Raw genomic sequence first — 576716 nt, forward strand, 5'->3', positions numbered from 1 at the left:
GATCGAATCTGTGTCTCCTACCTTGACAGGCGAATTCCTTACCATTGAGCCACCAGGGAAGTCCTAGTTTGATAGTTTTTTATGATGTTTTTCTCAGTTTTCTCTTTTTTAATGTTTTATGGATCTGTTCTAGAGTTATGTTTTGTGGTTACTATGAGTTTTGTATAAAATGTCTCATAAATAACATGGTCTTTTTTCTAATGCTAGCATCTATCTTCATTTACCCATATGGATTCCATCCTTTTCTTCTTCCCCTTTTATGTTTTTTTTATCTCAAATTATCCCATTTTATGTTGTGAATTTGGCTACCAAATTCATGTAAGCTATAGTTATATTTCCTTTCTCCTTTATGCTATATTTATTTAACCTAGTCTAATATAGAGTTGTGGCTTTCTGATTCTGTATATTTAACATCTTACTAAAAATGTGTTTAATTTTGCCTTTTCATTTCAAGTAGAAGAGCTCCTTTCAACATTTTTTATAAGGCAAATCTAGTGGTGATGGACTCCATCAGCTTTTGTTTGTATGGGAAAGCCTTTGTTTCTTCTTCATATCTTAAATATAACTTTTCTGGATAGAGTATTCTTGGAGGAAGTTTTTATTTTTCAATATTTTGAGTGTGTCATTCTATTATATCCTGAGCAGTAGGATTTCTGATGATAAATCTGGTGATAGTTTAATGAGAGTTCCTTTCTAGGTTATCATCATATTTTCTTTTGATGCTTTAAAGTTCTTTTTTTGCCACTGACTTTTGATAGTTTTAATACAATGTGCCTGGAGAACGTCTTTTTGTGTTGAGGTAATTAACTATCCTTTTAGCTTCGGGGTCTTATATATCCAGTTACCTTCCCCAGGTTTGGGATGCTCTCAGCTACTATTTATTTAAAGAAACTCTCTGTTCCCTTTTTCCTCTCTTTTTCTGGGACACCAATTATCTTTATATTGCCCTTCCTAATGAAATCAACAGGTCTTACAGAATTCCTTCAGTTTTTAAAATTTTATTCCTCTCTCTTCTGCCTCTTTCATTTCTAGATTTTTATCTTTGATCTCACTAATTCTTCCATATTACCTACTCTAGTACTTTCTAATGCATTCTTCATCTCTTATTGAGTTTTTCATCTCCAGAATTTCTGCATGGTTCTTTTTCAGACTTTCAATAAATCTTTGGTAAAGACTTCCCTCTTTTCATTAATTTTATTGCTGAACCCATTAAACTTCCCTTTGGAGTTTTCTTACACCTGATGGTCTCTTTATAGCAGCTGTTTGAGTTATACTGAAATATTCCATGACTCTAATTTTGGTTTCTGGAGGTTTGTAATTTTCCTTTTGTGATGCCATATCACCATGGTTTTTGTGGTGATTTGTGAGCTGTTCCTCTGCTGGGACATTTAAAATAGACAACACATTCCTTATTTGGATGTTTTTTGTTTTAATTCAACAGATCAGTAATTAGAGGCCTTTATTATGTTTTTCAGTTTGTGATGTGTAGCATTAGTTTTTGGTTTTTCTTACCTGTCCTGCCTCCAGCTATATCTGAGAACTGGCAGTTTCCACCCTCCATGACCTCTGCCAGAAGCATTGCCCATTGCCTTTTTCATCCTTGTGCCTTTGAGGTTGCTGGTGCCTTTCTGCTGCGAGTATCACTGCTGTTGCTGGCGTCTCTGCTGGGGCACCAGGATGGTGAGTGCCTCTGTCACATCTGGGGGTGGATTCATAAGCCCTGTCACCTCTGTGACTAGGTTCTCTGTGGCTGCAAGTGCTACTTCTGTGGTTTGGGACCAGGATTGCCTCAGCTGTTCTCCAGGCTTTACCTCCCTATGTGTTCCAGTATATCTAAATGTGTTCCAGCTTAGATATGCAAATGTGTGGAACTCTCTCCTTCCTGGTATGTTGGGTAGAGGATCCTTCATTGAATAGTGGGTGTTTCACTGGTTGTAGATTGACGGGAAAAGACAAAGGGAGGGTTTAATGCCAATGTGAGGCTGATATTACCTAACATGTTTTATAAAGACCATAAAGCTGAAAACATATGCAACTGAGAGATGAGAAGATATATTTTAATAATACTTACAGATTTTTATTTCTATAATAGCTATTAATTTGGTTTTGGTTAAGCTTAATTATAAAAGCTTCCTTTCAAAACAATTCACCTATGCTAGTATAGTATTTTAACATTTAAAAATTGAAGTCTTTCTTGTTATGAATCTTGAATCTTAACCCCTGTGTTCCCTATTACCTGTTTTATGCAGTTTCTGAGTAACTGCCCAGGAAAATTTACTATCCATGAGTATACAACAAATAATGCTAGTTTAGAATAGCATTTTTGTAGAGAAGTTTGGTAAATGTTTCATTTATTTATGATCTAGCTCTACTAGTTTGAACTATTCTGACTCTGCCTGATAACACTGTTTGAAGATAGTAGAAAGCTATAAATTATGGGTTGCATTTAGACAGTCAAAAACCAAATATTTCCAGTACAATGACTCAAAGTACAGTTTATTTTATAATAGAGTTACAATGAAAAAATATTTCAAAATATTCACACGGATTTTTCTATTTAAATTTTTATGGCAGTAGAAAAGAAAGTAATTTAAGCCCTAAAGTATTAACTTGTTTGTAATTTTATTAGATACAAATAATAAAAGTAGGCACTACACCCATTGGAAGATTACCAAGTACAAGGCTCTGTGCTAAACACTTTACGTGTTTTCATACAATCCTAGCCTCAGTAATATGAGAAAAATACAAATGACCATTCACCATTAATGACCATTCCCATTTTATAAGTAAGAACATTGTTTTAGGAAAATAAAGTTAAAAAAAAAGCAACTAATAGATGACCAAATCAGAATTTGGCTATAAATAAAAGATGGTTTTCTTAACTCTATGCTGTCTCCTCCTAAAATTTAAAAGTACAGCTTTTCTCCTTTTTCAAAGACAAATTTTTGAATGTAAAAAGTCAATCATTTTTCTTATTTTTGTACTGCCTGTTTTTATTAGGATTTCATCATGAAACATATGGTACACTTAAATTAGGATAATTCACAGAGAGCTTAAAAAGGGGACTATTTCTAAATTGTGAGCAGAATGTAAGGAAAACGAAAGAGACAGTACAGCATCATGGAGTGAACTACAGCAGCTATTGTTACCTCTTTGACCTGCAATGGTAGGGAGAGGGAGTTGTGTATACTTAAACTCAGTAGGAGATATTGCTAGAAACAGGGTCAGCTTGAGACGACACATGACCTTCAATCCAGAGATCCAACCATCTTGAGGCAACCTTACAAAGAAGTAGTCAGGGGTTGATTAACCATCCTGACTTCCTGTTCAAGCTTCCTATTGGCTGAACACAAACTGAAGCCAGGAGACAAAATAGTCTTCAGATGGAGTCCAGTAAAGTAGAGATGGAGAGAGTTTCTGCAGAGACAGAAAAAAAAGTATTCTCTGCACATTTATGCAACACAAGTGAAAACAGTTCTTACACTGGACCTTCTAATTTTTGCAATAGAATACTACAAATTTATACACATCAAAATCATTTTAGATTCTACTTTTTTCATTAACATTTTACTTAATGTTGATATTTCTTTTATTTTTTCAAAGCAAAATTTTATATTAAAATAGAGCTACCTTTATTTTAGGTATCAGAAAAGATAACAGAAAAAAATTGAATCAAGCACAATTCATCTAAGTTATTTAGTCTTGAGCCAAAATTACAGTGAAAACTTTAGCACAGATTTTTGCTGTGCTAGAGATGTTTATGGTATAAGAAAAAAGATTAAAAAATCATTTTAATTATTCACATTTAAATACTATAGCACAGAGTTCAACACTTATGGCTAAAGGAGGAATATACATAATACTAATGTTAGAACATTACCTCCATAATAAAAAATATAAAAAATTTACCTAGTGGTTACTGTATACAGGCCACTGCACAAAAGCCCTTTCCATGTATTATCTTAATGGTTTTACCTTAAGTCCTCCAACATACATTGTACTATCAGCATATTTTAAAATAAAATTGGACACTTATATGTAGTAATTTGATCACATGTAACATTTTTTCATTCATTCATGTGCCCATTATTTAAAATATATTTATTGTGATACTAAACTATGAGCAACTTGAAGGGAAGGACTGTGTATTCCATCTCTCATTCCCTTCAATTTGTAGTGCTGTATGCACTGGAATGAATGATGTTTTCCATCAAGTTATGGCCCCCACTTTTCAGAGGCAAAGACCTGGATTGTGTTCTGAAGTGCAGAATCTTCTAGGCATCTTGAAAAGCCTGGTATCTTGACTGCGAGGTTTCTTGTAGTTTCTGGAGAGACTCAGCATTTGCCACCTGTCTGACATTCACTGAAAGAACTGAGGTAGAATTTTCCCAAGATTTAATTTTGAGACTTGTTCAAAATTCTTTGATTGGAGTTCTTCTCCTGTGACCAAGCCTAAAGCCTCAGGAGGCAGTGTTTCTTTCTGGCAACAATTTATTTTTTTCACAGATCTTTAATTAACTTGCTTTAGGGGGAATGGAATGGGACATAAACTCACAGACTCTATTGTAAGGACAGATTGAAAGTCCCTGAATCTGTCTCTTGAATATGTGAGCTTTTTGCTCCTGCTGTGAGAGTTGTTTCAACAAGGCATTCTGCTGTGCTAGCAATGTTTGTGGTATAAGAAAAAAGATAACAAAGCATTTTAATTATTCTGTGATTCTAGAAAATAAGATGGACTATCAGAGAGCTCCTTCCTTTTGTCTTCTCATACTCAGCACACTAGGTAATGGTCAGTAACAACCTCCAGGAAGGCAAGCTGACTCTAGTTCTCTTACAGACCTTCAAAACATATGGCAAGAAGATCCCTGGCTTGGACACTGTCTTTTAAAATAGAGACTGTTCCTTATCCACAGGTTTGATACACACTGAATTCAAACTGTGTACCGGATATAGTCATGGAATTAACCTAATTCGTTGTTTCAAAATGGCTAAACTTCCAAGTGGCCAAAAGGGAGGAAAAAAAGCTGGCACTTTTATAGTATCTATGTTGGACCACACTTTTGTGTAAACACTTACAGTTTATTAATTCACTTCAAGGCATGAAGTTGGGTATTGTCAGTTTCTCCTCATAACAAATGAGGAACATGAACACAGTGAGATTGAAAAATTTACCAAAGATCATGAAAAAAAAAAATAGGTAATGAAATTGGGTGGGATTCAAACTCAGGCAGTGAAACATCTTATCTGTGCTTCATTACAATGTTATACAAATACACTTACCTCCAACTAGGACCTTCTGAGTCCCAATAAGAAACTGTGTTTTGGGTTATTCGTTCCTATATAAGACTTGAGCCTGCCATTTGGAGGCAATATTGGAGGATATCTTCTGGTATATAAATTATTCAGAGGGTAGATTACCCTAGACAAATCATAAAATGACAAATGGTCAAATTCTGCATTTTACTAAAACATTGAATTATAATGCCTTCTTTAAAATTTCAGAAATCTCACATAAAATTTCACACATTCAGTTTCAGTGGGCCTGTATCCTCATTTGATTGACAGCTCTGTGTTAGTGTTTAGTAGGGCACTGCTGCTGCTGCTAAGTCACTTCAGTCGTGTCCGACTCTGTGTGACTCCATAGACGGAAGCCCACCAGGCTCCCCCATCCCTGGGATTCTCCAGGCAAGAACACTGGAGTGGGTTGCCATTTCCTTCTCCAATGTGTGAAAGTGAAAAGTGAAAGTGAATTTGCTCAGTCGTGTCCGACCCTTAGCGACCCCACGGACTGTAGCCCACCAGGCTCCCCCATCCCTGGGATTCTCGGGCAAGAGTACTGGAGTGGCTTGCCATTGCCTTCTCCGTAGTAGGGCACTAGCCCACCCTTATGGCACAAGGTGAAGAGGAACTCAAAAGCCTCTTGATGAAAGTGAAAGGGGAGAGTGAAAAGGTTGGCTTGAAGCTCAACATTCAGAAAACGAAGATCATGGAATCTGGTCCCATCACTTCATGGGAAATAGATGGGGAAACAGTGTCAGACTTTATTTTTTTGGGCTCCAAAATCACTGCGGATGCTGATTGCAGCCGTGAAATTAAAAGACGCTTACTCCTTGGAAGGAAAGTTATGACCAACCTAGATAGCATATTAAAAAGCAGAGACATTACTTTGCCAACAAAGGTCCATCTAGTCAAGGCTATAGTTTTTCCCGTGGTCATGTATAGATGTGAGAGTTGGACTGTGAAGAAAGCTGATCGCCGAAGAATTGATGCTTTTGAACTGTGGTGCTGGAGAAGACTCTAGAGTCCCTTGGACTGTAAGGAGATCCAACCAGACCATTCTAAATGAGATCAATCCTGGGTGTTCATTGGAAGGATTGATGCTAAAGCTGAAACTCCAATACTGTGGCCACCTCATTGGATGAGTTGACTCCCTGGAAAAGGAGTCAACACTCTGATGCTGAGAGGGATTGGGGGCAGGAGGAGAAGGGGAGGACAGAGAATGAGATGGCTGGATGGCATCACCGATTCTATGGACATGAGTTTGAGTGAACTCAGGGAGTTGGTGATGGACATGGAGGCCTGGAGTGTTGTGATTCATAGGTCCTTTGACAATCACTGCCTATTAAATAGTTTATATCATTTAACAGGATCATTACCATGATTGGATCTAAATCCGTCATTTGCTATTTGTTTTGTATTTGTCCTGTTTTTTCCTACTCCACTTACTTCCACTGTAATGCATTATTCTGGATTAATTTAGTGTATTTTATTTTACTTTGTCCCCTTTGTTTTGGTGTTTTTGTTTATATTGTGCATTTTAACTCATGATAATCTACTTTGAAATTCCATCATGCCACTTCATACCTAATATAAAAACCTGACAACAGTGTTCTGTCATTTTTCCTTCATTGACCATTGTCATTATTGTCATATACAGAGTCCACAACACAACATTATTTTTTATTTCCATGACCATATCTTCAAGCCCATTGATCTTTTATTCTGAAATGTCTGATCTGTCATTAAACTTATCCATTGCACTGTGTATCAGATATCCTAACAGGTTTCATCTCTAGAATTCAATTTGCATCTTTGATATTTCTATGTTTTATAAAATGCTCTCTTTTTCTGAAGCTTCTTACACATTGTACAGTCATAGTAACTGTTTCAGTAGTCCTATTACTAATTATTGTTACAATCAATTTTGCGGGGATTAATTTTGATTGATTTTTTTCCTTATCGTGGGTCATATTTTCCTGCTTGTTTGCATACCTAGTAATTTTTAACTGAGTATCTTCTTGTGTTTGTATGCATCTACAACCATGGACAGAAGAGCCTGGTGGGCTACAGTCTATGGGGTCAAAGAGTTGGACATGACTGACTAACCACACACACACTCATTCCTATAAATAGTGCTGAACTTTATTTGTTACAGTTAAGTTACCTGAAAATATGATATTTTCCTATCTTGATTTTTAAGTTTTGTTAGGCAGGACCGAAATAATTTTAGTTTGGGTCTAAATTTCCCCCAATTCAGGGACAAATTCCTTTCAAGGAGTCTACCCAATGACCTGTGAATTATGAGCTTTCCCACTCTGTGGGAATAGAAACCACTCTTGGCATCATGTGAGCACTGAGGGTTGTTTCTCTGTTTATTTTAGATGGTTGTTCTCTTGGTCTCAGGTAGTTTCTTCACCATGAAAACCGATCAGTACTCAGCTCAAGGGGGGCCATCGGCACATCCCTAGATTGCTTGCTCCATGCAGCTTTCTCCTCTCAGGTTTCTGCCTTTCTTTAATCTACCCTCTTGTCATCCTCGGACTTTCAACACCCACTTCTCAAATCACTGAGGGATCATCCTTTGCCTGGGTTTCACCCTACTGTGACACAGTCTGGAAATTCTCTCCAGACAGTGTACTGTAGCAGTTATAGGGCTCATTTTGTTTGTGAACCACCTTGCAGGAAGTACTGCAAGTAGTTGCTTAATCTCCAATGCTTTGAAGTGTTGTTTATATATTGCATAGATTTTTAGTTGAACTGGGAGTGCAAATTTGGGTGCTATTACTTTATCTTGGTCATAAGCAGAAGAGGAATTTAATAGAGATGTTTTTCAAGACTGAAAGAAGAAAAATCCCAAGAATCACTATTGCAATAGATTGTATTCTACAGTTAAGTAGGACTGTAGTGGACAATTTTTGCAGCTGCTCTTTCATTGCAAGTCATGTCTGACTCTTTGTGACCCCCATGGACTGTAGCCTACCTGGGTAGTTTATTATACAGAACTCTAAAAATCGTATTCAACTTAGTATAGCTTTTCTATAGTTTATGTACAGTTTTATCACATATAATGACTAAAGGATAATTTCCCAAATATTTTACTGAGAAGGAGACAAAGGAGACTAATTAAGGAAGATAAAAAGTCACAATTTTTTTTAAAGGTAAGCCATTAAAAGAAAGAACACAATTTGGAAGATTTATAAAAATATGCTTATTTTCAACGTTGGAATTTTTGGTCTAATTTTAATGTGTATTCTACTTCATCTCATTAACAAATAAATCTTTAACAAATGAAAACTTCAAATTCACCTACAGGGTATGTATTATTATTTATTATCACTTTTATTTTTCCTTTTATATTCTGGACTTCAATTCTATAAAAGTTGCAGAAATATATGCAATTGTCATGAAACATAGAACTATATTGTTTAAGCAAGTCATATATTTACATAAAGCACAAATAATTGGAATTCTATTTGGTATTTCAATATTTTTATCTACTTTCTAATTTAATTATAGTAACTCCATGATTAGTGCTCTGTGTTTTTCTTCAATAAACAAACCATTTATCTTTATTAACTTCTCTACATAGAATATATTTTTGTGGTGAAGACTAAGAAATAAGAGCACTCAGTTTCAGATAGCTTATTTATTGTTTACATTTTCTTAAATCAAAATATCTAGTGTTGTCGTTGTTGTTGTTGCTTTTATAAGTATTGGAAATATTAAATAAGGAAATTAAAAATTCAGAAAGACCTACTCCTTGGTTTGGGATAAATTTAGTACCTAAACCAATTAAAAATTAGTTTTAGGCATCTGGATAGAATGTCACATTTCCAACTTCCCCTAAAGACATATTTCTGTTTTCCCATTACGATGAAATAAAGCAAGAAAAACAGACAAAACAAAAAACTTTACAACCTCAGATATTGAGACTCACAGATAATCTAATGCCAGGATGTGGAAAAAAGGTAATAATGATAAAAAGTGAGATGGAATTGGATGGAGAAATAAAAGGACTGGCCTCAAGGTATGGCAAATTCTGCCTTTATTTTCTGAAAATAGAGTATCTGAGAAGGCAGATATTTCTGAAATTCTGTAATTGGTTCTCTGATGCTCTGATTCAGAGATTTAAGACCTGGATCAGGAATTCCCAAAGGAGAGAAAGCCTTGGGTTTCAGCAGAATTAATTGAGAGGTTCTATTTTTCAAACTATACTTATCTGTTAGAGAAGAAGTTAAACATGAGAGAGGAGAGTTGCTTTATGAGCCTGATTATGAAGACCTGACTCCTGCATCTTCTGCTAACTTCACAGCAAATTACTTTCTGTACTCTAGAATCTTTAGCTATAAATGGGGTCCAAAGTATAGAATTATTTTGAAGTTGCAATAATGCCTCAATAAATGTTAAATATTAGCTAGTACATTAACAGCAATTATTATTACTATTATTATTATCAATCATAGAGAGCTATAATTACTTAAAACGGAAAATTCTGAAAGAGATGGGAATACCAGACCACCTGACCTGCCTCTTGAGAAACCTGTATGCAGGTCAGGAAGCAACAGTTAGAACTAGACATGGAACAACAGACTGGTTCCAAATAGGAAAAGGAGTACGTCAAGGTTGTATATTGTCAGCTTGCTTATTAACTTATATGCAGAGTACATCATGAGGAACGTTGGGCTGGAAGAAGCACAAGCTGGAATCAACATTGAAGGGAGAAATATCAATAACCTCAGATATGCAGATGACACCACCCTTATGGCAGAAAGTGAAGAGGAACTCAAAAGCCTCTTGATGAAAGTGAACGAGGAGAGTGAAAAAGTTGGCTTGAAGCTCAACATTCAGAAAACAAAGCTCATGGCATCTGGTCCCATCACTTCATGGGAAATAGAAGGAGAAACAGTGGAAACAGTGTCAGACTTTATTTTTTTGGGCTCCAAAATCACTGTAGATGCTGATTGTAGCCAGGAAATTAAAAGACACTTACTCTTTGAAAGGAAAGTTATGACTAACCTAGATAGCATAGTAAAAAGCAGAGACATTACTTTGCCAACCAAGGTCTGTCTAGTCAAGGCTATGGTTTTTCCCGTGGTCATGTATGGATGTGAGAGTTGGACTGTGAAGAAAGCTGATCGCCAAAGAATCAATGCTTTTGAACTGTGGTGTTGGAGAAGACTCTTGAGAGTCCCTTGGACTGCAAGGAGATCCACCAGTCCATTCTAAAGGAGATCAGTCCTGAGTTTTCATTGGAAGGACTGATGCTAAAGCTGAAACTCCAATACTTTGGCCACCTCACGCGATGAGTTGACTCACTGGAAAAGAGTCTGATGCTGGGAGGGTTTGGGGGTGGGAGGAGATGGGGACGACAGAGAATGAGATGGCTGGATGGCATCACGGACTTGATGGACATGAGTTTGAATGAACTCCGGGAGTTGGTGATGGACAGGGAGGCCTGGCGTGCTGTGATTCATGGGGTCGCGGAGAGTCGGGCACGACTGAGCGACTGAACTGAACTGAACTGAACTGAAAATGGAAAGATATACTTAAAATGTAAATGTTTCATAATACTTAGAAATGATGTGATAGAAAAGTAAGTGAGAATTTCAACTATCAATAAGAAAACTTGGCATCTACCCTCCACAACCCAACAGAGTATGAATAAGGAATATGGGGGTGTGTGTGTGTGTTAGTCACTCAGTTGTGTTTGATTCTTTGCCACCCATGGGCTGTAGCTCACCAGGCTCCTCTGTCCATGGAATTCTCCAGGCAAGAATACTGGAGTGGGTTGCCATTCCCTTCTCCAGGGATCAACGAGGGATCAAACTCAAGTCTCTTGCATTACAGACAGATTCTTTACCTTCTCAGTCACCAGGAAATATGCTCACTCATATATTTACTTGCCCTATACTGCCCCATGGAGAAGGAGATGGCAACCCACTCCAGTATTCTTGCCTGGAAAATTCTATGGACAGAGGAACCTGGCTGTAGTACAGGGGGTTGCAAAGAGTCGGACTGGACTGAGCGACTAGCATACTCCCCGATTTTTTTTTTCATCTTTGTGAAAAGATAGTCTTTATAACGTTAAGAAAGGCCTCTCCTACTTCTGCCTTGTTGAGAGTTTTATAGTGAATCAGTGTTGGATTTTAAGAAATGCTTCCTGTGCATGGGTTGATCTGATCATATGCATTGCATTTCCTTACATTTTCATGTGATAGATTACTTAGTTGACTTCTGAATGTTGAAATAACCCTACACACTTGAAGTAAATCTCAACTTTGTTGTACAAGTATTTTATTGTTGGATCCCATTGGCTGATATATTTTTGAAATCTAGTTTTAGTTTTCCTTTCATGTAAGAGCTTCATTTGATGTTGTTATTAAGATAATGCTGGCTTCATAGATTGAATTAGAATGTGTTACCCTTGCTTCCACTTGGATAAGATTCTGGAGGTTTGCTATTACTTTTTCATTAACTGTCTGATAGAATTCACAAGTGAAATCAATTGGACCTACTACTTTCTATTTTGGAAGGTTATTAATTATTGATTCCATTGTGTCCTGAAAACATACTTTCTATGACTTATGGTCTTTTAATTAGTGTGATCTGTCCTATTCAACAGTCCATATAAGCCTTAAAATATGCATATTTTGCTATTGCAAGATAGAGAATTCTTTCATTGTAAGTTATATCAATTGATTAATAATGCTTTTTAGGTCAATTTTATCCTTATTAGTTTTATGCCTATTTGGCATACCAATTACCAAAAAAATAAATAAATAAACACAATTAAGAAAATATCCACTAATAATAGTGGATCTGTCTCCTTTCAGTTCTGTTTTTCTATTTTTTGAAATTCTGTTGTAAGGTACATAGTAATTTAAGATTTTTCTTGGAGAATTGACCTTTTTATTGCTGTTTTACATTCTTCCTTATCTCTAATGATTAGCTTCATCTAAACTTTTGTTGGGAAATAATTTAGCTACTCAAGATTTTTGTTTATAATTGCTATCAGGGTATATTTTTCACCTTCCCTTTACTTTTATGTGGTTCCTTACATTCAAAGTATCCTACTTATAGACTATGCTGTTTTTAAATTCTAAATGAAGTGACAAAAGATAACTGAGTCTATGTTTAGTGAAGTTAGTTGTAAAGTATAGTGTGCTTCCTCAGCGGTGTCCAACTCTTTGCAGCCCTCTAGACTATAGCCACCCAGGCTTTTCTGTGCATGGAATTTTCCAGGCAAGGATACTAGAGTGGGTTGCCATTTCCTACTCCAGGGGATCTTTCTGACCCAGTGATCAAACTGGTGTCTCCTGCATTTGCAGGTGGATTCTTTACCTCTGTACCACCTTGGAAACCCAAATTCACTTTGTAGTGCATTGAGTTATATGAGTTGTTTATATATTTAAAATGTTAACCCCTTGTCAGATCCAATTTGCAAATATTTTCACCCATTTAATAGGTTGCCTTTTCATTTTGTTGACATTCCGTTTGCTTTCCAGAAGTATTTTTTGTTTGTCTGTTTGTTTTTTCTAGTTTGATGTGGTCCCATTGTCTATTTTTGCTTGCATTGCCTTTGCTTTTGTTGTCATAAGCAAAAAATCACCCCAAACACTGATGTCACAGAGCTTACTTTGTTTTCTTTTATAAGTTTAATGATTTCTGGTTTTGCATAGTTTTAATCCATAGTAGATTAATTTTTATGTAGGCTATAAGTTATTGGTCCAACTTTATTCTTTTACTTGTATTTGTCCAGTTTTCTCAGCATCATTTATTGAAGAGACTGTAATTTTTCCATTGTATATTCTTGGTTCTTCTGTTGTAAATTAATTGACCAGTTTATACATGGGTTTGTTCTTATTTCTCAAGATTGCTTTGGCTATTTGCAATTTTTGTGTCCCATACAAATCTTAGGATTGTTCTACTTTTGTGAAAAATGCTATTGGAATTTAGATAGAGTTTCCATTGAATCTGTAGATTGCTTTGCATTGTGGACATTTTAACAATATTAACTCTTCCAGTTCATGAATATCCCTTTCTATATGTCTGTGTCGTCAATTTATTTCATTAATGTCCTACAGTATTCAGTGTACAGGACTTTCACCTACTTGGTTAAATTTATTTCTAGGTATTTTATTATTTTTTAATGCAATTTTAAATGGGACTGTTTTCTTAAATTCTCACTTTTCTTTCCCTGATAGAATATAAAAACACATCAGATTTTTGTGTGTTGATTTTGTGTCCTTCAATGTTACTATATTTTATTATTTCTAATAATTTTTTTGACGGAGTCTTTAGGGTTTTCTATGCATGAAACCATGTCACCTGCAAATAGTGACAATTTAATTTATTTTTTATTTGGAAGGCTTTTAATTTATCTTTCTTGCTGAATTGCTCTGGCTAACACTTCCAATACAATGGTGAATAAGAGTGTCAAGAGTAGGCATCTTTGTTTATCATTAGAAACACACTAAGCTTTCTGAATCTGGATGTATTTCCTTCATCAACGCAGGGAAGTTTTCAGCTTCTCTTTCTACAGAAAAGTTTTCTGTCCTGCTCTCTATTTTGTTTCCTTCTGTGATGGAAACGTTCGTGCCCTTGATGTTGCTCCGTAAGTCCCTTAAGTTATGGTCAACATTTTAAATTTTTTATTTTTCTTCCTTGACTGGGTGAATTCTTTGATGTGTCTTCAAGTTAACAGATACATTCTTCTGCTTTTCTAGTCTGCCATTGTACTCCTCTACCGTATTATTCAACTCTGTGACTCTTGCTGGCACTTTCTTATATTTTTTTTTCTCTTCCTTGAAATTCTCACTTTGTTTATACATTCTTCTCCTATGTATGGTGAACACTGTTAAACAACCACTATTTTGAACTCTTTATCAGGTAAATTTCTTTTCTCCTCTTTATTGAGATATTTTACCAAGGTGTTATTTTACCCTTTCATTTAGAACATTGTTTGTTTCTTCATTTCCCTTTTACTTTCTGTATTAGTTTCTGTGTATTAAACATCCACTTTTCTGAGACTTGGAGTGATCTCATCTAAGAGACATATCTTATTCTTTCCATAACTCCTTGAGGTTGTCTCTCAAATCTTTGTAATTGTCCAAGTAGCCTGGTTTATTGTGTGACTCAAAGTTGTTGGGGGTGTGCCAACAACTGTTGGTGTTCCCAAGGGGAAGATCTGAGTACCTAGATTAGGTTGATTAAAAGCTGCTGCCTGAGGTTCTGGCTGCTAAAGTTTGAACACTTCAACTCAGTTAGCTGTGGTGTTGTGGGTCTCATGGATGCAAGACCTGTTGGATTTCTTTTTTTTTTTTTTTAATTTTTTTTATTGGAGGCTAATTATTTTACAATATTATGTTGGTTAGTTTTGCCATACATTGACATGAATCCACCCTGGGTGTACATGAGTTCCCCTTCCTAAACACCCTCCCACCTCCCTCCTCCCCTTATCTTCCCTCTGAGTCATCCTCATGCACCAGCCCTGGGTGGATTTCAAAGCTTGATGCTTTAGGGGTTCATCTCCCAGGTGCAGGTCTTAAAAGTTGGACTGTCAGAAGAAGAGTTAAAACTCTGCTCCTCAGTGAGAAAGTCAGGGATTTGAGTTCCCTCCCAGTTGTGGGTTTCCAGGTGTCTCAGTGTTAAAGAATATGCCTGCTAATGCAGGAGACTCAGGAGATGTGGGTTAAGTCTCTGCGTTGGGAAGATAACACTGGAATAGGAAATGGCAACCCACTCCAATATTCTTTCCTAGGAAAGATTGGACAGAAAAGTCTGGTGGGCTATAGTCCATGAGGTCACAGAGAGCTGGACACAACTGAGCACGTTCTGGAGCATGCATGCCAGGTGTGGTCTGTATGGTGACATCGTGACAGCCTCTCCTACTTACTTCAATGTGAGTTTTTCCTTGTTCATCCAATGTGTAGGAGTTACTCGGCAGGTCTTTTCCCAGAATATGTTGTTCCATATGTAGTTATATATTTGGTTACATTCATGGGAAGAGGTGAATTTTAGGATCCTCCTAACGTGTCAACATGAACCTGAACTTCTCATTGAAATTTCACTGCAATTAAAGGTTCCATTCCAGATTCAAATACCTGAAGCATATATTTTATGTTTACAATGTATTCACCATTCTGCTAAATAGTAGGGTGTTAAAGATGAAATAAGCATAGGATTTATCCTCGGGGATTTCAAAGTCTCTACATTGGAACTACATAAAAGACAAAAAACTGAAATGAAGTGAGACCCAGGATCCTGAAAAGTAGGGTGCTCTAAAAAAAAAAAAAAAAAAGTCAGCTCCCATAACAAAGAATGAGTCTTACCCAGCTACTGCCAGTAGGCAGTAGTAAACAGTCAATAGGCGCACAGGTTCAGTTCAGTTCAGTCGCTCCGTAGTGTCTGACTCTTTGCAACCCCATGAATCATAGCACGCCAGGCCTCCCGTCCATCACAAACTCCCTGAGTCCACCCAAACCCATGTCCATTAAGTTGGTGATGCCATCCAACCATCTCATCCTCTGTCATCCCCTTCTCCTCCTACCCTCAATTTTACTTAGCATCAGGGTCTTTTCAAATGAGTCAGCTCTTAGCATCAGGTGGCCGAAGTATTGGAGTTTCAGCTTCAACATCAGTCCTTCCAATGAACACCCAGGACTGATCTCCTTTCGAATGGACTGGCTGGATCTCCTTGCATTCCAAGGGATTCAAGAATCTTCTCCAACACCACAGTTCAAAAGCATCAATTCTTCGGTGCTCAGCTTTCTTTATAGTCCAACTTTCACATCCATACATGACCACGGGAAAAACCATAGCCTTGACTAGATGGACCTTGGTTGGCAAAGTAATGTCTCTGCTTTTTAATATGCTAGGTTGGTCATAACTTTCCTTCCAAGGAGTAAGTGTCTTTTAATTTCATGGCTGCAGTCACCATCTGCAGTGCTTTTGGAGCCCCCCAAAATAAAGTAAGCCACTGTTGCCACTGTTTCCATTGTTTCCCCGTCTATTTTTCATGAAGTGATGGGACCAGATGCCATGATCTTAGTTTTCTGAATGTTGAGTTTCAAGCCAACTTCTTCACTCTCCTCTTTCACTTTCATCAAGAGGCTCTTTAGTTCTTCTTCACTTTCTGCCATAAGGGTGGTGTCATCTGCATATCTGAGGTTATTGATATTTTTCCTAGCAATCTTGATTCCAACTTCAGGTTAGAGAGTTCAAATCCCAGTTTACCCTGTCACTAGCTTTACTAACCCTGGTTACATTACTTACCTTTTCTAAAGATTTAAAAGCACTTCAAACACATTGCTCTGCTCTGCATCTATTAATTTACCTCCATCATTTCTCTTTTAATTACCTAATAAATCACTGACCTTGCTGAAATGAAATTACATTTCTTTTGTTTAAACAAGTTATTATGGCATAGAAGCTCACTAGCAACCTGTGAGAAATTCACGTTTGGGTCAGATGAGATCAATGAACACAAACTCCTCTCCATGTGTCCTGGACAAGTCTCCAGGTCAGTAGCTTGCCTTGATGGTGAGTACCTTCAGCATATTGATTCTTTACTAGACATACCTTTTTTTTTTCCTGTTGATGGTGATCTCTTCTGATGCCCTCATTCTGACTCAGGAAGGGTATATTTTTTTACATAATTATACATGGTATGCTTCCCTGGTGGCTCAGAGGTTAAAGCGTCTGCCTCCAATGCAGGAGACCCGGGTTCAATCCCTGGGCTGGGAAGATCCCCTGGAGAAGGAAATGCAACCCACTCCAGTATTCTTGCCTGGAGAATCCCATGGTCAGAGGAGCCTAGTAGGCTACAGTCCCACGGGGTCGCAAAGAGTCAGACACGACTGAGCGACTTCACTTTCTTTCACTTTCACTTTCATACATGGTATAGCTTGAGTTTAGGCTCTGACTTTTAGAAAGCTTTCCTTACGCTTTGAGATTGAGAAAAATTCAGATGTAGAGCAATGTAAAACTACTGTTAGAATTCCTTACTTTTAGGATCCATAGGTCCAAACAGGATGTCAGAGTTCTTAGCTTCTTACCATATGGTCCACTTTAGTCCCCACCGTTAGCCTTCTCCAGGTATCTTTACAATTTCTATTTCAGATGTAATAACAACCAGACCCTAACACATGCGTGCAAAAGGTTACTGTTTCATTTCAAAACTCAGTTTATTCTCTGATCCTTCACAGTTAATATTGGGATTTTTTCCTTAATGAATGTACCACTTCTTTCCCAAAGAATACCCCTCCTGCCAATATGTTCCATAGAATAATTTCCAGTAGTATTGAAGTACACTTCTGAAAACCTGAGTTATCTAGTATTAAATTGTATAATAATACATGTTAAACATAAATAATCCAGTTCAGGAAGTATCAAACCAACACCAGGTATTGTTTTTATAGTCTTTCAACACTCCCATTAATAGAAGGTTAAAAAAGCACAGTATTTACCTGTATATTTGCATTGGCCTGAGGGATGTAAAATGTTTGGACAAGGCACACATACACACACACTTATATAAAACAAACACTTTGGGAATATAACATATTTACAGGGAAATTCCTTAAATTTGCTGTAGCAGTTTTATGACAAATGCATTCACATGTCAAATTATCAGAGAGAGCTACTAAGATTACTCTGAAGAATATGACCCTCATATAATTCCCTACCTTTGGTTCATCCTAGGAAGAATAACAGGTACTAAACTAAACAGGTAAAAGTCTAAGGTACAATAAAGGGATGTTCCCTATACAGAGAGATTCTTCATATAGACATTAAATTTTAGTAATTGTACTAAAAGTGGGGATAATTAACAACCTCTAAGTAGAACTTCTATTCTCTATGAGTAGAATTTAAAAATCAGTTCATATCAGCACAGTACAATGTCACAGACCAATTGATTTATGTTCTCAATTTTTCCCTTTGCTCTGAATATTGCTGAGTTTCCTGAGCTCCAGTTCCTATTCTAATCCCTTTTATATATAATCACTTATCACCTAATACAAGACATAATATTAGGTACAGCATCCTAGAGTGTGATGGAAAGTCAAATGGGCCTTAGGAAAAATGTCTATGAACAAAGCCAGTGGAGGTGATGGAAGTCCAACTGAGCTATCAGTTCAGTTCAGTTCAGTCACTCAGTCGTGTCCGAGTCTTTGCGATCCCATGAATCACAGCACGCCAGGCATCCCTGTCCATCACCAACTCCCGGAGTTCACTCAAACTCATGTCCATAGAGTCGGTGATGCCATCCAGCCATCTTATTCTGTGTCGTCCCCTTCTTCTCCTGCCCCCAATCCTTCCCACATCAGAGTCTTTTCCAGTGATTCAACTCGTCACATGAGGTGGCCAAAGAATTGGAGTTTCAGCTTTAGCATCAGTCCTTCCAATGAACACCCAGGATTGATCTCCCTTAGAATGGACTGGTTGGATATCCTTGCAGTCCAAGGGACTCTCAAGAGTCTTCTCCATCACCACAGTTCAAAAGCATCAATTCTTCGGCGATCAGCTTTCTTCATAGTCCAAATCTCACATCCATACATGACCACGGGAAAAACCATAGTCTTGACTAGATGGACCATGGTTGGCAAAGTAATGTCTCTGCTTTTTAATATACTCTCTAGGTTGGTCATAACTTTCCTTCCAAGGAGTAAACGTCTTTTAATTTAATGGCTGCAATCAGCATCCGCAGTGATTTTGGAGCCCCCAAAAATAAAGTCTGACACTGTTTCCACTGTTTTTCCATCTATTTCCCATGAAGTGATGGGACCAGTTGCCATGATCTTTGTTTTCTGAATGTTGAGCTTCAAGCCAACCTTTTCACTCTCCTCATTCACTTTCCTCAAGAGGCTTTTGAGTTCCTTTTCACTTTCTGCCATAAGGGTGGTGTCATCTGCATATCTGAGGTTATTGATATTTCTCCCAGCAATCTTGATTCCAGCTTGTGCTTCTTCCAACCCAGTGTTCCTCACGATGTACTCTGCTTATAAGTTAAATAAGCAGGGTGACAACATACAACCTTGACGTACTCCTTTTCCTATTTGGAAACAGTCTGTTGTTCCATGTACAGTTCTGACTGCTGCTTGCTGTGAAAGTGCTGCACTCAATATGCCAGCAAATTTGGAAAACTCAGCAGTGGCCACAGGACTGGAAAAGGTCAGTCTTCATTCCAATCCCAAAGAAAGGCAATGCCAAAGAATGCTCAAACTACCGCACAAGTGCACTCATCTCACACGCTAGTAAAGCCATCCTCAAAATTCTCCAAGTCAGGCTTCAGCAATATGTGAACCGTGACCTCCCAGATGTTCAAGCAGGCTTTAAAAAAGGCAGAGGCACCAGAGATCAAATTGCCAACATCCGCTGGATCATGGAGAAAGCAAGAGAGTTCCAGAAAAACATCTATTTCTGCTTCACTGACTATGCCAAAGCCTTTGACTGTGTGGATCACAATAAACTGTGGAAAATTCTGAAAGAGATGGGAATCCCAGACCACCTGACCTGCCTCTTGAGGAACCTGTATGCAGGTCAGGAAGCAACAGTCAGCTCAATGGGATTTCCATCACCTCCACTGGCTTTGTTCATAGGCATTTTTCCTAAGGCCCATTTGACTTCACATCACACTCTAGGTTTCCTGGCTCTAGGTTTGGGACCACACCATCATGGTTATCCCAGTCATTAAGGCCTTTTTATTATATAGTTCACCATATATTCTTGCCACCTCTTCTTAATCTCTTCTGCTTCTGTGAGAGCCTTACCATTTCTGTCCTTTATTGTGTCCATCCTTGCATGAAATGTTCCCTTGAGATCCCCAATTTTCTTGAAGCGATCTCTAGTCTCTCCTATTCTGTTGTTTGTTCTCCATTTCTTTCCATCATTCATTGAAAAGGACTTCTTATCTCTCCTTGCTTTTTCTGAAACTCTGCATTCAGTTGGATATATCTTTCCCTTCTCCCTTTTACTTTGCTTCTCTTCTTTCCTCAACTATCTATAAATCTTACTCAGACAACCACTTTGCCTCCTTACATTTAATTTTTCCCTTGGGGATAGTTTTGGTCACTGCCTCCTGAACAATGTTACAAACCTCTATCCATAGTTCTTCAGGCACTCTATCAGATCTAATCCCTTGAATCTATTTGTAACTTCTACCATATAATCGTAAGAGATTTCATTTCATTTCACCTGAATGGCCTAGTGGTTTTCCCTACTTTCTTCAATTTAAGCCTGAATTATGCAATAAGGAATTCATGATCTGAGCCACATGATCTCAGCTCCAGGTCTTGTTTTTGGTTACCATATGGACCTTCTCCATCTTCGGCTGCAAAGAACATAATCAATCTGACTTTGATATTAACAATTTGGTAATGCCCATGTCTAAGTTCATCTCCTGTGTTGTTGGAAAAGGGTGTTTTTATGACCAGTGTATTCTTTTGGCAAAGCTCTGATAGGCTTTGCCCTCCTTCATTTTGTACTCCAGGAATAAACTTGCCTGTTATTCCAGGTATCTCTTAAGTTCTTATTTTGCATTCCAATCCCCTATGATAAAAAAGACACATTTTTTTGGTGCTAGTTCTAAAAGGTCTTGTAGGTCTTCATAGTACTGGTCAACCTCAGTTTCTTCAGCATTAGCGGTTTGGGCATAGACTTGGATTACTGTGATGTGAAAGGTTTACCTTGGAAACCAACGAGATCATTCTTTCATTTTTGAGATTGCATCCATTCTCAGAAGAGTACTGCATTTCAAATGGTTTTGTTGAGTATGAGGGCTACACTGTTTCTTTTAAGGGATTCTTGACCTCAGTAGTATATAAAATGGTCATATGAATTAAATCCACCATCCCCTTCCGTTTTAGCTCACTGATTCCTAAAATGTTGACGTTCACTCTTCCCATCTCCTGCTTGACCATGTGCAATTTACCTTGGCTCATAGACATAGCATTCCAGGTTCCTATTCATTATTGTTTTTTATAGCATTGTACTTCCCCTACCAGACACGTCCACAACAGAGAATCTTTTCTGTTCTGGCCCAGCCATTTCATTCTTTCTAAAGCTATTAGTAATAGCCCTCCTTCTTCCCCAGTAGCATATTGCACACCTTCCAGTCTGGGGGGTTCATCTTCTAGGGTCATAAACTTTTTGCCTTTTCACAATGTTCATGGGGTTCTTGAAGCAAGAATATTGGAAGTTTTGCTCTTTCCTCTCTCAGTGAATCACGTTTTCTCAGAACTCTTCACTGTGATGTGTACATCTTGGGTGGCCCTGCAGGGCATGGCTCATAGCTTTATTGAGTTATGCAAGCGCCTTTGCCATGAAAAGGCTGTGATCCATGAAAGGGGTCCCATTATTACCCTATACCAAGCCTAGTAACAATCCTAGTTGCTATTTAGTGACTAAGTCATCTGTGACTCCTTGTGACCCAAGGACTGTAGCCTCCCAGGCTCCTCTGTCCATGGGATTTCCAAGGTAAGAATACTGGAGTGGTTAGCCATATCCTTCTCTAGGGGATATTCCTGACCTAGGGATCGAACACATGTTTCCTGAATTGCAGGCAGATTCTTTACAACTTAGCTACCAGGGAAGTCCTGTAGCAACATTTAACAGCATTATAAGAAAGTCAAATTAGAAACGGATTATCTTTGTGAACATACACACAAAAATCTTTTACAAATTAGCAAATCAATTTCAGTATATTCTGTAAATTCAATATATAAAACTCAGTGTACATATCCCTGGGATGAAAAGTTGGTTCAGCTGTTGAAAACTAACAGTACTACACAAAAAATTAGAAATAGTATATGATCATTGTAGTACATGAAGAAAACACATTTGAAAACTTTAATAAAATCATAATTTTAACATCGTATTGAATTAGGAATAGAATGCTATTACCAGCATCTGTTATAGCTATGAAAAATCTATGTCTAACATCAAACTTATTGATAAATATTGAATTTTTCATCCTAAAACAGGAAGGAGATGACTATACCCCCTCTCACCACTTTTATTCCATATTGTACTGAAAACTTTGAGGACAGTGAGAAAGAGGAGCAAAAGGCTAAATGGTAGAAGAAAATGGCAAACTCTTGTTGTTGGAGGATGACATGATTGTGTATGTAGCCAGCCCTATGAAATCTACATAAAAGCATTTTTATGGGTTAAATTGTGTCCCTTAAAAGTCATATGTTGAAGTCTTAACCCCAAGTACCTCAGAATGTGACTTATTTAGAAATAGGGTCAGTGAAGATGTAACTAGTCCAGATGGATCATAACAAGGCTGATGTCATTATAAAAAGGGAAATTTGGACACATTCATTCATGTAGAAAGAATACTACATGAAATTAGAGTTTTACTGCCATCAAGACAAGATCTTCCAGAAGCTAGGGGAAAGGCCTATAACAGATCTTCCCCTAATGCCTTCAGAGAGACCATGGCCCTGCCAACAGCTTACTCTTGGACACCTACTGAGTAGAACTGGGAAACAATACATTTTTGCTGGCAAAGCCATTCAGTTTATGATACTTTATTACAGCAGTCCTAACAACTAATACAAACATAACTCCTATAACAAACAATTAAATTTAGTTTGTGGAAACAAAGTCGATATAAACAATTTATATGTATTCCTATAGGTCAACAACAAATAATTGGAAAATAAAAGTTAAAGTGGCTCACACGATAAAGAGTCTACCTTAAATGTAGGAGACCTGGGGTCAATCCCTGGGTTGGGACTATTCCATGGAGAAGAGAATGGCAACCCACTCCAGTATTCTTGCCTGGAGAATCCCATGGACAGAGGGGTCTGGCAGGCTACAGTCCATGGGGTCTCATTGGCATCGAAAATATCAATTACCTCCAAATAAATTTTAAAAAATGATATAGAAAAACTATACCTGAAACTAACAAAACATTGTTGAGCTAAATTTAGAAGACCCATATAAGTGGAGTTATAATACCATCTATAAATTTTTCAAGACTAGACACAATGTTATCAAGATATTCATTGTCCCTAAATTGATATATGAATTCAATGCCATCCAAATCAAAATTTCAGCACCTTTTTAAAAAAAATTGTCAGCCTGTTTCTAAAATTTACATAAAAATGCAAAGGATCTCAAGTAGAAAAAACAGTAATTTAAAAGAGTAACAAAGATTTAAGATCAACACTATTTTATGCTAAGATTTTCTAAAAAGCTACAGTAATTGAGATAATGTACAATGAAAAGATAAAAGATAGAAAAATATCTAGGAAAGATATTCCAGAAATAGACCCATTACAACTCAGACAAACCAAACAAAAACCTACTCAGTTGGTATATTCTCAGCTTATGTCAATGATTCCCCAAAAATATGTACCATAGAACATCACTCAGTTCAGTTCAGTTCAGTTCAGTTCAGTCGCTCAGTCGTGTCCGACTCTTTGCGATTCCATGAATCACAGCACGCCAGGCCTCCCTGTCCATCACCAACTCCCGGAGTTCACTCAAACTCATGTCCATCAAGTCGGTGATGCCATCCAGCCATCTCATTCTCTGTCGTCCCCTTCTCCTCCCGCCCCGCTATCCTTCCCAGGATCAGAGTCTTTTCCAATGAGTCAACTTGTCGCATGAGGTGGCCAAAAAGAGTTTCAGCTTTAGCATCAGTCCTTCCAATGAACACCCAAGATCTCCTTTAGGATGGACTGGTTGGATCTCCTTGCAGTCCAAGGGACTCTCAAGAGTCTTCTCCAGCACCACAGTTCAAAAGCATCAATTCTTCGGTGATCAGCTTTCTTCACAGTCCAACTCTCACATCCATACATGACCACTGGAAAAAACATAGCCTTGACTAGACGGACCTTGATTGGCAAAGTAATGTCTCTGCTTTTTAATATACTATCTAGGTTGGTCATAACTTTCCTTCCAAGGGTAAGAACATAACTCTGTAGGATGCAAATATATTCTAACAAGATTTTTTTAAAACTCCATGAGCAAATAGCTTTGAGAGACTGGGATAAAACAAAAAACTAACAACAGAGGTGTGCTTACCACAGGGGTTCAGAAGGATTTCAATGTGTAAAAATGCAATTAAAATCTCTAAAAGTAGTGCAGAGATTTCTAAATTAATTTGGCATTAGAAATAGATTTTGTCAGTATATCCCATGTGAGAATATTTCAAGGAAAATACTTAGATGGACAATAGGTTCGAGCTATTATAGTTAAATTGCCTGGAAAAGGACAGACTGTTCAATAAATGGTACAGGAAAAACTGGATATCCATGTACAAAAAATAAAATAAAACCGGACCCTTATTTTATACCATATACAAAAATCAATTCAAAATACATTCAGTTCAGTTCAGTCTCTCAGTTGTGTCCAACTCTTTGCGACCCCATGAAATACAGCACTCCAGGCCCCCCTGTCCATCACCAACTCTCGGAGTTCACTCAAACTCATGTCCATCGAGTCGGTGATGCCATCCAGCCATCTCATTCTGTGTCGTCCCTGTCTCCTCCCGTCCCAATCCCTCCCAGCATCAGAGTATTTTCCAGTGAGTCAACTCATCGCATGAGGTGGCCAAAGTATTGGAATTTCAGCTTTAGCATCAGTCCTTCCAATGAACACCCAGGACTGATCTCCTTTAGAATGGACTGGTTGGATCTCCTTGCATTCCAAGGGACTCTCAAGAGTCTTTTTCAGCACCACAGTTCAAAAGCATCAATTCTTCAGTGATCAGCTTTCTTCACAGATACATCTTCACAAAATACATTAAATATTTAAAATTAAGACCTCAAACTATTAAAGTCCTAGAAGAGAGCATAAAGAAATATTCTTGACACTGATTTTTGTAACAAATTTTTGGATATGACGCCAAAAGCACAGGCAACAAAAGCAAAAATAAATGTTTCTGTTTAGTCACAAAGTCAGAGAAAATTAGGACAGAGGAGCCTGGAGGGCTATGGTCTATGGGGTTACAAAGAGTTGGACACAACCGAACTGACTGAGCGTACAGTACCCCGTCTTTATCCGTCCATCTGTTGATGGACATTGAGTTGCCTCCATGTCCTGGCTTTTGTAAATAGTGCTGCAATGAACATTTATGGACTTGTATCTATTCAGATCGTGGTTTTCTCCACATACATGCCCAGCAATGGGACTGCTGGATCATATGGTAGTTCCATTTTTTCTGTTTTTAGCTTTTTAAGGAAAATTTGTGCTGTTCTCCAAGGAGAGAATGCAATAATGCCATTTGCAGTGACATGGATGGACCTAGAAATCGTCATACTGAGTGAAGTAAGTCAGACAGACAAATACAGATATACATTATTACTTATGAAAAGTGAAAGAGTTAGTTACTCAGTCATGTCTGACTCATTTTGACTCCATTGACCCCACCAGCCTCCTCTGTCCATGGGTTTTCCCAGGCAAGAATACTGGAGTGGTTTGCTGCTCCCCTCTCCAAGGGATCTTCTCAACCCAGGGGTCGAACCCAGGTCTCCCACATTGCATGCATATTCTTTACCACCTGAACTACTAGGGACCCTATGAGCCATTATTACTTATATGTGGAATTTAAAGAAAATGGTACAAATGAACCTATTTAAAAAACATAAATACAGTCACAGATGTTGAAAACAAACTTATGGTTATCAAGGGTAAAAGGGTGGGCAGGAGGGATAAATTAATTGTGAGCTTGAAATTTATATATACACACTGCTGCTGCTAAGTTCGGAGAAGGCAATGGCAAGCCACTCCAGTACTCTTGCCTAGAAAATCCCAAAGATGGAGGAGCCTGGTAGGCTGCAGTCCATGGGGTCGCTAAGGGTTGGACATGACTGAGCGACTACGCTTTCACTTTTCACTTTCTACTTTCACACATTGGAGAAGGAAATGGCAACCCACTCCAGTGTTCTTGCCTGGAGAATCCCAGGGACAGGGGAGCCTGGTGGGCTTCCGTCTATGTGGTCACACAGAGTCGGACATGACTGAAGTGACTTAGCAGCAGCAGCAGCACCAGCTGCTAAGTTGCCTCAGTCGTGTCGGACCCTATGCTACCCCATAGACGGCAGCCCACCAGGCTCCTCTGTCCCTGGGATTCTCCTACTACATATAAAATAGATAAGTAATAAGAACTTAGTGTATAGCACAGGGAACTCTGCTCAATACTTTGTAATGACCTGTATGGGAAAAAAATCTAAAAAGTCATCACAACATTGTAAGTCAATTATGTGTACCTGAAAAGTAAATTCAAAATTTAAAAGGCAACTTAAGGATTGGGAGGAAATATTTTCAAACCACATTTCTGATTATATTTCACTCAGCCATTCCTGACTATTTGCGACACCGTGGACTATAGCCTGCTCTGCTCATCTATCCATGGGATTTCCCAGGCAAGAACACTGACGTGGGTTGCCATTTCCCCCTCCAGGAGATCTTCCCGATCCAGGGATTAAACTCCGGTCTCCTGAATTGTTGAGATTCTTTACCATCTGAGCCACCAGGGAAGCCCATATATCTGATTTGAGATTATCCAACGTATCTAAGGTGTCTATACAATTCAATACCAATAATCAAACAACTTGATTTTTTTTCAAATGGACCAAGGACATGGATATACATTTTTTTCAAAATAAAAAAGCATAAAGATATTGGTGTTTTGACTATGCTTTTGCTATCAGAATGGTGCTTAAAAAAAGCAAGCAAAATGTCCTCTATGATCTTCTGGTAAATAAAACCAAACCACTGAGACATAGTGAAATGTATTGCAGAGGCATCAATTAACACAGGCACCTATGTTAAATAGGAGATATAGGAGATTTTTTTTATTCTTTAAAATTTAATTGACTTTTTCATATTTGTTTATTTAGATAACAAATAATGTGATAGCCTAAAATTGTTCCTCCATATGTGAATTGCCACATTTTTTTATCTTTACTGATTTATTAAAATTATGGTACTTATAACTTGTTTTACGTTTATTTATGCATATCTCTTGTTCCCTTCATGATATATGAGCTCATTGAGGGCAAACAAATATACTCTGTTCAACTTTATAGCTTTTTAAAGAGTCTAGAAAATTTTGCAAATATAATAGTCAATTAGTAAACATATGTTGAATTCATATAAGCAACTTCTTATAAAACAAACATATGGAACACTTCTGATACAATATGTCTAGACCTTTAAATTTTAAAAGCAATAGAAAATCCCAAATAAATTCATAATACTTTACCATTTAGATATAATATTTATTTAAATGTTTATACTCATTAGATTAGCATTTATTATGATTTGATTTTGAATGAGTATTAAATACTTACAAAATCAATTTCATCATTTAATTACTTAAAAAGTTAATTTATTCTTGGAACATCTTATAGCCCTTCAGAAAGGACTTCAACTTGGAATACTAGTATAATAACACTGGAAACAGTACAAGAAATTTTAAAATAGTTTCTTCTAAGTTAACTGTTTTCTGAATTTAAATGATGAGGAAAATCATTTCCCTGTTCCAATTCTAGCATTGTATTATATTTTGTGTGACATCCAACAGTTTATGTTAATTCAATAATGTTGATTTGCATACATCAATTTGATTTATGAAATGCTTGAATGTCAGAAAATTTAAAGTCAGCAAGTAACAAAATTCTAATTTACTAGTACTATAAATTATGTTTTGAGTGTAGATTTGTATATATTTTAGCTATCTCAAGGAGAGGATTTCATAACTAATATATCTAATTTTATAAAACTTGTTATTGAAAAATTATAGATATCAAGTGAAAATTATGTATTTTTTTTATCAAGACACTACAGCTTAAATCAAGCAAAGGTGATAAAATAATAAAACCATAAGACACAGACAAGAACCCAGTCCTTTGGAGTTAACATTCGATCCACGTATGAAAAAGAAAACATGCGATGTCCTATTCCAAAGATAATGTCCTGGTGGTAAATGAAAGAAGTTTGTGAAAACACTTTGTGTAACAGTTTCTATATCAATTAGAGATTTTGCTATATGGTGCATGGGAGTGAAGTGAAGTGAACGTTTCTCAGTCGTGTCTGACTCTTTGTGACCCCATGGAATATAGAGTCCATGGAATTCTCCAGGCCATAATACTGGAGTGGGTAGCCTTTCCTTTCTCCAGGGGATCTTCCCAACTCAGAGATAGAACCCAGGTCTCCCACATTGCAAGCAGACTCTTTACCAGCTGAGCCAGTGTTGCATGGAGAGTTAAGTAATTTGCCTAATGACAAATAACTTATCATATACATTGTATATTTCCTAAACCTTTATTTAGGTAACAAACCAAATAATAGTTCTAATTACTATTTTCACAAGTAAACAACTTTTCAAATTCTAACTTCTAAACATATTATGAATATTAATAATTCCATTAATACATTTAGACTTAATAAAGTGATATTAGGTTCATTATTTGTGCTTATGAATATTGCAAGAAGAAAATCAGATTACACTGTGGCACTAAAAAATAAAAAGCAAATCAATGGATATTTTATTTAACTGTAAAATTCATTGTAATGAAGGGAAAATCATCTTGCCATAAATTATTACATTTTATCTAACGGAGATGCCAAGATTTACATTCTGCTAAAAATTCTATCATTTATTCTGCTTTAATATCCAATTACATCTTTATTTAGTTGATATTAAATACATATAGGTAATTGCTATTGAACAGTGTCTTCTGTTCAATAGCAATTTCCAAATTAGATTTTAACATCTGCCTTTGACAAGAAATTCAGTAAGATCAAGATGGTGGAGTAGAAGGACATGCACTCATCAATCATTCAGTATCACAGTAATCCAAATCTATGCCCCAACCACTAATGCTAAAGAAGCTAAAGCTGAACTATTCTATGAAGACTTACAGACTTCTATAACTAATACCCAAAAAAGATGTCCTTTTCATTATAGGGGACTGGAATGAAGAAGTAGGAAGTCAAGAGATACCAGAAGGAGCAGTCAAATTTGGCCTTGGAGTAAAAAATGAAGCACGTCAAAGGCTAAGAGAGTATTGACAAGAGAACACACTGATCATAGCAAACACCCTCTTCCATCAACACAAGAGAAGATTATACACATGGACATCACCAGATGGTCAATATGGAAATCAAACTGATTATATTCTTTGTAGCCAAAGATGGAGAAGCTCTATATAGTCAGCAAAAACAAGACCGGAAGCTGACTGTAGCTCAGATCATGAGCTCCTTATTGCCAAATTCAGACTTAAATTGAAGAAAGTAGGGAAAACCACTAGACCATTCAGATATGACCCAAATCAAATCCCTTATGATTATACAGTGGAAGTGAGAAACAGATTCAAGGGATTAGATCTTATAGACAGAGTGCCTGAAGAACTATGGATGGAGTTTCGTGACATTGTACAGGAAGCAGTGATCAAGTTCATCCCCAAGAAAATGAAATGTGTAAAGGCAAAATGGTTATCTGAGGCAGCCTTACCAATAGCTGTGAAATGAAGAGAAGCTAAACACAAAGGAGAAAAGAAAAAGTATACCCGTTTGAATGCAGAGTTCCAAAGAATTGCAAGGAGAGATAAGAAAGCTTTTGTAAGTGATCAATGCAAAGAAGTAAAGGAAACAATAGAATGGAAAAGACTAGAGATCTCTTCAAGAAAATTAGAGATACCAAGGGAAAATTTCATGCAAAGATGGGCACAATAAGGACAGAATTGTTACAGACCTAAAAGAGGCAGAAGATATTAAGGAGAGGTAGAAAGAATATACAGAGGAACTATACAAAAAAAGATCTTCATGACCCAGATAATCACAATGGTGTGATCACTCACCTAGAGCCAGACATTCTGGAATGTGAAGTCAAGTGGGCCTTAGGAAGCATCACTATGAACAAAGCTGGTGGAGGTGATAGAATTCCAGGTGAGCTATTTCAGATCCTAAAAGATGATGCTGTGAAAGTGCTGCACTCAATATGCCAGCATATTTGGAAAACTCAGCAGCGGCCACAAACAGTAAAAGGTCAGTTTTCATTCAAATCCCAAAGGAAGGCAATGCCAAAGAATGCTCAAACTACTGCACAATTGCACTCATTTCACATGCTAGCAAAATAATGCTCAAAATTCTCCAAGGCAGGCTTCAAAGATACATGAACCATGAACTTCCAGATGATCAAGCTGGATTAAGAAAAGGCAGAGGAACCAGAGTTCAAATTGCCAACATCTGCTGGATCATCAAAAAAGCAAGAGAGTTCCAGAAAAACATGTACTTCTGCTTTATTGACTATGCCAAAGCCTTTGATTGTGTGGATACCAAGATTGTGGAAAATTCTTAAAGAGATGGGAATACCAGACCACCTGACCCACCTCCTGAGAAATCTGTACATAGGTCAAGAAGCAACATTTATAACATGACATGGAACAACTGACTGTTTCCAAATCAGGAAAGTGGTATGTCAAGCCTGTATATTATCACTCTGCTTATTTAACTCATACGCAGTGTACATAATGTGAAATGCTGGGTTGGATGAAGCACAAGCTGGAATCAAGATTGCCGGGAGAAACATCAATAACCTCAGATATGCAGATGGTACCATACTTACAGCAGAAAGAGAAGAAGAACTATAGAGCCTCTTGAGGAAAGTCAAAGAGGAGAGTGGAAAAGTAGGCATAAAACTTAACATTCAGAAAACTAAGATCTTGGTATCCAGTCACATCACTTCATGACAATTAGATGGGAAAACAGTGGAAACAGTGAGAGACTTTAGGGATTCTGAAATCACTGCAGATGGTGACAGCAGCCATGAAATTTAAAATGCTTGCTCCTTGGAAGAAAAGCTATGACCAACCTAGAAAGCATATTGAAAAGAAGAGACATTACTTTGCCAACAAAGGTCTGTCTATTCAAAGGTGTGGCTTTTCCAGTAGTTATGTATGGTTGTGAGAGTTGGACTATAAAGGAAGCTGAGCACTGAAAAATTGATACCTTTGAACTGTGATGCTGGAGAAGACTCTTGAGAGTACCTTTGACTGCAAGGCGATCCAAACAATCCTTTCTAAAGAAAATCAGTCCTGAATATTCTTTGGAAGGACTGTTGCTGAAGCTGAAACTCCAATACTTATGCCACATGATGCAAATAAATGGCTCATTGGAAAAGTCCCTGATGCTGGGAAAGATTGAGGGCAGGAGGAGAAGGGGCCGACAGAGGATGAGATGGTTGGATGGCATCACCGACTCAATGGACATGAGATTGTCTGGGAGTTGGTGATAGACAGGGAAGCTTGGCATGCTGCAGTCCATAGGGTTGCAAAGAGTTGGACACCACTGAGTGACTGAACTTAAGAAAAATATTACACTCATGTAAGGGAGTGCTTCAAGGCTGTATATTGTCACCTTGCTTATTTAACTTACATGCAGAGTACATCATGAGGAACGCTGGGCTGGAAGAAGCACAAGCTGGAATCAAGATTGCTGGGAGAAATATCAATAATCTCAGACATGCAGATGACACTACCCTTATGGCAGAAAGTGAAGAGGAACTCAAAAGCCTTTTGATGAAAGTGAAAGAGGAGAGTAAAAAGGTTGGCTTGAAGATCAACATTCAGAAAACAAAGATCATGGCATCTGGTCCCATCACTTCATGGGAAATAGATGGGAAAACAGTGGAAGCAGTGTCAGACTTTATTTTTGGGGGCTCCAAAATCACTGCAGATGCTGATTGAAGCCATGAAATTAAAAGACGCTTACTCCTTGGAAGGAAAGTTATGATCAACCTTGATAATAAATTGAAAAGCAGAGACATTACTTTGCCAACCAAGGTCTGTCTAGTCAAGGCTATGGTTTTGCCCATGGTCGTGTATGGATGTGAGAGTTGGACTGTGAAGAAAGCTGATCGCCGAAGAATTGATGCTTTTGAACTGTGGTGTTGGAGAAGACTCTTGAGAGTCCCTTGTACCGCAAGGAGATCCAACCAGTCCATTCTAAGGGAGATCGATCCTGGGTGTTCATTGGAAGGACTGATGCTAAAGCTGAAACTGCAATACTTTGGCCACCTCATGCGACAAGTTGACTCACTGGAAAAGACTCTGATGGTGGGAGGAGAAGGGGACGACAGAGAATGAGATGGCTGGATGGCATCACCGACTCTGTGGACATGAGTTTGAGTGAACTCCGGGAGTTGGTGATGGACAGGGAGGCCTGGCGTGCTGTGATTCATGGGGTCGCAGAGAGTCGGACACGACTGAGCAACTGAACTGAACTGAACTGAACTGAACTACTAAAAGAGGTGGGATATTTTGGCTTATTTACACACTTTAAATGTTTAATCCAAATCGTATGTTGAACTTTTTAAAAAAATTAATTTTACCCATTTTTTTGTTTGATATAATGACTGAATCACTAATCACTTTATTAAAGCTTAAATGAAAAATGGTCAGTCTTTTCTTGACAATTCAGTTCAGTTCAGTCACTCAGTCGTGTCTGACTCTTTGGAACCCCATGAACCACAGCACACCAGTCCTTCCTATCCATCACCAGCTCCCAGAGTCCACCCAAACACATTTCCATTGAGTTGGTGATGTCCATCCAACCATCTCATCCACTGTCATCCCCTTCACCTCCTGCCCTCAATCTTTCCCAGCATCAGGGTCTTTTCAAATGAGTCAGCTCTTGGCATCAGGTGGCCAAAGTATTGGAGCTTCAGTCCTTCCAATGAACACCCAGGACTGATCTCCTTTAAGATGGACTGGTTGGACCTCCTTGCAGTCCAAGGGACTCTCAAGAGTCTTCTCCAGCAGCACATTCAAAAGCATCAATTCTTCGGTGCTCAGCTTTCTTTATAGTCCAACTCTCACATCCATACATGACCACTGGAAAAACCATAGCCTTGACTAGACAGAACTTTGTTGGCAAAATAATGTCTCCACTTTTTAATATGCTGTCTAGTTTAGCCACAACTTTCCTACCAAGGAGTAAGCGTCTTTTAATTTCATGGTTGAAGTCACCATCTGCAGTGATTTTGGAGCTCCCCAAAATAAAGTCAGCCACTGTTTCCACTGTTTCCCCATCTATTTCCCAGAAGTGATGGGACTGGATGCCATGATCTTAGTTTTCTGAATGTTGAGCTTTAAGCCAACTTTTTCACTCTCCTCTTTTACTTTCATCAAGAGGCTCTTTAGTTCTTCACTTTCTGCCATAAGGGTGGTATCATCTGTATATCTGAGGTTATTGGTATTTCTCCTGGCAATCTTGATCACAGCTTGTGCTTCCTCCAGCCAAGCGTTCTTCATGATGTACTCTGCATATAAGTTAAATAAGCAGAGTGACAATATACAGCCTTGACGTACTCCTTTTCCTATTTGGAACCAGTCTGTTGTTCCATGTCCAGTTCTAACTGTTGCTTCCTGACCTGCATACAGGTTTCTCAAGAGGCAGGTCAGGTGGTCTGGTATTCCCATATCTTTCAGAATTTTCCACAGTTTATTGTGATCCACACAGTCAAAGGCTTTGGCATAGTCATTTAAACAGAAGTAGAAGTTTTTTCTGGAACTCTCTTGCTTTTTTGATGATCCAGCAGATGTTGGCATTTTGAGCTCTGGTTCCTATTGGTATTTAGCAATATTACATTTAAAATCTTATTATTTTGGTCCAGTATCAGGATTTTATAAAAGGAAGTGACCCCAACATAAAAATACATGAAAATCTATAAAAATATCCCTAGAGTGGAGAATACTTTGATGTAAAGGAAGGGAAACTTTTTTTTGTTTATTTATGGTTAAGCTGACATGCTCAGTTTTCTGCGAAAGAAAGCACAATTTACCTTTTTAATTTGTACTTATTTGTTTTTCTTTTTCTATTTGCTTAATGCAGAATCTGAGGTGATAAAGTTAAGATTTTCACCTCTTCTAATACAACCATTTAGTGATGTATTCCCCCCAAAATACTGCTTATAGGGTATCAACACACATTTTTATGTATAATTTTTCATTTTCATTCAGTACAAAATATATTGTAATTTCACTTTTGATTTACATTTTGACTTATAACCTTTTTAAAAAGTGCATCATTCATTTTCTAAGCATGTGGGGATGCCCAAAAAGTTTCTGATATTGAATACTAATGTAAATCCATTCAGGGCAGAAAACATATTTCTTTGGAAATTTATTGCTTTTAAGTTTAATGAGATTTATGTCCAGAGTAAATTCTATCATGGTCAATGTTTTGTGTGCACTTGAAAAAGTATATATTCTGTTGTTTTGTGATGGAATTAGGTCATGCTGATTGATAGTGTTGCTCAAATTGTTAACATCTTTATTGTATACTTGCTCTATCAACCATTAAGAAAGTATTGAAATGTATGATGATAAATGTTAATTTGTCTATTTTTCCTTATGGTTTTATAAGTTTTCCTGTCATGTTTTTGAAGTACTATTAAGTACATTCTAATAGGACAGACTTCATGGTGGCTCAGACTGTAAAGCATCTGCCTACAAGGCCAGAGACCCAGGTTCATCCCTGAGTCGCAAAGATCCCCTGGAGAAGGAAATGGCAACCCACTCCCGTACCCTTGCCTGTAGAATCCCATGGTTGGAGTCTGGTGGGCTACAGTCCATGGGGTCGCAAAGAGTTGGACACGGCTGAGCGGTTTCACTTTCACTTTCTAAGTACATAAGGTTTAGGACAGCCATACACTCTTGATTAATTAACCTCTTTTTAATTAGGGAATGACTATCCCTGGCTGTATTTTTTGCTCTGAAATAAACTTTACCTAATTTTAGAAGATATACTCCAGGTTGTGATTACTCTCAAAATGTTCCATTTGATTTTATTCATGTAATGAATTTTTTGTAGGCAGTTTATAGCCAGGTGTTGCTTTTTTCCCCAGCTGTCTCTATTTTTTGGGCTATTTAATCATTTTACATTCTTAAAATTTTGATATGGTTTAAAAATGAAATCTAGCATCTTATTATTAATTTTCTATTTATCCCACTCAGTCTTTTTTATTATTTTTTTCTGCTTTTTAAATTTACTGAATCTTTAAAAAATGAATTTATTTTATTCACTTTAATTATTTGGCATCTATAATTGTCTGATGTGCTGTTTTACTGGAGAATTTTTGGTTCTTATTATACAGTCTTCTCTCTGTATCCTCTTGAGGAACTGTTTCCAATACTCCCATAGACATCTAAGTCCCTTATATAAAATGCAATATTACAATCAGTGGCTTCCATATCCAAATTCAACCAACTGCAGATTGAATTATTTAATTTATTTTAATCTACTTTCAAGTTGTGCTATGACATTTCCTATATAGTATAAAACTTTTATAATAGTATCCTTTAATTCCCCCCCTTGCTGTGTACTATTACTTAATTTTTAAACACGTTTTAAATTTAATGTACAATATTACATTTTACATTGCTGCTGTGCCATAAATCAGAAGTGATAAACTAAATTATGTGGATAATAGTTCAATAATAATAATCATATGCCTTTACTCACATACCGTTTCTGTTGCTTTTCATTCGCTCGCCATTCAGTTCAGTCACTCAGTCATGTCTGAGTCTTTGCGACCCCATGGACTGCAGCATGCCAGCCCTCCCTGTCCATCCCAACTCCTGGAGTTTACCCAAACCCATGTCCATTGAGTCGGTGATGCCATCCAACCATCTCATCCTCTGTCGGCCCCTTCTCCTCCCACCTTCAATCTTTCCCAGCATCAGGGTCTTTTCCAATGAGTCAGCTCTCTGCATCAGGTGGCCAAAGTATTGGAGTCACAGCTTCAACATCAGTCCCTCCAATGAATATTCAGGACTGATCTTTAGCATGGACTGATTGGACCTCCATGCAGTCCAAGGGACTCTCAAGAATCTTCTCCAATAACACAATTCAAAAGCCTCAATTCTTCAGCACTCAGCTTTCTTTATAGTCCAACTCTCACATCCATACATGACTACTGGAAAAACCATAGCCTTGACTAGATGGACCTTTGATGGCAAAGTAATGTCTCTCTTTTTAATATGCTGTCTAGGTTGGTCATAACTTTCCTTCCAAGGAGCAAGTGTCTTTTAATTTTGTGGCTGCAGTCACCATCAGCAGTGATTTTGGAGCCCAGAAAATCATTCCCTCTAATAGAGCCTTATTTCCATTTACTTTCATATTCCTTCTACCTCAAATTCTTTTCAATTTTTGTAGTGTGGGTCTCTTATTGATTACTTATTTCAAGGTGTATAAAATAGTCTTTAACATTCATTTTCAAAAGATATTTTTGCTGAGTATAGCCTTCTACATTGACAGCATTTTTTTTTCTTTCAGTGCTATGAATATGTTATATTCTAGTCTCATTACACTGTTTATTGAGTATTGTTGAATACCGTTGAATATTGTTATATTCTCACTTCTCACTTACATTCTTACCAGCATGAAGTCTGCTGATATCCTTATATTTATGCTTTTATACATACAATTTTCTGGTTGATTTTTAAGATTTTTTTCATATCTCTGATTTTGAAAAATTTGATTCTGATGCACCATAATGCAGGTTTTTCAGATTTATTTTCCTTCAGTTTTGTTGAGGAGCTTGCATCTGTGAGTTATGCATTTCATCAAATTGAGCATATGTCTGACCATTATTTCTGCGTATTTAATTTCTGTGTTTGTTTTCCTTCTGTATGGACTCCACTTCCACGTATTAGATGATGGGAATTTGTCCTGAAACTCACTATTTTTTAAAATTATCTTCATCTGTTTAGACACATTCTGTTACCTTGTCTTCAGGTTCACTAATGCTTTCTTCTGAACTGATTATCTGCCATTAATATAACATACAATAAAATTTTCATCTCACATATTGTAGGCCTTATTTGGATCATTGTTTGCACCTTGCATTTGTCTCTACTTAAATTTTTAAATATATTAAATACAGTCATAATAGTCCTTTCAATGTTTTTATCTGTTGATACTAAAATACATTTCAGTTCTGAGTCTGTCTCTATTATTTATCTTTTCATTATAAGTGTTTTTCTTCTTGCATGCTTAGTATTTATTTTTTAGCAATCACTAATTTTCTTTTCTTTGGTGCTGGATATTTCTGGACTTCTGTAAATATACTTGAGCTTTGTCTGGTATTCCTTTACATTAATTAGAAACAGTTCAATCCTTGGAATCTTGTTTTGGAAGTTTATTAAGTAATATCAGAGCAGTGCTCAGCTTAAGTTTACATAGTCTGCATTTATCAGCCAGGACCTTTCTGTGTATTCTACCTTTTAATCTCGAGGTTTTGTATTCTGGCTATTGAGTATTGACTTTGTTTCTGGCCCCCTGTGAATTTCAGGCACTCTAAGAACTTCTAATATCTCTAACATTTTTAATCTCAAGTAGTTTCTTTATATTCATGTATTAATCTGTATTCTGCACACTTGCAAATTACTGTCTACAATTTTCTCTCCATTCCAGCAGTGTATCCTGTGCCTTCTAGTCGCTTTGATCTCAGCTTCATTTCTTCAACTTAAGAACACAACTGAGCTTGCCTGGATTCTTTCTGTTTGTCGGAACCTGAAAATTCATTCCAGTTAGTACATTTGAGTAAGCTCAGGGCTCACTCAGTTCACCTACTTAGTCTCATGGATTTCAATCCCTTTTGTCCTGCTGTTTATTATCTTTAGAACTACTGTTCCATTAATTTGGTTCATCTTTTGGTTGCTTCAGGCAGTAGAGTAAATCTAGTCCCTTTTGTCCTTCCTGGAAACATTCTTACTAGTTTCTTTTTTTAAACTATTTTTCTTTAAAATATATTGGTCCCTACAAAGAATCAGAACATAAATACAACAAATAAGAGCATGCTCTGTCTCAAAATACACTTTAACCAACAGAATATGACACTTTTCAAAGTAATGACTTTGAGAAATGTATCTCTTACCCTTAAATTTATTTTTAATATATTTTAAATATTATAGTCTAGCCATGACAGACTGTAAGATAGCTGAGTAAATTCAACTTACACCTAAAAAATATCTTAGGGTTATATATAGATTTTATTTTATTGACTAGGCAAAAAGTAGACAAGGGAATATTGTCCATTGGTGAAAGTTATAACAAAAATGAAGTGCCATTAATAATATATGATGACATTTATATATTTTCATTATCTTACTTTATGAACAACTTTAATATTTAACTTGTTTCTAATATTGCTTCAAAGTAAATAGGTTATATGCAATGAACAGTAAGCTAAAATGTTTTTAAGCCTGAAACAGTCTATTGCAGAAATTTTAAAGATAGAACATTTTTGTAATATCTATAACTTTTAGTTTGATATTTATTTGGCTTTTCAAAGTGAGAATAAAGTAATAATCGGAAAGTACTTGCCCCTGATGATATGGAGAAATTACCTTTGCTTTTAACATAGGGAAACTAGTATCTTTTGAGCAGTGACAGCAGGAAAGAAGCCATGAAGCAGATAACATTAGGCACTGACCCCGTTTCATCACTTCTTGTCACTAACACTTCCCATCACCTGCAGTTTTTACTCTTTCTGCTTTAGGTATCATGTGCTATAATTATAATGAGATTTTCCTTTACTTATAATTGCAGAGCCAAGGTATGGTCTCCAAAGAACAACTTAAAATTTCACTGACACCTATGCTTTGCAGAAAGGAAACTTATAGGCCAAAATAGTAATACTGAAATATTAAAACTAGAGAAGATTGACCAAGGATAGAAGGGATTATTTTTAAGTTGCATGTTTTTTTGTACATATTCAAGTGAAGTATTGTCTGGGATTCAATATTACTTCACATACAATGAAATACAAATATGAGTCACATCATTACCTCTGTAACATCTTAAGGTTTTGTCATAACTTACCGATAGTTATAAGAGAACTGAGAGTCAATAAGAGAATTGAATTATCTTATACAATGTAAATACAACCCTATAAAATATTTTTAAATGAATCATTTTACATAGGAAAAAAATCATAGGATTTTTGTGTCCTGAGACGGTAAATCCCTGGGGATAAAATTTTATCTGGGGGATAAAATTCCTTTTCCAGATATATACTTATATGTAATTATTTTTGTCTTAGAATCATTAAATTCCATATGCCTCTTGTAAAACATTCTGTTAGCAAATCAGAAGCTAATTAAGAAATTTGAAGTTATCTTAAAGTGGGGACCCCCTTTGAATATTAATATATTAAATGTGTAACTCATGCAGGGTATTAATTTACTAAATGTGTAATGTGCTAAATGTGTCTCACACAGAATTTTCCCTGTGGATGTTTTATTTATAAATCTGTAGGTAAAATAAATGAGATACTTTCTGTATTCAGTCAAGGCTTCCCCATCACCTCTCCTGAAAACCCAAAAAATATTTTATTAAAAAGGATAAAGAGATTATTACATACCCCTTAGGCACCCATGAACATGTGTTTACATAGTTGAATTAACTGTCTCAGATACAGACCTCCAGCATCTCTTTTCTGTTTTTTCTTTTTTAATGTGTAGATGAGAAATATTGAATAGTCAATTAATCTCAAAAGATATACAGTGGCTGTTTTAGAATTCATACTGACATGATAAATTCTTTTCCCATCATTGTTTAAAAATGACATTTACCTTAGGAATCTAATCTAACTAATCTCATTTAAGATAAATCTCAGGTTCTATTATTTCAAATATTATGCTCATCACATTTTTTATATTTAAATGATAAAATATGCCCTGGAGGAAAACAAAATTTTAAAGTTTAAGAAAGAATAGGCTTCTGAAACAACATAATGTTAATATTTTATACATAAATTTATTATGAATAATGAATCATTTTCTTTGGAAGTAAGGAGCTATAATGCAGTTCCATTTGTCTTCCTGGGTAACATTCTCTTCCTTTTTCTTTGCAGCTTCAACCCCTTGGCTGTAAAGAGTCACCACCTAATATATCTTTATTTGTTAAGTCTAAAATCTAAAATAGTGCAAACTGAATTCTAGATATCAGTGAAAGTTCAGGATCCATAAATACATTTAGATCTATTTTTTCTAAGCTATAGATAAATAACATTTTTTTACCTACTAAATCAAAAGTGGTAAACGACAGCCAGATGGCTTAATTTAATACAACTTGGATTTTTTGGAGGTGGCTAAAATACAGTTTGGTCTTCCCAGGTGGTTCAATGGTAAAGAATCTGCCTGCCAAGCAGGAGATGTGGTTTTAATCCCTGGGTCAGAAAGATCCCTTGGACAAGGAAATGGCAACCCACTCCAGTATTTTTGCCTAAAAAATTCCATGCACAGAGGAACTTGGTGGGCTACAGCCTACTGGATCTCAATGAGTCAGACACAACTTAGTGACTAACTGACAACAACAACATCAAAAAAATTAAGTTTTATTACATTTCAGTTACTCCTGTTAGGTTAAGATAGAAATCCATAATCAGCTCATAATACAAGGGATAACCCTGACATAATCTTCTTATTCTGTGATATTACTTTCAGAGTTGAGAGTAGGGTGGACACAGTGTTTATGAATAAAATTGATAACTAGGTTCTTGAGTTGAGAAAAAGTAACTCAGACACTAATAGCAAGGCTCAGTAGTAGACAGTGTTTTAGCTACTGCTTACAATGTAGAACGTCGCATCTTTATATTTCAATGATGTCAACAGTGAGGACACACACACACACACACACAAACTTTATGATCCTCTCTAGAATCAATCCAGATTCACAGACTTCCTTACATTTAGAGGCACAGTAGCCTTCACCTAAATACAATTTTCATAAACACTTCTTTCTCCAGAAGCAGTTACATCTTAATGTGTTATTTCCATTCAAATTGTCATATCCATTTGAATATTGTATCCATCTAGCAAACTGCATTCGCCCTAAAGTTAAGTTGACTATAAATCTTCCATTCAGCCCATCATCTCTTATTCCCAAACTGATTCCTGCATTTTACTTAGTGTCATTCTAATGCCTAAAGCAAAATCCACAAATAAATTCTTAACTCTACCATCTCTTTCCCCCCAATAATAAACTGACAAAGCTACTGTAAAATTCTCTAGAAATCAATAACAAAAGGGCACTGGGAAAACTCACAAATAAATGGAAATTAAACAACATACAACTGTGTAGTCACAGGGTCAAAAAGAAAATCAATAGAGAAATAGAAAATATTTCAATACAAGTGAAATAATTCCACCATACACTAAAACTTACAGGATACAATAAGTTCAGTATTGAGCAGAAAATATATGGTGACAAACACCTACATTAAGAAAAAGAAATAATTCAAATAACCTAACTTTATACTTCAAGGAGTTGGAAAGCAAAGAACAAACTCAAAGAACAAACTAAGCCCAAAGTTAGCAGAAGAAAGTAAAACACTAAAATTATGATATAAAGAAATGAAATAGAGAAGGTAAAAACAGTGTCAAAAGATCAAAAAAATTAAGAGTTGGTTTTTGAGCAGATAAACAACTCTGACAAGTCCTTAGCTAGATTAACCAAGAAAAAAAGCAAACTAGAATAGATAAAATATAAAATGAAAGAGCAGACATTGCAACTGAAACCACAGAAGTTTCAAAAAGATTATAAGGCATTATTAAATTATGAACAACTATACACCAATTGGGCACCCTAGAAAAATAAATTTCTAAAACATATAAGCCACAAAGACTGACTCAAGAAGCGGAAGACTTGAACAGATCAATAACAAATGAGAAGATTGAATCATTAATCAAAAAGTCTCCAGAAATGAAAGTCCAAGATTAAATGACTTCACAGGTGCATTCTACCAAACATTTCAATAATGAATATCAATCCTCTTAAACTATTCAAAAATAGAAGAGAAAAAAATACTTCAAAACTCATTTTATGTAGCCAGCATCACTCTGACAAAGACATCACAAGGAAAGAAAACTACAGGCCAATATCCTAATAAACATGGATGTAAAAATCCTTCACCAAACATTAGCAAACCAACTTCAGCAGCACACTTAAGCACCGTAAGGTACATTATGCACCATAGTGTACACATGCATATGTACAATTACCATAACCAAGTAGGGTTGATCTCTGGGACACAAGGATGGTTCGACATGTGAAAATCAATAACTGTGATAAGCCACAAAACAGAATAAAGATTACCTTACTAGATGTAGAAAAAAAAATCTGGCAAAATTCAAAACCCGTTCATGACAATAATTCTCAACATATTATGTACAGAAAGAACTAATTTCAAAGCAATGAAGGCCATATGTGAAAATCTGGCAATTAATGTCATACTCAATGATGAAAAACCAAAATCATTTCCTCTAAGATCTGGAATATGGCAAGGATAACCACTCTTGCCACATCTGTTCAACATAGTACTGGAAGGCCTAGCTAGAGCTGTTGGAGAAGAAAAATAAGTTAAAAGCATTGATTATTTTCCCTCAGAATATCTTAATTCTATCACTCGGTCACTGAGATAGACCAGGACCTTGGTGCTTCAGAGTCAGAATATTGCAATGTCTTTAAACTGGTTCTCCCCCTGCCCACTCCTCAACTCTGAGTCTCTTCATTTTCCAGGATTAGACTTCTGAAAAGCTATGATATTCACCTTCTGATTAAAAGATAAAAAACCTGTCATAGTAACCATCACTTTGCAGAATAAAGGCCACAAGGTTATGCATTCTATTGATGATATGGTATGCAGTAATCTATACTTGACATCCATTTGTCTGCTAGTTTGTAACATGAGTTTTGCAAGATGAGCAGCCAAAGTCAAACCAAAACAAATGAAATTCTCTACCATTCCTGAACACATTTTGTAAACATCTTCTGCCCAATACCAGACAGAATGTAAATAAACATTATTAATAGATATAATAGTTAGAAACAGACATAGAAAAATGGACTGGTTCAAAGTTGGGAAGGGACTACACTAAGGCTGTATATCTTCACCCTGATTATTTAATTTACATGCAGAGTACATCATATGAAATGCCAGACTGGATGAATCACAAGCTGGAATCAAGATTGCCACGAGACATATCAACAACCCGAGATATGGAGATGATGCAACTTCAATGGCAGAAAGTGAAGAGGAACTCAAAAGTTTCTCGATGAAGGTGAACGAGGAGAGTGAAAAAGCTGGCTTGAACTCAACATCAAAAAATTAAGATCATGGCATCTAGTCCCATCACTTCATGCCAAATAGATGGGGGAAAGTGGAAATGGTGACAGATTTTATTTTCTTGGGCTCCAAAATCACTGCAGGCGGTGACTACAGCCAAGAAATTAAGACACTCACTCCTTGGAAGAAAAACTATGACAAGCCTAGACAGTGTAATAAAAAGCAGAGACAACACTTTGCCAACAAAAGTCCATATAGTCAAAGCTATGGTTTTCCCAGTAGTCATGTACGGATGTGAGAGTTGGACCATAAAGAGGACTGAGCATCAAAGAATCAATACTTTTGAACTGTGGTGCTGGAGAAGACTCTTGAGAGTCTCTTGGACAGCAAGGAGATCAAACAAGTCAATCATAAAGGAAATCAATGCTAAATATTCACTGGAAGGATTGATGCTAAATCCCAATATTTTGGCCACCTGATTCAAAGAGCCAGTTCATTGGAAAAGACCCTGTTGCTGGGAAAGATTGAGGCAAGAGAAGGGGGCAACAGAAGATGAGATAGTTCGATGTTATTACTGACTCAATGGACAGGAGTTTGAGCAACCTCCAGGAGATAGTGAAGGACAGGGAATCCTGGCGTGCTGCATTCCATGGGGTTGCAAACAGTTGGACATGACTTAACAACAGCAGTTGATGTAACAATGCAGCATTTATATTAAAATGAAGGTTTGAAGATAAAAATTGAGTGTTTATAATCTTCTATTATTCTAACTCATTTTGTGCCATAAGTATATTTTTTGAAGACTCTGAACTTAATGTGTAGGCTGTCAGCTTCTAAAATTCTAAAAGAGAAATTGTGGCAAATATTGTGTATGTTGTATCCAGATTTTAAAACTGAATTGCAAATGGGATAATCATGTTCTTTTGAACATCTTTGAAATGCACATACACCAAGTAATTTACATTTCTTTCTAAAGTTCTGTAATTCAACTTGCTGCAATTTTTTCATGCTAGAAGATTCTTTCATGATAAAAATAGACATTTGAAGATTGAGTTACCCGGCATGTTTTGCAATAAATTACAGAATCTCTAAATTTCTTGATATATTTTCATATTAATGCTGGTGTTGAATGTAAATATTCATTTCATATTCATAAATTCAATAATAATTTTGTTAACGAAATATTTTGTTTAAATTATAAACATCTGTATCAATTAAAATATCTTTTAGAATCCATATTTTTATATTTTAAATATTAACTACATTGGTAAATATTTACTCTAATTCAAGTATTTCACTCATTTGATCACTATGAAGTTTATTTCAGGAAAAGAAAAATTGTTATAAACAAAATTTATTTTTATATTTAAAACATGGTAAAGACTCATATTAGGAAATTTATAAATTGTTCTTATATTTCCATTTACATTTTTATATGTATTATTTTAGTAGATCAGTTATTGTGTTATTTTAAAAGGTCAGTGTTCATTCCAATCCCAAAAAGGGCAATGCCAAAAAATATTCAAACTACCTCACAATTGTGCACATTTTGCAGGAGAAGGCAATGGCAAGCCACTCCAGTACTCTTGCCTGGAGAATAGCATGGACAGAGGAGCGTGGTGGGCTGCAGTCCATGGGGTCGCTACTAGTCGGACACGACTGAGCAACTTCACTTTCACTTTTCACTTTCACACATTGGAGAAGGAAATGGCAACCCACTCCAGTGTTCTTGCCTGGAGAATCCCAGGGATGGTGGAGTCTGGTCGGCTGCCACCTATGGTGTCGCACAGAGTCGGACACGACTGAAGTGACTTAGCAGCAGTAGCAGCAGCAAGGCAGTTCTCAAGAACCTTCAAGCTAGTCTTCAACAGTGTGTGAACCGAGAACTTCCAAAAATACAACCTGGATTTAGAAAAGGCAGAGGAAAGAGATATCAAATTGCCAACATCCATCGGATCATAGAAAAAGCAAGAAAATTCCAGAAGAACATCTACTTCTGCTTCATTGACTACACTAAAGCCTTTGACTGTGAGGATCACAACAAACTGTGGAAAATTCAGAAAGAGATAGGAATAACAGATCACTTTACCTGCCTCCTAAGAAACAGAAACCTGTATGCAGGACAAGAAGCAACAGTTAGAACCGGACATGGAACAATGGAGTGTTCAAACTTGGGAAAGGAGTATGTCAAGGCTGTATATTGTCACCCTGACTTTAACTTGGGCTTCCCTGCTGGCTCAGATGGTAAAGAATCCTCCTGCAATACGAAGACATGGGTTTGAGCCCTAGGTTGGAAAGATCCCCTTATATGCATAGTACATCATGTGAAGTGTTGGACTGGATGAAGCTCAAGCTGAAATCAAGGATACCAGGAGAAATATCAATAACCTCAGGTATGCAGATGACACCACCCTAATGGCAGAAAATGAATAGTAACTTAAGAGCCTCTTGATGACTGTGAAAGAGAAGAGTGGAAAAACTGGCTTAAAATTCAACATTGAGAAAACTAAGATTGTGGCATCTGGTTCTATCACTTCATGGCACATAGATGGGAAAAAATGGAAACAGTGACAGACTTTATTTTCTTGAGCTCCAAAATCACTGTGGATGGTGACTGCATAAAGTTAAAAGATGCTTGCTCTTTGGGAAAAAAGCTATGGCAAACCTAGACAGTGTACTGAAAAGCAAAGACAACACTTTGCTGACAAAGGTTCATATAGTCAAAGCTATGGTTTTTCCAGTAGTCATGTGCAGAGGTGAGAGTTGGACCATAAAGAAGGCTGAGTGCCAAGAACTTATGCTTTCGAATTGTGGTGCTAGATAAGACTCTTGGGAGTCCTTTGGACAGCGTGGAGGTCAAACCAGTAAATCCTAAAAGAAATCAGCCCTGAGTATTCTTTGGAAGGACTGAAACTAAAGCTCCCAGACTTTGCCACCTGATGTGAAGAACCAACTCACTGGAAAAGACCCTGATGCTGGGAATGATCGAGCAAAGGAAGAGAAGCGGGTGATAGAGGATAAGATGTTTGGATGGCATCATTGACTCAATGGGCATGAGTTTGAGCAAGCTCTGGAAGATGGTGAAGGATGGAGAAGCCTGGTGTGCTGCAGTCTATGGATCACAAAGAGTTGGACACAATTGAACAACTGAGCAACAACAGATATGAACTACTGACATTTACATACATGGTAGCAATTGAGGGTTTAAAACATGAAATATTTCTCTTTAAAATGTTTGTACTCCTGTCACGATTAACATATTTGTTAACTGTAATATTTGAACAATGTATTAATAACATTCTGTGAGATGAATGAGACTTTTTAAACATCACAACAATCTTCACAGCTAGAAGAGGACAAAAGGAATGAATGTTTCCCTGTTTGAAAGCAATAAATTCATATTGTATGTTAAACACAAGTAATAAAACACAGATGCATGAACACACAATTATACAGTTACACAATTATATACTATTATATCAGATAATAGCTAGGTATATGTTCTTACACATGTACTTTGAAGCAATGTGAAACTGGATTTCTTAACAAAATTGACAGGGAGTTGAAATCTTCTATCACATTTGGTGTGAACACTTTGACATGTCTGTGTGCCTGTGCTCAGTTTTGTCTGACTCCTTTTGACTCCATGGACTGTAGTCTGCCAGTCTCCTGTGCTCATGGGATTTCTCAGGAAAGATTATTAGAATGGATTGCATTTCCTTCTCTATGGTATCTCGCCAAACCAGGATTCGAACCTGTGTCTCTTGTGTCTCCTGCATTGACAGATATGTTCTTTACCACTAGCACCACCTGGAAAGTCCAAATTTTGCTAAATAGACTCTGCTTAGTTGGAGCTACTTTTTATGAATTTGATTTCTCTAAGTACCTTATCAGGAAGCAACAGTTAGAACTGTACATGGAACAACAGACTGGTTCCAAATAGGAAAAGGAGTACGTCAAGGCTGTATACTGTCACCCTGCTTATTTAACTTATATGCAGAGTACATCATGAGGAATGTTGGGCTGGAAGAAGCACAAGCCGGAATCAAGATTGCCGGGAGAAATATCAATAACCTCAGATATGCAGATGACACTACCCTTATGGCAGAAAGTGAAGAGGAACTCAAAAGCCTCTTGATGAAAGTGAAAGAGGAGAGTGAAAAGGTTTGCTCGAAGCTCAACATTCAGAAAATGAAGATCATGGCATCTGGTCCCATCACTTCATGGGAAATAGATGGGGAAACAGTGGAAACAGTGTCAGACTTTATTTTTTTTGGCTCCAAAATCACTGCAGATGCTGATTGCAGCCAGGAAATTAAAAGATGCTTACTCCTTGGAAGGAAAGTTATGACCAACCTAGATAGCACATTGAAAAGCAGAGACATTGCCAACCAAGGTCCGTCTAGTCAAGGCTATGGTTTTTCCCGTGGTCATGTATGGATGTGAGAGTTGGACTGTGAAGAAAGCTGGTCACCGAAGAATTGATGCTTTTGAACAGTGGTGTTGGAGAAGACTCTTGAGAGTCCCTTGGACTGCAAGGAGATCCAACCAGTCCATTCTAAAGGAGATCAATCCTGGGTGTTCATTGGAAGGACTGATGCTAAAGCTGAAACTCCAATACTCTGGCCACCTCATGCAAAGAGTTGACTCACTGGAAGAGTCTGATGCTAGGAGGGATTTGGTGGGAGGAGACGGGGACGACAGAGAATGAGATGGCTGTATGGCATCACCGACTCGATGGACATGAGTTTGAGTGAACTCCGGGAGTTGGTGATGGACAGGGAGGCCTGGCGTGCTGTGATTCATGGGGTCGCAAAGCGTCGGACATGACTGAGCGACTAAACTGAACTGAAGTACCTTATATAAGTAAAATCATACAGTTTTTATGTTTTTGTGACTTTCACTCAGCTTAATGACCTCAAGTTTGATTTATACTGTAGCATTAGTCAGAATTTTCATTCTCTTTAAACCTGAATAATGTTCCACTGTTCCTGCATTCCTGGCAGATTCTTTATGGTCTGAGCCACCAGGAAAGCCCCTGGTATAAATGTATATACATATATAGCCTCTTTTTCTAGATTTCCTTCCCATTTAGGTCGTCACAGAGCATTGAGTAGAGGTCCCTGTGCTATACAGTAGATTCTCACTAGTTATCTATTTTGTACTATCTATAGTAGTGTGCATATGTCAATTTCTACCTCCCAGTATGTTCTACTTCCCTTCCCCTCATATCCATATGTTTGTTTACTGCATCTGTGTCTATTTCTGCTTAACAAATAAGTTCATCTGTAAAACACATTAATTTTTAATGTGTAAAGTTGGTTTCATTAACAAAGCTTAATCTTGAGTTGTTTTATTGTCTTAGAAAATTTCGTTAAAAATAACAATAGTGCTAATATAAAAACAAAATCTAATCTGAAATTTACTGTAGGGCATTTTCTTTTAAAGCCACATTGGTGTTTGCTACCTGTCATAAAATAAAAAATGGAAAGTTGTCTCCATGTAGTGGAATACTAAAACATGTTTCTCAGGAAATGAATATATTGAAATATGTACTGTTTTACTGCATTTGCAAGTTTGTACTTCAACAGAACTCCCAAGAAATTTTATGAGGATTCAACACCAACCTATATTTATTCATAATGATTATATTCTGGAAGTGCATGTAGTCTAACATATCAGTCACATATAAGACAAAAATAATGTAGGATTAGACTGCAGAACCCTAGTTATCTGCCTACCATGTATTCTCCATTTTTTAAAAACACTAAATATATGGAGAAGTCCTAGGTTACAAAGTTATATTTCCAAACAGAAACTGTTGGATTTTGCTTCCCAGAAATCTACTTAAAGAGGGCTGACTCTGACCTTTTGCTTAATGCTTTCCTCTCCTTCCATCTTGCTTTCTAGAATGTGGATTTCATGACTAAACCTACAATTACTATCTTCTGAAAATGAGTCAACCTTGAGTTGGGAAAATTGTCACAAAGATCACAGAACAAATAAAAAGAGAATGGATGTGTAGTAACTCTAGAGACTCCATGAAAACCATGTCAACCCTGATCTACCTACATCTGGAAGGAATCATTTTACATAAGAGAAACTTTAAAAATACCTAAAGAAAGTAGATTTTGATATTGTTACTATTTTACAGAGATAAATTTAATCACAACCAATATAAAGTTTGGTACCTAGAAGTGTCTATTGCAATTAGCAGATCATAAACCATGGAACTGACTGAAGGGAGAAAATGTCAAGGCAAATATGAAACATTCAGATATTGTAAACTAGAGAACTGATGATTCTTGCTGTGTGACAACAAAATATAGGTTCATATTTTAGCCTGCCTTGTATTAAAAAGCAGATAACATGCCAACCAAGCTTGTAATATTATACCTCTTCTACTATTATCCAAATAAATAAAAGCATAGCACATACTCAGTCTTATTTGTTACTTTGAAATGATAAACTGAAATTAGAGCTGGAAGGGACATCAACAGAGAACAAAGAAGCAAGTCTTGAAGAATCTAACTGCCAATGGCTTGCAGTCTAATTTCACCGAGAGTTCATTAATTTGGAATCTAGCTGGGATAAAACATGATAAATTCTGCTTATTCTAACCTGGTGCATTTATCAACCCTGGCTGTTAAAAGGCAACACCAGTAGGAGATAACAGCATGGTTAAAATCTTTCAAACAATTTTCTTAATTGTTTCTTTGTCATACAATGGAAGTAAATACATTGATGAAGGTCAGAATAAGGCATGGCAAGCCTGCATGAGCCTGTTATTTCAAGTTGATTCAAAACAGTTCTATTTTAACGAATAGAAGACAGGAAAAACACAAAATTCACTATGCAAAAGAGAATATTCAGACTTACCAACTGTGTCTGGATGAGAAGCTTATGATCATTGATATGTAAAGTTGACTGGAAGAAATATATCAGAAAGTTGCTAATATTTGTTAGTATTTTTGTGGCTAATAAAACAGCCTTAATTTTCTAAAAGAAAGCCTGGTATCCCAGAACCTTCCCTAGAACTTGTGCATCTCCCAGAAAGAGTATCTTCCCAAAAGTCCAGGTTAGACATAGTTGTGGATGACAGCAAAGGAGAACTTCTCAGAAAGCAAGCTAAGTGTGTGTGTGTGTATGTATTTGTATAATTTTATATGATAAATATGGAGGGAAGAAGAAAGGAAGAGGTAGAGAAAGAGTCAGAGACAGAATGTAGAGTATCAGATGCATTATCTAATTCATCTCATTATCATAAAAACTATGAAAAAATTATCAATATTATTATGATTATTATGATTGTTATTGTTATCATACTTACAGATTAGGTAATGGATTTTATATAAATTAAATAATCCATACTTAAACTGTGTGTAAGTGGAAAAGCTAGTGTTGGCTACCTACATAGACTATCCCTTACACATGGAAATTAAATTGGAAGAATAATAGTAGTAAATATTTCCAGGTGGTGAGATTATAGGTGGGTTTTTTTTTAATGTTATAGACTTTAATTCTACTATGAGAATGCAATTACTTTAATATTTGCAGGAAAAGCAATTTAAAAATGATCTTAGCCAAGCTTACATGTGCAGAATATTCCACTGTATGATGTACCATGATGGTTACTGATAGCACATCTAATTTCTTGCTATTACAAGCTAAGGTACCACACATACCTGGGAAAATATACATGCATGAGTTTTTCCAGTAGACATGGGGATGAGAACTCTGAATAAAAATGTTTATGTGTGTATATTTACTAGATAGTGTCATATAGATTGGGCTTCCCAGGTGGCACTAGTGGTAAAGAACCCACCTGCCAATGCAGGAGACATAAGAGACATAGGTTCGATCCCTGGGTTGGGACATTATCTACATCTCATATGAGACTTCTGCCAAGTTAGTCAGTACCTCTTAGTTTTTACAAATTTAAAATTTGTTTATTAACTGAGGGTATTTCCTGACTGGTTCCTGATGAGTTAATAACCCATTTTAATATTGACAGTATTTGTGATTTTGAATATTCTATATATCAGTCCTTTGTTTTAATATATTAGTGACATATAGATCTTTCTTCTTGATGATTTTTATTTTCAATTATTCATGGTATATTTTGATTTCTATTTTAACATCATCAAATGTAGCAAACATTTTCTTTTTGATTAACACATTTTGCATTTTGCTTAGAAAGTCCTTTCCTGGTGAACATATACATGTATTTTCAAAATATACTTAATTCCTCTAGCAACAATTGGTAGCAATTCAAATGAAGTATTAGCTACCAGAAAATCTGATTAGAGGCTTTTTACTTGGGGGGTAGTTATATAGGCACCCTCTGCCTAGCATTTATCCAAATTCCAGACTCCCAGAAGAAAAGCAGATATTCTGCAGAAACCACATTGTCCACACAATTTAGGCACAGGAAGCCATTCTTCTTTCGGAACTGTGGGATTCTCCCTAAAACGCCGGGTCCCAGACACCAGCCAAAGTCCAACCTCATAAGTTTGACAAATTAAGGATAGTAATCTTAGGCCTCCAGTGGTAGTATTTTGGGCACATTTGCTCTTCAGCAGTTTGATGAAAAAAAATTTTTTTAATTATTTATTTATTTTAATTGGAGGCTAATTACTTTACAATAGTGTATTGGTTTTACTGACATGAATCCCCCCCGGGTGTACATGTGTTCCCCATCTTGAAACCCCCCTCCCACCTCCCTTCCCATATCATCCCTCTGGGTCATCTCAGTGCACCAGCCCCGAGCATCCTGTATCATGCATCGAACCTGGAGTGGCGATTCTGTAATTTTTATTATTTACCTTTCTTCCTTACGTGCTCTGCCACATATGAAGCTGTGGTCACGTCTTGTCTCTCTTTGGAAGTGTCTATCTTTCTTTGGATTTCTGGCTAAGTTGATGGTCCTGCAGCATCAGCTCTGTGAAAGAAAAAATATTATAAATTAGTAGATTACCTGACATTTTTGTAGTCACAGTGAGAGTGATGCTGTTCTTAGCTTTCTACAAAATAAGGTGAAGCCAGAAGCCACAGTGGATTTTAAATTTTCTAATACATTTAGGCTTTTTAAATGTTATCTGTCAAATACTGATTTTTAACTTTTTCACCCTATATTCAGAGATTAGGACTAATAGAGTACTAATTCATTGAAATTTAAATTTTTATGGTTCAAAAGGTAGAGAAATCTGAAATGTATATTTTTTAATTGCTCTGTACAGGTACAAAATGTCCTATTAACAAATCCATTAGTTGCTTTGTTCACAATTTCTGTCATTTGCATTTATAGAAAGATAATGTTGACAAAATGACTGGCTTATTCTTTCAGCATTCTGCTTTCTAAATATGGATATGAATTTGAAATCAAATGTAAATATATATTTCCCACACTTTTTAGTATTGGCTTGATATATAACTTTTGACTCTGTATACTAATATTCTCTCACATTTTTCTTTATTATTTATACTATATTTATGGTGGTCTTTGTAGCTGAATTTACTGAATTTTTTCAATGGCTTTTGGTTTTAAAATTGTAGCTAGAAAGATGTTTTTATATTATAATTGTAAAAAAATTTAACTCTTCTCTGTTAGTGTATTTAAGTATATAATATGTCTGGAAGTTATCTTGGTTTCCAGTGTGAGATATTAATTCCATTGTATCTTTTTGCAAATAACTCTTCAGCTATCAACACTATTTATTAAAATTCCCATTTCATTCCACCAATTTAATAAGCTTGTGCCTTATTAAAGAAGTCATATAGTTGCAAGTCTCAGAATGAGATCATATCTTTCATAGGTATTCACTTAACCTATATTTCAAAAAAGAGTCTTAACATTTCAAAAAATGTATCTGATGTCTACAGACTTTATAGTTTAACACAGTTCATAAAAGCTGAAGGATTCTGAGAATTACATTTCTGATCATGTGATTGTGAACTTTTGTAAGAGGAAACATGCCATATTTGTTGTAAAAAGACTGCTCTTAACACAATGAGGCTAGAAAATTGATATGCAACTTAACTACACAAAAGGAGAAGATAAGTAAAAATGATCTTATTACAACACCAAAGACTTAGTAAAAAGGTAAAACAAAAATACTGTACATAGATTGCCTTCACAGCCTTGATGGACATAATATCATAAAGAGGAAATTGAGGGGCCTGATAGTTGAATAAGTATGAAAAATTCATTTCACCATATAAAATAAGATAAAAGCCTCACAGCAAAGAATTTCCATTACTCATAATATTAAAATAATTCATATGTATGCTATCACAGAACAATGCAGAAGAGATTTCGTATACTATCATTAAGGAAGATAACATTTGAGAGTTAATTAAACACTTAAGGGCTTACTCTGTATATATCAATATATATATATATACATATATAATTTAACTATTATTTATATAAAGAGTCAAGACAGGCAAGAACTAATTCAGTTTGCTCACGTGTGGAAGCTACATAATTAAGATAGGTTTGCCATGCATGAGCAAGTCTGCATTGATTTTTTCATTTCCATAATAACAAAATGACTTTTTTCCAGAGAATACATGTAAGAATGTGCTATCTGGGGTACCAAACCATGGATTAAGGTGCATTAAGACTGAAACCACAATGAGGCTAGAAAATTGACTCATTAGAGAGCTGACAAGTTTCATCGAATTACAAAATACGGAAAAAAATTCTGTATATAGACCGGTAATTTGACAATAATCTAGTGAAGAAAGGCTACCTACCTCTATAATATTCAATATTTTAATATCTAAAATAAAACAGCATGTTTCACAGCATAACTGAAGACTTGAAAAGGAAAAAACATAAAAACTAGAAAGTAATCATAAGCTTACAAAACTCAGAAAAGTTAACATACAGATTTCACAGAAAGCAATTCCTATTTCTAATCTGAATGTGTGTTATGAAAAGAAGATTTTTTTTCAGGAACATAGAGCAGAGAGCCATTTAGTTCAGATGATGTCAGAGTAAAAATATTACCATCAGAAGTTTTAAGTTTTAATGGAAGATTAGAAAATTTCAACTGATAAATTCACAAACTCACTTGCCTCTCCTTTGGCCCCCTCCCCATCCTCTTTTTTTTCAGAATGTCTGGTGTGAAAAGAGCCAAAATATCCCCACTTACTCCCAGTAGCTTCACAGGTTTATGACTGTTCTCTTGCTTGCTTTCCATGTCCAGAGCTCAAAACTTGAATACAAGAAAACTGACATCTGTCAGCAGTTTCTTTTAAAAGAATTTAAAAATAAAACGTCATCTGTACCATTCTGCATGACTTGTGTTCAGATGTGAAAAGATACGAAAGTATTTCTTAACCTTCAATGTGATGAAGCATTGCATACAAATAGAAGGCTTGATTCTTGGGATACAGTGGGAGGGAAGGAGAGAGAGAGAGGCAGAGATAAAGACAAAGACGGAAAAAGAAACATTTCTTCCTCCAGAGTTAAAATGCTTTCATAGTTATGCGATCATATAAATATCCAGTACTTTTTCTCCAGTATACTTTTATGTATAGATAACTTTTTCTTACCATAGCATCTGTCATTCTCTAAGGAATTAACTTTTACTGATTTTTCTAATGTATTTAATTATTTCTCAGTGGGTTTAATATTTTATACAATAAGAACATTTAACACCGTGAATACCTCTGTGTGTGTATCCGTCCCTCTGTGTGTGTGTCCGTCCGTTCCGTTGCTCAGTCGTGTCTGACTCTTTGCGACCCCATGGACTGTAGCCTACCAGGCTTCTCAGTCCATGGGATTCTCCAGGCAAGACTACTGGAGTGGGTTACCGCTTCCTTCTCCAGGGGATCTTCCCGAACCAGGGATCGAACCCGCGTCTCTCGCATTGGAGGCAGACGCTTTAACCTCTGAGCCACCAGGGCAGTCCTGTGTGTGTGTAGTTTTTGCTAAAGACATGAAGTGCTTCCATTGTTTTTCTCTGCAGGTTGTTATTGTAGCGTGCTTTTAAATTTAATAATTATTAGAATCGAATCCGTAGTATCTAAGATGTCAGTTAACATTTCCATAATAATTAACAGTTTGTAATCCCATCCATCATATTTTGATAATTGGATTTCTGCTCTTTGCAAATAATTTTAAATTAACTGAAAAGGTTAATTAATTTTAATTCTTTAAAATTAACCTTAAAAGGTTAATTAATGAATTTAAAAGGTTAAATTTTAAATCATATATTTCTAAAATTTTACAAGTGTTTGAGTATAAGATTTCCTGTAGTGAAACATTAATAAAATTAATAAATGTTAAAAAAATGTACTAGTGTAGTAGTTGCAGTTTTTCTACTTCTAAATTTTATGTAAGATTTCTAAAAGTGTTCTAAAGTATGAACATTTCATATAAATAATCATTGACAGTTTATGAATATAAAATGTCTATTAAATAATTTTAAAATAATTATTTGATAATAGTATACCCTTCTGTTTATTTTTGGTTTTCTTCTTCCAATATTAAAAACTTCTGTGACATTTTAAGATGGTCTCTTATAAACAGCAAAGTATGTTTTCTTCTATAGTATAAGTCATCTATATCAGTCATTTAATAGAGAAACTCAGTCAATTTACATTGAATTACATAACAAATTTAACTATTTTAACTCAACTGTTGGCAAAGTAATGTCTCTGCTTTTCAATATATTATCAAAGGTCCGTCTAGTCAAGGCTATGGTTTTTCCCGTGGTCATGTATGGATGTGAGAGTTGGACTGTGAAGAAAGCTGATCGCCGAAGAATTGATGCTTTTGAACTGTGGTGTTGGAGAAGACTCTTGCGAGTCCCTTGTACCCCCAGGAGATCCAACTAGTCCATTCTAAAGGAGATCAATCCTGGGTGTTCATTGGAAGGACTGATGGTAAAGCTGAAGCTGCAATACTTTGACCACCTCATGCGACGAGTTGACTCACTGGAAAAGACTCTGATGCTGGGAAAGGTATTGGGGGCGGGAGGAGAAGGGGACGACAGAGAATGAGATGGCTGGATGGCATCACCGACTCTGTGGACATGAGTTTGAGTGAACTCCGGGAGTTGGTGATGGACAGGGAGGCCTGGCGTGCTGTGATTCATGGGGTCGCGGAGAGTCGGACACGACTGAGCGACTGAACTGAACTGAACTCAACTCAACTCAACTGTATTTTATATCCTTTCAGTTTTTGATACTTCTTAATTGCTTCCTATTTTTAGTAATATGAAAAGATTTTGTGTTTTCTTTAGTGGTTTGGAAAAATACCGGTGTAAGTTTATTCATTTAATACATACTTAATTATATTTCAATATATTCATCTTATTATATTAACTATTCCAAGAATTTTTTAAAATGTACTTGTTTATGTATCAATATAATATCACTTTCTGATAGTAGATGAAGACAATATTGATTATCATTTTCTAAACTCTTATTCTACATACATTTTATGTGTTTTGTTGTTTTTGAAATATGCAATGGTATTCTATTTTTTTACTATTATTTTACCTTTACTCTTAAGTGCACAATATTACTTTATTTTTTGGGGCTCCAAAATCACTGCAGATGCTGATTGCAGCCATGAAATTAAAAGACGCTTGCTCCTTGGAAGGAAAGTTATGACCAACCTTGATAGTATATTAAAAAGCAGACACATTACTTTGCCAACCAAGGTCCGTCTAGTCAAGGCTATGGTTTTTCCCGTGGTCATGTATGGATGTGAGAGCTGGACTGTGAAGAAAGCTGATCGCCGAAGAATCGATGCTTTTGAACTGTGGTGTTGGAGAAGACTCTTGAGAGTCCCTTGTACTGCAAGGGGATCCAACCAGTCCATTCTAAAGGAGATCAATCCTGGATGTTCATTGGAGAGACTGATGCTAAAGCTGAAACTGCAATACTTTGGCCACCTCATGCGACGAGTTGACTCACTGGAAAAGACTCTGATGCTGGGAAAGGTTGGGGGCGGGAGGAGAAGGGGACGACAGAGAATGAGATGGCTGGATGGCATCACCGACTCTGTGGACATGAGTTTGGGTGAGCTCCGGGAGTTGGTGATGGACAGGGAGGCCTGGCGTGCTGTGATTCATGGGGTCGCGGAGAGTCGGACACGACTGAGCGACTGAACTGATTACATATTTTAATCATTTAATAACTTCTAAATTTTGAGTGCTTTCAATTGTTAGGCTTTGTTTTGCAGTTCTGTTACTAATTTAAGCACTTTTGTTGATACTAGTTTTTACTGTAATTAGAAGTCCATGAACTTTTGCATTGTTTCTAGATTGTGACTATTATGTATCATGCTGCTATGAACATTTTTGTTTGTAACTTCAATAAACAAAACACAAGTTTCTTTGGAGCTAATAAATAAAAATAAGGTAATTGAATTAAAAAGTATGTTTCTCTTAAAGGAGAAAAATTTTTCAAAATTTTCCAAACTGATTATACCAATTCTTATTTCTACCAACAGCATATGAAAACATTACTGTTCCATATTTTCATAATAACATTGTTGAGCACTTACATCTATTTTTGGTAACAAGTATATTTTCTGAATTGCAAAACCAAGTATCTTTCAACTTTAAGGGGCAATTAATTATGTAATTGGATTTATATCTACCATATTCTTCATTTTCTATTTGTTCCACTGGGATTTATCTTAGCTTATTTTATTTGGATTAATTATTTTAATGATTTAATTTTATTTGTGAAGTTGGTTCATTATTTATACCTCTTAAAATACTACTTGCTATACAAGTTTAATTTTTTTTTAATTATTTACAACACTAGTACACACCCACATCGTAAAATAACAACCAACTGCCTTACATACTGGAGAAGGCAATGGCAACCCACTCCAGGACTTTTGCCTGGAAAATCCCATGGACGGAGGAACCAGGTAGGCTGCAGCCCATGGGGTCGCAAAGAATCGGACACGACTGAATGACTTCACTTTCCCTTTTCCTTTCATGCATTGGAGAAGAAATGGCAACATACTCCAGTGTTCTTGCCTGGCGAATCCCAGGGACCAGGGAGCCTGGTGGGCTGCCATCTATGGGGTCGCCAGAGTCAGACACGACTGAAGCGACTTAGCAGCAGTAGCAGCACCCTTGCATATTGAGTATATAAGTCTTGTTTTAGAGTGTTTTTTTTCCTTCCTGTCCATATTTTAATGATGTCACTGTTCTTTTTTGACATGTATAGTTCCCAAATAAAACTAATATTTTGTTAAGCAATATCATTGGTTACAACGTAAATACATTTTTAAAATCTTATTTTTACATATTCAGTTCAGTTCAATTCAGTCGCTCAGTCGTGTCTGACTCTCCGCGACCCCATGAATCACAGCACGCCAGGCCTCCCTGTCCATCACCAACTCCCGGAGTTCACTCAAACTCATTGGAAATTAAGATTTTTAAATGTCCCTATATAATAGCAACAAAATAAATATAAAAAAATAATGCAGATGTGGTCAATTAATTTGAGGTAAAGGAGCCAAAAATATATAATGGCAAAAATATCACCTCTTCAATAAATGGTGCTGGGACAACTGAACAGCCACAAACAAAAGAATGAAACTGGATCATTATCTTAGATCAAGGACAAAAATGAACTCAAATTAAAGGAGACTGAATCCTGAAACCAAAGAACTCCTGGAAGAAATATAAACAGCTCCTCAACATTGGCTTTAGAGATGATTTTTTTATTTTGACACCAAAATCAAAGATAACAGAAACAAAACTAAACACATGGGACTACACAAACTAAAAAGCATCTGTATAGCAAGTTCAGTTAAGTTCAGTCGCTCAGTTGTGTCCAACTCTTTGCAACCCCATGAGGCCACAGCACGCCAGGCCTCCCTGTCCATCACCAACTCCCGGAGTTCACTCAAACTCATGTCCATCGAGTCGGTGATGCCATCCAACCATCTCATCCTCCGTCATCCCCTTCTCCCATGTTCAATCTTTCCCAGCATCAGGAGTCAGCTTTTCACATCAGGAGGTCAGAGTATTGATGACTTTCAGCTTCAACATCCGTCCTTCCAATGAACACCCAAGACTGATTTCCTTTAGGATGAACTGATTGGATCTCCTTGCAGTCCAAGGGACTCTCAAGAATCTTCTCCAACACCACAGTTCAAAAGCATCAATTCTTCAGTGCTCAGCTTTGTTTATAGTTCAACTCTCACATCCATACATGACTACTGGAAAAACCATAGCCTTGACTAGACAGACCTTTGTTGGCAAAGCAATGTCTCTGCTTTTAGTATGCTGTCTAGTTTGGTCGTAACTTTCTTTCCAAGGAGTAACCATCTTTTAATTTCATGGTTGCAATCACCATCTGCAGTGATATTGGAGCCCCCCAAAATAAAGTCAGCCACTGTTTCCACTGTTTCCCGATCTATTTGCCATGAGGTGATGGGACCAGATGTCATGATCTTAGTTTTCTGAACGTTGATCTTTAAGCCAACTTTTTCACTCTCCTCTTTCACCTTCATCAAGAGGCTCTTTAGTTCTTCACTTTCTGCCATAAGGGTAGTGTCATCTGCATATCTGAGGTTATTGATATTTCTCCCAGCAATCTTGATTCCAACTTGGGCTTCACCCAGCCCAGCGTTTCTCATGATGTGCATTGCATATAAGTTAAATAAGCAGAGTGACGTTATACAGCCTTGACATACTCGTTTCCCTATTTGGAACCAATCTGTTGTTTCATGTCCATTTCTAACTGTTGTTTCCTGACCTGCATACAGGTTTCTCAAGAAGCAGGTCAGGTGATCTGGTATACCCATCTCTTTCAGAATTTTCCACAGCTTATTGTGCTCCACACAGTCAAAGACTTTAGCATAGTCAATAAAATAAAAATAGATGTTTTTATGGAACTCTTTTGCTTTTCCAGTAATCCAGTGGATGTTGGCAATTTGATCTCTGGTTCTTCTGCCTTTCTAAAACTAGCTTGAACATCCAGAAGTTCACAGTTAATGTACTGTTGAAGCCTGGCTTCAAGAATTTTGAGCATTACTTTACTAGCGTGTGAGATGAGTGCAATTGTGTGGTAGTTTGAGCATTCTTTGGCATTACCTTTCTTTGGGACTGGAATGAAAACTGACCTTTTCCCGTCCTGTGGCCACTGCTGGGTTTTCCAAATATGCTGGCATATTGAGTGAACACTTTCACAGCATCATCTTTTAGGATTTGAAATCTCTCAGCTGGACTTATGTGGTATCTAAAACAATACAAAACCATGAAATTCTTAGATGCAAAGAACAGATTGGTGATTGCCAGTGGGAGGGGTACATATAAATTTAACAAAATATATCTTCAACTAATATGATCTATTTGTTAAAAACAATAAAATACTGATGACGAAAATAAAAGTAACTTAAAAGATTGGACTATATCCTACTTTCTTGAATTTGAAGTTCTAATGTTTGTAGGATGTCAGTTTTCCTCAGACTAACCTATAGATTCAATATAATCCCAGCAAGCACTTTTTATTTGCATATTTCAGGGTTTCTTTGGGTAGAAATCAACAAATACATTCAAAATATTTATGGTAAGCAGTGGAACTAGGAGAGCAAAAGCAAATTTTTACAAGAAACGCAATGTAGAGAATGATTTTATGATTGACTACAAATTACATTGATCAGTGCAATGTGGTATTTGTGAAAGTATAGATCAGTGAAATACAATAGCAATTTCAGAAATAAGCCAATATATATGGTTAATTAATTTTTGAATATTCAAGGATAATTTCATGGAGAAAGAAGAGTTATCAGATGACAGTGAAACATTAAATATCATTATGCAAAATTCTCCAAGCTAGACTTCAACAGTACAAGAACTGAGAACTCTCAGAAGTTCACACTCAATTTAGACAAGGCAGAGGAACCAGAGATCAAATTGCTAACATCCTTTGGATCATAGAAAAAGAAAGGGGATTCCAAAAATATATTTACTTCTGCTTCATTGACTATGTTAAAACCGTTGACTGTGTGGATCACAACAAATTGCAGAAAATTCTGAAAGAAATGGCATTACCAGACCACCTTACCTGCCTCCTGTGAAAACTGTATGCAGGTCAAGAAACAACAGTTACAATTGGACATGGAACAACAGACTGATTTCACATTGGGAAAGGAGTACATCAAGGATGTAAATTGCCACCCTGCTTATTTAACTTATAGGCAGAGTTCAGTTCAGTTCAGTTCAGTCGCTCAGTCGTGTCCGACTCTTTGTGACCCCATGAATCACAGCACGCCAGGCCTCCCTGTCCATCACCAACTCCCGGAGTTCACTCAAACTCATGTCCACAGAGTCGCTGATGCCATCCAGCCATCTCATTCTCTGTCGTCCCCTTCTCCTCCTGCCCCATATCCCTCCCAGCATCAGAGTCTTTTCCAGTGAGTCAACTCTTCGCATGAGGTGGCCAAAGTATTGGAGTTTCAGCTTTAGCATCAGTCCTTCCAATGAACATCCAGGATTGATCTCCTTTAGAATGGACTGGTTGGATCTCCTTGCAGTCCAAGGGACTCAAGAGTCTTCTCCAGCACCACAGTTCAAAAGCATCAATTCTTCAGCGTTCAGCTTTCTTCACAGTCCAACTCTCACATCCATACATGACCACGGGAAAAACCATTGCCTTGACTAGACGGACCTTGGTTGGCAAAATAATGTCTCTGCTTTTTAATGTACTATCTAGGTTGGTCATAATTTTCCTTCCAAGGAGTAAGTGTATTTTAATTTCATGGCTGAAATCAGCATTCACAGTGATTTTGGAGCCCAAAAAAATAAAGTCTGGCACTGTTTCCACTGTTTTTCCATCTATTTCCTATATGCAGAGTACATTATGCAAAATGCTGGACTGGATGAAGCACAAGCTGGAATCAAGATTGCTGGGAGAAATATCAATAACCTTATGTCTGCAGATGATACCACTCTCATGGAAGAAAGTGAAGAGGATCTAAAGAGCCTCTTGATGAAGGTGAAAGAGGAGGGTGAAAGAGAAGAGTGAAAAACCTGGTTTAAAACTCAGCATTCAAAAAACCAGAATCATGGCATCTGGTCCCATCATTTCATGGAAAATAAAGGAGAAGCTATGGAAACAGTGACAGACTATTTTCCTGGGCTCCAAAATTTCTGAAGATTGTGACTACAGCCATGAAATTAAATGACATTTGTTCTTGGAAGAAAATCTATGACCAACCTAGACAGCATATTAAAAAGCAGAGACATTACTTTGCTAATAAAGATCTGGCTAGTCAAAGGTATGGCTTTGTACTCATGTATGGATGTGAGAGTTAGACTATAAAGAAAGCTGTGTACTGAAAAACTGATGCTTTTGAACTGTGGAGTTGGAAAAGACTCTTGAGAGTCCCTTGGAATGCAAGGGTATCAAACCAATCAATCATAAAGTAAATCAGTCTTGAATATTCATTGCAAGGACTGATGCTGAAGCTGAAGCTCCAATACTTTGGCCACCTGATGGGAAGAACTGACTCACTGGAAAATACCCTGATGCTGGGAAAGATTGAAGGCATGAGGAGAAGGGGACAGCAGAGGATGAGATGGTTGGATGGCATCATTGACTTGATGGACATGAGTTTGAGAAGGCTCCGGGTGTTGGTGGTGGAGAATGAAACCCAGCATGCTGCAGTCCATGGGGTCACACAGAGTTGGACACGATGGAGCAACTGAGCTCAACTGAAAAATATAAATGGGCTTCCCCAGTGGCTCAGCAGTAAAGCATCCACCTGCAATGCAGGAGACTTAGGAGACCTGGGTTCAATCCTTGAATAGGGAAGATCTCCTGGAGGAGGGCATGGCAACCCACTACAGTATTCCTGGTTGGGAAATGCTGTGTACAGAGGACCTAGTGAGATATGGTCCATGGTGTCACTAAGAGTCGAATAGGACTGACGTGATTGAGCAAAAAAATGCAAGTATACTTGGGTAAGTGAAAAACAAATTACAGACTGAAAGAAAAAAAATACATATTATTAAATCACTATTTTTGTTCCAAGTATTATCCCAACTTACATTCTTAGAAATTGTATATATATGTAGCAAGCACATGTATGTACATCCAACTCTTCTGTTGCCAAAAGCTTGTATGTCAAAGGTGCCAGCACACATTTTGCTGAATTTCATCGACAAGTCTACTTTCACCTGAATTTCTTTTGAATTGCTTCCAAGCAACTGATACACATTACTGAAGAAAATATCCATAAAACAATTAAATATTCTTTACTATATCATCTTTCAAACTTTAATTAATTTATACGTTATTATAGTGTCCTTATGGATGTGAGAGTTGGACTGTGAAGAAAGCTGATCGCCGAAGAATTGATGCTTTTGAACTGTGGTGTTGGAGAAGACGCTTGAGAGTCCTTTATACTGCAAGGAGAACCAACCAGTCCATTCTAAAGGAGATCAGTCCTGGGTGTTCATTGGAAGGACTGATGCTAAAGCTGAAAGTGCAATAATTTGGCCACCTCATGCAACGAGTTGACTCACTGGAAAGGTTGATGCTGGGAAAGGTTGGGGGCAGGAGGAGAAGGGGACGACAGAGAATGAGATGGCTGGATGGCATCACCGACTCTGTGGACATGAGTTTGAGTGAACTCCGGGAGTTGGTGATGGACAGGGAGGCCTGGCGTGCTGTGATTCATGGGGTCGCAAAGAGTCGGACACGACTGAGTGACTGAACTGAACTGAACTGAAACACGTTCACATTTTTTCATAAGAACCTATAATTTTTATATCAGGTATTATATCTACTACTGCTGCTCAAAAACATTGTGCTTTCATTCATTTCAGGTTTGTTGGCTTTCTTATGGAAAGGTTAGCTTGTCGCATGAATGAATTTTGGATAAATGAGACATTCTCTTTTTTGAAGAGGGTATAGTTAGCAGTTTTTGTTGAAAACACCTCTGTCTGATTTCTTAAGGAAATAATTTCATAGGAACAATAAAGTCAAATGTGGTGATAACGAACATAATTATTTCAGAATAATTGGAGATATATCTTCTTTTGTCATTTACTTATTAATAGCATCAAGCAGTCTTCTCACTGACAATATAATAATTTAGAATTAATCTCCACAAGCTTTCATGAATCATGTAGTTATTTATGATAAAAAGCGATTAATTAATTTCTGGGGTAAATTCCAGATCATCATGAAAACTTGGATGAGGATCACTTGTGTATTTAATTAATCAACTGTAATAAGAATACCATTGTTTCTATTAAAAATGAGCTCTTTAATACTGATCATTACTCAAGGTGAGATTCCTGCCAAGTGTGATTACAGGGAAATCTTTGGGATGAAAACTGAGTGCAAGGAAATATCAGCAGTGCCTTAGAAAGAATTCAAGGAGAATTAGAAGAGATTAGGACTAGATGTATCTCCCCATGAGTCTTATAGATCACTTGATGAAACTAAACTCAAATATACTGATTCTAAGATGAAATAAAATCCATGGAAAATTAAACACATATTTTAAAAACTTTATATGATTTATCTTTTAATTTTTTTAAATTTTAATTGAAGGTTAATTACTTTACAATATTGCATTGGTTTTGCTATACATTGACATGAATCCACCCCGGGTGTACATGTATTCCCCTTCTTGAACCCCCCCCACCTCCCTCCCCATATCATCCCTCTGGTCCATCCCAGAGCACCAGCCCCAAGCATCCTGTAACATGCATCGAACCTGGACTGGTGATTCGTTTCACATATGATAATATTCATGTTACCATGCCATATGATAATATACATGTTACAATGCCATTCTCCCAAATCATCCCACCCTTGCCCTCTCCCACAGAGTCCAAAAGACTGTTCTATACACCTGTGTCTCTTTTGCTGTCTCGTATACAGGGTTATCGTTATCAACTTTCTAAATTCCATATATGTGCGTTAATATACTGTATTGGTGCTTTTCTTTCTGGCTTACTTCACTCTGTATAATAGGCTCCAATTTCATCCACCTCATTGGAACTGATTCAAATGTATTATTTTTAATGGCTGAGTAATACTCCATTGTGTATATGTACCAAAGCTTTCTTATTCATTCATCTGCAGATGGACAGCTAGGTTGCTTCCATGTCCTGGCTATTATAAACAGTGCTGTGATGAACATTGGAGTACATGTGTCTCTTTCAATTCTGGTTTCTTCAGTGTGTATGCCTAGGAGTGCGATTGCTGGGTTATATGGCAGTTCTATTTCCAGTTTTTTAAGGAATCTCCACACTGTTCTCCATAGTGGTTGTACTAGTTTGCATTCCCACCAACAGTGTAAGAGGGTTCCCTTTTCTCCACACCCTCTCCAGTATTTATTGCTTGTAGATTTTGGATAGCAGCCATTCCGACTGGCGTGAAATGGTACCTCATTGTGGTTTTTATTTGCATTTCTCTGATAATGAGCGATGTTGAGCATCTTGTCATGTGTTTGTTAGCCATCTGTATGTCTTCTTTGGAAAAATCTCTGTTTAGTTCTTGGGCCCATTTTTTGACTGGGTCATTTATTTTCCTGGAATTGAGCTGCAGGTGTTGCTTGTATATTTTTGAGATTAATTCTTTGTCAGTTGCTTCATTTGCTATTATTTTCTCCCATTCTGAAGGCTGTCTTTTCACCTTACTTATAGTTTCCTTTGCTGTGCAGAAGCTTTTAATTTTAATTAGGTCCCATTTGTTTATTTTTCCTTTTATTTAGTATTCTGGGAGGTGGGTCATGGAGGATCCTGCAGTGATTTATGTTGGAGAGTGTTTTGCCTATATTCTCCTAAAAACTTTACATGATTTAACTCATCTCACTGAAGCCATTAAATACTACCTAACTTAGTCTGATATTTTTACATATTGGCATATCACACTTCAAGTGTTAAGTCCTAACAGGTCAGGAAACTGAAAGTTTTACTGCTTTTATTATTTTTGGTTTAACATGTAGCCCAGTACCCCAATTATGAGATTGTGATATTAGGATATTTTATTCACTTTAACTGACATTTATTGACTGGTCCTTGTGTATCAGACACTGTGCTCATTTTAATAATTATATACACCTTCAACTCAACTTGAGCAATCTATGCCTGAAGAGTCATCATTTTTGATCAATGGACTTCATCTAATCCCCTCTCACTTCTACTAGTACATTATGTAACCTATTGCTTCATCTTAGATTTTCATATACTTCTTTTTATGGCTTCATTTTTTCTGCTTTAAACACACACACATCAATATTTTACTTATTTACCCTTTCAGAAATCTTTATGGAAATACACATTTAAATATTTATTGATCATCTATTGCATATTATGGGCTCTTCTAGGTGCTTGAATTACATTATAAATGCAAAAAAATCTCTCCCTGAAATAGGTGACATCCTATTTGGTGGAAAGATATAATGTATTAAATGTAGTAAATAATTTAAAAATCTACTATATTAATAGGTAATAAGTGCTTTAAAAAACCCCTAGAGTAAGGGGTATAAAATACTTGTGAATAAAGTAGAAGCGGTTTTCAGTTTTATCTAATATCGTCAGTACTGGCTCCATAAAGAAAGCAACACATGTCAAAATGCTCGAAGGAGGTGCAAGATATTCATTAGGATATTTGGGAAGAGAACTTTCCAGGAAGAAGAAACACCGTGGCCAGAGGAGCAGGAGTGCAGAGTGAATAAGGCGGAACATTTCAGGAGAGGAGACCAGAGAGCTGGTGGAGGCTGTCATCTGGTTGGGATTTGTAGGCCATTGTACGACTTTGGGATTTTACTAGTGAGGTGAAGATCCAGTAAAGCATTTTGTCCAAAAGGGTAACATGAGCATACCTGTGTCTTGGAATATAGAGCAAGCTTGGTCCCACGGAGACTAGCTAGGACTCTCTTGTGTGAATGCGGGCAGGAGACATTGTGGCTTAGGCCAGAGTGGTGCTAGGAGCTGCAGAGAAGTGGAAGAGGCTGGATTCTGGATGTATTCGTAAAGCAGGAAAGATGGTTTTGGATGCAGGGGATAAGAAAACAAGTGTTAAGAATGTCTCTAAAGTTTTGATGAAAGGGATTGAAAGGATTGGATAGCTAGAAACTGGAAAGGAAGTTATCTTGTTGGTTGGAAGAATTCAGGAATTCTATTTTAGACATGCTAAGTTTACCCAGAACTCCCACACTGGGCATAGATCCTGAGAAAACCATAATTCAAGAAGACACATGTACCCCAATGTTCATTGCAGCACTATTCACAATGGCCAGGACACAGAGGCATCCTAAATGTCCATCTACAGATGAATGAATAAAGAAAATGTGTGCATATATACAATGAAATATTACTCAGCCATAAAAAGAAATGAAATTGAGTCAATTAAAGTGGTGTGGATGGACCTAGAATCTGTCATGAAGAGTGAAGTCATAAAGAGAAAAACAATCATATATTAATGCATGTATATGGAACCTAGAAAAATAGTACAGATGATCCTATTTACAAGGCAGAAATAGAGATGCAGATGTAGAGAACGGACATGGAGGAAGTGGAGGATGGGGCAGATCGAGAAACTATGACTGACATATACACACTACCACGTATGAAATAGGCAGCAAACGGGAACATGCTGTATAGCACAGGGAAGCAGCTTGGTGCTCTGTGATGACCTAGATGGGTGGGCCTGGGGGGTCAGGAGGAAGGGCCAAGAGGGAGGAGATACATGTACATATTTAGCTGTTGTACAGAAAGAAACTAGTAACATTGTAAAGCAATTATATTTCAATAATATGTTTTAAATACAGTATTAACTTCCAAGTGGCGATATCATGCAGGCCATTGAGTATATGACTCTAAGTTTCAGGTAAGAGTCTGGGCCTTGGAGATGATTTTAATGGTATTCAAAACCAAAGACTGGATAAGATAATGAGAAACATGAGTAGACTGGGGAGAGGGAAACCTATCTACAATGTACTGGGGAACTTCTGCAGTAAGTGGTTGTGAAAAATATGTGGACGCAAAACAAAAATGTTATTTATTATCATTTCTGTTAGAGTTTCCACAAAAAGAGAATTCAGGTATAAATAGCTAACTTGTAAGGTCAAGGTCAAGGAAATACTGGTGGTGGTACAGGAAAATAATACTACTAATACAGAGAAGGAAGATGGAATAACCAGTTAGTTCAGTTCAGTTCAGTTCAGTCGCTCAGTCGTGTCCGACTCTTTGCAACCCCATGAATCACAGCACGCCAGGCCTCCCTGTCCATCACCAACTCCCGGAGTTCACTCAAACTCATGTCCATAGAGTCGGTGATGCCATCCAGCTATCTCATTCTCTGTCGTCCCCTTCTCCTCCCGCCCCCAACCCTCCCAGCATCAGAGTCTTTTCCAGTGAGTCAACTCGTTGCATGAGATGGCCAAAGTATTGGAGTTTCAGCTTTAGCATCAGTCCTTCCAATGAACACCCAGGACCGATCTCCTTTAATCATGTGCTATTAAGATAACTTGCGATAGTGGGTGGCAACAGCTTAATTTCAAAGGTAAACTTGAAATTACTGGATTATCACTTGGTGGCAAATTTAAAATTCACTTTGACTATTAAATCCACATATACATACTTAATAATGAGGCAAAAGTAACTAAGAATAGATACAATCTTAAAAGGTTATTTACACAGGGACAATGATTAGATTAATTTTAGGTTTATTTCTGGTGAATAAAGATACCAGGAGACAAAGTAAATATTTTCAATGAAAAAATAACTATTAGAAATATTATGTCTATTAAAATCATCATACAAGACTGACAAAATTAAAGACATTTTAAAAACAAATACTGAGAAAGCATTTTATGTGTAAAGTCCTGTTTAAAAAAATCAATGAAAGAACATTTTTAAAAAGAGAATGTATAGACTATTGAAAACAATGATGAACAAAGCAAAAATTTTAAAGGTAGTAAAGTTTTAAAAGCTTATTCATTAATATGGAAAAAGATGATAAAAATTAAAAAATGGCATAACCCTAATAAGATTGGACATGTATTCACTGCACTGATAAAGCAGGCACATGTCTACATTATCACAAAGGAAGAAACAAATGTCTGCTTTTTATATCTCTTTATTTATTTTGTACTTTGTTTTCTCTTGCACTCTCATTTAATAAATGGGTTCTGCATTTTTAAGAAATGCAACACGGTTTCTAAATTTCAGACATTTCTTTAAGCATTTTAGATTTCCTTTGTTGTCATTTCAGCTATAAATTTAACATTTTTAAGGTAATATATCATTACTTTATGTACTTTTTATAGGAGAAATAATCCCAATATCCAGAGTACATAGTACAGAAAGCTTAAATCTCTGACTTTTTTCCAACCATGAACACCCAGTATTATTTATGTTTTTGCAGTCAATTGTAATTTATACATACATTTGACAACTATTTTGTTCATTAGTAGGTTTAGTGTTCCACTCCTTTCTGGTTTTAGTTTTAACTGGAGGATATTTTTAGTACTTTAAATTATGCCCAGGAAACCACAGCCTTTCTGAATTTGTTCATCTAAATGTCTATTTTTCTCAGATGTAAAATTTGAGATAGGAAATATTTTTTTACAGTAATTAAACATATTCCGTGACCTTTCGGCATCTTTTATTAATAACTAAAGTCTATAGTTAGTCCAAATTTCTTCTCCCTGCCGTAGTTGTTCAGATTTGTCATTGCTTTTCTGGTTTGCTATGGCTCTTTTCCAATGACATTTACCTTGTTAGTCTTGCTCAGTACTTAATGTGTGTCTTCCATCAGAAAAGTCTATTTTCTTTCAGCATTTTTTAATACATATACCAACTTCTCTTTAAATATTGACTTCCTTCCCAATCTTAAGTTACTTTTTCTTCAACTTCTATTGTTTTATTCTTCCTTTCTCCTTCCCTTAAGGCACTGATACTTTCATATATTATTTTATTTATTTATTTTAAATGTATTTATTTTAATTGGAGGCTAATTACTTTACAATATTGTATTGGTTTTGCATACCTCGACATGAATCTGCCCCGGGTGTACACGTGTTCCCCATCCTGAACCCCCCTCCCACCTCCCTCCCCATACCATCCCTCTGGGTCATCCCAGTGCACCAGCCCTGAGCATCCTGTATCATGCATCGAACCTGGACTGGTGGTTCGTTTCACATATGATAATATACATGTTTCAATGCCATTCTCCCAAATCATATATTTTTATCTTTGTGCTCTATTTTGGTGGTTTCCTCATAAATTTATCATTTCTATTTGTAGTTAATCTTAATTAACTTTTGGTCAAACACTCTGAGGTTTATTTATTTTTTTAATGGGTATATTCTTTATATTAGGAGATCTGTTTTGATTTGATTTAAAAATCGTTTCTGTTCTGTAGAATGTCTTTTCAGTTTGTCTTTTCCATTACTGTGCAGGAGTTCTTTAGTTTAATGTAGCTCCGCTTGTCTATTTTATGCCTATTCTTTTGATGTCTTATGCAGAAAAATATATTGCTGACACTAATGTCAAGGATATTTTTTCATACTTCTAGGAGTTTTATGATTTCAGGTCTTATATTTAATTCTTTGATCCAATTTGAGTTAATTTTTGTGAATGGTATAAAACAAAACTCCATTGTCATTTTCTTGCATGTGGATAACCAGTTTTCCCAACACCATTTATTGATGAGACTACTCTTTCTTCATTGTATGTTCCTGGCAACTTTATGAAAACTTATTGAGTCATAAATATGTGGGCTTGTGTTGGAGCTCTCTATTCTATTTCACTGGTCTGTTTTGTGTGTATTAGTCACTCAGCCATGTCTGACTCTTTGTTACCTCATGGATTGTAGCCTGCCAGGCTCCTCTGAACATGGACTTCTCCAGGCAAGAATACTAGATTGGTTAGCCATTCCATTATCCAAGGGATCTTCCCAACCCAGGGATCAAACCCAGGTCTCCTGCATTGCAGGTGGATTCGTTACTGTCTGAGCCACCAAGGAACTATGAGCCTGTAAAAGGCACTGTATCTGATAAAGGGTTAATATCTAAAATATGTAAAGGTTTCATACAGTTCAATAGCAAAAATAATAATAATAATTAAATTAAAATGGGCCCAGAACTGGAAAAAAAAAAACTTTTTCCAAAGAAGAAATACAAATGGCCAGTATATATATGAAAAGGTGCTCAAACTTACTAACCATCAGGGAAATGCAAATAAAAATGACAATGAGATACCACCTCACACCTGTTAAGACAGCTATCATCACAAAGACAAGGATAACAAATATTGGTGAGGATGTAGAGAAAACACTGTTGGTAAGAATGTAGAATGATTCAGCCATTAAGGAAAATAGATCTTTTAATCAGAAAATTAAATATTGAATGCCATCTGATTCAGTAACCCCACCTGGGTAAATATTCAGAGTGGGCATGGCAACCCACTCGAGTATTCTTGCCTGGAGAATCACGTGGACGGAGGAGCCTGGCAGGTTACCATCCTCAGGATCTCAAAGTGTCAGACATGACTGAGGCAATTCAGCACGCAGCATGGAAATTAGTATCTCAGAGATATATCTGTGCCCCCATTTTACTGCAGCATTATTTGCAAGCGCCAGGATAGAGAAACAAAATAAATGTCCTTTGATGGTGTGGGTGTGTGTGTGTATGTGTATGCTTGTATACCTATGCACATATGTAAACATAACATGTATACATATATACATAAGCATATTAAAATATATGATGATATATTAATCAGTCATAAGAAAGGAAATAATTAAGGACAGAAATAATAAAAAGTCATAATGGTAGGAACCTAACAGAAGCAGAAGATATTAAGAAGAGGTGGCAAGAATACACAGAGGAAATGTACATAAAACATCTTCACGACCCAGATAATCATGATGGTGTGATCACTCACTTAGAGACAGAAATCCTGGAATGCGAATTCAAGTGGGCCTTAGGAAGCATCACTATGAACAAAACTAGTGGAGGTCATGGAATTCCAGTTGAGCTATTTCAAATCCTAAAAGACGATGCTGTGAAAGTGCTGTACTCAGCATGCCAGCAAATCTGGAAAACTCAACAGTGGCCACAGGACTGGGAAAGGTCAGTTTTCATCCCAATCCCAAAGAAAGACAATGTCAAAGAATGCTCCAACTACCACACAATTGCATTCATCTCACATTCTAGAAAAGTAATGCTCAAAATTCTCCAAGCCAGGCCTCACCAATACATGAACCATGAACTTCCAGATGATCAAGCTGGATTTAGAAAAGGCAGAGGAACCAGAGATCAAATTGGCAACATCTGCTTGATCATCAAAAAAACAAGAGAGTTCCAGAAAAACATGTATTTCTGCTTTATTGCCTATACCAAAGCCTTTGACTCTGTGGATCACAATAAACTGTGGAAAATTCTGAAAGAGATGGGAATACCAGATCACCTAACCTGCCTCTTGAGAAATCAGTACGCAAGTTGGGAAACAACAGTTAGAACTGGACATGGAACAACAGACTGGTTCCAAATAGGAAAAGGAGTACATTAAGGCTGCATATTGTCACCCTGTTTATTTAACTTACATGCAGAGTACATCATGAGAAATCCTGGGGTGGATGAAGCCCAAGCTGGAATTAAGATTGCCAGGAGAAATATCAGTAACCTCAGATATGCAGATGACACCACCCTTATGGCAAAAAGTGAAGAAGAGCTAAGGAGCCTCTTGATGAAAGTGAAAGAGGAGAGTGAACAGGTTGGCTTAAAGCTCAACATTCAGAAGACAAAGTTCGTGGCATTTGGTCCCATCACTTCATGGCAAATAGATGGGAAAACTGGAAACAGTGACTGACTTTATTTTTGGGGGCTCCAAAATCACTGCAGTTGGTGTCTGTAGCCATGAAATTAAAAGACTCTTACTCCTTGGAAGGAAAGTTATGACCAACCTAGACAGCATATTAAAAAGCAAAGACATTACTTTGCCAACCAAGGTCCGTCTAGTCAAGGCTATGGTTCTTCCAGTCGTCATGTATGGATGTGAGAGGTGGACTGTAAAGAAAGCTGAGCACCAAAGAATTGATGCTTTCGAACTGTGGTGTTGGAGAAGACTCTTGAGAGTCCCTTGGACTTCAAGGAGATCCAACCAGTCCATTCTAAAGGAGATCAGTCCTGGGTGTTCACTGGAAGGACTGATGCTGTAGCTGAAACTCCAATACTTTGGCCACCTCATGCGAAGATCTGACGCATTTGAAAGAACTTGATGCTAGGAAAGATTGAGTGCAGGAGGAAAAGGGGATGACAGAGGATGAGACTGTTGGATGGTATCACTGACTCAATGGACATGAGTTTGGGTAAACTCTGGGAGTTGGCCTACTGCAGTCCATGGGGTTGCAGAGAGTCAGACACGGCTAAGCAACTGAGCTGAACTGAAGAAATTAAATCCTGCTATTTGCAACAACATGGATGAAGCTAGAGGAGAATATGCCCAAAAAAATAATCCAGAAAGAAGACTACATAAAATTCATTCTGAGTTATATTTTGAAAAAGTAAATACAAAACAGATTCCTGTTTTTTATAATTGTAAAATTAAACGGTTTTAATACCTGCATAGGTGTAATGAAGAACATTATCGGTTTCTGAGTAAGAGAATGCACCTGAGGATACTCCATGTTCAAATTCAGGACACATTCTACCTTTACTTTTCTCATCAGTTTAGTGATGTCATCCATGATCTGGGTTCTTTCCACCTCTCTGATCTGCCATCTAAAGTGTAATTCACCTCCTATTCCAGTTCAGCCTGGTTCTTTTCAGATTTGTAGGACAGATTCAGAAGTTCTAAGCTTTCGAACCAGACATGAGAACAACTAGAGCAAAAGAAACCATCACAGTTTTCACCACATGTGACTCTATTCTCCACACTTTTTTTCCCCAGAGCCTTGTATATTAGTACTGAATGTTTTTAACTTGAGAAAAAAAAAATTTTGATATGTTTCCTATTAAACTGAAGCATTATAGAAATGTTAGAAATGAGAGCAGTATACCAATCAACAACAGATCAATTAACGATAGACATGTAAGTTGCCAAATAAGCCATCAAGTTCAGTCTTTTGTTTGTGTGACAAAAATTTGAAAAAAAATTTGCCTGCATTGCTACTATGTAATCAAACAATTTATCTTAAAATGTCACTAATATAGAGGATTAAAGGGAGGAAAAATGGTGAAAACTAAGAAATACTGAAAACAAGAAACCCATGGATGGCAGTGATTTTGTTGATGACAAGCCTGTTTTTTGTATATTCTGTTCTAACTCCTTTGAATATTTTCATGATATATGTAGGAGGCTGATTTGCCAAAGTAATTAATCATGTAACGACTACACTTGAGTGTTCAATTATAGTCTTTATGGTTGATTACTCTTTGTAATAAATACCATTTCTAGTTCTTTTTCTCCTTTTGCCCTGGGCAAGAAGGCCAGGATGTAAACAGAAAAGACAGATATAACCAACGTGCAGATGGAATACTTTTTCTAAAGTAGATGTAAGAACATATTAATTTTCAATGTCAGAAATATTAGTTTGTTTAGTGAAGCTAAAAGCACATAAACATTTGGTAAATGTGTAACTTCATTGCACCATCATCAGCTCTTTACCACCATATTTCCATTTTATTATTAATATACATAACTTAAAATGATTTTTAAAAGTCTCTTCCTTTTTCTCCAATGGTAAAGGAAAAGTCTTGTGCTACCCCACAAAATGCTTTTAATATTTAAAGCCAAAAATTATTCATAAACACAGCATCATTTTTCTTAGAATAACCTCTCATAAGAACATCTCATCAGGCTTCTAAAAATGTATATATTTCACTTATATCTCAATTGTATTAGGATTATAATTTGTCCTAATACTGGAAAGGAAATCCACACCCACTCCCCTTCTCAAGGAGGCATTCTTTCTTCATTTCAAATAGAGTTTGGTCAATTTCTTTATCAAATGTTTCCTAAGATTTGCCATTCCACAGGCACTGTTCTAAGTGATAGAAATAACACAATAAACCAAACAAACAAACATCTCTGATAGTGTGGAGCTTACACTTTAGTATAACAAAACACATATAAGACTTAACAATAAAAAAATGCATTTTTTAAAATGGCAGTACCTGGTATGTATTAGGTGCTTTCTTTTCTTTATGGTTATTCTGTTTATCCTGCTAACTTCTTAACCTGGCTGTATACTTTTATACTCATTGCTTTTCCTTTTTATGTAAAGTCTACTACATTTAAGGCCTCAGTGGATAATGTTTTCCATATCCTGTAGGTTTTAAGACTTTGTATTTTTGTAATGTAATTATGTAATGTAATGTAATTACATTGTATGTATGTACAATGCATATATGTAATGTAATTTTGTAATGTAATTATCTTTCTGTAATGATGCTGTTTTTAAATGCCATGTACTCAGTGAGTGATATAAACACATTGTATATTTCAGTTTTCTGAAAAAAATAAAGCTCAAAAAAAAGTTTTTTTTGGGAAAAAAAATACAGTGGCAGTATGAATTTTGGAGGGAAATAAGTCATATGTCATCTAGGCAATACAGGAGGTTGCATTTTTAAACAGAGTGTTAAAAGAATGCTTCACTGAGAAAGTTGTATTTTAGTAAATCTCTGCCCATTTAAATTACTAGCATACTTTCTGCCTTATATCAGGAACTTGACTGATACCAGCAGTTGTCCCTGTCCCTCAATTATAGGATTTTGGGGCTGGTTTAGTCATAATGTTGTTGAACATCTAGTTGAAGGAAAACAAGATAATAATAATAATCTGTGGTGTAAACTGGCATCAAAATAAATCAAATTGTTTCTTGTGTTTCACTATAATATATGACAATGGAAACAAGGTTCCCAGGGAAAGCTCTGATTAATAAATGATCAGCTCAATTCATGAGTTCAGAACCAGACAACTTCCACTGTAGAAACAAAATAATCTACGTTTTGCAGTTTCACAGTCAAATTTTTCACCATTAAATCAAAATTTTAACTGTGCTAGTTACAGAATTTGAATGCTAATTTAAGCTATAATCTCGCTCAGCTTCTCACGTGAAAGTTAGGGCTTTGACTGGGAAGCACAAGGGCCAAGACCCTTAAATGAAGACATTTGGTGAGCTCCACTTATGCTGAGTGCCGTGCACTCAGGCACCCCGGCTCCTTTGTGGAAGGAGCTGTTCATCTATGTCTGAAGAGTCTCGCCTCCATAAAAAGGAACAAAAGTGGGTCATTTGGAGAGACATAGAAGGACCTAGACACCGTCATGTAGAGTGAAGAGGAAAACAAACACTGTATAATTTGAAAAAACTGGCAGAGACAATCTATACCCATTTACAACACAGAAATAGAGACACAGACAGAGAAAGCAAACTTGGTATCCAAACAAACATGGATACCAAGGAGAAAACGGGGCACGGAATAAATTGGGAGATTGGGATTGACAATTGTGCAATATCGATACTATGTATAAAATAGATAACTAATGAGAACCCGCTCTATAGCACAGGAAACACGACTCAATGCTCTGACCTAAAAGTGAAAGTGTTAGTCGCTCAGCCTTGTCTGACTCTTTGCAACCCCATGGACTGTCGCCTGCCAGGCTCCTCTATCCATGGAATTCTCCAGGTGAATTTATAGGAGTGGTTGCCATTCCATTCTCAAGGGGATCTTCCCAACCCAGGGATCAAACTCTGGTCTCCTGCATTGCAGGCAGCTTCTTTATAGTCTGAGCCACAAGGGAAGCCTATAAATGGGAAGGAAATTGAAAAAAGAGGGGACATATGAATATGTATAGCTGACTCACTTTGCCATACAGTAGAAACTAACACAACGTTGTAAGGCAACTATTCTCCAATAAAACTTTAAAAAAATAAAGAGAGCTACCTCACTTTGCTGAAAACTCTGTAAATCTTACCTGAGCATGTGTCTTATAAAGAGGTAATGAGTCTCCTCAAGCCTACCACCATTGCCCCCTACTGGCACCAAGCTGACAGCTAAAGTATTACATGATACAGGTGGCCAGACACATACTATGATCCAGGACGAAATAGCTGACACACAAAACAGTCCCCAAATCATGCAAATATATGTTAACAGAAACCTTAGGAATAGGTGTAAGAGTGGATTTTACACTAGACTACGGTTAGAATAAAACACCAGGACATGCCGTTACTAGAGATTCTTGGCTTAATATGTTATCTTATGCAGCTGAAAGTAGCTTCAACTACTTGCTTGGTTGACTGAAGCCTGGACTTAAAAAATAACATTCCTTTAGTGAGGTGGATATGATAGATCTTCTCAGGCATACTATGGAGAATATAGACAACATCAAGAGGCAAGAAAGTTGGAATGTATTTAATTTCTGCAACCCTCATACTACCTTCTCAATGACATCTTACAATAATATGAAGAAGATATTCTTTTTCATATGCTTATGAGATATAGATTAGGAAGGGGAACACCCACACCCTTGAAAAAAAAAAAAGCTGTGATTGTTTTCCTTTGTGGGTCAGGCATGACCATGAGGGGATGCTGCTACTGAAATGGGTTCCTGATTTCATTTAGGATGAAAGGGGATTTCGTTGTAAATGGAAACATTTAATCATGAAACAGGAGGAGTTTGTTTACCATGAAAAGCAGTACGATTTATGCCATTAATCAGAATATGTTAGCTTTCTAGGGTCTCTGGGACTGTCTAGCTGATAATATCGTCTCCAGGAAAGAAACAGATGACGAACATACTATAATATTTTTTGAACATAAAACTGAAAATCATCTTCACCAAAATCCATGTGTGTTGACCAAATCCCCACATAAATTGCCATAATAGAGAATCATGGCATGTAAACTAACGTCAAATCCTAAAAGATGATGCTGTTAAAGTGCTGCAGTCAATATGCCTGCAAATTTGGAAAACTCAGGCATAGCCACAGGACTGGAAAAACTCAATTTTCATTCCAATCCCAAAGAAAGGCAATGCCAAAGAACATACAAACTACCACACAATTGCACTCATCTCACACACTAGCGAAGAAATGCTCAAAATTCTCCAAGCCAGGCTTCAACAACACATGAACCATGAACTTACAAATATTCAAGCTGGATTGAGAAAAGGCAGAGGAACCAGAGATCAAATTGTCAACATTCGTTGTATCACTGAAAAAGCAAAAGAGTGCCAGGAAAACATCTATTTCTGCTTTATTGACTATGGCAAAGCCTTTGACTGTGTGGATCACAGCAAACTATGGAACATTCATAAAGAGATGGGGACCACATGACCTGCCTCCTGAGAAATATATATTCAGGTCAAGAAGCAACAGTTAGAACTGGACATGGAACAAAAGACTGATTCCAAATAGGAAAAGGAGTATGTCAAGGCTGTATATTGGCACCCTGCTTATTTAACTTATATGCAGAGTACATCATGCGAAATGCCCAGCTGGATGAAGCACAAGCTAGAATCAAGATTGTTAGGAGAGATAGCAATAACCTCAGATATGAAGATGACACCACCCTTATGTCAGAAAGTGAAGAAGAACTAAAGAGTCTCTTGATCAAAGTGAAAAAGAGTGAAAAAGTTGGCTTACTACTCAACATTCATAAAACTAAGATCATGGGATCCGGTTTCATCACTTTATGGCAAATAGATGGCGAATCAATGGAAACAGTGACAGATTTTATTTTGGGGGCCTCTAAAATCACTGCTGAAGCTGAAACTGCAATACTTTGGCCACCTCATGTGACGAGTTGACTCACTGGAAAAGACTCTGATGCTGGGAAAAGTTGGGGGCGGGAGGAGAAGGGGATGACCGAGAATGAGATGGCTGGATGGCATCACCGACTCTGTGGACATGAGTTTGAGTGAACTCCGGGAGTTGGTGATGGACAGGGAGGCCTGGCGTGTTGTGATTCATGGGGTCGCGGAGAGTCGGACACGACTGAGTGACTGAACTGAACTGAACTGAAAATCACTGCAGATGGTGACTGCAGTCATGATGTTAAAAGACGCTTGCTCCTTGGAAGAAAAGTTATAACCAACCTAGACAGCATTTTAAAAAGCAGACATTACTTTACAACAAAGGTCCGTCTAGTCAAAGCTATGGTTTCTCCAGTGGTCATGTGTGGACGTGAGAGATGGAGTATAAAGAAAGTTGAGCACCAAAGAACTGATGCTTTTGAACTGTGGTGTTGGAGAAGACTCTTGAGAATCCCTTGGACTGCAAGGAGATAAAACCAGTCAATCCTAAAGGAAATCAGTCCTGAATATTCTTTGGAAGGACTAATGCTGAAGCTGAAATTCCAATCCTTTGGCCACGTGATGCAAAGAACTGACCCATTTGAAAATATCCTGATGCTGGGAAAGATTGAAAGCAGGAGGAGAAGTGGATGACGGAGGATAAGGTAGTTGGATGGCATCACCGACTCGATGGGTGTAGTTTTGAGCAACTTCTGGGAGTTGGTGATGGACAGGGAAGCCTGGCCTGCTACAGTCCATTGGGTCTCAAAGAACTGATCACGACTAAGCAACTGAACTGAACTGAACCTAATGTCCAGACTTAAGTCACAAAATAAGTGTTAACCCTCTTGATTAAAGTGGAAGCTAGAATGCTGTCATCTTAATTTTAAAATTTGTCCAGGTTTCTAATTTCAGTTATGACATCTGACAAGCTTAGAAATCACCACCTATGATTCTCAGAACAGAATTAAAAAAAAAAAGGTTGAATGAATGAAAATCAGCAACTTGTCTTATTCCCATCAGAGAACTGATGTCACAGGACAAATTGACAACCCATAATTTGAAAGGATGGGAAAATATAGAGAATCACAGCTGAGATCAGCTATCTTGGAGCAAACTGCTACAGTCAAGAATTGGTAGGAACATTTAAGAAGCAATTTTGACAAATTGCTGAAGGTTGAATGGATACTAGCTTTATAGGAAGAAACAACCGGGAGCCTAGTCTTAGTGAGGTCCTGACACATTCATGGGTTTTATTGACAGAAACTTCAAAAGTTAAAGGCTGAAAGTGTTCTAATATCAGGAAAAAGACAAGTGCCCCACCATCACAAACTCAATTCAATATAGTATTGTAATTCCTAGTAAGAGCAATCAGACAAGAGAGAAAAACAAACAGCATTCAGATTATAAAGGAGTAGATAAAATTACCTCTGCAGATGATATGCTTTTATATGTACTAAAACTTAAAGGCTCCATCAAGAAATTGTTGGAACTAATTGAAAAAAACAGTAAAGCTGCAGTAAACAAATCAATATACAGAAATCAGTTGTGTTTCTATGCAATGACAATTAAATACCTGAAAAATAAATAAAGAAAATGATCCCACTCACAACCATATCGAAAATTAAAATAAAATACCTAAGAATAAATTCAAGCAAGAAAATGAAATACTTGTACACTGAAAACTATGAGATTTTGATGAAAGAAACTGAAAGCAAATAAATGAAAATATATCCTATCTTCATAGAGGAGAAGCATATCATTTATATGCCCATACTATTCAAAACCATCCATCAATCTAATGTAATTCCTATCAAATAATTTTATGGTACATTTCACAGAAATATAAATAAACTAAAAATTCATGTAGAACCACAAAGACTCTGAATAGCCAAAGCATTCTTGAGAAAGGGAAAAAAAGCTAGAGTCATCACACTGCCTTTCAAACTACATTACAAACTATAGCAATAAAATCAGTATGGTGCCAGCATAAAATACCCACATAGACCAAACAGGACAGAATTGAGAGCCCAGAAATAAACCATCATGTACAGTAAAATAATACTGGACAAGGGAGCAAATTATACTCAATGGGGAAAGGACAGCCTCTCTAGTAAGTGATGTTGAGAAAGCTGGCTAAACACATGTTAATTTGCAGTCACCTAACCATCTCATTCTCTGTCATCCCCTTCTCCTCCCGCCCCCAACCTTTCCCAGCATCAGTCTTTTCCAGTGAGTCAGCTCATCGCATGAGGTGGCCAAAGTATTGGAGTTTCAGCTTTAGCATCAGTCTTTCCAATGAACACCCAGGATTGATCTCCTTTAGAATGGACTGGTTGGATCTCCTTGCAGTCCAAGGGACTCTCAAGAGTCTTCTCCAACACCACAGTTCAAAAGCATCAATTCTTCAGTGATCAGTTTTCTTGACAGTCCAACTCTCACGAGATGGCTGGATGGTGTCACCGACTCTGTGGACATGAGTTTGAGTGAACTCTGGGAGTTGGTGATGGACAGGGAGGCCTGGCGTGCTGTGATTCATGGGGTCGTGGAGAGTCGGACACAACTGAGCGACTGAACTGAACTGAACATTACTTTGCCAACCAAGGTCCGTCTAGTCAAGGCTATGGTTTTTCCAGTGGTCATGTATGGATGTGAGAGTTGGACTGTGAAGAAAGCTGAACGCTGAAGAATTAATGCTTTTGAACTGTGGTGCTGGAGAAGATTCTTGAGAGTCCCTTGGACTGCAAGGAGATCCAACCAGTCCATTCTAAAGGAGATCAATCCTGGGTGTTCACTGGAAGGACTGATGCTGGAGCTGAAACTCCAATACTTTGTCCACCTCATGCGACGAGTTGACTCACTGGAAAAGACTCTGATGATGGGAGGGATTGGGGGAAGGAGGAGAAGGGGACGACAGAGAATGAGATAGCTGGATGGCATCACCGACTCGATGAACATGAGTTTCAGTGAACTCTGGGTGTTGGTGATGGACAAGGAGGCCTGGCGTGCTGTGATTCATGGCGTCGAAAGAGTCGGACACGACTGAGTGACTGAACTAAACTGAACTGAACTGAATATTTCCTATGTTGTTTTCTATTAAAAAAAAAAGTACAAGGAATGCTACTAAAAGCCAAAAATACAGTCTGAAAAGACAAAACACTCATCAGAACCAAGCTCCAATATTACATAGATTGAAATGATCAGACAGGAAATTCAATTGTAATAACTATGAGTAATATGTTAAGGAGTCTTATGAAGGTATTCTAAAGGACACATGCTCGAATAGATGGGAGTTTTTCATAGAGAAATGACAACTCCAAGAAAATCCAAAGCAATGCTGAAAATCAAACATTCTAACAGAAATAAAAATGCATTTGTTTTGGGCTCATCAATAGACTGGACATGGCCAAAATAAGCATCAGTGAGCTTCAAGTTAAATGAGTTAAAACTTTTCAGATTGACATGCAGGGAGGAAAAATACTGAAAAGGAAAACATAAAAGAACACGCAAGAAGAGTGGAATAATTACAAAAGATACAGAGGCAGACCTGGGTGATACTGTAGTTTTAGTTCCAGACCATTACAATAAAGTGAGTATTGCAATAAAGCAAATCACACAGATTTTTAGGTTTTTGATTGCTTACAAAAGTTATGTTTACACTTTACTATAATCTTTTAACTGTATAATAGTATTATGTCTTACAAATGTATACATACTGTGAAACACTTAACTGCTAAAAAATGCTAACCATCATCTGAGCCTCAGCAAGTCATAGTAGTAACAAAGATCATTTATCACAATAATAACAAAGCTTAAAATATTGCAAGAATTACCAAAATGTGACACAGAGGCATGAAGTAAGCAAATGTTATTAGAAAAATGGTTCTGATAGTTATGATCTAAGCAGGGTCACCACAAACCTTCAATTTGTTGGGAAAAAAAATCAGTATCTGCAAAGCAAAATAAAGTGAAGAATAATAAAATGAGGTATACCTGTGATATTTATATAATAGAAACACCAGAAGGTGAAAGACCAAAAGGAGGAGAAGGAATATTTGAAGTACTAATGACTGAGAACTTTTCAAAGCTAATTAAAATGTCAAACCACAGCTCCAGGAAATTTACAGAAAACCTAGCAAGTATCAACAATTTTGCATATAGTTGTATCATACTTAACCTGCAGAAAACTAAAGACAATGAGAAAATCTTGAAATAGGAGAAAAAAAATCACACCTTACCAATAATGAAAAAGGGCTAAGAAACAATCGGACTTCACATCAGAAACCATGCAAAAAGAAGGAGGAGAAGAATGAAGTATTTAAAGTGTTGATAGCACCCCAAATTGGAAACAAATAAGATGTTATTTAAAATATGAATGGATAAACTATGGTGTTACTATACATTGGAATATATTCATCAAAATCAAGAAATGGGCTATCAAGCCATAAAAAGACATGGAGTAACTCTAAATGTATATTGCTGAGTGAAAGAAACATTATACATTTGTCAACATCCTTAGGACTTAATAGCAAAGAGGAAGTTTGGGTATATAATTTAAAAGAAAAAAAAATCATTTAGAATGTTGTGGGATCTCCAAAACGACTACAGACTGTGAAAAAAGAAGCTATCTGCACTGCATATGAATTAAGTAGCCACACCAAACAGAGCTGAAGAAAATTACTGATCACAGTAACTTTGGAAATGAGTGAAGTATGTAAAACTAAGGTGGCACTAGTCACCTTATGTCTCCTGCCTGCCAATGCAGGAGAATTTTACTTCTTCTTTTCCAATTTGGATTCCTTTTATGTCTTTTTCTGCTCTGATTGCTGTGGCTAAAACTTCCAGAACTATGTTGAATAGTAGTGGTGAGAGTGGGCACCCTTGTCTTGTTCCTGACTTTAGGGGAAATGCTTTCAGTTTTTCACCATTGAGGATAATGTTTGCTGTGGGTTTGTCATATATACCTTTTATTATGCTGAGGAATGTTCCTTCTATTCCTGCCTTCAGGAGGGTTTATATCATAAATAGATGTTGAAATGGGCTTTCTCTGAATCTATTGAGATAATCATGTGTTTTTTATTTTTCAATTTGTTAATGTGGGTGTATTACATTGATTGATTTGCGGATATTGAAGAATCCTTGCATCCCTGGGATAAAGCCCACTTGGTCATGATGTATGATCTTTTTAATGTGTTGTTGGATTCTGATTGCTATAATTTTGTTAAGGATTTTTTCATCTATGTTCATCAGTGATATTGGCCTGAAGTTCTCTTTTTTGTGGCATCTTTGTCAGGTTTTGGTATTAGGGTGATGGTGGCCTCATAGAATGAGTTTGGAAGTTTACTTTCCTCAGCAATTTTCTAGAAGAGTTTGAGTAGGATAGGTGTTAGCTCTTCTCTAAATTTTTGGTAGAATTCAGCTGTGAAGCCGTCTGGACCCAGGCTTTTGTTTACTGGAAGATTTCTGATTACAGTTTCAATTTCCGTGCTTGTGATGGGTCTGTTCAGATTTTCTATTTCTTCCTGGTTCAGTTTTGGAAAGTTGTACTTTTCTAAGAATTTGTCCATTTCTTCCAAGTTGTCCATTTTAGGTGTGGAGAAAAGGGAACCCTCTTACACTGTTGGTGGGAATGCAAACTAGTACAACCACTATGGAGAACAGTGTGGAGATTCCTTAAAAAACTGGAAATAGAACTGCCATATGACCCAGCAATGGGACTCCTGGGTATACACACTGAGGAAACCAGAATTGAAAGAGACACATGTACTCCAATGTTCATCGCAGCACTGTTTATAATAGCCAGGACATGGAAGCAACCTAGATGTCCATCTGCAGACGAATGGATAAGAAAGCTTTGGTACATATACACAATGGAGTATTACTCAGCCATTAAAAATAATGCATTTGAGTCAGTTCTAATGAGGTGGATGAAACTGGAGCCTATTATAAAGAGTGAAGTAAGCCAGAAAGAAAAACACCAATACAGTATACTAACGCATATATATGGAATTTAGAAAGATGCAAATGATAACCCTGTACATCAGACAACAAAGGAGACACAGATGTGTAGAACAGTCTTTTGGACTCTGTGGGAGAGGATGAGGGTGGGATGATTTGGGAGAATGGCATTGTAATATGTATATTATCATATGTGAAACTAATCGCCAGTCCAAGTTCGATGCATGATACAAGATGCTCCGGGCTGGTGTACTGGGATGAACCAGAGGGATGGGATAGGGAGGGAGGTGGGAGGGGGGTTCAAGATGGGGAACATATGTACACCGGGGCAGATTCATGTCAATGTATGGCAAAACCAATATAATAATGTAAAGTAATTAGCCTCCAATTAAAATAAATAAATTTTTAAAAAAAGAATGAAGTGACAAAAAAAAAAAAAAACTAAAGTCTAAAGGTATTGAACATAATCTCTGTCCATTACTTGAAAATGTTCTCCATGGAGGTACAGGTTAATAATTCTGATACTCCTGGACACCGACTAATTGTTATGCAGGCATTGACCAAATAAGGAAATGGATGGGGGTATTGTGAGAGCCAATTGAAGTAGAACTTTACAGATAAGCAAGCAGAGGCTTTTAGAATGATCCATGAGGTGATGGGTTAGATTTGAAGACAGTAAGAACTCATGCTTAACTTATTATATATGTGGTTCAATATAAATATTTTTAGATACATGTATATGCACAAGTTAGTATACACACATATATATCTTTGCTCTGTGTGCTGAAAGGGCCTAGAAGCTACAATATTTAACCAGCAACACACACACTGAGGGCTTCTTTGAGAAATAACTGATTATGAGACATATGAGGGAAAATACAAGATGAGTCTTGAGCATCCCATAGTGCTATCAAGTAAGAATTTGCTCAAAAACTGCAATGATTAGAGTATGTCAAAGGCACACAAAATCCATCTGAAAGAGTTCACAGTGGCTAAAGCTAGAACAATTTGAGTGTTAAGTAATAAAGAAGCGTTGGATTTTTAACCCAAAGTATAAGATAAATATCTATGAGTTCATATGGGAGAAGAAGGAAATCTCCCATGCATATCAAATTCAGATAATCCATTAATATATAAACATTTCATCCTAACCTTAAAGAGTAATGTGACTCCCCACTTGGGCTATATTCAGTTTACTTCCTCTAAAAAAGTGAAGTCTGAAATGGGGAGTGTGGAGAAACCTGACAAATACTACCTCAGTCAGATAATCAAGGTCACTATCAGCATAGATAAATCATGTTTATATATGTACCCTTTATATGAGTGGGAAAATGGTGTTTTTCTTCTATGATCTTTGTCCCAAATCCATATCTTCATTCTAACCATGAGAAACATCAGACAAATTCCAATAAAACATCCTAAATATACCCAACCAGACTCCCCAAAACCATCAAGGTCATCAAATACAAGGAAATTCTGAGAAACTGCACAATCAAGAGAAATTTGAGCTAAATGTAATGTATTATTTTTGATGGGATCATGAAACAGAAAAGCAAGAACAAAGGAAATCTGAATAGAGTATGGACTTAAGTTAATAAAAATATATATCAATACTAAATTGTTAGTTTTAACAAATGAACCATGCTAATTAGTATTGGATTAGCCAATAAATTTTTGTGGGTCTTTATAACATCATATAGAAAACCCAAATGAACATTTTGGCCAAAATAATATGTTAATAATAGGAGAAACTGGGAGGGGATATGGACACTGACTGTATTATTGTATAATTTTTTCTGTAAACACAAAACTGTTCCAAAATTGTTTATTAAAAAAAGAAAGAGAAGCCAGGTCTATTTAAGAAAAGACCCGCCAGCATTATCACAGTATAGAGCATAAATCTGTGAAAGTAAAAGTGGCTCGGTTGTGTCCAACTCTTCGCGACCTGCCAAGCTACTCTGTCTATGGAATTCTCAAGAATACTGGAGTGGGTAGCCATTACCTTCTCCAGGGGACCTTCCTGACACAGGGGTGAAATGCAGGTTTCCTGCCTTGCAGGAAAATTCTTTACCATCTGAGCCACCAGGGAAGCCCTAGAATTATCACAGTATAGAACATAAATCTTCCTCTATGCCTTCACCTTAAAGGACTTAAGACAATCTACAAGAACAACTGTGCACTAGGGAGAAATACTGAGACTTTTCAAAGATTAGCAGACACTGGCTCTCAATTGATTAATTCCTGAGCACCAAAAATGTCACTGTAGCTCATTAGGTAAAGTATGTATTTTTGATGTAAAGTGAGAGATGAAGTCCTAGTCCAAACTGAACTTGTAGTAGGACCAGGTAGTAAATCATTACATGGTTACTTTCTGAATGTATAAATGGAAATAGACATAATTCACAATTCTTAGAAATTCCATATTGGCTCTCTGACCCATGGAGAAATGGCTAACATAATAGGAATGAGTACTGGAAACTTGTGAAATTTCCTCACTCAAGCGATATAGTAAACCAGAAGCACATCCCATTCTTGTTGAAATATAGAAATTAATGCTACCATCAGAGGACCTCAGAAAATGTGCAATGATTTGGGTGAAGTGGCCTACAGGTGATATGCATAACTTCTTACAGTTTTAAGATGTCGGGATTCAACGGACAGTAAATATTATGAAAGATAAGAACAGTCCTAAAAGACTGTAGCTTGAAATCACATGGATTTAGAGACACATTATAGAAACAAATGTAGTGTAAAGTTACAAACTGCAAAGTGTGACTGGAGAGATTTTTCAGGGATTAAGTAACCTTTACCCAAATGTATATTTGGAATTGCTACTACCTGCAAAAGGATTATAATGTGTTTGTCTTTTATAGGGGTTATCTGCTAAGACTGCCCTTTACAGGGGTTTCATTAGCTATGCTAATTGTAAACATTTAGAATTGCATGAGCCCTTTTTGCTAGTAAAGATTAAACAGTGTCTTAGTCCATTCAGGGTGCTCTATCAGAATACCATGAACTGGGTGGCTTATAAACAGCAAAAATTGATTTCACATAGTTCTGGACTCTGGAAAATCTAAGATTAAGGTGCGACTAGATTCAGTGTCTGGTGAGAGCCTGTTTCTTATGCCACAGACAGTTTTTCACTGTAAGTTCACATGGCAGAAGAGACAAGTCTGCTCTCTGAGGTCACTTTTCTTAAAAGAAGGCATTCATTCCATTTCTAATCACCTCCCAAAGTGACCTAATCACCTCCCAAAGGCCCCACCTCCAAATTCCCTCACGTCAGGGATCATATTTCCATACTGTAATTTTGAGGAGAGAGGCACAAATGTTCAGTCCATAAAAACAGTACAAAATTCCATGTAAATCTTCAACAGTTTCATTGGTGTTAGCAAATGACACAGTGCTTGCGTGTCAGAGACAAAGGACTTGATTACTCATATATACATTGTTTCCACACGTTAGGCAGAGCAGCCAAGCCCCAGGTTAGGAAACTACAATTTTTTGAATGGTTTTAAGAAAACCTGTTCAATCTTTGCCTTAGAAGGAGATATTATCTATCTAGAATTTTTGAAATGACAAGTTATCCAGAAGTAAACTTTAAGGTGAACTTCCAGATGTTCAAACTAGATATAGAAAAGCCAGAGGAAACAGAGATCAAATTGCCAACATCTGTTGGATCATTGAAAAAGCAACAGAGTTCTGGAAAAACATCTACTTCTGCTTTATTGACTATGCCAAAGAATTTGATTGTGTGGATCACAGCAAACTATGGAACATTCTTAAAGAGAAGGAAGTACCAGACCACCTTACCTGCCTCCTGAGAAATCTGTATGCAGGTCAAGAAGCAACAGTTAGAAATGGATATGGAACAACAGATAGGTTCCAAATCAGGAAAGGGGTATGTCAAGGCTATATATTGTCACCCTGCTTATTTAACTTATATGGAGATTACAGCATGAGGAATGCTGGGCTGGATGAAGCATAAGTTGAATCAAGATTGGCGTAAGAAATATCAGTAACCTCAGATACACAGATGACACCACACTTATGGCAGAATGCAAAGAACTAAATAACCTCTTGATGAAAGTGAAAAAGGAGAGTGAAAAAGTTGGCTTAAAAGTCAACACTCCAAAAACTAAGATCATGGCATTTGGTCCCATCACTTCATGGCAAATAGATAGGGAAACAATGAAAGCAGTGACAGACTTTATTTTGGGGGGCTTCAAAAATCACTGCAGATGGTGACTGAACTGTGAAATTAAGACTCTTGCTCCACGGAAGAAAAGCTATGAACATCCTAGACAGCATATTTAAAAGCAGAGCATTACTTTGTCAACAAAGTTCTGGCTAGTAAAAGGTATGGTTTTCCCAGCAGTCATGTATGCATGTGGACTATAGAGAAAGCTGAGTGCCAAAGAATTGATGTTTTTGAACTGTGGTGTTGGAGAAGACTCTTGAGAGTCCCTTGGACTGCAAGGAGATCAATCCAGTTGACCCTACAGGAAATCAGTCCTGAATATTCATTGGAAGGACTGATGCTGAAGCTGAAACTCCAATACTTTGACCACCTGATGTGAAGAACTGACTCTTTGGAAAAGATCTGATGCTGGGAAAGATTGAAGGCAGGAGGAGAAGGGGACGACAGAGGATAAGATGGTTGGAAGGCATCACCAACTCAGTGGACATGAGTTTGAGCAAACTCTGGGAGTTGGTGATGGACAGGGAAGCCTGATGTACTGCCGTCCATGGAATTGCAAAGAATCAGACACGACTAAGCAACTGAACTGACCTGAAACTTAAATGTAGAAATGTCTGTGTACCTTGAGTTAGAAAAAGTCTGTTGATGGCAAAATGAATATGCAAGACTAAAATCAAGTCCCAGAATTAAAGAAGTATAGAACTAAAAGTAATTACCTTTTTTGGGGAAAGCATGATTATGATGAACTTCAAAATATGATTACTGCCAGTTATTATTATGCTTATTGGAGACATCAAGGGAAGATTTCCTACAAAGATGGGCACAATAAATGACAGAAACTAAAAGGACCTAACGGGGCAGAAGAGATTAAGTAGAGGTGGCAAAAAAACACAGAAGTATTCAAAAAAGATCTTAATGACCAGGATAACCACCATGGTGGGGCCACTCAACAAGAGCCAGATATCTAGGTGTGTGGATTCAAGTCGGCCTTAGGTAGCATTACACCAAACAAAGTTAGATGAGGTGATGGAATTCCAACTGAGCTATATCACACCCTAAAGATGTTGCTGTTAAAGTGTTACACTCAAAATGCCAGCAAATGTGGACAACTCAGCAATGGCCACATGACTGAAAAAGGTCAGTTTTCATTCCAATCCCAAAGAAAGGCAATGACAAAGAATGGTTAAACTATTGCACAATAGTTTTCATTTCACATGCTAGCAAGGTAATGCTCAAAATCCTTCAAGCTAGGCTTCAACGGTATGTGAACCAAAAAATTCCAGATGTACACGGTGGATTCAGAAAAGGCGGAGGAACCAGAGATCAAATTGCCGTCATCTGTTGAATCATAGAAAAAAGCAAGGGAATGCCAGAAAAAGCATCTACTTCTGTTTCATTGACTAAAACCACCTTTGACTATGTGGATCACAAAATGTTATTAAATTTTTTAAAAAAGATGGGAATACCAAAACCCCTTACTTGTCTCATGAGAAACCTATATGCAGGTCAAAAAGCAACAATTAGAACTGGACATGCGATAATGGACTGGTTCCAATTGGGAAGAGAGTACATCAAGTTGTATATTGTCACCCTGTTTATTTAACTTCTATGTAGAGTACATCCTATGAAATGCCAGACTGGATGACTCACAAACTGGGATCAAAATTGTTGGGAGAAATATCAACAACCTCAGACATGCAGGTGATACCACTCTAATGGCAGAAAGTGAGGAGGAACTAAAGAGTCTCTTGATGAGGGTGAAAGAGGAGAGTGAAAAAGCTGGCTTAAAACTCAACATTCAAAAACCCAAGATATTGGCATCCAGTCCCATCATTTCATGGCAAGTAGAAGAGGAAAAGGTGGAAATGGGGCAGATTTTATTTTCTTGGACTCCAAAATCATTGCAGATGGTGACTGAAGTCATGAAATTAAAAGACTTGCTCCTTGGAAGAAAAGCTATGTCAAATCTAGACAGTGTATTAAAACAGCAGAGATGCCCATAAAGTCAAAGCTATGGTTTGTCCAGTAGTCATGTATTGAAGTGAGAGTTGAAAAAGGCTTAGCACCAAAGAATTGATGCTTTTCAATCGTGGTGCTGGATAAGACTCTTGAGAATCTCTTGGAGAGCAAGGCAATCAATTCAATGAATCCAAAAGGAAATCAGTCCTAAATATTCATTGGAAGGACCAATGCTGAAACTGAAGTTCCAATACTTTGGCTACCTGAAGCAAAGAGCTGACTCATTGGAAGAGACTCTGATGATGGTAAAGATGACAGTAGGCAGAGAACGGTCTACAGATAATGAGATATTTTGATGGCATTACCAATTCAATGGACATTGTTGTTGTTCAGTACTAAGTCGTGTCCAACACTTTGTGACCCCATCAACTACAGCATGCCTGGCTTCCCTATCCTTCATTATCCCCCAGTGTGTTAGTCACTCAGTCATGTCCAAATCTTTGCAACCCCATGGACTGTAGCCCGCCAGGCTCCTCTGTCCACGGGACTTCTCTGGCAAGAATACTGGAGTGGGTTGCCATTTCCTTCTCCAGGAATCTTCCTAAACCAGGGATCAAACCTATGTCTCTTGAGTCTCCTGCATTTTAAGCAGATTCTTTACTCCCTGAGCCATAAGAGAAGTTTGCTCAAACTCATGTCCATTGAGTCAGTGATGGGATCCTACTATCTCCTAATGAGTGTGAGCAAACTCCAGGAGATAGCAAAGGACAGGGAGGCCTTGCGCACTGCAGTCCATGGTCTCTCAAAAATTTAGACATGACTTAGTAACAGAACAACAATGTTTTTAAGCTTATAAATATTGAAAAATTCATATATGCAAAATGGACTAATCAAAAGCGAAAAGTAGCAAAGCACTGATAACACTGTGCCACAACACAGATGACTCTCACAGGCTCTGTGCTGGGTGAAAGTATCTGAATACAAAATGTATATATTGTTCAAGGACATGTGGTTACAGAGATGAACTAATGAGAATTTTTCAGTGTACAATTCCTTTCTGTCTTCAATAATTTTTGGAGTCATGTGAGACATAAATTGACCATAGTGGAGAGAAATAGAATAGCATTATAGCTGGGAAAAGCTTGGCTGAAAATCTGAAAAAGTAGACATATAAATAAATGACTGTTTCCTAGGTGTTCTTTGGAAGGACTGATGCTAAAGCTGAAACTCCAATACTTTGGCCACCTCATGCGACGAGTTGACTCACTGGAAAAGACTCTGATGCTGGGAGGGATTGGGGGTGGGAGGAGACGGGGACGACAGAGAATGAGATGGCTGGATGGCATCACCGACTTGATGGACATGAGTTTGAGTGAACTCCGGGAGTTGGTGATGGACAGGGAGGCCTGGCTTGCTGTGATTCATGGGGTCGCAAAGAGTCGGACACGACTGAGCGACCAAACTGAACTGAATACATTTTTTGTGAGAGTTGGACTATAAATAAGGCTGAGTGCAGAAGAATTGATACTTTTGAATTGTGGTGCTAGAGAAGACCCGTGAGGGTCCTTTGGACTGCAAAGAGGTCAAACAAGTCAAACCTAAAGGAAATCAATCCCAAATAGTTATAGAATATTCCAGTACTCTGGCTACCTGACATGAAGTGCCAACCCATTGGAAAAGACCCTGAGGTTAGGAACGATTGAAGGCAGGAAGAGAAGGGGATGACAGAGGGTGAGATGGTTGGACGGCATCACTGACTCAATGGACATGAGTTTGGGGAAACTCAGGGAAATAGTGAAGGGCAGGGAAGCCAAAAGTGCTGCAGTCCGTGGGGTCGCAAAGCGTCGGATAAAACCTAGTGACTGAACAACAATATACTTTTCATGTTTAACCTCACAAACTAAAAACACAAATAACACCAAGTGTAGCCTCTACCTTTCACCTGCCATGTTATTGAGATTTCATTTAACACCAAAGGTCAAAGAGCACAATATTTCTGAATAAAATGTTAAACTAAAAACCAAAGTTCTTATCTATAATCAAAATTTGAGCAAGCAATTTTACTTCTGGGAATTCTCTTGATCATTTTATTGTATTTGTGAATAGAGTCATGCACAAAATTGATCATCACAACGTTATGTATATGGTAGAAAAATCACAGATAAATTTCCAATGAAAAGTAAACACTAAATAAGGTATTTTTATCCAATTGATAAAATAAAATACACCAGTTAAATAACTTCTAATAATTGTTTAAATCACATACATTTGGTATTGAAGAAAGGGGAAAGCAGAAAATAAAAATGATACATTGTTATTAAACAAATTTCCTGAAATAAGATATGGCATAAATAAATTTTAATAATAAAACTTGAGGCATGAGCTCAACTAGATTAAATATATATATATGTCAAAAAAAAGATTTTATAAAAATATATGGAAACCTCTACCTGAAATAGTCATGTTTATTTTTATTTTCATGCATTTTTTATATAACCCAGCGCCGGCCTCGGACAGTTCCTGGCAGAGCAACCTAGAGCCTGTGCAGTGTAGACTGGGACAGCACATGCTCTGTGAGTGGGGGCAAACCCAGTGGCCAAGACACTGCAAGCACTCCCCACAGATGCCAGAGATATTTGTCTGCAGTGTTTCTCCCTTCCCAGAACAGGACTGAACAACTGAGCCTTAAAAAGTGTCCACCCACACCCTAGTGTCAGGACGGAAATTAGACACTGAAGAGACCAGCAAACAGAAATTAAAACAGAGGGAACCAACTTGGAAATGACAGATAGAATAGTCTAGAGGCTACTACAAGAATAAGACCAAAAACCAGAGGCAAGAGGCTTAAGTCCGAATCCTGAGAACACCAGAGAACTCCTGACTCCAGGGAACATTAATCAATAGGAGCTCATCAAACGCCTCCATACCTACACTAAAACCAAGCACCACCCAAGGGTCAACAAGTTCTAGAGCAAGACATACCACACAAATTCTCCAGCAACACAGGAAAATAGCCCTGAGCTTCAATATACAGGCTGCCCAAAGTCACTCCAAACCCACTGACATCTCATAATTCATTACTGGACACTTCATTGCACTCCATAGAGAAGAAATCCAGCTCCACCCACCAGAACATCGACACAAGCTTCCCTAACCAGGGAACTTTGACAAGTCACCCGTCCAACCCCACACACAGCGAGGAAACTACATAATAAAGAGAACTCCACAAACTGCCAGAAGAGGGAAAGGCCACCCCAAGCAAAGCAATATAAGCAAGATGAAGAGGCAGAGAAATATCCAGCAAGTAAAGGAACAAGATAAATGCCCACCAATACAAACAAAAGAGGAAGATATAGGGAATCTACCTGATAAAGAATTTCAAATTTTGATGGTGAAAATGATTCAAAATCTTGAAAGCAAAATGGAGTTACAGATAAATAACCTGGAGAAGAGGATTGAGAAGATGGAAGAAAGGTTTAATAAGGACTTAGAGGAAATAAAAAAGAGTCAATATATAACGAATAATGCAATAGATGAGATCAGAAACACTCTGGAGGGAAAAAACAGTAGAATAACAGAGGCAGAAGACAGGATAAGCGAGCTAGAAGATAGAATTGTAGAAATAAATGAAACAGAGAGGAGAAAATAAAAAAGAATTAAAAGAAATGAGGACAATATTAGAGACCTCTGGGACAATGTTAAATGCTCCAACATTCGAATCATAGGAGTCCCAGAAGAAGAAGACAAAAAGAAAGACCATGAAAGAATACTTGAGGAGATAATAGTTGAAAACTTCCCTAAAATGGGGAAAGAACTAATCACCCAAGTCCAAGAAACCCAGAGAGTCCCCAACAGGATAAACCCAAGGCGAAATACTCCAAGACACATATTAATCAAATTAACAAAGATCAAACACAAAGAAAAAATATTAAAAGCAGCAAGGGAAAAGCAGCAAATAACACACAAGGGGATTCCCATAAGGATAACAGCTGATCTTTCAACAGAAACTCTTCAGGCCAGGAGGGAATGGCAAGACATACTTAAAGTGATGAAAGAAAATAACCTACAGCCCAGATTACTGGACCCAGCAAGGATCTCATTCAAATATGAAGGAGAAATCAAAAGCTTTACAGACAAGAAAAAGCTGAGAGAATTCAGCATCACCAAACCAGCACTCCAAAAAATGCCAAAGGATCTTCTCTAGACAGGAAACACAGAAAGGGTGTATAAAGTTGAACCCAAAGCAATAAAGAAAATGGCAACGGGATCATACTTATCAATAATTACCTTAAACGTAAATGGGTTGAATGCCCCAACCAAAAGACAAAGGCTGGCTGAATGGATACAAAAACAAGACCCCCATATATGTTGTCTACAAGAGACCTACCTCAAAATGAAGGACACATACAGACTGAAAGTAAAGGGCTGGAAAAAGACATCCCATGCAAATAGAGACCAAAAGAAAGTGGGAGTAGCAATACTCACATCAGATAAAATAGACTTTAAAACAAAGGCTGTGAAAAGAGACAAAGAAGGAAACTACATAATGATGAAAGGATCAATCCAAGAAGAAGATATAACAACTATAAATATTTATGCACCCAACATAGGAGCACCGCAATATGTAAGACAATTACTAACAAGTATGAAAGGGGAAATTAACAACAATGCAATAATAGTAGGAGATTTTAATACTCCACTTACATCTATGGATAGATCAACTAAACAGAAAATTAACAATGAAACACAAACCTTAAATGATACAATAGACTAGTTAGACCTAATAGATATCTATAGGACATTTCACCCCAAAACAATGAATTTCACCTTTTTCTCAAGTGCACACGGACCCTTTTCCAGGATAGATCACATCCTGGACCATAAATCTAGCCTTGGTAAATTCAAAAAAATGGAAATCATTTCAAGCATGTTTTCTGACCACAATGCAGTAAGATTAGATCTCAATTACAGGAGAAAAACTATTAAAAATGCCAACATATGGAGGCTGAACAACACGCTGCTAAATAATGAACAAATCATAGAAGTAATCAAAAAAGAAATCAAAATATGCATAGAAATGAATGAAAATGAAAACAAAACAACCCAAAACCTCTGTGACACTGTAAAAGCAGTGCTAAGGGGGAAGTTCATAGCAATACAGGCACACCTCAAGAAACAAGAAAAAAGTCAACTAAATAACCTAACTCTATATCTAAAGCAACTAGAAAAGGAAGAAATGAAGAACCCCAGGGTCAGTAGAAGGAAAGAAATCATAAAAATTAGGGCAGAGATAAATGCAAAAGAAACAAAAGAGACCATAGCAAAAATCAACAAAGCAAAAAGCTGATCTTTGAGAAGGTAAATAAAATTGACAAACCACTAGCCAGACTCATCAAGAAACAAAGGGAGAAGAACCAAATCAATAAAATTAGAAACGAAAATGGAGAGATCACAACTGACAACACAGAAATACAAAGGATTATTAGAGAATACTATCAGTAATTATATGGCAATAAAATGAATAACCTGGAAGAAATGGACAAATTCCTAGAAAAGTACAACTTTCCAAAACTGAACCAGGAAGAAATAGAAAATCTGAATAGACCCATCACAAGCATGAAACTAGAGGCTGTAATCAGAAGTCTTGCAGTAAACAAAAACCCTGGTCCAGACGGCTTCACAGCTGAATTCTACCAAAACATTTAGAGAAGAGCTAACACCTATTCTACTCAAACTCTTCCAGAAAATTGCTGAGGAAGGGAAACTTCCAAACTCATTCTATGAGGCCACCATCACCCTAATCCCAAAATCTGGTAAAGATCCCACAAAAAAAGAGAACTTTAGGCCAATATCACTGATGAACATAGATGCAAAAATCCTTAACAAAATTCTAGCAATCAGAATCCAACAACACATTAAGAAGATCATACATCATGACCAAGTGGGCTTTATCCCAGGAATGCAAGGATTCTTCAATATCAGCAAATCAATCAATGTAATACACCACATTAACAAACTGAAAAATAAAAATCATATGATTATCTCAATAGATGCAGAGAAAGCCTTCGACAAAATTCAACATCCATTTATGATAAAAACCCTCCAGAAAGTGGGAATAGAAGGGACATACCGCAACATAATAAAAGCTATATATGACAAACCCACAGCAAACATTATCCTCAATGGTGAAAAACTGAAAGCATTTCCCCTCAAGTCAGGAACAAGACAAGGGTGCCAACTCTCACCACTACTATTCAACATAGTTCTGGAAGTTTTGGCCACAGCAATCAGAGCAGAAAAAGACATAAAAGGAATACAAATTGGAAAAGAAGAAGTAAAACTTTCACTGTTCTCTGATGACATGATCCTCTACACAGAAAACCCTAAAGACTCTACCAGAAAACTACTAGAGCTAATCAATGAATACAGTAAAACTGCAGGATATAAAATCAACACACAGAAATCCCTTGCATTCCTATACACTAATAATGAGAAAATAGAAAGAGAAATTAAGGAAACTATACCATTCAATGTTGCAATGAAAAGAATTAAATACTTAGGAATATATCTACCTAAGGAAACAAAAGACTTATACATATAAAACTATAAAACACTAGTGAAAGTAATCAAAGAGGACACTAATAGATGGAGAAATATACCGTGTTCGTGGAATGGAAGAATAAATATTGTAAAAATGAGTATACTACCCAAAATAATTTATACATTCAATGCAATCCTTATCAAGCTACCAACGATATTTTTCACAGAACTAGAACAAATAATCTCACAATTTGTATGGAAATACAAAAAACCTCGAATAGCCAAAGCAATCTTGAGGAAGAAGAATGGAACTGGGGGAATTAACCTGCTGGACTTCAGGCTCTACTACAAAGCCACAGTCATCAAGACAGTATGGTACTGGCATAAAGACAGAAATATAGATCAATGGAACAAAATAGAAAGCCCAGAGATAAATCCACGCACCTATGGACACCTTATCTTTGACAAAGGAGGCAAGAATATAAAATGGAGAAAAGACAGTCTCTTTAACAAGTGGTGCTGGGAAAACTGGTCAGCCACTTGTAAAAGAATGAAGCTAGAACACTTCCTAACACATACACCAAAATAAACTCAAAATGGATTACAGAGCTAAATGTAAGACCAGATTCAATAAAACTCCTAGAGGAGAACATAGGCAAAACTCTCTCCAACATAAATCACAGCAGGATCCTCCAAGATCCACCTCCCAGAATACTGGAAATAAAAGCAAAAATAAACAAATGGGACCTAATTAAAATCAAAAGCTTCTGCACAGCAAAGGAAACTATAAGTAAGGTGAAAAGACAGCCTTCAGAATGGGAGAAAATAATAGCAAATTAAGGAACTGATAAAGAATTAATCTCCAAAATATACAGGCAGCTCCTGCAGCTCGGTTCCAGAAAAATAAATGACCCAATCAAAAAATGGGCCAAAGAACTAAACAGACATTTCTCCAAAGCAGACATAAAGATGGCTAACAAACACATGAAAAAATGCTCAACATCCCTCATAATCAGAGAAATGCAAATCAAAACCACAATGAGATACCATTTCACACCAGTCAGAATGGCTGCTATCCAAAAGTCTACATGCAATAAATGCTGGAGAGGGTGTGGAGAAAAGGGAACCCTCTTACACTGTTGGTGGGAATGCAAACTAGTACAGCCACTATGGAGAACAGTGTGGAGATTCCTCAAAAAACTGGAAATTGAACTGCCATATGATCCAGCAATCGCACTCCTGGGCATACACACCGAGGAAACCAGAATTGAAAGAGACACATGTACTCCAATGTTCATTGCAGCACTGTTTATAGTAGCCAGGACATGGAAGCAACCTAGCTGTCCATCTGCAGACGAATGGATAAGAAAGCTTTGGTACATATACACAATGGAGTATTACTCAGCCATTAAAAAGAATGCATTTGAACCAGTTCTAATGAGGTGGATGAAACTGGAGCCTATTATACAGAGTGAAATAAGCCAGAAAGAAAAACACCAATACAGTATACTAACGCATATATATATATATCAATAACCTCAGATATGCAGATGACACCACCCTTATGGCAGAAAGTGAAGAGGAACTCAAAAGCCTCTTGATGAAAGTGAAACAGGAGAGTGAAAAGGTTGGCTTGAAGCTCAACATTCAGAAAACAAAGATCAAGGCATCTGGTCCCATCACCTCATGGGAAATAGATGGAAAAACAGTGGAAACAGTGTCGGACTTTATTTTTTTGGGCTCCAAAATCACTGCAGATGCTGATTGCAGCCATGAAATTAAAAGACGCTTACTCCTTGGAAGGAAAGTTACGACCAAACTTGATAGTATATTAAAAAGCAGAGACATTACTTTGCCAACCAAGGTCCGTCTAGTCAAGACAATGGTTTTTCCCGTGGTCATGTATGGATGTGAGAGTTGGACTGTGAAGAAAGCTGATCGCCGAAGAATCGATGCTTTTGAACTGTGGTGTTGGAGAAGACTCTTGAGAGTCCCTTGGACTGCAAGGAGATCCAACCAGTCCATTCTAGAGGAGATCAATCCTGGATGTTCATTGGAGGGACTGATGCTAAAGCTGAAGCTGCAATACTTTGGCCACCTCATGCGACGAGTTGACTCACTGGAAAAGACTCTGATGCTGGGAAAGGTTGGGGGCGGGAGGAGAAGGGGACGACAGAGAATGAGATGGCTGGATGGCATCACCGACTCTGTGGACATGAGTTTGAGTGAACTCTGGGAGTTGGTGATGGACAGGGAGGCCTGGCGTGCTGTGATTCATGGGGTCGCGGAGAGTCGGACACGACTGAGCGACTGAACCTAACTGACTGAACGCATAAATATGGAATTTAGAAAGATGCAAATGATAACCCTGTATACGAGACAGCAATAGAGACACAGATGTATAGAACAATCTTTGGGACTCAGTGGGAGAGGGTGAGGGTGGGATGATTTGGGAGAATGGCATTGAAACATGTCTGTTTTCATATGTGAAACGAATCACCAGTTCAAGGTCGATGCATGTTACAGGATGCTTGGGGCTGGTTTGCGGGGATAACCCAGAGGGAGGATAAAGGGAGGAGGGAGGTGGGAGTGGGGTTCAGGAAGGGGAACTCATGTACACCCGGGGCAGATTCATGTCAATGTATGCCAAAACCAACCAATATAATATTGTAAAATAATTAGCCTCCAATAAAAAAAAGAAAAAAAAATTAAAGTGCTAATAGCACCTACTGCTTAAAAAAAAACTGCATTATTGTTCTAAAAAAAAAGTTAATCAGCAAACATTATAAATGAATTATAATACATTATTCAACCTTAAAACTATAACTAACTCAGTATTTAGAGAAAAGGGAGTACTTGTAGAGAGTAAATAAAGAGCTTTTGCACTACGAAGATTTTTAGTGCAAAATTCAGAGAAGGCAGTGGCACCCCTTTATGATTCACTGATTGACACAAAACTTAGTTCATTAATTTTGGGCCATTTTAAGGTTAATTTGCAGAAGGCAATGGCAACCCACTCCAGTACTATTGCCTGGAAATTCCCATGGGCAGAGGAGCCTGGTAGGCTGCAGTCCATGGGGTCGCTATGAGTCGGACACGACTGGGTGACTTCACTTTCACTTTTCCCTTCCATGCATTGGAGAAGGAAATGGCAACCCACTCCAGTGTTCTTGCCTTGAGAATCCCAGGGATGGGAGAGGCTGGGGGGCTGCTGTCTATGGGGTTGCACAGAGTCGGACACGACTGAAGCAACTTAACCAGTCACCCATGGACTATATATAGCCTGCCAGGCTTCTCCATCCATAGGATTTTCCAGGCAAGAACACTGGAACAGGTTGCCATTTCCTTTCCCAGATCCATTGTGTATATATATCACAATTTCCTTATCCATTCATCTGTCAGTGGACATCTAGGCTGCTCCATGTCCTAGCTATTGTAAATAGTGGTTCAAGAATATTGGGGTACATGTATCTTTTTCAATTATGATTTCCTCAAAGTGTGCCTAGTAGTGGGAATGCTGGGTCATCTGGTAGTTTTTTCCTAGATTTTTAAGGAATCTCCACACTGTTCTCCATAGTGGTTGTATCAATCTGCATTCCCACCAACAGTGTAAGAGGGTTCCCTTTTCTCCACACCCTCTCCAGCATTTGTTGTCTGTAGACTTTTTGATGTTTGTAGATTTCTTGCTTGTAGGCCATTCTGTCTAATTACACTTTTAGAAGCCCATATTTGACGCTACATATGCTGCATTGTAATGTGTGCACATTTGGTCTCCTTCATACATACTATAGGTACTGAAGTTTCTCTAGAAAGTGAGGTGCAGCCAGAATGCCTAGAAATTAGTTATGTTCAAAACAAATCTTTTCCCTTTAATTAGTATTGAATAGCATCTTAATTTCTCTTTGAATTAACTACTTCAATTATAAAATCTAAAACTCTGAAAATTATGCTTATACATACAGGTTTGTATTCTCATTCATACAGGTTTGCTGAGACCTATAAAAGTTGCCTCGTACAGGACTTCTTACTTACTGCTGCTAAGTCACTTCAGTCATGTCCGACTCTGTGCGACCCCATAGACGGAAGCCCACCAGGCTCCCCTGTCCCTGGGATTCTCCAGGCAAGAACACTGGAGTGGGTTGCCATTTCCTTCTCCAATGTGTGAAAGTGAAAAGTGAAAGTGAAGTCACTCAGTCGTGTCCGACCCTTAGCGACCCCACAAACTGCAGTCTACCAGGCTCCTCCATCCATGGGATTTTCTAGGCAAGAGTACTTGGAGTGGCTTGCCATTGCCTTCTCTGTCTTACTTACTAGGTGCTTACAAATAAAGTATCACTAAAAATAGCAATAGAAATGCATAGTACTTAAGCATAAAACTGAAAACTAGGGTAAACCCTTTATGGGAAGAATTATGAAATGTAAAACATTGACAAGGTCCTAAATAAATGGAGAGACATAGCATGTTCTTAAAGAGAAAATTTCATATCATAAATATATCAGTTCTTAATTGATACTAAGCTCAAACTTATTCCATTACAAAGCTCAAAAGGGTTTTTGTCGATCTTCACAAAGTAATGGTCAATTTGGGAAGTAAAATTTAAAAAAATAGCCGAGAAACTCCTGAAAGAGGATGAAATTGAAGAAGAAGAATTAAAGTTCTTGCTTTGCATTATCATACTATATAGCAAGTGTTTTTACAAAGCTATGGTAATTACACTGTGGTGATTCATGGGGTCGCGGAAAGTCGGACACGACTGAGTGACTGAACTGAACTGAACTGATTGATGCAAGGAAAGACATCAGAACTGTATAAAGGGCCCCTCCAAGCATTTGTTATTGTTGTTGTTTAGTCACTAAGTTGGGTCTACTTCTTTGCAACCCTATGGATGTGGCCTGCCAGTCTCCTCTATCTGGTAGACATGGATACTTAAAGGAAACCTGATCGCTGACCCAACTACAATTGCAGACCAGTGGTACATATTCAATACATGGTTATACCTCAGTGGACTGTAAATACAGAGAAATAAGACAAACCCCTATCTCCCACCATATTCCAGTCACCTTCAACTTGGCCTGTGTAAAAACTAAGAACTTAAATACTGCTTCAGGAACTTAAATACTGCTTAAGATTTTTGTAAACAACAAATACATAAAAGGAAAAAATTTTCTAAATCTTTAGCTTCAATGTCTATTCCTTCATAAGACTGTTGTGCCCAAGAACACACTTGAGTAGAGGTATCATTTACAGATTTTTATGTTCTTTTTCACTTTAACTTTATTGACATTTACAAGAGAGGGCCATGCCTCTCGATTATCCAGAATTATCTTGTGGTATAAAACTGTCAAAGTATCTGAGAAAATGAGAAGTCAAAAACTTCCATCAATAGACCAAATACACCATAATCTTGCTCTGAAAGAGTCTTATTTGCTCTCTCATATATATGCCATTTCTTCCAAAGGAAAAAGCTTAGCATGAGGACTGTAATGCTTTTTCTACTAATATATCAAAATGTTCTTTACAAGATTTATTCAAATGGAATACACGAGTGATAAAATCCTGAATTATCCCCAGACAATTGTCAAAAACTTAATAAATCACTTTGGGAGGAAACACTATGAAACAAATGAGAAAGAAAAAGATTTGGGGTGGGTTGAATGAAAGAGGGAAAGAGAGAAAGGTGAATGAGACCGACAGAATTTAAGAAGTGCTGATGATGCAGCACTTTATTTTACCCAGACCCTCAAAATCAGGGGTCCCCAGTCTCCAGGATCTAATGCCCGATGTTCTGAGGTTGAGCTGATGGATTAATAATAATAATAGAAATAAGCTGCACAATAAATGTAAAGCCAAATCCACTGCCCCACCCACCTCCAGTTCATGGAAAAATCATCTTCCATGAAACTGGTCCCTAGTGCAGAAAATTTGGGGAACTGCCTCCCCAAATCATATGATGAATATATCTATTCTAGAGTTGAAATTTAGAAGTTCAATGACTGCCAAGGTGGTGCTTATTAGTACATTTTTGTCACTTTCACACAAAAAGTGTCAAGTGATTTGCTTGACAGAGATTAACTTTGCCAGTTAGGTTATTTAAACATTATTTCCCATAAACTAAATAAGTTAAACTATAGCTCCACAATTTTTCACTCAAATATATATTTAAAACATAAGTTGAAAACATTCACTAAAATACATATTACAACAGCAAGGGCATATTGAAACGAATTCATCTAATGAATTTTTAGTGTATCAGGTTAAACAGGTTGTCTCTAAGTTGAAAAGTAAAAGGAATAATTAATAGCCTTTTGAAAAGTTGTGGTAAAGCCTTTTAGGGATAATTCCTAGAAAGTGATTTTGTGATTGATCGTCACGACTAAGTAACAAATCTTTTTGAAAGTTAGGTCATTTCCAATTCCTTGCTATCAATAAAACTGAAGAAGGAAGTAATCAAGTTGTCAGCAGATATAACATTAAAAATAGGTTTTATGAGAAACTACTAGGTTACTGGAATATAATTTGAAAAGAGTTTAAGAACAATGCTATTACAGAGCTCCTGCCGTTAGTTCAGTTCAGTTCAGTCGCTCAGTCGTGTCCGACTCTTTGCAACCACATGAATCACAGCATGCCAGGCCTCCCTGTCCATCACCAACTCCCGGAATTCACTCAAACTCATGTCCATCCAGTCGGTGATGCCATCCAGCCATCTCATTCTCTGTCGTCCCCGTCTCCTCCCACCAAATCTCTCCTAGCATCGGACTCTTCCAGTGAGTCAACTCTTTGCATGAGGTGGCCAAAGTATTGGAGTTTCAGCTTTAGCATCAGTTCTTCTCCATTATATATATAAATTTTCTTATCATTTACATCTGCAACAAAGAAAACTAGGACAAAATTCTCTTTCTACCAATAAATAATGAAGATCCAAACTTATTGTGAAAAACAAAAACATCCTCTGCCATCTCACAGGAGATTGTTTCCATTTACTTTTACTTCATATATTAATAATTATTCATATAAGTATCAGTGTCATTGTGCTCATCTTTGTGCTCACAATTCACACTAACACAATTGTAATGAAAAAAATTCTGACTAAATTTTAACTTGTGGATATCTTTAGAAACACTAATATTCTCAAAAAAAGTATTTCAAATCATATTTACATTTTTGTTGCAGTTAAAATACATCAGTTCAGTTCAGTCACTTAGTCATGTCTGACTATTTGCTAACCCATGAACTGCAGCACAACAGGCCTCCCTGTCCATCACCAACTCCTGGAGTTTACCAAATTCATATCCATTGACTCAGTGATACCATCCAATCATCTCATCCTCTGTCATTCCATTCTCCACCTGCCCTCAATCTTTCCCAGCATCAGGGTCTTTTCAAATAAGTTAGCTGTTTGCATCAAGTGACCAAAGTATTGGAGTTTCAGATTCAACACAGTCCTTTCAATGAATATTCAGGACTGATTTCCTTTAGGATGGACTGGTTGGATTTCCTTGCAGTCCAAGGGACTCTCAAGAGTCTTCTCCAACACCACAGTTCAAAAACATCAATTCTTTGGCACTCAGCTTTCTTCACAGTCCAACTCTTACATCCATAATGACTACTGGAAAAACCATAGCTTTGACTAGATGGAGCTTTGTTGGCAAAGTAAAGTCTCTGCTTTTTAATATGCTGTCTAGGTGGTCATAACTTTCCTGCCGAGGAGTAACCTCTTTTAATTTCATGGCTGCAGTCACGATCTGCAGTAATTTTGGAGGCCCAAAAAGTAAAGTCAGCCACTGTTTCCAATGTTCCCCCATCTATTACCATGAAGTGATGGGGCCGGATGCCATGATCTTTCTTTTCTGTATGTTGAGCTTTAAGCCAGCATTTTCACGCTCCTCTTTCACTTTCATCAAGAGTCTTTTTAGTTCCTCTTCACTTTCTGCCATAAGGGTGGTGTCATCTACATATCTGAGGTTATTGATATTTCACCCAGCAATCTTGATTCCAGCTTGTGCTTTATCCAGCCCAGTGTTTCTCATGATGTACTCTGCGTATAATTTAAATAAGCAGGGTGACAATATACAGCCTGATGTACTCCTTTTCCTATTTGGAACCAGTCTGTTGCTCCATGTCCAGTTCTAACTGTTGCTTCCTGACTTGAATATAGATTTCTCAAGAGGCAGGTCAAGTGGTACGGTATTTTAATCTTTTCCAGAATTGCCCAGAGTTACTGTGATCCACATAGTCAAAGGCTTTGGCATAGTCAATAGAGCAGAAATAGATGTTTTTCTGGAACTCCCTGGCTTTTTCCATGATCCAGTGGATGTTGGCAATTTGATCTCTGGTTCCTTTGCCTTTTCTAAAACTAGCTTGAACATCTCGAAGTTCATGGTGCATGTATTGCTGAAGCCTGGCTTGGAGAACTTTGAGCATTACTTTACTAGCGTGTGAGATGAGTGCAATTGTGTGGCAGTGTGAGCATTCTTTGGCATTGCCTTTCTTTGGGATTGGAATGAAAACTGAACTTTTCCAGTCCTTTGGCCACTGCTGAGTTTTCCAAATTTGCTGACATATTGAGAGCAACACTTTCGCAGCATCATCTTTCAGGATTTGAAATAGGTACACTGGAATTCCATCACCCCCACAAGCTGTGTTTGTAGTGATGTTTCCTAAGGCCCACTTGACTTCACATTCCAGAATGTCTGGCTCTAAGTGAGTGATCACACCATCGTTATTATCTGGGTCGTGAAGATCTTTTTGTAGAGTTCTTCTGTGTATTCTTGCCACCTCTTCTTAATATCTTCTACTTCTATTAGGTCCATAAAATTTCTGTCCTTTATTGAGCCCATCTTTGCATGAAATGTTCCCTTGGTATCTCTAATTTTCTTGAAGAGATCTCTAGTCTTTCCCATTCTATTGTTTTCCTCTTTGTCTTTGCACTGATCACTGAGGAAGGCTTTCTTATCTCTCCTTGCTACTCTTTGGAATTCTGCATTCAAATGGATATATCCTTCCTTTTCTCCTTTATTTTTTGCTTCTTGTATTTTCACAGCTATTTGTAAAGCCTCCTCAGAAAGCCATTTTGTTTTTTTGCATTTCTTTTTCTTGGGGACAGTCTTGATCCCTTTCTCATGTACAATGTCATCAACATCTGTCCACAGTTCATCAGGCACTCTGTCTGTCAGATCTAGTCCCTTAAATCTATTTCAACTTCCACTGTATAATCATAAGGGAATTGATTTTGGTCATACCTAAATGGTCTAGTGGTTTTCCCTACTTTCTTCAATTTAAGTATGAATTTGGCAGTAAGGAGTTCATGATCTGAGCCACAGTAAGCTCCTGGTCTTGTTTTTGCTGACTGTATAGAGAGTCTCCATCTTTGGCTGTAATGAATATAATCAGTCTGATTTCGGTGTTGACCATCTGGTGATGTCCCTGTGTAGAGCCTTCTCTTGTGTTGTTGGAAGAGGGTGTTTGCTATGACCAGTGCGTTCTCTTGGCAAAACTCTTTTAGCCTTTGCCCTCCTTTATTCTGTACTCCAAGGCCAAATTTGCCTGTTTCTCCAGGTATTTCTTGACGTCCTACTTTTGCATTCCAGTCCTCTATAATGAAAAGGACATCGTTTTGGGGTGTTAATTCTAGAAGGTCTTGTAGGCTCATAGAACCATTCAACTTCAGCTTCTTCAGCATTACTGGTTGTGGCATAGACTTATATTACCGTGGATATTGAATGGTTTGCCTTGAAAACCACCAGAGATCATTCTGTCATTTTTGTGATTGCATCCAAGTACTGCATTTCAGACTCCCTTGTTGACTACGATGGCTACTCCATTTCTTCTAAGGCATTCTTGTACACAGTATTAGATATAATGGTCATCTGAGTTAAATTCACCATTTCAGTCCATGTTAGTTCGCTAATTCCTAAAATGTCGACGTTCACTCTTGCCATCTCCTGTTTGACCACTTCCAGTTAGCCTTGATCCATGGACGTAACTTTCCAGTTTCCTATGCAATATTTCTCTTTACAGCATCAGACCATGCTTCCATAATCAGTCACATCCACATCTGAGTTTTGTTTTTGCTTTGGCTCCATCTTTTCATTTTTTCTGGAGTTATTTCTCCACTGATCTTTAGTAGCATATTGGGCACCTATCGACCTGGTGAGATCATCTTTCAGTGTTCTATCTTTTTGCCTTTTCATGCTGTTCATGGGGTTCTTAAGGCAAGAATACTGAAGTGGTTTGCCATTCCCTTCTCCAGTCGACCATATTTTGCCAGAACTCTCTGCCATGTTCCGTCTGTATTGGGCGGCCCTACATGGCATGGCTCATAGTTTCATTGAGTTAGACTAGGCTGTGATCCATGTGATTAGATTGGTTAGTTTTCTGTGTTTGTGATGGTAGTTTTCAGTCTGTCTGCCTGAAGCCAAAGATGGAGAAGCTCTATACAGTTAGCAAAAAAAGACCAGGAGCTGATGGTGGCTCAGATCATGAACTCCTTATTGCCAAATTCAAACTTAAATTGAAGAAAGTAGGGAAAACCCCTAGACCACTCAGGTGTGACCTAAATCAAATCCCTTATGATTATACAGTGGAAGTAAGAAATAGATTTAAGGGTCTAGATCTGATAGATAGAGTGCCTGATGAACTCTGGATGGAGGTTCGTGACATTGTACAGGAGACAGGGACCAAGACCATCCCCATGGAATAGAAATGCAAAAAAGCAAAATGACTGTCTGAGGAGGCCTTACAAATAGCTATGAAAAGAAGATAAGCAAAAAGCAAAGAAGAAAAAGAAAGATATAAGCATCTGAATGCAGAGTTCCAAAGAATATCAAGGAGAGACAAGAAAGCCTTCCTCAGCGATCAATGCAAAGAAATAGAAGAAAACAACAGAATAGGAAAAACAAGAGATCTTTTCAAAAATTAGAGATATCAAGGGAACGTGACATGCAAAGATGGGCTCAATAAAGGACAGAAATGGTATGGACCTAACAGAAGCAGACAATATTAAGAAGAGATGGCAAGAATACACAGAAGAAATGTAATAAAAGATCTTCATGACGAAGATAATCACGATGGTGTGATCACTCACCTGGAGCCAGACATCTTGGAATGTGAAGTCAAGTGGGCATTAGAGAGCATCACTAGGAACAAAGCTAGTCAGGTGATGGAATTCCAGTTGAGCTATTTCACATCCTGAAAGATGATGCTGTGAAAGTGCTGCACTCAATATGCCAACAATTTGGAAAACTCAGCAGTGGCCTCAGGACTGGAAAAGGTCAGTCTTCATTCCAATCCCAAAGAAAGCTCAAACTACCACACAATTGCATTCATCTCACACGCTAGTAAAGTCATGCTCAAAATTCTCCTAGCCAGGCTTCAGCAATATGTGAACCGTGAACTTTAAAATGTTCAAGCAGGTTTCAGAAAAGGCAGAGGAAGCAGAGATCAAATTGGCAACATTCACTGGCTCATGGAGAAAGCAAGAGAGTTCCAGAAAAACCTCTATTTCTGCTTCATTGACTATGCCAAAGCCTTTGACTCTGTGGATCACAATAAACTGTGGAAAATTCTGAAAGAGATGGGAATCCCAGACCACCTGACCTGCCTCTTGAGAAACCTGTATGCAGGTCAGGAAGCAACATTTAGAACTGGACATGGAACAACAGACTGGTTCCAAATAGGAAAAGGAGTGAGTCAAGGTTGTACATTGTCACCCTGCTTATTTAACTTATATGCAGAGTACATCATGAGGAACGCTGGGTTGGAAGAAGCACAAGCTGGAATCAAGATTGCCGGGAGAAATATCAATAACCTCAGACATGCAGATGACACCACCCTTATGGCAGAAAGTGAAGAGGAACTCAAAAACCTCTTGATGAAAGGGAAAAATGAGAGTGAAAATGTTTGCTTGAAGCTCAACATTCAGAAAACAAAGATCATGGCATCTGGTCCCATCACTTCATGGGAAATAGATGGGGAAACAGTGGAAACAGTGTCAGACTATATTTTTGGGGGCTCCAAAATCACTGCAGATGCTGATTGCAGCCATGAAATTAAAAGACGTTTACTCCTTGGAAGGAAAGTTATGACCAACCTAGGTAGCGTAGTAAAAAGCAGAGACATTACTTTGCCAACCAAGTTCCGTCTAGTCAAGGCTATGGTTTTTCCCGTGGTCATGTATGGATGTGAGAGTTGGACTGTGAAGAAAGCTGATCATCGAAGAATTGATGCTTTTGAAGTGTGGTGCTGGGGAAGACTCTTGAAAGTCCCTTGGACTGCAAGGAGATCCAACCAGTCCATTCTAAGGGAGATCAATCCTGGGTGTTTACTGGAAGGACTGATGCTAAAGCTGAAACTCCAATACTTTGGCCACCTCATGCAAAGAGTTGACTCACTGGAAAAGAGTCTGATGCTGGGAGGGATTGGGGGCCGGAGGAGACGGGGACGACAGAGAATAAGATGGCTGGATGGCATCACCGACTCTATGGACATGAGTTTGAGTGAACTCCGGGAGTTGGTGATGGGCAGGGAGGCCTGGAGTACTGTGATTCATGAGGTTGCAAAGAGTCGGACACGCCTGAGCAACTGAACTGAACTGCTCTCTAATGGAGAAGGATAAGAGGATTATGGACATTTCCTGATGGGATAGACTGACTGAGAGGGAAACTTATGGCTGGGTCCCTGCTCAGTAAATCTTTAATTCAATTTTCTATTAATGGGTCCAGCCATGTTCCCTCCCTGCTGTTTCAGTTCAGTCAGTTCAGTTGCTCAGCTGTGTCCGACTCTCCGCCACCCCATGAATCACAGCACGCCAGGCCTCCCTGTCCATCACCAACTCCCGGAGTTCACTCAAACTCATGTCCATAGAGTCAGTGATGCCATCCAGCCATCTCATTCTCTGTCGTCCCCGTCTCCTCCCGCCCCCAACCTTTCCTAGCATCAGAGTCTTTTCCAGTGAGTCAACTCGTCGCATGAGGTGGCCAAAGTATTGGAGTTTCAGCTTTAGCATCAGTCCTTCCAATGAACACCCAGGATCGATCTCCTTTAGAATGAACGGGTTGGATCTCCTTGCAGTCCAAGAGACTCTCAAGAGTCTTCTCCAACACTACAGTTCAAAAGCATTGATTCTTTGGTGATCAGCTTTCTTCACAGTCCAACTCTCACATCCATACATGACCACGGGAAAAACCATAGCCTTGACTAGACAGACCTTGGTTGGCAATGTCTCTGTTTTTTAATATACTATGTAGGTTGGTCATAACTTTCCTTCCAAGGAGTAAGCGTCTTTTAATTTCATGGCTACAATCAGCATCCGCAGTGATTTTGGAGCCCAAAAAAATAAAGTCTGACACTGTTTCCACTGTCTCTCCATCTATTTCCCAAGAAGTGATGGTAACAGATGTCATGATCTTCGTTTTCTGAATGTTGAGCTTCAAACCAACCTTGTCACTCTCCTCTTTCACTTTCATCAAGAGGCTTTTGAGTTCCTCTTCACTTTCTGCCATAAGGGTGGTGTCACCTGCATATCTCAGTTTATTGATATTTCTCCCGGCAATCTTGATTCCAGCTTGTGCTTCTTCCAGCCCAGCATTTCTCATGATGTACTCTGCATATAAGTTAAATAAGCAGGGTGACAATATACAGCCTTGACCCACTCCTTTTCCTATTTGGAACCAGTCTGTTGTTCCATGTCCAGTTCTGACTCTTGCTTCCTGACCTGCATACAGGTTTCTCAAGAGGCAGGTCAGGTGGTCTGGTATTCCCATCTCTTTCAGAATTCTCCGCAGTTTATTGTGATCCACACAGTCAAAGGCTTTAGCATAGTCAATGAAGCAGAAATAGAGGTTTTTCTGGAACCTTCTTGCTTTCTCCATGATCGAGACGATGTAGGAAATTTGATCTCTGGTGCCCCTGCCTTTTCTAAAACCTGCTTGAACAACTGGGAGTTCATGGTTCACTTATTGCTAAAGCCTGGCTGGGAGGATTTTGGGACCAAACTATGGTGGAGGTAATGAAGATAATGGTGACCTTCCTAAAAGATCCCATGCATGTACTGTAAACTCAGTGCCCCCAACCCCATAAAGAATATCAATATTGAATATATGTGTGGTGTAATTTAGTCACTAAATCATGTCAAATTTTTTCAAACCTCATGGACTGTAACCTGCCAGAATCCAGTGTCCATAGAATTTTCCAGGTAATACTGGAGTGGGTTGCCATTTCCTTCTCTTTTTGAATATATAAAATGAGGCAAAACTCTGAGTGTTAAATAAGCTCACGTTGCTGATTATTCTGATTTGATGATTATGGATTCCAAATTGCCACAGTATTGTGATATATACTGGTTAGTTTTTGAAAAGTGACGCAAATTCTCTACTTATAAGCCTATATTTACAAATTAGAAAAAAATATATATTTTACAACTATTTACATTTGCTGATATATCACACATATCAAATTAAAATTTCCAAAGCAGTATATAGATTTTTAAACATTGCAGGGAAACTTTAAGGTCTTAAAATTTAAGAATCTGATCATTTACAAAAAGCAACTCACATAAATAATGGATTCAAATATAGATAGCAATGAATCTTTTAAAAACAAAAAGTAGCTGAACATCTTTATAACTTAAGGAAAGGAAAAAGTGTTTTATATAAACACCAAAAAGTCAATTAAGGAAATTGACCTTTCTGTGCTTTATAAAACATGACCTTGTGAAACAAATATTCTAGTCAAATGAAAAAAAAAAACACACAAGTTAAGGTAAAATAAATTCAATGTATATAATCAACAAAATAAAACATATTTAGAACAAGAAACTGACTTCTAAAAATAAATTATAAAATTTCAGCAGTTTGGGAGTGACATAGCTGAGGATCCACAGTTTCTTATACGTATTTGACAATTGCTTATCCTAACTGTAATCATGGAGAAAGCAATGGCAAGCCACTCCAGTACTCTTGCCTAGAAAATCCCATGGATGGAGGAGCCTGGTAGGCTGCAGTCCATGGGGTCACTACGAGTCAGACACGACTGAGCAACTTCACTTTCACTTTTCACTTTTCACTTTCACACATTGGAGAAGGAAATGGCAACCCACTCCAGTGTTCTTGCCTGGAGAATCCCAGGGACGGGGGAGCCTGGTGGGCTGCCGTCTATGGGGTCACACAGAATCGGACACAACTGAAGTGACTTAGCAGCAGCAGCAGTAGCAGCAGCAACTGTAATCAGAATATGAAAATGAAAAGCACAGTGAAAAGAATTTCACAATCCTCATATTGACAAAAATTTAAAAATTGAGCAAATCCAGTGGCAATGAAGATCAGAAACAGTGAAAACCAACATGTACACCTTTTCCCAATTACTTTGGAAAGTAATTCAGCTTTTCTTTTGTCTCATAACCTAGTGATCCACTCTAAAGATGCCTGGCAGAGAGGCAGCAAGGGAGCAAGAATCATGTATAAGAATATTCATTTAAAAGAGCAATAATAAAAGCAAACTAAGGCCCATTAACACAAAAAATAAATTACACTACAATTAACCCTGTACAACATGGGTTTGAACTATGCAGATCCACTTATAGGCTGTTTTTTTAGTTTGTGTTTTTGTTTTTGTTTTTTAATACATGCATACTACAGAGCCACATGATTTGCAATTGGTTGAGTCTCCTGTGAGGGTGAAACTCAGGATATTTAGGGTTGACTGCAGAGTTAATATAGGGATTTTCTACTTTGCATGGGGGAAGAGGGGTTGGTGCCCCTAAAACCCTCGTTGTTCAAAATCCAACTGTATATTCAGCTATTCAGGTAATGGAATGATAAGCAGTAATTTGCTCTGAGGGTAAATCTTAAGTGTTTTCACTATAAAAGAAAGGGGGAGAGTGGGAGGAAGGAAGGGACTGAGAGAAGGGAGTAAAGGAAGGAGGAAAGGAAAAAGGGAGGGATGAAGGGAGGGAGAGTGGGAAAGAAAGAGAAGGAAAGAAAGAAGCAGCTTGAGAGGTGATGAATATGTTAATTAGCTTAATGATGGTGATCATTTCACAGTATCGGAATATATTAAAACATGCAATTTGACACCTTCTTAATATTGTCTGCTTCTGTTAGGTCCCTACCATTTGTATCCTTTTTGGAGCCCATCTTTGCCTGAAATGTTCCCTTGGTATCTCTAATTTTCTTGAAGAGATCTCTAGTCTTTCTCATTCTATTGTTTTCCTCTATGTCTTTGCATTGATCACTAAGGAAGGCTTTCTTATCTCTCCTTGCTATTCTTTGGAACTCTGCATTCAAATGGGTATATCTTTCCTTTTCTCCTTTGCTTTTCACTTCTCTTCTTTTCACAGCCATTTGTAAGGCCTACTCAGAAAGCCATTTTGCTTTTTTACATTTCTTTTTCTAGGGGATGGTCTTGATCCCTGTCTCCTGAACAATGTCATGAACTTCCATTCATAGTTTATCAGGCATTCTGTCTATCATATATAGTTCCTTAAATCTATTTCTCACTTCCACTGTATAATCATACGGGATTTGATTTAGGTCAACCTAAATGGTCTAGTGGTTTTCCCTACTTTCTTCAATTTAAGTCTGAATTTGGGAATAAGGAGTTCATGATCTGAGCCACAGTCAGCTTCCAGTCTTGTTTTTGTTGACTGTATAGAGCGTCTCCATCTTAGGCTGCAAAGAATATAATCAAGCTGATTTCAGTGTTGGCCATCTGGTGATATCCATGTGTAGAGTCTTCTCTTGTGTTGTTGAAAGAGGGTGTTTGCTATGACCAGGGAATTCTCTTGGCAAAATTCTGTTAGCCTTTGCCCTCCTTTATTCTGTACTCCAAGGCCAAATTTGCCAGTTACTACAGGTGTTTGTTGACTTTCTACTTTCTTTACTTCCTATATAAATGGTATGGACCTAACAGAAGCAGAAGATATTAGAAGAGGTGGCAAGAATACACAGAAGAAATGTACAAAAAAGATCTTCATGACCCAGATAATCATGATGGAGTGATCACTCACCTAGACCAGACATCCTGGAATGTGAAATCAAGTGGGCCTTAGGAAGCATCACTACGAACAAAGCTAGGGGAGGTGATGGAATTCCAGTTGAGCTATTTCAAATCCTAAAAAATAATGCTGTGAAAGTGTTGCATCCAATATGCCAGCAAATTTGGAAACTCAGCACTGGCCACAGGACTGGAAATGATCAGTTTTCATCTCAATCCCAAAGAAAGGCAATGCCAAAGAATGCTGATTTGCACATTGTGCTAACGCACAGTTGCACTCATCTCACACACTAGTAAAGTAATGGTTAAAATTCTCCAAGCCAGGCTTCAGCAATACATGAACACTGAACTTCCAGACATTCTATCGGATTTAGAAAAGACAGAGGAACAAGAGATCAAATTGCCAAAATCAGCTGGATCATCCAAAAAGCAAGAAAGTTCCAGAGAAACATTTATTTCTGCTTTATTGACTATGCCAAAGCCTTTGACTCCGTGGATCACAATAAACTGGAAAATTCTGAGACAGATGGGAATACCAGACCACCTGACCTGCTTCTTGAGAAATGTGTATGCAGGTCAGGAAGCAACAGTTAGAACTGGACTTGTAACAACAGACTGGTTCCAAATAGGAAAAGGAGTATGTCAAGGCTGTGTATTGTCACCTTGCTTATTTAACTTATATGCAGAGTACATCATGAGAAACACTGGGCTGGAAGAAGCACAAGCTGTAATCAAGATTGCTGAGAGAAGTATCAGTAACCTCAGATATACAGATGACACCACCCTTATGGCAGAAAACTAAGAAGAACTAAAGATCCTCTTGATGAAATTGAAAGAGGAGAGTGAAGAATTTGGCTTAAAGCTCAACATTCAGAAAACAAAAATCATGGCATCCAGTCACATCACATCATTGAAAATAGATGGGAAATCAGTGGAAACTGATTTCCACTGACTGGAAATAAAGGCTGACTTTATTTTTCTGGGCTCCAGAATCACTGCAGATGGTGACTGAGCCATGAAATTAAAAGACGCTTACTCCTTGGAAGGAAAGTTATGACCAACCTAGACAGCATATTAAAAAGCAGAGACATTACTCTGCCATCAAAGGTCCATCTACTCAAGACTATGGTTTTTCCAGTAGTCATGTATGGATGTGAGAGTTGGACAATAAAGAAAGCTGAGTGTCGAAGAATTGATGCTTTTGAACTGTGGTGTTAAGAGAAGACTCTTGAGAGTCCCTTGGACTGCAAGGAGATCCAACCAGTCCATCCTAAAGGAGATCACTCCTGAGTGTTCATTGGAAGGACTGATGTTCAAATTGAAACTTCAATACTTTCGCCACCTGATGTGAAGAACTTACTCATTTGAAAAGACCCTGATGCTGGGAAAGATTGAAAGCAGCAGGATAAGGGGAGGGCAGAGGATGAGATGGTTGGATGGCATCACCAACTCAAGGAATATGAGATTGGGTGAGCTCCAAGAGTTGGTGATAGACAGGGAGGCCTGGCATCCTGTGGTCCACTGGGTCACAAAGAGTCAGACAGGACTGAGCAACTGAACTGAACCAAACTGAACTGAATTGAATTGGTCAGCTTAAATATATACTTTTCCTATGTATCAATAATACCTCAAAAAGCAAAAAAAGAAAAGCAGTAAAAAATAATAAACTATGCAACATGTATGCATAAATGATCTCATGATTCTTAATTTTGAAGGAAGAAAACAAAATATATATCAAGGTGAAAAAGCATGGGCTACATTCTACTTTTAAAATTTTGTCCTGAATAACATCAAGGTGGCAACATAGGTAGTTCCAGACATCAGTTCCTCTCACAAGACCAACTAGTAACTATCCAAAGGAAAGATACCATCGTGAAAATCCTACAACACTAGCATGAAACGGAAGCAACCCGCAGACAACAGAGATGAAGAAGGACCACAATAGAAGAGGGAATTTGGAAAGAGAAACATACACATAGAAGACACTGTGAAGAGACACCTGGAGAAGGTGACTGTCTACAAGCTAAGGACAGAAGTCTGGAACTGACCCTTCCCTCACACCCCTCAGGGAAACACCCCCACCAGCACATTGATCTAGTCCTTCTAGCCTCCAGAAATGTGAGACAATAGCATCTATTGTGTAAGCTAAACAAATCAAAACGCAAGGAGAAAGACCCCTGTGTGTTGTCCATCTGAGTGTGTATATTTCTGTTAATCTTTCTAGCACCTCTATGTTAGATTTATTTTTAAATATTCAATATTTTACTGAGTATTTTGCATCAACTGAATGAAAGAGGAAAAACAAAAATTAAGATTAAATATTCTTCCAGCATGACTTCAACTTCCTTACCTATCATTTACGTTTTCCAAAACAAGAAATAACTTGAACATTTTTACTGCAGGATGGTCTCTGGAGAACAAAGATCATATCGTGTTATTTCTATGTGCCCACATTAAACCACAAACTTGTGGCTTGTAAAATAAAACCAAATTTGTGCAAATAATTGGAGTTAATATATTGGTTCTTTACTATTTTTCAAATTATGTATAACCACCACCTGTAAATGTCTGTAAATACTTTATAGATTCTAAACACAAATCTGCTTCATTTTTCAAAGAAAGAAAGTGAAGTCACTCAGTCGTGTCCTACTCTTTTCGACCCCATGGACTGTAGCCTGCAAGGCTCCTCCATCTATGGGATTTTCCAGGCAAGTATATGGCAGTGGGTTGCCATTTCCTGGAGAATATACGATATTCTTGGGTATCTACTTGGAAAAGCACAAATTTAGATTGAAGGCAGGAGGAGAAGGGGACAACGGAGGATGAGATGGTTGGATGGCATCACCGACTCAATGGACATGTATTTGAGTAAACTCTAGGAGTTGGTGATGGACAGGGAGGCCTGGCGTGCTGCACTCCATGGGGTCGCAAAGAGTCAGACACGACTTAGCAAATGAAATGTACTGAATCTCTATATTGAACAAACAACAATGGTTTCCTGTAAAATCCATAAAAAATCCTTAATGGCAATATGTACTAGTTATGTATAGGTAAACCTTCCAGGTGGCTCGGTGGTAAAGAATTTGCCTGCCAATGCAGGAGACACAAATCAATCCCTGGGTCAGGAAGATCCCCTGGAGAAGGAAATGGCAGTCCCGTCCAATATTCTTGCCTGAGAAATCCCATGGAAAGAGGAGCCTCGTGGGCTATAATCCATAGGGTTGCAAAAGAGTTGGACAGCAACATGTATAAACTCCACAGGATTTTTTGTGGATGTTATGTAAAAGGTAGCTGTGTTGCCCATTCTTCAGTTTTTGAAAAGCTCCTTAGAAGTTTACTTCAAATACCTGTAATCCTTTCTAACTGCCTGAGCATTGGTTCAGAGATAGCTCTCGTCTCTTCAAACAACTCCAACATCGATTTTGAAATAAATGTTCCCAACGGAATTCAGAAGGTTTTACAGTGACTCAGTGTGAAACAATAAACCTGAACTTTTAGGAATTTGTTTTATAACCTTGAGGTGTCTTAGACATACATGCTTGTAACCATGGTTGATAGACCCTGTTGACATTGAAGCACTCAATTTATCTTTTTCTTTAGGGAACCCAGCTAACTTGCCCCGAGAAACAAGTTGATTTAGCTGGGTCCTATTTTGCCTTATGTTTACAGGTCAACACAAACAAACAAATGCCTTTTAAATGACTGTGTGCTGACTTTCAGACAATTCCTCATGACTTCAAATGCTTTAACAATTTAAGCACAATAAAAATAAATATCTGAACAATTCTCAAGAATATTACTAGCATTAAATTCATTTGTGCAATGTACAGCTATAAAATTGTCTTTAAACATTTGCTTAACTTGATAAATTTTATATTTAAATCATCTGTATATTATCTGTGCCATACAAAGCATAAATTTCTTTAAAAAGTATGCAGATTTTTTAAAGAAGACATAATAAAAAGAAAAACCAGGATTTCTATCATGATCTTCACTTAAATGAAAATTTCCAAAAGAAAAAAACGATTTATAAAAAATATCATGTAGTAGTACTATTATGTTAAACAAAAATAAAGTAAAATTGACTAAATAGGCATAAAAATCCATATATTTTCTCTATACCAACTAGTATCAGTTAGAAAACATAAAATATTATATCTTTATTATAAGATTTCTATCACAATATTATAAAAAATAATAGCGAAGAAAAATTAAAAAGCAATGGCAAAGAATGTGGAATAAAGACCTGAAAAGTTGGACATATATGATGGTAAAACATTAGCTCTCTATAATTTGATTGTAACTGACAAAATTTTCATCTATAAGAATAAAAAATGAGTAATACCAAAAATAAAAAATATTCTACAAAAATATATAAAATATATATAGGCAATAAATTTCAGAAAAAAATGCTCTTAGAGACCTAACTTATTCAGGTTAAAGAAAATTGACAAGTGATTATGAAAGACCTAATTTACAAGTACCAAACAAATATTTCAAACTTACACAAATTTTTTAAAAGGATTCACAATATATAAAACAAAATGGATACAAATAGGTAAAGAAATTGCAAATTTCACCATTACACAGATATTTCAATACCAGTCTCTTCAATTATAATTACATGCTAAAGATACAAAAAGATATCTAAGATTAATAAGATATGAACAACACAATTATAAAGCTTCATCTAGTGGCTATCATTACAGTTCAGTCTCTCAGTCATGTCCAACTCTTTGGGATTCCATGAACCACAGCCGCCAGGCCTCCCTGTCCATCACCAACTCCCGGAGTCCACCCAAACCCATTTCTATCTAGTGGGTGATGCCATCCAGCCATCTCATCCTCTGTCATCCCCTTCACCTCCTACCCTTAACCTTTCCCAGCATCAGGGTCTTTTCCAGTGAGTCAGCTCTTCGCATCAGGTGGCCAAAGTATTGCAGTTTCAGCTTCAATATCAGTCCTTCCAATGAACACCCAGGACTGATCTCCTTTAGGATGGACTGGTTGGATCTCCTTGCACTCCAAGAGAGTCTCAAGAGTCTTCTCCAACACCACAGTTTAAAAGCATCAATTCTTCGGCACTCGGCTTTCTTTATAATCCAACTCTCACATTCATACGTGACTATTGGAAAAACCACAGCCTTGACTAGACGGACCTTTGTTGACAAAGTAATGTCTCTGCTTTTTAGTATGCTCTCTAGATTGGTCATAACTTTCCTTTCAAGGAGTAAGCCTCTTTTAATCTCATGGCTGCAATCATCATCTGCAGTGACTTTGGAGCCCCCGCAAATAAAGTCAGCCACTGTTTCCCCATCTATTTGCCATGAAGTGATGGGACCGGATGCCATGATCTTAGTTTTCTGAATGTTGAGTTTTAAGCCAACTTTTTCACTCTCCTCTTTCACTTTCATCAAGAGGCTTTTTAGTTCTTCTTAACTTTCTGCCATAAGGGTGGTGTCATCTGCATATCTGAGGTTATTGATATTTCTCCCAGCAATCTTGATTCCAGCTTGTGCTTCCTCCAGCCCAGCATTTCTCATGATGTACTCTGCATATAAGTTAAAAAAGCAGGGTGACAATATACAGCCTGACATACTCCTTTTCCTATTTGGAACCAGTCTGTTGTTATAGGTCCAGTTCTAACTGTTGCTTCCTGACCTGCATACAGATTTCTCAAGAGGCAGGTCAGGTGGTCTGCTATTCCCATCTCTTTCAGAATTCTCCACAGTTTATTGTGATCCACACAGTCAAAGGCTTTGGCATACTCAATAAAGCAGAAATAGAAAAAATTTCTGGAACTTTCTTGCTTTTTCGATGATCCAGTGCATGTTGGCAATTTGATCTCTGGTTCCTCTGCCTTTTCTAAAACCAGCTGAAACATCTGAAAGTTCTTGGTTCATGTATTGCTGATGCCTGGCTTGCAGAATTTTAAGCATTACTTCACTAGCATGTGAGATGAGTGCAATTGTGCGTTAGTTTGAGCATTCTTTGGCACTGCCTTTACACTGCTAAATTCAACTGCCATTTCTAGGGAAAGTGTATGTGCCACTAGGTGTTCTGAGTGACTCAACATACATTCCAATTGGTTTCATCAACACAAGCACTGGTTTTCAAATATTTTGCATATTTCTTCTGAGCAATATATAAAAGCCCATACCTATTACCCAAAGATTAAATTTCAATTTAATTAATATAAGGAATATAATAAAAATTACCATATGTATTAGCTCACCAAGCAAATCTCAACACAGTTCACAGCAATAATCCATCGGTATTTGTTAGATCATGTCTTAATAAAATGAAATCAAATTAGAAATAAATTTGAAAGAAATATTAAATGAAAACTAAAATAAAACATGCTTTAAAATACCTTTAAGTATAAAAATAAATCAATTAAATTTTAATTAATGAGAATTTAAAAATATTTGATAATTACTAACAATGAGGCAAACACATGCAAAGGGAAAACTTAGGAGCAGTAATCATATTTTGGAGATCAGAATCTTCTAATAAACATGACTTCAAGAAACCCCCAAGAGATGAGTAGAAAATATTCAGGAAAGAAGTGGAGTATATATAAGACAAATAGTGGAGGATATAAGATTACTGTTTCAAAGTGAAAATGAGAGTGTTAGTTTTTCAGTCGTGTTCGATTCTCTGTGACCCCCATGGACTATAATATGCCAGGCACCTCTGTCCATGTAATTCTCTAGGCAAGTATATTGGTGGGTTGCCATTTCCTTCTCCAGGGGATCTTCCTAACCCAGGGATCGAACTTGGGTCTCCTGCATTGCAGGCAGATTCTTTACTGTCTGAGCCAATAATTGCTTACTTTTTTCTTATTTCTTTGTGCTTCCTGCTTTTTGTTTATCCAGAGGCAACAATTTTATTGAGAAAGATTAATTATTTTTACGGTTTAAATGAAATTAATTTTTATTTCAAGTTTGAAATTCCAAAGCCGGTTTTAAAATGAAACTCAACTCAAAGCAAAACCCAGGTACTTTTTAAATGCCATGTACTCAGTGAGTGATATAAACATATTGTAAATTTCAGTTTTATAATAAAAAAATTTTATAAAACTAAAAAAAAGTTACAATGGGTTCTTTATTTTTAAATGTAAATGATAAAATTCAATGCTCAGAATTGAATTTGTTTTTTTCTAAGAGTGTGACTAAGTAGAAGACAAATATGCCATCCAAATCCAGAAGATGCCTATAGCCTAGACAAGGAGCACACAAGTTTCGGGACCTTATACTGGGAGTAATTGCAAATGCTGTAGACAGGACAGCAATAACATATGCCTTCTCAGTGGACAGATGCAGCAAACCATAGCAGCAGCATGTGCTGGGTCAGAAGATGATCGGACACTGGACAGATCAAGAAACATTAGAGAGGCTAGAGCTGGCCTTGGTGACAATTCAGGACTCTGTATCCAATTCTAATGCCAGAAGGTTATAAACATTTCCATGCAACTCACAAAGAATGATAAAAGGGAAGATTGTTAAGAGAGGACAAGATGCCTGATAGTAAGTTTGAATTTTAAATTGACTAAGGTTATATACTATATAACCTATATAGGTTATATACCTATATAACTAAGGTTACATGCAACACTGATGGAAAAATTAACCTCAAGAGACTCTTTCAACTTGAACATCCCAGAGTCCCCTTAAAGAGACCAGATTATATATTTTCCTCCTTTGAAGGGAAATGAGAGTTCAGGAGAAAGTTGATTGCAATCATAGAAAAAAAAAAGAAAATTTCAGGGCTACATTTCAGAATAGTAGCATACAAATTTGAAACTCATGGCTCATGTAAAAAGTAAAAAGAGAATACTTGCTGTGGAATCTGGCCGTTTTAGTTTAACTGAAAATTATGAAATTATGAAATAAAAGACATGTCTTTTTATGTGGTAGAGTGTAGATTTCATTCTACACTTTCACTGAAAGTTTTATATCACTGAAAATTTTATATAGTGGAACAAGCACATTGTTTAAGTCAGGATGACTAAGATTAATTTCCATACAGCAATTCACCCTTTTTAGTGTATATTTTTATCAGTTTTGACAAAGGGATAGAGTCTGAAACACCCTCACAATCAAATTGTAGAAGAGTTCCATCACCCAAGATATTCTGTTCTCTCCTCCACCCACAAGTCTTACTGACTCATTTTCTATCCCTGTAATTCTGTCTCCCAAAATATCACATCAATGGACTCATATGCTGGTCAAGAAGCAATAGTTAGAACCCTATATTGAACAATGGACTGGTTCAAAATTGGGAAAGGAGGACGACAAAGCCGTATACTGTCTGCTTGTTTAAATTATACGCAGAGTACATCACGCAAAATGCCAGGCTGCGTGAATCACAAGTGGGAATCAAGATTGCCAAGAGAAATATCAACAACCTCAGATATGAAGATAATGCCATTCTAATGGCAGAAAGTGAAAAAGAACTAAAGAGCCTCTTGATGAAGGTGAAAAAGGAAAAAGCAAGGAGCCTGACTTAAAACTCTACATTAAAAAAAAATTAAGATTGTGACATCTGGTCCCATCACTTGAAGCACACAGTAGGGAGACAAGTGGAAGCAGTGATAGATTTTATATTTTGGGGCTCCAAAATTACTGCAGATGGTGACTGCAGCCGTGAATTTAAAAGATGCTTGCTTCGTGGAAGAAAAGCTACGAAAAATCTAGACAGTGTATTAAAAAGCAGGGATATCACTTTTTTGACAAAGGTCCATATAGTCAAAGCTATGGATTTTCCAGTAGTCACATATGGATGTGAGAGTTGGACTGTCCACTGGCTGACCACTAAATAACTGATTCTTTTGATTTGTGGTGATGGAGAAGATTCGAGAATCTCATGGACAGCAAGGAGATCAAACCAGTCAATCCTAAAGGAAATCAATCCTGAATATTCACTGGAAGGGCTGATGTTGAAGCTGAAGCTCTAATACTTTGGCCACCTGATGCAAAGAACTTACTCATTGGAAAAGGTTCTGATCATGTAAAAGATTGAAGTCAGGAGGAGAAAAGAGAAATAGAGGATGACATGGTTGGATGGTATCATCTACTTAATGGACATGAATCTGAGCAAACTCTGGGAGATACTGGAGAACAAAGGAGCCTCACGTGTTAACAGTCCATGGTGTCACAAAGAGTTGGACATGACTTAAGGACTGAACAACAGCAGATACTATGTATGTAGCCTTTATAATTGGTTACTTTATTCCCTTGACACATCACATTCACCCTGCTCTTGTGTCTATCACCAGTCTGTCCCTTTTCTTGCTGAGTGATATCAATACATAATTGTATCAATATACCACAGATTGTTGGTCCATTCACCAGTTTAAAAGCACTAGTTTGTTTCCAGTTTATGAGACACAATGGATATTAACTACAAACTCGTGTCCGAACTTAAGTTTTCATATCTCTTGATAAGATAATGTAAGATTAAGATTACTGGGTTATATGTTAATTATAGGCTTATTTTTCCTAGCAGTTGCCCAAACATTTTCCAAAATGGTTTCGCAATTTTGTATTCACACTAGCAATATATACAAAAGTTATAGGTGTCCTGTACCCATGCTGTCTGATGTGTTTTTGATTTCAGATATTCTAACAGTTACGTCAGGCTTCCCTGATGGCTCAGACAGTAAAGAATCCACCTGCAGTACAGGAGACTTGGGTTCAATCCCTGGGTCCAGAAAATCCCCTGGAGGAGGAAATGGCAATTCACTCCAGTATTCTTGCCTGGAGAACCCCATGGACAGAGGAGCCTGGTAGGCTACAGTCCAGGGGGTCACACAGAGTTGGACACCACTGAAGTGACTTAGCATAATACGTATGTAGTGGTATTTTATTGTGGTTTTCATTTGCATTTTCCTAATGACTAATGATGTGTTTAACATCCATATTTTTATTATTTTCTTTCCATATATAGTTAGATATTACTTCTAATAATATCTATATAAAAATGCTATTATATGCTATGCGTACAATTTTAGTGAATTGTCTCCATATCTTTTACATGTTTATTGGACTGTTTGATTTTCTTTTCAGGTTTTAGAGACCCTTATATATTTTAGATGCAAATCCTTTCTCATGTGTGTCTTTGGCCAAAATTTTCTTTCAGTCTTTTCAGGTCAAATATGGCATTTTAAAAATAAACCTGGCTTCAATTTTTAGAAGCAACTCAAATGGACAAGATTAGAGGCAGTAAGAGTATCTTGTTGCTGCTGTTGTTGTTCAGTCACTTAGTCATGTCCGACTCTTTGTGACCCTCTGGACTGTAGCCCACCAGGCTTCTCTGTCCATGGGATTCTCTAGGCAAGAATACTGGAGTGGGTTGCCATTTCCTTCTCCAGGAAGAGTATCTTGTTGAATTTCATTAAAGAAATTGAACAGAATATTATGATATTAATGTTTTCTTCAACTTGGCCTAAACATGCATAATCCTGTTTTGAAAAAAAATAAAATCAAAATGTTCATGTATTACCATAGGCTTCTCTTGTTGAAGAGTTGGTTGAAATGTATTTGTAATCTATTTATATTATGCTACCAATGAGGCATTCTTTTTTTTAATGGTACAAGTTCCGAGAGCTGTAAATTATGAAGTTTAAAACCGTTTTGATGTCACAAAAACATTCCCTGAAAATACCCTGAAATTTTACTTTAACTCAAGAACAACCAAGTGCTTATACTTTTTTCCCCCTAAATTCTAATCTCTCAATTTAATTCTTTAACCCATTTGGTCAAAATACATACTACTATACTCAAGAAGACATGCCAAAATCGAATTGGCCAAATAGTTTGAAAGGAGGTTAGAAACAAACATCTTTATAAATAGCATAGATTAAAACAAATGTGAACATTTTAGGATCGATGGATAATCACATTTTGTTCTGTGTAGTCTAGTGTCTGTAGCCTAATCTATACCCTGAAATGCTATTGACACATTTAATATTAAAAGAAAGAAGAAAACACATAAATATTCTGCTGAATTATGCCACTATTTTAACTCAATGAATTTGATAAATGCTTCCCATTAAAACTATAAAATTGTGTTTATTCAGCTTTCCAGTCAAAATAAATGTTGTTTTCAAACCTACAGTTTCAGTGAAGCTTGGGGAAATCAAACAAAATCCTGTCTTCTTCATAAATTATAAGCAAAAGCTGTGAAGTAATGGAAACTCTATCTGATTGTGGAATGATTCGTAGTGGTAATGTGAAATGTCCATGCAAACAGATGTGAAAAAAGTACAGCTGTATTTTCATAAACCGAGCATTTCATAAATGCCCTCTTGGGGTGAGGATAACAGAAAATAAATGAAAAATTACTCTCTATTTCTTCTAGCCAAACTAAGCATGACAAGGAAATTGTTAGGATAAATATAAGAATATAAAGGTACATCTATCTTTATGCCCAATTGCATGCATCATTTTATAGGAAGAAAACTAAAACCAACTTGTATTGACAGAGTATCAAAGTCGTAGGTGGAACTTTACTCATTTGTACAAACCCCTTCACATAATCTGCTCTGATACATTTGAAGTGCCTTATATTGCACCAGTAAATTATTTAGTTCATAAAGATATGATGACTTTTATCCTCTCTATTCTAGAAGAGACTGTAAGTAACATGAATGCCAGCCTTACTTGTTTTATTTTCTAATGTATTACCAGACTCTGGAACTGCATATAGGGCTAAATAATCATGTGGTAACTGAATGAATGCATTTTATATTTGATTGAGGAAATTTAAGATGAATTTCCTGATTTTTATTATACATCATAGGAATATAATTTTTAACGTAATATTTTAGGGTACATTTTCTAGCATTTAAAAATTTTATCAAAAAGACAAAGTTCAGTTATCAGGCAATGAAAATATCCAAAACTATTTGGCAGAGCAATAATACACTCACTTATGGGGCATTTCGTGCCTATCTCTGGATCCATGTCCATATAACACTGTATGAACTTTCTGGTATTATACTGAATTTGGAGGTATTAGTGTAAAACTGTGGTTTTCAACAGAATACTGGAGTGGGTAGCCATTCCTTTCTCCAGGGGGTCTTCCTGACCCAGGGATAAAACCTGGGTCTCCTGCATTGCAGGCAGATTCTTCACCATCTGAGCCACCAGGGAAGCCCTTTCAGCATATAGCTATGGCTGTACGGAAGTTAAGGGGCATAAAACGTTATAGATAGATATATACCATCTTTGTTACTCCATGGGCTATACAGTCCATGGAATTCTCCAGGCCAGAATACTGGAGTGGGTAGCCTTTCCATTCTCCAGTGGATCTTCCTGATCCAGGAATCAAACTGGGGTCTCCTGCATTGCAGGCAGATTCTTTACCAACTGAGCTATCAGGGAAGCCCTGGATAAAGATAAATAGATTGATAAAAACATTTCTTCAGCTCTGTCTGCTGAGAGGGTATAGCAGTGACACCCCTGTAGCAATGAGCAAACCTAGCGCCTGGTTTCTAATTGTTTTCCACTAAAAGGAAAAGAAGACTCCTTGATTCTAAGCTTGGGACAGGTGAAAAACAAGATGAGCCTAGAATAGGCCTGGAATATCTTGTGCTAGAGAAGGAATACACAAAGAAGTGTCACAGAAGTCAACTTGAATGGACCCTCATTGGTTAAACTCGGACAATTTGACATAAAAAAATAGTGACAGTAACAAATTATAATCTTTTTTTTTAAATAGGAAACTTTGGTCAATCTGAATACTGAATTGAGTATATTGAAGTTTGTAAGTTATAAGATATTTACAGTTTCAGTGTAGCTCTTTGCAAAATATTTATAGACTGACAGGTCAGAAGTCTGACAGTGAGAAGCCTAAGTGATTAGTTAACATAACCAGTAAAGGTTATGTTGATAGCCACCAATAAAAATCATGTGTCACCTAATAGGTTGCAATGATAAAAGCAAGAGGATTACTTTCATAACCAAAGGAGGACAATTTGAAACTAATAATGAGAAACATCAGACAAGCAGAAGGTGTGCATACTCAGTGGTGTCCAATCCTTTGAGACCCTGTGGACTCATAGGTGGTCCCGCCAGGATCCACTGTCCATGGGATATCCTAGGCAAGAATACTGCAGTGGATTGTCATTTCCCTCTCCAGGGGATCGAACCTGTGTCTCCTGCATTGGCGGGTGGAGTCTTTATTACTGAACCACCTGTGAAGTCCCAGCACAAATTGAGGAACAGTCTATAAAATAATTGGTCTCTAGAGTCACAGGCATCCAGATTATGAAAGTCAAAGACTGAATAAGTGATCGAGATTAAAGATAACCAGAGATGTGAACACTTAGCAGAATTTAGAATTCGGAATCAGATACTTTTTCTCTGAAGGGTATAGTGGGACCACTGGTAGAACCTGAATGGGATCTGAGGATTAGAAGTTAATAGGGTACCACAGCAATTTCTTGATTTTCATGGTTGTACTATGGTTACACATAAGAATGTCCTGGTTTTTAGGAAATACTCATTGAAATATTTGAAGGGTATAGTGCATTGTATCAGCAATTTATTAGTGCTATCAAATAGTTCTGGAAAACAGTTCATGGTGTAACATTTGCAACATTGTAATAAGTTTACAATACTCTCAAAAGCAAAAGTTAAAAATGGTAAGAAGGAATTAGAAATAGGGATTCTAGATTATCATTCAAAAAGGTTCAATGAACATATAAAAATTAAGACAATCATATTTGGAGGAGGATTAAAAAAACAACTCCCCTTCCTGAAGCACAGCCTTGTTGTGGTAAACGGGCTTGCATAACTCAGTGAAGCTATGAGCCATGCTGTGCAAGGACACCCAAGACGGATGATCATAGTGGAGAGTTCTGACAAAATGTGGGCCACTGAGGGAGTGAGGGAGGGAACGGCAAGAATACTGGAGTGGTTTGCCATGAACCCCATGAATATGAACAGCATGAAAAGGCAAAAAGATATGACACCATAAGATAAGCCCCCTGGGTCGGAAAGTGTCCAGTATGCTACTGGGGAAGAGCTGAGGGCAATTACTAATATTAATGAGTTACTAATCAATAATAATTAGGATGCTATTAAAGTACCCCACTCAGTATGTCAGCAACTTTGGAAAACTCAGCAGTGGCCACAGGACTAGAAAGGGTCAGTTTTCATTCCAAACCCAAAGCAGGGCACTGCGAAAGAATGTACAAACTACTGTACAATTGTGCTCATTTCACATGCTAGTTAGGTTATGCTCAAAATCTTTCAAGCTAGGCTTCAGCAGTACATGAACCGAGAATTCCACATGTTCAAGGTAGATTTAGAAAAAGCAGAGGAACCAGAGATCAAATTGCTATCATTCATTGGATCATAGAGAAAGCAAGGGAATTCCAGAAAAACACATACTTCTGCTTCATTGACTACACTTAAGCTTTTGACTGTGTGGATCACAACAAACAGGAAAATTCTTAAAGGGATGGGAATACAGACCACCTTACCTGTCACCTGAGAAACCTATATCTGGTTTATAAGCAACAGTTAGAACTGGACATGGAACAACGGATTGGTTCAAAATTGGGAAAGGAGTATGACAAGACTGTTTATTAGCACCCCATTTAATTTACTAATATGCAGAGTACATTACACAAAATGATGGGCTAAGTGAATCACAAACTAGATCAAGATTGCTGGGAAAGCTGTCAAACAACCTCAGATATGCAGATGACATCACTTTGAATAAAGTGAGGAGGAGCTAGAGAGCCTTTTGATTGATTGCTGTAGCTAGGAGTCCCAAGATTATGTTGAATAACAGTGGTGAGAATGGAAAACTTTGTCTTTTTCACAACCTTAGGCAACATGCTTTCAGATTCCACCTCTGAAAAACATAGTAGTGCTGCGTTTTCATAGAGTGAAAAAGCTGGCTTAAAACTCAACATTCAGAAAATAAAGATCATGGCATCTGGCCACATTAGTTCATGGCTAATAGATAGGGAAAATGTGGAAAGAGTGAGATATTTTATTTTCTTGGCTCCAAAATCACTGCAGATAGTGACTGCAGCCATGAATTTAAAAGATGCTTGCTCATTGGAAGCAAAGCTATTACAAACCTAGTAAAAAGCAGAGATATCACTTTGCTGACAAAGTCAACATACTCAAAGCTATGGTTTTTCCAGTAGTCATGTATGGATGTGAGAGTTGGACTATAAAGAAAGCTGAGCACTGACAAATTGATGCTTTTGAACTGTGGTGTTGGAGAAGATTCTTGAGAGTCCCTTGGACTGCAAAGAGATCAAAGTGGTCAATCATTAAGGAAATCAGTCCTGAATATTCACTGGAAGGACTGATGCTGAAGCTGAAGGTTCAATACTTTGACCACCTGAAATGAAGAGCTGACTCACTGGAAAAGACCGTGATGCTGGGAAAAACTGAAGGCAAAAGGAAAATAAGGGCAGCGGAGAATGAGATGGTTAGAGAGCATCATCAACTCAATGAACATGCATCTCAGCAAACTCTGGGAGATAGGGAAGGACAGGGGATCCTGGAGTGCCCCATATCATAGGGCCACAGAGTTGGACATGACTTAGTGACTGAACCACAACAGTAAAAACGTCATTTGTGATGACGTTGAAGACTAGGTAGAGATGTTTGAAGTATCTTAAGAGAGAGTTCTAGACTGAATGATATGTTTTAAAGTTATAAAAATATAGCAAATAGAAGTATAGAGTGGATGAGATTAATTTTATTGGTAACTGTGACTTTTTAAAAATACATTAACATTGATTTTTCCAAGGTTCAGTTCACTTCAGTCACTCAGTCATGTCCGACTCTTTGCGACCCCTTGGGCTGCAGCATCCCAGGCCTCCCTGTCCATCACCACTCCTGGAGTTTGCTCAAACTCATGTCCATTTAGTCAGTGATGCCATCCAACCATCTCATCCTCTGTCATCCCCTTCTCCCCCTGCCTTCAATCTTTTCCAGCATCAGGGTCTTTTCAAATGAGTCAGCTCTCCGCATCAGGTGGCCAAAGTATTGGAGTTTCAGCTTCACCATCAGTCCTTCCAATGAATATTCAAGACTGATTTCCTTTAGGATAGACTGGTTGGATCTCCTTGCAGTCCAAGGGACTTTCAAGAGTCTTCTCCAACACCACAGCTTTCTTCACAGTCCAACTCTCACATCCATACATGACCACTGGAAAAACCATAGCTTTGACTAGATGGACCTTTGTTGGCAAAGTAATGTGTCTGCTTTTTAATAGGCTGTCTCAGTTGGTCATAAATTTCCTTTCAAGGAGTAAGGGTCTTTTAATTTCATGGCTGCAGTCACCATCTACAGTGATTAAGGAGCCCCAAAAAATAAAGTCTGCCACTGTTTCACCATCTATTTGCCATGAAGTGAAGGGACTGGATGTCATGATCTTAGTTTTCTGATTGTTGAGTTTTACACCAACTTTTTCACTCTCCTCTTTCACTTTCATCAAGAGGCTCTTTAGTTCTTTTTCACTTTCTGCCATAAGGGTGGTGTCATCTGCATATCTGAGGTTATTGATATTTGTCCCGGCAATCTTGATTCCAGCTTGTGCTTCTTCCAGCCCAGCATTCCTCGTGATGTACTCTGCATATAAGTTAAATAAGCAGGGTGACAATATACAGCCTTGATGTACTCCTTTTCCTATTTGGAACCAGTCTGTTGTTACATGACCAATTCGAACTGTTGCTTCCTGACCTGCATACAGATTTATCAGGAAGCAGGTCAGGTGGTCTAGTATTCCAATCTCTTTCAAAATTTTTACAATTTATTGTGATCCACACAGTCGAAGACTTTGGCATAATAATAAAGCAGACGTTTTTCTGGAGCTCTCTAGCTTTTTCAATGGATTGGTTGGTGCTATCTAAAATGTAAGGGAGAAGTAGTTAAAGAGTTCAAGATCTGAGTCATGTTTCTGGTTTTGAATCCTGGATTTTGAATTATGATTATGAATTATAAATCAATATTTTTAAATGTGTAATCTTTGACTGTGTCTGTGCTATCCTTGGTCATTTCAAACTCTTTGCCTCCTCATGGACCATAGCCCACCAGTCTCCTCTGTCCATGGAATTAACCAGACAAGAATATTGGAGTGCATTGCCATTTCCTATCCCAGGGAATCTTCCCAAAGTTAAATTAACTTGTCTGTGCTTCAGTTTTTGAAGCAGTGAAACGGGGATAACAACAAATAGTTTGAATTTTTACGAACAGAAAATTAGTACATGCAAAACCTCTAGGTTCCATAACTGGCATAGTATAAGCCCTCAGTGCTATCTTAATTTAGTTGTTCTTGTAATTATCCTGATTAACAAAAATCATTTTCCTGCAATTAGTGAATCAATTTTAAAATATATTTTGTGGTAAAATAATAGCAGATAATTTTAAAAGATGAAATGAGTTATATTCTTATGTTGATTTATTTGCAACTACTTACAGAAATCAAGTGTTATTTCTTTTTACAGAAATATATCTGGGGCTTTTGGTTGCTTAAATTGAAAATGAACAAACACATGGTAATATCAAATTTTTTTCAACTATCTTAGTAGATTTCTGCTAAAAGTATGGATAAAAAAATAACTAGTTTATTTTGGAACCTAAGCATTCATAATGACATTCATATCTTCAACTGAGCACAGGCATGTGATAATCTCTAGATGTATTTCACCAGCACATCAGGAATAGTTCTTGTTGGAAAAATTGAAGGTTCTAAAAAATTAATTTGATGAGAAAAGCTGAGAATTATAATAGTATATGTGACACAGATATGGAGATTTATTTTATGTTCCTTTTGTTCAGGCTGAAGTTTTGAAATACATAGGCATTTTTCTGGTAAAATATCCACTTCTGAGAGTCACCAGAATTTCTGAAATCTGACATAATATTTGAAATTGTAACCAGCATTCATTTGGTTAAAGTGCATAAGAAAATTTTGTTTAAATAAGATAAACTTATTTTAGAATCATCACATCCTCCTCTATATTTCTAAATTAGTATTAGCAAAGCATAAATATTCATATTTCACTTTTCTCCATGTAATGTCAACTATATATATAATATGCTAAATCAATATAATTTATGTTTGAAAATATATTTTAACCTAACTAGGAATATAACCTGATTGCCATTAATGACAGCTTATGTAGTTCCAATTTTGAAAGAGAAATGGGAAAACATGCATATTAATTTTCTACATAGATCATATGTAAAATAAGCAAACTGCATTTCAAAAAAAACTTTAATACATATGTCTATGTGTGTGCTCAATTGTGTTGGACTGTTTATAAATCCATGGACTATAACCCACCAGGTTCCTCTGTCCATGGAATTCTCCAGGCAAGAGTCCTAGAAAGGGTTGCCATTTCCTACTCCAGGGGATTGTCCCAACCCAGGGATCGAAACTGAGCCTCTAAATATTTTCTCAAGGGTGTCTTAGAATTTTGGGATTTTGCCTCCAGCAAAGATGTAATAACTGAAAGCAAATTTACCTCACTGCATAAAACAATTTGTTAGACAAAAAATGTGTAAAATAGTGGACTTCAGGCTTTGAATAACACTCCTGAGAGATAGGAAACCAATGAGATGAACTCTATCGTCGCCCAAGGTCACTGTTTCAAGAAAATTTCCTGGACTCAGGTAGGAAAGGAAAGAAAGGCAAAAATTCTTCTTAAAGAATTCAAAACATTTTCAAAATGATGCAAACTGCAACCTGACAAATCCAAAAATCTTAACAAAATCTGAACACCATATGAAGAAAACTATGCCAAGACACACTGTAACTGAATTTCTCAAAACACATGAAAAGGAAAATTCCTGAAAGCAGGCAGAGGGAAAAAGAAATTTTACTTCTCTAGAACAAATATAAAAATAGCATCATATTTCTTATTGGAAACAATGCAAGTGAGAAAACGGAGTATTAAAAATCTTTAAAGTACTGAAAGAAAAAACGGAAACATACAATTCTACTTCCAGAGAAAGTACATCTCAAAAATGAAAACAGAAAGTTTTTCAGACATATAAAAGCTGAAAGAATCCATCACTAGCAGATCTATACTACAAAAAAGTTTAAAAGAAGTTCTTCAGTCAGAAGAAAAAAGAAATGATATACTGGGATGAACCAGAGGGATGGGATGGGGAGGGAGGTGGGAGGGGGAGTTCAAGATGGGTAACACATGTACACCCAGGGCAGATTCATATCAATGTATGGCAAAACCAATACAATAATGTAAAGTAATTAGCCTCCAATTAAAATAAATAAATTTAAATAAAAAATTGCAAAAGAAAAAAAAAGAAATGATATATAAATAAGAGTCTTCACAAAAGACTGGAAATCACTAGACAGTACTTATATGGCATTAAACATCTCCATATTTATTTTAACATGAGTATAAGCAAATGTTATAATAATATAGTGTTCTACAACATATATAAAAATAAAATGTATGGAAAAATATCACATAATAATTGGGAAGATAGAAATGGAATTGTGTGTTTGGTGTGAAGTGAAAGTTGCTCAGTCGTGTCTGACTCTTTGTGACCCCATGGACTATTTAGTCCATGGAATTCTCCAGGCCAGAATACTGCAGTGGGTAGCCGTCCCTTTCTCCAGGAGATCTTCTCAACCCAAGTCTCTCATATTGCAGGTGGATTCTTTACCAACTGAACCACAAGAGAAGTCATGTTTGATGTGAGGAAGTGTCCAAAGCTTTCCTTTTCTTTTTATACTGTAAGGCCTACAATTTTCCCTTCATTCTATCATTTGGATGAACAGATTTATTTTCAAATATGAATCTATTCTAGTCTTTCAGGCATCATAATCCCAATTGGTCATGATATATCATCCTTTTAATATACTGCTGAATTTGTTTTGCTAGTATTTTGTGAGGAATTACACATCCATCGCCTATAATTTTCTCAAAATATCTGTCAGCATATGGTATTAGGGGTATTCCAACTCCTGAAAATGGTTTGGCAACTTTTTCCTCCTCTTCTATAATGCTTTCCAGGAGAGTTGTGATAAGAACGATATTTTTTTTTCTTGCATATTTGACGCAGTTCACCAGTGAAAATTTATGGGCGTAATGCTGCAAGTGTTTACTTTTTATATAAACTTTCCCACAGGTAAATGCAGATATATGGGATTGAGGAGGTAATATTTAAGCCTGAAACAAAAGTGTTGTGCTGCAACTCAGCCTGTCCCTGGAGAGAAAGTAAATCCCTAAGGGAATTTGTGTAGTTATTGGCAAAATTCTACTTTGTTTTCCAATCTGCTTTTCTTTTTTTTGTGTTTCTTTGGGAAATGGGTATTTTATATTTTTCTACTTAACAGAAGCAAGCACATCTTACCAGCATCCAGACTTCTTCAGATACCTGGTGACATATTGAAGCCCAATGCAGGACAAAAGGGCAGATGCAAAGGGCCTCATCTTTATCGACAACCACATGGGAATTCTGATTTTCTCACTGCAGCTGCCTCCGCAAGGACTTTGCAGTCCAGAACGCACAATAAAGAGAGTCTCCTTGGGTTTTAACAAGCCTATTCAGGATCACCATTTACATGTGCAGGGGTCTTTCCTTGGCCCTAGCCAAGGAAGCTTTTCCTAGAACAAGGGTAATCTCCAGGTGGCAATCGGAGACCAAAAGACCATTTCTTTAATAGAAGCACTGGCCTGAATGAAGAAGGTGAAATTTTGCTGAAAGAAAAAATCTCAAAAACAGACAAGCCTTTATACATAGGCTGCCTGCAGGGACCTTCTGCGACCAAGCGACTCTAAAGTTGTTCTTGCATTCAGCTATGGCAGCAGACTTCGTATACATCATGGCTTATTAACATTCTGGCCTATAGGAAAGAGAGACGAACACATTTTTTCAATACACTTATTTGAGTATTAAAATGTCACCAAATGTAAACCTGAGAACTGAACCTTGCATGAAGCAGCATTTTGGCAGAATGCATCGTCTCTGATTGGTCACTGCTATTGAAGTCACAGACTCAGAAAGGGTGGCCAAATACATAATCATTCAAAACGGAGCAATCATGAGTATGAAATGGGTGGAGCTATTGCAATTCCTTGGAACAACATACATAAACCAGACTCCCCTGGAAAGCTGAGATATTTGCTCTGACGACCCTAGTGATGTGAATACTAGAGTGGATTTAAAATATTTTTAATTTGAAATTTAAATTTTTTCAAATTTAAATTTGAAATTCTTTAAGGTTTAAAAATTCTTGACTCCCTTGGACTGCAAGGATATCCAAATTGTCCATCCTAAAGGATTTCAGTCCTGAATATTCATTGGAAGGACTGATGCTGGAGCTGAAACTCCAATACTTCTCCTCGTGATGTAAAGAACTGACTAATTTGAAAAGACCCTGATGCTGGGAAAGACTGAAGGCAGGAGGAGAAGGGGACGACAGAGGATGAGATGGCTGGATGGAATCCACTGACTCAGTGGATATGAGTTTGAGTAAACTCCGGGAGTTGGTGGTGGACAGGGAGGCCTGGTGTGCTGCAGTCCATGCGGTCATAAAGAGTCAGACATGACTGAGTGACTGAACTGAACTGAACTGAAATGTTTAAAGAAGTTCTGATTAGCAGAATTACCATTGGTGTCTGATTTCTCCTAGTTGAGTTTAAATGCAGATCAAACAGACTGTGTATAACTAGCAGTGATTCATTGTCATCCAAGGAAGGTTAAAACTAAGTAGATTATAGTTTCTTCTTGCTTTTAGTTATCTATTTCCTTTAGAGAAATTTATACTTCTGTTATAATTGATAACTGAAATCATGTGGGTGTTTCATTATTCCTTACAAAGTAATTCATTTTTGCTCTGACATAGTGTTTTTCTAAATTTTATGGGCCTGAAAAAGCCATAGTATATTTTTATTACTGACTCTGGAGGGCATTAGAAAAGCTGTATGTTTATGTTAGCATATACTCACTGAATCAAGTGCTTTCACTCAACTTGTACCTGAAGATAGATTCTTCTAGTCCCTGTGATTCTTAACATATGCTTCATTTCTTCATTCATTCATTCAATGTGTTCGTTTGGAACACCTACTATGTGCCAAGAATTCCCTGGCTCAGATGGCAAAGAATCTGCATACAATGCAGGAAACAAACATTCAGTCCCTGGGTCAGGAAGATCCCCTGGAGAAGGGAATGGCAACCCACTCTAATACACTTGCCTGGAGAATTCCATGGGCAGAGGAGCCTGGCAGGATCGCAAAGAGTCGGGCACAACTGAGTGAATAACACACAGACACACACGTTGAAAAGCAGTATTCTTGGCACTTGGAATAGATTAGTGAACAAAACACAACCCCTTTTCTTATGGAACTGACATTCTAGTGGTAGAAAAGTGTTTATATTGATTGAGGTCTCAACCTGAGAATCTTTCCGACCCAGGAACTGAACCAGGGTCTCCTGCATTGCAGGCAGATTCTTTACCAACTGAGCTATCAGGGAAGCCCCAGGGAGCTTTCATTAGTATTCAAATATTGTCTTGATGATAAATTAGTAAATTGATTGATCTTATTTTCTGGATATGTAATAAATCACATCATTCATATTTCAAAAGTTAAAGATTTGCTTCTTTTACCGATTCCAAAATAAAGGACTTTTTTTTTTGTTGTTGTTGTTGTTTTTAATTATCTTTCCTGAACCATTCCAAATTTTATGACTATCCAAATAAATAAAGATAATTTGCATTTCCTCTTTTATTCACAAAAATCCTTCTAATCTGCTATCTTACTAGCTTCTGTTAAAAAATCAACTGAAGTACATCAAGCTTTTCAAAAGTTTACTTGAGCACACTTTTATTTTGAATTGGGCAGTGCCAAACTGGTGATGGACAGGGAAGCCTGGCATGCTTCAGTCCATGGGATCACAAAGAGTCGGACACAACTAAGCGGCTGAACTGAACACAAATGTCATTATATTATATTACTCTTCTGTCCATTCATTTTTGCTTATAAAAATATATATTGAGAGTGATTTTTTAAAAATATATATCATGGAGAATGCTTGCTCATTCTTTTTTTGGCAATATAGTGTTCCACTGCATGAATGCACCAACTAATTTAACCACACCTATTGACTTTATTGTTCTTCCCAGGTGGTGTTAGTGGAAAAGAACCTGCCTGCCAATGAAAAAGACATAAGAGATGCATGTTTGATCCCTAGGCTGGGAAGATCCCCTGTACGAGGCCATGGCAACCCACTCCAGCATTCTTGAATGGAGAATCTCAAGGACAGAGGAGCATGGTGGGCTACAGTCCATGGGTTGCCAAGAGTCAGACACGACTGAAATGACTTAGCATGCAGGTGTGCATTGGCATCATTTAGTTTCTAGTCTCAGGCTTTTACAAGTAATGATGCAATGAATAACACTTTTCATGTTCCTTTGTATACACCTAAGTGTATCTACTGGAATTCCATCACCTCCACTAGCTTTGTTCGTAGTGATGCTTTCTAAGGCCCACTTGACTTCACATTCTAAGATGTCTGGCTCTAGGTGAGTGATCACACCATCGTGATTATCTTGGTCATGAAGACCTTTTTTGTACAGTTCTTCTGTGTATTCTTGCCACCTCTTCTTAATATCATCTGCTTCTGTTAGGTCCACACCATTTCTGTCCTTTATCGAGCCCATCTTTGCATGAAGTGTTCCCTTGGTGTCTCTCACTTTCTTGAAGAGATCTCTTGTCTTTCTTATTCTGTTGTTTTCTTCTATTTCTTTGCATTGATCGCTGAGGAAGGCTTTCTTATCTCTCCTTGCTATTCTTTGGAACTCCGCATTCAGATGCTTATATCTTTCCTTTTCTCCTTTGCTTTTCGCTTCTCTTCTTTTCACAGCTATTTGTAAGGCCTCCTCAGACAGCCATTTTGCTTTTATGCATTTCTTTTCCATGGGGATGGTCTTGGTCCCTGTCTCCTGTACAATGTCACAAACCACCATCCATAGTTCATCAGGCACTCTATCAATCAGATCTAGTCCCTTAAATCTATTTCTTACTTCAACTGTATAATCATAAGGGATTTAATTTAGCTCATATCTGAATGGTCTAGTGGTTTTCCCTACTTTCTTCAATTTAAATCTGAATTTGGCAATAAGGAGTTCATGATCTGAGCCACAGTCAGTTCCTGGTCTTGTTTTTGCTAATTGTATAGAGTTTCTCCATCTTTGGCTATAGAGAATATAATCAATCTGAATTCAGTGTTGACCATCTGGTAATGTCCAGGTGTAGAGTCTTCTCTTGTGTTGTTGGAAGAGGGTGTTTGCTATGACCAGTGCATTCTCTTGGCAAAACTCTATTAGCCTTTGCCCTGCTTCATTCCATGTCCCAAGGCCAAATTTGCCTGTTACTCCAGGTGTTTCTTGACTTCCAACTTTTGCATTCCAGTCCCCTATAATGAAAAGAACATTTTTTTAGGTGTTAGGTCTAAAAGGTCTTGTAGGATTTCATAGAACGCTAATAAGTCATGCTCAAAATTCTCTAAGCCAGGCTTCAGCAATATGTGAACTGTGAATTTCAGATGTTCAAGCAGGTTTTAGAAAAGGCAGAGGCACCAGAGATCAAATTGTCAACATCTGCTGCATCATGGAGAAAGTAAGATTAGAGTTCCAGAAAAACAACTATTTCTGCTTTATTGACTATGCCAAAGCCTTTGACTGTGTGGATCACAATAAACTGTGGAACATTCTGAAAGAGATGGGAATACCAGACCAACTGACCGGCCTCTTGAGAAACCTATATGCAGGTCAGGAAGCAACAGTTAGAACTGGACATGGAACAATAGACTGGTTCCAAATAGGAAAAGGAGTACGTCAAGGCTGTATATTGTCACCCTGCTTATTTAACTTATATGCAGAGTACATCATGAGGAAAGCTGGGCTCTAAGAAGCACAAGCTGGAATCAAGATTGCCGGGAGAAATATCGATAACCTCAGATATGCAGATGACACCACCCTTACGGCAGAAAGTGAAGAGGAACTCAAAAGCCTCTTGATGAAAGTGAAAGAGGAGAGTGAAAAGGTTGGCTTGAAGCTCAACATTCAGAAAACAAAGATCATGGAATCTGGTCCCATCACTTCATGGGAAATAGATGGGGAAACAATGGAAACAGTGTCAGACTTTATTTTTGGGGGCTCCAAAATCACTGTGGATGCTGATTGCAGCCATGGAATTAAAAGACACTTACTCCTTGGAAGGAAAGTTATGACCAACCTAGATAGCCTATTAAAAAGCAGAGACATTACTTTGCCAACAAAGGTCCATCTAGCACAAGCTGGAATAAAGATTGCTGGGAGAAATATCAATAACCTCAGATATGCAGATGATACTACCCTTATGGCAGAAAGTGAAGAGGAACTCAAAGGCCTCTTGATGAAAGTGAAAGAGGAGAGTGAAAAGGTTGGCTTGAAGCTCAACATTCAGAAAACAAAGATCATGGCATCTGGTCCCATCAATTCATGGGAAATAGATGGAAAAACAGTGGAAACAGTGTCAGACTTTATTTTTTTGGGCTCCAAAATCACTGCAGATGCTGATTGCAGCCATGAAATTAAAAGACGCTTGCTCCTTGGAAGGAAAGTTATGACCAACCTTGATAGTATATTAAAAAGCAGAGACATTACTTTGCCAACCAATGTCCATCTAGTCAAGGCAATGGTTTTTCCCGTGGTCATGTATGGATGTGAGAGTTGGACTGTGAAGAAGGCTGATCGCCGAAGAATTGATGCTTTTGAACTGTGGTGTTGGAGAAGACTCTTGAGAATCCCTTATACTGCAAGGAGATCCAACCAGTCCATTATAAAGGAGATCAATCCTGGATGTTCATTGGAGGGACTGATGCTAAAGCTGAAACTGCAATACTTTGGCCACCTCTTGCGGCGAGTTGACTCACTGGAAAAGACTCTGATGCTGGAAAAGGTTGGGGGCGGGAGGAGAAGGGGACGACGGAGAATGAGATGGCTGGATGGCATCGCCGACTCTGTGGACATGAGTTTGAGTGTACTCCGGGAGTTGGTGATAGACAGGGAGGCCTGGCGTGCTGTGATTCATGGGGTCGCGGAGAGTCGGACACGACTGAGCGACTGAACTGAACTGAACTGAACTGAGTCAAGGCTATGGTTTTTCCAGTGGTCATGTATGGATATGAGAGTTGGACTGTAAAGAAAGCTGAGTGCCAAAGAATTGATGCTTTTGAACTGTGGTGCTGGAGAAGACTCTTGAGAGTCCCTTGGACTTCAGGGAGATCCAACCAGTCCATTCTAAAGGAGATCAATCCTGGGTGTTCATTGGAAGGAATGATGCTAAAGCTGAAACTCCAATACTTTGGCCACCTCATGAGAAGAGTTGACTCACTGGAAAAGACTCTGATGTTGGGAGGGCTTGGGGGCGGGAGGAGAAGGGGACAACAGAGAATGAGATGGCTGGATGGCTTCACCGACTCGATGGACATGAGTTTGAGTGAACTCCGGGAGTTGGTGATGGACAGGGAGGCCTGGCGTGCTGTGATTCATGGAATCCCAAATAGTCAGACACGACTGAGCGAATGAACTGAACTGAAATGAAGTGTATCTAGGTTAAATGCATAGAATCTTGCCTTTATAATTTTGCCAAATTAACAAGATTTCATCCAAAATGGTTTAGTACCAGTTTTCATGTAATTTACATCACAATTTATGAGAGTGCATATTATTCACTGACCAACACTTCAGTATGATCAAACTTTGCCTTATTGTCAATACAATAGGGTTAAAATATATCTCTATGCCTCAGCAGAGTTTAGTTTAACTCCTCTCATAAGTGAAATTGGACATTTAGGCATCTGTATCATTTGTACATGGTGAAGTACTACTTGCAGTTTCCATTTTGTGTCCGTCTTTTTCAAAATCTGAGCACGTTTTAATTGGAATTTGGCTTTTTTTCTCTTTATATATCAAGAATTATAGCCATGAGTTGCAAATATTTGTTTCTCAGTGTGTTAGTTATATTTGAGATTTGTGGTTTTTTAATTAACTATACAGAAGTATTGAAATGTTTTTTATATTCAGATGATGTTTGTTTGTTTGATGATGTTTGGACTATAAAAAAGCTGAGCACCGAAGAATTGATGCTTTTGAACTGTGGTGCTGGAGAAGACTCTTGAGAGTCCCCTGGACTGCAAGGAGATCCAACCAGTCCATCCTAAAGGAGATCAGTCCTTGTGTTCATTGGAAGGACTGATGTTGAAGCTGAAACTCCAATACTTTGGCTACCTTATGTGAAGAGCTGACTCATTTGACAAGACCCTGATGCTGGGAAAGAGTGAGGGCAGGAGGAGAAGGGGATGACAGAGGATGAGATAGTTGGAAGGCATCACTGACTCAATGGACATGGGTTTGGGTGAACTCCAGGAGTTGGTGATGGACAGGGAGGCCTGGCATGCTGTGGTTCATGGGGTCACAAAGAGTCAGACATGACTGAGTGACTGAACTGATATTTGTTACTTTTTTATTTACGGTTTCTGGATCTTGATTAAGTTGGGACAGCTTTCCCTACTCCATACTTTAAATTTTCACACTCTGAATGCCTTTTGTTACTTCACTTTTGCATTTAAATATTTAATCAAGTTAGATTTTTAAAACTGTCACTACATGTCTGACATGATTTTGTATATAGAAAATAAAACTCAAACAACAAATTGGGAATTAAAGATTTCAGTAAAGTTACAGGATATAAAATCAGTTGCATTTCTATACACCAATAATAAAAATCTGAAAAACAATAAAGGGAACTATTCCATTCACAACACCACATCAGAATAATAAAATATCTAGGAATCAATTTAACAAAGGAAGGGAAAGATCTGTACAACAAAACCTGTAAGACTGCTGAAATAAATCAAAAAAGATACAAACAAATGGAAAGAGGTCTGTGTTCTTGGATGGGAATAACTGATGCTAAAATATCCAGACTACACAAAGCCATCTATAGACTCAATAAAATCCCCATCAGGATACTAATGTTCACAGAAACAGAAAAAAAAATCCTAAAATATTCATGGAACCATAAAAGACGCTGATTAGGCATAGCAATCCTGACGAAAAAGAACAAAACCTGAAGGATCACACTTCCTGATTTCAACCGATACTATATATTTACAGTGATAAAAAACGGTAAGCTACAAGCATAAAAATAAACACATAAACCAAGGGAATAGAGTACCCAGAATTAAAGCCCCACATTTACAGTCAATTAATATTCTACAAGAGTGCCAAGAACACTCAGTGATGAAAAAATAGTCTCTTCAACAAATGGTGCTGGGAAAACTGGTTAAACACGTGCCAATGAAGCGAGCCCTATCTTACACCATTCACAAAAATTAACTCAAATGGATCAAAAATTTAGATATAAGACCCAGTTCCATAAAACTCCTGGAAGGAAACATAGACAAAACTTCTCAACATTGATCTTGGCAATGCTTTTCTCTCTAGGACATCCAAAGCACAAACAAGAGCAAAGATCAATAAATGGGACTACATCAAACAAAGTTTCTGCTCAGGAAAAGAAGCAATTGAAAATGCAACCCACAGAATGGTAAAAATGTTTACAAACTATGTAATGGATAAAAGAGTAGTATCAAAATATACAAATAATCCAGTAAACTCACCAAGGCTTCCCTGGTAGCTCAGATGGTAAAGAAAATTCCCACAATGCAGGAGACCCAGGTTCAACCCCTGGGTCAGGAAGATCCTCTGGAGAAGGAAATGGCAACCTGCTCTAGAATTCTTGCCTGAAAAATCCTATGGACAGAGAAGCATGGGGGAACTATAGTCTATGGAGCTGCAAAGAGTCAGACATGACTGAAACAGTTTATTTTTTTGTTTGTTTTTTATACAATTCGATAAACAAATTAAAAACAACCCCTTTTAAAATTGGGAAGATAAATGGAATACACAATTTTCAAAAGAAGACATAAAAATAGCCAACAGGTACATGAAATGCTGTTCAATCTCATTAATTACCAGAGTAATGAAAATTAAAACCACAAGGAGATACTACCTCCCACCTGCTATGGCCATCATAAAGAAGACCAGGTAAGTGTCGGTGAGGACATGTAGAAACAGACCCTTGTACACTGTTGGTGGGGATGTAAATAAGTTTGACCACTATGGAAAACAAAAGGGAGATTCCTCAAAAAACTGAAAATAGATCTACCATACAATCCATCAGCAATTCCACTTCTGGGCATATAACCAAAGGAAATGAAAACAGGATATTGAATAGATATGTGCTCTCCCGTATTTATTGCAGCATTATTTTCAATAGCCAAAAACTTGAAAATGCCTAAGTATCCATCAGTAAATAGGAAAGAAAATGTCACACACACACACACACTGGAGTATTATTCATCCATGAGAAAGAAGGGCTTCCTACTGTTTGCAACAACATGGATGAAACTTGAGCATATGAAAGTGAGATAATTCAGGCATAGAAAGACAAATACTATATATCACTTTATATGCAGTATCAAAAAAATTGTGAAAACCAAAATTAAAATGCTGTTACCAGGAGATTGCAGGGGTTGGTGTTGGAGAATAGAAAAATATTTAAGAGTACAAAATTGAAACAAGTAGTAAATAGCCCTGGAGATTCAATGTATAGTTTAGTGAATACAGAAAACTATATTCTATTATAATCATCAAACTTACTAAAAGACTAAAATTTAATGATCAAAATACCAAAAAGAAAGGAAATTATGTAACAGTATAGAAGCACTAATTATTGCTACAATGACAATCACATTACTGTAAATGTATCCAATTAACATGCTGTAAATTTTAAATTTGCACAATGCTATGTATCAAACATATTGTTACAAAAAAATAGAGGAAAAACATGTTAAGTGGTGTGAGATATGAAGAGAGATAGAGATGATCTACTACCCTGGAGTCTCAAAATCTTTTAGTAGGTAGACTTTTTTCCCACTAATTAGAAATCTGCCATTATCATATACTACATTCTTATAACAATTTTCTTGAAACTGATTTTTCTACCTTATCTATTCATATTCTAATCTCATGTTGTTCTAACTTTTTGAGCTTAATAAATATTTTAATATCTGGTAGAACAGTTTCACCATTAGTGAGCTCCCCTCCCACCCCACAGTGCTTACCTCTTCTGTTTGGTTTTCCAAATGAATATTTTATTTTATATACTGTAAAATCAAAAATGGATTCTGATAAGCCCCAAAATGCATATTAGGATCCATTTTTGTTTCTACAATATATAAAATAAGACACTTGAAAATTTTACAGATGTCATGTAAATTTCTAAGTTAAATCACAGAGAACTGGTATCTTAATGACGTTGAGTATTCTTATATGTGGGGCTTCCCAGATATGACTTTGAGTATTCTTCATGATGTTGAGTATTCTTATACAGGCAGCTTTGCTAGTGGTAAAGAACCTGCTATCAACCTGGGAGACATAAGAGACCCAGCTTCAATATCTGAGTTGATAGATACACTGGAGAAGGAAATGGCAACCGAACTCCAGTTCTTGCCTGGAAAATTCTGAGCACGCAACTAAGCACACCTACTTATCTTGGTATGTCTTTCCCTTATTTTATGTTTAACTAACATTTGTTGTTCAGTCACTCAGTCATGTCCAACTCTTTGTGATCCCATTGAGTGCAGCATGCCAGACTTCCCTGTCCGTCACAATCTCCCAGAGTTTGCTCAAACTCATGTCCATTGACTTCATTTTCTGTTTCTCCATAGCTAACTTTATCTGTTAGTTTATCCTCATATAACGTGACTTTGCTTTGCTATTGTAATTTTTCTTTTTTTTTTTAGCATCCATGATATTTTCTATCAGGTTAGTGGTGAACATGAAGTCAATTGCTCTCTGTATATACATTGTTCTGCCACTATTGTATGCCACTAAGTTACTCTTTGGGGTTCCCTGGTGGCTCAGATAGTAAAGAATTGGCCTACAAAGTGGGAGACCTAGGTTCAATCCCTGGGATGGGAAGATCTCCTGGAGGAGGGTATGGCAACCCACTCCAGTATTCTTGCCTAGAGAATCCCCATGGACAGAGGAGACAGGTGGGCTATGGTCCATGGGGTCACAAAGAGCCAGACCTGACTGAGTGACTAAGAACAGAACAAATTAATCTTTGTAGTAGATAAATCTCTCATTCTTGGGTTTCTATATTAATAACCATATCATTGGCAAATTTTACATTATGTCTTTTTGCTTCTCATTTTAAATTCCATTTCACTTATTTTTCACTAAACAACTAATATTTCTGGTTCAAAGTTTAGCAATTTTGGCTTTAGAGAGACTGAGGATATTTTTCTTACCTCTTAACTTTAAAGTGAAGTTTTCCCATTGAGAATAACGGAGATAGGTGTCAAGTAAATATCTATGTCTATTTGACTGATTTTGTTTAAATTAAAAACAGATACTCAATTTTTTTCAAATCTTCTTAAGCATCTATGGATGTAATTATGTGATTTTTTTCTTCCTTAGAAATCCTTATTGCATTTTATGGAGGAGACTATGGACAAAATCCATTGTAACCTATATATCTAGCATAAAATATTAATATATTAGAATGCAATCATTTATTTTGTTTTGAAAATATTTTTGAAAGTCTCTTTTATTATACTTAAATTGGTGATGTATATTCTATACACTTGGAGAAGGAAATGGCAACCCACTCTAGTATTCTTGTCTGGGAAATCCCAAAGTCAGAGGAGCCTTGTCGGCTTCAGGCCATGGGGTCCCAAAGAGTCAGACACAACTTAGCAGCTAAACTACCACCACCACATTCTATACACTAAGATATATTTATGATTGTTCACACACACATATTTCTTTCCCCAGATACCTGTTTCCTGGATGGCCACAATTTTCCAGATACTTCACAATCTTGAAAAACTGTCACCACATTCTAGCGCTAACAAAGAGTATTTTGTAAATGAAAGGACATAAGATTGATGCTATTGATGGAATCAAACATTGGTTCTGCTCTTTTTATGAATGTGTAAACAAGGGCAGTTAGCTGTTCTAAGCTGTAGTTACCTCAGGTATTAACTGGACAAGCCAGCCCATTGCATTCTTATCAGAGCTGGTCAATTAGTATTGTCATTTCATTTCATCTCTTTGATTCTGGTTTCAATTATTCAAGAGTGTGTTCTGCATTTTTAAGTACTTTGTTTTCTTCTGTTTTTCCTTATAAAAATCAGAGGACAGACTTTTGACGGAAAGTGCTTTCACAAAAACTGACAAACTGTGTCTAAATGGAAAGTTCACAGTAACAGCATCTGGCTTTGTATTTCTTTGAGCTACGCAGGAGGATTCCTCCACTCAGAGGGCTGTCTGCTTAGTCAGGAGGATAGCAGGAGCCAGAGACACAGGGTGGGAACGAAGGCAGGAGGCACTCCGCAAAGACTCTCAATCTCCTGGAAGCAAAACCGGAGAAGGAGAGCCCAGGGAGAAAAGAAGACGGTAGTAAGGTGCTGACATGAAGAAACGCCACTCTGGTAGGATTGTACAGTGCTCTGTGTGTTCTGAGAGACTTTAGGACCACTGAGAAATCAGGGCATTAGATATTTTTAGTTTTCTTTAAAATCATCCCCAACCTCCCTCCCCCCACACATACACCCATACACACACTATACACACACACACACGCACAAACACACAGGCTGCTTTGCCATTGTTTCATTTTTTAAATTCATCTATTTAATTGCCTTTTATGTATCATTGTAAGCTGCTATCCTTGCAACAGCAAAATAGCAATTATCTAACTTTAAAAAATTATTTGAGTACATTACCCATGAGTAAACTAGCCATCATAGCTATAGGAAATCTGCTAAACATATGGAAGAACATAAAGCACGATCTAATTTGGATTGCTTATGGAGGAAGAGAAAGTTTTGTCTTTGTATTTGAACTTGATAAGTAGGTAAATATGGGTTTTGGAACTCATTTTTTTCTCCTGTTTGTCCCCTGAATTGACTAGATTTATTTAAAACAGGGTGATGGACCCTATTTCAATGTTCTTTAACCTTTTTATATGGAAAATGATAAATCAACACCAGTCTCTCAAAAGGAAAAAACAAAATGCTTATTTTTAGATGAATTAGTAGAACAATTAATAGTGACTCCAACTCTCTGTCCCTGCTAGTCTCCCATTTTTAAAACTAGGCAAGCATTAATTTTCTAATGTGGTTGGCAGTGGATATCAGAACCTTTTGGATCATGGCTTAATCACTATTGAGTTCCCATCTTTGGTTGTGTAGGCAGAAGCAGAAGATGTTTAGTTGTAGCTCAATAAATACTCTCAGATAGGTAAGGATAGGATAGCAGTCTCCCAAAACCAGAAATCAATTCTTGTTTGACATTTCTCCTACCCTTCACTGCTTTCTTTGCTCCAAGATTTTTAACAGAGGGATGTGATTTTATGCTTATATGGACTTACTTACACCATGGTCAGGTAATTAAAAGTAGCTTCCTAATTCTCACTAAGTCAACTATTTTAATTTCCTGAGACAATGTTTTGTAATCCTTGGCTTAGTAATGTATAATATGACATGCTTGTTTGTTAAACAGAATTTTTGTGACACAGCAGAAAGCTGACATTTCCACTTCTGCCTTTTTTCATGCATGTACCAGATTGTTTGTTGGCACCTCAGTGAAATATCCTTCTAAACTGAAGTGGCACTAAAATCTCAGACAGATGAAATCAGAGGGAATTAATTGTCAGCAGATTTGCAATGAAGCAAGTGTCAAGGAAGTTATTCATGCAGATGTATTATAATAGATAGAAACAAAAGTGAACTGAACTGAAAGTCACTCAAGTCGTGTCTGGCTCTTTGAGATGCCATGGATTATACAGTCCATGAAATTCTCCAGGCCAGAGTACTGGAGTGGGTGGCCATTCCCTTCTCTAAGGGATCTTCCCAACCCAGGGATCGAACCCAGGTCTCCTGCATTTCAGGCGGATTCTTTACTGTCTGAGCCACCAGGGAAGCCCAGATAGAAACAAGAATCTACACAAAAACATGGAAATGGAATAAATGAAAAGAAAACATATCCCATTAATATTAATTGTTCTAAAAAGAAGCTAAAGCAAAAGAGTTGCAATGTACCGTGTGTTTATAGCACAAGTAAAAATAAAATACACGACAAAAACAGTGTAAAGAACAGGAAGAGGTATTAGGAATATATTATTGTAAGGTCCTTAGCTCTACACTGGCTTCCCTGGTGGCTCAGCGGTAAAGAATCTGCCAGCCAATGTAGGAGATATGGGTTTGCTCCCTGGGTTGAAAAGATCCCCGGAGGAGGAAAGGGCAACCCACTCCAATCTCATTCTTGCCTGGGAAATCCCATGGACAGAAGGGCGTGATGGGCTACATACAGTCCATGGGGTCTCAAAGAGTCAGACCTGCCTTAGCAACTAAACAACAGCAAAGCTTTACATAAGAAGTGCTACAATATTATTATTCTTATCTCATCTTATAAGAATTATTATTTCAAGATATACATTATAAGACCTAGAACAATATTTAAAACCTTATTAACCAAAAAATAGCAGCAGAAGAAGAAAAAGAAACAAAGAGCAAATAAGAAAGAAATTAGGAAACAGCTATCAAGATGATATTTTAATCTTGCCTTATCAATAATAGCATTAAATATAATAAGTCTATACATACCAATTAAAATGCAGACATTGTCAAATGGAGTGAAAAAGCAAGATTTAACTTTAGAACATGTACAAGAAACTCACTTTAAAAATAAAGGCATATCATGAGTAACTAATAAGGAACAGATGAATGTAAACTTTTTTTGATCACTAACCACCCATGTAACACTTGGTAACCAGGGCCATTGCAATTGCCCATTCAACATTTCCTTGTGAATTTGAGAACTGGGAAATGTATAGAGGAATAGAAAGAAAATGGATAAAGCTAGACAAAGAATGCATCTGTAACATAGTCCTGAGGATTGTGAAGGCCCAGGGATCCTCTCAAATGTCTTTATCCTTGAAATTATACAAGGTCCTCGACTTTGCCTCTCACTCAATTTAGGATCTGCGTATAGCACACTTCATCCCTCTGGGTGTTATTTCCTCAATGGGTACATTAAGGACTTTGGACTGGAAGACCACTGAGATGATTTTTTACTTTAAGAATGTAAAATTGGCAATTTCCCCTTAGCTAAATTTGCCCCATGTTGTAGAAATAAAATGCTATAGGATATCTTTTTTTAAAAAAATAAAAGCAAAATTGGTCAAAGAACACTGATATAAATGATATAAGATGAAAACATTAGTTTAACAAATAAAACAACCTAAAACTGGTCTATTAATTTCAGATAAAGTAGACTTCAGAACAAGGAATTTACCAGGACTAAAAAGGAGTATTGTACAACAATAAACAAGTCAAATCTACAAGAAATTTAAATGCTCTAAATGTGTACGGACTAGTCACAAATCTTTAAAATAAATGTAGTAAAATCTAATTGAAGGGGAAGGGAAAATAGACCTGTCTATAGTTATAGTAGGAGACATCAATACCTCTCTCTCAGTAATTGATAAAATATGTGTGTGGAAAATCTCTCTGCCAGTGAAGATTTTTCTATTCTCATTTACTCAGACAAAAAAATCCCACCTTATCCTGAATTTCTACCTTTCCAATATATCATCTCTTTACAACATTTATATATTACATGAGTCTGTTCTCACTTATTAGATGAAGAGATATAATCTCTAAGAATCCTATAAAGTTGGAAAGTCCCACCTGTGTATCCGGGGGTGACAAGACTACTCATATCTGTTATGGGGAAACAACAGACAGATGCATTAATGAGCAATTATTAGTAAACAATGCTTTAACTTGAAAAGGAAAAGCATAGTTTTTTCAATCTATGTCATCAGTCATAGAGAGATTAATGCCTGTGAAAATATTACCAAGACTTTCTCATGGATCAATTGTTGGAATCTGAAGAAAACCTCATAGAAACTATGTAAATGTAAATGTGTTAGTCACTCAGTTGTGTCCGACTCTTTCTGAGTCCATGGACTGTAGCCTGCCAGGCTCCTCCATCCATGGAATTCTCTGGGCAAGAATACTGGAGTGGGTTGCCATTTACTTCTCCAAGGGATCTTCCCAACCCAGGGATTGAACCCGGGTCTCCTGCATTGCAATCAGATTGTTTACTGTCTGAGCAACCAGGGAAGCCCCACAGAAACTATACTAACACTAAAATTGAAAGAGTTGCCTGTATTCCAAATCACTTTAATCTGCTCAATGTATTTACAGAAAACACATGTATTAGTGTATCCTGCCAGAAAAGAACAGTCACTTTATTATTCTTAAATGTATCCAGCACAGTAAACAGAAGGAAAATACTTGGTTAAGCTATATTTATAGTATTTAAATACTTCCATGATGGCTTGTTATTTTAAGAATTTTGTTTTTGCCTCTCAGGAAAAAAAAAAAAAAACTACAAAGATATTACTTTGACAAGAAGATTTTCTTCTTTGAAGCAAAGTGATAAAGGTAACAGGTGTCTCTGGACTTATTTGTAAACAAAAAAATTTAGAGAAAATTTAAAGAAAGACCTAAGGATGTTTGAGATATCTCTTTCACATTTTAATAGAATAATTTATTTCTGAAAGCAAATGTAGAGTGGTTAAAGAAGAGAAGGGTTTATAAAACCCAAATCTATTGTTAACCTGGATAGTAGGCTGATAACAGGATTGATTTGATCATGGTCTGACTCAGACTAGAGGGCTGCAAATTCCATGTGTCAAGAAAGAGTAGAGGGAGGTCAATTAAGGCAATGAAAGTTAAGCAGATGACTAAGAAATGTGATTATCCACAATATACTATGAAAATTTCTAATAATTTGAATGAGAGATGAGCATGCCTGCATTGGCATGGCTTTATTGGGAAGGAAATTACTGCATAAAGATTGAGTTTTTCAGGAGAATAATACAGAATGTTCTTTCTTATCACATATCCTTCTGACTTGGCTGCAACTGGAAGTGGGGAAATAGTGTTATAAGTTTGTAAGATAAGAAACCAAATAAAATCAATATTTAATCATCATTGCTTAAAAAAATTCCACCTGTAATTTCACCTCTGCCTCTCTCTTCATACACCTTATTTCATTCTCTGATTGATGCCTGGACTACTCAAATCCTGTGCTTCAACCATTCTGATTATTTACAGTATCTTTATATATTGCTGAGCAAATACCTATTCACTTTCCAATGCTCGGCTTAAGTTTCACACTCCCTACCTGCCCCTCACCCTCACTCAGATAATTAAAAACTCCATACTAGTGGCTGTATGTTTCTGCTTAAACACTTAGGACCATTTTCACACTTGTTTACAAGTGTATCAAAGTCTGTCCTTTTCACACTTAAGTCTTTTAGAGTCTAGGATTCTTTAATTTGTGTATTTCCTAGTTTTGAAACAATATCCAGCACATAGTAAGAACTTAACTAATTTAGTGCATACAGTCAAATGAATAAGGTGGACTATTGCTTGGAAGCCTAGACTTTGTGACACAAAAAATACAGTATCTTGGAGTAGGACTAAAGTACCAAAGGCTTTGATTTCCCAGCAAAATGAAAGAGTTGGCATTTATGATCTTTAGAGCACTAAAGTTTAGTATGATTTTTCCTCTATATACATAATTAGACATGCACCTGGGTAATTTTTACTCACAAATTTAAAAATATGAAATATTCTAAATTCAAATATAAACATATAAAATCAATATATACCTGTTAAACATACTTGGCATTTTTATATTTATAACAAATCCTGATTTATATTAAAATTAAATTCAATTTTATTCCATTCAATAAACTCTTCCCTTTTACCAAGAAGAGAGTGCTAGCTATAAAGTAACTTGTTACTTTTACCTACATCTGTGAAGATGTATAGTTTTATGAGTAGAATAATCCTAGTGCTATTTTAAAAAATAATGTTTCAGTAGATAGAGTAAAATTAATGTTTCAAGTTAATGATAGCAGCATTTTATATTATATTAGAAAGGATTACATTTCACATTATGGGAATTACCAAGATATTACTTTCAATCACTATTAAATAACATTTAAAATCCATGAGATTATTTAGAATAATAGGCTACTGTTCCCTTGCCTCAAGTTTTGCATTATAAAGCTTATCTAACATATTATATTTTTAACTACCAATGTCATATACCGTATCTGAGCCTCAAACAATATTATGCATGCATTACCACATTCATGTTCATAAAGGAAATAGCAAATGTTCAGAGGTAGTTTTTTACACTTTTATGAGTGTTATAGTGAGTGTTAGAGATTAAGACTGATGTAGAAGGAAAAGATAGAATCTATCATGTTGCAGTATACTAATCTTGGAAATAATGGCCATTCAATGACTAAATTCAATGCAAAGTTTTCCTTGGAGAAACAAAAGGTTGTTTGCTTTTTGTCATACCTAAATAATAACACAGTTGTTTAAGGAGCTTTTTCAGAGATCTTATGACACTTAGGAAAATACAAAACTTCCGGCATTTGCCTTGAATTTTCTAGCCTTTCTTCAACATAAACTGCCCAATGCCAAACTTTTAAGTTTTGAAAATTTTGGCTAAAATCATACTAAATTCACCTATTTTTGTCATGTTTAGTTAAGTGTTTCTCTTTCGTTATTTTAAAACTCATTTCTAGTGGTAGTGGTAATACCAAAAAGTACAACAGCAAATTTTTTCATTTAGAAATGATTTTTCATGATTGATATAGAAAGTCTCCCATTATATAAATACATTTCTTAACAAAATGATTTTCTTACTAATAACTTTTGAAGCACTCTATATATTTTTCACAACGTAATCCATAGGAACCTGGAATGTTAGGTCCATGAATCAAGGCAAATTGGAAGTGGTCAAACAGGAGATGGCAAGAGTGAACGTCGACATTCTAGGAATCAGTATATTAAAATGGACTGGAATGGGTGAATTTAATTCGGATGACCATTATATCTACTACTGTGAGCAGGAATCCCTTAGAAGAAATGGAGTAGCCATCATGGTCAACAAAAGAGTCCGAAATGCAGTACTTGGATGCAATCTTAAAAATGACAGAATGATTTCTGTTCGTTTCCAAGGCAAATCATTCAATATTACAGTAATCCAGGCCTATGCCCCAACTAGTAATGCTGAAGAAGCCGAAGTTAATCGGTTCTATGAAGACCTACAAGATCTTTTAGAACTAACACCCAAAAAAGATGTCCTTTTCATTATAGGGGACTGGAATGCAAAAGTAGGAAGTCAAGAAACACCTGGAGCAACAGGCAAATTTGGCCTTGGGGCACGGAATGAAGCACAGCAAAGGCTAATAGGGTTTTGTCAAGAGAATGCACTGGTCATAGCAAACACCCTCTTCCAACAACACAAGAGAAGACTCTACACATGGACATCACCAGATGGTCAACACCGAAATCAGATTGATTATGTTCTTTGCAGCCAAAGATGGAAAAGCTGTATACAGTTAGCGAAAACAAGACCAGGAGCTGACTCTGGCTCAGATCATGAACTCCTTATTGCCAAATTCAGACTTAAATTGAAGAAAGTAGGGAAAACAACTATACCATTCACATATGACCTCAATCAAATCCCTTATGATTATACAGTGGAAGTGAGAAATAGATTTGAGGGTCTAGATCTGATAGATAGAGTGCCTGATGAACTCTGGACGGAGGTTCGTGACATCATACAGGAGACAGGGACCAAGACCATCCCCATGGAAAAGAAATGCAAAAGAGCAAAATGGCTGTCTGAGGAGGCCTTACAAATAGCTGTGAAAAGAAGAGAGGTGAAAAGCAAAGGAGAAAAGGAAAGATATAAGCATCTGAATGCAGAGTTCCAAAGAATAGCAAGGAGAGATAAGAAAGACTTCCTCAGTGATCAATGCAAAGAAATAGAGGAAAACAACAGAATAGGAAAAACAAGAGACCTCTTCAAGAAAATTAGAGATTCCAAGGGAACATTTCATGCAAAGATGGGCTCGATAAAGGACAGAAATGGTATGGACCTAACAGAAGCAGAAGATATTAAGAAGAGGTGGCAGGAATACACAGAAGAACTGTACAAAAAAGATCTTCACGACCAAGATAGTCACAATAACGTGATCACTGACCTAGAGTCAGACATCTTGGAATGTGAAGTCAAGTGGGCCTTAGAAAGCATCACTACTAACAAAGCTAGTGGAGGTGATGGAATTCCAGTTGAGCTATTTCAAGTCTTGAAAGATGATGCTGTGAAAGTGCTGCACTCAATATGCCAGCAGATTTGGAAAACTCAGCAGTGGCCACAGGACTGGAAGAGGTCAGTCTTCATTCCAATCCCAAAGAAAGGCAATGCCAAAGAATGCTCAAACTAACGCACAATTGCACTCATCTCACACGCTAGTAAAGTCATGCTCAAAATTCTCCAAGCCAGGCTTCAGCAGTATGTAAACCATGAACTCCCAGATGTTCAAGCAGGTTTTAGAAAAGGCAGAGGCACCAGAGATCAAATTGTCAACATCCGCTGGATCATGGAGAAAGCAAGAGAGTTTCAGAAAAAACATCTATTTCTGCTTCATTGACTATGCCAAAGCCTTTGACTGTGTGGATCACAATAGACTGTGGAACATTCTGAAAGACATGGGAATCCCAGACCACCTGACCTGCCTCTTGAAAAACCTGTATGCAGGTCAGGAAGCAACAGTTAGAACTGTACATGGAACAACAGACTGGTTCCAAATAGGAAAAGGTGTACGTCAAGGTTGTATATTGTCACCTTGCTTATTTAACTTATATGCAGTGTACATCATGAGGAACGCTGGGCTGGAAGAAGCACAAGCTGGAACCAAGATTGCCGGGAGAAATATCAATAACCTCAGATATGCAGATGACACTACCCTTACGGCAGAAAGTGAAGAGGAACTCAAAAGCCTCTTGATGAAAGTGAAAGAGGAGAGTGAAAAGGTTGGCTTGAAGCTCAGCATTCAGAAAACAAAGATCATGGCATCTAGTCCCATCACTTCATGGGAAATAGATGGGAAAACAGTGGAAACAGTGTCAGACTTTATTTTTGGAGGCTCCAAAATCACTGCAGATGCTGATTGCAGCCATGAAATTAAAAGACGCTTGCTCCTTGGAAGGAAAGTTATGATCAACCTTGATAGTATATTAAAAAGCAGAGACATTACTTTGCCAACCAAGGTCCATCTGCAGACGAATGGATAAGAAAGCTTTGGTACGTATACACAATGGAGTATTATTCAGCCATTAAAAAGAATACATTTGAATCAGTTCTAATGAGGTGGATGAAACTGGAGCCTATTATACAGAGTGAAGTAAGCCAGAAAGAAAAACACCAATACAGCATACTAACGCATATATATGGAATTTAGAAAGATGCAAATGATAACCCTGTATACGAGACAGCAAAAGAGACACAGATGCATAGATCAGTCTTTGGGACTCTGTGGGAGAGGGTGAGGGTGGGATGATTTGGGAGAATGTCATTGAAACACGTATGTTGTCATATGTGAAATGAATCACTAGTTCAGGGTCAATGCATGTTATAGGATGCTCGGGGCTGGCATGCGGGGATGACCCAGAGGGAGGATAAAGGGAGGAGGGAGGTGGGAGGGGGGTTCAGGAGGGGGAACTTATGTAAACCCTGGGCGAATTCATTTCAATGTATGGCAAAACCAACCAATATAATATTGTAAAATAATTTGCCTCCAATAAAAAATAAATTAATTACAAAAAAATAAAAAAAAAAAGCAGAGACATTACTTTGCCAACAAAGGTCCGTCTAGTCAAGGCAATGGTTTTTCCCGTGGTCATGTATGGATGTGAGAGTTGGACTGTGAAGAAAGCTGATCATCGAAGAATCGATGCTTTTGAACTGTGGTGTTGGAGAAGACTCTTGAGAGTCCCTTATACTGCAAGGAGATCCAACCAGTCCATTCTAAAGGAGATCAATCCTGGATGTTCATTGGAAGGACTGATGCTAAAGCTGAAACTGCAATACTTTGGCCACCTCATGCGACGAGTTGACTCACTGGAAAAGACTCTGATGCTGGGAAAGGTTGGGGGTGGGAGGAGAAGGGGACGACGGAGAATGAGATGGCTGGATGGCATCACCGACTCTGTGGACATGAGTTTGAGTGTACTCCGGGAGTTGGTGATGGACAGGGAGGCCTGGCGTGCTGTGATTCATGGGGTCACGGAGAGTCAGACACGACTGAGCGACTGCACTGAACTGAACTGAATCTTCATAAAGCCCTGTGAATACTATTATTGGCTCCATTTTACTTATGAGGAAACTGAGGCAAAGAGAAGTTAGATTACTTGTGTAGATCACCCAGTTGTGGCCCCACAATCTATCGACTCATTGAAATATAAGATAGGAAATGTTGACAATCACGTGGAGACTTCTAGTATTTAAAAATTTTTTTCTTAAGTTGTATTTTCAGTTCAGTTCATACGCTCAATTGTGTCCAACTCTTTGCGACCCCATGAATTGCAGCATGCCAGGCTTCCCTGTCCATAACCGACTCCCGGAGTTCACTCAAACTCATGTCCACCGAGTTGGTGAGGCCATCCAGCTAGCTCATCCTCTGACATCCCCTTTTCCTCCTGCCCCCAATACTTCCCAGCATCAGAGTCTTTTCCAATGAGTCAACTCTTGGCATGAGGTGGCCAAAGTACTGGAATTTCAGCTTTAGCATCAGTCCTTCCAACAAACATCCAGGCCTGATCTCCTTTAGGATAGACTGGTTGGATCTCCTTGCAGTCCAAGAGGCTCTCAAGAGTCTTCTCCAACACCACAGTTCAAAAGCATCAATTCTTTGGCACTCAGTTTTCTTCACATTCCAACTCTCACATCATACATGACCACTGGAAAAACCATAGCCTTGACTAGATGGACCTTGGTTGGCAAAGCAGCATCTCTGCTTTTTAATATGCTGTCTAGGTTGGTCATAACTTTCCTTCCAAGGAGTAAGCATCTTAATTTCATGGCTGCAATCACCATCTGCAGTGATTTTGGAGCTCCCATAAATAAAATCAGCCACTGTTTCCACTGTTTCCCCATCTATTTGCCATGAAGTGATGGGACCAGAAGCCATGATCTTAGTTTTCTGAATGTTGATCCTTAAGCCAACTTTTTCACTCTCCTCTTTCACTTTCATCAACAGGCTCTTAATTTATTCTTAGCTTTCTACCATAAGGGTGATGTCATCTGCATATCTGAGGTTATTGATATTTCTCCTGGCAATATTGATTCCAGCTCCTGCTTCTTCCAGCCCAGCATTCCTCATGATGTACTCTGCATATAAGTTAAATAAGTAGGATGACAATATACAGCCTTGACGTACTCCTTTCCCAATTTGGAACCATTGACGCACTCCTTTCCCAATTTGGAACCAGTCTGTTTTTCCATGTCCATTTCTAACTATTGCTTCCTGACCTGCATAGAGGTTTCTCAAGAGGCAGGTCAGGTGGTCTGGTATACCATCTCTTTCAGAATTTTCCAGTTTATTGTGATCCACAGAGTCAAAGTCTTTGACATAGTCAATAAAGCAGAAATAGATGTTTTTCTGTAACTCTCTTGCTTTTCCCATGATCCAGCAGATGTTGGCAATTTGATCTCTGGTTCCTCTGCATGTATTTTAGGTGTCACTTAATTTTACCATTATCTGTTATTTCTCCTCTGGGACTATATTTTTTAATCTATGACAAGTTTTTGAGAGGCTCATATGATGGTTGAGTTTATGTGTCAACATGACGAGGCTTTGGTGCCCCAAAGTTTAGTCAAACATTAGTCTAGATGTTGCTGTAAAGCTATTTTGTAGATATGGATAATGTTTACAAGTCAGTTGACTCTGGAAGAAAGTGAAGAACTAAAGAGCCTCTTGATGAAAGTGAAAGAGGAGAGTGAAAAAGTTAACTTAAAGCTCAACATTCAGAAAACTAAGATCATGGCATCCAATCCCATCACTTCATGGCAAATAGATGGGGAAACAGTGGCTGACTTTATTTTTGGGGCTCCAAAGTCACTGCAGATGGTGTTACAGCTATGAAATTAAAAGATGCTTATTCCTTGGAAGGAAATTTATGACCAACCTAGTCTGTCTAGTCAAGGCTATGGTTTTTCCATATGTTTTTTCTCACATGTTTGGATGTGAGAGTTGGATCATAAAGAAAGCTGAGCATCGAAGAATTGATGCTTTTGAACTGTGGTGTTGGAGAAGACTCTTGAGGGTCCCTTGGACTTCAAGGAGATCCAACCCGTCCATCCTAAAGGAGATCAGTCCTGGGGGTTCATTGGAAGGACTGATGGTGAAGCTGAAACTCCAATATTTTGGCCACCTGATGTGAAGAACTGACTCATTGGAAAAGACCCTGATGCTGGGAAAGATTGAGGGCAGGAGGAGGAGGGGACGACAGAGGATTAGATGGTTGGATGGCATCACTGACTCAATGGACATGAATTTGGGTAAACTCCAGGAGTTGGTGATGGACAGGGAGGCCTGGCGTGCTGTGGCTAATGGGGTCGCAAAGAGTCGGACATGACTGAGTGACTGAATTGAACTGAAGAAAAATTATGATAGCATCTCCAACTCAATGGACATGAGTTTAAGCAAACTCTGGGAGATAAATAGTGAAGGACAGGGAAGCCTGGCGTGCTGCAGTCCATGGGTTTGCAGAGATGGACACAATTTAGTGATTGAACAACAAGTGATCTTACATGACTCGTAGAAGAACTCAAGAAAGAAAGCCAAAATATGCATACAGGTAGACCTTGGTCTGAAGATAGGCGAGGAGTCTGAGAAAGGAGAATTTGTAAGGAAATCTTCAGTGCTCTCCAGAAATAAATATCAGGACCTAGGGGATGGGTTCCAGAAGCTCCTGTTTTATCCACGTGTAAATATCAGTCAACAAACTGATGAAGCCTCTAAGTGAAACACTCGTGACCTCCCAATGACCATGTGATTGCACTTCTGTCTTCTGATTCTTGAACAAATCCCCATAGTTGGAAATCCCTCACCAAGAACAACATGAAGATGCATGCGCAGGCATAGATGGAAGTGGTGACCACAGTGCCAACCTGACCACAGCCTGCGACAGAGTCTAGCTCTCTTTTCAGTACATTGCAATAACTCTAGGAGCACCAGAGTCCAGAAACGTCTGACACAAATATAAAATTGGATAAGTACACTAAAGAGACTTGGGTGTAAGACTAATTAGGAAATCACAATCAAAGCCACCATGGAGGGAGGGGGGTTCGGAAGGGGGAGCACATGTACACCTGGGGTGGATTTGTGTCAATGTATGGCAAAACCAACCAATATATTAATGTAAGGTAATTTGCCTCCAATAAAATAATTTTTAAAAAAAGCCACCATGGAGGATTTTTCTTTTTTTTTTTTAACAGAGAGAATTAAATGAAGCAGAAATGAAGAGAAGCAGACATGAAAAAACTGGTTATCCTAGAGAGAAAGGCAAAGTGTGGGAATCAGTATCTCATGGGACTTGACTGGAATTTGTGCCACAGTACAGTTCAGTTCAGTTGCTCAGTCCTGTCCAACTCTTTGTGACCCCATGGACTGCAGAATGCCAGGCTTCCCTGTCCATCACCAATTCTCAGAGCCTGCTCAAACTTATGTCCATCAAGTTGACAATGTCATCCGACCATCTCATCCTCTGTCATCCCCTTTACCTCCTGCCTTCAATCTTTCCCAGCATCAGGGTCTTTTCAATTGAGTCAGTTCTTCGCATCAGGTGGCCGAAGTATTAGATGCTGATGCTCCAGCTTCAGCATCAGTCCTTCCAATGAATATTCAGGACCGATTTCCTTTAGGACGGACTGGTTGGATTTCCTTGTCATCCAAGGGACTCTCAAGAGTCTTCTTCAACATCACAGTTCAAAAGCATCAATTTTTCATTGCTCAACTTTCTTTATGTTCCAACTCTCACATTCATACATGACTAGTGGAAAAACTATAGCTTTTGATTAGATGTACCTTTGTCAGCAAAGTAATGTCTCTGCTTTTTAAAATGCTTCCTCAGTTGGTCATAACTTTTCTTCCAAGGAACAAACGTCTTTTAATTTCATGGCTCCAGCCACCATCTGCAGTGATTTTGGAGCCCAGGAAAATAAACTCTGTCACTGTTTCCACTGTTTCCCCATTTGCCATGAAGTAATGAGACCAGATGCCACAGGACCTGATAGAATTTGTTACACTCTGTGGCACATTTTTCTCCTTATTTTATGTGGGAAATGTGGATTTCTGGTGCTCACAACAAAAGGTGCATTGGCTAAACATATGTTCCAGCTATAATACGTAACTTTTCTATCACACAGTCAGTAAACCACTTTTTACTTTGTAAAATGAAGTGATACATCAGCATAGAATGCACGTGCACAGACCATAGAAACAGAATGTATGAATTCACATTCTAGGATTATGAGTGTGGTGACCCAGGGATACCTGGACCTGTGTTTCCCACTTGTCGATTGAGGATACTATCATTGGGAAATATTAAGAATACAACTGATTTCTCATTTGCAGAATTCCTGGTAAGTTGTAAGTATGTGTGAATGATTTTTTAAAAACTAATATCCATAGATTCAGAGAAGAGCCATAAAATCTCTTTTATAAGTTCTATCTCTGAAGATATAAGAGATTAGGATTCCAAGACAGTCAATAAAAAAAAAATGAATAGTGAGATACTTCACAGCTATTATCTTATAAGTTTCCTTTGCCACACTGATGCTTGTTTCAAATCTGATAGATCCATCATTTAGAATTAGGATGCTGAAAAGATACCTTGGCCAATAAGTTTTCTTCCTTAAACTACATGGATTACCAGTTACTCATGTTATCAAAACAACAAAATTGATCTCAACATGGGAAATCTGGGTACTCAAGAAAAAAGATGTTAGAGAGAGCAGATTAGATTTTGCAGACAGATGAGCCCTATGATAGTTTTATTTCTATTGTAATTTCCATGAAGCTCTAGGTTCTAAGTGGCTAATAGTGACATCTGTGGACCCTTAAGCACGTGATCAATAATAAAAATAAATAGTGTACAAGGTATGGCAAAATTACGAAGAGTTAATCAATGCATTTATTCCTGTGTACTTGATACAATAGCCATATGCAGATTCAGTAAATGGTACAATTAAGAATGAGACCTTACTCTCTTAGTAGCTATAAAAGTTCTTAAGACATATTTTAATTGTTTTATCTAGGATTTTTCATTGTTTTCAGTGGAGAATACATCCCTCTTCAGTTCAGTTCAGTCGCTCAATCATGTCTGACTTTTTGCGACCCCATGGACCACAACACACCAGGCCTCCCTGTCCATCAGCAAATCCCGGGGTTTACCCAAACTCATGTCCATTGAGTCAGTGATGCCATCCAATGATCTCATCCTCTGCCATCCCCTTCTCCCCCTGCCCTCAATCTTTCCCAACATCAGGGTTTTTTCAAATTAGTCAGTTCTTCATATCAGGTGGCCAAAGTATTGGAGTTTCAGCTTCAACATCGGTCCTTCCAATGAACACTTAGGTCTGATGGACTGGTTGGATCTCCTTGCAGTCCGAGGGACTCTCAAGAGTCTTCTCCAACACCACAGTTCAAAAGCATCAATTCTTTGGCACTCAGCTTTCTTTATACTCCAACTCTCACATCCGTACATGACTACTGGAAAAACCATAGCCTTGACTAAATGGACCATTGTTGGCAAAATAATGTCTCTGTTTTTTAACATGCTGTCTAGGTTGGTCATAACTTTACATCCCTCTGTCTACCCTAAACATGAATTGAAGCTGGGATATTTTTTATTTCTCCTTGATCCATAAGATTGTCAGAGAGATGCACTTAACTTTCACAAATTAGCTGTGGTCCTATTCTAATAAAGTTTCTACTTTTTACTTTGTGTGTGTGTGTGTGAAGTCGCTCAGTCATGTCTGACTCTTTGCGACCCTGTGGACTGTAGCCTACCAGGCTCCTCCATCTGTGGGATTCTCCAAGCAAGAGTACTGGAGTGGGTTGCCATTTCCTTCTCCAGGGATCTTCCCAACCCAGGGATCAAACCCTTGTCACCTGCATTGGAGGCAGACGCTTTAACCTCTGAACAACCAGGGTATAGGTTGATTCTATTTTGTTAGTTGAATTGCTTTCAAGTGCATGGCTGATTAATCTTATTTTGTAGATTACCTGAACATTTTCTGTTGTGATCTTTTTACTTTATTGAAATTCTTCACCCTAGATTTCATATTATGATACCAGTATTATATTGGCTTTCAAATTTGCTAATTATGAAAATTTTATTATTTTAAAGAATTTTTTAATTTGCCTTTGACACCATAAAATTATTTTTTTTTGAAATCTAATCCGAGAACTTCTCATTTTCATGGAGCTGACTTTCATTTAAAATCCCAGACTCCATGGGGCGGGTGCTCTTACCTCTGCTCAGTCCCCATAGTTTCAGGGATCAAGGAGAGTATCACAGGATTGTGAGCTTGCTGCTGCTACTAAGTCACTTCAGTCGTGTCCGACTCTGTGTGACCCCATAGATGGCAGCCCACCAGGCTCCCCCATCCCTGGGATTCTCCAGGCAAGAACACTGGAGTGGGTTGCCATTTCCTGCTTAAGCTTTGCTAATTTAGTATAAATTTTGCTAATTTTACCATAATTACTCCATTCATACCCAGTATGCATTAATCCTCTCATCTTCTTTACAAATCTTTGTATTACTATGGCTTATGAGTGGTGAGTGGTTCTCTTTCAAATGGAACTGATCTTTTTTGTATTTCTCTTATTGACTGAGAGTGTAAACTTAACACACATTCATTTATTTTTTAGTCAAACAAACATTTAAACATATTTATTACAGGCCTATGTCTATTTAGGTGTTCTACATACTGAATATAAAAATAAAACAGAAATATCTGCCCTTCTTAGAGTCTCAGAAAATGAAAAATAAATCACAAACATTTTGGATAAACTCTACAATGAATGAAGCTACAAGGCATTTTTGCTATCAGAATAAAAAGATATGTATGTTCTCTTTGCTATGTGGGGATTTAATGGGGTGGGAGGTAAAATGGACAGGGCAGGCTTCACAAAGGAACCGATGCCTTTGGTGATTTGTAAATAATTAGTGGAATTCCAATAGACAGACAGAAAGGAGGTAGCTCAGGGAAAAGGCTAGTATGTGCAAAGAACATGAAAGACACCAGGAAAAAATGTATGGAACACAAATAGAGACTTAGAGGTTAGATTAAGGATGATCTTAAAAGCCCTGTCACTGGGGGGAGGGGGCAGTGGTGGTATGGAATTTATCCATCACCATGCTTCCCTGGTGGCTTAGACCATAAAGAATCTTCCTGGAATGCAAGAGACCTGGGTTAGATCCTTGGGTCGGGAAGAACCCTTCTTTAAGGGTTATAACCCTTCTTTAAGGTTAAGGGAATAGATACCCACTCTAGTACTTTTAGGAAATGGCAACCCACTCCAGTGTTCTTGCCTGGAGAATCCCAGGGATGGGGGAGCCTGGTGGGTTGTTGTCTATGGGGTTGCACAGAGTCAAACATGACTGAAGCGACTTAGCAGTAGCAGCCAGTACTTTTGTCAGAATTTCATGCACAGAGGATCCTAGTAGGCTATAGTCCATGGGATAGTAAAGAGTCAGACATGACTGACAACTAACATTTTCACTTTCAAGCTTGTACCAGCTTGTAAGACATGATGCTGTGTATGTCCTTTAACTTGACCTTCAGTTAGGTCAGGTTGGTAGCTTATAAAAGGCAATGATTTGACTAATTATTACCACAGAATTTGACGAACACTATAAACTATGGCTTTTATCCCAGAGATCTAATTGTTAAGTATCTACTGACTTTATTTTATGTATGATAAGGAATCATTACAAGATTTTACATCAAGTTGTGACATTGAGATACCTATTACTGCTCAAACAAGTTACTACAAACTTAGTGGCTTGAAAGGACACATTTGTCATTGTACCATTCGGGAAGTCAGAAGTCCAAGATGGGTTTCAGTTGGCCAAAATTAAGGTGTCTGTGTTGCTTTTCTTCTGGAAACTCTAGGAAGAATTGATGTCCTTTCCTTTTTCAGCTGACCTCATTTCTTGGCTCATGTCCCCTTATTCAAAATCAACAAGAATTAGAAGAGTGTTTCTTATATAACATCATTCTGACAGTCTTTCGTGACTCTTCTTGTGCTTATAAGGACCCTTGCGATTACATTGGGTCTGCCTGGGGTAAGTTGCCCACTTCAAGGTCAGCTGAAGAACAACTTTAAATCCACCTGCAACCTTAGTTTCCTGTTCCCATGTAACATATTTATCAATTCTGGGGGTGTAGATGTTGACCTCTTTGGGAAGCCAATCTGTCTACTGTTCAGTTCAGTTCAGTTCAGTTCAGTCGCTCAGTCGTGTCCGACTCTCCGCGACCCCATGAATCACAGCACGCCAGGCCTCCCTGTCCATCACCAACTCCCGGAGTACACTCAAACTCATGTCCACAGAGTCGGTGATGCCATCCAGCCATCTCATTCTCCGTCGTCCCCTTCTCCTCCCGCCCCCAACCTTTCCCAGCATCAGAGTCTTTTCCAGTGAGTCAACTCGTCTCATGAGGTGGCCAAAGTATTGGAGTTTCAGCTTTAGCATCAGTCCCTCCAATGAACATCCAGGATTGATCTCCTTTAGAATGGACTGGTTGGATCTCCTTGCAGTATAAGGGACTCTCAAGAGTCTTCTCCAACACCACAGTTCAAAAGCATCGATTCTTCGGCGATCAGCTTTCTTCACAGTCCAACTCTCACATCCATACATGACCACGGGAAAAACCATTGCCTTGACTAGACGGACCTTGGTCGGCAAAGTAATGTCTCTGCTTTTTAATATACTATCAAGGTTGGTCATAACTTTCCTTCCAAGGAGCAAGCGTCTTTTAATTTCATGGCTGCAATCAGCATCTGCAGTGATTTTGGAGCCCAAAAAAACAAAGTCTGACACTGTTTCCACTGTTTTTCCATCTATTTCCCATGAAGTGATGGGACCAGATGCCATGATCTTTGTTTTCTGAATGTTGAGCTTCAAGCCAACCTTTTCACTCTCCTCTTTCACTTTCATCAAGAGGCTTTTGAGTTCCTCTTCACTTTCTGCCATAAGGGTAGTATCATCTGCATATCTGAGGTTATTGATATTTCTCCCAGCAATCTTGATTCCAGCTTGTGCTTCTTCCAGCCCAGCGTTCCTCATGATGTACTCTGCATATAAGTTAAATAAGCAAGGTGACAATATACAACCTTGACATACTCCTTTTCCTATTTGGAACCAGTCTGTTGTTCCATGACCGGTTCTAACTGTTGCTTCCTGACCTGCATACAGGTTTCTCAAGAGGCAGGTCAGGTGGTCTGGGATTCCCATCTCTTTCAGAATGTTCCACAGTCTATTGTGATCCACACAGTCAAAGGCTTTGGCATAGTCAATGAAGCAGAAATAGATGTTTTTCTGAAACTCTCTTGCTTTCTCCATGATCCAGCGGATGTTGGCAATTTGATCTCTGGTGCCTCTGCCTTTTCTAAAACCTGCTTGAACATCTGGGAGTTCACGGTTCACATATTGCTGAAGCCTGGCTTGGAGAATTTTGAGCATGACTTTACTAGCGTGTGAGATGAGTGCAATTGTGCGGTAGTTTGAGCATTCTTTGGCATTGCCTTTCTTTGGGATTGGAATGAAGACTGACCTCTTCCAGTCCTGTGGCCACTGCTGAGTTTTCCAAATCTGCTGGCATATTGAGTGCAGCACTTTCACAGCATCATCTTTCTACTGTAGCATTCAATATTTATTTTTCTTCTAAATTGGTATGGAAGATAGACTGAGAGGGTTCGAGACTAGGTTAGAAGGATATGACAATTTCTCAGTGAAATAAGATGGGACCTTAAATTAAGACAGTAAAAGTTCGAATAAAAATGGTGAGGATAGTGATGACTTCACTGTTGAACATAATAGTACAGGGAAAACAAAAGAGCCCAAAGCCTTACTCTGATGCAAATCTATATCAACAACAAATACTGTTTCCACAAAGAGTAAATGCAAAAGACATCAAATAGAGTTTATATTTCAGCAAAATTATCTATTTTGTATTAGTCGGGATCAAAACTGCAGTATAAAAGAGAAATTATACAATTTATCAAATTCTAGCAAGTAGTTACTTTAGTTCTTCAAATTGTTCTGTCTTTCCTCTTGTTCTATAACACTGTGTCCATGACATTAAAACAACATTTGAATGGAGAAATGCTGTTTTCTTCTTACAAAATTTTTACTCTAAAGCTCACTTTTGAGAATTCATAACTAAATAAGTTCCAAGAGTTAGCATAATAGCCTATGTTTCGCATCTCCAACACAATACTGCAGATATAGTAATATTGTCACAGCCATTTGTCCAAACTATATATTTTGTTTATGATCTGTAATTTTTTTTCATGAAGACCTGCTCAAAATTGTACTTCATGTCAACAGGAAGGGATGTTTACAAATACATTGTTATACAAAGGTACTTATACAAAAACTGAGACTAAACAATTAGTTTGCATCAACCAATTAATTAAAACTTATACCACAACTCAGAAGAACACCAAGAGGCAAAAGAAATAAACTAACTTTTAGAAATATTGTCAGATTGAGAGGAATAAGTGTATAAACTCCAGAAACACTTATCTGATGAGAATTCATTTCCAAAGTTCCCTGGATTGCCATACCTAGTAAACAGTTCTTCAAAAGAACGTATGAATATTTCTTATTGATGACTGTCATGATTTTGCAGTCAAATTTTATATAAAAATACATTTCTCATTGTTACAAACAGAATAAAGATTCTATATAATTTTAGATTTTAAAAATATCAACTCACTATGGTACCCTACTCCATCACTACCTTCAAAAACAGAAATAGTACTATAGTAGATCTAAATAGGATTCAAATCTAATACATGAGGTGTTTTATCTTTTTATGGTAACAGGACATTATAAGTGGAATTCTTCTTCTTTGCTATCTCCCCCAGCTGACTAATCATGTAATAATTTCACAATTCCCTCATGTACTCAGTCCATCTGTGCCTCATGGTTTTAATACACTAAAGTTGAGAAGATCTTACCCTCCTTGTGCATTTTAATTTAAGCAGCTTTTAAACAAAAGTTTCACATTGTTCTCGCAATATTGATAATAGTTTTATTACTCACATCTACAGAAGGGCCATGCCTTTCTCAGGGTCCAAAACACTTCAGTAAATTTCAGTTAGCCAGTGATAACATTAATTTTCATTGTTGATTCACATTAGTCTTTTTTTAATAATGCATTTTACCAATTATTTAAATTCAGTTCAGTTCAGTTCAGTTCAGTCGCTCAGTCGTGTCCGACTCTCCGCGACCCCATGAATCACAGAACACCAGGCCTCTCTGTCCATCACCAACTCCCGGAGTTCACTCAAACTCATGTCCACAGAGTCGGTGATGCCATCCAGCCATCTCATTCTCTGTCGTCCCCTTCTTCTCCCGCCCCCAACCTTTCCCAGCATCAGAGTCTTTTCCAGTGAGTCAACTCTTTGCATGAGGTGGCCAAAGTATTGCAGTTTCAGCTTCAGCATCAGTCCTTCCAATGAACACCCAGGATCGATCTCCCTTAGAATGGACTGGTTGGATCTCCTTGCGGTACAAGGGACTCTCAAGAGTCTTCTCCAACACCACAGTTCAAAAGCATCAAGTCTTCGGTGCTCAGCTTTCTTCACAGTCCAACTCTCATATCCATACATGACCACGGGAAAAACCATAGCCTTGACTAGACGAACCTTTGTTGGCAAAGTAATGTCTCTGCTAAATTTATTTTACTTTCAGCAAGGTGTTCTTTAGTTCCTCTTTGCTTTCTGGTGGTATCACCTGTATTTCTGTGGTTATTGATATTTCTCTCATCAATCATATCTCTAGCTTGTGTTTCATCCAGCCTAGCATTTTGCATGATGTACTCTGCATAGATGAAGCACTAATGGGAATCAAGAAAGCTGGGAGAAATATCAATAACCTCAGATATGCAGATGACACAAACCTTATGGCAGAAAGAGAAGAATGGAAGAGCCTCTTGATGAAAGTCAAAGAGGAGAGTGAAAAAGTTGGCTTAAAACTCAACATTCAGAAAACTAAGATCATGGCATCTGGTCCCATCACTTCATGGCATATAGATGGGGAAACAATGGAAATGGTGACAGACTTTATTTTGGGGGGCTCCAAAATCACTGCAGATGGTGAGTACAGCCATGAAATTAAAAGACGCTTGCTCCTTGGAAGCAAGTGAACAACATAGACAGCATATTAAAAAGCAGAGACATTAATTTGCCAACAAAGGTCTGTCTAGTCAAAGCTATGGTTTCTCCAGTAGTCATGTATGGATGTGAGAGTTGGACTATAAAGAAAGCTGAGCACTCAAGAATTGATGCTTTGGAACTGAGGTGTTGGAGAAGACTCTTGAGAGTCCCTTGCACTGCAGAAGATCCAACCAGTGCATCCTAAGGGAAATCAGTAATGAATATTCACTGGAATGACTGATTTTGAAGCTGAAACTCTAATACTTTGGCTACCTGATGCGAAGAACTGACTCATTGGAAAAGACCCTAACATTGGAAAAGATTGAAGGTGGGGGGAAAAGGGGATGACAGAGGATGAGATGGTTGGATGGAATCACCGACTTAACAGACACGAGTTTGAGCAAGCTCCAGGAGTTGGTGATGGACAGGGAAGCCTGGTGTTCTGCCGTCGATGGGGGTCACAAAGTGTCAGATACGACTGAGCAACTGAACTCAACTGAACTCTGCATATAAGTTAATTAAGCAGGGCGACAATATGCAACCTTGACATACTCCTTTCCCAGTTTGGAACCAGTCCAGTTCTAACTGTTGCTTCTTGATCTGAATACTGGTTTCTCAGAGGCAGGTAAGGTGGTCTGGTATTCTCGTCTATTGAAGACTTTTCCTGTTTGTTGTGATCCACACAGTTCAAGGTATTAGCGTAGTCAATGAAGCAGAAGTACATGTTTTTCTGGAATTCTCTTGCTTTTAATGTGATCCAACAGGATGCTGGCCATTTGATTTCTTGTTCCTCTGCCTTTTCTGTGCTTCCTGGGTGGTTCAGATAGTAAGGTGTCTGCCTGCAATGCAGGAGACCCGGGTTCAATCCCTGGGTCGGGAAGATCCCTTAGATAAAGAAATGACAACCCACTCCAGTACTCTTGCCTGGAAAATTCCATGGACAGAGGAGGCTGGTAGACTACAGTCCATGGGGTCCCAAAGAGTTGGACACGACTGAGTGACTTCACTTTCTTCTTTTCTTTCTACCTTTTCTAAATCCAGTTTGTACGTCTGGAAGTTCTTGATTCCTGTACTGTTGAAGCCTCATTTAGAGAATTTTGAGCATTACTTTGCTAGTGTGTGAAATGTGTACAATTGTATGGTAGTTTAATCATTCTTTGGCATTGCCTTTCTTTGGGATTGGATTGAAAAGTGACCTTTTCTAGTCCTGTGACCACTGCTAAGCTTGCCAAATTTGCTGACACATTGAGTGTAACACTTTAACAGCATCATTTTTTAAGATTTGAGATAGCTCAGCTGGAATTCCATTACCTCCACTAGCTTTGTTCATAGAGATGCTTCCTGGAATTCCATTACCTCCACTAGCTTTGTTCATAGAGATGCTTCCTAAATTCCTGCTGTTCTAAGAAAATGCATTCTGAAGGAAGCCTGTGTCATATTGAAAGATTCTTTTGCTTTAGCTACAGAATTCTCTTCATAATGATGACTCTGTTACTTAGAATAAGTGAGATTGCAATTTATACTGCAGCAGATTGCAAAAATGACCATAATGGTTCACCACTCCCAAGATTATGCTCTTTTGCTTTGTGATTGTTCAGTTCTTTCCATGAAGAAATGGAGTTTATTTCTCCACCCATTGAGTTTGTTTGATCTGTGACTTCTTTGCCAAAATGGTGGCAAGCAGAAAATAAATAAGTTCCAATCCTAGACTTTGGAAGGCCTTGTCCCCTTCCTTTCCTTTTCCTGGACCCTTACTCAGTGGTCATTTGAACAGACCTCATCTGGCTATCTGGGAGAAAAAAGACCATATGGAGCAGAAATAAGCCATCCACCATCTGTGACAGTGCAGCCAACATCAGCTTGTCCAATTAATTCCAGGCCAGCACTTGCCAAGTTGACTTATGAACTCCAAAGCACTAATAAATTGTGGGTTTAAGCCAAAAAGTTTTACTGTGCTTGTTAACTGATTTGAGTGGAAATCCACGAAAAAGGGGAAACCATTGGAATCTCACTGCGATACATCATGAAAGGTGCAGGATGTCAGTGATGCAGTCCCTTGGGGATTACAAGAACCAGGGATCAGATGTTGTTAAGATTTTTTTTGTTTACAGCTTCACCATTCTCTCCTTCTCTCTCTCTACATGGTGGAAAGACTGTGCTCAAGAGAAAGCCAACGTTAGTATTTGCATATTGGCATGATTTTTAGTTTTTCCCATTCTATTGTTTTCCTCTATTTCTTTGCATTGTTCACTTAAGAAGACTTTCTCAACTCTCTTTGTCATTCTTTGGAACTCTGCATTCAGGTGGGTGTATCTTTCCTTTACTCCTTTGCCTTTTACGTCTCTTCTTTTCTCAGCTATTTGTAAGGTCTCCTCAGACAATCATTTTTGCCTTTTTGCATTTATTTTCCTTGGGAATGGTTTTGACCTCTGCCTCCTGTACAATGTTACGAACCTCTATCCATAGTTCTTCAGGCACTCTGTCTATCTGTCTAAACAATAGAATGGGAAAGATTTGAGATCTCTTCAAGACAATTAGAGATACCAAGGGAACATTTCAGGCAAAGATGGGCACAAAAATGACAGAAACGATATGGACTTAACAGAGGCAGGAGCTGTTAAGAGGACATGGCAAAAATAAACAGAAGAACTACACAAAAATGTTCTTACTGATCCAGATAACCATGATGGTGTGATCGCTCACCTAGAGACAGACACCCTAGAATGTGAACTCAGGTGGGACTTCGGAAGCCTTACTACAAACAAAGCTAGTGAAGGTGATCTAATTTCAGCTGAGCTGTTTCCTCTAAGATGATGCTGTTAAAGTGTAGCACTCAATACACCAGCAAGTTTGGGAAACTAAGCAGTAGCCACAGGACTGGAAAAGGTCAGTTTTCATTCCAATCTCAAAGAAAGGCAATGCCAAAGAATGCTCAGACTAGCATACAGTTGCACTCATTTCACATGCTAGCAAACTAATGCTCAAAAGCCTTCAAACTAGGCTTCAACAGTATGTGAATCAAGTACAAGCTGAATCTAGAAAATCAAAGAAACCAGAAATCAAACTGCCAACATCTGCTGGATCGTAGGAAAAACAATGGAATTCCAGAAAAACATCCACTTCTGCTTCACTGAGTATGCTAAAGCATTTGATCAACAAACTGTGGAAAATTCTGATAGAGATGGGGGTATCAGACCACCTGAACTACCTCCTGAGAAATCTGTGTGCAGGTCAAAAAACAACAGTTAGAACTGGACATGGAAATTGGGAAAGGAGTACGTCAAGTCTGTATATTGTCACCCTGCTTATTTAACCTATATGCGGAATACATCACAAGAAAGGCTGGGCTGGATAAATCACAAGCTGGAATCAAGATTGTAGGGAGAAATATCAATAACCTCAGATATGCAGATGACACCACCCTTAAGGCAGAAAGCAAAGAGTAACTAAATTCTCTTGATGAAGGTGAAAGGGAAGAGTGAAAATGTTGGCTTAAAACTCAACATTCAAGGAACAAAGATCATGGCATCCAGTTTCATCCCTTCATAGAAAATAAATGGAGAAAGAATAGAAATGGCGAGGGCCTTTATTTTCTTGGGCTTCAAAATTCCTGCAGACAATGACTCCAGGTATGAAACTAAAAGGCACTTCTTGAAAGGAAAACTATGACAAACCTGGACACTGTATTAAAAAGCAGACACATATCTTTGCTGCAAAGGTCCTTCGGTTCAAAAATATGGTTTTTCCAGTAGTCATTTATGGATGTGAGAGTTGGACCATGAAGAAGGCTAAATATTCATTTGAAGGACTGATGATGAAGCTCCAATACTTTGGCCATCTAATATGAAGAGCCGACTCACTGGAAAATATCCTGATGTTGGGAAACTTTGAGGGCAGGAAGAGAAAGGAGTGAGAGAGAAATAGATGGTTGGGTGGCATCATTGACTCAATAGACACGAGTCCATCTAATATGAAGAGCCGACTCATTGGAAAATATCCTTATGTTGCAAAACTTTGAGGGCAGGAAGAGAAAGGAGTGAGAGAGAAATAGATGGTTGGATGGCATCATTGACTCAATAGACGTGAGTCTGATGAAGGACAGGGAAGTCTGGTGTCCTGCCACCCATGGGGTCGGTGCAGTTGTGTTGCAAAGAGACAAAACTGAGTGATTGAACAACAATCGGCATGATAGTCAACTAAGGCTACATTTGCACTAAACACAAGGATTGCTCTTTGGGAACACTGATGAGAGACAATTGTCAGGAAACAGGGGTTAGGAAGGATGGCCATTATCACAACTATGTGCAGTCAAATATTGTTTAAGTTGAGAGAACCTGAGGTTTTAGTCACAGAGAGTACATTATCCATAAGAACCCCCCTTCCTACAATGTGGACCACCTCTGCAGTTCATGATATATTCTGATACACTTTCCTCTGATGTGAACTCTTCTGCATGTCCAAATTTCCCCTTTTATCTTCTTTGGTACTTTAAAGTCTTGTAATTCCCAGTGACATTTAGAATAATAATTTTGGTACCACTTAATGGTATTTTTCCAAAGTATCAATATCTGGAAAGTAGAAGGATCTCTTTGTACTACTGAAGAGTCAAGAATCCCTAGGATTCAAGGTAATAGAATTACCTACTATATACAAGGTATCCAGACTAAATGAGTATGAACATGCTTTGAAAGCCATGTCAAATTATGTCCTGGCTCAATCACCATATGATTAATATTTATAAACTAGGTGTTTATAAAACTGATGCAAATCCAAGAGAAAATAAAGACATTTTTTCTAACACCTGGGTATCTGACAGTATTTTTGTTGGAAATGAGTGTGTGATCTAGCTTGCAGAGACATGACAAAAAGTATGTTAAAATATTTTAAAAACCATTTGCTATGCAAAACCAGGCAGAAATTAGGAACATTATTTTTAATTTCCACTCAGTATCATTCATGAATTTTAGCCTTGAAAGAATGGCTTTAAAATATTATAGTTAAATTTAAGTCTAAGCTCACATGAAAAAATCAGATTTTTGAATCTAATGTTTTTGAAATGAACTGAATAAAGGTGAGCACTTTGGTGACTATTCCAAAGATAATGGATGGTAGTTGCTTATGCCAATACAATCTTGTGCAAATGGAGGATGGGGATCAATTGTTAAAAAGTAGGGTTTTATTAGATTTGGTTGTTATGAATAGAGGTATTTTGTGTGTTTTGGATTTTATTATGGAGCAGATTGATTACTGGGTCTAGAAAATAATATGACCAAACATATACAAGTATCTGTACACTGGAGGATTAACTTTATACTATTTTCAAGTGATCAGTTTCATCTAATACCCCTATTTTTTTAAAGATGAATTCTGCAATCTATAATTTCATATTGTTTGAAGAACATATGCTGAGGTTTGTAAGAATAATTCAATACATTATATGTACTCTGTGTGTGTGTGTGCATCACTCCAATCATGTCTGACTCTGAGGGACTCCTTGGACTATAGCCCACCAGGTTCCTCTGTCCATGGGACTGTCTAGGCAAGAATACTGGAGTGGGTTGCCCTGCCCTCCTCCAGGATTATGTACTGTAAAATGCTACATCTAAATTGAGCATAATTTTAAAAATAAATAGATAAATCTGTTACTTAAGATTTCTTTCTTCTTTGTGAATACTTCCTGTCTATGCCCATCTGTTAAAAAAAAAAAAAAAACATTGAATTACACAGCAAAACAAATATCTTTCTAGCAACTGTGGACAAAATAAACCAAACTACATTTTTTAAAACTAATGGACTTTCTAATGAGAGTTATTTTGCTAAAGAGCCCTGGATAGTTTTATCAAGAAATAGTACTTAAAAAACAAATATTTTGGAACTAGATGTGCTTTATCTACACACACACAGACCCACACACACAAACTCACAAAAACTCACACACCATGTGTTCATAGAGACAACTGCAATTCTGGCTAAACACCGCAAGCTTCATTTTCATTTCCCTTCTTTTTTACTTATAACATTCTCTTACAGAGGTTCTCAGCATTTAAAATGCAATTTATTTCTTCAGTCCTATACTATCAAAAAATAAATGCATAAGTAGTTTTGTTGGATATTGCCAAATTTCCTTTCAAAAGAGTTGCCCAGTTTGATACTGTTTAATAGCTTTTGGATGACTTAGGAGTTTTGTTGTTGCTGTGATATTTTTCATCTTGTGTTTCAGTTTTAATAATTTTTATTAACCTATATCTGAGTAGACTGATTCTTTCCTGGGATTTTTCAAGACTACTCATGTCAAGGCTATTCTCTATGTGGCTTCAAGTTGTGGCTGTTACTGTTGCATTCACATTTCCATCAACTCTTTCTTATGCTTTCCATCTTATTCCTGAAATTTATAGAGGCGAACAGTCCATCTTTTACACTAGACTTCTTTACAGATTACATTGTTATTTTAACATCCTTATCTGATAGATTCAACACCTGATTCTTTCTTTGGGTGTGTGTTTAGTGTCTGCCACTTGCAGACAGTAAACAGTGTGCTGTTTATTCTCTTGCTTTTTGTGTTTGCCTCATTATTTTTTATTAAATTCTGGCCATTATGTGAAAAATCGTAGAGACGGGATTATAAATAGCACTGTACTTGAAAACGGAAAAACCTGTAAATACCTTTTCTTGCACTAGATTTTTAGTGTGTGTTTTTGAGTCAATCTCTTCCAGATATGTACTAGTTTGGATGTCTGCTGCTGATATGCTTAATTTCTATTCATTTGCTTCAAATTTTTGCAGCATTAACTGTGGTTAGCATATAGGCATGCTTCCCTTCATGTACATACCCGTTCCCCAATGGCACATTGCCACTGCTTATAACCCAATATCTGTTACCATGCCAGTGGAGTCAGGTGGGCTTTCTGTTGTCCCAGTCTAGTCTGGGACTTTGGCATGCCCTGCCTGCCTTGGTCTCAGGGATATGGCATTCTAATTGATGAGACATGCTGGGACCCGGGACCCTTTGCTGCAATACTTGCACCTGGACAAATTTCTCTACAGCAACGACACATAAAGAAAGTATAAGGGACAAATGCAGTTGGGGAAAATTCTGGACAATAACATACCAAAAGACCAAAGAGCCCAGTGGCTACTTCTGAAGGGCTGGGAACAAAGTCAGGGGGTTGGAGCAAAAGCAGGGTACTGGGCATGCCCTCAGCACACAAACCCACCAAAGGGGAGGGCAAACCCTCCTAAGCCACCCTTCTAGCCTAGTCTCTGAATACACCCCTATCCTCACTCCACATAAGGAATCAGCTAGCCCCTCTCAGGGAGTGGGCAAAGGAACTTCTTACCTGTTCTTGCTCACCACTGCTGCAGCAGGACCCCCAGTAAAGCTTTGCCCGAATTTCTCGTCTGGCCTCTGATCAATTTCTATTGATGGAGGAGGCCAAGATCCCTGGTCAGTAACTGTGATACTATTTTTCCTTTCGTGGAAGCCAGACTCTGCCTTTTAGACAGTTCTTGTGTGGTAGAGGTTTCTTGTCTTTCCTTCAGACTAGGGGATCACTGGGTTTACTTGTATATGGTCCTTGTCTCAGCATCATTTCCGGCACCACAGCCTGTGGCCAAGATGTTTTGGTACTTGTCTTCAGTTTACACCCTCTGTCCACTCAAGATCCTTACATGCCTTCACAGAGATTCCTGCCCTTCTCCAGTGACTTCAGGTTTTTGTTATGTAGAGAATACTTGTCTTCCTGGGCTGTACAGCATTTTCCTTCAGTGGCAGCAACTGTTGTTCAGATCTGTCCCAGAGAGGGAGTCTTTCTACAGTCCCTGCCTTTCTTTTAACCATTCTCCTAAGTACCCAGTAGAGGTGTTCGGAGAAAACCATAAAAATAAGTCCTGGTTCTCTTGATAACTGAGGTTTACAGGAGCTTTAGACTCTCCTCTAGCTCACGATCAATTTATAGCACATTTTAAATATCACAGATAAATTACTTTCATCCATGCATATAATACTTTGTGTCCTTTAGTTCATGTTCTTCCCAGGTGACCCAGCATTTGTATTCCATTTCTCTTTGGAAGAGCTAATCTTTCTGAAGACTTCGGGGTATTTTTTTGCCCTGAAACCTCAGTTCTATGATAATTTGAAGAAGACAAATGATTTCGTAGTTTATCCAACTCTTTCTCGTTATGAGGATGGCAGAGACTGGTCTCACCAAATTTCACACTCTTAGTGAAAGTACTGCATGGTCAAAAATTTCACTCAAGGATTTTTCCCCCATACAAACTTCTTGGCCAACCCAATAGAATCCAGAAAAACAATGCTGAGACTAATTGCACATAGTTCTTGAGGACTTCAGTAGACCTGTACCCTGCTGGCTACAGCTTTATTTCTACTCCTATTGAATCGCTAAAGCCTTTGGTTGTGTAGATCACAACAAACCATAGAAAATTCATAAGGAGATGGAAATACCAGACCACCTTAATTGCCTCTTGAGAAATCTGTATGCAGGTCAAGAAGAAACAGTTAGAAGCAGACATGGAACAACCGACTGGTTCAAAATTTGGAAAATAGTATGCCAAGGCTGTATATTGTCACCATGGTTATTTAAATTATATGTGGAATACATCATGTGAAATGGTGGGCTGGATGAACAAGCTGGAATCAAGATTGTAGGGAGAAATATCAATAACCTCAGATATGCAGATGACACCACCCTAATGGCAGAAAGCAAAGAGAAACTAAAGAGCCTCCTGATGAAGGTGAAAGAGGAGAGTGAAAAAGTTGACTTGAAACTTAATCTACAAAATACTAAGATCATGGCATCCAGTCTCATCACTTAGAAGCAAAAAAAAAAAAGGAAAAACAATGGAAACAGTGAAGACTTTATTTCTTGGGCTCCCAAATAGCTGTGAAATTAAATAATGCTGCTCCTTGAAAGAAAACTATGACAAACCTAGACAGCATATTAAAGGGCAGAGACATTACTTTTCTGACAAAGGTCTGTCTAGACAAAGCCATGGTTTTTCCAGTAGTCACGTAAAGATGTGAGACTTGGACCATCCAGAAGGCTGAGTGCCCAATAATTGATATTTTTGAACTGTGGTGCTGGAGAAGACTCTTAAGAGTCCCTTGGTCTGCAAGGAGGTCAAATGAATCAATCCGACAGGAAATCAATCCTGAATATTCATTGGGAGGACTGATGCTGAAGCTCCAAACCTTGGCCACCTAATGCAAAGAGTCGACTTATTAGAAAAAAACCCTGATGATGGGAAAAATTGAGGACAGGAGGAGGCAGGGTGACAGACGATTTGATAGTTGGATAGGATCATCAACTTAAAGGACATGAGTTTGGGCAAACTCTGTGAGATAGTTGAGGATAGGGAAGTCTGCCGTTCTGCAGTCCATCGGGTCGCAAAGAGTCAGAAACAAAGGAGAGACTGAACAACAACAAAAAACAACAACAACAACAACAACAGTGGATCCTTTTATTGGCTTCTCTCTATCCCATTTTATTTTCTCTACACCTCATATCTTTCTGTGATCCCCTCCTAAATAATACTACCATCACTACGAACAAAGCTAGTGGAGGTGATGGAATTCCAATTGAGCTATTTCAAATCCTGAAAGATGATGCTGTGAAAGTGCTGCACTCAATATGCCAGCAAATTTGGAAAACTCAACAGTGACCACAGGACTGGAAAAGGTCAGTCTCCACGCCAATCCCAAAGAAAGGCAATGCCAAAGAATGCTCAAACTACCGCACAAATGCATTCATCTCACACGCTAGTAAAGTCATGCTCAAAATTCTCCAAGCCAGGCTTCAGCAATACGTGAACCGTGAACTTCCAGATGTTCAAGCAAGTTTTAGAAAAGGCAGAGGAACCAGAGATCAAATTGCCAACATCCGCTTGATCATGGAGAAAGCAAGAGAGTTCCAGAAAAATATATATTTCTGCTTCATTGACTATGCCAAAGCCTTTGACTGTGTGGATCACAATAGATTGTGGAACATTCTGAAAGAGATGGGAATATCAGACCACCTGACCTGCCTCTTGAGAAACCTGTATGCGGGTCAGGAAGCAACAGTTAGAACTGAACATGGAACAACAGACTGGTTCCAAATAGGAAAAGGAGTACGTCAAGGTTGTATATTGTCACCCTGCTTATTTAACTTATATGCAGGGTACATCATGAAGAACGCTGGGCTGGAAGAAGCACAAGCTGGAATCAAGATTGCTGGGAGAAATATCAGTAACCTCAGATATGCAGATGACACCACCCTTATGGCAGAAAGTGAAGAGGAACTCAAAAGCCTCTTGATGAAAGTGAAAGAGGAGAGTGAAAAGGTTGGCTTGAAGCTCAACATTCAGAAAACAAAGATCATGGCATCTGGTCCCATCACTTCATGGGAAATAGATGGGGAAACAGTGGAAACAGTGTCAGACTTTGTTTTTTTGGGCTCCAAAATCACTGCCAATGCTGATTGCAGCCATGAAATTAAAAGACGCTTACTCCTTGGAAGGAAAGTTATGACCAACCTAGATAGCATATTAAAAAGCAGAGACATTACTTTGCCAACCAAGGTCTGTCTAGTCAAGGCTATGGTTTTTCCCGTGGTCATGTATGGATGTGAGTGTTGGACTGTGAAGAAAGCTGAGTGCCGAAGAATTGATGCTTTTGAACTGTGGTGCTGGAGAAGACTCTTGAGAGTCCCTTGGACTGCAAGGAGATCCAACCAGTCTATTCTGGAAGAGATCAATCCTGGGTGTTCATTGGAAGGATTGATGCTAAAACCGAAACTCCAATACTTTGGCCACCTCATGTGACGAGTTGACTCACTGGGAAACAGTCTGATGCTAGGAAGAATTGGGGGTGGAAGGAGATAGGGACGACAGAGAATGAGATGGCTGGATGGCATCACCGACTCAATGGACATGAGTTTGAGTGATTTCCGGGAGTTGGTGATGGACAGGGAGGCCTGGCGTGCTGTGATTCATGGGGTTGCAAAGAGTCAGACACGACTGAGCGACCGAACTGAACTGAACTGAAAGTCTTTTTGTAAAATACTTGAATCTAGGAGAACTCAAGATAAGACATATCTGTTTCAATACTTTTTGAAAAAGTAGTTGTCTTCACATAATTACTTGCATTCACAGCCCTGGAAAATAAATTTACTCATTAAAAAATCTAATATTTCTGTTGCATTTAATTTCCTTTCTTCTCCACTCTTTTGAAAGGAAGAGAAAAATAAGAATAAAAGACTTATTTTTATGGGGCATAATCTCTAAGTATATTCTTACTATCCTTTCTTCCCTGTAAAATCTCTAAACACTCTTAATAACACAATACATTTTCTTAAACAAGGACAATGAAAAGGACTTGGCTTTATATCAGCAATAAATCAATATGCTATATTTCTGTGTTTTGCTTGCATGTTTAGCTACTCTGTTGTGTCTGACTCTTTGTGTCCTTTTGGATTGTAGCTCACCAGGATACTCTGTCCATGGGATTTTTCAGGCAAGAGTACTGGAGTGGGTTGCCATTTCCTTCTCCAGGGAATCCTCCCAACACAAGAATTGAACCCATGTCTCCTGGACCTCCTACCTTTCAGGCAGATCCTTTACCTGATAAGCTATCAGGAAGCCCCATGCTATCTTTCTTACACTGGTTAAAATCATTTGTTGTATACCTTGCCTTGCCCTCTATATTCCTGAAATGGTGTATTTCTTATAAATTATGCCATCAATTATATTTTCCTTTGTTTAAAATCACATGTAAATAAAGACCTTGTACAACAGATATGTTTTTCAGGGGAGGGAGTAATATACTATATACACATACTTTAAAAACATTGCATTCTGCCAAGTTCACACGTAATTAGCTAGATCAGCAAAAGGCAATGTACTGGGAAAATAATATATAGCGTGCATTCTAGAAATTCTTTGCATTTGCGAAGCAAGTAATGATAACTGAGTTTTGGCATTATATCTTTAGACAAGGAGCTCAGAGCTCAACACTGTATCTGAAATTCCCTGATCTTGAAAATGTAGTAACATTTTGTGAGGAAATAACTTCTCTGGAGGTTGTAAATGCATTTTGACTTGAGTTAGATCAGAAAAGTCCTAGGATAGATTCTGTTTGAGCTTTAGTATTCTATTCTTAAAGTTGGATAAAAAATAAAGACTGGAAAACAAACAAAATGAACTTTTCAAGCTTCAAAAAGATATATGGGTAAATCATCTCCTCTAATTTACCACTTTTATTTCTATCTAAGAGTCATGTGAATAAATGCTTTGGGATTCAGAAAATATCCCACTGATTTTTTAATTTAAAATAGCATATGACTATAAAAATTCAGCAGAAAAGCTGACCAATTTATGGCTTCATCTTTCACTTGGATTCTGCCTAAAATTGTATTTTAATATATTTACTTATAAGAGAATTAAGACCAGCATTTGATTCTTTTTTTTTTTTTTTTTTTGGCTTGGTTTAGATTTACAGTAAATCAAGCAGCTTTTCAGCAGAAAAATACCATATAATCAAGTATTTCCATGATATAACCAAATATATTTAAAGTCATACAGAGAACTGGCAGTTAATAATCCTGTTGGGTTGGAGAGGGGAGTCTCAGTTTATTATTCAATTCCCTGTGATTTAAAACATTTAAACTTAAATGTATTGATATTCAAAAATGCTTTTGGTAGCACAAACACTTACTATTTTCATTAACTTTTTAGAATATAAATTGTTTCTCTATAATGTGAATAAGCTCTGTATGTTAGAGCTTTTTTTAAAAAGTCACAAAATGGAGGCTTTTAAAAAGCTAGAAAATCTTAAATGCTTTTTCAAGAAACTAGAAGTAATTAATGAATATATTTTATATTTTTGAAAAATGGCTTTGTTATTCTTTTTCCTCCTACTTTTTTACTATTAATATTTCAGATCACTTAAATGTATGATCCAACTATATGAGAATCTTTTCCTTGAAGCTAATGATGAAATCTAAATTGGCACTGAGCATTCTGCTATTAATAAAAGAAAGTTAATATCACAACAGAAGGACAAAAATAAATGCAAGAATAATTTTGGATGTTTATCATCCTCTATATAAAATTATTCTTCATCTGAAAACAGATTTTAAAATGTGATTTATTATCTCATAAAAATGGAAAATAAGCTCCTTTAATATTGTGAATATAAATTTCTAATATTAAAATAATGGAAATTTAATTTTGCATTCATTATCCATGCAAAATTATTCTAATTTTAGCTACTTTAATAGTAGGTTTTGCATAGCAAATGAGAAAAATAACATTAACTAATAATGGTGATATTACATAAAGAAATAGAGGAAAACATATTCAGAAACACATTTAAATGGTTACTTGAGACTTGTGTTGGTTACCAACATGCACCCCCCACAAAAGAATCAATAAGCCAAACAGAATTTGCTTTAATCTTAGAAAAGCTCCCTATACTACATTCTGAAAATACTTTTCTACAATTGAGTTCATGCTTCTATAAGCTATTTATGAAGTAAGACAATTAATATGAGAAAGCAATCTTGGTAATTACATAAAAACGTTTGATATAGAGCTAGATAAAATAAAGCCCAATGATATATCCAGTTTTGTTACTCTATTAGAAATAAGTAAGAGGTGTTTTTGTACTATCTGTATGTTTCTCAGCAAGGGAATGGTTTAACAGAAAAGAGAAAACTTTCCAAGCCCACTGAAAGATTTTATTGGCATAAGCATCCGCTGAGACACACAGATACACACAACACAATATATCATCTTGGGATTTACATATTAAATTAATCTGCTAATTGTGTTGTTAAGATCATCTTAACACAAACACCTAAAACCTGTATTTTTAAAGTTATGGATCAAAATATAACTATAGTCACATTTTTCTCATGGTAACATATGCCCCTCCATAGTGCTTTTCACATCTGCAATTTTTAATTAGTTTTTTGTGACTACATGCCTAATATCCTTTTATCCATAAAATTGTTGATGATATAGATCATATTCATTTTTGTTGATCATTGTAAGCTCAGCATGTGGGCCAGTGCTAAGATGACAGACACAATAATTATCTCCTGAATAAATGTGAATGTTAAATGAAAGAAAGGATGTCATTCTTGAATATGTCACAGTTTTCCACATAGTGATAAAAATATAAGTAATTTTACTTAGTGTGAGATCAGTACTGAGCTTTGGGTTAAAATTCCAGATGTTCAATAGCTGTTTCTATTGGAATATTTCATATCTCAAACAAAAAAAGCAATTAAAGCCTGTGGATTACATTTATGACTTAAGAAAAATGAAAAATTATCTTTCTAACTACCTAGTATATAACTAAATAACGCTATCAAAAAACATGAGCATTTTAAGTATTGGGTACCATTTCCCTTCAAGGAACTCAATACACTCATCACTGACCCTCTAGGCACTTCCAGTATTGCAAAGGAATTTATGAGCAGGGTTCAAAGTCCCCAGAGAAGTTGTTGAAACCCTTCCTTCAATTGCAAAGTAAGTTATGTTATATACCGACCATGTATTTGTTTTGAAGAATAAGCATGAGTTGTTCATCGCTTAAATGAAGGCCTGGCCCATATCAAAGTATTCAGTGTTGCTCATTCAGTCCTGTCCAACTATTTGTGACCCCATAGACTGCAGCACACCAGGCCCCCCTGTCCTGGGATTTCCCAGGCAAGAACACTGCAGTGGATAACCATTCACTTTTCCAGGGGATCTTCCCAATCCAGGGACTTAACTCAGGTCTCCTGCAAGCAGGCAGATTCTTTACTGACTGAGCCACCAGGGAAGTCATGGCTCAAAGTATTTAATATATGTTAGCTTTTACAATTTTAATTACAATACAGTGTTGGCTTGTACTATGGACACAAACAGAGTTTCTTGTTTAAGAAAGGACAGCTGTCAAGTTAGTTTCACTTGATCTTAGCCAAAAGGCCGAGAAGCGATTCAAGTTAGTTTCAAGCTGAATAATTTCTTCAATCACTATTCAATACATATACAAACTATGTCTACCACGTGCTTAAAGCTTACATCAGTGACGAAAGCTCAAAGATCCTCACAGAATGAAGTTTGGATTCAGATGAGGCAGACAGTGATCAGTGAACATAATTAATAAGATAAACTATACGTTAAAAATGAAAAGGTGTCCAGTTCTATGGGGAAAAAAACGTCAAGGTAGAATAGGGTATGAGGCCTCAGTACTGGGACAGAGGGTCAACTGCAATTATAGGAAAGATATCCAGTGTAGACATCTTCAGGGTTCATTGGAGCGAAGACTTGCAGGTGGTAAGGATTGTCGGGATCCCCACACATGTGGGGATCTAGGACAATATACAGGGAAAAGGCAGTGTAAAGGCACTGTGGTAAGACCAAGCTAGATATACACAAGTGACTGGAGTTGGGGGAGTGAAGAAGGATCACGTAGGGTCTTCCTACTTTAATCTTCTCTTTTCCTTAGTTGTTTAGTTCATTAGTAATCACTTCTGCAAAAATACATACCACAGAAAATGTATTTTAGAATATAATTCAAAGCCACATATTTTCCTTAAATTTGTCTGATATTCAATTTAGATTGTGCCCATATAGCTTAAAACACCTACCATTCTCTTGAAACAATGTATTTTAACTTTCTCCGTAAGTGATTAGACTATCACATGTCTCTAAATTAATATACTTTATACTTACACTCCTTCTTCCAAACCACATTTGACTTGGAGTTTGCTATCTGGTGATGGTTTTCTAGTTCTCCCTGGTCACATAAGAAAAGAATAGCATGCTATCCATAGCCTCTGATTTGAGCTATATAAATGAGCGACTCAAATAAGAAATTACATACCATGTATTAAAATCTAAGAGACAAAATGGGTTAATATTTCAGGTAAAAAATGCCATCCGACTGCAAAAAATAAAAACAAACCCACTTGTGTTAAGCTTATTTCTCTTTTACATGAATGGAAAATAAATCTGTTCAGATATAAGTTGTATTACTTAGCTCATTTCAATTTTTTCTTTAGACATTCAATCCAAGTTCAGTTAAGTTTATATGGAATATGGTGAGAACCTCTGACTTGAGCTATATAAGTGAGTAACTTCCCAAAGAAAGGCAATGCCAAAGAATGCTCAAACTACCACGCAATTGTACTCATCACACATGCTAGTAAAGTCATGCTCAAAATTCTCCAAGCCAGGCTTCAGCAATACGTGAACCGTGAACTTCCAGATGTTCAAGCTGGTTTTAGAAAAGGCAGAGGAACCAGAGATCAAACTGCCAACATTTGCTATATCATCGAAAAAGCAAGAGAGTTCCAGAAAAACATCTATTTCAGCTTTATTGACTATGCCAAAGCCTTCAACTGTGTGGATCATGACTGAGCGACTGAACTGTACTAAAGTGAGTGACTGGGCTTCCTAGGTGGATAAGTGGTAAAGAATCCACCTGATATGCAGGAGATGCGGGAGACATGAGTTTGATCCCTGTTTCAGGAAGATCCCCGGAGGAGGAAATGGCAACCCATTCTACTATTCTTGCCTGAAAGATTACCATGGACAGAGGAGCCTGGTGGTCTGTAGTCCATAGGGTAACAGTGTCAGATGTGACTGAACATACACAAAACTGAGTGACTTGGTGACCTAACATAATGTTACAAAAAACAAGGCTGAGCTGCATGGCCTAATTCTAGGGTTCAGCTTGATGCAGTTTTAGGCAAGTATATCATTTTATCTTCATGGGTTTCGCTGATTTCTTATTAGAAATGAATACATTAGCTTGTTGACTTCTAGGGCCCAGGTCTATAGGAACAGAAGCCTTGAGAACAAAGGAAAAATGTGGACCAAAAAGAATATAGTACATTCTTTTTTTCTTTTTCAATTATATATGATTCAATTGAAAAGCCACATAATTCAATTGGAAAGTAAAACACAGCTCACTTATTTCAATTATTTTTATTAAATCAAGGATTTGTGGATACATGGTACATGGTCAGGGCAATTCTTCCAAGGTCACTCTTGCATGCAATATTCACTTTATGTAAAACCAAAACAATAGTGTAAGAGCTCCAGAAGTTTTGCAAGTGCATTACAAAAATCCACTTGACTGAATTTGTTCCCAATTAAAAATGAGGAAAGGCTAAAGCTTTTTACAGAAGCTGAATTTCTGAGAATTTAAATACAAGCATATATCTGTCCTGGCTTTTCCTGTTCTATCAATGCAGTCCTAATTGAGTTCCTACCTTAAATTCAATACAGCATGTATATTCATTAAAAGAGATTTAAAGTCTCTTCAACAGAAGCTAAGGGTATAGTATATATCTTTTATTTCTTTGTTAATTATTAAGTGAAATACACTGAATATATATGTAAATATGGAAGTTTTTAATTTAGCATTAAAAAGTAGAGAAATACTACTTTATATTCCTGACTATATTAAAATTAAAATAAGAATTTTATGAAGATTATTTTAAATATGATTTTAGGAAGCCAATGGATTGAGCCTCTCTCTTTCACTTTTCTCTCTCACCTCTGTAAGAAGATTCAAATAAGGCATGTAGGAAATCTCAAATAATTGAGTAGCAAAAACATCCCAAATATTTCTGTGGCAAGCGGAATTCCAAGATAACCCTAGGACCTCCACTGTCCATTATTGCACCAATGATTGGTTTTATATGATAGAAGCTATTTTGTAGATGCAATTAAAGTTATTAATCTGTCAATCACACAATTAGCAGGTCATGCAGGTGGATACTTAAACCTAATTAGGTGAGTCCGTTAAAAGTAGTGTTTTCTCTGGTTAATAATCAAAGAGTAAGCCAGAGAGACCAAGGACGAGAGTATATTATGACAGAGAGAGAGAAAGAGAGATGCCATTGCTGGTTTGAAAATGGAGCAGATCATATAGAAAGGGCCTCAGTGACTTCTAGAAGCTAGGAATGATCCCATTTGACATTCTACAAGAAAATAAGGAACTTGCCATGCAATTGAGTGTACTGGATTCTGCTAATAACCTGAAGGAGCTTGAAAGGATATTATTCCCCAGAACTCCTATGTAGGAGCTTATTCCGATGGCACTTGATCTCAACCTTGTGAGACACTAAGAAGCCCAGACATGCTCACTCAGACTTCTCACCTAAAGAAATGAGAGATCTCAAATGGCTGATATTTTAAGCTGCTAAATCAGTCTTCATCCCAATGCCAAAGAATGATCAACAACAGACAACAACAACAGAAGTCGCTCAGTCGTGTCCAACTCTTTGCAATCCCATGGACTGTAGCCTACCAGGCTCTTCCATCCATGGGATTTTCCAGGCAAGAGTACTGGTGTGGGTTGCCATTTCCTTCTCCAACTACTGCACAATTGCAATCATCTCACACACTAGTAAAGTCATGCTCAAAATTCTCCAAGCCAGGCTTCAGCAATATGTGAACCGTGAACTCCCAGATGTTCAAGCTGGTTTTAGAAAAGGCAGAGGAACCAGAGATCAAATTGCCAACATCCGCTGGATCATGGAGAAAGCAAGAGAGTTCCAGAAAAACATCTATTTCTGCTTCATTGACTATGCCAAAGCCTTTGACTGAGTGGATCACAATAAACTGTGGGAAATTCTGAAAGAGATGGGAATACCATATCACCTGACCTGCCTCTTGAGAAGCCTATATGCAGGTCAGGAAGCAACAGTTGGAACTGGACATGGAACAACAGACTGGTTCCAAATAGGAAAAGGAGTATGTCAAGGTTGTATATTGTCAGCCTGCTTATTTAACTTATATGCAGAGTACATCATGAGGAACGCTGGGCTGGAAGAAGCACAAGCTGGAATCAAGATTGCTGGGAGAAATATCAATAATCTCAGATATGCAGATGACACCACCCTTATGGCAGAAAGTGAAGAGGAACTCAAAAGCCTCTTGATGAAAGTGAAAGAGGAGAGTGAAAAGGTTGGCTTGAGGCTCAACATTCAGAAAACTAATAGCATGGCACCTGGTCCCATCACTTCATGGGAAAAGATGGGGAAACAGTGGAAACAGTGTCAGATTTTATTTTTTTGGGCTCCAAAATCACTGCGGATGATGATTGCAGCCATGAAATTAAAAGACGCTTACTCCTTGGAAGGAAAGTTATGACCAAACTTGATAGCATATTAAAAAGCAGAGACATTACTTTGCCAACCAAGGTCCGTCTAGTCAAGGCTATGGTTTTTCCCGTGGTCATGTATGGATGTGAGAGTTGGACTGTGAAGAAAGCTGATCGCTGAAGAATTGATGCTTTTGAACTGTGGTGCTGGAGAAGACTCTTGAGAGTCCCTTGAACTGCAAGAAGATCCAACCAGTCTATCCTAAAGGAGATCAGTCCTGGGTGTTCACTGGAAGGACTGATGCTAAAGCTAAAACTCCAATACTTTGGCCACCTCATGCGACGAGTTGACTCACTGGAAAAGACTCTGGTGCTGGGAGGGATTGGGGGCAGGAGGAGAAGGGGACAACAGAGAATGAGATGGCTGGATGGCATCACTGACTCAATGGATATGAGTTTGAGTGACCTCCGGGAGTTGGTGATGACAGGGAGGTCTGGCATACTGTGATTCATGGGGTCACAAAGAGTGGGACACGACTGAGCGACTGAACTGTACTGAAGTTTGTGGTAACTTATTATGCAAAAACAGAAAACGAATACCATTTCTAAGACCTCGAGTGTGTACCATATATGAAAATAAATCAAATAGATGGAAAACCTCAGGTGAAAAACAAAGCTCCATAATTCCCAGAAAACACCACAGGAATACATCTGATACTATCAGATCAAAAAAAGATATTTTAAAGAAATAGGTCAGAAAACACAAAAATAATAAAATACAGTCATATATTTGGCTACATTAAAAACCTCACAGAAGAACTTTCATATTCAATGTGGAAAGACAAATCACTCACTCAAGAAGATAACTTTCAGTACAGTTCAGTTCAGTCACTCAGTCGTGTCTGAATCTTTGCGACTCCATGGACTACAACACGCCAGGCCTCCCTGTCCATCACCAACTCCAGGATTTACTCAAACTCATGTCCATTTAGTTGGTGATGCCATCCAACCATCTCATTCTCTGTTGTCCCCTTCTCCTCCCTCCTTCAATCTTTGCCAACATCAGGGTCTTTTCAAATGAGTCAGCTCTTCACATCAAGTGGCCAAAGTGTATGAGTTTCACCTTCAACATCAGTCCTTTCTATGAATATTCAGGACTGATTTCTTTAATCTACATTAATTAAAGGGATTATTCAGTAATTCAGTTCAGTTCAGTTCAGTCACTCAGTCATGTCCGACTCTCCGCGACCCCATGAATCACAGCACACCAGGCCTCCCTGTCTATCACCAACTCCTGGAGTTCATTCAAATTCATGTCCATCGAGTCGGTGATGCCATCCAGCCATCCTATTCTCTGTCGTCCCCTTCTCCTCCCGCCCCCAACATTTCCCAGCACCAGAGTCTTTTCCAGTGAGTCAACTCGTCGCATGAGGTGGCCAAAGTATTGCAGTTTCAGCTTTAGCATCAGTCCTTCCAATGAACACCCAGGATTGACCTCCTTTAGAATGGACTGGTTGGATCTCCTTGCAGTCCAAGGGACTCTCAAGAGGCTTCTCCAACACCACAGTTCAAAAGCATCAATTCTTCGGTGATCAGCTTTCTTCACAGTCCAACTCTCACATCCATACATGACCACGGGAAAAACCATAGCCTTGACTAGACGGACCTTGGTTGGCAAAGTAATGTCTCTGCTTTTAATATACTATCAAGGTTGGTCATAACTTTCCTTCCAAGGAGTAAGCGTCTTTTAATTTCATGGCTGCAATCAGCATCTGCAGTGATTTTGGAGCCTAAAAAAATGAAGTCTGACACTGTTTCCACTGTTTTTCCATCTATTTCTGATGAAGTGATGGGACCAGATGCCATGATCTTTGTTTTCTGAATGTTGAGCTTCAAGCCAACCTTTTCACTCTCCTCTTTCACTTTCATCAAAAGGCTTTTGAGTTCCTCTTCACTTTTTGCCATAAGGGTGGTGTCATCTGCATATCTGAGGTTATTGATATTTCTCCCAGCAATCTTGATTCCAGCTTGTGCTTCTTCCAGCCCAGCGTTCCTCATGATGTACTCTGCATATAAGTTAAATAAGCAGGGTGACAATATACAGCCTTGACGTACTCCTTTTCCTATATGGAACCAGTCTGTTGTTCCATGTCCAATTCTGACTGTTGCTTCCTGACCTGCATATAGGTTTCTCAAGAGGCAGGTCAGGTGGTCTGGGATTCCCATCTCTTTCAGAATTCTCCACAGTTTATTGTGATCCACACAGTCAAAGGCTTTGGCATAGTCAATGAAGCAGAAATAGATGTTTTTCTGGAACTCTCTTCAGTTCTCCATGATCCAGCGGATGTTGCCAATCTGATCTCTGGTGCCTCTGCCTTTTCTAAAACCTGCTTGAACATCTGGGAGTTCACGGTTCACATATTGCTGAAGCCTGGCTTGGAGAATTTTGAGCATGACTTTACTAGCGTGTGAGATGAGTGCAATTGTGTGGTAGTTTGAGCATTCTTTGGCATTCCCTTTCTTTTGGATTGGAATGAAGACTGACCTTTTCCAGTCTTGTGGCCACTGCTGAGTTTTCTAAATTTGCTGGCATATTGATTGCAGCACTTTCACAGCATCATCTTTCAAGATTTGAAATAGCTCAACTGGAATTCCATCACCTCCGCTAGCTTTGTTCGTAGTGATGCTTTCTAAGGCCCACTTGACTTCACATTCTAAGATGTCTCGCTCTATGTCAGTGATCACGTTATCGTGACTATCTTGGTCGTGAAGATCTTTTTTGTACAGTTCTTCTGTGTATTCTTGCCACCTCTTCTTAATATCTTCTGCTTCTGTTAGGTCCATACCATTTCTGTCCTTTATTGAGCCGATCTTTGCATGAAATGTTCCCTTGGAATCTCTAATTTTCTTGAAGAGATCTCTTTTTTTCCCCATTCTGTTGTTTTACTATGCAATATATATAGAGGACAGCAATTATTTTTTAAAAGTCAGTCCAACAAGAAAATCAAAACAAAAAGGAAATTACCTAGGAAATGGCAATGGTTTAGACATATGAAAAAAATGCTAAATCTCAAGAATAAATAGATAAATATAATTGTTTTAAAAATTGTTACTATTTAATGCCTATCATATGACCAAAATTGAGGGCTGTTGATGTAAAATAGTTTGGATATAAAACAAAGGAAAATTTAAAACAATATTTTGGAAGCTAAATTGCTATAATCATGTTGGAATCTAATTTGAAAATAAATGACAGTGTTGAAGATGTTGTTTTTCTTTAATCAATGATCTGTTCTCTAGGTAGCTCCCAAGAGAAGCTTTTCACATATCCTCAGGTAGAGAAACGCAGAAGATGCCCACTGCAACGTATATTTCTACTAGTGAAAAACTGTGGTCTGCTTCAATTGTGGTCTTCCAGCAGGATGTTTAATACAGGGTTGATATTAAGGTTTGGGAATTAGATAGTTTAAGTTATATAACGGAGAAGGCAATGGCACTCCTCTCCAGTAGTCTTGCCTGGAAAATCCCATGGATGGAGGAGCCTGGTAGGCTGCAGTCAGTGGGGTCGCTGAGAGTTCCCTTTCACTTTTCACTTTCATGCATTGGAGAAGGAAATGGCAACTCACTCCAGTGTTCTTGGCTGGAGAATCCCGGGGATGGGGGAGCCTGGTGGGCTACCATCTATGGGGTCGTGCAGAGTCTGACACGAGTGAAGCGACTTAGCAGCAGCAAGTTATATAAAGCCCAAGATCCTAATTTCCAAGTATATTGTTTTCTAGGATTATGTGGAATTTCTTCCCCCATTTCTCCTTTAACTACAACTCACTCCTCTATCATTAAATCACACACATGCCTGTACACACACGCATACCCCTATCCTCTGTGACTTTCTCATTTGTTTTTTCTGGCAAATAAAAATATCTCCATAACACTAAATAAATAAATGTGATTAAAATGGGGAGTCCTCCTCTACTGATTAGTTGAGGCACAACATATTCATCTTACAGCTTCCCTCTTTCCCCAATTATTCACAAAGGATAAAGTATGGCATGGGATATGAGTTATTTTAGTCTTTATATGGATGATCTGAATTAGAAATGTTGTATACATTGAACCAGGAAAAGAATGGCAATTTTGTGTTAATAACCTACAATCTTTAATGATTCTAGTATTGTTAACAAAATAGTGAGACAGTCTAATTAAAGGAAGGAAAAGAAATTTTTGGAATGAAAATTTGAAAAATAAAAAGACCTTATAAATATAGCTAAATGCAAGCACTTATCTATATTCATCCTTTGAGTACTTTATTAACACCAAATTTTTCAAATTATTCTAAATAAAATTCAAATTTAAAACCTTTATATATTTTTCTCACGGAATGCTCTCTGTTAAGGTCATTAAGATCTATGCTAAAATTCTAGAGATTATTTGTATTTTCCTGAGTTTATATAAATTTTAAATTAAAAAAATAGGAAGAATATGAAATGTAGAGAAAGGGCAGGGATGTTGAGCTCTGAAACGCTACATGTGAAGATTTCCCTGGGCTTTCGTTATGGTATATATCAATATAAATTAGACTAGGTACTAGAAATGCTAGAAATATGATAAAAAGGAAAAAGAAACAGAAGCAGAGACAAAACAGCCCTCCTCATGTCACCTGAACAATGTGAAGAGCCTGATTCCTAGTCACAGCCAGTTGGGATGAAATCAAGGAGGCTGAAAAGTTAAAAGTTGAGCCTTTCCCCACCTTACAGCAGTAATGATCTCAACTCACACAGAATCAGTGGAGGCAATTTCAGGAGCAGTGACAAAGGATCTCTCCCCTTCATAGCCAGGGTGGTCTCCAGAGAGGCCCGGGAAGGGGAGGGACTGAACTCTTCCTCCTATCTAGGAATCATGACCCTCTAAAGCCCACCCCAGGGTATCAAACGGAGGCTAAGTGAGAAACCTAAACTTTCAGTCACAGATAAAACTAGTAGACAACTTCTTCCTTCTTGAAACTTTTTTTTAATTAGAATGTTCCATAATAGAAAGCTTTAGTAAAGAAATCAAAGATAAAAAGGAGAACCTTAAGGAAATTCAAAAACAGTAGAATGAGTGGGAACAGAGGAAAGGATCTATGAACTGGAAGAAAGAACAACAGAAATGCCCCAGTCTGAACCACAGAGAGAAAATACACTGAAAAAAATTTAAAAAGAGCCCGAAGGACAGGTGGGGCTATAACAAAAGACATAAAATCTCAGAAGGAAAGAAAATGAGCTCAAAACCAGCTCCATAAAATAATGGATGAAAAACTGCTTGCTAAACTTGGCAAAGGACATAACTTATATATTTAAGAAGAAGAGCAAACTCCAGAAAGGGTAAACCATGACAAGACAAATCAAAATTAAACTTCTGAAAATTAAAGATAAAAAACAAAACTTGAAAGCAGAAAGAGGTAAAAAAATAACACTCTACCTAAAGAGGAATATCAATCCTAATGATGGTAAGTTTCTTATTAGAAGAAAGAATTGCTGGACAAAAAGAAAGGCACAACATTTTTAAAATATGGGGGAATAAAAGCTACCAACTCAGAAATGTATATTCAGTGAAAATCCCTTCAGTAATGGAGGGGATATCTAGGCATTATCAGATGAAGCAAAACTAGAATGTGTCACTAATACATATACTTTAAGAGAGTGGTTAAAGAAAGTTCCCTAACAGAAGGGAAATGATAAATAAAAGAAAATATGTAACATCAAAAAGGAAGAAAGAAGATTGTTAAAAAAGTGTAAGTAGACATATGGATAAATGCTATAGACTTTCAAACTCCCCTTGAAATTTCTAAATATTTATATACAAAATATAAAAATAGATATACATGTAAAATATGTGTGTGTGCTACCTAGAGCAACCACTGGAAAAGCTATGGGAAGAAATACACTTAAAAATAGCATTAATAAATAAAAATAAAATTCTAAATTTGTTCAAGAAATCCACAGGAAAGCAGAAATAAGAAAACAGAAGCAATAAAACAGAAGAAACAAAACAAGTAATAAAATAGTAGGCAAGTCCAAAAATTATCAGCAATTGTATTAAGTGCAGATGGTCTAAATACACAGGATAAAAGACAGAATGCGGAGCAGTTAATAACATGACCCAACTAAATATCTATATCATACACTTACCTCAAATAAAATTATATGGGTGATTGAGTGCAAAAATATGGGAAAAGATAGATCACAAAAATATTAACCAGAAGGAAAGAGGGATGGCTCTATTAATAACACATTAAACAGACTTCACAGCCAAGAAAATCACTAGAGCCAGAGTGGGACATTCAGTTCAGTTTATTCACTCATTCTTGTCTGACTCTTCGTGACCCCATGGACAGCAGCGCACCAGGCTTCCCTGTCCATCACCAACTTCTAGAGCTTGCTCAAATGCATGGCCATCAAGTCGGTGATGCCATCCAACCATCTCATCCTCTGTTGTCCCCTTCTCCTCCTGACTTCAATCTTTCCCAGCATCAGGGTCTTTTCTAATGATTCAGCCCTTCACATCAGGTGGCCAAAGTATTGAGTTTCGACTTCAGCATGGACATTGCATAGTCGTAATGTAATCAATTTGCCAAGACATAACAGTCCTAAATGTGTGTGCATCAAACAAAAGTGTTGCAAAGTATGCAATTCATATTTTGAATTTCATTTCATAAACAGAAATGAGAATAGAAAATTCTACAATAATAGCTGGGGAATTCAACACTCCTCTTGAGAATTATTAAAAGAAGTAGATATAAAATGAGTAAGGATATGGAAGAACTCAACAGTATCATCAACCAACAGGCTATAATAATTAGAAAATTCAAAATATACATGTTTTCAAGTTTCTGTGCAACAAATACAAAAATATATCCTGGATCATAAACAAATATTAATATGCTTAAAAATTAAACCAGTCAGAGCATATTTAGTCACAATGAAATCAGACTATGTCAATAAGAGAAAAATAACAGGAAAATGCTCAAACATTTGGAAATTAACACACTTCTAAATAACTCATTGGACAGGAGGAAATATCCAAGGAAATTTATTAAATGCATTGAATCTAATGAAATTGAAAATGCAACCTATCAAAATATGTAGAACATAAGAAAAACTGCTTCAGTGGAAATTTATAACACCAATGTAATATAAACTGCTCTTATTATAAAAAAAAGTCTCTAATTTACAATGCAAATTTTTATCTAAAGAATCAAACAAAAAACAATGTAAACCTCAATCAGAATGAAGGGGATAATAGTGATAAAAGCCTATATGCTATGTGCTAATTTGCTTCATTCATGTCTGATTCTTTGTGACACTATCTACTGTAGCCCACTAGGATCCTCTATCCATGGATTCTTCAGGCAAGAATATTGGAGTGGATTGTCATGCTCTTCTCCAGGTAGTCTTCCTGACTTAAGCATTGAACCTTTGTCTCTTACGTCTCCTGCATTGGCAGGTGGGTTCTTTACCTCTAGGACTACCTGTGAAGCCTAAAGCAAAGAAATTGAAAACTCACAAAAATGATAAAGAGAATCAATGCAAAAAAGAGTTGGTTCTTTGTAAAGATCAATAAAATTAACATATCTCTGGTAAGACTGACAAATTAAAAGGCAGAAATAGAATGGCATCAAGAATGCAATGGCAGGTATCAGTACATACCTTGCAAATATCAGACATATAATAAAGAATTAATACAAACAATCCTACATACATAAATTTGACAAATTTGATTAAATAAACTATCTCCTAAAAAATAAAATTATATCAACTCACCCAATATGAAATAGATATTTTGAATAATTATGTAACAATTAAAGAGATTGAATTCATAATTTTAAAACTTCTGATAAATAAATTACAAGTCCAGGTAGTTTCCCTGGAGAATTCTATTAACATGTTTAAATAAGAATTAATACCAACTCTATACAATCTTTTCCAGATAATAAAATAGAGAATACTTCCCATCTTATTCATGAAGGAACACTAAAACCACTATCCTTCTTGAATATCAGTTCAGTTCAGTTCAGTCATTCAGTTGTGTCCAACTCTTTGCGACCCCATGGACTGTAGCACACCAGGCCTCCCTGTCCATCACCAACTCCCTGAGTTCACTCAAACTCATGTCCGTTGAGTCAGTGATGCCATCCAACCATCTCATCCTCTGTCGTCCCCTTCTCCTCCCACCTTCAATCTTTCCCAGCATCAGGGTCTTTTCAAATGAGTCAGTTCTTCACATCAGGTGACCAAAGTATTGGAGTTTCAGCTTCAGCATCAGTCTTTCCAATGAATATGCTGCTAAGTCACTTCAGTCATGTCCGACTGTGCGACCCCATAGACGGCAGCCCACCAGGTTCCCCCGTCCCTGGGATTCTCCAGGCAAGAATACTGGAGTGGGTTGCCATTTCCTTCCCCAATACATGAAAGTGAAAAGTGAAAGTGAAGTTGCTCAGTCGTGTCTGACTCTTCCCGACCCCATGGACTGCAGCCTACCAGCCTCCTCCATCCATGGGATTTTCCAGGCAAGCATACTGGAGTGGGGTGCCATCGCTTTCTCCGTTCCAATGAATATAGACACAAAATTTGTAGCAAAGTATTATTGAAGTAATTTCAGTAATCTGTGAGAATAATTACATATAATATCAAGTGAGGGTTATTCCAATGGTCCAGAGATGCAAGGATAGTTCAATATTTGAAAAACAATGATTATAATATACCATATTATTAAGGTAAAAGGAGGAAAGATTCTGTTAACTGATGCAGATAAAGTGTTTGACAATATTCAACACCTACTCATGGATTTTTAAAATTCATAAAATGAGAATAGTGAGAAATTTCTTCAACTTGATTTAAAAGATCTACAAGAAACCTACAGTTAACAGCATTCTTAATGGAAATACTAAGCACCAGTAATATAAGGAAAGAAAATGAAATAAAAGGCAAAGAAATCAGCAAGGAAGAAATAAAACTGTACCTACTTGCAGTTAGCTATACTTGTAGAAAATTCCAAGAAAACTATAAGAAACACTTCTGAAATTATAAATGCATTAAGCAAGTCCACAAGATACAAAATCAATATACAAAAAATTTTTATATATTAGCAAATGCCACTTACAATCATTCAAAAATGAAATATTTAAATGCAATCTAAAAACGTTTTACAGGATTTTCATACTGAGAACTAGAGAATGCTCACGAAAGAAATCAAAGATAACGAAGTGTTGGAGACATACAGTACTCATAGATTTGAAACTCTATTAGGTAACGATGTTAATTTTCTCCAGTTCCTCCCAGTAATATTTTTGTAAGTATAACCAAAATTTGTCTAAAATTAACATAGAAATGCAGAGGAATTAGAATGGCTAGATTCTAATTTAAAGAAGAATAAAATGGGAAAAATCAGTCTACCTGATTCCAATAATTATGTATGACTACAATAATGAAAACTCTTTGAACATTCTGGAGGAATAGATACATAGATCAATGAAACAGATTAGAGATCCCAGAACTTGATTCACTGATGCACAAACCACTGAGTTTTGACAAAGATTCAAATGCAGATCAAAATGAGGAACAGCAGTTGTTTCACCGAATAATTTCTGAAGCAATCGGATATCCACAGGAGAAAAAACCTACAACTTTTCTTGCACCTCATAACTTACGTAACTCAAATTGGATCATTAATTTAGTATAAAACAGAACAAAATATAGAACTCTGAATTGATACTGTAATGTTATTTCATATGAGAATATTTTAAGTTGCTATATAAGTATTTAAACCTTCCAGAGGAAAGTTCCTGGTAAAAATAGTAGCTGTAAACAAACAAAAATACCTGTAGGCATCTTTACTGCAAACTGAGTGCTAAAGCAATTTACTCTTGCAGCTGAGGATGAAGAAGGTTTTTCATAGCATGAACTCACTTTGATGAATGTTTTTTTAGTGTGTAAATGAAGAGACTTTGAAATACAGTTCGTGCTTCAACAGCAAAGGGTTTAGAGGTGTGAATTCCCTGTTCAGTGAAAAATCTACACATAATTTATAGTCAGTATCCACAGTTCCTTGATATTTGTGATTATATATCCCTATGTCAGACTTTACTATTTACTACTGAAAAACCTCCAAGTAGAGGTGGACCTGCATAGTTCAAAACCCTGTTTTTTAAGTGTCAACATAATCCACCAGAATCACATCAGGTTAATTCCACCACATGTGAAATTGCTAAAACTACCCTCACATCAATATTTCAGGGCTAATATCATTTTAATCAATTCAATTCCCCAATTCCCTGTTAGTGATTTCAAACTGACTTTTATGTCATTCATATGTGTAAGACACACTTGCCTCTCTACTATTTTCATCAGGAACAAATCCATTCTTATTTATTTCAGCTCAAAATTTCAAAGTTTAAACTTCATCCTTGCCCATTGTAAATTTTTCTATTTTCATTTCATATCAGTTCAGCTCAGTTCAGTCACTCAGTCGTGTCCGACTCTCCGCGACCCCATGAATCACAGCACGCCAGGCCTCCCTGTCCATCACCAACTCCCGGAGTTCACTCAAACTCATGTCCACAGAGTCGGTGATGCCATCCAGCCATCTCATTCTCCGTATCCCCTTCTCCTCCCGCCCCCTTCTCCTCCCGCCCCCAACCTTTCCCAGCATCAGAGTCTTTTCCAGTGAGTCAACTCGTCGCATGAGGTGGCCAAAGTATTGCAGTTTCAGCTTTAGCATCAGTCCTTCCAATGAACACCCAGGATCGATCTCCTTTAGAATGGACTGGTTGGATCTCCTTGCAGTCCAAGGGACTCTCAAGAGTCTTCTCTAGCACCACAGTTTCGAAACAGCCTCTAGATAGTTGACTCAGACAGTAAAGAATCTGCCTGCACTGCAGGAGACCTGGCTTTAATCTCTGGGTTAGAAAGATCCCCTGGAGAAAGGAATGGCAACCCACTCTATTATTCTTGCCTAGAGAATTCCATAGGATGAGGAACCTGGCAAGCTATAGACCATGGGTTGGCAAAGAGTTGAACACAAATGAGCTACTAAAATGCACACACACACACACACACAAATTCACTTAAGACACAAAAACACAAAGTCTTTTCCCAAAAATTTATTTAATCTATTAGGCAGACCACACTCTTGAAACCAGTGAAAGCAGCTCTTTATAAAATGCTACCCAAACCTAAAGCTCAGTTTTGGAGATTCTAGCAGGCCTTTCTTCCTTACTTCTGCTTTGTTCACCTTCCTATGTTTAAAGACTCAAAGCTCTAGACTGAATGCCTTTATATCTCCTCCTGCTTATGTCATCTTGACTCAGTTTATACTTGGTGCGTGCACAGGTGCTAAATCAGTTCAGTTCTGTTGGTCTGTTTGTGACGTTATGGACTGATTGGAGCCCGCCAGGTTCCTCTGTCCATGAGATTCTTCAGACAAGAATACTGGAATGCTCTCCTCCACAGTATCTTCCCCACCCAGGAATCAAACCCGCCTCTCCTGTGGCTTCTGCATTGCAGATGGATCCTTTATCGCTGAGCCACCAAGGAAGCCCCTTATACTTGGTACACTGACCCTAAATTATTACTCTTTGTATGATGGAACTTCCATGATATGGTTCTCTGCACTGCTTCGGAGACTAATTAATCAGAAAGTGTGGGGACCTTTAACAATGTATATTTCCAAGAAACCAATCCTGAATATTGAAAATTACAAATTCTGGTGTCTATAAACTAAATAAATTCCAGGTAATTTTCAAATTGGCTACATCGGGTGCTCAGAATTACTCCAAGCAGTATGCTTTGGCTCCATGATCATACTAACTCTGACATGCTTGCTCTTCCTCCTCTCTTTTTTTGAGTTAATACTGTATTTATAGTTCAAGTAGCATCTTAAATATAAAATCTGTGGGATTTTTTTCCTTAAACCTAACTGGACAAAGATAGGTCCTGTAGCTACATGCTGAAGTAATCCCTATACTTACTCATTGATAGCATTTGTCACATTCTTATTTATTTACTAATTCAGTTTGGAATTTGCTTATTTATTGCTAGTTTTAAATTTGGTGAATTTCATGCCTCTAAGTAACATATCATTTGTATTAAACAACTGGACTAATGAATAAAATAATCAGAGAATATCCTCTTCTTGGATCAAATTATCATTTCCGTACCTACCTTCTTTGCTCTCAATTTGACCTCTAAATTTCCTAGTTTTCCCTGTTCTCTCATTATTTAACCATTGTTCTAGCATCAGTTTCTACCCTCCCCAGTGTGGTATTATTATAGTTAGATTGTTACTAATACTATTTCTCCGACTTTCTTTGTTGGGAAAAGTCAAGGGGAAACCTCTAAAACTGCATCCCCAAACTGTATCCCTAAGACACATGATAAAAGTTATTTTTATATGTAAAAACATTGATTTGTTGTAATAATAATTTATGTCTTATATGTAAAGATAAAATATGTAATGACCACATGCAGACAGTGTTAAACAGAATGATAATGCTCTGATGGTTTAGTTTGTTTGGTGTCATAGATGAGTAACTTAAGATGGACTGTAATGTTAATAATGCAAACAGTAAACACTGAGGAGAACACTAAAAGTTATAGTAAAGATCAGTAAATTAAAAATAAACACATTATTAATCCACTGAAAGTCAGGGAAAAGAAGCAAAGTGTAAAGAAACGGTGGAATCGGAAAAAATTGAAAAACAGAAACTAACCATAATGTCATAGTAACAGATTAAAATAAATTTGAAAATTCTTCATCTATTCTTGTTAAAAACTTCCTAGAAAATAGAAATAGAAGGAAAATTCCCTATTTTTATTAAAAGTTTAGAAAAAAGCATTTCAGGAATAAATTATACAGAAAATATGAAAAATATTCAATATCATTCCTGATAAATAACTCTCAGCTAATTAGAAATAGAAGGAAAGTCCTTTTATCTTAAAAATACTATCCATAGAGCAAACCTAATTTATAAAATTCTATATAATAAATGATGAAATATTAAAATCTTTGTCCCTGGTGACTAAAAATGATTCAAGGTTTCCCACCACCATTTCTATTCAACTGAACTGGACACGTTAGAAAGTATAATAATTGAAGAAAAAAACAAAAACATTGGGAAGGAAGAAATGAAAGGATTATTTCCAAATAAAAATAAAATGCACATAGACAAGAAAAAATACTCTACCAACTATTACAATTAATGAGAAACTTTATCAAGGCCACTGGCTGCAAATCATCATACATACAACACACAAAATTAGACTACATGCCAGCAACAAATAGCAAATTAAAATGTTAAAGACAGATTCAAAGTGGTTTTAAACATAAATATATAGAAATATATTGTTTTAAAAATGTGCCCAACCTCAATGTGGAAAAAAATAGTAAGGCAAATTAAATAATTATTAAATACACTAAGAGATATATAATTTTCACAGATTGAAAGGCTCAGTGTCCTGTCAGTTCTTCCCAAATTGATCTACAGATGTAAAGCAATCCCCCCAAAAATCTAGTAAATACTTTATCTAAAATTAAAACCTAATTTTAAATGTTTTCTATGCAAATACAGAATATGAAAACTAATCAAGATCAACCTAAATAGAAAAATAAACCTGGAGGATATACTCTACCATACATACATCTTGATTTATTATTTATCATAAAAACTCAAATGGTGTGGTATTGATTCAGGGATAAAAAAGTCCACCAGGGAATTGAATAGAATCCATAAATGGATCTAGAAATAAATATGATACTGAAATACAAGGGGCAAATATGGTTTATTAATAAATAATCTGGATCATTTGGCTATCCATGTGAGATAAAAAAGTAACTAACCCTATACTAGCTTCCTATGACTGCTGTAATGAATGGCTAACATACTTGGTGGCTTCAAACAAAGAAAGTGTATTCTTTTGGAATTCTGGGCCAGAAGTCTAAAGTGAGTCCCACTTTAAATTGAAGCATTGACAGAGCTGGTTTCTTCTGGAGCTTCTAGGGGACTCCATTCACTTGCCTTTTTGAACTCCCAGAGGCCACCTGAATTCCTTGGTTCATAACCCTTTCTTCCCATTTCTCCAACTACTGGTTATGTGGTCACATCCACTTTCATCAAATCTCCTGCCTAACTCTTATAGGGACACGTGATTACACGTGAAATCCAGATCATCTCTCTGTCTCAAGATATTCATTCACATCAGCCATGAACATTACTGTCCAAGTATTTGTTTGAATACATGTTCTCAGTTCTGTGGACTTTATACCCAGAAGTGGAATCACTGGGTCTTATGCCAGTTCTATGTTTAACTTTTTGAAGCACCACCACACTGTTTTCCAGTGGTTCCTACAAAAACATATGAGGGTTTGAATCCCCTGTATCTTTATTAACACTTGTTATTTTCTGTATTTTTTTTAAAGTATAGTCATCCTAATGAATAGAAAGTACTTCCTCATGATTTTGATTTTCTTCTCCCTGATGACTCATGTTCCCTAACATGCTTATTTGTCCTTTGTATGTTTTCTTTGGAGATAAGTCTGTCCAAGTCCTTTGTCTATTCTTAACTGAGTTATTTGTCTTTTTGCTGTGTTATAAAATGTACACATGGACATGAATAGTATTTAATTATAATAAATAAAAAATTGATGAAGTATTGATCCATGCTACAACATGGATGGACCTCAAAACTTTTATCCACAGTGAGAGAAGACAGACACGAAATGCCATGTTGTGCATTTGTTCAGTCGATAAGATGTGTCCAACTCTTTCTGACCCCATGGACTGCAGCATGACAGGCTTCCCTGTTCTTCACTTTCTCCAGGAGCTTGCTCAAACTCATGTCCATTGAGCCAGTGATGCCATCCAACCATCTCATCCTCTGTCCTCCCTTCTCCTCCTGCCATAAATCTTTCCCAGCATCAGGGTCTTTTCCAATGAGTCCACTCTTCACATCAGGTAGAGTAGTAGTTCTAAAGTAGTTCTTTCAATGAATATTCAGGGTCGATTTTCTTTAGGACTGACTGGCATGTTGTGCACAATTATATGTATACAAAATAATCATAAGAGGTAAATCAATAGGACAGAAAGCCATTTGGTGGTTACCAGAAGCTGAAAGGAACAGAGAATGGGAAGTTATTGCTTAGTGTATATGGGTTTTCTGTCAGAGGAGATGATGTCTTGGCATTTGATAAAGGTGATGGTTACACAATACTATGAATGTAGTAATAGCCACTAAATGGTTCATTTTGCAATGGTTAATTTTATGTAATACAAATTTCACCTCAATTTTTCAAAAATTGGAAAAAAATAATCCCTGGGTCGGGAAGATTCCCTGGAGGAGGACATGGCAGCCCATTTCAGTGTTCTTGCCTGGAGAATCCCCGTGGACAGAGAAGCCTGGTGGGCTACAGTCCATGGGGTCAAAAAGAGTCAGACACAATTGAGCAACTGAGGAGACACACACACACACACAAACTTGGGAGAAGGTAGAGACTGACAGTTTGAGCAAACTCAGACAGATAATGATGAACAGAGAAGCCTGATATGCTGCAGTCCAGGGGTCACAAAGAGTCAGACATGACTTAGTGACTGAACGACAAGAAGAGACTTGCAGGGAGCAGGAGAAGGGGTTCTGGAGAGTTAGTGAGTCCTCTATTTCTTGATTGCAAACTAGGTTTAGAAGTCAATTTGTGAAATGCTTCCAGCTGTACACTAATGATAGTTACACTTTTGTTTAAATCTTATAAATTATAATTTAATTAAAAGTCCTTAAAAAGAAAATATTCCAAGGTAGGTATGACTATTTCCTTGGAAGAAAAGCTGTGACAAGCTTAGACAGCATATTAAAAAGCAGAGACATTCCTTTGCTGATAAAGGTCTGTCTAGTCAAGGCTATGGTTTTTCCAGTAGTCATGTAGGAATGTGAGAGCTGGACTGTAAAGAAAGCCGAATGCTGAAGAATTGATGCTTTTGAACTGTGGTGTTGAAGTCTCTTGAGAGTCCCTTGGGCTCCAAGGAGATCAAACCAGTCAATGGTAAAGGAAATCAGTCCTGAGTGTTCATTGGAAGGCCTGACACTGAAACTCAAATACTTTGGCCACCTGATGCAAAGAACTGACTCATTAGAAAAGACCCTGATGCTGGGAAAGATTGAAGGTTGGAGGAGAAGGTGATGACAGAGGATGAGATGCTTGGATGATATCACCAACTCAATGTGTATGCGTTTGAGAAAACTCCAGGAGTTGCTGATGGACAGAGAGGCCTGTCATGCTGCAGTCCATGGAATCACAAAGACTTGAACACGAACTAATGAATATTTCCTTTTTAAAAATATTGAAAAACCATTGTTATGAAATAGCATCATGTCATGAGTAAGTGTGGCACAGGTATCCTTGAGTTCTAAAATTCAGATGTAATTCCTAAACTTCCCATTTCATCATGCTCAAACTCAAACAGATACCTGTGGCTTTGTTAGCATGTAGAAATTTTATAGTGATCATTCCTCTGAGGCTGATAGTCAAAGCCTAGTTTTTATTTTTGCAGTTTTTGAATTACTAATAAGGCTTGCTTATAAAAAATACTACATTAATAAAGACGCATCCAAGTATAAGTGGGCACCAAATATTATGGATGTTGAAAAGAAATGGCAGAATATCAATTGATCCTAAGACAATTTAAAATAAGCTAGAATATTGACTGGTTCTAGCTATTGACTGGTATATTTAACTGATAGTTGGTCTTTCATCCATTATTTCAATAGAGCTAGAAAATATTAAATTTTTTTCCATAATGAACTATTGTTGTTGTTCAGTTGCCCTCCTGTCTGACTCTTTGCAACCCCATGAACTACAGCACGCCAGGCTTCTGTGTCCCTCACTATGTCCCAGAGTTTGCCCAAGTTCATGTTCATTACATTAGTGATGCCATCCAGCCATCTCATCCTCTGACGCCCTCTTCTCCTTCTGCCCTCAATCTTTCCCAGCCAATGGACTATTCAGTTCAGTTCAGCTCAGTTCAGTTGCTCAGTCGTGTCCAACTCTCCGCGACCCCATGAATCACAGTACGCCAGGCCTCCCTGTCCATCACCAACTCCTGGAGTTCACTCAGACTCATGTCCACAGAGTCAGTGATGCCATCCAGCCATCTCATTCTCCGTCGTCCCCTTCTCCTCCCACCCCCAACCTTTCCCAGCATCAGAGTCTTTTCTAGTGAGTCAACTTGTCGCATGAGGTGGCCAAAGTATTGCAGTTTCAGCTTTAGCATCAGTCCTTCCAATGAACACCCAGGATTGATCTCCTCTAGAATGGTCTGGTTGGATCTCCTTGCAGTCCAAGGGACTCTCAAGAGTCTTCTCCAACATCACAGTTCAAAAGCATCAATTCTTCGGTGCTCAGCTTTCTTCACAGTCCAACTCTCACATCCATACATGACCACGGGAAAAACCATAGCCTTGACTAGACGGACCTTTGTTGGCAAAGTAATGTCTCTGCTTTTTAATACCTGGCCTCAAATTCCTTAAACATTTCTTCTTGATTGTTCAATGAGTTTATTATTTTTGTTTTATTTTTAGGGAATGGAACACTTCTGCTATTTAAAAATCAAAATGAAAAAAAAAAAACAACTCCTGAAAAATGCAATGCCACTCTATGAATTGAGTGCTCTATTTTCCAATTAACACAGTTGTTTAGATGAGAGCATTATTGCATAAGCAGAGTCCTCTGTTTCCTTTGTATTGATACCAACAACATCTTAGTTGGTAGTCGTTCAGTTACTCAGTCATGTTCAACTCTTTGTGATCCATGGACTGCAGCATGCCAGGCCTCCCTGTCCATCACCAACTCCTGGAGTTTACTCAGACTCATATCTATCCATTGAGTCCGCGATGCCATCAAATCATCTCATCCTCTGTCATCCCCTTCTAGGTTAGTCATAACTTTTCTTCCAAGGAGCAAGTGTCTTTTAATTTCATGGCTGCAGTCACCATATGCAGTGATTTTGTAGCCCCCCAAAATTAAGTCTGTCACTGTTTCCCCACCTATTTGCCATGAAGTGATGGGACCAGATGCTGTGATCTTAGTTTTCTGATTGTTGAGTTTTACACCAACTTTTTCACTCTTCTCTTTCACTTTCATCAAGAGGCTCTTTTAGTTCTAATTCACTTTCTGCCATAAGGGTGGTGTCATCTGCATATCTGAGGTTATTGATATTTCTCCCAGCAATCTTGATTCCAGCTTGTGCTTCATCCAGTCCAGTGTTTTTCCATGATGTACTCTGCATATAAGTTAAATAAGCAGGATGACAACATACAGCCTTGACATACTCCTTTACCAATTTGGAACCAATCTGTTGTTCTTTGTCCAGCTCTAACTGTTGCTTCTTGACCTGCATAATAGGTTTCTCAGGAGGCTGGTCAGGTGGTCTGGTATTCCCATCTCTTTCAGAATTTTCCACAGTTTGTTGTGATCCACACAGTCAAAGGCTTTGGCAAAGTCAATAAAGCAGAAATAGATGTTTTTCTGGAACTCTCTTGCTTTTTCAATGGATGTTAGCAATTTGATCTCTGGTTCCTCTGACTTTTCTAAAACCTCTTGAACATCTGGGAGTTCATGGTTCATGTACTGGTGAAGCCTGGCTTGGAGAATTTTGAGCATTACTTTGCTAGCCTGTGAGATGAGTGCAATTGTAGATAGTTTGAGCATTCTTTGGCATTGCCTTTCTTTGGGATTGGATTGAAAACTGACCTTTTCTAGTCTTGTGGCCACTGCTGAGTTTTCCACATTTGCTGGCATAATTTAGTGCAGCATTTTCTCAGCATCATCTTTTAGAATTTGAAATAGCTCAACTGGAATTTTCCTCCCAAGGCTGCTCAGCAAAATGAAGAAAAGCTGACAACTTTCTTGGAATGCTTCTACTAAATCTATCTTTTTTCACTGCATTTGTCACATATCTGTCCTGAAAGAATAGAATTATAACTCTATTGAAGTACTCTGCTTTAGACCAGCATTCTTGTGTAGAGATGAATAGTTCCCACAAACAGAGAAAATTACTTACTCTCTCACTTCTGCACCTATGTAATCAGCTTGTGTGGCACACATAGGCAAGCACATACTGATATACATAACACATGTGTCTATGTGTCTGTGACTATGGAGTTTATCATTTGTTCCCTTTTATATCTTACAATTTTTATATGATGTAAATGATACCGTGGAATGCTACAGCCTTCCTAACTACATACTCATATTCTTACCTTTGTTACTCAGAAATACTAGGCATGAAGTAAAGACAGCAATCATTAGCAGGTGAATTTCAAGCTATTAAACATGCCTACATGATGATAAGTACTTTATATGTAAGGCTAACAAGGTTTCAGTAGCCTAGCAACAAGTATGCTCACATGTCACTTTTACCAGGACTATTTATCACATATGCAAGAGTCTATAACAATTTGGATTCTCAAGAACTCAACAATCAAAATTCCTGGAAACAGATTTACTTTTCTCTTTTCTTTACTGGCTTAGTCCAAGAGTTTGGAACAAATTCAGCTTCAGAACAAACTGCCTGAAATATATTAAGAATTCAATGTTTTTTTAATGAATAAACAAATACACACAGAGTTACAGTATGTATGGAGGGAAAATTATTTTCTGTTAATTTGTATCTATATTATACTACTTCTACATGCAAATAAAAGTAAATACACAAACCATAATGTTGAAGAGAATCTTCAACAACACTGACTCTTAATTATATATGTATAATATAATTATGTATTTAATTTGAATCACATATTATAAATATAAACTTGAATAACTTTGTAAAAATATATCTAAGTCTTAAACTCCCTTTTGTCTCTTTATTAACTTTTGAAACAATCTCAAACATCTTTAAGATCTATTAAGTGCTAGATTGGCCAAAAAGATTGTTTTGGTTTTTCTGTAAGATGCAATGGAAAAAGAATCTCATCATCGCTAATTATTAGAAAATCAAAACTAACATGACGTATCACCTTACACCCATCAGTATGGTCATTATTAAAAAATAAACAAATATTTTTGCTAGAGAGAGTGTGGAGAAAGCAGATCCTCTCAGACTGTTGTTGGGAACGTAAATTGATCCAGCTACTGGATCAAGCATGGAGGCTCCTTCAAAACCTAAAAATAGGGTTGCCATATGCTCCAGCATCATAGACTCAGTGGACTTGAGTTTGAGCAAACTTTGGGATAAAGTGTAGGACAGAGGAGCCTGGCATGCTGCAGTCAATAGGGTTGCAAAGAGCTCAACATGACTGAATGACTTAACAGCAACAAATGATCCAGCAATTCTACTACTGGACATATACCCAGAGAAAACCACAATTCAAAAAGACAGACACACCCCAATGTTCATTGCAGAACTCTTGACAATATCCAGGACACTGAAGTGACCTAACTGTCCATCAACGGTGGAATGGATAAAGAAGATGTGGTACTTGTATGTAATGGTATTCTATTCAGCCATAAAAGGGGTGAAATTGGGTCTTTTGCAGAGATGTGAATGTGCCTAGAGATGTCATACAGATTGAAGTAAGTCAGAAAGTATAAAATAAATTTCCCATAAGATGCAATGGAAAAACCTGAACGAACTTTTTGGTCAACCCAATAGATTTTGCAAAGGTAGGAGGCAACCATACAAGTTAGTTCCACATTTATTTCACTTGAAAGTGAAATTCATTTAGTAATGTCCAACTCTTTCACTACCCTATGAACTGTAGTCCACCACGCTCCTGTGTCCATGGGATTCTCCAGGCAAGAATACTGGAGAGGACTGCCATTTTATTCTCCAGAGGATCTTTCCAACTCAGGAATTGAACCCATGTCTCCTACACTGTAGACAGATTCTTTACCACATGAGCTACCAGTGAAGACGTGTTTCACTTAATGCCACTCAAATAAGGCTTACATTTTCAGTCTGACAGAAGAACAACTGAAGAAGCAGTGCAAGACATTCTGTTTATTTCACCACTAGAATTTAGAGAGGTAAAGGAAGAGAGACCAAGGACAAAGAACTACACTATATTCGAGTCAAAGAAAACTGTAATTGCAATATTTTCTCACATGCAACCACAACTAAATTCCAATATTATAAGAGAAAATAAATACATTTATTAGGCTATTTTAATTAATCTTTAGATCCTTCAATAAGTGATTCTCAAAGATAGTGAATTTTATCTGTGGAAAACATATACATATGAAATTCACTATCCATAAACAGCTCACTCCATTCATTCAGCCATATTAAACTGAAGGTAACACTAAGAACTTTATTGCCCACAGTAGACTTACTGTCAGTTTCATTTAATAAATAATTTATTAAACTTTAAACATTCTCAGTTCAGTTCAGTTCAGTGGCTCAGTCATGTCTGACTCTTTGCGACCCCATGAATCACAGCACACCAGGCCTCCCTGTCTATCACCAACTCCCAGAGTTCACCCAAACTCATGTCCATCGAGTTGGTGATGCCATCCAGCCATCTCATTCTCTGTCGTCCCCTTCTTCTCCCGCCCCCAATCCCTCCCAGCATCAGAGTCTTTTCCAGTGAGTCAACTCGTCGTATGAGGTGGCCAAAGTACTGGAGTTTCAGCTTTAGCCTCAGTCCTTCCAATGAACACCCAGGATTGATCTCCTTTCAAATGGACTGGTTGGATCTCCTTGCAGTCCAAGGGACTCTCAAGACTCTTCTCCAACAGACAGTACAAAAGCATCAATTCTTTGGTGATCAGCTTTCTTCACAGTCCAACTCTCACATACATACATGACCACTTGAAAAACCATTTTCTTGAGTAGATGGCAGAGGGCAGTCACACTGAAATCATAATCACAGGAAACTGGTTGATCTGATCACATGGACCACAGCCGAATGTGGTCCACTGGAGAAGGGAATGGCAAACCACTTCACTATACTTGCCTTGAGAACCCCATGAACAGTATCAAAGGGAAAAATGATAGGATAGTGAATGAGGAATTCCCCAGGTTGGTAGGTGCCCAGTATGCTACTGGAGATCAGTGGAGAAATAACTCTAGAAGGAATGAAGGGATGGAGCAAAAGCAAAACCAATACCCAGTTGTGGATGTGACTGATGATAGAAGCAAGGTCCGGTGCTGTAAAGAGCAATATTGCATAGGAACCTGGAATGTTAGGTCCATGAATCAAGGCAAATTGGATGTGGTCAAACAGGAGATGGCAAGAGTGAACGTAGACATTCTAGGAATCAGTGAACTAAAATGGACTGGAATGGGTGAATTTAACTCGGATGACCATTATATCTACTACTGTGGGCAGGAATCCCTTAGAAGAAATTGAGTAGCCATCATGGTCAACAAAAGAGTCCGAAATGCAGTACTTGGATGCAATCTTAAAAATGACAGAATGATTTCTGTTCGTTTCCAAGGCAAACCATTCAATATTACAGTAATCCAGGCCTATGCCCCAACCCATAACACTGAAGAAGCCTAAGTTGAACGGTTCTATGAAGACCTACAAGATCTTTTAGAACTAACAGCCAAAAAAATTGTCCTTTTCATTATAAGGGACTGGAATGCAAAAGTAGGAAGTCAAGAAACACCTGCAGTAACAGGCAAATTTGGTCTTGGAGCACGGAATGAAGCAGGGCAAAGGCTAATAGAGTTTTGTCAAGAGAACGCACTGGTCATAGCAAACACCCTCTTCCAACAACACAAGAGAAGACTCTACATGTGGACATACCACATGGTCAACACCGAAATCAGATTGATTGTATTCTTTGCAGCCAAAGATGGAGAAGCTGTATACAGTTAGCAAAACAAGACCAGGAGCTGACTGTGGATCAGATCGTGAAATCCTTATTGCCAAATTCAGACTTAAATTGAAGAAAGTAGGGAAAACCACTAGACCATTCAGATATGACCTAAATCAAATCCCTTATGATTATACAGTGGAAGTGAGGAATAGATTTAAGGGACTAGATCTGACAGATAGAGTGCCTGATGAACTCTGGACGGAGGTTCGTGACATTGTATAGGAGACAGGGACCAAGACCATCCCCATGGAAAAGAAATGCAAAAAAGCAAAATGGCTGTCTGAGGAGGCCTTACAAATAGCTGTGAAAAGAGGAGAAGCGAAAAGCAAAGGAGAAAAGGAAAGATATAATCATATGAATGCAGAGTTCCAAAGATTAGCAAGGAGAGATAAGAAAGCCTTCCTCAGTGATCAATGCAAAGAAATAGAGGGAAACAACAGAATAGGAAAAACAAGAGATCTCTTCAAGAAAATTAGAGATTCCAAGGGAACATTTCATGCAAAGATGGGCTCGATAAAGGACAGAAATGGTATGGACCTAACAGAAGCAGAAGATATTAAGAAGAGATGGCAAGAATACACAGAAGAACTGTACAAAAAAGATCTTCACGACCAAGATAGTCACAATAACGTGATCACTGACCTAGAGCCAGACATCTTGGAATGTGAAGAAAAGTGGGCCTTAGAAAGCATCACTACGAACAAAGCTAGTGGTGGTGATGGAATTCCAGTTGAGCTATTTCAAATCTTGAAAGATGATGCTGTGAAAGTGCTTCACTCAACATGCCAGCAAATTTGGAAAACTCAGCAGTGGCCAGAGGACTGGGAAAGGTCAGTCTTCATTCCAATCCCAAAGAAAGGGAATGCCAAAGAATGTTCAACTACCGCACAATTGCACTCATCTCACAGGCTAGTAAAGTCATGCTCAAAATTCTCCAAGCCAGGCTTCAGCAATATGTGAACCGTGAACTCCCAGATGTTTAAGCAGGTTTTAGAAAAGGCAGAGGCACCAGAGATCAAATTGTCAACATCTGCTGCATCATGGAGAAAGCAAGAGAGTTCCAGAAAAACATCTATTTCTGAATCACTGACTATGCCAAAGCCTTTGACTGTGTCAATCACAATAAACTGTGGAACATTCTGAAAGAGATGGGAATACCAGACCACCTGACCTGCCTCTTGAGTAACCTGTATGCAGGTCAGGAAGCAACAGTCAGAACTGTACATGGAACAACAGACTGGTTCCAAATAGGAAAAGGAGTGCGTCAAGGCTGTATATTGTCACCTTGCTTATTTAACTTATCTGTAGAGTACATCCTGAGGAACGCTGGGCTGGAAGAAGCACAAGTGGAATCAAGATTGCCGGGAGAAATATCAATAACCTCAGATATGCAGATGACACCACCCTTATGGCAGAGTGAAGAGGAACTCAAAAGCCTCTTGATGAAAGTGAAAGAGGAGAGTGAAAAGGTTGGCTTGAAGCTCAACATTCAGAAAACAAAGATCATGGCATCTGGTCCCATCACTTCATGGGAAATAGATGGGGAAACAGTGGAAACAGTGTCAGACTTTATTTTTTGGGGCTCCAAAATCACTGCAGATGCTGATTGCAGCCATGAAATTAAAAGACGCTTACTCCTTGGAAGGAAATTTATGACCAAACTTGATAGCATATTAAAAAGTAGAGCATTACTTTGCCAACCAAGGTCCGTCTAGTCAAGGCTATGGTTTTTCCCGTGGTCATGTATGGATGTGAGAGTTGGACTGTGAAGAAAGCTGAGCACCGAAGACTTGATGCTTTTGAACTGTGGTGTTGGAGAAGACTCTTGAGAGTACCTTGTACCGCAAGGAGATCCAACCAGTCCATTCTAAGGGAGATCGATCCTGGGTGTTCATTGGAAGGACTGATGCTAAAGCTGAAACTGCAATACTTTGGCCATCTCATGCGACGAGTTGACTCACTGGAAAAGACTCTGATGCTGGGAAAGGTTGGGGGCGGGAGGAGAAGGGGACGACAGAGAATGAGATGGCTGGATGGCATCACCGACTCTGTGGACATGAGTTTGAGTGAACTCCAGGAGTTGGTGATGGACAGGGCGGCTGGCGTGCTGTGATTCATGGGGTCGTGGAGATTCAGACATGAATGAGCGACCGAACTGAACTGAACTGAACTGACTAGATGGACCTTTGTTGGCAAAGTAATGTCTCTGCTTTTTAATATACTATCTAGGTTGGTCATAGCTTTCCTTCCAAGGAGTAAGTGTCTTTAATTTCATGGCTGCAGTCAGCATCTGCAGTGAATTTGGAGCCCAAAAAATATAGTCTGACACTGATTCCACTGTTTCCCCATCTATTTCCCATGTAGTGATGGGACCAGATGCCATGATCTTTGTTTTCTGAATGTTGAGCTTCAAGCCAATCTTTTCACTCTCCTCTTTCATTTTCATCAAGAGGCTTTTGAGTTCCTCTTCACTTTCTGCCATAAGGGTGGTGTCATCTGCATCTGAGGTTATTGATATTTTCCCGGCAATCTTGATTCCAGCTTGTGCTTCTTCCAGCCCAGCGTTCCTCATGATGTAATCTGCTGCTGCTGCTGCTGCTAAGTCACTTCAGTCATGTCCGACTCTGTTTGACCCCATAGACGGAAGCCCACCAGGCTCCCCCGTCCCTGGGATTCTCCAAACAAGAACACTGGAGTGGGTTGCCATTTCCTTCTCCAATATGTGAAAGTGAAAAGTGAAAGTGAAGTTGCTCAGTCATGTCTGACTCTTAGCGACCCCACGGACTGCAGCCTACTAGGCTCCTCCATCCATAGGACTTTCTAGGCAAGAGTACTGGAGTGGCTTGCCATTGCCTTCTCCGATGTAATCTGCATGTAAGTTAAATAAGCAGGGTGACAATATACAGCCTTGACGTAATCCTTTTCCTATTTGGAACCAGTCTGTTGTTCCATGTCCAGTTCTAACTGTTGCTTCCTGACCTGCATATAGGTTTCTCAAGAGGAAGGTCAGGTGGTCTGGTATTCCCATCTCTTTCAGAATGTTCCACAGTTTATTGTGATCCACACTGTCAAAGGCTTTGGCATAGTCAATGAAGCAGAAATAGATGCTTTTCTGGAACTCTCCTGCTTTCTCCATGATCCAGCAGATGTTGACAATTTGACCTCTGGTGCCTCTGCCTTTTCTAAAACGTACTTGAACACTTGGATGTTCTCGGTTCACATATTGCTGAAGCCTGGCTTGGAGAATTTTGAGCATGACTTTACTAGCGTGTGAGATGAGTGCAATTGTGTGGTAGTTTGAGCATTTTTTGGCATTGCCTTACTTTGGGATTGGAATGAAGAGTGACCTTTTCCAGTCCTGTGGCCACTGCTGAGTTTTCCAAATTTGCTGACATATTGAGTGCAGCACTTTCACTGCATCATCTTTCAGGATTTGAAAAAGCTCAACTGGAATTCCATCACCTCCATTAGCTTTGTTCATAGTAAGGCTCACTTGACTTCACATTCCAAGATGTCTGGCTTTAGGTGAGTGATCACACCATCGTGATTATCTTGGATGCGAGACTCTGGCTCCGGTGCAACCGACAACATGCAGAAGCATGGCCAGAAGAGCTACCCCATGCCTGATGTCAGGGCCGGCGGCCAAGAGGAGTTACCCCACATCCAAGAGGCAGTGGCTGCACGGGCACAGGAGGGCCAAGAGGAGCTACTCCACGTTCAAGGTCAGGAGGGGCGGCCATGAGTAGGTAGCCCTTGTCCAAGGTAAGGTGCAGCAGCTGCACTTTGCTGGAGCAGCTGTGAAAAGATATCCCACGACCAAGGTAAGAGAAACCCAAATAAGATAGTAGGTATTGCGAGGGGGCATCAGAAGGCAGACACACTGAAATAATAATCACAGAAAACTAGTCAGTCTGATCACAGGGACCACAGCCTAGTCTAACTCAATGAAACTAAGCCATGGTGTGTGGGCCCACCCAAGATGGGCAGGTCATGGTGGAGAGGTCTGACATAATGTGGTCCACTGGAGAAGGGAATGGCAAACCACTTCAGTATACTTGCCTTGAGAACCCCATGAACAGTAACAAAGGGCAAAATGATAGGATACTGAATGAGGAATTCCACAGGTAGGTGCCCAGTATGCTGCTGGAGATCAGTGGAGAAATAACTCCAGAAAGAATGAAGGGATGGAGCCAAAGCAAAAACAATACACAGTTGTGGATGTGACTGGCAATAGAAGCAAGGTCCGATGTTGTAAAGAGCAATATTGCATAGGAACCTGGAATGTTAGGTCCATGTATCAAGGCAAATTGGAAGTGGTCAAACAGGAGATGACAAGAGTGAACATCGACATTCTAGGAATCAGTTAACTAAAATGGACTGGAATGGGTGAATTTAACTCAGATGACCATTGTATCTACTACTGTGGGCAGGAATCCCTTAGAAAAAATCGAGTAGCCATCATGGTCAATAAAGAGCCCAAAATGCAGTACTTGGATGCCATCTTAAAAACGACAGAATGATTTCTGTTCGTTTCCAAGGCAAATTCAATATTACAGTAATCCAAGCCTATGCCCCAACCTGTAACGCTGAAGAAGCTGAAGTTGAATGGTTCTATGAAGACCTACAAGACCTTTTAGAACTAACACCCAAAAAAGATGTCCTTTTCATTATAGGGGACTGGAATGCAAAAGTAGGAAGTCAAGAAACACCTGGAGTAACAGGCAAATTTGGCCTTGGAGCATGGAATGAAGCAGGGCAAAGGCTAATAGAGTTTTGTCAAGAGAACGCACTAGTCATAGCAAACTACCTCTTCCAACAACACAAGAGAAGACTCTACACATGGATATCACCAGATGGTCAACACGGAAATCAGATTGATTATGTTCTTTGCAACCAAAGATGGAGAAGCTCTACACAGTTAGCAAAAACAAGGCCAAAGGCTGACTGTGGCTCAGATCATGAAATCCTTATTGCCAAATTCAGACTTAAATTGAAGAAAGTAGGGAAAACCACTAGACCATTCAGATATGACCTAAATCAAATCCCTTATGATTATACAGTGGAAGTGAGAAATAGATTTAAGGGAGTAGATCTGATAGATAGAGTGCCTGATGAACTCTGGACGGAGGTTCATGACATTGTACAGGATACAAGGGCCAAGACCATTCCCATGGAAAAGGAATGCAAAAAAGCAAATGGCTGTATAAGGAGGCCTTACAAATAGCTGTGAAAAGAAGAGAAGCGAAAAGCGAAGGAGAAAAGGATAGATATAAGCATCCGAATGCAGAGTTCCAAAGAATAGCAAGGAGAGATAAGAAAGCCTTCCTCAGCAATCAATGCAAAGAAATAGAGGAAAACAACAGAATAAGAAAACAAGAGATCTCTTAAAGAAAATTAGAGATACCAAGGGAACATTTCATGCAAAGATGGGCTCGATAAAGAACAGAAATGGTATGGACCTAACAGAAGCAGAAGATATTAAAAAGAGGTGGCAAGAATACACAGAAGAACTATACAAAAAGATGTTCACGGCCAAGATAAACATTCTCATGGATGTTTAAATAGATGACCTGGTCATTCTTGATAGATGTTAGAATATGTAGAAAACAATGGATACCAAACAAATACTTGACATAGCTCATCGCTAAAAGTGATATAGTATTTGGTGGAAAAGTGACATAATAGGTACTTTCAAAAGTAGGGGATAATCCAAAAAAAAGAAAAAAAGAGAGATAAAGTGCTCAATTAAATATAGGCAAATGCTAAAATAAGTCATATAAATAACTCCTAAGAATAGCTAGGAGAAAGGTAAATAAATGCAACCTGGTGTTAAAGGAGGAAGCCTCTTGAATGAATTAGAAAAATGTAATGAACATTAAAGAACTTGAAAACATGAGTTGTAAATCCTACAAGATAACAAAAGAGAAAATAAATATTTCCAGCTGTGAGAAATAATCTTCTTTTCTCTTCAAGAACTCAAAGTTTCTGGACCCTTATTAAAGGCATCACATTCTAACCCTTCCTGGTTTGACTCCTCTATATTATATTATAGAATTCAGAATATTGGAAAGAACAATAGTGGTAATATTTAGAGGGCAATAACCCCAGCATCCAGAGAAGGCAATGGCAAGCCACTCCAGTACTCTTGCCTAGAAAATCCCATGGATGGAGGAGCCTGGTAGGCTGCAGTCCGTGGGGTCGCTAAGGGTCAGACACGACTGAGCGACTTCACTTTCATTTTTCACTTTCACACATTGGAGAAGGAAATGGCAACCCACTCCAGTGTTCTTGCCTGGAGAATCCCAGGGACGGGGGACCCTGGTGGGCTTCTGTCTATGGGGTCATACAGAGTCGGACACGACTGAAGTGACGCAGCAGCAGCAGTAGCAACCCCAGCATCTGAGCATGGACTCTCTTCAACTCCCTCAAAAGAAAAGAAGTGGAGAGCTCTATGTCAAATGTTTTCATAAAGATATATGCACATCTCAAATATTAATATATGTATTTGAACATCTCTGAAATACTATACTTGAAAGCCAAATTCTGTATAACATTCATGTTTACACAGGACAATCAGGAATTGCATTAATATCAAGTATATAGTTCAATTATAACACTATTATATACAGTTCAATAATAACACTGTAGAGGTAGATTTTGATTTAAACTTTGAATTTGGTTCCTTTTGATTAAAGCAAGGATCATTAAATTCAAATATGCTTGTGTAGTTAAAATGCAGTTCCAAAGTAATCATTGTTATTGAGTAAAAGTATAGCAAATCTGTAAGTAAAATTTATGGTTTTAAATTTTTAAAATCAGAGTATTTAACAAATATTCTTTCCTGCTAATATTCATCATTCCTGAAACATACTAAGTTGTTTACTTTTCTGCCACTATTTAGATATAAACTTATTTTTCTCCAAAGAATGTTTGCTTTAAAAAAAGCAATAAAACAACATAAAGTTTTAACAATGGTCTCACCCTCATAGCAGTCATTGTTTGATATCAAATTGTTCAGTTGCATGTATGTGCTTTTGTTTTGAAGAATTTTCTTCTCTTTTATAATATTCTTTCAGAAAGTATTTCAAAAGTACTTAAGAAAATCCATAGTAAATACATTTTAACTATGAATTTTTATGGCAATTCATTTTAATAGATAAAAATTCGGCACTATTTTAACTTTGTCTCTGCTTTTTCTCTGTCTCCGTTTGTCTCTGATCCACAATATGACTCTATATTACATTTAAAAGCTTCCCTTGGCCTAAGTCCAGTTCTCTGGGAAGTAGATGTTGAGATGGAGGTAGGAGTGGAAAAGGTTTATCAGGCAGGAACTTGTGAACTACGGGAGGAAGCAGGATTGAGCGTTGAGCAGACGATGAAGATCTTTCAAAATCTCTGTCAACCTAAAAGTGAGATCCTGGGGAAATCCTGCTCAATCATGGAGTCTCAGAGCGGATGCAAGTAACTGCGACCTTTTACCAAGGTCTTGCTCAGACACTGGCCACCATCTACCCTGGAAAAGCAAATCCTCAAGGACTGCTGCTCTACTCAGGCATTGGCAGAACGAGATCTCTGCTTGTACAGCTGAGGCACAAGCTATGTTAGCAGCTGGAGACTTTCACCGACCCCCTTCCTTCCCATAGGAACCTTAAAATATGTATAAATTCTTTCATAAGTGTTCATAATATTTTATTTGTAAATAAAAAAATCTGTTAAGTACATTTTTCAATGAGATTTAGTAACAAGGGTTCACTTTTATAAATAATTAAAAATAGCTCATTCTTCCTTTTGATGTCTGTATTCTATTGATCCTTTGAAAAGTAACTTGTCTATTGTTTCTTTCAAAATGCAATTATTTTAAATTAACATGAAGAAGGAAGAGGTGAAAGACTGAGGAAAAAAATATCTAGCATACTCAAAAGAAAATGCATGCACTTAGGATCGTTTGAGCAGTTCAGTGTCTTTAATTGTAGGGGGTAAAAACTATAAGAGTAATTACCTGAATCAGCAGGGAAGAAATGGAGCTCAAAGTTAACATGTGTGTTAGTGATGGCTATAACCGAATTTTCAATTTTTCCTATTGGGAATGCCATCCCAAAACTGGCACAATCTTTTCAAGGAAGCTCAAAAACAGAACAATATCTTCAAAGGTGAGTATGGTGTTCACATGGGTTCTTACTGTTTTTTATGAATAGGCCATAATATTCTCTAGAAAATGAGCTCTTGGAAATTAAGTGTCTTTCACTGGAAACATACAAGTCTGTTGCGACCTGATGTTTTTATTGGGAACAATGCCAGTCAGATGAAACAGCCTCCCTCTCCCACCACTACAGTTCAGTTCAGTTCAGTGCTCAGTTATGTCATCAAATTAATAGATGCTGAATTTAATCGCTAATAAAATATCACAGTGACTGCTAACCAGAAGTTAATTTACTCACAGGAGAGTAGAGGAACTATAGTGTAATTTGGTTGGACACTGACATGCTAAATGCTATCTCAAAATAATTTAAGACATAAAACATATGAAAATTTCTGTGGGAATAAACATTATACGGTAGACTTCAAAGGGAAATTCCTTGCTCTGTGTCAATGTTACATGCAAAGCCATATTTAAAACTTCCCTCATGAATTCTATTTAGGGAAAATTATAGAACGGAAGAGGCAGTAATATAAGATGCCAAAACAGGACAGGATTTGGAAAAAACCTGGAGAGCAAATACTTTCACGTAAACAGAGGTCAAAGACGTGCACATCAATTATCTCTAGGAACCATGCACGCCACTTGGAGGAAAAGTGTGCTGGTTCCGTTACTAAACTTGTTGCTCACTGCTTTATACGTCAATGTATATGTATGTTTCTGCCATAGTCACACTATAAATTAGCGATGCTTTAGAGCAGGTCTTGATGCCTGGTAGAGTAAATCTTCAAGGTTGTCATGTTTCCATACAAATTTTGCCATTAGTTTTTCAATTTCCAATCAGAATAGCTTATATTTTGATTGAGGATTTTTGATTTTATAGATAGGATTGAGAAAATTGGTATCTTTACATTTTATAGGTTTGCCATCCATAAATGTAGCACATTTCATGTAGATCATGTTATTTCTTCAATATATAGTTTTAGAGTGGTGTCTTTTAAATTTATTTTAAGATTTATTCTTTAGCATTTAAATATTGCTATTATTCTGAATGGTATCTCCACAGACTGGAAAAAAGTATTTGTAACACATAAAACTAATATAAGTTATGCTTTATGGAATATATCAAGAACTTCTATAAATCAAAAAGGAAAAAGCAACAGAGCCAATTAAAAAAAAAAATGGACAAGATATCCAAATAAGAAATGGTTGAAAGGGTATTCACATGGACAATAAGCATATGAAAAGGTACTCATATTCATTAATCTTAATATAAATTAAAGTTAAAATCATAAATGGATAGCACAGAATATCTGCCAGGATGGCTAAAGCCAAGAATATGCACATGCAAGTATTTGCAAGGATCTAGAGTAACAGTGGCGTGCTGTAATTCATGGGGTCGCAAAGAGTCGGACACAACTGAGCGACTGAACTGAACTGAACTGAGAGTAACAGGATGGAGAAGAAAATGGCAGCCCATTCCAGTATTCTTGCCTGAGAATCCCATGGAGAGAGGAGCCTGGCAGCCAAGGTCCATGAGGTCTCAAACAGTCGGACAGGACCAAAGCAACTTAGCATGCATGCAAAGTAACAGGAACTCAAATACACTGTCCATCAAAGGGTAAATTTGTACAGCCACTTCAGAGAATTACTTGGTGCAACTCAAATGCATACATGTGGTTTATTAACATCTCACTTCTCACTGGCAAGGAGCTCAGCACTATGCTAAGACCATCACATCATTAACTAATTCCACAATAACACCTTTTAGGATTTGCCTCCTTGAACCTTTCATGTACCTATCTTGCATCAGTCAGAACCCAGTTAGGACACACAAACCAAACAAGTCATTTGAATATTAAAAAATAATAATAAAGAAGCATTAATTACAAAAAGGTAAAAACCTACTAGGAAAGAATAAAGTAGAATCATATAGAGTAGCCTAGGGCTGAGAGAACTAGACAAGGAAGAAACCCACTAGAGAAGAGTCTTTAAGGCTGAGATTTATGCCTTCTTGGAGAGGGTGTGGCCATAATCCACTGATGTGTGAGAAAGTTACTGAGTTTCAAGGATAGTAGGCCCCACTAGGGGACAAGCCTGAGAAGACAAAGCCCAACTAGATGGTGAAGATGCCTATGTTGTCCCCTGGGAGAGCTGGCCTGCAGCTAGGAGATAAAGCCTGATGAGCAGGAATCTTCCTGCCAGATGACTGGACAGCTGAGGCTGCTGGGCAGGGCACCATGGAGCAGGATGGACACACAAACCTGCTGAAGGGCAAGCACTCATTGCCTGGGGGGTGGTCAATACTGGCAGCCAGAGAAAGAGAGAGAAAAAGCACCTGACAATCAGGAGGAAAATGCCCCTCCTATAACACCCCTCCAGCACCCTTTACTGACAAAGCTGAACATCAGCCAACCAAAAAGAAATATCCATCCGTCACAAAGCAAAGCAAATAGAGGTAGACTGAGAGTTGAGAGGCAACATCTCAGTACCTGGCATAAGAAAGAACCAGGTGACTAACTGCAAGGATTGGAGGGAAAAAAATTATATAATTAGAAGAAAACCAAATAAGCACATATGATGTAGACCTTGAGAGGCCCAGTCTACAGGTTACATGGGCCAAGCTTAGTGTGACTGATAGTACTACTAAAATGGCACAAAAAGAAAGGGTCAAAGAGCATGGTGAGATTCTAATAAGATGATGTGACCGAAGTCAGGGAGCAGTAAATTATTAAATGAAAGGAGCAGTAGTAAAAATGTCAAAACCTCTAAACACAACAAGAGGAATTAGGGTGGGGAAACACTTATACTTTTGGACAGAAATAAATCACAGAGGTCTCCTAGGAGACTACTTCAGTGTTAGCTGTGAATTCTGGCCAGATTTCAAGGGATCAAGAGGAAAATGATTGGAGGTTAGGTACAATGAAAAATGGGAGATGACATGGAATTAACATTTGACACAGAATTCTTAACTCGGGTGCTATATAGGCGCTGTATGTAAAATATATTTTTAAATCTTCTCTGTGTCCTAAAATAATAGTTACATTATTCCCAAAGGTACAAATACTCAAAACTATGGTTTTTCCAATAGTCACGTATAGATGTGAGAGCTGGACCATAAAGAAGGCTGAGCACTGTAGAATGATGCTTTTGAATTGTGGTTTGGAGAAGATGCTTGAGACTCCCTTGAGACTCCAAGGAGAGATTAAGTCAGTCAATGCTAAGGGAAATTAATGCTGAGTTTTCACTGTAAGGACTGATGCTGAAGCACCAATACTATGGCCGCCTGGTGTGAAGAGCTGACTCACTGGAAAATACCCTGATGCTGGGAAAGACTGAAGGCAAAAGGAGAAGAGGGCAACAGAGGGTGAGATAGTTAGATGGCATCACTGACTCAATGGACATAAATTTGTGCAAACTCTGGGAGACAGTGAAGGACGGGGAAGCCTGGCAAACTGCAGTCCATGAGATCATAAAGAGTCAGACACGACTTAGCAACTGAACAACAACAATTATTCCTGTTTCATAGTAAAAAAAAAAAAAAAAAACTGAGGCTAAGAGAATTTTTTTTAATTGCCAAAAGTTTTGAAGATCACTTAAAACAGAACTAGTATTTATCCCCAGATTGATTGAATACTTGCCAAAAGGGTGTAAACAGATCACAAGATAGTAGGTTTCATTTGTAACATAGAGCTGACTGTGACAATTTGGATTTGCAAGAGATGAATTTCATGGAAAAGGTAACAATGAAGCTCATAAGAGATGAAATGTATATTCTTGTGAGAAAAAAAATCAGTCATCTAAATAAAGATGAATCTCGAATTTGTGCCAGATGACACACACAGAAAAAGTAGCTTCTGATTGTTAAAATCAAAAAGTTTGATATCCACCAAGTGTGCATTGGTCTGTCTCTTACTATGTCTATAATCTTACACAAATTACTTTATCATCTGCATCTCAGTTTTATCACCTATACAAATGATAACATTATTTATTTTAGTTATTATGGCAGTTAAATTAATACACAGAAAACATTTGTCAGAGTAACAGGCCCATAGCTCGTGCTATATATATTAGCTATTCTTATAACATAGGGATACAGCAAGACCATATCCTAAAATATTGTTTTCAGTTTTTGCAAAGTTAATACAGTAAAGCTACTGTAGGAATATGTTCCAAAAGATAATTTAGAATGATTGTTGTTCAGTCACTCAAATGTCCAACTTTTTGAGACCCCGGGGACTGCAGCACACCAGGCTTCCCTGTCCTTTGTCATCTCCTGGAGCTTGTTAAAACTCATGTCCATTGAGTCAGCGATGCCATCCAACCATCTGTCCTCTGTCATCCCCTTCTCCTCCTGCCTTCAGTCTTTCCCTCCTGATCCTTCAGCACAGGATCAGGCTGTGCTGTGCTGTGCTTAGTTGCTCTGTCAAGTCCGACTCTTTGCGACCCCTTGGACTGTAGCCTTCTAGGCTCTTCTATGCATGGAGATTCTCCAGGCAAGAATACTGGAGTGTGTTGCTATGCCCTCCTCCAGGAGATCTTCCCAACCCAGGGATTGAACCCAGGGCTCCCACATTGCAGGCGGATTCTTTACCATCTAAGCCACCAGGGAAGCCCAGGGTGGATGCATAAATTAGTGAATAAAAGAATTGTGATATCCTCTGCTGCTGCTGCTAAGTCACTTCAGTCCTGTCCGACTCTGTGCAACACCATAGACGGCAGCCCACCAGGCTCCCCATCCCTAGGGCAGAGTAAAAGAACCGAGCTTTAGGTTCTAAGTATATTCTAATCCGTTTTAGCATTCTTACCAATAAATTAAGACATAGTACAACAAACCCTACCTCCTTACTCACTCACTACTCTACTCCCCTGGCCTTCATTCAAACCTAGGTTAGCACTTTTCTCCTTTGACTTTTATCAAAACTACATTGTTTTAGCTAGCTATCACAACATAACAAATAGCCCCAAACCTAACAGCAGTAAGCACAGCTCTATCCTCCTTTGAGTCAAAAATCATGGACAAGTTTAGACCATTCCTCTGACTTTGGGTCATTCACAAGTAGGGTTGATGGTTTTAGCAGTCACTATACAGGATGCTCAATTAAATTTTTATTTCAGATAAACAACATATAATTTCTAACATATGTTCAAAATATTATATACTTGAAAGAGAGCAGAACCCTATGGTCCTTGCCCCACCCCCTCCATTTCCTCAGCCTGCATTTTGTCTGTGGAAAAGCTGTAGTCAAAGAATAAATTTAATCAGAGAAGTGAGAATATGCTGAAATGCAGAAACAATGGAAAGCAACCAGAGGAGACCAAATAATAAGTGGTCTATCTTAAGCATAGTCAAGGACCTTCAGTTCCTTCTCAAAGGCTATAGACAATAGTCTGAGCTCTACCTGTGACCTGTCTTATAGATACTGAAACCTCAGGGGGAGAAGTTAACCACATGATGGCCATTTTGTAGCCGTGACATAGCTGCCACAATTCTGAGAATTGGCCTCCAATAAAGGGAAACAAACTGACCCTGAAACTGAGGATTAGCTGTACCTAAAACAATCAAGATTACACTGATCAAACCACCAATGACCAATTTCCAGATGACTGTCAGAGCTGACTGTGCTGTTTCTGCATGTAGCCCCCTCCCTCTGTTGATAAAAGGTCTTCCACCCTGATTGTTTGGAGAAGGAGGGGTTACCCTTCGGAAAACATCACCTCTCCCCACCCCACCCCCATGCCCTGGTTGCCAACATGCAAAATTAAACTTTCCTTTCCACCAACCTGGCCTCCCTAATGGCTTTTGAATGGCAAGCAGCTGGACCTGAGTTTGGTAACATACTTACATAAGAAATTTTATCTGAACTTCAGATTGAACTGAGCAACTTTTATTATGAGCAACTCTGCAAGACTTCAACCACCTCAGGCTTCAACAGGGAAGGGACTCCCAAGATTGGTAGTAGAGTTAAGGACTTAGCCCCTTGTGAGCTGTGGGTCAGAGGCCTCTCCATAGAGGACTTCACAACGTTGCAGCTGACTTTTTATCAGAACAGTTTCAGAAGAGAGAAAGAAAGTAACAGGAAGAGAGTACCATCAAGATAAAAGTCACAAACCTTTATAACCTAATCATGGACATGGTATTCCATCACTTTTGTCATATTCTACTGGTTAGAAGCAATTAACTAGGTTCATTCCCCACTGGAAGGTGGAGGATTATAGCGGTCATGACTACTAGGAGTGGGGAATCACTGGGGCCATGTTAAAAGGTACCTACCACATCATTTCCTGGTGGGCTACAGTCCATGGGGTCTCAAAGAGTCAGACACAATTGAGCATATGTGCGCGCGCGCACACACACACACACACAAACACACACCCCGCATCATTTACAATCTCTCAACCCACCCTTTTCTTTCCTCATTTCCTATTCTTTGCCCACTGTTACAATGTCCCAGCAACACTAGTCCCCCACTAATGCCTCATACCAACCATGCCCTTATATGTTTCTTTCCCTCTCTTCTCCTATTTGAAATACTCTTACTCCAAGGCTAACTCCATTTTCTTATATTTTTTTATCAATGAGGACTCAGTATAAAATAGTATCCTTCCCCCGCCTCTAAAGCCTAAATGACTCCTGTTCATATTCTTATATATATTAATAATCACATTTTGGCATATCATTTAATTTACTTAATTTCTTTACTTTTTAATGTCTATCTCTGATTGCTCCAGTACAAACTTCATGAAAGGAAGAACGTCTACATGTATCCCGAATGCCTAGAAGTATCTGGCACATGAAATTTATTTTGTCAACATTCATTGATTAACTGATGAAAGAATAAACTACTATTTATTCTCTACCCTATGAGATTTCAAACACTAAGAGTAAGCTCCAAAGCTTTAATTATTTGTATCCTTAATACTTAGAACCTTGACATGAAAATGTCCGTCCAGCTACAAAATCTTCTTTAAGAAAAATCTCCATATATTGACTTAAATTTGCAAGCATTGCAGTGTCACTTCTTTTTGCCTGTAATGATCCAATTGACTTCAAAGTTAGTTTATCAAAGTAGTTCTATAATGGGAAAATTTGGGCTATCAAGTGTTTTTGGCATATCAGCTGGAAAAAGCCAATTTAGAAAGCCATTATAAGATGAAGGAATAAAATTTGAAATTCAAAGACATGGGTTATGAATTCAATTATTTAGAAAAGGAGCTCTTTTGATCTATACTTCATTTCTGTTATATTATCTAATGTCAGTTTTGGATTTTATCATACCACTTAGTTCAGGCACTACCTTGATTCAAATACGTAATATTTCTCCATAAGAAAAAGAATAAGCTTTAGCTTGAAAAAGAAAAATCACCCACCAGAATTAAGCCTAAATGAAATGAGTATATTGTATATAAGTTCCCCAACCTCCTGCTCTCTCTCCAACCCTTCTGGAAATCTGACATTTTGAGGTGCTCACATGTTGAATCTTGCTGAAGCAAATGTTTTATTTTAGAACCATCCCCCCCAAAGCTAATGATATTGTAAAGAACACCCTGTATGCCAGCAGGTGAAGTGAAAGTCACTCGGTTGTGTCCAACTCTTTATGACCCCACTGACTATACAATCCATGGAATTCTGTAGGCCAGAATACTGGAGTAGGTAACCTTTCCCTTCTCCAGGGGATCTTCCCAACCCAGGTATCAAACCCAAGTCTCCCACATTGCAGGCAGATTCTTTACCATCTGAGCCACAAGGGAAGCCCCATGCTAGCAGGATTTAGGTTCAATAAGATTCTTCTTTCTTCCCTTTCTTTTTTTCCCCATTTACCTTCTTCCACTTGTCATTATATGCATTCTCATGATTTCATCTTTACCATGTCCTATAGTCATAGAATTTTAATAACTTTTATCGAAGTCCTTCAAGGCTAACACTGATTGTGTACTTAACTAAAATTTAAATTGCATGAATGTGGGAAGGATAGAAAAACTAGAAATCCAATGTGGATTGAAAGAAGGTGACATTTAATGAGTACATGAATGTAAATGTCAAGTGCAAGATGGTAAAGTCTGATTAGCAGCATTATGTATTGAAAACAAAGGTAAACAATTTAGTTCTCTGCATATGAAATGTGAGTCAAAATAATATGGAAATGATACACACAGAGCTTAGGCCACTTTAAAGCTTCTAATGTATGTAAGAAGAGAAATAATAGTCCCTCTCCTTTGGACTTGGAATTGTATGTTAGATAGTTCATTCAGGTTTGTATGCCATACCTGTTAGGAGTTGTTGACAAATACAGAAGAAAAACAGAATAAGTGAGAATGCTTGAAATGACACAATTAAAAATTAACTGAAGAAAAGGTAAATGTTTATCTTGAAAACAGAAGATATGAAAGAAACAAAAAAGTTCTAAAAACATTTAAACCTTTGTAATTATGAGGAGAAGAGCAATGTGTCCCAGGTTGTCCCAGAAGATAAAAATAGATTCAATGTGTTCAAGTTATAGGAAAACAAATATAGCTTGATATAAGAAGGAATTAGATCCCTAAAATTAGGGTTAAATACCGATGTTTTCCTATCAGTTGTTTTCATCCATTGATGTTCTGTAAAAGTTTAGATGGCCATCTGTTTAAAGGCAATTTTCTAAAACTTTGTTCAGTTCAGTTCAGTTCAGTCACTCAGTCGTGTCTGACTCTTTGCAAGCACATGGACCACAGCACGCCAGGCCTCTCCGTCCATCACCAACTCCCAGAGGTCACTCAAACTCATGTCCATCGAGTCAGTGATGCCATCCAGCCATCTCATTCTCTGTCATCCCCTTCTCCTCCTGCCCCCAATCCCTCCCAGCATCAGAGTCTTTTCCAGTGAGTCAACTCGTCGCATGAGGTGGCCAAAGTATTGCAGTTTCAGCTTTATCATCAGTCCTTCCAATGAACACCCAGGATCGATCTCCTTTAGAATGGACTGGTTGGATCTCCTTGCAGTCCAAGGGACTCTCAAGAGTCTTCTCCAGCACCACAGTTCAAAAGCATCAATTCTTCGGCCATCAGTTTTCTTCACAGTCCAACTCTCACATCCATACATGACCACTGGAAAAAGCATAGCCTTGACTAGACGGACCTCTATTCTAATGGCCAAAATATTTTCCTCTTTTAGTTTTATCCTATTTTATGATTTCCAATACAAATTACCTATATTCTAACTCCAGCCACACTGAAAAAATTAGGGGGGGTTAGAATAATTAATATTGAACTTGTGAAAAAATATTGGGGGATTTCTAAAACACTCGAAACCATGGAATGCAAACTGCATCTCAGACAAAGATGAATCAGCAAAAATAAACATGTTTTTACTCCAAAATAAAAAATAACTTTCTAAGTCAAGGCAATGGTTTTTCCCGTGGTCATGTATGGATGTGAGAGTTGGACTGTGAAGAAGGCTGATCGCCGAAGAATCGATGCTTTTGAACTGTGGTGTTGGAGAAGACTCTTGAGAGTCCCTTGGACTGCAAGGAGATCCAACCAGTCCATTCTAAAGGAGATCAATCCTGGATGTTCATTGGAGGGACTGATGCTAAAGCTGAAACTCCAATACTTTGGCCACCTCATGCGACGAGTTGACTCACTGGAAAAGACCCTGATGCTGGGAAAGGTTGGGGGCGGGAGGAGAAGGGGACGACGGAGAATGAGATGGCTGGATGGCATCACCGACTCTGTGGACATGAGTTTGAGTGTACTCTGGGAGTTGGTGATGGACAGGGAGGCTTGGCGTTCTGTGATTCATGGGGTCGCGGAGAGTCGGACACGACTGAGCGACTGAACTGAACTGAACTGAACTGAAGCCTTATAAAAAGTCCAATCCCTTCCAACTTAACAAAGAAGCCTCTATCACCAGTGGTGGAGAATAAGTAGAAGGAACTTGATTAGATGAGGCAAATTGATGCTGCCAGCTAAATCTCCATGCTCCAAATCATCTGGTTCACTTTGATCTATCTTCTATTTAAACTACAACTGCACTTTTCCTTAAGCCACTTTTCCTTGGCTTAAAATTCAACATTTAAAAAGCTAAGATCATGACATCCAGTTCCATCACTTCATGGCAAATAGATGGGGAAACACTGACAGACTTCATTTTCCTGTCCTCCAAAATCACTGCAGATAGCACCTGCAGCCATGAAATTAAAAGACACTTGCTGCTTGGAAGAAAAGCTATGACCAACCTAGACAGCATATTAAAAAGCAGAGACATTACTTTGCCAACAAAGGTCCATCCAGTCAAAGCTATTACTTTTCCAGTAGTCATGTATGGATGTTAGATTTGGACCATAAAGAAAGTTGAGTGCTGAGGAATTGGTGCTTTTGAACTGTGGTGTTGGAGAAGACTCTTGAGAGTCCCTTGGACTGCAAGGAGATCCAACCAGTCCATCCTAAAGGAAATCAGTGCTGAATATTCATTGGAAGGACTGATGCTGAAGCTGAAACTCCAATACTTTGGCCACCTGATGCAAAGAACTGACTCATTGGAAAAGACTCTGATGATGGGAAAGACTGAAGGCAGGAGGAGAAGGGGATGACAGAGGATGAGATAGCATCACCAACTCCATTGACATGAGTTTGAGTAAACTCCAGGAGTTGGTGATGGACAGGGAAGCCTGGCATGCTGCAGTCCATGGAACAGCAGAGTCAGACTTGACAGACTGAACTGAACTGAACACTTTTCCTTGAAACATGCTAAATCCTAAAACCCCTAAATATATTTATTGGTTAGGGTAAAAACAATAAACAAATACAATTCATAGTTTACAAAAGTCTTAAAGTGGTCCAAATATTTATTTATTCTTTGGGTTCATTTCTTTGGTTGGGTTTTTAATCACCAGAAGTTTTCTGTAATTCACATAAAATAATGTACTGTGCAGATGTGTGATACTTTAAAGCTGTTCCTCCATTAAATACTCTCTTTCAGTAAATTAGAATAAAATGATTTTACAATTTCTGGCCATACATAGTTTACTGGGGCTTCCCTGATAGCTCAGTTGGTGCAAGAGACTCTGGTTCTATTCCTGGGTTGGGATGATCCCCTGGAGAAGGGAAAGACTACCCACTCCAGTATTCTGGTCTAGAGAATTCCATGGACTGTATAGTTCATGGGGTCACAAAGAGTCAGGCACAACTGATCTACTTTTGTTTTCACACAGTTTATTACTTAGATCTCTCTGAGCATGGACTTTTCAATGATTAAATCTGTATCTTCTTTTCTGCATCAATCTTTCCAATCCTTAGACGCTGGTTAATCTAGCTGCTCCTGTTTCTTGCCTGTTTTGGGCACCTGAGCTCTGAAAAAGGTTCTATTATAATGATATCCAATGGCTCTGACCACTGCAACATATTTTTATAACAATTAATCTGTAACTTTTCTCTGTTCTTTGTCAGTATACCAGTTGGCATACCTAACAGTGTTACTGATTTCTCATTGATTTTGTTGTTATCATGCACATAAACTCTATACCTTCTCTATAAATCCCACTCACTCAAACATACTTTAAGGTAATAAGATGTACTCAAATATGGCTTCCTCAACCTAAACGTCAACAGAAGAATGAATATAGAAGATGTAGTACATATACATAGTGGAATATCACTCAGCCATAAAAAAGACCAAAACTGTACCATTTGCTGAGATGTGAATGGACCCAGAAACTGTCATACAGAGTGAAATAAATCAGTAAATAGAAAAACATGTGTCACATATCAACACTTACATGCACAGTCTAGAAAAATGGTATAGATGATCTCATTTGCAAAGCAGAAGTAGAGACAGACATAGAGAACACATGTACGGATACTAAGGGGGAAGAGTGGGTGGGTGGAACTGGGAGACTGGGATTGACATATGCACACTATTGATAATACGTATAAAATAGAAAAGTAAGGAGAACACACTGTATAGCACAGGGAACTCTACTCAATGCTTTGTGGTGATCTGAATGGGAAGGAAGTCCAAAAAAGATAGGATATATGTATACCTGATTCACTTTGCTATATAGCTGAAACTAACAACATCATAAAGCAATTACAGTTGAATTTTTTTTTTAATTTTAAAAATAAAATTTAAAGCAAAAACAAATATGGCTTCCTTTAGCAGCTCTTCATTCCTTAGCAACACACACCTTTATCTCCATCCCTGTTTCCTCATCAGCTCTCATTCTAGGCACAGCACTGTCATTTTTGTTCTTCAGATTTCAAGGATGTCTTTGTCGCATTGTTCTATGATTGTATTCTACTGTAATTGCCTGAATTTCATCACTGAACTTTAAAAATAGATCAAATGTACTCTATTCCAATATACCTGCTTTTGATCCCACTAATTTTCTCCAACATTCTCCTCTGCCTGGCTTCAGGGAACAAAAATGTGTATTCTTCTTTTATTTTAATTTATTTATTTTAATTGGAGGCTAATTAGTTTACATTATTGTATTGGTTTTGCCATACATTGACATGAATCTGCCCTGGGTGTACATGTGTTCCCCATCTTGAACCCCCCTCCCTCCTCCCTCCCCATCCCATCTCTTCTTTGTATAATAGTATATGACACACAGACCATGTTGTTAAATCATCAGCTTCACGTCTAAAACTACCACATTGAATGTGTTCCTCATTATTTTAATTCACTGAAATGTCTTTTTCTCACTTGAAAACAGGAATAATAGTATTTTGAGGATTAAATCAACTAATGTATGTAGGAATCTTAAGAATACTTGAAACATATGAGGGCTAAGAGTGTGTTAGCCATTTCTAATTTTGTACTTTTTTTTTAAAGATGGGATATTTTGCTTATGGTAGTAAAATGGTATTTCCTTATAGGGATGGAAATTTGGCAACATGTAGCCGGATTTCTTCTGCATATACTCTGACCTATGCATCCCTCAACTATTATCACAACAACACTGTATGAGGAAACAACACAAAATTTAGCAGCTGAAATGAGAATGTTATTTTCTTACCATAACATTGGCTATAGCTACTCTTAGTTAAGTTGTTTATGATCTCAGTTTATCTCCAGGATGCAGATTGAGTTAAATCTGCTCTACGTATGCCTCACTTTCTTTTGCCGAAGAATTGATGCTTTTGAACTGTGGTGCTGGAGAAGACTCTTGAGAGTCCCTTGGACTGCAAGGAGATCCAACCAGTCCATTCTGAAGGAGATCAATCCTGGGTGTTCATTGGAAGGACTGATGCTAGAGCTGAAACTCCAATACTCTGGCCACCTCATGCGAAGAGTTGACTCACTGTAAAAGAGTCTGCTGCTGGGAGGGATTGGGGACGGGAGAAGACAGGGACAACAGAGAATGAGATGGTTGGATGGCATCACCGACTCAATGGACATGAGTTTGAGTGAACTCCGGGAGTTGGTGATGGACAGGGAGGCCTGGCGTGCTGTGATTCATGGGATCGCAGAGAGTCGGACACGACTGAGCGACTGAACTGAACTGAATACCTTTTCAAGGCATATCCTCATGGTGAATCAACAGATCACAATAGACAAGCCAAACCATCTAAATACATTTAAAGCTTTTGCTTGCATACCAGTTCACATTCCACTGAGGGACCAAGTCATATGTCTACTCCCAAAGTAACAGGGGAAAAGAGGTATACTCTGCACCAAGGCAAAGGGGGAGAAAGGGAGGGAGAGAGAGAGAGATGAAGGGACATCTACTGAGCAGTACTTCAGTTTATCAAAATATGTCCTTTTGTTTACAAATTTTCACATTCCTCCTTCTTGAGAAGTTCTACATCTGGAGAATGTCAAATTGGGCCATCTGGTAGTATCAAGAGGCAAGGAATTGCTCAAAGACTAATGGTATTGTGTTATAAAGAAACAGGTCAGCATGAAGGTGTTCTTACTGGGCCTCCAGAAGTGATGCCCCATCATTTGTAAATTCTTCTTGCCCAAGATATAATCTGAATCTAAGAAAGCCTATAGATTCAACTGCCAGTTTGCAGGAAATACAGGGGGTAAAGGAACAAGTTCAATGAGAAAAATGAAGAAACAAGTAGACACATTCAGTATTTGTTCTAAAAAATCTGAACCAGACTTTAAAAAAATATCAGTGTTATTCAAAATACTTTAAAGCATGGGCATGCTGTTAGATTAGAAATCTGTAGAAACAAAATGCAATGTGACTCCTTGTTGGGGTTGATGACAAAGTCTTTGGTGGGGGGTAATATGAAAAATATGAAAATTGATTGTTAAATAATAGTTAAATTACTGTCAGTTTACTCATATTTTTAATTTATATAGATAAATAGATCAAGGCTATCCAGGTGGCTCACTGGTAAAGAATCTGCCTGTCAATGCAGGAGACATGGGTTCAATTCCTGGATCAAGAAGATCCCCTAGAGAAAGAAATGGCAACCTACTCCAGGATGCTTGCCTGGGAAATGCCATGGACAGAGGAGCCTTGCAAGCTATAGTCCATGGAGTACAAAAGAGCCAGACAGGACTTAGTGATGAAAATACACACAGATATAGACCAAGAGAAAGAGAAATAGTGTTGTGACAGAGAACATAATAGTCTCAGTAAACGCACACCAAAATAGAGTGAAATATTCATAATGTCTGCAAATTATTTTTTTAATTGTTCTCTATTAGCTCAGATGGCAAAGCATCTGCCTGCAATGCGGGAGACCTGAGTTCGATACCTGGGTTGGGAAGGTCCCCTGGAGAAGGAAATGGCAACCCACTCCAGTATTCTTGCCTGGAGAATTCCATGGCCAGAGGAGTCTGGTGGGCTACAGTCCAGGAGGAGTAAAGAGTCAGACATGACTGAGCAACTAACACACACATACATTTATAGATAAGAGTATAAGGGAGATGAAAAGTCAATATAGCAAACAATATTTCTTAAACCTATTTCAGAAGGAATACAGGTTTTTATTGTACTAGTCTTTCCTTTTTTTCACATTTTTGAAAGATTTCAAACATAAAATTGAAGAAAGAATAAATAAAATATAGTCAGTCTGATTCATCTTCCTTGAATGCTCCCAAATAATCTTCAAGTTTTAAAAAACCTTGGGCCTTGCTTGGACTCCTCTGTTCTGAAGGAAATATCCCCTCCTAATTAAAGTAAGCTTAAAAGCAAATGGCTTATTTGCAGCATGACAATCAGTAATTTTCTTGAGAGTCTGCTTGTTATATCTTATTTCACATTTGGAAAAGAATCTCAATAGATTTTGACTTTATTTTCTTTCCATATCTCATACCTCCAAATCATGATTTTATATAGCAACACTTATTTACTTAGTGTTCTCAATGTTTTAACTAAATGTATCATTTTCTATTTTTGCGGGGGAGGAATTCTCCATCATGAAGAAAGTCCACTTTTAATTCTCTAGGGAGATAGTAGGAGAAGGCAATGGCACTCCACTCCAGTACTCTTGCCTGGAAAATCCCATGGACAGCAGAGCCTGGTAGGCTGCAGTTCATGGGGTCGCTAAGAGTCGGACACGACTGAGCGACTTCCCTTTCACTTTTCACTTTCATGCATTGGAGAAGGAAATGGCAACCCACTCCAGTGTTCTTGCCTGGAGAATCCCAGGGATGGTGGAGCCTGGTGGGCTGCCGTCTATGGGGTCGCACAGAGTCGGACACGACTGAAGCGACTTAGCAGCACCTGCAGTAGCAGGAAGATAGTAATCTCTCATTTTCAGTTCTTACTGGTTCTTTTACAGTTTTCTTTGTGTGTGTTAATTCCTCAATTTTTTTTTTCTCAAATATATGGTTGTGCAGAGATAAAGTCCATTCTAAAGGAGATCAGTCCTGGGTGTTCATTGGAAGGACTGATGCTAAAGCTGAAACTCCAATACTTTGGCCACCTCACATGACGAGTTGACTCACTGGAAAAGACTCTGATGCTGGGAAGTATTGGGGGCGGGAGGAGACGGGGACGACAGAGAATGAGATGGCTGGATGGCATCACCGACTCTGTGGACATGAGTTTGAGTGAACTCCGGGAGTTGGTGATGGACAGGGAGGCCTGGTGTGCTGTGATTCATGGGGCTGCAAAGAGTCAGAGACGACAGAGCGACTGAACTGAACTGAACGGTTATTTTTTGATAATACCTTTTTATTCTTCAACTTTTTCCTTAGTATTTCCTTTCTTTTCAACAGTAAAAAAAAAAACTGAACATGATCTCTTGTCACACATAGTAATAAATATTATGTAAAATTTTATACTTAAAAGTATATATTTATCACCACTGCTATACTAGTATCCAAAAAAATATATACAGAGAAGTCCTAAACCCTTCTTATTAAAAATATTTTAATTATTATAAAAACAATCACTGAAATCAACAAGGAGAGTTCTATGCAAAAAATTTCCTATAAGTTTTAATTCATTTTATTCATTAAAAGCAGTTATTTCATTTATTTCAATGTCATTAGGATTAACATTTAGAGCACCATAAATTGACAAAATAAAAATACTATTTCCCAAAATATTTCTTGAATATAGGAATGAGTAACATGCATAAGTAAATGTAAAAAATATTTAATGATTTCAATATATTACAATGTCTGGCCCCAATTTATCTAGTGAAATGCTTGGAACTCATTATAGCCTAACTAATATAAAATGAAATAAAAGTTTATCTTTTAGGATAAGCAAGTACTATATAATACAATAGACAGAATGACTTTAAATGAATTTTTGAAAATGTGTTTACATCACTTGGAAATATACTTGTGAAAAGAAGAAGAGGAAGGAGGAAGAGGAGAAGGGACAGAAGAGGAGAGGCGCACACAGCTAATTTTGTGTGATGAACAAACTCGATGGTTAAGGACAAACTCTCCTTCTGTGCTGTCACAGGCTGGGTAACTCTATGTTGAAACAACTTTATAAAAAATGTGGTATTGCTTTGCCTCAGTTTCTTAACAATCCCCAGAGCATAAATATTGTAAAAGAGCTGACAATCCATTGATCTTCCATAGCAACATGGAAAGACTGAAAGTCACATTTAGAAAATAATCTGAGCTCCTTGAAAGACTACACTGTATTTCATATAATAGAATATATTAAATATTGCCAAATTGTCTGTCCCAGATTTCAGTAACAAGTAATTTTAAAATCTTCTATAACTTCATTTCTAATGCTGAAATCAAACAGTATTCATTAAACTGTGTCTTATTAATAAAAGCAAATGCATCCAAATGAACCAAGTGTGTTAATATTCAATTAGGCTGATGTATCTATACTTTAGTAATTCTTTAGTAATTATAATTTTAAAAATCTGTCGGTATAAACAACAAATTTTACCAAAGATCAAACAAACAACTGAGAAAAATCAGCTAGTTGAAAGAACATTAAAATCTAATCAAAACTCCTTATTTGACAGGTGCAAACACTGAAGCTCAAAGAACATGGGCATGTGATAAGAGACAAAAATGGAATGAGTGTCTTGGCTTTCACCCAGGCTGTCTTCATCAAATAATAGATCATCAGTAACTACTAGGTAGGTGAGAGCTATGCTAAGGATATCAAAATGATCCTGCACTCAAAATGCCCACAGTTTAGAGGCTGAGCTTATTTACAAATTTACTTTTGGGGGCTCCAAAGTCACTGCAGATGGTGATTGCAGCCATGAAATTAAAAGATGCTTACTCCTTGGAAGGAAAATTATGACCAACCTAGATAGCCTATTAACAAGCAGAGATATTACTTTGCCAACAAAAGTCTGTCTAGTCCAGGCTATGGTTTTTCCAGTGGTCATGTATGGATGTGAGAGTTGGACTGTGAAGAAAGCTGATCGCCGAAGAATTGATGCTTTTGAACTGTGGTGTTGGAGAAGACTCTTGAGAGTCCCTTGGACTGCAAGGAGATCCAACCAGTCCATCCTAAAGGAGATCAATCCTGGGTGTTCATTGGAAGGACTGATATTGAAGCTGAAACTCCAACACTTTGGCCACCTCATGCGACGAGTTGACTCACTGGAAAAGACTCTGATGCTGGGAGGGATTGGGGGCAGGAGGAGAAGGGGACGACAGAGAATGAGATGGCTGGATGGCAGCACCAACTCGATGCACATGAGTTTGGGTGAACTCCGGAAGTTGGTGATGGACAGGGAGGCCTGGCGTGCTGCGATTCCTAGGGTCGCAAAGAGCTGGACACGACTGAGCGACTGAACTGAACTGAAGGTAAAGTGTGATAATTGTTTTATGTATGTAAATTATTTTATGTTTGAAGCACCACTTTAAACAAGTGTCAGTTTTGAAACAGAAGGGAAGAGGCACAACCTTTAAAAGAATGAGACAGCCCAAAGACACGACATAAACTAATTAGAACAAAATAGGTTCAAGATGGGGGACATTCGACTTCCACTAGAGCTTGAGCTCAGCATACACTCACTTTACCACATCAGCGCACTAAATTACACACTCAAAGGCCCTATGACAGTTCCAAGACTGACCATAATAGTCAAAAAGTGGGCAGTGGCCCAATTTCTGTAAATCCCCACCCCATCCCCCAAATACTTCTCCCATACATTAGCCTATGAAATTAGGCACCCCTAAACAAACTGACAACCCTGTACCCTGGTGCAACGCTCATCTTCTGAGATGGCCCACATTCTTCTGAGGAGTGTGTTTCTCTCTAAATAAATCCACTTCTTACCTATCTCTTTGTTTCTCACTGAATTCTTTCGTAATGAGACATCAAGAACCTGAGATGCATTGAGTACTCAGACCAGGTTTGGGATCTCAGTTCAAAGATCGTAGGGACAAGTCCCTGTCTGAGGTGTGCAATTTGTCTCATCTGGACAATGTAGATGATATCTTAGGTATCTTCACAGAAGCTTTATCAATACAATTGTGTCCAAAGGGAGGAAGAGTCAGTAACTGATGATGAACAGAATTTAATAGGAGCAGCAGAATGTGAAAGGCGAAGCTCAGCCTGCAACAGCTGTACTCAAAAAATGCTAGTTTATAAGGTTCACATGATGGAAGCTAAGATGGAGTTTGAATGGGGACCAAAATATGAAGGTTCGTGAGTGTTAGGAAGAAGTTTGTCCTTTATTTTGTACCCAGTGGAAAGTCACGAGACATATGCACAAGAGAATAGGTGATTCAGTTCAGTTCAGTTCAGTCTCTCAGTCGTGTTCGACTTTTTGAGACCCCATGAATCACAGTATGCCAGGCCTCCCTGTCCATCACCAACTCCTGGAGTTCACTCAAACTCATGTCCATCAAGTCGGTGATGCCATTGAGCCATCTCATTCTCTGTCGTCCCCGTCTCCTCCCGCCCCCAGTCCTTCCCAGCATCAGTGTCTTTTCCAGTGAGTCAACTCGTCATGTGAGGTGGCCAAAGTATTGGAGTTTCAGCTTCAATATCAGTTATTCCAGTGAACACCCAGGACTGATCTCCTTTAGAATGGACTGGTTGGATCTCCTTGCAGTCCAAGGGACTCTCAAGAGTCTTCTCCAGCACCACAGTTCAAAAGCATCAATTCTTCGGCGATCAGCTTTCTTCACAGTCCAACTCTCACATTCATACATGACCATGGGAAAAATCATAACCTTGACTAGACGGACCTTGGTTGGCAAAGTAATGTCTCTGTTTTTTAATATGCTACCTAGGTTGGTCATAACTTTCCTTCTAAGGACTAAGCGTCTTCTAATTTCATGGCTGCAATCAGCATCTGCAGTGATTTTGGAGCCCCCAAAAATAAAGTCTGACACTGTTTCCACTGTTTCCCCATCTATTTCCCATGAAGTAATGGGACCAGATGCCATGATCTTTATTTTCTGAATGTTGAACTTCAAGCCAACCTTTTCACTCTCCTCTTTCACTTTCATCAAGAGGCTTTTGTGTTCCTCTTCACTTTCTTCCATAAGGGTGGTGTCATCTGCATATCTGAGGTTATTGATATTTCTCCCAGCAATCTTGATTCCAGCTTGTGCTTCTTCCAGGCCAGCGTTCCTCATGATGTACTCTGCATATAAGTTAAATAAGCAGGGTGACAATATACAACCTTGACGTACTCCTTTTCCTATTTGAAACCAGTCTGTTGTTCCATCTCCAGTTCTACCTGTTGCTTCCTGATCTGCATACAGGTTTCTCAAGAAGCAGGTCAGGTGGTCTGGTATTCCCATCTCTTTCAGAATTTTCCATAGTTTATTGTGGTCCACACAGTAAAAGGTTGGTTTGTAATTAAAAAAAAAAAAAGCTGGACTTCGCTGGTGGTTCAGTGGTTAAGAATCTGCCCGCCCATGTGGGAGACATGTGTCCAGTTGCTGGTGCAGGAAGATTCCACATGCCGCAGAGAAACTAAGCCCATATGCCAAAAGCACTGACGCTCATGCTGCACAACACAAGAGTCCATCATGATGAGAAGCCTGCATACCACAACTAGAGACAGTCTGTGTGCAACAACAGGCTCAGTACAGCCAGAAAGAAATCTATTCAAAGCTTCAGAAACAGAAAGGGGGGTGTGTTTAAAGACACATTAGAACATGCCATCTAGTTATGAACAAGTAGCTGAAAGTAGTCCTTTATCAAAGGGATGATCATGCTATTTAAGACACAAATTGGAGGAAGAAAGCTAACCAATTATTAGTATAAATGAGAGGAGGGATAATCACAGTTTTATACAGACTAATTGGTGAACAACAGATAGAACACAGAAGGAGGTTGTTCAGACAGAAAGTGTACATGTTAATACTGTATAGATTGTATTCTAAATTTCTTGGCCGCATTCATTTAGGTGAGCCTGATAGGGAGTGTAGACATTTAGAATAGAGGAGAGAGGACTGAGCTCCGGGCATATATTGGGAAGCAGTTAGAATATAAATAGAGACAAAAAACCCTTGCAGAAAGGAAAATGGAAAGGAGAGAGGAAATACAAAAAGAGTCAGAAGAGGAAATAGCTACGTGTTAAAAGATTTTTTTTCAATTATTTTCTGTTACAGAATAGGAAAACTTCAATTTAATTGAAATTCAGTTTTATTAAAATCTGCAACATGTTTCTAAAGTTAAAATATATGGTTAAATCTGGTATCCTGCCTTTTTGCTAAACTCTGTAGCTAATAAAGGGGAAAATTATGGTATCATGTTAAGTATCTGGAAAACATGAAAATTAAATGAGTATCATATTTCAATGTAGGCTTACATATTTTAATTTTTAATTAAACTTATTTAGAGTATTGCTCACTTGCTATTTCTTTCAAGAAACATCCTTACAGAATATCAGGAAATACTTTTTATTAAAACAAAACAAAAATATACTTGTTAGAAACAGAAGATAGTTAATATTGGAATGCCTTAAGCGGTTCACCACCTAACAAATAATAATAAATTTATTTGCATCAAAGTGCAGTCTTTTTTTTCTTGTCATTTGCCACAGTTATCTTTTTCGTTAGGGTTCATGTCAAAAACTCATTAAAATGCATGAACAAATATACCAAGCCTGTCATATCAGATATTTTCTTCTCCATGAATACCCTAAATGAATAACTTCAAGGAGAATAAGTTTGTGTCATAGCTTGCTTTATATGTCCATAAATATTCCCAGGTTTTTCTTTAAAAAAAATTGTTTCTATTCCTAGAACGTAATATAATTGAATTCACAAATAAAATCCAATCTATCTATTTCCAATGGAAACATTTGCTTAACTTCTCTCTGTAAATTTCTCTCTCAGCATACAAATAATCATCTTTCCCATACTCATCTTTTGAGGAATTCTTACAAAATTAATCTGAAAGCTACAGACAAAATGACTAATGAAATTACAGTGATTGCCTAATGCTCAGTATTACTTTTGCTATCTAGTCGCTAAGTCGTGTCTGACTCTTTGTGACCCCATGGTCTGTAGCCCTCCAGGCTCCTCTGTCCATGGGATTTCCCAACCAAGAATACTAGAATGGGTTGCATTTCTTACTTCAGGGGATCTTCCAAACCAAAGGTTTGAACCCATGTCTCCTGCACTGGCAGACAGATTCTTCACTGCCGAGCCATCAGGGAAGCCCACTCAGTGGTTAATATAAAATGATGATAACAGCAATATTTACTTCTTTGAAAACTACTGAAATTCATAAAAGGAATTTCCCCATAGGAAAATGGGGTTTTGACCCCTGATTCTGAACATAATGTCACATCTTATAGCATCTTATAGACACATTCCTCCTACTTTCAAGATCAACTCATGCAGAGTCTATGATGGAGCCAAGAGATGTGATTTTATTTATCTAAATGTGTTACTTTTCCAATAGATTTTAAGCAAAATTAGTAAAGAAAATGTGTAGTTTGCTTATTACGCACTGCAGTCTTCTTAACAGGCTTTCCTGGTGGCTCAGTGGTAAAGAATCTGTCGGCCAATGCAGGAGACATGCATCTGATCCCTGGGTCTGGAAGACCCCCTCGAGAAGGAAATGGCAACCCACTCCATTATTTTTGCCTGGGAACTCCTATGGAGAGAGGAGCCTGGTGGGCTCCAGTCGTTGGGGTGACAAAAGAGTCAGACACAACTTAGCTACTAAACAAGTCTTCTAATAACCTCAGAAATGTAGATGACACCACCTTTATGGCAGAAAGCAAACAGGAAAAAGAAAAAGAAGAACCTCTTGATGAGAGTGAAAAGTTTGGCTTAAAACTCAGCATTCATAAAACAAAGATCATTGTATCCAGTCCCGTCACTTCACGGCTAATAATAAATAGGGAAACAACAGAAACAGTGACAGACTTTATTTTCTTGGTCTCCAAAATCATTGTGGACAGTGACTGCAGCTTTGAAGAATTGATGCTTTCAAACTGTGGTGTTGGAGAAGACTCTTGGGAGTCCCTTGGACTGCAAGGACATCAAACCAGTCAATCGTAAAGGAAATCAGTCCTGAATACTCTTTGGAAGGACTGATGTTGAAGCTGCAGCGCCAATACTTTGGTCACCTGACGCGAAGAGCTGATTCATCAGAAAAGACCCTGATGCTGGAAAAGACTGAAGCAAGAGAAGAGGACAATGGAGGCGGAGATGGTTGGGTGGCATCACCAACTCAATGGACATGAGTTTGAGAAAATTCTGGAAGATGGTGAAGGACGGGGAAGCCGGTCAAGCTGCAGTCCATGGGGTCACAAAGAGTGAGATGCGCCTGAGCAACTGAACAGCAGTAAGGCTCCCTATCACCTGAAACTCAGTACTACTGCACATGTCACTGGAAAATCCCATGGGCGGAGGAGCCTGGTGGGCTGCAGTCCATGGGGTAGCGAACAGTCGGAGACGACTGAGCGACTTCACTTTCACTTTTCACTTTCACGCATTGGAGAAGGAAATGGCAGCCCACTCCAGTATTCTTGCCTGGAGAATCCCAAGGACAGAGGAGCCTGTCCGACTGCCGTCCATGGGGTCTCACAGAGTCGGACACGACTGAAGCGACTTAGTAGTAGCAGCAGCAGCAGATGTCACTGCGATCACGCCCCCTGGTGGAGGAATGCAGGGATCCATGAACTGCTACTCAGCTTGGGGCCCTGGGAAATCCAAGTCATCTCTCTGGGTCACAGTTACCAAGAAGGCTGGATTTTTAAAAATGGGAAAGTATCTCCCTGCTGCTACTGCTAAGTCGCGTCAGTTGTGTCCGACTCTGTGTGACCCCATAGAAGGCAGCCCACCAGGGTCCACCATCCCTGGGGTTCTTCAGGCAAGAACACTGGAGTGGGTTGCCATTTCCTTCTCCAATGAATGAAAGTGAAAAGTGAAAGTGAAGCTGCTCAGTCGTGTCCGACTCTTAGAGACTCCATAGACTGTAGCCTACCAGGCTCCTCCGCCCATGGGATTCTCCAGGCAAGAGTACTGGAGTGGGTTGCCATTGCCTTCTTCAAAGTATCTCCCTACACTCTGAAATTTAATTATGACTTTAGTTATGAATTCTTGATTAGTGAAAATTTTAGTAGACAAATTTAAGGAAAATTATAATCTGAATTTCTAAATTTATTTCTCTGTAGGAAACAAATTCTATGAAGTCAAGAGTCAGGGGAGAAAAATGTCCATTAATAAAGGAAAATAAGCGTATCATTTATTCCACAATTCTAATTTTTGTGCAATACTTTGGCCACCTCATGCAACGAGTTGACTCACTGGAAAAGACTCTGATGCTAGGAAAGGTTGGGGGCGGGAGGAGACGGGGACGACAGAGAATGAGATGACTGGATGGCATCACCGACTCTGTGGACATGAGTTTGAGTGAACTCCGGGAGGTGGTGATGGACAGGGAGGCCTGGCGTGCTGTGACTCATGGGGTCGCGGAGAGTCGGACACGACTGAGCGACTGAACTGAACTGAACTGAACTGAATTTTTGTCTTATTTTCAAAGCTTGGAAACTACAGAAAAACAGACTACAAATATCACACTTCATACTATTACCTAACGTCATTGTTTAAAAGTTTTGCCTACAACTTACATCACTGAAAATGATAATAATAAAAAAAGAGCTCCTAAAAATAGCAAAGAAAAAAAGCAAATCAATGCTGTAACCCAAATGTGCAGGAATTCAGCACGGGTGCATATACGTTCATAACAAATTCAAGTGTCCATCACATTTACGATAAATAGTTACCCTTGCTAACATTTTTAACCTTGCTACAATATGAGAAATGTTACGTGAAACACCCGGAGGCCATTGTCTCCTGTCAGATTAGCACAAATGCATGCATTTGACAAAACACATAATTGGGTAAATCTGTGACTAGGCTTCATTCTCGAAGAGAGCTAGAGAAGTTGCAAAGCAGTGCAGGCTCTAAGCAGAGGAGTTTGGCAATATCTAGCAAAATTAACACGTATTGACCCTTAGATCCGGAACTCCTGAAACAGAGCAGGACCCTGTGGTCCTTCGCCCCTCCCCCCATGTCCTCTGCCTGCCTTTTGTCTGTGGGAAGAACTTTAGCCAAAGAATAAGTTTAATGAGAGAAGTTAGAACATGTAAACACAAAGGAAAAAAAAATCAAAGGAGACCAAATAATAATAACTGAGTTAGTAAGCAAAGTTAAAACACACACACACCTTTAGTTACTTCTCAGGTGCTATAGCTAACATTCTGAGCTATATCTTGTGAGCTGTCTTATAGATACTGCAAAAGTCAACCGGATGGAGAAGTTAGCTATGTGATCACCAGGCTGTAGCCATGACACAAGCTGCCACAATTCTGAGAACTGGCCTCAAAGAAATGGGAAAAAAAAAAAAATCAATCCTGGAACTTAAGATTAACTGTATCTAAAGCGATCAAGATGATACTGATCAGACCACCACCAATGACCAGTTTCAAGATGAATGTCAGAGCCAACTGCGTTGCTTCTGCATGTAGCCCCATCCCTCTGTCTATAAAAGCTCTTGCCCTCTAATTGTTTGGGTATCAGCCTTTGGACAGATGTCTGCCCTCCCCAAACCCCCAACCAGTTGCCAGCAACAAAAATGGAGCAAACTTTCCATCAACCTGGCTTCTTTAATGGCTTTTGAGCAATGAGTAGACAGACCCCACTTTTGGCAACACTCCTATTCATCTACCCTAAAGATACACTGGTAAAATCATAAACCATCACATGCATGCACTATTCATTGTGACGCTGTTTGTACTCCCCAAACTGAGAAGCAGCCCAATGTCTATCAATAGAAAATTAACTGAAGTGAAGTCACTTAGTCGTGTCCCACTCTTTGCAACCCCACAGATGACAGACTCCTCCATCCATGGGATTTTCCAGGCAAGAGTACTGGAGTGGGTTGCCATTTCCTTCTTCAGGAGATCTTCCTAACCCAGGGATTGAACCTGTGTCTCCTGCACTGCAGGGAGACTCTTTACCATCTGAGCCACCAGGGAAGACAGAAAATTAATTGAACATGTTTGTAAACTGTATAATACAAAATAAAACCATTACCATGCAGATTTCAAAATGAATGAATGAAATATATCTCTGTATAGAACTAAAGAGATAACTCTACATTGTATTGTTTATTTATAAAAAGCAAAGTGGAGGACTTCCGGTTTGTGGTCCAGCATAAAAGGAGCTTAGAAGTCATAGCATGCATGAAGAGTTAGTGCTGAACCAACTGGAAAGCCATCAGCTCTTGTTAGAACTGTAAGAGGAGTGAGGTCTTCCAACATAACACTTCTCCCCGAACTGGAGAGACAGGCAAATACAGAGAAGGATAATTTACCAGGACAGACACTCACAGAGCTGAAACATCTGCAAGAAGCAGTGCCAAGCCAGAAGAACAGGCATCTCTGAAAAGACACAGTGCTGGAGGCTCTCAGTGTAGAGAAGCCTGAGTCATAAAAACTCCAGGGAAGTCGGTCATCCTAGGGTTCTACCAGGTTCTCACAGTAACTGAGAAAAATCCACTTGTCCTTCTGGCAGGAGGAAGGGAAAATGAACCACTTTGAAATACACCAGAGCATTTTGTTCTTCTTAACAAAGCCTGTCTTCTGGAGAAATTAACCAAAGCCTAACGTGCTGGGGTTTTGTCAGAGCCTCAGCGAGTGGCAGGGAGGGAAATACCCAATCTCAGCTGTCAAGACTTCTACTAGAAGGAAGGAAAACACCAAACTCAGCCCAGGTTGCCAATCTGTCCCACCTGAGCAGAGAGAAAAAATAAGAAACCTTTGTGAAGTTCACAGATCAGGGTACAAGCCACTGAAAGACTGAGAGGTAATCACAGGACCACAGGATGCTTTCCCCAGCACCTCATCATATTACTAATGGCCCCCTTTTTTTTAATTCAGTACATCAGGCAATGGCTACCAAAATATATATTAGATTCAAAGAGCAAAAGATAGAGCTTGAAGTGCCAGAGTAAGAATCAGAACCAGACACAGATATGGCAAGAAGGTGGAATATAAAAGTTTGATTAAGATGCTAACAGTGCTGATGGAAAAAAAAAAAAACAGCTTGAAAGAATAGGTGGGCAGTGTAAGCTACACATTTAAATCTTAAGAACAAAAAATTAAAAGAAATGCTACAGACCAAAAATACTGTTAACAGTAAGCAAGAATGTCTATATTGGGCTTATTATTACACTGGATGCAACTAGGGAAAGAAGCTCTGAGTTTGAGGATATCTCAATAGAAATTCTCAAAGCTAAAAAAAAAAAACAAAAAAAAAAACTCTGAAAGAAAAAAATTCCCAGAATATCAAAAAAATTGTGGGACAAATACAAAAGTATAACATATATATATATATACACACACACACACATATATAATGGTAATACCAAACGAAGAAAGATAAAAAGAAACAGAAGAAATATTTGAAATAATAATGACTGAGAATTTCCTGAAATTAACGTCAGGCACAAAAGTACAGATCCAGGAAAGGACAACAGAAGGCAAAAAACAGAAAAATAGTTCAAAGGAATAAAATAAAGTTCCCCAAAATAGACCTCCATAAATATAATCAACTGATCTTTGACAAAGCAAAGGTAACAATAGAGCAAAGGAAGTTTCTTCAACAAGTTCCAAAACTGGACGTCCACATCCAAAGAAATGAATCTAGATACAGACCTTATATCCTGCCAAAATAATTCAAAGTTGACCACAGACCTAAATGTAAAATGAAAACTTATAAAACTTCTAAAAGACAACATAGGAGAAAACCTATAAGACCTATATGGCAATGGCTTCTTAGAAATGACACCAAAACACAATTCGTGATGGAAAGAATGGATATACTTGGATTCATTAAAGTCAAATAAAGATTAAAAATGCTGTCAAGAAAATGAAAAAAACAAGTCACAGACTGGAAGAAAAGATTGGTAAAAGACACATCTGATAAATGAATGCAGTCAAAAACATTCTTAAAACTCAACAATAAGCAAGCAAATTAAAATTCAACAATAAAATAAAAAATAAAAAAAATAAAATAAAATTCAATGAAAAAAATGGGCCAAAGAGTTTATTGGACACTTCCCCAGAGATACACAGAAGCCAAATCGGTGCATGAAATGATGATTCATATCGTATATCGTGAGGGAAATGAGAACTCCAACAACAAGGTGACACGCTGACACCTTTCACCATGGTTAACGTGCAGGACATTGACAACAGAAAGTCCCGGCCAGGATGAGGGGCATCATGAACCCTCAGTCGTGGTGGCAAGAATGCAAAATGGTACAGTCACTTTGAAAAACCAGTTTGGCTGTTTCTAACCTAACTAAACCTATTCTTACTATATAATCCAGTAATTGCATTCCTTGGTATTTACTGTAAGAAGCAGAATGCCCACTTAAAATCCCTGCACAAGGATGTTTATAGCAGCTTGATAATGGTCAGACTCGGAAGTAACGAAGATGTCTCTCAGGAAATGAATGGTTAAAAAAAAAAAACAACTGTGGTACAACCAGACAATGGAGTATTATTTAGCACTAAAAATAAATGAGCTATTAAACCACGAAAAGACATGGAGGAAACTTAAATGCATATTCAGTTCAGTCACGTCCGACTCTTTGCAACTCCATGGACTGCAGCATGCCAGGCTTCCCTGTCATTCACCAACTCCTGGAGCTTGCTCAAACTCACGTCCTTCAAGTCAATGATGCCATCCAACCATCTCATCTTCCTTTGTCCCCTTCTCCTCCTGCCTTCAATCTTTCCCAGCATCAGGGTCTTCTCTCAGGAGTCAGTTCTTTGCATCAGGTGGCCAAAGTATTAATTTCAGCTTCAACATCAGTCCTTCCAGTGAATATTTAGGACTGATTTCCTTTAGGACTGACCAGTTAAATGAATACTGCTAAGTAAAAGAAGCCAATGAAAATGCTACATAATGTATAATTTCAACTATATGATATTCTTGAAAAGAAGAACTATTGAGACAGTAAAAAGGTCAGTGACTCTCACAGGTTGGGAGAATGGGAGGGATAAATTGAGTGACTCCTAGAGTATGGACTTTGAATGATCTGATGTGACAAGTAGGTTCCCCAGTTTGTAGGATTTTACCACTCAGGTGGGGCATGTTGATTATAATGAGACTACGTATACGACAGGAAATCTTCATCTGTTCAATTTTGTTGTGATCATAAAACTTCCTTAAAAAATAAAAGTTATCAAAAACAATAATAAACAAAGCCAAAGGAGGAAATTTTTATTATGGTAAAATAAAATTAATTTTAAATAATGATTGTTTATTGAGAATTGGGAGAAAACAGGGATATACAGGGATGGAAGTTATACTTCTTTTGATGTATTAGTTCCATCAACCTGAATTTAAATTTTAGGTAGATATCAAACTCAAATTAAATAAGCAATCCCTAAAATATTAGAGTAATATGAAGTGAAGAATTGATTTGTATTAATATAATGAATTAATGGTATAATCAAATAAAAATATTTCAAGTGAATTTAGAACAATTATTTTTACATCTCTAATGAGATACCAACTAAAAAGAATAAGAACCCTAAATCATATTAAAATATTTAGTTAGAACTCTAATTTGTGTTGATATTGGTATTATTTAGTCTATAGCTGTTGAATATATATCATAGAGTGAAAAAATGGGTAATTATGGAATTTGTTCCTAGGAGAATCTAGGATTTCTTCCTTGGAGAAAAGAGAGATGATATAATTCAATATGATAAAATGAACAGGATAAATTATTAATTGTGCAATTTAGAATATGCATATACATATATTTTCAACAAATGTTCTTCAAATTTTTTCATAATAAAGTGTGAGGGGGAAGAAAGAAATTGTTTCTGCCCAAATCATGAAAATATTGCTGTTTTCATCTGAGTTTGTTTTTGTTTTGTTTTTACATCTATATTCCTAAATTAATGTAAGAATTTCTTGAATTAATTTCTGTTTAAGATATAAAGGTATAAGGGTCTTCTTACATGGCCCCATGATAAAGAATCCACCTGTCAATGCAGGAGACTCAAGAGATTCGGGTTTGATCCTTGGGTTGGGAAGATCTCCTGAACTAGAAATTGGCAACCCACTCCAGTACTCTTGCCTGGAAAATCCAATGAACAGAGGAACCTGGCAAGCTGCAGTCCAGGGGGTCGCAAAATGTCAGATATGACTGAGTAAGCAAAAAGTTTCAAGTTCTAGGGTTTTTTTCTTTTTCTTTTTAACCATGCAGCTATCTAGTTAACCTGGCAGCACTTACTGAAACTGCCATTCATTCCCACCAAATTGCCATGGTATCTTTGTGCTAAATCAGGTGTTCATATATGAGCAGATCTATTTTTGAAATCTTTATTCAATTCCAACCTGTACCATGGTACTTTATGACTGTCCTTGTCTCAATATCATCTTGTCTTGATTGCTTTCACTTTACAACTCTTGAAATCTGATAATGTAAGTTTGCTAGTTTTTTTTTTTTTTCAAGACTGCCTTGATTTTCTTAGGCCATTTGCATTTCCAAATTAATTTTAAAATTGACCTGTGAACTCCACAAAAAGAATATGCTGGGATTATGAGTGGAATAGTATTGACTCTATAAACTGAATTGTTTTACGATAATGTTAGGTTATACATAGTAAGCATATTGAATATATACATAATATCTATTTTCTATTTTTATCCATGTGCCTCTGAGAGTTACTTTTAGATTATAAAAGTAAAGTACTTTGGCATTAACACCTTGTCCAAGGTTATACAACTGGCTGTGTAAAATAAGAATGATAGGTAATTTCTTCATTCCCCAGAATATTACAATAAATTCCAGATCCCAGAAAGGATCGGGATTATACTTCATAGTCCTATTGAATATACATATCTGAGTACTAACACTCTCTTAATTGAGTTGGAGAAACTCTGAAATAAGTGGCTATACTACTATGGTTTTAACAACTTCAAAGAATTAGCCCAAGGTTTAATCATCCCAGTTGCCAGCACTTGAATTTAAGCATTCTAATTTGGACTCTAAACGTGAATATGTTCCTGCTTTCACTGAGGAGCAATAAAGATCCAGTAGACTCTGTGGAATTAGGCTATCTCCATGGTGTATTGATAATAATCATGCTACATATTCGGAAAAAAGAAGCTGGTTCTAATGGCTGGGAAGGCTCAACATACTTTTTTTCTGTTAATTTCTCTTTTTGAATCACATTTACTTTTATCCTATTATTTTTCATTTGTTTCCTTATTTCCTCATATTACCTAATTTTTAAATTAACTTGTTTCTTTTGTCTCTGACCTTCTTAATTTTTGTACCTATTTATATTTTAGATAAGCAAAAGGTTTAGTTTTTCTTATTCCCTGTATTTTTTCTCTTTTTAATTTCTCCCTTAATGTTTCCCGTTTTTCTTCTCATTATTTTATTTCATTTATAAGCAAATAACCACTTAAAATAATTCCACAGTGAAAATCACAGAGAAAATAAATGCACATAAACATTCATTTTTCTGGGGGGAAAAAAAGCAAAAGGCACCATATAAGACAATATTGTCTTAGTAAAAAGAGCTCTTATAAATAATAATTAGCCTTAATTTTGTATAATATGATGTAACTTTAATTTTGTATAATAAAATAATCAACTTATAAGATGTTCATTTTTTTAAAATGCCAAGAAGAAAAATTTCATGCTAGGCTTCAACCTGCGATTGTGTACCAGGCACTGTTTCAAACCTATGCCTGTATTAGCTTATCCTGTCCTCATGACTCAATGTAATACAGACATATGTTTTTAAATGTGCTATAAACAGGAATTGTAACAGTCGATACACTTGAAATTGTGAGGAAAACAGATGGGATTGTATTAAATGAGAACCCAAAGCAGATGGAATGAAAGCAAAAAAAGAGGCAGATATACAAAAAACAAAAAGCAATTTCAGAGCAGGAGGAATACCTGGGATCTTTAGGTTAAAAATGAGAACAGATGAGACAGATGCTTCTCTCCCCTTAAAGATAACCAATAAACATATGAAACCATGTCAGATTTTAGTTGTAAGTGGAAAACCCTAAAGTAGAACTACATGCCACTTCTCCCCTCTTAAACTGTTGGCACTGCAAACATATTTAACAGTGTTAGGAAAACATGGGGACCGGGAACACACATTCATTCTTAGAGCTAATGTAAATCAGCACAGACTTCAGAGAGCAGTTGGGTGATACGGATCTAAATTAAAGTGTCTAATGTCCTTCAGCTCAGCAAGTCTACTTCTTGATTTTAACCTTACAGATATACTTAAAGAAGTTTACAAAGACATAGACACAAGTTCATTACTGTGAACTATATATAATAGCAAAAAAAAAAATCTATTATGAGATATCTACCACAAGGGAATAAAACGGTGGTAAAGCAATTCAAAAATGTGTTTCCTTGTAGATGACTCAAGTTTAATTCAGGAACGTTGTCAGTTCCAGATATCTATCTACCCAATTGTATTTTTGAGAAATTTATCTATGAAAATTTATGTAGTTTCCAGTATACACAGATATTGGGCATTGAAAAAGTAAAGTAATACTTTTGGAGGGATTCTATTTTCTCTTTTTTTCTGAAATGACAGAACGTGTTGTAACAATACCAAAAATGCTAAAAGCATATGTTGAGTGATGCCAGGTTCATGGTATGTTTACCATTGTTAATTAATATAATATTTATACCAATCTTCAGTTGTTTGGTATCTGTATTCTTAACTCTCCTATAAAGTAAGAAAAAGAGCCATTCAGTATAGCATCACTTTCACATTAATCAGATGGGCATGACTAGCTAGAGAAACAAAAGCAGATGGAACTGCAGGGGAAGAAATTTCAAAATCAGCAGAGATAAGAACAATCCTAGACACTCCACAGGCTCAGAATCTGCAATGATAAGGACAGCCGGAGCCCTTCAGTCATCTTCCAGGAAGTAAATAAGCAAAAGACAGCTGAGACAGAGAAGAAACAAGACTCAGTTGTTGGAATCCCACTGATAAGTATTGAATAAGCATCAATGTCAGTTTAAAAACAAAAACAGCTTATTAGAGATCCCTTGTGTAAAGCTTCAGTCCTTGATCGCGTCCATCCTTGCATGAAGTGTTCCCTTGATATATCCGATTTTAATGAAGAGATCTCTGGTCTTTCCCATTGTATTCTTTTCCTCTGTTCTTCACACTGTTCACTTAAGCAGGCCTTCTTAGCTTTCCTTATATTCTCTGTAACTCTGCACTCGGTCTAGGTATATCTTTCCTTTTCTCCTTGCCTTTCACGGCTCTTCTTTCCTCAGCTGTTTGTAAGGCCTCCTCAGACAACCACTTTGCCTTCTTGCATTTCTTTTTCTTTGGGATGGTTTTGGTCCCCGCCTTCTATACAATGTTACAAACCTCTGTCCATAGTTCTTCAGGCACTCCATCTACCAGATCTAATCCCTTGAATCTGTTTATCACCTCCACTGTAAAATCATAAGGGATTTTATTTAGGTCATATCTGAATGGCCTACTGGGTTTCACTGCTGCTGCTGCTGCTAGGTCACTTCAGTCGTGTCCGACTCTATGCGACCCCATAGACGGCAGCCCACCAGGCTCTGCCATCCCTGGGATTCTCCAGGCAAGAACATTGGAGTGGGTTGCCATTTCCTTCTCCACTTTCTTCAATTTAAGCCTGAATTTTACAGTGAGAAACTGATGATCTGAGCCACAAGCTCCAGGTCTTGTTTTTGCTTCTCCATCTTTGGCTGCAAAGAATATAATCAATCTGATTTCGGTATTGACCATCTGGTGATGTCCATGGGCAGAGTTCTCTCTTAGATTGCTGGAAAAGGCATAGTGAAAAACCTGACTTGAAACTCAACATTAAAAAAAAACTAAGATCACGGCATACAGTCACATCACTTCATGGCAAGTAGAAAGGGAAAAAGAGAAGCAGAAACAGACTTTTCTTGGACTCTAATATCACTGCTGGTAATGAACAGGGACACCTGACATGCTGCAGTGCATGGGGTCACAAAGAGTAGGACATGACTGAGCGACTGACCTGAACTGAACTGAATATCACTGCAAATGATAACTGCAGTCATGAAATTAAAAGACACCTGCTCCTTGGAAGGAAACCTATGACAAACCTAGACAGCATATTAAAAAGTAGAGACATCACTTTGCTAACAAAGGTCTGCAAAGTCAGAGCTATCTTTTTTTCTAGTAGTCATGTACAGATGTGAGAAAGCTGGTCCATAAAGGCTGAACACCAAAGGGTGCTTTCAAACCATGGTGGTAGAGAAGACTCTGGAAAGTCCCTTGAACTTCAAGGAGATTAGACTAGTCAATCCTAAAGGAAATCAATCCTTAATATTCACCAGAAGAATTGAAGCTGAAGCTCTAATATTTTGGCCACCTAATGCAAAGAGCCAATTTGTTGAAAAAGACCCTGATACTGGGAAAGATTGAAGAGCAAACAGAGAAGAGGTAGCTGAGCCTGAGACGGTTAGATAGCATCATCGATTCAATGAATATGAATTTGAGCAAACTCTAGGAGATACTGGGGGACAGAGGAACATGGCGTGCTACAGCCCATGGGGTCGCAAAGAGTCAGACATGACTTAGTGACTGAAAAAGTGTAAAGGTTGCCACATAATTTTAGGTTCAGTCTTTATGAGCTTGAAATAAGTGACAAGAATGATAGAGAACCACTGACATTAAGGTTCTTCACTCAGAACCATCTTCTGTTGTTTCTAAACCAAAAACACGGATGTTACTCTCTTCCTCTTTCTTTTCTTTTTCCTCCTGAATGCACTGCACAGTTATTCATTTTTGACTGGAGGAAAGAAATTTCAATAAATTATGATTGCCACTTTATGAATTTTCAGAACATCTGAGTAATGTAAAATGATGTATTTCAACAGAGAAAATGTTTCAGGTACTGTGGAGACATTTTCAATAGGTTTAGTGGGTAGATGAAAAATGGTATTTCAAAGACTCTTCAGTATGAAATATCCTTCAGAAAATGACTGCTCAAGTGAAAATCTCTCTCTATAAAACTAAGATAACTTTTATAGGGGTCATCTAGTGATAAAGATAAGCTGGGGGGAAAAAAACTTGTATGAGATGTAAATTTAACTATGCTCTTTTTCAAATAGTTTTTAATCCAGGTAGAAGTCATAGAAAAGAAAAATGGTTTTCCTTTTCATGGTAACGTGTGCTGGCTACTATTATTTATCTCCATGATTGTTCAAAACGGAACAGGAGGAGACAGGAATTCTCGATCTTTCTGCCCAAATTTATGGTGCCAATTTCACTAGTGCAAGTGGGAACTCAGTCCCTTATGTCACCACATTTAGAGATAAAATAAAGATCACGTGCAGTATTGCACTGTATTTCCTGAGCTAAGTGGATGCTGTATGCTGCCAAAGGCTCCTCCCAAACAAGTCCAGGACTGTACATCACAATCAGTACTAAGAAAGAATATAGGTAAAGCACCACAGTTCAAAAGCATCAATTCACTGGCACTCAGCCTTCTTTGTGGTCCAGCTGTCACATTCCTACTTGTTTCCATTTAAGCCTGAATTTTACACAGAGGAGCTCATGATCTGAGCGGCAGTTAGCTCCAGGTCTTGTTTTTACTAACTGTATAGAGCTTCTCCCTCATAGACCATTCTCTGACTATTAGTAACATGTTTTGAAACATATAAATAGGAGTCCATTGTAATTAGAGTGGATTTGCTTTAAAAAAACAACTTTCAAAGTTGAGTTCATATAGATAGAAAAAAAATCTGTATTTATCAGTGATAGAGAACTTATCTTCAAATGAACATAAACTTTGAATTTCACAAATTTGACAATTAAAAATGTGCCTTTGAGTTTTCAGCATAATTTCTTCTTGAATAAGGAGTTCTCAAAATAGAAATCTAGTATTTCTAGGCTCTTTAAAATCCCACTAGAAATTATTACACTATGTTTTCACTACAAATATCAATTTCTTATATGAGGGCATGAAGCTAGAATTTTAACAAGAATTATTGAAAATAAGGCAAATTTAATTCAAGGAAAAAAATAAATGAAATATGGTTACTATTTTTTTTAAATTTATTTTAATTGGAGGCTAAGGAGATCAATCCTAGGTGTTCATTGGAAGGACTGATGCTAAAGCTGAAACTCCAATACTTTGGCCACCTCATGCGACGAGTTGACTCACTGGAAAAGACTCTAATGCTGGGAAAGGTTGGGGGCGGGAGGAGAAGGGGACAACCGAGAATGAGATGGCTGGATGGCATCACCGACTCGATGGAGGTGAGTTTGAGTGAACTCCAGGAGTTGGTGACGGACAGGGAGGCCTGGCGTGCTGTGATTCATGGGGTCGCAGAGAGTCGGACAGGACTGAGCGACTGAACTGAACTGAATTACTTCACACTATTGTATTGGTTTTGCCATACATTGACATGAATCTGCCCCGGGTGTACATGTGTTCCCCATCTTGAACCCACCTCCCTCCCCATTCCATCCCTCTGGTTCATCCCAGTACACCATCCCCAAGCATCCTGTATCACGCATTGAACCTGGACTGGCGATTAGGTTACTATTATATAGTTAGTTGTATATTGAGTTATTCCATAGTTTAACAAATCAACTGACAAGCAATACGCATGTCAGAGAAAGTGCTTTGGGTGTGTGAGGAGCAAATAATACATATATATAGTAGCATTAAGTTTGCTGACCCCCTGCTGTTGGTCTTTCTGTTGACTATAATAATTGCCTTTTTCAAAATGAGTTTCAAGAAATCTGGTTGAGTATGCCCAGCGGGACTTCTAAAATACTATACCTGCTCATAAAAGGGACAATTCTTGAGAAACAGATGAAATTCACCTTGTTATATTTTCTAAAATTTTACCTTGTAAATTCCTCCCAAATTAAGACTTGTATATGTCTTTTCAGCAAAGTTAAATGAGAAAATGTCTGTTGTGACTTTGTTTTTTTCATAATATCTGTGGAAAATCTGTCAAACTGATTTTTATTATTTTAATTATCAATATTAATATAATTTTTAAAAGAGAATGGCTTCTCTTGAAGTTCATCAAATCTCATTTGATCTATCCTCAAAGACTAAATATTTTAGGTCTATTAGTCATATGAAGATTGAAATTATCTACAGTGAAATTTAATTAAAAACTAAGCAAAAAGATTCCCAGATTCTTAAACCATAAGATATGGTTCAATAAATATTAGAGAATATTTTAAAAAGAAACAGTGTTTGACTTTTTGAGGATGGAGAAAAATTATCTGATGTGCTTCCATGATAAGCTGAGTGATATATATTTTGAGAAATAAAAATTGGTGGAAAGGTGTTCCATCATCATTTTGAGAAATTACTTCCATTTTTTAAGACAAATTAAACATACTAAGTTAAAGAGAATACTAGGCCAGAACTCAAAAAATAATTTAATCTTAGGTATATAGAATATAAATTATAAGACATTCTCTTTAATTCTTGTGAGGCTGAAAAAGCATTTCAGAAGGGCAAAAACCTGTCCAAGTGCTGAGGGCATGAAAACACTAAATCAAATAATAAGACAATTGTGAGTGATCTCCCACTAGCACTGTTAAAGAGAAAGGAAGGTAAATTCTTTTCCTAAGAGAGAAACTGTTGCATATTGGGGGAAAAAATGAATTTAAATAAGGTTATTATGTGTGTGATCATCTACAGGCAATTAATTTTAAAAAATAGAAGAGAGAGAGAATCTCCCACGTGTTGAATTCTGTGAAGGCAATGGCAAGCCACTCCAGTACTCTTGCCTAGAAAATCCCATGGATGGAGGAGCCTGGTAGGCTGCAGTCCGTGGTGTCGCTAAGGGTCAGACTCGACTGAGCAACTTCACTTTCACTTTTCACACATTGGAGAAGGAAATGGCAACCCACTCCAGTGTTCTTGCCTGGAGAATCCCAGGGATGGGGGAGCCTGGTGGGCTTCTGTCTGTGGGGTCACACAGAGTCGGACACGACTGAAGTGACTTAGCAGCAGCAGCAGCAGCAGCAAACACAGTTCCACCCCATCTGCCCATCTATCTGGAATAGCACAAGAGTCAAAACAGCAGACAGTTAAAGTCTACTAGTAGGAGTTGAAAGAGTGTTTAGTAGAAGGAGTGTTGGTGTAGGAGGAGAACAGAAGTTATCTGGTGATGCTAGAGAGGGTCTGCAGTTCCTGGAGCCCTTAGGTCAGGTTTTTATTACTTGGTTACTTGTTAGAATCAAGTGGGGGCCTATGAAAAGTACTCGTGCTGGAGTTTCAGTTCTGGAAATTCTAATTGAATAGGTCTTGGGTGTGAGCTGAGCAGTGGGAATTTTGGAGAATCCTTGGGTTTTCATTTTCATACAAATTTGAGAACCACTGCTTCAAGGGAGAATTTATGCTTTCCAGGTTCCCGGCAGTCAGGGGACAGAATCCTATAAATGCTTTTGGGAAAGAGTTTCAACAGTCACTTTAATGCTGGTGCTTCTAAGTGTGTGAAAGTGAAAGTGTTACCCTGCCAGACTTCTCTACCCATGGGATTCTCCAGGCAAGAATACTGATGTGGGTAGCCATTCCCTTCTGCAGGGGATCTTCCCAACCCAGGGACTAAACTCAGGTCTCCCACATTTCAGGCAGCTTTTTTACTGTCTGAGTCACCACGAAAGCCCATCTGACTCTCCAGATCTACCAACCATGGGATAAGGAACTTCCCAGGAAGACTACTTTTCTTTCAGTTTCTGAGGATGGCAGGAAAACTCAGCTCAGCAAAGCCCATCAGTTACTGTTAACCCTCAACCGAAGAGATTATTATGCCTTTACCAAACTAGCCAGACTCTGGTCAAGAGGCCCTAGAAAAATGATACAGGGTGCCAAAAGAAACAAACTAAAATAAACAATCAGTTCAGTTCAGTCACTCAGTCGTGTCTGACTCTTTGCAACCCCATGGACTACAGCACACCAGGCCTCCCTGTCCATCACTAACTCCCAGAGTTTACACAAACTTATGTCTATTGAGTCGGTGATGCCATCCAATCACCTCATCCTCTGTTGTCCCCTTCTCTTCCCGCCTTCAATCTTTCCCAGCAACAAGGTCTTTACCAGTCAGTCACTTCTTTGCATCAGGTATAGTTTCAGCTTCAGCATCAATCCTTCCAATGAATGTTTAGCACTGATTTACTTTAGGATTGACTGGATGGATCTCCTTGCTGTCCAAAGGACTCTCAAGAGTCTTCTTCAACACCACAGTTCAAAAGCATCAATTCTTCGGCACTCAGCTTTCTTTAGAACTCTCACATCCATACATGACTACAGGAAAAAGCATAGTTTTGACTAGATGGACATTTGTCGGCAAACTAATGTCTCTGCTTTTTAATATACTGTCTATGTTGGTCATAACTTTCTTTCAAGGAGTAAGCGTCTTTTAATTTCATGGCTTCAATCATGATCTGCAGTGATTTTGTAGCAAAAAAAAAATTAATAAAGTCTGCCACTGTTTCCACTTCTTTCGCATCTATTTGCCATGAAATAGCAAATATTTAAGGGAATTAAAAACTTGAAGGATGAAAATCAAGTTGAACATCTAAAAGAAGGGGTTGCCTTTTTTTAATGTGGTGGTTGTTTAAAAATTATTATTAAATGCTTTCAAAATTATAGAATGATTTTGAAAATAGCACAAAGAACTCCCACAGGTCCTTCACTGTATTTCCCAGTTTTAACATTTTGCTACATTTGCTCTATCATTCTCTCTTCCTGTAGAAGGACCTATTTTTTTCTGAACCATTTGAGCCAGTTGAAGATCTAATGGTCATTTAAAAATATTAACTTCAGTTTATTCCATATAAAATTTTCTTAAAGATTAGCTTATCTTTTGGTCTTTGGAGATTTCTTATATAACATTATATAGATAGATAAACTTGCAATATATAAAGGTAAATATCTTTTACTGTATCATCTTACTAAATGTTTTCTACTCACTATTATAATTTATTTATGAATCTATTTTAATGGAATAATATACCATAAGCTGTTCAGCTACTTGCTTTTTTATTTGTTTAAAAATAGTCTCAGGTTAGTAACAATTTTACTACTCTCCCAGTTTTTATGTTTTATTTATATTTTAATTAATTTATTTATTTTATTTTAATTAATTAATTAATTTATTTATTTTAATTGGAGGCTAGTTACAATATTGTGGTGGTTTTTGCCATACACTGACATGAATCAGCCATGGGTGTACATGTGTCCCCCTTCCTGAACACCCCTCCCTCCCCATCCCACCCCTTAGGGTTGTCCTAGTGCACCGGCTTTGAGTGCCCTGTTTTATGCATCAAACTTGGACTGGTAATCTATTTCACATATGGTAATATACATGTTTCAATGCTATTCTCTCAAATCATCCCACCCTCGCCTTCTCCCACAGAGTCCAAACGTTTGTTCTTTATATCTGTGTCTCTTTTGCTATCTTGCATATAGGGTCATCATTACCATCTTTCTAAATTCCATAATTAGTGGTGGATTGAAAAGAGAAAGAAAGACAGGCATCATGAGGAGAAATTTATGAAACCTGATAAAAATCTCAAGCAGATCAAGATGGATTAAAAAAATTCAATGGGACATCTTTACAAGGTTCTGCCAAAGGGAACAAAAGAACATGAAGAGAACTTATAGGATAACAATTAACATACTAGCTGAATAATCCCCTGGACTGTGGAAGAGTTTGCCTTATTAAACTGAAAGTGATCCCTGAGTCACAAATGAAATTAATGACAAATCTCATACATGTCAACATTCTCTGGTTAAATTCCAGATGGGGAAGGATAAAGAAAACAAAACCTTACAGATTTGCAGACTAAATGTGGAAATACTTTACCACTTAGAATGGAGACAGAATCAGAGTTGGTTGAGATCTTTCATAAGTAGCATAGGGAACTAGAAAGCGAAAGAAAAGTTTGAGAGAAGAGTTCACAGAGTAGCTCATGAGAAATTGGTTCAAAAACTGAGAATCCCAAGAATGAATCCATTTTCTCTGGATGATTAGAAAGATACATTGCCTATGCAAGAATATAGAAAATTCTAAATATAAATATTCATGTCCTGTGTCTCCTGCATTGACAGGGGAATTCTTTACCACCGTGCCACTTGGGAAGCCCCCAAGTATAAATATGTTTACCCATGTTCTATGTCTCTGAAAGATAATTGATAAAGGACTTGAGCAAATGGCTAATTGGATCCAAAGAGACACCTGAAGACAAAGAAATACAAAGTAGAAAACACTGAGAAATGTGTACAAGTGGGAAGCTGCATTAATTTTATGAAGGTGAAGAGAAAATAGGATGATAACCTATTCCGAAAACAAATGCTTTCATCAAATCCCAGGAGTTGAAAGAAAGCATCTGAGGAAATGTTAATAAGTTCAGTTCAGTTCAGTTCAGTCGCTCAGTCGTGTCCGACTCTCCGCGACCCCATGAATCACAGCACGCCAGGCCTCCCTGTCCATCACCAACTCCCGGAGTACATGTTAATAAAGCATTCCTAAATCCTCAAGTAGTTATCAGATAAACAGAATACAATTTTAGCCTGAAAAAGAAGCTTGACAAATGCTGTTGACCTGCCCTTTTTGGTTCTGCTTTAGTCTATGATTGTTTTAGCTCTTTGGGTATTTGGGAAACATTTAGCCCAGTCCCACTTTGCAACACACTCATAAAAATCACCCTCCCATTTGCTCCCTGAATCAAGATTAGAGCAATGGTATGGACTGAATTTTGTTCCATCAAAGTCTGAATGCAAAAGCCCTAATCTGCAATGTGACTGTATTTACAGATACAGTTGTTGTTATTGTTCGATCACTAAGTCATGTCCAACTCTTCGCAGATGGAGTGTACTTTCAGTTAAATGAGGGCACCAAGGTGAGGCCCTAATCCAACAGGAGTGGCGTCCTTCTCGGAAGGCTAGACCAGAGCTTTTGCTCTCTCTTGGTGCACAAACAGAGGACAGGCCCTGTGGAGACACAGCAAGGAGGTGACCATCACAAACCAAGAAGAAATGCATCCCCAGAAGCTAAACCTGAGCTCTTAGACTTCCAGTCTCCAAATCTGTGGGAAACACTTTCCTGCTGAAGTCACCTACACTGTGAAATTTTGTCATGGCAGCAACATACCATTAGAATACGTTTCTATAAGGTTTTTGTACAAAGAGACCAATAGTAAATGTTCTCTGCTGTTATACTGTGAAGGCAGTCATGGATAATATGCAAGTAAATAACATAGCTGTATTTCAATAAAGCTTTCTTTAGAAGAACAGGCTGAAGTTGTAGTTTGCTAACTTCTGCTCAAAAAGTCTCTTTTAGTAACAGTGCCATGTATCAAAAACATCCCAAGAGTTTGCTTCTGGCAGACACCTGAAATCAATGCTTAATATTACCAATAGAACTTGAATATTTCATGCAAGTGTACAAGACACTAAAGAACTGAGAACACTTCATTCTGACTCTCCTGAGTTCCCCACGCCTGCTTTTTCACACATTCTCCTCATTGTCCTTCTAAAAATGCCCAAACAATGGCTTCTAATCCTTAAGTACAATATTTATCTTCTTTGAGAAACACCTTTCATTAACTATATCCAAAACAAACTACATTTTGTCTGTTTTCTTACTTTTAAAATAATCCTAGAAGATATTTTGTCCTCCTTCCCAGATTAGAATCTAGGAATTCAGAGGCTTCTCATGCATGGAATTCTCAAAAAAAAATTTTTAAAGCTTCAGCTAACTATGCCCTGGTGACTGGGAATTCCACAATTTCTGCCATTATATCAGGCCCAAACACCCTCAAGCACATCTTTTATGTTGACTTAATTTTCTTCCAAAAAATTTCTTGCCATAGACTCCTAGTTCCTAGTGTCGAAAGCCTACTCCTCCTTTATATCTCTCAAACCCCTGCACCTATAACCTGGGCCAGGACAGATTGGCAGAGGCAGGGAAGTAAGAAAAACCGGGATTGAGAGATATTGAGTTTTTGTTCTCTGCAGGTTAATTATGCCTTTCATACATCCTTAATCCATCAGACTTCTTCAACATAAATCAGTCTGCACCATACTAGACCCTCCATAAATATTTACTGAATGAATGAATTGGAAGCACAATTTCATGTTTTAAATGATGTAAGATCTGTAGTCCAGGAAAGATCACTTTCCACCTTCAAATAACTCAAGCACAGTGGCTGCCCAAAATAGGAATTTTTAACACAGAGAGCATTACTGTCAACCATACATTCTTCTAAGAGAAAGGATTGATATAGAGAAAGACCGCCTGTCTGATACTTCTCCATAAATGTTTGCAAATCAATGCTCTTATTATTGCTAACAATGCTGCAATGAATAACCTTGTATATATTTCTTACCATCCATGGACAGGCAGGAAAAAGTTCCCTTCCTTCCTTCCTCTCTGCTTCCTCTCTGTAATAGGAATACACTCACGGCCTTCCCCACTGTTGCTGTTGTTTTATTGTTCACTTGCTAAGCCCTGTTCAACTCTTTCTGACCCTATGGACTTCAACATACCAGGCTTCCTTGTCCTTCACTGTCTCCCGGGGTTTGATCAAATTCAAGTGCACTGACTCAATGATGCTTTCTAACCATCTCATCCTCTGCCATCCCCTTCTCCTTTTGCCTTCAGTCTTTCCCAGCTTTCCCCATAGGTGGAGTATACTCCACTGCCTGGATGAGTTCAGACTTAGTCACGTGACTTCTTTGTCCAATAGAATGTGGAAAGAAGTAAGTGTGTGCTCATTTCAAGCAAAGACTTGAAGTCTGCTGTGTTTCCACTAAGCCCCTTTAGCTTCTGCTCCTGCATTAAGAACATAAGCCTGATAGCAGGGGAAACTTTAGCACTGGTTCAGGAATGAGGAGTTTCCAGACAGAGCAGAAGCTGACCTGCTGCCCTCACACAAGCAATAATTATATGCTTTGGTTGTGAGCCACTGAGATTTCAGAGTTGCTTATGACTGCTACACAAGCTGACTAGCAGAGTAAGGCTAAATTTCCAGAACTGGGATTTCTGGGTCAAAGGGTAAATGAAATTTTTGTTTTGATAGGTATTGCCAGTTTTCACTCCATAGCAAAAGTGCCATTTTGCACTGCAACAACTTATCACAATGTCTATTCCTTAACAGCCTCTGCAACTGTTCATGTTAAATGTCCGGATTTTTTCCCAATCTGAGAAGAAATATTATGTTAGGGTTCTGTGCATTTGCATTTCTCCAGTCAAAACTGAGATTATTCCTCTTTGTAGCTTAAGGCCCCTGTCTTTCAGAGAACTCTCTGCTAAAAACTTTGTCCATTTTTTCTGTTGGTTTCTTCTCAATTTCTAGATGCTGGATATGTAGGAAGATTAGTCCCTTAACAGCATGATCAATCTTCTTTATTTGTCCTTTGTCATTTGATTAAGCTTAGGTGTTTTTGTTTTTAACCTTAAATGTTGTTTTATTTGATTTAAATACTTTAATCTGTGTTATATTTTTATGGCTCAAATGAAAATCAGTTGCATCTTTTGAAGATGTTTCCAAAGGGTTCAGTTCAGTTCAGTTCAGTAGCTCAGTCGTGTCCAACTCTTTGCGACCCCATGAATCACAGCACGCCAGGCCTCACTGTCCATCACCAACTCCCGGAGTTCACTCACCAAAGGGTAGAAGAAGTAAATGTGGAAAAGTATGTTTGAAAGAGCTCTTTGCTGGGTATATTTGGTTAGGGTCAGCCCTTTAACATGTAATTATGTATTTCACAATATGGAGATACCTGGGTTTGATAAGTCCTACTTTTATTATAACAAAGATTCTTTGTCTTAAGATATTCAAACCCAGGTTTCATAAAAGCACATATTTTTGCAGAATTAAATGCCAAGAAAACACTGTTCTAGCCAAATCTGAAAAGAATTAAATGGAAGACAAGTCGTTTTACATGGATGAATAAGAACAAAAATAATTTTTAAAAAGTCACAATGCTCCAAAAAGCACAGTGTAGCAGAATAATCTGATTAGTAAAGTACATTTTCTTTATTTTTTGTTATTGGTTAATCACAAAAGACTGAAAAGTTTATTAGACAATTTACTTGCACGTCTTTTCTACTCAGCACTCACATCTATAGACAATAATCCAGTATCTGTTTACCAGAATACTGATTTTTTGAAATATTTTAGTTAATGTGCATTTTAAAAATTGTAGTGTGTGCTCTCTTAAACATTTTTTGGTTGGAATCTGAAATTATTCACCACCAGTTTAAACAGTTAGACTCTAGTTTTTAATAAAAATAAATGGTTTCAAAAACCTTATTTGTGCACTTAAATAGACAAGTCTAAGTTATGTTGGTCATAATTTTTGGATACTGCAAATGAATGTATTACTCTGTTGACTTACTCAATTTCTTGAGAATATGAAAAAAAGAAAAAACCCACAAACAAAAAAATCTTACGGAGACTTATCCAAAGGCTCTTAATTATACTGTTGATCCTTAACCTTGACACACCTTGATTAACTTAATATATTCAGAAAGGTTTGTAAAGATTGAAATATTGTTGATTTCAATATGTCTTTGTCAATAAATGTTTTGGGTAAAATGTTTTAATCTTATCACACTCTTTATTATATATGTTTGTCAAAACCTGGACTTACAGATTTACCTTATTCAATTTGGAAAATGTCAACCATATAACCTAATTGGTAAAACCAGTCAATACTTTCCAACTAATCAGCCACATCAGAATTCTTTCTGTCAGAGAAAGTCAGACTTCATTTTTCAATTCAAATAAACATATTAATATGCATTCCTATGACAACCAGCTCATTTCTGAATTCTAAGACGGAGTCATCCCATGAATATCTCAGGTGTATGAAATAGTGTGCTGCCATCTCCAATATTTCTTATGGAAGTTCCCTTGATTTCCTTTCATAGCTCTCTCTCAGGAGTAAGTAATTTTTTCACAATAGTTGGTGAGTGAAAGTGGGAAGGTCTCCAGATGAAAACTATCATTGTTTCTCTACTGTCCTACTCTAAAATATATATAAATAACAACAAACTCTGTGCTTCTAAGGCCATTTTAAAAACAAAAATTGTAACTAAGACAGAGACAAATAATGCTGCTTTAATTAAAGGTGTCCTTCTGGAAAATTATTCTTATGTCAAATGGTCACTTTGTTTTACACTTTACAAATCCTTTGGATGACACAATCTCAGACTGAAAAATTTTAGGAAAGAACAGGTATGAAATGTGAGTTTCTGGAAAATGATTTACTCAAAACACTCTTGTCTTTGGTTTTGAACTTCCCGGGTCCATATATATGTGAATTTCTTTCACTAAACGTGAACTACAGTGCTCCATATGTAGCTGACCCAGAAAGTGGAACCTTGAATACAAAGAAACCAGGAGTACAAGGGCCAATGATGAAATTATACATGGATTTTTCTACATATGGAGGATCAGTAGCCCTAACATTCATGTTATCCTTGGATCAACTGTGTGCTTTGGAATGTTTTTGTGTACAACAAAAAATTGTCTGTGCGCAGTTTTAAGTCGATTATCTCAAAAGGTAATATTTCCTGCTCCTAGAGGAGACTTAACAGAACTTTATAAACACATAACCTTTTCAGACAAATCATATTATCTGACAAGGGGGAAATTTTCCACCTTGAGCAGAAAGAGACTAGAAAAACCCACACCTGTAAAATATTTGGAATCCCTGTGTACTGGGTTGAATCATGATCTTCCAAAATTCATGTCCACCCAGAACTTACAGAATATGACTTAATTTGGAAATATGGCCTTTTCAGATGATATCAAGTTAAGATGAGGTTATACTGAATTAGAGTAGGCTCTGAATCCAGTATGACTGTTTTCATTATGAGAAGAGGGAAATGTGGGCACAGAGATACAGACACACATATGGAAGATGGAGAGATGGAACCAAGCAAAGCTAGAAGAGGAAAAGAGGGATTCTTCCCTAGAGGCATGGGAGAGAGAATGACCCTACCAACACTTTCATTTCATATTTTGGAAATATGAAAGAATATTCTCGAGAATAAATTTCTTTTTTTGTTTGTTTGTTTACTACCGAGATCATAGAACTTTACTATGTCAGTCCCAAATTAGATCTGATAGAGTGCCTGAAGAACTATGGACGGAGTTTCATACATTGCACAGGAGGCAGTGAACAAAATTATCCCCCAAAGAAAAAAATGCAAAATTCTTGTCTGAGGAGGCCTTAAAAGTAGCTAAGAAGAGAAGCAAAAGACAAAGGAGAAAAGGAAAGATATAAGCCATTTGAATGCAGAGTTCCAAAGAATAGCATGGAGAGATAAGAAGCCTTCTGAAGAGATCAATGCAAGAAATAGAGGAAAACAATAGAATGGGAAAGACTAGAGATCTCTTCAAGAAAATTAGATAAACCAAGCGAACATTTCATGCAAAGATAGGCACAATAAAGGACAGAAATGGTAGGGACCTAAGAGAAGCAGAAAATATTGAAAAGAGGTGGCAATAATACACAGAATTATCCAAAAAAGATCTTCATGAGCCAGATAATCATGATGGTATGATCACTGGACTAGATCCAGACATCCTGGAATGTGAAGTCAAGTGGGTCTTAGGAAGCATTACTACGAACAAAGCTAGTGGAAGTGATGGAATTCCAGTGGAGCTATTTCCAATCCTAAAAGATAATGCTGTGAAAGTGCTGCATTCAATATGCCAGCAAATTTGGAAAACTTAGAATTGGCCACAGAACTGGAAGAGTTCAGTTTTCATTCCAATCCCAAAGAAAGGCAATGCCAAAGAATGTTCAGGCTATTGCACAAATGTGCTCATTTCACATGCTAGCAAAATAATGCTCAAAATTCTCCAAGACAGACTTCAACAGTACATGAACCTTGAACTTCCAGATGTTCAAGCTGGATTTAGAAAAGGCAGAGGAACCAGAGATCAAACTACCAACATCTGTTGGCAATTGTTCATTGAAAAACCAAGAGAATTCCAGTAAAACATCTATTTCTGCTTCACTGACTATGCCAAAACCTTTGACTGTTGGATCACAACTAACTGTGGAAAATTCTTAAAGAGGTGGAAATATCATACCACCTTTCCTGCCTCCTGCGAAACCTGAATTGCAGGTCAAGAAGCAACAGTTAGAACCAGACAAGGAACAATGGACTGGTTCCAAATCAGGAAAGAAGTGCGTCAAGGTTGTTTATGGTCACTCTGCTTATTTAACTTATATGCAGAGAACATCATGAGGAACGCTGGGCTGGATGAAGCACAAGCTGGAATCTAGATTGCTGGGAGAAATATCAATAATCTCAGATACGCAGATGACACCATCCTTATGGCAGAAAGCCAAGAAGAATTAAAGAGCCTCTTGATGATAGTGAAAGAAGAGAGTGAAAAATACTGGCTTAAAGCTCAACATTCAGAAAACAAAGATCATGGCATCCAGTCCCATCATTTCATGGCAAACAGATAGGAAAATAATGAAAATAGTGACAGACTTTATTTTCTTGGGCTCCAAAATCACTGCACATGGTGACTGCAGCCACAAAATCAAAAGACGCTTGTTCCTTGGAAGAAAAGCTATGACAAACCTAGACAGCTTATAAAAAGCAAAGACTTTACATTGCTGACAAATGTTCAAAGAGTCAAAGCTATGGTTTTTCCAGTAGTCATGTATAGACATGAAATTTGGACCATAAAAAAAGCTAAACACCAAAGAATTGATGCTTTTGAGCTGTGGTGTTGGAGAAGACTCTTCAGAGTCCCTTGGACTGAAAGGAAATCAAACCAGTCCATCCTAAAGGAAATCAGTCCTGAATATTCATTGGAAGGACTGATGCTGATGCTGAAGATCCAATACTTTGACACCCTGATGTGAAGAACTTACTCATTTGAAAAGACCCTGATGCTGGGAAAGATTGAAGGCAGGAGGAGAAGGGGATGACAGAAGATGAGAGGGTTGGATGGCATCACTGACTCAATGGATATGAGTTTGAGCAAGCACCACGAGATGATGAAGGACAGGGAAGCCTGGAGTGCTCCATTCCATTGAGTCACAAAGTCAGACACGACTGAATACTGAACAACAACAGTTCATGGAATTTTATTATGTTCGCCCTGTAGCTAATACCTGCTGAGGTTAGGATCTCTTGAAAGCGAAGTGAAAGTGTAAGTCACTCTAACTGTCTGTGACCCCACAGACTATAGCAAACCAGGCTCCTCTGTCCACAGAATTCTCCAGGCAAGAATACTGGACTGGGTTGCCATCCCCTTATTCAGGGGATCTTCCAAACCCAGAAATCAAACCTGAGTCTCCTGCATTGCAGGCAAATACTTTACCAACATAGCCATCAGGGAAGGGTCTCTTATATCTATAAATTATTGAATTCTAAAAGGGATGGATATATGCTCATTTCAAGTGGCAGAGTTTCAGATTGTGTTGCTGACATGAAAAGAAGCTAAAATTATCCAGTGATTTTGTTAAGCAAGGATGAAGCTCATCCTCTGACTAGCATAATTTGTCTTTGAATAGACCATGCAAAATTTAAAAAAAACAAAAAAACACTAGCTCCTTGAAAGGAAAGTTATGACAAACCTAGACAGTATGTTAAAATGCAGAGACATCACTTTGCTAGCAAAGGTCTCCATAATCAAAGCTATGGTTTTGCCAGTAGTCATGTGTGGATGTGAGAGCTGGACTATAAAAAAGGCTGAACGCAAAAGAATTGATGCTGGAGAAGACTCTTGAGAGACCCTTGAACTGCAAGGAGATTAAACCAGTCCTAAGTGGCAACCCACTCCAGTGTTCTTGCCTGGAGAATCCCAGGGATGGGGGAGCCTGGTGGGCTTCCGTCTATGGGGTCACACAGAGTCGGACACGACTGAAGTGACTTAGCAGCAGCAGCAAAGGAAATCAACCCTGAATATTCATTGGAAGGATTGATGCTGAAACTTCAGTACTTTGACCACCTGATGCTAAGAGCTGACACATTGGGAAAAACCATGATGCTAGGAAAGAGTGAAGGCAAATGGAAAAGAGGCTGGCAGAGGAAGAGATGGTTGGATAGCCTCACTGACTCAACAGATGTAAATCTGAGCAAACTCTGAGAGACAGTGGAGGTTAGAGGAGACTCACTGATGTGCTGCAGTCCATGGGTCACAATGAGTAAGACACCACTTAGCAACTGAACAACAACAACAGCAGAACTTCAGGGTTTAGAAAGAGCATTAAATGCTTTAAGGGAAATAACAATTGGCATGAAACCAAAGAAAAGTTCTCAAATTTGTAGGAATAGTTGGAAAGCAGAGACCCTCCACTTTCGTGACTGACCTTAAATTTCCTGCTCCCCAGGGAGAATTACTCAGTGAGGGAGATGGGGATGGGATTAAATTATATGTTTTAGAAAATAAGAAGATATTTCTTACATATTAGTGTTGGAGAAGAGATCTGCACTGTTTACCCTAAGGGTTAGGAATTCTTATTGTAGACGGTAGACATTCCTTGAAGAAGAAAGAGCTGACACTGACTGACTCCCAGGTCTTAAGCCAGTGAGTTTTTGAGATTAGTAGACTTAAGATGCATGGAATATTGGATGGCAAGAATAATACAAATATTCTCCAAATCTGATGATTTGGAGAAAATGATGGACTCGAATGAAATTGAGTTTGAAAATTTACTCAAAGATGCTTTAAAAATCTTGAGGAAATTCAAGATAATTGGTAGAAATTTAAGAAAATGTGCAAAGGCCAATGCAGTCATAGTGAATTTTTCAAAATTAATTTTGGGGGGGGCTCCATACAACTTTAAGAAACTATGGGAATAAAAAATAATTTAAAACCCCTTTCTCATCACTGATTTTCTACAATAAACTAAATCTCTCCTTGTAGAGAAAAAGAAAAAATACAGTGGAGCTAATCTAATTCTATCTGACTCAGTCTGATTATGGGACCTAAGACATGGTCGATAATATTGAGTTAGGCTCCAGGGAAGGTTTGTGCCTTCCAGAAAATAAAACAATTTATTTGCAGATACGGAAGATGCTTGCTTACATTGGTCTAGATGTAAGTATTTTGCCAGTATTTTCTGTTACTTTCGGAATTCTATGCCTTCCTTCATTGTGAAATTTTCCAAGGCCTTGATGACTTTGAGCTTCTATTGAAAAGATTTATGTTTTCCTATCACCTGTGGGTGGTTTCAATTCTGGGCTTCATTGTATTAATTTTTCTTTTTGAGGTCTTCGTGGGCCACACAGCCTGAAAATATACTGCAAAATCATGTAAGGGATCACTGGTGTTTATAAATTCTCAGATGAAATGTTTTTCCTCTCTTCATCTAGTTCAAGGGTTCAGAAAACAAGTCTCTTCCTTTTCCCCTTTTTTTGGTGAATGTATTATTTCTTTTTCACTCTTATATTGCAGGTGAAACCTTTGGGGTAACACTTTGTACAGAGATATTTTGACAGATTCCCTATTTCCTGTGAACTATGGGGTTTATTTTTTTCCCCCTTTACTATAAGTCTTCAAAGTAGTTAGTGAATTCCTATAAGTTTAGACAGAACTGCCCATTGAGAAGGCCTGTGAATGCTCTTAATTTCAAGTTCCTGATTTAGTTCCATCTCTGGGCTCTTTTCCCTACATCTGTGCCTGCTTAACATTGGGTTTAAAAAGAAAAAAAAAAAAAGCAACATTGGAAATCAACTATAGTTCAATAAAAATATTAAATTTACAATTTTAGTTGGTTTTATAAGAACTAGTTTACTGAGTTTTCCTTCTGAAAGTATAATTTCTTTTATATTTTATAGTTTCAGTTGTAATAAAGGATTTCTGAGAGTGTTATGGAATGATAATTTTCAGATTAACATAAGTATATCATCCCCCCAAATGACTTAAGTTGTATTACTTTTTTTCTTACTAAATATAGTAAAATAAATCCAATGCAAAACATAGCAAGCCTTCCAAGAATATTCACCCATTTCCCCCCACCCCTGATTTCCCATACCCCTAACAAAACCTCAAAAATTAAATCAAGTAGGGGTTCTTTTTTTTTACCAAATTTCTCTCCCTCACTATAAGCAGGCCACTGTAGCCTTTCTAAATTTTCTTAGTGTTTACCTGAGAATAAGCTTTCCCAGCATTGTATGCACCAAGGCCATAAGCATGTACTCTAGATCAGCCAACAAAATGTATAATGAGAATTATTAAAAGCGGTTCAATTATGAGCTATTCAAAAAGGCAAACATTTGTCAAAACAAGTCATGAGTGGCATGAGTTTCTGTGGTAATCACAGTCCATCAGTCCTGGAGGAGGCAGGTGGTGATCTGAATCAATATTATTGCCTCTTCTGCTCCGAGACCTGATTCTTGGCTGTTCTTGCTGCCCTATGAGTTAACATCCTTCGGTATTTTCTTTTCTTGCTTAAATCGTGCAGAATGGGTTTCTTTTCAAATCTAAACTCATGGCTAACTCTAGTACTCTTTTGCATGTATGGCTACATATTGGTATCAACCGGGGTGGGGGGTCGGGATGGGGCGGTGGTTTTAAAAATACCAGTGCCTGGGATTCATTAGGATTAGTGAAATCAGAATTTCTGTGGAAGGTGAATCCACCAAAGACATTTTCAGGTGAATCCACCAGAGTTGAGAAAGACAGTTCCAGGGGATATGTATAAAGAAGCCCAGCATTATGGAAGCAAAAAAGAAATCACGATCAGTCTTGTGTGAGTAGTTTACCAAAATATCCTTTCGATTACATCCCATCTGAAAACCAATATTACTCTGTTTATAATAGATCTTTCCCTAAATATTATAACAAAATACATGTGTTACCACCGTTATTTTCAAGCTCTGAATATTCATTCTAATCCATCTTCAGGGGTCATTTGTTCAACAAGTTTAACCACAAGTGATATGAACGAAAATGAAAGAAAGTGAAATTGACCTTGAGACAGTTATGAACAATAATGAACTTAGCTACAGTTCATGCCAGTTTCACAGGGAAGAAGGCTTAAGCCATCCATCAATCAGGAGACTTTCTACACTTATTTTGCATTTTTTTCTACTTTTTATTTTATATTAGAGTGCAGCTGACCAAAGTTAAGATAGTTTCAAGCGAACAGCAAAGCAACTCAGCCATACGTATACATGTATCCATTATGCCCCAAACTCTCTCCCATCCAGCCTGCCACAAAACATTGAGCAGAGCTTCCTGTGCTGTATAGTAGGGGCTTGTTGGCTCAGTTCAGTTCAGTTCAGTTCAGTCGCTCAGTCATGTCCGACTCTCCGCGACCCCATGATTCACAGCACGCCAGGCCTCCCTGTCCATCACCAACTCCCGGAGTACACTCAAACTCATGTCCACAGAGTCGGTGATGCCATCCAGCCATCTCATTCTCCGTCGTCCCCTTCTCCTCCCGCCCCCAACCTTTCCCAGCATCAGAGTCTTTTCCAATGAGTCAACTCGTCGCATGAGGTGGCCAAAGTATTGGAGTTTCAGCTTTAGCATCAGTCCCTCCAATGAACATCCAGGATTGATCTCCTTTAGAATGGACTGGTTGGATCTCCTTGCAGTCCAAGGGACTCTCAAGAGTCTTCTCCAACACCACAGTTCAAAAGCATCGATTCTTCGGCGATCAGCTTTCTTCACAGTCCAACTCTCACATCCATACATGACCACGGGAAAAACCATTGCCTTGACTAGACGGACCTTGGTCGGCAAAGTAATGTCTCTGCTTTTTAATATACTATCAAGGTTGGTCATAACTTTCCTTCCAAGGAGCAAGCGTCTTTTAATTTCATGGCTGCAATCAGCATCTGCAGTGATTTTGGAGCCCAAAAAAACAAAGTCTGACACTGTTTCCACTGTTTTTCCATCTATTTCCCATGAAGTGATGGGACCAGATGCCATGATCTTTGTTTTCTGAATGTTGAGCTTCAAGCCAACCTTTTCACTCTCCTCTTTCACTTTCATCAAGAGGCTTTTGAGTTCCTCTTCACTTTCTGCCATAAGGATGGCTTGTTGGCTATCCGTTTTAAATACAGCAGTGGGTACAGGTCTATTTCAAAATCCCTAACTCCCTTCCCCTCATTCTTCCCCTCTGACAAACATTATTTGCATTTAATTCTTAAAAAAGAAATTTGATCAGCTTGTTTGCTTTTTATTCGTTTGAAAGCCACCTCACAAATGAACTGATGACTTAGAAAACAGAGAAGGATCCTAATAGAATCAGGCATACTGACAACACTCAGAAGTTATGACTGACATAATGATGAAGAGAAAACCAGATGGAAAAACCATTCAAAAAGGTGAAATAATTAAGAACATGACTTAAGCTTATTTAATTGTAGTGTTCTCCAGGTTTCAGTATTGTAGATGGAAGATTGTATGACATATAAAATAGCTTTAATCATCAAAAAACATATTATGCTTAGCATCTTTACTAAGTAAAGAGAATATGCAGACCATTTGAAAACAATATTAAATGGCTAAATTTTTATGTTATCCTCAAAAGTCTCAAATTTTCTTCAAAATTCACTTTGCAACTATTGTAGTACCTATTAACATTAAATGAGTAAAGATTTATTGCATTTTCTAGAAACACCACTATTAGTTGAAAACTAAAGTATAGTGCATAGATTTTCCAATATGTATCTGATCGATTCAATTTTCTACACGATTTTTAAAACACATTGCATACATGTTTACTGCTTTAATAAACTTCTACCAAAACTCATATACTTATGCAATATTTATAAAGTACATAAATAATTTGAAATTCTGTTATGCTTTTGTAAATATATTAAAAATTACTTTTTTCATTATTGGTTTGCTTTCACAAATGTAAAAATGCTTCCAGTTTAAGCTAATTTTGGAAAAGTTCTATTTGGAAAAATTTTTTGAAGTGTAAAATATCTAAAATGCTTTCTATATTTCAATTCAATCTTTCAAATAGCTTATTATAGCTTTGAGCTGTAGAGTAAAATATCTTCTAAGAAAAATTTTTAGCTAAATGGCATATGGCCTCCACTTGACCAAAGATTAGTGAAAATGCAAAATGGGTTTCAAAAATTTTAAGGCCTGTGTTAACCATTGCTGAGATTAAAATAAGATCAGGAAATAAAATGGATTCTTCTGAGAAGAAGCTTGATAACAAAAAATGTTGGAAAAAATCTGCTGTGTGAATAATGGAAGGTTTGGGTAATATAATTTTGTGAGTTAATTAAGAATAAGGTCCTTTTGGACCGTTATTTTTAAATGTGTATGTGGTTAAAAAAAATCAAATATTACCAAATATTTTAAAGCTACAATCCTTTCCCCATATCCTCCTAATACAGGTTTACTTTAATTTATAGATGAATCACTGATCAATATTTATATTTTTATTTTGACTGCCTAAACACAATTACTTGTGATATCAAGCAATTCATGTATATAATTATTTCCCTGTGTAATTTCCCTCTAGGATTTAATAATTTAATCATATTCCCATAAATAAATTTCTAAAAACTTATTTTTCAAACTAGCCCTACACCAATCACCAGTATTTTTACTATTAAGTTTTTTCAAACGTTCAAAGGCTTGGCATCATTGTTGCTTTATTTCTTACAGCCCCCTTTTTCCTCACTTAATGGAGCTGATTTTTGTAATAGTTTCTTGAGACAGCTCCCAGTATCTCTAGATATTATATTATCCTTTTCCTCAGATTTCTTCCCTATTTTGGTGCCAAATAACTTCCATTCATATTCTAAACTAAGACATATAGAAGATAAACTTTGTATGTTTTTGTACATCTAAAACTAACTTTTTATTTGGCTATCACATTTACTAGAATTTGACTCAGTTCAGTTCAGTCGCTCAGTCTAGCCCGACTCTGCGACCCCATGGACTGCAGCACCCAGGCCTCCCTGCCCATCACCAAACCTGGAGTTTATCACATTCATGTCCATTGAGTCAGTGATGCCATCCGACCGTCTCAGGCTCTGTCATCCCCTTCTCCCGCCTTCTTCTTTTGTTTAGGTCTGAGCTTTTTTCTTTCATTGTTTGATCTTTTCTAACCCATTCACTGGACACGACTGAGCAACTTCACTTTCACTTCTCACTTTCGTGCATTGGAGAAGGAAATGGCAACCCACTCCAGTGTTCTTGCTTGGAGAATCCCAGGGATGGGGAGCCTGGTAGGCTGCCGTCTATGGGGTCGTGCAGAGTTGGACATGACTGAAGTGACTTAGCAGCAGCAGCAGCAACCCATTCACTAAAGGAGATGCACACAGAAAGAAAATTCGTGAAACATCAGAAATTTGGAGACTAAGAGATGTAGGTGTTAATAAAAAAAGAAAAAGAAAGAAAGAAAAAGTACTCTGAGCATGAAAATACTCATTGCTTAGAAGAGACAGATCCCAAAATACCACAGAGTAGCCCTAATATTCTAGAGGAATGGGTTGAAGAAATTTGTTCAAAGATCAAAAAGATAAAATCATTAAAGCTAAGTTAAATGGTAACTTGTGACTGGCTGATGTTCACAGTTACACTTGTTTAGTGTAAAGAATCTCTAATCTGAATGTCAGTTGTTAGTATAAAATATTCTCTGCCATCCTTTTAATTTCAGTGACATTAAAAATCACTCAATCATTCAATGTTTTGTTTTCACTTGATAATTGTGAAATATTTAACAAAAATTAAATAAACTTGCCTGGGTTGGTTTGAACTTACAATTTACAAGAAAAGTAAATGACTGAAGTGTAACTTCTTTAAAGGACTTATCATCACATTTGTATCCTTTAAAACATAAATATATTGTCTGGTCTCTAGTAGGTGGATATATCCCCTAGTATTTGTATTTACCTAAATCATAAAAAATCAAAAAATGTGTGTTTAATTCAAACATCTGGTATTTTGTGGTGCATAGAATATTGTTTTTTTGTTGTTTCGAGTTTAAGAAGAATAACATATCAATTACTGGGCAATACCTTCATAGAGGATAGGTAAATGGGTTTTTACTCATATAATTCTATAAATCACAAGTAAATAAACATCCTAGTAAACATCCTTTTGAATGTTCTTCAGCTTTAATTTTTAAAATATTTCAAGTGTAAGATGTCATTTCTAAGAACATTGTACAACTGAATGAAAATATCTTCAGGATACAATGTTTTTTTGCACCACACAGACTACAGCTGAAGGAAGTTTGCTGCAAACTTTCAAAGAACATTTCTAAATTTCAGACAGAATCCTCTCAAAGGGAACAGATAGAAATGTAAAGTAAATTAACAGACTCATATTCACGTGTGATAAATTTATACCCCACATCAAGTGAATAAAATCCACTGGGGCATGCGATTGACACAATGAGAAACTCACCTAAAAAGCATTTTGGTAATAATATGGGAGCGTACAAGAGTTCTCACAGAGTGCTCCCCTAAAAATGAGAGAAATAAAGCTTTTTTTATTGTATACCCTTCAATGTAGCCATCAATATTTCAACAAGTATGAATTCCATTCCCACTATTTTATAGTCAATTTGAGAGATAGGAAGTCTCCCATAAGTCATAGAGGAAGACAGCATCGGTCCTAAGGCTAGAATTCTGTTTCCACTCTGTTGAATAAGTACAATATTTCTACAATTCCCTTACTGGAAACGATCAATTTTAACATGACTAAATAATTATGTATAAAGGAATAAATACATTACAGAGATTCAATAGACAGAAAATATAACAAGGTACACTGAGAAGCCTAAAAGATATAAATTACAGTAATGGAAAATATACTAGAGAAAACAGGGGGTATCATTTCACTGGTTTAGAGGATGCTTCCTAGTTTCATGGTAATCTTCAAAATAGCCCAAGAATTCCCCAAGGTATTTTAACTTCCTTATTAAAAACCGAAGATCCTTGTTTCCTTCATTCTAGACTACAAAAGAAAATAAAATCAGCAACACTGGGAAGAAATTACCATATAAAAGACTAAATATTGCAAATACTTCATTGAAAGTGAACTGATTCTTCTCCACCAAACATTTCAGTGTGCTTTTTAACTTAGTGATGCAGTTTTTCCAGACCAAGATTCCCTAATTTGTATTTAAGTAATATGATTTTCATTTCATTTTTAATTACCTTCCTAAGGTTCACAACTGCAACTATGAAAACCTTTATATATATATATATATATATATATATATTTTTTTTTTACAAAACTACATAGTAAAATTAAAATGTAAGATTCAATCTATTTTTAAAGCATAGACAAAATTTTTATTTTTATAGCTACTTCATTTTGGTAATTTGATCATTGCAAACTCTAGCACTGAACAAAATAAAGACTTCATTGCTTTAACAGGGCATGACTGTTACTCTTATTAGCTCTTTGCAACATTTAAGTTATTCCACCCATATTTCATGTTTATTATTTAACAAAAACTTCAAACTATGCCAGTAATGGTTCATTTGGTCATTTAATGAAAGTATATCTAGTGTTACGATTATGAAAGATTATCAGCACCATTATCTGCTCTTTACTTTCCTTCTCTAGCCCATATCATATATTTTTAAAATGTTTTCACACTGCATGATCAACAATATCCAATTTCAATCTATTTTCAACCATTAGGTTTGGGCTATTTCCATAAAAAGAAAAGTCATATCATTATGTTTATTGGCATCTAAGATTTTTTTTAAACCAGTAAGGAATTATTACACTCTGTCACCTCTGTGATGTATTTATACCCTCCCTCTAATTCCACCCCTACCACCAAAAACATTACACTCAGACTTTAAAACCTAGGATAAGCAAAGTACATTTTGAAAAATGTACTCATCTGAAATTGTTCTGAAAATATCTCATAATATTATGATTTCCTATTAATAGATAGTATTGGAAAACAAAACCTTGAACAATTCTTCCTAAAATTTGATTGGTAGTATCTGGTACAGGAAAAAAAAAAAATGTTTCTTTTGGAATGAAGGGACTGTATGTCTTGAATACTGGATTGAGTGTTTTGCATTAAAAATATACAAATAAAGAGCTTTTATTGTGCTGTTGTGTTTTATGAATCTCCAAGATGGAGCTTTAATGACATTTTCCAAACACAGAGCTTTCCATGTTGCTCTTTTTATTTGCTTCTATATGTCCTCATTGTTTAGCTGCTGAGTCATGTCAAACTCTTTTTTTTCACCTCATGGACTACAGTCCATCAGGCTCCTCTGTTCGTGGGATTTCCTAGCAATAATACTGGACTAGGTTGCCATTTTGTTCTCCAAGAGGTCTTATACGTTTAAGGGACAAATTTTAAAAACAAAAAAAAAACTATAGCTTGGAAAACTTAAGTTGAAAATTTTAGAACAGCAATTTTGATGTTTATTTAGTGAACTCCATCCATGGATGGGCTTTCAGAGATCCACAATCCTCCATATTTCTCAATTCTGTGTAATTTTTGTTCTTTTATTTCTCCTGGATATTCAATATCAATTTCTTTCTACTGGTATCTTGAAATTTTAACTTATTGCAATTAAAATAATGTGATACAGTAGCAACTCCACATTTGCAAATCCTAAAATCCCTAACGCCATGTGCATAATTTTGTTTGGGGGGTGTGCTTTTTTTGATAGAAGGGGAATGACACTTGACAGATGATCAGTCTCAGAGGCTTGAAGAAGCTCAGAAATATTTGGTGGGAAGAAGAAACATTGTCAAGAATGAACATAGTATAGTGCTAAGAAATACTATACAAGTGGTCAAGTCAGATGATGTCAGTTCAGCTGAGTTGTGAGAAAGACAAGCTGTCAGGTGTCAGAGCTAGAGACCAAAGCAACAGCAAAATTAGAGTCAAGCCTTTAATCATTTAATGCACTGGTATAAGCAAGTGTCTAAAACCAGAGACAGTACAGATACCCCCTATTCTATTTCCCCTTGGCGTTGACATACTGGTTAAGAGTCAAGTGGCTTAATACAGTTATGGGGGGTCAACTCCCTATTGAGGTAGCCCCAACAAAAGACTCAAACCACTTCATGGAATCTGGAATTGGGGAGGGGAGCGGGCAAGGGCTGTGATCTGGGAGAGTTACAGTCATCACTCAGTTCTGAAGTGTGGTTGTTTCCAGGACTCACTCCCTTGGACGCCAATGCATGGAGGGACAGCTCTGCTGGGTACTGAGTCAGAGTGGGAAACACAGCCTCAAGGTTCCCACTCTTGCCCTCAAAAACAGATGGAGCGAAGGCATTTGAAGAATGCTAAGGCCTCAGCTCTAGAGATCTAGTGATGCAATCCCGAGGCTAGAATGCAAATCTGTCAAAGAGCATGGCTAACCCAGGTGGCCGAGTCATGGCTGCAACTCCTCCAGCATCTGTAGTGCTGAGTGTGCCCCAGGGCTGGAGTGCAGACAGCGACTTCACCCCACGACACAACACCACCCCTCAAGGCCCACCAGATCAAAACCTTGTAATGCCAGTCATGAAGCCTGGAAAATCAAACATAGGCTCTTAACCTGGAGCTGGGCTTCCCTGGTGATTGTACATGAGGTTATGCTCTGTCATGCCCAGATCATGTTTTTATATTTATGTTTTTGAACTGTGGTATTGGAGAAGACTCTTGAGAGTCCCTTGGGCAGCAAGGAGATCCAACCAGTCCATTCTAAAGGAGATCAGACCTGGGTGTTCATTGGAAGGACTGATGTTGAAGCTGAAGCGTTGAGTTGACTCACTGGAAAAGACCCTGATGCTAGGAGGGATTGGGGGTAGGAGGTGAAGGGGACAACAGAGGATGAGATGGCTGGATGGCATCATCAACTCAATGGAGGTGAGTTTGAGTGGACTCCAGGAGTTGATGGACAGGGAGGCCTGGCGTGCTGTGATTCATGGGGTTGCAAAGAGTCAGACACGACTGAGCGACTGAACTGAACTGAAAGGCCCCATGACTTATAGCTTTCCAAGTGGCACCGTGGGGAAAGAATCCACTTGCAATGCAAGAGACACAGGTTCGATCCCTGGGTTGGGAAGGAAGAGGGCATGGCAACCCACTCAAGTATTTTGCCTGGAGAATCCCATGGACAGAGAGCCTGATGGGCTACAGTCCATGGGGTGGAAAATCGGACACAACTGAAGTGATAGCACACATACAACCATGGCTTATTTTGTGTCTCCTGCATCAGCAAGTGAATTCTTTAACACTGCACCACTGGGAAGCCTATATATATATATACACATAATATAATATGGATATATAATCTGTAAAATCATATATATATATATATATAGTATAGATTACTAGCATATGTATCAATGTTATATTTTCATTCAGGAAAAAATCTGCACCAAAAATATGCTATTAATCCAAAAGGATTTTTTTGAGTACAAAACAATGGATTTGGAATTCTTACAATCTATGGCTGTAATTATGCCTACATACCATTTGAAATCTAGAGAAATATAATTGCTATAAATTCAAAAGATTGAACTGTTTTTACATGTTTTTCTGTCATAAAGCAATTGATTTGGATTAGTGACACTGTACATCAATGTGAGAGGAACGACAAGGAGGTGTTAATCAAATGAAGCCCTCATAAAAAAGGTGCTCAGTGAATGATTTCACTATGCCTGAAGAGTGAGGATTTTTAAATCACACCAAAAACACTTGACAACATTTTTTCAGTGGCTAATAGTGTAAATTTAGGGACAATTTCCAAAATAGTGGTATGAGGAAGGAACTTCATGGATCTTATCCCCAGTAAACAAGCATAACTCGTTAAATTTATTTTAAAAAATCAACTAACATCTGTGGAATTTGTCCAATGGACATAGAGAAAACAGAAAAACATTTATTCAAGAAAACCTACTAAATCTCTCTAAGAGCAGTGACAGTCTATGGGCACCAGAGACATGTCTTTCCAAAGCCACCCATCTCAGCATGACAGAAGCTCCAGTCTGAGTAGCTGTGGACAAGAAACAGGGATCCCTCTTCTCAAATTTCCCCACCAAGGGCTCCTGTATTATCCAGGGGGGCACAGGTGTCCAACGTATTTAATTCTTGTTCCTCAGTTCATTGTTATAGAGGCTAAATATCAAGTGAGTTCATGGGGTAACCAGAGAGTCTGACACAACCTAGCAACTGAGCATGCATGTATATATACATACATATACGCATAGGCACAGTGGCACTCATAGCACACACTACCAAAGTAATGCTCAAAATTCTACAAGCCAAGCTTCAGCAGTACATGAACTGGATTCAAGCTAGATTTTAAAAAGGCAGAGGAACCAGAGATCAAATTGCCAACATCCATTGAATCATTGAAAAAGCAAGAGAGTTCCAGAAAAAATATCTACTTCTGCTTTGTTGACTACGCCAAAGCCTTTGACTTTGTAGATCACCACAAACTGTGGGAATTTCTTCAGTAGATGGGGACACCAGACAATTTTCTGCTTCCTAAGAAATCTGTATACAGGTCAAGAAGCAACATTAAGAAATGGACATGGAACAACAGACTGGTTCCAAATTGGGAAAGAAGTATGTCAAGGCTGTATATTGTCTGACTGCTTATTTAATTTATATGCAGAGTACATCATGAGAAATCCCAGGCTGGATGAAGCACAAGCTGGAATCAAGACTGCTGGGAGAAATATCAATAACCTCAGATAAGCAGATGACACCACCTTTATGGCAGAAAGTGAAGAAGAACTAAAGAGCCTCTTGATGAAAGTGAAAGAAGAGAGTGAAAAAGTTGGCTTAAAACTCAACATTCAGAAAACTAAGATCACGGCATCTGGTCCCATCACTTCATGGTAAATAGATGGGGAAACAATGGAAACAGTGACAGACTTTATTTTGGGGGGGCTCCAAAATCACTGCAGATGGTAACTGCAGCCATGCAGGAGTAAAAGACACTTACTTCTTATAGGAAAGGCTAAAGCTATGACCAACCTAGAGAGCATATTAAAAAGCAGAGACATTGCTTGGCCAACAAAGGTTTTTCTAGTCAAAGCTACGGTTTTTTCCAGTAGTCATGTATGATTGTGAGAGTTGGACTATAAAGAAAGCTGAGCACTGAAGAATTGATGCTTTTGAACTGTGGTGTTGGAGAAGACTCTTGAGAGTCCCTTGGACTGCAAGGAGATCCAACCAGTCCATCCAAAAGGAAATCAGTCCTGAATATTCATTGGAAGGACTAATGCTGAAGCTGAAACGCCAACATTTTGGCCAATCTGATGCAAAGAACTGACTCATTGGAAAAGACCCTGTTGCTGGAGAAGACTGAAGGCAGGAGGAGAAGGGTACAACAGAAGATGAGATGGTTGGATGGCATCACTGACTACATGGACATGAGTTTGAGTAGCTCCAGGAGTCAGTGATGGATAGAGAAGTTTGGCATGCTGAAGTCCATGGGGTTGCAAAGAATCAGACACAACTCAGTGACTGAACTGAACTGAAACACATATATACATACATATATGCATATATATATGCATATATATATATGATTTTACAGTCCATACCAAAAACAGCAATTCATAATGAATCACTTTTATTAGGTAATCAACAAGTGTCTCTCACTGTCTGTCAGGTACTCAGCAATGCACTATAGGAAAACAGCAGAATTATGAAGTATATGTCTGCCTTTCAGTTAGTCAGTTCAGTCGCTCAGTCGTGTCTGACTCTTTGCGACCCCATGAACCACAGCACACCAGGCCTCCCTGTCCATCACCAACTCCCGGAGTTCACTCAAACTCATGTCCATCGAGTTGGTGATGCCATCCAGCCACCTCATTCTCTGTCGTCCCCGTCTCCTTCTACCCCCAATCGCTCCCAGCATCAGAGTCTTTTCCAGTGAGTCAACTCGTCACATGAGGTAGCCAAAGTATTGGAGTTTCAGCTTTAGCATCAGTCCTTCCAATGAACACCCAGGATTGATCTCCTCTAGAATGGACTGGTTGGATCTCCTTGCAGTCCAAGGGACTCTCAAGAGTCTTCTCCAACAGCACAGTTCAAAAGCATCAATTCTTCGGCGATCAGCTTTCTTCACAGTCCAACTCTCACATCCATACATGACCACGGGAAAAACATAGCCTTGACTAGACGGACCTTTGTTGGCAAAGTAATGTCTCTGCTTTTTAATATGCTATCTAGGCTGGTCATAACTTTCCTTCCAAGGAGTAAGCATCTTTTAATGTCATGGCTGCAATCAGCATCTGCAGTGATTTTGGAGCCCCCAAAAATAAAGTCTGACACGGTTTCCACTGTTTCCCCATCTATTTCCCATGAAGTGATGGGACCAGATGCCATGATCTTCGTTTTCTGAATGTTGAGCTTCAAGCCAACCTTTTCACTCTCCTCTTTCACTTTCATCAAGAGGCCTTTGAGTTCCTCTTCACTTTCTGCCATAAGGGTGGTGTCATCTGCATATCTGAGGTTATTGATATTTCTCCCAGCAATCTTGATTCCAGCTTGTGCTTCTTCCAGCCCAGCGTTCCTCATGATGTACTCTGCATATAAGTTAAATAAGCAGGGTGACAATATACAACCTTGACGTACTCCTCTAAGTACGGCTCAGTGGCTCAGTTGTAAAAATCTGCCTGCATTTCAGGAAATGTGGGTTCATCCCCTGTGTTGGGTAGATTCCCTGGAGGAGGAAATGGCAAACCACTCCAGAATTCTTGCCTGGGAAATCCCATGGACAGAGAATCCTGATGGGTTACAGTTCATGGGAGTCACAAAAGAGTCAGACATGACTCTATGACTAAGCAACACCTACCGTTAGGGAGATAACTTAATTGAGGTGAAAACGCAAATGTGTATATATCAGGGAAAAAAATCTTGCCGTCCATTTGTTATATTTTTCTGTACACCTCAGTTTTCCCTTTCCAAGTAATTATCTCAAACCTCTGACTACAGCATACCATTCTCATTTTCGGAAAAAAGATAGAAAATAAACTTATGGTTACCATAGAGGAAATGTGGAGGAGGGATAAATCAGGAGCTTGGGATTAACAAGCACACACTACTATATGTAAGATAGATAATCAATAAGAAACTACTGTATAACACAGGCAGCTCTATTCAATATTCTGCAATAACCTATATAAGAATCTGAAAAAGAATGAATCTATGTATAACTGAATCACTTTGCTATACACCTGAAACTAACACATCATTGTAAATCAACTATAAAATTTGTAAGAACGGACTTGCTTACTGCCTTAGCCTGAAGCAAAATTCAAGACCAAGACACAGGTGCACATAGTCCATTTTCAGAGAACAGAAAGGGAACAAAAAAGTGAAGAAATGAAGAAAAACCAAAATAGGAGCACATTACAGAGTTTACTGCTGTGTGCAACTGAGACTTGACCTTGCTGCACCTTCTCAAAACTGTCCACCCTATGACTAAATAGGGTAATATTTATTCTTTGGTTCCCAACCCACATTGATTTTCCTTGGGCTTGTTAATGACCCTACATTTCAAGACTGATCCGTGTGAAGGTACTTATCCACAGGCTTTAGCCTGTGCCCACAGCATGTCAGAAAGTGCAAGAGAAATATGAAGGGAGACCATCTCAGACACTGTCAGTATGAATGGAACTTATGCCCGCACATGACTCCGCCAAAACTGTGGCCCTATTAGAAGTAATAACTCCATAGTGAGAGCTGAAGGCACCAGAGGCATATGATACACCTTCTGCTTTTAAGTTCAGTTCAGTTCAGTTCATTCGCTCAGTCGTGTCCAACCCTTTGCGACCCCATGAATCACAGCATGCCAGGCCTCCCTGTCCATCACCAACTCCCGGAGTTCACTCAAACTCACCTCCATCGAGTCAGTGACGCCAACCAGCCATCTCATCCTCCGTCGTCCCCTTCTCCTCCTGCCCCCAATCCCTCCCAGCATTAGAGTCTTTTCTAATGAGTCAACTCTTCGCATGAGGTGGCCAAAGTATTGGAGTTTCAGCTTCAGCATCAGTCTTTCCAATGAACACCCAGGACTGATCTCCTTTAGAATGGACTGGTTGGATCTCAAGAGTCTTCTCCAACACCACAGTTCAAAAGCATCAATTCTTCAGTGATCAGCTTTTTCACAGTACAACTCTCACATCTATTCATGACCACTGGAAAAACCATGGCCTTGACTAGACAGATCTTGGTTGGCAAAGTAATGTCTCTGCTTTTTAATGTGCTATCTAGGTTGGTCATAACTTTCCTTCCAAGGAGTAAGTGTCTTTTAATTTCATGGCTCCAACCACCATCTGCAGTGATTTTGGAGCCCAAAAAGATAGTCTGACACTGTTTCCAGTTTCCCCATCTATTTCCCATGAAGTGATGGGACCAGATTCCTTCTGCTATTACTCGACCATAAAAAGGAACAAACCTGGGTCATTTGTAGAGATGTTGATGGAGCTGGACCTAGAGAGATTGAAAACATTATTAATAATATCAACCCTATTCAGAATTTGGATGGGAATGGCAACCCATCTCAGTACTCTTGCCTGGAGAATTCCACGGAGAGAGGAGCCTGGCAGGCTCCAGTCCATGGGGTTGCAAAAGTCAGACATGACTGAGGGACTAACATATATAAACTCTATCTCTAAGAAATCTAGGAAACTTAGGTCAGAGGATAAAAATCACCAAATGTTAATGGGTCTTAGGTAGATTAAAAATGGCCGTAAATTATTTACAGCTCATCTCTTTAAGAGGGGTTATACATTCCCATATGTTACTTGAATTTCACCTGGTGATGTGACTAATTTTGACTAATTAAATGAGATAACACTGTGCAACTTCCAACCCTAGCAATATTGCTGTAATGTGGTTCAGGCAACAGCCACTGCTGTTTTCATCCCCAGGGGGAAGTTTCATGTTTAAAACAAGATATGACCAGCAGGAAGACAGAGCATCACATCAAAACATAAAATAGATTTTTAATAAAAAACTAAGTTTTTGGTATTACACACTAATGTGTGTTCAATCATTCAGTCGTGTCTCTTTGCGGCCACGTGGACAATAGCCCACCAGGCTCCTCTGCCCATGGAATTTTCCAGGCAAGAATACTGGAGTGGAGTGCATTTCCTACTCCAGGGGATTCCTCTGACTTAGGGAGCAAACTCATGTCTCTTGTGTCTCCTGCATTATCAGGTGGATTATTTACTACTAGTACCACCTGTAAGCCCCATTACACACTAATAGAAAACTGATTAAGTAGCCCCTGAAGTGGTGTGACCTTTAAATAAAAACCAAAAACATGTGGCTTTGGCTTTGGGTCCAAGGAGGCTGAGGCTAGGGAGGTGGCAATCAAACTGGTAGAGAAAGAAAATTAAAATCTTGGCTTAGTTGATTGGTGTGTTCAGTTTGTCATATTTTTCAGAGACATCACAAAATTGCTACTTTAATAATCAGAAGCAATGGAATTCATTTACATGTTATTAAAAGACATCGGACTTTATTTTCCAACTAGTAGTATTGCTTCTGTTCTCAAGGGGAAATGGAAAATGGAGGACTGTCCAGGCAAAATGGAAGAAATGCTTTACATGTGAGAACCAGTGATCATAATCTGACCTTCTTTTGAAGTCTGGTGATTTCAGGAGTTGCCCTCTGTATTTAATTATGTGTCATATGCCATGATTGGTAAATGGAATTTTTAAATGTCAATATGTATGAAGAAATGTATTGGTTAACTTAAGAACCTTTAGTATTTTATTCCATATGTCTCTGGATAGAAAGTTCTTGAAATGCTAGTGCACAGCAGAAGTGAAGGTATGAAATAATTGATTATAATGAAAAAGCTGGTGGCTGCCTCCTGTGACAGTGATTGATTAATTCCACTTGGAAATAATCTTTGTGCAAAGAGGACTGTTTATACTATGAGGCTTGTGGTTTACCACAGACCTTATTTTATTTTTATGGTGGAATTAATATGGCATTAAGGGTAAAGGGTGATTCTGAAAATAAATTTATGAGATAATACTGTTTCACTGACAACCACAACACCCCAGTATTTGCAGAAACTAAAAGTAAATGAATCATTTTGATGATGGAAGATTATCCATACAGTAGACCAACTAGCCCTCTCCTCTTTGAGGTCAAATAGAAGAGCTAAACAGAATGTGAAATTCATTCATTTGAAGATCGTAAAGAGATAAACCTATGATGAGCGTTTAACAGCTTCCCATTAGAAAAGGAAAATGATGGATAACAATTAGGACCTATTGTATAGCATAGAGAACTCTACTCAGTGTGTGTGATGACCTACATGGGAAAAGAATCTAGAACAATCTTTGGACTCTGTGGGAGAGGGAGAGGGTGGGATGATTTGAGAGAACGGCATTGAAACATGTATTTCATCATATGTGAAAAGAATTGCCAGTCCAGGTTCGACGCATAATACAGGATGCTCGGGGCTGGTGAACTGGGATGACCCAGAGGGAGGATATGGGGAGGGAGGTGGGAGGGGGGGTTCAAGATGGGGAAAACATGTACACCCAGGGCGGATTCATGTCAGTGTATGGCAAAACCAATACAATATTGTAAATTAATTAGCCTCCAATTAAAATAAAAAAATAAAAATAAAAAAGAGTTCAGTTCAGTTCAGTTGCTTGGTTGTGTCCGACTCTTTAGAGCCCATGGACTGCAGCAACCAGGCTTCCCTGCCCATCACCAATGCCCAGAGCTTACTCAAACTCATATCCATTGATGCCATCCAGCCATTTCATCCTCTGTCGTCCCCTTCTCCTCCTGCCCTCAATCTTTCCCAGCATGAGGGTCTTTTCAAATGAGTCAGTTCATTGCATCAGGTGGCCAAAGTATTAAGTTTCAGCTTCAGCCTCAGTCCTTCCAATGAACACCCAGGACTGATTTCCTTTAGGATGGACTGGTTGGATCTCCTTGCAGTCCAAGGGACTCTCAAGAGTCTTCTCCAACACCACAGTTCAAAAGCATCAATTCTTCAGCTTTCAGTTTTCTTTATAGCCCAGCTCTCACATCCATACGTGACTACGGGAGAAACCATAGCCTTGACTAGAAGAACCTTTGTTGGCAAAGAAATGCCTCTGCTTTTCAATATGCTGTCTTGGTTGGTCATAACTTTTCTTCCAAGGAGCAAGCATCTTTTAATTTCATGGCTTCAGTCACCATCTGCAGTGATTTTGGAGCCCCCCAAAATAAAGTCTGTCACTGTTTCCATTGATTCCCCATCTATGTGCCATGAAGTGATCAGACCAGATGCCATGATATTTGTTTTCTGAATATTGAGCTTTAAGCTAACTTTTTTACTCTCCTCTTTCACTTTCATCAAGAGGCTCTTTAGTTCTTCTTCACTTTCTGCCATAAGGGTAGTGTCATCTGCATATCTGAGGTTATTGATATTCTCAGCAATCTTGATTCCAGCTCATGCTTCATCCAGTCCAGCATTTCTCATGATGTACTACACATATAAGTTAAATAAGCAGGGTGACAATATACAGCCTTGACATACTCCTTTCCCAATTTGGATCCAGTCTGTTGTTTCATGTCCAGTTCTAACTGCTGCTTCTTGACCTGCATACAGATTTCTCAGGAGGAAGGACAGGTAGTCTGATATTCCCATCTCTTTAAGAATTTTCCAGTTTTTTATGATCCACACAATCAAAGGTTTTGGCATAAAAAAGAGTAGATACATGCATGACTGAGTCACGTTGCTGTACAGCAGAAACACAATATTGTAAATCAACTGTGCTCCAATAAATAATTTATAATATTTTAAAATAATTTAAAAGAAAAGGAAAATGCCTCAGTACTCTGAGATTTGGGGATATACTTTTATGGTATATTTTCTGTTTGTGTGTAGAGGGTTTTTTTAAAATTTTATTTAATTGTAATAAGAAAACAACGTGAGACACCTAACGTTTCATGTTTGCAATATCGCATTAACTGTATACACAATGTTGTGTGCAGATCCCTGGAACAGATTCATCTTGCTTAATTGAAAGTTTATGTATGTTGGTTAGGAACTCCTCACTCCTCCTCCTTTCAGTCCCAGGAAATCACCATTCCACTCTGATCCTATAGCTTTGACTTTTTTATATACCTCATGTAAGTAAAATTATGCAATATTTATCCTTTTTTTTCAAGTTTTTTTTTTTATTGGAGGCAAATTACTTTACATTAATATATTGGTTGGTTTTGCCATACATTGACATGAATCCGCCCCGGGTGTACATGTGTTCCCCCTCTTGAACCCCCTCCCACCTCCCTCTTCCCCATATCCTCCCTCCAGGTTAGTGACCAGATTATTTTGCTTAACATAATGTCTTCCAGGTTCATCCATGTTGTTACATAATGTGGAATTTTTTAAAAAGCTGAATCACTTTCTACTGTATATACTGGTTGTTCAAAAAGTTCCTTCAGATTTTTCCATAATGAGCTTTCAGATAACAAGTGAACTTTTAACAGCTCAACAAATGGTGTAAGGGTCAATTCTCCACGAGAATAAAATAATTATAAACATGCACACATACCCAACTTCACAGTGATTGACCAATATCTTGCAATTTGACTACTGTCTTGCAGGGTTAGATAAAGCAATGTTCTAAGACTCTCAATACTAATAGATAAGTAGGCAGTGTGATTGAATGTATTATTTAAAAAGATAGTGCAATTACCTCCATATTCTGAAAATATTTTAACTTGGTATAAACCAATCTTCCTTCTTGCCTTATGTCCTGGATCCCACTTAATTAAATCAGTCTTCTACCTTCTTCTAACCCCAAGAGATTACATTATTTTACTTTGTTATCAACTTTAAAGTTCTTAGAGGCCTGGAAACCTGTGACTTTAAACAAAGCCATGGTTAAGAAGCACCTTGCAAGAATTAAACACAGAATTTCTACCTTACTTATTGAATATATTGACTAATTTACCTTGAGGGTTAAAAGGCATGAGAAGGGACAGGAAGGACCCCCTCAAAAAACATATCTAAAATAAAATAAATTAGGATGTGAGGGTTTGGAGAAAACTGGTAAGAGTACATTTAAAGCAAGAGGACACATTGAAAGGATTTAAGGTTTTAGCAAATGCCTGAAATTTAAGATAAGAAGTGAAGGATGCTAGATAGGAGAAAGAACCCCATGAATCACATAACCTGGTTTCTAATTTGTAATCTTTAACCTGAGCTAAGTTTAAAGTCACTCTGGTGCTAGCCCAGTTAATCACATGGGAGCTAACATTCAGGCAGATATTTTCCACATATTTGATTTAAACCTGGGGACACCTGAAGGTTCCCACACACCTGTGTGATGTCATCAAAGGATACTTTTTCAAGCGCTGTCTCCCAGGCTTTCACACCTCTGTTTCTTCCTTCTCTCTTTCCATCAATCTACTTCCCTATTTATATCTCTATCATGCGTTCCTTTTAACCCAATGAATTATGTAGAACCTGGCAACTTAATTGAATTGAGCATGTTTAAACAATGCATATTAAAAAGCAGAGACATTACTTTGCCAACAAAGGTGTGTTTAGTCAAGGCTATGGTTTTTACAGTAGTCATGTGTGAATGTGAGAGTTGGACTACAAAGAAAGCTGAGCAACGAAGAATTGATGCTTTTGAACTGTGGTGTTGGAGAAGACTCTTGAGAGTCCCTTGGACTGCAAGGAGATCCAACCAGTCCATCCTAAAGGAGATCAGTCCTGAGTGTTCATTGGAAGGACTGATGTTGAAACTGAAACTCCAATACTTTGGCCACCTAACGCAAAGAGCTGACTCATGTGAAAAGACCCTCATTCTGGGAAAGATTGAAGGCAGGAAAAGAAGGGGACAACAGAGGGTGAGATGGTTGGATGGCATCACCGACTCAATGGACGTGAGTTTGGGTAAACTCTGGGAGTTGGTGATGGACAGGGAGGCCTGGCGTGCTGTGGTTCATGGGGTCACAAAGAGTCGAACACTACGGAGCGACTAAACTGAACTGAAGTGAAACAAATGCAATACGAAAAACAGGGAGAGGCGGGGGGTGGAGTAGGGGGGTAGGAAGGGAGAGAGAGAGACAGAGAAATCACCAAATCCCATTAGGTGCCAGAGGTGAAAGAGAATAGGACAGAGACAGCAAAGAGGAAGGAGAGACAGAGAGAAGAGAAGAAAGACAGAAAAGGAGGGGGAAAAACCAAGAGCAAGTCAAAACTAGCATGTTATTAAAAATTTTTTTTTAATTAATTTATTTTTTATTGGAGGCAAATTATTTTACAATATTATATTGGTTGGTTTTGCCATACATTGACATGAATTCGCCCCGGGTGTACAAGAGTTCCTCCTCCTGAACCCCCCTCCCACCTTCCTCCTCCCTTTATCCTCCCTCTGGCTCATCCCCGCACGCCAGCCTCGAGGATCCTGTAACATGCATCGACCCTGAACTGGTGATTCGTTTCACGTATGACAACATACATGTTTCAATGCCATTCTCCCAAATCATCCCACCCTCACCCTCTCCCATAGAGTCCCAAAGACTGTTCTATACATCTGTGTCTCTTTTGCTGTCTCGTATACACGGTTATCATTTGCATCTTTCTAAATTCCATATATATGCGTTAGTATACTGTATTGGTGTTTTTCTTTCTGGCTTACTTCACTCTGTATAATAAGCTCTAGTTTCATCCACCTCATTAGAACTGATTCATATGCATTCTTTTTAATGGCTGAGTAATACTCCATTGTGTATATGTACCAAAGCTTTCTTATCCATTCGTCTGCAGATGGACATCTAGGTTGCTTCCATGTCCTCGCTATTATAAACAGTGCTGCAATGAACATTGGAGTACACGTGTCTCTTTCAATTCTGGTTTCCTCGGTGTGTATGCCCAGGAGTGCGATTGCTGGATCATATGGCAGTTCTGTTTCCAGTTTTTTGAGGAATCTCCACACTGTTCTCCATAGTGGCTGTACTAGTTTGCATTCCCACCAACAGTGTAAGAGGGTTCCCTTCTCTCCACATGCTCTCCAGCATTTATTGCATGTAGACTTTTGGATAGCAGCCATTCTGACTGGTGTGAAATGGTATCTCATTGTGGATTTGATTTGCATCTCTCTGATTATGAGGGATGTTGAGCATTTTTTCATGTGTTTGTTAGCCATCTTTATGTCTTCTTTGGAGAAATGTCTGTTTAGTTCTTTGGCCTATTTTTTGATTGGATCATTTATTTTTCTGGAATTGAGCTACAGGAGCTGCTTGTATAATTTGGAGATTAATCCTTTATCAGTTGCTTAATTTGCTATTATTTTCTCCCATTCTGAAGGCTGTCTTTTCACCTTACTTATAGTTTCCTTTGCTGTGCAGAAGCTTTTGATTTTAATTAGGTCCCATTTGTTTATTTTTGCTTTTATTTCCAATATTCTGGGAGGTGGGTCTTGGAGGATCCTGCTGTGATTTATGTCGGAGAGTGTTTTGCCTACATTCTCCTCTAGGAGTTTTATAGTATCTGGTCTTACATTTAGCTCTCTAATCCATTTTGAGTTTATTTTGGTGTATGGTGTTAGGAAGTGTTCTAGTTTCATTCTTTTACAAGTGGCTGACCAGTTTTCCCAGCACCACTTGGTAAAGAGACTGTCTTTTCTCCATTTTATATTCTTGCCTCCTTTTTCAAAGATAAGGTGTCCATAGGTGCATGGATTTATTTCTGGGCTTTCTATTTTGTTCCATTGATCTATATTTCTGTCTTTATGCCAGTACCACACTGTCTTGATGACTGTCGCTTTGTAGTAGAGCCTGAAGTCCGGCAGGTTAATTCCTCCAATTCCATTTTTCTTCCTCAAGATTGCTTTGGCTATTTGAGGTTTTTTGTATTTCCATACAAATTGTGAGATTATTTGTTCTAGTTCTGTGAAAAATATCGTTGGTAGCTTGATAGGGATTGCATTGAATGTATAAATTACTTTGGGTAGTATACTCATTTTTACAATATTTATTCTTCCAATCCATGAACATGGTATATTTCTCCATCTATTAATGTCCTCTTTGATTACTTTCAGTAGTGTTTTATAGTTTTCTACGTACAAGTCTTTTGTTTCCTTAGGTAGATATATTCCTAAGTATTTAATTCTTTTCGTTGCAACAGTGAATGGAATAGTTTCCTTAATTTCTCTTTCTATTTTCTCATTATTAGTGTATAGGAATGCAAGGGATTTCTGTGTGTTGATTTTATATCCTGCAACTTTACTGCATTCATTGATTAGCTCTAGTAGTTTTCTGGTAGAGTCTTTAGGGTTTTCTGTGTAGAGGATCATGTCATCAGCGAACAGTGAAAGTTTTACTTCTTATTTTCCAATTTGTATTCCTTTTATGTCTTTTTCTGCTCTGATTGCTGTAGCCAAAACTTCCAGAACTATGTTGAATAGTAGTGGTGAGAGTGGGCACCCTTGTCTTGTTCCTGACTTTAGGGGAAATGCTTTCAGTTTTTCACCATTGAGGATAATGTTTGCTGTGGGTTTGTCATATATAGCTTTTATTATGTTGAGGTATATCCCTTCTATTCCCACTTTCTGGAGGGTTTTTATCATAAATGGATGTTAAATTTTGTTGAAGGTTTTCTCTGCATCTATTGAGATAATCATATGATTTTTATTTTTCAGTTTGTTAATGTGGTGTATTACGTTGATTGATTTGTGGATATTGAAGAATCCTTGCATTCCTGGGATAAAGCCCACTTGGTCATGATGTATGATCTTCTTAATATGTTGTTGGATTCTGATTGCTAGAATTTTGTTAAGGATTTTTGCATCTATATTCATCAGTGATATTGGCCTGTAGTTTTCTTTTTTTGTGGGGTCTTTACCAGGTTTTGGGATTAGGGTGATGGTGGCCTCATAGAATGAGTTTGGAAGTTTCCCTTCCTCAGCAATTTTCTGGAAGAGTTTGAGTAGAATAGGTGTTAGCTCTTCTCTAAATTTTTGGTAGAATTCAGCTGTGAAGCCGTCTGGACCTGGGCTTTTGTTTGCTGGAAGATTCCTGATTACAGCCTCTAGTTCTGTGCTTGTGATAGGTCTGTTCAGATTTTCTATTTCTTCCTTGTTCAGTTTTAAGGTAAATTTTCTACTAGCCATTTGTGAGACTTTGCTTTAAATCTCAAAGTTGTAGACTCGAACTAGATTCTATCATATTCCAACACAAAGTTTTCCTCTTTTCACCTAGTATAGTGTTTACAAATAGTAAAGCATAAATGTTTGTGGGTTGTTAACCATGCACATCCAGTCCTTTGTGTAGTGGTGGTATAATCTGAGTTAGTTCTGGTTCTGAGCTGGGTGCATGTCAGAGAGTGATTTTTTTTTTAAACATCTCAGTGGTGGAGCAGAAACTTGCAGCAAAATCCAGTTTACCTTTTACAACTAGATGTTGGTTTATGTAATTTATTTTTTCCTTTCACGATTTCTTGACCCGAAGTTTATTTCCAGAAGCAGTCACTTGTATACCTGAAACTAATTAATATTGTAAGTCAACTATTTTTGCTGCTGTTGTTTAGTTGCTAAGTCAGACCACTCAATTAAAAGGTAAAATAAAGAAAAAAAAATGGGCAAAAAGTAAATAACATATTTTACAAAGCTCCATTACACGTCAGAATTTTAACTATATTAGGACCTTGAAAAATTCTATGTTTTCATAGCATGGGTGTATATATATAATATTGAGATAAAATACTGACTTGACTGACTTATACCAGTTTTGGGGTTTTCCAAGTAATTGGAATAATTCCATAAACTAATAGTGCATTTTTTTGTGACCCAAGATGTGGTCTATTCCAGAGAATGTTCCATGTGACCTTAAAAATTTAATTATTCTGCATTTGGATGGAATGTCCTGGAGATATCAATTAGGTTCATCTAATCTAAAGTGTCATTTAAGGCTGTGTTTCCTTATTAATTTTCTGTTTTGGTGATCTGTCCATTACTATAAGTGGGGTGTTAAAACCACGTACTGTAATGCCCCACTTATCATGCCTATTATTGTGTTACTGTTAATGTCCCTTTCATTCCCAAGTGGTGCTAGTTGTAAAGAACCTGCCTGCCAATGCAGGAGACATAAGAGATGTGGGTTCCATTTCGGGGTCAGGCAGATCCCCTGGAGAAGGGCAGTATTCTTGCCTGGAGAATCCCCTGGACAGAGGAGCCTGGTGGGCTACAGTCCATGGGAGTAACAAAGAGTTGGACATGCCTGAAGCGACTTAGCACACACGCACACCATTGCCTTATGTACTGAGATGTTCCTATGTTGGGCACAAAAATATTTACAATAAATATGTCTTCTTGGATTGATCCCTTCATCATTATAAAGTGTTCTTCCTTATCTATTGTAATATAACAATGCATTTTTAAACATGTTTGAAACCTGGGGAAAGAAATATTTAGAAGTCCTTAAAAACCTGTAAGTGAGAATCAAGTGATGTATTACTATTCCCTCTAATGTTAATTAAATTTAGTGATATTCAGGTAGTAAAAAGCCCTTTAAAAAGCATCTAAATTACATCTAGGTAATACCTTTGAATTAGTATCTTCTGGCCCATTAATATTGAATGGTTTGCCTTGGAAACGAACAGAAATCTTTCTGTCGTTTTTAAGATTGCATCCAAGTACTACATTTCGGACTCTTTTGTTGACGATGATGGCTACTCCATTTCTTCTAAGGGATTCCTGCATACAGTAGTAAATATAATGGTCATCTGAGTTAAATTCACCCATTCCAGTCCATTTTAGTTCACTGATTCCTAGAATGTCGACGTTCACCCTTGTCATCTCCTGTTTGACCTCTTCCAATTTGCCTTGATTCATGGACCTAACATTCCAGGTTCCTATGCAATATTGCTCTTTACAGCATCGGACCTTGCTTCTATCACCAGTCATATCCACAAGTGGGTATTGGTTTTGCTTTGGCTCCATCCCTTCATTCTTTCTGGAGTTATTTCTCCACTGATCTCCAGTAGCATACTGGGCACCTACCGACCTGGGGAATTCGTCAATCAGTATTCTATCATTTTGCCTTTTGATACTGTTCATGGGGTTCTCAAGGCAAGTATACTGAAGTGGTTTGCCATTCCCTTCTCCAGTGGACCACATTCTGTCAGATCTCTCCACCATGACCCATCCGTCTTGGGTGGCCCCACACGGCATATGGCTTAAATCTTATACATAAGCCCTTAAAACACTAGTACAGGAAAAAAAAAAACTATATCACAAAATATTCAAACAGTTGCAGATACCAAAAATATGCATAATTTTATAACATTATATATTTAAATGTATACACACCCAATGACAGTGAGTATGCTTCTACTCAAAAATTTTTTCTTACTTATAAAATGATAAATATAGCCATAGTTCATAGAAATCTAACTTGCAATCATCAACACAGAATCTATTTTTAATATCAAGAAGATTGAAACCTATTAAGAATACTGACCTAAGTGTATGTTTATGTTCAGTTCAGTTCAGTCACTCAGTCGTATCCGACTCTTTGTGACCCCATGAATCACAGCACGCCAGGCCTCCCTGTCCATCACCAACTCCCAGAGTTCACTCAAACTCATGTCCACAGAGTCGGTGATGCCATCCAGCCATCTCATCCTCTGTTGTCCCCGTCTCCTCCCACCCCCAATCACTCCCAGCATCAGAGTGTTTTCCAGTGAGTCAATTCGTCACATGAGGTGGCCAAAGTATTGGAGTTTCAGCTTTAGCATCAGTCCTTCCAATGAACACCCAGGATTGATCTCCTTTAGAATGGACTGGTTGGATCTCCTTGCAGTCCAAGGGACTCTCAAGAATCTTCTCCAACACCACAGTTCAAAAGCATCAATTCTTCGGCGATCAGCTTTCTTCACAGTCCAACTCTCACATCCATACATGACCACGGGAAAAACCATAGCCTTGACTAGACGGACCTTTGTTGGCAAAGTAATGTCTCTGCTTTTTAATATGCTATCTAGGTTGGTCATAACTTTCCTTCCTAGGAGTAAATTTCTTTGAATTTCATGGCTGCAATCAGCATCTGCAGTGATTTTGGAGCCCAAAAAAACAAAGTCTGACACTGTTTCCACTGTTTCCCCATCTATTTCCCATGAAGTGATGGGACCAGATGCCATGATCTTTGTTTTCTGAATGTTGAGCTTCAAGCCAACCTTTTCACTCTCCTTTTTCACTTTCATCAAGAGGCTTTTGAGTTCCTCTTCACTTTCTGCCATAAGTTTGGTGTCATCTGTATATCTAAGGTTATTGATATTTCTCCCAGCAATCTTGATTCCAGCTTGTGCTTCTTCCAGCCCAGCGTTCCTCATGATGTACTCTGCATATAAGTTATATAAGCAGGGTGACAATATACAGCCTTGACGTACTCCTTTTCCTATTTGGAACCAGTCTGTTGTTCCATGTCCAGTTCTAACTGTTGCTTCCTGACCTGCATACAGTTTTCTCAAGAGGCAGGTCAGGTGGTCTGGTATTCCTATCTCTTTCAGAATGTTCCACAGTTTATTGTGATCCACACAGTCAAAGGCTTTGGCATAGTCAATGAAGCAGAAATATATGCTAATTTATTTGAATTACAAATAAATATAATCCCACATTCTAGAAGTATATTATTATATCATGTTTTAAAATAGATTCTTTACCTATCTATCTGCTATATTTGCCTATTGTTTTTCTATTCCTCTACCACAGGAAAGATAACCCTTTCACAAGCATGTTAAGTGTGGTTTTGTTCAACTGAAAACAACTGTAAACATTTGTCAGTGAGCTAAGGCAAACATTTCCCTGCCAAGTACTATTATGGGTTATGTCCTCAATATTTTCATTCATCATTTATCAGCCCTATTGTCTTACTGATGGAATCTAGAATCATTTTGAAGTCAAACTTGAATTAAAATTTGAAATTATAAAAGACTTTCTAGCAACCTAGTAAAATATTAGCATCATATGAAGAACAGTTTGGGATAATCCCAACTTGCTTTATTTATCGGGAAGGTCTCCTGGAGAAGGAAATGGAAACCCAGTCCAGTATTCTTGCCTGGAAATTCCCATGGATGGAAAAGCCTGGCATGTTACAGTCGATGGAGTCACAAAGAGAGGGCCATGACTGAGCAACTGAGCACACACCCAATTTGTTTTATAATATTCATGCACACAGTCTTATAAAGCCTGTATTCACTATATGATCAGAAGGTCAAGCACAAGAAACTTGGAATTTGGATTGAGACAAACCTGAGTACAAAGTCTGACTTCATCCTCTTAGAAGCATAATTAATATCTATGGACCTCATATTTTAATTGTTAAAATGAAAATAAATATTATGCTGGCCAAAACTGGGTAAAGTGGAGTTATACAGTTTTAGTTCAGTTCAGTTACTCAGACATGTCCAACTCTTTGTGACCCCATGGCCTGCTGCAAGCCAGGCTTCCCTGTCCATCACCAACTGCCAGAGCTTACTCAAACTCATGTCCATTGAGTCGGTGATGCTATCCAACCATCTCATCCTCTGTCATCCCCTTCTTCTGCCTTCAATCTTTCTCAGCATCAGGGTCTTTTCCAATGAGTCAGTTCTTCACATCAGGTGGCCAGAATATTGGAGCTTCAGCATCAGTACTTCCAAAGAGTATTCAGGACTGATTTCCTTTAGGATTTCCTTGTTGATCTACTTGCAGTCCAAGGGACTCTCAAGAGTCTTCTCTAACACCATGATTCAAAAGCATCAATTCTTGGTGCTCAGCTTTTGTTATGGTCCATCTCTCACATCCATACATGTGAGAGATGGACCATAAAGAAACCATAGCATTGGCTAAATGGACCTTTGTTGACAAAGTAATGTCTCTGCTCTTTAACATGCTGTCTAGGTTTGTCATAGTTTTTCTTCCAATGATCAAGCTTCTTAGTACTTAACACAATATTCAGCAGATGATACCTCTAAATGTATTAAATTTAGCTTTTATCACACTATTTACTAGGCACTCCTTATGGCAAATTCACATACTTACAAAACCTTTCACCATTATTAATATTGGAATGAGAAATAAAATCCATGATAATATATCATGCACCTTCCATGCGTATTACACTACATGAATATCACGAGAAAGGGAAGAGAAAAATACACTTTCAATCTAGAGAAGGGGACAACCCACAGCAAGAATTGCATACTGCTGGAAAGGAAACCATCACCCTCTCAAATCCATGACTGGTGATGACTGAGAGGCATATATACATTATTCTGTTATCAGCATCAGGATGGGTAAAACACTCCTTCCCTTAAGAAGTCTGTATGTGTTACAGGCCAACCAATTCCCTCTTAGAATTCTCTAGTCAGTTGAAAGGTTTGGAACCTGACTTGCACTAAGTACCCAATTTGTGACTTATAAGGTTGGCTGAAAGTGAAGTGAAAGTGAAGTCCCTTAGTCATGTGCGACTATTTGCGACCCCGTGGGCTGTAGCCTACCAGGCTCCTCCGTCCATGGGATTTTCCAGGCAAGAATGCTGGAGTGGGTTGCATTTCCTCCTCCAGGAGATCTTCCGACCCAGGGATTGAACCTAGGTATCCCGCATTGTAGGCAGACACTTAACCATCTGAGCCACAGGGAAGTCCATAAGGTTGGCTACTTCCCCTTGATTGGGATCCATGATAGATCGTTTCATGCTTCAAACCTCATAACAAAGGAAGTTCCCATTGTTCAAGTGAATGTGGTAATTATTCTTCCTCTCCTGTACACTTGTTAAAACATTAAAGGATACAGCTTCCATAAGGCAATACATAGCTCTATCATTTAATTAAGGACTGGAAATACTGTCTGCAGTTTATGGAGTAGGCACATGAGGCTTAGAACCGTTAAGTACCTTTCAGAAAAAAAAGAAGTAATTGAGCTAAACAGGCTGGGACCAAAGTGCCTTTAATATGATCTACTTTAAATAGGGTGAAATTTGGATACTTTAATTGTAGAAACATTTAAGGATCCATGCATAAATGATATAAATATATCTTTTTAATAGCTTTCCAATAAATTTAAAGAAAAATTTAACAGATTTTATTCAATTCTCTGCTTAATACTTCTTAGTGAACAAATTGCTACATATACAATACTTGAGTCTAGTTATCCTGTTACTGTCATACTAGAAATGAGTCTAGACATGTAGCTGAAAATAAATCCTATTTTATGAACTTGTAAAAAGGGGCAGATTCCTGCCTTGATTTTCTTTTTCCAGACAAGGAACCAGCTCTATCTCTTGAATTGTTCTGTAAGTTTCAGTTTGTAATTATTATCCTTTATGGAGACCGGCCTTTAATTTAATTTGATAAGAAAGGGGAGAAACCAAAGTAGCCTTCCCCAAAGGATTTCAGGAAAAAAAAAATTATTGCCCCAGTGGATTAAGTGCTCACACAGAGTTGTGGTTAAATTACAGTTTGCAAACATTTAGTTAAAATAAGTTCAAGACATTTTGCCTGTCCCAAGATAATAAAAGGAAGTTCCCATATTATATTCTATATAATTTATTTATTTTGCCTCTCGTGGTTATGTATACAATTGACTTGAAATTGTGTAGTTTGCCATAGAAAACAAGTTCCAGTCTTTCCTGAATACTTTGCCCACAGCTATACAGTGCTATGGCTTCCCTGGTGGCTCAGACGGTAAAGCGTCTTGCTTACAATGCGGGAGACCTGGGTTCGATCCCTGGGTCGAGAAGATCTTCTGGAGAAAGAAATGACAACCTACTCCAGTACTCTTGCCTGGAAAATCCTAAGGACAGAGGAGCGTGGTGGGCTACAGTCTATGGGGTCGCAAAGAGTCAGACACGATTGAGCAACTTCACCTTCTTTCACTTTCATACAGTGCAATATTTATTATGGCTTCCCAGGAATGCAAGAGACACAGGTTCAATCCCTGGGTGGGGAAGATCCCCTGTAGGAGGAAATGACAACCTACTCCATTTTGCCTGAAGAATCCTGTGGACAGAGGAACCTGGCAGGCTACAGTCCATGAGGATCACAAAACAGTCAGACAAAATCAATTGCCTACATGCCTTAGGTCCTGTCTCTAGACTCATAGCAGCTCCGACAGTTAAGAGTCTGCCTGCAATGTGGGAGACCTGGGTTCAATCCCTGGGTCAGGAAGATCCTCTGGAAAAGGAAAAGGTAGCCAACTGCAGTATTCTTGCCTGGAAAACCCCATGGACCAAGGAGCCTGGTTACCTACAGTCCATAGGGTCACAAAGAGTTGGACATGACTGAGTGACTAACATACACACTACACTCTTTATTCTGTTCCTTTTGTTTGTTCTTGAACTATTGTCAGATTGTTTTGATTACTGTAACTTCATTATAAGTAAAGCAAGGCTTCTCACCATCAACATGCTTAGCCATTTACATTTCTGTTTAAAACTTAGAGCAAGCTTATCAATTTCCACAGATAGTCAAATGGTGAAATTTGAGCATTTGTGGAATGACCTACATTAATGGGGAAATTTTCATTAGATTGAATTGAATTAGTAATCAGTTTAGGGGGAATTGCCATTTTAAATATTGTCTTCTAAGCTCTAATTGAGACATAGTATTTCCGTTTATTTAATTCTTTAAATTTGTTTTATAATTTTCAGTGAAGAGATACTGAATAATTTTATGATTATTTTAATATATACAATATATTCTATGGTTATTACAATATATTCTATGGTTATTCTATGGCTATTATATATTATCCATATATTCTATGGATTTTAAGATATTAACATATATTCAATAATGTAGTTATTATAAACTTTCACATTTAATTTCTTAACTTGAAAGTATTATATAGAAATTCAACTGTTAGTATTTTATATTGTCCTTTTATCCAGAAACTTTATGAAAAAATGGTTACTGTAATTAGACATCCTTTTAGTTGTTTCTGTTTTTTTTCCCCCAAAAGGTAGCTATGTAAGTTGCTTTATAAGTGAATTATTCAGGTTTCATTTACTTTACCTGGATCATGTCTCTTTCTTTCTTAACATTTCCCTTCTGCTTGCATACATACTCATTACAATAAAGGAAAGGAACTTGGAATAATATCACATTATATATATATCACATAATAATTAACATTTCCATAATCATTGAATACCTGAAAAAATTTTCTTCCTTCATCTTTTCCATATTTTGGCTGAATATAAGTATTCACAGAAGTCTCAAACTCTAAAATAGTAACTTGTTGACAATGCTTTCAATAAAATGAATCTAGGTAAGTATTGAATTAACTTTTACAAGGAACCTGGCCTCTTAAGTTAAAGTCTTAACTTCCTTGAATTCCTTATCAATCCTGAGATTCTAAGTTAGAGGAATCTGTTCGGGAAGAATGGAGTGCATTCAATTGAGGCTGATCAAGAAAGGGAAGAAACAAACAAACAAGTGAACAAGATGGAAACTCAGTTCATAGAGAATATCTGGTCTTGTAATCAAGACAATCTGACAATACTTCAAGAACAAACAAAAGGAACAGAATAGAGAGTCTACTGTGTGTGTTAGTCGCAACTAACAATTGTTAGTGTGTATGTTAGACACAACTCTTTGTGACCCAGTGGACTGAAGCCCACCAGGTTCCTCCATCCATGGGATTTTCCAGGCAAGAATACTGGAGTGGGTTGCCTTTTCCTTCTCCTGGTTCACCAACTATGTTTAAAAATCTATGGGACGGATGAAGATCTGACACAGCATTAATCCTATTCTGAAAGTCTTTCCAGAAATGGCAACCCTAAAATGACATTTTACTTTGAGATCAGAAGACATGTGGGATTCAACCAAAGAGCTATTCTCAAAAAGCAAAGTATGTGTGTGTGTGTGTGTATATATATATATATATATATATATATATATATATATATGGCACTGTTGTAGCTTTGAAGACATTCCTTCAAGAAGATATCACTTCTTGGAATTATCTTTTTCCTTAAACAGAGTCAATACATATACTCTTTAGGACAATACCAATTTTTTACTGTACTGCTTTTAAAGTAATTGTTCTAAGACGGTTACCATTCTGTCAGGGTAGAATATATATAAAATAAAATGGCAACCCACTCCAGTGTTCTTGCCTGGAGAATCCCAGGGATGGCGGAGCCTGGTCGGCTGCCGTCTGTGGGGTCACACAGAGTTGGACACGACTGAAGTGACTTAGCAGCAGCAGCAGTACATTTTTTAGTTTCAATCACACAATAAATTCCTGCTTGAGTTTAGTTTCAATCAAAAAGTTATCCATCTTTGTTTTTGTCATACCTTGTATTAATTCTTGAGCCAAATGCTGACCATAATTTTATAAATGTGTTTCACATTTCTGATAGTATATATACTCTTGTCTTCTAGAAAATGAGCTTTGTGCTTTTCAATTTATTACAGTTAGCTATGTTTTCAGTTTAGTTGTTCTATTACACTGCCTCAAATTCTTATGTTAATAAATATACTTTAAATAAAAACTAAATGAATAAGAAATATAAATGTAATAAAATAAATTTTGGTAAAGTAAAAACAACAGAAAATTACTCCAAGAATAGTGAGTATGCCTATAAAAGTAAGCTTAAAATTATGTACCATATTTTATTGATAATCTCCCTATATTAAATATGCAGGTTTTTATTACTTTTAACTATTAAAATAATCCTTCATTGATCAACTTTGTAATTATTAGACAAAAAATTAATCCTTAGCATAAATTGATAAAATATAATTGAAAGTTCAAGAGACTTTTGTAGTTTTAATTACCTCAACAAGTAACTTTCAAGTTATCCTTCTGTATTAATTTATAATTGAGATTAACATCTACAAACTTTATAGTTTCAGACAAATATGGCAGTATGTGAGAATAACAGCTGAGGAGAAAAAGGCGGGTAGCAACTATCTGTACTAACTTATCTGATTCTTTAGTGCTTAATTAGAATGAAAACTAAGGGTTACTAGATTTATAAAACAAATAAAAAAAAAGAATGAAAATAGTCAAATATACAAAACTGAGATCCCTGAGAAAAAATAGAGATCTTTTATAAGGAGAAGAGAGAGTTTTAAAGCATAGTATATTCAGAAGCATTCTAAATGATGTTTCAATAAAATGAGAGTCATGAATAGGATTCAATGAAAAATAACTCTCAAAAAAATCCTTTGGAAATTAAAAATATATTGACAAAAAATATATAAATCAATAGGAGGATTAGAAGATTAATTTGAGACATCCTTCTAGCACACACATGTGAAAACACAAAAAGAGAAAGCCTGTAACAGAAAACAAATCGGTCAAGACTATTTATCTAGTAAATAAATATAAGTAAATAAAGATAGCTTATCTAAGAGTTTCAAAAGGGAGACATTAACGGAAAAAATAGGGGGAAATTATTAAATAAGCAAATCTCTCAGAACTAAAGAGACTCCTGTCTCCAGATTCAACAAAACCCACTAATTGCTGAGCTCAATAAATAAATATTAATTCAAAGGCACATCACTGGTGTTTCAGGATACCAAGAATTAAAAGAACATCCACAAAGTATTCATCATATTTTTCTCAGTATTTGCTGAGGCAATTAATGTCATAATAATTTTATACTTTTAAATTAGCAATTTCAGAAAATAAAAATGGTAAAATTTATTCTAAAAGGCAATAGTATTTTGACTTAAAATTTTATATCCAGCCAAGCTATAAACTGATGGATATGGCAAAATAAAGCCATTTGAGAGATTCAAAAATTCAGAGAATATGCCTTCCATATATCATTTTGGAGAAGGTTATGTGGGGATATATTTCCAGAAAAAGTTGACAATAGAAGATGAATGGGATAAAAGACTTAGTGGGTCTATGTAAGAAGCCCAGTGCAAATGAATCCTTTCTAGCTGGCTTGGGAATAATCAGAGCAAGAGTGAACAAAAAAATTCCTAAAATATTTTTTTTCCAGAAAATAATGTAAATGTAAGGCTCCATGAAGCTATTGATGGTACCAGTTGGTAAAAACTCCACCTGTGATGTGGGAGATCTAAGTTCAATCCCCTGGAAAAGGAAATAGCAAGCCACTCCAGTATTCTTGCCTGGAAAATCCAATGGACAGAGGAGCCTGGCAGGCTATAGTCCATGGGATCACAAGAGTCGAACACTACTCAGGGACGAAACCACAAGAAAAGAGAATTTATTTTATATTGACAGAATATTTCTCATTTCTGAGTTGCACAAGGATTGTGGAATTAGACCTACCTTTGCCAACCAAGGTCCGTCTAGTCAAGGCTATGGTTTTTCCCGTGGTCATGTATGGATATGAGAGTTGGACTGTAAAGAAAGCTGATCGCTGAAGAATCGATGCTTTTGAACTGTGGTGTTGGAGAAGACTCTTGAGAGTCCCTTATACTGCAAGGAGATCCAACCAGTCCATTCTAAAGGAGATCAATCCTGGATGTTCATTGGAAGGACTGATGCTAAAGCTGAAACTCCAATACTTTGGCCACCTCATGCGACGAGTTGACTCACTGGAAAAGACTCTGATGCTGGGAAAGGTTGGGGGCGGGAGGAGAAGGGGACGACAGAGAATGAGATGGCTGGATGGCATCACCGACTCTGTGGACATGAGTTTGAGTGAACTCCGGGAGTTGGTGATGGACAGGGAGGCCTGGCGTGCTGTGATTCATGGGGTCGCGGAGAGTCGGACACGACTGAGCGACTGAACTAACTAACTAACTAACTAGAAGTATTATGATACCAGCATTGCTAATTGGTTTTTCAGTGAAAAGTAGCTATGATTATAATGGAAAATAGTAGATTTTGCTTTTAGAATAAATATGTAGACAGACAACAGACTGTAGTTTTCAGATACAAATGAAAATAATGTATTCAATTTGAAAATATTTTTAATATAGTTAGACAGAATTAAGGAAGAGAAGGTAAAAAAAGAATAAGCCAACAGGAAGCTATGGGGTTTTGTTTTGTGTTTTTTTATTTTTTGATTTAGATAATAGTAACTCAATCTCAAAAATGACAGAAAGATGTCTATTCATTTCCAAGGCAAACCATTCAAAGTAATCCAACTCTATGCCCCAACCAGTAATGGTGAAGAAGCTGTAATAGAATGGTTCTATGAAGATCTAAAGATCTTCTAGAACTAACAGCCAAAAGAGATGTCCTTTTCATCATAGAGAACTGGAATGCAAGTAGGAAGTTAAGAGATACCTGGAGTAACAGGCAAATTTGGCTTTGGAGTAAAAAATTAAGCAGGACAAAGGCTACAGAGTTTTGCCAAGAGAATGCAGTGGTCATAGCAAACACCCTCTTCCAACAAGAGAAGACTCTACACAAGGACATCACCAGATGGCCAACACCAAAATCAGATTGATTATATTCTTTGCAGCCAAAGATGGAGAAGCTCTATACAGTCAGCAAAAACAAGACCAGGATCTGACTGTGGTTCAGATCATGAACTCCTTAATGCAAAATTCAAACTTAAATTGAAGAGTGTAAGGAAAACCACTAGACAATTCAGGTATGACCTAAATCAAATCCCTCATAATTATATAGTGGAAGTGACAAGTAGGTTCAAGGGATTAGATCTGAGAGACAGAGTGCCTGAAGAACTGTGGATGGAGGTTCATGACATTGTACAGGAGGCAGTGATCAAGAACATCTCCAAGAAAAAGAAGTGCAAAAAGATAAAAAAGTTTTTCTGAGGAGGTGTTACAAATAGTAGAGAAAAGAAGAGAAATGAAATGAAAAGGAGAAAAGGAAAGATATACCCATTTGAATGCAGAGTTCCAAAGAATAGCAAGGAGAGATAAGAAAGCCTTCCTCAGTGATCAGTGCAAAGAAATAGAGGAAAACAATAGAGTGGGAAAGACTGGGGATCTCTTAAAGAAAATTAGAAATGCCAAGAGAACGTTTCATGCAAATATGGGCACAAAAAAGAAAAGAAATGGTAGGGACCTAACAGAAGCAGAAGATATTAAGAAGAGGTGGCAAGAATACACAGAAGAACTATACAAAAAAGATCTTCAAGATCCAGATAACCATGATGGTGTGATCACTCACCTAGAGCCGGACATTCTGGAATGCAAAGTCAAGTGGGCTTTAGGAAGCATCACTATAAACAAAGCTAGTGGAAGTGATGAATTCCAGTTGAGCTATTTCAAATCCTAAAAGATGATGCTGTGAAAGTGCTGCACTCAATATGCCAGCAAATTTTGAAAACTCAGCAGTGGCCACAGGATTGGAAATGTCAGGTTTCATTCTAATCCCAAAGAAGGGCAATGCCAAAGACGGTTCAAACTACTGCACAATTGCACTTATCTCACATGCTAGCAAAGTAATGTTCAAAATTCTCCAAGCCAGGCTTCAACACTACCTGAACCATGAACTTCCAGATGTTCAAGCTGGACTTAGAAAAGGCAGAGGAACCAGAGATCAAATTGCCAACATCCACTGGATCATTGAAAAAGCAAGAGAATTAGAGAAAAACAACTACCTCTGCTTTATTGATTACACCAAAGGCTTTGACTGTGTGGATCACAATGAACTGTGGAAAATTCTTAAAGAGAAGGGAATACCAGAACACCTTATCTACCTCCTGAGAAATCTATATACAGGTCAAGAAGCAACGTTAGAAACAGACATGGAAAAACAGACTGGTTCCAAATTGGGAAAGGAGTGTGTCAAGGCTGTATATTGTCAGCATGCTTATTTAACTTTTAAGTAGAGTACATCATGTGACATATCAGGCTGGATGAAACACAAGCTTGAATCAAGATTGCTGGGAGAAATATCAATAACCTCATATATGCAGATGACACCACCCTTATGGCAGAAAGTGAAGAAGAACTAAAGAGCCTTTTGATGAAAGTGAAAGAGGAGAGTGAAAAAGTTGGCTTAAAACTCAACATTCAGAAAACTAAGATCATGGTATCCTTTCCTATCTCTTCATGGCAAATAGATGGGGAAACAGAGGAAACAGTAACAGACTTTATTTTGTTGAGTTGGTGGGGGGGCTCCAAAATCACTGCAGATGGTGACTGCAGCTGTGATATTAAAAGATGCTTGCTCCTTGGAAGAAAAGTTATGTCCAACTTAGACAGCATATTAAAAAGCAGAGACATTACTTTGCCAACAAAGGTCTATCTAGTCAAAACTGTGGTTTGTCCAGAAGTAATGTATGGATGTGAGAGTTGGACTATAAAGAAAACTGATCACTGAATAATTGATCCTTTTGAACTGTGGTGTTGGAGAAGACTCTTGAGAGTCCCTTGGACTGCAAGGAGATCCAACCAGTCATTCCTAAAGGAAATCCGTCCTGAATATTATTGGAAGGACTGATGATGAGGTTGAAACTCCAATACTTTGGCCACCTGATGCGAAGAACTGACTCACTGGAGAAGACTCTGATGCTGGGAAAGATTGAAGGTGAGAATAGAAGGGGACGACAGAGGATGAGGTGGTTGGATGGCATCACTGACTTGATGGACATGAGTTTTAGCAAGCTCCAGGAGCTGGTGATAGACAGGGAAGCCTGGCACACTGCAGTCCATCGGGTCACAAAGAGTCAGACAAGACTGAGTGACTGAACTGAAATGAACTCACCTTATGAAGAGGATAAGAAACAGAAATCATATTATTGAAAATTTCAAGTAGGTAGTCTAAAGTGTAGATAAATGTGCTCATGTGCTCAGTCATGTCCAACTCTTCCTGAACCCATGGACTGGAGCTGTCAGGCTCTTCTATCCTTGAGATTTTCCAGGCAAGAGTATTGGAATGGATTGTCATTTCCTCCTCCAAAGGCTCTTCCTAACCCAGGGATCAACCCCAGGCCTCCTGGTTCCTGCCCTGCAGGCAGATTCTTTACCTGCTGAACCATCAGGGAAGCCCATGTAGATAAATATAAACATCAAATTTAAGAGAAGAGATCATGGAGATGAAAGATTAGTGGAAGTGGATTAAGCTATTGAATAATGCTAGGTAAATGGAGTGATATAGACAAGCGTGAAAACACAGTATTTTAAGGAACAGTGAGAAAAATCAATATGCATATCATTATGAAAATATTAGCTGGAGATGCAGATTGAGAACTAACTTGAGACCTTATAGGAAAGAAATGCTTTCTTCTTTTAGTCTAAAATATTATTATATGAGAAGTGAAGAATAGTTGATTTTCTTAATCACATGCTTCCTACCAAGGGAAATAAATTAAAATTAAATGATAATATAAGCCCATCATTTTAAAAAATGTTTTATGCAGAAAATGAGTTCCGTCTTAAAAAAAATTCAAGACAGTTGAATGAAAAGGAAGCTTAATGGATGTAAGCTGAAAAGATATTAGTCAAGAGAGAATAAATTTCCTTTGTTTATAGAGTACAGAATTCATAAAATCTATGCATAAGTAAGGGGCTTCCCAGGTGGCTCAGATGGTAAAGAACCTGCCTGCCAATGCAGAAGACACAGGAGACAAAGGTTTGATTCCTAGGTTAGAAGATCCCCTGAAGGAGGAAATGGAAATCCACTCCAGTATTCTTGCCTGGGAAATCCCAAGAACAGAGGAGCCTGGTGAGCTACAGTCCATGGTGTCACAAGGAGTTGGACATGACTGAGCATACATACATAGGTGAAGGACCTGGAAAACTGTTGCTAACTCAAGTGCTAACAGTGCTAGAGTGTAGAGAATGAATAAGATGGGATTCTATAAAGAGCCACAACAATCAATCCACCACTTAGAATGGAGTAAAAACTCGAGTTCAGAGACAATGTTTCTAGCCATGAATTCAACTTGTCTTAAATCATTCTAAACACTGTAGGATGCAGAGCAAAAATCATAAAGGTTTTTTCCCCAGTTAAATACTATGTAAGAGTATTTCAATTAAACAGCAAATTCCTAAACTAATCTGATCAAGTTCTATATGGGAATAATGATACTTATTTTAATGACTAATTTACTTTCAGCAAGATTCATTATTTGATGTTAAGTATAAATTATTCAAACACAATAAATGTAGATGGCCAAGATAACATAGCTGGAAAGATCTTGAATTTTCAATTTCCTTATACTTACTGCCTAATATTGCAAACTTAATGGAGCCATAATGTCCTTTTATACTATTAGGAATAAGTGAAACTGATTTAATAACTAACTAAATGGTCTCAATCAAATATTAAGTATCTTAAAAATGGTCTCTGCTAGTTTATACTACTTATGCTGATTTGGTTAACTGCAGATACTGAAAGTGTTTTCTGCCATATCTTTGTGTGACACTGGAAAGATCAGAATCTCTTTTGCTTTTCTTATTTGACTTATAAGAGTAACTGTCCATTTTGAAAAATATGGCATAGTAACTTTTATGTTGTTAATACTGAATCCTTTAGAATTATAAAGTTTTAAACTGATTGTTAGTAAATCATTTGCCCACAAACCTCAGGCTTCTTGCTCCTCAGACCAAAAACTGAACAAGCTTAAGGTCACTGCTTTGTTTTGGCCAGGTTGAAAAGAGCTCATTTCAAAACCTCAGTAGGACATGCAGTAGAGGCAGATTATGTCTCTTGGTCATAGACTGGGAAAAAATATTTGCAAATCGTATCTATCTAAAGCACCTGAGTCTGTAATATATGTTTTAAAAAGTCTCAAAACTCAAAAGAAAATGATTCAACTTAAAAATAGGCGAAAACTTGAACAGACACTTCACCATAGAAAATATATAAATGGCAAAAAAGCACCTAAAAAGATGCTAAACATCATTAATCAAAGTAATGCAAAGTAAAATAAAAGGGTATGACACACAAACCTAACTGGAATGACTAAAATGAAGAAGACAGAACATATCAAGTGTCTGGAAGAATGTATCCAAGTGTGTATGCATGGAACCCAATTGTAGTTGTATAAATACCTGGGAAAAGAGTGTGACAGACTCTTGAAAACTTATCACCTTAGGATCCAGGCACTATATTACTAAATATTTATCCAAGAGAAAGAGGACATATGCTCATACAAAACTTTATACAGAATCATCCATAGCACCTTTATTTGCAATAACCAACAAATGGAAACAACCTAAATTTCTACCACTATGTGAATAAACTATAACATATCCATAAAATGGGGCTTCCCTGGTGGCTCAGAGGTTAAAGCATCTGCCTCCAATGCGGGAGACCCGGGTTCGATCCCTGGGTCAGGAAGATCCTCTGGAGAAGGAAATGGTAACCCACTCCAGTACTCTTGCCTGGAGAATCCCATGGACAGAGAAGCCTGGTAGGCTACAGGCCACGGGGTCGCAAAGAGTCAGACATGACTGAGCGACTGAACAGAAGGGAACGGAATCCATAAAATAGACTAATATTCACTAATAAGAAGGAATAGATGATTGATAAGCCCTGCAATAGAAATCAATTTCAAAGACATCTGAATGAAATAAAGCAAGAAAAAAGACTGCATTCTGTATGAAACATAATGTAAAAATTTTATAAAATTAATATTCAGTGAGAGAAAGGAGATCAATGTTTGCCTGGGGAAGCAGAGAGAGGGATTCCTTTTTTGGAGAACTATGTTCATTATCTTGAATATGGTGAAGACCTTATCCAAAGCTTATTAAATTCTATATCTTAAATACATGCCACTTATTAATACATGTCAAATATACAAGGATGATACTGTCAAAACTTATGAAAAACAATGCTTAACTGAATAAAATCTGAGACTAACTTTGAAAGGCATTCAAGAAAGAGCAAATATAGGAATTGACGTGTGTATATGTTGAAGTAAACATAGAACAATGTTAATTATAGAATTTAGGTGGTAGTAATCTCATGCAACGAGTTGACTCACTGGAAAAGACTCTGATGCTGGGAAGGGTTGGGGGTGGGAGGAGAAGGGGACGACCGAGGATGAGATGGCTGGATGGCATCACCGACTCTGTGGACTTGAGTCTGAGTGAGCTCTGGGAGTTGGTGATGGACAGGGAGGCCTGGCGTGCTGTGATTCATGGGGTCGCAGAGAGTCGGACATGACTGAGTGACTGAACTGAACTGAATATAGAGATACCAAGGGAACATTTCATGCAAAGATGGGCTCGATAAAGGACAGAAATGGTATGGACCTTACAGAAGCAGAAGATATTAAGAAGAGGTGGCAAGAATACACAGAAGAAATGTACAAAAAAGATCTTCACGACCAAGATAATCATGATGGTGTGATCACTCACCTAGAGCCAGACATCCTGGAATGTGAACTCAAGTGGGCCTTAGAAAGCATGACTACAAACAAAGCTAGTGGAGGTGATGGAATTCCAGTTGAGCTATGTCAAATCCTGATAGATGATGCTGTGAAAGTGCTGTACTCCATATATCAGGAAATTTGGAAAACTCAGCAGTGGCCACAAGACTGGAAAAGGTCATTTTTCATTCCAATCCCAAAGAAAGGCAATGCCAAAGAATGCTCAAACTACCACATAATTGCACTCATCTCACAGGCTAGTAAAGTCATGCTCAAAATTCTCCAAGCCAGGCTTCAGCAATACGTGCACCATGAACTTCCAGATGTTCAAGCTGGTTTCAGAAAAGGCAGAGGAACCAGAGATCAAATTGCCTATATCCACTGGATCATGGAAAAAGCAAGAGAGTTCCAGAAAAACATCTATTTCTGCTTTATTGGCTATGCCAAAGCCTTTGACTGTGTGGATCACAATAAACTGTGGAAAAGTCTGAAAGAGATGGGAATACCAGACCACCTGACCTGCCTCTTGAGAAACCTGTATGCAGATCAGGAAGCAACAGTTAGAACTGGACATGGAACAACAGACTGGTTCCAAATAGGAAAAGTAGTACGTCAAGGTTGTATATTGTCACCTGCTTATTTAACTTATATGCAGAGTGCATCATGAGAAACGCTGGGCTGGAAGAAGCACAAGCTGGAATCAAGACTGCCGGGAGAAATATCAATAACCTCAGATATGCATATGACATCACCCTTATGGCAGAAAGTGAAGAGGAACTAAAAGCCTCTTGATGAAAGTGCAAGAGGAGAGTGAACAGGTTGGCTTGAAGCTCAACATTCAGAAAACAAAGATCATGGCATCTGGTCCCATCACTTCATGGGAAATAGATGGAGAAACAGTGGAAACAGTGTCAGACTTTGTTTTTTGGGGCTCCAAAATCACTGCGGATGCTGATTGCAGCCATGAAATTAAAAGACGCTTACTCCTTGAAAGGAAAGTTATGACCAACCTAGACACCATATTAAAAAGCAGAGACATTATTTGTCAACAAAGGTCCGTTTAGTCAAGGCTATGGTTTTTCCAATAGTCATGTATGGATGAGAGGGTTGGACTATAAAGAAAGCTGAGCACCAAAGAATTGATGCTTTTCAACTGTGGTGTTGGAGACGACACTTGAGAGTCCTCTGGACCGCAAAGAGATCCAACCAGTCCATTCTAAAGGAGATCAGTCCTTGGTGTTCATTGGAAGGACTGATGCTGAAGCAGAAACTCCAATACTTCAGCAACCTCATGCGAAGAGCTGACTCTTTGGAAAAGACCCTGATGCTTGGAGGGACTGGGGGCAGGAGGAGAAGGGGACAACAGAGGATGAGATAGCTGGATGGCATCACTGACTCAATGGACATGAGTTTGGATAAAATCCAGGAGTTGTTGATGGACATGGAGGCCTGGCATGCTGTGATTCACGGGGTCGCAAAGAGTCAGACACGACTAAGCGACTAAACTGAACTGAATATAGATATTTACTGTTTACTATACATCTTTTAACCTTTTTTATAAATTGGACATTTTTCATAATAGTATTAGAAATTCTATTTAACCACTAAAAAATCATTTAAAAGGAAAGATTATTTCCTGTTACTTGTAAGTTAACATAACATGATACCAAAATAGGAAAACTGCTTACAAATAAAAAAAATCTGCTTACAAATAAACCAAACAAATCTCACCTATGAATATGAAAGCGACTTAACTAAAATATTAGCTATTGTAAAACAGAAAGAAATTTTAATAACAGCTCATTACAAAATGGGGTTTCTTTGAGAAATGAGAAGATAGCTTAATTTTTAGGAAATTAATTATTGAAATTAGTTCAATTTTTAGGAATTTGTTTATTAAAATTAAAGAAAATGACATACTACTATATACATGTGCACTGAAAAGGCAAAATTTAGCAAGATTCAGCAACTCAAGATAAACCAGTACCATAGAAATAAAAACTTTCTTGATGTGTTCATTTTCAGAATCCAGCATTATATATGAGAAATAGTAATTTTAACCCGAAAGAGAAAAACCAAAACCATGCTGTTACCATGTAACTTATTCAGTGTAAGCACAATGCAATAATAAGAAGAGAAAATAGTGATATTAATAAAGTTTCAAAAATTTGGAAGAGTAGAAGTAACCCTAGAAAGAAATTAATCTATATCACCATATTTATACACTTTACATTAGGTTAAATTCCAATGATTCAAGTGTAAATTTTGAAAGATGAGAGACTTTTATCACTCCATAGTTATGAAGAAATCTCACCATGCAGAAATTCCTGAAGTCCTAAACATTTTAAAAAATTAAATATATCTTAAAAATATTTCTGCATAGAAAACACAAACTCAAAAGATAAATGAGGCATTATAAATTGGTAATAATATTTGTAATTCATATCTCACAGTGAAAATGCCAAATTTCAAAAATACCAGTAAAAGGGAAACAGCTTAATTAATAACTGGGCAAGTGGTATAAAAGTAGCTCTGAACAATACTAAATTATTTTAAAATAAGGTAACTGCAAATTTAAGCTGCATTGAAATATAACTTTCACTTACTACACTGACAAATACATAAGATTTTATTATTTAGTATCAAAGATGGTGTAAATTGTTTAACTCGTATGTCAATACTTCTCAAAATTACAAATGAATATACATTTTCTTCGAGGTATTTTACTTCTAGGAATCTGTCTCACAAATATCATGCATATGGAAATGTTCTACATATATAATTAATTAAGAACGTGCATAATAGCAGAAGTTTGGAAACAATCATACATGTATGCCAATAATGTATTGTTTTTAAAAGTAAGGCATATCCATATAATGGAATTCTATTCCAATGAAAAATCAAGATAATTATTTGAATAAATCAGTTTGGAATTAGCAACAAGTACTTCACGAACAAGATAGTCACGATAACGTGATCACTGACCTAGAGCCAGACATCTTGGAATGTGAAGTCAAGTGGGCCTTAGAAAGCATCACTACTAACAAAGCTAGTGGAGGTGATGGAATTCCAGTTGAGCGATTTCAAGTCTTGAAAGATGATGCTGTGAAAGTGCTGCACTCAATATGCAGGCAGATTTGGAAAACTCAGCAGTGGCCACAGGACTGGAAAAGGTCAGTCTTCATTCCAATCCCAAAGAAAGGCAATGCCAAAGAATGCTCAAACTACCGCACAATTGCACTCATCTCACACGCTAGCAAAGTCATGCTCAAAATTCTCCAAGCCAGGCTTCAGCAGTATGTAAACCGTGAACTCCCAGATGTTCAAGCAGGTTTTAGAAAAGGCAGAGGCACCAGAAATCAAATTGCCAACATCCGCTGGATCATGGAGAAAGCAAGAGAGTTCCAGAAAAACATCTATTTCTGCTTCATTGACTATGCCAAAGCCTTTGACTGTGTCGATCACAAGAAACTGTGGAACATTCTGAAAGAGATGGGAATCCCAGACCACCTGACCTGCCTCTTGAGAAACCTGTATGCAGGTCAGGAAGCAACAGTTAGAACTGGACATGGAACAACAGACTGGTTCCAAATAAGAAAAGGTGTACGTCCAGGTTGTATATTGTCACCTTGCTTATTTAACTTATATGCAGAGTACATCATGAGGAATGCTGGGCTGGAAGAAGCACAAGCTGGAATTAAGATTGCTGGGAGAAATATCAATAACCTCAGATATGCAGATGACACTACCCTTATGGCAGAAAGTGAAGAGGAACTCAAAAGCCTCTTGATGAAAGTGAAAGAGGAGAGTGAAAAGGTTGGCTTGAAGCTCAACATTCAGAAAACAAAGATCATGGCATCTGGTCCCATCACTTCATGGAAAATAGATGGAAAAACAGTGGAAACAGTGTCAGACTTTATTTTTCTGGGCTCCAAAATCACTGCAGATGCTGATTGCAGCCATGAAATTAAAAGACACTTGCTCCTTGGAAGGAAAGTTATGACCAACCTTGATAGTATATTAAAAAGCAGAGACATTACTTTGCCAACCAAGGTCAGTCTAGTCAAGGCAATGGTTTTTCCCGTGGTCATGTATGGATGTGAGAGTTGGACTGTGAAGAAGGCTGATCGCCGAAGAATCGATGCTTTTGAACTGTGGTGTTGGAGAAGACTCTTGAGAGTCCCTTATACTGCAAGGAGATCCAACCAGTCCATTCTAAAGGAGATCAATCCTGGATGTTCATTGGAGGGACTGATGCTAAAGCTGAAACTGCAATACTTTGGCTACCTCATGCGACGAGTTGACACTGGAAAAGACTCTGATGCTGGGAAAGGTTGAGGGCGGGAGGAGAAGGGGATGACAGAGAATGAGATGGCTGGATGGCATCACCGACTCTGTGGACATGAGTTTGAGTGAACTCCAGGAGTTGGTGATGGACAGGGAGGCCTGGCGTGCTGTGATTCATGGGGTTGCGGAGAGTCGGACACGACTGAGCGACTGATCTGATCTGATCTGATCTCTGATAAAAAGAAAAGAAAAAATGTTTTACAAGTATTTCTATTTTAAAAAATGGAAAATATACCTCTGCACTTGCATGAAATGTCTGAAAGTGTAAAACAACAAAAAAAATAAAACATACATAAAAATAAAATGAAAATATTTTTAAAAAATAACCTCCCCAAAAACCCCACAAAAATAACAATAGCTAGCTATTAAGAACTAAGTCTTAATTCTTAATAGGTCTTCTCTGATGGCTCAGATGGTAAACAATCTGCCTGCAATGCGGGAGACCCAGATTTGATCCCTGGGTTGGGTTGATCTTCTAGAGAAGGAATTGACAACCCACTCCAGCACTCTTGTTTGAAGAATTCCATGCACAGAGGAAGCTGGCAGGCTACAGTCCATGGGGTCGCAAAGAGTAAGACACTATTGAGCAACTAACATTTTCACACACAGGAGATGAACAGTAAAGAAGTGAGAGATATCTTATACTGATCTCTTTATACATGTTTCCACTTCAGAAACCATGTAAATATATTGATTAATGAAAATGACTCTAATATACAAAACAGAAATCATTACTCCTTACAAGAAAAACCTAAATATGTGGACAATCAATGACTTTTCTTAGTCATCTCAGATAAAAGGTCACAAGGCAAACTGGCATGAATTTTCAAAACAGACAAATCCAGAGTCACACAATCATATCTGACTTTCTGGAGCAGAAATAGCAGTAGTTATAAACAGGTGGGGACACTTAAATGGTAATTTTGACAAATTGCTAAAGTCTAAGTGTAGACCTTCATTATAATGAGTAACTCCTAAGAATTGCAGTCCTAGGGACTACCAGACGTTCTTGGGTTTTAGTTACAGAATCCCCATCAGATTCTCATGATGAAAAACAGAGAAACTCCTTGTGACTTGGGAAGAGGGAGGAATAAGTAGTCAAAAATAATCTTTTCCACAAAATGACTTGCAGAACTGGACATCCATAGGCAAAAAAAAATTAATCTAAACACATATATGACACCCTTCATTAACTCAAAACAGATCACAGATTTGAATGGGCAACACAAAACTGTAAAACCCTTAGAAGATTACATAGAAAACCTAGGTGACTTGGATGTTAAAAAACTTATTTCAATACATCACCAAAGGTATGGTACATGAAATAAATAACTGCTAAATGGGACTTATTAAAATTGAAAGCTGCTACTCTGAAATACAGTATCAACAGAATTAGAAGACAAGCCACAGGTAGGGATAAGATATTTGCAAGACACATCTGATAAAGGACTGTTATCCAAAGTTCCAAGAAAGTTTAAAACTCAACAACATGAAGAACCCAATTTAAAAATGAGTCAAACACTTAACAGACATCTCAAAGAAAATATACACATAATAAATGAGCATATAAAGATATGCTCCAAATCACGTCATCAGGCAAATGCAAATTAAAACAATGAGACACCACTATCCACTCATTTGAATGACCAAAATCCAGAACACTGTCAATACCAAATGCTGATGAAGAGCTGGAACAAAAAGAACTCTGATACTTTGCAGTTTGGAAGGTCAAAGGGTACAGTCATTTTGGAAGAAATGGGGAGAAAGCCAAAACCTAGAGAAATAAGAGACACATTGAAATCGCTTTTACCTTGAGCCAGGCACAGTTGAACTTTAGTTTTAATGCATTTTTGAAGCAAACAGGAAATAAATTTTTTAAGAGTACCTTTTCCCAAAGATGGAGATTTTTTAAGAGGAGTCCTTCACCATTTGGCTGAATCCAAAGAAATATTCCTCTGGCAAGTACAAAGAAAATTGAGTTGTTCCTGAGCCAGAAAGCCAATTTCCCTGAGATCTGTATTTAAATATGTCAGCTTTTGCAAACTGTCTTCTTGATTTGAAGCCTAAAATCCTGACACCTGGATGGTCTAAACAACCTCACCACATACACCAAAATGCTAAAATCATCATTAAATAGGTTGATATACACCTCCAAGAAGACAAAAATTAGAATAAAAGACAAATGTTGGAAAAAGATTTAGTGTTTTGGAAAACAACTAAATCAACTTAAATTTCTTCTCAGAAGGATGGCTTCTTCATTTATGTCTTCATTTAAGTCTCAAAGACACTTATTGAATAAGGAACAAAGACACCAAGCAACCCAAAGCAATGTCATTAAAAGCCAAGAAGGGTCACTGAACAGATAGCAGCTGAAACAATACACCATCAAGAGAGTCCACAGAGATTTCAGATTGTAAATGAATAATGCTTACGATTAAATAACTGCAAGTCAAGTTTGATAAGGTCTTTAGAGAACATAAAACCAGTAAAAGTGACTTAATGGTTGGGGAAAAAAGTATCAAATAGGACACCTAAGAAGTCATTCTTTACATCAGAAAGATATATATTTTTCCCTTATAAAAGAATTTCAGTAGTTTCACTATGATGCATCTAAGTATAGATTCTCTTGTAGTTATTCAACCAAAGATTTGTAAAGTTCCCTGAACCAGCAAACTGTCTTTCATCAATTTTGGAACCTGTTGGTTTCTTTATCTTGAGATATTACATCTTTCACAACCTCTCTCTACTCCTTTCGGGATTTTTGTAACATGCCATTTAGATTTTAAACCATATCCCATATATTGCCTATACTTTGTAAAATTTCTACTTATTTTTCTTCCCATGGTCTACTCTGGGTATTCTATTTTTTTTCTACTTTATTGGTTCTTTCTTCAGCTGTACCTGAACTTTCTTTAATCTACTATTAAAGAAAGAAAAAAGAAAGTGAAGTCACTCAGTCATGTCCAACTCTTTGCGACTCCATGGACTATCGCCTGCCAGGTTCCTCCATCCATGGGATTTTCCAGGCAAGAATACTGGATTGGGTTGCCATTTCCTTCTCCAGGAGATCGTCCTGACCCAGGGATTGAACCCAGGTCTCCCACATTGTAGGCAGACGCTTTACCATCTGAACCACCAGGGAAGTCCAATCTACTATTAAAACCACCACTCAAAAAAATAAAATAAAATAAAAAATAAATAAAACCACCACTCAACTGTTAATGACTTCCCTTGTAGCTCAGTTGGTAAAGAATCTGTCTACAATGCAAGAGACCTGAGTTTCATTGCTGGGTTGGGAAGATCCCCTGGAGAAGGAAATAGCAACCCACTCCAGTATTCTTGCCTTAAGAATCCCATAAACACAGGAAACTGGCAGGTCACAGTCCATGGGGTCGCAAGAGTCAAGACACGATTCAGCAACTAAACCATCACCACCAAACTATTAACATTATTTTTCATCCTAGATATTATATTTGATATTTGGTATTTTTTATTTCTCTGGTGAAAGATTTAATCATGCTAGTTAATCCCTTGGATCTCTTAAATACAATGATTTTTAAACTACTACTGATAAAACCTTTTCATATAAAGCCAATATATGGGTCACCTGCATTTCTATTCTTATTGTTTTTTTATTATGGATTTCCAGCATATTTTAATTCCTGATTATGTTTAATTGAGAGATGTCCTTTTTTTTCATGAAGATCCCCTGGAGAAAGAAATGGCAACCCACTCCAGTATTCTTGCCTGGGAGAGCCTGGTGGGCTGAAGTCCATGGCGTCACAGTGTCGGATACAACTCAGTCACTAAACAACAACAACTTATTTGTTGGAAAATAAAATAGATCTCCTTTGTGGCTCCAAATGATATTATTGTCTCTCAGAGGGCATGTAATTTAGTTCTTACAGATGATGTTGCTATGAACAGATAAATTTAAATAACTCAGAAAATAAGCTGATTAAAAAAAACAGTTTGAATTTTTAGGATATGGGTTTGTTTCAATTGCTCCTTATGATGAAGTTTGAACATTCTTTGACACTGTCTTTCTTTGGGATTGGAATGAAAACTGACCTTTACCAGTCCTGTGGCCACTGTTGAGTTTTCCAAATTTGCTGATACTTTAACAGCATCGTAGTTTAGAATGTTAAACAGCTCAGCTGGAATTCCATCACCTTCACTAGTTTTGTTCCCATTAACGCTTCCTAAGGCCCACTTGGGGCTTCCCTGGTGGCTCAGAGGTTAAAGCGTCTGCCTCCAATGCGGGAGACCTGGGTTCAATCCCTGGGTCGGGAAGATCCCCTGGAGAAGGAAACGGTAACCCACTCCAGTATTCTTGCCTGGAGAATCCCATGGACGGAGAAGCCTGGTAGGCTACAGTCCATGGGGTCGCAAAGAGTCGGACACAACTGAGCGACGGAATGGAACAGAACGGAAACGGAAGGCCCACTTGACTTCATACTCCAGGATGTCTTGCTCTAGGTGAGTGACCACACCATTGTGGTTATCCAGGTCATTACGATCTTCTTTGTATAGTTCTGTGTATTCTTGTCTTCCCTGGTGGCTCAGATGGTAAAGCATCTGTCTACAATGTGGGAGACCTAGGTTCGATCCTGGGTTAGGAAGATTCCCTGGATAAGGAAATGGCAACTCATTCCAGTACTCTTGCCTAGAAAATCCCATGGACGCAGGAGCCTGGTGCAGGCTACTGTCCACGGGGTCTCAAAGAGCCGGACACGACTGAACGACTTCACTTTCACTTTCTCTGTCTTTTTACCACCTCGTGTTAATCTTTTCTGCTTCTCTTTTGTCCTCACTGTTTCTGTCACTTTTCATGCCCATCCTTGCATGAAATGTTCCCTTGATATCTCCAACTGAGCAAACGGATCTCTAGTCTTTCCTGTTCTGTTGTTTTCTTCTATTTATTTGCATTATTCACTAAAGAGGCTTTCTTATCTCTCCTTGCTATTGTAGAACTCTGCATTCAGTTGAGTATATCTTTCCCTTTCTCCCTTGACTTTCATTTTTGTACAATTCTGCTCATTTCACAAGTTAGCAAGGTAATGCTCAAAATCTTTCAAGCTAGACTTCAGCACTATGAACCAAGAACTTCCAGATGTACAAGCTGGATTAAGAAAAGGCAGAGGAACCAGAGATCAAATTGCCAACATCTGTTGGATCACAGAGAAAACAAGATAATTCTAGAAAAGACATCCACTTCTGCTTCTTTGACTACACTAAAGCCTTTGACTGTGTGGATCACAACAAATTGTGGGAAATTCTAAAACACATGGGGATACCAGATCACCTTACCTGCCTCCTGCAAAACCTGTATGCAGGTCAAGAAGCAACAGCTAGAACCAGACATGGAAAAATGGACTGATTCAAATTTGGGAAAGGAGTACGTCAAAGCTGTATACTGCCACAATACTTAGTTAACTTATATGCAGAGTACAACATGTGCAATGCCACGCTAGATGAATCACAAATGGAATAAAATTGGCCGGGAGAAATATCAACAACTTCAGGTATACAGATGATACATGACAGAAAGCGAACGGGAACTAAAGAGCTTCTTGATATGCGTGAAAGGCAAGAGTGAAAAAGCTGACTTAAAACTCAACATTCCAAAACTAAGATTGTGCCATCTGGTCCCATCACTTCATGGCAAATAGAAGGGGGACAAGTGGAAATGTGGGAGATTTAATATTTTTGGACTCCAAAATCACTGTGGACACTGACTGCAGTCATGATACTAAAAAATGCTTGCTCTTTGGAAGGAAAGCCATGACAAACCTAGACAGCATATTATCAGTTCAGTTCAGTCGCTCAGTCGTGTCTGACTGTTTGCGACCCCATGAATCACAGCACGCCAGGCCTCCCTGTCCGTCACCAACGCCCGGAGTTCACTCAAACTCATGTCCATAGAGTCAGTGATGCCATCCAGCCATCTCATTCTCTGTCATCCCCTTCTCCTCCCACCCCCAATCCTTCCCAGCATCAGAGTCTTTTCCAGTGACTCAACTCTTCACATGAGCATATTATACGAGACAGCAAAAGAGACACAGATGTATAGAACAGTCTCTTGGACTCTGTGGGAGAGGGCGAGGGTGGGATGATTTGGGAGAATGGCATTGAAACATGTATATTTTCATATGTGAAATGAATCACCAGTCCAGGTTTGATGCATGATACAGGATGCTTGGGGCTGGTGTACTGGGATGAACCAGAGGGATGGGATGGGGAGGAAGGTGGGAGGGGGGTTCAAGATGGGGAACACATGTACACCCGGGGCAGATTCATGTCAATGTATGGCAAAACCAATACAATCAGTTCAGTTCAGTTCAGTCGCTCAGTCATGTCCCACTCTTTGCGACCCCATGAATCACAGCACGCCAGGCCTCCCTGTCCATCACCAGCTCCCGGAGTTCACTCAAACTCATGTCCATAGAGTCAGTGATGGCATCCATCCATCTCATTCTCTGTCGTCCCCGTCTTCTCCCACCCCCAATCCCTTCCAGCATCAGAGTCTTTTCCAGTGAGTCAACTCGTCGTGTGAGGTGGCTAAAGTATTGGAGCTTCAGTTTCAGCATCAGTCCTTCCAATGAACACCCAGGATTGATCTCCTTTAGAATGGACTGGTTGGATCTTCTTGCAGTCCAAGGGACTCTCAAGAGTCTTCTCCAACACCACAGTTCAAAAGCATCAATTCTTTGGCGCTCAGCTTTCTTCATAGTCTAACTCTCATATCCATACATGACCACGGGAAAAACCATAGCCTTGACTAGATGCACCTTGGTTGGCAAAGTAATGTCTCTGCTTTTTAAGATGCTATCTAGGCTGGTCATGACTTTCCTTCCAAGGAGTAAGCGTCTTTTAATTTCATGGCTGCAATAATGTAAAGTAATTAGCCTCCAATTAAAATAAATAAATTTTAAAATAAAAAAAATAAAAAGCAGAGACATCATTTTGCCAACAAATGTCCATATAGTCAAAGCTATGTTTTTCCAGTAGTCATGTACAGATGTGAGAGTTGGACCATAAAGAAGGCTGAAGTTAAGTGAGGTGAAAGTCACTCAGTCATGACCAACTCTTTGTGACCCCATGGACTATACAGTCCACAGAATTCTCCAGGCCAGAATACTGGAGTGGGTAGCTGTTTACTTCTCCAGCGGATCTTCCCAACCCAGGGACTGAACCCAGGTCTCCTGCATTGAAGGTGGATTCTTTGCCAGCTGAGCCACAAGTGAAGCCCGAAAACACTGAAGAATTGATGCTTTTGTACTGTGGTTCTGGAAAAGACTCTTAAGGGCCCCTTGGACTGCAAGGAGATCAAACCAGTCTATCCTAAAGGAAATCAACCCTGAACATTCATTGGAAGGTCTGATGCTAAAGCTGAAACTCCAATACTTTGGCCACCTGATGCAAAGAACTGACTCATGTGAAAAGACCCTGTTGTTGGGAAAGATTGACTGTGATTGCAGGAGAAGGAGGCACCCAAGGATAAGAAGGTTGGATAGCTTAACTGACTCAGAAATGTGTCTGTGCAACTTTAATAATGATAGCAAATAAACATAATGTTTATATACAGTCAAATACTTCAATATTAGAAGCATCAACATTCTCTAACAAATCAATGAAATACAGGAAAATAAGGCTATGGTTTTTCCCGTGGTCATGTATGGATGTGAGAGTTGGACTGTGAAGAAAGCTGATCGCCGAAGAATTGATGCTTTTGAACTGTGGTGTTGGAGAAGACTCTTGAGAGTCCCTTGGACTGCAAGGAGATCCAACCAGTCTATTCAAAGGGAGATCGATCCTGGGTGTTCATTGGAAGGACTGATGCTAAAGCTGAAACTGCAATACTTTGGCCACCTCATGCGACGAGTTGACTCACTGGAAAAGACTCTGATGCTGGGAAAGGTTGGGGGCGGGAGGAGAAGGGGACGACAGAGAATGAGATGGCTGGATGGCATCACCGACTCTGTGGACATGAGTTTGAGTGAACTCCGGGAGTTGGTGATGGACAGGGAGGCCTGGCGTGCTGTGATTCATGGGGTCGCGGAGAGTCGGACACGACTGAGCGACTGAACTGAACTGAACAGAACATGCATCACTTAATATTTATTTTAGACAAAACAACTCTAAGTTCATCAAACATTTTTTAAAATATACTTGTCAGAGCTGCTAATTATACTTTTCATTCCTCTTTGAATATACTCAAGTGTGTTATTCTTCTTCAAAATAAAAGCTATACCAAATAAAATTGACCTGATTAGTGTTTAAGTTTAATGATGGGGAAAGCTCCATTGGCTCATTTATTTACCATATCTTGATCCATGCTGCTGTAGAAAACTTGAACCATTAAGGTAGCAGATATACTTCTGAGGATATTAAACAAAGTGAGCAAAACCCTGAATAATTAGCTACATCAGAAATTGATGGTAGAAAGACATGATGGGGGGAAATTATAAATTAGATGTTCAGGGATGAAAAACTGAACTATCCAAAATAAAACCAAATCTGTCTTTGAATAATTAGTAACAAATACAGTGAAGAGCATCCTTAGGAATTATTTCACAGAACAACAGGTTTTCAGGCAGACTTTCTTAGGTGGATGTACCAAATCTTTTTATTTTTAACTAAGAAATTATCTGCAAGACCCACATGGATACCAAAATTGGAACTTTTACTCTAAAGCACATAAAACACATCCACAGTTCTAGAAATTACAACTCTATCTAAATATTACTTCCTTTAAATTTAAAAAATATATTCAATTATTTCTCAACTGATAATATTACAATAAAACTTGCTTGCCTACAGCTCATATGACCAGTATCCATATCAAATGACTTATTTAGGTATCTGTTGCATCTTTGACTTCAACTTTGTTATGAGAATTAGAGGCCAGCAATAAAAATGTAACCATTGTTATTCTTACCTCAAGTTTTACAGTCAGTAATTGAATTTACTACTGCTTTGTCTATTGATATTGATATTGGAAATTGTCAAATATGGCACGTTGAATAGGCCAAAGATGTGTGTGTGTGTGTGTGTGTGTGTGTGTGTGTGTATTAGTCACTCAGTCATGTCTGACTCTGTGACCCCATGGACTGTAACCCTCCAGGCTCCTCTGTCCATGGAATTCTCCAGGCAAGAATAGTTTGCCATTCCCTTCTCCAGGGGATCTTCCCAACGCAGAGACCAAACCCGGGTCTCCTGCATTTCAGGCAGATTCTTTACCATCTGAGCCACTGGGGAAGCCCCAGGCCAAAGATGTCTATGGCTTAACCCTAATCCTGGAAACTGTGAATATGTTATATTACACAGCAAGGGGGAATTAAGATTGCAGGTGGAATAAATTTTGTAATCCACTGACCTTCAAATGGGGAGATTATCATGAACTATTCAGAAGGACCCAGTGTCATCACATCACTCTTAAGAAGAAGTTGGCCAATAGGGCAGAGAGATTCCGCTTGATACAGGTTCCTTCCACCTCTTCTGGCTTGGAATCCAGAATGAGGGGTCATGAGCCCAGGATTGTAGTGGTTCCTGGAAGCTGAGAATAATCTTCATTTGACAGACAGCAAGAAGACAGGGAGCTCTTCCTGTAGCCACAAGGGTCTAAATTCTACTAACCAAACAGATGAGCAAAGAAACTAATTTGTCCTTAGAATCTCCAGAAAGGAATTCTACTGATGTTTAATTTTATCCCTGTGGGGCACATACCAAATTTCTGACTGGCAGAAGATAGAAAATTGTGTTCTGTAAACTGCTCAGTCTGTTGTAATTTGTTATAGTAGCAAAAAAGAGACACCAAAGCTACAGACCCCATCTCAGGAAACAATAAAAAAATTCCTATTTCAAATAAGTTGTTATAAATGTGCTAAAAACACACATGTTCACATAAACACTTGAAATACTTTTGCTTACTAAGTTCACTTCATCTTAATTTTATATGCCCCTCATGAAAATCTTGGGAGTAAAGGCAATTTAAATTTAGAATAGAAAATACCATTGGGGCTTTATATTTATGGAAATATGGTAAACACCACTATTCCCTCATTCCAATTTAATAGCAATCTTCAAGTGTATGTTTTATTGGTTTAACCTTTATTAGATCACTTTCAAAGGGCTTGGGAAATGTATGTGTATGTAGACTCCAAACTCTAGGTGTCTGCTCTGTTGTACTCATATAAAACCAACATTAGATTTTAAGGTTTTTAACCTTTAAAAATAAAGCAATCTGTTATGGTAGGTTTTATATGGCATGCTTAATGTTTTCTGTCTCTCTCCTGTCCTAGATTTTAGGACAAAGAAGAGAATTATAACTACCTGAGGGCTGGAAAGATTATTGTTGACACAAAACGAAGAATAACTTAGTGTGATCATAAAATCACCCTGTGCAGCTAACATTTGGAAAAAAGAAACTATGTCAATGGGAAAATTATTCTATTATAAACTAAAACATTTACAATAAAACAAAATTAATGCCATTTTTGTGGGCGTGAATTTTGGTCTTTACATTGCTCTTAACAAATTATAACACTTTTAAGAGTGAAAAATCCCTGAAAAGGTCTTTGAGATGGATTAGATAAAAGAGTATCCTGAATAAAGCACTGTGCAGCACTAATCTGGTATCTTATAATATATTCTTACAAGAAGGACCATATATAAAGGAGAGGAATATTTTTGTTTCTTTTTCTTTTTTTGTTGTTTTTCAGATTTTTTTTGATGTGGACCATTTTTTAAGTCTTTATTGCATTTGTTACATTATTGCTTCTCTTTTATGTTTTAGTTTCTTTGTGGAATCTTAACTCCCTGACCAGGGATCAAATGCACAGTCCCTGTGTTGGAAGGCAAAGTCTTAACTCCTGGACCCCAAGGAAGTCTCAAGAAGATGAAAATTTCTCGACCGATTCCTTTCACAGCCATTTCCTATAAACAATACTATTAAAAAAATGCTGTCTAAATTTTGTAACAGGAGAGTCAGACACGACTGAGCGACTGAACTGAACTGATCTGAACATATGTATTATTAGAATTTATCATGTTTTTTTCTTATGTACAAGAATCTGTTATTGGTCATGAAAAACAGTCCATTAAGACAAGCTGTTTCTACTGGGAATTCCAGGTCTGTTTAGCAATTTGGACTTTTATACCTACTATGATATAATAAATACTAATGCTTCATCACAGACATTTTATAGCAAGCATCAAAGGTAAATCAGTCAGCAAATTCAAAAGTTGGCAATCTATGGGCCAGAGATCAAATCCAGCTAGCTACCTCTTTTTGTAAATAAAATTTTACCTGAACACAATCATGTATATTTCTTTCGGTTTTTGTTTGCTTGCTTACTTTTGTTACCTTGTCACTCTCTTCTTCTACATCCACTGGATATTTTTTCATTTTTCATTGGGTCTTGTTTTCTTTTCATAAATTTGTATTCATATATTGTTTATGGTTGATTATGTTTATTATTTATGCATATCATTTCACACTATAGTGACAGGGTTGAGTTGTAACAGAGTCTAAAAATACTGGACACACAAAGTCTAAAATATTGGCCCTTTATAGAAAAAAAATGTTGCCTAGTGATGTAACTGAAGGTAATGTTTGTATATAAACAAATAGTATCAATAAAATATTAATAGCATATAATGTATCTATCATATAAATTTTGATAAAAAAAGAGATGTCAAAGCTTACCTTTAAGTTCAAGAAACTTTTCCTAGAAGAGATAATGTTTCAATTGAGTTTTAAATTATGAACTGAAATCTATTATCTGGATAAGGAGGATACACAAAAATGGCAGTTATGCAAGGAAATGATATGTTAATTAGCTTGATGATAGCAATCATTTATCTCTTTATATATATCCAATCATCATGGCATATACCCTAATATACACAACTTTAACTCATAAATAAGAACATGTTTAAAAAGTCTTAGAATCCTCATGTTCATAACAGCACTATTCAGAATGGCAAGGATATGCGAGCAACCTGTGTCCATCGATGCACCAATGGAGGAATTGGGTCATGAATACACAATATGATATTATACGGCATAAAAAAGAAAAGCCTGCCATTTGCAACAACATGGATGGACTTTGAGGACATTATGCTGAGTGAAATAAGTCAGACTGAGAAAGACACACACTGGATGATTTCGCTTGCATGTGGAATGAAAGTGGTCAAAGTCACAAATTTCCAGTTAGAAGATAAGTAAGTACTGGAAAGCTGAGCACCGAAGAACTGATGCTTTTGAACTGTGGTGTTGGAGAAGACTCTTGAGAGTCCCTTGGGCTGCAAGAATATCAAACCAGATAATCCTAAAGGAAATCAGTCCTGAATATTCATTGGAAGAACTGATGCTGAAGCTGAAACTCCAATACTTTGGCCACCTGATATGAAGAACTGACTCATTGGAAAAGACCCTGATGCTGGGAAAGATTGAAGGTGGGAGGAGAAGGGGCTGACAGAGGATGGGATGGTTGGATGAGTTTGAGCAAGCTCCAGGAGCTGGTGATGGACAGGAAAGCCTGGCATGCTGCAGTCCATGGGGTCACAAAGAGTCGGACATGACTGAGTGACTGAACTGAACTGAAGTCTGGAAATGTCATGTACAACACGATAACTGTAGTTAACAGTGCTATCTGGTATATTTAAAAGTTGCTGAAAGTAGCTCCTAAGAGACTTCATACAAGGATAAAATGTTTTTCTTATTTTTCTATCAATATAAGATGACAGATGATAACTAAACTTATTGTAGTGATCATATTGAAATATATGGAAGTCAAATCATTATGCTATCTATATGCCTTAAACAGTGCTATCTGCCAATTATATATGCATTAAATCAGGGAAAAAGGAATTCTACCAAACTTAAAGCAAGAAATACAGTAACGCTGAAGATAATGATTTACGGAAATAAATATAAGAATTCCATAAAATGGGCTTCCCCAGTGGCTCAGATGGTAAAGAATCTGCCTGAAATGCAGGAGACCCCAGTTTGATCCCCGGACTGGGAAGATCCCCTGGAGAATGGAATGGCTACCTGCTCCAGTATTCTTGCCTAGGAAATCCCATGGACAGGGCAGACCGGAGGGCCCCAGTTCTTAGGTTAGCAAAGAGTCAGACACAACTGAAGCAACGTAACCCCATTGCACCAGCCTGTTCAGATCCTTCACACTCACCAACTTTAAGATTGTATAAAATCGCTCCCAGTTGTAGCTGTTTTTCAGTAAATAACTATTGAATATTTTGAATGTTTCTTGTTTCAAAATCTTTTATACTCATCATTTCTATACTCTGCTTTCTTCTGCACAAAATTGATTCTAGGGAGGTCTTTCACTATATGTCTGTATTCTAGGGTTCATAGGGATACCTTGTCAATTAACTTTGTTGTAAATATTTCTAATGCCTTTGATATAATTGCTTTTGCTAATTAGTTTCTACTTTTGTTTAATAAGACTCTGGGATGTTCAAAACAATATCATTGGTACCATCTTCCCAGAATCTTCCACATTTTCGTTTTTAATTATTTGATATTACTGTACTGCAAGGAGATCCAACCAGTCCATTCTAAAGGAGATCAATCCTGGGTGTTCATTGGAAGGACTGATGATCACTAAAGCTGAAACTGCAATACTTTGGTCACCTCATGCGACGAGTTGACTCACTGGAAAAGGCTCTGATGCTGGGAAAGGTTGGGGGCAGGAGGAGAAGGGGACGACAGAGAATGAGATGGCTGGATGGCATCACCAACTCGATGGACATGAGTTTGGGTGAACTCCGGGAGTTGGTGATGGACAGGTTGGCCTGGCGTGCTGTGATTCATGGGGTCGCAAAGAGTCGGACACGACTGAGCGACTGAACTGAACTGAACTGTTGCTAGAGATGAAATGAGAGCTATCCTACATTCATTGATCATTTAGATTTAAAAAGAAATTTCTGTGTCTTCTAAGCAATACATAGTAGCATAAGGAATAATTTAAGAGACAAGTAATTGAGTCTGAATGTTTATATAACTTGGAATTTAATGGCACAAACTCTGAAATTATGGAGTACTGAATTAAAAGACCGATTTGTAAATCATCTCAGAAGTCTATATGTAAATTAAAATTGTATATAAAAGTACCATTGCATTTATTGAAGCTGTTATTCCTCACAGAATAATCTAGGCTTCTCTTTTCCTTATGAGTATGCACACTGAAACTCAATCTATACTTTCCAACATATCTTCTTTCAGCAGTCCAATCAATATTAATAAACAGAATTTTGAGTTTATGCTTAATCAAGTGTATAGTAGGAGCTTTACCAAATCACTTCCTCTTCTCTGCCTACATTAGCTTCACCAGAGATGATTAAGTTTTATCATGTAACTGAAGAGCCAGAAACTAGAAAGGCAGGAAAACAGCAATTTATGCAATCTCTTTTAGCAGCCCAAGACCTTTTAACAATGTGTAAGCAATGTCAAATGCACGGAAATTGAAAGAATAAGCACAAGGCAACTTTCCAATAAAGTATTCTTTAATATAGAATTTATAAATACAACTGTTTCATTTACTACCATTTTAAATACATAAAACTCCATTTAAAATGGTATCTTATCTTTCATATTAAGATATTGTATTATGAAAAAAACATATAATAACTCGCCCCTCTCTTAAGACCTCATCTCAGTGTAGGAAAAAAAAATTTAAGTATGTAATATCAGGAAATGAATAAAACAAGAAATTTCAATGAATTTATGAAATATAGAGTAAATAAATAAAGCAGAAGTTGCTGCTTAAAGAGAAAGTAGAAGATGAATCCGACCTATTTTACATAAACCTGGAGAGGCTCAGAACGCAAAGACTGAAGATAAAAGAAACATAGAAATCAGTGGAATTCAGAACACAGTGTGAATTAGAACATCAGTGAGACAATCGTAGTTCAAGAAAGAGCTCATAAAATGACCTAATGAGATATGAAGACAAAATGATACTAATACCTGAGAATAATGTTTTCTTAAGTGAAGTTTTGAGGGTTCCCCTAAAAACACCTCAACTTCCAGACATGCATCTAAGCTAATGTTTCTCAGACAACAGATCTCCCCACATACTGACTGCTTCATGGGTCTTCCAAGGATCACCACACATGTGAGAAGAGCTGGAAATACAGAAAATTAAGAACAAGATTAAACAGAAAGACTTACCAGAAAGAGAAGACATAAAAAGGAAAAAGATAGGGCCTTTAATAAGTGTCACAAAACATATTTGCAGCCATATTGTTTCTAAGAAAGAAAATTAGGCAGAAATTATGGCACACTTATGGCAGAAAGTGAAGAATTAAAGAACCTCCTGATGAAAGTGAACAAGGAGAGTGAAAAAGTTGGCTTAAAACTCAACATTCAGAAAACTAAGATTGTGCCATCTAGTTCCATCACTTCATGGCAAATAGATGGGGAAACAAAGGAAACAGTGACAGACTTTATTTTCTTGGGCTCCAAAATCACTACAGATGGTGACTGCAACCATGAAATTAAAAGACGCTTGCTCCTGGAAAGAAAAGTTATGACCAACCTAGACAGCATATTAAAAAGCAGAGACATCACATTGCCAGCAAAGGTCCATCTAGTCAAAGTCATGGTTTTTCCAGTAGTCATGTATGGATGTGAAAGTTGGAATATAAAGAAAACTGAGCACCAAAGAATTGATGCTTTTGAACTTTGATGTTGGAGAAGACTCTTGAGAGTCCCTTGGACTGCAGGGAGATCCAACCAGTCAATCCTAAAGGAAATCACACTGGAAGGACTGATGCTGAAGCTGAAACTCCAATACTTTGGCCACCAGATGCGAAGAACTGACTCACTGGAAAAGACCCTGATGCTGGGAAAGATTGAGGGCAGGAGGAGAAGGAGAAGGAGACGACAGAGGATGAGATAGTTGGATGGCATCACCAACTTGATGGACAATTACTTTAGCCAATTCATCAAAATGTAATAAAATTTTACATATGAATGTATATATATATATGTATACACACACACACACATTATTTACTTTTGTTTCCTTAGAGAAGCCTGATGCACTGCCGTATCTTAGCATTAATGAAACTGAAACGCCCTAATCTTCTGTCTTTGTCTCTCTTCTTGGTATAAGTTTCTGTCTCTTTCACTATCAGTTCAATTCAGTTCAGTTCAGTTGCTCAGTCGTGTCCGACTCCTTGTGACTACATGAACTGCAGCACACCAGGCCTCCCTGTCCATCACCAATTCCCTGAGCTTGCTGGAACTCATGTCCATCTCTTGTCTCCTGCATTGGCAGGCAGGTTCTTTACCACTAGCGCCCCCTGGGGAGAGCCTGGGGAGATGCAACTTCCAAGCCTGTCTGCTGCAACTAATGAAGCCCCTGTGCCCTAGAGCTTGAGCTCCCTAGCAAGACCCCACAGTGAGAAGCCTGTGCACCGCAATGAAGAGTAGCCCCCCACTTGCTGCAACTCGAGAAAGCCCACGTGCAGCAAGGAAGACTCAGCACGGCCAAATATAAATAAATAAAATTATACACTTAAATGAAATATTCAAATACCTAATTATGCTGCTGACTAATTATACTATTACCTTTGTCTAATTTTGACTGGATAATATTTCCATACTTTAAAATGTTAAAATTTTTAATAAATACTTCAATTAAAATGTGTGATGTGAAAAGTAAATCTTCTAACTCTTAAGCCTATCACATTCCTTTACCAAGAGTCAATGATTCTTAACTGTTTCCTCGGCACTCCTCCAGAGATAGTCTGCATATATAAACACACATATTAATATCACTTTTGTTCACATAAGCAGAGTGAAATGTACACATTACAAGTTGCTATTTTCACTTCAAAGGAACCAGTATACATGCAGCTGCCTTGTAGCTTTCAGAGACCACAATGCCTTGCTTCATGTTTGTATGTTGTTGTTTTTCAAATATCTAGATAGTAAAATTATTAAAGTATCATCTCATTTTAAATAGAAAAACACAGAGAGCAAGAGAGAATGCTAGAAATATTTTAAAGATACTGCTGAAGAATTAATAGAAGGAATATAAAACAAAATATATATTTTGAAACAAAAACAAAGCTACCAGCAATACATGACAGAGCTTATTTATTAGAAGTGGGAAAGGTAGAGCATGTGCCTGCTAAGCCCTGAGAACGGTGCACAGATGCTGAGGAAAACAGCCTCTGGTTCCCAGGCCTCGCATTAGGCATGTGAGAGTCATTGCCTGAGGCTGTGATAGTTTGAAAACTGGGGAGTACTGGGGATAGCTACAGCAACATCAAAACCCCAAACCAGCCAAACCAGTGTCTGCACTTGCTAAACTCATCAGATAGGCAGCTTGAGGAAAGAAGAACAAATTGCCAAGAAAAAATACCTTAGGTTCAATTGTTCTTCTGTACATTGTTCAGTGTAGAGTTGAAAATTATAAGACGCAGTGAGGAAAAAAAAAGCAACACATCTTTAAGTGTAGTTCTACTGACTTCTCGTTGAAAGATGAACTAATTCCTAGAACTACAGGCAGAAATGGTCCTAATGATAGAACAGTTAAAATAGGGGTGCAAATAACTATGATTATTATCTAAAGGACATGATGTAAAAGGTGGACACTGTCTGAGAACAGATGGGATGTTATAAGGAGTGATTGGAATTATTTTGAAAAAGTCAGCTATTTATGCTGGCTGGTTTTTTTTTTTTATTGGAGGCTAATTATTTTACAATATTATATTAGTTGGTTTTGCCATACATTGACATGAATCCGCCCCGGGTGTACATGTGAATTCCTTTGATGGACTTTTCAACAGACTGAACACCACTAGATGAAGAAATAGTGAACTTGAACAATAATAATTAGATATTATCCAAACTGAAACACAAAGAGGAAAACAAAGAGTAAAGGAAAACAAGCAAACCAAAAGCAACAGAGTACCCATGAGCCATGGGGCAATTTTGAATATCTAATATAGATACATTTGGAGTCCCAGAGGTAAAGAAAGAGGAAGTATGAAAAGTATTTGAAGATCTCAAGGACAAGAATTTTTCAAAACTAATGAATGACTGGAAGCCACAGATGCAAAATCTTGGAAATTCCATGCAGGAAAAGTACAAAGAAAACATAACTAAACATGTAGTGAAGTGATGTAGTGAAGTGTTAGTAGCTTCAGTTGTGTCTGACTATTTGCAACCCCATGGACTGTAGTCTGCCAGGCTACTCTGTCCAAAAACCTTACCTTACACCATACATAAAAATTAATTTGAAAGTGATCATAGAGTTAAATGTAAGCACTCAAACTATAAAGCTTCTAGGAGAAAGTATAGGAAAAAAATCTTTAATAACTGAAGTGAAAATTTTTTAATATGTAATACAAAGAAAAATATGAAACATAAAAGACAACAATGAGAAACTATACTGTAATTTTTAAGTTCTCTTGCTTGAAAAATCATTTAAGTTAATAAGAAGATAAGACTCAGACAAGGAGAAAATATTTGCAAATGACATTTCTTGCAAAGAAGCTGTATCCTGGATATAATAGAGAAACTTAAAAGTTTAATAAAATACAGACAATCAGCCAGAATTAAACAGTGAGCCAAAGAAAAAAAAAGAAAACTTCAACAGACGTTTCACCAAAAGAAGGGACACAGAGAGTAGATAAGTACATGAAAAGTTGCTTAACTTCATTAACTGCAGCAGTAATGCAAATTGCTATGACAATAAGGTTCTACTTTACATGAAATAGATTAGCTAAAATTAAGACTGCCAATTATATATGAATTCAGTTTCTGGGCCACAGTCTAATCAAAACTGTATGCTAGGTTAAAGCCTCCTGTGTTTTGGTTTATTTGTTTAAATAAAAACTAGCACTCAATGCCTGCTTCCCAGATCGAGCTAGTGGTAAAGGAGGTGCCAGTGCAGGAGACTCAAGAAACATGGGTTTGATCCCTGGGTTGGGAAGATCCCTTGGAGGAGGAAATGGCAATCTGCTCCAGTATTCTTGCCTGGAAAATTTCATGGACAGAGGAGTTTGGCAGGCTACAGTCCATGTGGTCATAAAGAGTTGGACACAACTGAGCATGTGTGCGCGCACACACATACACACACACACACACAATGCTCAATATATGAATTATTCTATTATCAAGCTTATATAGAATGTTTATTCTTTCTATCTTCTCTATATATTCTGTATCTTATCAGAAATGTGTTAACAAGGAATGTGACTTTTCCTTTGTGGAATGACTTACTCTAGGGAGGGGTGGGGAGTGTTCCATCACAATTTACCTGGTAACTTTTTACAGTCATATAAAACTATGTGACATCAGGAGCTTAAGTTATGGAGTAGGAGATGCAACCCACTCCACTATTTTTGCCTGGAAAATTATATGGACAGAGGAGCCTGGTGGGCCACAGTTCATGGGATCGCAAAAGAGTCAGATAAGACTAAGTGACTGAGTATGCAGACAGAGCTACATGCTAATTTGTTCTTTCAAAAATTTTTTATTGAAGCGTATTTTGTCTCAGATACTCTATTAACCATTGTCTTCAAGGATGTTAATAACAGACTATTTTGTGTTCATAGTTTGACTTCATTTTGAGATGCATTAATATAGTTACATGTATCTTTTCTTTTTTTATTTCTAAGTATTATTACATTGTATGCCTATTTCACAATGTATTTATTCATTCACTAATTGAAGGACATTTGAACTTTTTCTACTTTTTTCTGAATAATGAATGAAATAGCTATAGACATTTGCACCCAGATCTCTGTGCCGCTGTATGCTTTCACCCATTTGGATAAATTTCTAGGAAGGAATTAGCTGTGGTCCCATGTATGGAAGCATTTGGTTCAATGTATCTTAATACACAACAAACTGCCAAGTTTGTTTCCAAACTTATATCACTTTTAATTCCTATTAGCAATGTATAAATGTTTCAGTTGCTCCATATCCTTATCAGCACATCTAACCCACCTGAGTTTGCAAATCAAATTAGTGCAGTTCACCAAGTAGATTTAAATCTGCAAACATATATAGTGAAATTACTGCCAAAAGCAATAATTCTGTCAATGGGAATACTTTTAGCACCTCAACCCAATAATACTTGTAAAAATGAACCTAAATGCATTTAGGATTGATTTGTTTTACCTCATTTTGATTGGGAGTTGTTTCCCTAATTTACTTTGCTGCCTGTGCAAATAATTTAATTCTGTTTCTCAATTCTTCCAACTTACAATGGTTGCAATGCTAGGGTGTCTATGGGGAAAAATTGCAAAATGATGAGGTAAATATTTTTGTTTTCAAATCTACTTCAATTGAAAGTCTCACTTTATGGATGAAATGTTTAAAAAAAGCACATAACACTATTTATCTCAATTAGCAGAAATCCAGCTAGCAAGAGAAGAAAAATAAGCAAATAAAAAGATTTTTGCAGGAGGAAAAAAGCTACACCCAACTAAATTCAACTGGATTAAAGCAATATACTATAGCAGGGCATCATTGACTCAATGGACATGAATTTCATCCAGCTTAGGGAGATGGTGAAGGACAGGGAAGCCTGGCGTGCTGCAGTCCATGGGGTTGCAAAGAGTCAGACATGACTGAGCAACTGAACAACATCAGTGAGTTATAGTAGGAAGGGTACTGGAGAGCACTGAAAAAGTTTAGAATCCTTAATTTCAAAGTGAATTTTCAAACCAAGAAAACTTTAAATTTATTTTTAAAAACAAATAGAGTATTATTTGATGTTTATGAAAATCCACTTACTAAGAAGGGGCATGAAATTGTATGATAAATTAGCAGTTCCGTTCCGTTCAGTCGCTCAGTCGTGTCCGACTCTTTGCGACCCCGTGGACTGTAGCCTACCAGGCTTCTCCATCCATGGGATTCTCCAGGCAAGTTACAGAGGGCTAATCTGAAGTTTTGTAAAGTCTCTCCTCTTCTAAAACATTACCACCATTCTTATGGTACATTCTACTAATTAGGGGCTTTTCTGGGACTCAGATGGTACAGAATCTGCCTGCAATGCAGGAGACCTGAGTTCAGTCTCTGGGTCCAGAAGGTCCCCCAGAGAAGGGAATAGCTACCCATTCCATTTTTCTTGCCTGGAGAATTCCATGGACAGAGGAGCCTGGTGACCAATAGTCCATGGAATCAACTGAGTGACTCACACACACACACACACACACACACACATATTATTAAATAGAGGGTTTCCCAGGTTGCACTAGTGTAAAGAACCTACCTGCACATGCAGGAGACATAAGAAATGCTGGTTCAATTCCTGGGTCAGGAAGATGCCCTGGAGTAAGGCATGGCTAACCCACTCAAGTATTCTTGCCTGGAGAATCCACTGGACAAAGGAGCCTGGTGGGCTACAGTCCATAGAGTCACAAAGTTTTGGACACAACTGAAGTGACTTAGCTTGCATGTGCTACGAAATAGTCTTGGCTAATTTTTTGACATCCAAACCTAGGTTAGAACACATAGGCTATTTCAAATCTAAGTGTCAGTGAAAATGATGAGTTAGACTTTGTCCAAAGTTAAAATAACTATGGATTCTTGGAAGTCAACAAATTAACAAGGTAAAATATACAAATCACAAAATAATGCTGGTGAATGGGAAAGTCTCCCTGTTGCCTGCCTCGTGTCTCAAAGTACACCTAGAGTTTCCTGGTCTTCAGAGTGAAACATTAAGGGGTCAGTGAATCATAGAACCATGGGCTCACTGCTATTACACTCCAGCCATATCAGCGCTCACACAGCACTAACGTTACTACTCAGTGAGTTACTTCTACATGATGACCAAATATGTGGGTTCTGGGTCCAGGAAATTCTTACTGTAAAACTACATGGTCATCTCCCCCTATCTACTCTTGCATTTCAGGATTTTTTAGACTGGATTCCAATTAAGGACATTCACAATAACCTAACCCACTTCCATTTTTCCCTTCACTCTTGTCTTCATTTTACAGATGTAGAAATTCAAGTTCAAAATGGTTAAATATATTTCTCGAGGCCATAGAGCTGGTCAGAGCAGGATACATTTTCCCCTGAAGATCAATCAAGATTTCAGCAACCAAATTTAACAATTCTGCAGCTTTGTCTTTTCCAACAGATATAAAAAGGATCATTGGCACTCTATGGTCAGATTAGCCATAAAACACTTTGGAGGAGTCATGGAAATAGTAATCAACTAAATGAAGAATTTTTCTGTATGACCTTGGCAATATTTTGTTAACTCTCTCGATACCTTGAGCTCCTCAACTGAAAAAATTTACAATAATGCCTAGCTTAAAAGGTTGCTGTTGAATTAAATGAGTCAATAATTGAAAAGCAATTTAGCGACTTCCCTGGTGATCCAGTGGTTAAGAATCCACCTTGCAATGCAGGGGACATGGGTTTGATCCTTGGTCTGAGAAGATTCCATATGCTGCATCCAGCTAAGTCCATGTATCACAACTACTGAGCATATATTATGGAGTCCATGAGATGCAACTACTGAAGCCCATGCTCTCTACAGCCCGGGACTCCACAACAAGCAAAGCCACCACAATGAAAAGACCAAACATCACAGCTAGGGAGTAACCCCTACCCACTACAACTAGAGATAGCCCACGTGTAGCAACAAAAACCACATGCAGCCAAAATAAAATTAAATAAATGAATAAATAAGATTATTTTTTTCAAAAGTAAAGTATATCTGACTACTGAGTCAGTAGATCTGACTCAATGTAAGTGTCTTATAACTGTCTGAGAACTCTGATTATGATGGTGATAATTGTGACTTTTCCACTTAGAGATGGAAAGAGAGATTCATTTGCCTGTAGGGCCCAATCAAGGAAAACAAGTATGTGTCTTGGATAATTTGGGAACATTGTCTTTGGAGATCATGTTTTAAGCTCACCAGCATCCTAGGTTTTAGCAGTGACTTAGAAATCCTGGCTCAGAGGTTAAAGCCTCTGCCTCCAATGTGGGAGACCCGGGTTTGATCCCTGGGTTGGGAAGATCCCTGGAGAAGGAAATGGCAACCCACTCCAGTACTTTTGCCTGGAGAATCCCACAGACAGAGGAGCCTGGTAGGCTAGAGTCCACGGGGTCGCAAAGAGTCGGACACGACTGAGTGACTTCACTTCACTTCACTTCACTTAGAAATCCTGTTATCAGCAAAGAATATGATTTTGATTTGGGCAGTGGCCACTATCAGTGACTTGAGTTTTATTTACCCATAATCAGTACCAACCATCCCTGAAAAAGTCAAGTCTCCTATACAATTCTCAACTGGGAAACAAATATGTCAAGGCTCTATACTGTCACCTTGCTTATTCAACTTATATGCAGACTACATCATGTAAAATGATGGGCTGGATGAAACACAAGCTGGAATCAAGATTGCCAGGAGAAATATCAATAACCTCAGACATGCAGATGACACCACCCTGAGGACAGAAAGCGAAGAGGAACTGAAAAGACTCTTGATTATGGTGAAAGAGGAGAGTGAAAAAGTTGGCTTAAAGCTCAACATTCAGAAAACTAAGATCATGACATCCAGTCCCAACACTTCATATAAACAGATGGGGAAACAATGGAAACAGTGACAGACTTTATTTTCTTGGGCTCCAAAATCACCTCAGATGGTGACTGCAGCCATGAAATTAAAAGATGTTCGCTGCTTGGAAGAAAAGCTTTGACAAACCTAGACAGCATATTAAAAAGCAGAGACACCACTTTGCCGACAAAGGTCTAAATGGTCAAAGCTGTGTTTTTCCAGCAGTCATATATGGATGTGAGAGTTGTACCATAAAGAAGGCTGAGTGCTGAAGAATTGATGCTTTCAAATTGTGATCCTGGAGAAGACTCTTGAGAGTCTCTTGGGCTGCAAGGAGATCAAACCAGCCAATGCTAAAGGAAATCAACCCTGAAGGACTGACGCTGAAGCTAAAGTCCCAATACTTTGACCACCTGATGCGAAGAACTGACTCACTGGAAAAGACCCTGATGCTGGGAAAGAGTAAAGGCAGGAGAAGAAGAGGACAACAGAATATGAGATGGTTGGATGGCATCACCGACTCAATGGACATGAGTTTGGGCAGACCCTGGGAGATAGTGAAGGACAGGGAAGCCTGGCCTGCTGCAGTCCAGGGAGACACAAAATGTCGGACTGAACAACAGCCTAATACAACGCTTTCCTTTTGTGATTTCCTTTTTCCTTCAAGTCAATTTCACATATTCATTTTACTTGATTTCACTTTTATGAAAATATATGATGGAAAGAATAAAATATGCTATGATATGCCTAAGACTTCAAAATCGCCCCTAGGGATTTTTCAGGTCTTAGTCTATTAACCCTCCCCCTCCACTCCCTGCAATGGATTAGAAAAGGCAGCATCTGAAGAAAAACTTTGCATATTTCAATTTTTGGCCTAAAGCCAACCTACTTTACTACTTAGAGAAGGCTTTGAAGCCTGAAATTTATTTATTCAGACATAGGCACAAATCCAGCAGTTCCACTGTTTCTGTAGACTCAGTGCTAATAGTTAGCATGCGATTGTGCTTATTCCCCTAACTTAGGATAAGCAAGTTTCATAAAATTCAATTTCCTTTTCAACAAAACAAAGAACAAAACTGTATTAGACTTTTGTCTAATCTTGTATTTTTAACTGAATAGCATACATTAATGACTGTCAAATAGACATTTACATCCCTGGCTCTCTTCCAAGGATATTTTTATTTTCATTTTCCTGTAGGATGCTTATTTCTAAATTCACTGCAACAATAAAAATGACAAAAATAAAACAATAATAACAACCACCATTTATTCAATATTTACCACTTAGCTGGCACTCATGGTTACTTTATGTTCATTAGCCTGTTTACTTTTCCTCTGAGATTAATAATCCTTTGAGGTGTATATCCACTGCTATTTTACTTTAAAAAAATATAAAACGGAAGCTCAGAAAGATTAATTTTGCAAATCTATATTGACTATGGAGAAATGTCCTTGCTACCTTTCAATCAAATTTAGAGTCCCCATGTTTAACTGTAAATTCTAACTTAGAAATTCTTATCAGTTCAGTTCAGTTCAGTCACTCAGTCATGTCTGACTCTTTGTGACACCATGGACTGCAGAATGCCAGGACTCCCTGTCCATTACCAGCTCCCGGAGCCTGCTCAAACTCATGTTCACTGAGTCGGTGATGCCATCCAACCATCTCATCCTCTGTCATCCTCTTCTCCTTCTGCTCTCAATCTTTCCCAGCATCAAGGTCTTTTCCAGTGAGTCAGTTCTTCACATCTGGTGGTGAAAGTATTGAAATTTCATCTTCAACAACAGTCCTTCCAATGAATGTTCAGGACTGATTTCCATTAGGATGGACTGGGACCAAGGGACTCTCAAGAGTCTTCTCCAACACCACAGTTCAAAGGCATCAATTCTTCAGTGTTCACCATTCTTTAAACTCCAACTCTCACATCCATACATGACTACTGGAAAAACCATAGCTTTGACTAGATGGATCTTTGTTAGCAAAGTAATGTCTCTGCTTGTTAATATGCTGTCTCAGTTGGTCATAGCTTTTCTTCCAAGGAGCAAGCATCTTTTAATTTCATGGCTGCAGTCACCATCTGTGGTGATTTTGGAGACCAAGCAAATAAAGACTCACTGTTTCCATTGTTTCCCCATCTATTTGCCATGAAATGATGGGACCAGATGCCACGATCCTTAGATTTTGAATGCTGAATTTTAAGCCAACGTTTTCACTCTCCTCTTTGACTTTCATCAAGAGGCTCTTTAGTTCTTCACTTTCTGCCATAAGGATGGTGTCATCTGCTTATCTGAGGTTATTGATATTTCTCCTGTCAATCTTGATTCCAGCTTGTGCTTCATCCAGCCGGGCATTTCTCATGATGTACTCTGCATATAAGTTAAATAAGCAGGGTGACAATATACAGCCTTGACGTACTCTTTTCCCAATTTGGAACCAGTCCATTGTTCCATGTACAGTTATACCTGTTGCTTCTTGACCAACATAGTTCTTGAGCAGATTTCTCAGGAGACAGGTCAGGTGGTCTGGTATTCCCTTCTCTGTAAGTTTTTTCCACAGTTTGTTGTGATCCACGCAGTCAAACACTTTTGCATACTAAAAAAAAAGCAGAAGTAGATGTTTTTTTCTGGAACTCTCTTGCTTTTCCTATGATTCAATGGCTGTTGGCAATTTGATCTCTGGTTCTTCTGCCTTTTCTAAATCCAGCTTGAACATCTGGAATTTCATGGTTCATGTACTGCTAAAGCCTGGCTTGGAGAATTTTGATCATTAGTTTGCTAGCATGTCAGATGAGTGCAATTGTGTGGTAGTTTGAACGTTCTTCACCATTGCCTTTCTTTTGGATTGGAACGATAACTAACCTTTTCCATTCCTGAGGACACTGCTGAATTTTCCAAATTTGCTGGCATATTGAGTGCAGCACTTTCACAGCATCATCTTTTAGGATTTAAATAGTTCAACCAGAATTCCATCATCTCCACTAGCTTTGTTCATAGTGTGCTTCCTAAGGTCCACTTGACTTCGCATTCCAGGATGTCTGACTCTAGGTGAGTGATCACACCATTGTGGTTTTCTGAATCACTGAGATCTTTTTAGTATATTTCCTCTTTTTTGTACAATTCTTCTGTGTATTCTTGCCACCTCTTCTAATATCTTCTGCTTCTGTCAGGTCCATACCATTTCTGCCCTTTATTGTGCCCATCTTCACATGAAATATTCCCTTTGTATCTCTCATTTTCTTGAAAAGATCTCTAGTCTTTCCCATCCTAATGTTTCCCTCTATTTCTTTTCATTGATCACTGAGGAAGGCTTTCTTATCTCTCCTTGATATTCTTTGGAACTCTGCATTCAGATGGGTATGTCTTTCCTTTTTTCCTTTCACTTTAGCTTCTCTTCTTTTCTCAGCTATTTGTAAGGCCTCTTCAGACAACCATTTTGCCTTTTTGCATTTGTTTTTCTTGAAGATGATTTTGATCACGGCCTCCTGTACAATGTCATGAACCTCCATCCATAGTTCTTCAGGCACTCTGTCTATCAGATCTAATCACTTGAATCTATTTCTCACTTCCAATGCATAATCATAAGGGATTTGATTTAGATCATATCTGAATAGACTAGCTATTTTCCCTACTTCCTTCAATTTAAATCTGAATTTTTTTTTTTTTTTTTTGCAATAAGTAATTCATGATCTGAGCCACAGTCAGCTCCCGGTCTTGTTTTTGCTAACTGTAGAGATTCTCCATCTTCAGCTGTAAAGAATATAATCAATCTGATTTTGGTATTGACCATCTGGTGGTGTCCATATGTAGATTCATCTCTTGTGTTGCTGGAAGAGGGTGTTTTCTATGACGAGTGTGTTCTCTTGCAAAACTATGCTAGCCTTTGCCCTGGTTCATTTTTTACTCCAAGGCCAAACTAGATTGTTATTCCAGGTATCTCTGGACTTCCTACTTTTGCATTCCAGTACCCTATGATGAAAAGGACAACCTTCCCTTTCATCAGGACTATCCCATTTCAGGAAATTCATTATGATATGTAAACTTGGTATGTCATTCACATCCCAAGTATTTCTTCCCTTCATGTGCTTGCTTCGGCAGCACATATACCAAGTATTTCTTCACTTCAGTCAAGCATCAACTCTCAAGATATGGGGGGTAACCTTAAAAAAAAGCTATGGGGAGTTCCCTGGCAGTCCAGTGGTTAGGACTCTGCTTCCATTGTAAGGGGCACAGGTCCAATCCCTGGTCAGGGAACTAAGATATCACATGCTAGGTGGTGTGGACAAAAAAAAAAAAAAGACTATATTTTATCTTACTTAAAATCTTTTTTATGTATTTCCTACAAAATAAAAATCCAAATTTCTTAGCTGACTTACAAATAACTCACAGAGATGACTTATTACTCCTGTTGACACTCACTGGACACTTCCACCGATCCATTCAATGTTTGAGTGATATTGGGGCTTGTCATATTCTCAATCACATCATGGCCTTTCATGGCTCACTGTCTTTCTGCCCTATCCTTCCTATTTAAAAAATCTAACTATTTTTAATATTAAGGTCAGAGAAATCCCTTCTTGTAAAAACTTAACTGATTCTCTTTCAGGATTGACCCAGCCCCTTCCCAGTTTTCTCAGTACTTTAATGTATTTAGTTGACCATGTGGAATCATCAAGCCTCTGGCTGACTTGTACATTGCCCCATCTACAATCTTAGATCCTTAAAAGTGAACTGAATAGATAAATGAATAAAAATAAAAGAATCACCAAATCTAACCTGACACCACATTTTCCAGAAATAACAAAACTTCATACATCAGGAATCTAGAGATCTGAATCTAATCCTGACTTTTTTTCTCTTTTGTAATCTTAAGAAAGGCTATTAACCAGAATGTGAATCAGGGATATTAATACCTCACCTGTGGGAGCAGGGGATTGCAACAGATTACAGTTCAACATGCCTTTAGCTTTAGGACCTATGAGTCTATGAAACAGTTATTTGAAATATTCTCTCTAATAGGCTATTATAAGAGGAAAAAAACTTATACTGAATACTTTTTACCTAAAAAGTATCTATCTGCACCATGCCTCATCATTTACTTTTTGTTTCATCTTTATTATATTCCAACTCTTCCATTTAGCTCTGGGCATTACTTGTAAAATGTTAGGATAGTCACAGAAATGCTGAATAGAAACACATTTTGCCCCTGGATAGTAATGAGAATCTATTAGTGCTTTATCATTCTGGTAGACAAGTATATGCAGGCAATGAGCGAAATGTTGAGCCAGTTCTGGTATTAATCATCAGAAACAGCTGAGGAATTATTGCATATTTAACCATACACAGACTCCAATCACCTGATTCAAAGTACAATAAATCAATGATCTATGAATGCCCAACCTTATAAAAACTCACTATTAGATCCAAATGATTATTTATAAGACATACATACTCTGCTGATAAATAGAAAATGTCATAAAAGTTTATAGTTTGGAAGATTTCACAGCTTACTCAGAAGTATTTGATTTCTGACTTAGGGAATTTAGTTTCAATATTCCTTGCAATCTTGGAGTATTCTGAGAAAGTATGAGGCTAAAAGAGTATATTATTTAGACCGGTTCAAACATATAACCAAAAGACTCAAAATAACTAGTGCATTTAATTAAGTAGAAATGTCTCCTTTACCTAAAAAGTCTGTGTAGCCAATCCAAGCTGATTGGTGCTGCTACTGCTGCTGCTGCTGTTAAGTCACTTCAGTCATGTCTGACTCTTTGTGACCCCATAGATGGCAGCCCACCAGGCTCCCCCATCCCTGGGACTCTCCAGGCAAGAACACTGGAATGGGTTGCCATTTCCTTCTCCAATGTGTGAAAGTGAAAAGTGAAAGTGAAGTCGCTCAGTCATGTCCAACTCTTCGCTATCCCACAGACTGCAGCCCACCAGGCTCCTCCGTCCATGGGATTTTCCAGGCAAGAGTACTAGAGTGGGTTGCCACTTCCCTCTCCAATGCATGAAAGTGAAAAGTGAAAGTGAAGTCGCTCAGTCATGTCCGACCCTCAGCAACCCCATAGACTGCTACCACAGTCATTAGATATCTAGATCCTTCTGTATAATTATTCTGTCAAACTCACATTGAGCTTTGAATTAATAGTCTAAGATGTATGCTCTAGCTCTAGCTGGAGTCTGTACCATAGCCAATGGGAAAAAAGTAAAAAAGTATTAAAAAACCTTGACTTTAAGAATGCAACCTGATAGTAGCATAAATCACTTCTGCCCACATCTTATTAGCCAAAATTTGCAGGGCATGTGACCATATCTTTCTTCAAGGGAAACATAAAAACATGGCAATTGTGCAAGGAGGCCCTGGGCCCAATTAATATCCAGATATGCTCTTTCTAAGGGAAGAAGGGGAGAAGGGAGAGGACTGAGAGACTCAGCCACAAGCATGATCCAACAATACACAAGCATTCCACATACCAAACAGGGGTTGGTTAATGTATATTTTATTTACCATTCAGGAAAATTTCAAATAACAATTTTCTGAATTAAATGTTTTTAAAATATATTTTTCAAGGAACAGTTGTCAATGATGAGCAAAAAGCAAATAGTAAATATCACAAGAATAGGAATGTGAAAACCTGCAAAAAGTTAGTTGTGACTATATTGATATTGACCAGTGTCTCTACCAGAGTAGAAGCCTGGGGAGATTTAATAAAGCATTGTAGATGCTATAGAGGGAGCTGATGGCAGTACGAATGCAGTTTCTTGTGCAATTCTGTTGTTGGTGAAGGTAAGAGATGAAAGAGTCAAGTTTAATGACCCACAGAAGCAAGTACAAGAGAGTGTGACGCTAATAATGGCCCAAATGCGATGTTGAGAAGAAAGGTATATGACGGTTTCAAAAAGATGCAGGAGACAGAAAGAACAGAAAAAACACGAACAAAGAAGAAACAAAAAGATAAAGGAGAATGAAAAAAAGTGGTTGAGAGAATGGGTAAGTAATGCTCATTACCGTGGATGTCCATGGACATTTCATTTACACCATGACATTTCATTTCATTTCTTGATTAATTCCTTACTTCAAGTGAATACATTTTTGTTCTCTTCTACTGTTACACTGCCTGAGATCCACATCACAGTAACAAGCAGAAGACTCCTGAAACATGAGAGTCTCACACTGTATTTATTTTCATACATATGCATCCTCCTGATCCTCCTCCTTCTTCAGCTACTGACACATTCTTTACTCCCCTGGAGTCCCCAAATTTTTCTCTATAGTTTTTCTAATTCCTGTTCTCCTACTCTCATTTAAAACCATTCCAATCCAGCTCTTACATCAAATATCCTAGTGAAACTGTGTGAAGGTTGCCAATAAGCTCCAACTTACTGAATATAATATAAATTCTTAGTGCTTATATTATTCAACTAATTATTAATATTAAGCACATATGATTGATGACTCTCTCCTTCTTTAATTCTCATCCTTCACTTCTCTTTATTACTTCCCTCTATTCTTTATTGGTTCCTTCTCTTTATGTTGGAGTCTCAATATTGGTTTGCCTCAGCAGTCAAGTTTTAGAACCCCTTTCGTCTCTATTAATACTCCCTTGGTGATATCATCCAGTCTAACCAGTTCAAATAGCATCTTCTGAGGACTTCCCTGGCAGTCCGGTGGTTAAGACTCTGTGTTCCACTGCAGAAGGCACAGGTTTAATCCCTGGTTGAGGAACTAAGACCCATATGCCTCAAGGCATGGACAAAAAATAAATAAAAATACCATGTTCTTGCTGACCATGCCCACAAGTGTACATCTAACTCAGGCTTCTCCCCGCCGAAAGTGTTAGCGGCTCAGCCATGTCCAACTCTCTGTGACCCAATGGACTGTAGCCCGCCATGCTCCCCTGTCCATGGAATTCTCCAAGAATACTGGAGACGGGTATTCACTTCTCCAGGGGATCTTCCTGACCCAGGGATCAAACCTGGGCCTCCTGCATTGCAGAAAGTTTCTTTACCATCTGAACCACCAGGGAAGCCCTTCTCCCCCTTAATCCAGACTTACATTTTCAACTGACTATTTGATATGTCAACTTGGATATATAATATGCATCTCAGGCAAAAATATATCCAAAACTGACCTACTCCAATTGCAAACTTTCATATCTAATTTGATGGCAGCTCTTTAGATCTAGTTTCTCAAGCCAACAGTCTAAATCATCCTTTCTCTCACACCAGAAGTTATCATATTGACTCCTGTGAACATGTATTAAGTCCAGATGCAACCTTTTTTTTTTAAAATTATTTCCATGCTGATGCTCTTGTCTGACTACAATGATCTCTTATCTGGATCATGAAACAACTTTCTAATGTCTCTCAAATAATACACATTTTCCTCAGAACAGTGACCCTATCAAAGCATAATTCAAATTTTGCTACTTCTCTGTTCAAAACCCTACAAACGCTCCTTATTTCACTTAAAGTAAAAATCAGACTCTTAAAAAAGACCTAAGTGAGTTGAAAGTGAAAGGGAAAGTCGCTCAGTCCTGTCCACCTCTTTGCAACCCCATGGTCTATACAGTCCATGGAATTCTCCAGGCCAGAATCCTGGATTGGGTAGCCTTTCCCTTTTTCAGGGGATCTTCCCAGCCCAGGGATTGAACCCAGGTCTCCCATATTGCAGGAGGATTCTTTACCAGCTGAGCCACAAGGGAAGCCAAAAAAAAGAAAGAAAGAAAAACTAAGGAAAATAAAAAAAATCCCTCCTGATAGACATCCTGTTCACTTTTTAACTATGTCTTGCACATTCTACTTCAGACCGGCCTCCACATTTAAATAACAAAAGCCATATTAAAGCCCTTGCTTCAGATATTCTGTCTGTCTGGAACAGAGCTCTGTAAGATATTCACTTGATCAGCTTCCTCATTACATTCAAGTCTTTCCTCAAATACTAATTTCTTGAGGAACCATACAACACAGTGTGACTTAATATTAATTTTCTCCCCTCTCTCTGGGAATTGGGATCCTCTAGTTTCCTTTTTTTTTAATAATTGATCACTAACTTAATTTATTGTGTACAGAGAGAATGTTTTCTACATGATAGCAAAGCTTTGAAATATAATGAGCTTTTCTTCATACCCCAGTATGTGGTCAGTTTTCATAAGTATTCTTTCAAGCTTGAAATGCATTCTGCCATTGTTGAGTGTAATGGATACTTATCCACTGGATCAAATTAGTTAATTGCATTATTCAAATCTTTTGTATCCTTAGTGACTTTTTTTCTGCTCAATTTATCAATTACCAAGAGAAGTGTATTTAGAGTTTCCTATTCAAATGGTACACTTTTCCATTATTTCCTGCAGTTCTGTGAATTCTTTAAATATTTTTGAGTCTGATACTAGTTGCATATAAGTTTATAGTTTTGCATCTTTTTCTATTTATTGATCTTCTTATTAGTGTAGAGAGGTCTTCTTTATCTTTAATGATGCTTTCTGCTTTTGTTGCTATTCAGTCACAAAGTCATGTCCAATTCTTTACAACCCCATTAGCTGCAACACACCAGGCTTCCCTGTCCTTCAGTATTTCTCAGAGCTTGGTCAAACCAATGTTCATTGAGTCAGTGATGAGATCCAACTGTCTCACAATTTTTATGGACATAAAACTTGACCTCCTTCACCCTTGATCCATTTGGATCCAAACAAATGGAAGCACCAGAAACAGATCCAGGGGCAGGGTAATCTTTCTCCACCTGAGGCCACAACCACTGTGGGACGGCCTTCTTCTGTACCTGCAAGTCTCGCTTTTTCCCCTAACTTCTTTAGATGTGGCATTGACAATGCCTCCCTGCTATTTTGATCCTTAGAATGCTTTAATATGTCTTTGTCGGTTTTCCTTAACATCTTTCTGGAGAGCCAGAAACACTTGACTGAAAAAACAAAAGAACAGTTAGTATAATTTCTAAGTTCAAAGTTCCAGGACCAGGAGCACTGATGTCCAAAGGCAGGGAAAGCTGGACGCCCCAGCTCAGGAAGAGAGAGAAGCCACCCTTCTCTTTACCTTTTTATTCCACTGGGCTCCCAACTTATTAAATGATAACCCCCCACATTGGTAAGGGTAGGTCTCTTTATTCAGTCTACTGAAATAACAGTTCAGTTCAAAATTTCACCGCATTCTTCATGTGAAAGAGTGCTCACTGGGAAAGAATGTGATACTGAAATTTGGAATGAGGACATCTGGTTGGATCTAAATAACACTATTGGACTTCCAAGTCATAGAGCCTTCCTTACCAGGGGAGAAGCTTTCCTTCCAATGATCAAGATCAGACTTCCTCTGATGGAACGAATAAACAAAAAAAAAAAACTTTGTTAACTCCATTTGTGATAGATGCCCTGACGGAGAACCATCACTCTCCTTAAGGTCAACCACAAATAGTGTTTGTGGTCACTTGACCAAAAGCTTGGGTCAAATATGAGTATGCCCCAGGGGACATTTATATAATATGATGCCCCTAAGCAGAGCTTACCTATCAAAAGGATCATCCGAAAGCTTTAGTAGTCTATCAGCAGAAACTTAGAGAACATATTTGAGAAAAGAATCTAAGACTATTCCATCAAGTTAAATTAATTACTATGGATGCATCTTCTCTTCCATGATAAAGAGAAATGAATCCAAAGATTGGACTATCACACGTAACATGCATACCCATCTCCCATATACATTTCATAAAAGGTTAAAAAAAAACTTTAATAAGGCAGTGAGAAATTCATTAATAAGAGGAACACATATTTTTGAAAGCTCTGAGATTATTTTCCCTTTGAGGTCAGGTACAGTTTTAAAGATGCTGGCATTGAGATGAGGAAGAGATATCTACAATGAAAGAAAGCAAGGACCAATGGTTAAACAGAAAGCCTTGATCCTCGGTGATCTTAGCAGTGGCCAATTGCTTTCAATGTCCTTAGGACTGCTACTGGTGGGGAAACCAGTAGCTACATAACAACAAAAGCTTTAGATAGAAAACACCTGACTTGATTTGGTACTGAGGAAAGTCACAGTCTTTCTCCAATATCTAGACCTAAGTCAACATGGAAATCCAGAGTCCCTTGATTGAAAATAATAATTTAAAAAAGAACAGAATTTCTTGAAGAATGATTATGCACAATTGCTACCAGTATATACTATAAAGTGTCTCTAAATTTTCCCCAATTAGCCTGGAGCCATTTAGAGAAAAAAAGAAATACCCAGAATTCTTAAAGGATTTCAATACATCAGTTTTGAATTGATACTAATCCCTGGGGACTCAATATTTCACTCTTGCCAAAATGAAACTTTTTGGTGATTAAATGATATCTAGAGTCTTCAGTTCAGTTCAGTCGCTCAGTCGTGTCCGACTCTCCGCGACCCCATGAATCACAGCATGCCAGGCCTCCCTGTCCATCACCAACTCCTGAAGTTCACTCGAACTCATGTCCATCGAGTCGGTGATGCCATCCAGCCATCTCATTCTCTGTTGTCCCCTTCTCCTCCCACCCCCAATCCCTCCCAGCATCAGAGTCTTAGCTCAAGTGTGTCTCAGTGAGCCCAGTTTGTCCACGGACTCACTATATAGTTATTCTCCTAGTGCCTAAATGTGTAAATGACATAAACATTCTTGGGAACTTCAGAATTCCTCTATTACCTCTCTGATACTTGACATAAGATCCATTCAGGTAGACAAGGCTAGGTGACAGTCCCTGGAACATTCATTCCCTAGGAGGATAATGAACCTGAAGCAATATGACATTCCTGAGGGAAGAATCAATGCCATTGTTGAAGATTTTAAATAAGCAGGGTGATGACTACTCAGTGGGACTGTCATGGAATTTGAGGAATAGTGAATATTGTCAGTTGTTCAGCTACTCAGTCATGTCCAACTCTTTGCAACCTCATGGACTGCAGCACACCAGTCTTCCCTGTCCTTCACCATCTCCTGGAACTTGCTCAAACTCACATCGGTGGAGTCAGTGATGCCATCCAACCATCTCATCCTGTCATCCCTTTTCCTCCTGCCTGCTATCTTTCCCAGCATCAGGGTCAGCAATAGACTCAATTATTCCCTGGTGGCTCAGAGGTTAAAGCGTCTGCCTGCAATGTGGGAGACCTGGGTTCGATCCCTGGGTCGGGAAGATCCCCTGGAGAAGGAAATGGACCCCGTGGACTATAGTCCACCAGGATCCTCCATCCATGGGATTCTCCAGGCAAGAGTACTGGAGTGGGTCACCATGCCCTTCTCCAGGGGATCTTCCTGACCCAGGGATTGAACCCATGTCTCTTACCTCTCCTGCACTGGCAGGAGGATTCTTTACTGCTATTACCACCTGGGGAGCCCACCTGGGCCCCATTAGGTAGAGAAAAACACTTTGTTAGGTATTTCATTCTGCACACATATTTCAATGTGTTTAGAATGATGTATATGAAACCTCGGTAGCCAAAAGGAAGGGCTTTCTCAGGTATTGACATGTTGTGTCTTAACTATAAACCCATACTTCATTGTTTGCTCTGAAAATGTGTAACTGGGCTTTATTTTAACTTTTTATTTTGTATCGGGGCATAGCCAATTAAAAATGGTGAAACAGTTTCAGGTGAACAGTGAAGGGACTCAACCATACATAAACATGTATCCATTCTCCCCCAAACTCCCCTCCCATCCAAGCTGCCACATAACATTGAGCAGAGTTCCCTGTGCTATACAGTAGGCCCTTGTTTTTTATCCATTTTAAAAACAATGCTGTGTACAGGCAACCATAATATTGTCCTCTGTGAGTCTCTTTCTGTTTTGTAAGTTCATTTTTATCATTTCTTTTTAGATTTCACATACAAGGGATGGCTGGGCTTTTTAAAGATGGTTCCATTGCCAACTGGTACAATGTTAAAAATTGTCAGTAGGGATGCAGAGGGGACAGTGGAGTTGGAGGGAGGTTTTCTTTTCCTGGTTCTAACATGCTGTCCTCACCAGACTTCTCCATCATGCAGTTTCTCTAGTGCTGAGATCCTGCAGCTTGTAGGTTCTCCCATGCCTGGCTCCTGCTCAGCTCAGCTCATGAAGCCTATTTCCCCAAGTTCTGTCTTCTAAACTGATGGTTTTCTCCAGGGCTGGTTCCTACAGTATCTCCTTGTACTTCCTCCATCTTCCCAGTAGAGTGTCACTGATGAGGGACCACCCCATGAATGGCTCCCCTTTCAGGTGCCTCTCCACTGAGTTCTATTGTATGCAATTGTCAGGCAAGTGTATTCTCCTGGGTTCTGTATCATCTCAACAAAAATTTGAAGCAATGGACGTTAGAGCCCTAGGCGTGTCATAGCTCTCAGACAGACCGTGTTAAAGCTCTCGGGTCTTGGACAGACCATGTTATAGCTCTCAGGTATCAAACAGACCGTGTTATAGCTCTTAGACAGAATAGTGTTACAGCTCTGTGTTACAGCTCTATTTTATTTAGAAAATAGCAGGCAAATCCATCCTCAAGGCATGAGGGCATGCCGACCCAAAGACACAAAGAGAAGAGAGTGGGAAGCGCACCAGCATGCAGGAGAGAAAGAAACCCCCGGTCCTTTGACTCCTCTTTTTATATGTTTTTTCTCCCCCTGGGCCTGCCCTCTGTAAATTGGGCTAGCCAGGAGTGCTGTTTGTTCGACCTGAGGTCCTCACTCCTGTCCTCAGACCTTCCTTTGACCTTCCTTTGTTCTATTCTTGTGGGCTTTTCCCTTCCTTGTCTTTTAGCCACCGCCATTTTGGACTCCTGTTTCCTATTCTAACTACCTAACAGAATCATCCCTTGGGGCGGGAAGCGTGTGGGGGACACATTCTAAGCAAGTTCCATTGACAGGGCGTTCAGTGCAGTTCGGTTCAGTCACTTGTTTTGTCTGACCCTTTGCAACCTCATGGACTGCAGCACGCCAGGCCTCCCTGTCCATCACCAACTCCCAGAGTTCACTCAAACTCATGTCCATTGAGTCGGTGATGCCATCCAACCATCTCATCCTCTGTCATCCCCTTTTCCTCTCACCTTCAATCTTTCCCAGCATCGGGGTCTTTTCAAATAAGTCAGCTCTTCACATCAGGTGGCCAAAGTATTGGAGTTTCAGGGCATTCCGTTCCGTTCCGTCGCTCAGTCGTGTCTGACTCTCTGCGACCCCGTGGACTGTAGCCTACCAGGCTTCTACATCCATGGGATTCTCCAGGCAAGAATACTGGAGTGGGTTACCATTTCCTTCTCCAGGGGATCTTCCCGACCCAGGGATGGAACCCAGGTCTCCCGCATTGGAGGCAGACGCTTTAACCTCTGAGCCACCAGGGAAGCCCCTTCAGGGCATTAGGGAAATTAAATAAATTGTCTTGTTTAGGCTTCAGGGACAGAGCAGAGCAGACCTCTGACCTTGCTTCTAACCTGCCTGGACACTGCCCTGACTGGGAGTGACTGGAAGTGACTGCCTGCTGTGAATGCAAGCCTTGCAGCACCATAGATAAAATGGGGGAGAAATCTTGAGATTATTGAGCCCCTGGAGGGGTCCTGGCCAGCCAAGCCCCAGGCTTAACCACATTCCAAGTTTTACATAACAAAACACACAGCATTAACATGAAGCAGAGTTGGACTGTGAAGAAAGCTGATCACTGAGAATTGATGCTTTTGAACTGTGGTGTTGGAGAAGACTCTTGAGAGTCCCTTGTACTGCAAGGAGATCCAACCAGTCCATTCTAAGGGAGATCGATCCTGGGTGTTCATTGGAAGGACTGATGCTAAAGCTGAAACTCCAATACTTTGGCCACCTCATGCAATGGGTTGACTCACTGGAAAAGACTCTGATGCTAGGAAAGGTTGGGGGCGGGAGGAGAAGGGGACGACCGAGAGTGAGATGGCTGGATGGCATCACTGACTCTGTGGACGAGTTTGAGTGAACTCCGGGAGTTGGTGATGGACAGGGAGGCCGGGCATGCTGTGATTCATGGGGTCGTGGAGAGTCGGACACGACTGAGCGACTGAACTGAACTGAACTGAACTGAACTGAAAGCTACAATTTGGTCACAGATTGACGATGATATCAGTTTGTGTCCTGGGATTATAAATGGGAACCCCAAATTACAATCTTTGAAGTCTCATCCACTAAGCAAACATGCTGCCTGGGACATTTTCCCAGTTTGGACTCCAGATGTGCTGTGTCACGGGAGTTACCAGAGCTGGGTAAGTCTAGATGTTGATCAAAACCCAACTTGGTGATGTATCCTCTGCTCTATTATTCTTCTCTTTTAATGTTAGTGTCATATGGACCACAGCCCTGTCTAACTCAATGAAACTAAGCCATGACATGTGGGGCCACCAAAGACAGACAGATCATGGTGGAGAGGTCTGACAGAATGTGGTCCACTGGAGAAGGGAATGGCAAACCACTTCAGTATACTTGCCTTGAGAACCCCATGAACAGTATCAAAAGGCAAAACGATAGGATACTGAATGAGGAATTCCCCAGGTCGGTAGGTGCCGAGTATGCTGCTGGAGATCAGTGGAGAAATAACTCTAGAAAGAATGAAGGGATGGAGCCAAAGCAAAACAAATACCCAGTTGTGGATGTGACTGGTGATAGAAGCAAGGTCCGGTGCTGTAAAGAGCAATATTGCATAGGAACCTGGAATGTTAGGTCCATGAATCAAGGCAAATTGGAAGTGGTCAAACAGGAGATGGCAAGAGTGAACGTCGACATTCTAGGAATCAGTGAACTAAAATGGACTGGAATGGGTGAATTTAACTCGGATGACCATTATATCTACTACTGTGGGCAGGAATCCCTTAAGAAATGGAGTAGCCATCACGGTCAACAAAAGAGTCCAAAATGCAGTACTTGGATGCAATCTATAAAAAACAACAGAATAATTTCTGTTCGTTTCCAAGCAAACCATTCAATATTACAGTAATCCAGGCCTATGCCCCAACCAGTAATGCTGGAGAAGCCGAAGTTGAATGGTTCTATGAAGACCTACAAGACCTTTTAGAACTAACACCGAAAAAAGATGTCCTTTTCTTTATAGGGGACTGGAATGCAAAAGTAGGAAGTCAAGAAACACCTGGAGTAACAGGCAAATTTGGCCTTGGAGCACAGAATGAAGTAGGGCAAAGGTTAATAGAGTTTTGCCAAGAGAACGCACTGGTCATAGCAAACACCCACCTCCAACAACACAAGAGAAGACTCTACACATGGACATCACCAGATGGTCAACACCAAAATCAGATTGATTATATTCTTTGCAGCCAAAGATGGAGAAGCTCTATACAGTTAGCAAAAACAAGACCAGGAGCTGACTGTGGCTCAGATCATGAACTCCTTATTGCCAAATTCAGACTTAAATTGAAGAAAGTAGGGAAAACCACTAGACCATTCAGATATGACCTAAATCAAATCTCTTATGATTATACAGTGGAAGTAAGAAATAGATTTAAGGGACTAGATCTGATAGATAGAGTGCCTGATGAACTCTGGACGGAGGTTCGTGACATTGTACAGGAGACAGGGACCAAGATCATCCCCATGGAAAAGAAATGCAAAAAAGCAAAATGGCTGCCTGAGGAGGCCTTACAAATAGCTGTGAAAAGAAGAGAAGCGAAAAGCAAAGGAGAAAAGGAAAGATATAAGCATCTGAATGCAGAGTTCCAAAGAATAGCAAGGAGAGATAAGAAAGCCTTCCTCAGCAATCAGTGCAAAGAAATAGAGGAAAACAACAGAATAGGAAAACCAAGAGATCTTTTCAAGAAAATTAGAGATATCAAGGGAACATTTCGTGCAAAGATGGGCTCGATAAAGGACAGAAATGGTATGGACTTAACAGAAGCAAAAAATATTAAGAAGAGGTGGCAAGAATACACAGAACTGTACAAAAAAGATCTTCATGACGAAGATAATCACGATGGCATGATCACTCACCTGGAGCCAGACATCTTAGTATGTGAAGTCAAGTGGGCCTTAGAGAGCATCACTACGAACAAAGCTAGTGGAAGTGATGGAATTCAAATTGAACTATTTCAAATCCTGAAAGACGATGCTGTGAAAGTGCTGCACTCAATATGCCAGCAAATTTGGAAGACTCAGCAGTGGCCACAGGACTGGAAAAGGTCAGTCTTCATTCCAATCCCAAAGAAAGGGAATGCCAAAGAATGCTCAAACTTCCTCACAATTGCACTCATCTCACACGCTAGTAAAGTCATGCTCAAAATTCTCCAAGCTAGGCTTCAGCAATATGTGAACCGTGAACTTCCAGATGTTCAAGCAGATTTTAGAAAAGGCAGAGGCACCAGAGATCAAATTGCCAACATCCGCTGGAACATGGAGAAAGCAAGAGATTTCCAGAAAAACATCTATTTCTGCTTTATTGACTATGCCAAAGCCTTTGACTGTGCAGATCACAATAAACTGTGGAAAATTCTGAAAGAGATGGGAATACCAGCCCACCTGACCTGCCTCTTGAGAAACCTGTATGCAGGTCAGGAAGCAACAGTTAGAACTGGTCATGGAACAACAGACTGGTTCCACATAGGAAAAAGAGTACGTCAAGGTTGTATATTGTCACCCTGCTCATTTAACTTATATGCAGAGTACATCATGAGGAACGCAGAGCTAAAAGAATACAAGCTGGAATCAAGATTGCCGGGAGAAATATCAATAACCTCAGATATGCAGATGACACTACCCTTATGGCAGAAAGTGAAGAGGAACTAAAAAGCCTCTTGACGAAAGTGAAACAGAAGAGGGAAAAAGTTGACTTAAAGTTCAACATTCAGAAAATGAAGACCATGACATCTGGTCCCATCACTTCATGGGAAATAGATGGGGAAACAGTGCAAACAGTGTCAGACTTTATTTTTTTGGGCTCCAAAATCACTGCAGATGCTGATTGCAGCCAGGAAATTAAAAGACGCTTACTCCTTGGAAAGAAAGTTATGACCAACCTAGATAGCTTATTAAAAAGCAGAGACATTACTTTGCCAACAAAAGTACGTCTAGTTAAGGCTATGGTTTTTCCCGTGGTCATGTATGGATGTGAGAGTTGGACTGTGAAGAAAGCTGATTGCCAAAGAATTGATGCTTTTGAACTGTGGTGCTGGAGAAAACTCTTGAGAGTCCCTTGGACTTTAAGGAGATCCAACCAGTCCATTCTAAAGGAGATCAATCCTGGGTGTTCATGGAAGGACCAATGCTAAAGCTGAAACTCCAATACTTTGGCCACCTCACGTGACGAGTTGACTCACTGGAAAAGACTCTGATGCTGGGAAGGATTGGGAGTGGGAGGAGAAGGGGACAACAGAGAATGAGATGTCTGGATGACATCACCGACTGGATGGGGGTGAGTGTGAGTGAACTCTGGGAGTTGGTGATGGACAGGGAGGCCTGGCGTGCTGTGATTCATGGGGTCGCCAAGAGTCGGACACGACTGTGTAACTGAACTGAACTGAACTGATTGAAAGTAAGCTAGATAATTTTCTAATAAATATATTTATTACTTATTTGTATATGACAAGTGGCTTATTTTGTTAACATGTCCTTTGAACCTGAGATGAAATTGAAAACTCTCAGCAAAACACAGGGTCTCCTAATAATGTCAACATGATCCACTAGACCATGGACAGACAAGCCCCACTGTGAGAAGGTGTGGATTTGTGGGTGCTTCTGTTTTTGGCACTCTACTTCAGCCCCAGGGAGATTGGCTGTTCCGTGCATCTGTGATTCTTGAACTCTCTGGAATTCTCATGATTTCTTACTAGTCTATCTCTTCTCACCCCAGTTCCTATTACAGTTCATTCTCTATTTTAAATTTGTCCTGTTCCATTTATTGTGTGGTTTCTGTCACGAGGTTGTCCCCCAACTGGTTAGATTACAAGATGTCAATAATCCACTCTTGCACTAACAATTAATTATTCATTCATGTATTAACTATTGCTTCATAAAAAGGCAAACCTCCTCCCCCCTCCATTTTTGGCTGTACTGTACAAGGCAAGCATGGAGTCTTAACCACTGGACAGCCAGGAATTCCGCCCCCCCCCCCTACTTTTTTCCTGATGAACTGCATCACACTATATATAAAGAGAGAGGAATTAAAAAAATTTTTGATCCATACCACATATATTAAATAATATATTAGACACCATTCAGTTCGGTTCAGTTCAGTTGCTCAGTCGTGTCCGACTCTCCGCCACCCCATGAATCACAGCACGCCAGGCCTCCCTGTCCATCACCAACTCCCGGAGTTCACTCAAACTCATGTCCACAGAGTCGGTGATGCCATCCAACCATCTCATTCTCGGTCGTCCCCTTCTCCTCCCGCCCCCAATCTTTCCCAGCATCAGAGTCTTTTCCAGTGAGTCAACTCGTCACATAGACACCATTACTTTATATAAATTAACTCTAATATAGAGTTCAATTTTTCTTCATCAAGGAACAAATTAATATTGCTATAAGCCTATACTACTAGTATTTATTTTAATATTCTCCTAAATTACTTTTAGATATAAAGAATTGCCAGACCCTTTAGTAAAAAGTCATATTTCCTAATTTTAGTTAAAATATTCAGTATTAGAGTGATGTTTCCTCTTTAAGTTTTATGTAATGTATACGATATGTCTGCCTTGTAGTAGTATTAAAATAGGTTGTATGTAATACTTCAATCAATTGATTATTAATTAAAAAAAGAAAAATGAAAAATGTTATGAATTCTTTATAATTCACTTCAAAAGAAAAATGTTCCACATTATGAGGGAAAAAAAGAACCAAGAAATATTCCAAGGAGTATTACATAGTGTTTAAGGAAGATCCCATACTATTTATTTTTTTAATATTAGAATGCAGGCATTCCTGATGGCCACTAAGAAACACGATATTATTGTGATTTCATAACTCATTTCTCTGTCTCCCTAAACAAATGTCACTCAATGCCAATGACAATCATCAAATTCACATACTCCACAAGGTCCCTGAAAATAAAGCAATCTTTTGTAAATTGAAATATGCATTAGCATGAACATCCTGAAGACAAGAGAACATTCAGTCCGAAAAGAAAAATCAAAGTAAGATCATTTTGGAATTTTCAAATAATGAAGAAAAACACTGAAGATAAAAGAGAGAGAAAGTAAGCTACAAAATGTTTATGGAAACACAAAGTAGCAACTCAATGTCATGGGAAATCACAAAATTTCTGGTATTTCTTTCAAGGAAATTATTCCACTGCAAGTGCTGGGAGGTCATGCTGAGATTTAGAGTTGAGAGTTGGACTGTGAAGAAAGCTGATCGCCGAAGAATCGATGCTTTTGAACTGTGGTGTTGGAGAAGACTCTTGAGAGTCCCTTATACTGCAAGGAGATCCAACCAGTCCATTCTAAAGGAGATCAATCCTGGATGTTCATTGGAGGGACTGATGCTAAAGCTGAAACTCCAATACTTTGGCCACCTCATGAGACGAGTTGACTCACTGGAAAAGACTCTGATGCTGGGAAAGGTTGGGGGCGGGAGGAGAAGGGGACGACGGAGAATGAGATGGCTGGATGGCATCACCGACTCTGTGGACATGAGTTTGAGTGTACTCCGGGAGTTGGTGATGGACAGGGAGGCCTGGCGTGCTGTGATTCATGGGGTCGCGGAGAGTCGGACACGACTGAGCGACTGAACTGAACTGAACTGAACTGAAAGACTATACAGTTAACTTGAGCTCATGGCCGACTCTTTGAGACCCCATGGGCTGTAGCCTGCCAGGTTTCTCTGTCCATAGAATTTTCCAGGCAAGAATACTGGAGTGGATTGCCATTTCCTTCTCTGTGGTTAAGTTGGATATCTCAAATTGAAGCATATCAACCTTTGATATCAACCAATATGATATCAACCATATTAACCAATCAATATTTGATTCATCACCAAAATATAGCATATTTCTTTTTCTGAATTTTCTTCCAGACAGAAGGGTTTATAGTATTAAAAATGTAATGGCTGTTTTAAAGGTGGAGCAGGCCTGTAATATAGCACCCAATGATCTCTGTTTTCTATTTTCATGCCCTTCTGGAATCTTCTCCCCTTACCATTACTTACGGGAATCATACATTTGTGAATAGGTATGATGCAGCAGACATAGGCAATGCAGGTTCAATCCCTGGGAAGATCCCCTGGAGAAATAAACAACAACCCACTCTAGTATTCTTGCCTGGAAAATCCCATGAAACAGCGGAGCCTGGTGGCCACAGTCCAATAGGATTACAGAAAGTCGTGACTAAGTACATGATCCCCATAAGTAATGGTAAAGATCAAGAATAACTATAGAATTGTGAACAAACATCAGAGAGTGATAGAACTATATGAGTGGAAATGCACTAGGGATAACACAGTGAAGCAATGCATAGCTCATCACTTCAGGCTTTTTAAATTGTCAGAAAGTTTAAGTAGGGAATTACACCTTTAGAGAGGTGTATGAAGAGAGATGAACAAACAGAGTACTCGTCTACAAATTTGTAAACAGTACTTCCTATGGCTTCCTCTTACTTTGTCATAACAAATTCCTTGCTATTAACCAGCCTGGGCCAACCTGTCAGATTATGAATTAGAGAATGACCTAAGTATAACCTTAGGAAATGAATCAATGGGCACATTAAAAATAAATGGAATGATAGATATGTAGGTAGACAGACCTACAGATAATAGAACATTGAAGATTAGCCTCAGGAATTGTTCTCTAATTTAAAAGAAAGCACTCTTACAATATTAATACAACAAAACAGCTTTTTCTTCCTTCTGAGAATAATTCAATTACTTTATTAGAACCACTCATGTGATGAGCTTAGACCAAAGACCTTTGCTATTTTTAGGTCTGACTGATGAAAACTCTACATAGTCTTTTCTGTTTCTGAGTCCCTGGCATATAGACAAATCCTCAAGAGACTGTGACAGTAATAAATTGAAAATGGCCTGATCACAACATATAAGAAGCCTTGTCATCTTATTTACTACTTAGATGAGCACCATCCAGACAGCAGCATCACATCAGAGTGAGACTTGAGCGATAAATAAACTTATTCAGTTATATCATTCTGTGTGTTTGTGTGCGTGTGTGTGAATTTTCAGATGTGTCTGTTAGAACAACCAGCATTTAATTGTTCTGATCATTATACTTTGCAGATAAAAAGTTCTTGCATACTTTTTCAGGGGAAAAACGAATATCAGAGAAAGGATACTGAGAAGATTCTGCATGGAGAGAAAATCCTTGCAGAAATTCTTGAACTGAGTCTGAACTCTTGCTCCATCATTTACTAGTTGTGTAAAGTTGGGCAATGTATTGATATTTGAATTCTCTATGCCTCAGCTTTCTCAGGTATAAAATGGAGTTAATAATAGTTGCTATAACTTTTATACTTGTTCTAGGGAATAAAAGTGTAGAGACATTTGCTGCACATGACATAGCAACCGGCACATTTAAAGCAATCTGCCACTCTCAGCGTTCCTTCTTATCCACTTGCTTCTCCTTTTTCTTATATTTCCTACACTTATTCCTTGATGAGCATGTTTTTTTTTTTTTCACAGACTACAGGAGAACTGAAATAAACAAAATATATGTAGCAATTTTGACATAAGTAGAAAGGATTTCAATCAACTGAAGCTGACACTTGAGTATAAAATAAACAAAGTTTTTTGACTCCCAGTAAATTAGGCAGGATTTTATCCTTTTGGAATCAAGGGTAAAAGACTGCAATGAGAATAAAAAACTAAATAATAGAGTAAAAATGGAAATTATAATAATTATGTTTGCCTTTAAACATTTTATTTAAATATAGTTTTAAGATCACCTATGTTATAATTTTATTATTTATTTTAGATATGACTTTTTGGAAATGTTGAGATTATAAATCCAAGCAATTGGAACACAGAGCTGTTAATTCATCTCTGAATGATATAATTTTGCTATGTGAAAAAAAATGATTAAGGCGCCATTTTTTTCCTTGGTGCTACAATAATAGTCATAATTATAATAACTCTAATGGCAAACATTTCTATGGCTATGTACTAGTCACTTTTATAAGATGGTTGAATAGCACCACCAACTCGATGGTCACGAGTTTCAGCAAACTCCAGGAAATAGTGAATGACAGAAAAGCCTGACGAGCTGCAGTCCAAGAAGTCACAGAGTCGGGTAGGGACTAAATTACAGCAACTACATCATCTCTATGAGAAAATTCATTTGTAAAGATAAGGTTAAATAAATCTCATATTTTAATAAGTGGCATATATTTCAGGATTCAAACCAAGGCACTCTAGCTGAAAAGTGCATGTTCTTAATGGATACACTTTATTGTGAAGGATTTATGAATAGTTACATCCAGAATTTTAATTTTTTTAAGAAATGGATGAACCCTATTAAATCTTAACTTTTCATTTTAGGAGGTTATTCTTACATTGAACTAACTTTTAAAGAAATCTCCCCAGAAGTTTATGTGTCTACATAGAACATATTTAGAACAGCTGGAGAGAGAGGTGCAGCCTGTGATTATGGAGCACATTTGCTCACTGAAAAGTTGACTAAGTGAAGAGGAAAGTTTAGTCCAAGGATCAGCTTGGAACTGAGCAATGTAGCATGAAATGTAATGCAAAGGATGACTCATACGCAAACTCAATGATGAATGGCAGTCTGCTGAATTTTAAGGAAACCTTTAATGGGACATATATGGATCAATGCGAGGTCAGGTCTTGTTCAACAGCATTTATAATTAACTGGGACAGGAAGTAATGATTAGATTAATGACTCTTACAGGTGGTGTTAATTTGAGAAGTAAAACAGGCATCTAGATATCAATGTGACAATATTTTATAGAAACTATGGTGAAAGAAAGAGAGAGGGGAAGGAAGGGAGGGAGACGAAAAAAGAAGGAAAAAAGAAAAAAGACATAGACACATAGATAGTGTCTTAAAATACGGAGAAAAAAGTGTTCCTATTTTGACACTGATAGCATTTGTTTTCCTAAATAAATTCAACATATTTAGTACACATAATTTAATACATGATGATTCAGTTTCTTTATAATCTTCCATCATGATAATGGTTGAGATAATTTAATGACACATTTGAGGCTATTTGAATACAATTCTTGCCTCTGATTCTAGAAAAGCTACACTTTCAAGTTAATTGACTACTCTTATGGTGTATAATTCCTTACCTTCAGGATCTTTGCTGTCACTTATTGTTCTTTTATTTCTTAACTGTCTCTCAAATCCATTATAATTTATTATAGCTATGTCATTTTTACGTTCAAGCTTATGAGAATTGTATACAAATAGTCTTGGAATGAGGATCTAAAGATTCTGAGTCTTCTGAGTGAGATAATGAAAACGCTGTGACATGTATTTATTAAACTTCTCTGTTTTCCTAAGTTGAAGTTTCTAGATGTGATTTCCAGATAAGTGAGGTGATCTCAGAATCCTTAAGCCTTTAAATGCTATTCCTTCCCTCACAGGATCACTTCATAGATTAATTTGATAGAATCTATTTGCAAGACTGAAATGTGGAAAACTACTTTGATGATAAATAGAAGGAACAAAAAAAATAACTTTAGTATAAGTATACAATTTTTTCACAAAGTTTTTTTTAATGTATCATTTAAAGTCCTCTTCTATAAATCCTCATACCCTCAACTTACTCTTCTTATTAATAACTCTCTCTTGCTTTTCATACCCACATTGACAGTGGCTGATAACAAGCATGATACACTGGAGTTTAAAAGAAGACAGTACTTATCTGAGGCCTTTTTACAAGCTGCAACTATCAGCTCTGAAAGGGAATATTAGCTGTTGCAACATTTTGAAGCACCACGTTAAGTTTTCCTTCAAGCTTTCTTCAAGTAGTCCTTGATCCTGCTTCCACATTGCTGAATAATATTAACATGTTAATTCTGTTTTCCCTAAATTATCTTCCTCCGCAATGTAAACAAGATACAAGTAGTTTCACTATGTTAATAAAAGCATACTGATAGTCTGGCTCAATTTACACTGACACATTTCTGACAAACACAAATTTTTCAAATAAAGTTAAACAGATCAAAATACATTAACAATAAAATGAAATTAACTAATAATTTGAGACCCAAGTATAAGACCAATTGTTTTTATCAAGGAAGACTAAATTTGTCCCGATGTTTTGTACAGAGGTCCAAAATAAGCTGCTGTTATCTGAATTAATATGTTGTCATATGTGAAACGAATCACCAGTTCAGGGTCGATGCATGTTACAGGATGCTCGGGGCTGGTGTGCGGGGATGACCCAGAGGCAGGATAAAGGGAGGAGGGAAGTGGGAGGGGGGGTTCAGGAGGGGGAACTCATGTACACCTGGGGCGGATTCATGTCAATGTATGGCAAAACCAACCAATATAAAATTGTAAAATAATTAGCCTCCAATAAAAAAAAAGAGAAAAAAATAAATAATACTTTCGTGATTAATGGAAAGGTACACATTTTAAAATCTTTTCCTTTAAATTATCTCATTATAGTAAAAAAGACTAACTACTTAAGGATTTTATTCCTGTAATGATCCCTTCCTCTTCTACATGACCTTTTTATTATCTCTATGAATAACCAACCTGCTCTAATAGCCTCATTTTTAATCATTACATCTTCTTCCTGCCTGCATGCTCAGTTTTGTCTGACTCTTTTTGACCCTTTGGACTGTTACCCTCTCGGTTCCTCTGTCCACGAGGTTTTTCAGACAAGAATACTGGAGTGGGTTGCCGTTTCCTCAGCCAGGGGATCTTCTCAATCCAGGGATCAAGCCAGGGTTTTCTGTGTCTCCTGCATTGCAGGCAGATTTTTCACCCACTGAACCATAGGGAAGTCCTTAATGGTTACACATCAGATTTCTATTCTACTCAGGCTACTTTTCACTTTCATGCATTGGAGAAGGAAATGGCAACCCACTCCAGTGTTCTTGCCTGGACAATCCCAGGGACGGGGGAGCCTGGTGGGCTACCGTCTATGGGGTTGCACAGAGTCGGACACGACTGAAGCGACTTAGCAGCAGCAGCAGGCTACTACTCTGCTAAAATTATGTCCATTTTACTTCTAATACTATTTATTTGTCCTCCATAAGTCTCTTCTTTTTTAAGCAATGCCACCAGAGGTTCTACAGTTCATTATTTTTTTTCTAATAACCCATTTTGGGGTGAGTTCATCCTCCTTATTGCCTCTTTGTTTACTTATATTATTTTCTGCTTTTATCTGTGTTATTTCCTCCTACTTTTGACTTTTTCTATTGCTTTATTTCTATATAAAATCAGATATGTTTAACCTTTCTTTTCTATTAGATATTATTTTCCTGCTGTAGATTTATTTCACAAGCTTTAATATTTAATATTTTTATCTCACATGTCTTAGTTGTTCTAATGCAACAGAATTTCTTCTTTTTGCTTTTCATACAAGGGTCGACTAAAAAGATGCACAACGTGAGAGTTATGAGCTAAGTTTTATTTGGGGCAAATGAGGACTGAAGCCCAGGAGAAAGCACCTCTGATATCTCTGAGGCACTGTTCCAGAAAAGGTAGTGGGGGAAGGTCAATATGTAAAACTCTGTAAAGGGGGTTGTTGTTCAGTCACTTGGTCATGCGCGACTCTGTGACCCCGTGGACTGTAGCACACCAGGCTTTCCTGTCCTTCACTAGTTCCCATCTTCACCATCTCTCAAATCCATGTCCGCTGAGTCGGTGATGCCATCCAACCATCTCGACCTCTGTCATTCCCGTCTCCTACTTATTAGTTCTAGGATTTTTTTTTTTTTGATAACTCTGTTGAGATTTTCTACATAGATAATCATGCTATCCACATCTTGAGAGTTTCATTCTTTCCTTAACTGTCCACTTTTTATTTATTAATCCTGCCCTATTCTTGCCTTATTGCGCTCAGTAGAACTGCCAACACTATGATGGATAAGATTGTTGAGAATAGGTATCTTTGCTTTGTGCCCAGTCTTAGGGCTCGACTTAGTAGCCTTTTGTTGGAGCTGTTTTTCTTTATCTGTTTTTGTTTATCTGCCCCTGTTGATTTTTCTGCATTGCTGCCTTCTTCAACTTTGTCTGTGAAATATATGAAGCAAAATGAAAGCCCAGGGAACTGACCACCATGTCATTCCTTGGCAGCTGAAATCCCTAACCTGGCTGCCTTCTTGTCTCCATATCTCAGAGTATCCTAATGTTTCTTCTATACAAAATGTCCAGGGTTATTTAGCTGAGCATTGTTGGTGGATAAGAGGAAAATATGTCTATTCCAACTTCTCTGACTTTTATATTTTGACTTCAAAATACTTCCTTAAGCTTCATCATGATACGATTTTGCCAGCCATGCTTAACCTGAGAGGTGATAGTCAACTTTTTACAAGTAGAAAATTCTGCTATTTTGTATTGACAGTATGAGTTATTTCCATTAGATCATAGTGGATGGAGGTTTTAAATTCTTATCACCTACCACTGGACAAACAGACCCAACAATACTTCAGCAAACAATCCAATCCCTAGCTGCAGAGGTTCAAGGGGATGTAGGAAACTAAGCATTTCATATCCAACAAATCTTCATTATCATCTCTTTACAAAACGATGAAAACTTGCATGTGTTTGTCAGGAACATAGATGCACAGAACATAATTCAATTTGGGATAACATATTGTTTCCAAAGAATAGAGGAAAATTCAATAATAACTCCTGTATTTGGAAAATTGAAATGGCAAAGATACTATTAATTTATTTTAGTCTCAGTGTCACTGGCAGGAAATCTGGAAAGAATTCTTGCTTTGTGAGTTCCTAACAGCTGGATTTATTGCAAAGCAAGCCTTACTTAATTCCTGGGATTAATAGGACTAGTATTAGGGTATTATTTTCCCCAGTATTTTATTAAGCACAGCTGCACTTACTCATGGGCAGAGAAAGGAGAGAAGATAAATTTCCAGCTTGTGTGTGATCATCAAAAATATCATTCCTGAGGGTCACCACAGTCCTAAAAGCCATTTATTGGTATTCTGCAGATAAATTGCAAAATTAGCAAGATGTCTAGCTCCCATGGTGGAGAGACTCTATTCAGAGAAAATTAAATAGCTGACTAATTTGGATATTGCACATATTCTTAGTATATATTTATCTGAATTTTCAAAAGTATAACAGAACTCTGCAGTATGCAATTAGGGATGTAACAAAGAATTTCATGTATTTTTTCAAAGCCAAATTGTTATGAATTTAGGTCCTTAATGTGCCATGTTTAATTAGACTAATAGAGAACAATAATTTAAAAGACAACTTCAAACCTGGAAACAAATTTCAGATATTTTGTTATAGTGATTCTGTTCAAATGTCCTATATTGAAATAATATTTAAAATGCTATGTATCTTTACCGTTATTTTATCCTCATGGACTGTAACACATCTTGTAATGGAAAATACAGCTTTCATCTCTAAAAATATAGATATCTCTACAGACTTTGTAATGTGTTGTAAATAGTACAATAATTATACATTTTGGTTTGAGTTTGATTTTTTAAATTTGAGCTACATCCACTAAGCCATACACATCCTTCTTAATGATACTAACTTAAGCTTAACACAAAACACAAAAACTTCTAAATTTTATAACCAAAAACGTCTTCTCTTTAAATTTGCTCCCAGATTTTAATATATTCTTATTTTACACCTGTATGAGGATAATGATCACTCCCCAGTTAAAATTAAAATAGCTTATCTTTTCTTGAAGTAATAATAAACATGGGAATAATTAAGAAGCAGATGTTCACAAAATGGAAAAAAATGAATAATAGCATGATCTGATTAAAAGCAAATTTAAAACAAAAAATGACTAATATCATTGCCCGGAGACAAAACATATCATGAAGTTACCAACAGTCTGGTAGCTTGGTGACCTAAGACTGATATTAGTCAACAGATTTTTGTGCTCAAGTTTCTTTGAAGCAAAAACCACTCCAATTTTACTGAGACACAAATGAGTGAGACATAAATTAAGAGCAACTAGACTTATAAACTTCTCTTTCTCTCATCTTCACTCATGAAAATCTACGTAAAAGAAATCATCATCCTCTGTTGTTGAAAAATGCAGTCGGAATAACCTCTTTTTCTTTCCTTTTCCTTTTTTTTTTTTTTTTTGGTATGAGAAGGAAATTAAGAACTGAGATATCATCACCAAACCATAGGAGTCCCCAAGACTGGACTCAGGGAAACATTTTAACCCAATCTCATAATTTATGAACAGATCCAATGTTGATATTTATAATATCCCTAATGCAGAAGTAAGACATTCTTCACAGCTGATGTAGACAATGTTTGTTTTCACCCCAAATTCATATAATGAAGCCCTAATCCCCAGTGTGATGGTATTGAGGCCTTTGGGTGGGAATTAGGTTTAGAAGAAAACATGAGGGTGGTGCCCCGTGATGGGATTAGTGTCCTTATGAGTAGAGGCAGACACCAGAGTCCTCTCTGTCTCCCCTATGTGAAGACACAGCAAGAAAAAGGCTATTCAAATTAGGAAAAGGGCTCTCAGCAGATTCCAAATCTTCTGGCATCTTGATCTTGAGAGGGTAACAGGCGGGAAAGCCAGGGGTCTCCAAATAGGGGAAATAGGCTTCAAGTCTCATGGCAGGAGGAAACATGGCAGGAGGAAACAAGCTAGTGTTATATTTTTTTCCCCTTCTGTATACAAATTTCGAAAGAGATTTCTCTTGTGTTGCCATAATGACACCTGGTTCCACCTGAACTTAACTTTTCTCAAACCTTGAGTTAACCAATGCATTTTTCTTATGGAAATGTTTGTCTTAAGCTATGTTAATGCACTATGTATTTACCCTAGACTCTCTTCAAGACGGTTCTGGTTCAGTCTAAAGACTCAGAACCAACTTGACAAACCAGTATGTTTTAGTCATACACTGTTCTCCTAACCTATGTTAATAAAACTATATATTTGCTTGGGAATCTGACTTTCTTCAAGATTCACGTCAATAATTTTACGGCCTGGGATGAATGACCTGGTGCCAGTGTTATCTCAATGCATGCTGTGGGTGAGGGGCCTGGTGCCAATCTCTGAGTTTTGAGACATTTCCTTTCTATAATTAACAGCTTGCTAGTAGCTATATACCATGCAGCTAAAGACTAGCTGGGGGGCACTCTTTCTGCTCCCTTTTGATGTCTATGTCAGAAACTTTCTCTATCTCTGTTACACTTTAATAAAACTCTATTACACAAAAGCTCTGAGCAATCAAGCCTCATCACTGGCCCCATATTGAATTTTTCTCCTCTGGAGACCAAGAATCCCAGCGTCTTTCATGGTTCAGCAACAACATTTCAATCTCTGACTGCTGAGTCTCCAAAAATGTAAGAATTAAATGCTTGCTGTTTAAGCCACGGAATATATGATTTTTTTGTTATAGCAGTCCAAATTGATGAAGACGGTAATATATCAGTCAGTATTTTCAAGAAGAACAGAACTAATAGGAGATAGCCAAGTAGATAGATAAATAGATCCAACCATGAATATTCATTGGAAGGAATGATGCTGAAGCTTTAATACTTTGGCTACCTGATGCAAAGAGCTGACTCATTGGAAAAGACCCTGATGCTGGGAAAGACTGAAGGAAAAAGGAGGAGGGCACAGCAGAGGATGAGATGGTTGGATAGCATCACTGATTCGACGGACCTGAATTTGAGCAAACTCCAAGAGATAAAGAAGGACAAAGGACTCACGAGACAGCAAAAGAGACACAGGTGTACGGAACAGTCTTTGGGACTCTGTGGGAGAAGGTGAAGGCCGGATGATTGGGGAGTATGGCATTGTAGCATGTATATTATCATATGTGAAATGAATCACCAGTCCAGGTTCGACGCATGATACAGGATGCTTGGGGCTGGTGCACGGGGATGACCTGGAGGGAGGATATGGGGAAGAGGGAGGTGGGAGGGGGGCGTTCAAGAGGGGGAACACATGTACACCCGGGGTGGATTCGTGTCAATGTATGGCAAAACCAACCAATATATTAATGTAAAGTAATTTGCCTCCAATTAAAAAAAAAAAGGATTCAAACATGCCTCAGTCTATGGGGCTGCAAAGAGTCAGACATGGCTTAGCAATCAAACAACAACAACAGATAGGTAAGTAAGATTAGATAGACAGACAGACATAGACAGATAGAAAAAGGAGAGAATGGATGAGATTTAATATAAGGAATTGGCTCATTTGATTATGGAGGCGGAGAAGTCCCAGAATCTTCCACTTGCCAGCTGGATACCCAGGAAAGCCCAGGAAAACCCGTATTACAGTTTCAGTCCAAACCCAAAGACCTGAAGATTCTAGAATCATGACCTAAGTTCCAGTTCAAGTCTGAAGTTCCAGTCTCAGAGCAGGAGAAGGACCAGCTCAGCAGTCAGGCAGGGAAAGCAAAGTCTCCCTTCCTTGGTTGGCTGCTTGCTTGTTTTATTCAGACCCTCAACAGTTTGGATGATGCTCATCCACAACCAGAAGGCAAGTCTGCTTTACTCAGTTTACCAGTTCAAACATTAATCTCATCAGGCAGCATCTCCACAGACATACCTAGAAATGTTTACTCAAATATCTGGGCACCCTATGGCTTTGTCAAGTTGACACATAACATTATTCATTGCAGTAATCTGTTATCGTAACTACTAGATGTTCTTTTTTCCCCTTTTCCCTCACAATTGTACATTTTTGTAAAGGTCTTATGTTCATTCATTCCTTTGCTTTCTTATATTATGTTTCAGGCACTGTTCTAGCCCCTGAAAAAAATACAAAGTTGCATATGGAATGTTTGCAGCTAATGAATAGTTTCCATCTATGGGTGAAAAAAATCAGATTAACTATTATGCAAGGTGATAACTGCTGCATTTACCTTGTGAACCAAAATTATGTGAAAAACAAGCAGACACAAATTAAGTTTTATTGAGAAAGAACAGAGCTTTAAAGAGGAGGTGATGTATTCTTAACTGGGTGTTAAAGAATTAACACAATTTTACAAGAAATAGAAAGGACACGGCAAGCAAAGGGAATAGCCTGTGCCAAGGCACAGAGGCTTGTTGAAATGGGAGGAATCAGGGCAGTGAGACTGATGGCAGGACGCTGGAATAGACAAGAACCTCACTGGACTGTGAATTCTCTGAGCAATTATTATCTTTAGTGATCTAGCAGCAACAATTATATCAACCTCTTTCTTTTGAAACTCTTCCTATAAATGCCTGTCCTCTCCACCATTTTCAGAGATTTAGGAGGGTAAGTAAGTGTGGTTCATTCTGTGTAATGCTTTCATTAGTCTTATCCTCCAATGGTACTGTAATTCTTTCAGGTTGACCATATTACTCGGGATGGGTATTGTAGATAAATATGATTTCTCAGAAGGGCAGTAAAATGGACCATTAAAAACTTAGCACAAATTAGCTTTTTCAATGTAATTGACTGCACACAGAGGGACCATAAGGGATTTGGGACATGACGCAGGCTCATTTCAATGCAAATGAAAAGGAACAAAAGTGTGCAGATATGGGAGGCTATTCAGTTAGGGCAGATCTCAGCAGAAAACCGAAATAGATTTTTTGGATAATCTAAGAGGCAGCATGAGACTTTAAATTATCAAAACACAGGAAGTCTCTAAGGCAGTGATTGACAGATCCTGAAACCACATATGACTCAACTATGTCAGTTCAAACCCAGGCTCTTCCAGGTTTAAGGACTAGAGAGAGAAACAAACTGTCTTCATTTCAGTTTATTGTCAGCACAGCAGACAAAAAGTGCAAAAGAGTCACATAATATTAAGTTTAGCAGAAGTGGATATGGTTCACTGCTGTTTTCCTTTGCTTTTCATAAAAGCATATTCAGTCTTCTCTGGCCCAAGCAGCCCTCATGGAACTCTTATCCACAGGTGAGGGAGCTCAGAAGTACAGACTATTACCTTTTGCTTTTTATGCCAAAGTTGGCTAGATGGTTGGAGAGATACATCAGTACTCAAGGGTCTATGCTATTCTCATGAATGGAAATATTTATAAGGGCGCAATTGTATGATCACACATTTCACATGTTACTGAGTCATTGTAGCAGCTAAAGGTAGCTGATACCTTTAGCTAGCATGCCTACCAGTCCACCATATTTATCTGTCTCGATTTTTGTTTCTACCTAAGCCTGTTCAGTCTATATATAGAGATTAAATATTTCAAAGAGATTTCCTACAACAGTAAAGTTTATGCTATCTAATTTCATTTCACTTAATATTTAATTTTATACAGAAAGAAATCATTGTCCAATTTCTTATTCTATGAGAAGTGATATCAATTTTAATTCTTCTTTGAACTTTACAGTTTGATTCTCCATATAATCTTTCAATAATAAATACATAGGTGGCTTCTGACCTGCCTCTTGAGAAATCTGTATGCAGGTCAGGAAGCAACAGTTAGAACTGGACGTGGAACAACAGACTGGATCCAAAAAGGAAAAGGAGTACATCAAGGCTGTGTATTGTCACCGTGCTTATTTAACTCATATGCAGAGTATATGAAAAACTCTGGGCTGGCTGAAGCACAAGCTGGAATCAAGATTGCTGGGAGAAATATCAATAACCTCAGATACGCAGATGACACCACCCTTATGGCAGAAAGTGAAGAGGAACTCAAAAGCCTCTTGATGAAAGTGAAAAAGGAGAGTGAAAAAGTTGACTTGAAGCTCAATATTCAGAAAACTAAGATCAAGGCATCTGGTCCCATTACTTCATGGCAAATAGATGGAGAAACAGTGGAAACCATGGCAGACTTTATTTTGGGGGGCTCCAAAATCACTGCAGCTGGTGAAATTAAAAGATTCTTACTCCTTGGAAGGAAAGTTATGACGAACCTAGATAGCATATTAAAAATCAGAGACATTACTTTGCCAACAAAGGTCCATCTAGTTAAGGCTATGGATTTTCCAATAGTCATGTATGGATGTGAGAGTTGGACTATAAAGAAAGTTGAGCACTGAAGAACTGACGCTTTTGAACTGTGGTGTTGGAGAAGACTCTTGAGAGTCCCTTGGACTGCAAGGAGATCTAACCAGTCCATCCTAAAGGAAATCAGTCCTGGATGTTCATTGGAAGGACTGATGCTGAAGCTGAAACTCCAATACTTTGGCCACCTGATGTGAAGAACTGACTTACTGGAAAAAACCCTGAAGCTGGGAAAGATTAAAGGTGGGAGGAGAAGGGGATGACAGAGGATGAGATGGTTGGACGGCATCACCGACTCGATGGACATGGGTTTGGGTGGACTCTGGGAGTGGGTGATGGACAGGGAGGCCTGCCGTGCTGTGTATGGTGTCGCAGAGTTGGACACGGCTGAGCGACAACTGAACTGAACTGAGGTGGCCTCTAATTATTTAGATGCAAAATCCTGGGTGTTCATTGGAAGGACTGATGCTAAAGCTGAAACTCCAATACTTTGGCCACCTCATGCAACGAGTTGACTCACTGGAAAAGACTCTGATGCTGGGAAAGGTTGGGGGTGGGAGGAGAAGGGGACGACAGAGGATGAGATGGCTGGATGGCATCACCGACTCTGTGGACATGAGTTTGAGTGAACTCCGGGAGTTGGTGATGGAAAGGGAGGCCTGGCGTGCTGTGATTTATGGGGTCGCAGAGAGTCGGACACAACTGAGCGACTGAACTGAACTGAAGTCAAGATGACATATTTCAGTACATGTTCAAAACCCATGAAAGTGATTCCCAAGGCGGGGCATGGAGTCTTCCCATAAAGAATGACAATATATTGGCCAAAGAGCATCTCCAAAAGGTGTACTGAGTTCTAGCAATACTTTCCATATTTATGATTTCATAGAGTATCAAAGACAAAATCCACTTGCCCATTGGGTACGTTGCATTTCTAAACCATCTGATCATAGTGTTTGGGGACCAATGACTCATCAATCATATATAAGCTGTCTGTAAAAGTGTGCATGCCATTAAAATACTTGCTACAGCAGAAGGTAAGTGAACTTAAGACATCTTGTGCAAATATGTATCCTACAACAGGCAGAGAAAGGAATAACAGCTTGTCCCATGTTATTCCATTTGTAACATTTATCAGAAAAAATAAAGTCTTGCTTTCAGAGTATGGATATCAACGCATATCATAGAACAACACAAGTGACGCGTTGGGTTGGGGGATTGATACGGTACACATACTTGGAGAACAAATATGCCTTCATTTTTCTTTCCAGAAGGATCTGTCATTGAATATATTCTCAGAAGTAAATGAAAGCAAGTGTGAAATCTCACTTGAAAGTGAGAGGTCATGAGAGATGCCCAGGGTCCTCAGAGGCACCAGTATTAACAACGTTTAGAAATCAAACAGGGGCTCAATATGGGGAGGCCTTCGGAATGTCTCATACTCATGAATCTGTTTCTTCAAAGTGCCCAGTATGGCTCCAGTCCTTGACGCATCCTCTCCAGTTCATAGCATCCCGTGCCTATACACATGTTTAGCTGCCAAACCCAGAATTCATTCTAGAATAGATCTTATAAGCTTAAACTAAAGAATTAATTATGAAAAATAAACTACTTTAAACTCTTTTTGAGGAACCTTGTTCATTCATTAGCCCCACTCACACTATGTGAAAATTAGACAAAGCAATATGTCTTTCTTACACGAGTTAACATCAGATCCTTAGTGAAATGCATGCATATGTTTAAGCTGAACATGTAAATTACATACAGACATATGTTTATGTGAACTCAATGTTGTATGCAGAAATGGGTGTTTATATTTGAAACGAAGAACAGAATGGCATATCAGAAGCACTGATCTATAATATTAGAAGGATGGGGCTGGTTCAAGATACCTAAAGCATAATATTTCTTCCACTAAATATTCCTCTCATTATGTGCCCATAATATGAAAAATTTGAACTTTGTGAAATTGGGTTCTTCTCTAGTTGGTTTCTATAATTATTAGATAGTAAAGCAGGCAGAAGAAATGATAGAAGTAGTGAATATATCTCATAGCTTCACATAGGATTTCTTGTTTACTTCATAAAGCCCAATATCTTTTCTACTGATCAGAATAAAGTCTGAAGGCTGTATATAAGGAGGTGCATTGAAGATAAAGTCATAGTTTTATTTTAATCATAAAATGCATGAGCACTTAATTCTGAAAAACTAAAGAAACAGAGGTGACTTTGAAACCATCAAAAGTTTAAAGTTTGCTTCCTCACAGAGACGTTGGAAAAGTTAATTCCACTTTTCGAGACTCAAACTTCTAAAAATGGAAAAAAATCAGTATAGCACAGACAGTTTTTGATAAAAACTCTAGGCCATTTCTTTTTTACCACCTGGAAGTCATTAAGAAGTTTAAGGAAGATGGCAGGATTCACCTTCTTCCATCCTTCTTTTAAGTGACTTAAGTGGAAACAGGTGTTTGTGTCTTATAATATGTAAATGACCCTGTGCAAACACCTGCCAACTGAAACCCTGCGTGATCCCTGAGCATTGGTTTGCTACCAAAACTTATCCAAAAAAGTTAGTTTATATTTAGTATTTTCCAGTTCATCTAACTATCTATGGATTTTCATCAAGTGTATGTGAGAAAAATGGCTAAACATCCGTGAACGTGTTCAGTAGACTCTGGAGTCATTGAACATGTCTGGAAAAATTATCCTGTTGTCTTTAGCAACCTACAAGCAGGAACCCTGCACATAAGGATAAATCATTTTAAAAATGCACATTGATGGTAAGAATGATTAAAGTGATGAATAGGCCACGTATTTAAGTCTGTCCACATACAATCAATACTGAAAAGCCAATTAATCAAGAAATAGTCACTGAACTACTGTAGGTAGATTGCTGTACTCAAAACCAAAAGGTTTTAGGAATAGAAAACATTACTTTGCACAATGCCAGTCACAAATTCATAGAGAATATTTATCTTTGATCTGCCATTTTTTCTTCTCATGATTGTATAAATCACAGAAAGTTACATAAAGATGTGAATATAGACAAAGATATAAATATATAAATTCATGTATATATAGAGAGACTATCTAAATATATCACATTTTACAGTCTGTTTTACCATGCTTTTGATGAAAGTGAAAGAGGAGAGTGAAAAGGTTGGCTTGAAGCTCAACATTCAGAAAACTAAGATCATGGCATCTGGTCCCATCTCTTCATGGGAAATAGATGGGGAAACCGTGGAAACAGTGTCAGACTTTATCTTTTTGGGCTCCAAAACCACTGCAGATGCTGATTGCAGCCATGAAATTAAAAGACGCTTACTCCTTGGAAGGAAAGTTATGACCAACCTAGATAGTATATTAAAAAGCAGAGACATTACTTTGCCAACAAAGGTCTGTCTAGTCAAGGCTATGGTTTTTCCCGTGGTCATATACGGATGTGAGAGTTGGACTGTGAAAAAAGCTGATCGCTGAAGAATTGATGCTTTTGAACTGTGGTGCTGGAGAAGACTCTTGAGAGTCCCTTGGACTGCAAGGAGATCCAACCAGTCCATTCTAAAGGAGATCCTGGGTGTTCATTGGAAGGACTGATGCTAAAGCTGAAACTGCAATACTTTGGCCACCTCATGCAAAGAGTTGACTCACTGGAAAAGACTCTGATGCTGGGAAAGGTTGGGGGCGGGAGGAGAAGGGGACAACAGAGAATGAGATGGCTGGATGGCATCACCGACTCTGTGGACATGAGTTTGAGTGAACTCCGGGAGTTGGTGAAGGACAGGGAGGCCTGGCGTGCTGTGATTCATGGGGTCGCAAAGAGTCGGACACGACTGAGCGACTGAACTGAACTGAACTGAACCATGCTCTACAAATATTGTAATGTTTTAGGTCAGCCTAGATTACAATATGGAGAAGGCAACGGCACCCCACTCCAGTACTCTTGCCTGGAAAATCGCATGGATGGAGGAGCCTGGTAGGCTGAAATCCATGGGATCGCTAAGAGTTGGACACGACTGAGCAAAGTTCACTTTCACTTTTCACTTTCATGCATTGGAGAAGGAAATGTCAACCCACTCCAGTGTTCTTGCCTGGAGAATCCCGGGGACGGGGGAGCCTGGTGGGCTGCTGTCTATGAGGTCGCACAGAGTCGGACACGACTGAAGCGACTTAGCAGCAGCAGCAGGTTCAGTTCAGTTCAGTTCAGTTCAGTCGCTCAGTCGTGTCCGACTCTCCGCGACCCCATGAATCACAGGTTAAATAGAGAAATGTATAAATTTGAGATAAAAGTATAAAGAGGGTTAATTTCTTCAGAGGCCTTTCTCCTTCACGTGTAAATGGCTCTCTTTTTTATGTGGCCTCACATGGTCCTTTCGAACATGTCTGTTTCCAAATTTCCTCCTCATATGACAATAATAATTTTGAATTAATGCCTGCTTCCAAGTTGACACTAGGAGTAAAGAATCCAAGTGCCAATACAGGAGACTTAAGAGAGGTGGATTTGATGCCTGGGTTGGGAAGATCCCCTGCAGGAGGACACAGAATCCCCTGGAGGAGGACACAGAATCCACTCCAGAATCCTTGCTTAAAGAAGCCCATGGACAGAAGCACCTGGCAGGCAACAGTGCATGGGGGTCACAAAGAGTTGGACAAGACTGAAGTGACTTAGCAGCAGCAACCCTAATGGCCGCAATTTAATTTAACTAATTACATATGCAAAAACTCTATTTTCAAACAAAGTGAGTGTGAGGTCTTGGGGGATTAGGGCTTCAACATGAATTTGGGGAAGGGGCACACAGTTCCTAACAATGTCTTTTGTGTCATAACAAATCTTCGCTTACCATGGTTTGAAGAAAATATTCTCCAATGTTTTCTTCTAAAAGTTTCAAAAGTATAGTTTTCATGCTTGGGTCAAGATTTATCTCTAGTAATTTTTTGTTAGCTCCAGTTAGAAATTAAGCTTAATTTTATTCCATAAAATATCCAGTGTTTACAACACCATTCGCTGAAAATAATTTTCTTTCCCCATTGATTTCTTTTGGTGCTATTGTCTAAAATTAAAATTAATTAGCCATGTATACAATGTTGCCTAAAATGTAAAACTGGCCATATATTTGTGAGTTCCTCTCTGGATTCTCTGGTCTATTCCTTTGAGCTATTTTTCTATCTTTATGCCAATAACCACACTCTCCTAATTGTTTTATACTAGAGCACAGTAGCTTCATTGTAAATCTTGAAATCCTTTTTATTCCCATGTCTTGCAAATTCTAGCTGCTTTAGCACTTCCACATTCCATTCTGTGTTTTCTCCATCTACTGAGATTGCTTTTTGTTCTTGTATTTTATCTCTTTGCATCATTGTTTAGAAAATGCTTCCAGGCAAAACGTTTCAGTAAATGTGGAGCTTGTTTCATTTCTCTTAAGACAAGAAGTCCTGCATGATCTGCTGTATAACAATTGTGTCTTCATAAATTTTGCCAGTTGAATAACTATTTACCAGGGGAAGTAATCTGAAACCAGCTACTCCATCATGGCTGGATCAGAAGTCAACCTTCAGTTGCTTTGATCCATCAATTATTCTATTCCAACAACTTCTGGAATTAGGTTTTGTTTGCTAACTCTGTATCCTTACTTCCCACTCAGAGCAACAACCTTAGAGATACCTCTTATACTTGGATATTTTATCGCAGTAAGAAATGGGTGTGATTATTAAACCAGTTGGGTGTGGCAATACAAACTGTCAAAAGGGAGACTCAGCCTAGGTGGATGTGTTAGGCATTCAGTAATTTATTTGGGTAGAAGCACATCCATCATGATCAACTCTAGATTTCAACAAATAGAGAGGCTGTATCTATAGATAACTTGCAAGGGCTGCTTTTGCTTGTTTTTAATTGGAGTAATTGCTTCAGAATGTTGTGTTAGTTTCAGCTGTATAACAACATGAATCAGCTATATGTGTAGGTATATTCCCGCCCTCTTGTGCCTCCCTCCCACTCCCTCCCCCGTCCCTCTAGGAATCACAGAGCTCTGAGCTGAGCTCCCTGTGCTGTACAGCAGCTCCCCACTAGCTATTTTACACATGGTAACATATATATGTCAATGCTACTCTCCCAATTCCTCCCACCCTCCCCTTTCACTGCTGTACCCACAAGTCCATTCTCTACATCTGCGTTTCTATTCCTTCCCTGCAAATGAATAACACTTTTTCTTCCATGAGTGATAATGCAATGAAAAGAGCAAGGCTTTGGAGATATGCAAAACCAGTAGAAGTCAGGTTGCAGGTTTTGTTATGTCCACATGATAGTCACTCCAACTACCAATATCTTCCCAGGTTGCGCTAGTGGTAAAGAACCTGCCTGCCAATGCAGGAGATATAAGAGATGCAGGGTTGATCCCTGGATTGGGAAGATCCCCTGGAGGAGGGCATGACAACCCACTCCAGTATTCTTACCTGGAGAATCCCCATTGACAGATGAGCCTGGTGGGCTAAAGTCCACAGGGTCGTGAAGAGTTGAACACAAATGAAGCAACTTAGCACATATGCATGCACATCAATCTCCTCATAGCTTGAAATGAAATCATAGCAATGCTTTTTAATGTTGTTTCAAGGATTAAAACAGTTAATCCATATAATGTGTTTATCAAAGCAACTGACTCTATCTGCTTAATAAATGGTAGTTATGATTAATTTAACTGAAGATGAATAGAACTATCTTTGGCTGGATGTTATAGGCAACAAATATCATTGCCTCCCGGCAAATATTCAAATGCGCTGATAGTTGAATGATGTATAAAAGCACATTAAAAGATAACAAAGAAAACAAGAATTACTTGGAGGTAGATGTCAGGGAAAGAAAAAACAGAAATTCACCTTTGGTCCCAACAAACACTGGTATATTCCGAGAAAATAATCCATGAGACATTTACTTTTCTAGCATAACATAAATTTCCTTCACTTCCAGTATGACTCTAACTCACATGTGTGGCTGTTGAATGAAAACAGGAAGGGGAACTTAACATTGAATGTGTGTACTATCTGTATGAATATGTGCCGAGCCAATACATGACTAATTTTGCATTCCTGTCAATTTTAATATTTACCAACTTTTCCACTTCAAACTGGTATAATTTAACCTTCATAAGTAGTACATCTTTAGAATCATAATGTTATTTTGTGGTTGTAAAAATTCTCTATCCCCTGTTGCTGGGAAAGTTTTACTCAATAATAGGAAAAATATACTATCTTAGAATCTTGATAAGGTTTAAAGAATGAGCAGATGAAGGGATATTTTTAAATCACTTGCCACTTCTTAATAATGATGTTTACTTTAACAAAATAATATATACTCAATTTGCCTTTGTGTGTGTGCTCAGTCATGTCTGACTCTTGCGACCCCATGGACTATAGCCTGACAGACCCCTCTGTCAATGACATTTCTCAGGTCAGAACACTGGAATGGGTTACCATTTCCTTCTCCAAGGGATCTTCCCAACCAAGGGATCAAACCAGAGTCTCCAGCATCTCCTGTATTGGCAGGTGGATTCTTTACCACTGAGACATGTGGGAAGCCCCTTAGTGTAGAAAAATTATTTTAAACCCCACAATATCTATTTTCTTATCTGGAAAATTCACAATGGGTTCACAGGGAAAGTGGCATTCTTGTTTTGTATTAACATATCCGTTGTATCCTCTTAGGAGATCAGGTAGGGGAAGGAATCTTTTAGGTCAAGGAATACACAGAATGTTTTAAATGTATGCCATATTTAGAAAATAGGTTAAGAGTATACATTTTATGGAAGAGAATGATAGAATGTGATACCAGAAAGACAGGATGCAACAGATTCTGAAAGGTTCTAATGTCATCCATTTTAAAGTGTTAGATTTTATATTTATGGAATTCAGAAGCAGTTAGATTGTGTTCAGATCCTTTTTTAATGAGATATGAAATATTCTATAGACAATATAATATATCATGTAACAAAGTATATAACAGAATATATACTGCATGTACTATCATTATTATGTACTACTTAATGGATAATGATTGATACTAATTTTTTAAAAATTACTAGGATTTGAGCAACATGTTTTTATTTATTGCATGGAGAAAACTGTAAAATAACAGCTTTGTACCATAAAAGTTACACATGTATTATATGTTGTAAACTTGGACTGAGGTATCTTTATGATTTTAATTTTTACAGATGAAAAACCATTTTAATGCATTCTTCTGTATGGCCTGGATTTTTGTTTCAGCATACTGCAGGTACAGAGTGGATATTGTTTTTATTTTTCTATATTATGTGAACCATTTAGTGATATTTGGGAAATTACCCATTTTATAAATCTTGAGTCTGTCTCCCATTAGCAAAACTATGTCCCTAGAAGTTGCAGATTCATGGGTGACCTAGGTATGTGACTAGAATATTGCTTCTGGAGTCCATAACTAAAACACACAGGAAAACAGACACAAAGAGGTTTCATTGTAGCTGTTGTTCACTATGTTTGAAAAGCGTAATTTCTAGAGGAATAGCGGCAACGGTACACCAGCAGTGAGGTCTCACTGGGCTGGGCTGTGAACTCTGAGTTGTGACTGTGGATTTGACCTGACAGCCCTCTTTTCTCTGTTCACTGAGCCTGGCTGACTGAGCCTGTTTCTCCCAAGTGTCTAGGCTTTCAGAAATTCTTTGAATCACCCTAGTTTTTTGCAAACATTTATTTCTTGCCTATGCCCTACACAGACACATTTTATTGCTTATAAATCAGATCTCAAATGCAAGGTAGGTCAACTCATTGAGAGTAGGAGCGGTGTCTTTACTTTGCAATCTTAAGCACAAAATCTGACAGTAGTTGTGCAACTGTTATAGAAAACATCCATTTAATAAATTAATAAAGAATGCTAAGCATTTAAATGGCATTTATAATTTGAAAATTATGGATAACTCTTGTAAGCTGCTTTACTAGAAACTTGGCATGCTTTGAATAAAAGAATGTGTAAAGTACTTTTGGGTCCAAGGAGGTATCTAAGAGCTTCCAGAATTAAAGCAGCATCTTAGAATGGAAGACCTTTTGATGAGCTATTTAGTTCTGATTAGTCTTGTTCTACATAATTTGAGTATCTCTGTGGGAAAGTGCCATATGGTGTTAATAAAAAAATCTTCAGTGTGTTCACTTATGTTCTGAAATGTATATAAGAAGGTCAATTATCTATAATTAAGTCACTATTTTCTCTGGTAAGGGTGTGTGTGTGTTTTTCTAATCAAGCGCTCAGTGAGATGACAGTGTTTCTACATGGCTGATTAAGAATATGTCAGAGATAAGAGTCAGAGGAAAAGTTGAAATGCCTTGCTCTCTTAAAAATATATATATACTTTGGTGATTCTCACATTATTATCAGTCTTTCATCTAACCACTATACCTCTCCTCACTTAGGTGGATAGAATGTAAGGATAATCTAGAACAGGGTCATGCTAGGTCTGTTCCATAAGAACTGACACCCATCCTTCAAGGGCTCAGCACAAATCCACAAGAGCACATGCAAGGAGATAAGGAGGAGCCCTTGAAAGAAGACAGCAGGTTCAGGCTCTAGGGAATTAAATCACAATGATGCTGGGAGGTCCCAGGAATGGAAAACATGGGAACTCTAGGGAAGCACAAACAGTATGTGTTACATAAGCATTCTAAGACTTTCAGTTCAGTTCATTTCAGTCGCTCAGTCGTGTCCAACTCTTTGCCACCCCATGAATCACAGCACGCCAGGCCTCCCTGTCCATCACCAACTCCCAGAGTTCACTCAAACTCATGTCCATAGAGTCGGTGATGCCATCCAGCCATCTCATTCTCTGTCGTCCCCATCTCCTCCCATCCCCAATTCCTCCCAGCATCAGACTTTTCCAGTGAGTCAACTTGTCGCATGAGGTAGCCAAAGTATTGGAGTTTCAGCTTTAGCATCAGTCCTTCCAATGAACACCCAGGATTGATCTCCTTTAGAATGGACTGGTTGGATCTCCTTGCAGTCCAAGGGACTCTCAAGAGTCTTCTCCAGCACCACAGTTCAAAAGCATCAATTCTTCGGCGATCAGCTTTCTAAGACTTTCCATTCCATTCCATTCAGTCACTTAGTCGTGTCCAACTCTTTGCGACCCGTGGACTTTAGCCTACCAGGCTTTTCTATCCATGGGATTCTCCAGGCAAGAATACTGGAGTGGGTTACCATTTCCTTCTCCAGGGAATCTTCCCGACCCAGGGATCGAAACCAGGTCTCCCACATTGGAGGCAGATGCTTTAACCTCTGAGCCACCAGGGAAGCCCTTCTAAGACTTTAGGGAAACATAAATGACTTCATTAAAAAATATGCAATAGGAAAAGTTTGTATTCATCCTAATGTTCAAAGCAGCACCATTCACAATAGCCAAAACATGATAACAACCTAAACGTCCATCAACAAATGCATGGGTAAAGAAGATGTGGTACATATATATAGTGGAATATTATTCAGCCATGAAAAAGAGTTAAATAATGCTATTTGCAGCAATATGGTTGAACTTAGAGATTATCATCCTAAGTGAGTCAGAAAGAGAAAGACAAATGTCACATGACATCTATTATATGTGGAATCTAAAATATGACACAAATGAACATATCTATGAAACAAAAACAGATTCACAGACATAAAGAACAGACTTGTGGTTGCCAAGGGGGGGCCTGGAAGAGGGAAGAATTGGGAGTTCAGGATTAGCAGCTGCATACTATTATATGCAGAATGGATAAAGAACAAGGTCCTCTTGTATAGAAAAGCAAACTATATTCAAAATCTTGTGACAAACCATAAGGAAAACTATATGAAAAAGAATATATATATATGTATAACTGAATCACTTTGCTGTAGAGCAGAAAGTAACACAACATTCTAAATCAACTATACTCAAATAAATTTTAAAAAAGATAAGAACTGCATTGAAATTTCATAACAGGCTAAGAAATAAAAATTGAGCAGGAAAATTTGTATATGGACAATGAAGGAATGTCACAAAGCAAGTCCCACAACAAATGAAAATTATAATTTAACATTTTTAGATGAGCTAAAATAAATAAAACAATAGACATTATAAAATCAGTGCAAAATCCTATTTAGAAAAGCTTAGAAATGCAACATTTAGGCAAGAAGAAAAAACTAAAGAAAAAGCCAAGAGAACAAGGGAAAGAATAAGAAATTAAAATGTATTAAATAAATAAAAGCTATGCAACAAAGAATAAACTATAAGGAGTGCAAGGATGGATATGACATGATAAACAAAATAATGCCACAAAAGTAGGAAATGGAAAGGAAATACAGGGAAATAATAGACAAAGAATGAAGGGAAATAAAACAACAGTAAAACAATAACAGCAATTCAAGAAATACATTCTGAAGTTAAAAGTGATTTAAAGGTGTATATTTACATTAAAAAACAGCAAAAGTTTTATATTGGAAGAAGGAAAGAATAGAGTGAAATAAAAATAGAAATAGAAATTATTAAATATACCATGTTTTTAGATTTGAATTTGGATATGTGTTAAAAAAAAGTGATAAAAAGTTGTTAAAAAATCAACCCCTGATAATAAAAGGCATTAAAAGCACCTGTTATTTACTCAGTGGTGTACCCACTCAAGGAGAAACTAATGCTAAGTGCTTTTACACATAAGTAATTTTACTGTACATCTCTTGATAGGCTATGTCTTAGAACAAACTAAAAGTAATGCAAAGACCCTTACTGATGATTATTTCTGATAACACATGATTGATGTGTTAAAGCTCATAGCTTTAATCCAAGACTTTTGTGTTGGTGTTATAAAAGACAGTTAATGAGTCTTGTGTTTATTTCACTGAGAATAGAGATGAGGACAAAGGAAGAAAGAGGGTATAAGTTAAGATTGTTGAAATCAGGGTAGTTGTTTTTTTAATTTTAAAAGCAATCCTCCTGATTTTGCATCAGAAGAATCATCATGAACTCATACTATATTTTTCAAAAAGGAAAAACCACATACTTCCTATCCCTCTCAACTAAAACATTAAAAACAGTGACAATATATTGAGCACCCTAACAGCCATAGCACTGACTGTGAATACAGTTATATTACATAAATAAGGACTTGTTAAAGATATGCCTGCTTCCAGATACAGGAAAGGAAATGTGTTGGATAAGTTAAGACTATTCTGTCTTTTCAGGAAGTGAGTAAATATCAGAGATGACACATAGGGAGTCCTTGGCAGTCCGGTGGCAGGACTTCACACCTTCTCTGCTGTGCCCCAGCTCCATTCCAGGTTAGGGAACTAGGAAACTGAAAGCTGTTCAGTATGGCTGCTGCCCCCCTTCCCCCAGCTCAAAAGTAGTTTAAAAAAAGACAACATGGATAATGTCATAAGAACTCTGGGACCAACTTGAAGCTTCTAATAGTCAGTGATGGATCAGTTTGAGCATCGTTAAAAGCAAGAACTGCAACGTATTTAAAATTATAAAAATGTTTAATCATGTGAATTCAGTTATTACATGTATATACAATTGTATAAATAATGGTTCAGACATTCAACAGAATATTTTGCAGCATTTGTAATTGTGTTTTAAAAAGTGATGAAATTGTGAATGATTTTTCTTCCGAGTGATTTCCACTTCATGGTTTCAATGTATTTTGTTCATGAAAGTACTTTCATGCAATAAAATCAAGTTATAATTAATAGACATTTAAAATCTTTGCACACTGATAGATTTCCTTTAAGTGCAAGTCGTTCAGTCCTGTCTGACTCTTTGCAACCCCATGGACTATACAGCCTATGGAATTCTGCAGGCCAGAATACTGGATTGGGTAGCCTTTCCCTTCTCCAGGAGATCTTCCCAACCCAGGGATCGAACCCAGGTCTCCCACAATGCACGCAGATTCTTTACCAGCTGAGCCACAAAAGCCCAAGAATACTGGAGTGGGTAGCCTATCCTATTATGAAAAGAACAAAGTTCTTAAAGTCAGTCTTAAGGTCAGTCTTAAAGTCAGTTCTTAAAGTCAGATCTGGGTACAGATCTTAGATCTGTCATTACTTTAAACCCTGGCGTAACATCCTAATTTAACACTTCAATCACAATGAATTTCTTTAGGAATTCTTTTGCAGATAACATGGTATAAAAATGTATCAGATTAATACATTTTTAATTCTCTTTATTTCCTATTCCCTCATTTGATACTCAAATTTGAGAAACTTTTTTCTTATTTTTTACCATTTACCAAAATGAATTAAGATCAAACAGAGTTACAATATTCAAGTGAAACTCTTTATTTAAGTAAGGCTATATATAAGATTCAAGTAAAAATCTTTGCGTCGATTCATGTTTTCTTTCACAAAATCACTTATAGATAACTTATGATTTTCCATACACAGATTTCTGCATTGTCTCTAACTCATTTTCACCAGATTCCCCTTGCAGTCTTTCTGATAACAGGAAACATATTAATAAAATTTACATTCTTGGTATTCATTTTCTGCAGTGAAATCCGATTTGATGTCTAAATATGCTCGTTTTATTCTTTATCATTTCAACACTGGTAAATTACAGTTGTCCTCGACTTTTTACCACATTAAAATTTCTCAGCTTGTGTCACTTAGAGGACAAAAGCTATTTTGAAACATAGGTTTTGCTTTGGCTACAATTTAATCAGGTCTCTAAATCCTGCCAATCACCTTCAGACTAAAACAGCTTTTCTGTTCAGATCAAAATATCACCTTTGGTGCCTTCTGTCATTTCAAGTTCATGCCATTGTAAGTCACGATATTGTCCTTTGTCACTCTCCACAATGAGAGGACATTAAGGAGTTCTCAACTGAATTCTGCTCCTCAGATTTCAGACAACTTCAGACTTAAAATGACCTCTCATTCTGAACTCAGTACTGCCTTACTCTTCTCTCGGCTCTGTGATTGGCTCTCTCAAAGGAGTCCAGGGCACTTCAAGCTCATTCTTATCATCCCAGTATCTTTCCTCTTCATCTTCCTCTTTATATTTCAAGGACTACTTTCAGATCTGCCCTGGAATGTCATTTTGCACAAACCTTGTACTGTATACATTGCCTTTAGTCATATATAAGAACAGAATGCTCTTAGCTGACAACTTGGCTAATAAGTATTGATTACAGTTAATTAAACTAAACTAGATTGGCATAACTTGATTCTTAGTTTACGTCCTACAATTTCCTGAAAAATCTGCCTTTCTAACTAAATTTGAGTATTTCAATTTACGGGAAAATAAGTGTTCACTGATTAATTAATGCTTGATCATCCTTTCCATGGAAACTGCATATCTCCCCTTTGAGTTGTACTCCCAGACTTTCTAACCTGTGATTTTTCTCCTTTCCAAACATCTTAGATAATGATTTTTGATCAGGCTAAATTTACACTGACTTCTCTTTGCTAGAAATTATGCTTCACTAGGTCAAGGGTCTTCATCTCTTTTATTCACTGATAAATGTCACGTACCTCGAGCAGAGACTGGCACATGGTAGATACTCAACATTTCCTATCATGGACTGTATACATGGTCTTCCTTTGCTTTCTTTTGTTTGATAGGGAAGAGGATATAGAATGTTGTATTTGGATATAGAATTTTTTATTATTATTTTCTTTCATTCAGGTCATTTGGGATTTGTCTTTCCATCCACTAATACATTTGTAGCAATGCTATGCTCGCATGCACACTAGGACCTGATAAGATGACTCCCCCAGATGAGTTCCATGATTTGTAGTTATGTAATGGAGCAGGATGCACAGTATACCATGCTTGTGGACAAAGGCATCATACTTCATATAAAGGAGGCAATTAACTGAAGCAAAGTCATGAGCAAAATTGTAATGGAAGGGTTCCTTAAGGAAGTCTGGGGCTTTCTTTCCTTCCCTTCTGCAGCTCTTTGCCTCTTTGGCATTGTCCTTTTCTTTAACTCACATACATTCAATATTGTTCACTATATAGACTCTCAGAAAATGCTTTTAGATGCCCATGCAACACAAGGCTGCAAAACTGGTAAAATTTTATCTGTGACTTTTGCAAGAAGCAGTTGAATTTTCATACAGAACAAAACATTTAACTAAAGAGGTGGGATGCAAAAAGTCTATTGCTAGAATTCAAAATATATAGATGGGTAAATCAAAACCATTTTGGCACGATGAAAATTCCTTTGACCTGAAATCATTGAAGTTAAAAATCAGCTACTGAGAATTTAACCTACCAATTTACTCCCCCCAGTCCCCAATACTTTTAAGAAGTATTGAATATTATGCTCCTATATTTACTATAAATGTTATTCAACTGTATTTGGCAGGATCCCTTTCTTCACATATACATGAAAAGCCAATCTCTGGCAAAACCCTAAAGGAGAACCAGCATGTTTCTGCAGACTTCACCCTGGCCCTTTAAGGATCTACTAGGAAAAGGGAATGAAGGAAATTCAAAGTACTCTGTAATGTACTCAGCATCCTTATCTCTTTTAGGTAAACCCATTTGTTCTAAGCAGACAGTCCAATAACTCATGAAGAGTTAAAGGCACTAAACCTTCCAGATGGTTACAATTTTAAAGCACACTCCTGAACAAAGAAATCATTTTTAACAATGGATTTTTCAGAAACGAATAAGAAATCGGGGTCAGGGTGTCTATAGGAGTCAAAAGGGCTGTTAAAATTTAATCTGTTCTCTGAATCCAGAGAAATAATTTAAAATCAATATATAGGAATTCTTTTTCATTCAAAATCAAAAATTGCTTTCACTCTACAAAATGCAATGCATTATATACATGTTGGTTAATATTACTAACAGTAATTAAAATGTATCTGTAACTTTGCATCATGTGGTACTTTCTCAACATTTAATATTCTCCATACCTCTTTTCAATCTTTTAATGAGTTCTCTATTCAGATACTTCTTGCATAAAACATTCCTAGATCACATGGATTGAGCTCTCACAACAGAATAGTCTTATTTCTTAATTGACCTCTTTTTATTGTTGTTCAGTCACGAAGTCAAGTCCGACTCTTTGTGACCCCATGGACTGCAGCATGCCAGGTTCATCTGTCCACCACTGTCTCCTGAAGTTGGCTCAGATTCATGTCTATTGAGTTCAGTGGTGTTATTTACCATCTCATCCTCTGTCACCCCCTTCTCCTTTTGCCTTCAATCTTTCTCAGCATCAGGGTCTTTTCTAATGACCTGTTTTTATCCTGAGATATTTCTATTAAAATCTAATTATTTTAAGTAACCCAGGAATGATGAGTATACTTAAAATAGCTTAAAACAAGCTTAAACTTGTTTTAAATATCATAGATTCTCAATACTTATTTATCCATTTAAATACTCTTTTGTATTTTTGATTCCTATATATGTAAGGTTTTATACACTACCTCACACCAATATTTTATTTATTATACAGAAATATTTATTACACAGATTTCTTTCCACATAGTGCCTAACCCAGTAATGCATGTACAAATATAATAAATAAACCTCTGGTGAGATAATAAAGATTAGATTATTCCTAAGCAAAGAGTGTCCATAATTCAATTTAGTTTCATGGAACACAGACCACAAACTACTTCCACACCAGAACTCTGTGAAACTGATCCACTCAGTACCATGTAACTTTGACTTTGTAACTTATGACCCTGTATTTTCATGGATCCTGTGTTATTAAATCAGTAAGTGGGGCTATAAAAGATTAAGATAAATTAGTAATATTCTGCCCATCAATTTCCTGTTTGTAAATTGTTTGTAATGCCATTGATATGATCCACATAATTTCTTAATATGAATATCCAGAAATCTACAGTCCTTTGGCCTGGAGACATCTTCTGATTGAGGAGAGGTCCAATTATATTATGACTGCTCTTTGAACTCTGATACGAATTGATTAATGATTTTTAAAACCTAAAATTTTCATAAAATGTCATTGGGACTTTAGATTTCATCAGCCCATATTTATGTTCCATAGAATCACAGTATATTTTATTCTACACAGTTGGGTTAAATGCATCTGTCGATTAATCAACAAGTGTTTCTTCAGCATCTGGAGCATGGACTGTGAATCAGGGGCTATTCTAGGTGTTGGAGATATGTCTGAGAGGAAAAAAAAAACAAGATTTGTCCTTATGCGGCACTCATATAGGAGAAAACAAGCACATGTTAAATATTATGGTAGGTTGTCAGGTAATGATAAAAAAAAATAGAATAACAACACAAAGACTGGGGATGTGTCTGAGAAGCTGACATTTAAGCAGGATGTGAATGAACTTAGGGAGTGAGTTAAGTGGAATCTGGAAGAAATTCCCAGCACAAGAAATAGGTCTAGTTAGGTTCTTATTTGGAATATTGGTTAAACAATAGAGTCAGCGTGGTTATAGTTGGAGTAAGATAATGAAGGGAAAACATGTTAAAAGACCAAGGGTCAGATTACAGAGGGCATATACGTCACAGGCGGGTATTTGAGTCTCACTCTGAGTGTTATTGGGAAACAGTGAATTGAGTAATCCAGGATGAATTCTAAGAATTTTGACCTAGTAATTGGGTCAACTGAAGTGGTATTTATTGATATTTATTGAAATAAGGAACACTAAGGGAAGAGCAGGTTTTGGACGGGGAAATCAGGAGTTTGGTTTTGGGCGTGATACATTTGAGATGCCCTTTGTAATTCCAACTGACGGGAAGTGATATTACAATGCCCAAATCAAATTAAGGTGAATGAGGCATTCGCCTAAGATGCAAAAACCCAATGGGGCACCAAAATACTCTGTAGTCAGGATGAATATTTTAATGTGAACTTTTTAAAAGTAAAAATTAAAGCAGACAATCCATGATGAATAAAATAGCAAAAGTTTAAAAGAAAAGTAGGTCAGTAGACAGGGTTTTGTCCCCCATGATATTTGTCCCCTAATGAATATATTGCCTTATATATTTTATGGGATTTCACAGATTGTATGGACTTCTCATGTGGCTCAGTGATAAAGAATTTACCTGCCAATGCAGGAGACACACGCTTGATCTCTAGGTCAGGAAGATGCTCTGGAGTAGGAAATGGCTACCCACTCCAGTATTCTTGCCTGGGAAATCCCATGGATGGAAGAGCCTGGCAGGGTACAGTCCATTAGATCACAAGGAGTCAAATGCAAATGAGTGAGCATGCACAGATTGTGCAAAGGTTCCTCATCAGTTCAGTTCAGTTCAGTTCAATTCAGTCGCTCAGTCGTGTCTGACTCTCCGCAACCCCATGAATCACAGCACTCCAGGCCTCCCTGTCCATCACCAACTCCCAGAGTTCACTCAAACTCCATCGAGTCGGTGATGCCATCCAGCGATCTCATTCTCTGTCGTCCCCTTCTCCTCCCACCCCCAGTTACCCCTAAAAGAAGATCAGCCTGGATTGTTAAATATGCTCACTGTATCCCATGAGCACTTATCAGCAGAAAAGAAAGACAAGAGAATCAGATTTTTGTGGAGGAAGACGAGGCGGGATAGGCTAAAAGCAAGAGAACAATACAGTCACCATTGTTTTTGATAACCCATGATAAGTAGAGTCAGTGAAGCTCAGAATGACCCCTGGGCAACAAGGAGCAAGGAAACAGGGATTTCAGCTCTGTCACTTCAAAAGCTGAAGTCCCTCAACACCTAAGTGAGTCTGGAAACTGCTTCCACCAGGAACCTCCAGGAAGAAACCCAATCCAGCTACCACCTTGATATCAGCTTTGTGAAACCTCACGCAGAGAAGCCAGATGAATCTATGGGATTTCTGACATTCAGAATTGTGAAATACCTAACTTTCTTGATTTGGGTTTTCTGCTTTTAAAACGCTGCTGCTGCTAAGTCACTTCAGTCGTGTCCGACTCTGTGTGACCCCATAGACGGAAGCCCACTGGGCTCCCCCTTCCCTGGGATTCTCCAGGCAAGAACACTGGAGTGGGTTGCCATTTCCTTCTCCATTTAAAACGCTAAGTATGTGTTAATTTGTTAGAGCAGCAATAGAAACCCAAAGGCAGTGTTCATTTAGTTGATTCTGCATGATGGGAGCATTTTTATGTGATGAAATACTGGAGATGCTTCTTTCATTTAAAAATTTCCCAGGAAAAATTCTGTAAGTTAACCACTGATAAGGCTGGCAAGATTGGCCTTTAGTCCTGCCCACCAAAGGTTCATTTGAAGACATACACCTTCATAAGAAAACTTCCTTCTCCTCAAGATGATGGTTTGTTACACTGTCTAGGTATTATTCTTTTATTTTTTATATATTTTAATTTGTTTTTATTTGAATGTGCTGGGTCTTAGTTGCAGCATGTGCAATCTAGTTCCCCGACGAGGGATCGTACCCAGGTCCCCTGCATTAGGAGCACAGAGGCTTAATTATTGGACCACTAGGGAAGTCCCTACGCTAAGTATTATTCTTGCAGACCTGTGAATCTGTTTACTGCTACCTAGACAAAACTAGTTATATTCTCAGACAGATGGGTTAAGATGGGGAGTGTAAATTTAAGTTATTCAAAATAGACAACTCTCTAAGGAGACAGAGTTAATTTAATAAAAGAATAAAATTCAAGTACCAGTCAATATTGCATGATAATGCTGTTTCTGACAGTGGATATTGACTTACTGACATTAATCCCAGGATTGTGTGTTCTTATTTTTAATATAAGATTCTGTACTTCATAAACAACCATATATTAACCAACTTTCTTCATATCTTTCATCTTTGGGACATTTCTGTGTTCCTGCAAATGTCATTCTTCCTCCTGATTTAAGCCTTGATTATTGAGATTTTATCAATACCTTAAAAATGGGATTGGGAAATACTTCAGCCAGTCAAATGTGACAAGTTAATTTGGTTTTCACATTTATAGCTATATCATCAGAAAACCTGCTTTAAACTGTGAGGAAAATGGCAGTTTACAATTGCATTAAAAATACCAAAATGAATGAATCCATTATTCAGACACAGCCATGACAGGTCTGTAGTTCTTATTTATTCCAAGCGCCTGCCAATATTATCTATTCTGGACTTGGATTCTACTGTTGCCTGACTGAATTAACTCCTTCAATTCCAGCTCCATTAAAAACACTATTTCAAATTTTAATGTGCTCAAAATTACAACTTCCTTGTTTTTGAAATATAGTTGAAGGGGACTGGTTATTCTTTAAGGAGAGAACTTCCCTGATCCTGTTTTTCACTTTCCCATTTATATATTCTGAAGTTCCCCAAGTCTAGGTGGCTCAGTGGAAAAATACGCTTGCCAATGCAGGAGACACAAGAGATACAGGTTCGATCGGGAAGATCTCCTGAACAAGGAAATGGCAACCCAATCCAGTGTTCTTGCCTGGGAAATCACATGGACAGAGGAGCCTGGCAGGCTACAGTCTATGAGGTCACCACGAGTCAGACACAACTGAGCGACTGAACACGCACGGGAGAGAAGTTAATAAATGATCTGACAAAACGACATTTGAATTCTTTTGGATTGCATCATGGATATCTGGAAGATCCATGAAGATGTGCCCTTTAAATGAATCTTCTGCTATTTCTTCCATATATAAAAAGGTTTCTTTATGCATCTTTTTTAAAGAATTTATTCTGGAGTTGAGTCATCTCATGTTGAATCCTAACCCAGTGCTTTTTAGTTGTGATTACTGGCAACTGATTTAATCCACAGTGGTTCATAATCATAATCTGTAATTAGTAGTTATATCACAGGGTTTCATTTCAAATAGAAGTTAATATATGTAGGAGAAACATATTCTAAGCTTCAATCCTCATTTTTTTTATTTTTAATGGTGCATCCTGCTTTAGAGTTTACCAGCCACAATGTATTGATCGAAGTATATCCAAAGCTGACCACCTCCTTTTACCTTTGCTGTTAGCGTCCTATCCCAGACCTCAGCATCTCTTAGCTAGATTGAATTATAGCTTCCAAAACTCTCTTGACACCTCTGTGCTCCTGCAGTCTGTTCTACCTAAAGTAGCCACAGTGGTTATTTTTAAAACAAATAAAATCATATTCACTTGCTCAAAGCTATCAAGTGGCTCGCCATCTCACCCAGAGGAAAGACCAAAGCCCTTAGGAGCAGCAGGCCCACACTCCCTTCTTTTCCCATCTTCGTCCACTCCCATTTTCCCCTTCTCATTCAACGCCAGGTTCTCTGGCCTCAGCACTCTTCCAAAACACCAGGTACAATGAGAGAAACTAAATGAGCAAATGGTGCTCCGTACTTTTTCAAGCCACAGTTTCATTGTCTTAGTTAAGACAGGGTTATTAAGTGGTGATTTAATTAATTTTTATTAGCAACTTCAAGTATAACTGGAGTAAGTGTATTTTCTATTAATAAAAATGAGTTTCGACTAAAAAAAATCAAGTATACTCCTGCCTCAGACTCTTTAGACTTGGTATCCCCTCTGCCTTTAATGTTTTTCTCAGCTATATGCATAGCTCACACCTTACACACTGCTGCTGCTGCTAAGTCCCTTCAGTCGTGTCCGACTCTGTGTGACCCCATAGACAGAAGCCCACGAGGGCTTCACTCAAATGTTACTTGATCAAGGCTTTCCTTGACTGTATATACACTGGTACTCCATGTCTCCCCTCTTTGCAATTTGTCCATAACATATATCATGATCTGAATCTCCTGCTTGTTTGCTTATATTTGTTTTCCTATACTGGAATATAAGCTCCGTGAGGGCAAAGTTCTGTGTTTTTGTTGAATCCTGCATTTGTAGAACAGTGTCTGCTTCATATTAAGCACTCAGTAAGTATTGAGCATTCAAAGCATAACTAATAGAACTTTGATTTTTGAAAGAAAGAATAACTTTAACTACTATTTATGATTTTTATAGTTGTTTCATGTGATGTTCAATTTATTATATCAGAATCATGAACATTCAGACTGATGTTTAATAATTGCTATCAAAACTATTTGAAAGCAAAGTAATTCCAGTGACAAAATGACTGTAGAATTTGGACCATACTCTTAATTGTGATGCTAAGTAACTTATTAAAGACCTAGCTTATTTTACAACTAGACCCTACCACAAATGTTGAGTATATTCCTAGCTAGAAATGATGTTTCTTTCACTTACATAGGGGCTTTCCTGGTAGCTCAGCTGGTAAAGAATTCACCTGCAATCCAAGAGAGCCTGGTTCCATTCCTAGGCGGGGAAGATCCCCTGGAGAAGGAGATGGCAACCCACTCCAGTATTCTTGCCTGAAGAATCCCCATGGACAGAGGAGCCTGGTGGGCTACAGTCCATTGGATTGCAAAGAGTCAGACACAGCTGAGTGACTAAGCACCCAGCACACCAGCACACCAGCACAGCACAGAGACAATGTTTGTAAATGCCTATTTTGATTTATTTTAATGTTTTGTCTTATCCTAATACCCATTCCAAAATCTAATATTGGTAGAGCTTTTATGGTTTACACAGTTACACCTAATCCATATTCTTCTTAATGTCAAGATCATGATCACTCTGGAGGATAGATATTATTTTAATCCTATATCACAGAAGAGAAATCTGAATGAGGGATGCTCTTCAAAGTATATATATATATATAAAACACCTTGCCCCATTTGCTTCTGGTTGTCCACAACAGGCCTGTTCTTTATAAGAAAATGCAATGAGTAGCATTAATAGCAGTTACCACTGACTAAGCTAGATATTATCATGCATAATCCTTTCATCTTTTCAACAACTCAGTAATATTATTTATTATTATAATTGCCTTCATACAGATGAGGAACCCTAGGATTTACAGAGAATAAAGGACATATCCAGTAAGTAACTGAACTACTAGTACAAGAAAAGCTCAGATATCTTTATTTCGGTGCCGTGATCTTTGTCTTCATCCTCTATTGCACCTGTATACTTGCTAGTAGAGAAGATGAAAGATTCATGCAAAACCAATTTAGGGTTCTGTTGCTACCACAGCTTATTAAGTATGTAGCTTATTATGCCATACCATAATAAGCATAATACTTTGTAACTAAATACATTTATCATATATAGATGAATAATTTCCAATTATTTAGAACTATGTTTCCTGCAATTCTGATATTAATTTTGGGAGTTGGGACCTATAACCCTTTGTAATGTTTTCCCTCAAAAATGTAGATATCAGCTACTGTCTAATATAAGCACGAATATGGACAGAGGAGCTGGTGGGCTACGTACAGTTCATAGGGTCGCAAAGAGACACAACTTAGCGACTAAAAAACCACAAAAACGCTATCAACTAAATATATATGCATAATTGTATGCCATTAGCCATATTATAATATACCTACAATGTTTTTTTAGGAGTTCTTTGATATCCTACAGTTGTATTTCTAGTTCTATGTACATGTAGGCAGTAACTTATAGGGGAATTAACTATTAACACAGCGTATATTGTTCTCAAATATTCATTTTAAAGTATTTTCATATATGAACACTCAGATGGTAAATAATCTGCCTGCAATATGGGAGACCCAGGTTTGTTCATTGGGTCAGGAAGAAGATCCCCTGGAGAAGGAAATGGTTGCCCACTCCATTATTCTTGTTTGGACAATTCCATGGATAGAGGAGCCTGGCAGTCTACAATCCATGGGATCACAAAGAGTTGGACACAACTGAGTGACCAACACTACTTTCAAACCTTTTCAAATTTTAAAACAAAATAGGTATAAAGAGTTCTTTCGAAGAAAGAAATAAATTGATGCTTTAAACAGGCAACAAACATACTAAAATTTTTAATTCAGTTGATCAATATCAAATATTGATCAAGAGAGGGTTCACAGCACTTTTAGTTTTAAATAGACCTACCTATATTTCAAATGTGTATTGTTTATCAAAGCAACCTCAAGAAGGCAAGGAACTCCAAGACTGAAAATGAAATCTTTTTGACCTGACATAATCTAAATACTGATGCTAAAGCTGAAACTCCAATACTTTGGCCACCTCATGCAACGAGTTGACTCACTGGAAAAGAGTCTGATGCTGGGAGGGATTGGGGGCAGAAGGAAGGGGGGGACGACAGAGAATGAGATGGCTGGATGGCATCACCGACTCGATGGACATGAGTGTGAATGAACTCCGGGAGTTGGTGATGGACAGGGAGGCCTGGCGTGCTGTGATTCATGGGGTCGCAAAGAGTCGGACACGACTGAGCGACTGAACTGAACTGAATTTAAATACATTAAAATCAGTGGTGTGTGAGAGAACATTTTTGCCAATCTTTATAGTAACAGGTTATGCATTTAGTCAAATGATTGGTTTGCCATGAATACTCATTTAACTATAACACCTTATTGACCAGACTAACATTTTTAGACTTATAAAGACAAAGGAAATATCCAATTACAGTTACAGAATAAAATGTAAATGCTACAAACACTGATATTTTAAAGACCTTAAAATTGCCAACATTTTAGAACAGAAGATGTTAGATAGAAATAGAGAATAATTTTCTTACCTTTTGAATTGGAAGTTAAAAATACAATATCTGAAGTTGGTGACTCAGAAAATTATATTTAAAAATCATAAAGTATACCAATGGAATAAAATGATTTAAATGAAAAAATGAAGAGGACTGAGCTGAAGATATAATTGCATTTAATTCCTATTCTTGAATGGGCTAGGTGGGGCGGGGCGACGGTGGCGGCGGCGGCGGCGGTGGCAGCGGGTCCGGTTGCGCCTGGCCCAGGGGTTGGGCGCGGAGCCCGGACCGGGAGGAGGCGCTACCGCGCGCGACCATGGGGAACGTATTGGCCGCTAGCTCGCCGCCCGCAGGGCCGCCGCCGCCGCCTGCGCCTCCCCTCGTGGGACTGCCGCCACCTCCGCCCTCTCCTCCCGCCTTCACGTTGCCGCCACTCGGGGGTGGCTTGGGCGCTGGGGCTGGCACAAGTCGAGGTTCCGAACGGACCGCCGGGACTGCGGCTGCCAGCGCTGGAGGGACCGGGGACAATGGGGCCTGCGGCTGCCTGCCCAACCCGGGCACGTTCGAGGAGTGCCACCAGAAGTGCAAGGAGCTGTTTCCTATTCAGATGGAAGGTGTCAAGCTCACAGTCAACAAAGGGTTGAGTAATCATTTCCAGGTGAACCACACAGTAGCCCTCAGCACAGTCAGGGAGTCCAACTACCACTTCGGGATCACGTACGTGGGGACGAAGCAGCTGAGTCCCACAGAGGCATTCCCCGTGCTGGTGGGTGACATGGACAATAGTGGCAGCCTCAATGCTCAGATCATTCATCAGCTGGGTCCTGGCCTCAGGTCCAAGATGGCCATCCAGACCCAGCAGTCGAAGTTCGTGAACTGGCAGGTGGACTGGGAGTACCGGGGTTCCGACTTCACAGCAGCCGTCACTTTGGGGAACCCGGACATCCTGGTGGGTTCAGGAATCCTCGTGGCTCACTACCTCCAGAGCATCACGCCATGTCTGGCCCTGGGCGGAGAGCTGGTCTACCACTGGCGGCCCGGGGAGGAGGGCACTGTTATGTCGCTAGCTGGGAAATACACATTGAACAACTAGTTGGCGACAGTCACTTTGGGTCAGGCGGGCATGCATGCAACGTATTACCACAAAGCCAGCGACCAGCTACAGGTGGGTGTGGAGTTTGAGGCCAGCACAAGGATGTAGGACACAAGTGTTTCGTTTGGGTACCAGCTGGACCTGCCCAAGGCCAACCTCCTCTTCAAAGGTTCTGTGGACAGCAACTGGATCATGGACGCCACACTGGAGAAGAAGCTCCCGCCGCTGCCCCTGGCGCTGGCCCTCGGGGCCTTCCTGAATCACCGAAAGAACAAGTTCCAGTGCGACTTCGGCCTCACCATTGGCTGAGCCCCCACAGGCCCCGCCTTCCTTGCCCTTTCTCCTTCTGATCCCACCTGCCCCTCCCCCTGCCACGGAGGGGAGACCTGAGCCCCCCTCCCCCTCCCTTCGCTCCCTCCTCGGGGATCAGGGGGCAGCAGAAAGGAGGGGACCCATTTCCCCAGCAGCTGAGCGGGGATGCTCCGAAGGACGGGCTCGGCAGGACATGGAGGACAAGGAGCCGCGTGCCCAGTAGTCTTGGGGTCCAGGAAGCGATTCTGGAGTCAAGGGGCCTACGGGATTCTGAGCACCAGGGGCAGAGGCGGCCAGACAACCTCAGGGAGGTGTAGGGGTGTCCCCGTTCCCCCGAAATGGCCAAATGGGCCCAGCCCCAAGGGGGCAGCAAGGAGAGGTGCGTCCCCAGTCACCCTGCCCCTGCCCACTTTCCCATCCACCCCTCGGTATAAATCATGTTTATAAGTTATGGAAGAACCGGGGCTTTTTACAAAAAAAAATTAAAAATAACAAAAAATATACATGGAAAAGAAGAAATGGGAGGCCTGTTTTCCTCTGTGTCTGTGGCCCATTTGATCCAGCCCTGACCTCCCACAGTGGCCCATAGCGGGCAAGAGAATCCAGCCTGGTCACTGGCCAGAGCCCAGACCAGAGAGGGGAAGGGCCTGGCCCAGGATCACACAACTGCCCTATGACCTTCCGACGAGGACATCACAGGCCTTCCCTCCCCGGGAGGGTGCGGCTTGTGGTCACTCAGCCTTGCCTGGCCAACAAGGCTGCAGAAGGCTGTCCTGGTGAACTCAAGCGGGTGCGGAGAGGCAGCGAGCTGGGACTCAGGTCTTTCCAGGTTCCAAAAGGGGCAGGGGATGAAGGGGTGTCAAGACTTGATTATAATAGAAAGTCAAAGCTTTCAAGAAACTCCAGGAAGCATTTGAGCATCTGGAAAGAGTTTGGAATCATTTACTTCTCATGGGGTGGGGGAGGGGTGGGCTGGAGTCTGACTCAGGCTGGGAGAGGGTGGGAGCGTCAGTTCCGCACACCTTGGGCTCAGGCAAGCTGACATCGCTAACCCCTCTCCAGATGGGGAACTGAAAGTTCCTCTCACTCACACAGTGTCTGGGCAGGGAGGCTGCTGGCCCGTGATGACCCCTTACAGCCCAGAGAAGCCACTCCACCTACTCCCTGCCAGCGCCTTCTGAGGCCAAAGCAGACAGGCTGACAGCAACCCAGGACCCAGGGCTGGCACTGGGGCTCCCTTCCTGGGACCAGGCATCCAGCTTCCCCAGCCCCACGGAATCCAGTAGTCCTCACCTCCTTAAAGGACCAGGAGTGAATCCCAACTCCTCCAGTTCTTCCAGGGTCACTTTACCATCCGCCTCAACTCTGAATCTCCTCTTGAAAGCAAAGTGGGCAAAGGGGACTCCATCTTGGCTGCAGGACTCCATTTTAGACTTACTGTGAACTTTGGACTACATGCCTGGGTGCTCTCCCAGTGGACTTTGAGCTATGTGCCTGGTATCCATGGAAACAACATGCTAACTGAAAAACAGATCCCCCGGATAAAAAGGACTCCAGGACTTGTACCTGGACTTCCCATCACTGAAAAGAATGTACTGATCTACCCCAGAGCAAAACAAATTGTCTCCACAATACCTATTGATACATGTTGGCCTCATTAGCTGTCTGGACTAATATATGAATCAAGGTTTAACCCCTTTACATTATCCAGGAATTCAGGGAGGAGGGTTTGAGCACGTACACTTAGGGTATATAAGGTTTTCACAAAAACTGGTCGGGTCCTTGGCTAAGAGGAGACTCTGCCTTGGGCCCGCCGGTGTAATAAACTGCACTCCACTAAAAAAAATAAAAAAATAATTCCTATTCTTTAAAAATGGAGTCAACCAAATTCAATACAAGTTGATAAACTAAGCAATTGACAGATACATAAATTGTTTAAATTTGTAAAGATAGCAACTGGAAGAACCGAATACTAAGCACTATTAAAAAATGGTTACTTTTGATGAAGCAGTTTGGAGCAGGGGGCAAAAGGCAGAGATTATACAATTTTGACAATTCTGCATAAATTTCTGTTTTGCTCTTTTTTTTGTTTTAGATCATGGCAGGTAACTTTTAAATTAATAATAGCAGTTTCTCCTTCCCAGTGACTTTCTCCACATGAGTTAAACCACATTAAACAGGATTACTTTTCAAAAATTCTCCAATTATTCCTCTTATTTGGCTCTATGAAGAAAAACACAGTAAATATTGGTTTGAAATAGCTCACTTATAAAGATCAGAATTCTAAAAAGACATGAATTGAAAGAAAACACTTCACTATTATGCTTCAATTGTCACAGCAATTAAAGTATACATGGTAAACATACATAAATTTGTAGTTTATCTGTTAAAGACAACTTGAACCCCTTGTGGGCTACTTAAGAAGGATGCTGACTAGCTTACCCAAGAAATAACTGCCTAGCAACAGATCTTTGTTTAATTGAGGTCAAATTCATGCAATATAAATTTAACAATTTTATGGCACACCATTGTGTGGTATTTCGGATGCTCACAATGTAATTCAACCATGACCTCTATCTAGTTCCAAAACTTTTATTTTTCCCCCACAAAATTCCCATACCCACTAAGCAGTAATTTCTTATTCATCCCCTCCTCCAAGCCTTGGGCAACAATCAATCTGCTTTTTATGTCTATGAATTTACCTCTTCTGGATATTTCCTGTAAATGGTTTCATGCAGTATGTGATGTTTTATATGTGGCTTATTTCATTTCATTTTGAGGTTCATCCATGTTGTAATATATATATAGCAGTACTTCATTTCTTTTTAGGGCTGAATTATATTCCAATGTAAATATATGATATGCTTTGTTTATCCATTCATTCATTGATGAATATTTGGGTTATTTCTACCTTTTGGATATTGTCAATAATGCTGCAATGACTATTTTTGTACAAGTATGTGTTTGAGTACCTGTTATGATTTGTTTGGGGTATATACCCAGAAGTAGAATAGCTGGGTCAAATTTGGGAGTTTTTCATCCATTATTTACTTAAATATTCTTTCCACCTTTTACTCTCTTCTCTTTGGGGACTCACATAATGCATGTGTTGGTATATTAGATTGTTCTCCACAGGTCAGTTCAGTTTTATTTTTTTTCTGTCCTCACATTGGAAAATTTTAGTGGTCTAATTAATGGTCTAACTAAATTCACTGATACTTTCTTATACCTGCTCAACATGCTGTTGAACACATCTAGTGAAAGTTTTATTTCAATGGCTGCACTGTTAAGTTCCAGGATTAATATTAGGTTAATTTTACCTCTTTATTGATGTTCTATGTTGGTTCATAGATAGTTCTCCCAGCTTCCTTTAGTTATTTCCTCAAAGGTTCCTTTTGGTCTTCAAGTATATGCTTTGTAATCAAATGAAAATATTTGATAAATAACACAATGAAAAAGTTTTCATGGGAATATTTTTCTCAAAAATTATGCAATTATCCCCAAATATTTATCCAGCAACTATTATGTACCAGGAAACTTATAGGGTACAGTAACAGAAAAAACTTTCCTTCATTGTATTTATACTCTAGCAGTGAAAGACAAATCATAGTCAAATGTAAAAGTAACAGTCTTCTTCAGTCTCTCCATCATGTCCAACTCTTTGTGACCCCATGGACTGCAGCATGCCAGGCTTCCCCGTCCTACACCATCTCCGGGAGCTTGCTCAAACTCATGTCCATTGGGTCAGTGATGCCATCCAACCATTCCATCCTCTGACATTCCCTTCTCCTCCTGCCTTCTATCTTTCCCAGCATCAGAGTCTTTTCTAAAGAGTAGGCTCTTCACATCAGGTGACCAAAGTATTGGAGCTTCAGCTTCAGCATCAGTCCTTCCAATGAATATTCAGGACTGATTTCCTTTAGGGTTGACTGGCTTGATCTCCTTCCAGCCCAAGGGACTCCCAAGAATCTTCTCCAACACCACAGTTCAAAAGCATCAATTCTTTGGTGCTCAGTCTTCTCTATGGTCCAACTCTCACACCCATACATGACTATTGGAAAAAAACATAGCTTTGACTACACGGATATTTGTTAGCAAAGTAATCTCTCTGCTTTTTAATATGCTGTCTAGGTTGGTCATAGCTTTTCTTCCAACGAGCAAGCATTTTTTAATTTCATGACTGCAGTCACCATCTCCAGTGATTTTGAAGCCCAGGAAAATAAAATCTGTCATTGCTTCCATTGTTTCCCCATCTATTTGCCATAAAGTGATGGGACCAGATGCCATGATCTTAGTATTCTGAAGGCTGAGATTTTAGCCAACTTTTTCACTCTCCTCTTTCACTTTCATCAAGAGGCTCTTTAGTTCATCTTCGCTTTTTGCATAAGGATGGTGTCATCTGCGTATCTGATGTTACTGATATTTCTCCTGGCAATCAATTCCAGTTTGTGCTTCATCCAGCCTGGGATTTCCAATGATACACACTGAATAGAAGTTAAATAAGCAGGGTGACAATATATAGCCTTGATGTACTCCTTTCCCAATTTTGAATCAGTCCATTGTTCCATGTCTGGTTCTACCTGTTGCTTCTTGACCTGCATACAGGTTTCTCAGGAGGCAGGTAAGGTGGTCTGGCTATTCCCAGCTCTTGGAGAAATGTACACAGTTTGTTGTGATCCACACAGTCAAAGGCTTTAGTGTAATCAATGAAGCAGAAGTAAATTTATCCAACTCTTTGCAACCCCACCAGGGGTAGACCACCATGGCTTCTCTGTCCATGGGAATTATCCAGGCAAGAGTACTGAAGTGGGTTACCATGCCCTTCTCCAGGGGATCTTCCTGACCCAGGGATCAAACCCTGGTCCCCTGCACTGCAGGTAGATTCTTTACTGTCTGAGCTATCAGGGAAGCTAGGGCACAGCCAAAATGTAGAGTATATAAAATTATTTTAAGTGCAAGTGAAAAATAAACTGATGAAGGAATGTAGAAAGTATAAGGATAGAGAAATGCAACTTTAAAATCCCTAAGAAGGTGATTTTCAACAGAAACCTAAGTAAGATAGATGATGGGCTGAGTTGTGTATGTGCCCGCATGCTAAGTCACTTCAGTAGTGTCCGACTCTTTGCCACCCTATGGGGCACAGCCTAAAATGGCATTTCATGGAAATCATTGTGCAAAAATCCTGAGGCAGGAACTTTCCTGGAAAGAGTGCAGCAACACCAAGGAGGTGAGTGCCTAGCTGTTGAGTCAAATGGGCCGGCAGCTTAGTTTTAAGACACAAAGTTAGATGAAGAGGGGTTAGATCGTACAGCAACATGTAAACCTTTAAGACATTGCAAGCAATTTGGTTTTAATAGAGGTGAGATTAGAATCCATTGGAGAGCCAAAAATCAGACTTTCAGTTTTGAAAAAGTCACTGTAAACAAACGAGTTGAATATAGGGTTCGGAAACAGGAGGAGAAATAGCATATTTTAGAAACTGTTACAAAAGTCCAGGGGAAAGCTGATAGTTCTTTGCTTAGAAGGCAATGGCAAGCCACTCCAGTACTCTTGCCTAGAAAATCCCATAGACGGAGGAGCCTGGGAGGCTGCAGTCCATGGGGTCGCTACAAGTCAGATGACTGAGCGACTTCACTTTCACTTTTCACTTTCACATTGGAGAAGGAAATGGCAACCCACTCCAGTGTTCTTGCCTGGAGAATCCCAGGGACGGGGGAGCCTGGTGGGCTGCCGTCTATGGGGTCGCACAGAGTTGGATACAACTGAAGCGACTTAGCAGCAGCAGCAGCAGTAGCAGCACTGGGTATGAAAAGAAGTGATCAGAATCCGCATGCGTTTTTGAGAGTAGAAGAACAATTTATCCTGGCACAGTAATCACATTCAAGGAATCTGCAGTCATACCTTTTCTATTGCACTTTATGTCACCAGTATTCACAGATAATGCACTGTTTAGTTTACAAGCTGAAAATATGTGGCAACCCTGTGACTTGGAAGTCTACCGGTCCCGTTTTTCCAACATCCTTTGCTCCCTTCACGTCTCTGTGTCATGTTTTGGTACTTCTCAGAACATTTTAAACTTTTTCTTTATTATTCCATTTGTTATGATGGTCTGTGATCAGTGACCTTTGATGTTACTATTATAATTGTATTGGGACACCATGTACTGTGCCCACATAAGACAGTAAACTCAATTTACAAATGCTTTTCTGTCCTGACTTTTCCACCAACCAGCCATGCCCCCATCTCTCCCCCTTTCCATGGGCCCCTCCATTCCCTGAGACATGCAATATTGAAATAAATCCAAGTAATAATCCTACAATGGCCTCTAAGTGTTCGAGTGAAAGGACAAGCCAATCAATGTGGAAAACCTCATGCTGTCTTAGTTTAATATTTTATCATTGTTCTAGTTTAAGAAATGGCCACAGCCACCCCAGCTATTAGTAACCACCTGGGCAGTCAGCAGCCATCAACACTGAGGCAGGATCCTCCACCAGCAACAAGACTATGATTTATTAGTGGCTCAAGTGATGGTAAGCATTTTTCAGCAATAAAGTATCTTTTTAAACACTGGTTTTTAGGCATAATGCTATTGCACCCTGATTAGACTACAGTATAGTGCAAAGCTAAGTTTTATATGCAGTGGGAAACCAATACATTCATGTGACTTGCTTTACTCCAATGGTCTGGAAGGTAACCACCATATCTCTTGAGATATGCTAGCATTAGCACATCTCATGACAATCTGATATCATCAAGTATTTTATCAGTAAGTTTTTTCAGAATACTTATTGACTCATTACTTTCATTAGTACAAGTGGTAACAACCTAAATAAACAATGTGCATTCATCACATACTAGACATTTCTAATCAATAACAAAATAACTTCTCACCTATGGATTATCATTGATCTATTGTCCTTACTGTTAGATTTATAATGACTTTTGATGAAAGAAAAATCTTTCCACAGATCCTCTGTATCAAAATATCCATTCCTGTACTAGACTTTCTTACTTATGGCAGAAGGAGAAGAACTAAAGAGAAAACTGATGAAAGTGAAAGAGGAGAGTGAAAAAGTTGGCTTAAAACTCAACATTCAGAAAACTAAGATCATGGCATCTGGTCCCATCACTTCATGGCAAATAAGTAGGGAAACAATGGAAACAGTGGCAGACTTTATTTTCTTGGGCTCCAAAACCACTGGAGATAGTGACTGCAGCCATGAAATTAAAAGATCCTTGATCACTGGAAGAAAAGCTATGACCAACATAGACAGCATATGAAAAAGGAGAGACATTACTTTGCCAACAAAGGTCTATCTAGTTAAAGCTCTGGTTGTAAGAGTTGGACTATAAAGAAACCTGAGCACCAAAGAATTGATGCTGTTGAACTGCGGTGTTGGAGAAGACTCTTGACCATCTCATGAACTGCAAGGAGATCAAACCAGTCCATCCTAAAGGAAATCAGTCCTAAATATTCATTGGAAGGACCGATGCTAAAGCTGAAGCTCCAATATTTTGGCCACCTGTTGCAAAGAACTGACTCATTTGAAAAGACCCTGATGCTGAGAAAGATGGAAGGCAGAAGGAGAAGGGGATGACAGAGGATGAGATGGTTGGATGGCATCACTGACTCAATGGACATGAGTTTGTGCCAACTCTGGGAGTTGGTGATGGACAGGGAAGCCTGGCATGCTACAGTCCATGGGGTCACAAAGAATCATATACAACTGAACAAGTAAACTGAACTGAACTGTACTAGACTTTCTTAATATAAACTCAGTTTATCCACTGACAATACAAATGGTCAAAGAGAACATGAGCATGTGAAAACAAAATGTTGTTATTCCCGTTGATTATTCTTTATGTGTAAATCAGAGGGGAAAAAAAAAACTGCTAAAAATGAACATTTTTGGAGTTTCCCAGTGGGATGCTGGATCCAACTGGCATCTGCTCTGGAGGACTGATTGTTACATATCCAAGAATTCTGCAAGCCAGCTGGCAGCACATCAGTAGCTTGCAGTCAACCATGGTGGGAGTATTTACACCACGGAAACTGGTAGGCACAACAAACCAGCACCCCCACAGAGCCAGTTTTTAAACATTTACCAACACACTCCTGAGCTTAGGTTCTTAATTCTAAATAGTAAAAAGATTGGGAAAATTGATTTAGCCCAGAAGGAGCCTTGGATTAAAATATAGTTCAAAATAAAAGCAATTGTAGACAGTTTATGTCTTAAAACAAGTTTATGTTCTAAGAATGCACTAAAGATACATCATGTTTTTGAGAGATACCCATGTGTCAAGCATGGGTTTCTCTGGTGGCTCAGTGGTAGGGAATCCACCTGCCAGTGCAGGAAACATGGTTTCGATCCCTGGCTTGGGAATATACCCCAGAGAAGGCAGTGGCAACCAGCTCTAGTATTCTCACCCGGGAAGTCCCATGGACAGAGGAGCCTGGTGGGTTATAGTCCATGGCGCTGCAATGGGTCGCACAAAAGTTAGCAAGCCAAACAACTACAACAAATACCTCAAACACTTTTGAATATTTCTCCTAATGAAAACTAGAACTTGTGCAAAATTGAAATATTTAGTGACTTGAGAAATTAACCAAACTTTAGAATTTACAACACATTTTTTCCTTCAAAATATTTTACTAAACAGCATGCAATAATCAAGTACATCAGAAATCTTATTTACCTGGATACTTGTGTTGATCTTTTAAAGATCCATGCGACAAAACTGCGTACCAACAAGACTTGCAGCAACCAAGTCTGCAGACACTGAAAGAGAGCAGATACAGCAATTCGTTTGATAAATATCCATCACTGTCACCTGCTTGCTCTTGCTACAACTTTCCTTTTCAAATTTCTCTTTCAGCACATATATCTGGCGTCTCTCTCGTTGGGTTGTAAATTGTCTTTGTTCTATGAAATTTATGAGATTTTCACCGCATAAAATAGTCTCTGACAGAATCATTTTTGATCTGTCCACTAGGATTTGGCCAGATGGATCTGCTGTGAGGGTGCAACCAGCCATGCTCAGCCTGGGAGTTCATCACTTCACCACAAGGGGCATAAAAGAGCAAATCATGCTTGCGTTGTTTTAGTGGAGAGGTTTAAAATATGAATCATGGCCATCTAATAAGCCTGCTAATAAATCTTCTAATAAACATGGGAAAAAATCCATGTTTTGAGGGGCTAAAATCAGTCAGTCAGTCAGTTCAGTCGCTCAGTCGTGTCCGACTCTTAGCGACCCCATGAACCACAGCACGCCAGGCCTCCCTGTCCATCACCAACTCCCAGAGTTCACTCACACTCATGTCCATCGAGTCGGTGATGTCATCCAGCCATCTCATTCTCTGTCGTCCCCTTCTCCTCCTGCCCCCAATCCTCCCCATCATCAGAGTCCTTTCCAATGAGTCAACTCTTCGCATGCGGTGGCCAAAGTATTGGAGTTCCAGCTTTAGAATCAGTCCTTCCAATGAACACCCACGATTGATCTCCTTTAGAATGGACTGGTTGGATCTCCTTGCAGTCCAAGGGACTCTCAAGAGTCTTCTCCAGCACCACAGTTCAAAAGCATCAATTCTTCGATGATCAGCTTTCTTCACAGTCCAACTCTCACATCTATACATGACCACTGGAAAAACCATAGCCTTGACTAGACGGACCTTTGTTGGCAAAGTAATGTCTCTGCTTTTTAGTATACTATCTAGGTTGGTCATAACTTTCCTTCCAAGGGGTAAGCATCTTTTAATTTCAGGGTGGCAATCAGCATCTGCAGTGATTTTGGAGCCCCCAAAAATAAAGTCTGACACTCCTTCCACTGTTTCCCCATCTATTTCCCATGAAGTGATGGGACCAGATGCCATGATCTTTGTTTTCTAAATGTTCAGCTTCAAGCCAACCTTTTCACTCTCCTCTTTCACTTTCATCAAGAGGATTTTGAGTTCCTCTTCACTTTCTGCCATAAGGGTGGTGTCATCTGCATATCTGAGGTTATTGATATTTCTCCCGGCAATCTTGATTCCAGCTTGTGCTTCTTCCAGCCCAGCGTTCCTCATGATGTACTTTGAGGGGCTTTGCCTTGCAAATAAGCAATTACCCATTATATTTAAACTATATGTCAAAATGCTTACCTGTAGCTTGACAACTAAATTTATAGTACCGTCTCTGAGACAGACAGTTCAGTTCAGTTCAGTCGCTCAGTCGTGTCCGACTCTCCGCGACCCCATGAATCACAGCACGCCAGGCCTCCCTGTCCATCACCAACTCCCGGAGTACACTCAAACTCATGTCCACAGAGTCGGTGATGCCATCCAGCCATCTCATTCTCCGTCGTCCCCTTCTCCTCCCGCCCCCAACCTTTCCCAGCATCAGAGTCTTTTCCAGTGAGTCAACTCGTCTCATGAGGTGGCCAAAGTATTGGAGTTTCAGCTTTAGCATCAGTCCCTCCAATGAACATCCAGGATTGATCTCCTTTAGAATGGACTGGTTGGATCTCCTTGCAGTATAAGGGACTCTCAAGAGTCTTCTCCAACACCACAGTTCAAAAGCATCGATTCTTCGGCGATCAGCTTTCTTCACAGTCCAACTCTCACATCCATACATGACCACGGGAAAAACCATTGCCTTGACTAGACGGACCTTGGTCGGCAAAGTAATGTCTCTGCTTTTTAATATACTATCAAGGTTGGTCATAACTTTCCTCCCAAGGAGCAAGCGTCTTTTAATTTCATGGCTGCAATCAGCATCTGCAGTGATTTTGGAGCCCAAAAAAACAAAGTCTGACACTGTTTCCACTGTTTTTCCATCTATTTCCCATGAAGTGATGGGACCAGATGCCATGATCTTTGTTTTCTGAATGTTGAGCTTCAAGCCAACCTTTTCACTCTCCTCTTTCACTTTCATCAAGAGGCTTTTGAGTTCCTCTTCACTTTCTGCCATAAGGGTAGTGTCATCTGCATATCTGAGGTTATTGATATTTCTCCCAGCAATCTTGATTCCAGCTTGTGCTTCTTCCAGCCCAGCGTTCCTCATGATGTACTCTGCATATAAGTTAAATAAGCAAGGTGACAATATACAACCTTGACGCACTCCTTTTCCTATTTGGAACCAGTCTGTTGTTCCATGACCGGTTCTAACTGTTGCTTCCTGACCTGCATACAGGTTTCTCAAGAGGCAGGTCAGGTGGTCTGGGATTCCCATCTCTTTCAGAATGTTCCACAGTTTATTGTGATCCACACAGTCAAAGGCTTTGGCATAGTCAATGAAGCAGAAATAGATGTTTTTCTGAAACTCTCTTCCTTTCTCCATGATCCAGCGGATGTTGCCTTACAAATTGTAGTCTGTATCCATAGGGAGTTGCATGTATTTTTTCAGTATTCACATAGGGACAGTTTCAAGTTCCTTCAAGGCATCATGTTTCCAGTGAAGGTAGAAAGCTACCTGACTTTGACCTGAGATTTTTTTTCCTTATAGATTAGGGATGCTATAGTGTTGTGGATAGGTCCACCTGGTAGAGGTGGACCAAAGGTTCAAATACCAGCTTTACTTCACTTTAGCTGTTTGAACATGGGTGAGCTGCACAGCTGTGTTCTCAGCCCCTTCTTATAGAAAACCCAAGTAAAATCAGAATATACTGTGAAGGATTTTGTTGTTGCTGGAGTGTGTGTGTGTTCTCTCAGTCATGTCCAAATCTTTGCAACCCCATGTACTGTAGTCCACCAGGCTCCTCTGTCCATGGGATTTTCCAGGCACAGGTGCTGGAAGCTGGTTGTCATTTCCTACTCCAGAGGCTCTTCCCACCCAGGGATTTAACTCATTTTTGCAGAGGTGGAAATTATTAAAAGACAAAACATATATAAACTAAATGTGCTATATGTGTTTGCTACTATTTTATTGTTACTAAAATATGTTATTAAAATATTGGTGCTAAGAGAGAATTGCGCTAAGAGAATAACTGTTATTCAATAACAGCGAACATTGATTTTTCCTCTATCTGAATTACTACATTATTGTCCTTTTCTTCCAAAGGTTATGCTATTATCCTATCCACTGAATATTCACTTTCTTGAGGACATAAATGATTTATTACAGTTCCCTTTTATGATATCACATCAGATCTCAGAACTTCCCAGAGTGGTTGCTTGTCCACCATAAGAAATGTGACTGGAACCAGAATCATGGATACCTGAAACCCAGAGCATCTTGTTTTTACCAAGTTCCTGAGTGAGTATTGCAAGGAAAGTCACATGTTTACTAAAAGAACTTAGAACTTCAGTCTTGACATTTGTGTTCTTTGGTTATTTCTGGGCAACCTGCCTCATTTTGACTTGGGCTTATGGTTAAAATTCGATCTCTGTGCTCCATGTTAGACTTATTAATCAGAGTCTTGAAACAAGAGTCCTGGGAATGTACATGTCATTCCAATCCCCAAGGTTACTATTTCCTTTAATATTTGGAAATTTGTTTTTTATCTCCTACCTTTTCAACTAGGCAGCTGGGTTCCAATATTGGGTCCCAGGGAATTTTCTTGTTTTTTTAGAAAAACAAAAACAGTAAACAATTGGCTTTTCTTGCATTTCTGGAGCTTCAGTCTTTCGAGTTTTCTATATAAGTAAGCTAGATTATTGTATTTATTGATTAGGTATGTCATAATACTGAACAACAACAATACTGATAGATAACAAACGGCCACAAAAACCTTAGCAGTATATAATAATACACATTTATTCAAGTCAATAAATTGAAGCCAACTGAGGCTTGTCTGGTCTAGGCTGTATTTGGCTGGGTGGTCTGGCTCCACTCCATGCTTCTCTCCTCTTTCTGACAAAAGTACGTTAGCACAAAGAAAATTATTCTCTTAGCAATAGCAGAGATGCCAGAAAACAATCCCCAAAGTGTAGAGAAATTTCAAGCCTTTGCTGAGTCATGTCTGCTAATGTTCCACTGGCCAAAGCAAGCGACATATCCACATTAGACATGAAGAGAGCAAGAAAGTATGTTTCCATGGCAACAATGAGTGTACCTGATCTTTCTGGAGAATAGTCTAACTGACCACATTGACCTAAGTCACTTTCCTCTATTTTCCTAGTTACTTTTTTGGCTTTCTGGTTTCTCCCAGGTAAGGAGAAATTAAGACAGTCTCCACAAATAAATCTCAAACTAAGACATCTTACCATCACCACTGCATCCAACATTTGAGAAAGAACAAGGAAGAAGCATAAAAATGCACTTCATGCTATCAAGTTCTAGAAAAACATTTCTCTTTTCCTGTTAGAATTCCTGTACCCGAACTCTCTCCTTCTTGGTGGCTAAGGCATAAGGACTTGAGATTATCTGAATAAGATGTGCTCATTTATAGCTTTCAGTTACATCGCTCAGGTTTTCATTGTTCATATACTACTGCTATAGCATTTAATATAAGAAATGATTCAGGAAAAACTTTGTCAAAATTGCTAAAAATCCAACATTAACTTGAGCATTTATAATGAGCCCACTGAAACAATTTGTTAAGAAATTAGTGAGCATTTTCTTTGTATATAAACATAAATATTTATTTTTTTAACATTCATATTGGATAGAAATTTTGTTTTTCTTACTCTAGTTGAAAATTCACTCAAGATTTTAAAGCTAATCTTTTGACCTCTTTCGAGGACTAAAATATTATTTGGAATGTGACATAATAAGCTATTTACACTAGCTTATATTACATGTTTTGCATTTGGAGGGAAAATTATGGCTATGATTTCAATAATTCAATTCAATACAATAATTACAGCTCTCTCAGACACCTGCAGAGGCCTGGATAAATAAATGGTATTTTTTAAACATAGTCTTTTTAATCTTCTGGGAACATAAAAATGAATTTCAAATAACCTTATCCATTGTTTTGTCCCTAAGACCTAATTCCTAGCTGAGGAAATGCTTTCTAAACATTTGTTGAATAACTATTTTCTTTAATGCAATAAAAATTATACTAGTAGTATCAATTTGTCATGCAATCAGAAAGGAAAGAACTTTTGATGAAAATCTGAATTAAATCCATGCAGATTCTAGATAAATTAATTTTCCATAAGTGATTTATCCCTGAGAAGAATGTTAAATTCCAAGAGTAGTTTTATGTTACTTGTCATTTTTTGGTTCCTTACAAAAATAATCAGAAAAATATATAGTCTTTTGTAAATTGAGGATCATCACCATTTGATAATATATAGCCTCTGTACCATTTCCTAAAATAGGTCAATGAACAAGCAATTTTCATGAAATTTCGGGGTTCTATGAACCCATAACATCCATCCACATGTCATGGAAATCTAGTTTAAGAAATTCTAGGTCACAGTATTACCAAGCAAAGCTTCTAAGGGTGTGGAAAACATCTCATAGTCACCCTTGTATTACGAGCATATTGTATTATTCTCACCCCTGGGAAGCAGAACAGTACAAACAGTCTAACTTAAAACTTTGACTTTACAATGTTGCAGAAGCAACTGCATTCCGTAGAAACCATGTTGCAAATTTTGACTTCTTCCAAGGTGAGCAAGACCCAGTATGAGACATACTCTCAGGATGCTCTCAGGCAGCCTCAAGATCAAGAGGGTAAACCAATGAGACACTTAAAACTATTCTGTGCCAGACAGCCACTCAGTTGTTTACTTTTAGTAGAGCATTGAATACATTATGTGAAACGCTAAACACTTTATAATAAAATAGGCTTTGGGTTCAATGATTTTGGTCAACTACAGACCAGTGTTTAAGTGTTTTGAGCACTTGCTGAGCTAGGCTGTGAGGTGAGGTTGTTTAGGTGCTAAGTTGTGTCCAGCTCTTTGCAATCCCCTGGACTGTAGCCCACCAGGCTCCACTGTCTATGGGATTTTTCCAGTCTAGAATATTGGAGTGGATTGCCATTTCCTTCTCCAGGAGATCATCCTGACCCAGGGATTGAACTTGAGTCTCCTGTATGGGCAGGTGGATTCTTTACCACGGAAGCCCAATGTGTGGTAGGTCAAGCATATTAAATGCATTTCAACTTACAATATTTTCAATGTCAGACAAGTTTATGGGACATAACCCCCATCGTAAGTCGGGGAGGATCCATACTAAGCTTATGTGAAATCCTAGGTGAATCTATCAGATTAAGTTTAGACCAGGTGTGTTAGTCAGCGCTTTTCTCAGGCAGATGCAGTCTATGAGGACATTAATTTATATCAATTACTCTATTAGAGCCTTGTTTAAAAAGGGGTCAATGAGAAAACAAAGAACACACAAAACAGGGAAATTACTGGGACCACAGAGGGCTCTGTCCCCTCAACAAGAAAAACTAGAGTGGCTAAGAATTGAATTTAGCTTTGACCTAGTTAAGAAACTATAAAAAGACACTGCCTTGCACAAATGAGAAAAGCATAGACGCTCTATAGACTGCAAATCCAACCAGATTTTGTAGTACCCGAAACTTCTGAAATGTCATGGTCCTTTATTCTAGCTAGTGATTGAAACCCAGAGCAAACTGAAGCCTTCAGCAGATGTCCCTCCATGACCTGTGGCACACTCGCTTGCCCTCACTATCTCCTTGATCTTTCCTTTTCCAGGGGAGAAATGTCCTTTTACCATTGAAAGCAGGCTTTTTAATTTTCTTCTAAGTCTCCTTTTCCACTGATCCAGTTTCTTCACATCACCGTCATTCATTCACCCTCAAATCTTTCTTTCTTTGTACAGAGAAATTCTGAAGAAAAGCAAAAGGCATTTGTACGTAAATACTGTACCTTCTCCTATCCGTTCCACTCACTCCTTAGTACACTGATCCAAATGTTGCCTCTACCCTGAGCTCCATGGCATGAATGCCAATGGAGCCTGTCAACCCTCCTTTTTCTGGAGCTTGTATTTGTCTTAACCACGTTAACTATCTCCTTTTTCTTGAAACATGCTCACCTCTCGATAAAATATGATGTTTTTCTCCCCCTTTTTTTCCTATTCACTGTCTCCTTTGGATGATAGACTCTCTCCCTAAGCACTGGTCTGGTTTTACTCCATTCTTCACCCTCTTCTGGTTCCAAACCTTCCAATTTTCTAATTTCTCCACTTTTTCTTTTTTTCCTGAAGCAACCTATCTGTTTAAGCGATTTAAAATACAATTATAGATTAATGTCCCTCAAACGTCTCTCCACCTAGGATCCCTCTTCTGGATTCAAGCCTGTGTAGCCAGTTGGATGACACACAGAGACTACAAATTCAAATGTCCAAAACAATAGCTCCTCCTCGTGTCAATACATGTTGCCAAGAGCCATGCAACTTTATTTTCAATCATCATTCATTACAAAAAATAGGATAAGCAATTATGAAATAATGTGAAAAGAATAAATATATAAAATTCTGGAATTGTATAAAAGCCCCAAAATTGGCTCTGTCAAAAAATAGGAACCTTGACTAAAGCAAACTTTTAAGCCTTAGATTTAAAGGTTAAACAAAACCATCCATTTATCCATTTTGCCAAAGCGGGTACACTTCAGTCTTAGCCTCCAGTCACACTAAGGTTTCAAATGCACCCATCTCATTCCTGCTTCAGGCCCTTGACAGTCACTGCTGTTTCAATCTAATGTATCTTCAGATAAGTCACTCAGTCGTGTCTGACTCTTTGAGACCCCATGGACTGCAGCATGCCAGGCCTCCCTGTCCATCACCAACTCCTGGAGTTTACTCAGACTCATGTCCATTGAGTCGGTGGTGCCATCCAACCATCTCATCCTCTGTCTCCCCTTCTCCCGCCTTCAATCTTTCAGGCATCAGCATCTTTCCCAATGAGTCATCTCTTCACACCAGGTGGCCAAATATTGGAGCTTCAGATTCAGCATCAGTCCTTCCAATCAATATTCAGGACTAATTTCCTTTAGGATGGACTGGTTGGATCTCCTTGCTGTCCAAGGGACTCTCAAGAGTCTTCTCCAACACCACTGCCCACCTCTATTATCCTCCAAACAGAACCTCACGTGGTACTTTCTAAGGGATTCTCTCCTCCATCTCCACAGGGTACCCTCCCCTTTATAAGCCCTTCCCAAAGAACTCACTTTTCTTCTTTATCACAGATAATAATTGTTATTAAAATTCTATTTGATTATATTTCCCTGATAGTCTCACATTTTAATAACTGAAACATCGTCTTTTGGGGGGATTTCCTGGTATCTATTTCTGTGCCTGGCACAGAGCACAGGAGTCATCAGATGGATAAATGAGTGAATGAGTTCTATCATTTCACACTTTATTTCTGTGCAGAGTTAATGAGCAAACATCCCATTCAGACTTGCAAGTCCCTGACTGAAATGCTAAACAATATTTTGTGACCTCAAAACATTCTGCTTATTGGGTGGATGTTCGCTTAGCAACAACCATCCATCTTAGTCTGTTCTCAACTATGTTGAAAAAATATAAAAGTCGATAAGCAAACTCCATTTTATATCACTTATTCCCTTTCCTTGTGCATTTGTATTCTGTTATACACACTATTGGCCTGATATAGTTTTCTTCAAAGCACGTTATTTTCAAGTTTTTGGCAAATAAAATGATGGTGTGTTGTTTTATTAGAGAATCTCATGAAATTTAACATTAGTGTCATCAGCATGTAATTTCCAAACTCATTTTAAAGCTATTTTGAGATATATTATACACACATACAGACACATATATATTTTATCTGTAACTTTCAGATCATTTTTTATCTTCAGTGAATTGACAGAAATAATAACTAATGGCTCTGTAATAGCATCAGCTATTTCTTAAATACTCTCGGTGTATGCCACCAAGTTGCTTTTAAAAGCAAATTTTAAAAGTAATCTGATGTAAGCTATTACATATAAAATGGATAAACAACAAAGTCCTAATGTATGGTACAGAAAACTCTATTCAAGATCCTATGATAAACCATAAGGAAAAAAAGAATATTAAAAAATAGAGTGTGTATATATATATATATATATGTACAACAGAATCACTTTGCTGTACATTGGAAATAAAGACAACATTGTAAATTAACTATGCTTCAATTAAAAAAACAAAATAAAAGTAACCTGGAAACTTCCCTTCCCTATGCTCACATCACAAGTAATGGGCTCTGATTATGTGATCACATTTATAAATACTTTCTATATCCATTCAATTAAATAAATACATATATGAGAATCCATGTGGCAGTGATGGACAACTATATTAAAACATTAGCATATTTGAAAGTAAGATTTTCCCAAAAGCAGAAGAGAAAGAAATCCCTTTTGTCACTGAATAAGCATTAAACCAGAATGGAATGCACATAACAGACAGTCCACTAAAGGGATTGCAGAGGAGAGAAATCCCACCCTATTTTATAGCCCAGCAGATAAAGCCTATTACACACATGTTCTCAGGATAAATAGTAAGCAGTCTTCAAGTAAGAGAACTTCACAGCGCAGTCATGCAGAGTTCAAAGTAAATTTATTTTGGAACTGGGGTAATGACCATTCTTTGTTAACTGTCTTTAAATGAAAAAAATAAATGTCTCCTATCTTTATGCCCTGAGGGGGTTTGCAATTTGGAGTCATATACCTGCTGAAGTCTGGTTCCTCTCAAGCCAAGAAACTAGAAGGCTTGGGCTCCTTGCTTCTTGATTATTATATTTCAAACAGATGGCTCCCAGGTCCTGAGGAAAAAATCCTGGGGTTATAATTTAGCCTTTAAAAAGATTCACATACATTTCAAAGAGGCAAAGAAAATACAAGTTTTCTAAAGTGAATGCTCTAAGGAGAAGGAGAGGAGGGAAGTCTTCCTTTATTTTCAACAGTTTGAATTTCTATTTGTGCTTGCTGTAGGTTCAAAGTTACGACAGGGTATGAGGTATTTGTGGGTCTTAGATAGAGTTTTTTTATCACTGATTTTAATGATGCAGACAAAGGTAGAATAGGAGCAGATATGGAAGGCTTCCCTGGTGGCTCAGTCAGTAAAGACTCTGCCTGCAATGCAGGAGATCCGGGGTTCAGTCCCTGGGTTGAGAAGACCCCCTGGAGAAGGAAATGGCAACCCACTCCAGTATTCTGGAGAATTCCATGGACAGAGGAGGCTGCTGGGCTACAGTCCAAGGGATCACAAAGAGCTGGGCACGACTGCGCAACAAACACACATTGTGCAAAAAAGGAGTGAAACTTGCTACCTGCAAATTCAGGAAAAACTGGGAAAAAACAGCTAATATCTGTAGGGAGGCAGGTTTCAATATAACACAGTGAAAGAGCTACCTAACAGTATCTCCTGCTGGGCATTTCCTTGAGCTTTCCAGGCTCTGGGATAACATTTGCTTGACGAGGAAAGTACAGAAGTGATCCAACATCAGCTGAATAATCAACAAGGTGGTCCTCAGGGCTCTCATACTTTTACATATTTTATAGACAAAAAATGTGTCCATGTTTCTAAATGTGTACTCAGAGAAATACTGCAGACAGTAATATGACTCTAACATTTTTGCATGTCAGTTTAATACCATCCAACTTGAGCGATCACCCTGTAGGAAGAGTTTGTTTTGCTCACTATATTTGTTGGGCTAACCAGTGTTAAAGACTGGGTGTAGAACTAGCAAGAAAATGCCTTATTAAAGTTTGTCTTACTTAGCAGGCTGTGCAGACTGTGTTTAGAATTCAGGGAACCATTTAGCCTAAGTAAATGTTATCATGTATAGATAGAAAAACAGGACAGAGAGATGGCAGAGAGGACTGCTGGCACTAAAATTTAAAACGCAGGGGAGGGGGTGCGGGGAGGGGACGGGAAGATGGAATAAAGACCAGGTTCAATATGCTGTGAAAGTCTTAGAATAATATTTCTGAAAGAATTGAAGAGAGTGAGTGAGGAAGATGAAAAGCACCTAAGCAGAAAAAGGGCTTCTAAATATTCTAAAAGAAGGAGCAGTCAAAGAGGTCCTTCTAGAGTCAGTACAAAAAAAGACCTTGATCAAAGGATACATGAACAGCTGAGAAACAGGTAAAAATTCCAAAGAATTTGGTGATTACCTGTGGAGTATGCCCACATAATTGCGCTATGATTTGTTAAAGACTTCAGTTAATAAAAGGCTAGAGAGTTCACTATAATATTTGGTTAGCAGGATTTCCTTTTTTTTATTTTCTCTGGTTATTAAAGTAAAAAATGCTCATTGTGGAAAACAACTTAAAGTGCAGAAAGATTAAAGAAAAAAATCGATCTTCTGCACTGACTCTTTATCATCACTGCTAAAATGTGTATGCTGAATTTTATGCAGGATTTTTGCCTCCGTTCTTAATGCAGTATATTTTAAGTCAATTGCATAAGTTCCAGATAGCGTTACATTTCTGAATTGCGAGGAGATATCCTTTCATAATTTTTACCAGTTTATGGAAGCATATCTCCCTGTAATTCATAGTAACAACACCTGGGTTTGGAACATCTTACAGAATTTTAACAATATCTGTACACCATTTCTTCTTTTTTACTTTGTAATTTTTTTTTCCAGTTTTGGCCCTTATATAAACAAGAAACATTGTCTTGAAAGATTTCAGTCTTTCTCCAGGGCATCTTTCATGATGAACTGGATAATGTAGACCACAAAAGTAATGACATTAAGTGCTACAGATCTATAAAAGAAGGGGATCTGAGAAGATCTACTACGTGCCAAATGCTTTATATTCATTTTTTCACTGCATTTTCACATGTAGGAAATAAAACCCATCGGCCCAACCCACAGAATAGAGTTGGAGATACGAGGTACAGCAAGAAGCCAGTCTTTAAGGACTGTCTTGCTTTAAAATTAGATGTTTGGTGAGCAGCCACAGCAAGCATTTTATTCCCTAGCACGCAAGTCCCTCCCCCAGTTCCTCATTGGCTGAGGACTATGGGGTGACCCTTCTTCCCAGACATCGCCTGAATTTATTCCCTTCCTCTTTCTGGGCTGGCCTCCCTTTCATCTTGTTTCTCTCTTTCCTATGCACTTGTTCCCATTCTAATGTTTTGAATTCACCAATAGAAGCAGCCCCTGTGAAACCCTAGGCCCCTAGGTATCCCACCCTCCCTTTGTTTGCCCGAAGGTTCCAGCTTCCAACCCTTAGGGTTACCACATCAGCAACAAGTTATTATTCAGGCTAGCCATTTGCAGTTCCTCATTAAGTCAGGAGTTTGAGTGAGCTCCCGAAGTTGGTGATGGACAGGGAAGCCTGGCTTGGTGCAGTCCATGGGGTCGCAGAGTCGGACACGACTGAGAGACTGAACTGAATTCTTAAATGAGCCATTTATTCTTGAAAATGGACATGTGGTGGTTTTAGTCACTAAGTCGTGTTAATGTTTCTTACATCACAGAAGCATGTATTAATGTCAGATTAAAAAACTGAAGCCCAAGGGGTTACTTGTCTGTTATATTTTGTTTAAAATAATTGATAAGAATGAGAATCATAAGTCACTTCTTCTACGTAATCCAAATGGTCACTGCCAAAATGCCTTTTTAAAATTTTGCATAGCAAAATTAGAAGATTCCATTGCATTTGAAATAACAATGAAAGCATACTAAAAATGCCTCCCACACCTGCTTTTCCTAACATCATCTTCAATTGGTGGGCAGCATCTTCATTCTTCCAGATTTGCTCAGACCAAAAGCCTTGTGAGACATCCTTGATTTCAATACAGCAGCAAATCCTAGTACTTAGCTTCCAGCGCTGTCTGCCTGTTGAAGACACCACCATCTCTGACACGGAACGTGGCCATGGTTTCCGAACTGCCGTCACTGTTTCCTCCCGTAGTCCTCAATACTTAAGTCTATTCTCAACACAGCAGGCAGGGTGACCATTTTAAAATGCAAGTCAGATTGCCTCTCTTTTGTTCAAAACTTTGTAGCAGTTTCCCACTTTCCTCAATGTAGGAACTAAATCTTGACAATGGCTGCCAAGACCCTATTTTTATGACCAACCATATCCTCACTTCCAACTACCCGAAACTCAGTTTCTAACCCATCACTCACTGGCCTCAGCCAGACAATTTGTTAAGCACATCATTGCCTCAAGGCCCCTGCCTGGAACCATTTCTCCTGCACTCCACTCCCTACTGTTTTCAAGAATCATTCTCTTTTTCTTTAAGTCTCTGACAAATGTCACATTCTCAGTAAGGTATTTTCTGAATATCCTAATTAAATCCCAACTCTGCACCCAGGCCACCCCCTGTTTCATGTGTTTTTAGCACTTACTGCACTATTTCTTTGTGCTTGTGTGTCTCCTCCATGAAGATAAGGATTAGCTGCTGCTAATTAATTAGCACTTGTTACCTAAAACAGTTCATCTCAAAGCTGGTAGTCAGTCAAAATGAATGAATATGACTCACGTAGGAACAGTTTTAATTGGTTAAATGCTCTAACTGAACACATTTCCCCCAAATTATTACGTGACAGTCATAAATATTTCATTAAATATGCCTCAAAAGCAAAAGAACAAAAGAACTTGAAGTTTTACCCTTTCCCCAAGGTTCAGTAAACAGCTAAACACAGAGCTGAATAGGTAAACCACAAAAGAATAACTAGTAACTCTCAATACTGAAACCAAGTTACCTGTCAGTTATCCAGATAATCAAGTTATTCAGAAAAGTCTACTCACTAAACTCAATGGAGAAATGCCACTTAAATGTATTTATAATGCACTCTGCTGGACTAGAAAAATGTTAGCAAAACATCTGTATTTTTCTGTTGGCAACAGATACTCTCAGCTTTTTGTCTAAAATCATGCTTTTTCCCTTTATTCTTCAGGGATGTCTGGTTATAAAATTGTTGGTTGAAAGCTCCTTTATCAGTTTAAAGAAATCATGTTCTTATCTCTCTGGTTGTGATTATTTTTTTATTTTTGGTTGAGAAGTTAGTGGATAAATTTAATGTTGCTCATTTGAAGGCATGATGTTTTGTTCCTAGAAGTTTTTTATGTTTTCTCCTTAATTGGTCTTTAGTAATTTTAAAATACGCTTTTTTCCCCCCTTTGGATTTGCTGTTTCTTTGAGATATGTAGTTCTTGAATTTGAGGTTTGCTAGAGCTCTCTTTTAGGAAGTCCTCTTCAAATATTTTGCCTCTTTTCTTTGAGACCGCAGTCACGCTTGTGTTAGACTTTTCCACTATATCCCCTACATCCCTTACAGTCTTTTTCACAATTTTCTCTTTTTGTCTTCATGCCAAGACCCTACCTATATATTTTGTGCATGTGTGCTCAGTCTGTCAGTCGTGTCCAACTCTTTGCGATCCTATGGAGTGTAGCCCACCATGCTCCCTGTGCATGGAGTTTTCCAGGCAAGAATACTGGAGTAGGTTACCATGCCCTTCTCCAGGAGATTTTCCTAACCCAGGTATCCTGCATCTCCTCATTGCCAGCCAGAATCTTTACCTCTGAGCTTCCTGGGAAGTTCCATTTATATACTTTACTTGGATCTATTAAATATCTTTTGGTTCACTAATAATGACTTGAACTGTGTAACTTCCACCATTACATTTCTACTTTAATTTCTTACATTTCAGTATTGCATTTTATTATTGCTAAAATTAACTTTATACAGCTTCTAATTCTCTGACAAATTTCTCTATATTGTCTTTCAAGTCCTTGAATTTATTATTTCTGACTATTTTACAAAGACTATCTAAGAACTCAGTTATCTGCATTTACTGTGTGCCTTTTTAAATATTTTCTTGTATTCCTTTGTTTTATGTCCTGTCTTATCTTCTTGTATGTCTTTTGATACTTGTTCAGGACAACATATGTCAACATTTATAGATATATGCTGGAGCTCTTAATGCTATTATCTTCTGGTAATGAGGATTATTTTGGCTTCTGGCAGACAACTATTCTAGTGGGTTCAATCTCTGTGAGCACTGTCTCATGCTGGGTTTACTCTTGTTCCTTGGATGTTATCCTTTTAGGAAATAACTAAAAGCTGAGAATATTTACTGAAAGACTCATCCATCCTAGAAGGCCTTAAATTTGACTTTTTATTACCCCCACCATATAAAACAATGACAAAATAATCAGTAACATATAATACTCAGTTACACTTTTTCTGAAAGGAAAACAAAGTTATTTTTCTGTATACATCAAAAACACACTCCAGATTATGACAGTAACTGATATCGCAATATAAAGTTCTTTGAAACTAAAATTATGCAATAAATGGCCAGTGATTTATTAACTTCAGCATTGGTATTATTGTTGCATTGTGTGATTCTCAACAGTTCTGAATAGCTAATATATAATGGCCATGATGCTGTGAAAGTGCTGCACTCAATATGCCAGCAGATTTGGAAAACTCAGCAGTGGCCACAGGACTGGAAGAGGTCAGTCTTCATTCAAATCCCAAAGAAAGGCAATGCCAAAGAATGCTCAAACTACCGCACAATTGCACTCATCTCACATGCTAGTAAAGTCATGCTCAAAATTCTCCAAGCCAGGCTTCAGCAGTATGTAAACCATGAACTCCCAGATGTTCAAGCAGGTTTTAGAAAAGGCAGAGGCACCAGAGATCAAATTGCCAACATCCGCTGGATCATGGAGAAAGCAAGAGAGTTCCAGAAAAACATCTATTTCTGCTTCATTGACTATGCCAAAGCCTTTGACTGTGTGGATCACAATAATCTGTGGAACATTCTGAAAGAGATGGGAATCCCAGACCACCTGACCTGCCTCTTGAGAAACCTGTATGCAGGTCAGGAAGCAACAGTTAGAACTGGACATGGAACAACAGACTGGTTCCAAATAGGAAAAGGTGTACGTCAAGGTTGTATATTGTCACCTTGCTTATTTAACTTATATGCAGAGTACATCATGAGGAACGCTGGGCTGGAAGAGGCACAAGCTGGAATCAAGATTGCTGGGAGAAATATCAATAACCTCAGATATGCAGATGACACTACCTTTATGGCAGAAAGTGAAGAGGAACTCAAAGGCCTCTTGATGAAAGTGAAAGAGGAGAGTGAAAAGGTTGGCTTGAAGCTCAACATTCAGAAAACAAAGATCATGGCATCTGGTCCCATCACTTCATGGGAAATAGATGGAAAAACAGTGGAAACAGTGTCAGACTTTATTTTTTTGGGCTCCAAAATCACTGCAGATGCTGATTGCAGCCATGAAATTAAAAGATGCTTGCTCCTTGGAAGGAAAGTTATGACCAACCTTGATAGTATATTAAAAAGCAGAGACATTACTTTGCCAACCAAGGTCCGTCTAGTCAAGGCAATGGTTTTTCCTGTGGTCATGTATGGATGTGAGAGTTGGACTGTGAAGAAGTCTGATCGCCGAAGAATCGATGCTTTTGAACTGTGGTGTTGGAGAAGACTCTTGAGAGTCCCTTATACTGCAAGGAGATCCAACCAGTCCATTCTAAAGGAGATCAACCCTGGATGTTCATTGGAGGGACTGATGCTAAAGCTGAAACTGCAATACTTTGGCCACCTCATGCGACGAGTTGACTCACTGGAAAAGACTCTGATGCTGGGAAAGGTTGGGGGCGGGAGGAGAAGGGGACGACGGAGAATGAGATGGCTGGATGGCATCACCGACTCTGTGGACATGAATTTGAGTGAACTCCGGGGGTTGGTGATGGACAGGGAGGCCTGGCGTGCTGTGATTCATGGGGTCGCGGAGAGTCGGACACGACTGAGCGACTGAACTGAACTGAACTGAATGGCCATGATATGGAAATTGCAACTATTCATTTTAGCATTCTTTTGTCTAGTTGGGAGTTTCTTAAAACACCATATCTTAAGTAGCTTTTAAGGAACTCTATTTAGAGAATTGAATACAGTTGATATTAAAATATATTTATCATTCATTATTTCAGAAAATATGCTATAAAATTTAACAAACAATAGTCCACACAGCTTTGTGTTAGCTACTCAGTCAGATCCGACTCTTTGTGACCCCATGGACTTTAGCCCCACCAGCCTCTCTGGCCATGGAATTTTCCAGACAAGAATACTGGAGTGGGTTGCTATTCTCTTCTCCAGGGGATCTTCCCAACCCAGGGATCGAAACCACATCTCCCACATTGCAGGCACAGTCACAGATTCTTTACCATCTGAGCCACCAGGGAAGCCCCCATACAGCTTTACAGACTAGTATGATATTTTGTTATAGGAATAAATTCAGATGTTAAATACATGATAAATCATTTAATCTTTCTGATCTTCTCTCCACAATGTAACTGTTGTCACTTTGCACATCTGTCAAATAGTTTTATATGTATAGAGACAATGTAAATTCGATTTCCTTTGGCTTAGGTCATTCTTTATTCAAATCATTGCATTAACATAAGATGTAAATAATTTAAATGATAAATATTTAAAGCAAAATCCATGGTAATAAGAAGTATAGACCAAGACCTTTGTTACTATGTGCTTTTCTTAACCTATACATCTTTATTCAGATCACAGTGGGCAAAAGGGTTCAACTTCTGACCAGTTCTAGCTGATCGTGGTGACCTAGAACACGATCTGTTTTAAAGGAGCTGCTGCTGCTACTGCTGCTAAGTCACTTCAGTCATGTCCGACTCTGTGCGACCCCATAGATGGAGCATCTGAAATTTTATCTATATATCTGATATGGATGCAGGAGAGAGGTATTGAACAAATAAATGTGTATATTCCATCACTGAGTTCTTCCTCAGAATATTTTCCATTTGTCTTATTTCTGGGTTTCCCTGGTGGCTCAGATGGTAAAGAATCTGCCACCAATGCAGGAGACCTGAGTTCAATCCCTGGGGTAGAAAGATCCTCTGGAGGAAGGCATGGCAACCCACACCAGTATTCTTACCTGGAAAATCCCCACGAAGAGAGGAGCTGGCAGGCTTCAGTCCATCCATGGGGTCACAAAGAGTCGGACCCGACTGATTGACTAAGTACAGTACAGTCTTATTTCTTAATTTATCAGAGTTCAGGCAGAAATGGTTCCTATGAAACTCCTCCCATCCAAGTACGTCAGTTCAGGGTCGATGCATGTTACAGGTTGCTCGGGGCTGGTATGTGGGGATGACCCAGAGGGAGGATAAGGGGAGGAGGAAGGTGGGAGGGGGGTTCCGGAGGGGGAACTCATGTACACCTGGGGCGGATTCATGTCAATGTATGGCAAAACCAACCAATATAATATTGTAAAATAATTAGCCTCCAATAAAAATAAAAAAAAAAAAAGAAACTTCTCTCATACATCTTATCAACCCATTTTTTCTCACCAACACCCCCAACTTGCTCTCTCCATCTCTCCGAGAAAGACCACTTGTACTATCTGTGTTTTCATTCTGTGGCTTTGACCCTAAGGAGACCTTTGAAAGTGGAGACATATAATAGTTTTATATTGAAACTCCACTTCATACTGATCTGTCTCCATCACTTTATGACTTTGCCTCTGAAATTAACTCCTAAAATTACTTTCTTCTTATCTGAACAATCTGGCACACTAAATGGTGCTAATTAATTTTGAAAAGGAAAGTGCAGATAGTGAGCACATGGGAGTTCACAGACAGAGCTGCAGCCTGGTCCCTGATAGAGAAAGATCTAATGAACTCAGCTGAGGTCCCTCCCTCTGCATCTGAATCCTTCCCAACCCTGCTCCCTTCTAGCAAGTTCTTCATGGAGCCAGTCTCTGTCTTGCTCTCACTCTCTTTCTCCCCCTGCTCTCTTTTTCTCTAGGCATCTTCACTTTCAGTAAAATCATCAGTTCAGTTCAGTTTAGTTCAGTTCAGTTCAGTCGCTCAGTCGTGTCTGACTCTCCACGACCCCATGAATCACAGCACGCCAGGCCTCCCTGTCCATCACCAACTCCCGGAGTTCACTCAGACTCATGTCCACAGAGTCGGTGATGCCATCCAGCCATCTCATTCTCTGTCGTCCCCTTCTCCTCCCGCCCCCAATCACTCCCAGCATCAGAGTCTTTTCCAGGGAGTCAGCTCGTCGCATGAGTAAAATCATAATAATTCATATTTCCTTTGATCTCTACTGATCTCAGTACTTGTGTGTATATGAGGTAATATATACAAATATATTGTGTGTTGCTGTTTTTCAGTTGCCCAGTCCTGTCTGACTCTTGGTGACCCATGGACCGCAGCATGCCAGGCCTCCCTGTGTGTGTATTAGTTAATATGCATTAGGTAAAATGTGTGCATATATTCTAACATACATAACAGAAATTCCATATAATTCGCTTGATTTACTAAGCAGTTCTCAATTTGAAATTCTTAGGGGAGGAATTTTTCTAAATTTGTGTTTTGTTGCTGATAGGAAGTGAAGCTTTGGGTGATGAGTTCTCAGTGTTTCCGACCCCACCTGAACCCCAACAATACTTAAACAAATTTAATAGTTCATTCTTAAAATAACACCAAGAAGACAATGTGCATGAGTGTGTGTGTGTGTGTCTTCAGTTCAGTTCAGTCACTCAGTCGTGTCCGACTCTTTGCGACCCCATGAATCACAGCACGCCAGGCCTCTCTGTCCATCACCAACTCCTGGAGTCCACTCAAACCCATGTCCATTGAGTTGGTGATGCCACCTAACCATCTCATTCTCTGTCGTCCCCTTCTCCTCCTGCCCTCAATCTTCCCCAGCATCAGTGTCTTTTCAAATGAGTCAGCTCTCCGCATCAGGTGGCCAGAGTGTTGGAGTGTGTCTGGTTATATGTGTAAAGGGGCTCCCTTCCGAACACAGTGGAAGAAGGCAGCGCTGAATCGATACAGGCAGGAAGAGAAATAAACAAAGCTGCTTGCAGGTGAGCACTGCAGGAGGGGCAGGTTTGGACCTTCTTTCCAATCGGAAAAGAACACTTCAGCAGCCCTGTTTGGCTAAGGTAATCATTATGCCTTCAATTTCCTTTAATGAGCTGCGGTTTATTTTGACTTTACAATAATAGAAGATTCAAAGGTGTTAACAAGTGATATCAAGATTATCTGACCTTTCTTTGTCCATTTCCCTTTCATCCTCTAATTACTTCGTCCTTCCTCACTGACCTATCTTCAATTCAAGATATGTTCTTTCGTAATTTGGCTAACTTCATATTTCACATTTCCTGCTCTAGAAGAAATATTAATAGCTCTGTCCCTTAAAGAAGAATGTGTGATGACATTTTAAAAATGCAAAAGTCCAACAAAGAATTAAATGTTTGGAAAAGATAACTCTTTCTTTGGCAATTGCTCCCAAACTGGAATAGAAATAGATTTCCACTACCAAGCATACTGTTTTGATTTTCATCGGGAAGTGGGATTGACGTTCAGGCAATACTCACTGTGAGAGCTGGACCAATTGCTTAAAAGCTGAAACACCTTCATATTTGTTGATAAATTAGCTGCTCCAAACATCCTGTGGTCCCTGCCATCTTGCAGCACTGCCACTTTCTCAGTATATTCCAGACCTCTCTTTAATCAGGTTCCCAGGTAGTACTAGTGGTAAAGAACCTACCTGCCAATGCAGGAGATATAAGAGAAACCTGTTACATACTTGGGTCATGAAGATCCCCTGGAGGAGGGTATGGCAATTCATTCCAGTTTTTTTGCCTGGAGAATCCCATGGATGGAAGAGCCTGGTGGGCTACAGTCCATGGGGTCGCACAGAGGCATACATGACTGAAGCAACTTGGCATGCATGCACATGCTTTAATCAGACATCAAGAAAATTGTAGAGAACTGTCTCCAGGAAACCAATGGGCTTTACCATCTGGAATGTGTCCTACTTAGTTACTGGGCTTCCCAGGTGGCTCAGTGGTAAAAAAAATCCACCTGTCAATGCAAGTTCGATCCTTGGGTTGGGAAGATCCCCCAGAGAAGAATATGACAACCCACTCCAGTATTCTTGCCTGGGAAATCCCGTGGACAGAGAAGCCTGGTGGGCTACAGTCCATGGGGATGTAAACAACAGCACCAACAAACGGTTAAATTATCCAAACATGAGTCAGCTCATGAAACCTGGCCTCTTAACTCCTTCAGTCTATGTGGCACACATAGGATTTAGATTTTACTCTCCTTATGCCATTGTATTTTTACATAAATTATTCAAAGTAGCAATTCTTTGATTAATTATAGCATCAGTGGATTTTGAAATTAAAGACAACCTTGATTGGAAAAAATAAATCATCCTCTGTCACAGGATGCAATATTAGGCCATGTCTAATAAGGGCCACTGTGTCTGCAGATATTTCTCTCTTTCTTTCCGACATCACACAACCCATCACTCAGCCTGCTCTCCTGAGATCCTATCCATTTAGGAGGGGATAAAATATTCTGAAAGGAAAACACTGTCAGAAACAAAGACATATGAGAAAATCTAGCCTAAAGCCCATCTTCTTTAACTATAAAATCCAATTAAAATACCTAGGAAGGAGGATCAAGATTATAGAGTTAGAGGATGTGGAGTTCACCTTCCTCTACAAATGTGGGACACATGGAACAATTCTCGTAGAAAACTAACTGGAAATGGGCAGAGAACTCCTGCCCATAACAAGGCTGCATGAATGTTTACACACAATGGGCTAAGACAGGAAACAGAGCATCAGGTCACGACTTGTACCCCTGGAAGGGGAGGAAAAGGAAGATTACCCAGGCAGAAACTTGCCCTGGTGAGTTAGCTGGTTGAGCCACAGACTAGGTGTCCCAATCCTGGGGCCCTGTGCAGAGGGGACAGACCTTCCTGGCTGCATGGAGGCCCACTATAAAGATGCAGGGCTGGGGAAACCTAGACGCCCCTCACGAGGAGTGTACATGTACTGCTTACCAATAGACAGATGGAGAGAGGTGTGCCCTAGAGGCTGGCACCTTGTCATCCTCCCCAGTCCAAAATGTCTAAACACCCCAACCCTACTCACTTCACATCTCAGCTTGGCCCTGGATCTAGGGAAGCCAGAAACTGGGGGAAGATTTTGTCTAGCAAACTAGGGGCCTGGGTTGTGGTCCAGGTTGAGGGGAAGTGGCCATCGTTGGCATTTAATCCAACAGCACCCAAGAAGCAGCCCAGACCTCTGATGGCAGCACAGTCACTCAAACCCCCGCCAACATACTACAATCCCCACTCCCAGCCAAGCAAATACTCTGGTCCTGCCCACACCATGCTACCACCTTGCATTAGATCTGGGACAACCAGAAGAAGTGAAAAGACATGAACCTGGGCCATGTCTGAGCAGAGGCTCAGACAGCTACACAGGCCGCACATGTGAACTCTGTAAGCACACAGGCCCACTGACTTCAGCACTCTCCTCTGCAACAAATGCCTCAGTGTGGGAGAAGGAAAAACACTCAAAAGTAAAAGAACCAAATCGAGCCCAACCTTCAAGCTTTCTGCTTCAGCAACTTGGGAGCAGACCCTGCCATGACAGGGCAACTGGAGACTGTGCCTCAGAATAAAGTTCCAGCTCACACCCAGCAGAAGCTGTAGCTCCTCCAACACCAGCCACAACCACTATCAAGGGGACAGCAGTCAGCACACCCTGCAGGAAAACTTGGCTGGTGTCCACATCACATCCAGCCTTCACACTAAGGACATTTGACACACACAGTCTACATAGAAATGCTCCTACATTAAAAAAAAAAAATACTCATTCAAGACCACAATGGATAACTGTTTCACCTAAATTCATAGAGACAGAGAAATTAAGTAAAATGAAAAGGCAGAGCAACTATTCTCAACTGAAACAGCAAGAAAAAAACCCTGAAAATATAATGAAACAAATACAGTCTACCAGATACTGAGTTCAAAAAGTTTGTAATAAAAATAAAAACTGAATTGAGAAAGATAATTGATCTAAACACAAATAAATTTAACAGAAAACTAGAAATAATAAAGAAGGCCCAAATAAAAATGGATAATTAATTTCTGAGATAAAAAGCACTCCAGAAGCAATGCATAGCCAGCTAAATGACACAAGGGGTGCCTAAGGGATCTTGAAGATAGAATAATGAAAATCACCCAATCAGAACAGTAGATGGGGAGACAAATTTTTTAAATAAGAGCAACATACAAGTTTTATGCGAGTAATATAAGGTGTACCAACATATATATTCTAGGGTTTCCAGAGAGGAGAGGGGGTTTCCCTGATAGCTCAACTGGTAAAGAATCTTCCTTCAATGCAGGAGACCCTGGTTCAATTCCTGGGTTGGGAAGAACCCCTGGAGAAGGGATCAGCTACCCACTCCACTATTCGTGGGCTTCCCTTGTGGCTCAGCTGGTAAAGAATCCTCCCACAATGGGGGAGACCTCAGTTCAATCCTTGGGTTGGGAAGATCCCCTAGAGAGGGGAATGGCTACCCACACCAGTATTCTGGCTTAAAGAATTCCATAGACTGTATAGTCAGTCCATGGGGTCGCAAAGAGTTGGACATGACTGAGTGACCTTCACTGAGAAGAGAGATCAAAAATATATTTCAAGAAATTATAGCTGAATACCTCCCAAACCTAAGGAAAGTAACAGATATTCAGGTACAGGATCACAGAGGGCCCCCCAAAATATGAAACCCAACAGATTCACACCAATACACATCATAATTAAAATGACAGAGATTAAAGATGAAAACAGAATTCCAAAGCAGCAAGAGAAAAATAGTCAGTTACAAGAGAAGTCACATAATATTAGCTGATTTCTTTGCAGAAATATTGCAGGCCAGAAGGGATTGACATGATATATTCAAATTCCTGAAAGGGCAAGTTCTGCAACCTAAGATACTCTATCCTGCAATCATTTACAATATAAGGAGAAATAAAGAACTTTTCAGATAAGCAAAGACTAAAAGAATTCATCGATATTAAACTTAAGCCTAAAAGAAATGTTAAAAGGTCTTCTCTAAATGGAAAAGAAGTAAGATTTTATAGGAAAGGCAATTATATAGTAAGGATTGAAGATCTCTTAAATAAGCCAGTAGGTAGATTAAAGAAATTTTTTTAGAGTTATAAAAGCAACTATAACTAAAATAAAACTGTAAAGGGATAAAGATGAAGATGTAAAATATGTTATCAAAATGTGGGGGAAGAGATTAAAAATATAAATCCTTTAGAATGTGCTTGAACTTAAACAATGATCAGTTTAAAGGAACTAGATATAAACAAATAAAGGAAATAGATATAATAATGGGTCAATATATATGAACCCCAAAGTGAAAGTGAAAGTCACTCAGTCCTGTCCAACTCTTTGAGACCTCATGGACTATACAGTCCATGGAATTCTCCAGGCCAGAATACTGGAGTAAGTAGCCTTTCCCTTCTCCAGGGGATCTTCCTGACCCAGGAAATAAACCATGGTCTCCTGAATTGCAGGCAGATTATTTACCAACTGAGCTATGAGGGAAACCCTTATGAACCCCATTGTAACCACAAATCAAAAACATAGATACACACACAAAAAGAAAGAAACTCAAGCATACTAAAAACTAAAATCATCAAACCATAAAAGAGAAACAAAAAAGAAGAAATGAACAAAGAACCTCAAAAACAATTAGAAAATAAGGAATAAAATGGCAATAAGCATTAATACATACTTATCAATAATTACTCTAAATGTCAACAGATTAAATGTGCTAGTCAAAGATAGAGTAACTGATTGGATTAAAAAATTAGATTCTTCCTAAATGTCCATCAACAGAGGAATAGATAAAGATGGGACACTGCTCACCCATAAAAATTAATGAAGTAATGCCGTTTTCAAAGTTGTGGATGGACCTAGAGACTGTCATACTGAGTGAAGTAAGTCAGAAAGAGAAAAACAAATATTGTATATTAACACATATATGTGGAATAGAAACATGGGATAGATGAACTTATTTGCAAAGCAGAAATAGAGACATGAACCTAGAGAATAAAATGCATGAATACCAAGCGGGAAGAGGATGTGCAGAATGGATTGGGAGATTGTACCTGACACATATACACTACGTATAAAGCACATAACTAATGAGAACCGGCTCTATAGCACAGAGAACTCTACTCAATGCCTTCTGGTGATCTCAATGGGAAGGAAATTAAAAAAGAGAGGATATATGGATGCATGTGATTTTGCTGTGGTGCAGAAACTGGCACAACACTATAAACCAACTATACTCCAGGAAAAAATTTTGAAAGAAAAATAAGACCCTTCAATATGCTGCCTACAAGAAACTCACTTCAGGGCAAAAGACACACACAGACTGAAAGTAAATGGATAGATCAAAGATACTTTATGCTAACAGAAATGACAAGAAAGCAACAGCAGTAACACTTAGATAAAACAGACTTTAAAACAAAGGCCACGACAAAAGACAAAGAAGGGGATTATCATTATATAACAATAAAGGAATCAATTTAAGCACAGGATATTACACTCATTAACATGCAGGCCCATATAAGAGCCTCTAAATATACAAAGCAAACTACTAACAAACATAAAGGGAAAAACCGACAATAATACTATAAGAGTAGGGAACTTTAACACTCTACTAACATCAATGAATGGATCATCTAGACAGAAAACCAATAAGGTAACAGAGGTGCTAAATGACACAATAAACTAGTTAGACTTAATCAATATCTACAGGACACTATATCCAAAAAAGGCAGAATATACTGTCTTCTAAAGTGTGCTTGGGATGTTCTCCAGGATAGATCACTTACAAGGTCACATAAAAAGCCTCAACAAATTTAAGAGTTTATATCTGATATATTTTCCAACAACAGTATGAAACTAGAAATCCACTACTGAAATAAAAATGGGAAAACAGACGAAAAATTACACTACTAAAACCCAGTGAGTCAATGATGCAATCAAAGAGGAGATCAGAAAATACATCAAGAAAAATGAAAACACAACTGTCTAAAATAAATGAGATGTAGTGAAAGTGATTCTAACAGGGAAGTTCATAGTGATACAGGCCCTCCTCAAGAAACGAGAAAAGTACCTCATAAACCTAACCTATCACCTAAAACAATTAGGAAAAACAGACTAGACAAGACCCAAAGTCAGCATAAGGAAGGAAATAATAAAGATTGGAGAGGAAATAAAATCGAGATCTAAAAACAGTAGAAAAGATCAATTAACCCAAGAGCTTTTTGAAAAGATACACAAGGTTGATAAGCTTTAGCCAGGCTCAACAAGAAGAAAAGAGAGAATTCAAATAAAATAAAATATGAAAGAGAAGAAATAATAAGACTCAAATATAAATACTAAAACTATGAATCTTCCAGAAAAGAACATAGGCAGAACGCTCCTTAATATAAACCATGCTGCTAAGTCACTTCAGTCGTCTCCGACTCTGTGCGACCCCGTAGACGGCAGCCAACCAGGCTCCGCCGTCCCTGGGATTCTCCAGGCAAGGACACTGGAGTGGGTTGCCATTTCCTTCTCCAATGTGTGAAAGTGAAAAGTGAAAGGGAAGTCGCTCAGTCGTGTCTGACTAGTAGCGACCCCATGGACTGCAGCCCAGCAGGCTCCTCTGTCCATGCAATTTTCTAGGCAAGAGTACTGGAGTGGCTTGCCATTGCCTTCTCCATATAAACCATAACAATACGTTATTGCCTCAGTCTCTTAAGGAAAAAGAAATAAAAGCAAAAATAAATAAATGGGAGCTAAGTAAACTTACAAACTTTTGCACAGCAATTGAAAATTTGAAAAGACAACCTGTGGAACAGGAGAAAACTTTTGCAAATGATGCAGCTGACAAGGGGTTAATATCCAAAATACACAAACAGCTCACACAGCTCAATAACAACAACAAAACCCACCAAATAGTCCAGTTAAAAACTGAAGACTTCAATAGACATTTTTCCAAAGGAGACATAAAAATGGCCAACAAGCACATGAAAAAATGCTCACCATGCTAACTGTGAAGAGAAATGAAAATCAAAATTATAATGAAGTATTGGAGAAGGCAATGGCAAGCCACTCCAGTATTCTTGCCTAGAAAATCGCATGGACAGAGAAGCCTGGTAGGCTGCAGTCCATGGGGTCGCTACTAGTTGGACACGACTGAGCGACTTCACTTTCACTTTTCACTTTCACACATTGGAGAAGGAAATGGCAACCCACTCCAGTGTTCTTGCCTGGAGAATCCCAGGAACGGTGGAGCCTGGTCGGCTGCCATCTATGGGGTCGCACAGAATTGGACACGACTGAAGCGACTTAGCAGCAGCATCACAACACATTGGTCAGAATGGCCATCATCAAAGAATCTATAAACAATAAATGTTAGAGAGGATGTGGAGAAAATGGAACCCTTGTAAATTGTTGATAGCAATGTAAATTGATGTAGTTACTATGGAAAATGGTATGAAAGTGCCTTAAAAAATTGCAAATAGGACTACCATATAATCCACCAATTCCACTGCTTGGTAGACATCCGGAAAAAATGAAAACACTAAATTGAAAAGACAAAGGCATGCCAACCTTTATAGCAAGACTATTTAAAAGAGCCCAGACTTGGCAGCAATTCAAGTGCCAATCAACACATGATTGGATTAAGATATGGTATGCATATGGGCACATGCAACCTCACATGCACACAATGGAATATTACTCAGCCATAAAAAAGAATGAAATAGTGCCATTTGCAGCAATGTACATAGACCTAGAAAATATTTTGCTTAGTGAAAAGTCAAATAGATAATGGCAAGTACTATATGATATCATTTATATATAAATTAAAAAATAATGCAAGTGAATATACATATACAAAACAAAAACAGATTAACAGACCTATAAAATGAACTTGTGGTCACCAAAGAGGGGAAGGGACAAATTCTGGAAATGGAATTAAATGATACAAACTACTATGTATAAAATAGCTCAGTAACAAGGATATACTGTATAACAAAATTATAGCCTTTATCTTATAATAACCTATCAGTTCAGTTCAATTCAGTCGCTCAGTCGTGTCCGACTCTTTGCGACCCCATGAACCACAGCACGCCAGGCCTCCCTGTCCATCACCAACTCCCGGAGTTCACGCAAACTCATGTCCACAGAGTCGGTGATGCCATCCAACCATCTCATTCTCTGTTGTCCCCGTCTCCTCCTACCCCCAATCCCTCCCAGCATCAGACTCTTTTCCAGTGAGTCAACTCGTCACATGAGGTGGCCAAAGTATTGTAGTTTCATCTTTAGCAGCAGTCCTTCCAGTGAACACCCAGGATTGATCTCCTTTAGAATGGACTGGTTGGATCTCCTTGCAGTCCAAGGGACTCTCAAGAGTCTTCTCCAACACCACAGTTCAAAAGCATCAATTCTTCGGCGATCAGCTTTCTTCACAGTCCAACTCTCACATCCATACATGACCACGGGAAAAACCATAGCCTTGACTAGACGGACCTTGGTAGGCAAAGTAATGTCTCTGCTTTTCAATATGCTATCTAGGCTGGTCATAACTTTCCTTCCAAGTAGTAAGCGTCTTTTAATTTCATGGCTGCAATCAGCATCTGCAGTGGTTTTGGAGCCCAAAAAGTAAAGTCTGACACTGTTTCCACTGTTTTTCCATCTATTTCCCATGAAGTGATGGGACCAGATGCCATGATCTTCGTTTTCTGAATGTTGAGCTCCAAGCCAACCTTTTCACTCTCCTCTTTCACTTTCATCAAGAGGCCTTTGAATTCCTCTTCACTTTCTGCCATAAGGGTGGTGTCATCTGCATATCTGAGGTTATTGATATTTCTCCCGGCAATCTTCATTCCAGCTTGTGCTTCTTCCAGCCCAGCGTTCCTCATGATGTACTCTGCATATAAGTTAAATAAGCAGGGTAACAATATACAACCTTGATGTACTCCTTTTCCTATTTGGAACCAGTCTGTTGTTCCATGTCCAGTTCTAACTGTTGCTTCCTGACCTGCATACAGGTTTCTCAAGAGGCAGGTCAGGTGGTCTGGTATTCCCATCTCTTTCAGAATTTTCCACAGTTTATTGTGATCCACACAGTCAAAGGCTTTGGCATAGTCAATGAAGCAGAAATAGATGTTTTTCTGGAACTCTCTTGCTTTTTCCATGATCCAGCAGATGTTGGCAATTAAATTTTATAAAAATATTGACCACTATGCCATATATTTGAAACTAACACATTATTGTAAATAACTATATGGATGTGAGAGTTGGACTGTGAAGAAAGCTGATCGCCGAAGAATTGATGCTTTTGAACTGTGGTGTTGGAGAAGACTCTTGAGTCTCTTGTACTGCAAGGAGATCCAACCAGTCCATTCTAAGGGAGATCGATCCTGGGTGTTCATTGGAAGGACTGATGCTAAAGCTGAAACTGCAATACTTTGGCCACCTCATGAGACGAGTTGACTCACTGGAAAAGACTCTGATGCTGGGAAAGGTTGGGGGCGGGAGGAGAAGGGGATGACAGAGAATGAGATGGCTGGATGGCATCTCCGACTCTGTGGACATGAGTTTGAGTGAACTCCGCGAGTTGGTGATGGACAGGGAGGCCTGGCATGCTGTGATTCATGGGGTCGCGGAGAGTCAGAGACGACTGAGCGACTGAACTAAACTGAACTGATACTTCAATAAAAAATATGAACCCTTATGTAAGGTAATAAAAATAAATATAATAAAATAAATTTTGAGGAACTTTGGTTCAAATCAACTTTAAATTGGTATTTCAGGTTGTTTTATCTGTGTGGTGTTTATAATATAAAGAAAGTATAACATTTTTGGGGATATACACACATTTTTGGCTCAATAATAACTTTAATATGAACCATGAAATCACTTGAGACACGGAGATTTAGTTAATCATGCACATGCTGAGATATTTGGAAGAAATTTTATGATGTCTCCAATTTAGTTTGAAGTGCACCAAAAATAAGATGACTTTGTAATGGGAGATAGAAATGGAATAATGTTTATTTGATAAAACATTTATAGGTAAATGATAATTTTGGAAATTAGGTGATGACTGTCAGCTCATTGTAAAAGTTTTCCAACTTTGCTAGAGGTATAAAAATTTTTTCATAATAAAAAATTAGAAGAAATATATTGTCTGTATGAGGTATCTGTACTCCTTGAATTCATTTCATATTTTCAACCCATGGGACTGATATAGAAAGATGAGGGTGGGGTCACTCTAGCTGTGTTAAAACATTTTCTTTGTACCCTTACAAAATAGAGATTAGAAAAAGGATTATGCCCAGAGGAAATAGACTTATCAAAACCTGAGCCTGGTGTAATTTATAATTTATATATATTTCTTACGATAGTAGCCAGTTGAGTTGACTATTGATATTATAAGTGACAAGAATTTAGGGGATTAGTGTTTTAGCCATTTTTTCACATGATTAAGACTGAATATTCAGTTCAGTTCAGTTCAGTCACTCAGTCGTGTTTGACTCTTTGCAACGCTATGGACTGCCGCATGCCAGGCCTCCCTGTCCATCATCAGCTCCCGGAGCTTACTCAAACTCATGTCCATTGAGTCGGTGATGGCATCCAATCATCTCATCCTCTGTTGTCCCCTTCTCCCCCTGCATTCAATCTTTCCCAGCATAGGGGTCTTTTCAAATGAGTCAGCTCTTCGCATCAGGCCAAAGTATTGGAGTTATATTAAGGGCATGCAGAAAGACATAGTTGTACTCAATGACTATGATTCTTTAATGAAAGAAAAATGAAATATAGAAATCCTGACAATTAAGTAAAAGACACTGTTTTACCATTTTTGTAGTGCATTTGGAAATTTAATTTAATTTTTATTGGAAATTTGAAAAAATTATCAGTTAAGCATATCCAACTAAATACACAAGGTTTTTTCGTTTTCTTGTTTCTTTGAAAAATCTCCAGGGCAACATTAGAAAATTTATGCTTTCATCTTTATGGTTCCTGAATCATTGCAATGTTGTAATTAAAAGCCAAATGAATGAATAAGACTCTAAATACTATAAATTCACAAATCCTACAGATTGCTTATGAGTCAAAGAGTTGATTAAGATTTTACTATAGAATTTGGGATAAAATATACATCTCCTCACTTTTTTTTTTTGCCATGACCTAAATTCAAGACTCAAATAATATTTACTCAGCTACTCATCCTTGCTAATTTTCATATCTCCTTTCCAATTTTTTTTACAAAATTCTCTACAAAATTTGCTAAAACTCTCTTTGCACTAGAAATTAAAAAAAAATAAAATGTCCACACTGTAGCTTTGGGAACAATGCTCCTTCTACACCCTGATCTTTACTGAAATCAAATTCTTATTCAAGGACTGCCTTACTTGAAAGTTGCAAGGAGCTAGTTGCTCTATACATCATGAAAGTGAAAATCACCCAATCATGTCCAACTCTTTGCAACCCCATCAACTACACAATCCATCCAGAATACTGAAGTGGGTAGCCATTCCCTTCTCCAGGGGACCTTCTCAACCCAGAGATCGAACCCAGGTCTCCCACACCGCAGGTGGATTCTTTACCAGCTAAGCTACAGGGAAGCCCAAGAATACTGGATTAGGTAGCCTGTCCCTTCTCCAGGGGATCTTTCTGAACCAGGAATCAAACCCAGGTCTCCTGCATTACAGGGGGATTTTTACCAACAGAGTCACAAAGGGAAGCCCTACACATCATAGAACTTGGGAGAAAGCACACTGAGACCCTTCTAGGAACCTAGACTATTACACACTTACTTTTATGCCCAAGTCTTTCTCTCTGTGTGTTGCTCCCACATCCACTGTAATAATGAAAAGCCATTCTGGTTACTTCCTCTCAGTCACTGATTATCCACTTCACTGAAGTCCTCTCAGTGCATGGCTGCAAACCACCCTGAACAGCTTCAGCACCCTGTGATCAACCAAACACATAGCTCTGAGTCAGATCTTTCATGGTGCTGCTGGTTTTAGTTGCTAAGTCCAGCCTGACTCTTGTAACACCATGGACTGTAGTTTGCCCAGATCTTTGACCAATGGCTCACTTCAGCCACAAGCTCTCAAGAGCAGAACTCAGATCCTCTCATTTCCCTAAAGTGTAGCAACTTTGAATCTCAATTTCCATCATAGAAATCTCACTCTCTTACTCTTTGTCTCATGCTGTTTAGAAATGCAGACCCTTTTCTACCAAACGCTACTTCTCTCTACAATTCTAGGCTCTTACACATCCTAGAACCTATAGTTCAGGGGGTTCATGGTCCATCAGTTTCAACTGCTTATTGTCAGCACATTCAATGCCTAGTGCCAATCCGAGGTCATGGTCTCCAAGCTCAGCTGGGTCTTGGCACTACTATGATGTTATTTTATATGAACCTGGTCGGATCCATTTTCACATGCCACCTGACTAGCCAAACCTATAGTTCTACATATCACTGTAGACCCATGTTCCAAATTTTCTGAGAAAAATTAAGATGATGATTTTCCTAAATGTCCATTACCGTTTCCAAATGTTATCTATGTTTACCTGTTCATTTTCACTTTCTCTCCTTTGGTTCTTTGAGAAAAGCTATATCATCTTTAAATTCAACGTATACTTTTTCACTGTGTCCCATTTCTGACAGTCCGCTGAAAGTTTCACACCTGGGTTTTAGAAAGACTGATAAAAGGGACAAAAAGAAAGTTTTTTAGAAAGAGGCTAGCTTTAATCTGAAATAGAAAACTTAGTTTTAATCACGATTAAGCAAAATTCAAATTATGTACATTTTTTCTAATAAAGGGTTAGAAAAATTAGAAACTAAAAATAATCAAAATTTGGAATTTCCCTGGTGATCCAGTGGTTAGGAATTCACCTTCCAATGCAGGGGACTTGGGCTTGATCTCAGGTCAGGTAACTAAGGGGTTTCCTATGTGGCTCAGTGGTAAAGAATCCACCTGTCGATGCAGGAGATGTAAGAGACACAGATTCTATCCCTGGGTCTGGAAGATCCCCTGGAGAAGGAAGTGGCAGCCCACTCCAGCAGTCCTGCCCAGAAAAACTCACGTAAAGAAGCATCGAAGGCGTGACAGCATCTGAACATGCACCCGCATGATATGGGCACATTGCCACTGCAGCCTCAATAAGAAGAAACTTGACCCAGAATGGAACTTTGATTTTGTCAAATTTTGCAATCGGGGATTATCCTATATCAGTTAAGAATACAGATTTTGTAGTTTGGATTTCTGATTGTAAATTCTATCCTTGACAATTACCACAATAGTAAGCGATGTGAAATTTGGAAAGTTACCTAACTCAGTGGTCATACACCTAAGGTGCAAAGTAAGGAAAATTAAATATTCAAATCATTAGGCTGTTTTGTAAATTAGTTAATGCATATTAAAATATGGTATAATGTGTGAAGCACAGTAAATGCTCAATAAATTATAGCTTTATTAATATTTCATTGTAATTTTGTCAGTAATTCAAATCAAGTTAACTGAATTGCTTTCCGGCCTAAACTCAATATACATGAATCATGAGTGAAAAGCATAACTTTACATTTGAGGAATACAGCTGTTCAGTGTTTTTATAGAACTGAAACAACTTTTTATATGTATTTTTCTTCTTATTATCCATTGCTACTGCTACTGCTAAGTCACTTCAGTCGTGTCCGACTCTGTGTGACCACATAGACGGAAGCCCACCAGGCTCCCCCGTCCCTGGGATTCTCCAGGCAAGAACACTGGAGTGGGTTGCCATTTCCTTCTCCAATGTGTGAAAGTGAAAAGTGAAAGTGAAGTCGCTCAGTCGTGTCCGACCCTTAGCGACCCCACGGACTGCAGCCTACCAGGCTCCTCCATCCATGGGATTTTCTAGGCAATAGTACTGGAGTGGCTTGCCATTGCCTTCTCCATTATCCATTAAGTTAAAAAAAAGGTAAAGTTGTTTAGTTAGAAATTAAAAATTGTCTTGGACATTTTCGAGTTCTTGTCCAAATTGACTATAATGTCCAAAATGGCCATTAAAAATAATTATTTCTTCTGTGTAAAAAATTGATAAGCCCTTACCTTACAGATCAGCTTACCCCTACATCACTGACTTTGACTTTGCGGCATTACATCATTAAATGCTTACTTTTACCATGAAACACAAATTTCCCATTATTTTCTAAAACTCAAACATATTTGATATGTTTATAGTGAGGTGCAAAAATACATATTAAAATGTTTTCTATGCTCTAAAGCATTGCATTATTTATGAGAATTGTCTTGATCTTTCAGAAAAGATCATTCCAACATGAAAAGGTAGGAGCCAACATTAATAAAGGGGCTGAATATTAGCGACAAAGATGATCCAGATGACAAGAAGCTCTACAATTTGGGGATAAATTGTAATTGAAAGCATGTGTGCCTGAAAAGAATCAATGAGATGATGCTATATTAACAAGCCTAGGCAGATGGTCTATTTCTGTCTAGAGTAGTCAGATGAGACTACTGCAGCTAAAAATCATGGCATCCATTTCAGAACCAGAATTTCTAGATATCATCTCTTATGTGGTATATAAAAATAAATGCATCCTTTTATAGATTAGTGCTGTCATGTGGAAACAGCTATTACACATGAAATATTATCTCTCATTATTGTTAATTATAGCATGGCTTTCATAATTAGATTACTTATTTTTTAGGTGAGCCACCACTGTGTATAAACAATGGGGTTTCAGCATGAACTGAATGACCATATCTGACAGATAATTTAAAGATCATCAGTAAGGTATTGACATATACCCAACTAACTATTATAATATCATTTTATAAAGAAACATACAAAAGAAAGGAAGGAGTTAATAATAAAAAGATGAGGGTAGTCTCTACTGTGTAAGGAGGAAATAGGAAGAAGTTGTTTAAACATTATTTACATCAGAAGCTTAAACACACATGTTTATACATATATATGAATCATTCATATTATCTTAACCAGATGATACCCTATTTTTTATCACTCTGATGATTTTTTTGGTTATTAAATGTTTGCGGCAATTGTATAATTAATTACAGGACATGTGTATCATGCACCAAATACATGATCACATTGCATTAAATATATTGCATGTAATTTACATCTAAATAGTAATGACAGTATTATGGTTCTAACTTTATTGGAAAATTGAAACTCAGGAAGGTGAAATAATTGGAACATAGTTCCAAAAATATTAAATGTCTGATCTGTGCTTATAACAGTCTTGTATGACATGAAATCCCTTCCTTATATTTGCCAATGTTTGATTGTTAAATAGAACAAAACTAGAGGGACGTGTGAATATCCAACTGATTGACTGATGTTCAGTCACTAAGTCATGAGCTACTCTTGGCAACCCCATGGACCGCAACTAGCCAGGCTTCCCTGTCCTTCTCTATCTCCTGGAGTTTACTCAAACTCCTGTCAATTGTTTAGAGAAAGCCATCCAACCATCTCATCTTCTGTCACCCTCTTCTCCTCCTGCCCTTAATCTTTCCCAGCATCAGGGTTTTTTTTCCAATGAGTCAGCTCTTTGCACCAGGTGGCCAAACATTTGGGGCTTCAGCTTTAGCATCAGTCCCTTCCAATGAATATTCAGGGTTGATATCCTTTTGGATTGACTGGTTTGATCTTGCTGTTCAAGGGACTCTCAAGAATCTTTCTAGCATCACAATTCCAATTAGGCATCTAAAACTGTTTTCATAAAGGAGCCTTAGCAGCTGATGACTGCTGTTTTAATATAGGCTATACTCCAATGGGGAGAAGGCAATGGCACACCACTCCAGTACTCTTGCCTAGAAAATCCCAGGGACGGAGGAGCCTGGAAGGCTGCAGTCCATGGGGTCGCTACGAGTCAGACATGACTGAGTGACTTCACTTTCACTTTTCACTTTCACACATTAGAGAAGGAAATGGCAACCCACTCCAGTGTTCTTGCCTGGAGAATCCCAGGGATGGGGGAGCCTGGTGGGCTGCCATCTATTGGGTCACACAGAGTTGGATATGACTGAAGTGACTTAGCAGCAGCAGCAGCAGCATACTCCAATGGCCTCTAGCTTCTTGCCATGCTCACTGCATTCATCCTTAAAAGCCAACTTTAACTTCACCCCTGGGCATCCTGTCTATCACCTATGGCCAGCCTGGTGGTCTGTAGATCTCTTTGCTCAAATCTACAGCAGCACTTACTGCATTTCAGTGTAATTCCCTGTTTACTCTTTCATCTCCCACCCTCGACTATATGCAGAGTTGATGTGAGACGTTTTATAAAGTCACTCAGAGTTTGGTAGGAAAGCAAAAGTCCCCAGGCTTACTTTGTCTTTATAGTAAGAGGATCCCTTATTTAGCAGAGAAAAACAAAGTGAGGCTTTTGATCCTGAACTGAGAGTTACTTGTTAAACACCGAAAACACCAATGTGCTCCCTCTCTCTCTCAAGGCATCTTTTGGTTCAGAATTTCTGCGGTGTGCTGTATGTCGGAGCTACCCCACGACTGTCTGGACTCTTTGAAAGAGACTGAGAAATCAATGTACATAGCAGTTCTGCAGGATCAGATCTGGAAGAGTTGCCTCAGATGTCCTGCTGCTTATGGCTGATGATGTCTACGGCACACATCATATGAAATACAGTCTCCTTAAACCTCCTATTTACAGGGTTGCTGTATGGATTTTGTCACTTCAGATGTAGCTGCCAAGCCGCTTTCTGCTCAGTGTCTCCGACTCAGTTTTATGGCAGGCTTCTAAAGACCTTGGGACACTGTTGGATTATGACACACAGAAACATTCATGCTGAAACCTGCCTGGGGATGGACTCTTCTGACGTTAAAAAAAAAAAAGAAAACTGCTAAGAGATGGGTTGTATAATGTTAGGAAAATGACTCAATGGCATAGTCATTATGTATGTATTGACATGGACACCAAACAGGATCAATTATTTACTGGGATGACTGCTGTTAAACATGTGAAATAACACTGCAACTGGAGGGTCTTTGGTCTAGTGTTCAACATTCATCTCTACAGGATGTGCGATTTGCAAAGGCAAGCTATTTTTCTTAAAACTGATTTATAAGATTACTTTCAGTGTTATGAATATTCCCCAGAAAAAAATGTATATCATCCTATATTCCTCTAATTTTCAAGATGCTTGTACTTGCAGTATTAATTTCATCCATTATATTTCCAACCAGATAGTCTAGAAGGAACCTCCTTTTACCCAAAATTATCCTCAGTGATTATTTTTACCCCAAAGCAGTGTTTATGCTTTGTCATCAATAAACAGTGTCTAGTTTATAATGTGCATTCATAAGGTGACAAAAATTATAAATAATTTTAAATGAAGTAACAATTGCAAAAAGTGTGGTGAACTGGAGGCCACGTATTTTTAGTCTCCTGAAGATGTATATACTGGGCACACATTTTTAAGTATTTAAAATAGAGAATCATGATAACTAATGAGAAAAGTGTTTTTATGCCTTTTCCATTTATATTTTAAAAGCATGAAATTTAAAAATTAGTTTGCAACATTGATGAAAGGGATGCGTGAGTACATATATGTATAATTTATATTCCATCCCACCAAATCTAAAAGATGCTTAAACAGAAAAATAAAAAGTACAAATTAAAAGGATCAACAGCGTATTAAAATCATGAAAAACTAAGATATACTAAAATGTACCAACTACCATAAATTAAATAACTTCTGCAATTTATAGCTAAGCAAATTTGGGCTTAGTGACAGACAAAAGAAAAAAACTAGTTTATTTAATATCCATTCACTTGTGATACAAGGAAATAAATGAGCTTTTCTGAAAATATCAGTTTCTTGACGGATAATTCCATGAAGAATTAATTTCTAAATACATACCTAAAGCACATTGCATAATATGTTTGGCAATATCTTGGAGTAAAATATAATTATTTTAATGTTTGTATCAATATATCGCTTATTTTTGAATGGCCAGATTATGAGAAAATATCATCTCTAATTTTCAGAGAAATATGTAAAATTTGCAGCATTAGTGGGAAGTCACTCAGGCATTGGACCCTTCAGCACAATTATTTCCCAGTTCTCGGCTGAAGCTCTGTGAGGCATGAAGCCTATAAAACCGGGAGAATTCTCTTTACAAATAAGAAAAAAATTAAATCTCAAATTTGGGACATTTACAAGAATATGTCCACGTGTTCCCCTAGGATTTGAAAGGGTCCAGGAAGTTAATTTTATCAGTTCCTTGGGTAGCGACTTCAGTCCTGCTTCCTGAGCATAAATAACATGTGCTCATACATACTTTCATCAGTTTTGCTTTCTGAAACATTCCCATTTCTCTGAACCCTTGGATCCCAACCCAGATCTCAGACCAGAAACCTGAGTCAGCATAAATAGATTCTTCCCTCCCATTAACCCATCAACACTCTCTCCCTCCTGCCATTCTCACTCCACATTTGATATCCAAACATATTGATAAATTTAATTGTTAATCCTTACCATTTTCTTTCTCCGAAGTTAGCCAGCAAACCCCTTCTGGCCCTTGGTGATTCTAAACGTTCCTCTTCACTGAACCTCTGCAGTCAGCAGCTTACTGCCATGCGATCTAGGCAAGCAGGTGGTTCTCAACCTGAAAGTGGGTCACAATCACCTGAATAGGTCTTGAGAAATTGAAGACATCTGGGATCCTTTACTATAGACTTGTATTGATTGGTTCGGTGCAGAGAGGTGGGGGTTGTTATTGTGAATTTTTTAAAATACAAATCCTTGACACACTTTACACACAGACAGCTCACAGTGCTCACTGTGAGAATCTACCTTGTGGAAAATGATTATGCACTTCATGTGTCTTTTCTTCCTTCACAGGCACAGTATCTCGTATATCACAAGCATTTAATAAATACATAATCAGCATGTGAAATGGTAACATTAAAATATTTCCATGAAGTAATTTCCAGATGGAGTGAAGCTCTAAAGAAAGGGATCGATGCTTTAATTTTCATGGGGATTAAATTTAAAGACCCTAGTAAGGTCCGATCATTATTGGAATCACGAGAGGTATTTGCTAGAATTTTGCTTTTAAACTATAACCAGACCTTCATACCAATCTCTGGGTAATTTACATTTTCATTAGCTTACCAAGTTATACTGTCATGTACTTTCATACTTTAGTGACACAAAGTGAAAAGTGAAAGTGAAGTCACTCAGTCGTGTCCAACTCTGCGTATGGACTGTAGTCCGCCAGGTTCCTCCATCCATGGGAATTTTCCAGGCAAGTGTACTGGAGTGGGTTGCCATTTCCTTCTCCAGGCGATCTTCAGTCTTCCTGGACTAGAGATCAAACCTGCATCTCCTGCACTGGCAGGCAGATTTTTTACCACCAAGCCACGTGGAAAGCTGTCACAAGTAATACAGTGGTTACACTCAGAAAATAGCATACTTTTCAGATATCATTTGTACACTGATAGAACCTTATGTTCAGACCACTTTAAGGAATTATATACCCTACCTGTTATAGATGTCTCTCTCCTATTATCTCTTTACCATGAAGGGAGACCACAACATTGCTGCAAAAGTGCGTGTGTGTGTATCCTTAGGGGGGAACAATGTTTATAAATTCCTAAAGAACTTAGGGATTCAGTTGCAACTCCAGAATTCTGAGGAGAGCATTTGGGTCTCTTTAATATAGAGGCCAATAACCCATTTCAACTATCTTTTTTTTTTTTAATTAGATTTGTTTTGTGATTTCAACTATAGTTGAAGTCAAAGAAAACACAATCCTAACCCAGCACTTTAGGGCAAGGATTACTGTTCTGGAATCATGCTTTGCCAGGGCATCAAGCTGGTCTAAGTATTTAGATGTTTACAGCTATGCTCTTGCGGGATGGGGTATATTGAGGAAATCAAAGGAGTGATTCTGATGAATTCCTGCACTCTATGTAATTTATCTCGATCTTCCACAATCCTGTGAGTATTAAATTGCCCAGACTTTTAGACAAAAATGTTATCTTGAGAATGAGGGATTTTTTTTTTTTTAAGCTGTCTCAAAAGATGGCTATTTCCGTATCAAAGCCCGTACTTGCTGGGAGAAATCCGTGCTATAACACAAAATCCCCGTTGGATTCTGATTTCTTCTTGCTAAGAGCTTTGACCTGGTCTTTTTGTTCCGGAAGTCTTAACAAACTGTTGCCTGAACTTCTGCCTGCATCTCGGATTCTTTTTTTCTTCTCACTTTCCCAGTACTAGAGCCACCTGACCTTGTCTGAATGGTAAGTCTTCCCTGTTTAAAAGGACAGTGTTCTGCCTGATCTGATTGCTCTGCAAATCAACCCTAGCACCTACACTTCACTAACTGCCTCCTGCTAATAACTCTGATCTTAACCCCCGACGTGGCCCTGCAGGACCTAGTTAATATACCAAGTTTCAGCTCGACATCTCTGCCTCCGACTGCTTCGTCAGATATATAGACTACTTGTTTCTCAAGACTTTCCTGTGTCAGAGGCTTCTTTTTTCTTTTATAGATGTGGATTTGCTGTGGTGACAAAGTGAAATTTCCTTTTAGTATGTTAAATGCGATTTTGGCGGCAGCAGCCAGCAGATCAGATCATCAAAGGTTCTATTCATTAAATTGTCCACAATCACCATTTTTATTTGCCCGGTTGGAAGCAATTCATCATCATTAAATGTTGCAGGGAGGCCTTCAGAAAGAAAATGTTTGTGAAACCGATTGCTGGTATGCCTTGCTAACAGTTGGTAGATGAGACTGTTTCAGGCACAGAACAAAATATTGTCATTTCCTAATAATTTGTTTATCAAATGATTTTTGGTGATATTCATACTAGGTAGGCTTTGAGGGTAGACAGAAAAGGATTTTAGGAGGAATGCATGGAACTGTTCACCTCCAGATACACTTGTGAATATTCTGCAATGATTGTTATGTGTATTCATTTGATGAGGCCTTTTTCTTTAGCTCTGGATATTAACAATGGTAATTCCACAAACAATAAAGTGATACTTAATGTCTGCCTAAAGATTCACAGTTTCCAAAACATTTTCATGTGAATTAGCTCATTCTGTCACAGCAAAAGCTCCATGATGCAGGCAGGGTAAATTTTAACATACCCATCCTACATCTCAAAGATTAAAGCTGACTGAGGGGACCTGGTTTGTCTTCTACTAACAAATGGTGGCATGAAGCACATGCTTTCCTGTACTGTACTCAGGGTTTCCTCCTGATGAAGTTCACCTATAATTACCAGCTATGCATCAGATGAAAGCAAAGCTGGCTAGTTGTGCCTTGCCCAGCACTTCTGTTAGTTGAGACTTTTAACTCCTAATATTCCATATAACACAGTTTTAAGAGAGAATATGTGATCAAGTCTGCATTTAAGAAAAAGAATAAAATAGAAAAAAAGAGATTACTCTGGCATAATAGATGGATGAAAAGGAGAACACACATGAGCAAAAGTCAGCATCTATCAATTCACAAGAGGTTAGAGATGCTGTGAAACTAGAGAAACAAGCTGAAATATAACATGAGTTTTGCATGAACCATATTTAGGGGGATTGGGCACCCACACAAGTTTGCCCTAATGTATTCTGGATAGGATCCTTCTAACTCGACATCATTTTTTCTTTCTAGCAATAATCATTGGAAAGTACTTTTAAGTATTATGTGCCTTCTATTTGCTTAAAGAAAAGAATTCATGTTACCACTGCAAGTCTATTGAATATTTTATAAAACAAACCACAGACTACTCAGGAAAATGCCCAACACAATAAATCCAGCACAACTTGCATGCCTTATCCTCTTAAATTATGCTTTTAGATTACACTCTGCTTCATTTAATACACATTGTTACCTGATAGCTTAGCTGGTAAAGAATCCGCCTGCAACACAGGAGATTCCAGTTTGATTCCTGGGTTAGGAAGATCTCTTCGAGAAGGGATAGGATACCCATTCCAGTATTCTGGTTTGGAGAATTCCATGGACTGTAAAGTCCACGGGGTCACAAAGAGTCGGACACCACCAAGCAAGCTGAACTTTCACTTTCACCATAGCACTAGAACTTGGTATAACAAATAGATTAAGGAATTGATATGCTGGTAAAGAAAACTAAGTTCAGACCTAGTCCTGGAAATTATTTCTTAAATGAACATGGACCAGTTAATTATAGAGGGTATCATTTTTTTCATTGTAGAATAGTGATAGCAACACTTACTTTTTAGGTTAATTTTATATATGAATATATGTATATATATATACGTATAAAATCCTGTTGCACTTACATATTTGAATTTACATATCAGTTCAGTTCAGTTCAGTCCCTCAGTCGTGTCCGACTCTTTGTGACCCCATGAATCACAGCACACCAGGCCTCCCTGTCCATCACCAACTCCCGGAGTTCACTCAAACTCATGTCCATCAAGTCAGTGATGCCATCCAGCCATCTCATTCTCTGTCGTCCCCGTCTCCTCCCACCCCCAATCCCACCCAGCATCAGACTCCTTTCCAATGAGTCAACTCATCGCATGAGGTGGCCAAAGTATTGCAGTTTCAGCTTTAACATCAGTCCTTCCAATGAACACCCAGGATTGATCTCCTTTAGAATGGACTAGTGGGATCTTCTTGCAGTCCAAGGGACTCTCAAGAGTCTTCTCCAGCACCACAGTTCAAAAGCATCAATTCTTCAGCGATCAGCTTTCTTCACAGTTCAACTCTCACATCCATACATGACCATGGGAAAAACCATAGCCTTGACAAGACGGACCTTGGTTGGCAAAGTAGTGTCTCTGCTTTTTAATATGCTATCTAGGTTGGTCATAACTTTCCTTCCAAGGAGTAAGCGTCTTTTAATTTCCTGGCTGCAATCAGCATCTGCAGTGATTTTGGAGCCCCAAAAAATAAAGTTTGACACTGTTTCCACTCTTTCCCCATCTATTTCCCATGAAGTGATGGGACCAGATGCCATGATCTTTGTTTTCTGAATGGTGAGCTTCAAGCCAACCTTTTCACTCTCCTCTTTCACTTTCATCAAGAGGCCTTTGGGTTCCTCTTCACTTTCTGCCATAAGGGTAGTGTCATCTGCATATCTGAGGTTATTGATATTTCTCCCTGCAATCTTGATTCCAGCTTGTGCTTCTTCCAGCCCAGTATTCCTCATGATTTACTCTGCATATAAGTTAAATTAGCAGGGTGACAATGTACAACCTTGACGTACTCCTTTTCCTATTTGGAACTAGTCTGTTGTTCCATGTCCAGTTCTAACTGTTGATTCCTGACCTGCATACAGGTTTCTCAAGAGGCAGGTCAGGTGGTCTGGTATTCCCATCTCTTTCAGAAGAGTTTATTGTGATCCACACTGTCAAAGGCTTTGGCATAGTCAATGAAGCAGAAATAGATTTTTTCTGAAAATCTCTTGCTTTCTCCATGATCCAGCGGATGTTGGCAATTTGATCTCTGGTGCCTCTGCCTTTTCTAAAACCTGCTTGAACCTCTGGAAGTTCACGGTTCACATATTGCTGAAGCCTGGCTTGGAGAATTTTGAGCATGACTTTACCAGCGTGTGAGATAAGTGCAATTGTGCGGTAGTTTGAGCATTCTTTGGCATTCCCTTTCTTTGGGATTGGAATAAAGACTGACTTTTTCCAGTCCTCTGGCCATTGCTGAGTTTTCCAAATTTGCTGGCATATTGAGTGCAGCACTTTCACAGCATCATCTTTCAGGATTTGAAATAGCTCAATTGGAATTTACATATATATATATATATAATCCAGTTTATATATCAATTCAGTTGCAATGCCTAGAACATAATAAATAAATGCACAATTAATATTTGTCATTTCAACTAACCTCTAAGGCTTCATTTGAGCAAAGTGTCAGAAAAATGTTAACGATGGCCTGAGAGTCAGTTGATTGGCCAATCTGACCTCTTGAAACAGAATTCCTCATATATTGGCTGCTTCCAAGGTTGAGAAAGAGTTAGTTACAGGGTGAGCCTGGAATATCTCCTTGTTCCAGAAAGTCTCAAAGTGCTTAAAAAAAAAAAAAAAAGCAGAATCATTTCACATGGCTGGAGAAGCCAGTGAAAAGGGGTTCCATTAGTCAAAACTGGAATCATTATTAAAAGTACAATAATGAATTATAAGCCATTGAAAAAATTGAAATACATGATTTCATATTGATAATGAGTGGACAAATGAATATATACATGTTTGCATGCATACAAAGAGATATAAACAAAAGAGAAGGAAGGTCTTTTGCTTAAGTAGACGGGGGAAGACCAACTTATAAATGGATAGGTGCAGGTCAAGTGGGGAAATCATTGTCTATCTTCATAATAGGGATTGAATCAGCCAAAAACCATCATTGAATGTTAGATCTGGGAAAGAGTTTCAGTGAGAACCAGAATATTTGCATGGTCTTAAAATTTCTCCCAATTGATTACTTACTAATTACAAGAAAAATAAAGTATACCTAAAGATAATTGTTCAAGCGACCAAAAAATTTCAATACTAAGCGACAGATGGATTTCATGACATACCACCTGGGCAATAAATACTGCTCAGAATGAAGACATCTAATCACAAGCATATACCAGATAAGTACAAAATGAACATATTTCTCTCAAATACCAAAGAAGAAGGCAGCTGAATTCTTCAATAGATTAATGTCATAAAAACTGAGAAAGCCTGTGTAAGTATTCCAAATTAAGGAAATCTGAAGAGGTGTGAAAACTAAATATAATTTCTGACTCTAGACTGGGTCATGTATTGGGAAAAAAAATACCTATAAAGAATATTATTGTGTTATCTGACAAACCAGAGTGTGAAAGATAAATTCAATTAAAATATTTTCATGTGCTGTTATATTCATGTTAAGGCTTTTGTGGTTAATATAGTAATTGTACTGTGGTTATATGAAAACATCACTGTATTTAGGAAATACTGAAGTATTTAGGGGTAAGAAGCCATGATATATGAAACATTCCTGAAAGGATTCAGGAAAATGTGTATGTAAATTGTGTGTGTGTGTGTGTGTGTGTGTGTGTGTGTGTGTGTAAACAGAGCCTGAGAACAATAAACAAAAGAGGTAAAATGCCAGCAAATGGGTGAATCTAGGGAAAGAAAACATGGATGCTCTTTCTTCGAATTTTATTTTTGCAGTTTTTCTGCAACTTTCATAAGTTGAAAGTGATGTCCAAATCAAAAATTAAAAAATAAGATAGATCTTTGAATAGCAACATATTTTTTTCATCAAAATAGAATAACCCTAGTGAAGATCTCTGAGCTCAAAATCTGTTACGACGTTTATTTCATTGATGCATTTTCTGAATGCCTTACTAACATGTATGCTTTTTTTTATCCAGTGGAAATGAGGATCTATCCAAAAATCACAGAGTTTGCTTTGGTGAGTTTGTGGGTGGATCTTGCTTTTCTCGTAGTAATTTTTTCCTGCCCTTTGTCATTCTATTTGCTAAGCATTCAACAATGGCTTGTTTTATGAATAATAAAATGCATACAAGTTTTACTTTCAGTTTTTATGGAAGAGAAGGAGCTAAAGGCAAAGACCATGTCTTATAAATTCTCTGAGTATTTTTATTGAGTTTTTTAAAATTCACAGTTCTAAGATTTTACAGCTTTGAAATAAGAAACTTTGTCATTCTTTCTCTTTACTATGCTTGTAGATTTAATGGGCATATCTTTTTAAAATTACATATTATATGATATAGAACCAGTGAGAAATTAATAATTTCACCTGCGTTTTGTTTTGGGGGATATTCTCACAATGCTAGGAAGTTAAAAAATGCTTTCAAACCTTCATAATCATTCTATGCCAATTCTGGAAAAACTTCAAGTTCTGCTGAAAATATTTTTGTATCCAATAATCAGTAAGTTTCACATTGATATTTTCTTTATCATTTCTTCTTTTATTATGTTTTAATTGGTAGTTTACAATGCTAAATAAATAAAATGCCGTTTTCAGTTCAGAACACTTACAATACATGAGAATCATTGAATTAAACATTTACCAATATTTGAACACACAGAAAATGCCAAACAGATGAATGAAAGGATTCAATTAAGAAGTTGAATTTTAATAATCACATCTTCATTTGCCTATAATAGATACTTTTGGTACAAGGAGATTTATTACATTGACACCTGAAAATCCATGCATCTAAAAATAGCTATAGTTGAACTACTGAAAAATTCTAGTTGAATTTCTTTGCCCTAGTCTCTCTAATAAGATATTTTAAGTGTCCAAAATCTAATAGAATTGCTTCGGGCTTTTGGTTTGAATTTTCAATTCACTGTCTAAAATAACTTCAGGACTAAAATGTGGCACTTTAGCTATTTCTAAAACATGGTAATGGACCACACTAACTTTAGTGAGTACTATTGAGTAAGGAGGGAATGGGCAGAGAATTTAAGAGAAACACAACTAAAATTTTATATAAGTAAATTCCTTAAGGAAAGTTATTACAGCATTGAGTTAAACTCAGGGATTTTGATCTGAATACAAGCAAAATATACTTATAGTCTATGGAATTATTTATTGAAGCCAAATTATTGATGTGTTAATCTTATCAGGCAGCTATAACAAAATATCAGAGACTTAAATAAAAGATATTTATTTTCTCACAGTTCTGGAGGATAGGAAGTCCAAGATTAAGGTGCCAGGAGATCTGAGTCCTCATTGAGGACTCTCTTCCTGACTTGCAGACATCTATCTTCTCTTTCTGTCCAAACAATTGGGAGGGAAAGGGAGAGAAGAAGTAAGCTTTCTGGGATCTTCTTTTAAAAGCATGTTAATACTGTCATTAGGGCCCCACCCTCATGATCTCATCAAGATTAGTTTATCTTCAAAAGGCCCCATCTCCAGATGCCATCACAGGGGGTTAGGGATTCAAGGTGAATTTGAGGGAACACAATTCAGTCTATGACAATTGTCTTTGAAAGATGTTTGATAATCCTATAACATGACCTTTCCGTTCCATTCAGTCACTCAGTCGTGTCCGACTCTTTGCGACCCCGTGGACTGTAGCCTACCAGGCTTCTCCGTCCGTGGGATTCTCCAGGCAAGAATATTGGAGTGGGTTACCATTTCCTTCTCCAGGGGATCTTCCCGACCCAGGGATAGAACCCAGGTCTCCCGCATTGGAGGCAGACGCTTTAACCTCTGAGCCACCAGGGAAGCCCAACATGACCTTTAATTATGGTCAAATCAGGTGGCACAGTAGTAAAGAATCTGCCTGCCAATGCAGGAGACAGGAGACAGGATTCCATCCCGGGTTGGGAAGATCCCCTGGAGTAGGAAATGGTAATCCACTCCACTATTCTTGCCTAGAAACTTCCATGGACAGAGGAGATTTGTGGGCTACAGTCCATGAAATCACAAAGAGTGGGACACAACTGAGCATCCTTGTATCCTTAATTTCCACCATTGATTGTGAAGGATGGTATAGACATGTTGAGATGAGTAAAAATAATACCTTTAACAAAAAAAGAAAATGTTTAACTTATGTAAACTTATTGCCACTGCTAAATAGTCTTGAAATTTGAAAACTTTGTATTATAAGTCTTTATCATTCTGAAAGAAGACTAAAAATGGCACAATTTCTTCACACTATGCTAATCTAAGAAATGGGTGTTTTTAGTTTATCTCATTTATTTTTATGAAGGAGACAGAAATTATATTTCATTATAGCTTACAGTACTAAGACAAAGACTAAATCAGATAGATAGATATATATTTCTTGTCCTTTAAAAATATGTTTAATTCCTCATTTTCATTTTTTTTATTCTCTGGGTGTAATTTCAACTATAGAATATATGTTATGATTACTAACTAATAAAAATATAAAAGTAGAAAACAAACTGAGAGAATGAGACAATCTTAAAAACACAGAAGGAAATTAAAGAATTGTGTATTTGAAACCATTGTTTAAATCTCAAAGCACAGAAAAAAAGTCCTTTAAATATGTAATGATATGGCCCATTCATAACTGAAATCAATAAAAAGTTAATAAAATTAAAAGTACTCAGATAAAGATTCTTTTAAAATCTTTCAATTTGTACTTAAAAATTTTCCTTCATTAATAGAATGTATATTAATATAAAGCTTTCTTTTTATTAGAATAACAGCTTTAGTCATGCATATTTTGCCTCCTGATAAGAATATAAAGGCCGAGAATTTCTCTGATTATATATTTAATGTTATCAGTATTTTGATAACATTAATGAACAATTGATCAATATATTGTTCATGAGTGGTCAAACTACCACCGTGTGCCGAATCTGGTCCACTGGCTGTTTTTATAACTTTATTGGAACATAGCCACAACCATTTATTTGTGTACTACCTATGGTTCCTTCAACAGGGTTCAGTAGTTATAACAGATCTTCTGACCCTGAAGTATTTGCTGCCTGGCAGATTATGGAAAAAGATAACCAGCTCATGCTAAAAAAATGATAGTTTAACCAAAGAGTGGATATTCTTTTTTTGTTGTTGTTAAGCAGAGTTGATCAACATTCAGAAAACAAAGATCATGGCATCTGGTCCCATCACTTCATGGGAAATAGACGGAAAAACAGTGGAAACAGTGTCAGACTTTTTTTTGGGGGGGTTCCAAAATCACTGCAGATGCTGATTGCAGCCATGAAATTAAAAGACGCTGACTCCTTGGAAGAAAAGTTATGACCAACCTTGATAATATATTAAAAAGCAGAGACATTACTTTGCCAACAAAGGTCCGTCTAGTCAAGGCTATGGTTTTTCCCATGGTCATGTATGGATGTGAGAGTTGGACTGTGAAGAAAGCTGATCGCCGAAGAATTGATGCTTTTGAACTGTGGTGTTGGAGAAGACTCTTGAGTCCCTTGTACCACAAGGAGATCCAACCAGTCCATTCTAAGGGAGATTGATCCTGGGTGTTCATTGGAAGGACTGATGCTAAAGCTGAAACCGCAATACTTTGGCCACTTCATGCGACGAGTTGACTCACTGGAAAAGACTCTGATGCTGGGAAAGGTTGGGGGCGGGAGGAGAAGGGGACGACCGAGAATGAGATGGCTGGATGGCATCACCGTATCTGTGGACATGAGTTTGAGTGAACTCCAGGAGTTGGTGATGGACAGGGAGGCCTGGCGTGCTGTGATTCATGGGGACGTGGAGAGTCGGACACGACTGAGCGACTGAACTGAACTGAACTGAACTGATGGTATAAAGCCTTAAAAATTCAGGCCCAATAACATGTATTCCTTGACATTTGGAAAAATCTAGAATAACCTCCAGTGGCTTAACTACAAGTTTCCCACTCCCTCCTATGGAGGAAGTCCTCAAACCAAACAAATGACCATCCCTCTTACAGGGGCCAGGCCCAGTGCCTGATTATCCCTGAGCAATAGGTTTTAGCTCCCTGCCAGCTATAGAATTAGTCAACCATACCATAGGAACCAAGAGCCACCTCCCCAACTTGATCATATGAAGCCTGTCATACACAGACATTGTCATTCACTTTGTTTCCAAGTGCAAATCCATGTGGTCCAGCATGGTATATGGTATCCAAATTGTGATTCTGTGTGACTAATATGATGCTGTCAATCTCATCTATCTAATTACAACCATCAGTTTAACCCTAGGAAGGGACTCTATCTTCAGCAATTGAGTGAATAGGAACCAACTAAAATATACCCAGTCCCAGATATTCATTGGAAGGACTGATGGTGAAGCTGAAACTCCAATACTTTGGCCACCTGATGTGAAGTACTGACTCATTGGAAAAGACCCTGATGCTGGGAGAGATTGAAGAGGGGGGAAGATTGAAGGAGACAACAGAGGATGAGATGGTTGGATGGCATCACCGACTCAATGGACCAGTTTGAGTTAAACTCTGGGAGTCGGTGATGGACAGGGAGGCCTGGCGTGCTGCATTGCGTGGGGTCGCAAAGAGTTGGACGCGACTGAGCGACTGAACTGAACTGACTAAAAACATATCCGCATGACCACCAGTTCTTTTGCACATTTGCAGCTTTTGAAGCCTTGAGATATTCAGTAATACATGTACATACTTTCAACTTTTAGTGACTATTTTTATTAAGGTTTCTGATAAATTTATAACATTTTGCTTTGGTCTCTTTCCTAAGAGCACTCTTTATCTCATTGCAAAAATATTTTCATGCCCAAAGTCACTAAGCAAACACTGCGAAATAACAGTAATCTAGTTCTTCTCATGTATCTCCCTGTCACTTTTTAAAATTTTTCTTTCATTTGTATGTACATTCCTTAGCATCTAAGAGACTGGTTTATATTCTTTAAAAATGTCTGCTGAGAAAAATAAAACAATCTCATTTTCGGAACAGTGATAGTTGAGTTCCAATGTGTGTTTTTGGTGAGAATCTATGGCAGCATGCTCCTAGTGCTGAACTCTAAAAAGATTAATCTGGTTTTCCCAGTATCATCCAGGACCACTGCTGTGGTCCTTGGCAGCTAGAAGTTTAATTCAGTTTCTCTGAAGCTGATCACCAAGGAAGCACTTAAGAGGTTGCTTTGATTCTTGACAGCATGTGTGAAGTTTAAAAAAATGGGGTAGGGAGCCACAGAGAGAACTTGGCAGAAGAAGCATTTCTCAGTATAGAGAAGGTAGGTAAGCAAAGAATTCAGATATTGGGGAAACTGTATATTCTAAAATAATGAACTTGGGCTGCTTTTGGAAAGAACATTTTTTAATATTCTTAAAATATTTTAAAATATTTATTTAAATATTTAAGTTTTTATATTTTAATTAAGATTTTAATAAAAACAACTTTGTCAGTGGCTACCTCAGTGCAAACATCCAGGCATGCTAGCTGGAGCACAGCAGGATAAGGTGAGGTAGTGGGATAAGGAGATCCACTGGGTAAGGAAACATTAGGTGACATGTGGCTTCAGGGAAGGATGGAAGAGTGTTCAGAGCTTCTTTGTGCCAGAAAGAAGGGCATGGAGGTTAGCAGAACTGAAGAAGTGTTTGATTTGAAACGGAGATGTAGCACTGGATGCTGTGTGACCTACACAAGCAGAGCATGAATAAAAATCAAGTATCTCGGTAGACACCAGTGTTTCAGTGGATCATTCTGAGAACTGGATGGGGCAAAACACATAGAAGCAAACTTGGACAGACAAGGACAGATCAAGGATGAAATAATGTCCCAACCATCCTAACTCCCAACGTTATTATTCTAGAATGACTTTCCAGGAAGAAGCCTGTAGATAGTATTGGAGATAGCATTGGAGAACTCTGCAAAGACTGAGCTTACACCTGTAAATCAATTAACCTAGAATTGACTCACGTCTTCTGGTGTTAGAAAGAATTGTTGTTCAGTCGCTAAGTTGTGTCTGACTCTTTGTGACCCCATGGACTGCAGCACTCGGGGCTTCCCTGTCCTTCACTATCTCCCAGAATTTGCTCAAGTTCATGTTCATGAACTGAATGGGGGGTTTGAAATTAAAGCATTGCTGAGTGAGTAAGCAATGTCTTGCCACCTGGATAGATGTCTTGTCACTTTACCCACTGACTTTTCAATACCTGATCCAAAGTGACTAAGCTTATTTTCAATACTTATTACTGTTAACATATGAATCACCCTCTTGGCGATTATATGAAGCCTTTGTTATTTCCATGTTCAGAAGGGTAATGTTAAAACATATATGCACTAAACAGGATTATTTTTATGCTCTTTAATAATGCACACATATTAATACATTAGTAGTCATAGAATCGGAGAAGGTAATGGCAAGCCACTCCAGTACTCTTGCCTAGAAAATCCCATAGACGGAGGATCCTGGTAGGCTGCAGTTCATGGGGTTGCTACGAGTCAGACATGACTGAGCAACTTCACTTTCACTTTTCACTTTCACACATTGGAGAAGGAAATGGCAACCCACTCCAGTGTTCTTGCCTGGAGAATCCGAGGGATAGAGGAGCCTGGTGGGCTGCCGTGTATGGGGTCACACAGAGTCGGACACGACTGAAGTGACTTAGCAGTAGCAGTCATAGAATAGAAACGAATCCTGCAATTTTCTCTTCTCATTTAGAAATAGCTCAAAATATTTATGCAAATTGTTTTAACTTTTGTTATATATACATGTCTCTTAAAATGGCAATGCAATATATACGAAACATTTAGTGTTACATTTTACTGACAAATAACTCACTACAGATGCTTATATGCCATATTTGATGCCTACACACTTACATCCTTCACCAACTTCTATTCCCTTAGGAAACTGAATTTATTTGTATAAAATAAGAGTGTATGATGATGATCTGCTTCTCTGTTTTCTCTTCATAGCCATCTCAATATACTGATTAAAATTTCTGTTTAACACTAACTTTGGGGTTTTTCAGGGTTTTTTTTTAACTTTTATTTCTTCCAATTGCTTCAAGATGACTATAAAAAAGGCTTTCTAAATGTCCAATAAATTATACAGAAAAAAGGAAACACTCTCATTATGATAGTATCTATAATTATGTCAATGAAACTCAAACAAGAGAATCTTCTACCAAATTCAGAGGCTAAGGCAGGGCATCGATTGTACCCAGATCAGTGGTATTTTATCTAACAGCATTTCTTAACTTGAAACTTTATAAAGGCAGAAAAAGTAATAGTAAGGAGTGAGAAAACCTGCCATATTGAATCATCTATTAGCAATTCACCTAAGAACAAAGCCTACTAAGAATTCAGTTGGGGTCACATTGAACCTATAGTTCTAAAGGGAGAAAGGACACCTCAACTAGGCTCTGTCTTCTAATCTATGAATACCATGTCTCTCTCCACTTATTTCCACGTTTGTTGATTTCTTTCATCAGAAGCTTGCAGGTTTTAGCATATACCTTGCATGTGTTGTGGCGGATTTATACCTAAGAATACATACGTTTATAGTGCTGATGCTGTGAATAAACAGACCTTTGTTGGCAAAGTAATGTCTCTGTATTTTAATATGCTGCCTAGGTTGGTCAGAGCTTTTTTTCCAAGGAGCAAGCATCTTTAAATTTCATGGCTGAAGTCACCATCTGCAGTGATTTTGGAGCCCCCCAAAATAAAGTCTGTCACTGTTTCCTTTGTTTCTCCATCTATTTGCCATGAAGTGATGGGACCAGAAGCCATGATCTTAGTTTTCTGAATGTTTAGTTTTAAGCCAACTATTTCACTTTCCTCTTTCACTTTTATCAAGAGGCTCTTTAGTTCTTCACTTTCTGCCATAAGGGTGGTGTCATCTGCATAACTGAGGTTATTGATATCTCTCCAGGCAATCTTGATTTCAGCTTTTGCTTCATCTGGCCTGGCATTTTGCATGATGTACTCCTCACATAAGTTAAATAAGCAAGGTGACAATCTACAGCCTTGACGTACTCCTTTCCCGATTTGGAACTAGTCCAGTTCTAACTGTTGCTTCTTGACCTGCATACAGATTTCTCAGGAGGCAGGTCAGGTGGTCTGGTATTCCCATCTGTTGAAGAATTTTCCAGTTTGCTGTGATCCACACAAAGGCTTTGGTGTAGTCAATAAAGCAGAAGTAGATGTTTTTCTGGAACTCTCTTACTTTTTCTATGACCCAGCAGATGTTGGCATGTTGATCTCTATTTCCTCTTCATTTTCTAAGTCCAACTAAAGAATTGATGAGCACCAAAAAATTGATGGTTTTGAACTGTGGTTTTGGAGAAGACTCTTGAGAGTCCTTGGAATTCAAGGAGATCAAACCAGTCAATTCTAAAAGAAATCAGTCCTGAATATTCATTGGAAGGACTGATGCTGAAGCTGAAGCTCCAATACTTTGGCCACCTGATGCAAAGTACTGACTCACTGGAAAAAACCCTGATTCTAGGAGGGATTGAAGGCAGGAGGAGAAGGGGATGGCAGAGGTTGAGATGGCTGGATGGTATCACCGACTTGATGGACAAGAGTTTGAGTAAGTTCCAGGAGTTGGTGATGGACAGGGAAGCCTGGAGAGCTACAGTCCATGGGGTCACAAAGTGTTGGACACAACTGAGTGAACTTAACTGAGTGTTGATGCAAATGGCTTTATAGCTTTTAAAATTTTAATTCTGCTTTTTCATGGCTGGCATATAGAAATACAATGACTTTTGTATTAAAGAAATACATACGTTTATAACATGCATTTATGTGAAAGTTTGGGCACTATAAGGAAGGGATCTTAGTTTAGGTTTAAATAATGTCACTCCCAACCCTTACAAATAAGTAAAGTGAAACAGTTTGACTTTTCTGCTTCTTCATTTCTTGTTTCGTCATTAGATAAAACACATTGCATGTGATGTCATTAATAGTCACAATTAATGGAGATAGTTAAAATTAATCATTTGAATGGAGAAAAATAGTGAAATCTAGTACATTTATGAAAAATACCATTAAGCTTTCCACTAATTGACTGCTACCTAAAACCAAGCTTTTATAGTATTCCTTCTCTCCCTCTCTCTCCTTTCCACTCCAGATGAGAGAGGAAAAAAAAAAAATCACTGAAATTATCTCTGCACACAGCTCAGATTCCCAAAAATTCTATCTTTATACAAACAGCTGAAGATATGAGGACATAAGCTATTTTCACTTTATTTTAATGTCACTTATGATTTAAGTGTGTCTCTTTAACACAACTACTAATTATTTGGAATATAAATTTATCAAACTGTAAAACATATCATCCCTAAAAATGAAAATTTGAAGCAACAGGAGAGGGATAAAAGCATAAGATTGGCATGAGATAAATTTAGAGGTCTCCAGACACCTGACACTCTCTAAATTAAATCAATAAGTGCAGCTCTGTGGACCTTAGGTCAGCTGAAATGAAATAGTACAAATCAAATATTTCACAATATTTGTTAGTGCTATATAGATGAAGACATAGGAGAATCTTAAATTTCGAAAAATAATTGGTTTGGAATTATTTATCTCTGTAGCAGATAAAAAAATCATATATAATTTAAGATACTTTGAATTAAAGACCTTTATATATTTTTAAAAATTAATAACATGGGCATGTAATGTACAACATGGCCAACTATAGTTAATAAAATGGTGTTGCATATTTGAAAGTTGCTAAGAGAATAAACCTTAAAAGTACCTATTATCACAAGGAAAAAATGCTGTTACTGTGTGAGGTGACAAAGTTTACCTAGACTTACTTGTGGTGATCATCCCAAAATACATAAAATAGTGAATCATTAACTGTACATCTGAAGCTATTATAATGTTGTGTATTAACTAAACCTCAATACCAAGAAATATTTGAGAAAGGGGAATTTTAGGAATATAATAAGCACAACTACAGATACATTTTTAAAAATGCAGAAAGGATCATATGGGTGAAATAATAGTTGTATTGTAGATAACAGATGATTGTGTCATTTGCCTTTAAATGCTCAAAATACATGCATGTTTATGGTGGGAGCATTTTTTTAAACTTTTTGTTTTGTATTGACATATAGTCAATTAACAATGTTATGACAGTTTCAGGTGGACAGCAAAGGGATTCAGTCGTATATACATATGTATCCATTCTCCCCCATGGACAGAGGAGCCTGATGGGCTACAATCCGTGGGGTTGGAAAGAGTGGGATATGACTGAGAGACTGGACACACATGCCAGTTGCAATAACCCCAAATCTCAGTAACTCCATGAACTTAGTGTTTTGTAACAACCATGGCTTAATATGTTTTATTTTGCATTCAGATTAAATATCTTTCACAGGTCATCTGTACCAACACCAGCAGACCCAAGCGTTGGTCATTAAATCTGCAGAAGATATTAAGAAGAGGTGGCAAGAATACACAGAAGAACTGTACAAAAAGATCTTCATGATCAAGATAATCACGATAGTGTGATCACTCACCTAGAGCCAGACATCTTGGAATGTGAAGTCAAGTGGGCCTTAGAAAGCATCACTACGCACAAAGCTAATGGAGGTGATGGAATTCCAGTTGAACTATTTCAAATCCTGAAAGATGATGCTGTGAAAGTGCTGCACTCAATATGCCAGCAAATTTGGAAAACTCAGAAGTGGCCACAGGACTGGAAAAGATCAGTCTTCATTCCTATCCCAAAGAAAGGCAATGCCAAAGAATGCTCAAACTACCGCACAATTGCACTCATCTCACACGCGAGTAAAGTCATGCTCAAAATTCTCCAAGCCAGGCTTCAGCAATACGTGAACTGTGAACTTCCAGATGTTCAAGCAGGTTTTAGAAAAGGCAGAGGAACCAGAGATCAAATTGCCAACATCTGCTGGATCATGGAGAAAGCAAGAGATTTCCTGAAAAACATCTATTTCTGATTCATTGACTATGCCAAAGCCTTTGACTGTGTGGATCACAATAAACTGTGGAACATTCTGAAAGAGATGGGAATACCAGACCACCTGACCTGCCTCTTGAGAAACCTGTATGCAGGTCAGGAAGCAACAGTCAGAACTGGACATGGAACAACAGATTGGTTCCAAATAGGAAAAGGAGTACGTCAAGATTGTATATTGTCACCCTGCTAATTTAACTTATATGCAGAGTACATCATGAGGAACACTGGGCTGGAAGAAGCACAAGCTTGAATCAAGATTGCTGGGAGAAATATCAATAACCTCAGATATGCAGATGACACCACCCTTATGGCAGAAAGTTAAGAGGAACTAAAAAGCCTCTTGATGAAAATGAAAGAAGAGAGTGAAAAAATTGGCTTGAAGCTGAACATTCAGAAAACTAAGATCATGGCATCTGGTCCCATGACTTCATGGGAAATAGATGGGGAAACAGTGTCAGACTTTATTTTTTTGGGCTCCAAAATCACTGCCGATGCTGATTGCAGCCATGAAATTAAAAGACGCTTACTCTTTGGAAGGAAAGTTATGACCAAACTAGATAGCAAATTAAAAAGCAGAGACATTACTTTGCCATCAAAGGTCCGTCTAGTCAAGGCTACGGTTTTTCCAGTGGTCATGTATGGATGTGAGAGTTGGACTGTGAAGAAAGCTGATCGCTGAAGAATTGATGCTTTTGAACTGTGGTGTTGGAGAAGACTCTTGAGAGTCCCCTGGACTGCAAGAAGATCCAACCAGTCCATTCTAAAGGAGATCAATCCTGGGTGTTCATTGGAAGGACTGATGCTAAAGCCGAAACTCCAATACTCTGGCCACCTCATGCGACGAGTTGACTCACTAGAAAAGACTCTGATGCTGGGAGGGATTGGTGGCAGGAGGAGAAGTGGACGACAGAGAATGAGGTGGCTGGATGGCATCACCGACTCGATGGACATGAGTTTGAGTGAACTCCGGGAGTTGGTGAAGGACAGGGAGGCCTGGCGTGCTGTGATTCCTGGGGTCGCAAAGAGTCGGACATGACTGAGCAACTGAACTGAACTGAACTGAGAAGTGATATAAAATGTTGCTACTCACGTTGATTGACCAGAGAGAACCACCTCACCAATAACCCCTCTACAGGGAGAGGCAGAAAACATTTGGGGGAACGTAATACCTTTTACCCAAATTTCTAATAATTTCAAGGATTATAGCATACTTTTGTTTAAAAGTGTAAATTGTAAGAAAATATTCTGTTTCTAAATAACTTTGATTCCAATGCACAATTTCACCACTGGTAAAATATTGTTGATCATTGTGATTTTAAGATGCTAATTTCTGATGATAGAGATTCTAATGTTGAAGGAAAAATAATTTCCTCTTGTATTATCTCTGCTATTATCTTTTATTATTCTCACAAAATTAAACTTCATTCCCTTCCAATTTTTATTCACTTAACATAAAAAGTACTTCTGGTCTTGGCATCTTGAATTCACAAGGGCATTGATGTTTGGTCCAAGTTGCCAACCAGCAAAACAAAAGGGACCCGGGCTTTTATTATTGGCAGTATCCTGTGGGCTCTTCTGTGACCGTGGCAGCCTTCTTAATTGTCCATGCCAATCAATTCTCTTATAGCCAGTGTTCTCAAACAGCACCCAGAAAAAAGTCCTTCAGTTTTGGACATAACTGCATAATTCTCTTGGTGGTGAAGCTGACCCTTCAGCCATTTCTTCTGTTATTTTTTGCTCTATAGAAATCTCCTAAGATATATAGCATCTCCAAAAATATATTTATTTCTTTTGACTGGAGTCACACCTTTCTCAGGCCAGCCCTTTGCTTTTAGTTCTGGCTTTTGCCTGTCTCTCTCCTCTCCACTGCTCTGTGAGCTATATTTCCTAGGCAGCCATGTCAACTGGCTTCTTGCTCGTTTGTCCTTTGGGAAGTGCTGGTGGAGAACTGGAAGTTGGGAAATTGGGAGCAGGAAGCAATGGAGAAGCTAGGTTGTTTCTCTGCCTCCTTTTCACCTATGTGGAGTGTCCATCCATGATTTCATCTTTCTACATCCCAAGTTTCTGCCAGACAAGCCCATCATAGTTCCAGAAGGGGATTCTGACCCTGGGAATTCATCCCTTGCTTCACCCAGCTGGGGAGCATTGAAGATATCTGCTGTTTCTAAATTCTGGTTTGCTCACCATCTGCTGTTTTGTTATTTAGCATGTCCATCACAAATAGAAGAATTCCATGTTGCATTCTGACTGATTACATGCTCGAAATATCACTCAAGATAGTTTATAGTTTAACAGTATGATTTCAATACTATTAAATATATAGTTCTCACAATAACAAATCACCTACAGCCATCACAAATGATGCAATAAAGTGGTCAGTCAGGGTGAGGTCTTCAAATCATGGTGATGGAACTTCAAACACATCACTCTAGCAAAAATATGTTGTTGTTGTTCAGTTACTAAGTCATATCTGACTCTTTGAAACCCCATGGACTATAGCCTGCCAGGCTCCTCTGTCCGTGGAATTCTCTAGGCAAGAATACTGGAGTGGGTTGTCATTTTCTTCTACAGGCCAGTAAAAATGCAGCAACACAAAATTTTTATTTTCCTGTATAGGTCATCTATAAATGTACCAACTTGTACTTATAATTCACTATAACTGCACTGATCAATAAGATGATCTAGGCTTTAATAGTTACTTAAGTATCCAGTACATCACATAAGATTAACTACTACTTTTATCATTTAGGATTGATCTGCTTCTATTTCAATCTATCTATAAAGGGACTTTGATGCTTTTGAATTATGGTGCTGGAGAAGACTCTTGAAATTCCTTTGGAAAGCAAGGAGATCAAGCCAGTCAATCCTAAAGGAAACCAACCCTGAACACTCACTGAAAGGACTGATGCTGATGTTGAAGCTCCAATATTTTGGCCGACTGATGCAAAGAGCCACCTCATGAGAAAAGACCCTGATGCTGGGAAACATTGAGAGCAGGAGGAGAAAGGCAAGCAGAGGATGAGATGGTTGGATGGCATCACTGACTCAGTGGACATGAGTTTGAGCAAATTCCAGGGAATAGCAAAGGACAGGGAAGCCTGTCATTCTGCAGTTCATGGGGTCGCAAAGAGTTGGGCACAACTTAGTGACTGAACAACAAATAAAAGGACTGCATATACCATTGGAAGATCTACCTTCCTCCCCTTCAGGGTCATCAAGATCTTATCATGAGAAACTTCAAGCCATATGCCATGTCTCCCAATACTTGTTTAGACTCACACAGTTTAGAGAATTTGGTGTACGAACAGATAACTCTTCACAGAACAACATGCTGATTCTACCTTGGACGATAAGGAAAGAAGAGCAAGTTTTTGTTTTGTTTTCCACACTTCTATGACAAAATAGCAAGAATAAAAATTTTATACTGGTCAAAATTTTTTAAATATTCCTATTCTTCATAAACCTTGATAAACCAAGTTCCCTCCCTCAGACCCCCTTTTCCTACTCTGGTCTCATTCTCTCTCTTAAATTCCAAAAATTCTTACTTCATTTGTTCATTTGGCCTTTTCTGATTTGTGTTGTCATTGCTTTTCCTTCAAATCAGGGACCATTTATTCTAGCCTTCATATGGAGTCAGGCTTCTGAGAAAAGTCAAATTAAGATGTTTAAGCTCACTATTGCTTTATATTCATTTTCTCCTTACTCTATTAGAGGGAAAAATATTGACATTTTCTTCTCTTACTTAAACCTTCATAGTTAAAATTATAATACAAGAGTATTTTAGAAGAAGTTTAAAAAGAAATAAGCATATGATATTTAAAAGAATGAAAACAGTAAGTCCCTTTGATGTATGCAGAACAGATTCCCCAATGTTAGTAAATTCAAAAAAAGGATCATTTTTGGATATATATCCAAAAAAAATTGAAATCAAGATCTCAAAGAGGTATCTGCACTCTTGTATTCATTTCATCTTTATTTATAATATGCAAACAACATAAATATCCATGGGCAAATAGATAAAGTAAATATAATAATTACACATTATACATAATATATTTCATTGCTATTCAACTTTTAAGGACAAGGAAATGTTGTCATCAGCAACAACATGGATGACCTTGAAGAGCATTATACTAAATGAGGTAAACCAAGTGCAGAGAGACAGATGCTAGTTGATCTCACTTATATACGGAATCTAAAACGATCAAACTCTTAGAAGTAGAGATAACAATGCCAGGGAGAGGAACAGAAAGGTGATGGTCAAGGTACAAACTTTTAGTTGTGTAAGAATCAGCTCTGGAGATCTAACTACAGCAATGTGACCATAGTTAACAATACTGTATAGCTGAAACTTGCTAAGATGGTCGATCTCAACTGTGCTCATTATACATACGCACACAGAAATGTTAACTGAGGGAACTTTAAAGAGTGTTGAATGTGGTGATCTTATTTCACAATGTATATCCAATCATCAAACTGTCAAACATATATCAACTGAAATAAAGAAAATAGCTGTCTCAAGACCTACTGCATGGGGACTTCCCTGGTGTTTCTGTGTTAAGACTTCACCTTCCAATACAAGGGGTCTGGGTTTGATCCCTGGATGTGGAGCTAAAATACCACAGGACTCCTGGCCAAAAAAACAATGCATAAAATAGAAGCAATATTGTAACAAATTCAATAAAAACTTAAAAAAAGACCTACCAGCTAAAGGGTCTGAGCTAACATTGACACCTGATGTCCTGCAAATTGATTGTGGTCCCCTTATCACAACGCGATCACCTGCTGCGCTGTGCTTAGTTGCTCAGTCGTGTCTGACTCTGCAACCCTGTGGACTGTAGCCTGCCAGGCTCCTCTGTCCAGGGATTCTCCAGCCAAAAATACTGGAGTGGGTTGCTATGCTCTCCTCCAGGGGATCTTCCCAACTCAGGGATCAAACCCAGGTCTCCCACATTGTAGGTGGATCCTTTACCATCTGAGCCTCCAGGGAAGCCTAAGAATACGGGAGTGGGTAGCCTATCCCTTCTTCCTGATCCAGGAATCAAGCTGGGGTCTCCTGCATTGCAGGCAGATTCTTTACCAGCTGAGCTTCCAGGGAAGATAGTGTCAAGCAATTTTTTGTTGGTTTCCTGCAAAGAAATTACTCTATCATTTCCTCTTTTAGAAGTTTCTAGATACCAATCAAAGCAAGTATGGCTGACCTTTTCTAATTGTGCGTGCAAAAATATCAATTTTGGAATATCAGAAGAGCCACAATTTGGCCATTTTAGGTTGAGAGCTCTCTTAGTATAATTTCTCCAATTAACAAGGTACTTGGAAATATGAGCTCCATACATACTGCATATGAATCTGGCTGGAGTGTTAGAGGCTGGCTTTCTGTTTTTGAGATTCTGTTTCCCATTTTAAGTTGAATTTGTCAGGGATAAAAATCACTAGTGAAATTTCGTAGTGGGCCTGTGTGCTGCTTTTGAGCTTAACTCCTTCAGGACTCACCCCAGAGTCGTTTCACCCCGTCTTAACGTATCTCAGATTCTGCTTACGGCAATCTAAGGCCACCGTGGCTACTCAGATCACTGAATGGCCAGTTCTGTGTGACCCTGGACTAGCAAGTATTCTAATTAATGAGTGGGTTTCCCCAATGGGACCACTGCACATTATGAGAACTAGGCCTCCACCACTCCTGTAAATTTCTTAGTCATCTCAGAAAAACCAAAACCAGCAGGGTGGATTCTTGTCCCTTTTTTTCAGAGCAAAGATCCAATATATTCTCCTTTTATCCCGACAAATTCTATAAAGGCAGTGGACTTGAGGAAGTATCAGATCGACCTCTTACTTAACCACTCAGCCAAGACCATATAATCCCCTACAATGGAGCGACCTTGGCATCTTTCAGTCAAGTCCCTGCTATTCATTGATTTTTTTTTTTCAGTCGTGCCCCCCTGACCCTAGTATATTTCCACTAGATGGGTATTCCCTGGCATCTTTCACCAGCCCTTCAATCCAGTATCTTTTGACTAGGTGGGAATTTCTCAGTATCTTTCAACTGAGCCCCACTCAGAGTCTAGACCATGAGTGGATATGCCCTGGATGTTTCACCCATCCCCCACCCCCACCAGTAGCTTTCCAACTGGAAGGAGGCAGGTAACCTGCTCCACTGCCAAATAAAACTCAGAATCTCAACCAATATGGGAGAGTTGAGAACCAGGAGAGACTTAGCCAAATTCGTCTACATTCCCCGAGGAGGCGGATAGGCATAAGATGCTGCTGCTGGTACCAAAGCTCCAGTTCCTTGAAGGAAGTTAATCCACTCTGGATCGCTTCATCAGTCACCATAACTGTCAACTAAAAATGATGCCCAACTTGAGAGTTGTAAGCTGGGAGGCAGCACCCCAGATAGCTCTGAGACACTGCTCCCCACTATGATCACAGGGAAGCCAAATTTTTCTGCAGAATTCTCACATTGATTTCCTGACCTGTGGGGTAAGATGCATGGTGGTAATGCAGGCCAAGTGGAAGACCCTGATATTGTAGTCTTCCTCAGCCAAAACACTAAACCAGAAACAAAACTATATCTTGGGTGGAACAGCAGAGATCAGTGTCTCCTTCAAAGTCAAAAAAGATGCAGGAGTTGTGGTCCCCATTGTGTCTGCATTGGTCTCGCCAGTCTGGCCATTGAAAAACTCAGACGGAATATGTTAGATTACGGTGAACTACTATGAACCCAGCCAAGTGGTGCCCCAGCCATAGGCTCTTGTGCTGGATTGTGGTTCCTTCACATGCACAATAGATATTTAGCTATTGATCTGGCAAGAAAGTTATTTTCAATCCCTATCAGACAAATAGGATCAGTTTACATTCACTTTGAATTGACAGAAGCGTACATTCATTTTGTTTCTCAGGGTCATAGATATTTCCCTGATCTCAATCATAATGTAGGTTAAAAAGTTGGGAAAAGATAAATGGTGATATTTTTTAGCCTTTACTTAAAAATGTCAGATAGTACTATAAATATGATTGGTTTAAAATTAATCACTCCGTGTAAATCAGGGATAAGTATCAACAAGATTGCTAAAAAAATTAAATTGTGATGCTATGCAAATCATTGCCTGTCGTTTAGGCAATTAGGATAAATTTTCCAGAAACAGTACCACATACAGATTGAAAGAGTGCAGTACTTAAAACAACTTGGATGAGAATTGAGGATAATGTGCTATTGAAAGCTGTGATAGATGACAAAAATTGGCTGTAATGATGACAGAAATACTGATGTCAAAATTTAAAGAGTTTGAATAAAATTAACTTATAAATTGTGACAGCAGAAAACCATCTTTTTATAGTAATATATTACTTAATATAATATTTTAAAATATGTATGCAACTAAATTTAAATTAAACATAACAGGTAGGCATGTGAGTATTTAATCAGGCTTTTAAAAAATGTATATATTCAAATCAGCTGTGGGGAGCTGTTTTCATTCATCTAGCTGAATCAGAAAAGATACAGTATCATTTCCCCAAGAGAGCTTCTTACGGCAGGATGTCTGTATCAGAAAGGTTCAAATCTGTACTATATTTGGAACCACTACCCCCATTTGACTCAGGAGCCTTGTACTGTTTCATTTGGAATTGCAAAATTCTACCCTTATGGTGATTTCTATACTTGATTTTTAGCAAATCATTGTCACTGGGGGCTTCATTTTGACCAATTTTTCCTCTGTCCAGTCTACTAGGCACTTCTCTATATATCTCAAAGCTAATTAGAAGTATGGTTCAATTTTTTACCCCAAGAACTCCATCAGATTAATATGAATTTCAGCTCTAACCAACAGTAGATGCCTGTTATTACTCTATAGTATACTACTATTTATTTAATAGTTTTCCTGGTTTTGGCATGTTTGTATACTGTTGTAAATTATAAGAAATAATCCTGTTGATAAACTGCCATCTTCATTCCTAACTTTTTCTTTTTTAATAGATACCTGGAAGCATGATTCTTGAACTTAAAAATATGATCAATTTAAGTCCTTGATACTTATAAATGTATCTATTTATATTTTAGCTACATATCAATATGCTTTTGCAATTTTGTCACTATAGCTATTTTTTTTCAATTAAAAATTGATCATTTTAGATTAAAAAAAATCAATAGAGTTAACAAACCATTTCTTATCAATTACTGAAAATTATTGTGAAACCAATGTTCATTCTTGTTTTATTTAAAGTACAAGCAACTCTCCCAAAACAAGGGGGTTACCAATAATAATCAAAGAATATTTCTTTATCCGTTCATTCACTGATGAGCACTTAGATTGCTTCTAATCTTGGGTATTGTAAATTAAAAAATGATAGTTATGTGATGATATCAAAGTCCTAGCTAATGCTACAATGAAAATCATTGCAATATATAAATGGATCAAACCAACATGTTGCATACTTTAAACTTACATAATGTTATATGTCAAATATATTTCAATAAAAAACCAATAAAGAGCAGGTTTCTGGTCAGGGCAAGACCATAAGGTCAGTAAAGCTTTTGAACTTCTACAGATTTCCTTATTAAAAAAAAAAAAGAAAAGCTAAGCAACTTGAAAAAATAAAAAACATACTCACAGGCATCTTCACCAAAGCTAGTTGCAAAGTTGCCCCCACAATGCAGAATGGGAGTGGATGTGGTCAATCACCAGTGACAGGACCCGAGTGGCCCCATGCATCCTTAGGAAGGGGTACAGAGATGATAGAAATAAAATACTTCAGTATAAACCTAGCAAGAAATAGTTCAAACATATGTGAGCACATGAGGAAAAAAAAAAAGACACATGAAGGAACTGAACAAATGGGAAATAATGTCATCCTGTTTCCCCCACAGCACAAGTGGTGGCAAATGCTCTTGGTTGAGGCATATACTTGGACTTCTTTTGAGGATGATCTAGCTCAAGACCTCCTTACTAGTCCTAAAATATGTTAGAATTAACGTGTAATAGTAAAATATATACCATATATATGTAAGGATGTATATACGTATGAGATGTGTGTATAAGTATGTCATATGTATATATGTATGAGTTATGTGTGTGTGTGTGTGTATATGTATGTAAGTGTGTGTATATTCTGTGCCTTTAAATTCTAAAACATTTGGTGGTATCATGAATATTGTAGTCTGGCTTCCATTTATGACTGGTTATACTATGTCTTTTCTCCTAGACCAGAGAATAAGGGGCTCGAGGGCAAAGGAAGTGTTTGGTTTTACCACTTCCCACACCCCTCTCCATATTTCACTGCTCCAGACGTACCATTGTAAATACATAATTCACACAAAGTTTCCAGAAGTCTTAACAGTTCTGAGAGTCACAGACCAGGAATTTGTGTTTTCTTTGACTGTGTCGTTTATGTACAATAGGCAAGAGTTATGTTCTGAATGGGAAAACAGAAAAGTTTTATAAGAAAAAATAGGGAAATGGAAGAGAGTTTACCTCCAGGAGCTTATTTCTCTTGTAAAAATATACCCACATCAGAGGTGAACAAGTAATCCTTACCAACCTATGGAGGAAGTGGTCATTTTGCACTTTAGGGAGAATCATCTTTTTCCACCTCATTGTTAAAGCTGTCAAGGCTCTTATGGTTTGAGTGCTATTTGCCGATATAGGATAAATGAGACACAATATTAAACAAAATAGTGGAACAATCACTACAATAGCCATGTATTCAAAGGCAGAATGAAACCTCCTTATGCCTTATAATACAGAGGAAGGCTATATGCCCTTGAAGCTATCATGCTGTTGCAAATGAGATGAATGTGGAAAAAAATGTGACCTAGGAAGAAAACAAGAGATTAAGGGCATGAACATCTTTAGGAGGATAGAAAAGTCAATGCGTGAAGGGGCAGAGGACACTGCAGCAAGAGAGAAGACCAAATTATAAACTGTGACTGAAACATATTTGGGGCAAAATTTTAAAACCACACACAGAGAAACAGCTTAGCGGACTATGTGGCATAGGAAGAAAAGGACAGGTCCCAAAGCAACGATTAGTTGATTGCAAATTTGGTTTCTGACTTTTTCTCAGTTCAGTTCAGTTCAGTCGCTCAGTCGTGCCCGACTCTCCGCGACCCCATGAATCACAGCACGCCAGGCCTCCCTGTCCATCACCAACTCCCGGAGTTCACTCAAACTCACGTCCACAGAGTCGGTGATGCCATCCAGCCATCTCATTCTCCGTCGTCCCCTTCTCCTCCCGCCCCCAACCTTTCCCAGCATCAGAGTCTTTTCCAGTGAGTCAACTCATCGCATGAGGTGGCCAAAGTATTGGAGTTTCAGCTTTAGCATCAGTCCCTCCAATGAACACCCAGGATTGATCTCCTCTAGAATGGACTGGTTGGATCTCCTTGCAGTATAAGGGACTCTCAAGAGTCTTCTCCAACACCACAGTTCAAAAGCATCGATTCTTCGGCGGTCAGCCTTCTTCACAGTCCAACTCTCACATCCATACATGACCACGGGAAAAACCATTGCCTTGACTAGACGGACCTTTGTTGGCAAAGTAATGTCTCTGCTTTTTAATATATTATCAAGGTTGGTCATAACTTTCCTTCCAAGGAGCAAGCGTCTTTTAATTTCATGGCTGCAATCAGCATCTGCAGTGATTTTGGAGCCCAAAAAAAACAAAGTCTGACACTGTTTCCACTGTTTTTCCATCTATTTCCCATGAAGTGATGGGACCAGATGCCATGATCTTTGTTTTCTGAATGTTGAGCTTCAAGCCAACCTTTTCACTCTCCTCTTTCACTTTCATCAAGAGGCTTTTGAGTTCCTCTTCACTTTCTGCCATAAGGGTAGTGTCATCTGCATATCTGAGGTTATTGATATTTCTCCCGGCAATCTTGATTCCAGCTTGTGCTTCTTCCAGCCCAGCGTTCCTCATGATGTACTCTGCATATAAGTTAAATAAGCAAGGTGACAATATACAACCTTGACGTACACCTTTTCCTATTTGGAACCAGTCTTTTGTTCCATGTCCAGTTCCAACAGTTGCTTCCTGACCTGCATACAGGTTTCTCAAGAGGCAGGTCAGGTGGTCTGGGATTCCCATCTCTTTCAGAATGTTCCACAGTTTATTGTGATCCACACAGTCAAAGGCTTTGGCATAGTCAATAAAGCAGAAATAGATGTTTTTCTGAAACTCTCTTGCTTTCTCCATGATCCAGCGGTTGTTGGCAATTTGATCTCTGGTTCCTCTGCCTTTTCTAAAACCTGCTTGAACATCTGGGAGTTCACGGTTTATATACTGCTGAAGCCTGGCTTGGAGAATTTTGAGCATGACTTTACTAGCGTGTGAGATGAGTGCAATTGTGCGGTAGTTTGCTTTTTTCTAGGTGTCTACAATTTGGCAAGTTAATCTTTCCTCTTTGCATCTGTAAAATGGGGCTTATAACAAATATCCAGAATTAAAAGATTAACTGAGCTATTAACTCAACTAATTTATATAAAGTGTAGAACAGTGGCTGGCATATAACTATTTTATTATACTAAAGAGAGCTGTCATTATTCAAAGTCCTTACTTTGAGGAAAGACCACAAGGCATGTATATAATAAGTTATAGCTATTATTATGATAAAACACTTGTTTTATCATTAGAGTTCTAATTTTAAACAACTTTAAATTTCAGGAATTCAAGAACCAGATATATTTTTTCTTGCTATCAGGAGACATAAATAATAATAATTAATATTATTACATACGTAAAAATAAACAGGTTTTTGAAAAACTGACATTCTAAAAACAGCAACATACACATGGAGAATTAGATACATGTGTTAAGATTTACTGAGTCCACTAGTGTTACCATAAATACATTTACATAAATTCTGAGTTTCTCTCATATCCTTCTGTGTGCAGTCATTTAAAAAAACATTTAGATTTAAAATTCCTAAAGTTACTTTCATTTGGAAGTTTTTAATATAAAGTTTTAAGTAAATTTAGTAATCTCTCCTATCCCAACTCTTTACAACCTTTAAAATACACTTTTTACAAGGATACATCTGTGAGTAGGTGGTAGTTTTTTGCAAAAAGAAAAGAGAAATCTAATATTAATAGGCTTGAATACATTTGGAACCCTGAACCAATAACAGATGAATGACTTCTAAATTTTGCTTTTTTTTCCCCATCTAATCTTGTGTGATGTGTCATTCATCAAACTAGCTCATAACATGAGCTAATGAAATGGAGCAGGACCCTATGTTCTTACCCATCCTGTCCTCTACCTGACGTTTGTCTGTAGAAAAACTTTAGACAAAGGATAAGTTTAATCAGGGAAGTGAGAAAATGCAGGAGAAAGAAAAACAGTCAAGCAAGACCAAATAATATAAGTGTTTAGTCATTAAACAAAGTCAAGGATTTTCTGTTCCTCCTCAAGGACTATCGGTAATGATTTTTACCATATCTAGTGAGCTGCCTTGTAGATACTGAAATCCACACCATGTGGAAGAAGTTAACTACATGATAACCAGACTGTAGACACGACATCAGTTCAGTTCAGTTCAGTCACTCAGTTGTGTCCGACTCTTTGCGACCCCATGAACCACAACACGCCAGGCCTCCCTGTCCATCACCAACTCTCAGAGTTCACTCAAACTCATGTCCATCGAGTCGGTGATGCCATCCAGCCATCTCATTTTCTGCCGTCCCCGTCTCCTCCCACCCCCAATCCTTCCTAGCATCAGACTCTTTTCCAGTGAGTCAACTCGTCACATGAGGTGGCCAAAGTATTGGAGTTTCAGCTTTAGCATCAGTCCTTCCAATGAACACCCAGGATTGATCTCCTTTAGAATGGACTGGTTGGATCTCCTTCCAGTCCAAGGGACTCTCAGGAGTCTTCTCCAACACCACAGTTCAAAAGCATCAATTCTTCAGCAATCAGCTTTCTTCACAGTCCAACTCTCACATCCATACATGTACATAAGGTGCTGCTATTCTGAGAACAGACCTCAAGGAAACGGGGACAAAGCCACTCTGGAACTAAAGACTTAATTGTACTTAAAATAATCAAGATGGCACTGATCAGACCACCAATGACCAGTTTCAAGATGACTGTGCTGTTCATGCAAGTAGCCCCCTCCCTCCACCTATTATCCTTGAATGCATGTATAAGTTGCTTTAGTCATTTCCAACTCTTTGCGACCCTATGGACCATAAGCCCACCAGGGTCCTCTCTCCATGGGATTCTCCAGGCAAGAATACTGGAGGCTTCTCAGGTGGCGCTAGTGGTAAAGATCTAAATACGCCCGCACATGCATACTCAGACATGTCTGACTCTGTGACCCCAAGGACGATAGCCCACCATGCTCCTCAGTCCATGGGATTTTCCAGGTATAAACACTGGAGTGGGTTGCCATTTCATACTCCAGGGGATCTTCCCAACCCAGGGATTGAATCAACATTTCTTGAGTCTCCTGCGTTAGCAGACAGATTATTTACCACTGTGCCACCTGGGAAGACCTAGTAGTAAAGAACCCACCCGCGAACACAGGAGACATGTATCCTTGAAACTTCCCTTTATAAACTCTTGCCCATTGATTGTCAGGGGTTGGGGGAAGTTGGCCTTTGGGCAGGAGTCCACCCTTCCCCTACACTCCTCCCCTATTGCCAGCACTCTAAATAAATCAAACTTTCCTTTCGACCAAACTTGCCTCTTTGTTGGCTCTGGAATAGCAAGCAACCAGACCCCGCTTTCACTAACAGTAACATGGCATGTTATGAAGTATTACAATGAAGAACACGTTATATGAAGTTTAATTTAATTGGTAGCATTGGAGAGTCTATATACATATAGGATGAGAAAAGGGGTTTCAGATCTTTAAAGTCTCTCATTTCCTTGGTATGTCATTTACTAATACAAAATAAAAATCAAACAATATGCATAGACAAAACACAGAGATGACCCCTGACTTTCTATAAATGTATTACCTATGCATTGAATTACACATGATTGGATAGTTCCCTTTGAAACTCTTAAAAAGTCATATGTTACCTCTAATGTGCCCCTAAGAATGTGAAATTTCTGATCAGTAATCAGACCACATCAGGAGACAAAAAATTCCTTTGGCAAATACAACAGAAGATAAATTCAAATTCTTTAGCTCACATTTTAATGTCTAAATAATCTCTCTACCCTTAGTGTTCCCATATAGCTCTTCAAAATGCTCTCATCATACTCCATGAATACATCTTTGCTGCATTATTATTGACTTGCATTTTTCTCTTCTCTGCTCTTAGAACCCCTTCTCTTTTCTGATGTGCCATTTTAGAAGTTTCCTTTTCCTTGAAACTTGCCAGATAATTGCAACTCAACACAATTCCACCTTTAAAATATATAGCATTTGTCAGTTTTATTAGTTTGTACTAGCATAAAATGGCCAATTTTTCAGTTTTTAATATTTATTTTCAATATTTATATATATAATTATATAAAATATAAAATATTTTATATTAAGTATAATTGTATTGTATATATTATTATGTATATAATTATATAAAATATGAATGGAAAATATTTTCCAAAATTATATAGAGTATAAATATAACTAACTATGTAAGTTCCAATCAAGGATAAAGTGACCAGGAAAAGCATGACCTGGGGAGGTTGATTTTTTACACAGGACAATATTGCTTCACAAAGTACATTTAAAGATGACAAAATATATCATATTTCAGAAACGGCAAAAACATGGAGCCCACAAAATATTCCTTCTTTCTTTTGTTTACAAAGGGATTTATAGCTTTCACTCCTTTAAATAGCATTTGCTTATTTCTACCCCAGCTTTTTCTGAAATATTCTTGGAATTGTAAACCTGATAAGAAAGAGAAAATGTCAGCATTTCTTACACTCTAACAGTAAGGAAAAAGTGAATCTAAAGCAATGATGAGCTTAAATATCTTAATTTTCTGTGTGAAGATTAGAAGAAATGGACCCTGATTTGAAGGAAAACAGGGACAACACAAAACAGATGAGGCCAAATGAAAAAAATAAATGGTATAGAAAGGAAGATTTATTGGAATTTGAAGGAGAGAATGAGGCCCCCACATGTTCTGTGACTTACACTGAACCTTAATGAAAGGGTAACTTGGTTCAGTGGTTATCAAGCTGTGAGACAACCCTTTTGGGCTCACTTGCCCTGTTTTGGTCAATATGTAAACTTGTCTTGCAATAATTAAAGAGATCTATGAGTTTAATCATATCTGGAGGGCAAAAGTTAACAACTGAACAGATTGAAGCAAATTGTATAACAAAGGAGCGAGAAAAACACACATCACCCACTGCCTGTGGAGGGAGAAGACCCAGCATACACATTTTAAGACAAGGTTACAAATATTTGTCTTACAAGAAAATTTCAGTTAATTCCCAGGATTTCTCCAGAAAAGGATATTCTGGTGGGGCCATTTGGAATATACGTGGCTTTTTCTCAGGACTGAGTAAGCACTGAAAACAGTGAATTTCCCTCCTCCCACCATATCACCAGGCACCCAAGCAAGGGCAGATCCACAAATCCGTGGACAGATTTACAAACTCAGAGGCATTGTGCATACATGCTGCTCAGTTGTGTTTGACTCTTTTGACCCTTTGGACTGTAGCCCTCCAGGCTCCTCTGTCAATGGGATTTTCCAGGCAAAAATATTGGATTGGGATGCCATTTCCTCCTCCAGGGGATCTTCCTGACCCAAGGATCAAACCCATATCTCCTGCGTCTCCTGAACTGCAGACAGAATTTTTTTACAGCTGAGCCACTTGGGAAGCCCAGAGGCATTACTGTTTTGTAAAAGTGACAAATATCCTAGTTGACTTGCTAATAACTTTAATCTCTTTAAAATCATTTAAAGTGTGTCACCCAATAATTATTGAAAAGCATGTTATTCACAGAATTAAGTAGTTGTTGTTCAGTCACTAAGTCCTCTCTGACTCTTTGCGACCCCATGAACTGCAGCACGCCAGGCTTCCCTGTCCTTCACTATCTCCCGGAGCTTGCTCAAACTCATGTCCATGGAGTCAGTGATGCCATCCAACAATCTCATCCTCTGTCGTCCTCTTCTCCTGCCCTCAATCTTTCCAAGCATCAGGGTCTTTTCTGATGAGTCAGCTCTTTGCATCAGGTGGCCAAAGTATTTAGTTGAATAGAAATAAAGATGAAGGCAATTCCAGGCAGAGGCAGTGCCATGATTAAAGGCACAAAATTTTGTCAAAACTGTCGGACAGGTAGACAGAAGACTCTGAGAGTTGAATTTTCACATTACCAGTAAGAACAAGGAGTTAGGAGATAAAAGAAAGATCCAAATTGATTATAAATACCCTATGTGTTAGTTAAGAGAAACTACTCAGCCAAAGATGATGGATGAGACCCCTATTTTACAAGAAGACTTAATACATAATAAAAACCAAAAGATTATGAAAGTTTATTAAGTTGTGCAGTTAATAAACTTATAAATCTATATACAAGGAATATAATAGAACTTTTTCATCACAAAGATAGAGTAATCATGAAGATCTTAGAATTCTAGTCCCAAAAGGTATTTGTAGCAAGAGCAAGGGCTTCCCTGGTGGCTCAGCAATATATAGGGAATCTGCACGCCAGTGCAAGAGATGCAGGTTCAATCCCTGAGTCAGGAAGAACCCCTGGTGAAAGAAATGGCAAGCCACTTCGGTATTCTTGCCTGGGAAATTCCATGGACAGAGGAGCCTGGAAGGCTACAGTCCACGGGGTTGCAAAGAGTTGAACGTGACTTAGTGATTAGACAACAAAAACAATCAAGAGCAAAGTGATGCCAAATAGGAAGTTGATATCAATGGATTTTTAACTCATCCTAATTGTACTGCAAGGAGATCCAACCAGTCCATTCTAAAAGAGATCAATCCTGGGTGTTCATTGGAAGGACTTATGCTAAAGCTGAAACTGCAATACTTTGGCCACCTCATGAGACGAGTTGACTCACTGGAAAAGAGTCTGATGCTAGGAAAGGTTGGGGGCAGGAGGAGAAGGGGACGACAGAGAATGAGATGGCTGGATGGAATCACCAACTCTGTGGACATGAGTTTGAGTGAACTCAGGGAGTTGGTGATGGACAGGGAGGCCTGGCGTGCTGTGATTCATGGGGTCGCGGAGAGTTGGACACGACTGAGTGACTGAACTGAACTGAACTGAACTGAAGAAAACAGTGGGGAAGTTGAAGGGAACAGGGAAGAAATTTGGAAGTAAGCTAAAGATAGTAGGTAAACAATTCCAAAATCAAATAGAACACAGTACTGATGTTCCAATTATAATGGCTATATACATATAATACCTGGATAATAAGGAGTGTTACTGGTAAACCATCTATGCAACGGGGTTTCTTGGAAGGCGTTGAATCTTTTCATCTGTCTTCTCTGACCAGCTGATTCTCATATTCCATTAAGAGAGGATGAAGCCTTGCCTGACAGTGTTCATGGTGGATAGTAAAATAAAAACTTTACCTGGTTGGTAATCCGTGATGATCTAGAGGGGTGGTGCCTTGCTGATCCTGTTTGCAGTGCCAGTTGCCTCACTGTGTCTCACTGTGCACTCGCTTCCCTAAACCCATGGTAGGCAAGACACGAGCTAAGAGGCTGGAAGAAAATTCGAGGAGCCGTAGGAGCTGCGGATGCGTTTATTCTCTTCCAGCTGGCTCAGCAGCTGTATCAGCAGCCACACTGTATTCCCTCCTCTAGTGGTTGACCCAATTGACACAGCCATAATGCAGCCACACGCAGCTGTAAGGCTTTACAGGTGAAGCTCATATAGGCGTACCCCACAAAGTAGCCCATGACCAAGCAAGTACCTCGTGACATGCATGCATACAGTTATAAATGATCTCAGCTGTTCCATAACCGTGCAAAGTCATTGTTTACGTATCATGGGGCTAGAGAGCGTGAGAATGTGGGGCCTGAGAGCCTGACTGCGGCCACCGTGGTAATTTCTCCACAGGTGGGATGGGGAGGGCGGCTTGTGGGAAACTAAACAGGGAGGGGGCATATGTATACTTATGGCTGATTCCTGTTGATGTATGGCGAATCCATTGCAAAATTGTAATTATCCTTCAATTAAAAATAAAATACAATTTAAAAAAGCTTTACCTAGGAATCTGGGAGTATTTGCCTGGTCCCCATCCTCTCACTAACCTACCATATCCTCATTAATTTGCTCTCATTTTTTCATCTCAACTTGAAGTTCATGTCCTCAAAGTGACAAATGACATCTCCCCTTGCTGTATGAACTCTAACGTTTCATTCTTACCTTTGTATTATATATTACAATTGCAGTTACATTTGGGGTAACTATTCAACCAATGTCTTTTAATCACTTTAATCTATGTGATTCTTGAGTGTAGGAAAATGATGGTTTTGTTTGCTGCTGCTGCTGCTGCGTCGCTTCAGTCGTGTCCGACTCTGTGCTACCCCATAGACGGCAGCCCACCAGGCTCCGCCGTCCCTGAGATTCTCCAGGCAAGAACACAGGAGTGGGTTGCCACCACCACACAAAAAATCTAACATAGTACTAGACATATAGTAATAGTGATAGTTGCTCAGTCCTGTCCAACTCTTTGCAACCTATAGACTGTAGCCTGCCAGGCTCAGATGGTGAAGAATCTGCCTTCAGTGCAGAAGACCCAGGTTTAACTCCAGGGTCGGGAAAATTGCCTGGAGAAGGGAATGGCTACCCACTCCAGTATTCTTTCCTGGAGATTTCCATGGATAGAGGAGCCTGGTGGGCTACAGTCCATGGGTTGCAAAGTGTTGGACATGACTGAATGACTGGCACTATTCTTATAGCATATACTCAATAAATATTTTTGAACAAAAAAGAGGGAGGAACTGAAATTCCATGAGAAGTGTCTGAATTGGTCTTTGAAAACTGTATAAATTTTTCAAATGATAAAGTCGTTAAAATTAGCAATGTAAATCCCTCACCAGCAGGACGAAAGTTGAGAGTATGGTCAGAGATGTCAGATATGCAGATTATTATGATGATTATATTATTACGACTATAATTATTATATTTAAACTTTTTTTATCTAGATGTGATTTTAGCCTTATAAATAAAAGTGATACTTCAAATTATGTATGTGGTTTCAAAATAAAACATTTACTGTATATTCAGGAATCTAAAACTAGGAAAGTAGAATGAGAAAAGTGTTAAAAGTGAAATTTGAAAAGTGAATGTCTGGGTTTATGGTAATGGAAAAGGAAAAGAACATTAGCAAAGGAAATGGAAAAGAAGTAGTCATACAGCTAAGAATGAGGGAAATGAACATTATTGATAAGAGAAGAAAAGTTCGAGAACAGATTGATTTCACAAAAAGGCAAATAAAATAAGTGGGTTTTTTTTTTTTTGAGCCCCTGCTACGTGCTGAGCACTTTCTGTATACCTATATTTCATAACTCACACAAGAACACTAAATTCTGTCACCATTTTGATTTTTCATCACATAAGGAAACCACTTCTCAGAAAATTTCAATAATGTGCCCGCTGCTGTAAAGCAAGTAGACTGTGAAATTTAAAATCAAATTCAGTTTCAGCTGGGAGTTAATATTCACTCCACTATATTTTTTTAAAGATCTTTACAGTTTGATAAGTTTTCAAGAATTTTGATAAAATTCATATCAACTCCTGTGTGTGTGTGTGTCCAAATCTTTGCAACACCATGGATTGTACCCACCAGGCTCTTCTGTCTATGAGATTTTCCAGGCAAGAATACTGGAGTGGGTTGCCATTTCTTATCAGGGGATCTTCCTAACCCAGGGACTGAACCCAGCCTCCTGTGTCTCCTGCATTGGCAGGCTGATTCTTTACCACTGTGTCACCTTGGAACCCTGATTAATTCCTATGAGAACAATATTTACGAAAAATGGTACAATGCTGCTATCCTTATGGGAATTCACAGAAAAAGATTTACATCAACAGAAGAAAAATAACTGTGCCAAAACTTAGAAAGGGAAGGGCCTGGGACTAGTTACTAACTTAAAAAGGGAAGGGCCTGGGACTAGTTACTAACTTAAAAAGGGAAGGGCCTGGGACTAGTTACTAACTTAAAAAGGGAAGGGCCTGGGACTAGTTACTAACTTAAAAAGGGAAGGGCCTGGGACTAGTTACTAACTTAGAAAGGGAAGGGCCTGGGACTAGTTACTGACTTAGAAAGGGAAGGGCCTGGGACTAGTTACTAACTTAGAAAGGGAAGGGCCTGGGACTAGTTACTGACTTAGAAAGGGAAGGGCCTGGGACTAGTTACTGACTTAGAAAGGGAAGGGCCTGGGACTAGTTACTGACTTAGAAAGGGAAGGGCCTGGGTCTAGTTACTAACTTAGAAAGGGAAGGGCCTGGGACTAGTTACTAACTTAGAAAGGGAAGGGCCTGGGACTAGTTACTAACTTAGAAAGGGAAGGGCCTGGGACTAGTTACTAACTTAGACAGGGAAGGGCCTGGGACTAGTTACTAACTTAGAAAGGGAAGGGCCTGGGACTAGTTACTAACTTAGACAGGGAAGGGCCTGGGACTATTACTAACTTAGACAGGGAAGGGCCTGGGACTAGTTACTAACTTAGAAAGGGAAGGGCCTGGGACTAGTTACTAACTTAGAAAGGGAAGGGCCTGGGACTAGTTACTAACTTAGAAAGGGAAGGGCCTGGGACTAGTTACTAACTTAGACAGGGAAGGGCCTGGGACTATTACTAACTTAGACAGGGAAGGGCCTGGGACTAGTTACTAACTTAGAAAGGGAAGGGCCTGGGACTAGTTACTAACTTAGAAAGGGAAGGGCCTGGGACTAGTTACTAACTTAGAAAGGGAAGGGCCTGGGACTAGTTACTAACTTAGAAAGGGAAGGGCCTGGGACTAGTTACTAACTTAGAAAGGGAAGGGCCTGGGACTAGTTACTAACTTAGACAGGGAAGGGCCTGGGACTATTACTAACTTAGACAGGGAAGGGCCTGGGACTAGTTACTGACTTAGAAAGGGAAGGGCCTGGGACTAGTTACTGACTTAGAAAGGGAAGGGCCTGGGACTATTACTAACTTAGAAAGGGAAGGGCCTGGACTAGTTACTTTCATATGGAGACAGTTCAGGCCTGACTGAACTCTCACTCTCAAATGAACAGCTTCACCCAGATGTCCTTGTAAATATACAGGTGACCTTGACTCAGTCTCCCTTATGAACATGATATGGTATTTACACAGAAAAAGGAAGTCCCATCTGTTAAACGGCAATGTCAGGATATAATTAAGCCATATAAATTGCATTACTGTGAATTAACCTGGCCTTGCTGATTTGTGCTGCAGCGCTGCCTGGAGAATGGGGGCTAATAAGTGATGTAATTAACAGTGTACACAAAAGAGATTTCCCCCAAAACTGAAGTGGGTCTCTTTGTGAATAAAGATGTCCTAAGGGGAAACAGTGTCAGACTTTATTTTTTTGGGCTCCAAAATCACTGCAGATGCTGATTGCAGCCATGAAATTAAAAGATGCTTACTCCTTGGAAGGAAAGTTATGACCAACCTTGACAGTATATTAAAAAGCAGAGACATTACTTTGCCAACAAAGGTCCGTCTAGTCAAGGCTAAGGTTTTTCCTGTGGTCATGTATGGATGTGAGAGTTGGACTGTGAAGAAAGCTGAGTGCTGAAGAATTGATGCTTTTAACTGTGGTACTGGAGAAGACTCTTGAGAGTCCGTTGGACTGCAAGGAGATCCCACCAGTCCATTCTAAAGGAGATCAGTCCTGGGTGTTCATTGGAAGGACTTATGCTAAAGCTGAAACTGCAATACTTTGGCCACCTCATGCGACGAGTTGACTCACTGGAAAAGACTCTGATGCTGGGAAAGGTTGGGGGCGGGAGGAGAAGGGGACAACAGAGAATGAGATGACTGGATGGCATCACGGACTCTGTGGACATGAGTTTGAGTGTACTCCGGGAGTTGGTGATGGACAGGGAGGCCTGGCGTGCTGTGATTCATTGGGTCACAGAGAGTCGGACACGACTGAGCAACTGAACTGAACTGAACTGAACTGAATGAACTGAAGGGGCTTCCCTAAGGCTTGCCTTGGTGGTTCAGATAGTAAAGAATCCACCTATAATGCAGGAGACTTGGGTTTAATCCCCAGGTTGGGAACATCCCCTGGAGGAGGGCATGGCAAACCCCTCCAGTGTTCTTGTTTGGAGAATCCCCATGGACAAAAGAGCCTGATAGACTACAGTCCATGGGGTCTCAAAGAGTCTGACACGGCTGAGCAACTAAGCACTGCACAAAGGGCTTCCCTAGTAGCCCAGTGATACGGAATCTGCTTGCCAATGCAGGGGACAGGGGTTTGATCCCTAATCAGGAAGGAACCCACCTGCTACGGAGTAAATAAATCCGTGCAGGGACCATAACTTCTGAGCCTGCACTCTAGAGCCCAGGAGTTGGAACTACTGAGCCCAGTTGCCACACTGCTGAAGCCTGGGCACCCTAGAGATTGTGCTCTGCAAGAAGAGAAGCCACCACAGTGAGAAGTCTGCACACCGCAACTAGCAAGTAGCCCCCACTTGTGGCAACTAGAGGAGAGCATGTGCCACAAAGACCCAGCACAGTTCAGTTCAGTTCAGTCGCACAGTTGTGTCCAACTCTTTGCAACTCCACGGACTGCAGCACGCCGGGCCTCCCTGTCCATCACCAACTCCCGGAGTTTACTCAGACTTATGTCCATTGAGTCAGTGATGCCATCCAACCATATCATCCTCCATCGTCCCCTTCTCCTCCTGCCTTCAATCTTTCCCAGCATGAGGGTCTTTTCAAATGAGTCAGTTCTTTGCATCAGGTGGCCCAAGTATTGGAGTTTCAGTCCTTCAGTGAATATTCAGCACTGATTTCCTTTAGGACTGACTGGTTGGATCTCCTTGCAGTCCATAAATAAATAAATAAATTATTTTTCTAAAAAAGATGTCCTAAGAAAGAAAAAAGAGGACACATTTGATGATGTCTGACGGTTTCAGTCTTTTTCTGGAAAAGGTTGTCTTATCTGCACCTGCTATTTGCTGGAATCTGAATCATTAGTGAAGATTGATACCAGGTAATAGCTTGATTCCTGTGAATCTGCTCTGGAGATTTAACCTGTTTAATCATTTCTATATTGAAAGATGATTCTGCAGTGGCCACAGGACTGGAAAAGGTCAGTCTTCATTCCAATCCCAAAGAAAGGCAATGCCAAAGAATGCTCAAACTACCACACAATTGCACTCATCTCACACACTAGTAAAGTCATGCTCAAAATTCTCCAAGCCAGGCTTCAGTAATATGTGAACCATGAACTTCCAGATGTTCAAGAAGGTTTTAGAAAAGGCAGAAGCACCAGAGATCAAATTGCCAACATCCGCTGGATCATGGAGAAAGCAAGAGAGTTCCAGAAAAACATCTATTTCTGCTTCATTGACTATGCCAAAGCCTTTGACTGTGTGGATCACAATAAACTGTGGAACATTCTGAAAGAGATGGGAATCCCAGACCACCTGACCTGCCTCTTGAGAAACCTGTATGCAGGTCAGGAAGCAACAGTTAGAACTGGACATGGAATAACAGACTGGTTCCAAATAGGAAAAGGAGTACATCAAGGTTGCATATTGTCACCCTGCTAATTTAACTTATATGCAGAGTACATCATGAGGAACGCTGGGCTGGAAGAAGCACAAACTTCAATCAAGATTGCCGGGAGAAATATCAATAATCTCAGATATGCAGATGACACCACCCTTATGGCGGAAAGTGAGGAGGAACTCAAAGGCCTCTTGATGAAAGTGAAAGAGGAGAGTGAAAAGTTTGGCTTGAAGCTGAACATTCAGAAAACTAAGATCATGGCATCTGGTCCCATCACTTCATGGGAAATAGATGGGGAAACAGAGGAAACAGTGTCAGATTTTATTTTGGGGGGCTCCAAAATCACTGCGGATGCTGATTGCAGCCAGGAAATTAAAAGACGCTTGCTCCTTTGAAGGAAAGTTATGACCAACCTAGATAGCATATTAGAAAGCAGAGACATTACTTTGCCAACCAAGGTCCATCTAGTCAAGGCTATTGTTTTTCCCGTGGTCATGTATGGATGTGAGAGTTGGACTGTGAAGAAAGGTGATCACCGAAGAATTGATGCTTTGGAACTGTGGTGTTGGAGAAGCCTCTTGAGAGTCCCTTGGACTGCAAGGAGATCCAACCAGTCCATTCTAAAGGAGATCAATCCTGGGTGTTCATTGGAAGGACTAATGATGAAGCTGAAACTCCAATACTTTGGCCACCTCATGCAAAGAGTTGACTCACTGGAAAAGAGTCTGATGCTGGGCGGGGTTGGGGGTGGGAGGAGACGGGGACGACGGAGAATGAGATGGCTGGATGACATCACCGACTCGATGGACATGAGTTTGAGTGAACTCCGGGAGCTAGTGATGGACAGGGAGGCCTGGTGTGCTGTGATTCATGGGGTCGCAAAGAGTCAGACACGACTGAGCGACTGAACTGAACTGAACTGAATCATTTCTATGATTTAGTCATAGAAATTAGGAGAAACTTGGATAGAGAGAGAATGTTGGTAAAAGGGGAAGTGCAGGAGAAACATCCTAACAGTCCTGCTTTCCCATCATCACCTCGGTATACACAAGTGAAGAGTTCATGAAACAGTCCATCTTCTCAAAGGAAATTCATTTGGCTGACATTTTCTCTGTGTACTTTTATCAAGCATCTACCATTTAATACTTGGCAGTACTATAACCTATTATCTATGAGTATAAGCCTCTTAAATTCAACTAACTCACTTGATGAGCAACCAAGTTATTACCTTAAAATTAATTGTCGAAACCTGCATCTACAAATCCTTTTGATGACTTCCAGAAATAACTCATTATCAATCTGTAATGCTGACACCAAAAGATTTTTATAGATAATAACTTCATAGAAGTTAGATTGTCCTAATACAAGTAGTTCTTGAATTTACAACTTTTAAAAGTTTCAGGATCAATTCCGAGTTTATATCTGAAGGAAATAAAAACACTAATTCAAAATGATATATGTACCTCAACGTTCATAGCCACCTTTTCACACTAGCCATATATGGAAGCAACCCAAACGTCCATCAACAGATGAGTGGTTAAGGAAGATGTGGTAGATAGAGAGACAGATAGAAAGATGATGGAATGATGGAATATTAGTCATAAGAAGAATGGAATTTTGTCATTTGCAACAATATGGATGCAAATGGAGAGTAACCTGCTTACTGAAGTAACTCAGATGGAGAAAGACAAACACTGTATGTTTTAACATTCATGTGGACTCTTAAAATAAAAGAATGAATATAAGAAAACAAAGACATATTCATTCATAGACATAGAGAACAAGCTAGTGGTTTCCAGTGAGAAGAGGGTGGAGTGGGGCAAGACAGGAGAAGGAAATTGAGGTACAAACTCTCAGGTATAAAATAAATAAGATACAAGGATGTGATGCACAGCTTGAGACAAATAACCAATATTTCATAATGACTGTGAACGTGTTAGCTGCTCAGTCGTGTCTGACTCTTTGTGACCCTATGGACTGTAGCCCACCAGTCTCCTCTGCCCTTGGGATTCTCCAGGCAAGGTTACTAGAGTGGGTTGCCTTTCCCTTCTCCAGGGAATCTTCCTGACTCGGGGATCATACGCAGGTCTCCTGCATTGCAGGCAGATTCTTTACCATCGGAACCACCAGGGAAGCCCGTAATAACTTTAATAGAGTATAATCTATAAAAATATCAAATCACTGTGTTGTACACTTGAAACTGAAGTAACTTTGTAAATCAACTATATTTCAAATAAAACATCCTTTAATGAACGTTTTCCCCGATGGTTAAAGAACTAACCTTTCTATGAGAACAAAATTGCATTCCAGCAGTACAAAGCACATGTACTTCCAAATATCCTACAGAGTAAACACACAAACAAATGGCAGGGACATTGCCAGTTCTGGCCACAGCAAGGGATTCTTTGCCTTTGAATGGTTCCTTGAAAAGTGAACTCAATTGACTCATTGTTAAATAATCTCATCCTTATTGTTTAAAATCATTCACCAATTTTAAATTTTAAAATCCCTATATGGCTATTCCCTTCTCCCCCCCACACCCAGCTGTGCCTGATGCATAAAAGTTGTCACTGAAAACTACCTCGATGGCAAACATTGTTCACAACTGAGAGAACCTGTATTTGTAGTATTATTTGAAGTTTCTATTTAAAACAACAGTTATTTTCTATAATATATTCATACACAAATATCTCTCCTGACGGGCGACTAAATGGACAATCTTCTGTTTCTCTACTTGAACTGCTGCTGAGGAGGACTCCAGGATCCTCAGAAGTGAATTGAGCACATGGCACACAGTCTATATTTCATAGGAGATTATCTTGAACCACCCCTCTACATTCAGTGAGAAATCCACCCAGAATCTTTGCATGCTAGCAGTCATAAACACAATGAAATATGTTATGTAATCTGGTAGCGATTCTAATTCCATTGGCACTCTTCAGTATTTATTATGGCTGATTATTCTATAATGATTTAACTTCAAACTACAAAAGATCTTAAACATATATCTGTTATTAAATTTTAAAATAAGATTAATGTGCAGATAAACACACTATTTCTAATGAAGATCACATAAGATGGATTCATACTAGTTCAGAACACCTTTTCTTGTAAACATACATCAAGAGGTTTAAAATATTCCAATTTGTGTTTTTATAGGAAAAGTAAGAGACTTTGGTCTGTGATCGCTTATCCTCCGGTCAGTTGTCATTTTGGTCACTGAGTATATAGTTCATCTTATCAGCTAGATCTTCATTACAAGGCAGCTAAAACTTTTACGAGCCTGAAATGGAATTCTGCTTGTAAAACATTCATGATCATAGCAAACTGAGTAGAGTGCCTTCACATATCCCTGGACTCATTACTCTGAGGATTTGAGAGATTTGAGGGACTAGAGTCTAACTTCTCATCTATGGCAAGAATTCTTTTCCTAATAACACCAACAAATGTCACTCAGCTTCTAATTTAATACTTTTATATCAGAAAACCCACGAAGTCCCGAAGAAATGTCTTATTGTGTGGTACAATTTAAAGAGCCCTGGTTCTTGTTAGTGCTAGGGAACTTGTATGCTAGTAATTTTATAATTTGAATAGCTCTTTGTTGTTGAACAAGAACACTTGAATCTAACTTCCTCATCAAGACAGACTCAGTATTTACCAACTGCCTCCCACCCTTTCTCTTTCCTGCGTAAGTGCTCAGTTGCTTCAGTCCTCTCCGAGCCTTTGAGATCTTATGGACTATACAGCCTGCCAGGCTCCTCTGCCCATGGGATTCTCCAGGCAAGAATATTGGAGTGGGTTGCCTTTTCCTCCCCAGCGGTTCTTCTCAACCCAGCGAAGGAACCCGTGTCGCTTACATCCCCTGCCTTAGCCGGCGGGTTCTTTACCACATGGGCTTCCCTTGTGGCTCACCTGGTAAAGAATCTGCCTGCAATGAGGGAGAGCTGAGTTCGATCCTTGGGTTGGGAAGATCCCCTAGAGAAGGGAAAGGTTACCCACTCCAGTATTCTGACCTGGAGAATTCCATGGACTGTTTAGTCCATGAGGTCGCAGAGTCTGATACGACTGAGTGACTTTCGCTTTCACTCTCTTTACCACTAGCGCCACCTGGGGAGCCCATCTTTCTCTCTGCTACTGGTACCTACTAAAATCTTACTTAATACGACTCATCCTGTTCTCTTTGCTCATAGCAGACCCAATTCATATGCTCTGAAAAAAATTAAACTGGTTCTTAAGTTTGTGTTAATATGATGCTTTAAACACCAGCAGTTGATGGCTTCACATATCTTTAGAAAACCATGCATTTCAATCTTGTTGATATCTTCATTTTAACAGTAAAATAGGTTGATTAAATATTTATATTATTATTTTAGTAAAGAGCACTGCAATTTTAGAACAAAGCTTATGGATGGGATGAATGATTCAATTCTCTATAACATTTAGGGTATGTGTGAGAAGTCTATTGGTCTATGAATAAGCTAATATTACTTCACTTTTGGGCTTGCCAGGTGGTGCGAGTGGTAAAGAACCTACCCGTCAATGCAGGAGACATAACAAATGTGAGTTCTGTCCCTGGGTCAGGAAGATCCCCTGGAAGAAGTTATGGCAACCCACTCCAATATTCTTGTCTGGAGTATCCCATGGACAGAGAAGCCTGGAGGACTATTACAGTCCATAGGATCACAAAGAGTTGGACCCAACTAAAGCGACTTAATGCAAACACACATTCGTGAAAATATTGAAATATTCAGTTCAGTTCAGTCACTCAGTCGTGTCCGACTCTTTGTGACCCATGAATCACAGCATGCCAGGCCTCCCTGTCCATCACCAACTCCCGGAGTTCACTCAAACTCATGTCCATCGAGTTGGTGATGCCATCCAGCCATCTCATTCTTGGTCGTCCCCTTCTCCTCCCGCCCCCAATCCTTCCCAGCATCAGAGTCTTTTCCAGTGAGTCAACTCGTCGCATCAGGTGGCCAAAGTATTGCAGTTTCAGCTTCAGCATCAGTCCTTCCAATGAACACCCAGGACTGATCTCCTTTAGGATGGACTGGTTGGATCTCCTTGCAGTCCAAGGGACTCTCAAGAGTCTTCTCCAACACCACAGTTCAAAAGCATCAATTCTTCGGCTATCAGCCTTCTTCAGTTAACAAATTATTTATTGAGTATCCACTATATTTAAGGCATTTTTTTTTTTAGATGGTAGGGATAAGAAAGTGCTCAAGAAAGCCTATGGTCTCAGTTCAGTTCAGTCACTTAGTCATGTCCAACTCTCTGCAACCCCATGGACTGCAGCACGCCAGGCCTCCCTGTCAGCAACTCCTGGAGTTTACTCAAACTCATGTCCATCATGTTGGTGATGCCATCCAACCATCTTGTCCGCTGTAGTCCCCTTCTCCTCCTGCCTTCAGTCTTTCCCAGCATCAGGGTCTTTTCTAATGAGGCAGCTCTTCTCATCATGTGGCCAAAGTATTGGAGTTTCAGCTTCATCATTAGTCCTGCCAATGAATATTCAGGACAGATTTCCTTTAGGATGGACTGGTTGAATCTCCCTTGCAGTCCAAGGGACTCTCAAGAGTCTTCTCCAGCACCACAGTTCAAAAGTATCAATTCTTCGGTGCTCAGCTTTCTTCACAGTCCAACTCTCACATCCATACATGACCACAGGAAAAACCATAGCCTTGACTAGACAGACCTTTGTTGGCAAAGTAATGTCTCTGCTTTTTAATATGCTGGCTAGGTTGGTCATAACTTTCCTTCCAAGGAGTAAGCATGTTTTAATTTCATGGTGCAGTGATTTTGGAGCCCAAGAAAATAAAGTCTGTCACTGTTTCCATTGTTTCCCCATCTATTTGCCATCAGTTGATAGACCAGAGTTCATGATCTTAGTTTTCTGAATGTTGAGCTTTAAGCCAACTTTTTCACTCTCCTCATTCACTTTCATCAAGAGGTCTATCAGAGTTGGTTAAAATTGAACAAGCAATTAAATTTGAACATTACAGCATATGAGTGAGAGGTGAGAAGTACTATGGAAAGATCTGGCGGGGTCATCCAACCAGGGTTTATGGATTACAGTGGGCTCTTCCAAGTGAAATATTGAATCAATGAAACATAAGGGAAGGATGTATTGACAAATTGAATTTAAAGAGAAAACATGTTTTTCGTAGGAGTAAAAAAAAAAACAAACCTGTCTGAAGATTGGTGATACTGTATCTTCCTAGGTAAAAGCACTAACGTTCCTTGTGATTGGTGTATGACAGAGAATGCTGGAAACACACTGATGGGAAAGGAAGGATCTAGGTCAGAGGGACTTATAAACCAAGCCAAAGAATGCAGAATTTATGGTTTATGACAGCATACTCCATGTACTCAGCATATTGGGGATTGCTAACAATTAATTTTTAGTAAAATTGTATTGGGATTCCCAGGTGGTGCAGTGATAATCTTCCTACCAATGCAGGAGATGTAAAATGCAGGTTCGATCTCTGGGTCAGGAAGATACCCTCAAAATGGCAACCCACTCCAGTATTCTTGCCTGGAAAATTCCATGGACAGAGAGGAGCCTGGGCTGCAGTCCATGTGATTGCAAAGAGTTGAACACAACTGAGTACAGTACACAAATTCACATGTAATTTTTTTAATTTATTCCTTTCTAATTTAAATTTTATTAAACTGTGACTAGAATAAATATTGTGTGATAATGTCATTGACCATATATATCTTGCTGTGTTCATTTTTTTTCCCATTTAGCTATTGCATTGTTCATCTTTTCCTCATTTATTTTAAAGAGAGCAGTAGACATTAAGGGGTATCAATTACTCTTAGATTTTTTCCCCAGTGAATTCTTTTCTTATTTTGTTAAGTTTTTTAAAAATGCTGACTAGAAATTTTGTAATTATTTAAATAGATGGCTTAATAGATTTTTAATATGCATATATCTTATCATGTATGAATAATAAAAACCTGTTAAACCATTATTGTGATTGTGTTTATATAATTATACACATGATTATATCATACATTTATATTCACCTCAGCTAATACGTGGAGAATTAAGTGGGGCAGAACAAAATTTAGAGCAGAAAAGCTTGAGGATTTGTTGTGGTCATATGTAGATTAAATGATTATCTATAACAGGAAGAAGTGGAATCATTATTAAGATAAACTAAAACTAGGATCTTTGCTAAGCTGTGTTTTAGTGAGAAAGCATGTAAGTAACAACTAGCTGTCTTTCAGTGGTGTATTTATCAAATGTCAGTGATGGCAATAGCCTTATATGAAAGAAAACAAAAATTGCTGAGTCACTTTGTGAAAAGAATTGTGTATCTTCATACATCTATTTGGCACAACAGTTCTGTGGGATTAGACTATATACCATATTTTATCAATGGATAATCTGAAGCTTACAAATGCTAAATAATTTCTACAAAGTCACTGAGGCCAGGACATAACAGAAGTTTGAAAGTGTATTAGTTGCTCAGTTGTGTCTGACTCTTTGTGACCCCATGGATTGTAGCCTACATCTGTCCATGGAATTCTCCAGGCAAGAATACTGGAGTGAGTAGCCATTCCTTTCTCCAGAGCATCTTCCCAACCCAGGGACTGAACCCAGGTCTCCTGCTTTGCCAACAGATTCTTTACCATATGAGCCACCAGGGTAGACCCAACAAAGGTTTACTTGGTTCCTTTTCCAAAACTGATTCTAACATAATGAGGGAAAAGAAAAGAAAAAAAAAAAAAAACTGGGGAAGATTGGAAGTGTAAACAAAGAGAGCTGACAAAGTGCCTTGATCATTTTTGAATTATCAATTGTTGGGAAAATTAAGATTTAGATATCAAAGAAGGAGAGCTAAATTCTCAAAGCCATTCAGTTCAGTTCAGTTCAGTCGCTCAGTCGTGTCCGACTCTCCGCGACCCCATGAATCACAGCACGCCAGGCCTCCCTGTCCATCACCAACTCCCGGAGTTCACTCAAACTCATGTCCACAGGGTCGGTGATGCCATCCAGCCATCTCATTCTCCGTCGTCCCCTTCTCCTCCCGCCCCCAACCTTTCCCAGCATCAGAGTCTTTTCCAGTGAGTCAACTCGTCGCATGAGGTGGCCAAAGTATTGCAGTTTCAGCTTCAGCATCAGTCCTTCCAATGAACACCCAGGATCGATCTCCCCTAGAATGGACTGGTTGGATCTCCTTGCGGTACAAGGGACTCTCAAGAGTCTTCTCCAACACCACAGTTCAAAAGCATCAATTCTTCGGCGAAAACTTTTCTTCATAGTCCAACTCTCACATCCATACAAGACCACGGGAAAAACCATAGCCTTGACTAGACGGACCTTTGTTGGCAAAGTAATGTCTCTGCTTTTTAATATATTATCAAGGTTGATCATAACTTTCCTTCCAAGGAGTAAGTGTCTTTTAATTTCATGGCTGCAATCAGCATCTGCAGTGATTTTGGAGCCTCAAAAAATAAAGTCTGACACTGTTTCCACTGTTTTTCCATCTATTTCCCATGAAGTGATGGGATCACATGCCATGATCTTTGTTTTCTGAATGCTGAGCTTCAAGCCAACCTTTTCACTCTCCTCCTTCACTTTCATCAAGAGGGTTTTGAGTTCCTCTTCACTTTCTGCCATAAGGGTAGTGTCATCTGCATATCTGAGATTATTGATATTTCTCCCAGCAATCTTGATTCCAGCTTGTGCTTCTTCCAGCCCAGCGTTCCTCATGATGTACTCTGCATATAAGTTAAATAAGCAGGGTGACAATATACAGCCTTGACGCACTCCTTTTCCTATTTGGAACCAGTTGGTTGTTCCATGTCCAGTTCTAATTGTTGCTTCCTGACCTGCATACAGGTTTCTCAAGAGGCAGGTCAGGTGGTCTGGTATTCCCATCTCTTTCAGAATGTTCCACAGTTTATTGTAATCCACACAGTCAAAGGCTTTGGCATAGTCAATGAAGCAGAAATAGATGTTTTTCTGGAACTCTCTTGCTTTCTCCATGATCCAGCGGATGTTGGCAATTTGATCTCTGGTGCCTCTGCCTTTTCTAAAACCTGCTTGAACATCTGGGAGTTCACGGTTCACATATTGCTGAAGCCTGGCTTGGAGAATTTTGAGCATGACTTTACTAGTGTGTGAGATGAGTGCAATTGTGTGGTAGTTTGAGCATTCTTTGGCATTCCCTTTTTTTGGGATTGGAATAAAGACTGACCTTTTCCAGTCCTGTGGCCACTGCTGACTTTTCCAAATTTGCTGGCATATTGAGTGCAGCACTTTCACAGCATCATCTTTCAAGATTTGAAATAGATCAACTGGAATTCCATCACCACCACTAGCTTTGTTCGTAGTGATGCTTTCTAAGGCCCACTTGACTTCACATTCCAAGATGTCTGGCTCTAGGTCAGTGATCACGTTATCGTGACTATCTTGGTCGTGAAGATCTTTTTTGTACAGTTCTTCTGTGTATTCTTGCCACCTCTTCTTAATATCTTCTGCTTCTGTTAGATCCATACCATTTCTGTCCTTTATCGAGCCCATCTTTGCATGAAATGTTCCCTTGGAATCTCTAATTTTCTTGAAGAGATCTCTTGTTTTTCCTATTCTGTTGTTTTCCTCTATTTCTTTGCATTGACCACTGAGGAAGGCTTTCTTATCTCTCCTTGCTATTCTTTGGAACTCTGCATTCAGATGCTTATATCTTCCCTTTTCTCCTTTGCTTTTCACTTCTCTTCTTTTCACAGCTATTTGTAAGGCCTCCTCAGACAGCCATTTTGCTTTTTTGCATTTCTTTTCCATGGGGATGGTCTTGGTCCCTGTCTCCTGTACAATGTCACGAACCTCCGTCCAGAGTTCATCAGACACTCTATCTATCAGATCTAGTCCCTTAAATCTATTTCTCACTTCCACTGTATAATCATAAGGGATTTGATTTATGTAATACCTGAATGGTCTAGTGGTTTTCCCTACTTTCTTCAATTTAAATCTGAATTTGGCAATAAGGAGTTCACGATCTGAGCCACAGTCAGCTCCTGGTCTTGTTTTTGCTAACTGTATACAGCTTCTCCATCTTTGGCTGCAAAGAATATAACTAATCTGATTCGGTCTTGACCATCTGGTGATGTCCATGTGTAGAGTGTTCTCTTGTGTTGTTGGAAGAGGGTGTTTGCTATGACCAGTGCGTTCTCTTGACAAAACCCTATTAGCCTTTGCCCTGCTTCATTCCGTGCTCCAAGGCCAAATTTGCCTGTTACTCCAGGTGTTTCTTGACTTCCTACTTTTGCATTCCAGTCCCCTATAATGAAAAGGACATCTTTTTTGGGTGTTAGTTCTATGCCGGCCCCGGCGGCGCAGATGCGAGAGACGCCGGCCGGCCCTGGCACAACCTACCAGGCAAAGAGGCGCAGCAGTGAGGAGCTACCCCACGCCTGAGGCCAGGGCCAGCGGCCGAGAGGAGCTGCCCCACGTCCAACAGGGGGTGGCTGCGCGGGCGCAGGAGGGCCGAGAGGAGCTACTCCATGTTCAAGGTCAGGAGGGGCGGCCTTGAGGAGATACCCCTCATCCAAGGTAAGGTACAGCGGCTGCACTTTGCTGGAGCGGCTGTAAAGAGATTTTCCACGACCAAGGTAAGAGAAACCCAAATAAGACGGCAGGCATTGCGAGGGGGCATCAGAGGGCAGACACACTGAAATCGTAATCACAGGAAACTAGTTGATCCGATCACATGGACCACAGCCGAATGTGGTCCACTGGAGAAGGGAATGGCAAACCACTTCACTATACTTGCCTTGAGAACCCCATGAACAGTATCAAAGGGCAAAATGATAGGATACTGAATGAGGAATTCCCCAGGTCTGTAGGTGCCCAGTATGCTACTGGAGATCAGTGGAGAAGTAACTCTAGAAGGAATAAAGGGATGGAGCAAAAGCAAAACCAATACCCAGTTGTGGATGTGACCGATGATAGAAGCAAGGTCCGGTGCTGTAAAGAGCAATATTGCATAGGAACCTGGAATGTTAGGTCCATGAATCAAGGCAAATTGGAAGTGGTCAAACAGGAGACGGCAAGAATGAACATAGACATTCTAGGAATCAGTGAATTAAAATGGACTGGAATGGGTGAATTTAACTCAGATGACCATTATATCTACTACTGTGGGCAGGAATCCCTTAGAAGAAATGGAGTAGCCATCATGGTCAACAAAAGAGTCCGAAATGCAGTACTTGGATGCAATCTTAAAAACGACAGAATGATTTCTGTTCATTTCCAAGGCAAACCATTCAAAGCCATTATCTAAGCCTAAATTTTCAATAAGAAATTCTTCGGGGGTCAGAAAATTAAAGCATTAGCAAGCAGTGCAGGGAATTGGTGCCATGGGCCTTCTAATCCTGAAACCCAACAGAATCCCGCCTTCCCAGGGACAGACCTCTCAGTGCCTCCACCTCTTGTTTATATTAATAGGAAAGCTTTAGCCTCCTAGGCCTTCCCAGACTTCCAAAGACCAAACATAATCAGAGAAATGCAGACATGAAGGAATATAGTCAGACAAAATAATAATAGTTTTGCTACAAGTAAAGTCAAGGGACTTTAGTTCTTCCTCAAGGGCTATAAGTAATACTCTGAGCCATATCCTTGAATTGCTTTGCAGACATTAAAACCCAACCAGATGAAAGAAGTTAACTGCGTGCTGATCACCAGCTCTTAGTCCTCAGACTCTCTGAAGCCAGGAAACTGATAACTGACATTCACCAAACATTCCCCTGCTACCTCACCACCAACCAATCACAGCCAATTACAACCTTGAAACCCTTATTCCTCATGTTGCCTCTGAAAGTCCTTCCTTCAAAGCCATAGGATAATTTGGTAATTTTGAGCATGAGCTGCCCATTCTCTTTGCTTGGCACCACACTGGCGCCTTGCAATAAAGGCTGTAATTTCCTTCACCACAACCTGGCAGTAGCTCAGATTCCCTGCATGTCGGGTGAGTAGATCCAAGTTTGGTTTGGTAACAATTCCTGGTAGGTGTAAATCAAAAATAAACAAACACACACACAAAAATGACCGTTTTTATAAATGAAAGAAATTGGACTCCGAAATGTAGACATGAAACCATAGAGAAAGGGAATAATATAAATCTACAATGTTATAAGACTTGATTATTTGAGAAATTAAATGTGTAGTCAAAACCAACTGAAGAATCAAAAAGAGCAGTGCAGGTTTGATGTTTTGATGTTAGGTAAAATCCTTGACGGGCATAAACATGCTCACTTATCTAAAAATACCCCACTTGCCAGCTTAAAATATTCTCTACCAGAATCACTTCTTTGAGTTATAATACAACTAACTTGCAAATAAGTCATTTTGGAGAAATAGTATATTAACCTACTCCTATCCACTGGCACAGTTTAGTCTGTCAAACTAGCAGGAAGCCACCCAACCAGAACAAATCTAGACAGTGTATTAAAAAGCAGAGACATGATTTTGTTGACAACAGTCCATATATTCAAAGCTATGGTTTTTCCAGTAGTCATGTACAGATGTGAGAGTTGGACCATAAAGAAGGCTGAGCACTGAAGAATTAACACTTCCGATTTGTGATGCTTGAGAAGACTCCTGAGAGCCCCTTGAACAGCAAGGAGATCAAACCAGTCAATCCTAAATGAAATCAACCCTGAACATTCATTGAAAGGACTGGTGCTGAAGCTGAATCTCCAATAGTTTGGCCCCTGATGTGAAGAGCTAACTCACTGGAAATAACCCTGATGCTGGAAAAGATTGAGGGCAGGAGAAGAAGAGGATGACAGAAGATTAGATGGTTGGATGACATCACCGACTCAATGGACATAAGTTTGAACAAACTCTGGGAGATGGTGAAGGACACTGAAGCCTGGTGTTCTTCAGGCCATGGAGTCACAAAGAGTCAGCCATGACTTAGCGATTGAACAGCAACAGCTCAACCAGAACAAAACTCTGTAAGTATTTGGATCTTAGAGTAGACAACATGTAATTCAAGGAAGAAAAGAAAAGCAATTCCCTGAGAAACACATTCAAATTTATATGGGAAAAGTATTCAAGAAGAATGATGACCTTAAATGTCATTAACTCTATGTCTTATAGTCTTGCTTAAGTCTTATGTTCCTTCTTATAGTCTTTAATAATTTCTCAGGAATGTGTCAGCTATTTGTAAAACATGGCAGTCAACTGAACAGGTCAGGACATTTTCCTATATATTTTTCTTGGTAATTAAGAGAGTGATTCTTCCTTAACAAAGGTCCTGGCTTATTACATTATAAGCTTATAGCTTATTACATTTCATATTTTAAACTGTCAATTAATTGATAATTAACTGAATAAAATTGCTGAGTTATAAAACAAATAAGGAAGAAATAAAACTTCCAAGCAAGCAAGAAACATGAGATCACTCTCTGATTCAAATTCATAATCTATTTATTCCAAACTATTAAGGTGTGTATAGGCTCTACGGAAAAAGGAAGGCTTTTCAAGTTAATTAGGGTTATTCAGTATATGGCCTTATAGAATTCTCAGATATGATATATTCTTGTTCACAGTTTTATCACTGTATTACCAAGGAACAAATATGTACTAATTCTTACATAGTCTTCAAATTAACATACTGGCTCAGGGCCTGTGATTAATAAGATTGGATCTGAAAACCCATGCCATGGATAATTAATATTGAAAAGTACGATCCACTGAATTAATAATACATTTATGTCAGCCACTAGTAATCATTTATACCAGCTGTAGCTTCTCTGGTTTGTTTCAGAGAAATGTTTCAAGTTTCTAAAGGATTTTGCTAGAATTTTAAAAAAAAGAATGGTACCCATTTAAATAAATATAGGCTAATCTCATAGCTCTAAATAACCTATAGGCAAGTTTATATTTGTTCTTTATAAAATAATCTAGATTCCATGAAAATAATGCTATACAAGAACACAATTACTTGTATATAAAAGTCACTGTCTATTCTGAATGGGAGAACTTTGCTTGGCTTCATAATAATAGATTTTCAAGTAACAGGATGAAACTCTTTAGAAGAATAATTGAACATAAAAATTCATTCATAATTTCAACTAAAATGTATGCTGTTAAAAGATATATGTGACTTATCTATAAAGTTAAAATAAACTTTGAAAGGAGTTTTTAAAATCACTGCTGCTTCTCCTTCTTAAACATGTTTGTTTTTTCAAATTGACTTTCAGATCTAGTCCATAGTCAAGCATGATGTTATTATCATACATATACCAATAAGAAATGGCAATTTCTTATGGCTTAAGCCACGTTTTCAGCCATTTAAAATTAACATATTTTCTTATTTGTTCAGATTTACTTGTGTAACAGCATATTTTTCAGAGTCACAGCTTAACCACAGAAGAAAATTATCTCAAAATGGAATTTGGTAACTAAATGATGAAATGTTAACTCCAGAAATCTTAAAAAGTGAAGTCCACTTCCAAAATTTCTGAACTTTGTGTGACTGAGAAAACACAAAACTCTGCAGAAAGAAATGTTGTACTGTTACTGACTTCTTTGGTGCATTATGTCTTCATGTTCTACAATTTTTTTCTCATCTGCAATATATCCAAAATTTCTTTGGGGTTTAGTTTCCATTTTTGTTTTTAATGATTCTTCCACTTTGTTGCCAAAAATATTGGCTACAACTACTAGGTGAAAATGAATTTCTCTCTCTGATCCAGGAAGCATGTAAAATATCATTTAATGTTGATTATTTAATTCTGATTTTAGTTCCTATTCTATAACAATCAATATATATGGATCTCAATATTCAGCGTGATCAATAAAATCATCCATCATTTAAGAGGGTACATTAAGCATTCAGTTCAGTTCAGTTCAATCGCTCAGTCGTGTCCGACTCTTTGCGACCCCATGAATCACAGCACGCCAGGCCTCACTGTCTATCACCAATCTTTCATTAAGTCTTTTCTCTGACACAAATTTAAGAAAAGCCAGTCCCTGTTTATATAAAATGAGTACCTAATTACACAGAAAAATCTGAAACAAATGATATTCTTGGGTTAATTTGATTATATTCATTAAACAATTCCTTCAGCAATGATTTGTACTTTACCATTTTGTGGTACATTATTACTCAGGGAAAAAAAGTTTTATCTGTAGAGTTTTGACATCTAAGAAAATTTATGTTCAATACTTTAGTCATGTAGCGTCACTTTTAAAGGAGTTTCATGTATGATGAGCTTAGTAAAATATGCTTTTATATAGTTTATTTTAAGGATGTTATGCACTTCCAATGCCACGATGTACTCCTAAGACATATTATTTGCTTATGTACATACACAAGAAACCCACTTAGAGTTAGCTAAAGCAAAAATAAAGAAATTTGCTATTGGAATATACTGAGTACTCACGGAATCAAAAGGGAAAGGGAGGAAGCTGGAAATAAGACTGTAAACGTTTTCTTTTTGGACTTCTGTCTCACCTTCACTTTTTTCTCCTATCACACTGGTTTTTGCTTCTTATCTTTGCACATGGAACAACCATCACAGTTCAAGAATCATCCCACATCATTTCACATTGTACTATGTGTGTTTATGGGTGCATTTCTTAAAGGCCAAAGTTTTTTATTACAGCCATCAGCATTTTGTTTGGATTGCATTTTGCTGGGATCCAACGGCTATGCATCTCGATTACAGAAGATGCATGTAATTTGTCATGGAGATCACATGACAGGATACTCTTGTCTCTAGGGAGAAACAGAGAGAGGCAAATATTTAAGTAGAGCCTAGGAAATAAAGTTGGAGAAGGAAATGGCAGCCCACTCCAGTGTTCTTGCCTGGAGAGTCCCAGGGACGGGGGAGCCTGGTGGGCTGCCGTCTATGGGGTCACGCAGAGTCGGACACGAGTGAAGAGACTTAGCAGCAGCAGAAGCAGGAAATAAAGTGGAGAGAGATGGACCAGATATGTAAGTTGAAGCTTTTTATGTTTAATTCTTAACATGTATACCAGAAAATGTTTCTTTGTAATAATCACAAATTTTTCAATAAAAATACAAAGTTCAATAAGCTGTTATATTTGTATGGATATTTGAACAACAGAGTTTTTAGCAAATTATTTCCAAAATAATTTGTGATCTTTTTCAAAAGTGAAATATTATTAAAGTATAAAAATATCACTGAAAAAACTTTAAAATCAAAACATGACATGTTGTTTAAGCAGCATTTATAAAGCAAACTGTTGCTAAGTTCAGGAAGGCAAATCCAAATAACTCTCAAGTATTTTAAAATTTATAATCATTCAGCACACTTATTTATACAATGAATTTCATGATGACTTTATTGCCTATAATTTATTTGTCTCCAGAATATGTTTTTAGATGTGTGTTTCAGTTCAGTTCAGTTCAGTTCAGTCGCTCAGTCGTGTCCGACTCTCCGCGACCCCATGAATCACAGCACGCCAGGCCTCCCTGTCCATCACCAACTCCCGGAGTTCACTCAAACTCATGTCCACAGAGTCGGTGATGCCATCCAGCCATCTCATTCTCCGTCGTCCCCTTCTCCTCCCACCCCCAACCTTTCCCAGCATCAGAGTCTTTTCCAGTGAGTCAACTCGTCGCATGAGGTGGCCAAAGTATTGCAGTTTCAGCTTTAGCATCAGTCCCTCCAATGAACATCCAGGACTGATCTCCTTTAGACTAATAAATACTACTTAAAAAATAATAAAGTTTTTACAATATCTATTACTAAAACATAAAGTTTATTTTCAATAACATATTTTATGTTATTAGATTATAACTTCTTAAAAAACTTAGAGAATTAGTTTATCATATACAATAATGAAAACATTTTCTGTGTTTTTCAGATATAATGTTCAACTATACATTTCTATGAATATATTCAGTTACTATTTATATTAGACTTTCTTCATATTGCTTTTGATATATTTAGAGAAGCCTTAAATGACTATAAAGGGATGTGGTGGGAAATATTGGGAAAATAAATATGTCTAAATGAGGCCTAAGGGCAGTCTTTAATTACCCAGTGGTTTGATGACAAGACTCTCTGCTCAACTGAGATGAAAATATCACAAAAACTATGTACATTGCAAGATAAGTAATTAAAAAATACAAGTTTGGAAGTGTTTTAAATGTATTTTCCTTGAAAATTGGGTAAACAAATTACAATGGTTGGGACTTCCCTGATAGTACAGTGGCTAAGACTATGAGCTCCTAATGCAGGGGGGTCTGGGTTCCATCCCTGGCCAGGGAATTGTTAATAGATCCCGTATGCCACAACTAAGAGCTCACATGCAGCAGTGAGAGCCAGCACAGCCAGATAAATAAATGAATAAATATATATATTTTTAAACACAATGATAATAAACCTGCCTCTTAGCATTTCATCTAAGCCATCCTCCATCACCAGAGGAAAAATAAGTCATGGAACTATTGCTTCAGGACTTATTCTGTACCAAGCAAAGTATTAAATGCAAGGATTACCTCATTTCAAACCCCATCATATGTATTGTACACAATCCTAAGTATTAGTCATTATTATCTCCCCCTTCGTCACCTGTGTTTTAATAGAGTAGGAAGCAGAGGTTCAGCGAGATTAAGGATCCTGTACAAAATCACTCGGCTAATAAACAATGGCACAAAGATTCTAACTGATCAACTTTATCACACTGGTCTAAGCCTCCTGTGCATGCGTGCTAAGCTGCTTCAGTCATGGCCGACTCTTTGCGACCCCATGGACTGTAGCCCACCAGGCTCCTCTCTCCATGGGATTCTGCAGGCAAGAAACTGAGTTGCCATGCCCTTCTCCAGGGCATCTTCCCAACCCAGGGATCAAACCCAGGTCTTCTGCTTTACAGGCAGATTCTTTACTACTGAGCCACCCGGGAAGCCTCCTACCTTGGAGAAAATCTATCACTAAAAGAGCTTGCATTTTCATTTGCTGGAATGGCAAGACTGATGAAGCTGCGATGTGAAAGAATATTCTAATTGTTTTCAGAGATGCAATGCTTGAAAAATAATTTAGGGGACTAAGGTGATTTCTTTATTCTTAAAGGCAATAATATGAGATTATTGGAGAAGGAAATGTCAACCCACTCCGGTGTTCTTGCCTGGAGAATCCCAGGGATGGCGGAGCCTGGTCGGCTGCCGTCTATGGGGTCGCACAGAGTCGGACGCGACTGAAGCGACTTAGCAGTAGCAGCATGAGCTATTAATAAATTAATGTAGATTATCACATTACTTTCGAACTGAAAGAATCCATCACTATCCTCATAAAGTGGAAATGTTATCAGAGAAGAAAAGGCCAGTAAACAAGAGCCAATTACAAGGAAGAATTGACATTTAGAAGAACTGATTTAAGACTAAAAATTATTTTTATCTATTCATGGTTCATGAAATTTATGCAGACATAAATTTAAGTTAATAATTGACTTACATAAGATTGTGGCTATTTTTCTACCTTGATTTTTCAAATGATCTTTCTTTTCATGTTTTAACTTTTATGTAATGCTTGATACAAATTAAAGTTTGTATCAGACATCATAAATACGCAAAATCCTAATGAACTTTAGAAAGGGAGATATGAATAACTTGAATCAAGATCAACAGTACAGTTGAAACATTTGAAAAGAGTTTAGCACTGTTAGATGAGAATTATGATATTTGTGTATTTTTTCTATAATTAAACAATAATATATCAGGCGTAAAAAATAAAGGATGTAAGATTCATTATTAGAGTTCATTGTAAGATGGGAAGAAAACAACTTTTGTTAGGCAAGTCAAACTGGAAGAAAATGCACTTTAGAAAGTCTAAAGATTGATCTGAATTGGCTTATCAACTTAATGCAAATTACTCCCCCTCCACAAGAAAGGGTTCATAAATGAGAGGTTTTCTAAGAGAGAAGGCTCACTGTAGAGTAACCTTGGCTATTGCACTTCCCCAAGTCATTTCATCTTCTTTTCCAACCCTGCAATTATTAATCCTCAGTGTGTAGCGTTTAAATTGTGGTCCTTCACAGAAGAGGGCTATAAAGAGAGAACAAAGCCTTGTAAAGTGCTGGAGGAAGAGGATCTCAGGTCTACTTGGTTGATTAACAATGCTTATTACATAGAAAATTGCAGGAAAGAAACTGCAGCCCAGGAAGGAGTTCTTAACTCTCGATTTCACGGTATTAGGAGAGTAACTGGAACAGAGAATTCAGATAAAAAAGCATCTTAGCAGTGACCAATGGTATTAAAACACATAGGATCTAATAAGCAGCCCCTTCGTGCAGCTCAGCGCTTAGGGAAGACATTTAATTCACAAAGCAAGTTACTCTCTAATAATTGGAAACTCTTATCTGGCTCCTAAAATCTACTTCAGACATCTGTTTGGCCCCGAAACAATCTGATAGGATCCCCTTGATGTGTGAGATGAAAAAGCTTCACCTTAACTAGGTGCTCTGAACACTATATAGCAAACTCGCCACCTAGTGGACATTTAGTATAATTTTCCTTTTTATTTTTTATGAATCTGTTCTGCAAAGGATGTAAATCATCCATTACATTTCATAATATAAAGTGTGCACTGTTTGTGTTTATTGATACTGTAGTCAGAAAGCTTCCAGATGCATTTTACCATCTAAATACTTTGGGAGACACACAAAAAACTCCTCTGAACAAATTTAAATAAAATCTCTTCGGCGATACCAAATTAATCAACGCCTATAAAAAGGACCAGTCCTTTGTAAAAGTCTTCACTGTGAATCCTTATTCCACATGACCATTATCTACTGCTAGAGTGAAAAAGCTGGCTTAAAACTCAACATTCAAAACACGAAGGTCATGGCATCCAGTCCCATGACTTCATGGCAAATGGGGAAAAAATGGAAACAGTGACAGACTTTATTTTCTTGGGCTCGAAAGTCACTGCACATGGTGACTGCAGCCATAAAATTAAAATATGCCTTCTCCTTGGAAGAAAAGCTATGACAAACCTAAGTAACATAGTAAAAAGCAGAGACAAAACTTTGCTGACAAAGTTCCGTCTAGTCCAAGCTATGGTTTTTCCAGTAGTCACGTATGGATGTGAGAGTTGAACCATAAAGAAGGCTGAGAGCCAGAGAATTGAGGCTTTTGAACTGCGGTGCTGAGAAGACTCTTGAGAATCACTTGGACAGCAAGGAGATCAAACCAGTCAATCTTGAAGGAAATCAACCATGAATATTCATTGGAAGGACTAATGAATTGGAAGGAGCCACCAGGCTCCCCGTCCCTGGGATTCTCCAGGCAAGAACACCAGAGCAGGCTGCCATTTCCTTCTCCAATGTGTGAAAGTGAAAAGTGAAAGTGAGGTCGCTCAGTCGTGTCTGACCCTCAGCGACCCCAGCCTACCAGGCTACCAGGCTCCTCCATCCATGGGATTTTCTAGGCAAGAGTACTGGAGTGGCTTGTCATTGCCTTCTCCACTTAAAATATATTGTCTATGCTGGACCATTCATGACATTTCTACCCAGCATCCACATAGGCTGAGGGGTTAAGAGATTTGCTCTTTTTGCTATAACTGTCTGGCTTGGTGGGGAAAGTTCCACTCTGCCATTAGTTGAGAATAACTAATGCAGCTTTCTCTTTTCCTTTTCTGCCCCTATCTACTGCATCTTTATTAGGATACACTTTCAAGGCCAAAACAAAGAAATCTCTCATGTTTGGAATTTAAGCTTGATAGCGCACCAAGTGCAGCTGTTAGATTTTCCAGGCCTTGCAGAATCCTGTGAGACCCCGGGAGAGCTGTCAATCTGCCTTTTCATAATGCTAAAGAGTCGGACCCGACTGAGCACACATGCGCACACACACGCATAGTCACGGGTATGCAGTTTCATTTTACCATCTGGCCCATTAGGAGTGCCTCCCCAGATAGTAATCATCATCCCAATGGCCATATCGTGAAATTAGAGTTGGAGAATTATAGCAGATTCTAAAAGGGTTAGTATGTTTGCTACCAGAGTTTCAAGAATGGCTGATATACTTGTCTCCTCAATAACCCCCTATCTCTGTGCTCAGTTGTTCAGTTGTGTCCAGCTGTTTGCAACCCCATGGACTATAGTCCACCAAGTTCTCCTGTCCATGGAATTTTTCAGGCAAGAATACTGGAGTGGAATGCCATTTCCTTCTCCAGGGGATTTTCCCGACTCAGGGATCAAACCCGAGTCTCTCGCATCTCAGGCGCTGGCAGGCAGATTTCTTTACCGTTAGCACTGCCTGGGAATTCCCAACCCTCCATTTGATGACTAATTAAACTATCTCTACTTTGTTGTACTTTGCTCCTGAACCAGCTAGATTCATGATATATGCTTACACAGTTCTCTAGTGACCCCCTCAACCATTCCATACTAAGCAGAGAATGAGTTACTAGAAATATCTTCTTGTTGTTTAGTTGCTCAGTTGTGTCCAACTCTGCAATCCCATGGACTGCAGCAGCCTGGCTTCCCTGTCCTTCACCAGCTCCCAGAGCCTGCCCAAACTCATGTCCATTGCGTTGGTGATGCCATTCAACCATCCTCATCCTCTTAATCCCCTTCTCCTCCTGCCTTCAGTCCTTCCCACCATCAGGATTGTTTCCAATCAGTTGGCTGTTCATATCAGGTGGCCAGTGTATTGGAGTTTCAGCTTCAGCATCAGTCCTTCTTGTCCAGCATATTCAGGGTTGATTTTCTTTAGGACTGACTGGTTTGATCTCCTTGCAGTCCAAGGGACTCTCAAGAGTCTTCTCCAGTACCATAGTCAAAAAGCATCAATTCTTTGGCGCTCAGCCATTTTTATTGTCCAGCTCTTGCACTATTGCCACATCCTTGTGTAAAAGTCCTTTCTTACATAGAAAGGTACAGGTACATCCTGTATAGCAGGCCTGTCTTTAATGGGTGGCTTTGTTGTTGCTATCATTCTAAGGGCCTTTTTTCATCACTCCAATTTTTTTTTCCACTTTGGTGTCAGAAGCTTGTATTCAATCCTTTCTACCATTATCAGCTTACCGACTATGAATTTTCAACCACATAAATCAAACCTCAGCCCATACAATAAGTGTTTTCACTCAACACAAAATGGTCACAATAAAATAGAATCTGGAAAAGCAATGTAGCTCAAAACATGAAGCGGCATTAATACATAGCTAATACAATGACAATATGGTTACAGATTTGCTATTAAACATAATCAAGTTTTCTTGTACATGCTAGTAGAGCAATAATTCTGTGTTGCAAGTATTATGTTTAATTGGCAAAAATGTTTCACATGAAAAATCTAGGGTTGACTCTTAGCAGATGTTTACCTGCAGTAAGCAGGATTGGAAATTTCCAGAGTCAAGAGGAAGGAATATTATATTTATTTTTTTAAGCACAGGAGCTAAAAAAATGTTAAGAAAATGATGATTCTTCAGGAATTTCATGCAATGATATGCATTTTAACATCAATAGTCTTGCAGGTTATGCCATCAATTGTCTCAGATTTGAGACTGGTATAGAACAATTTCATGACATAATACTATTACATACACACACATGCATACACAACAACAACAAAAAATTAATGAGAGGACACATGTTGAAAACCTTTCAATCAACCAAAATGACTTTCTTTGGTGATCCAGTGTTGGGTTAAAAACTTCTTGTCCCAACTTGCAAGAGCCAATTGTTAAATATTCAGGGATTTAGTAAGCCAGTTGTTAAACCCACTATTAGTATTAAATTATATAATTACATATAATTTTATAAATTGTTTATGAAATTATATTACAGTTAAATAAACTATATTGAAAACAAAGATAATAAATACTCATCAGTTCCTAATTATGTCATATACTTTACTGTTATTTATGCTCTTTGAGTTATTTTAATTTATTGAATCTGTATTTTGTCATACACACCAAAAATATGATACAAATTCCTGTTTTAGAAATGATGTAAAGCATTGAGCTATCACACCTCTCTGTCGCTCCTCATGAGTGACATCATGTTGGTGTCTTGAAATCAGCCCTGATGGGAGTTAGCTCCGTACACCTTGGAAGTTGGTACATGCTACATTTCAATGTTGTTGATCAAGTTATCTGAATTTTTTTCTCCAGGGAGCTGTTTGTCAGTCAACTAGCAGGGTATCAATGGATACCATTATATGGGCCTGCAAGACTCAGCTCATGCATAGATCTGTGACATTGGCCAGTTTGTTAAGCTTTTAAGCTTCATTATACACAAACTTATAAAATGAAGTTTGGGGAATGGGTGGTCTTTGTAAAAAACACTGAATTTTAAAGTAGAATCCAGCTTTGCTATCTAATGAGCAGAAATGTAGCATAAAGCAGTCACATTAATTTAGCACTCACACAGAAACACATAATTTATTTTAAAATGACATACAATTTATCTCAATAATGCATCAACTTCATTGTCAGGAGTTTTATTTTAAAAAAAGAGAGAGAGGGTTCAGGAAACATTCCAGATAACTTGATCAACAAGCAGATTATATATTGTAAAATATGTAACTGCACCTAATCAGTTTTATCCTATAATGAAAATCCACTTATCCTGTGGCATTTAAAGTTTTAGAAAAGTTAAAAATCAAAATGCGAATCTGCAAATTGTGTTTTTCCTACAAGTAGTTCAAATGTATTAAACATTATGTAAATACATTATTTAAATTGAACATTGAAATGCATTGATCATATTTGATTTCATTTCGGTTACAGACAAGAGCAACTTTGCTTTGCTGTATAAGGATCTCTCTATTCTAATTGTGATATGAAAACATTGCCTAAGAAAATCTATTTTAAAAACTTAAATTGCCTTTTTTTTTTTTTTTTTAAGTAAACAGTAGTAGCACCATTCTTATGTCAAAGAAGAAAGAAAAAAGTAAATACGTTTACCAGTATGTCTTTTCTGGTCCTCATTCTATTACTTAGTGCTTTGAAGAAAAAAAAAAAATTCACATATCTTCGGCAGAATGAATTTTCAGGAAAACTATGCATCATTAGTAGAATGAATTTAGTTTTTTAATAACTACTTCCTCTCATAATTTATTTATAACAAAATCTTCTAAATGCCATAGAATTGAGCAGCAAAAATGTTAATTACTACTAACTTCAACTTGAATATAACTATCTTGGTAATACTTTAGAGCTCTTGACCCTGCAAAAATATAGTGGTTGTCTTGCAGAATGGGTCCACCAGGCCTCTGCAGTCCCCACCAAGACCTCTGGTGCATAGCAGATACTCAATAAAACACAATGAACGAATGAATGCTTAGGTGGATATGAAGTATTTTCTCTTTTTGAGATTAAAGTCACAGAGTCACGAAAAAATGTGAAAAGGGATTTACGGTGAAAAAGGTAACGTAACACTCATTTCAGAATGCAATGATTTGTTCTTCCTGCTTCTATTCAATTAGTTCGTCAATGGTTGGAAGTGCTCTCCGTCAGCCAGCCAGCTGGACTCAATCGGGTGTGCCATCATGTACAGCCGTGAGTCACCATGCAGAGAAAAGGAGGAGGCCAGGTCCCCATCTGGAGAAATTCGTAATCTCATATCCATAAGAGAGCTGCTATAGGATTTTTTTAAATATAAAAATAGAGTATACTTCCCACCCAGGCTTCCCAAGTGGTGCAGTGGTAAAGAATCTGTCTGCCCAAGAAGGAGACCCCGGTTTGATCCCTGGGTTGGGAAGATCCCCTGGAGGAGGAAATGGCAACCCACCCCAGTACTCTTGCCTGGAAAATCCCATGGACAAAGGGGCCTGGAATACTACCTTCCACGGCCTGCCAAAAGTCAGACACGACCGAGCCACCGAGCACGAGCACACACGCTTCCAACGCACCCACCGTTCACAGGCAATTTCTTCAAGTTGCTCTCGGAGTCAATGCTCTTCCATCTTCCCTTTTGGTCAGCTCCTGTTCACTAAGCCCTGCAGTTACCAGACAGCTGTCTGCGCTTAAGGGTGTCAGCTGTGGATTCCCCAGTGCAGTGGTCTCTGCCACCCTGACCACGGCCATGACCAGGGGCCCTGACACATCTCTGGATGGCAGTGACAGACTAAGGGTTTCATGGTCATCCCTCCCATAGGAGACGAGCCTCAGCGTTCTTAGTGCCTGGCCTTTCCCTAGAGATGTGTGTGCTCAGGGGTGGTGACAGAGAGCTGAAGGACTTGGGAATATTATTCAGTGTTCCAATTATTAGCAAAAAGGCGAGCAGATGGAGCAGAGAAATAATATCTTTGGCTAATTATCTGAACGGATGAGCTGACAGATCTTTACACTCTCCCATGAGAGCCAAAGGGTCGTGAAGCCCCTACCAACTCTGGCCAAACTGGCCAGCTGCCAGCAAGCAGACCTGCCGTCTGCCTTCCCTTCCTCTCACCTGAGGCTTCTGGGGCGACAGCCCTTCTCCTCTTTTGGAAGGAGGTAAGAGAAGGCTTTTGTTGTCCCTGTTGCAGTGATAGCCTGCTTGGATGCCAGATTTGCTGTTACATGTTAGATTAAAAACATTTAAAAATCAAGTTTGCTAAACATAGAAGTCTAAATGGGTATTTAAGCATCTACATGTCCTTTTGAGTGATGTTATGATGCTCCTGTACATTCTTTTTCTTGCAAAGGACACGCAGAAATCTCATTGGTGAATTTCCCATCCACCCAAGCATCCCTGCATCTCTCCAAATCATCTCGCTAAGGACTTCTCTCTTTCTTCCTCAGCGATGGTTGCTCAGCATTTTGGCAGAGCACGGATGGCTCCACGCTTCCAAGCTGAATTTGTGCACGAGCCTGTTCATTCCATCCTGTTCAACAGTTTTTGTTGCCCTCCTAACCCTGCGCAGATGTCTCTCAAAACCAGCCTGTGCTTGTGGAGGACGGACAGGAGAAATAGGGCAAATCCATCACCCCAACAACTCAAAGCACAAGACCTGTTTAGTGGTGAATCAATAACATGAAACCCAAATGCAGAGTAAGTACATTCATACTATATGTTCGACCCAGCTTAGTCCTAGTAATACAAATCTTAGGTATTTGCAGGAAATATTGTAAGCTCTCTCCACCTTTTCCACTCCATTGAATCTCTCACAGACTCTGAGTTACCTTTTTCTCACACCATTACCTCCAGTACAAATGAGCTCCTTCTGGGGTTCATATTTCTCATCTTCCAAGAAATATTCCATTTCCTCCAAGCACCTGAAGACCCCCGGCCTTTTAAAATTCCTAGGAAGTTCCCTCTGCTAAGAGAAATAATGTGATCTATAGCATTAGATTAAGTGAAGTGTTTAATTTCAGATAGCGATTCTAGCCCTTTCTGGATAACATAAGGATAGCAAAATGAAATTTGCTAACCAAGGAGTTCAGAAAAAGCAATAAATCATTAAATGCGACTTGATAGAGATGTAGGATTCCATTTCTCTTATTAACGTGACTGCTCTTGGTTAATGGGATCTGATTTCTAACATGGTAAAATATTAAGTTTACTCCATGTGGCATGGTTTAAAAAAATCATAATATGTATCAGTCTTTGGAGAAAATAAAATGAAAAAAAAAAGTTGCCATACAAATGTGTCAGTAACTAAACACATGAAGTGTAATTCACTTTATCACTCATCCGTTATCAAACCAAGCAGGGTTTCTTTCTGTCTTGTTACTTTTGGAGATGTAAGATCACAAGCTCAAAGTTAGGAGGGATAAGAGAGAGCACACCCAATCACTTTACTTAGAATACTCCTGTTATCTCTATCACATATATGATTTTTAAAAAAAGGCTTAAGCATATTTTAAAAGAAGAGGAGTGCTTGCCTCAATTCTCATAGCTAATTCATGCTTGAGTTGAAACATATGTATAACTATATATTTATATTGACATTTATATAAAAACTAAATTGATTTGAGAGGCATAAAATGGAGAGTTTTAATTAGATTGGCATTAGGATGAACAACAGTGTTTGTTCTCTTTCAAGTTCGATTAGAATCATGGGCAGAGTGAGGGGTAGGGACTTTGCCTTTGAAATTGATGAGACATTATGATTTCACAAACACTAAATACATTTCTTTCACAAATATAAAACTATTAAGATAAAAAGTAGAGATCTCTAGATGAAGGTCAGTATTTGCAGTGTACCTTGTATTTTAAAAAATATGATGTATTTTTTAAATACAATGTATTCTTTAAAATGCAATGTATTTTTTAAAAATATTGTTGACTATTGTCAAATAAAATCAGTATAGGCCAGCAAACATCTTGCAGTTCAGATTTATGATTACTCATCATTAAAATACATTGGTTCTTGTAGCTTCTAATTTCTATCTTCCTTGTTTTCCTCTTCATTTGTATGAATTTAAATTGAAAAACATATTGCAATTTTTCCTACTGATAACTATGACTAAATTAGGATATTAAGTGATTATGCACTGAAAAAATGTATATTCTCTACAATGAAATGCCATACATTCAGCATCTGAAGCATTTCATTACCCAGTTTCTCAGATCTCCTCAAAACCCACATATAGATTAGACATTTATTCTACAGGGATCAGTTTCTTTAGTGTAAATTTTCAGTTGAGCTTGACCATCAGAAACGTGAGACAATAACAAGTGCTCAGAGAAATCAAGCAAAACTCTAATGTCTGCCATAGTCAAAAAGAATTCTTGTTAAAGGAAAGACAATGAGGTCAAATGTAAATAGTGAGCCAATGGTAATATTTGGAAGTCAACAAAGGATAGTAGGCTAAGGAAATGCTAAAATATTGAGAGATTTTAAAAAATAAAAACAAATAAATGAAACTTAGAAGGAACTGCAAAATCAATAACAATAATAATGTTTTCATCCACTAGATATTTTTATTTATCACTCACCTTCTACTGTTTCTATTTCACCAGAATCTTCTCACAATAGTTTGATTGATTTATATTTAAGTAGCTTGCCTCCCCTAGCAACAACGTCCTTTCATAAAAAGCCATCAATACATAGACCCTGGATCATTTTCTTAAGTGTTTACATGATGTTCTAATTATTTCAAAGACTAAAATGGTCTGTGCACATTTAGAAAATAGAAACCATGTGAACAAAGCTCTTAACTGCCTTCTATGGTCAAAAGGAGGAAGCCACAGAAACAGAATACAAGATCAAGTGTAAACCAGGAAATGCTTCCATCGAGAAAGGAAGAAATCAGGACTGGTTCAGTTTTTCCAGGAAAAACAATCCTGGAAATTGGGGAGATTTGAGCTGGCCTCAAAGAAGGATACTGTTTTAAACAAATCTTTGAATGAGAAAAACAAATAATATCAAACACTAGAAATTTGCTGGGAACTGATGAACAAGAAATGCTCACCTTTTTCTCTCATCAGTCACTGGTCTCCTCCCATTTTTTTTTTTTTTTTTTTTTTCTGCTTTTTACCCTAAATTCCGCTGTCCCTCTCTCTGTCTCTTTTTCTTTCTTCCCCTCTCCCTCCCTTCTTCCCTCCTTCACTCCCTTTCTCAAACTGTCATAATATGTTTAATAATACCTATTGTGTCTTTTATTTATTTCCTACTCTGGAAGAAGCACAAGCTGGAATCAAGATTGCCGGGAGAAATATCAATAACCTCAGATATGCAGATGACACCACCCTTATGGCAGAAAGGGAAGAGGAACTCAAAAGCCTCTTGATGAAAGTGAAAGAGGAGAGTGAAAAGGTTAGCTTGAAGCTCAACATTCAGAAAACAAAGATCATGGCATCTGGTCCCATCACTTCATGGGAAATAGATGGGGAAACAGAGGAAACAGTGTCAGACTTTATTTTTTTGGGCTCCAAAATCACTGCGGATGCAGATTGCAGCCATGAAATTAAAAGACGCTTACTCCTTGGAAGGAAATTTATGACCAACCTAGATAGCATATTAAAAAGCAGAGACATTCCTTTGCCAACCAAGGTCCGTCTAGTCAAGGCTATGGTTTTTCCAGTGGTCATGTATGGATGTGAGAGTAGGACTGTGAAGAAAGCTGATCATAGAAGAATTGATGTTTTTGAACTGTGGTGTTGTGAGAAGACTCTTGAGAGTCCCTTGGACTGCAAGGAGATCCAACCAGTCCATTCTAGAGGAGATCAATCCTGGGTGTTCATTGGAAGGACTGATGCTAAAGCTGAAACTGCAATACTTTGGCCACCTCATGCGACGAGTTGACTCACTGGAAAAGAGTCTGATGCTGGGAGGGATTGGGGGTGGGAGGAGACAGGGACGACAGAGAATGAGATGGCTGGAAGGCATCACCGACTCTGCGGACATGAGTTTGAGTGAACTCCGGGAGTTGGTGATGGACAGGGAGGCCTGTTATGCTGTGATTCATGGGGTCGCAAAGAGTCGGACACGACTGAGCGACTGAACTGAGCTGAACTGAACTCTTCCATTACAGGGAAATTGCAATTGCAACTTTCATGTAATTAACCATGTATTTCCAACAGTTAAATTGATCTTTATCTGAATATAATCTTCAATCGATTATTCACATCTGATACAGGATGATCAATTCATCTAACGGAAACCTAAAGATCCTTCTATGAAAAAAAGCAAGGGAGCCTAAGTCTCTTTGCTCATCACTTTTTAGTGCAGAGTTCTCCTCCACTTGCTGAATGGCAGCTTTCAAAGCTCGATATCCAGGCTCTGTGACTAACTGGACATCACTGACCTTGAGCAGGTCGACTTGTCTGGGCCTCAGTCTACTCTCTGAAATGGGGATAGAATAGTGGATGTAAAGACTAAAATGAGCTAATATTTGTAAAGCTTTAGAATCGTTCCCGGCACTTAGGAAGTGCTATATGTATATGCTAAATAATATATCAAAACCCAGATTATCTTCTCTAAAGTTAGCTAGGTGGCAAGCCCGCTTCTGAGCAGCCGAGATAGATATGACTAATTATGCTGAATTTCAGGTTGAAGGTGGAAAGAATGAAAAAATATGCTTGCCAATTAGAGTATATTGAGAGTCACATCACTGAAGAGATGGCCTTCGTTCTGTTCTTCAAACACTGTTGAAGTGGTTGCACATCTAAATAAAAATAGCCCCTTTGGCTGCCATCTAATAAGTATTTTCTTCCTTTTTAATCACTTTAAAATTAAAATAATTTGGAGACTGAAGTAGCAGGAGAAAGTTGTCTTTGGGGTCTCTTGTTTTGGAAATGCATAACTACAAGAAGATGACCATGCAAAGCCACCATCATGGTGATGAGAAATCATGCCCAGAAGTCAGAACACAGAATATTTAAAGAAATATTTCAGAACATTTTTCAAATCAAAGGTCATAGAACCCACTAAAAAACACAATTTCCAGAAAAAAAACAATACAATGTTGTATCTCTAATACAAATGGAAACGATAAGAAAAATAATTCATATTAACTTATATGCATTTCTGTATATTAATACTCAAGCACATGGGACTTCCCTGGTAGACTTTGTGCTCTCAATCCAGGCGGCTCAGTTTCGATCCCTGGTTGGGGAACGAAGATCCTGCATGCCAGCCACCATGGCCAAAAAAAGAAAACTCAAGCACAATGAGATTGGAAAACATCAACCAGTTTGTAGAGCTCACCCGATCCAAAGTCCCTGTGGTTTTGTGAACTACACACACAGGTGAAATGGGAATCCTGCAAGGGTCATTCTATTAATCCCCAAAGTTTCATTTTGAAAAGGTCCTTTTCTATTTAGAAATATAAAAAGGAAACAGTTGATTGTTGAAGCTCTGAGAATGGTAAAATTTTTGAAGGAAGAAGCTTGATATTGACTTGTTCTGACAGATGATCCCTATGCCTTGAAGGGAATTGGATGGAACCAGGGCTCTACAATTTACTCTAGAGACTGAAGATGGGTTAACTTCATTTTCATAGTTCTACGCCAGCATTCTGGTGCAATCTGTAATAAGGAGCAGCTTCATTGAACACTTAACCAAATATGACAGATTGCAGGAAAGCCAATGGAGCTACAGGCTGTGGCTACCATGCCTGACTACTCAACTAAGTGACATAGCTTAGCTCTTGTTTCATTCAATTCTCATTCTTATACATCAAGAGAAACACGAAAGGTGGAAAAGAGAATTCAAAGTAACTGTCTTTAGGACTCAGGATTGATCTTGTGTAACTCTCCACCTTAACTGTGTCAGGTAGAAAACTATTTCTCCCTGTGTTAATTTGCTTGGGCTGCCATGACAAAGTCCCAAAGCCTGGACAGTAAGAACAAGAGAAGTTCATTTTCTTACTGTCCTGAAGGCTAAGTCTAAGCTCAAGGTGTCCTCTTCTTGGCTTGTACATGGCCATCTTCTCCCTGTGTTGTCCTCATGTGATCTTTATTTAGGAACTTCCTCTGTCCAAATTAAAAAAGGCAGTTTCTTTGTTCACTCTTGAAACATGGAAACATTCAGTTCAGTTCAGTTCAGTTCAGTTCAGTTGCTCAGTCGTGACTGACTCTTTGCGACCCCATGAATCACAGCACGCCAGGCCTCCCTGTCCATTACCATAGTATGTGTTAAAAAATGGTGGGGGTCCAGGGGGGTCCAGTTGTTAAGACTTCATGATTTCACTGCAGGGGGCTCTGGTTCGATCCCTGGTCAGGGAACTTAAGATCTCACATGCTATGCAGTGGGGACAAAAAAAGAAAAAAATGAAAAAAAAAATGGTGAGGGTAAAAGCAGAGGAGGGGGGAGATAAAATAAATTTAAAAGGGTTCATGAATGTTACTCAGAAATAATTCATTTCATTCTATCTCAATATTCAAACCTCTTGCTTTTCTTAATTTTTGTAACACAAAATCTTTTGGTTTTCTTCCCAGCCACTGATCATGCTGTCTCAGTCACCTCTGCTTCTTCTCCTTGCCCAGCTGAACTTCTGAATATTTGAGTGCTCTAAGACGCTTGTTACATTCCTTCCCTTCCATAGCTTCACGTTCATTTTCAGACAATCTTATATAATTTATTTCCATCCCCGATTATTATCTCAAACTCCAGACCAGACATCTGTTGACATACTGGACATCCGTACTTGAATTTCTCAGGAGCACTACAAAATTTTAATTATCTGAAATAGAATAATTCTTTTCATGACAAATCTTCTTCTGCCCTCACCGTTCTCTTTTTGGTAAATGGTATCATTACACATACAGTTACTTATTAAAAATTAAAAATAGATACATAAATGCACAAAAATAGCAGGCATACAGGATTTCCTTTGTTCACATATAATCCATTAATAGGTCATTTGACCTTACTTCAAAATTTTACCCAATATATCCATTTCTCTCCATCTCCTTTAGAATTATAGCAGTTCAAGCTAACGTTATCTGACCTGACTTTGCTAATTGACGTCTCTCCTTCCTGTCCTGGTGCCCTGTCTGGTTCTGATCTGTTTTGAAGACCTCATCAGCTACTTGCTTCCTGCTTGTTCACTGGCCTCTAACCAAACTAAGCTACCACATTGCAATTATATTAAATGCATCGCCTCTTTATAGCTTTGGAAAAGATATCCCTTTTACAAAGAAGAAGAATAAAGAGAAGGAGGAATGGGAGGGGAAGGGGAAAGAGAAGAAAAAGACGACGATGAAATGCTTCTCCTTTATATTTTCATAGGATTGATTTATTCTTTGGATCTCAGCAAGAAAAAACTTCGCTTCCACAAGAAGTCCTTATTAATCCTTGGACTGAAAGGAGATTAAACCAGTCAATCCTAAAAAAAAAAAATCAGTCCTGAATATTCACTGAAGGACTGATGCTGAAGCTTCAATACTTTGGCCACCTGATGTGAAGAGCTGACTCATTAGAAAAGACCCTGATGCTGGGAAAGATTGTAGGCAGGTGGAGAAGGAGGTGACAGAGGATGAGCTGGTTGGATGGCATCACCATTCTAAATGGACATGGGTTTGAGCAAGCTCTGGGAGATGGTGAAGGATAGGGAAGCCTGGCGTGCTACAGTCCATGAGGTGGCAAAGAGTCAGACATGACTGAGCAACTGAACAGCAACAATCACTAAATCACAAAATCACATTAATTTTAATTGTAATCAATCATTTATCACTGCATAATATTTCATCCCATCCTAATATGATGAAAGACCTAGAAGATCAGGCGTCTTAATGGTCTTGTTTATTGCTCTATACTCAACACCTAGAACAATGCCCGACAAGTCACAGACTCTGTGGTATAAAATGAGTGAATGAGAGAATAAAACTTTGAGACATTTGCATCTCTCTCTCATTTTATCTGATACTCTTTTCCCCCAAACCGTAGAATGAAAGTGGAAATAGTGTTTCAAGGATGAAACGAGATGAAATTCAATGTATCTTGTGGTCTTTGAAATACTAGACAAATGTACTTGTTGAAAAAAGGAAACACCCTCCATGTTTCCAGTTCTGAAAATGCCCAGATATTAACATTTAATGGTTAAAAAGATGTGTCCGTTTTCTTCGTGACATTCTAGTCAATAAATCTTACCTAAATTATAAAATTATTTTTCTAAGCATCAATTAAATTTATTTTTATTTTGAATGTAAACAGAGTACCTTATAAATATTTTTATTTTTCCTGGAGTGTGGAGGGTAATTAGAAATTATTTCCTGGTGAAACAGAAGATACAAAATTTGAGTGAACAGTTGGTTAATCACACCTTTTAGATTAATCAGGCATTTTCTTTCCTTGGTGTATGGAAATACCCATGTTCTTTAGTATTCTTTCAGTTAAAACAAAAGAGGAAGTACTTCTACCCTATTTTTTAATCCAAAACAAATCATATCACCTTGCTCTTAATCTCACACTCTGCCTGCTATAGGACTATAAACAGTAAATTACAGTTCTGTTTTGCTTTTAGTTTTAATTTCTTTTCTCTTCTTCCTTTGACATCTTCTCTAAGGATTTTTTAAAAGTAATTATAAGTGCTATTCAAAACTGTAATTAGGGGATTGATTTAAATATTAAGATCTTCAAAATCTTTCCTTTAATATTTTAATAGGTGTTCTATTGAACTGACATGATCACTCTGTATTTTAAGAACTATGAGAAAAAAATAGTACAGAAGTTGATATAATATTTGGATTTATCATAATTCTGATTATGTTTAAAATCAATATTGTTATTTTGGGGGAATCTAAAGTAACCTGTTGTAGACGACACTTTCCTTCATTCAGTTTTATTCCATTGATTTTATGTAGTTCACATTACAGACACTGTAGAAAATGAGCTAATGCTCTCAATTCAGGGGTAGATGTTTCAAGACTTAGACCTTTGCAAGCTATTTCATGCTCTGATGAACATCTGTTTATTTGGTTTTGATTTCTGTTTTAATTATTATTATTATTTACCCTAAAATGAGAATGGAATATGGCCATCTTTAAATTTCTTTCTACCACTATAAGCGACTTTGGTACAATGGAGGAAGCTACCCTGCAACAATAGTATTCAACAGGGACAAGTAAACAAAAAGTACTTGATGGCTGTAATTATGTAGATAATTTCCCTCTTTACTTTGCTTGGAGAAACTAAAATATCTCTGTTTTGTTTCTCTCTCTCTTTCATCAGATCAGATCAGATCAGATCAGTCGCTCAGTCGTGTCCGACTCTCCGCGACCCCATGAATCACAGCACGCCAGGCCTCCCTGTCCATCACCAACTCCCGGAGTTCACTCAAACTCATGTCCACAGAGTCAGAACCATATGCTATATGGTCTTTGAAGTTAAATAAGGGGGAAAAGTTATTCATTTTTTCTGTATATATTCTTTCCAGAGTAGTCTGGAGTAGATAATTAGTCTGTTAACGATTATAACACAATATTATCAGTTTTCTAATAATCCACAAATAAAGCGATGAGAGGAGAATTCATTTGAGAAACGAGTTTAATGAGAATGCTTTACCCAGGGAATTCCTAATCTATGTGGGATCTGCTGTAACTAAATATTTATTTAAAAGGTCTTCCTCAAAGCATGGGAATACAACTGTATTACTCACTTCTACCACTGAAGGCAGTAAAGTTTGATTCAGTTTTGAAATTTTGAGTTTAGGTTTGTGCAATCCCCTTTTACTTTCAAATGGGCACGCTGGGAACATTCTAGCTAGTTGTGTGTATAAAAGCATGGACTTGTGTGAATCCATAAGGATTTGAACCCCCGATTCAGTTTGTTGTTGTTATTTGTTGCTAAGTCGCATCCAACTCTGAGATCCCACGGACTGCAGCACTCCAGCCGTCCCTGTCCCTGTCTCCCAGAGTCTGCTCAAACTTGTGTCCATCGAGTTGGTGATGCCATCCAACCATCTCATCCTCTGTTGCCCTCTTCTCCTCCTGCCTTCATTCTTTCACAGTATCCTGGTATTCTCCAAGGAGTTGGCTCTTCCCATCAGGTGGCCAAAATATTGGTGCTTTAGCTCAGCATCCGGAGAAGGCAATGGCAAGCCACTCCAGTACTCTTGCCTAGAAAATCCCATGGATGGAGGAGCCTGGTTGGTTGTAGTCCGTGGGGTCACTATGGGTTGGACACGACTGAGCGACTTCACTTTCACTTTTACACATTGGAGAAGGAAATGGCAACCCACTCCAGTAGTGTTCTTGCCTGGAGAATCCCAGGGATGGGCGAGCCTGGTGGGCTGCCGTCTATGGGGTCACACAGAGTCGGACACGACTGAAGTGACTTAGCAGCAGCAGCTCAGCATCAGTCCTTCCAATGACTATTCAGGGTTGATTTCCTTTAGAACCGACTGGTTGGATCTCCTTGCAGTCCAAGAGACTCTGAAACTTATTCAAGTAGGAATGGTGCCAGTGCCATTTTCCCAGGACAAACTTCACTGTGTGTCATTAAGCTTTTTTTTTTTAACCCACTCCTCCACTTGTCCTTATTTTTTCTGTGAGTCATACACTGTATACCAATTCTCCTCTAGGATGTCAAATTGGATGAGGAGGAAAGGATGGAACATACTGAGCTGTTTGTTTGCTTCAGGGATGATGACTTGAGAAGGCAGATTGAGAAAGTGAGGCTGAGGTCACAGACTGATTTCATACAATAGCTTTGGATCTTTCCAAGCATATTTGTGAAGTCATCAGATTTTGTCTTACTATTTCAGTTTATTTTTGTGCGTGTGTTCATCCTCCTTTCTAAGGAGTCAGTGGACAATCATCAGAATTGACGATCTTAGCCAAGAAGATCCTTTTAGGGTGAAGTTAATTATCTTAGGGTGAAATTACCCTAGGACTTTTCCTACCAGAATACTAACATAAAGAAGGAGAGCAAACACAAGAAAAGTTGTTGAAGTTTTTTCATCAATAAAATTGAGAGAATTCTTAAGATGTTTGTCTGATGACACATATAAACCAATAACTCAAATGACTGAACAAGAGTCACATTTCAACCAATTGAGAATACTTTACTGAGTGGCTACTAAATGTTAAGTGTAAGCCATTCCCAACTTTTCCTGCTTCTGGTGGAATTTAAATCATGGACTCTGGCAGAAGAAAGAACGGAAAAGTCTCCCTTGGGCGCATTCTTCTGGTAACTCACCCCAATGGCAACGTAAGCAACAGTTCTACAAACATGTGAATTTAAAGAAGTGATGTTGGGAAAGCATTTCCCCCTAACTCTAGATATAATACAATGCAAAAATGAACACTGCTAGATATTAATACATTGTAAAAATGAATACTGTCATAGTTCAAAATTTTTAAAGTAGATGACAGTGGCTTTCACTTTCAAATTGAATGACTATGAAGTATGCTACATGTTGGAAAGTACTTAAGAGTTGGCATATGGTATTACTTATGATTTATTAAATGCAAAGTGTATCAGTATATTTATCAAGATTATACCTAAACTGAGAATAATATGCATAGCCTTATAAAAATCTGATACATGTGTAGTTTGTCCCTCTCGTCCTCCTTCACACACAATTTAAATGATCTCAGGAAATGAAAGTTTTAGCTAATTTATTTCAGTGACTCCTAATGCAGACGTCTGTACATGACTTTTAGTCTCTAATGGGAGTTTTGGGGTAAGGCACAAAGGATGCAGAACCTTCTGTGGAATGAAAATACCAACAGGTTAGTCTATAACCTTTATAGTAACCACCAATTATTAGCTTAATGTTAGTGACTGGAACTTACAGTAGACCAGCATTATCTCCTGTATTTAGCATTTATGAAGATGGCATAAATCAAAAATATGAGAACTGGCCTATATACAATATGACATGAAGTTACTTATGAAAGAGAGTCTTTTCATCCAGAAAAGTTAAACCATGGTCCCAGAGAGATAGAAACACAAAGAACCCTAAATAGTCAAGTAATTGATTACTACCATCTTGTTTGAAAAGACTCTGCAATGCCAAAGAATGCTCAAACTACCGCACAATTGCACTCATCTCACACGCTAGTAAAGCCATGCTCAAAATTCTCCAAGCCAGGCTTCAGCAGTATGTAAACCGTGAACTCCCAGATGTTCAAGCAGGTTTTAGAAAAGGCAGAGGCACCAGAGATCAAATTGCCAACATCTGCTGGATCATGGAGAAAGCAAGAGAGTTTCAGAAAAACATCTATTTCTGCTTCATTGACTATGCCAAAGCCTTTGACTGTGTGGATCACAATAAACTGTGGAACATTCTGAAAGAGATGGGAATCCCAGACCACCTGACCTGCCTCTTGAGAAACCTGTATGCAGGTCAGGAAGCAACAGTTAGAACTGGACATGGAACAACAGACTGGTTCCAAATAGGAAAAGGTGTACGTCAAGGTTGTATATTGTCACCTTGCTTATTTAACTTATATGCAGAGTACATCATGAGGAATGCTGGGCTGGAAGAAGCACAAGCTGGAATCAAGATTGCCGGGAGAAATATCAATAACCTCAGATATGCAGATGACACTACCCTTATGGCAGAAAGTGAAGAGGAACTCAAAAGCCTCTTGATGAAAGTGAAAGAGGAGAGTGAAAAGGTTGGCTTGAAGCTCAACATTCAGAAAACAAAGATCATGGCATCTGGTCCCATCACTTCATGGGAAATAGATGGAGAAACAGTGGAAACAGTGTCAGACTTTGTTTTTTTGGGCTCCAAAATAACTGCGGATGCTGATTGCAGCCATGAAATTAAAAGACGCTTGCTCCTCGGAAGGAAAGTTATGACCAACCTTGATAGTATATTAAAAAGCAGAGACATTACTTTGCCAACCAAGGTCCGTCTAGTCAAGGCAATGGTTTTTCCCGTGGTCATGTATGGATGTGAGAGTTGGACTGTGAAGAAAGCTGATCGCCGAAGAATTGATGCTTTTGAACTGTAGTGTTGGAGAAGACTCTTGAGAGTCCCTTATACTGCAAGGAAATCCAACCAGTCCATTCTAAGGGAGATCAATCCTGGATGTTCATTGGAGGGACTGATGCTAAAGCTGAAACTGCAATACTTTGGCCACCTCATGCGACGAGTTGACTCACTGGAAAAGACTCTGATGCTGGGAAAGGTTGGGGGCGGGAGAAGAAGGGGACGACGGAGAGTGAGATGGCTGGATGGCATCACCGACTCTGTGGACATGAGTTTGAGTGTACTCCGGGAGTTGGTGATGGACAGGGAGGCCTGGCGTGCTGTGATTCATGGGGTCGCGGAGAGTCGGACACGACTGAGCGACGGAACTGAACTGAACTGAACTGAACTGATACTGGGAAAGACTGAAGGCAGGAGGAGAATGGGACAACAGAGGATGAGACGGTTGGATGGGATCACTGACTCAATGGACGTGAGTTTGAGTAAACTCCGGGAGTTGGTGATAGACGGCGAAGCCTGGCGTGCTGCAGTCCATTGGGTTGCAAAGAGTCAGACACGACTGAGCAACTGAACTGAACTGTCTCATACTATTTCTTAGCTACAGGAATTATTTCACTCTGACAAAGGAAAAAAAGAAAGAAAACAGAATAGACCAGATTAAAACTTCAGCCTATCTCAAAGATCATCCACTTCTGTGCATTTTGCCCCCATCATGACCTCATTTCCATCAGGCCTTTTAAGAGAGTGAAGAGTTATCTTTCAAGGGGTAAGTTCAGTTCCAACTTGCTGCTTGGGCGGGCCCTTAGGACTTGCAGAAGATGCAGAGAAGATTAGAAAACAGCAAATTTGAAAGATATCGCACTAATTCTGAGATCAGAAATAAAATCTGATCTCACACCACCAATTATAACATAAGAAGTTATATTGAAAGATTACATTACCAAATTTATGAATTATTAAAGAAAATTTCAGTTATGTCTGTCTACTCAACATACTAAAGCAGGTATATATGAGCTAATTACACATGAGAGAAACTGTTAAATAAGACATAAACGGAAAAGCCATCTTCCTTTTCTCCTCCCCATTCTTAGCTAAATGCTTATCAAGCAGAAAGTTCAACAGACCAAGAGATCACTAAATATTATATTATCACATAAATACCTTACATATTGTTAAATTATAATACCACAGTTATTTAGGTGTTGATAGAATTGGTATCCTAGGAGAACGTAAATATATAAAAGAGAAAGCGTTTTTTAGAAGAAAGAACCATGTTTATACTGAAGCATGTAGTTAAAGCCATCTCTGAAATTCATTTAACAGTTATCACACAGATTAGAGTGAAATAGAATTTATTCTTGGTTTCCTTTAGGTGATATAAAGCACAGCTATAGGTCCTGTGATTTCCTTCAACTCTGCATAAGCAAAAGAGGCCAGACCATTCCCTATTGCCTAATAAGGCACTGCAACCTCACGGGAATTAGGAACACCATGAACTATGGAATCCAGCTTTAAATGTTTGGCAGTAACTCTGCAAACTAGCTGAAAACATTTAGGCAGTAATTATCACCTCCAAGTCTGCTCCACTCAATACCTTCCCCACTGCAATCTGAGGACATAATAAATAAATTGTACAGAGATTTAAGTCAACTCAGCTTCCTGGATGGAGTGAAAAGAATATTCTCAGCAATGTGTAGTTTCAAATCATTGATGGTAACTCCTACAGTTAGAACACTCATTGTTCTGTTTGTTTGTTTTGTTCTTAAAATGTCCAGATTGTCAGAACAATTTACCCTGTTTACTTTATTATGCTCCCTGGTCTAACTCGGCTACTAGTTTAATGTAATGCTTGTATTGGGTTTTAAATGCTCCTGATGCCTTTCAACTTTCTCAGTGGGCCTGGCATTATCAAAAATTGATAGGAGGAAAATGGAAGTTGAAAGACCAAGAAATACTTAAGGAAAATTGTGAAGATCTTAGACGTTTGGGCATTCAAAAGGCAGGCATTCCATAGTATAGCATTTAAAGAAATCTCTTTTTTCCCCTGATTGAAGCCTTATTTTTTTAATCCAAAAATTTTTGAATGAATTTGTAGTGTAAATATATGGAGGCATGAATTTGACTTCAGTATAGAATTTTATATCATCCATTTGTATCATTGATAATAATAATAGCACTCTACTATATGAACCAGGGATATTATATAAATTATTTCTAATTCTCAGAATAATTTAATTGGTATAAATACAAATCTAACCTTATAAATGAGGAAATTAAGCATGTATTTTGTGAGTATGTCAAAGAGGGTTGCAGAGCTGAAACAAAGACCCAGAGACCAGATTGAACAGCCATCCTATAAGGGGATTCCTGGAGGATCACCTGACTGTCCTTTCTGTGTGATTATAACACTCAAAAGTAATTCACTGAATATTATTGTGTTTTGGATGTGGTAGATTTTTTTTAATGGTATTGTGCCTTGAATATAACTTTTGTTTCTTGAGGTATTTTTTGGTCACCTATTTTTTAGCTAGTTTTAATCTCTTGTGTAAATAAAACTCTAATTTTGAAATCAAACTGAGACGTTACAAATATTGAACTTGCTTAAAAAGTTTTTGAATCTACAGAAACCTAAAAATCACAGTCACTGCTAAATAATTATAGTTTAGCCATCATTCCTTTGAGTAATTAGGTACTTTTATAGGTGCTTTGGCAAGTTGTGCTTTTTGCTTCCTTGGTGGCTCAGCAGTAAAGAATCTGCCTGCAATGCGGGAGACCCTGGTTTGATCCCTAGGTTCAATCCCTGGGTTGGGAAGATCTCCTTGAGAAGGAAGTGGCAACTCTCTCCAGTATTCTTGCCTGGAGAATCCTCACGGCCAGAGGAGCCTAGAGGGCTACAGTCCATGGGGTCACAAAGAGTCAGGCACGACTGAGCTACAGCACAGACCGACATAGGTGTTTACCTCTAGGAAGTCATAGATGTGGGCTAACTCTTCTCTATCTCCCTTTTGTTCATTTACTTTTTTTCTTGACCCTCCTCTTTCTTCTCTATAATCGATTAGCTTTGACATCACAACACTTTAAAAAGAAATGATAAGACAATAAAAACACACGTCAATTCTAAGAGCGAGCTTCTTTCTTCTTTAAATCCATACTATTAATAAGAAATGACAATACAATTTGATAGTCAAAGCATAGGTATTTTTCTTCATGTCCTGTATTCAGTAATTCCTGTCTGAAGTAAATATTACATTTTACTTTTCAAAGCTATGGCATTTTTCTGGGGATGCTCATTTAAAATTATATTTTCATTAAACTGTGAGATCATCAAGTAATGGGAGATTTTTTAAAGTAACCAGTACATAAACTGTGAGTTGGATTTGTCAGGGCTAAAGCACTAAAATACCACAGAAAAAGGTAATTTTTAATTGCAATTCTGGAAGAATATTTATTCTAGGTTGAGTGATTCATACATATTAGACCATAATCAAATGAAAGCTAGTGTCCAGAAAGTGAAGAATGCAGTAAAGATTAAGATCAGATCTTATATTCTAAATATTACATATTGGTTTAGTTATTTTCCTCCCAGTTTCCTAACCCTGGTCATTGATTGCAAAAATGTTTTACACATACATTAAGACCACCTTTTCACAACTTTCCATTAATATTAAAATAATAAATCATTAAATATGAATTGTTTCCCTAAACCAATTTCTTCAGAGAGTATAATCCAAATAACACTAACTGGCACACATTTCTCTGAGACCTTTAAAATAGACTGGAAATTTGAAAGCTACTTTTAGTTTATGCTATTTTCCTCAAACAGGCTTTCTTGCAATTAATATTTGATTATGATGGGAAGTATCTCACTGTGCCTAAGGCCAATTAACATTGCCAAAGGCCCAGACTACAGGTGATTTTCTGTACACCGGAGGCTTTCCTATAAGACTTGACCTCATTCTGTTCATCCTTACTAGAAAATGCATTCCAGACAAAGCCTATACATCCAGGTACTCAATTCTTGGAGTATACCATCAGAGTGGCAACTGAGACACACTTTTTCTGGGGGAATTGACTGATTTTTGGGCACAGTTGTGCAATTTGATTTCTGGGAAATTACACTCCAAAGGCCACACCCAGAAATATACCAATTGTTTCTCTACTTACTGAAAAGCCCTGAATGTTTTCATTGTTTCATTCAACAGTCTCTTTAGGTGCCTGCGTGTACACTCAGTTGTGCCTGACTCTTTGCAATCCCATGGATTACAGTTACCAACTTTGAGGACAAAGTGTTATCTGCTTACTCAGAGGTATAATCACAGTATCTAACAGAATGTCCATAATAGTAGAAACTCAACAAATATTAAGACATAAACAAATAATAAATATATTGTTTGTGAAGCAATAACTTGTTCCAATTATGGGGTCATGTTAATACAAAATGAGCCCAATAATTTCTGTAGAAGAAGAAAAGAGGACTTGGGTGATGGGAAACAGAGATCACCTATCATTTCATACTCTATATTACTTTACTTCCAAAATAATGCCCCTTGACCATCTATTTTCCTCCCCATGTTTTCGTTTTTTCCTTCTGATAGTCTGGCCTATTTAGTTTTACTCTTCTTAAAATTTGATTGATCTTATATCAAATGGAAGAAACATTTTGTTTGATTATATACTGTCTTTATTTGCAAAGACAATGTAATGCACATAGGATAGTCCATGTTTACCATATCTAATTGCATTCTGGTGGAACTATTCTGAATCTACTGTTTGGCTTGTCAATTTCACAGGGTCTTGAAGGCTGACCAGGCCAAGCAGGCTTGGTACTTCCTACCTTCTCATTAACAGTTTTAATTGAAGTCAGTAAGAAGCTTCTTAATGTTAATATCTAACAATGCAAATCATGAACTGATGCGGAGAAGATAGCATTAGAATCTAAAAAATGTCTGATCCCAAAACTATTAAAGTCTTATTTCTTTAAGTATAATTTTGAATCTCAGTGTCCAGAACAAGTTAACAGAAATTTGAAACAAAAGTGGTTGCATTACAAAGAATGTGACATTGTTAACTTTCAAACATGGTGAAGTTCATTGAGCAACAATGAAGGCAGATTCTTAGCTCACTCTGACATGAAACATATACACAGTGGTGTTGCAGGGTTACACGTGTCACTAAAAAATGTTATATTTTGTTTGCTTTTACTCCTTGAGAGAAATGCTTTCAAACTGGTCAGAATGTTTTTTGGAGGATAAAAATACCCTCAGGTGTGTTATTTTCTATTACAAAACAATTAAGTAGAAATCTACAACCAGCTCTTTTTGCTTAGTACCCTAAGAAACCGATTCAGTTCAAACCTGCTTGAGATAGATACCCACTGAATAGCATCCATTGAGATACTGAAATGGCAATATTTTCAATTGTTTTCACTTCTAGTCTTCTATTAAAACACTTGAACACGATTTTGGTGGCATTTAGTGAAACAGCTAAAATAGGCATACATTGTTTAAAAATTGACTTCTGAAAAGTTGTGCTCCCTCATATGTTTTGTTTTTTCCCCCATGATGAGTTTCTTTGGATTCTTACAAATGATTGACAACAGTTCCCTACTACAGCATCTTTGCAAGTATTCATTGAAGTCTGACAGTCTGTGGAAATTAAAACAGAAAAGGAGCATTTTATAATCCATAAGAATGCCTTTCCTGTATAACTTTATAGGAGGCGAGTTTTATAGCATGAAGATGCAGTTTCCCCTGTTTGTCATCTGTTGTGTGTCTTCATTTCCCAGATTGTACCCAATCTGCAGTTCTTACTAGGACAAAAACGTCCCTTTAAATCAATAAGAAACAAAGCTCTAATAATGAATGCTGAATCAGCCCCATTTCCACCTTACCAATTATGCAGCGAACACACTGTACTGTTTACAGTGGACCTTTCTGAGACCTAACCATAATATTAAACTCAGAGTCTATTCCAGGAGTAGCCAAGTCTCCATAAAATTTTTATTTATCTTGAAAGGCGAATGCTTATTCATTGCATAACACCCAAAGACATGGTTCCTCCTCTTTTTTCCTCCCTAAACATCGTTAGATAGTTAAATGACCAATAATTCTTAACGGTGTCAGTAAAGTCAGTGAAAGGATTCGTTCTGCAGAGACATAAGCATCCCAGCACTATTTGTAGACTGGCTGGAAGGAAACTGTATGGAGGATGGGGTGTGGAGAGGTGTGAGCTGGGGAGAAGAGCCTGAGATTTATTACTGAAATGATCTGAGTGTGAGCAGAAAATCTGGGTCTCCCCAGATATTCGCAATTCTCAGTACTTGCAACGCATCCGACACCCTGAAGTAGCTATCCTTACGCCCGCGTGTTTCAGTTTTGTGTTTGGGGCTGTTGGTGTGCGCTTTCGCCCGGATGGAGTTCTCCTGGCCGCAGCGTGGGTTGGGTGAACGTGTGACTATGTACCAGGAGGAAGAATTAATTACATATTGAAAACATCTGCATTAGCAGCGTCTGCAGTCCGCGCTGCTTCTGTCGGGATGCTCGGCTCCGTCCCTTGGTGTTAGGACCACTCGGAAGACCTGCCAGATTCTGGTTCCCAGGCGGGGGCCGGAGCTCCCGGAGCCTGTACCATCTCTTGTCTGAAGGGGAGGCGAGGCGGCAGAGAGAAGGCACCCGAGCGCAGGGGTGGTGTTTCCTGCAGCTGGGGGTGGGGGGGTGTGGGCAGGGGCGCCAGGGTTGGAGCCGGGTTCCGCGATCACCCCGCCAATTCCCAACTTCGGCCCCGCCTCCGGCCCGGGCTGCGGGAGAGGCGCGCCCCCTCCCCGCCCGCGCCCCAGCCGATGGGCCGGGGCCCGTGGGCTCCTTCTCGCGGCTGCTTCCCCGCGAGGCGAGCGCAGGGCAGAAGGGCTGTGACAGCCAGAGGGGTACGGTAAGGAGGCGGAGGCGGCGGCGGCGAAGGAGGAGCCGGGGAGGGGCCTGGGGCCGCGGAGAGCGAGACCGGGGAGGGCTTGCCCCCCACCCCACTGCCGCCCCCCGCCTCGCTCGCCGCCCCGCTTCCCTGGCGCTGCCGGCGGCGGCGGCGTCTCCAGCCCTCCGGCCGCGGCGGGTCCGCCCGGGCGATGCTGCCCCGCGCCGCGCCGCGCTGAGGCCGTGCGTGCGCCCGCCCGTGGCCGCCGGGCTGCGTGCTCCGTGCGCGCAAACACCGTCCCCCCATGTGAGCTGCCGGGCGCCCGGGGAGCCTCCGAGTCCCGCTGCCCAGCGGCCGGCCGGGGAGCGCTCGCCCGCAGGGGCAGCATTCGCACCGCCGCCGTCCCCGCGCGCGCGCGCGCGCTCCCCGCATCTCTAGCCTCCTCCGTTCTTCTGATTTTCCGCCTCGTCCCCTGCTGATTTTTCTTTTTTTTTTTCCCTGAGAAGGAGAGGGCGGGGTAGGAGTCCCCTCCCCGGTTCCTCCCCCCACCTCCCGCTCCCCGTGCACCCGCCTCCTTTTTTTTTTTTTTTTCTCGGTTTGAATTCTTTCCCCCTGACATTGGTTCGCAGAGCAAGAGGCGAGACAACACGCGCGGAGGGAAAAGGCAGGCTGCGATCGCCCTGCTGCTCCGGACTGGAGCCCGGAGCGGGTGAGCGCAGAAGAAGAAGGACGCAGGAGGGTCTTGGCTTTTTCCCTTGTGCCCGAGGACGGCCCATCGCCCTCCGAGAGACGGACGGACGGACGGACGGCGTCTCTCTGCAGCGAGCCTTTGGAGTACCGCGAGCCGGAAGGCGAAGGATGCCCGGGGCTCGGGGAGCCCGCTGCGGGGCAGCGCTGTGGCTCGGGCTGCTCGGCGGCATCTTCTGCAGAGCCTGGACGGCTCCCGCCGCGTCCCGTAAGTAGCCCTCCCGCCGGCTGGCTCTGCGCTGGAGCAGTTTCAGTGCCGCATTGATGTTCCACCCGCCCCGGGTACCAACTCCGAGGAGGTGCCTTCGCAGGTGTCGCCCGGCTGATGCGTGTGTGTGTGTATGTGTGGTTAGGTTGTCACGCACTTGGCAGCCGCTGCAGCAGGGGAAAACTCCAAACCCCGCGCTCCGGGCTGCAGGGAGAGAGAGGGTGGTTGATGCTGGTGATGTTTCTAGAAAGTTGTTTGTGGTCATGGAGATGGGTTGGCGGCCGCTTGGTTAGAGTGATACTGTGTTGGTGACGGCTTCTTAGGAGTTCTGTCTCCACTTCGGTGTGTTTGTGTAGACGGAGTTCATTGCCTTGGGCTTAGGTAGGTCAGGGAAGATGAAAAGTGAAACCTTGGCAAAAATAAGTTTATTTATGGTTTTAACTTTAAATGAGCACGGCTTCGGGAGTGGGAAAGGAGCTTATTGTGAGCAGGTTGGGCACCTATCGACTTCTGCTTGTCACCCCCACCCCGAGTTAATGACCGTTTAGTACTTATTTATTAAAATGGAACACAGTGAATCTAGTATTGTAACAGAAATCGCTTTAATTTCCTGGCAGTGGAGTGTAACGCAGATTGGAACTTGGGACAGGCAATGCAAAATATCTCTAATGCAGTAGTGAACAGATTTCTTGAGAGTTCTCTGAAAAAAAATGATGCTCTTCAGTATGTTTATCTCTGTGTGTTTCAGCTAGCTTTTTCTGAAAAAGATTGTTCATTTGTTCGTGAGGTTAGAAAGAGTAGAATGCAGTGGAAGATTCCAGCCCATCTTCTGCATTGCTTTAGAAGTGCATATTGTGCATCTAGAGAGGAAATGCATGAGCGCTCCTTTGGTTCAGAAAGAGTTAAGCACCAGAAAGATTGCCTGTAGGAATCTTAGGATGATATTCATAAGAAATCCTTGTTTCTGAAAATGAATGAGTTGTTAAAGAATCATCCTGGAGATTTTAGATTTTGAAAAATAAGTGTTTTCCATGTAGGAAGAAAAGTTTAGTGTTTTCCAGAATTCATATGTGCAGTATCTCTATCAGATCCTAGGATTCGTTAGAATATCTTCGTCCATATGTTAATATTAATGCTCTTATTCCGGTGTGTAAATATTAATAAGAATAAACATTGATAACTGACTTTATAAGTTGTGCTAAAAAACCTAAGTAATAATATCATATGATGATCCAGAATTACTATTTTGACAAATTTTCCCAAGTACAGTATTTGATTCCCTTTCATTTCAAGATAAACATTTCAAGATAGAGAAGCCACTAAATGGTAATCTAAGTTTGTAATGAACTTGAAAAAAAGTTTTACAGTTTTTTCACAAAATAGATTAGACATAAAAATGTGATATGTTATTAATATTTAATGCCAGTTTTATAGATTTAAATATAACTTATGCAGCTTTAATGCTCAGTATTAATATTTCCATAAATATGTAACTAGCTACTGAAAACTATTCTGATGAAATTTCAGTTTCCATGTCAAGGTCTGGTTATATACAACTATTTGCCACTTTTCTCAGAAAATAAGCTCATTATACATGAAATTTATTGTGTTCACAGACTCATGGTCCTTACAGCCAGAGTTTTTCCTGAGTTCTGTATTTCATTTTTCTGTGTACTTAAATTATAATGGATCCGTCTGAAAAATTTATGTGTCAAGAATGGCTTACATGCAGTCATTGGGTTACTATATTTTAGGAACCAAAAAGTTGTCATTTCTGGAATACATTCTTAGTTCTTATAACTTAGAATTCGGCTATAGGGAAGAACAGAGACCATTACTTTTAAGATAGGTAATAGCTATGTTCAATTATTCAGGTTTATTTATTTAACTCCTATTCCTCATTTTTGAAAAAATGTGTAATAGTTTAATTAATATGACGTTTTCTTTCATTTGAATCTAAATTGTGGGACCAAACTGAGTTGCCCCCTTCTAGAAATGAATTAAACAATAAGAGTGATTTCAATTTTACTGATTAGAACGAGCTTCACATACTCAGTACTTTAAATCTATACTTCTACCCTTAATGAAAACTTTTGTTTATATAATATATTCAGCTCTGAAAAAGTTTGAGAGTTAAATTCTTAGTACTAAAAGCACCCAAAAGAGAAAAATGGTTAACTACACGAATCAAGATAATGAACAACTCAACCAGGAGAGGTCATCACAAGACAGAAAGTAGCCTGAAAACCTAAAAGTAATGTTGTTATTTGGTACCCATTTAAAAAATATGATGACTATGCTAGAACTTACGGTTCCCAAATAACTGTCTAATATGATGGATATTTTTTGATAATATAGTTAATATTTTAAAATTTCATAACAACATCGTTTCAGATATGCATTGGCTTCTGGCTTATTTCTTCTTCCCTGTTATTGAGCTGTATATACGAAGGCTGTTCTGTTAATACTGTCTTTTTTATAACTAAACTAAAATAAACTTTAAAGAAGCTTATCTCTAGGATTAAGTAGAAATGGATTTTAATTTCTTGGCGGATAGTGGAAATGAGCTGCTGCTGAGCCAATGGAATCAGAGAGCCTTGCTTCTTGTAAATGTATATCCACAGGGCACGTATGTAAAGTTTAAGTTGAATATTTTACTCTTAGGGAGTTGCATTTATTTGAACACATTTGAAAAACCCTGACAGTGCAGTTCTAAATGATGAGAAGCTTGAGCTAGCATTTAGTGAATTTAGTTTATTCTTAAAGTATACTAAATTTTGACTTAAATAGTGCTTTCTAATAAAAATTGCTTTGCATTATTTTATGTAGCCATTAAACTATAATTTCACTTACTGTAGTGTTTGAAAGTGTGGGTTCAATTGATCAAATACTTTGTAGCAAACATGTTTTTACTTATATAAGCACAACAGTATATAAATATTTATATATATATATGATAAAATCCTTTAATTACATTTTATATAATATATGTGATATATTTAATATAGGTAATATTATGTATTTATTATATCTAAAATATATGTGTATTTATATGTTTTCTGACAAGTCTCTCAAAGGGTTTAAGTTGCTTGCACATTTATAGATAGGTCTTTTCATGTGCAATTATTTCAAGTAACTAAAAAAACAATATCAAAACAGTAGTAGATTTGTCTTTTTTCTCTTTTTAGTTCACATGCCAACCTTAAAATGGTATATTTTAAATAATTGAATTAAATGTAAAATATGTAAGTAAACATGAAGGCAAATACTATTAGTTATACTGAGCTTGAACATAGTAATAAATTGGTCTTAATTAAATGAATTTAATTTAAAAAGTACTTTAGGTCAGTCAAATTCATTGATTGATAAGAGGACGTACATTATTTATTTAATCCAAACTAATAAAAAGAAAAATATTATTCATTCATTAGAGATAAATATATGATCCTGATTTCATTGCTCAGGAAACTGGGATCTTTGTCTAAATTTTCTCTTTTAATATCAATACATGGAAAAAGTGAGTTAAAAAAGCAATCCACAGATTGAATATAATTTTTATTAACTTTTAAACAAGTATAAACATGCAACACATCATCTTCAGACAAATAACATCAAAGTTGTTTCATGTGCATCATATATATTTTAAAATCACATTTCTGATATATTTTCTATTCTAATTGACAGGACATTTCAAGGTCTATAACTTCTTTGAGATTTTAAATCACTTCCCTTAATTATAAATTCTTCCAGGGAAAAGTCTTAAGTCTTTAAAAGTGAACTAATAAGTCATCTTGTTTGATGTATCCTTTTCATGATTGAAACATAAAAAGAATTCAATGTACCACCCCTTGGCTTGCTTCTCTTTTTCAAAGTAGATTTTATTTGTTGTAAATGTGGTGAAGAATAAGGGGAGATTCTTACTTCAAATCCAGTGGGTGATTATCTTAAAAATATTAAACACATAGAGAGCCACTTCTGCATGTTGTCTTCGTAGTGATTGATTTTAATGGAATAAAGAAACAAATGGGTAATTTCAAAGTTTTCTCGTATCGCATTGATTTGAGAAGTGTTTTAGTTTATCATTTATCATTGTGTGCTAAGTTAAACAATAGAGTGCATAATAATTTAAGCCTCAAAGTCTACATTAAGGAAATAAAGGGAATGCTATATTTATAATCAGTGTCTGAAGTTGAATGTTTGAGTGTTTCTAGATAAATACATATTATAAGTAGGTTATCAAAAACTAAGATACATTTCTATAATCATCTCCTATTTGGTCATGGAAGAAATTATGTGTTTAGTTTTTCCATGTTAACATGTAAGAATAATGATGAAGTGATCTTTGTATAGGCTTTAACTTTTCAAATGAGACTCATACAAAAAGAATACTTCTCAACAGAATGATCAGTTAAAACTGCATCTTCCCATCTCCTGGGATCTTTAGAACCTGCCTGTTTTAGTTCTGACCAACTGAAGAGATTGTTGGTATTTGGAAGTACCCCCACCCCCCGCCTCTGTCCTAATGTTTTCTTTTATGTGGAGAAAACTGCACTTATAACCTTCTTAGCCTCTATCTCTGCTGTTCACTCATCCCACTTCAGGTTAGGTGGAGTGACTTAACCTGTTAGATGACTTCGGGAGAAGAACTGAGCCCTTCCACCTTCTTTCTTCCAGGCTTCCAGCAGAAGGTGTAGTAGGTTCTACTAAAAGACATGCAAGAGTAGGCTATGCCTCTGCAGTAGTTTCTGTGGTAATATGAGGAGTCTTATGATGTTCAGCTCTTCCTATGGGCAGAAGGCCTGTTTAATTTCAGAATTAAGGTTAATGCATCCCATGGTTACCACATAGTGAAGCACTCTTCTTCCGTATCCGCAATTATTATGTAAAGGGTGATATTTGCTCTCCATCTGTGACTTCTTTTTTAATCAAGAACTCAGAGAGAGAAAGGAGTGATGTTTATGGTCCCCTATCAAGCCCCAACGTATTAAAATTGCCAGTAATAAGCTTATTTAGTATTGAACTGAATGAACATGGTTATAAGCCAGCGGTGATTTAAGACTTGTTTTTCCTCACGGAGGTTGAGTTGGAGAATTGACTTACTGTGACTATGATCTCCAAGCCCCTGTATTCATTCCTTCATTCACATGTGCACGGTCCTGTTAGTGATGTTTATTTTAGAGAGACATTTAAAAGAAAACCGTTTGTTTATCTGGGGTTAACACTACCATTTAAAACACACATCTTGGTTATAGACTTTAGTAGCTCCACATTCAATTCCATGCTGTCCATTTAAGCATCAGGTGAATCTGACATGCCTTGAGTTGGTCGTTACTTCCTATTTGTGTTCCTACTGCACAGTCATGAAGAGTTGGATGATTTGGATCAGTTATTCTACAAAAGAAACAGAAACATTTGGACTTTGAAGACAAAGTTGACTGATTTCCTTGATTGTAAATTTCGAAAAAGAGCTTGTTAAACTCTTACTTAGTTCATTTTTGGGGTAGACTATTCATAATAACAGCTTGAAGTAACTGAATTTTTTATAGCACTCCAGATTTTAAAACCTCCCCTGATAGTAGGAAATCTGGAAATAAAGTTGTATTCATTGGCTCTGAGTTTGCTTCTGAAGAGATCACATTTTTGGTATACTATAAAAATGCTGCAGAAATACAGGCAAGCTCCCGAGGGCCGTAGTCAACATTTTCCTTATGATTCACGTTTGTTTGAAATACTCTCGTAAACATACATAGTGATGTATCCTTTAATGTTTTTATATTTAGGAAGGAGGTAAAATTAGTTCCTGAGAATATTTTGTACCAGGAAAAATGATCCCCAAAGATATATAAGGTTCTTCTTCCTGTTTCCAATTCCTCCCTTATTGGGTGCATAGTCTTACTAATCAGTTTGTATCATAGAAGATGGTGAATGAAGGTGAACCTTCATAAAGTCAGGCTCCCTGACTCTGTCTTGTGTGGTGCATCTACGCTGGAATCAAGTTATAAAAAGTTTAATGAAATTCAATAAGGATTTTCTCACTTCTATGCATTATATGTCATGTTGAAAAAAGTACATAAAAAGACAAATTTTGCCTTGACTCTTAATTTTCTCCTAGCCGCTATAACAATGTCAACTAAGTCATTCAATTACAATATTATTTAAAAAGGAATGCACAGGCAAAGTCAGTACCTGTGCTCTGAATTAACAAAACAACTTATTCTGGGGTGAAATAGTACCATGCTTTGCCAAAGAATACATTTACCTGTAAGAATATTCTCTTAAAATAGAAGGTGCTTATCGTTACTTGTAAATCATGCAGACTCAAACAATTATTGTGAACTAAGGTAAAGTGTATATTGATTAAAATGCATGTCAACTCATTTTACTAGGTAGTCATCTCTTACTTAATGGGAATCAAGTTATTAAGCAGCCTTATAAAAGCAAATGTTTACCTCCATATCATACTTAGTAGATGATATACATATTGTGCAAAATATGTGAACAGAAGGACTACTTGAAAAAAGAAATCAGACTAATTATGTAATGTGGCAAAATTTTAGCATATTTTAGGGATAGCATGTGTTTAAAATTTGGTAATTACACATGAATAATTTCTTCATTAAATTACTTAATTGTTAATAAATTTAAGCTTGAAGTTTATAGAATGCATGTGGTATATTTGAAACATTTTTTTATTCTATTTTTTTTTCGAAAACAATTTTAGGAATCTTTACTTAAAAACAACCTTATCTTAAAATGGAGTAAATTTGGTTTTACGAGCAGCAAGCAAAGTACAGAAGCAAAAATGCATTACAGGAGCATTAAGTTCTACATTAGGTCACAGCATCTAATCTGAAATCACACCCATAATATCATTTTTCGGGATATCTGGGAAATAGTTATTTCCCAGGATGTCTGAACCATAGCTACTCTATTTGACTTTTAATTGTAAAAAAAAAAAAAAAAAAATTTTTTTTTAATAGCCAAAGCAGATTTCACCATTAATGACGTCAGTGTTTTTCTAGGTATGAGAAGATGCAAGAATTGGCACTCATAAAACCTTTTTCTGAAAAGATCTAACTATCTGAAGGCCTGGTCTGCCAGTTTTTTTTTTTTTCAGAGCACAGAGTGCCTCATTCTTGATTTTCACCCTGAACTTCTTTCAGGGGGTGTTGAAGGTCAGCAGCTTGCAATGGTCATGATGTAATCTTTGTAGAGGCAGCTGGCAAGTACCAACTTCCAGTCAGCAGGGTCCCTTCATAGCCACATATCTGACCATGTGACACCATTTCATGGCCATTGTGTCCAGCGGTGCTGGGAAGGCTCATTCCCAGGTCTAGGGAAGTGATGGGCCACTCAGTGTGCTAAAATTGGACCAGGCCTTGCAAGTAGCAAAAGTCTCTGGACCACTGGCTTACTAGCCTCCTGGTCCAGGAAAATATTTCCTCTTTTTGCTTTTTCCCTTGATCTCATATGGAACTGTCAGTTCAGCACTATATCACAGGCTCAGTGAAACAAGTGACATAGAAAATAATATAGCCATAGCTAGCAGTTATTAGTAAAATAAGAATTATAAGTCAAGAACTTTCATTAGATAAAGCCTGGTATACCCCAAGTCACCTGACTTCATTCGTTAAATGATTATAGTCTGGTGTTAATCTCCTGGTTGTACATTATGGAGCATCTGACCTTTATCTGAAGATTGGTTACTGAGATAAGCCTTAGAAACTAACCTACAGTGTCCTTTTTAATAACTTAATTAAATCTTTTAGCAGTATCACGTAACAAGGAACTGTCTCAGCAATGAGTCTTAGTAAACACTAGACATTAACAAAACTAGAAACTTAATTTAACAATTTACAAAACTTAATATTCCGTGATTTTTCATTATGGAGGCCCTGTAGCCAGGTAGGCTTTAACCCATCAAATAAAAAATGAGGTTTGTCAGGGAGCTGGGAAAAGCCAAGCAGCCATCTTGGATTTCCCATAGCCCTGACTCTGATTTCCAGCTATTGTTTTCAATTTTCCAGTTTAGAAGCAGACTGTTGCCATGGTTTAAGGACATTAGGATGGCACAAGTCTAACAGAGTTTTTGTATAAGCTGAATGAGCTTTTACATGTCTACAAACCCGACAATTGGATTAATTTCTAAAACTAGCATAGGATCAGGCCTATGGTAGAAAAGCATTTGATTTATATGCAGAGGGCTAAGAAGTCAAGAAAACATTATAAATGATCATACGAATCAGGTCCAGCATCTTGGGCAAGCTGTCTACCTCTGATGTCGTCGTCTTCTCATCCTGGTGTAGTGTAGTTTCTTCTGAAAAAAGTCTTTCCATCCAGGTTGGTGACAGTCCTTTAAATTATGTCCTTTTTTTTTTTTTTAGTCCTGGTTGCAGGTCATGAGGCATCTGATCTTCATCCAAAGATCACTGAGATAAGCTTCAGAAACAAACTTAGGGTATTCTATAAGAATTCAATTAAATTTTACATTAATATAACATAACAGCAAGGAACTATCCAAGAAATGAGTCTTACTACCTCCATTGGTAGACCGCCATTAACAAACTGGGATTTAACATTTATTGAAACATCCTTTTCTCCCTAAAATCACCCTCATTTTTACCAAATATAACCAAATTAAGACTTGTTTAAAAAATAGATCTGTTCTCAATAAACTTGACCTGATTATTTATATAACCATAGACCCCCCCTTTTTTTTTTTGCTGAGACTTTTATGGAGTCTCAAACTTAACTTTATTTTTTTTATTGGAGGCTAATTATTTTACAATATTATATTGGTTGGTTTTGCCATACATTGACATGAATCCACCCCGGGTGTACATGAGTTCCCCTCCTGAACCCCCCTCCCACCTCCCTCCTCCCTTTATCCTCCCTCTGGGTCATCCCCACACACCAGCCCCGAGCATCCTGTAACATGCATCGACCCTGAACTGGTGATTCGTTTCGCATATGACAACATACATGTTTCAATGCCATTCTCCCAAATCGTCCCACCCTCACCCTCTCCCACAGAGTCCCAAAGACTGTTCTATACATCTGTGTCTCTATTAAGCAAAAATATATCTGGAAAATCACTTAAGAATGTCAGTTTTTCAAATGATTAAATGAATTTGTTATTAGGTTAATGATTTTAATGTCAGATGATCTAAGAACATGTGATCCAGACATTTTTTTCCTCCCTACACACTCATGGCCGCAATAAAACGTAACTTTGATGCAATCACCAAGATAGTGCTGCTAACCTGTTATGGCATTTTTTCTCAGTGAGTCTGAATATGGCCACAAAACCAGATCCTTCTGGACACAATCCACCAGGCAGCCACATAAAATCTCATCAGATTTGATCTATAAAATAAAACTTTATTTTTTACTTATGTAGGTCATCATCACTGGAGGTTTTTCAGCTGACTTTTGTTAATGAGAAGCTATACTCGTTACTTAAATCACGTGATTAATATTCAGTGTTATCACTTGGAAAAATACTTTTATGTCTGCTTGATACAGTAGAAGAAGTTGTTAATGGTGGTGATGAAATCTCCACGAGTACAATTTCATCGTACCTCATGCATGTCTATAGTATATGTGAGATTTACTCAAGTATCTTAACATAGGTATGTAGGTTTCTCATGGCTTATTTAAAGTAGATTCTAGTATTGTTGGCTCTCTGGAGTCTGGAAGTAAGAATAACCGTTTTATTATGTCAGTTGACAAAGATAATACTGTCAAAGACATCAGTGTGTCATAATTGGGTATTTACATTGCTTCTACTCTCTCCTGCATTGGACGGAGGTTCTTTACCACTAGCGCCACCTGGGCAGTCCCACAAACATAAACAGCCTCCTTCAAATATTTGTATTCTGATGTGTTTGTGTGCAATTGATGTCAAAACTGGAATGCTTGTTCAACAAGTAAATATCATTTCTCTAGTAAATGTTTCCTGATTGAGTTCTAAAATCTCGTAACAATTGCCTTTTCAGCACCAATCAGTTAGTGTTCTTTTCCAGAACTCCAGGCATCAACAGAGATTATTATGCTTTAAATCTTTTTTCCAGTTGACATGAGTACCGATATTTGTTGATTGCATACTTCAGGTCAAGCAGTACTCTCTAGATGTATTGCTGTGCTGTGCTTAGTCGTTCAGTCATGTCTGTGATCCCATGGACTGTAGCCCCTCAGGCACCTCTGTCCATGGGGATTCTCCAGGCAGGAATACAGGAGTGAGTCGCCATGCTCTTCTCCAGGGGATCTTCCCCACTCAGGGATCAAACCCAGGTCTCCTGCATTGCAAGTGAATTCTTTACTGTCTGAGCCACCAGGGAAGTATTAACTCATTTAATACAACAGTGCTCCAGCTTGCTGATAAGAAAGTGAAGGCAGAGAAGTAAAGTAGCTTTCTAGGCCACTTGTATGATCTGTTCACAGAGTCTGCTCCTAACGACGGCACCGCTGGCTAGGTGAAATATTATGTCATTGATTTCCAGTTCTCTATAACTGAGTTTCAGCTTGCATCTAGGCAGTATTTTAAGGATTAATTACCTGCTTATGTAGAGTTATAGGGAAAAAAATACCTGTCATCATAATGTTTCTATGTCAGTGATAACATTGAATGATAATAATGGAAACAATGTTATTTATATTTTAAACTACTTCATAATAAACTGATTTTACATTGGAATTCTATCTTGTGAAATTATTTATTTAAAGGTACGGAAAATATTTGTTAAAATGTTTTGTCAGATAGGAATAAAAGCTGTTTAAAACTGGTCTTCAGGAAATTTTGTGGTCTGTATCCAGAACTGCAAGTATTATTGACATTCAGTTCAGTTCAGTCGCTCAGTCGTGTCCGACTCTCCGCGACCCCATGAATCACAGCACGCCAGGCCTCCCTGTCCATCACCAACTCCCGGAGTTCACTCAAACTCATGTCCACAGAGTCGGTGATGCCATCCAGCCATCTCATTCTCGGTCCGAGAATGAGATTATTGACATTACTAAAGGTTAAAAGTTGATACCTCTGTCATCTATAACCAGTGTTTTGAGGATGAATTTCAAATGATAATTAATCACAGAACTTTTCTTGAGAGTCTTGTCAAGAGGAAAACTTCTTTGTCTTTAATGGCTATGGGAAATTACTTGTCTCAAAAATATTTGTCAGTTCTTATGCTTAAATACCCCTTGTACCTATTCTTCTTTGTCCATCCCTGTGACCACAGTTCCAGTTAAGATTTCCTGCATTTCCATCTAGGCATTAATTTAGCAACCTCCTAGTATGTCTTCTTGCTCTTAATCATTCTCCTCTAGTTTATCATTGATACATATGCCAGAAATACTTTCCCCAAACACAAATCTTGTCATGGCCTCCACTTCTTTGGTTCTTGTCTGTCCCTTTGATGTAATCTCCCCTAACCCAAAATTTGCCCTCCAGAGCCTTGCCATACTGCAATCCTTGCAACTTTTTCAATACAACATGCTGCTTCTAGCCACATTTCTTTTATGCTGTCTTACATTCTGTTCCCTCCTTAAATGCCTTTTCCTATTTTGTATATGCTGATATTAGAAAAATCTAATACATGGCCCAAACCTCAGAACTTTGAAGTGGATTGGAGGTACCATCACCTCCCTGTGGTGATTTGGTCTAATTGCAGGCAAAATATCAAGAGGATAATAAGCAGTTCCTTTGCTATTTGGACTTATAAGGGGTAGACCAATGACAGATAATGTAAGTTATCTTCAATTATCTAATGTTAGAGTGAGAAGTTACCCAAATTGCTGACACCTGTCATGCAATGATAAGCACAGATATTTGTTTATCATTATTTATACATGAATATTAATCTATCATTTCAAGGGAAAGAAAGAAACCATGCTGTGTCAGCTCTATGACGTCTCAAACCCTTTTGCTACATGGCTCTATTTTATAGCATTTTCTATACTTCACTTAAGCCATATGGTTGGTCAGACTCATTAAAAGACAAGCATGAATGCCCTTTTCAAAACACGCTGTTTCAAAGAAATACCTGTAATCTGCATGTAAGTTGAAGACAGATGTCAACAAAATAATTATTGTGCCAAACATGTACTTTAAAGAGAGTGCCTAAGTTGTCAAAAAATCTTGTAAATGATAGAGTAGTTGCAGAGAAACTTGATAATTGCATATGTTTAGTGTATATTATCTAGCATATTAGTTGATATTGTCAAAGTTGCTATGGGATGTTCAGTGAATTTCATTTTGATCTTTAACAGAATAAGAATATTCTTTGATGAATACAAAAAATAATCACTTATATTCTGTGTGTTTATATTTTGAATTAACTCTTCTTGTCCCTACATTTGAAACTTTGTACATGCATCACCTCATCCTTAAAATATCCTCCAGCCTTGCCTTTTCAAAGTCTGCCATCCAGCTGCTGCTGCTGCTGCTAAGTCACTTCAGTCGTGTCCGACTCTGTGTGACCCCATAGACGGAAGCCCACCAGGCTCCCCCTTCCCTGGGATTCTCAAGGCAAGAACACTGGAGTGGGTTGCAATTTCCTTCTCCAATGTGCTAAACCTGTTTAAAAATTTGTAAGCTTTACAATGATTCTCCAGCACTACCTGCTGATAATAAAAGTGACTCCTGTTTAACCCCTGCTCTGCATGGGCACAGCCTACGTTTTGTTCTTAGATTAATACATATAAGTGTGCCATTGTATCAAAAGAGCTAGACTTCAGTATATGTCTTTCACCATATATGGCATTGTACTAGTTGCATTGAATTATCATATAAAATTAGACAGTTACCTCTATTTTGGAATACTCAAAGCATAAGGGTGCTCAAAAAATTAAAAACTCACAGATTTCACATTTATACAGTTTTACATTTATCAAGTTATCCCATATACTAATACATAATCTACATTTTCATAAATTCATGCCATTAGTTCTAGCTGGGCTTTAAGGTAATAATAGCTTAGTATCTACTCTATAGTCTATTGCTGTAAAGTATTTGAAGGCAGATATCATGAAGTCTGATTAAATTTTAAGTCACTATTTTGTAGATGGCTAATTAACATATCAAAGATTAATATAGCTATTAAGAGAAAACATTTTGATTTATATTTACTTATATCCCTCAAATGGCCTATAACATTTCTGGGTACATAAACATAAATATAATCTGATTGACTTTCTAGATGAATTCTATATATAAATTATGCAAATAGCTAGATTGTAATGACATGTAAAGATTTCTTTTATATTTCTATAGCTAAATGCAATGTAATCAGTAGTATAATTTTATTTATTTATTTATTTATTTTTTGCCATTTATTTTTTGTATGTTTATTTTTTTATCTTTAATAGTGTACATAGTTTTTTATCTTTTTTTTAAAGTAATTTATTATTTATTTGAGGCAAATTATTTTACAATATTATATTGGTTGGTTTTGCCATACATTGACATGAATTCGCCCCGGATTTACATAAGTTCCCCCTCCTGAACCCCCCTCCCACCTCCCCCCTCCCTTTATCCTCCCTCTGGGTCATCCCCGCACGCCAGCCCCGAGCATCCTATAACATGCATCGACCCTGAACTGGTGATTCGTTTCACATATGACAACATACGTGTGTCAGTGCCATTCTCCCAAATCATCCCACCCTCACCCTCTAATATAATATTAGTTACAATAAAGTTTATCTGTAAGTAATAATTCTTGTCTTATAAAATACTGCCTTAAAACTGACTCATCTGTATGAACAAAAATAACAACAGCAAAATGTAACAGCCTATTAAAAGTTATTTTAAACCCTAATTTATATCTTTTATTTTTTTAAAACTGAAAGGCATCATAGTCTTGAATTTCAGTTTATTGTCTGTTCTTTGCCTAAAGAATATTAGGAAAATATTACTGCAATTCGAGTAGTCTTCATATCATGGAAACATGCTTTAATGTTACATAATTATTGTATACAGTGATGTGAAGCATTTCAGTTTTATAGAAAGTATATCATTACCCAAAACATAAATTTTGAGATTTAAAATGCACTGTTACTGCACATTTTTAGATGTGAAAAAATTAGAGTAATATATCCAAATTTAAAAGAGATTTCAAATCTTGTAAATAAAAATGACACGTTCTTCTATTAAATTGACATCAATGGAGCTTTTTGTAAGAGGCTTTCAGATCTGTTGTTTGTTCATTTTGTATGTCTATAATTATAGTATTTAGAGCATCTCGTACTGTGTTTGTTTCTACGTATTGAACTTTCAAATGACAAATGTACTAATGGTGGAGCCAAAGACAAATCGTGCTAGCAGCTGAATTACTGGCCTGCTGAAGTGGCCTGTGACAATGTTGCCTGAGGAATAATGAAAAAATAATTACTCAGAAACATGCATGAAGATTAGCTTGTTTTGGAAAATTAGTGACCTAGGTCTGGACCTAAAATTATTTCTCATTATTTTATATGTTGTACTCTTAATAATCTTCCATGTAACACATTCAGCTTATAAACTGAGTGTTTATAAGCTGAACATGCTAATCTTAGTGGGAAAGATTAATAATGATATAATACAACTTGCGTCGGTGATGCCATCCAGCCATCTCATGCTCTGTTGCCCCCTCCTCCTCCTGCCTTCATTCCAAGCATCAGGCTCTTCTCCAGTGAACTGGCTGTTTGCATTAGGTGCCAGAGTACTGGAGCTTCACTTTCAGTGTCAGTCCTTCTAATGACTGTTCAGGGTTGATTTCCTTTAGGACTGACTGGTTTGATCTCTGTGCTGTCCCAGGGACTCTCAAGAGTCTTCTCCAGCCCCATGCTCTGTAAGTCACACATTTTATTTGTTTCTTTAACTCTCATTTCAAAATTGTTTCACTATACTTTTTTGAAATATTCAACCTTAGCAAGTTACCTTAAATCTCTTTTATTTACTAGGCATGTTAGAATTTCAGTTAAAATTGCTCAGTCACTCCAGAGGCAAGTCCATCAGTGAGTGATTAACCAAATCCTCTGTGTTACAACTTTATAGTTGGAACCTGAAGAATGAGAAGGAACTACATGAGGGAAGAGAAGAGGAAAAGTGTTCCAAGCAGAAGAGAACAACTATGCAGTCACCACACTGGCCAAGTCTGGACCTTCCTCTGATTGGGATGTAGCTCATGACTTTGGAATAAGTCTTTTGTAAAACAGATGAGAAAAAATAAAGTTTTGCAAGAGTAAATAACGCTGCCGCATAGTTTATCAACAAATAGAGGGAAAATACATTTTTTTTCTGGATAAAATATAGAGAATAAGCATGTATTATCTTTAAGATAATAGTAAGTAAGAGAATACTGTTTTACCAGTGTTGTTAAAAATAAGCATTAAGAAACTTTACAATCTATCAATGAACTTGACTATCAGCCAAGTCAATTAATTTATGACAACCAAGAATATACAGTGGGGAAATTATAGTCTTGACAATAAATGGTGTTTGGAAAACTGGACAGTTCAGTTCAGTCACTCAGTCATGCCCGACTCTTTGTGACCCCATGAATCACAGCACCCCAGGCCTCCCTGTCCATCACCAACTCCCGGAGTTCACTCAAACTCACCTCCGTCGAGTCGGTGATACCATCCAGCCATCTCATTCTCGGTCGGCCCCTTCTCCTCCTGCCCCCAATCCCTCCCAGCATCAGAGTCTTTTCCAGTGAGTCACCTCTTTGCATGAGGTGGCCAAAGTATTAGAGCTTCAGCTTCAGCATCAGTCCTTCCAATGAACACCCAGGACTGATCTCCTTTAGAATGGACTGGTTGGATCTCCTTGCAGTCCAAGGGACTCTCAAACTGGACAGCTGTATGCAAAAGGATGAAACTGGGACACTATCTTACACCGTACACAAAAATCAGCTCCAAATGAGTTAAAGACTTGAATGTGCCACGTGAAACTATAAAACTCCTAGAAGAAAATGTTAGTGATAAGCTCCTGGACTTTGGTCTTGGTGATGAATTTTTAGATCTGACACCAAAGCAACATAAGGAGGTAGGATGACATCAAACTAAGAAGAGTCGACGTAGCCAGGGAGCCCATCAACAAAGTGAAAAGGCAACCTCCAGAATGGAAGAAAACATTTGAAAACCTATGCAGTATTTCCTCTTTATCTGCGGTTTCTCTTTCCAAGGTTTCGCTTAACTGAGGTCAGCTGCAGTCTGAAAATATTCAATGGAAAATTCCAAAATAAGCAAGTGGTAAGTTTTAAATAGTGCAGCATTCTGAGTAGCTTGATGAACTTCCATGCCTTTTGGCTCTGTCCCGCCCAGGACATGAATCATTCCTTTGTCCAGTACTTCCTGCCCCTTAAATATTTAGTAGCCAACCTCGCTGTAAGATTGACTGTCCCGGATTCAGTTTGCAGCACTGATTTTGGCAGTGCTTGTGATCAACTTACTGAGGTTGCTAAGACCTACAGTAAGAACAAGTCTTCTATACATAGAGAATTGTGCAGAAGGAAAAGGAAATATATGCTGGTTTTTATGCTGGAAGTCAAATTCCAAAAGTTATGTACCCTCTGTTACAGTATATTGTTATAATTTTCTATTATTAGTTACTGTGAATCTCTTACTATGCCTGATTTATAAATTAAAGCTTCAGTTCAGTTCAGTCGCTCAGTCGTGGCTGACTCTTTGTGATCCTATTAACTGCAGCATGCCAGGCCTCCCTGTCCATCACCAACTCCCGGAGTCCACCCAAACCCATGTCCACTGAGTCAGTGATGCCATACAACCATCTCATCCTCTGTCATCCCCTTCTCCTCCTGCCCTCAATCTTTCCCAGCATCAGGGTCTTTTCAAATAAGTCAGTTCTTCCCATCAGGTGGCCAAAGTATTGGAATTTCAGCTTCAACATCAGTCCTTCCAATGAACACCCAGGACTGCTTTCCTTTAGGATGGACTTGTTGGATCTCCTTGAAGTCCAAGGGACTCTCAAGAGTCTTCTCCAACACCACAATTCAAAAGCATCAGTTCTTTGGCGCTCAGCTTTCTTTATAGTCCAACTCTCACATCCATACATAACCACGGGAAAAACTATAGCCTTGACTGGACGGACCTTTGTTGGCAAAGTAATGTCTCTGCTTTTTGATATGCTGTCTAGGTTGGTCATAACTTTCCTTCCAAGGAGTAAGCGTCTTTTAATTTCATGGCTGCAATCAGCATCTGCAGTGATTTGGGAGCACAAAAAAATAAAGTCTGACACTGTTTCCACTGTTTCCCCATCTATTTCCCATGAAGTGGTGGGACTGGATGCCATGATCTTAGTTTTCTGAATGTTGAGCTTTAAGCCAACGTTTTCAGTCTCCTCTTTCACTTTCATCAAGAGGCTTTTGAGTTCCTCTTCACTTTCTGCCATAAGGGTGGTGTCATCTGCATGTCTGAGGTTATTGATATTTCTCCTGGCAGTCTTGATTCCAGCTTGTGCTTCTTCCAGCCCAGAGTTTGTCATGATGTACTCTGCATATAAATTAAATAAGTAGGATGACAATATACAGCCTTGACGTACTCCTTTTCCTATTTGGAACCAATCTGTTGTTCCATGTCCAGTTCTAACTGTTGCTTCCTGACCTGCATACAGATTTCTCAAGAGGCAGGTCAGGTGGTCTGGTATTCCCATCTCTTGAAGAATTTTTCACAGTTTATTGTGATCCACACAGTCAAAGGCTTTGGCATAGTCAATGAAGCAGAAATAGATGTTTTTCTGGAACTCTCTTGCTTTCTCCATGATCCAGTGGATGTTGGCAATTTGATCTCTGGTGCCTTTGCCTTTCTGAAACCAGCTTGAACATCTGGAAGTTCACAGTTCACATATTGCTGAAACCTGGCTTGGAGAATTTTGAACATTACCTTACTAGCATGTGAACTTAGTGCAATTGTGCAGTGGTTTGAGCATTCTTTGACATTGCCTTTCTTTGGGATTGGAATGAAAAGTGACCTTTTCCAGCCTTGTGGCCAGTGCTGAGTTTTCCAAACTAAAGCTTAGGTATGTATGTGTATGTAGGGATAAAAGGTAGTATGTATAGGGTTGGTACTGTCTTTGGTTTTAGGCATCCACCTGAGATCTTAGAATGTATTCCCTGCAGGTAAGTGGGGGCTCCTGTTTTCAGTAAGGGGTTAATATCCAAATATATAAAGAACTCATACAGCTCAAGAGCAAAAACAACACAAATCGTCTAAATATCGACAGAGGATCTGAATATTTTCCTGAAGACAGAGAGCTAGAAAGCACATGAAAAGTTGCTCAGCAACAGTAATCATCAGGGACGAGCAAATCAAGAGGACAGTGAGCTATCCCCTCACACCTGTTAGGATGCTAGTTATCAAAAAGATAAGAACTAATGTGTTGGTGAGGACACGAAGAAAAGAGAACCTTTGTGCACTGTTGGTAGGAATATAAATCTGTGCAGTTACTATGGAAAACATTATGGGCATTCTTCAAAAAATTAGAAATTGAATTACTGTATGATTTAGAAATTTTACTTCTGGATATTTACCTGAAGAAAATGGAAAGACTAACTTGAAAAGACATATGCCCTGCAGTATTATTTATAATAGCCAAGATATGAAATTGACTGGAGTGTTCATTGAAAGGAGAGTGGATAAAGAAGATATATTAATATTTCATTTATATAGTAGAATGTTGCTTAGCCATAAAAAGACTGAAATCTTGCCTTTTTGCCACACAGGGTAGGACCTAACTGATATTATGCTAAGTGTGGTAAGTCAGAGAAAGAGAAATACCGTATGATCTCACTTACATGTGAAACCTAAAAATCAATATACTAATAAATCAAGCACGTGATTATAGAAACTAGACTAGTGGTGGCCAGAGGTGAGGAGTTGAGGGCATAGGTAGATCAAAAGGTACACATTTCCAGTTACAGAATAAATAAGTCATGGGGATGTGATGTACATGGTGACCATAGTTAATAACACTGTATTACATATTTGAAAGTTGCTAAGAGGGTAAATTTTAAAAGTACTCATCACATGAAAAAAATTGTAACTCTGTGGTGATGAAGGTTAACTAGATTTGTTGTGGTGTTTCACAGTATTTACAAACATCTAACCATTTTCCACAATAAACTGTGGAACATTCTTCAAGAGATGGGAATACCAGACCACCTGACCTGCCTCTTGAGAAACCTGTATGCAGGTCAGGAAGCAACAGTCAGAACTGTACATGGAACAACAGACTGGTTCCAAATAGGAAAAGGAGTACGTCAAGGTTGTATATTGTCACCCTGCTTATTTAACTTATATGCAGAGTACATCATGAGGAACGCTGGGCTGGAAGAAGCACAAGCTGGAATCAAGATTGCCGGAAGAAATATCACTAACCTCAGATATGCAGATGACACCACCCTTATGGCAGAAAGTGAAGAGGAACTCAAAAGCCTCTTGATGAAAGTGAAAGAGGAGAGTGAAGAGGTTGGCTTGAAGCTCAACATTCAGAAAACTAAGATCATGGCATCTGGTCCCATCACTTCATGGGAAATAGATGGGGAAACAGTGGAAACAGTGTCAGACTTTATTTTTTTGTGCTCCCAAATCACTGCAGATGCTGATTGCAGCCATGAAATTAAAAGACGCTTACTCTTTGGAAGGAAAGTTATGACCAGCCTAAATAGCATATTAAAAAGCAGAGACAGGCTATCGTTTTTCCCGTGGTCATGTATGGATGTGAGAGTTGGACTGTGAAGAAAGCTGAGTGCTGAAGAATTGATGCTTTTGAACTGTGGTGCTGGAGAAGACTCTTGAGAGTCCCTTGGACTTCAAGGAGATCCAACCAGTCCATTCTAGAGGAGATCAATCCTGGGTGTTCATTGGAAGGACTGATGCTAAAGCTGAAACTCCAAGACTTTGGCCACCTCATGCGACGAGTTGACTCACTCGAAAAGACTCTGATGCTGGGAGGGATTGGGGGTAGGAGGATACGGGGACAACAGAAAATGAGATGGCTGGATGGCATCACCGACATGATGGACATGAGTTTGAGTGAACTTCCTGGAATTGGTGATGGACAGAGAGGCCTGGCGTGCTGTGATTCATGGGGTCGCAAAGAGTTGGACACAACTGAGCGACTGAACTGAACTGAACCGAACCATTTTGTTGTACACCTGAAACTCATACAGTGTTATTATACCTTTTTTTTTTAAAGAGAACATCTTGCACTCTGTGAATGAGCTACACTATCATCCAAGTTGGGTGTTTGGAATAAAAAGCATATACAGTACTACACATAGACTATTACATAAATTACTGCATAAAGAGTATTCTGCATAGATTTGGGTGTAGGGTGGGTGGGGATAAAAATATTTATTAAATATTTTAAAATATATGTCTTTTTCTAAGTATTTTGGAAAACTTGATCTGTTTCTGTTTTGCTTTGCTTTTTTTTGGTAGTTTTTAGCTGATTATATGAATGAAAAGTAGTTGAAATCTATTTTGATTTTAATCTGAAACAGTAAATTTGCCTAGGTGAACTTCACTGAAGTAAACAAAAATCAGAATAACCTATGTGAGTGTTTTATGTTTGTATGTATGCAATTTATTTATGTATGTATTTGCTCATTTATTCACCAAACATGAATCTTAAATTCAAGGGATCTTCTCCGTGTCAGGGTTCGTAACGCTGTTATTATCTGTGGCAAGATTTCCCTATTGTCAAAGCTGAATTACTTAAATATGTGAAATAATATCCTTATATATGTGGACTAATATCCTTTACTATGAAAGCATATCTCATCCTAGAATCTCCTAAAATAAAGATCACTGTCACACAGTGTTCTATAGTCATTGCAGAAAATTATTTTTCTGTTGGACACCTGCTCAAATGTGTTGACATTAATTTGGTGAAAGTGTGAATTTTTTAAAAAGAATTTACATATTACTTTGGAAAAGTATCCAGTAATGCTTATTAGCACAGATTTTCATGTAAGAAAGGCTGGATTTGGTTGTTATTTCTGTTCCTCAGTGACCATGGACAAATTATCTAAAATTTGAGCCTCAGATTTCTGATATTTAAGATGATGAAATAAAGGTACCTTTATGAAAGGCTTGCTATAAGGATGAAGTACTAGATGTGTAGTGAGTGGCACATGATGGTAGATTAATTTTAGTAATTTTGTTATTTTTAATGCATTTGATATTTATTATACAATGTTTATAATGCTAGACTATGTAGATATTGCAAAATTATGTGTAATTGTCTCAGACATTTGTTTTGTAATTTAGTTGGGAAGCTAACACTTATGAGTTTGAGTAAACTCCGGGAGTTGGTGATGGACAGGGCGGCCTGGTGTGCTGTGATTCATGGGGTCGCAAAGAGTCGGACACGACTGAGCGACTGAACTGAAATTATTTAATTTTCATGTAATACCACATGTAAATGGTCAACAAGGGAGGTAATATCTCATTTTCTTAATAAAAGAATTAACTGAAGGAAATCATGCATATATCATCTATATTAATTGAATTTATAATTTGTACAGGTGACAATGTAAGTGGAGCTATACACACAGCGATGTTAGTACTTAAAAGTCATTTGTTTTAAAAGTATACTCTTGTTAAAAAGTAAGGGAGGAATTACTCAAGCAGTATAAAATAATTAATCTATTTAGGAGAGCCCATTTTACAGTGTAGTAGGTATTCCATTACCTTACTCACAAATGTTTCTGAAAACCCACAACATTTGCAAATTAGAGAGCTTGTGGGCATGAGGAACATATCCAAAAGCATAAACATTTTTACTGTAACTTGTCAGCCATATGGGCAGATGGTATAAAGCTTGTTTTCTGAAATGTGATGGAAAGTATAAAAAGAAATTTGACAATTTTTTTTTCATTTTTGAATTTGACTATCCAAATAGCTAGAAAGCTGGGAAATCAGTGGTATTATTTTAAGACCCTGAAAATCAGTGCCCAGGATTTTTGGAGGTTCAGCATTCAGCTGAAATTGTTTATAGACATGTTTTCATTATTAATGGAAACATCTGAGTGTCTATTAAAAATAGATCACTGTGGTAAGCTCTGGAGATTATGAAAACTTTGGAGACAGTGTCTCTGTCCTGAAGGGTTTTATACTCTCTATGAAGGTAGAAAAAACTTATAATTTAACTTTTTAAATAAGCAACTTTGCCTATACTAAAAGCTATGTAATTTCTTTGCAAAGGCCCAGGCCAAATTAACAATTACGTTTTGCTACATTAACGTATGAATTGAAATGATAGGATCATAAAACCGATGGAGAGAGGTAGTCATTAGACAATTATACTATGCGACATATTCTGAGACCCTGTCAATATTTCCTAGTGAATATGTCAGTATTTCTCTGTGACTCAGGTGAGCCCTGAGGCCATGACTGGTCCTTGCCTTGCAGCCAGCCTGAGTCAGGCCAGGTGACGGTATTTATCATTTTCTGTCTGACAGTGGTAGAGTATATATATTAGATATTTATTTTTTCAGTTTCCAACTTCCCTGCCTTAGGATATCGTCAGCCATCTTGGAAAATATTTGTCCTTCCCTTCCTCAAATTTTGGATACTTTTTTCAGTATAAAGGAGTGGGATTTATAATTTAATTTCTAGAAACAGAAGGACAAAGGAGAGAGTGAAAAAGATCAACACTCTCCTTTTACCTCCGGGAAATTTAAAGCAAGTCCGGAGTTACCTCTCATGGTTTTTTATTACCTATGTATCTCCTTTTCTTCTGCCTACTCTCATCAAACAGGAAGATAGATAAGTTGAGGTGGAAGGAAACTGGTTTATAGTAGTGAAAGAAAAATCACTTATCTTCATCTGTCAGGTAATAAAAATGAGCAATAAGAGAAAATATTCATGGGTGTTTGTATCAAATGACTTGTTCTTTCTCACCAGACACCAGGATATTAGGCGTAAAGAAGTTAAATGCTGCTTTCTCTTGGAAAATTAAATTCGTTATTTAATATATTGACACAAAATACATTTAAATCTGAAAGAAATCAAGGACAGTTGAAAAATAGTACATCCAAAGTTGAGAAAGGGGTGGAAAAGTTAAGTGAACTAAGTGCTTTAACATATAGTTACATGTATACAATTTTCAGAAAGGTGTATCAGTTTTTATAATTACATTCTAGTCAGTATGTATTGCCTAAATGATTTTAATATCAAAAGGAATATTTGTTTCATTATGCAAAAATATTATTTTGTTCCTGGACAATATTGTCTACATGAGAGATCATTCCAGACTCAGAAACATCAATACTAATATTTGCAGTAATTCAGTGATATTTAGCTTAGAGAATTTAGGTAAGGAGAGAAATAACTTTGACCATTTAATACATGGATGTATATGATTGGAGCAGCATTTATTCATTGAATAAGAGGAAAGTTCCTAAATAATATGTTTTCAAAATATATTGTTTATAGCTGACTTTGAAGAAGTATATAATATTGAATGTAATTATGATATGCTTTCACATAATAGTATCTTATTGATATTTTAACTCAATAGTTACAGGGTATTTGCAGTTATTTTTAATGTGATTAATGGTAATATGCCTCATATTTTTAAGTATTAACACATCCCACTGGCATTACTGTGCTATATACTTAAAATTTTTTCTCATTTTAGTAAAATTTAGTTGATTGCTGTATACTTTGGGAAGATAATGGTTGAGTTTATTAAAGATGTATGCATTTTACATAAAGGCTATGTATGCATGAATGCTAGCAAGTCAAAGGATTGTTAGAAAATGTATTTTGTATTCTTATTACATTTGATTCCATACAAATTGTTTGTTTTTAAGGAATGTAATATTAAAATAAGCTTATTTCAGAGTTTGAGTAATGCACCAATTCCACAGAGGGCAATATAGAACTTGATATGTTTTTACACTGTTAGTATCTTTGCAGCTTAACACTTGAAATCTGTAATCAAGGATGCTATAACAACCTTCTCACTTATTCTTAAAATAAGAAGCACACCTAAATGGGGAAAATTGGAAAAAATGTACATTCATTATGTCACATTATTAAATATTTTTTGTGTTAATAGAAGGTACACTTGTAGTCAATGATATAGTTTGGGGATAAGACATGCAAAAAGTGTAAGTAAATGGGTTAGTTGGATAGTCTTGCTCAGTTTTATAATCTCTCTAAATTTTAGTTTTACATTTATAACTTTAAAGAATTGGACTCTGTTCCTCCAGAGCCCATTACAATTTTAAAAAATACATAATTCTAGTTTCCAAAGTTAAAGCAGAATGGAGTGTGTTTCCAAACCTCAGTCTTACTTTTGTCTCTTAACAGGAGCTTGGGGATAGAATCTCAAGGCTCTTATAAAGTTTCCGTTCTGTTCCGTTCAGTCGCTCAGTCGTGTCCGACTCTTTGCGACCCCGTGGACTGTAGCCTACCAGGCTTCTCCGTCCATGGGATTCTCCAGGCAAGAATACTGGAGTCTTATAAAGTTTAAGAGGTATTATTCATTTAAAATGCTTAATAAATTGCTTTACCAAGGACAAATGCTAAACTAATGTTACATGTTAGTAATATCATTACTAAGATTAGGAAGATCAAATCCTAGAAAGTGAAGTAACTTGTTTCAGGTCACAGAGATTTCTAGAGATGTGCTAAACAAAACTATAGTGACAAAGTAGCTATGTAGTTGATAATGTACTAGAGATAATGCTTTCTAAGTAAACCTGTACATTATAAACAGATTATCACAAAGGAAGAAAGAATGTATGCCCTTTTCTGTTAAAACTGGTAGAATCCTACAAAAATTAATCTAATCTCAATTACCAGAATACTTTTCTCATGTTTGATAAAATGTGTGTATGTACTTTTTTGTTCTAATATTTAATAAAGATTTTGTTTACTGGTATGCAGACAACTCCAAATGATACCATGCTTGTAAAGCACATATTCATCTACTGACATGCAATTATTATTTATAAAGTAGAAATATAAATATAGAAATATTTCTCTATGTGAATAGATGTATAGAAAAACAATAAGATTGATCAAGGTGTTCTGTGTCCTTCATAATACTAATTGAGTCTGATTTTAACATTGTAGACAACCAAGAATTACTATATAGGGCATGATGGATGCCTACCAATAGTCTAGATGTCCTCCTATAAATTATGTGGGATTTATGTCAATATGGTGAGTTTTTCCATTTAAAAACAACAATCAGGGTCAGTCTTTCCTATGTAATTGACTTACAAGGGACCACGAAGCATTGTTATGAACATATTTTATATCTTGTTACCCTCAATATTGCTGAATGCCAGGAACTGATTACAGTGGGAAAGTTAGGGTCAGGGGACCATTGCTGTAAGTCTTGCATTTCAAAGTTTAGGGGACATTAGTATGGTTCCCAGGAGGGGGTATTAAGGAGGGTCAGGTTGTGCTCTCCCAAGGGATTTCATTTCACAGACTTGTAAGTTGGCTTGTTGGTTCCTTTGGTCTGATTTGGTTTAGTTCTTTAGCAGTCAAAGTCTCCTGAGGAATGTTAATAATGTCTACCCGAGCTCATTCTCGAAACTTGGGAACATGTGGAGGCTGTTGAGAGCTGCTTTATCCCCTCAAGCAGCACTTGCCTTCAGTATCCAGTGGTTCGGTTTCCACTGTGGGGTGTTTGTTGGGTTACATGGCAGTGGTTTGCTTGAAATGTCAAAATAGGGTCACTGCTCATGGTGAATTGACATAAGTCTGAGCACAATGAACAGGTGAAGCATTTTCACACCAAGTTGGGTGATTTGCGAAAACAATACATGGCTATTTCTCATGTTGGGATTTACAAGTGATTACTATAGGGGAAGAAAAACAAAAACCTTTCAATCCTTGAAATGGGGAACATTTAAGATATAAGTCCAGTGACCTATACTGATGACCCAGGTATGTTAGTTATTTTTTAACTTTTCTTTGGACTTCTGCCGTGGAGCACCTTTGTCAAGTCTCTTTAAAGCAGAACTAATGCACTTCGGCAGTCTACAGTCTGAATATTGCATTTTGACTTGCCTGGAAACCTTGTCTTTAGAACTAACTAGTAAATAATCAGTTACTATTTTTAATCATGAAATTGCTCTAGAAGTAAAATTTTAAGCATTCTGTTAGAGCCTAATATATACTTCTAGAGAGGTAATGCATTATTTAAATACCCACTTACCTGCCACATGGAAGATAGGAATGTTTCATCCATTTTTAAGGGCATAGTGGGATATTTGTTTCTTTTGAAATGTGGTTGGCACATTTTTTTTTCTTTTTCCTCCTCTGTCACACATAAAGAAACAGTACTTGAAAGAAGAATATGAGTATCAGTTTATTCTTAATTTGACTATTAAAATATATTTAAAGATCTTCTTACATTGTCATTAAGAGTCTAAAAAATGAAATAGATATGTAATTTTGTTAAAGTAAAGCCTCAAATTTCATAGAAACATTTGTGAAAGAGGTTTTTATGAAAAAAAAACAACACATTTTTTCTGTATTGCAAATTTAGTAATTTCCAAAAGATAGGACCAAGGATACATTTTGTTAATGTCATATAATTACCAGTTAAATGAAAGAATTATAAGTAAAATTTAAATTTAAAAAAGTAAATTATAAAGATTAAGGGAGGAAAAAAACCACATTCTACCTAAATATATAATTATTTAAAGGATTACTGAAGGATTACCAAGCTATTTCTTCAAAAACATCATAATTAAATTAATAGAATATTTTTGCAGCTTATGCTTACATTTTCTTCAGTTATATTTTGTTTTTACAAAGTAGATTTCTTGTAAATTATGAAACTAAAGCCAGATGTGTGGCATAATATAAGAAAAGCATCCTAAGAGAATAAACATTCTCAAGTTCTAAAACTATAAAACTTTAGCTGTAAATTGATGACGAATGTCACACTGTCATTTTAGCATTTTTCTTCTGGGAATTCTATGAAGAAATAGGTGTGAAATGATATTTTCCAACTTTCTTTACTCTGTGAAAAATATAATGTATTTTGTGCACTGAATTTTGAAATGATATGGAAGGTCTGAAGAATGTAGAATTGTTGATAGTCCACCATTGACTTACTAGATATATTCACATTTTTATCTCAAAAATTTTAATCACTTGACGTTTGCAGTTTATTGTTTTGTTTTTGTTAATACTGAGAGGTTGATACGTTACTGTGAAGTTTTCATACAAGTGATCTTTTAATTATGCTACTAAATCTATAAATAAGGAAATACTGAAAATATCCATGAAATGAGTTTAGGTCTTGAACAACACAGATAATACCATTCACACATTTTAAGGGAAATTACACTGTATGAGTAAGAAGTACAGCCTTTGAACACCCAGGTCTTGGAGTCCATTTTCATTTTGGTGAAACATGTCTAATTCTCAGTATTTCTCTCTAAGATACACATTTGTGTCTGTGTGTGTTTGTGTGTGTGTGTGTCATGGGGTGTCAGTTTATTTAGCCTACATTATAAGGAAATTTGTTGCTCGCATAGTTGAAATTTTTTTATAAATGAAACTCACCTCATTGAAGTGACAAATTAAAAAAAAAACATTTGCAAATGACTTACATCTATCATACTTTCGTGGCTCAAATAAAATATAAAATTATCCTGAGTGCTTAGGGATATGGCTATAGACATATATTAAATATATTATTTTGATTATTATTTCAGTGACCAATCAGGTCTTTTGAGCTTCTTTTTCCACCACTAAATGGCTTTAGGCCACCGTGCTTTCCTCTTTCATCCTTTTGATATCAAAATTCTCCTTTGACTACTGACGTTTAACATTAAAAAGGACTTTGAAACAATTAGGAAAGATTATAGTAGGTCTATTTGTATTAGAAGATATATTAAATTCCATTGCAAGAGACCTCTGCATACCTTGGGGTTTCTTCTGTGCTAATGGTTAATTTTCCATAAAATTATGTGTGGGACATTTGAGTTTTTTCATTTTTATCAGCACACTCATTCCTTCAACTGGTCTGTCCCTCCTTTTAAAAATATTTATTTGTTGTTTGAAAGTGATAGAATTTTGTATTGGACACCCCAGAATCAACTTACTCTGTAAAGAAGTCTGTGGAAATACTAGTATTTTATTATCCACCAACATCAGTTTTATCATTTGTGAAATAATTGCAATAGTAATATCTGTTGAGGTGACTGTGAGGTGACATACATTAAAATGCATACCTTAGTGAATGGCACAATGTGGGTATTTCATAAATGTCAGTTTTCTTTTCATTATCTTTGTGTGAAATTCACATGGAATTCATACATGGTTTTAGGGCTCGAGCGGCCCCTATTTGATCTCTTCCTGTTAGCTCCTTGTTTTGATGTCTGGGCAGCTACAAGAGTCTTCCTCATCAAGTGTAACTCTTCCATGCCTGTCTCCCTACCCCTCTTTAATTTGGTGGGCTGCCTCCTATATCTCAGAATTTGCCTAAATAGATTCAGTTTCATCTGCTGAAGAAAATCCCGTTTCAAAAATTTCAGTTTGTGGACAGCTCACTTTGGCAGATGAAGCAGAAAATGAGACATTTTCTGTGATATAAAAGGGTAGGTACAGAACCAGAGAGTTCTTGAACAGATCCGCAGGTCCACAGTCGGTGGTGGGGACTACTTCTTGTTCAGTGACTCAAGAAACTGGCATGAACTTTGATACTGCGTGGAAAAGGGGGAAAATATTAAGAAAGAGATTTGGCAGAGAAGAGTGACAACAGTATTGAATTCCTTGACAAAATGCACCAGTGTGCTTTGACATATTGAAACCTCCCACTGCCTTCCTTTCCTCATTTTTGTCTCCTAAAACTCATTTATAAAATTATTTCCAGTGTCCTTACTCAACCTTTTAATTACCTACTACTTTCCCTGGTGGCTCAGAGGTTAAGGCATCTGCCTCCAATGCGGGAGACCCCGGTTCGATCCCTGGGTTGGGAAGATCCCTGGAGAAGGAAATGGCAACCCACTCCAGTACTCTTGCCTGGAGAATCCCACGGACAGAAGAGCCTGGTGGGCTACAGTCCACGGGGTCGCAAAAAGTCGGACACGACTGAGCGACTTCACACTTTCACAATCCCGTCCCCATATTACTTCACTTTGTTGTCACATGTTTCCCTGTCTTGATGAGTCTAGTTTCTGTGGTGATATATTCATGTGATTCTCATAGATTAACTCTCATCATTTCTATTGCTGAAAATATCCATTCTTTAAGCTGTTTTGACTTGAGGTTGGGAAATCTAGAGCAACCCCAGCATCTCCCATTGTTCCTTTTGGGTGGTTAAAAAAAGATGCGATTTCAGCTCTTCGCAGGGTTAAGCTGTATTTTGTTGATAAGGGACCTTTCACTTAAATCACCTCATGTAGTTTATTCTCTGTGTAGCAATAATTGTGAGGAGAAGGAAGAAAAATGTTTTCTCTTTCTCCTCCCCCTGATGAGAGCATCTCAAAGAATATAGAACCAAAGAGAGCATTTTGGAAACTGGCTGTGGTGTTTTTCTTGATTATAATGAATTAGGGATATTGGCATTAAGGGTGGGGAGACCAGGACTGCTAGGAGGTCTGGCCATCTGCATGTCAAGCTTGCTCCAGAAAGAATCTCCCACCACTCAGCACCTGTAAGATTCGAGCGAACGAAGTCTGTTTAGAAATGTCCGAATCTAGAACTTAACTAGAGTTGGAATATAAATTTGAAATATATTACAGAGGGTTTTTTTTTTGAATATGCATTAATTGTCTAGATACAACAACTGTGTAAGTATAGGAAACTTTGTTTTTTCCAATCAAAAAATCACACATAGCAATGTTGCCACAGCGTCAGTCTGTATTTATAGCTATTATATTCACTGTGATACTAGGTATGAGTAAAACATCCAACTGCCGTGTCTTCTGGTGTGAGAGAACTTAGATATTTCCATATTGAAATAGACATTGTCCATACAAATCACTTTCCCTTTATTAAGATGTTTTATGTTTGAATTTTGTGCATAGATTAGAATGTAGTGAATTTTATTTCACGTTTATAAAAAGGGAGTTAAATGTTTATCCAAACAAACATTACAGACTTGACATTGGATTTGACGAAGTTCAGAAGCACTGTTTTAGGAATTGCCATCACTTTTTCTGTTTCCCTTTTGTGCATTGGCTTCTTATCTCCAGGCTGAGGGACAGAATTTTCTGATATAGTCTTTTTTTGAATGAAAGGGTGTAACTCTCATTGCAAAAGGAAATAGCCGCCTAGTCAGTTTGAAATGGAATATAGGGTTATTCCGCCCATCACCTCCTTTCTGCAGAATGGCTCACCTCGATGTTGTAAAAGGAGAGCCATCTGCCCTCTGGCTGGCCAGAGGCAAGCCGAGCTAGTTGTGAAACAGTATGAGAAATATTCCTTTCATTTGCTTAGGAAGTTCACATTTGTGTGTGCTGTGTATTTCAATAGCAGTTATATCATTAAAAACTGCAGATTCATTTGTAAGTTTTTTGTTTCACTGTAAGATTATACATCTCAAGAAAATACAATGGCAATGTTTCTTGGCCACATTACATGGTTTTCTTTCAAGCATGAAAAGTACTCTGCTGAGTACTAGTAGCGAATTTAAGTAATCTGATTTTTCCTTTTATTTTATACTTTGTTGTGTGCATGCTAAGTCGCTTCGGTTGTGTTCAACTATTTGCAACTCTATGGACTGTAGCCCACCAGGCTCCTCTGCCTATGGGATTCTCCAGGCAAGAATACTGGAGTGGGTTGCCATGCCCTCCCCCAGGGGATCTTCCTGACCCAGGGATCGAACCCGCATCTTTTATGTCTCCTGTACTGGCAAGTGGGTTCTTTACCACTGTCGCCACCTCGGAAGCTCTTCTAACTTTGTTAATCGTTATTAAAATGTCACTAATGTTGCTTTCTTAAAAATTCATGTGGAGACATATGTATCATTTTCTACAGGAAAATGAATTGTCTAAGGAAGGTAAACTCTAGGTGAAGGTACAAAAGCAGCTTAGCAGAAATTATGGAGCATGCACAGTCTCAAAGTACTGTTCCTCAATAGTATGGTTTACTGGGAAAGATGACCTCAAACAAGAATCATCATTTATTGTGTATAGTTCAAAGATACTGACTGGTGCTGGCTCTCCAGCTTCTGGGTTTCTCAGTTCTACACAAACTGAATTTCATCAGTCTGTCACTATTGACCCACACCTTACTGGGTTACAGCTGACTTGTGTGGGTGCCACTCCCTTGAAAATGTTAGAAACGTTTGCAGTGGGAATAGCACTTCTGATGACTAGGCTTCTAGGCTGTGGGATATCTGTATGAATTAGAAAAAAAGTTGACCCTTGGCAAATGTAGCCTCAAAGTGCAGGGTCTGGTGAGCAAACAATCCCATTCCCATCTCCTTCCCTTCCTCTAGAAAGAACGTGCCTTTCACAACTTTGTGGGCAGTTTGTGAGCTCAATTTCGGCCAGAGATTTGCCCCTTCAGCTGAGTACCTTTGTGCAAAGTACAAAGTGTATACACAGTCATGGCAGTCCTCAATGTGATTTTCACTGTGGAAGGAAAGAGAGAAATAGAACAATTCCAAGTACCATTGAAATAGTTACAAGGGAATAGAAGAGGTTTTTATAAGAAAACAAGAAGGAAACAGTTGAAAGGGAGAAATTAAAGTTAGCAAAATCTGGCCATGGTCAATCTAATCTTCTTTATCAATTTAAAAATAAATATTCAGGGCTGACCCACTTTACCACTTATGGACAGAAAATAAGCATCATCCCATAAATTAAATGATTATATTCTATATAAACTTTCACTTCATATTATTTTCACTGGGGTTTCTCTTTTAATTCTACATGAAATAATAAATCTCTTGGTTTATGGGATTAGAGGTCTCTCTTATATGACTTTTGGTAGAGAATGACTTCAATATTGCTATATTCTTTCAAATTTCTTCAGAATAAACATTAAAAACTTATGAAAATTTCTTCAAACTCTACTTTCTCTTTATTCAAAGTCATTGAAAGTAATAACTTAAATTCACTTTACCCTGAAGTCATAAATGAGAAAACAGATAATGGATTCTACTTTGTTAATGATATGCCTAAAATTAGGTACTGAGTTATTAAATTTTTAGTTTTTTATGAATGAGGGCAAAATTCTCATTTCTAAATCTTGTCACACTTAAATTATGCTGTCTTATTTGAGTCCTCAATGGATTCAGTGCGGTTTATGACTATCACTCCTATAAACTTATTTTTATCAGAATGACATAGCCTCCAGAAATACATAATTTTGAAACCCTCTTCAGACTGGCTTCTGTTATTTTAACTCATCCCTCTTACAGAATAAAGAATACCTGTATGTTTTATTTTCCAGTGTTTATAATACCCGGTCTCCTACAGAGCTTACAGGCTAACTATCCTGTTTTCATGAAGCATTATTTCATGAAAATAATGTGTTTAGTGATTAAGAACATTTAAAAAAGAAGTGTGCAGTCTTATTTGGAATACAAGAGATCTATATTATACATAACTGTGGTCGGTATTACACTTTCTGTGTCTCAGTATTTCCCCGCAAAAAGGGAAAATATAATTATACTAAATTATTTTACAATATTAAAAAAATAGTTTTTATTTCACTCTTCCTGGTTCCAGACTTTATTTTTGGGAGGGGGGATGTCAGTGGATGACTGTGTGTGCGTGTGTGTGTGTAAGACTGTAGGTTACTTTGCTGTTGTTGAGTGGACTGTGTCAGGGCCACTGTTAGTGTTAGTCGCTCAGTCGTGCCTGACTCTGTGACCCCGTGGACTGCAGGCCACCGGGCTTCTCTGTCCATGACATTTTCCAGGCAAAAATACTGGAGTGGGTTGCCATTGCCTTCTCCAGGGGATCTTCCCAACCCAGGGATCGAACCCGGGTCTCCTGCACTGCAGGCAGGTTCTTTACCGACTGGGCCACGAGGGTCACTGTTACCTATGTACTTAGGCGATATCCCTTTAAGAATTCAGAGTCATACTCTCATATTATTTTATTGTAAGGGGAATACACTGAAGATAAAGTATCTCATTTTATCTTTTCTGTTTCCTCCTGCTCCTTGTAATTTTTTAAGATGTTCTGCTACTAATTACTTTCATCAGCTTTCTCATTTGCAACATTTTGATTACAGCTGCAGTCATGTGAGTGGTGAGACTGGTCAGGTAGGACCACAGAGGAAGATTGAAAGAATGCATGAAAAACTTTGGATCTGAAGGAAGGAAAGGATATAATCGGTTTCCAGATGACGTTTTAAAGCCTCCAGGGCTGGAGGCACATAGGGACTGGAAGATGTTAACTCAGTAGATTGATAAATTTTTTCCATGTAAGTTAGAATTTGTACTGATCATACATCACAGGAAACTCCCAAACAGTGACCCTAGCCAGTGAATCCACAGATAGGTAACACTGACGTTGTTTTGGAAACTCAGATGCTGAGATGATCTTGGTGATGCTCATGGTTGAAAGAGAGTGGCTGGACCGCTCACCTCAGGTCCATGATCAGAGCCAGGGAAAGAACCAAGGGTGAAGGGCAAAGCGTTGCCAGCCACGTCTCCCTATGGAACATTCTTGAAAATCCCACCCAGTGACTTCTGTTTATATCCCTTTGACCAGAAATGGTGTCACATGCCCCTCTTTTATTTCCAAATGAAAATAATGTATTTCAGCTAAGTGCTTTGCTATCCCAAACCAAATTAAGGGGCTCTAGTAAGGAAGAAAAAGAGAATTGATATTGGCCAACTAGAAATCTTGGCAGCAATTTTTGAAACAAAGGGAGACTTTCTATATTTGGAAAAGAACAGAAGTCTTCTTGTGTCCTTGCTATAGAACGAGTCGAGTGAGAAAAATTGCCTGTGTGCTGGGTTCCCAGTGGAGTTTCATAGAGAAATAAGAATTGTTCCCCTCTGCATGTTAAGCAGCTCTCAAATATGTCGCCCATGCTCACCTAGCAATGACCACCGTCCCTCAGCAGTGCAGTTCTATTTTTAGCAATAAGTTAAGGAAAAAAAAATCTCAGAGAAGAGAGGCTCCAAGACTAGTTTCCACTTCTGAAAATCAGTGTATAAAGTGGAAGTGCCTCACAGGCTCTGCAAAAATAGAGTGCTTTGGTGTACCATTTCTTGAAGGCAAGTAAATATGAGCCCAGCTATCCAAACAAGGCAAACAGAGCAGATTTTTCCCTACAAGAGAAGCCATGCGTTTTTAATCCTCTTTCAATACCGAAATTGAATTCCCTGGTGTATTCCCTTGTTTGTATTCCCTGGTGGCTCAGATGGTAAAAGCATCTGTCTACAGTGCAGGAGACATGTGTTGGATCCCTGGATCGGGAAGATCCCCTGGAGAAGGAAATGGCAACCCACTCCAGTACTCTTGCCTGGAGAATCCCATGGACAGAGGAGCCTGGTAAGCTCCAGTCCATGGGATCACAAAGAGTCAGACTTCACCTTCCTTCTTTCCTTCGGTACTGAGGACAGAATTGAGTGTTTACTGTATATTAATAACTCTGATAAAGCAGTTTGTCGGCTAAAAAAAATGAATTTAGAACTTCTCAGCTCTAAGTGATGTATTTTATTTTGGAAATAGTTCATGTTTAGTAGGGGGTTCCTGGGTGGCTCAGTGATAAAGAATCTGCCTGCAGGGCAGAAACTGCAGGAGAGGCAGCTTCAATCCCTGAGTCAGGGAGATTCCCTAGAGGAGGAAATGGCGACCCACTCCGGGATTCTTACCTGGGAAATCCCATGGACAGAGGAGCCTGGTGGGCTGTATTTCATGGAATTGCAGAGTCAGACATGACTGAAGCAATCGAGCACGCACATTTAGGAATATTATTTACTGCAAGAGCAGCAGATTAATAGAGAGCACCATGAAAGTGTGATCAGTTGTAAGAATATTTTACTTATATCAGACCTTTTAAGATTTCATGTGGATTTACTTATTGTAAAAAGGGAATTAAGAATATTGTAGAATTTATCAACACACAGAAATCCCTTGCATTCCTATACACTAATAATGAGAAAATAGAAAGAAATTAAGGAAACAATTCCATTCACCATTGCAACGAAAAGAATAAAATACTTGGGAATATATCTACCTAAAGAAACAAAAGACCTATATATAGAAAACTATAAAACACTGGTGAAAGAAATCAGAGAGGACATTAATAGATGGAGAAATATACCGTGTTCATGGATTGGAAGAATAAATATTGTGAAAATGAATATATTACCCAAAGTAATTTATAAGTTCAATGCAATCCCTATCAAGCTACCAACGGTGTTTTTCACAGAGCTAGAACAAATAATTTCACAATTTGTATGGAAATACAAAAAACCTCGAATAGCCAAAGCAATCTTGAGAAAGAAAAATGGAACTGGGGGAATCAACCTGCCGGACTTCAGGCTCTACTACAAAGCCACAGTCATCAAGACAGTATGGTACTGGCATAAAGACAGAAATATAGATCAATGGAACAAAATAGAAAGCCCAGAGATAAATCCACGCACTTATGGACACCTTATCTTTGACAAAGGAGGCAAGAATATTCAATGGAGAAAAGACAATCTCTTTAACAAGTGGTGCTGGGAAAACTGGTCAACCACTTGTAAAAGAATGAAACTAGAACACTGCCTAACACCATACACAAGAATAAACTCAAAATGGATTAAAGATCTAAATGTAAGACCAGAAACTATAAAACTCCTAGAGGAGAACATAGGCAAAACACTCTTCGACATAAATCACAGCAGGATCCTCCAAGACCCACCTCCCAGAATATGCTTATAGTTTCCTTTGCTGTGCAGAAGCTTTTAATTTTAATTAGGTCCCACTTGTTTATTTTTGAATTTTTTTTTTTTCAAAAATAAACAAGTGGGACCTAATTAAAATTAAAAGCTTCTGCACAGCAAAGGAAACTATAAGCAAGGTGAAAAGACAGCCTTCAGAATGGGAGAAAATAATAGCAAATGAAGCAACTGAGAAAGTATTAATCTCAAAAATATACAAGCAACTCCTGCAGTTCAATTGAGAAAAATAAATGACCCAATCAAAAAATGGGCCAAAGAACTAAACAGACATTTCTCCAAAGAAGATATACAGATGGCTAACAAACACATGAAAAGATGCTCAACATCACTCATAATCAGAGAAATGCAAATCAAAACCACAATGAGGTACCATTTCACGCCAGTCAGGATGGCTGCTATCCAAAAGTCTACATGCAATAAATGCTGGAGAGGGTGTGGAGAGAAGGGAACCCTCTTACACTGTTGGTGGGAATGCAAACTAGTACAGCCACTATGGAGAACAGTGTGGAGATTCCACAAAAAACTGGAAATAGAACTGCCATATGATCCAGCAATCACACTCCTGGGCATACACACCGAGGAAACCAGAATTGAAAGAGACACATGTACTCCAATGTTCATTGCAGCACTGTTTATAATAGCCAGGACATGGAAGCAACCTAGATGTCCATCTGCAGACGAATGGATAAGAAAGCTTTGGGACATATACACAATGGAGTATTACTCAGCCATTAAAAATAATACATTTGAATCAGTTCCAATGAGGTGGATGAAACTGGAGCCTATTATACAGAATGAAGTAAGCCAGAAAGAAAAACACCAATACAGTATATTAACGCACATATGTGGAATTTAGAATGATGATAACGATAACCCTGTATACGAGACAGCAAAAGAGACACAGATGTATAGAACAGTCTTTAGGACTCTGTGGGAGAGGGCGAGGGTGGGATGATTTGGGAGAATGGTATTGAAACATGTATATTATCATATGTGAAATGAATCACCAGTCCAAGTTCGATGCATGATACAAGATGCTTGGGGCTAGTGTACTGGGATGAACCAGAGAGATGGGATGGGGAGGGAGGTGGGAGGGGGGTTCAATATGGGGAACATATGTACACCCGGGGCAGATTCATGTCAATGTATGGCAAAACCAATACAATAATGTAAAGTAATTAGCCTCCAATTAAAATAAATAAAAAGAATATTGTAGAATTTAAAAAGTTATAAATATATTTCACACTTGGGCAAAATGTTCAGATTCTTTTCATTATGCAAATTTCATATATTATTAAGGACACATTTTAAGGTTCTATTGCAAAAGCAAGCAATTAATAAGATCCAACAAGCTATTACGAAGTGGGATAAACTAAGATCATAGAATATTTAAGTTATGTCAGCAACCATAGGAAGTTTAAAATTTATTGGAGAGACAAGCATCGAAAGTGAAAGTATTAGTCACTCAGCTCAGTTCAGTCACTCAGTCGTGTCTGACTCTTGGTGATCCCATGGACTGCAGCACACCGGGCTACCCTGTCCATCACCAAGTCCTGGAGCCTACTCAAACTCAGGTCCATCAAGTCGGTGATGCCATCCAACCATCTCATCCTCTGTCTTCCCCTTGTCTTCCTACCTTCAGTCTTTCCCAGCATCAGGGCCTTTTTCTGTGAGTCAGTTCATTGCATCAGGTGGCCAAAGTATTGGAGCATCAGCTTCAGCATAAGTCCTTCGAGTGAATATTCAGGACTGGCTTCCTTTAGGATTGTCTGGTTAGATCTCCTTGCAGTCCAAGGGACTCTCAAGAGTCTTCTCCAACACCACAGTTCAAAAGCATCAATTCTTCGGTGCTCAGCTTTCTTTATATAGTCCAACTCTCACATCCATACATGACTACTGGAAAAACCATAGCCTTGACTAGACGGACCTTTGTTGGCAAAGTAATGTCTCTGCTTGTTAATATGCTGCCTAGGTTGGTCATAACTTTTCTTTCAAGGAGCAGGCATCTTTTAATTTCATGGCTGCAGTCACCATCTGCGGTGATTTTGGAGCCGAAAAAATAAAGTCAGTCACTCAGTTGTCTCCAACTCTTTGTGACCCCATGGACTGTAGTTCCCCAGTCTCCTCTGACCATAGGATTCTCGAGGCAGAATTACTCAAGTGGCTAGTCATTCCCTTTTCTAAGGGGTCTTCCATACCTAGGGATCGAATTTGCTTCTGCTGCATTGCAGGCAGATTCTTTACTGTCTGAGCCCCCAGGGAAGCCTGGCGACAGGTGCATGCTTGATTAAATTTTTTTCTCTTTTCCTTTAGTCCACTCCATTAAATGAAGAATATAGAGCTGATCACTGTTGAGATACTTTGTTCTCTTTAATATTTGTCAGTATTTTTGCCTTGGAGTTATTCATCCCAAAGGGAATCCTTCTCTTTCTTAGATATCTCTGTACTTTAACATATGGTTTTATCTTTGTGGAAACCCCCAGATCATTCTTATAAGATATTGAATAATTAACTGGACAGATAATATTGAAAAACTAATGAGCTCGAGAGTTTAAAAAGATTTCACTGTTAAAAATGTTACATGAAATTTCTGAAGCATGTAACTTAAGCCTGCATTAAAAACTAAGCAATTTTTTGGAACTTTTCCTGAGGATGGAATAATTTCTTTCTAAGTAGTTTCTCAGTGTTAGTATAATCCACAGTCCTTTGTATGCATCCAAGAGCTTGTTGATTAAGAAAATGTCATGGAATCTGTATTTCTGTTTCTAGTATAAGCAGTTGTATTAGTGAATGGTATGTGAAGGAAGTGAAATCTTGTGTGTAATTAACACACAATTTCCCTAGTTGGGCTCTGAGCACTTTAGTTTCTTTGCTGAACAATACATATAAATAAATATATAGCCGTTGAATACAGGCTTTTATTTCAGGCAGATGACAACTCTGAAATGACCTGTTTCTTATTTCTCATCAAAATCCTGCCAAAGACCAAGTGATTCAAATTGCTGGGAACCTCTACTGTGCTTAAATCCAGTTGTTCTCATTCCTTTTTAAAATGCCGAAGTTAAGCATTGAAACACCACAGCACCGAAATGCAGCTGTGTCTCTAGGGACTGAATCATGTTTAATTGGGAAGGAAGCACCTCTTGTTGTTTGAGTTCATAAAATAAGACTGTCAGTTAGGAGATGGTGCAGCCCACTGGAGCCGAGTTGCAGGGCATCCTGTTAAGAGGCGACTCACTGAAACAAATGAGAGGATTTTACAAAGCATATCTTGTGAAAGGCTGTTCTAGGTGGACAGCTGGGTTTTGCCTGTCTTTTCAAGCTGTAGCAGCATTATATTAGAAGGTGAAGGACACCCTTATCCAGAAAATATGGCTTTTGTAAAGGTGATTAGAGTGGGAAGTCCCATTCTTCCCCAGGCACTGACCATGTTCACGCTTCACTTACTGACACAGGTACTGTCTGCACTGTCTTCTGTCAGTCCCTTTAGCCAGATAGCATCAGTTTTCAACAGTCACTCAATGACTCAAACGTCAATGAATATGAGGAAGATTTAGAATAGACTTCCTGTTCTGTTCTACTGACTTCCATATACAGTGTACACAATGAATTATGAATATGCAGCAGGTATTATAAGTGTTCTAATGCCCATGGAAGTCTCATTTCTGTGGATGAGACACTGATACTGCTCATTTTGGGTTGTCTCCCTAAAACAGGTCATTTTTTATGAAAACTCTTCAATGTGGACTTTTGATCGGGAAAATATATTTCCAAGATGTCAAAGGGATTGCTTTGAAATTCATATTTTTAGATAAGAATTTTTAGAAAAATATGCAGCATTGTAGGATGTCGCTTCATTAGCTAATGGGAAGATGAAAGTGTTAATCACTTAGTCATGTCTGACTCTGCAACCCATGGACTGTAGCCTTCCAGGCTCCTCTGTCCATGGAATTCTCCAGGCAAGAATAATAGAGTGGGTAGCCATTCTCTTCTCCAGAGGATCTTCTGAACCCAGGAATCGAATCCAGGTCACCTGCATTGCAGGTGGATTCTTGACCATCTGAGCCAGTCGGAGAACGCCTAGGTATCATTTTTAAAGATACCAAATTTGTTTATTGCAGATTTGACTTCTGTTGTGCTCACCTTGATGAGCATCACAATAATGTTCTTTTATGCCTAAAATGATGCATTATAATCCCATCAGTACCTTTGCCAGCGAATAAATTATTAATAAAGTGACGATCATGCTAATGAAGCTATTTTATTAGATTTTGATGGATTTTGTGCTGAGGATTGTGGTGAGGCCTTAGAAATATATGGAGTATTTTCTCCCAGGGCAAATCTTCTAGCTTCATTGAAAGCTTCCCAGAAAACTCTTCATTACTCACAATATTGCTTGCCTGTTTTCTAATGACATGATAGTCACTTTCACAGAAACATAATAGTCTGCAAGTCAAATGTTTAATTTGCTGCTGCAAAAGAATTCACAATAGAATTCTCAATGTGGGGTTAATTACACAGTAATGAAAAAGTAAACTATTGGGAAAATGCTCTGAGTAACATTGCAGTGTTTTCTCCTGATAAAGATGTGCATGCGTGTTTCATTTTCTATTCTGGGAAATCCAGGACTAAGAGAAAATCCTGAAAAGGTATGTGCACAACCAGTGAAGTTCTTATCTTTTGTCAACACTGTGAAAAAACACACAATGAACGTGTATAATTATTGTATTACAAAAGCAACCGTTCATAATGAGTAATGCATAAAAATGTAATAATCTGTCATAAACAGGACAAAGTAGTACATTATAAGTAATTGATAAGATATTCCAAAGAAAGAAATCGCTAATCTTGAAAAAAAAAATAAGGCAGTCACTCAAAACTATCTCCATGTTTTGAATTTCTACAAGGAATAATTTGCATGTACTTTCTGTGAATACAGTGTTCTACAGCTAGCTGTGTTATTGTTGGTTTACTCCATATATATCAAATAATTCATTGGATACTTTACTCATGCTATCTTCTAATTAAACCTTTCAAAAATTTTATGAGATGGGTATTATGATCCCTATTTAATTAGATGAGGAAAATGACATATAAATAACATAAAATATTTCTTGTGTGACAGAATTCAAATTCACATCTGTTTGTCTGGAGAAGCTTGGTTCTCATTCACTGTCGCTTGCTGTCAATGATGTCAGTTCATATGTGTGTGTGTGTGTGTGTGTGTGCTTAGCCGCTCAGTCCTGTCCGACTCTTTGCAACCCCATGGACTATATCCTGCCAGGCTCCTCTGTCCATGGGATTCTCCAGGCAAGAATACTGGAATGGGTAGTCATTCCCTTCTCCAGAGGATATTCCCCACCCAGGAACTGAACCAGTGTCTCCTGCATTGCAGGTGGATTCTGTACCAGCTGAGCTGCCAGGGAAGCCCCAGTTCATACATATTGAACTTTATATCAGAGGGGCTTGAACGTTCAAAGAGAGAACCATTTTCCATCTAAATGTGTTCGTCATACTGGGTGGACCATGTCTAATACAATGGCACAGTGTTAGACTGTAGAACTACATTATGTAGGACGGTGTAGAATAGGTGAGAGGATGCTCAGTTATGTCTGATTCTTTTGTGACTCCATGGACTGTAGCCCGCCAGGCGCCTCTGTCCATGGAATTTTTCATGCAAGAATACTGCAGTGGGGTGCCATTTACTACTCCAGGAGATCTTCCCAACCCAGGGATCTAACACTCATCTCTTGCATCTCCTTCGTTGGAGGTGGATTCTTGACCACGTTTCCCCTTGAGAAACCGAGTATAGGTATGAGTATATAACAAATAGGCCAAGAAAACAGAAGAGAATCCAGAACTAGACCCACCAC

The 576716-nt window shown here is 38.2% G+C and overlaps 1 pseudogene; it reads left to right on the forward strand.

Moving 5' to 3' along the window:
* The first annotated feature begins 398974 nt into the window (after window positions 1–398974).
* On the forward strand, window positions 398975–400130 carry LOC129552169 (mitochondrial import receptor subunit TOM40 homolog pseudogene; annotated as a pseudogene).
* Window positions 400131–576716: the final 176586 nt, after the last annotated feature.

The sequence above is a fragment of the Moschus berezovskii genome, chromosome 3, assembly GCF_049115385.1.
Source record: "Moschus berezovskii isolate FMDL1 chromosome 3, NW_MosBer_1.0, whole genome shotgun sequence".
NCBI lineage: Eukaryota > Metazoa > Chordata > Mammalia > Artiodactyla > Moschidae > Moschus > Moschus berezovskii.